The sequence below is a fragment of the Myiozetetes cayanensis genome, unplaced genomic scaffold, assembly GCF_022539395.1.
Source record: "Myiozetetes cayanensis isolate MyiCay16 unplaced genomic scaffold, myiCay2020 scf21, whole genome shotgun sequence".
Classification (NCBI taxonomy): domain Eukaryota; kingdom Metazoa; phylum Chordata; class Aves; order Passeriformes; family Tyrannidae; genus Myiozetetes; species Myiozetetes cayanensis.
Window position 1 is genome coordinate 4,863,646 of NW_026087423.1, and position 492,183 is coordinate 5,355,828.

General features: G+C 43.8%; 23 protein-coding genes and 1 long non-coding RNA gene across 54 annotated transcripts; 6 read left to right on the forward strand and 18 right to left on the reverse strand.

Annotated features, from left to right (window-relative positions):
• Positions 1-10,825: 10,825 nt before the first annotated feature.
• On the forward strand, positions 10,826-25,806 carry UPB1 (beta-ureidopropionase 1). Of its 2 annotated transcripts, none has more exons than XM_050318120.1 (10): positions 10,826-10,961; positions 11,578-11,749; positions 13,323-13,410; positions 14,108-14,202; positions 15,193-15,354; positions 17,786-17,955; positions 19,555-19,636; positions 20,408-20,516; positions 21,747-21,901; positions 24,697-25,806. In XM_050318120.1, exons 1-10 carry the CDS (start codon positions 10,861-10,863, stop codon positions 24,778-24,780), a joined length of 1,218 nt encoding a protein of 405 aa, XP_050174077.1. In that variant the 5' UTR covers positions 10,826-10,860; the 3' UTR covers positions 24,781-25,806. The 2 variants fall into 2 exon arrangements, with proteins under 2 accessions (XP_050174077.1, XP_050174078.1); XM_050318121.1 differs by having other exon boundaries at positions 20,474-20,516.
• A 91-nt stretch (positions 25,807-25,897) lies between these two features.
• Positions 25,898-34,218, reverse strand: GUCD1 (guanylyl cyclase domain containing 1). Of its 2 annotated transcripts, XM_050318124.1 has the most exons (6): positions 33,988-34,218; positions 32,372-32,456; positions 30,764-30,929; positions 30,032-30,123; positions 29,076-29,317; positions 25,898-28,607 (listed from the first exon to the last, which is right to left on the reverse strand). In XM_050318124.1, exons 1-6 carry the CDS (start codon positions 34,022-34,024, stop codon positions 28,516-28,518), a joined length of 714 nt encoding a protein of 237 aa, XP_050174081.1. In that variant the 5' UTR covers positions 34,025-34,218; the 3' UTR covers positions 25,898-28,515. The 2 variants fall into 2 exon arrangements, with proteins under 2 accessions (XP_050174081.1, XP_050174080.1); XM_050318123.1 differs by lacking the exon at positions 33,988-34,218 and having other exon boundaries at positions 32,372-33,430.
• A 106-nt stretch (positions 34,219-34,324) lies between these two features.
• On the forward strand, positions 34,325-37,898 carry SNRPD3 (small nuclear ribonucleoprotein D3 polypeptide). The gene is made up of 4 exons (XM_050318126.1): positions 34,325-34,407; positions 34,976-35,125; positions 35,676-35,868; positions 36,724-37,898. The coding sequence occupies exons 2-4, from the start codon at positions 35,000-35,002 to the stop codon at positions 36,783-36,785; spliced, it is 381 nt and encodes a 126-aa protein (XP_050174083.1). The 5' UTR covers positions 34,325-34,407; positions 34,976-34,999; the 3' UTR covers positions 36,786-37,898.
• Positions 37,899-45,792: 7,894 nt separating this feature from the next.
• Positions 45,793-69,414, reverse strand: LRRC75B (leucine rich repeat containing 75B). 2 transcript variants are annotated; one of them, XR_007629252.1, is made up of 5 exons: positions 69,145-69,414; positions 64,404-64,532; positions 61,681-61,793; positions 50,082-51,297; positions 45,793-45,968 (listed from the first exon to the last, which is right to left on the reverse strand). XR_007629252.1 is itself a non-coding variant. In XM_050318122.1 (4 exons), exons 1-4 carry the CDS (start codon positions 69,400-69,402, stop codon positions 50,775-50,777), a joined length of 1,023 nt encoding a protein of 340 aa, XP_050174079.1. In that variant the 5' UTR covers positions 69,403-69,414; the 3' UTR covers positions 49,631-50,774. The 2 variants fall into 2 exon arrangements, 1 of the variants encoding a protein (XP_050174079.1); XM_050318122.1 differs by lacking the exon at positions 45,793-45,968 and having other exon boundaries at positions 49,631-51,297.
• GGT1 (gamma-glutamyltransferase 1) lies at positions 52,435-108,450 on the forward strand. 6 transcript variants are annotated; one of them, XM_050318115.1, is made up of 15 exons: positions 52,435-52,523; positions 67,059-67,123; positions 77,499-77,635; positions 97,014-97,181; positions 97,832-97,959; positions 98,189-98,278; positions 99,241-99,433; positions 100,589-100,746; positions 101,641-101,790; positions 102,290-102,426; positions 103,286-103,473; positions 104,301-104,428; positions 105,277-105,389; positions 106,444-106,557; positions 107,617-108,450. In XM_050318115.1, exons 4-15 carry the CDS (start codon positions 97,018-97,020, stop codon positions 107,758-107,760), a joined length of 1,707 nt encoding a protein of 568 aa, XP_050174072.1. In that variant the 5' UTR covers positions 52,435-52,523; positions 67,059-67,123; positions 77,499-77,635; positions 97,014-97,017; the 3' UTR covers positions 107,761-108,450. The 6 variants fall into 6 exon arrangements, with proteins under 6 accessions (XP_050174072.1, XP_050174076.1, XP_050174075.1 ...); XM_050318118.1 differs by lacking the exons at positions 52,435-52,523; positions 77,499-77,635 and adding an exon at positions 54,695-54,746; XM_050318119.1 differs by lacking the exons at positions 67,059-67,123; positions 77,499-77,635 and having other exon boundaries at positions 52,516-52,523.
• Positions 108,451-111,837: 3,387 nt separating this feature from the next.
• GGT5 (gamma-glutamyltransferase 5) lies at positions 111,838-136,185 on the reverse strand. 2 transcript variants are annotated; one of them, XM_050318848.1, is made up of 12 exons: positions 136,148-136,185; positions 120,678-120,808; positions 119,004-119,093; positions 117,786-117,975; positions 117,071-117,228; positions 116,514-116,663; positions 115,969-116,102; positions 115,490-115,692; positions 114,965-115,056; positions 114,054-114,163; positions 113,522-113,629; positions 111,838-113,292 (listed from the first exon to the last, which is right to left on the reverse strand). In XM_050318848.1, exons 1-12 carry the CDS (start codon positions 136,168-136,170, stop codon positions 113,146-113,148), a joined length of 1,536 nt encoding a protein of 511 aa, XP_050174805.1. In that variant the 5' UTR covers positions 136,171-136,185; the 3' UTR covers positions 111,838-113,145. The 2 variants fall into 2 exon arrangements, with proteins under 2 accessions (XP_050174805.1, XP_050174804.1); XM_050318847.1 differs by lacking the exon at positions 136,148-136,185 and adding an exon at positions 124,014-124,382.
• Positions 136,186-142,813: 6,628 nt separating this feature from the next.
• Positions 142,814-158,898, forward strand: SMPD4 (sphingomyelin phosphodiesterase 4). Of its 2 annotated transcripts, XM_050318835.1 has the most exons (19): positions 142,814-142,973; positions 143,159-143,245; positions 143,926-144,068; positions 144,209-144,284; positions 145,117-145,225; positions 145,841-145,893; positions 146,470-146,621; positions 146,958-147,090; positions 147,687-147,758; positions 151,156-151,245; positions 153,654-153,799; positions 154,251-154,341; positions 154,797-154,897; positions 155,191-155,354; positions 155,800-156,005; positions 156,549-156,782; positions 157,466-157,597; positions 157,776-157,904; positions 158,367-158,898. In XM_050318835.1, exons 1-19 carry the CDS (start codon positions 142,935-142,937, stop codon positions 158,691-158,693), a joined length of 2,484 nt encoding a protein of 827 aa, XP_050174792.1. In that variant the 5' UTR covers positions 142,814-142,934; the 3' UTR covers positions 158,694-158,898. The 2 variants fall into 2 exon arrangements, with proteins under 2 accessions (XP_050174792.1, XP_050174793.1); XM_050318836.1 differs by lacking the exon at positions 151,156-151,245.
• LOC126641779 (uncharacterized) lies at positions 147,084-153,605 on the reverse strand. The gene is made up of 4 exons (XR_007629294.1): positions 152,757-153,605; positions 151,531-151,595; positions 149,588-149,695; positions 147,084-147,203 (listed from the first exon to the last, which is right to left on the reverse strand). It is a non-coding gene; the product is annotated as an uncharacterized LOC126641779 (long non-coding RNA).
• Positions 158,899-160,477: 1,579 nt separating the features above from the next.
• MED15 (mediator complex subunit 15) lies at positions 160,478-201,137 on the reverse strand. 6 transcript variants are annotated; one of them, XM_050318838.1, is made up of 18 exons: positions 201,119-201,137; positions 181,076-181,163; positions 179,827-179,878; positions 179,337-179,366; positions 178,356-178,571; positions 177,607-177,869; positions 176,426-176,803; positions 175,219-175,311; positions 170,185-170,301; positions 165,884-166,026; positions 165,441-165,568; positions 164,803-164,937; positions 164,327-164,390; positions 164,096-164,162; positions 163,498-163,658; positions 163,131-163,297; positions 162,178-162,276; positions 160,478-162,022 (listed from the first exon to the last, which is right to left on the reverse strand). In XM_050318838.1, exons 2-18 carry the CDS (start codon positions 181,151-181,153, stop codon positions 161,889-161,891), a joined length of 2,325 nt encoding a protein of 774 aa, XP_050174795.1. In that variant the 5' UTR covers positions 181,154-181,163; positions 201,119-201,137; the 3' UTR covers positions 160,478-161,888. The 6 variants fall into 6 exon arrangements, with proteins under 6 accessions (XP_050174795.1, XP_050174794.1, XP_050174798.1 ...); XM_050318837.1 differs by having other exon boundaries at positions 160,478-162,025; XM_050318841.1 differs by lacking the exon at positions 201,119-201,137 and adding an exon at positions 191,020-191,038 and having other exon boundaries at positions 160,478-162,025.
• Positions 186,002-203,611, forward strand: KLHL22 (kelch like family member 22). 3 transcript variants are annotated; one of them, XM_050318845.1, is made up of 7 exons: positions 186,002-186,112; positions 195,454-195,723; positions 196,618-196,783; positions 197,937-198,655; positions 199,783-199,975; positions 201,184-201,417; positions 202,455-203,611. In XM_050318845.1, the coding sequence occupies exons 2-7, from the start codon at positions 195,497-195,499 to the stop codon at positions 202,830-202,832; spliced, it is 1,917 nt and encodes a 638-aa protein (XP_050174802.1). In that variant the 5' UTR covers positions 186,002-186,112; positions 195,454-195,496; the 3' UTR covers positions 202,833-203,611. The 3 variants fall into 3 exon arrangements, with proteins under 3 accessions (XP_050174802.1, XP_050174803.1, XP_050174801.1); XM_050318846.1 differs by having other exon boundaries at positions 186,065-186,112; positions 195,471-195,723; XM_050318844.1 differs by lacking the exon at positions 186,002-186,112 and having other exon boundaries at positions 186,359-195,723.
• A 4,714-nt stretch (positions 203,612-208,325) lies between these two features.
• Positions 208,326-226,077, forward strand: CRKL (CRK like proto-oncogene, adaptor protein). Its single transcript, XM_050318511.1, has 3 exons — positions 208,326-209,106; positions 212,246-212,708; positions 221,328-226,077. The coding sequence occupies exons 1-3, from the start codon at positions 208,793-208,795 to the stop codon at positions 221,460-221,462; spliced, it is 912 nt and encodes a 303-aa protein (XP_050174468.1). The 5' UTR covers positions 208,326-208,792; the 3' UTR covers positions 221,463-226,077.
• A 10,318-nt stretch (positions 226,078-236,395) lies between these two features.
• On the reverse strand, positions 236,396-266,846 carry LOC126641791 (T-box-containing protein TBX6L). Of its 10 annotated transcripts, none has more exons than XM_050318879.1 (12): positions 259,588-266,846; positions 258,873-258,999; positions 257,492-257,597; positions 249,043-249,369; positions 244,875-245,019; positions 243,783-243,885; positions 243,175-243,339; positions 242,809-242,955; positions 242,234-242,304; positions 241,013-241,104; positions 240,502-240,694; positions 236,396-239,885 (listed from the first exon to the last, which is right to left on the reverse strand). In XM_050318879.1, exons 4-12 carry the CDS (start codon positions 249,056-249,058, stop codon positions 239,459-239,461), a joined length of 1,359 nt encoding a protein of 452 aa, XP_050174836.1. In that variant the 5' UTR covers positions 249,059-249,369; positions 257,492-257,597; positions 258,873-258,999; positions 259,588-266,846; the 3' UTR covers positions 236,396-239,458. The 10 variants fall into 10 exon arrangements, with proteins under 10 accessions (XP_050174836.1, XP_050174835.1, XP_050174834.1 ...); XM_050318878.1 differs by having other exon boundaries at positions 249,043-251,042; XM_050318877.1 differs by having other exon boundaries at positions 249,043-251,268.
• Positions 266,847-267,893: 1,047 nt separating this feature from the next.
• CABIN1 (calcineurin binding protein 1) lies at positions 267,894-377,841 on the reverse strand. Of its 3 annotated transcripts, XM_050318865.1 has the most exons (37): positions 377,703-377,841; positions 374,914-375,009; positions 374,399-374,491; positions 373,987-374,100; positions 373,682-373,816; positions 373,239-373,419; positions 372,176-372,305; positions 371,228-371,377; positions 369,909-370,201; positions 368,728-368,896; positions 368,160-368,296; positions 367,557-367,774; positions 365,929-366,007; positions 365,505-365,692; positions 364,114-364,263; positions 362,598-362,792; positions 361,241-361,477; positions 360,041-360,194; positions 359,690-359,805; positions 355,272-355,433; positions 353,658-353,864; positions 353,127-353,272; positions 351,307-351,568; positions 349,438-349,698; positions 348,672-348,823; positions 347,823-348,001; positions 337,562-337,744; positions 335,192-335,529; positions 329,685-329,798; positions 298,638-298,801; positions 296,592-296,688; positions 294,840-295,481; positions 294,307-294,381; positions 283,179-283,470; positions 271,769-271,933; positions 269,762-269,988; positions 267,894-269,283 (listed from the first exon to the last, which is right to left on the reverse strand). In XM_050318865.1, the coding sequence occupies exons 2-37, from the start codon at positions 374,914-374,916 to the stop codon at positions 269,140-269,142; spliced, it is 6,552 nt and encodes a 2,183-aa protein (XP_050174822.1). In that variant the 5' UTR covers positions 374,917-375,009; positions 377,703-377,841; the 3' UTR covers positions 267,894-269,139. The 3 variants fall into 3 exon arrangements, with proteins under 3 accessions (XP_050174822.1, XP_050174823.1, XP_050174824.1); XM_050318866.1 differs by lacking the exon at positions 377,703-377,841 and having other exon boundaries at positions 369,918-370,201; positions 374,914-375,082; XM_050318867.1 differs by lacking the exons at positions 271,769-271,933; positions 377,703-377,841 and having other exon boundaries at positions 374,914-375,087.
• Positions 377,842-380,436: 2,595 nt separating this feature from the next.
• Positions 380,437-383,219, reverse strand: DDT (D-dopachrome tautomerase). The gene is made up of 3 exons (XM_050318528.1): positions 383,055-383,219; positions 382,622-382,797; positions 380,437-381,813 (listed from the first exon to the last, which is right to left on the reverse strand). The coding sequence occupies exons 1-3, from the start codon at positions 383,160-383,162 to the stop codon at positions 381,741-381,743; spliced, it is 357 nt and encodes a 118-aa protein (XP_050174485.1). The 5' UTR covers positions 383,163-383,219; the 3' UTR covers positions 380,437-381,740.
• Positions 383,220-384,605: 1,386 nt separating this feature from the next.
• On the reverse strand, positions 384,606-394,516 carry LOC126641622 (glutathione S-transferase theta-1). The gene is made up of 6 exons (XM_050318527.1): positions 394,349-394,516; positions 394,203-394,259; positions 391,194-391,281; positions 389,937-390,087; positions 387,600-387,776; positions 384,606-386,798 (listed from the first exon to the last, which is right to left on the reverse strand). Exons 1-6 carry the CDS (start codon positions 394,458-394,460, stop codon positions 386,598-386,600), a joined length of 786 nt encoding a protein of 261 aa, XP_050174484.1. The 5' UTR covers positions 394,461-394,516; the 3' UTR covers positions 384,606-386,597.
• A 4,939-nt stretch (positions 394,517-399,455) lies between these two features.
• GSTT2B (glutathione S-transferase theta 2B) lies at positions 399,456-404,778 on the reverse strand. The gene is made up of 5 exons (XM_050318472.1): positions 404,633-404,778; positions 401,827-401,914; positions 400,992-401,142; positions 400,261-400,437; positions 399,456-399,698 (listed from the first exon to the last, which is right to left on the reverse strand). Exons 1-5 carry the CDS (start codon positions 404,742-404,744, stop codon positions 399,492-399,494), a joined length of 735 nt encoding a protein of 244 aa, XP_050174429.1. The 5' UTR covers positions 404,745-404,778; the 3' UTR covers positions 399,456-399,491.
• Positions 404,779-405,740: 962 nt separating this feature from the next.
• Positions 405,741-414,548, reverse strand: DDX51 (DEAD-box helicase 51). The gene is made up of 16 exons (XM_050318763.1): positions 414,526-414,548; positions 413,823-414,202; positions 413,196-413,440; positions 412,940-413,090; positions 412,234-412,379; positions 411,831-411,902; positions 411,541-411,647; positions 410,894-411,002; positions 410,372-410,517; positions 409,521-409,719; positions 408,779-408,894; positions 408,575-408,691; positions 407,690-407,791; positions 407,360-407,423; positions 407,012-407,146; positions 405,741-406,310 (listed from the first exon to the last, which is right to left on the reverse strand). Exons 1-16 carry the CDS (start codon positions 414,546-414,548, stop codon positions 406,284-406,286), a joined length of 2,139 nt encoding a protein of 712 aa, XP_050174720.1. The 3' UTR covers positions 405,741-406,283.
• A 994-nt stretch (positions 414,549-415,542) lies between these two features.
• On the reverse strand, positions 415,543-417,942 carry LOC126641736 (macrophage migration inhibitory factor). Its single transcript, XM_050318749.1, has 3 exons — positions 417,734-417,942; positions 416,665-416,837; positions 415,543-415,810 (listed from the first exon to the last, which is right to left on the reverse strand). The coding sequence occupies exons 1-3, from the start codon at positions 417,839-417,841 to the stop codon at positions 415,744-415,746; spliced, it is 348 nt and encodes a 115-aa protein (XP_050174706.1). The 5' UTR covers positions 417,842-417,942; the 3' UTR covers positions 415,543-415,743.
• A 3,232-nt stretch (positions 417,943-421,174) lies between these two features.
• LOC126641694 (macrophage migration inhibitory factor-like) lies at positions 421,175-424,092 on the reverse strand. Its single transcript, XM_050318660.1, has 3 exons — positions 423,985-424,092; positions 421,898-422,070; positions 421,175-421,241 (listed from the first exon to the last, which is right to left on the reverse strand). The coding sequence occupies exons 1-3, from the start codon at positions 424,090-424,092 to the stop codon at positions 421,175-421,177; spliced, it is 348 nt and encodes a 115-aa protein (XP_050174617.1).
• A 2,720-nt stretch (positions 424,093-426,812) lies between these two features.
• Positions 426,813-435,024, reverse strand: LOC126641728 (solute carrier family 2, facilitated glucose transporter member 11-like). Its single transcript, XM_050318740.1, has 12 exons — positions 435,001-435,024; positions 433,349-433,447; positions 432,754-432,914; positions 431,068-431,192; positions 430,688-430,817; positions 429,980-430,128; positions 429,249-429,436; positions 428,991-429,101; positions 428,397-428,498; positions 428,157-428,232; positions 427,344-427,471; positions 426,813-427,019 (listed from the first exon to the last, which is right to left on the reverse strand). The coding sequence occupies exons 1-12, from the start codon at positions 435,022-435,024 to the stop codon at positions 426,813-426,815; spliced, it is 1,500 nt and encodes a 499-aa protein (XP_050174697.1).
• Positions 435,025-437,613: 2,589 nt separating this feature from the next.
• On the reverse strand, positions 437,614-448,029 carry LOC126641727 (solute carrier family 2, facilitated glucose transporter member 11-like). The gene is made up of 12 exons (XM_050318739.1): positions 447,940-448,029; positions 447,246-447,344; positions 446,214-446,374; positions 445,486-445,610; positions 443,931-444,060; positions 443,639-443,787; positions 442,840-443,027; positions 441,668-441,778; positions 441,492-441,593; positions 440,393-440,468; positions 439,343-439,470; positions 437,614-439,015 (listed from the first exon to the last, which is right to left on the reverse strand). The coding sequence occupies exons 1-12, from the start codon at positions 447,961-447,963 to the stop codon at positions 438,809-438,811; spliced, it is 1,500 nt and encodes a 499-aa protein (XP_050174696.1). The 5' UTR covers positions 447,964-448,029; the 3' UTR covers positions 437,614-438,808.
• A 6,626-nt stretch (positions 448,030-454,655) lies between these two features.
• LOC126641726 (solute carrier family 2, facilitated glucose transporter member 9-like) lies at positions 454,656-462,058 on the reverse strand. 3 transcript variants are annotated; one of them, XM_050318737.1, is made up of 12 exons: positions 461,959-462,058; positions 461,174-461,272; positions 460,518-460,597; positions 459,574-459,698; positions 459,090-459,219; positions 458,324-458,472; positions 457,771-457,958; positions 457,122-457,232; positions 456,531-456,632; positions 456,130-456,205; positions 455,335-455,462; positions 454,656-454,992 (listed from the first exon to the last, which is right to left on the reverse strand). In XM_050318737.1, exons 1-12 carry the CDS (start codon positions 461,980-461,982, stop codon positions 454,786-454,788), a joined length of 1,419 nt encoding a protein of 472 aa, XP_050174694.1. In that variant the 5' UTR covers positions 461,983-462,058; the 3' UTR covers positions 454,656-454,785. The 3 variants fall into 3 exon arrangements, with proteins under 3 accessions (XP_050174694.1, XP_050174692.1, XP_050174695.1); XM_050318735.1 differs by having other exon boundaries at positions 460,437-460,597; XM_050318738.1 differs by lacking the exon at positions 455,335-455,462 and having other exon boundaries at positions 460,437-460,597.
• A 2,790-nt stretch (positions 462,059-464,848) lies between these two features.
• Positions 464,849-473,249, reverse strand: LOC126641578 (solute carrier family 2, facilitated glucose transporter member 11-like). The gene is made up of 12 exons (XM_050318449.1): positions 473,226-473,249; positions 471,571-471,669; positions 470,551-470,711; positions 469,934-470,058; positions 468,902-469,031; positions 467,817-467,965; positions 466,900-467,087; positions 466,483-466,593; positions 466,081-466,182; positions 465,650-465,725; positions 465,188-465,315; positions 464,849-465,055 (listed from the first exon to the last, which is right to left on the reverse strand). The coding sequence occupies exons 1-12, from the start codon at positions 473,247-473,249 to the stop codon at positions 464,849-464,851; spliced, it is 1,500 nt and encodes a 499-aa protein (XP_050174406.1).
• Positions 473,250-476,260: 3,011 nt separating this feature from the next.
• On the reverse strand, positions 476,261-485,812 carry LOC126641577 (solute carrier family 2, facilitated glucose transporter member 11-like). Its single transcript, XM_050318448.1, has 12 exons — positions 485,790-485,812; positions 483,881-483,979; positions 483,169-483,329; positions 481,630-481,754; positions 480,704-480,833; positions 480,352-480,500; positions 479,510-479,697; positions 479,095-479,205; positions 478,523-478,624; positions 478,317-478,392; positions 477,212-477,339; positions 476,261-476,590 (listed from the first exon to the last, which is right to left on the reverse strand). The coding sequence occupies exons 1-12, from the start codon at positions 485,808-485,810 to the stop codon at positions 476,390-476,392; spliced, it is 1,491 nt and encodes a 496-aa protein (XP_050174405.1). The 5' UTR covers positions 485,811-485,812; the 3' UTR covers positions 476,261-476,389.
• Positions 485,813-492,183: the final 6,371 nt, after the last annotated feature.

Sequence of the window (492,183 nt, forward strand, 5' to 3'; positions counted from 1 at the left end):
TACAGTGGAAAATTACACTGTGCTGGAAGGAAGCTTTGAAGACCTGCAATATATGAAATTAAGCCCATATCGTGAGCAGAGAAGCATGAGCCAGCAGATGGGATAGTTAGGGTATCATTTTCTTGTACACTGCATGCAAGGTCCAAGTGAATCTCTGAAGTGTTGCAATTCCTCGGCCCAACTGGACGTTGTTTTGCAATGCTGAGCAGCCCTTCGGTGTAATTGCTTCTTCCCTCCCAAAGCCTGAACATCTGGATTTATGGTGACAAGAGCAATCCAGCGAGGAAGGGCATGAGAAATGGTACCCCTGTGGATTAGAGGAGAGACTGGATATGGTCTGAGTCACAGCACATGTGAGAGACTCTCTGGCTTCCCCCAGCTGTCCCATCCCACAGTAACAGTACCACTGCTGCTCTCCTCTGTTGGGAACTGCTGCTCACAGCGACGGCTCCTCAGCAAAAACTGCTCTCAAAGCCCCTTTGCCATCACCATCTGTAAATGGTGATCCACCAGCCACTCTCAGTGGGAACTACTGATATTAACCTTTACCATTTTCCCCTAATATCAGTTTATTCATTAACTTTCTGTGTTTTAGGTGCATCTCTTGTTAATTTTCACCGACCACTGCCCACCTCTCTGATGATGTACAACCTGTGTGTTACAGGATCATAAAAACTTTATACCTGGAGGGGATGCAGCAGGAATAGAGGTGAACACTGCCTCTTCCTGGGACAAATACGAATTTTGGTGCCTCTTAAAGGAGCTATATGGATCCTACTCACACGGCTTCGTCTCTCCTTGAAGTGCCTGGTAACGCTCTGCAGAGTGAGGGTGAGGAAGGGAAGGTAGATGGGTAGGGAAGCAAGTATGTGCTCTTGACTGATCTTTCTGATTAACACAGGAGGAGGCTGTGCTAGAGGGCCTTCCCAGGGCACAGCCTGGCTTGATGGAGGCTTTTGAAAAAGACTTTATTTTATTCGGTTCCTGGAACTGAGCTGATGCTGGTGATTGTCGTTATGCCAGGACCAGGAGGAACTGAACTGAGCGTCAACATGTCTGTGAGTGGCACGCTTGTGACTGCTTCCCACTGTGGAACAAAAGATGCAAAACATGAGCAAGCAGATAGTAGAACATGGATATGAAACTTTTGCAGGCTCTCTTTTGCTCTGGAGAGCCACTCAAGCAGAGTGTGTGTTGGGGGAAGATGTGTTGCACCATCGCCTTTTGCCAAGTAGTGCCTTCTCTTCTGCTACCACTTCTGCTACAATAATTCCTTTTTTGTTCCTGGGTGCTGTGAATAGTCATCTGATCGGTCAGAGATTGGATTTGGTAAGGATTTGATCTGGGCTAACTGTTTCTGGGACAAGTGCTATCCCAGCTCTTTATCCCTGCCACACTCACTCGTTCCTGAGCTCCTCTCACATCTGTAGGTGACCCATGTCTTGCAGATGATCAGTCCAGGGACTGTGTGCTGTGTTTTCCTTCTGTTCACATGACTCTGGGGATGTTTGTTCTCCCACAAATCCTGTGGAAATGTAGGATGTGAGGTAAGTGGTAATCTCCAGACATGCAAATGAAGGGGGCTACGTATTGTTTACAAAAACTTTTTTTTTCTGGTGTGTAAAAAGAAGGGTCCTTTGTCCAGGGTCTTTCCCACCCTGACTTGCTTCTTGGAGAAAAGCAAGAGCTAGTGCTCATATTGTTGCTAGTGGTTAAGTATTCCCCCAGGAGATACTACATATGTAGACTCACTCATTTGTGTGCTGGCTGCCTCCCTCCCTGTCAGTGGTGCTTCCTCTGCTTCCCTCTCTCTCTTCTCCCATCTCCTTCTACCCCTACCAACTTGAAACAGCATCTTTTGAATAATCTTTGTTGACACAAGCTGCCTTAGTTGTCATTGCTGCAGGGGTTGGGAAGGCTCCTCAAGCAAAGAATGTTCAGTCCTTGGGGTCATGGAAACCAGCCAGGAATTTCTGCTCTCCCATTCCCAGGGGCATGAGGAGCCTTCAGAGGAAAACCAAAGGTGACCATTTCCTCAGTTTAAATGTCGTTGACCTGAATTGCAGATGTTTACCATGACTTTTTCAGATCAAGAGGGCAGTTTTGGAAATATGACTGGTATCTTGATGGAGGATCATTTCAAATTATAGAGTCCTACAAAACAATATAGGAAATCGTTGTTTGAACAGAAGAAAGCATCATCGCTGTCTTTTTCAAACCTTTGGCAGTTATTTTAGCGCACTTGATCCATGTGTGCAGCTTGTTCAGTGAGAGAACTGGATATTAAATGGCCAGATATCATTCCTTGCAGGTATGAACACAGAATATCAAGGTAGGCTGGAAAGTTAGTTATGTGCTAACTGAGGACAGTGTATTACTCAGAAGGAGAAAGGAGGTGACAGTGGGACTAAAGCTGCCTCTTTTCTGTAAGGGTGATATCTTAACAGCTCTCATGGGAGGAAGGACATGTTCAACCTAATAGGATAATGGAATAATATGTTGAACATATCAGCTTTGACACAGACCATCTGGTGGCTGTAGACACAAATAACCTAAGGAAAACAAATTTAAAATGTTTCAGGAAATGGCTATATGCATGCAGTGCATGGAGGCAGGGGGGGAGGAGGGTGCCTGTGTGTAAAAGAAAAAAGATAAAAGCCCCTCTCTTCAGCTGCAGGAAGAGTGTCTCACTCATTCCTGGAAAGGACTGCATTCCATCCTTAATGATATTTGGCCTATAAATTTAGTACTGTCATCTCCTCTGGACCCACAGAACTCTTCACTGCGAGGTTGGACCAAAGGTCCAGTATGGAGTCTAGTTGGTAAACAGAAAAATCCCCCAAACCAAACAAAAAACCCCCCTTCCTACAGTTACTGTTAGAAATTTGCTCAGAAATTGTCGGTATGGAAACTATTGCTCAGCGGGAAAATTATCTCCACCAGTAGGTCATTCACAATTTCTTCCCTTCCTTCTTTCTGCTGACTTTGTGTTTCTAACCCATTTCTTCTCATTTCTGTCAACTGGTTTAAATTCTAGTCTCCATAGACTGCTGGCCAGCAGTGAAATGGTTAAAGTGGACTTCTTATTTCTCTCTTTTTTTTTTCCTTCATAAAGCCAGTTTTCCTGTTTTGGAGCCAGAGAGATACTTGGGTGGAAGGTGATTATTCTTCTCAAGGCTTTGATGTCAGGCTCTCCGTGGACATCAGCAGATGCTATTTCAGCTGCTCCACTCTATTCACATGTGAAATATTTCCTTGAAAATGGGAAAAATAGGAATATACTTTTCTTTCTTGATGAAAGCTCAGATCCTGAACTGGAGCACGTGAGGCCATCCACAGCCCGTTGGTGGATGATTGTATAACCATATAGGCAATATGATCCTTTCAGTAGGTCATGCAAGCCAAGAGTTACATCTTGTGTCTTCAGGCAACATGTGAGTCTGTTCTGTGTGTACAGCCTGACTGGCCAGATTTCAGTGTAGTGTGATGGCCCTGAGCCCTCACTCTGGGTGCCTTCTGCTGTGGCTAAGAACAATATAACACAACAGACAGTATCAGTGATGGTCAGCTGCTCACTAGTCTTTGAAAGATGCTGAAGATACCAAAGATCTTGAAGAGGCCAATCAATCCTGCCTTTCTCCCCTTAGTCACTGCAGATCTCTCTTGCCCTGTGCTCTCTCTCTCTCTTTTGAAAGTCTGCTCATGCCTTTACAGGTCCACAGACATTTGTATGGGCTCAGGAAGGATAGCAGAACGTGTTACACTCTTCATAAATGCAGCTTCCTTCTTCCTCCTTTGCCAGCAGCACGTCAGCAGCAAGGATCACTTTCCTGTGCAGGAATGGCTTTGATAAAAGGTACACTAGTGAGATATACTCCATTGACGAGTTATTTCTGGCACAGACAGAGCTGGAAGGAAGTCAGCGTTACACACAGACACTCTTTGGCCTGGGAAGGCCTGAGAACCCTTTAAATACTTGGCTCAGAAATGGCTCTTTTCCTTTTATCTAGGAGATTTTTCCTTTCCTGTTAAGTTAATTAAACTTCTGTTTTGTCTTCCTCATGCCCTTTTGCCAGCATCTAGCCTGTTCATGAAGACACTAGTTCAATAACCATCATTTATAGTGTCAAGTTTAGGTTACTACTGTTTGTTTGCCAAGTGCAGCTGCAACTGTCTGCCCAAATTCATGTTTCTGTGAGCCAGAGTTATTGGCCTCCACCACACAAATGTGCCATTGAGGCCTCACAGCATCCCCTCCATGAGCTGTCTTTAAAAGACGGCAAGCTTTGTTGTCTTCCCACTTCTCTGAAGAAAGGGCTTGTTTACACTGGACAACTGATTTGGGTTGCAGTGGAGTCTGCAGTTCAAGTGAGATATTACTTCTGGTTAGCAACCCTGTAAGGACATTCTCACTGTGGAATAAGAGTATGTTACTCAAAAATAACTTCTAAAGCAGATCAAGTTATTCTGAAGCAGAAGTTTCCAGGCTGGGTATCAACCTAAGTCCCTGTGTCTAAAAACCCTGAGTGCCTGACATCCTGAGAGACCGTGCTCCTGAGTGTCTGGGGGTATGGATCAGCCCACTGGGCAAATTCACCTGAAGGGTTGAAGCCCCTTTCCCATTTCTTAGCATAAAATTATGCTCCCATATCATGTTGCAGCAGAGGGATGCCACAGATGCTCCCTTTTTACTTCCCTTTCCTGCCACCCATACCCCTGTGCAGCCCTAGTTCCCACAAGTCAGTGGGAGCTGTGAGTTGAATGGCTTCAGTGAGAGACTAAAGCATTTTAATATAGAGAATGTCCTGTGATTACCTTTTATACAGTGCCTGTATGAGAGTTCTAGCAGGTTTTCAATAATAATTCCACTGGTGGGAAGAGTCTCATCCTTTGTGAGAGACAAGCCTTATTATAATTTCCTTATTCTCTGCTTGAATGCCTTCCCAGAAAAGCAAGGTGTTGATTGTTAATGGTTGTTGCTGCTCCTTTTGTGCTGTCAAGGGTAAAACTAAAGATTAATGTATCCCTTTATTGACTGTTGGGTGCAGGTTTTAACCTGCCTGAAGAATATTCAGTGTCTATCCTAAAAGTTACCTACCAGGCATTCAGTGGGCAAGCTAGGGAAAAAAAACCTTTTCAAAGTTTCTCTGAACACCATCAAACCCCAACCCATACAATTGAGAGCCAGAGTGGTGTAGTGAATCCTTTAATACCACCTTGCCACTGGCCAGGCTATGAGCCAAAGCTCTCACCTAGAAAACAATGGGTTTGGGGCCATCTAATGAGCTCACTGGGAATAATTTGCAGTTTTTTGGTTGAAATAATCTTTCAGTGACTTTTTTCCCCTTAAGGGCAACATAGGGCTCTTATAATCTGCATTTGTTTTTAACTTGGACGTCTCTGAAATAGCTGTTTGGGATTACCTTACAGTCAGGTCTTTCATAGAGGGTTAAATGCTTGAAAATTGTCCTTTTTAGAATTTCAAATAAGCTCCCGTTACTTCCCATATGATATCCCTATCAAACTTATCAAATGCTTTTCCAAAGTTCACAGAATTCACATGGAGCTTCCACTCAGAGGGGAAATCCTTGAGGATTTTGAAGTTAGCCCTGTGATAAATTCAAGTCTGTCTTTCTCAAAATCAGATTATTCAGTTCCAACTTAGACATTTGCTAATTCCATTCTCCAACTATATTCTTGCCAGGAATTTGGCAGTATAGAAACATGTTCCAGACTGTGCCTCATCTCTCCAGCTCTTACACTTTGAAATATCTGAATTCTGCAAGGACTGAAACAAAAGATCTTTCTCCTACTATGAGGGGAGGGACATCTTCCTCTTCCCAGATTATACCTAGAATTCATTCACTTTGGTATAGACTACTACCCCCTTTGATGAAGGATTAGAACACTATTTATAGTAGGTGCTTAAAGACCGGGCTTCCTGAACCCGTGGAAAACAAATGCGCCAGATTTTATTCTTTTGTTCTTTTAATAAACTGTCCGTGAGATTCTTCCCCTCCCCTCCTTTCCTGCTGGTTTACTTGCATTCTTATATGTTCAGTGTTTTTCTCTTCTGTCTTTGTTCCAGTTTATCAGCAATTTACACACAGTTGTTTCCCAGACTCCACGATTTCAACAGCAAAAATAACACTGACCTTTTGAGCCCATGAGCAATCTCTTTGGTGGTAATTTAGCAGAAAGTTACAGTAATGAACAAGAACTCTGCTCTTAAATGTTAGATCACTAAATGTGTTTTATGAGTGTTTATTACTTCTTTAATGCACTTCCTGTGCACCAGGGAGATAGCCATATTCCAGGGAAGGATGAAGTCTTTAATTGGTGAAAGTGGCCAATCTGTGAATCTCTTCTGCTTTAAAGACACATTTTCAGGTGTGATTTAGTCAGAGCAACCAAAGAGAATGTTTCTAGCTAGAAAGACAACAGTGCAAACAACAGAAAAGCTCTTACAAAGATACCTTAACTCTTTGAAAACAGTGAGCTAGGCTTTTCCTATGGGAGAGAGGGGAAGGTGACTGAACACTTACATTTCACTCCTCAGATTTGGGGCTGCTCAGGTCCCAGGCATGCCTGAGAGCAGATAAAATGTATTGTCAATAATAAACTTCCTCAGTTTTCAGCCACTTCCCCTCACCCAGCCTTCAGAACAGCAGGAAACCAAAAGCAGATGACACGAAGCCAATAGAAGAGGTTTGTAATTTGGCTCAACTACTCTAAAGGTGATTGTACCTGTGGCTTTTACAGAGTCCATGGGAAAGGTGAGGAATCTAAATGCAGGCCAGAATTTTCCATCTGTATCAAAATCTTCAACTGCTCTTTGTCTTAAGTTTACATACAGACCCATTTCTGAAACTGGTAGGATGATTGTCAGGATTTAAGCAGAACTAGGAAGAGAGCTTTGTCTGTAACCAGTGTAAAGGCAAAAAACCTCTCAAAACCCCCACTGAAGATAGTTGTTATTAGCAAGAGGTCAGGGTTCAAAGGAGAGTCTTTAAAGCAGAGAATGTTGGTTTCCCTACATCACAGCACCCTTAAACCAAAGCAGGACAGACAGGAAGGTTACCAGTTGTCTTCCTTTTTTTAGCTGTGTATTAAGGAGCATGAAGTCAGTGCTTTATCTTCTCCCTGTATTTTAGACCTGTCTCCTCTCTCTGCACTTTTATTATGCTAATTCCCCTTCACTGCCTGTCTCTTACACTTGAAATGTTTTGAATCAGGTGTGTTCCAAGGTAATTGTTTTACATTTCCAAATGAAGCAAGGGAATTTGTATTTGAGGTGAAGCAATGTAAAGACCTATTTCAATGATCTCTTTTGCAGTACAATTCAGCTCTTCATTTTTGTGGCCACTGGAAAATGACATTGTAGAAGGTCATTTTAGAGGCTGTTGCAGCATCTAGAAAGCAAGTTTAGACAGAGCACCAATATCATGTGGCCTTGCAAGACACATCTGGGTTCACATCCACCCAAACCCCTTGATAGGTGTTAACAACCAGTAGCATGACCCTGTGGGTGATCTGAGACAATTTCTGGACTGGGGACACGAGTTATTAATTTATTTATCCACTCTGGGGAACCCTGTGTGACCCGTTTCAAGGACCGACAGGAGCAGAAAGCATCTGGAGACACGATTCACATGACAGCAGCAGGGTTTGCAAGAAGATGGGTGTTTCAGAGGGTGTATATATACATACTACTAACTTAGGAAGAACAGACAGAAATGCTGCCACTAATCCTGCCTACCAGCTCTGGTACGTGATGCTGTTCAGCCTTTGCTCCTATCTTGGGCTACAGTGGAAAGACTTTGTTTGTTTGTTTAAATCTTTTCTTGGGTCTTTCCCAATTTTAGCCTGAACTCTAGATATTTGGCTCTTAAATTCAATCTCCAGGGTGCTTCTGACTAATGCCAGGGTGCTATTGTGGGGTTTTAGAGGACCTCTTGGGAACAGTCTTGCAGCACAGAGTGTGTGGACCAGGATTACCAGAGCCCAGTTTTAGCTCTGCGATGGTATCTGTGCAACGCAGCGTTTCAGCACACGAGAACTGCTTTCTGTACAGATTACACTGTGTGGTCCTGACTTCTGCATCCGACTTTCTGGACCACCCTGACTGAGGGCAATAGAGATGAAAAGCATGTGCACTTCAGAACTGTTTTGTAGGAATTTTCCCTCGTTTTAGAGAACTTTTGTTCCATAAAATACTCATTTTCCTCTAAACCAGTTATTATAGCCTGGGTTCATACCAAAAGGTTCAGCTGTTTCCCAAAACAATTACTTGGTCCAGGTAATGCAGAACTGGGAAGAAGTTTAAATATAGAGGTTTGAAGAAGTCAAAACCAGAACTGGGATCTGGATTCAAGCATCCTACTTAAACAGATAATTGCAGTGACTGAGGTGGAACACTCAGACTTAAATCCAAGCCCTCTAATATGCTTTGTCTGGGATATGGAAGGCATCTTCCTTTATTAGGTTACTTTCCTGCTCAACATTAACATTTTGTGCTTTGAAGGTTTATTGTGTTGGCTGGAGTTATACCTTTATATACACGTAGTCCCTATGGAATAGCCTGGTCTCCTTTCATCATTATTAGTAATTCTAGGCTTGTCATTTCCTATCCACGCAGTCTGGACCTCGCTGTGCTGTTGCAGGATGGTTGATGTGGTGCGCAGGAAATGTTCTGTTTTTTCAGGTCTCTACCGTTCCTGAGTATTTTTTTCAGGGGCTTCGGTTTTATTGCCATGAAGTCCATTTCCTACATGTAGTACAATTTACTAAATTACAAATAAACAAGGCACCAATAGAGAAGTCAGTGAAAGTTCACACTAAGAATAGAAGCTTGAAGAGAAAAGTTCAGTTATGTGACCTTCTTCAGGAGCTGGATGCAAAATAGACCTGCTGTTTTTCCCTTTAATTTGCAGTCCAGGCAGAAAAGAAATTTAACAGTTCCCAGAGAAACCCAGGCCCTTCTGTTTGTTTCTATGAATCTTCCAGAAATGTTTTATCTGTTGACATCCTGGGTATGCTGATATGGAAATGAACTTACTTGGCCTCCTCATTTCCCTCCTGTATTGTCAGCTGATTTCTGCATTGATCTTCCCTTCTGCAATGTTTAAAGATTGAACCAGCCATGAACGAAACAAAATGTTACTGATAGGTACCTTTAAAATTGGCCATTACAGCAAATTAGGATCATCAGATGAAAAGTACCATGTATGTATCAGTCACTTCTTATTATTGCCCTGCAGAAATAGGTTTAGGAAAGAAAAATAATTCATAAGAACAGGTTTTTAGGCCCTTGGTCATGAAAAAGTAGATGCTACACTGCTGAGCACAGGGCAAATAGACAATGTAGTAGCTACTCAGACTAATGAGTTCCTACCTATTAAATGATGGGGGTTTTTAACTACTTATTATTCAACGTTTTTTGCTTTATAGCATACTATCATTTGTATGTTTAGCTTACCTTGAAAAGTCCCCCACAGAGTAAAGGGGTGAGATATTTTCTGTTTAAAGGAATTAGCATGCCCTTTAGGAGTTATTCCAAAGAGCTCCTGCCCCTAACAAAGCCCCAGAGCAGCACTTCTGCCCTGGTGCGCTTGGCAGGCAGAGCATCACAGCAACTTTTGGGGTTAAAAAGGGTGAATTAGAAAGAAGGAATCACAGCTCTCCAAATGCCTTGATGAAACCAGATTATCCCTGGACAATTTCTGCTTAAAGTTAAATATTAGACACTCTCTCCCTGACATTCTTTTTTTTATTTAGTCTAAAAGGCTTAATATTTAACTCAAAATACCTAACAACTGCAAATGCTAAGTGCTGAACGTTGTTACATCTTCCAACAGATACATAAAGTAGTGCTTAAACTAGGTGGGATATATTTAGACGTGTAGCCATCCCTGGACTTCGTGCTTCACTTGAATGAGAAAAGCAGTTGCTATGTTGTGAATTTCTGTGTGTTTTGAAGCAGAAGGCACAGCCAGTGGTTCAGTGGGAATAACTGGTTTAAACTGGGTGTCCACTTGGTACCTGCTGAAGGGAATTTACTTTTTTAGATGTGCTTTTATTTTTGTCCCAGATCAAAGTCTTAATGATTCAATGCTTTGTCTGACAATAATTCTGGTTTTGAGATGGATTTCCAATTATATTGGGCCTCAAATTCACGTTAAAGTCAAAGTTATTTATTGCTGTCTCCTGTTCAGTCTTACTGCAACTGAAATGGACACAGAAATATTCATGAAAACCACTGCCATTTCATGACCTCCAATTTCCAAGCTTTTCTGTTGGAATGGTATCATTGTAAAACCTCCTAGAAGTACAAGGAATGGTCAAAGGGGCAGGACCCCGGACATTGTATTGCCTGGAATGACTGGCCTTCCTTCCTTCCTCTCTCTTCCTCTCTCCATCTTTCTCTCTCTCCCTTTCTCTCTCACACTTCTTTTTCTTCTCTCCCCCTCTTCAGTTCTGTCTTTCTCTCTTCCATCTTATCCCTTTATCCAAACCCCACTGCTGTGTGCTTATAAGGACTGTGGCCAATTTCCACTCCAAGTGTGCCATTTACTAATAACCCTTTCTGAGTTTTTTGTGGACCCTCATGCTTTTGTCACTCATTTAGACCACGGGCCCTCACGAATCCCGGGCTCTCCCTTCCCCTTCGGGGTGGGAACGCCGCATTTTCGGCCCCGCTTGGTGCAGACGGGTCAAATAACCCCGGACAGCCGCGCCCGCCACGGCCCGTGAGGGGAGCGGGGCGTGTCCCGGCGGGGCCGCCCGGGGCGAAGTCCGGGGGGTGGGCGCGCTCCTGAGGGGCAGCGGGGGCCGAGGGGCAGCGAGTCCCCGCTCTCCGCCATGGCCGCGTCCCTGGAGTCGCTGGAGTCCTGCCTGGAGCGGCACATCCCGCCCGGGGACCTCGCCGAGGTGAAGCGGATCCTCTACGGGGGCGAGGCCAGGTGCGCTGCGCTGCCAGGACGGGCTCGCCCCCGCCGCGGGTCGTTGTCCTGAGCCGCCCGCTCTCCCGTCGCTTCCCGGGGAAGGAGTCGGTGTGAGGGCGGGTGTGCAGCACACAGGGCTGGGCTGGGGGGAAGAAGGAACAGTAGGGTTTATGGTGCTCTGGGACAATTTGGAGGTGATCCAGGCGTGAAGATGTGGCTGACGGGGATGAAAGGTGTGAGGGGGGACTTGGGAGGCCGTGGCGGCAGGTTGAGGGAGCCGGAAAAGTAGGGGTCAAACATGAGGAGAAATACATTGAGGGGAAGTGCTTATAATCCAGCCCGCAGGTGGAGGTTTGTACATATGTGCTCCTTAATCTCTGCAGCAGGGTGTTAAGTGTCTGGGAGTGTCAGGAGTGGGACACTGGGAAGTTGGTGCCGTGGAGATGATGGGTGAGACCTGCACACGACCTGACCTCTGCCCCACTGTCCCTTGGCTGATAGATGCTCACTGGGGCGTGGGGACATGGGTGTCTGCAGGTTAGACAGTATTTGTGATCCCCTGGGTCCATTGCACTCGGAGCAGAAAAGGAGAACATGTCATCCTGAAATGTCTTTTGTTTCCTGTTCAATCCAGAAAACTTAATTTGCCAAGTGCTGCATGGTCAGCAGCTCAGGAAAGAGATTTTGAGCTGCAGGGCTATGGATTTGAAGCTGCTCCGGAGCAGTTGAGAAGGCCACGTATCGTTCGAGTGGGACTGGTACAGAATAAAATTCCCCTTCCCACAGACACACCAGTGGCAGTCCAGGTACACAAGCTGGGAGCGGGGCTGTCTGTAACTCCTGTTCTGCTGGATTGAGAAATAACATGGTTCAGTTGCTGATTTTAGAAGCTGCATCATGAAATGTCTAATGATTGTCTGGCAGTGTAGGACACATCATTACTGCAGTGTAGGATCCTGTAAGAGATTTGGATGGCACATTCTGTTTTATTGTTTCTCAGAAACATCTCTTCTGTTTGCCTAGTGAAGGCCTAACCTACTTGCAGTTTTTCCAAAGCTCATTTTGTACGTGAAAATCTTTTGCCTCTAAAATGAAACACAAAATCATTTCCACAAAATCAAAAGGGATGGCAGCCGGTGGAAACCACAGGTGCAGTTCTCGTTTTAATTGAGAAATGTTCCATTATGGGAAAATCCATTAGAGTAAACACAGATTAATAAAACCGTGTTCATTATCCTTTGTACAGCAGTCGGTGAAATCTTATTACAAGATAACATGGTTTAGTGGTGACTTAGCAGTGCTGGGTTAATGGTTGGACTTGATGATCTTAGAGATCTTTTCCAACCTTAATGTTTCTGTGACCATCGTCTCTCAACATCTTGGACACAAAACTGTTGAGGTGACACATATGTATAGAAATAGCCTCTTAAGAGTAGCTTTAGAAAAGGGAAAGAAAATACCATATTTATAAAATCTCCTGGAGCACTAGTTTTGTACAGTGACAGGACAGAACATTTCTGAAGTGATTTGTTTTGGAAAGATTTACGTGTCACAGATGCAAGTCATTAAATCAGTAAATGGATCAAGTTTGTGGATTCTGAATAGCAGCTGTTCAAGAAAGTACTGATTATATTAATGATTTTACCTTATAAATAACTAGTTAACTGTTTCTGTAAATTTACAATCAATGAGTTCATAGGTCACTGCAGTCTTGTCTTGAGTCCTTTTTTTTATTGATACTTGAAAGCAGCAATGCAAAGTGCTGTACCTGTGCTTATCTTTAAGTAGAATACTCTAGAAAACTACTTATTAAATGCTTTGATGTTTTTTGTTGGTAATAATTACTTAGCTCTTAGGACAGAGGATTTTAGAAAATAGTTTGAAGTTAAAAACTTCTAGAGAGTGTCCAAGATCCACCCATACAAGCAGGATTTGGAGATAACCAACCACTGTTCTTGCCTCATATTTTAGGATTCTGAGTACTTGACTTCAAATTTGCATTTATTTAGTGTTGTTCTGTAGGTTGTTCACAGTAAGCAGCAAAATTATAACATTTGCTGATTCTGTTAAGACTTTCAGCTTTTTACAGTCAGTCAGCAATGAGTTGTCATATATATAAGTGTTGCAACCTTGGAATTAGAATCCCTTTGGAATGCCTTCTCTATTTTCAGCATCTAAATGCTTTTACAAATCTATATCTGACTCCACTATCAGTATTCAGGAATGATAACTTGTTGAGTTACTCCCTCTGAAAGCAGTGGCTCTAAGTATAGAGCAAGATAAACTCGATGTGAACAAAGGTTGTAAAACCAGGCTGTTAACAGAGAAGTGAGTTAGAACATGCAGGTTTTTTTATAGTGTGGCATTTCTCACAATCAGGTGGCTGCTCTGCACAGACGAATTGAGGAGATTGTGGGAGTAGCTGCAATGTGTGGGGTCAACATTGTGTGTTTCCAGGAGGCTTGGAGTGAGTATTTTCCTTGATTCCTTCCAGGTTGTCAGGTGTCAAGTTCCTTCTATTTTAACAGGTGTCCCGTACTAGAAATGTGTCTTGTAAGTAACCAGCAGAAATCTTCCAAGATATAACAATTGACTTTGGTTTTCATTTTAGGAAACAAATCAGTAAAGAGCCTTAGTTAGGAGAAGTGTATGGAAGATGTATATGAGGTCTGCTACACTGAAGACTGGCATAATCTGCAGTGGTGATATTTGTAGCTCCTTCTTGGCATCCTTCAAGATTCTTTCCTCATTTTTTTTCTCCTAAAACTTTAGCTTTTTTTCTAGACAAACACTAAAATTTAAAAATCTGTTTTTAAGTAACATATGGTGTTTGAGGCTTAACAGAAGCAAACACCAAAAAGAAGTCCCATTAAATGTTTGTGAAAACAGGTACAAACAGTGTACATGAGTGGTTGGGGTGTCTTTTGTTTTTTTACCCCTGCTGAGACTTCACTTAGTGCATTTACTCTCTTCTGCTTTGCCCTCTGTGGGCTCAAATCTCCTTGCCCTTGCTAAAAATATTTTCAAATACCTCTGTCTTTAGGCCAGAAAAGCAGTTGAATCGTTCTTGATTAATTTTTTTATTTGTGCTCATGCAAATAGTATGTATTTCTTGAGTGACATGAGCATTCGTGTGAATTTTGTCTTGCTTTGGTGTTTTCCAGCCATGCCCTTTGCTTTTTGTACAAGAGAGAAACTGCCTTGGACTGAATTTGCTGAGTCAGCAGAGGATGGGCCAACAACAAAATTCTGTCAAGAGGTAAAAACCCCAACCAAGCAGAAAACCCCAAACCCACATCCATCCTCCATCCCAGCCCGTAACTGCCACTGATTAGCATGGATTTCTTCTTTGTGAACTGTTCTGGTGTCACTGAGAAAACTGAAAGGATAAAAGATAAATTTTCAACTTGCTTGACAGATATAACCATAGTGAGTTGAAGTAGAAATGGACAACGGCTGTGCTCAATATCTATTTTTTAAACTAGTTTGCATTTAAAGACTGCCTTTTACCATGAAAATCAAATGAAACTGCCCACTTAACTGTTCCTAAGTTTTACAAGGGAGGAATGTTTCTTCATACAGATATTTTTAATTTCTATTTAAATGGTGTTTCTTGCCTAGAACAGCTGAGCATTAAACAATGTTTGCATGAAAGTGAGAGGAGAAGAGCAGCCTTTTCTGAACAGGGAACACAACTGTTTGCATCTCACTCTGGAATGACACAAATGTAGGGGACTTTTTATGGACCCAAGGAGATTTGTTATTGTCTGGCTCTTGTTTCTCCAGAGACTGTTGATTAGAAGGGTGACAGTGTTAATTTTTGTTTTCTGACAGCTTTTTTTTAAATAAGAAATTTCAATTATTTTCATTTACAAGTGATTGAAACAACAAAAGGCTGTCTTGATGTCAGATTTTCCCAGATATGCAGTGAGCTCTTAAGCTTTTGTGGCCAGCATAATATCTCTAGTCTGATCTAGGGCAAGAACATGTTGCTTCTCACCGTGGAATTAATGACACTGTGGAAGCTTGGAGAAATAAAAGAAGTGATTTGAAGGAAAGGACAATGTACAAGTAAACTGGCAGAAGTTGCTGTATTTCTCACTCATACCTCTGTCACTTAACACTTATACTACACATGTGGTGCTATTTTACTCTTTTTTTTAATGTTTTCAGTGAGCTGTGGTGTCTGTCAGTCTGGGGGTACTGCAGGTTTGTGTTTAATTATGTTTAATCGTGTTCATTTGTACAGCTGGCAAAGAAACACAACATGGTCGTGATATCTCCCATCCTGGAGCGAGATGAAATACACGGCGGAATTCTGTGGAATACTGCAGTGGTCATTTCTAACTCTGGGGCTGTCCTTGGCAAAAGCAGGAAGAATCACATTCCAAGGGTGGGAGATTTCAATGAGGTAAGATGCAGTATTGTGACCATCAGGTCTTGCCTTGCAGCTCTTTGTGCCAGCGTGTGCTGTGTCAGAGTCGTCCTGGCAGGAAATGGAATGTGTTTCTAGAAAATGTGGTTCACTTACTGTCAAATCAGTTTTCCTCAGATGAAATTATACTAAGTTAATTTCTCAAGAATTAATAATTGCTGTGAGAGTGATGAGTCTTAAAAGACAAATGATGTTTGTCATGCAATCTTCCTTGGCCTGGTGGAAACTACAAAAGTATCAAGACTCTTTAAAAAGAATCATTTAATTCCCAGCTGTGTTATGTTTGTTGTGCATGACTGGCTTGGGTAGTCTTTTCATGTGTGCATGTTGAACTTGTTTCAGTTTGCAGGGCAGTTGTTTCGTGGGTCAAGTGTGAACATTGCAATCTTTCTGTGTTTCTCTGTGAGGTTGTCTTGGAAATGACAGTTCTTTTGCTTGTGTTTCTTTGAGCAGAGTCCTTTAATTCATTACACTTCTGACTGAATAGCTGGTTTATGGCATCTTCTGTTTACTGATCACGTTGCTGCCACTGAAGCCCCCCCAGCAGGCTTTAGGCCATCCTTAAGAATCAGCTTCAACTGAACTGGCAGTAAAGGCAATGTCAGAAGCAAACTGGTAGATCTGAAATGTGTTTATCCATCCATAGAATTATCACAAGTAGAAGGATCAGGATTAAAAATTAACCAAAGTCTAAAAATACATTGTCTTACCTGACTAAATCTCTCCTTGTCAGCTAAAGTGAGTAATTAACAGAGGCATTTCTTCTAAGCACGGAGTGCTGTTCTATACTTGCAGTTGTTTTTTTCCCTGTCTGAATGCACCAGTTACCAGTCTGAGGCTTCAGAACCTAAACTGCTTTTTTATTAATTTAAAAACTACTTTGGGGTCTTGAAAATTCATGTTCAAGGACCTCTGGAAGGTCTGACCTGGGATCTCGGGCCTGGTCAGGCTGGTTTGTGTTTCTTCAGAGGAGGCTGTTAAGGGTTCTACACAACGCATTTCTGGCACAGGCCTGTCAGTCACCAGTGCTGCCTTCTATTTTTAACCATTTTTCTGATACTTCAAATTATTTTATCAGGTCTGTCCTTTAGTAACTCAAAATAGTAACTCACAAACCCATTAGTTACTTTCCACATTTTTTTATTTGTTCCTTTTGTAATCCAACAGAAAAATAAATTCCTGTTGCTCGCCCTAATATATGATGTATTTCAGTTTTCCAGACTGTTTTGTGGAGCATCAACAGATTCCAAGAAACTTTTTCCAGCTATGAAACTGTAATAAAAGGCACCTAAAAAAAGAAAATACTTTTACTTTTTCATGTCAAGTATAAATAAGAGTTTCAGTAAGTGTTTTGCTTAGTTGCTAAAAGAAGTTAGTTCTTAGAATCCTAAATGCCAGAATTACTACATTACAATCTGTTTATAGCTTTCAGGTGTAGTATAATGATTGCACATTTCTTCTTGTATCTACCTTGTTATAGAATGAGGTATTTTTGCCCAAAAGCAGCACTGTCTGTAGCTAGTTTTGTTAGCAGAGCATGAAGTCCATTCTTCTGAGCTGAGCAGTTCTGATAGAGCAACTTTAGAAACCACCCAGGCTACAGGAAAGGATTATGTTCATCTGTGCTACTTTAATGTTGTTTTCTTTATCAACAAAGTTAAACCTCAAGGAAATGTTGAGTTTGAAATCATTTCTTGGGGATTGTCTCTGTAGAGCAGATAGGGAAAGGAGCCTTGTTCAAGTCATGCCCATTGAATCAGTGAGAACTAAATGGAAAGGCAAAGATTGGACTGTGGCTTATTCAGCCATGTGTGGGAGGGCACATAAACAAAAATCAGTCCTTCTTGAGCCATCACAGTTTGTTGCTGTGGAGATGACTGTGACCTCTGGTGAGGGATAGAGAAATAAGAACTGATGAATTCCCCGAAGCAACAGCATTCTTGTTTTTCTTCTCCTATTGTAATGAGAATAGAAGAAAAAATGGAAATATATTCAATTAGCAGGATCCAAATAAAAGCATTGTGAAGGAAAATTTTCTTATATGGTGAATGTACTGAGAGAGGTACCTAAACCTTAGTGATTTGTGGATCTACCCTAAGCTTCTGTAGGAACTTCTAGCATTGATAGAAGAGTTTATGCCATAGTCACACAGTGCTTAGATGTAGTATGAGAGAGGAAACAGAAAGGGGCTTGAATTTGATCTCAGCAGCCGAAGAGCCACTTTTTGCTGTACACCCATTGGAGTGCACTGTGTACTAAAGGACAGGTGTTGTCCTCGCCCATGATCCAATGATTTGAACCTGCTTATCAGAAACTGGGAGGTGTCAAAGCAATGTTGGTGGTACTTCCTTTCACTTCTTTTAATAAGGCTGCCTTTGTGTTGTTTTTCTTGTGGTTTTGTTTGTAGTCTACTTACTATATGGAAGGAAATACAGGACACCCAGTGTTTCAGACCCAGTTTGGAGCAATTGCTGTGAATATTTGCTATGGGCGCCATCACCCTCTGAACTGGATGATGTTTAGCATGAATGGGGCAGAGATCATCTTTAACCCTTCAGCCACTATTGGGACACTCAGGTAACATGCAAACTGATTGATTGATTGCTCCCTTTCTGGGTTAACTGACCTCTGATCCCCTCACTGGGGATCAGGAGCACCTTGCTGAGGTCTTGGAACAGGAGGTGTAGCCTCCTTGTTCTGCCTTCACAAAGGAGCCTGAATTCTTCCACACCTGGAGTTTTGGGCTTCCACTCACTGATGCTGGTTCAGAACTTTATTGTACATCTGCAGGTCTTGTGTCTTTGAGACAGAGTTAGCCAGCATCCAGCTGGTGTTCTGAAAGCTAGTGAGAGTTTATTTAGATAATTCATGTAATATTTGTGCTTTGTGACAGACATTAGTCATTTATGTCCAGGCTTATCTTGCCAGCTTTTGTTGTCCACGTAGGAGTATGGTGTTGAATTGCAATTTGAGAAACCCTTTTTCTGAGAAACATTTTTTTTTAAACTCTTGGCAATTTTGTGATTATCAGGCTTCTTGAACCAGACTGAACCAGTGTAAACTTTCCCTTGAGATCAATCCTCTGCAGATTGACATTAATTGCACCCTACTGGCTTGATTTTCTAAAAGAAAAATTAAAACCAGCTCAGAGGGCTAAGAAAATACACTTCTCAGCTAACTCTGGGGTCATTTCTTGGATATAGCCTTTTTTTCCTGTCTCTGCTTTTCTGTGAAATTGTAATTTGCTGGAGCTTTTCAGTAAAATTCCTTTGTCTTAAAAGGACTGACTGCTGGACTCCTGTCACAGGAGTGTACAAATTGCATCACCTTTGTTTTGAAGCTCTGAGTACTTCCAGACCTCCTGTTGACCTGTCTGATCCATGTGTATCAAACTATTTAATAAAAATAAGACTATTTCAGTTTTAAACATCTGTCACAATTGGAATTTCCTTTGGGAAAGAGGTAGAGGCTTGGAAGAAGGAATTTTTTTATTCCTCATGTGTGAGTTCTTGGTTTTAGTAAATTTAGAGATTGGTTTAATAAATAATTTCTGGAAAGTTATGATTTTATTGAACACACTTTCTTTTCTATCAGCCCACAATGGGAAAATGACTTTCTGGAAAGTGCTATGAAAACTGTGGTTAAAATAATAGAAGTAGAAAATTTTGGTGGAATTTTTTTTTCTTTAATTTTTTTTTAAAGTTATTATTCCCATAATTATTTTTTTTTTCATTCACTGCTGCAAAGGCTTCTGGACCATTTTGGGGGTAAAAATGGAGGCAACTTGTATGAATCCCTTACAGCTTTTTTACAGAATGACGTTTGGTCTATGAAAGTTAATGAACTGTCAGCACATGTGCAAATCTTTTGCGTAATTTGGAAAGTAAAATATTTTACACTTTAATTGCTTTGAAAATCTTAAGATTTTTATTTCCATGGCAAAGCCACATTAACCACTTTGTCAGGTAGAGTTGTTTATACCTATAACTCCGCAGAAAATGATCACAGTGCTTGGCTCTATCTGGGGATATCCTGATTGTAACAGCAAGCTCAGTCTTAACAAGCTGACTTTGGCCTGACAGACAATGCACAGGAGAGACAGTCAGAATGTAAATTGGGCACAGGGTCTGTGTAGTGTGCAAGTAGTGAATTCCTGCTGCCTCTCTGATGTTGCAGCGAGTCGCTGTGGCCGATCGAAGCCAGAAATGCTGCCATAGCAAATCACTGCTTCACCTGTCCCATCAACAGAGTGGGCACGGTGAGTATCGTCATCGCTTCATGTCATGGTTCAGGTGGTGGGGTTAACTCAAGGCAATGGACTAACAGCACTGGAATGCAGAGATTCCTCTACCGTTAACTACTGTATTAGGGTTTATGATGTGATATGAAGATGGACAGGGATAAAGAGATTGAGAGCTGCCTTGTTGCTGGCAGCCTCCCTTTTGGTTGCAGCTGCTTCCTGTTCTTGAATTGAATCTTTGTAATAGGCACCCGCCCTTTTGCTAACTCTCCTAGTGTCTTTGGGGAAATCAGTATTCTTTTAGCCAAAATGACTGAAAATTAAATATATCCTCAGGTCAGTGGTACACAGCTGGTGGCTGTTATACAGATGCTACCTCTTTCTGGAGTGTAAAATTCTATAGTGAAAATTAGTATCGCACAAAAGAGGTCATTTTTGTCTTCAGATTAGTGCAAATACCCTACTTTGGTATTTTTTTAATGAGGTTCCCTACAGAGATCCAGGCTTGTTCTTGCTGTTATGTAAATACGTTTGGCCTTCTTTTGTGATCCAAAAAGATGTGTTTGATTAAATAGCTCCTCCTTTGCCTCCTTTTTAAACTTGTGAAACGGTTACAAAGGCATGTTCCCCAAAGTGTGTGAGCAACAGGCAGTGATAAAAGATCTTGTGTTCTGTCCCATCCATCACCGAAACTAGGCCCCTCTGATGAGTCCCTTTGGACAGTGCTGATAGTGTGCCAGAAAAAAAGTCTTTGTAGATTTATATAAACTTCCAAACTCAATGTGACAGACTAGCAGGGATGTCTCGAATGAAATGGAACTATACTGCCACCTATGGATTCCTCTTGTTTCACAGGAATACTACAAAAATGCCTTTACTTCCGGAGATGGTGGGAAAGGTACGTTCAGAAATCACATTCAGGGGTTCTAATAATTGTTACCCGGAAAGTCTGAAGAAAGGATGGCTCTCCTGCAAGTGTCTTTCCTGTGCAGCTGCCTTACCAAACACTGCTGTTTGTAAGCTGGGGAGAGGGAGTGTTTCCTAGGAATGGTGGTGGTATGTGCTCACCAAAAGTTGATACTTAAGGTTTCTGTACACCTGCAGAGGACTGAGAGTTTTGGAGTTAATGCAGAAGGACTGGGAGACAGAAATCCCAGAAATTAGCCTGTGTTGTCACTGCATGCATGACATTGTATTTCCAGTTTTAAGATTATTGAGAGTTATTCCACAGCCCTGAAAGTGTTTAAAGGGTTGAACAGGGCTCTGAGCAACCTGGTCTAGTGGAAGGTGTCCCTAACCATGGCACAGGGCTTGGAACCAGATGATCTTTAAGGTCTCTTCCAACCCAAACCACTTTGTGAGCCTGTGAGCAGTAACAGCCCTAGCCTGAATCTCCAGCCATGTCATTTTGTCCACTTTCCCAGATTTGCTGGAAGTTAAAGAGAATGGTCAAAGAAGAACGTGAGGTTTGCTTGTGTGTGCTTCTATGTTGAAACATTAGAATTTGACCTGTGGCAATCCGTGCTGTTTCTGGCTTCATCCAGCCTGAGCCTGAGCCTGTTTTTTGGCCAGTTTTGGAGCTAAGTGTTTTTAGCAGCTGCATGAAAAAGATCAGTGGTATCCCTTGCTTAGTAGTACAACAGATGTGGTTGATTTTTGGCACAACTCAAGAGTTGTGAAATATGAAATAGTATCTTTTCCGTGCCTCAGATCCCAGTGTTTTCACCTCTGACCTTGTATTGAAAGTCTATTGGGTGAATCTCTGTCAGCTGTTTGGGAAATGTATGATTTGACAATTAGAATTCATTTAAATGCTAAATAAAAAACAATGAAAGCAAAGCCTTTAGTTCAGAGACTTAATAATGGGAAAGCATAATCTTGCATTATTTAAAAGGCAGTGCAGTGAGTTTTTCCTGTTAATTTGATGGTGTACAGTGCATGAAAGTAATTACTGGCCAAAAGTGCAGTTCCTTTAGGGTCGTGCTGTGACTCTTCAGGATGATACCTTGCCTAAAGGACAGCGAGTGAGCAACCATAAGAAATTGAGCCAGGTTTTCTGGGACACTGCATGTGAAGTTATATACTGATTTGCAGATGGTGTTACATGCTTATTATAAATTTCTTTAAGCACACCATGAGTTGGGCCATTTCTATGGCTCCAGTTACGTAGCAGCACCTGATGGCAGCAGGACTCCGGGACTGTCTCGCACTCAGGACGGACTGCTGGTGGTAGAGATGGATCTGAACCTCTGCAGGCAAGTGGGTGACAAGTGGAATTTTAAGGTAAGCCTGATTATAAAGAAAATATAATATTAGGGACAACAAGCTTTCATAATGATTCCATCATCTGACAATAGTTAAAAGGCAGGTGTTTTTTTTATCATAGCAGTCCAGAGCTTAAATTGTTGATCTAATTTAACAGGGTGTTCTGGAGGCCAAAGGCATAAATAGATATGGAAAAGGAGTAGCCAAATTCAGGGGAACTAGGCCAGTAGCTTTCAAATGAAAACCTGAGCCTCTGGACCCCACGTGTGGATTGCCAGGAGCTCTGAGGACTGCTGGGGAAGTGTCTGTGCTTTCCTTGTGCAGTGTACGTAGGCATTTGTCTCTGAGGTGAGAGAGGCCTTTGATCTGATCTGATCTGATCTGGTAGTATTAAATATTCTTAGAGGCGTTAATTGTCAGTTTTAGTGAACTATAGTGAAAACTCAAACCCACGAGCTTCTGAGAACTTTCTGAGTGCAAACTTCTTGCAGTGTTAACTCCCTGAATTTGTGGCTATGTTGGAGCTGCAGAGAAAGACCAGTGTACTGTGTACATTCATCTCTGAAGCGTCCTAACACACTTTTGAATTTATCTAAATCAGATTAAGATGGCTGCAAGCCACTCCATATGGCTTTAACAAACTTATTTATTACTAAATTTTTGTATTCTGAGATAAAGTTAATTTGGATCATCTTTCCTGAGGGTGTCAATTTGATTTATTCTGTCCAGCAGCAGTGCTGCCTCAGCACAGCAGCTTGGTAACCCTTCAGTTGTGCCAGTACAAGCTGTGTAGGGTGCTACATGTATGAGTATTATACACTGATTTAGTGGGGTGACCAGATTTATGTTTTTTAAACAAATGACACTCTAGTTCCCTTTTTCTAATCTGAACAAGTTTACAGCAGGCCTCACAAAGACCCTGTTGGAACAACAAAGAAGGCAAGCAAAAGGAGAAAACGGGTGTTAACTTCTGAAGTAGGCTTTGATGATGAAAACATCTTGCTCTCTTATGGGGAGACAGATCTTTTGTTTTAGTCCTCAGTACTGCTAGAGACTAGAACTGTTTCCTATCTACTCTTAAGATCAGCATGATTTAAATCCTAACAAAGTAGATAAGAACTCCAGGCTAGCAACTGTCACAATCTATGTAGGTTCTTGGGTGATCACTTAGTATTTAAAATAAGTAATCATTTGCAGGGAGTGTCAATTTTTTAATATGTTACTGCAAGGAGACAGTTATTTCATAGAGCTGGTTTATTTGCATCCTCTGCACTACAATATGGCGTACTAACATATTTTGATTTCAGTTTGATGTAAAAAGGCAAGTTTTCTGTGGATTTGAAAAGCTGAATAAGCTTTTTAATGAAAATGCAATCATTTCTTAGCTTTAGCTTAATTTCCTTGTTACTGTTGCTAATCCATATAGAGTGTCAAACCCCCCAAAGTCATTTCAGGTCATCTTCTGGAGAGCATTGCATTTGTTATTTTGCAGATGCCTGTGGTAGGTGTGTGGTTGTTACAGTGGAATGAAACTGTTCTGAGAGATTCCCGTTTCTTTAAGTCAGGCAGAGATTTAGTTCTGCTTTCCCACTGAAATCTGAGGCCCTCATTGCAAGTAGATTTACTGTGTCAGGAAGCACATGGAGCATTGCTTAGAACACCTTAGTAGGGGTATCTGAACAGCAGCAGTTGCACTGGTTAGGAAAAACAAACAGTAAAAACAAAGCACTGACCTTTGGCTGTTTTGTGTAGAATTGTGTATTTTTTGTTGTCCTCAAGTCTTGTGCTTTCAGCACTTTAGTTGTGTGTTGATGGTGTGGACTGCTGCTGTTGGTCTTTTGGCACATAAGGCACAGCTGTGGTTTTGTTTGTGTGACAGTGGGAGGCTGTTTCCTTTTCCTCTCGTTTGTGGCCAAGACAGAGGTAGTTCTTGATGAGGGGAATGAGGAAGTGTGAAGTCATCAGTCACCCACCCAGAAAACCCTTGATAGCCTATTTAACCTGCTCTGGGATCTGTGGTTTGCATCCAGTGATGCCTGAAAGGGATGTTCAGTAGAATGTCTTTGCTAAACTTACAGCAGCAAAGGAGTTAAACAAATTATCTACGTCATACTCTGGCAGTAAAGAAGTAACTGGCCCCTCCCAGAGCCAATTGTTGTGGTCTGTGCACTTCAGAAGAGGATGACAACACTACATCAAGTGCTGTATTTCAGCACTTTCAGCACTTGCTCTTATCACCCAAATCATTAAGAGTATTTCATATTATTTCTTATTATCAAAGGGAAAAGTAAGAGCAACCCAAATGCTGTGGGTGGCACATACACAAATGCACTGCTGGCAGCAGGGTCATTGCTTGTCAAAGACATGACACGAAGCCATAGTTACAGATACCCTCCTTTGCCTTCACTGACATAACTCACTTAAAAAATGGTTGATGCATAAGAAAGGAAGTCCACCTTTGACATCCAACTTCCAGTTATCCAGAATAACCAAAATAGCCTTAAGTAAGTTAAGGAGACCTGTGATGAGACTGTTCATTTAAAAGTTTGACTTTTCAGAGTGGAAATATGCATCTTTTTTTGTATAGAAATACAGTTACAGGCAACACAATGCAAGTTCTTTTATCAAAAGTATGTTAGTTTGTGCTAAGGCACTGGAGGTCTTGAATTCTGAGTGAATTATGATTTTGCTGTTTGGGACAATTAAATCCTATGTTGTCATAAAAAGAAAAAAACCAGTGGATATAAATATATTCTACTGAAGTAGTTTCATAGCTCACTGAAAGAACTGAAACTTTGATTTTCCTTTTCCAGATGACTGGTAGATATGAAATGTATGCAGAAAAGCTCGCTGAAGCAATGCAGCCTTACTTTATACCCAATATCATCAAAGAGTGAGCATGTCATTACACTCAAATGTTACAAGGAAAATTAAAAGGTACTGTTGGATGATAGCTGTCCTGTGGATCACAAGTTGTTCTTTTAATGTTGTCAGTTTAATTTCCTGTAACCAACTTTAAATAATAGGATTCAAAACTATCTTAAGTAAAATAATTGAAAATGGCTTCTTGAGTGTTTGGTTTGTTATTTACACTAATGAATGGAAAGTTTTGTTCCTTACTAGACATACATCCAGTAGGAACACATTGATATAAAATGATAATGAAATTTATTCAATACAGTATACTATGTTGTAGTTTGATGATGAGTTCACAGGACAGAAATATTTTTACATGATATGTGCATTGTGCCTCTGTTTACTTCTGCTCTCTAGTTTTCACCCTGTAATCAAATGTGTACTCTAGGGAGAAAGGAGAAATAAACTCTTTTCATCTGAGTTTTTTTTCCCTAACTGCAAACTATTTGATGCCACTCTGTCAGAGCTGAGGAATGTCCCAGACATGTCCTAGTTGTCTGAAGATCTGGGGGTGCTGTAAAGCAAGAGCCCCTGGGTTCTGTTTCCCTTTACACCACAAGCACAGTTGAGCTGGTGTCTTTGATGGGCCCCTCCGAGGTGCAGAAGTCATTTTGAGACGGTGCTTTCAGTGTTTGGGAGGCAGAAATAGAGACCCTGGCTAGAGCACAGCCATGGCTGGGGCAGTTGCACAGTTTCCCTGTCAACAGAAAGCCATGGAGCTGCTATTGGGGATCAGGATGGGTACGGAAAACTCCTTCCCTGGAGCTGCACTCCAGTAGGATACTCAGTGCTTGTGGAGTGCACAGGACAGCTGTGGAATACAGGTAATAACGGTACATTTGCAATTCTCAACAGTGTGTTCTGAAATTTTGCTTTGTATGATTCAGATTATGCAGAAGGTGCTCAGGCAACACAGACTGAATACAGTTCACAGCCATGCAACTATGAATTTATAGCTGTAATCAATATTTGAACTCTTATTTTCGTTTATTTTAGGACAGTTTCAGCTGTGCCATTTCTAGTTAAATCCATAACAGATCCTCTAAAGATTTTCCAACATTTTTCCTAGGAAGTTGGTTAATAAAGGCACTTGCTACATTATGTTACACGGTTATCTGTGAGTTTAAACCTTTATTGAGAATGGCTTAATTACAAATAAAAATATATTTATGTATAAAATCCCTGCATGTAAAATCCCCTTCCTTTGCTATTGACATCCTGACGGAAACAAAGCAACAGAACATTTTCAGAATGGGTGTTTTGACAGACAATCTTGTAATGGGAAACAGAGTTTTCAGAAAATGCAGATGTTCTGAATGTTTGTGCAGTGAGCTGCTTTTTCATCTGAATTTGTGTCATATAAATACTCAGTCTTTTCACTTGGCTTTTGCTTCTTCCTCGTGCTTTCATCTCTCATAGCTGTCTTCCATTAGACAGCTGTGTGAGATCCTGTTGCAAGAGTGGAGCTCTCCTTTTTTCTGCCCTAGCTTAGGCAGTTTTATCTTTCCCTGGGTGCCAAACCCCAGTCAGTACTGCTACACCTGTCCAGGCACTTCAGAACACTCAGCCTGCCCTCAAGTTCATGTTTTATCTATAAGCTCAAGAGTCACTTTTGTTAACTGAACCTGTAAGATGCTAAATGTCAATGACAAGCCTTTTGTAACAATTGTTTTTATTTAACTAACCAAGCCTGCTCTGAGATAAATCCTATGGCAGTTCAATGGTACTGAATGAACTACCTACCTGAAAATGCATGGGTTAAGGAAGTACTCTAACAGCCTGTAGTTTACATACCTGTTAATTATTTAACAGAGCTAATACAATCTCTCTAAATCAAACATCATCATTTTGGACCTGGACATAAAAATTCCCAGGTCAGGAGCCTTCTGGTGACCTACTTTGGGGGAGCTGAAAGGCATTACCTACAATAGGTTTCGTACTTTTTTCCTGGAGGGATTCTGCTGGTGGCACCAATGGACTGGCTCTATGCCAATCACATCCTGCCTTTTACTCATTTTGCAAGGATCAGTGCCAGAATATATTTCAACAACTTCACCAATCATAAGCAAAATGTGACACACTGAAAATTTCTTGTCACATACTTTTTGTTTGGAACTTTTTAAAGGCTTCCATATTTTAGATGTCTGTTTTTACCCTTTGTACAAAGAAGCACTCTTGACTCTACTAAGTGTACTTAGTGAACACTTAATAGATGAGTGAGTCAACAGCTGAGAAAAGGTTTATCTTAGAAAGTTTTTACCATGCTGAAAGTAGATTCCTATTTATTATATCCACCACTAAATAATATCCTTCCACTGTTATTCAAGTTCCAGAACTTGAAAAGTTTTTTTTCCTAAAACCATGCCAAAGGTATGGGATCTCTGTCTTAAGTGCAAACTAAAATTTTCCTAGTTTTACATCAGCGTTTATTTTTCCTTCCCACTTCCACACAGGCAGGACTGAAGGTGAGACTTGTAGGAAATTGTGATGGATGAAGCTGAAATAAGTGGCAATTTCTTACACTTCAGAGTGCTCCTCAGCAAAGTAATTAACCAATTCCACTTAATGTCTGAATATAGTAACTCCAGCTTAATCCAAATACAGTTGTAGTGTAAGAGCCAGAAAAATGTGAGTTCCTGCCTCTTGTAGCAGAGATGTTTGTATTTCCTCTTTTCTTAATTGATTTTTAGTTCTTCTTAGGTCACTGAACTAATACCAATAGCAAAATTTGGCTCTATGATTCAACATTTTAGTTACAATGCAGTAGATGCTGTCAGATTTACACTTTACACACCAAATATATACTAATAGAGTGGATGATCATTTTCTGTGTTTGCTTAATAAGTTTCGAATGGATTCTGCAGAAACTGGCACATGTGGATGGCATAACATTCAGAGGTTTTTTTGCAGAGAGCAGTAAAGACTTCTAGGTGGAAATTAAGTCTCTTCACTTAAACTTTGGGAGCTTCAAGCAGTTACCAAGAGGATTTAGCCAAAGGAGATTGAGTTTGTAGTGCAAGGGGACAGTGCCACTAACTACTACTCAACTTTTAATGCAGTTACAAAATGCCAAATCTGTATATAAGGTGAATTTGGTACATGGGAAGTTTCCTTGAGTAAATGTTTTTTTATTCCTACAATGCAGACAATACTGATGAGCTAGAAAGGCATTTTTTTTGTTATTTAAAGGTGGTTTAAGTTAATATTTTTTCCTTCTGTAATACCCTGCTGAACTTCAGATTCCTAGATTTAGGATGAAGATCAGCTCTTGATGCTTTGACAGAGAGAGAAGAAGGTATTTTCTACTTTTTTTCTTTGTTTACCTAAACCTATGCATGTATTACCAAATGTTAAAGTTCATAAATTTGGTGCTTTTTTCTTATGTGTTTAATTTGAAAATAAGCTGAAAGTGAACAGGCTCTGAGGCTGTCTCTTAGAACTGCTGTGAAATGTGCAATGTTGAAAATTACGAAAAAAAAAAGAAACCAAACAAAAAACAGAGACATACATTGGCAAAATCAGATACATCATCAGGGGGGAAAAAAAAAAAAGATAAAGACAGCATTGCAATACAGTCCTGTCAATGTCCATAAAGCCTCCCTTGTTTGAGGTCCCACTGCAGTTCAGGAGCGAGGTCTGTGCAGGGGAGTCCTGAGACGAGCAGCCAGCTGCCGTGCAGGCTGGGCAGGAAGGAGCAGGAGTATCCACTCTGGGTGTCAGCTGTCCGTGTAGATGAACAGAATATCTTCATCAGTGCCATAACTTGTCCTGGCTTCCTCGAAGTTGCTGATGCTGGTGCAGCATGTTCCTGTTAAGGAGGAAAAAAACGTTATGAACAGTTCAGAAGGATTTGCCCGTGAAAGGTTCTTAACGCTGGGTCTGATGGCCTCCACTAACAAAACAACTGCTACACAGACTAGACCTACAGCTTTACCCAGGTAAGATCTTTTCACCTCAAAGTGCTCACTGAAGTAATCCTGTAAATAGGTACTAACTGGCCATTCTGTTGTATTCTGCACAAGGACAGTTCAGCTTCTCTCACTAACCCATCTGAGAGCCAAACAAGCCATTTGCTAAATGCATATCCGAAGGGTCTGAGTAAATCACAGCACAGAGTGCAGCACTGATGTAACTAATGTGGCAAAACCTCTTCTGGCAAATTGGGCAGTGATGCTTGAAATGCACGTGCACTGTGAGGGGAGGTCCAGCTGTGGCTCTGCGTTACTGACTTGATAGTAATGGGGTGGCTGAGAATCCACCCAAACAGGCTACTCACGGTCAGCATAGGCAGGGTTGTTGTAGTAAATACTCCCTGAGGCTTTGTTGTAGCCACATAACACAATGAAATGGCCCTGGTAGTCAGGACTCCTGCAGAAGCACTTCTGTCCGATGGGGAGGAAGCAGCAGTATTTGACAGGACTTGAGCAGAGATCACACAGCAGCAGGACTGCATTCACCAGGACGATGGCTATGTGACCCTGGGACAGATGGTTTTGGATGTCTTGAACAGTTACTGTGCTGCAGAAAAAGAACCAGACATGCTAAGTGACAAGTGTAGGAAAGAGGCCGGTGTACAAGGAAGTGTGTGATGGTAGGCAGTACTTAGAGCTGGCACAGTTATTTCTGTATCACAGGTACAGCTTTTTGCTATTAAACTCTGCAGGCCTTGCCATGAACAAAGCTTGACAAAACCTGTGGCATCCCAATGCTATTGTGGCTGCCCTGTGTCCTCTCGTTTGCTTATTCCTCGTCATTTACCCCACTTCAACACCAGAGATCCAAATCCAGCTTGGATCCAAATCCCCTTGGCAAAAGTGCTGGTTTGTACTTTGCATGTCTGTCTAGGAACAGAGATCTATAATGCTTGTGTAGCTCTGGGAACAGTGGGTTCTGTGCCCACATAGCACTCTCTGTAATTCCAACAATGGCCAATTAGAGTGCTGTAGGCACTCCCTACTGGCTCACTGTAATGGATAATCAAATTCAAAACATAAATAGTCAGCATTTCCAAATCATTTCTTCTGCGTCACAACTGCTTTTTCTCAAACTTCATGATTAGCTCTTGATGTGCATGGGGTTTTTTTGAGCTAGATGTAGTAGAAACTCTTAATTCACAGAAAAGGGCTCAGGACTTGATTTCAGTGTCTTTCAGCAGTTTAGCTTGTTGCCTCCAAGAAAAGGTTGGGACCCACAGAATCTCCAGGGAGAAAGGAAAGAAAAGAGTAAGCTTACCACTTCTCCACCAGCACCTTGCAGTCTTTGGCCTGTGCAAAGAGCTGATTCACTCGATTCTCCTCTGTGTCAAAGTGCTTCCTGTAAAATGACTGTGGAGATAACAGAAGTTCTGAACTGGAAAGATACTTACCTTGGGTATTCCACAGTTTACAGCCTCTGGCTAGCAAGGGCCTGCCCTGTTAGATGTCTGGCTATGTGATAAAACTGGAGTATCAGTTCCCTGGTAACAGGACAAGGATTGCTGCTCTGAATTACAAGTTTAAATTTGCTCCTGGTCAGTTACTGTTGCAGGTTCCATCCCGTGGCCACTCAGCTGCCTAGGTGAGACAAGCCTGGCTATTTTCCCCAGGGGAAGCTGGGCAGGAGCTGCCGCAGGCCCTCCTTGTCCCCTTAGGGCTGAGGCACAGTGGGGGAGTGTGGAGGGTAACACTGCTGCTGCCCAGGCTGAACCTGTTCTGTAGGTAAATACAGGGCTTCAGCCTCCAAGGCTGGCAAACAGGCTGGAACCTCTCATGAACACTACCTGGAAACTTTTTTAAAAACTCATACAATGGAATCAAAGATGTTGAATATGTGAGATCACACTGCCTTTGGAATGGATTTGTGCCAGTTCTGGCAATAGGCCAGATTGACTGTGGTTGACTGTCAGTAACACAGCAGAGCTTTCACAGCACGACACTCAAGGCTTGAAAGCTGCCTGCCCTCCCCCCAGCAGATGAGAATACTGACCTGGTTTTTGTAGCCCTTGTCCACTCCGAGTGTCTGGGTGCAAAATTTATGCTTAACACCAAAGTGCCGCATTAGGTAGGCCAGGTCAATAGTCCAGATACTCTTTGTTAACTGGAGTTCCTGGATGGCTTTCTGAAATTCATCGTTGTCCAAGTGATTCAGGTACCTATGGCATTAGGAAAGGCAGGCGAAGGGAAGCACAGATCTTAGGAGAAGCAAAGTGGGTGCTGTAGCCCAAGCCTCCACATCACAGCACATACAAACTAAAACAATGGGTTTGGCTAAGAAATAACCAAAACAAAAAAACCAACCCACAAAGGAGCCAGAAATTTAAGGGAAGGGAGTAGGGAGTATTTAACTGGATTTATTGCTGACTTTAAAATTGGAAATGTGTGGGTACCTTGACTATTTTATAGTACTAGAAGAGTACAGGTGCTGTACCAGAGGCAAGCTGGTATAGAACTCTGTCCTGAAGGGTTTACAGTCTGAATGTACAAGTGTATTTGAGCCAACACAGAAAGAAGTGTTAAAAGACTAAAACTTCCTTCACACAATACATGGATTTCAAAAGGAGGAACCGTAAAGGAATTCAATATTCAAAGGAAGCTTGTCTTAGGCACTGATGACACAAAAGGCAAAAAAGGGGAGATGAAGTCAGGAGGAAGCTCGGGACAGGTTGCAAAGGGGTCGGGAGAGGCAGTTACAGAGTTCTGAAAGTAAGAAAACAAATGGAAGTAAATGGAAATAATAAAAAAAAAAGGGTTGGAATTGAGAATGCAGGGCAAACAAGGTCAGATCAGCAGGGTGAGAAGATTAATCTTGGAAGCTGAGTTTTGGGCAGACTGGAGTGGCAAAGAGGTAAAGGGAATAGAGGTTACAGTAGTCAAGATGGGAAATTACCAGCACACGGACTAACGTCTTGGCAGAAGGGATGGAGAGAAATGAAAATCTTCTGCTTCATATCTACTAAGTGGACATCTAAATAGGTATTTCTCCTGCACCTAAGCTCATGTTCCTCTGTGGAAGGAAAGAGGAGTTCAGCAGGACAGCTACTAGTTCAAAAAAAGTAAAACCAAAACTAAACAAAAAAAGAACCACCGAAGGGCAACACAGTTTGAAGTTGAAACTACTCCTGGAACAGACACACTCATCCCACAGGTTGGGGGCTCAGCAGGACAGAGGTAGTACAGGTACAGGACACTCATAAACTGGGATAGACCTGGGATACACCTGCCCATCACTTGAAAACACAGAAAGGAATCAGGTGAATCACTGTGCTGAGGATCAGTTCTGAATTATAACAACGGGAAAGAGGGAACACTTCCTATGACCTTATGCATGCCAGCCTGCAAAGTTCATAGAGCTGATCAGGTACTCTGCATCTGTCAAAGCAGGCAATTATTCAAAAGAGTCTGAAGCTCACTTCAATTTGTATTTTCCCTTGCTCCTGCCCAAGCAGCAGTCACTCTCCAAGGGCACCTCAGAAACTCTTGCTCTCCTCAGACTAAGTTAAACTCACAGCTGTTCAACACACCTCTTCTCCCCGGATGTTGCTTCCTGCTACCCCTCCCCACGGAATGGATTTCCCTCACTGAGAGCGCCACTTACTGAAGCACCATCCTGGAGCAGGCCAGCCCACAGTCCCAGTGGTACAGCTGCTGAATCACTGGCACTTTCAGCTGGATGGAGTCAACTGTGTGAGTAAAACACAAAGGATGTAAATCCATACAGGAATGTGTTTCCATACCATTAAAAGTCAGATTGTCCTGTAGTCACGGAACCTTAGGAACATGTTTTTACTTTATCTGATGGGCACGTAGGTTTTTTTTATTTCTTGGGGGAATGTACATTTAGTACTTCTGTACAGTTAAGCATTTGGTTTAATCTCATACTCCTTTATTGCTCCATACCTGGATCAGTCTGCATTGCCACCCCCTTTTCCTTTGGAAGTTTCATTTTACTCTTTTTGGTGGGGCAGTGTACCTGATAGCCCTGAACTATGAAGCATAACAGTAAGTAAGGCAAAGGTATTCATCCTTTCTCTTGTGTCTGAATGTATTTCTGTGCCACAAGAACTCACAAAGCTCACAAGTGGCACCAGTTGTCCTTTTGTATTAACTGCCTCCAAAATTCAGTGGAGAGGGAAAAAGAATAATCTCTGCTAAAAAGTCCCAGAATGCAAGTAGCTCCATCCCTCCACCTCAGTTTTTATTTTTATGGAGCTGGCAAGGTGGTGGTTTCAGTTTCAGGAACACACTCACCGCTGGAAGGATGTGCAGAGTTGTGTCTGTCACTGCTACTTCAGCCTCGACCAAAGTGAGTTAATCATAAGTATATAATCATAAGTAACCTCTGATCCAGAAAAGGCCTTTGAGAAGTTTTGCTAACACGAGGTCAGCTACAGTTTATGATGGGAATAAAAATGCATTTGACCAAATGTGGATTGGTCCAGTTTTGATGTAATTTTATTTATAAAACTTTTTAGATAATGTTATTTGTAATCTGATATTAAACAAGGCTGTAGCTTACTGCAGGGATGAGCCAATGCAGAGATTCTGGACTATTTCCAAATATTTTCTCCTAGCTGTGCCGGTGTTTAATCATGACTTTGAAGACTGGCACACCCATCGGTATATTCATTCTTTTTAATTAAAATGTAGCTTCAACTGCTCCGAAAAAAAAAAAACCAAAACCAAAAACCAAACACAAACAAACAAAAAACCACAACCAAATAAACCAATTCCCAGGTTCTACTCAAACAGGCTCTGTTAAGTATTTTGTCACCATTTTCTCTTTGCGTTATGAATTTGTCCCCTTGTTGTTAACACACAGGGCCTCTGCCAAGTCCCCAAATTAACCATGAAGTGCACGATTTCTACGTGAAGGTTTCACGGAGCAACAACTACTTTTCTTGGCCGTTCAGCTTCCAGTCACCTGTTCCCAACACGCCCCGAGCTCTCCAGCGATGCCTGTCGGCTGTGCCGGGATCAGGTACGAGCCGGGGCTGCGAATCGCACCGCGAACCCCTCCGCGCTTTGCCCGCGCCCCGGCGCAGCCCCCGTGCCCGCGGAGCCGGGAATTCCACATCGCGGCTGCCGAAACCGGCAGGGCGGAGCTGGGGCCGGCAGGAACCGCCGGGTCCCCTGCCCGGGTCCCGTGCCCGGCCCGTTCCGCGGCAGCGGACCGCGCTGTCCCCCCGCCGGCCCCAGCAGGGCCGCACTGACCTGGCGGCGGCCCCCCGGCCTCCCGGGGGCTCTTCATGGCGGCGGCACCCGCCGCCCGCTCAGTGCCGGCCCCGCCGAGCCGGCGGCGCGGCCCCGGGGCCCGGCGCTGGCTCCTCCCGGAGGCGGGGGCTGCGGGGGGCCGGGCCCCGGGGCGGCTGCCCCGCGCCGTGGCGGCGGAGAGGAGGAGGGCGGCGGCGAGGGGGTGCGCGGGCGGGCAGGGGCATGACACGGCGGGCGGGGGGCGCGCAGCCCTGCCCCGGGCACGGGCACCGCGGGGCGGCCCCGAGCGGCAGAGGACGGGACGGGGCCGGACGGGACGGGGCCGCCCCCAGCGCCGCGTTCCGGTTCCGGCGCGCGGAGCAGGGCGGGAGGCGGCGGAGGCCATTAGGGGAGAGCGCGGGTGTCGCGGAGCGGCGGGCGGTGAGTGCGGGGAGGGCGGCGAGGCGGCCCCGGGCGGCGCTCCCGGCGTGTTCCTGGGGCCTCCTCGCTCCCCGGGAGCTGTGGGGACGCGTCCCAGCGGCGCCGCATTCCCTGCGGCCCGCGGGGCCTGAGGGGGCCGGGCCGGGTCGGCGGTGTGTGGGCTGAGCTGGGCTGGGCTCCCTCACGGCATGGCCCGGCCCTGTGCTCGGGTGATGCGGTCCCCCGGGGGTCTCGCAGCCCCTCAGTCTGGCTGTGTCGTTATGGAATGTACCTGAGGCTGTTCTGTAGATGTGCACCTGGAGATACGAGTGATTCGTTGTCTAATTCTTAAAAGTGAATTTCCTAGGTCAGAAGTGACCTGGGAAAGACCGGCTTCTGGTATTTAAAGTCTTTCCTTCCATGAGCACCTCGCTAGAGGAGTTTTATTGACCCATAGTCAAAGCATGCGGTGTGTTTGGACAAGTGAGAAAATCGGTGCTGAACAGTGGGGAAGATCGTGGGTTGTGTAGGTGAAGCCTTGCCCACGATTTTCTTTGTCATAACGGCTTTTGTTTTCTTTTTGTGTCAGGTGTAGAGCCACAGCACTGCAGCCATGTCGATTGGGGTGCCAATCAAGGTCCTGCACGAGGCCGAGGGCCACATCGTCACCTGTGAGACCAACACAGGAGAAGTTTACCGAGGCAAACTTATTGAAGCTGAGGACAACATGAATTGTCAGGTATACAGGCCCCCCAAGGATGGAGGGAAGGCTGGCTCATCTGGGCCTGGGAAGGCTGATAGCCTGATTAAAAGGCTGTTGCTTTTAGAAAACTCTTGCTTCTTATGCACAGTAAATGGATTCAGCATTACAGAGTGCTCCAAAGAGGCCAGAGCTTATTCTTTCTAGTTCTAGAGTCAGCTTGGGCATCTTTGTCAGTAAGATCAAGGATTTAAGATTCTGTGCTGGGGACAATGTTTTTCTGGAGTTCTTTATTAAAAGCCCCTGAGTGTAAGAATAAACAAACCATTATTTAAGAAACTGAAGCTCATTTAATGCATGTTACCAAGTCACTACTGAATCAAAATTCTTTTGTAATAGTTAGGACTAGAGCAGCTTTATTAAAACTGGTTCAATATGAGAAAACGAAAGTAACAAAGCTGATAAAACTAGTTTGTAAAATGGGGAGGAAGCCAAAGTGCTGGGCAGCAGGCTTGGAGTTTGAATGGTCGTGGATGCCTTGTGTCACAGCTGAGGCCTGTGTGAGCACTGACTAGTTTTTACCTTCCAGATGTCCAACATAACAGTGACATACAGAGATGGCAGAGTGGCACAGCTCGAACAGGTGTACATCAGGGGTAGCAAGATACGGTTTCTCATTCTACCAGACATGTTGAAAAATGCCCCTATGCTAAAGAGCATGAAGAACAAAAACCAGGGTTCTGGAGCTGGGCGAGGAAAAGCAGCGATTCTCAAAGCTCAAGGTATGTACAGTTTGTTCATGGTCCCTCACCCTATTTTTCTGTAGAACTGGAAAACTCATCTCTACCACTGAGAAGATATAGGTTGTAAGAAAAGGAAAGATTACTGGTTTATACAGTGTTTTTCTGTGTGCTTTGTCTTATGGTGGGAGTCAAGACAAATTGTCCAACTACTTGAATTTGTTACACTGATGCTACACTAATTCAGAGGTGTTGAGTGGTCTTGTTAAACAGAGGCTTTCTGTTAAACTTACTGTTCTGTTTTCCAGCAACTGTGGCCACAAGCTGTTTGGAATATTTAGGGAAGGATTCAGGTGTTCTTGTTAAGCTTTTGTAGGAAAACAACTTCAGTTATAAAGATGGTACTTAAACTGCTGGGAATCTAATTATTAGCCTTTCTGTAGCTCACCCTCATTTGTACCTTTCTCAGGGGAACAATCCAGTTATAACAAGACTGAGGAACAAGCATGTGCCACAAAGTCTCTGTTAACTTTAACGTTAGCAAAAGCAGTAAGGTTACATGGGGGAGGAACATCTGCTGAAACGTACTGAGTTCTGTTGCAAAACCTCAGAAGAGAGTGGAGTTTTAAATCTCTTGGGCTACACAAATTTGTGTATCAGCTTAGATGGAACACAAGATATGTGAGAATTCACTGCAGCTCTTCTAAGGAGCCAGACTGGGACCATTAGTTTTGGTTCTTCTCACAGAAAGCTTCTTGCTGTCACATCACTTTCTGAGCGTCATAGGACAGCCTGCTTTGAGCAAGAGACTGTTGTTTAGGTTTTGCTTGTCAGATGTTGAGATAAATATGCAGGTAATGTCAAATTCATGTCATCCCTGATGTTTTCTTTCTTCAGTGGCTGCAAGAGGAAGAGGCCGTGGGATGGGCCGTGGCAACATCTTCCAGAAGCGAAGATAATTTTGGTCTTGACAGACGTGCTTTTTTTTATTAGGGGTGTTAACTTGACTGTGTGTGCATTGGTTTCAGTTTTGTTTAATAAATGTTTCTGACAAAAACTTGTCTGCTCTTACATTACAGGACAATTCTCGGGCAAACACGCTGTAGGTTAATTTCAAACTTAAACCAGCTTTGCCTGGAGAATAGTGAACTTTATATCTAGGTTTGACCACTTTGTGTGATGCATTGACTTTTGAAAGATCATTATTTTTCCTTTTTCTTGTTTAGTCCTTTTGTCATTTATTCTCAAAAGAATTAGAGGGCATTCTTAATGAAGAATTTCTAAGTCATACACTTTAAAGTCTTATTAGCAGCTGCATTTTTGGAAAATAGAGCAAAACAGAGGCAGCTTCGTGAGAAAGAAAGCACTGTATTCTTTTGCTCTATATGGACCTACAATGGATAGAGGTCCATTTTCAGATCTGTATATTGAGCTTGTATCCTTGCATTTCTTAGTTTTCTCTTTGGATATGGGAAGAATTTTTCATTAGGAACACACAACTTTTGATAGCCTGAGTCTATCCTTGCAGTGAAAAAATCTATTCTAGCTCTCTTAGCAGTTTTTCCCTCTGTTTGGGAAAAGAAGACAGAATATAAAATGGGCATTTTCCAGGATAAATTTGAAATGCTTTGTAAATTTGAAAGGTAGTGGAGGTGTATGGGGAAAGTCTTATAAGTGATTATCCATTAAACACAACTCTAGAAAAATGTTAATGTTCTAAACAAAACTCATGATCACCTTCAGCTCTTGATCTTAACATCTCTACACAGTCATGTAGATCATCAGCTGATCTGCAGGAAGCCAAATGTAGTTCTGACTTCATTTTATTTTGCTTTAAGTGTAGTGTGGTTGTTCTTACTGACTTAATTGGTTGAAATGTTTAAATGTAACACTTCTGTATCTAATCACATACTTGCATACAAGCAGTTATCAGTCTGTACACATAGAAGATAGCTAGTCATGCTTTTCTGATCTGATGCTGTGAAGACTCTCCCTTGTGTGCAGACAGGAAAGTTGAAGTAATGTATTGACCTGTTGAATTGTGTGTAAATAAAGTTCTTTTTGGTCTCAAACCACTAGGAAAAACCCTGCTACTTGTTCTTCTGGGCAGTAGTGATCCTAAATACTTGCATTGGAAACCTCCTTAGCACGTGGTGAAGCTTAATTTAAAAAAGCATTGTAGTGTCATCTTCTGCCTCACACGGGGAATGTGTTAAAAGACAAGACAGTTTTCACAAAGCCCTGCTTCAAAATGTAGCGCGAGTCACGTTTGTGTAGCAGTAATGCTTTCCTGAAGATGGTATTTCCAACTTAAAATGAGCCATTTGAGGCCTTAGTAATGATACTAAACACTTCCTTGTGCAACTGTCATTCTTCAAATCAGCTTTCACTCAGAAGAGGATCATGAGTAATACCTACTGATCAGGTCATTTCGCTCTGTGTAAAACTGCACTGGTCTGTGTGCAAACCACAACCTTTCTAATCACTGGCACTAATAACTCTTGATTCTGTTGCCAGTTCTTTATCAACCAGTGAGAAAAGACATTGTCACAGAATTTCTTCCCCGTGCCCAGGTAGAGGCTTCTGGATGTTGCAAGACTTTTGAGAAAGACCACCTTAACATGAAGCTAAAGTCTGTTTCAAGTCTCTGTGCTAGATGCCTGGTAAGACTTGACATTTTTTGACACACAGAGGAGAAGAGAATTCCATTCTGTTGCTGCACCATGAGTTTCATGGTAAGAATTGGACTGACTGTGGTATCCCATGCTAATGCCTGGGATTTCTGGAAATGGTTTGGTAAGAACAGATATTTCTGTTGACATCCCTGCCTTTGTTGCTGTATGGTGATAATACAAGGGCAGCAGTATAGCTGTTTAAAACAGGTGTCTTTTGTTTGCAGTCTTCTAACTGGGTTTTGCTGCTTTTAATACTCAGGCTTGTGATGGTGTTGCTAATCAAGTTGTAATTTAGTGCAGTGGAGTTACACTGTGTTAACAGGCAGACATGGACTGCTATGAGACTAGTTCACTTTCTGTGTAACTTGAATTGCATCTGCTGCAAGATTTGATGGGATGCTGCTTCAGCAGCTAGAACTGCCTTCTCTTGGAAAGCAAGCACCTAATAGAAACCTGAATAGAACCCTGAGCTTGGTTAGTACAGTTAATTGCCCTAAATATAAACTGGTACAGGATGGAGCATGTGCCTGTTGAGGGCTGTCAAGCTGTTCTGCTGAAAGGGTGTTATCCTGGCCATGGCTGATGTACAGTGAGGGACAAAGGAAGTTACCCTTACCTTGTTCAGTAACAGGAGACACGTGACACTGCTTGCAGTTTGAGCAGAGGAATCCCTTTGCCAGAACTCCTTTGGGTCTGGCTTCCACTGGGTCTCCCTGTATCCTCTCAAGGAGACTAACGGGGAGGATTGCAGCATCTTTTCATACTAGGACTGTTGGATACTTCCCAGCCCTCAGAGCTCTGCTTCCTCTTTCTGTAAACTTCAAAAAGAACTATCACTATGTGGAAAAGGAAGTAAGCCACAGATGGGGGGACTTGACTAAAAGTATCTTTTGGAAGGGATTCAGCATTTTGGCAGGGCTTCAAATCTGGCCCACTGGCTTTGTGTCACACTGTTTCCTCCTGACTGGTAAATATACTGTCCTGAAGGGTAGATGGAAGCTTTTGCAGAGGGCAGGGAAAAATAGCACCATATTTTGGCCACAGGCAGCTACTGGAATGACAAAAGGCTTTGAAACAGCCAGAGGAACCCTAAAGAGAATAATGGTTAAATGCTATTTAAGCAGATTAAAGCTGCCTGGCGGTAGCAGGTTTGTTGGGGACTGTTTCCACTAGTGATGGCTCGCTCACCTGTTTCAAAGTCCCTGTTCCTCCTTCCTGTGCAATGCCAAGATGCCATTCTCTCCTCTCTGAAACAGTAGATGTGGCTTTTAGCAGCACTGAGGGCAGGGAACAGCCACACATTTCAGAGAGCAAATGTAACCCTCCTCAGTAGGTTTGTGGGAACAAACTCTTCACTGTATCTGCTTTAAGAAGTTTCTGCCCCTTCTGACGTTTCTCACCCTCTGTAATTGTGACCACTGAGCACACAGCAAGGAAACTTTATTTAAAACTTTGTTCCCAACCAGTATTGCCTTAGCTTTTAAGCTTTATTTTAAACATGTAACATCTCTAATCCATATCAGCTTTGAAGAAGATACTGGATTTTGCATAAACAAAAAGCTTTGCACTATGACTTCAGGTTGAGGCTGAGTCTAGGATGAACTGTTCAGAAAGATGCTGTGAATTTAGTGTTAGAATTAAGTTTTGCACTAGTATGAATTTAAGTCCCAGCCAAGACAAACATATCACAATTTCTACCTAGACTAACTGGAGCAGTAGTTTGTTACAGGCTGCTTTGAAGATCCTTCCTGCAATGTGAGTGTGATAAATCAAAATTTCCTTCTGACAAACGAGATCTCACCCACTAGATGGCTCTGTTGGGAAGAGAATGAAGCTCAAGAAACCAGAACCCTCTGGAGGTAAAAAACGCAAGAAATGTTGTTTCTGTTACAAAAACCGTAAACTCGGTGCTATTACAAACTCTAACTTGAAAGTACTCCGCTTATTTTCTTTCTTCTTCAGTGTTCCCAGAGTGCTGGCTTTGTGCACAGCTGGGTTGATCCAGCTGTTGATGCTGTGTGTTTCCCTGGTACTTGGATAATTGGGTGTGTGCGCTTGGGCAGGTTGTGTTGACTCCTCACTTCAGTAACTTAAGCAATCTGTCCCCTGGGACAGCAGATACCAGGGATAGATGCAGCTGTCTGTTTTTAAGATCTGCACTTATTTGCCACCCTTGTTTTTGGTCACAGATTGCAGCATTTCTTTTCATTCTTTGCCACTGCCTTTGTGTGGGGGCTTGTAAATCTCTTCCTGTTCAGTGGGTCCAGGGCTCTCTGTAGCTTCCTGCTTTTAACAGAGAGAGACAAGTGCTGGCCTAGAGCTTTGTCATGAACTTGCCCCTTTGATAACATCACTGTAGATGCCCTTGAATGACTCATGTGGGACAGACAACCAACACTGCAGCTGCGCAAAATGGTGTGTGGAGAAGTGCAGGTAGTTTCGCCCAGTCCTCCAGAGTCAAACCCAAACTTGTGTCCTGGTTCAAAACCAGGGATAACAGCAGAGAAGAGGTAATTGGTTAGAGAAGGTATCATCTGAAAAAATCTCTTTGCACAGAACTGTAGGACCTTTCCTCACTGATCAGGTGCTTTCATCCCATACGTGTGCAGTGCTCCTCTCCAGGTGTGTCTTAACTTATATTTGATCCTAAGCTGTACTTTCCTTTAGTTCATTTTTTAGTGCCCTTCAGAAAACCTCTGCCTCTTCTAGAAGGGCAAAATGGAGTAGGAAATGTGAGTTTCTAGAACTGGTGGTCAGGATAACTGTCCAGTCTGTATCTCTTTGCCACTTGAGCTTCACTTGAGTTTTCATGTAAAATAGAGGTGTCCTATTTGCTCTTGCCAGTAAAATGTGAGCAAGGATGGAAGGTTGACATCCCAGTGGAACAACGATTTGGTAAGGAAGCAAAGGGTGGAATTCTGAGGACTATGAGAAAGTGTCAATGATTTGGTTGTTTATTTCTCAGCCAAGGGTCAAAATGGAGGAAAGGTTCTTTGATGTCACCATCCTGACAAGGGCACTTTCCAGATCAAGCTGCATTTTAACTGCATTGGGTGTCCTGTTGTTGCCTGGACCTGTAATAATAGTTCTTGATAGGGTCGAGAGTACTTTGAAGGTGATGAATAAGGAAGTGCCACCCTGCCCTGCTCATGCTAACTGTTCCTCAAAGAATAGGGTGTGGGATTATTTAACTCATTGTGGAGGCTGACATTAGTGTGCAGTATGAGTAGTAGGTTTGGAGTGTTTTTTATGCCACCTAATTCAGACATTTAATGAGAAAAGTATTTTGGGTCTGTGTGTGAGTTGTTTGTTCCTGGTAGACAGGCTATTATTCCTGGCACAGGACCAGTCATTGCATAAGCAAGTATTGTGCAGCCTTCTGCTGCTCAGCAGAGACTATCAGAGTCTATGAAAAGTGGAGATTTTCCAGCATCATTAATTCAGGGGAGAATGCTGAAGCCCTGGCAAAGAAACAGATTGTATCCAGAAGATGTGTAGTTATGCTGGGAGAAATGAAAAGAATTCCAGAAAAACACTATTGTTGTTCTTTTGTTTGGTGAACTGCTTGCAGTGAACATTTAATTTGTTCTTCATTTTCCCTTGCCTAGGGACTCAAAATCTGTTGTGTGGTTGGGGGTTTGCCCTAATTCCAGCTCAGTGAAGAGATGTTGGTACATCTACTCCAGAGCAAACCGCTGCTTGTGAGGCAAAGCTCCTTGCATTTTGTCCCTCAGTGCCTAAAATGTTGACAGGGAGTGAGTGGGTCAGAGCACTTGGCAGGTTTATCAACAGCACTGGCCTGGTGATTCAAAGGGAAGGCAAAGGGAACGCCTGGATTTGCAGGGACGTGGTGTGTTATGTGGAACTGTCCCCTTAGCACGCTCATGGCTCCCTGACGGAAAGGCCCGACTGTCACTTTCTTTACAAAACCATTACAGGGTATAAAGACATTGTCACCTTGCATTTCATAAAGGGGGATCGAGTCTGAGCCAAGGAGAGAATCAGACCAGAATTTGAAGACAGGCTTGGGCCCACAACTCCTGCTGAAACCAATGAGTTAGGCACCTCAGTATTTTCCAGTACTTATCCTTAATGACTGGTGTCCCTAACGGTGTCCCTGGAGCTCAGGGACAAAGTCTCCAGAGGCCCAGTGAGTGTCTAACTGCTGGATCATCCCAGAAGTGATGGCCTCTGAGCACTGGCTCCTGCATCAGTCTCCTGTTGAGCACTAACCCACTTCATGGGGGCTTATTGGAGTGGATAGCTCTTTGGATATTCAGGCTGCTTTGCTTGCTCCAGGTGCCTCAGTGGCATACAGAAAAGTGCAGTTTTGTGTTTTCTATTACATCTGTTTTGTACTCTCTTTTCTGATTTCTCTGCTCTCCTCCAATAAACATCAATCAGTCCAGTAAGGACTGCTCAATCTGTGCTACTTTGATTTGTTTTCATCTTCCTTCCTTAATTCCTCCCGTAATTTCATCCTTACCTTCTGGAGAATAAGTGAATGTTCACTGTAAGTTTACAGGAGCTGCAAGTGAGATCCTGCTGTGGAATCCTGTGCTTCTGGCAAGCATATTTACTTGCTATAGGCAAAAGTGAAAACTGGCTTTATGGAGAAGTGCTTTCAGGGAAAGACAGACTGTGAGTCTGGAGAAGAGATGCAGGCTCTACCTCTGTTCTGGAGGTTCACAGGTAAGCTGCTTGATGGGATAATCGTTCTACTTTCCTTGTAAGGATATGAGGAAGATAAATTACTGATCAAATTATCTTGCTTACTGTGATACTTTGCATATCGCTCTGCCCAGGTGCAACTGAAGGTGGTGATTAGAGGATTAGGCTTATTTATAATCCCCCTTTCAGGAGACTTGGTTCTGTTTTCAGGGTAGAGTTCTCTCCACCCCACTTGGCAGAAGAGAATAGACCTCTGCAACACAAACGTGTGTTGGCTTTGTGTTCCACTTTCAAATTGTGTTGAGTGCAATTTACATCTATAAACACCAATATATTTGTTGTCTATAAGTAGGAGCTGTCCAGGCTGTTGCATTTGGATTTTTTGGGAAGCTGGCAGTCCCCCATCAGAGACACGAGTCGGGCCATAACTGTTATGAGCCCACAGCCTCGGAGAGGTTTTGGAGCACTGCAGCTGACAGCGCTCAGCAGACGTGCTGTGAAGCTGAGAATGGGGTAACACCTTGATCCGTGTGGTGGCACTTTGGGTTGCTTATTGATATCTTTAGTCTCCTAAAATCTCAAGTAAACTGTAGGGTGAATAAGGTTTTTTTCCCTGACAAAGTATCCAGCTGAGAAGCAGAACCAGAGTGTGGAGGCTTTTACTGTTCTGTAACAAAGAGGTGTTGCTGTTTGTTGCCTCACAATTGAACGAGCTCCTTCCTGCATGAGTCTCGTGTCTCTGAAACAGCTCCACAGCAAGCCTTTTTTTTGCAAGGCTCAGCCATAAGTCAATGTTGTTCCTCTTTGAAGAACACTATATTAAAGTGTACCTCAAATGCATCCTTGGAACCAGACAGGAGTGTGTCATTTGCCTGCAGTTGTTTTCACCTCTTTCTTTTGAGGGCAGTTTGGATACAGCAGTGGGGAGTGCTGTGGTTTGGGAAAAGAAGGAGTGACTGCACATAGAGAAAAAATGTTGCTTCTTCCTTTCCTCTTGATACTTGTTAGGATCAGCTGTCTTTGTTTTGTATTTTCACTACAAATGTGGTTTTTTTCCCCAGTTAATGATCCAAATTTGACATAGAGAAAAGTGGATGAAGCTCTAGGGAACTCATTAGGGGTTTTTCATGTCAGAATTTGACTCCAAATACATGAAGTCTAATCCTAAACCTAGGCAGAGATTTATACCATGGGACATGCTGAAGCCTCTGGCTAGAGGCTGTTGAGAGGGTCCATGTAACAGCCCTCACTTCACCTCTGCAGCCTCATTTGAGCCTTGCTTTTACTGTGTGTTTCAAAGCTCTCCTTTTGGAACACAGTCCTATCCTTAGGCTGACACTAATGCTATGGGACACACCGATCCCCCAGCCTAAGGGTTACACTGGGGATAATCCGAGCAGCAGCCTTGACTTTCCTTAGTTTCAGCACCCTGATCCCCAGTCCTGCTTTACCTCTTGGCTCTCTGTCTCTGAATCCCAACCACAGTGATGGCTCCCATCATTTTACCTTGTGAGGGTCTCCCCAGACAGATGCAGGGCACCCACCCCACTGCTGTCACTCCCCTCCTCAACAGGGCAGGGAGGGAAACTAAGATTAAAGACAGGGAGATCACTTACCAGTTACTGTACTGGACAAAACAGACCTACTGGAGGAGAATTAATTTATTGCCAGTTCAAATAGGTTTGGCTACTGAGAAACAAAGACAAATTAAGACACCTTCCCACCTCCACCTTCTTCCCAGGCTCAGTTTCACTCCTTCATCCCCAACTCCTCTGCCTCCCCTCCCTGTGGCACCGGGGAAGTGGCACTGTGGTCAGTCCATGGCAAGTTGTCTCTGCTGCTCCTTCTTCCTCACACCGTTCCCTTGCTCCACCATGGGCTGCAGGGGACTCTGCCCTGGTGCCTGCAGCACATCTTCCTCCTCCTCCTCCTCCTCCTCCCCGGGCCTTGGTGTTGTGGAACTGCTTCTCACATTTTTTCCCCTCACCGCTCACTGCTCTGTGGCATTTTGCCCTGTCCTAAGTATGTTTCCCCCACGGTCCCAGCAGCCTGGGAGCTGTGCTCAGCAGAGCCTGCAGCAGGGCCCTTGTGGGACCTGCTGAAGGAGAGCCCCCCTGCCCTCATGGCAGCCCTGCAGTCCCTGGGCACAGGCTCCTGGGGTGTGAACTGGGCACCTCAGAAAGGAGTTCTGGAGGTGCATCCTGCCTTCCTGCTGGTGGGAGCCGAGCAGACACTCCGCTCCAGAGCGCCTGGCCCAGGGTGGCAAAATGGCGTCTCTCCTGAGGGATGGCCAAGGTTGGTGGTCAGGGATTTCATTTGTCTGGCTTGGCCTAATGTCTGCGTAGTGAGGGGCAGCAGGAAGGGCAGGTAGGGGCCAGGCATTGCCTTGCCCTGCTTTAAAGAGTGTCCTTCGCATGTTGCCATAAGGAAGTCTCTTTTGCAGCCTTCCAAAACCAGCCAAAATCAGGAAAAAGTGAGTGCCGCCAGTTCAGATGCAACTGTGGGAGCTAAACCATATTGATCAGGGACAGCAACAGCACAGGCATTACTGATGCAAACCCCAAAATGGCCAATGGCTCCCGCTGTTCTCGTGCTGTGTTAGCAGGAGGTTTGGGAGCTGCCAGTGACACTGTAAAACACTCCAGGTCATACTGGAACTGAGGGATGGGCCAGTCCGAGCTGAGATCCAGGCAAGGGGACCTGGAGGCACTTTGGGCTCCTGTCTCTGAGTATCTTGTTACATGTCAAAGTTGTTCCTTTGGTGCCCTTCATTTTGCTCTCTTTCACTTGCAGTTTCTGAAAAACACAAATCCCAAAGAACTGTTGGTAGAATGAGCAGTTTGGTTCTGACTTACTCAGTTTTTCAGTTGCAGCAGAGTTCAAAGGTGCATACGTCAAACTGTTGGCTCTGCAAACCAAAAGATTTCAGGGGATCAAGAGCAAAGCTCCCCTCAGAAGTCTGACATGAAGACCCAAAGGCAGCTGCTGCTCCTCTCTGGGAAAGGGCCTTTTTCTCCCTTTTCTGTGCCATATTTGTGCTGGTTGAGACCCCATGTTCTTCAGGGGAGTTACACAGATTGAAGAAGGCTCATGTAGTTTTTGATAGCTTTCCAAATGCTTCCCATCATTGTATCCAACATGGGGCAGATTGAAACAAAAATGGGCTGGGAGGAATAGCCCTCCCAGAAGCGGAGGAACTGGCTGATCAGTAAGCAGGGAAGTCTCTCTCCTCCACCCTTGTGACACACCCTGCATGCAAGCAGAATGACCCTGATGGTGTAGAAGGAAATGTGTTTTTGTGGTTCCCTTGCTTTTGAGGCCAGTTTGGAGGCAGCAGGGGGAGTGCCCAGCTTTGGGAAAAGGAGTAAATGAACGTGGAAGAAAAGCTGGCTTTCCTCTGAGCTCTTCTGCTGCTGAGGAAGAGTTCCTGTGTGGTTGTTGTGTTTTGTGGCTATTCTGGTTTTGAATCAGCATCACTGAACTGGAATACTCTCAACTCTGAGAGGAACAGAAGGGTTTCACAATCAAGTACTTGGTGTCTCAAAGCAGAATCAAGATGTGGTCATGGCTTCCCAGAGCTCTGGCCTCAGCTAAGAGTGTTCCGGCCTATTCTGTTTTGTGCACTACCTCTTGGCAGCCTTAAGCCAGCTACTGTATCTATTCTGAGAGCACTCAAATGCCAGTAAACTGCAAAACAGATTCTCTTGTCCATGGATAATGGTCCCCAACTGTGCAGTGCTGGGATAAGTGGGCTTCCTGCCAGCTGCCCTTGAAGGCTCCTACACCTGCTGCACTGTCAGGGTGCTGTAGTGGCAAGAATTTGTACTGAGACATCATTGCCTCTTCTGGGCTGTGAAACATCATGTGGTGCGGGACAGAGTGATCTCTAAAGGCAATGTTTAATCCCCTCTTGTTTGTTTTCTTAAGATGAAACAATTTATATTTTTGACATCTTTGTCAGCAGCTGTCCACTAAGGAGCCTGTCAGACTGCCCCAAACAGTGCAAACTCCTTTATCTTCCAAGTGCTTGTGATGAATTTTTAGTTGATAAAAGAGCCTTGGCAGTGCAGAAGAGAAAGGCCTTGACAGGTTTTGAAGTGTGTGAAATAAAAAATAGATCAGACAAGCCTGTGCTTCCAGCTGCTTTTTGCATCCTTACCTCAAGAAAATAATTACTAGTTATTCAGACTGGAATGAGGGAGGCTTGTGGCAGCCTCAGTGCTCAGCATATTACCACCTGGAGCATGCCAGGGTGCTTACCTGGGGTTTGTGGTCAGAGGCTGAGGTAAAATACAGGATGGAGGAGTGAGGAAGGTGTTGTCCAGTTAGGTAGGGAGGGAGCTTTTCTGTTGGAGTAACTGGAAGTGTCTGTGCTGTTCCTTCTTCCCTCTGCTCTTTGGCACCAATGACCTCATTAGCTGTGTGTGCAGCCCCTGTGGCTGGGCTTTGCAGGCTGGTTCTCCTGGAGCTCTCTGCCTCCCTGAGCCCACACAGCTGCAGCTGACAGTGCTCACCAGCAGCTTCAAGGGAGATGCTTTGTGCCTGCTGACCTCTCCTTCCAGCAGACTGCTTTTGGAAGGTGTGCTTAAACATCTCACAATAGTGAGACTGGTCCCCTGGTGGGAGGTCAGGGGTAAGGAAGGGACTGTGAAATTACCTGTGCAGCTGCAGCTTCCTCCCTGCTCCGTGACACAGGTCCCATCACAGGCTGACCATCTGCATCTGCATGGAGAGGGAGGCTGGGAAAAATGAAAAGGATGGAGGGAGCCTGGTATGTGAGTCTTGATACTGAGGGCTGTGTGTGGCTTTACGCAGCTGAGGTTACAACCCTACACCAGCAGGTACATACTGAGGAGAGTATTCAGTAGGGCAGAGATCCATCTCCTGCTGTGTTACGCAGCAGGAGACACAGGCTCACTGTAGACAGGCATCCCCTGGTTTAGGAGCATAACTAAGCTGGTCCCTCAGTAGGGAGACGTGAATAAGCTGCTCATCCCTTTAATCCCCTTTGAGAGCCCTGAGCTTTCTCACTCAGTGCAAGGAAAAGCTCATTTGGGTTGTACCATCCTCTCTGGTTTGTGAACTCAGCTTTTATGAAAATTGTGGATTTGGGGCCTCCAGGCCTGTTCCTTGAGCATACACCTCATCTGTGGGGGGACACCAGGGAACTTCCCAGCTCTGGAGCTGGATGCACACCAGTGCTCCCCGAGCCCTTCACCTGTCAGTAGGGTCAGGAGCTGGCAGGGAACAGGGTGTGCTGGGATTGCACCTCCACAGCTGAGTTACAGCCCATCGGAGTTCATCCAAGAAGCAGTGGCAGTCTCCTAGGCCAGGACCTCATGATTTGCATTTGCATGTATTTATTCACAACCAGCTCTCCATGGGGAGGTTTCTATGGCAAAGGCACCAAAAGCATATGGAGGAATAAACACAGATCCCACAGCTGCTCAGCTGAACCAGGCTGTTTCAAGCCATGCTTTGTCTCCAGCTCCTGGAGTTGCCAGTGATTAGCACAGAATTCCCCTGCAAGGGGCTGGATGTCTCATCCTTGTCCTGCTGGGTAGCACAGCTCAGACCAAAGCAGGGCTGGAAAGAGGCTGCACAGATCCTCCCTGGGACTTGGCCAGGAGCTCTGCAGGGAAGAGCTGTTAGTGGTGTGCTGCACACTGGGGGTCTTGCCTCATTTTGCAGGGGTGCCACTGTTTTGGAAAAGCTGTGAAGGTGCCTTGATACAGAGCCCTAGGGACACACTGCTCAGAGCTAAAGACCAAATGCTCAGCACCCCTTTTCCTTCTTTCTAGGTATGCACTGGCTCACCAGGCAGCTCCAAGCCTTCATTTAAATGCTTTGTGTCCGAGTTTTCTTCTTGGCACAGAGCAGAGTGCTGCTATGCTTAGACTGTAAGAGTTTAAGCAGATCTTGCTGACATTTGAGATGCTTTTCATTTTTGCTAAAAGGTATTTTGGAAGGAAAAGAAGAAAAAATTAATACCATCTCTTCCACAGCAGGGGAGGAAACTGAGGGCTGAGCCTGGGGTGTGATGGTAAATGGAGTTACATCCAGCTGGGGCCGGTCACTAGTGGTGTTCTCCAGGGCTCAGGGCTGGGGCCAGTCCTGTTTAATGTCTTTATTGATTATCTGGATGAGGGGATCGAGGGCACCCCAGGAATTTCACAGATGACACTAAGTTGGGTGGAAATGTTGATCTGCTGGAGGGCAGGAAGGCTCAGCAGAGGGATCTGGACCAGCCCCTTGCGGCACGAAGGGTGGCAGCCTACCACAAATGAACACCCATGTTTCTCTTTCCTTAAAGGAATGAACCACTCTCACCAACACGAATGGTACCTGATCCTCTCCCACACTGCTCAGGCACTGCACGAGGACTCCTGGACCATATTCTTGCAGTGCCTGGGCTGCTGGCTCAATTTGTGAACAACCCAGGTACTCAGACTCTGAAGTGCTTCACGCTCATGTCCAAGAGAACTCTTTATTATGTTTACATAGAGCATGAGCAACATCGAAAACACTAGAAATACTGCATCAGTGGTTTGGTTTTTGGACAGCATTGGAAATGGCGATGCAGCTGCTCACGTCATGTCTGTGTTACGAGGTATGCAATATGCCACGAGGAGCCAAAGCTTTGAGCTTTCCTTTGGGAAGTGCCCATTTCTGGCACATTCACTGCTTGCTCCTCTAGTGCCACAGTTAGGTGCTTAGCTTGTCAGCTTTCCCTCAATTTCACTTGGAAGTTGTAATTATAGTACCTTGGAGCTTGTAATTTTAGTACAAAAGCACAGTTTTTGAAACCAATCCTACTAAATCCACAAGACCGTTCTCCCTCCCTCTCCTCCCCCCTCCTCCCATCCCATCCCAACTCATCCCATCCCCCATGCTCCCACCAACACATACCTTCTTCCCCTCCCTCTCACCCCGGTCACACAGCAAATATCCTGATGCTGCAGTTCCAAGCCATGTGTCCGCCCCAGCCTATGTGATCCAATGGTCTCTGACCAGGTCCCTTTGTTCAGACCTTCATACAAAACACACAATAGGAAAAAAACAAAACAAAAGGAGCCAGACACAAGAGGGAGACACACTGCCGGGCTCCAGCTCTGGTCTCTTCAACTAAGCTCCACAGCAGATAGACTCTTGGGGTACCTCCTTCCACACTCAAGGCTGCAGGTCCCAAGGTTTCCAAGGTGCATAGGAAAAGGAAGAAAGGAAGTAAACTACAAGCCTGTTTCTGTTTTAGGTTCCCCCCCATCCCTTTCCCTCAACCCAATGGCTGCTGGAGGATATTCTTGACTCCGACAGGTCTTTTCCCGTCTTCCAGTGAGACCCTGCCTGGGGACCAGGTTCACTGTAAGTCACTGGTTCCTCTCTGGAACGTGGGCGATGGGTTTGGCAGCGAGGGGAGGGAGCGGAGCACGTTGTGGGGGGATGACAGGCTTTTATCTCACAGTAGGTTGGGGGGGAGACGTCAGGGAAGGCGAGAGAAAAAGAGCCAAAGGAAGCCGGTTAAGCTGGCCTTCTGCTTGATGTTTGTACTCGAAACTTCTCCTTGGGGTGGCTTCAGTGTGCCAGCGCCGGCCTGTTGTTCAGTCACCTCTCGCAGCCCTGCTGAGAAAAAGCACGTGGCGGGGTGCTTCCGGCTGCTTCATCCTCTGGCTGGCTGCCCTCGTGCCCGCCGGCGATCTCAGAGTCGCAGTCAAGCGCCTCATAGATGGTAGGCAGCGTGGTCTGCTGGCTGAGCCGCTTGCGCAGGCCCACGAGCAGCGGCTGCGGCATGGAGGAGACGTCCACGTTGTTGCCGAGGTCAACCCAGGCCAGGCAAGGGAACTTGTTCATGTCCTTCATGGCGTCAGTCAGCTCCTTCATGGTCGCCCGTGTCAGCCGGTTGCCGTTGAGGGAGAGGTGGGTGAGCTTGGGCAGCGCCCAGAGGAAGGGCAGCAGCAGGCGCACCATGTCATCGTTGAGCTCGGTGAAGCTCAGGTCCACGGAGGTGAGGTGGTCCCCGTTGTTCTGCAGGTAGTAGGCCATGCGGTGGACATCCCGCATGGTCAGGGGGATCCCCGACAAATCCATGGAGTCCTGGCTCACCTTCTTCTGCAGGCTGGTCTTCAGGCTGATTAAGGAAAAGGGGAGAGATATCATTGAGGGGAGCACTCCCATCCATCTCACCCAAGAGACAGAGCGCTTGTGACAGGGGAGGACTCATTAACAACAGGGGCTAGAACGTTAAGCAAAGGGTTAATAGACCTTATAGGGGAAAAAAGCATTTGCACCATACCTCAGGGCAGGCTGTCCTGGGGCTTTCCTGTGTATTCTCAGCACCTACACATGAATTTTGCCAGATCTGGCTAAACACAGGATGCTAAAGTGTCTTCCACCAGCAGATTTCAGAGGGTTTGTCTGTATGTGTGTGTACAGACGCTCATGCATAGAAAGCAGAAATAACCAAGGCAAGCAAACTTTCAAAGTGCACTGGTTTGCACTGTGTGGGGGCTGTTTGTGAACCACCTCTCCAGGTGAATGCCCAGGTCTGCTGCAAACAGACTGTGCTGCAGAGGAGAACAGTGTTAAATGGCTGCAAAATGGATATTTTACCAGGAAAACAACCAATAGGCAAACTGCACTTCAGGAGTGGATTTACTGCATGTCCCTTTAAGCCTTCACAACCAGCACTTAGTCAGTAAGCAGCACCAGTGGCTGCCTATTTGGGTCTCTGTGGTCAGCAGATCATCTGGGATCTGCTGCAGCTGTGAGGAGGCGGGGAGGGCATAAGGGTGCTCAGAGATGGCTTCAGCCATTTCTTTTGCTGTCTGCCTGGCAAGCGGAGAGAGAAGGAGGTAGGCAAGCTGTACAGCAGGCAAAGCTGTGTTATGGGGCTGTTGGGTATACAAAGAAAGTGGGGTGTGGAGTGTTATGATGGACTGTGGGTTTGTGAGAGTGCTGTGAGAAGTGGAAGCTGTGGGGCTATAGGAGCTGGTGGGGATACTTTGCAAAACTGAGTAGAAAGTGTGTGTTGGTGTAACATAGGAAAACCTATCCCCTTAGTGTAAATTATGTAAGTCTTGCTGCTCTTTCAGACACATCTAGCTCTAAGGACATTGGAGCCCTAGCAGGACCCCCAGTCGTGTGCTCAGGGTGTCTGTAAGTGCCTTGTTGAGCTTGGGAGGATCAGGGTGGGTTAAGAATTAACCACGACTTCGAAGGTCCCCACTCTTCCTATCTGGCTCTCTGTAGTGTCCTGCACTCCTGTGGCACAGCCAGTCCCTGAAAGCAATGGGTACATGGGGACATGCAATTTCCTCGGAGGAGGCTGCAGCACCGCAGGAGCTCCCGTGCCAGGTGAGAATGTCCCTACAAGCCTTAGGACTGCCAGGCTCTTCTGTAGCTGTGGAGAGGATGTGACGCTGCCTCTACAGCTTTGCTTGACACATGCAGTTCATGGCATCCTGGAAATTTCAGTCCTTAATAATCCCCTCTGAGCATGTGTTAACATGCATCAGGACAGGCAACAGCCCTTTGTGGACACATTCAACACCGGCAAACCTGTAGCTGTGCTTCGTGGTAGGAGTGTGAGATGGAAGGACCTCATGGCCTGCACTGACAATTCTTAAGCCCACAAATTCCTGCTCTGGGTTTAGCAGCACTTTACCCAGGCTACTTCTATGTGCCCTTGTGTTTCCCATGGGAATTCACTGTGCCAGGCTGAGGCTGTATCTGCAAGCATGCATTCGAACTAATGAGCTCTCATGGTAGAGAGGTATGAATAACAGCATGGATTAGATTGTATTCAGACCCTAAAGTATTGTAAGTAAAATGTATTACTTACTAAATACTTACACTTTAGATGACTCACACTGCTCCTCGGTGGATCACAAGAGGGGTAAGGGGAGCAGTGCTTATCTGTACTGTCAAACAGCAGAGACTGATGTCCTGGGGAACTGGTCTGAAAGCACACAAAGGAGGTCTCCACAGGGCCTCCACTTGAAGATGGTATTTGATATCTCTCCAATATCAGGGCCCCAGAAATGAGATTGAATTAATCCATCATGTTTCTTGTAGCAGTGGTGCAGTTCTTTTAGCTGCTGCAGTAGCAGTTGTGAACTGTGCATGCTGTGGTCTAGGTGGCACCGGCAGTCCCTTTTCCTACAAATCCAAGGGATCCTTGAGATCAGCTCAGGCTGCCTGGGAGCTGCATTTCTTTTAACTCTCCGGAAAAACAATGTGTGGTTTTTTGGTATAATTCGTCACCAACCACTGGCAGTGGTGAAGCATAATCTACCACAAAAGAGGGTTCAACTTGTATGAAGTCTGTCAGGGACCAGCCTCAAAGCTAGAAGAATCTCAAGATTATCCCTTTAGCTGTGTTTTAACTGGGTGTTCAATATGGAGTACTTTTTGTTCTGGCAAAACCAAGCATCAAATGCACAGTGAAGGTATGCATTCATACTGGTCAGCTTAAGCTGGAAGAAATGGAACTTCTGTGAACCTGAGTGCACGGTGGAAACTGTCCCCTATATCTATAAGGGGCTGGTGCAAGAGATACAGAAGCCTTCTCTGGCCTCTATGGATTTAGAATAAGACTTTGTGGGGCTGTGGGGGAATAAAGGATAAACAAGCATAGAAGCAAGACTGTAACTACTTCGGCACCTGTTTTGTGGAAATGCAGCTGGTGATTCCTGGAAATTTTCTTCCTGAGTGCTGTCAAGCCATGGCAGATTCTGGGGGGTGGGGGACACAGAAAGGAGACACAAGCATAGGGACACCTTCCCCAGCCCCAAGCCTTGTCTCAGTCTGTGCAAAGCCTCCTCAGACCTTCCTTTCTGTAAAGCTACAAGGCACAAGCCCAGTTTGGTCTGGGGATGGGAACCAGGCTGGAGTGGGGACCACTGGAGGGCACGTCTGAGCCGGCACCGCTCCTGCTGCCGGCCCTCAGCATTCAGGTGCCGTTTTTCCTGCCGTGTCTGCAGCAGCAGCTTTCTTAACAGGGGGCAGGTCTGAACGGCTCTTGGGGTCCCCTTTAGAGTGACTTGGCTCTGAGTGCAGACAGTGATAAGTGAGGGGAAATGTCTGAAAGACAAAAGCAATGTGCTGTCTGTCTCCGCCTGTTAAGCCTCCCCTCCTGTTGACTGCTGTGCAGGGACTGCAGTAATAAGTCACGGATCATACTCTGACCGGAGCAGGTACCTTCTGCTGCTCTCCCCAGCAACGAGCCAATACCCCAAGGAGGCTTTAATCGAGCAGACAAATTATCTTCCTATAATTGATTCTGCAGACTGGACTGCTCCTGGCTGAATGTGCTTAAACCCTCCTGTCCTGTGCCAGAGCCCGCCCTCCCTTCTTTGCTGGCTTGTTTTTCTTTCCTTTCCTGTGTTTTTGCTGCTTCCTTTTGCCCTCATTCCTGTACCTGCCAGGGTGACTCTGGGCCTCCTGTCCCAACACTGTGGGCTCCTCCTGTGCTTAAATTGTTCTCTTGCCTATAAAAATGCCTCTTGTAGGGATGATGTGTCTGTAGGAGCCTCGTCCTGGTGGACATAAGCCCCTGTGCTGCAGCCAGGCTCTCTGGTAAGTGCTGAAGCATGAGATCCGACACCCCACGCATGCTGGGAACCCTGGCAGCCTCCTCCTCACCTCCTTGGTGTTTCTGTGCAGCTCCAAGAGGTGCAGCTAAATACCATCCCTAGGAAGAACACAGGACAGCTGGCCACTCCTCCTCTATTGCTTTAGAGGTAAATGTACTTGCTGACAGAAAAGGGTCAGGGAGATGTGGGTAGATGCTCTACTCTGAATTATCTGATACTTGTTTTGGTTGTGTTTTTTTTGGTTTTTTTTTTTGTGCTCTTTTAAGCTCTGCTTCTCAGGGAGTGTGAGGGGGTGGGGGGCAGGATACGCAGGACACCGAGCTCTCAGTCGCTTGTGCAGCAGCTGAGAAAATGCTAGGCTTATTTCCAGAGAAATGGGTCATCTATTATCCCCTAATTTCTGCAAGTGAAATAGGCTTAAAGATTGCTTCAGCTGCAGAAGGTTTTTTTCCTTTGTGTGAGACACAACAGCTACTTAGAAACGTGGCTCTTGATGCCCGTGGGACTTGTGGATAGAGGGCTGCAGAAACACTGGGGGCTGGATTAACCTAATGCTACCACAACTGGTGCTCTGGGCAGATTTATAATTGGTGGGATTTGCATCTAACAAGGATCTGGACTCTGGATTCAGGGAAGCAGACTGTGTTTGTATTATCTGCAGCAAACTTAGAGAGGAAACAAACCCCCACTCCCTCAGATGCTGGAAAAATGGCTGCAAGTGAGAAATTCTGTGAAACTTTGAGCAAGAAACAAGGGCAATCAGCAGTCCATCCCCTACTGCCTGCCTGGGGATGCAGCACCCAGCGAGGAAAGGTGCTGGCCCAGACTCCTGTTTATAAGGAATCAACACCCTGCTTGCAACCCTTGTCCAGCCCTGCTGAGGGATGAGAACACTTGGAGGTACATCTCCCTGTTTCGCTCATGTGAAAGAAGTTCTTACTTCCATTGTTCCCAACTCCCCTCTTAGGGTCAGGGCAGTCTTCCTTCCACCCTCACAGCCAATCATCCATTCCCTAGGTGCCAACTCTACTCTTCAGTGGGCATTAGCCAGCAGTCCCCTGGCCACGTGAGATCCACCCAGGATCAGTCCAGACAGACCAGGGGCCTGAGGGACCTGCAGGTGTCAGAAGAAACCCCCTCTCTCTCAGTGACAAGTGTGGGCTGGGAAACCATCTTGTGCCTCCCCAGCTTTATTTTGGGATAAAAATCTTCTCCCTCCTGGGAACTCAGCTAGTACAGGCAAATTCAGAGTATCTTGAGATGGAAAAATTAGGAGACCTGAAATTAATTCCTAGTTATTTGTCTCCAGGACCTGTCCCAAGGGAACTAACCCTTAGGCCAACTTCCAGGTCCTTCTTTGAGTCCATGAAGCTGCAGGCTCAGCACATTTTTTTTATTAGCACTGAATCCCTTCATTTTCTTGCTCATCAGCTAAATTCTTTGGTGGCTGCAGGGAAGAGGTGTAATGGCTCTTGAGTGTTGCCCTGTTGGGACTTGCAGCAGTCACAGCAGTGTTTCTGGCCTGTTGTTAGCTTTGTGGGGTTTGGAGGAGCTCGTTCAGCCCAGGAACATTCAGGTTCCTGGAGTCCCAGCCTCACTTCCTTGGCTCCATGCTACAGAGAGAGACTGGGAGGAGACAGTAAGAGTCAGACAGGATTTCGGCAATGAGGGATGCCCACCACTCCTTGCCTGTTTCTCTGGAGAATTACCAGCTTTCTCCCCCTCCTTTTATTTTTACATTTAATTTGTCTCCAAATGTAGAACTTTCCCGATGCCAGAAACTCCCATTACTGTGCATCCCCTCTGTCATTAACAGGCACTGCCACTGGTGGCTAACTAGCAATGAGTCAGGTATCTCTTGGCTGCTCTTCCTTGCACAGAACCTTCTGACAGGCATGTCTGGATGGCTTCCCTGCTTTCAGCAGTGATTTAGGGGATGGATTCTGAGCTTTTTAATTGCCTACTTAGCATAATCTGCTTGCTTTGCTTCCCTGTGGCACAGGGTGCTGCTGTGCAGGGCTGGCTTGAGCTGCCTCTAGTGCAACATGAAAAAGGAAAGAGAAGCCTCAAAAGTACAAACTGCCCCAACCCGAGCTGATCTGAGGCTGGGTCTGACACCATGTGAAGATGGAGGCAGTGCACAAATAGGCCAGTTCCATGAGAAGTCTCTTAGTCAAGTCTCCATCCTCGTGCCCAAGCTCTTTTGACCAACTGTGGGGAGAAAAGGGAATGCAAAGGTAGCCTTTCTCCTACCCCCCTCCCTCTGCACCTAGGGTGGGACCTGGACATCTGTAGGTGTTGATGCAGCTGAGTGCACTTCCTCCTCCTGGCTCTGCTTTCATCTTCACTTTGTCCTTGAAGGTGTGTTCAGGAGAGCTGGGAACCCTTGGCCTTCCCTGTGCTGCCACTTGATCCATCCAAGACCTCAGGTTGTTTCCCTTCATTATTTAGGCCTATCCTAGCAAAGCAGGGAATAATGCTGCCTTCTCACTGTAAATATCATGTATCAGCCTATGTCCTTGCCAGACCTTCAACTGTGTCAGAGTCACAAAGGCACAAGGTCTCTGCTGATGGCTTTTAACTACCATCTGCCACCCAGCCTCTGTTATTTCACTCACTGTCTCTATCAAAGTGTCCTGCTTCTCCTGCCTGCCGGTCTTGGCCTTTTTCTTCTGACTCTTAACAAGGCAGTGTCAAGCTGCTGGATGACCCTTTCTGCCACCTCTGACAGCCTTTCCAAATGCATCTGCCTCTTGATGCTGCTAGAAACCCTCACCATGGGTAGTGCTTGGGATGCTCTGCACCGTAAGAAGAGGGCACAATTCCTGCCTCTCTCCACAACTCATCCACCAGCTCGTGTCTGTCCAGCTGACATCTCTGTGAGCAGCAGCTTATTGAAAACATTGTGTGGGGCACTTCTTGTACTCCCATATGGCTATTACCATATGGCTTTAGTTAACTGACTGGTATTCTCTAACTTGGCTTCCTTTTGCTAAAGCAGGAATGATGGTGCCTATTTACCCTGTTGCATAAGGGTGACATGAAACTGTAGTTAATATTCACCTCATGCCATTTGAAGGCTGGGATCTCATCTGCCAGAGCTGTCAGCTACAGCCCTAAGTGATGTTTTCAAGGAAAAAAAAAAAAGATCCAAAGCCCTTTAGGGCTGTTTCCTTGAAGTCCTTTAGACACAAGTGCTTTCATTGCATTTTAAAAGCGCATTTAATGCTGCAGTGTCTGGGCAATGCACGTCAATACCAGAAATGGAGCAGTAAGCCCGGAAGGGATACTCAGTTCTCCACCCAGTTTTGAATTAGCCATGATGAAATTCACTCAGATGAGCAAAGTAAAACTGTGGTGAGACTTGTGAAAAGGAAAACCCATATGCATGTGGTTTGGGAGTTAACTCCATACACACAACTGCCTTTGCTCCTCCAGAACCAGTCACTGTGTGAAAAATCTGTTTGTTTTTTTTCCCCCTGTGTCAGGAACCCCCTGATTGTAAAGCTCTATTTACTGCCTGCCTGTTTTGGGGATCCAGGTTTGATTGATCCTTTACACTATGGAAAGGAAATAGTTACACTGAAGTAGCCAGCTCTGGGGATGATGCAAGTGGAAGATACATTAAGGTTTCCTGACATGGCTTTGCCAAGACAGCTCAGTTGTAATCCACAGCTTCCTGATCGCAGACTAGGCTGAGATCCAGCTCTCCAGACAAAGCCTGTCTTCACCTGATACCCTTCTCTCTGAACTGTTCTGGCTCTCAAAAAGTAATACACCCTCTGGGTACAGCCCTATTCTGGAGGCAGATGGTGATAGTTTTCCTAAATTCAGCATTAAAAGAGGCCCCAAGACTTCTGAAAAGAAGAATTAATAATATCTAAAAATTCTGCACCTGTCAAAATGCCACAGATGTGATGCTGATAACCTAAAAAGCCTACGTCTGTGTGGTGGAGCATTTCTGAATCTTTACACTATAAACATCAATTTAATGAGAAAGTGAAGCTGGAGTTATACAACATTCTAGGATGTATTCAGCTCGTTGAGTGGGAGTAATCTATACAACTGTAAAACGGTGCTAAAACTGAATTCCCATTAGGATATAAGGGACTGAAAACTGTGCAGTAAAGTTATGCTGGTCCCTGCTGCAGAAATCTTACCCTCCAGCTTTTGAATTTTTAATTTTAAAACTCCCAGAGTAAATCCCCGAGAGCTCACCTTCCCAGTTTGGTTAGGCAGTCAACCCAAGCAGGGTCAGGGCCAGTGGGGTGCAGGCTGCTGGCTGGAAGCTGCAGACCCAAGATAGGATTTTGCAGGAAAGGAGAACTGAGCCCCTTCCTTTCAGTGTGGCAAACTTGTCTGAGTATCACCTGGGCAGCTAAAATAGTGTCTTTGGGTGACTGCACAGCTGGGACACTGCCAACCCTTCACTGTACAAGGCAGGCAGGCACTGTCAGGAACCCACAGGCACGGATGCAGAGGGCAGACTGCCTCTCAGCTTCACCTTGGCAGTTCAGTCAAGCACAGAAACAAGACACAGCCTGGGCTGGATCTCTCCTGCTCACTCCAGCTGCTGTTCCACTGAGTACACTGAGCCAAAATAGGCTTTGTCCTTCCACATTTCTGTATGGGGTCTGCCTGTGTATCAAAACAGCAGTGCTTGAAGAAATGTATCTTATCCTTTTTGCCCTATCAGTTCATGGATGGCTCCGCTTTGTACCTGCTGGGTGCGGGTCCCACTGAGAGTAGCTGGTAGATGTAGATCGGGGAGTGCCATCAGTCTGTGTGTGACCCGCTGTTTGGCAGTGGGGAGAAACACCTGATTTGTGATCTGACTCCAGTACTGCAGGTCCTTTCAATCTCTCATGCCACATCTCCATAATAGCCCAAATGTAATTAAAACCTGGCAGATGCTCCAAGCTCTCTGTATGGTTGGGCTTGTTAATTATCTCCTGGATCCATCTAACATGCTGCCAGAAAGCAGGAATCGCATTTCGGCAGAGAAAAAGGGAGTCCTGCATCAGCTCTGTGAAAACCAGATGCCAAAGCCCAGGAGACTGCAAAAGTGAGAGAATTCATTTCCTGAATGTGGTCTCCATGCACAGGTTCCTCTCTGCTGTCCCTAAACCCCACTAGATTTTAGACGTTCCTTCAAAGCATTGCTGCTACCCCATGCTCTTTACAGGACCTCAGTGGCAGGAAGGGTACCAAGCCAAGGGATTTGAAATGGACATTAATAGTAAAATACTCCCACTAGCAGAGAGAGAGAAGTGGAGAATTTGGATCATGTAAAAACAGCCTGGCTGAACAAACTTAGGCCCTGGTATCTCCAAATGAAGCAGCTATTTCTTGCCTTCCTGCTACTGACAACACCCGTTTTCTTGCAGCAGCTTTGGATGCCAACTCTGCAGGCGTCTTTTGCTGCAAACTGCAAACCACTTCATCTCCAGACTTAAAAGAGGAAGCTCTCCTGTTAAATATTTAATCAAAATTATTTTGTGCCTTATGTAACACCGTGTAACTGGGCCTGGTTTCCAGGTAAGGCCACCCATTTTAGACCTATATTTCCCTCCATCGCACATTGCCTCGTTGCCCTCTCCCTGCTTGTGCTCACAGATGTTCTGTACCTGGCCTAGACTTTGGGTCTGACCCTTCCATGTGGGATCTGGGTTCATGGGACCCAGAGCTCTTCCTCTGGCCACAGACCTCCTCTCTGTTGTTGGCAAGTGATGAGTTTGCAGCAGTTTGCAGTTCCTCTGGAACCTTAGTCTTGTTCTGTGCTGTGGTTCCCACCTGCAAAGCAGCAAAAGCAGTCCTGGCCTGTGGGGTGCTGGGAAGGAGAGCAGTCGGAGTGCTCAGATTTGGTGGCAAAGTGGGGCTACAGGCATGAGAGATGGGCTGGAAATCATGATATTAGGGATTTTATTCCTTAAGATGTACTGGGGATCTGCCTCTGAGTCAGAATGAAAGGTATGATGGAAATGTCAATTCCCATGGGAGATTTTAAGTTGCTGGCACACACATCAAAGACTAAAAGTCTCAGAAAAGCCCAAGGCCTTTCTCAGAGTGCTGCTGATTTTGCATTTCTTTTTATCCAATCCTGCATTTATTCCTGTGAAACTAATGGGGCTGACATGGGCTCTTTTCTTAGTCGCTTTTCTGTCTTCTCTTCGGCATTGGTGATCTGCGTCATAAGAACAGGATTTGCTCAAAGAAAATGAGGAGAGAAGGTGGGGATTGCTCTTTATCTGGTTAGAAAAGCTAGCAAGTGTCAAGGAGGGAACAAGTGTAGGTGTGTGAATACATTTCTAGTAGTGGAAAGCAGCTGTCATCCAGTACCTGTCAGTGGCCAACATGCTCCGAGTTGCGCTGCCTTTGCATGAGGTCCAGCACCATCTCCAGGCCCTCTCTGGGTGCTGGCAGAGAACTGGGAGCTGAGAAGGATGGTCACATCTCTGCCAGCCACCCCAAAGTGGTTCCTGCTGAATGGTGTGATCAGGTTATGGCAGTGCCTTATAATGGGGCACCTTTTGCACCGGCAGGGAAGTTTTACTGGTATAAACAAGGACAGAGTGGGATGCAGAGCTCAGCTTGGCATGTGGGTGTATCCAAAAGGCTGCCAACTCTGGGGCCAAACACCCTGCAGGAGGGTTGTCTGTGCTGTGCAATCTGTGGGATTGAGTTCAGTGTGCTTTGGAGAGGGGGAGGAACTGTAAGACTACACAAAAAGGAGTAAAAGGCAAACCAGATCAAGGAGAGGGGGATTGGGGCTGACCCTGCTGGGGTTTTGTAAGAGACTGCACAGCAACTGCTGTGCACAGTTTTCAGTCCTGCCCTTCTCTGAGAAGGCACTCTGGGATGGTACAACACAGTTTTTCGAGGTAGATCCCCCAGCCTGTCCCTGCCAGGCTCCTTACCATGCTTGGGACTTCCTGCGGGGCATGCCGTGCCGGTGCCATTTCGAGTGGGGTGTTAGGTGGTAAATCAGCTGCCTGCAGATCCTGTCTGAGGATTTCCAGGGGTCATATTCCTGAAAGCAAAGGGACACCTTAGACTCTGCCCACACCATAGCAGTATATGAGGCAAGGGGGAGGGACGAGGAAGATGGGAAAGGAGGAAAGATGGTAGTGAAGTGCAGGCATGTATATAAGGGAGGAGATGAAGAGGAAGAGAGGATGAAAGAGGAATGGTGAGAAGGCCTGAGAGGCCTCTGCCACATGTTAATTCAGTAACTGGCACCCTTGCCCCATGCCCAAGGTGCTTCTTGCTGGGAGAGATGCTCCTCCTGCAGCAGTACCCTGACTCTGTGCCCTGTTTGGGAAATGTCGCCCTAGTTCATCTTACTTCCTTGCAGTCCATTCTGCTCCTGGACATTTGAGTATGGGAGCTTCCCAGTGCCAGTAGTTCCCTCCAGCCCCTGAAGTAACTTGCCAGGAAAAGATGGCACTAAGACAGTTGGTGTTTATTTTTGCATGTGTTCTCTAATGCAGTGACTTTGAACAGAATCCCTTCCTCCAGCGAAGCAGAATGGCAAATGGCAGCTTGCCAAAGGCTGGAACTTCTGCCCTCTCTACCATATTTTCCAAATGCTGACAGACACTTGCATTCCCATTCCTCAGCCCTCCAGCAATGGTGCAACATGTGCATTTAGGGATTTGACAGGTAAACACATAGTAAAGCTGTCAGGGGATACAGTGATTTATTCTTTAGTGAGTGGTTTAAGAGCTGTGCTGTGGGCCAACAGCTGCACTGTGACTTCCCTCAGCAGTCACTGAATCAGCTCAACCCTCACGGGATGCGCTGCCAGCGTGTGGCAGTTCTGCTGTGCCAATGGAGAGGGATCCCAGCCTTAGTGCTCAGCTGAGCACCCCCTGACTCCTATCCCAGCCCCCCTAGGAACCCACAGGGACTAGCCCATGCTCTTGGGATAGGTGCCTTCTTCTAGCCTGGTACTGTGCTGGCAAGGCTGAGCTGGCACTCTGCTGTCACCTACAGCAGCAAACCTTTCCAAGTGGGGGCACGTGCACACCAGGCTTCAGCACAGCAGCTGGCACAATGCTCTGCGAGCGACTCTTGGCTCACACAACTGAGAATTACCCTCCTGTTCTCTCCCGTGTCCTCACTGATTTAATTTCCACTGACAGACTGGGAATTGCACTCAGCCTGCTCGCCTGTAATGCAGTTACACCCACCAGATGCTCAGCCAGGGTCGGAGACGGGACATGGTCTGATAGTGTGTGTTCTGGGAAGGGTGCTGTAGGTACTGAATCTCTCCAGCCACTGAGTTAAGCTCCTGTTGGCTTTGAGGGGCAGCTCAGGTGCTCGACATCTTCCTTAGGAATGGTGAAAATAATATCTATGTGGTGGTACGTGCATCAGAGCAGATAAGCATGTGCATCTATAAGGCATGAAATGAGAGGGGGGTATTATGCAGGTGTATAAAAATTGTAGTGTGTTATCTACTCAGCAGCCGGATGAGCAGGGTAACATCCCCTCCTGCTGCCTGCCCTGAGGGGCACTGCACAGCATGGGGTTGAAGATGGTCTGGGAGAGCAGCTGGAGATGAGGTCAAATGAAGTATGATTAAAGAGGAACTAGTGCTGCAACCCACCCCCTTCCTTTAGATCCTTATAGAATTTGCACAGAGATTACACTTGAAAAGATTTTTTTTTTTTTTCAGGCTGCGATGCAGCCCAATAATGATGATTAAACTTTGGCTAAATGTAGTTTGTCTATTGAGACCTGACTGGTTAATTGTTATCAGTGAGCCACAGGAGACACAGAACAAGGTTAGAAATGCCACTAATCTACACCAGGCATTCAGTGTATTCCCTGGGGTGCTGCTGCTTGCTCTGAGCTGTGTGTACTTAATATCTCTCTTTGACTAAAGAAATTTACTCTATTGCTCTCCTTATAAAACAAACATGACACTTGCCAAGCCTGATGAGCAAATGGATACGTTGCAAATTCAAGTGTTCGTGGTGGCAAAGGGTAACAGAAATAGGTGCTGGTGTTGCAGTGGGACTGTGGCATCTGTGATGTTTGTCTGTGCTCAGCCTTGCTTTCCTGTCTCTGCTCTCCTCATTCTCTGAAGGGAAGTGCTAGGGCAGTGCAGGGATAATGTGCATGTAACACATTTACTTCTTGAACCCTGAGTTGCAATATATTCCTACAGCACTATTCTTTACTGGGAGATCTGGGAGGTTATGGGGGGAAGTAATACTGGGTTAGGGTAGTTACATATGGCAAAGGGCCTGGGAAGAGAGAGGTTGTTTTCCTGCAGAGGTCTCTGCTCTCCTCTGCAGCCCCATAAGCCCCCCATAAGCTCTTGCTGCTTTGAACCCCTGTGATACCAGTGAATATGGCACTGTACCCTGTCACCAAGTTTTATGGGCACAAAAAGTAATTTCCCGATTTCTGTGCACAAAACCAACCCCTCCTTCAGCTGCACTCATGTGCTGAGAAATTTTAGCTAATTTCTACAGAAATATGTCCCACAATCTACATGCTGCCAATCCCAGGGCATACACTGGATGTTTCTGCAGGATTGCAGGGCACCACCCAGCACCAGCCACCTCATCAGGGCTCTCTGCATCAGTGCTACATCACAAAGCATTCACTGAGCTGAGGGAACACTCACCTTTTTGGGACACTGCAGATCTCTAGCGAGGCTCATCAGCAAGTCATGGGAGATGGGATCCACCAAGTTGAGGAAAGTTGCATTTTTGTAGAGCACCTCATTGAGGAATGTTCCTTCCAGTCCCAGGTCCTATAAGAAAAACAGACAGTCCAATCCATGGGCTTCCTCAGAGCTATAACCATGAGGTGTTTTGAAACTAGAAGGTAAATCTGATGAGGTGCCAGCTGGATGCTCAGTACAGGAAGTTATCCAAAAGAGGGGAAGCTGCTGTGTCTTACCCAGCATTTCAGTGCTGGGGGATGCAGACAGATAATGAGATGCAGTGATAATATGAGCTAGTCAGCCTAAGGGCTGAGCACCTTCTTTCTACCTATCACAGGAAGGTGAGAACTCATCATTTTCAGGCTGGCTGGAGCCCAGAGAGAATTAGTTTTAGAGAAACACAGCTTTGTCAGCCTCAATGTGTGAATCTACTGAAGAAGCCAAGCAGGAAGGGTGGCTCTAAAGTTGTTTCTTCAATCTCAGGTTTGATTCTTCCAGAAAAACTTTCTCAGGTATTTAGATGCTGCCATTACACCCTGGTGGTGGCTGGCTGAGCAGAAGTCCTGCCCATCCCTATGAGTTTAGCTGTGCTCTGAATTTCTCAGTAAGCACTAAGCACTGGCAGCATTTGTCTTTTGGGTGTAATGGTACATTTACAGGTGGCTTTACACCACAGTCAGAGGGACTCACTCCTCTTCCCACCTTCCCCGATGTGAGTTAAGGGAACATCTGTGGTCCATGCAACTTATCTGCCTGGACCAGGGTACAGGACACCTTTGGACATGCTGGAAAAAACCTCAGCAGCTTTAGGAACAAAAAGCCTCCCCAGGAGTCAGATGGGTGATACTGCAAGGAACTAAGCTGTTTCTTGCTAAGAGGAAAGCCAAGAGTTAATATGTGACACAGTTATTACAATCAAGAGGTACCAAAGTGGTGAAAAACAAAAAAAAGTCCATGAAAAAGAGATCATGTACTCACACAAAAATCACAGGGGCAGAAATACCTTAAGAGTAGAAATGTAGAACAAGAAAAACCTCCCTAATAGGGATGGTGCTGGGTTTGATTCCATTGACAAGGAGGGCTCAGCTGAGGGAGGAAACAAGTCTTCTCCCCATTCTGTATGCTGCTGACAGGAGAAATGAATAAGCAAATGGGTGCCCCATATGTTCGCACTGCTCTACTGAGCGTGTGCTTCAGGCACCACCCAGTGACTGAGAGCTAAAAAAAAAAGGAGAGAGAAGGGGGAAAAAGCTGGATGTATGCACATACATCACCAACAGGGATGGAGCCGTGGCTGGCAGAGGTGTGGGATCTTAATCTCTAAGCACCAATATAAGATAGTGGTGTATCCTGCTCTGGATATGCTTGGATTGAGCAGAAAGAACAATACCAGAGATATCCTAGTTACAGATCTGGTGGAGAAAGGGACAACGAATCAAATGCTTTACAGCCCCATCACTGTGTGTATACAGATGACACCCATAAGCAAGCAAGGAAGCCAAGCAGTGGATCAGTCCTGAAGGACAGACAGACACAGCTGGATACGGGCCAGGAGCGTACCAAGGCATCATGCCAGTGTCTCCCTTAACCATAAGGCTTCAGGGAAATGGAGCCTCCTACGCCAAGTGTAATATGCACAGATGAAGAAATCTGCCGTGAGGATGGCATGGCTGGGCATGCAGCAGTGGATGTCAGACAAGTAATTAAAGTCCCCCAGTTGGAGCTATACCATTAAGATGAATCTGCATTCCCATTATAAATCCTGCCTGCGAGGGTTTTGTAAGTAATATAGCTGCAAATATTCACTTCACATTGATATTCCATAAATTCTTAGCCCAGAGGCATTTTCTGGTTCATCTTACTTATTTCCCTTTCTCTCTCTCTCATTTCTCAGAAAATTTTGTACCACCTAAAGGGTGGCTGCTGACAGCAGAATATTAAAAGTCTTGCCAGTTCAGCTGGCTTAGTGCTGTTGTCTTAAAAATGACACTTGGTTATTGTCTCAGCACAGGGAAAATAGATTACACCAGACTTCTTGCTCGTGTAAGTCTGATGTCTCCCCTGGCTTCAGCTGAGTGATGCCCACTCAGATCAGCAGGAAAGCTGGTCTGGCTTCTGCAGGTGGGCATTCCTGAGGCTGATGACGTGCAACGGAGCTGTCCTAGTGTGGATGCACAAAGCACATGTACACCTGTGGTTTGCAGTTGTTCTCTGTGCAGTCTTCTAAAATGCTGGGTCTTGCATCTCCGTTAGTGGATCTGCTTCTGCCTGGCTTGCTTGTTTTACTTTATCACACCCTCTCAGCATCTTAGGAGTAGTCCACAGCCCTTTGGAGTCTGCAGAACCCAGGTCAAAAAACCACTGGGAGATACACCACATCTGCAGGGCTGGGCAAGCTGTGTGTCTGTGGGAGCTGCAGGAGGCACTTTGGGAGGCCGTGTCCTCTGGCCTGGCTGAGTGTGTCTGCTCACCCGAGCAGGCTGTGACTCTGGTACCACCATTTCCCTGCCCTCTCTAGGGTATTTGCACCCTGGCCCGAGGCACAGTGATGAGGTGTGGTGTTAAATATCCTCCCTGTCCACTAGAGTGAACAAGGTATCTCTCTTTTTACAGGTAACAAACAGACCTTTACCTGGGACACACTAATCCGTGACTCCCGAGAGCGTGCTGCTGCCAAGGTAAGGAAGGACATGCTGGGGACTAAGCTAAGGGGTGAATTTAGTCATGGAGTGAGGAAAATCTGTAAATGAGAAAAAAGGACTGATCATACTACTCTCTGAGGCTGACACTGGACATGGGAGGAGGACTGGTTGTCAGTACATGGCCCCAGACTGGATGATAGTTGTGCTCAGCTGTTGAAGGGGTTGGTACATGTTGGTGGTGTAGCCCTGTCTCTGAAACCTCTGAGCACTCAGTGAACTGAGGCTTTGGGGTGCTGCTGGATGGGTTCCTGTCTTACTTGGCGAGGAAGGTTCTGTTGTGACTACAGGAGGCACGTCCCACTGCTCTGTCATGAGCAGATGAACAGACAGCCACTGTTTTGACATGGACAGGCAGAGATAAGGACCAGGAATAATATGGGGAACTGGAAAGGCAAAATGTATGTGTTCAGGACATGGTAATTCTCAGCGCAGATGGGGGAAAGCCAAGTGTCTAACTGATCCTGAAAGGAGCTTAGAAATGACCCTCCATTCCATATGGCCCTGTGACTTAGCATTCAAGCCCTGGCTGTTCAGAGATGGACCTTCTGGAGATCTCCAAGGTCTGTGGAGGGTTTCAGTGTTTCAGTCCCAAGGAGAGGTGCTGAGCACTATAGAAAATGACATTCTGCAGTTCTGGCCTCTGGCATACCCTACAAAAGTCTGTTCATGTTACATTGCCACAGCCATGAAGTGAGTGGTTGCCTCTCTTTCTTCACAAGCTTCTTGTAACAGTGCCTTTCCAAAACTGCCTTTGAAATCTTATTCAGCCCTTGTCTGTCATACTGGTGCAAGCATAGAGGCTTTCTGCAGAGGGCTTATCTGTCTACACGTGTGGTAAGAAGAGTGTTTGTGGTGCTGATAAAAATCCTCATGTGAATGCTAAGGTAGTGGACAGGAAAAGCAGAGATGTAATTTTTGGTCCTGTAAATTCTTACTTGTGAGTATACAGCTCGCTGGCAGCCCAGGGCATTGACCACCATTGTTGGATGTGTTGTAAAACCCAGGGACATGCAGAACAGAGACAGGGCTGTTAATCAGCTCTCTGCAGCTGGTATGATGGCTGCAACAGCTTCCCAGAGAGCCAGTCCCTGCTCTACCAACTCACACCCAAAGGTTACTTGCTACTAAGATGAGCGATGTGTGTTCCCAAGATGAAGCAGATCATTGTCTAATGAAGCAACTTGATAAGCTAAGAACTGATAGTGTTTTATGTCCAAATCAGAAGTGGGATTTGTCTGTCCCCTGTGCTACCAATTTCAGAGTTGCCTGCACTTTGGGGCCGCTGAGTTTGCCTGGAAAGTGATGGTAGCAGTGAGCGATGGAGCAGATGGCTCTGTTCCAGCAGCAGGGCTCTGTCCTCAGCATCAGTTTGGCACCACACTGTCTGCACGCTGGCTTTTCTGTTCCTGAATGGCGGCAGACAGAAATATGCTCCCACTGATACACTGACCCCTTTACCTCTCTTCTCAGCCTAGACTGTCCCAGAGGTCCTCTCCAAAACCATTTTGGGTTCTGCCAAAGACAGATCTCAGTCAGCCTGGCTGGGTGGGCATAATGTGATGTGGTGGCAGTGGGACGGCAGTGGCTTTTTTTCTGGGGGGCATGACTCCCGAGCACACCCAGGGGCTGGCACGGAGGGGTGTGGATGGGGACAGCCCAGGCTCGGACACCCCTTTTTCTGCGTGCAGCCAGGTGCCCGTCGTCCAGGCTGGGGTTCGGGGAGGTGGAAGGAGCCGGGGGAGTGTCGCCTGCCGCGACAGGGACCGAGCGCGGCGGCTCCCGTCCCGCCGGGGCACGGAGCGGAGGAAGGCAGCACAAAGAGCCCGGCTCGCCCCGCCAAGGGGGGCTGCAAACCCCCGCCGCCAAGAAGGGAGCTCGTAAACCGCGGCTCCCTCCCTGCTGCGGCCCCCGGCCCCGCACCGCCCTTTGTGCCTGCCCTGCCCTGCCCTGCCCCGATCCGCCCCGCTGCCCCGGGCCCGCATCCCCGCAGCAGGTACCTTCCTCAGCAGCCGGAGGATGTGCACGGCGTGCTCCCGCTTGTGCTCCCGGATGGTGGCCTGGATCTCCCGCAGCCACCCCACCCGCCGCACGTAGGGCGCGGGCGAGGCTTTCCGCAGCACCCCGGGCAGCTTCTGCGGGTGGAGGAGCAGCGAGGAGAGGTGGAAGTCGCCCCGGCCGCCCTCCAGCCTGCCGGGGCAGGGCTCCTCGCCGCTCTCCTCCTCCAGGCTGCTCTGCCGGCTCAGCCGGGAGCCCATGGCCGCGCTCCGGCCGCGCCGCCGCCGCCGCCGCGCTCGGACCGGGCGGGCACCGGGCTGCGGGCCGGGGGAGGCGCCGGGGAAGGCGGGGGGTCCGGGCTGCCCCGCCCGGCCGGCCCCGCCCCGGTCCCCTGCGCTCCCCCGCTGCTGGATCTCGGTGTTCCCGCAGAACAACACCCCGGGGCTCGGGTATTGCCGGGGTCCCTGCCCCAGCACCAGCCCCGCTGCCTCTGCTACCGGCGGCGCCTCCTCCTCCCGGGTTGGTTCTGCCGGGAGATGCTTGGTGGAGAAGACAAAGAGGGAAGCGGATGCTGCCGGGACCGCTCCTTCCATCCAGGCATTTTGGGGAGCCTTTTTTTTTTTATTATTATTCCTGGACAAACTCTTTGGCCACTGCAAAAGGTTGTCTAGATTAATAGTGGTTCAAAACACACCATCTGGCAGGGACTGCTTCTGTGGGCTGTGTTTTCTATCAGTCTGTTGTTGGACCCAGAGGAGGTGTTTTTACAAATCTAGAAAGTGGCGGGAATTCTGCCCATCACCCGTCATCTGCAACTGACAGTATGATGCTGGCACTGTTCCTTACCTGCTCTGGGTAGAAGTGTTTTCCTTGTATGCATTCTTCCCTCCTCCAGCAGTGCACAGCAAGTTTAGCACATACTTTTCCTCAGACAAAATCACTGGTAAAAAACAAAGCCTGGATCCCATCTCCAACCACTGAGACTTTGCAAGCAGCTCAGTCATGTTCTCAGTATAACCAGTGGCTCAGCCTGACCTACTTTGTGGAGCTGGAGCCATAAGCTTACTACTGTTCAGGACTAGCACCCCACTGAGGCCCGGGTGCCTGTGACAGACTGTGAGTCCTGCACACAGAGCAGGGGTGCCTGATAGCTGTAATGTGAGGGCAGGCAGCTGTAGGAACAGCCTGGGCTTCTCACTGCCTTGTGCATCCATTAGACAAGTATCACCTAATGCATTCAGAAGAATCTGTTGTTTTGGCCATTGGGTCCTCGCTTTGGGAGAATGGGGATGGCTGTGGCTATTTACTGTACAGAGACAGCAAGGATCATTTTCTTTCTGGACCTTTTTCCAAGGCATGAATGGGGATGGAGATGTGGGTGCTTTGCATCACTGCAGCCTCTTTCAAATACTTTATGGGTGACCTCAGTCTGGCTTGAAGAGATAGAGACAAAAAGGGGCTGGACTCTAAAGCAGCCTGGCTAATGCATTAATTTTGTCACAGTGTTTGCACAGCTCCCTAACCATGGTAGGCCAAATTCTGATGGCCCTCTCAGAATTTTACTCTGTGCTTTATCAGACAAAAGCCCTGACTGTTCATCTCCCTGTTAGTCCCCTCCCTTCTCTATCTAAGCACCTGCATGAGGGAAATTAGCATCAACAGATCTTGAGATATTGCTGAGGCCGACTCAAGCTAATCCCATTTGGAGGGAGTAGATGCTGAGTAAGGACTTCAGGATCTGGTCAGAGAGCTTTGAGAGAGGCTGGGTCAGGAGAAAATCATTCATGTGGGGTGCAGCATTATCCTGCAGGAGTGTCACTGGGAGTGAAGGGAAGGACAAATCTGCTGGAGAGATGGGTAGAGGTGACAATAGAGGGGTGCATCGTGGCCTTTCCCTGCCGTTAGGCAGCCGGACAGGCTGCCACTGATCTGTGCTTCTACCTGCTCTGCTCTGTGAGTGCTGCTGACAAGACAAGAAGCGAGAGTGGGGCTTGTAACCAAAGGATCAGTTTAACAGCAGAATGGCTTTGTATTCTCAATTGTCTCACACCTTATCTCCGAGAGTCAGAAGGAAACATAATCTGCAGTTCACTCGCAGGCAGGGATGAAACCGTGTGCATTGTTCTGAGGCAGTGGGAGAACCAGGGCAAGAAAGCAGTTCAGAGGACGGCAGTGTAACCAGGATACCTTCTGCTCTGCAAGTGACTTGAAAATATCCCGCCACAGAGCAAATCCTCTTAACAAACAAACAATTGCAGGAGCAGTTCAGCTGTCTCTGGGCTGTGTGCTTTAACACTGCGGATGATACAATAGCATGGATAATAGGAGCTAATGAGAAACACACCAGTGCTCCACTTGGCTGTGCTGAAGGAGAATGGCTGGCTGGCAGCTCTCTGTAGGCTAAGAGTTAATCCTGCCCTATCTGTGTGTGCTTTCAAAGGGCACATGACAGTGAGTGGATGCATTTCTGTAGCTGAGATGGTCAGCAAGGGAAGGAGGCAGGAGTTTGCTTAGAAAGAGTGGACTCAGAGCCTGTGTCCTCTGGTCCTGTGCAACCCTAGAAGAGACTGAGCCAGTAGGTGAGGATGCAGGACCCGGGGGATACCAATCTACAGGAGTGTCCTCGTCTTCCCTTTCCTCTCTGCTGCAGTGGGAAGGGCACTTGAAAACTTTATGTAGAGATAGATCAGCTCATGAGCTTGTTGGGTATGACAGAGCGGGGACTGTGGGGCCTCACAAAAACCAAAAGCTGTGGTTTTGAGACTTGAAAAGAAGAGTCCTTCATCCCATCCCAGAGGGTATATTAGCATCTGTCAAAAGGGTATTAACTTGCTTCGAACCTGAACACAGGGGCATATGGGGCTACCAAATGCAGCTAGCTGGGTGCAACATGATTGAGTTAGTTTTACCAAAAATCTCTCCTAACATGATAAATGGGAGAAATGGAAAGCAGAGATCCTTTCACTATTCACTCAAATTCTGTGCTATAAGCATGTTTCTTTGTTGTCATCCTAGTATCCAGTAATGGGAATGCTCCCAGTTCCTAGTTTTTCAGGCAAGTAAGGAGAGCTCAGGTCAGTGCCAGGAGAGAAGAGCTACTGTACTGGATCAGACCATGGGTCTCTTTCCCCTGGGATCCTCAATTAATGGTAGTTAATAGAGGATGTCTAGCAAGGAGAATAACAAGAGGGGGATGCAGGTTGGTGTGTTCATGAATACTCTCCTTGCCATCAGCCATCTGTAGCTGAGGAATTTCCTGAGACGTGGATCTCTGCATTTAATGGCCCTTACAGGTTTTTTTCTCTAAACCTTTTTTTTTGAACCTGAGCAAATTTTGAGCATCCACAGCATTATATGGCACTGTTCAGCTGTGTGAAAAAATATTTACTTTGTTCTGAATCTGTCACTTACTGTTTTCATTTGATGCTTTGTAGCTTAAATATTGGAAGAGGCAGCAGGCAATCATTCCCTGTTCATTTTCTCTAAGCCGCACACTCTCTGCTGTGTCGCCGCTCAGGTTTCTGTTTGCCAGTTTGAAGTGTCTTGGACTTGCAAGGAAACCATTTCAGACCTTAGTTCACCCTTAACTGGGTCCTTTTCTCTCCTCTAGTCCTGCTGTAGCCTCTAGCAGACCAGCACAACAGCCATGGGGATGCAGCTGCACCCTGGAGCTGCCTGAGAGCACACCGAGGTCTGTGGTTTTGCTCTGTCTCCTATCACTCACTTACCTTTTTTGATTCCTCTTGAACCTTGGGCTGATGCTTTCCCTGAACACTCCTGCCTTACTCTTGTTGTCAAAGAGCTTGCTTAACCCCTGTGACTCAGTAGACTGGGGAGGGGATAATCATCACTCACTCCTCACAAATTCACACTGGCGATCGTGGTCAGAGGTTGCCAAGGCCCGTGTCTACAGTGTCTGTGACATACGCAGTGCTGGGCTGGGAGGCCAGGCTCCTGTGCTGTGGCTGGGAAGGTCGTGCCTTCCTCCCTGACACGGCTGGAGGGTTGCCTTGAGTTTGCCCTGTCTAATGTGCCCCTGCCCTGTTTGTGCAGTGCTCAGCACCACAGCACTCCCTGCAGAGATTGTGGAGCTGGATCGCTGCAGATGGAGCTGGTGCCACTGCCCTTCCCCTTGAAATACCCCCGTGGTGCCGACGGTGTGACTGCAATTCCAGTTGCCCCTGCCGGGGAGGAAGCGGGAGCGCAGGCGCGCTCCCGCAGCCTGGGCTGATTTGTATGCTGGTCAACCTGGATTCGAATGACAATCCTAATTATGTTTGCCTTGTGTATGATGAAGGTTACATTTTTGACTGGTTTTGCCGGGCTGGAAATGTAATTGATTAATTTAGTGCTTAAGAAGGGAAAGAGGATTAAGGAGGTGGTGAGGCTGTGCTGCCAGACACTGCATTGACTGCCTCGCACTTTCACAGCTTCAGCTTTTGTTTGCCTGCAAACCAGCTTGTCTGAGCTCCCAAGTTGTTATTTCTTGTGGCTCTGAGCTTCTTGGCAGATCACTCAAAGCCAAGCCTCCTGCAGAGAAGGGAGCTGTAGCTCTGGAGAGATACATGCAAAGAGCTGGTGCAGGCTCCAGGTTTAATTCCATTACATCTGGGGGTAAATGCTGTTTGGCCATGTTCTATTCAAGGGGAAATGCATGTGGGGAGCTCCATATCCCAAACACCTGTAAGCTCTTGACTGAACAAAGCAGCAGACCTGGAGAAGATCCATCTGTCCATGACAGTGCAGTTTTGGGGAAGAAATCCCCTTAATGACAACCATCTTTCCCATAACTGCAGAGCACATGGAGGTGGGGAGATAAAGGATGAATGCAGCATCAGTTGGGTTGTAATCTTACAGAGTTCCCACAGCATCAGTGCTGGCAGAAGCAACTGCATGCAGACAGTCACTGCTGAGACTCTGCACTTGATGGAGAAATGGTAGCAATAGCCCATGTAACATTAAGCAGGTCTTAAACCTTTAGCTTCTTGCGGCTGAGGCTGTCTTTGCAGCCCTTGAGGCCCCTTGGTGGTGTTCTGGGTCTGAGGCGTGCATCTGTGCAGTGATGGGTTTTAAAAAGGACAGAGTTCTGCTAAGTAATTATGGACACTGGTCTGCTCATTATTGGGCAAATTAATCAAATTGTAGCAGGGCCCATAAAAGCAGATTTGTTGGCCTGTATACTGCCTGCATAGGAATCTTAACAACTTGTGATCTTGTGGTCACAGTTAAATTGGCCAACATTGCTGCGAGCGCAGGGAAGGTCACCAGTCCGCTCCAGTGACGCATGGCATTCCCTTGACTCCTCGGCACAGGAGAACTCTCAGCTCCCGCTACTTTCACGATGAATCAGTTGGGTATCTGAGATACAGGGAGGATTTCTGTTACCTCCATTCTGGGAGCATGCTGTACCCATTTCGTTGGGATTAATTTTATTTATTGATTAAATTAAGGCAGGCTGTGAAGGAGGGCGCTGTGAAGTTTGGATGCACAGCCCTGCACTGAACTGCTGCAGCAGCTGCAGTACCTGGCAGAAGGGCAGAGGAAGCAGATCTGAAAGCACCACCAGAGACAGCCATCACACCTCTGGAAGCGGTGGGGCTGGCCAGGCTCTCCTGTCCCACTCAGGGACTGGTTGTCACACACCTCCAGTGTGGATTATCTCTTCCAGCCCTGTACAGGAGAACAGCAAAATTACAAAAACAGCAAATGCAGTTAATGAAGCAGAGCCTGGGAAGTGGCACTCCAGGGGCAGCCTGTGGTCCCAGGGGGTTCTCTTCTATTTAGTCACCTGCCTTTGGGGCACAGTGGTGGCTCTTGCCTGCTGATGCTTTCACAAGGCTGATGGGAGGTGTAGGGGAAAGCCCTGGGACCTCTCCAGTCATTCCCATACATTAGACTATTATAGAAGCTGATCTAAGATGGGAGAAACAGTGAAGGAAAGCCTTGCAAGGACTTAAAATGTAGCTTACCATGGGGCTCTCACATTTCCAGCTTTTAAGAGGCAGAAACATCTGATCTTATAATATGTCCCTCTGGAATCCCTCCTTTTTGTGTGTCTCATAAAAAAAGTATTTCTGAGAAGCTTTAAGAAAACCTGGCTTAGAAGATCCACAGTGTAAAGCTATGGGCTGGAGTTACAGTTTCATAAAGGAATTAAACCATCTTAAGCCCGTGCAGGAGAGGCTGAAGGCAGCGCCTGGTGCTGCTAAGCTTCTTTTGGAATTTGAAACCACTAAGTGCACGGATTATATTGGCTCTAAGCATCTTAGCAAGTAGTGCTAAACCACTGAGAGCAACCACAGGCCTCCAGGGGAGTATTGGACTAGGTGCTGGACTGTGGAGGTGTGACCTGAGCAGACATGGTGCATGAAAACGCTGGTAGGTGGCTTAAATGGTGGCTGCCTGGGAAGCTCAGTGCTCTCCCCATCACTGGCTCTGGCAGAGTGAAGCGAGTCCAGCCATCAGGATGACACATAAGATGTCCTGCTGCTGAGGAGGATGGCACCACTGACTAAGACTTTCATGTTTTCTAAAGACCTCAGCACTTTTTAAAAGCTTGTTTACAGTCCATGACAGGCCTGGAAAAGTGACCGACTGTTTTTATTTCTTTCCAGCTTGACTAGTTTTTCTCCATGTATAACCAAAGATAAAAAGACAACTCTTGTCTTAAAAATACCAAGTATTTGAAGACTACCAGAAGCAGAGCTTGAAGTGGGAATTGGAGCATAAAAGCCTTCTTTGAAGCATTTCCCCTTCTGCCCAGGAACCTTTCAAAGCCAGGTTGTTACACACCAGTGACCCAGCATTTAGATTTAGATGGGTGATCAGAAGTAGGTCTCCAAGTCTGTCAGTGAGAGCCCAGTGTTGGAGGGGCTTCTCTGGCTGTTCTGTACTGCTCAGGATGCCTCTGGACACTGGACTGGAGCTGTCCTCAGGATGCTGGCATCTGAATTATGTTTTGTCTCTCACTTAAGACACTCTGAGGGACTAACTCTGTGAGGTTTGATCTAGGTGATCCCTAAACCCACTGCAGTGCCATGAGCAGACAGACAGGAAAGGGTAGTGCTGCTGGAAAAGCAAGCAGGCTTTTCCTAGGAGTCTTGTTTGTGTCATTAATACCTGGCACCACTGAGCTGCTCAGCACAAAAGCTCTTTTGGGCTTTGCCAGGCTCAGGTTGGGTTTGGGTAACACCCATGTGTGCCACTTCTGCCCTGTGCACAAAGCTCGCTGCTTGCCTCAGTGCCATCCTGCACATGCTGTCCCTCGTGCAGTGCTACGGATGGAGCCTTTCCAGACAGGCTGTCAGAGCCCATGATCTTCGGCAGATGCATTAACTGTGTTAACCTTTCAAGCAAAGTGAATTTCTAATGGCAGAGCGGCAGAGGCCAACATACAACCTTCCACCTTCCCGTGTTGTTTTTTTTTTTTGTCACCATAGAAAATGCTTTAGCTTTTCCTGTGCTTACCGCAGCAGGTCTGTGTGGCTTAGCCCATGTTTGCCTCATCGCGTCAGTCCACACAGTTCACTTGTAAGGAATTCCATCCACGCCTAGAAATTGAGGAAGATGAGGCTGGGAAGGTCCTGCCTCAGTGATTGCAGGCAGCAGTGCTGAAAAGGAAGAAAACCAGGGGGAAGAGTGAGCTGCTTTAGAGGAGTTACCTTGTGACAAATGCTTTTGGAGTAATGACTAAGAGCTTCCCTCCTTTGCACCATCATCCCACAGGGCAAAGGAAAGGTGCAGGGATGCCATTCCCCAGACCTGGCCAGAACCCAGAGGGACCACTGATGGGATAGGTGGCCCTTGGTGTCTCTCTCTGCACTCCCGGGCATCAGGTGGTGTTTATTATCCTGGAGGCTGATGCACGAAAGTGCAGCCTCACATTGAAGCGGGACAGTCGATCCCGGGGAGTATTTCCATCCTCTTTTTGATGCAGTTTGAGCCAAGTATAGGGCTGCTCCATGAACAAGGTGTTTTTGAGTCCGAGGCCGTGAGCCTGCACTTGGTGAGGAGTAGTAGGTCATGTTCAGGAGGCAGGGGCATGGATGCCACGGCCCTTGCCGAACTATCCAGCTTCCTGCAGCACAGGCAACGCTTTGCCTGGACAGGACAGGACGGGATGCTGAGGGGGTGCAGCAGGGCAGTGGCAAGGGGGACACTCCATGGAGGGGATACCCCCGTGGGATGCTGCTGCTGGCAGCGCATTCCCCCTGGCAGCTGCCTCCCGTGGACAACTGGCAGACCCCCTCGTCCGGCCCGCCCCGGCCCGCGGGCTGGCTACCCTGGAATCGCCTCCCGTCTGTGCCATCTAGTGCCCAGCACAAGAACTGGGACTGACCCAGCCTCTCACCCACAGGGGAACAGCCCGGCTGCTCTGGAGAACAGGCTCTCCTCTCCCTGGGCCAATCGCCAAGCCCTGGGCCAGGCAGGGATGTGCTGGGAGGACCCCTGAGATGCCGCACCGCCCGCATGGAAAATCCCACTTAGCTCCAGGTAGGATCGCAGCGCGCAGGTGTGTCTGTGGGGCGGATGGAGCGGGGAGAGTGACTCTGCTCGGAGGCTGAAGGTGAGATGAGGCTGGGTGATACTACACTGCCAGAAGCTCCAGGTAGGGAGAGGAAGGCTTGAAGCTCTCGGGAATCCTGCCTTTGCTTTTCAGGCACCGTGTTCCTGTGGCACGCTCTGACGTTGCACATGTGTTTTAAGGGATGAGAATACTGACCCCTGACTGGAATTCTCCTATTTGGACAGATTTCAATGCTATTCCAAAGGAACTACAGTTAGCTGTACTTGAGTGAACACCCTAGACTGGAAACACTTTGTTTTTCAATATATTTGGCAAAATCTTTGTTATGTCATTTCTTAGGTAAGTTCCTTGTACTAAGTTACTTTAAAAAAAAAAAAAGTTTCTATAGCTGTAGCTTGATTTGCCAGCTTTGATTCTTAATTCTGCCTTTGTCCTCTTTTCCTTTTCAAAGGAATACTATTCCTCTTTACAGACCCAGTTTCATTTATAAGCTCTAAAGAGCAGATGAACAAATTCTTTCTTCTTTCTTGCTGCATTTTTTCCCCAAATCTGTGTAAGGAATTTAATGGTGGTGAAAAGAGGTCCTAACTCATACCATCAATATGTGTCTGTCCTTCATATTGGTTTATCAGAGCCAGGCATTACATATTTCTCTATATTGAATTTCATCTGCTCTTCTTTGCCCTGTTTTGCAGATGTTTTCAAGTTTTCCACAACTGACATTTTCCTGCTGTCCTTTGCTAACTCCATATGTTATCTTCTATCATTTCATTACCGGGCCACAAGTAAATATAATGAACATGCTGTTTCTGGCATTCATAGAGTAATCCACTCAGCATTTTTCACATCAAGTTTTGATCATTCACTCTTCACTTATAATTTGCATTGGGTTAAAAATGCTTACCTGATAGCTACTTCCCAGAACTTCCTATTAGTAACTTTGGGAAGTTGGGGGTAAAAGTGTTCAAGGAGCAAATGAACATATCCTTGACCTTGGGATCACATCCTGTGTCTGGGAGCTCTGCTCCTCTTCTCCTGTGAACTATATCTGCAGGTTTGCCTCCCCAGGATATGTTGCACAGGCACATCATCCTGTTTCTGAAATGTAAAATTTCCTACTAATTTGTTTTTTTTCTTGATAATTAAGTAAGGCTGATCACTTAGGAAGTCTTGACAGCCTTTTCAGAAGAGAAAAGGTAGAACTGCCCCTTAGCCTCTGGTAGGTAACTGGCTGTAGTGATAGCTTGGTGGTTTTGGAGCTGGCATGCTCAGAGGTCTCCTGGGGCTGCTATTGATCTTGGCGTGTTATTGCTTTTGAAGGGACTGATCTTTGAAACTCAGGCTCCAGGAAGTCATTTAAGGATGTGTTTGCATCCTGCTGGGCACTGAAACTGTGAGGATTTCAGTGGGAAGGAAACTCCTCTTGAAAGAGATGCAGTATTTATCTGCTTTCCCTAATTAGTGCTCCATCTTCCTGGAGGTGATATTCTCCACAGCACCCCCTTAGCAGCAGGAAGTCAGTGCTGGGGTTAAGTCCCCACTTGCCCAAAGCTTAACTGGTTCCAGCTGTGCAGCAAGAGCTCTATTTCTGAGGTTCCTGGGCTCGGGGCAGGTGTTTTTTGTGCTGCTCACACGGCTGTTTGCACACCTGCAGTTCCCTTCTCCCAAGACCAAGCGGTGCAGAGGCACGGCTGGTTCTGCAGCGAGCTCCAGCTTCTCACAGGTCTGTAAGCTCTTTTATTGCTGTCTCTCAGTTCTTTTGAACTTGTAGTCTCTAGGGCTTCACACCTTCCCCTGTGTAACTCACTCTCAGGTCTGTTGTGTGCCACAGTCAGGCTTTAAAATGCTTGTGTGAGATGGGTGCCAGCAAGAGTCCGTTTGTCCCCAGAGCTGCTTAGTTAACAGGGAAGCCCAAAATCGCTGTTTGGCATGAAAAGAAATGGAGTCTCAGACAAGCAATGTGATTTATTGCAGTTATTTCACAGCAGAAGCAGGAATAACCCCCTTTCAGTCCCCACGCCTCAGTGCTGTAACCCCACGGCCACGTGTATTCCTTGCCCCAGCCCCTGCCTATGCAGCAGAGTCAGTGTGAGAGCTCAGCTGTAACCTGGTGAGGTTTGGTGCAGGGGATCCATTCCCCTGGGCTGAGGAGGTGTTTGCCCTTACTTGCATTATCTTCTGTCGTGGCATGGCAGTGGCTGTGCTGGGGTATCCCAGGGGGCCAAGGCCTGGGCCAGGCTCAGGCAGCTGAGCTTGGCTCTGGCTGGTGCAGGGAAGGGGTTGTGTGGCAGCTGGGCTCCTGGCTCCCCAAACGTCCATCCCAGCTTTAATTACACTGACACTGCTGCCTGGGTGTAATTACCAGTTGAGAAACTCTGAGTGTGATTTTAATAAGCTGAGAGTAATGCAATTTGTCTTTTCTATAAGAGATGGTTTGCAAACAAAAACTGTAATTAAAAAGCACACACAGAGGGCAAACAGAGACTGTGCAGTGGGTGTTTTACTGCTTCATGTGCAGCGTGTCTGGCACATGGCCTGACCTGGCACAGGGGTCCTCATTTGGGACAGTCTTCATCATGGGGTTCCTGAGAGACCAGCATGTAAAAACTGCAGGATTTGGCTCAATTGTGAGTTTTACAAAAGGCTCTTCCCCGTCTTCACAGATCCTCTCTGATATAATATTGTTCCTTTATAAGAATAAGTCTCCTGGGTGTCGTCCTCCCCATTGCTTTTCATTCCTGTCACTATTGTGTTTCTGTGCTCTCACCCACAAGCCCAAATTAGGCTGGTGGGATCTCTGTGGCAGAGGCCAGGCATGGGGTGGCATGGGGGGAGGCAGGAAGCCTTTTCATGAGCAGCCAGCATTTCTGGTAGCCTCAGATCTGAACAAGCCCTGGACTCTTCCCTGCTCCTTCCTGCTCTCTTATAACAGATCCATAAATATATATATAGAAGTAATCTCTTTTATCTAGACTTCTGTCTTGGCACAGCTCTGCCCTGCCCTACTGGGATTCAAAGTTCATTTCTGGCCATGGGAGCTCTCATGGGAAGCAGCCCCATTGAGTCCTAAGGTCTGTTTCCCCAAAACCCCCATTACACATGGGGCTGACCTCACCAGCAAATTGTCCCTCTTCCTCAGTGCTGTGAGGCAGCTGTGCAGGGAACAGGGTGGGACACAGAGGCACAACAGCTGTCAGAAAATGGTTATTCCGTTCTCCCCAGAGTCGGGGATGTGCACCTGATGTGGGGAGTGGAGTGAGTGGGAATATCGCTCCAGCCTCTGTGAAACCCCTTTGCCTCCATCTGCCGGGGCAGGTGAGGACCTTTTCCAGAGGAGAGGCCACTCTACCCTCTGCAAACATCCATTTGTGCCTGATGGCACTGGCTGCCGCGGCTCTCGTAATTTAGGGAGTGCCTATGTCTGTAGTACTCTCCTCTCAACCTGTGGGAGAGACAGTGATCTTTAAGAGTGCAGAACCAGAGAAATGCCTCTGGTTTCTCATCTGTTCTCATTTCTCCCTGCCTGGGGGGCAGTGGTCAGGGGGCCTAGATGGATAAAGGGTGGTTAAAGCAGCTGCTCCCCTTGTACTGTGCCATGCAGGTGTGACTGGCCTGCTGCCTCCTCTACCAGCTAATTGCAGCCCTGGCACATTGGCAAAACAAACAAAACCTTCTCCAGGTATCAGGTTGAAACACGGTCAAGGGATCTGTGGCTCCCACTGGCAGTGGAAATGGCAGCAGATGTGGGCTTAGATGGAAAGCACCCAGAATCTGCCCTGTCCCAGCACAGAGAGGCTGTGATGTAAATGCTGTGCAGCCCATCCTTGTGGGATGGAGAGGGAGAACTGATGGGGCTTGGTTGCTGTGCAGTGCTATGTGTCCTGCCTCTGTAGCATGTGTGTTCTTCCTGAAGACATGGCAAGTGTGTCTGCCCTGGAGCCAAGCTGGTACAGTCTCTGCTGCTCTGCCCAGCTGGCCCTTCCACACTTTCCAGGTTGCAAGTGCTTTGAGGCAGAGACTTGTGATTCTGATCTCTCAAAAGCAATGGCCATCTCTGGTGCCCTTTGCAACACCTAAATAAATAAGCCTGAAGAAGGCTGGGCCAAAGGGCAGATAAACCAGACAGGAACTGTTTTCTCTGATCTGTACTTGAGATGCAAATCCTGTTATCCTGATAGCAGGTGGCATCTCTCAGGATGGAAGACTTGTTGGTGTTTGAGCACTTACGCTTCCCGAAGTCCTATGTTATGCTCTGCCCAAAGAAGGAGATGCTGTGAGCATCAAACCTGCCAGGTTTCTGCATTCAGATGCAGAGGCCAGTCAAGACAGGCTCCTGTCCCTGTGGTCTTCTTTTGTATGAACTTTGTGACCATGGCTCTGGAAAGCACAGAATCATCCAATGCTTTCAGGGCTGGTGGAAGCTGAACATACTCGACTGCTTTGCTGAAGTGTGGGCTGGGACAGGAGCCTGCCCTGTTGTACAATAGGGCCCATCCCTCCCATGGCTTGTGGTTTGCACCAAGACTGAACCCGTGTTTGTGATTTTCTCTCCTAAGGTCAAAACCAATGGGTTCAAATGGCCACACAGAGGTATGAACTGGATTACCCAAGTCTTAGTGGGGCTAACTGTGAGCCTGAAGGACTGGGACTTGGAGCTGCAGTGAGTGATGTCTTTAGAAAGAAAATTCATTTATTTCCTGAGGCTGTAGTTCTAGGGAGCAAACAGAGAGTGTGAGGAGCTGAGAACCGCTGGAATAAAAGAGTTGTAGGTCCAGATTCTCACTTAGGGCGTGAGCTGTCTTGCACAGTATGTGACCTCCCCGTGTAGTGCAATATGAACCATTTGTGCTGCTGCTGAGCACCCTCCAGAGAAAAGGGTCCCAGTGTAAATCAGAGCTCCCTGGCCCATGGCACTCTTGTTTCTGGGTGTTCATCCCAGAGGTAGGTTTGCCCTCTGAAGACTGCAGAGGTGTAGCCAGAGGGTACAAAGCCTCTGCCCCCTCAGTGCAAATTACAGCTTTATGTACAGACCTCTCAGGGACTCCCTGGAGTTTTTTCCCACGCAGCACCTGAACAGCTGGAGATGGGTTGATTCCCACTGTGAGCTGAGTGGCCCTGCAGTGGACAGTGGTGGCTGCAGACACCACCAGGCCTGGGTCAGAGGGTTGAAAAGTGGGGATAACAGACCTAGAGATGGCTGCACTGCTGCTTGCTGCTGCTGCTCTGCCCCATCCCTCTCTGAGAGCTGCAAACCTGACCCTGCCACGGGGCAGGAGCTTCTAAGTGCTTCAGTAGAGAACTTGCCACACAAAAGTAACCCAGGACTGATTCTGGCTTACCAGGATGTGCTGAATTTTATGCTGAGATGTTTCATTTGTTGCTCCGAGAGCAGTAGAGCTGATCCTTCAGCAGAAACTGCTGAGAAAGGAACAAGAAGTTGTCAGGCTTCCTGAGAAGCGCAGCTCTCCTGAGGCAAAGTTTGGGTGGGCTGCACCACAGATCTCTGTGGGTCAGTGTTCATTCATGTCCAGGAATAAATTCTGAGCCCTCACATCTCCAAGTCCCACTGATTCTTAAGCAGAATGGAAAAAAGAGTTGTGGAGATCTGCATAGTGGACCTTGGCTCTTACTGGGAAAAGTCCATGATCCTCCAATTTTAGGGCCCTCTTGCTTAGGTTAGACTTTAACAGCAATTAGTCACCCAACAACTTTCCGTAATAATCTGCAAGTTTTCCATTAAGTGGCAAACACTTTGAACTCCTCCCCAGATCCTCTGTTGCAGTCTAATCTGCTGTCATTTTTCACAGGGAGATGGAGGGTGCTACCTTCACATTTTATTAATTTCCTGTTTACAGTGGGGGAGAAACCAAAGCCATGAGAAACACTGAAAACAGCAGCCCACAGAGCTCCAGGCACTGTGCAATTAGATCATTGTCAGCCTCTGCACTTGTCACTTCCAGCTGACTCTGGATTTACTGCATATATTGGGCATGTGACAGGGAAGAGAGGTAATGCCTGTCAACATGCTTAAGGGAATCTGGGGAGAAGATTCCTTATTCCAGCCCAGGCACTGACCTGCTCTGAATCCCTGGGCAAGACTGTGTCTATTGTCCCGTCTCTAGAGTGGGGATATGAGTGCTTTTCTCATTTGGCCAGTAAGGCTCCCTGGCCCTGACAGTAGCTTAAAAATGCTGTTAAGTAGTGAATTTTTTTGTAGTGATGTTGACAAGAATTTGGTGATCTGGATGGGTTATGGAGTTTGGAGACCTTCCTGGAGGTGCAGCGTGCACTGAAGGCTCATATTGCTAGGCAGCTTTCCACAGTCTCCCCTATGTCCTACCATGAGTATCTGGAGAAATAGGGGAAGGGACCTATTATGACTCTCTTCTTTGTGCTTAGAGGTTGGTTAGAGTTCACTTTACCACTCACCCAGCATGTTTAGGTTGTCTCCAAACTATCCTGTAAAAAAAATGTTGCACCTTGAGCAAGCAGGAGGCTTTCCTTGGGATGGATGGGGTCTGTTGCAGTTGTGGGTGTACTGAAAATGTCTGTCAGGGGTGCAGATTTCCAATTTTGATAAGGATATCAGAACAACTCAGTTGTTTCTGTTTTGATTCCAACATCTCCAAAGCCAGGCCCCCTCCAAAGTAACAGAACAAGAGGGAGTAGTTTATTGAGATTCTGGAGAGCACAAATACAGTGAGCAAATCTTATGTCTGCAAGAGAGGGCTGGTTTGTCCTGGATCTGAAAAAATCTTATGCAGCATTCCTAGGAGTTAAAAGGGGATCTCACTCAGTTATGTATCTGCTTTCAAGTCTCTTGATGCTGGCCTGTTCCTCAGGGTGAGACTCAGACTATGGTGTGTGCAGGAACTTTACAGAGTTTAAATAACTCCTTTACTTAGGCTGGCACAGTGTTCTGTGAAGAGGACAGGGGAAGTCTCTGGCTAAAAACATAACCTGTGAAGGGTTAAAGGTAAGATCATTCTCCAGTCCAGTTCACTGTGTATTGCACAAGCAGCTCTTCTTGCAAGAGTCATAACCACATCTTCCTTCCTCACCCAAACCTAAGAACCAGCCATGGAGGTTTCTGTCAGTGTGAGATTTTGGTTCTGTGAGCAAATGGTATTTGCTTGGCTGCTGTTACGTGGTCCTGCAGGTCTCGGTGCCGTTCCTAGTAGGTGACTGTAACTCCATGAATTCCACTTTGTGAAAGCCTGGACTGGCTCCTGCCATTTCCAGTTGTCTCAGCTGAGAACAGAGGCATAATCTGTTGGACCTGGCATCTCCTTTGTACAGCAATTACAGAGATACCTAACCAATTATTTATAACCTTTAAATCAGGCAAACCTTGTCTGAATGCATGACGTGGCTTTTCATGGTCAAACAAGCCCTTCAGTGAGAGATCAACAAAACTGAAAGGATGCAGTTGGAAGGAAGTTGAAAATTAACTCTTTTCCCTCTGGGGAGCAATGGTGCATCCTTGAGAGACTTCCTCTCTATTCACAGGGTACATGACTTCCTCTGATGGATAAGGGCAGGATGTGCCTCTCAAGAGCTTCCCAGGTCAGTGTCCAAGACACCACCTTTTATGGGACACACGATCCTTCTCCTCCACAGAGCTTCCAGCCCCTATGGCCATGGAGCTGAGCAGTGCTCCAGCATCATCTAACTTTGATGAGTGCAGGAATGGGATTTGCCTGATCAGGATGGGTATGGGGTCACCAGTGCCCTAATGCAGAGGGTGTCCTTGCTGTCAGGACCTGTGCCAGGAGAAAACCCGCAGCTTGGCACTGTATTGTTTGATGCAAGAAGAAAAGAAACAACTCTGCCAGTACAGATTCACTCTTGGGACTATCTGACATCAAAGTATTGTCTCCATTCAAGTGTGGTCTTCCCTTGCTCCCCACCCTCTATGCTGTTCCCTTTAGCGTGAGAAAGTAAGGCATGGAAAGTGCTGGACCACTCTGTTCTCAGCTTGCCCTGTGAGCCAGCAATTCTTCAGGGACAGGGAGGGGGAAGGGTGGCATGCCTTTACTGCTCAAAGATAGGACTTCATTACATCACCCTCCCCTTCTGACCACTCCCATATATGAAGCCTCTCTGCCACTCGCTCTCTGTGACTGTTCCTGCTTTGGAGCCCCTGCATCTGGGAACCCTTGAGGAATAAGGGGCAGGAGAACAAGGCAGAAGCACCTTCTTTTGGTGTCACTAGCTGAAGGTGAACTGCATGCAGGGAGGACAGAACTTTTAAAGTAGTGAGTAAACAGCATGATTTTATCTTATCACCTCCGTATTTTGGTTGGATTGGGGTGTGAAATAGAGGAGTTGTTTCTTTCCCTTTATTGCATACCTTTCCAGTTCTTTAATCCTACTTTATTAAAGGGTACCTTTGTTTCACAAGCCTTCAGGCTCAGGTTGGAAAAGCAAGTGTTTCTCTCTTATAGGGATTGGCAGGTCTTGATCTACGGTGTTGACTTTGGATTCTCTCGGTGAGGGCTGGGTCACAGGGAACAGGGTCTCTGGCCAGGCAATCTGAACAGGCACTGAGGTCAGCAGTAGATGAACTGATGGCTTCAAGAGGAATTTGGTTTTCTGACAGAGGCTGAGATCAAAGAAAGGAGCTGGGAGTCCAGTACCCTGGGATCTCAGTCACATCACTGGGGGAGATATTTCACCTCTGCATGGCCCATCCAACCTTTTGAAGGTACCCTTTATACCACCCAAGCTGATGTCAGTCTTCACTCCTTATTGTGTTGCAAAGGTCTATGGAAAGGTTGGTAAAGAAATCTCAATTTGACCCTGGTTTTGCACATGGTGTGAGTGATGTGGTATTGCTGATAAGAGAAATGCTGCTTTAGCAACCTGGCAAAACCACCACAGAGGCCAGAGCTACACAAACACTGGAAGACAGAGTTCAGGGGTCCTAGAGATGAGAAATTCTTACTTCAGTCAGTGTCCTACTGGCAAGTGGTGCTCTTCAGAGGAAGCTAGGTCTAAGAAGTAGGCTGAAATCCATAGATCTTGGATACTTCTTCTTTCCACGACATTCTGGGCTTTTAAGTGGTAACCTGAAAAAATGTAGACCGTGTTGGGATAGGAGGTCAAGCACTGACATGTTTCTTACCTGGTAGCAAGGGGAAAGGCCAGGAGGCAGATGCAGAGCCAGAAAAGCTGCAGGGACAATGGGATGATGCTGAGGGTGTGTTCCAGAAGCAGAGTGGAAGAACAGAGCTGCCGATGCAGAGCAGGCAGAGCACAGGTCAGGAGATCAGTCTGTGCTCATTACCAGAACAAAAAAGAATGGACCTCTCCTACATTGCTTGGAAAACAAAGACCTGCTGCTGCTCTTGGCTGGAGCCCTTCTAATATGTCAGAGGGGGGCTCTCCCAGCTCAAGTTCCCAGTCCTGGGCTGCATTCCCTGACCCAGCTGTCCACAGCAAACAAGAGTCAGATCAAGACAGACAAAGTTACTCAAACCAGCTCCATGGTGATTCAGATACGTGTCTACCTGTAGAGTCTTGATTTAGCAAAAGCAGGTGAATTGTAGCAGGTAGCTACAAATTTTTTTCAGTTGGAAACTGAGCTCTTTTCTTCCAAGTTCAGCTACAGTCTATAAAACCTCTTCAGTGAATACAGTCTTGAGTTCATTTATTATATTGGAATCCGAGTTTCATTGTTGGTTCTTGCCCCACTCATCCAGATGCTTTACAATCTGTAAAATACAGAGTTACTTGCTATGGCAATGACATTGAATAAATCCCTCTGCAGAGCATCAAGAAAGTCCAGACTTATCTGTGGCTGGAGAGCGTTGATGTGCATGTGAAGGACAGGTCCAGCTGCAGCAATCAGGCTGGACTGAAGAAAGCCTCTAGCCCTGAGAGGCTTTCTCCCCTTTAGTTTCCCCCTTTCCTATTCTTTTGTCTTTTTTGTCCTCCTATCAGCCTCCTTCATCCCCACTTCCTCTGTTTTTCCCTTCCAGCACTTTAGGTTTTCTTCTTTTCCCATGTTATTCCATCTTCTTTCCCCCTGTCTGCCTCCAGTAGCTCTCTCCCCTCTTATTCCAGGACGGTGATGTTGAGGGGAAGCTGTGCAGGACTGTGTTGCTCAGCTGATTGCTGGCTGCTGAGGGGAGGGCAAGTCTGTCAGCTGCAAGAACACAGTCCCTTTGGTGGCCTGGCAGAAAGGCTTTGGAAAGATGAAAGGACTTTACAAAGCTGGTAGATAAAAGGTACAGATTGGGGTGGGTTTTGGAAACTGTGGAGATTGACATATAATTAATGAGTAAGACTGAGTAGCCGAAAGATAAAATTAAGAAGAATTGATAAAAGAAAGCAGACCTTGAACAGAGGACAGTCACCCTTTTCTGGAAGGAAGGAGCAGAAGGATTGTTTCTGCAACAGCAATCAGCAAAGCCTCTGATCACCCAGGAGCCCTGTCAGCTGTCACACAGCACTGTCCCACCTTCAGCTGCCTGGGTGGGTAGGAGAGTATAACCAGAACTGGGCCATGTGGCTGGTAAGGAAGGGTTCATAAATCTCCCCATCTACCAGTTATCTTTCATTTTGCTTACCTTTGCCCCAGGGAAGAGCGATACACCTCTGGGTGATTATGGGAAAACAGATTCATAAAATGAAAACATGTGGGTTTAGTGGGTTGCTCGATTTGAGCAGGTGAGTTACAGTGAAAGGAACTCTCACTGGAGCGGAAGGAGGTGCTTTGGCTGTGGACAAACATCTGCTTATTTAGTTTCAGATCTGAAAGTCAATTCTTGTGTCCCTGCTCTTAGTCAACTTGACCTCTTGCACGCTAGGCAACTTTTCCAGTTCTTAAAGTACCTTTTCTCTAAGAGTCTCCCCTAGTGATTTGTTTTCCAGGGCTTTTTCAGCAGTGATCTCTTTTTCACATCAGTGTTTCTTAGGTAGTGTTTAGCTTAAATTAGAACTGTCTGCTACCCATGCAGCTGGTACTTAACTTCCACTGATTGCCTTAGGCATGGGAGAGTAGAGCAAGGGGTCAGAAAGGAAACTATAATTCAGTGTGAAGAAGCTTCTCATGTTTATGAACATCTCTGTGTTACCAGGAACTCAAGATACTATTTGATGCTCATGTTCAGGTAGTATTGGATTGCAACATTGCTCTGTTAGAGGGAAAAGACTTCCTGATGGAAAAAACAGCTAACCTGCAACATGAGGTGCACTTAGCTAAGGTACCAAATCTTGTAACAGCGTCTGTTCCAATAATGCATCAGTTAAAGCCTCGGGAAACTGAGACCTTGGGGTGTATGTTCTGCCATAAAAAGGAGGAGTCTGAACAGCAGATGTGATTTGTGTTCTGTGAGTCATTGCTGGTGTTGCTTCCTGAAATTCTTATGGAAAAAATCAATAAGGGTGGGGGAAGAAACAAAAAGGAAAGGTACCCAGAGGTGCCTCAGGTCAGCTGATGCTTTTCAGTGTCTGCCAGTTCCATGACAAGAGATAAGAAGGCATTGCTTCATATGCTGACAGATGCACTCCTCTGTTGCTCGAGTTTCAGTGTAATAGTGCCTGCTATTTTTGGGGAATGTTAAAGGTGACCATGCTGTGAACATCACAAATGGAAAGAGGTGGCAAGCCCTGCAGGGGATACGTTTTTCTTTATTTGTCTTGGGTTGAGAAGAACAAGGCAGCAATGCACCTGCATTAAACTTGAGATTACTGTGTGAGGCGTGGCTTTGCAGCTTGAAACATGCAAGGCTGAGTTATAACAGGGCTCTCTATTATATGAATGCCTTGACTGAGATACTTGAGAGTTCCCAAAGGCTTGTACAGCTGAAATGAGGTACTTGTGCATAGCACACTATTCACCCTTAGGAACCAGAGACACTAACTCCAGGTTTCATAACCTTCTCTGACCTCATCCTCAACTCTACTTGTGCACAAGTGAAAGAGTAACTTGCTGAGGAGCATCCAACTTGTTCCAGCTCTGTGCTGGTAAGAACATGCCATGGATGAGACTGCATTGTCCTTGAAGAAGGACATAGAATTTGCTTAAGTTTTGTGACTCACTGATATAAAACCTGCCTTTCAGCAGTGGGGGTGAAGCATTACAGTTGGATAATTATGATTTAGAACTGGGCTTTCTTACAGCTAGCAGCCTTTCCATGCCACCTTGTACCCTCTGAGACAAATGTGGCAGGGAGACTCTTCTGACCTAGACCTGCTCCAGGGACGTAGCAACTTTAGAACTGTAAAGCTATTAAGCATAAAACCTGGTACTGTCACACCTACAGGGACAGTAAATTAAGAAAAGGGTTCCATTCAGTAGACTGCATCTCAAATTCCTCTGTCAATATTAAAGATATGACAGATTGAAAGTGCAGAGGGCTCTGTTTGGGGCACAGACCAGCTATCTTTTCACGCTGTCTGCTTTTCTAGAGGACAGTTGTTTTGCCACAGCTCCTGTCACAATCATTTCTGTGGAGCACTGTGGGTCTCACATCAAAAATTTAGATACAGTGAGAGTGGTATGTGTTATTAGCTGAATGTGGCCTGGACTCTGTGTGTGTACTTCAGACTGGCCAGTAGAAAAAAGCAGGTACATCAAATCCTTCTGAGCCTGCAGAATATTTTCTGTGCCAGTACCTCCTTTCTGGAAAGCTTCTGATTTTCCTCCAGATCTCTTGAATAATAGCAATATTACTGAAGGGGCCTGCCCTCTTGATGCAATGTCTTGAAAGGGGTATTTGAAAGTCCTCTTTGAAGGATGGGCACATGCTAGGTCCCTTCTGAATATCTCAAGGGTGGAATGCTCATGTTTTATAATACTGATTTTTTTCCAAATGCAAATGTTAAACAGAACTCCATTTTGTGGCTACTGCAGAAAAGGTGTTGTATTTTTAAGGAGAGGAAATATGACTCAAAAAGCTTTTATCTTGGAACGAGGCCAAACTTTGTTAATGAGTCAGTGTAGTACAGCTACCATCCTTCTGGAGCAAGTGGGGATCCAGCGTATCAAAGGTTGGAGTGGGGCAGAGGGACTGGATGGGTTTGGCATTGAGACATTAGCCACTTGACTGATCCTCCTAGGTCCAAAGATGGCATCTAATGGTGCTGACTGGCATCCAGGCAGACTTTGCTTCACCCTGGTTTTGCAGAATGCCTTCTGGCTGAAGTCAGGCTTTGGACATGTGGGCTTGAATCCTTGCTGTGCCCAAGTTTCAGGCAAGCTGTGATTTGCTGTGCTGCATTCTGGATGGGCATTCAACTCGTGTTCAGAGGGGTCCTGAGGTTTCCAGCAAACCATGGACAGCAGCAGTGGCAGAAGCTTTGGTGGCTGTCTGTAGAGTCCAAAGACAGCTGCTGGGGTTTGCACTGCACTGTTCAACAGCAGGTGAGCTGCAACCTTTGAGCTACACCTGTGCTCCTGGACTTAGCACAAACAGACATGTGGGATTGTTGCTTAAAAGCCTCAGTTAGGTTTAGTGATGGAGGGCAGGTTTCTTCATCCCTGCCTTCCTGCTCTGCCATCCTCGGTGCCAGAGGGTGCTCCTGTAGGAGCAGGCATGGCAGAACAGGCATTGCGTCTTCTCATTGCAGCTGGAGTATTAATCTGGACTAAACCTAATGGCAGTTTAAGGTAGAGTGTCACTGGGATTGCTGAAGAACTGGTGTGTGAGCTGATCAGGTGCCCAGGCTGTTGCTGGCAGTTCCTCACACTTGGCAGGCAGGTTATTCCCACAAAGTGTAATCCCAGCGAAATCTGTCAGGGTGTCTGAAGGTTTAAGCTGAAGGTACAGACACACTTAAGATCCTGTCTCTTTGTGAACCACAGGGGTGTCGGTTGGTTAGGCGACAGTGGTGTGAGGATACACGACCATGTGGAGATGAAAGCACTTCTGCTTAAGATGACCACATATTTAGAATCATAGAATGATTTAGGTTGGAAAAGACCTTTGAGATCACTGAATCCAACCACTGACCCAGTCTCACAGGTCTTTTAAATATCCCCAGCAATGGTGACTCCACCGTTTTCCAGGGCAGCCTGTTCCAATGCCTGACCACCTTTTCAGGGAAGCAATTTTTCCTAGTATACAATCTAAACCTTTCCTGGTGCATCTTGAGGTCATTTTATCTGCTCAGTTCCTTAATCAGAACTTCAGAGCTAACAACCAGGTGAGGAAAAACATTTTTACCACATAGCAACCGAACCCCCGGGGAACACAGAATGATTCTGCTGGTGATACACAACCTTCGTGAATGCTAAAATATGCATTTCAAAAGGTGTGGGTTCTTGACTCTTCACCCAGTCAATGATTACTTATGCATTCCTCCGGTACTGTGAATTCAAACATAATGAGTTTCAATGGGTTAATCTCTGTGAGCAGAGCAGTACAAATACCAAATAGTATGGTACGCTTGGGAGAGCTTTTAAGTGGAGATAAGTGGTTACTGCTACAAGGATGTATTGCACCTAGAAAAGGGTTTGCTTCCTGAGAAAGGACAGTCAGAGGAGATCGGTACACACAGCTCTGTGCAAAAGGACAGGAGGGACTTGCAAATATTCTCAAGAGGTAAGGAGGAATTAGGAATTACCTTCATCAAACCATTCCACTCAACCTGAAAGTTCTGTGTGGGATTTCTTATTTCACATAATAGGGGACAATGTGAGTTTTTTAATATATCAGACGAAAGTTTGCCAAAAAGGAACTATAGGACCTGACTAACCAGTCTGAGTAAGATCGGGTGTAATAAACAACTTCTAGTTTAAAGGCAGAAGAAGAGCACCTGAAAACATCTTTTGCAAAGTTGGGAGAATTGAGTTATTTAATGAAGTATTTTGGCTTCAAATTGAGACAGAACAGTAATGTTCTCAATGAATTTATTAAACTTTAATAACTTGGATTTTTTGAGATTGAGTTTGCTGGTTCTGGATTTCTGGGACGCCGTCAACTAGAAAACACATGGTGAAAACCATGTGAAATGGGGAATTTAGCATTTATTCCACCTTGCTGCCTTTTTTCACTTCATAGTTTATGCTGAAGTGTGTTAAAGTAAAAAAATGCTGTGTTTGATGCTAAAATTTCTACAGGAAAACATGAAAGATTTTTGAGGGAGAAGTTGCTTCAAGAGGAAATTATTGTCTCTTTCTCAGTAAGCTCAGGGTTTACTCTGCACTGGACAGGATACTACATGCCATTAAGCTTCAGAAAAGCCACTGCCTGTGGGGGAATTGCAAACTGTGATCACAGCAGCTCAGTTTGAGCAGCACAACTGAGAGCCAGCCGGGCAGCCCCTCGGCTCGGGGACTGAGCTGTTCTATTCAGTGTCAATTATCTCTGGCTTGACTTCACAGCAATAAGGACCATTGATCCCCATGGAGGCCTTTCTCCTGAAAATTGATCTGTATCCACACGAGTCCGCGGTGCCGGGCTTAACAAAGAGAGTGCTCAACACTTTTGTCCTGCCTCCGAGGGGAGGGTCACACAGGGCGCGGAGGCACCGGCTCTGAGGAAAGGTTTTAACTGAGGTGGATGGAGTTACTGTGATTCTCCAGGACTGCTCTGCCTTCCTGCTCCAGGTGGGACCAGTGCCTAGGTCTGAACTTGGAAGCCTCTTTGGGCTTCCTCCTGGCTTGGCTGAACTCTGCTTTAGTTCCCTTATCACTGGTGGAGATGAAGAGCTGCATGAGACTTGAATTTAAGTATCGTGTGATGAATAAGTACAGGAAATTCATAGTTTGTCCCATAATGCTGGATCGGTAATGGGACATTTGGGTGAACAGCCCTTGGGCCTCTGCTAGAAACCTGATACTTCTGTGCCTCTGCTGGGGGACCTGTGGCAACCTTGTGACAGTTTCTTTTAAGTACATTCTCAGCCAAAAGTCATCGACAGTTCTCTCTGCACAACAGTAGGGTGTGAAAACATTATTACAAATGTTTGTTATTAATTATTTAAATATGACAATGTTGTTGAGACATGTTAAGTTTTGAGTTTTATTAGAAGAGCATGGCCTGTGTCCTATGACAAGAGTCAAGATGTCCAGACTATCCTTGCTTATCGTGTGCTGCCTGGGGACAGTAAGGATGGATGTCTCAAAGCTAATGGCCAAGTAGTGGCTACTGGGCTGTGTGTGGGAATAAAGGGATCTCTCAGGAGTGGTGCTGAGGTATGCGGCTGTTGCAAGATGGGCTTAAAGCAGAAACCAGTTGGGTTAAAGTTTGTGGTTAAAGTTTTAAGCGTTGTCCCGGAGTTCTTTGTCATCCTCTGGCATCCTGCTGTTCTCTCCCCACTGCTGTCTGGCTGGTACATCTCCTTTTCTCCTCTTCCAGTTCTCCTGGTGCTTTCCCTGACCATGGCAGATTCCTCAGTCCTCTTGGCAGAGCTGTCAGACCCTGATCCCCTGCCTGACACCAGCCAGCCTGTTGCACTGGGGTTCTTTTAGCTGAAAACCAGTGTCATGTTTAAATAAGGTTGCACATGTTGTGGCACATCTCAATACAGCTCAATGGGGTTGCTTGTAGAGGCATAGCTCTGCTATTTGCTGGTCCACCCCCTCTCCTAATGTAAATCAAGGCAATCAGGCTACATTTTAAATTCCATGGGTAGGACTGGCTTTTGAACCTTTATAACAGTGAGAAATAATTGTATTGCTTTTAATAACTTTATAGTCCCTCTCTCCTGGACACCTGTTGCTTCTGCCAAGCAGCACTCTGTGACTGAAGCCAAGCTTCCAAGCAGCTGGATTTGGCAGAGATGTGGAGGTTAAAGCCAGCCTCAGCAGACAATAGCTGGGGAGTCAGCTCAGGTGGTGACCTGCAGCTGCTGCTCCACTCCCAGCAATAAATCGTAGCAGGGACTCCGCTCAGAGCCAAGGTTCAAACAGACTATTGGGGCAAAAACTCAGCTGTCGCTGCCATGTGCCTGCCCAGGGCACAGACTGAGTGTGGAGAGGTGGGTTAGAGAGTGGATATCTGCAGGCTCCTGATCCATCTCCTGATTTCTGTACAGCATATCCAGCTCTGCTGTGCCACAGTTGGGAAGGCAGTAAAGGCTGTGCAAGGGATGCTTCCCTCTAGGGTCAGGCCTGAAACAGGTTATGGAACTTATGGGAACTGAGCTGGCAGTAAAGGTGGAGAGGATTATCCTCCGCTGAGTTCGCTCTCTGTACTGTTGAAGACAAGAAAGCTGCAGGTCTTTAGCTCGTACATCTGCTGCTTCCTTAGCAGGATCGATCTGGCAGATTGCAGCTTTATTAAGACCATTGATGTGGGTTGCAGGTGCCCAGCCCAGAGGACAGTGTGGTGCCACAGTGTAGCACAGGGGCAGTGCTCAGCAGTGAGTGTCTCTTCACAGCAGCCTGGGTGTGTTCCTGCCCCAGGGGTGTGTGTCTTACCCTCACCTGGAGGCTGGCAGGCCAGGAGCTGTGCCTGAGGCAGATGAAGTGGGCTGGAGGGCCCTTTCTCAAGGTCTGTGCACTAACCAGGCAGTAGGACTGCAGCTTTTACAGGTTTGGGGATACTCACAAGTGTGACCCAATTCCAGAGAGGAGGTGAAAGGTGAGAGCAGAGGTAGTATCTGACACTTCCCCTTCTCCTCTCCTGCTGTGGGAATAACTTGCCTGACGAGGCAGTAAATCTCTCCAGGAGCCTGGCAGTGAGGCAAACAGCTGTGGGGGAGAGCTGAGAGCCCAGCCAGGAGCCCACGGGTTAACACAGCCCCACGGAGCCCGGGCTTGCAGGACAGCCCAGCATAGAGCAGCCTTCAGATGAAACAAAGTACCTTCTGCCGAGCTGGGGCCAGATAAAAGATCCCATGGCATTCCTTGTGAAGCCTGGAGGAGACTGCCAGTGCTGAAGCTGAACTCTGCCAACAAACAAAACTGTCTTTAAACTCTGAGGCTGTGTGTGAGCTATTGTTGGGGACATAATGGCTTCTCTGTTTCCCTGCACAGTCATTGCTCTGCGAACACGCCACTGGTCTCTTTTAAAAGTAGTTGAGTGTAAATTAAGTTCTAGAACCTGGAAAGAGGTTTCATCCATTTACCTTTTACTGTCCTCAGTTGACATTTGTTTACAGAACAACACATACAGTAGAAATACACCCTGGTTTGAGTTGCTTTACCTGGAGATGAGAATCTTTAATGCTCAGATTAAGACTCACAGAGCTTCGATAGCAAATGTATATCTCCTGTTTTCAGTAACGGGAGTGGGAGTGAGGTTGAGGGGGCCTTGCTTGCTAATTACCTCCCTCTGAGAAAAGTTTTGGGTTGGCTGACCTGGCCTGTTTCCTCTACTTAGCTCAGTGCTGGCACACTCACTGCTCTCTAATCCTGTGTGTGTGGCTGCTGCAAGGCACAGAGTGCTGCTCTGGCTGCTGGAGTTCACTCTGCTTTGGGCTGCTGAACATCCACAAAGGTTGGGGTTGGTGGATCCATTCTTTACTCACAATTCCATGGTCTGGCTTGTCTCTGAGGATGGCAGATGCTTTGGTAAGGTAAAGGGCATCTTGGCTACTGTGCAAGTAAGTAGTTGTGGTAAAAACCCAAAGCTGCATTACACAGGGGGAAGGTGGTCCCTGTAGACAATATAATGAATTTAAGTCTATTTTGCTGGAACAATCCTGTAACAGAAAAGGAAATGGGTCAAACAGCAGTTATTCAAGCTGTATGTGATGAACTGTCCATCCCACCAAGGTGGCAGTGACTCTCCATTCCCTCAATAGGTCTCACTCATCCTGGTGTGTATCTGGAATACACTTGCTGGGGAGCTCCTTGGCTTGCTACGCTCACCCACAGATGAGCTGTAACCCTGTGCACCCCCAGGGCAGCTGCGTGCAGGACTGGGACACATGGAGGTGTGAGCACTGGCCATCCTCCTCTGGAAGTGGCTGGCTTACTGGGAAGGTGCTCTGGCCAAGGGCCCCAAACGGGAGTGAGTGCTGTGCTCACACTGGGCTGCACAAAACAGCTTTGGCTGAGGTTGCTTGCTAATGACTAAGATATGTTTTGCACTGGTCCTTGACAACCTTCTGGACAGAGACTCCTCCACAGACTCCTCCATGGTGTTTAAAAGCAGATTGAAGTTAAATTTTTAAAAAACTTTCTTCTGAAGATGATGTGAGTCATGACTAACACCAGTTGTGTTCTGCTCCTTGGATTTCCCTCTCACCTCTGAATCCACAGCTTTTCCAGTGTGTGGATGTTACCTGCCTGCTGTGAGGCAGGTTCTTACCCAAGTGATAGTTGCTGGTTTGAGGATATGGAAGGAGGTAGATGAAAAGACTACACTTGTGCCTGGTCACCTGCTCCCTAGTTCCCATGTGCCCCCAAGGCAGCAGGGCTGATAATCCTGTCTCTTCCCACAGGACGATGAAGAAGAGCTGTGTGGTGGCCACAGCCCTGGCTGGAGCCCTGCTGGGACTCATCTTGTTCCTGGGACTGTTCTTCGGGCTGCGCTCGGACACAGCGGACGCTCACACGTACAAGAGAGCGGCCGTGGCCACAGACGCAGGGCAGTGCTCAATAATTGGAAGGTACCTGCTGATTGTGCTGTGACTCTCATTAGCTCTGAGAGCTCCTGCACGAGGCACAGCTGTTGTTTCTCCGATGCCCAGGTGCAATCCTGGCAGCTGCCCAGCATGGACAATCAATGCCTAATCTCCCCATAGAAAGAGGAGGCCTTAATAAAACCTTTTTTTTTTACCATGCCTGGGAAGCATTACTGCAGTTGCTCACAGACAACGTAGCAGGCAAAGTATCTCTGGTTACAAGAACAATGAGAACCAGAGTTGCCTTTCTATCTCCTTTTAAAAAACATTTATCAAGATGTCCCCCAGTTCTAGTGTCACGTGCTGCAGATCTAAGGCGCCTCAGAAAGTTGTTTCTCACATGTAATTAATGTGTCTGGGATGCCTGTCCCCTCATGTACTTTGACACATCTCTGTCTTCTCAAGCTAGTTTGGATGTGTCTCTAGTGAGGGCTGATCTGGTCTGCACCTAGACCATTAGGATGTGCTCTCTACGGTGACAAGCTAAAAACTTCCTTTTCCTGAGGAACCTATAGACTGGGTGTAGACAAATGTGCATTAGAGAATCTGTCATAGCTGCTCTGACAAGATGAATCCACTGCTCACAGGTAACTGAGACACTGTAACATTCTGTCACCTTCTCTTGTGCTGCACAGGGACATCCTTCAGCGAGGAGGATCAGCGGTGGATGCTGCAATTGCAGCTCTGCTTTGTGTAGGGCTCATGAACGCTCACAGCATGGGCATAGGAGGGGGCCTCTTCTTTACCATCTACAGCAGCACAGGTAAGGGACAGGACCATAAGCACCTGGAACAGTTTGAGAACTTTATCTAAGGCAGGTGATTTATCCTACCTGAGCGAAGGTAGAAGACTGATGCTCACAACCTCTGGGGGAATGTCCTCAAAGTAATTGCCAAGAAACTGGCTTCCATTGATCAGAGACCTTCAGCAGAGACCATGGCTGTGTGCTGAGCCCAGAGCTAAACATCATCTTCCTTGCTCTGTCATTAAAGGAAAAGTGGAAATCATTAATGCGAGAGAGGTGGCTCCAAAAGGTGCAGCGGAGGACATGTTTGGGAACGACACACAGCTCTCTCTGAAAGGTATGTGAGGGCTGTTCACTGCTCTGGGGGGACCACGGAGCTCCAATGTTAGCTGCTACTGGCACGTCTGAATCACGAACATTTCTTACTGGGTTCTTGCCTATCTACAGGGTTTCTCACCTGGAAATGTCCTCTGCTTTACACAGTCTGCAAACTGTCCTGACAAAGACACCAAAAATAATGTCCTTTAAACTAATCATTCACACCAACTTTCTGCTTTTCACTTCATGGAAATGCAGGTGAATCCAGAGCACTAAGCATGACCTGTTCCATATCTGTCATCTTTCCACCTCTTTGAATAAATCTTTGTGGATCACCTGGGTTCTTCTCAGTTCAAGTGTCCTCCCTAAATACTTATTGTGGCATCAACTAATGGCTTGGGGCCTCCAGAGATGTAATTTCCTTTTAGGGAAGTACTTCCTAAAAAAAAATAGAAAGAAATACTCTCTAGTTCTCTTCATAGTCACTCCTCTAACCAAGAAGGAACAGCACCTTGAAGGGGATCTGAGCAGCTGAACTTCTGGGAGATGCCAATGAGAGTAGGATTGAAGCAAACTGCAGCATCACTGTGCAGTGTAGTCATCAATCTGTTGCAGTTGTAGAGTTACAATGCTGCAACAAAGGTTTTGGCTTAAGTATGTCACAGTCTGTGTCTTCTCACTGTGAGAGCTTTGGTGTTCTGAGCAGCTTTGCTCTGGAACAGAGCCTACTGAGGGGAAATGACCCTAAAACTCAAGTTACCAGCAAGAGGACAGAGGCATTTCTTTAGTCCAGAGTACACAGGCACAAATGTCAGACTGAATAATTCTGTTAAGCATCGTGTGCACGAAGGGGAGCTGGTCACAGTACACACAACCCCTGCCTAAAATCAGGGCTGGCAGAGACACCTGCTCTACCTCCTGCTCCATCAGTCACTTTCTTTCCTTGCTGTGGAAGACTAACATGTTCCTTATCTACTCCAGGAGGACTGTCCATTGCTGTTCCAGGAGAAATCCGTGGCTATGAACTGGCCCACAAACGTCACGGCAAACTGGCATGGAGAGAACTGTTTCTACCCAGTATCAAGTTGGCAAAAGAAGGGTTCCCTGTTGGGAAAGGCCTTGCAGCAGCCATCAAATCAAAAGAGGAGTCAATTGAAAGCAATCCCTTGCTGTGGTAGGTAGAGCAGTTGCTGTTCTGTGCAGACAAATTTGGGGTAGCTGCATCTTGGCTGCAAATCTGTGTTTGTGTAACGTATTGAGGAGTGTGCCTGCCCTCCAGTCACCGTGCTCACTGTGCTGCTGATGTTATTGCAGCTACATGGAGGTGCTAAATCACGTGGCCAATTGTAGGAATGCTTGGCCCTGACCTTTAAAGGGGGAAAAATTCTGCTCTTAAAGTTCATTTGTTTGAGCAAAGGTGGAATTACAGTATGTGCTGGGATCAGTCTGCCAGATGTAATGTATTCTCTGAGTCCCCAGCTTTTCCTCATGCTGTAAGTGTACCAAGCTAATCACACCTGCATTTGGGGCAATTGCAGAGCCTCCTTGAACATCTCATCTGCTGTCAGGCATGGGAATCTGGGTCATCTCTTACTCTGCAGTCAGCCTTCCTCAAGCAATGCCTTTGACCATCCCCTTCTGGCAATGACTATGAACATGAAGGGTTTTAAATGCTCCCCCACTTGTTGAAGTCAAATCCCCAGTGTTTATGTCCAGCTCCTCTGGAGATCATGGTTAATTCTCTCTTTTTCTTAAAACCTCTGCAGCTGCAGGTTGGGTTTCCAATCCAATTGGGATGTACAGCCTGGGCTTATCTCCTGTACTCCTGTGTGGCAGGTCCACAACAGCACATCTGTGACCCATGATGAGGGAGCTAGAGAGGAAACCATCTACCTTAAAGTGATCTAACTAACAGGGAGTGAAACACATCCTCCTGGACTCACTGGAAGCTTTGAACCTCATAGCTTCATAGTCTGTGCTCTGAACTGCTTGGGTTCAGGGACTATGGCCCCTCCTGGGCATCTTGAGGCAGTTGTTGGTCCCTCAGGCAGGCAGGGAAGGTGGGAACCTTGCTGAAAAAGATGGAGCCTCCCTGCTGCAGCCTTCACTGAGCAAACTGAGCAATATGGAATCCCAGGTCAGAAACCACTGGTTGCTTTTATGTATGTCCCAGTGCAATCAGGACCCCTGGGGCATGGCTCAGGCCGTGTCTCTTCTCTCCAAAAGGCCTTTAGCATGAACACTCAGATACTGGGTCAGCTGCTACAGGTACTCATAGTTTTGAACTTGCCTCTCAGACCTGATCTTCTCAATCTCCTTTCTCTGCTAGCGAAGTGTTCTGCAAAGGAGGGAAAATTCTGCGTGAGGGCGAAATCATCAAGATGCCTAAACTAGCCAAGACATACGAGACCATAGCCACAGAAGGAGCAGATGCCTTTTACACAGGAAGCCTGGCAAAGCAGATCATCGCTGACATCCACAGCGTAGGTGAGAAACAGGACATCTGTCCCAAACAGCAGGAGTGGCCTGACTGCTCAGCACCCAGGGAGGAGCCAGTGACCTGTGGAAGCCTCGGGAGCGGGTCAAACCTGCTGCCTGAAATGCTGCCTCTGAGATCTGTGGCAACAGGACACCCAAAAGCAGCTTTAGCGTTTTAATGGATGTGCTTGAAACTCGGTCAGAAATGGGGAGTACTTGCTGTGCATTTCTGAACCACACAGCCAAGCAGGTCTGAGTGGCTCTGGCCATGGCTTAGTAGGTACAGCCTGTTTACAGAGCCTGAATCCAACAAGTTCCTACCTGAAACACTACATGTGTGGTCCTGTAAACTCTGGGCTGTTTGATCTCTCGGTGCCACTAGATGGTGGCAGAATCCTGTCCTCACCAGCTAGCAGTGGCTAGCTTTGGTGAACCTCCTGCGAGTCATTTACCAGCTTCATTTGCGGTGGATAATTACTTACTGCCTTCCCCCTTCTGATAAGAAAGGTGATGGAACACACAAATTATTCTACTTGTGGGGTAGCACAAACCATCTGCAGCCAAATGCTGCAGGACTCTGAAGGGCGTTTTGTTACCTGACATTGCGCTGTCCTTTGTAAACAAACAAACAAAAAAGACAAACACAAACCAAAAACCAAAACAAACAAAAAAACCCAACAACAACAGCCCTACTCCATGCTTAGGCTATCTGAGCCTCAGACAGATCTAATATGGAATAAATTCCTCTCCTGTCCTCACAGCATTGCTTTCTTTACCTTGCCACTTTTCGGGTTTGTCCATGTTCCCTCCTGCCCTTGCTGTGACTCATGATGATGGAGCACAATCTCCTCTTCCCACGAGAGATCACACAGACCCACATCTGTAGTTTTCTTCCCTTTCCAGGGGGGATTGTCACACTGGAAGATCTGCGGGACTACAATGCGACCGTGATCAACGACCCCATACAGGTCACACTCGGAGAGTTTACCCTCTACACGCCCAGTGCCCCGCTGAGTGGCCCCGTGCTGGCCCTCATTTTCAACATACTGAAAGGTGAGAGTGCCACTGAGCAGTGCCCCACAGGCAGCAGGAGCTGGGAGAGCTCCAAAGGCAACACCTTTTTTGTTTGGGAAGCAGGGCCTCCCTTGATAGCCCTCTAGCAGGTGAGGAGTCTGAGACCTCAGGAGGGATCAACATGCAGAAACATTCGTGTTCTGCTCTAAACTCAGGGGTGTCACCTTCCTACTTGAAATACAGATGCAAAAGGAAAAATATTCTCCTGACCAGGGAACTTCCCTGATACCTGTATGGGTGGAAACTATTGTACACTTGAGGCTTCTTTGGAAAACATCTCTGCAACTACAAATCCTGCTGGTGACTCCCACAGTGCTCAAAACTACCAGAGCTCCTGTGTTCTCCATGTGGAGCTTAGGACAGTCCAGTGACTGCATCTCTGTAGAGAGGGCTCTGAGGTTATACCTTTGACACAGGTGTATTAGCAGTCCTTTCACCCTGTACTTTGTGCTCACATTTGTTTGTCTTCTGTTGTCAGGATATAATTTTTCTGCTGACAGCATCAAAACTGTGGAGGAGAAAGGTCTGACTTACCACCGCATTGTGGAGGCCTTCCGCTTTGCCTACGCCAAGAGGACTTTACTGGGAGATCCAAAGTTTGTCAACATTACAGAGGTACCTGGCAAAAGCCTTTTCTTTCTGCAGCACCAAGGTTGACTGGAACGTGGCTTGAAGTTTTTGGGTGACTAAACTTTGTCAGGCATGCTCTGTGCCACCTGCTATTGACAGGCACTGAAATAGCTCTGAATCAAAATGTGAAGTCCTATGTGACTCATGGCTGAGCTGTGAGGGATATATATGGAGGAAACCTTCCTGCTGTAAGGAAAAGCAAAGTCCTCAATTCAGCAGGAGCGTTTGAGCGTGTTTAGGGCTATCCCTGCCTGTTTTGATAGTGTTCAAAGCCTTATTCACTATATGACATTTCCAGCATCCTTGTGGCTCACTAACCACTGTCCTGCCTATAGTAAAATGGAGCAACGGATGGGAAGGGGTGAGACAGAAACCCTGCTTTTCCCATTCACACTTTGTGCTACTACTTCTGTGACTGCAAAAGCAGCAGGATCTGAGCCCAGCCCAGCTTGATGGACACAAATTTTCAACTGACAGAGCCATGGTCAGAGCTTGCCTTAGCCTTGTCCTCTCAACCCGATCCTGTTCCTCTCATCTCTGAAACAAGTGTAGCCCTGCTTGCCTATGCCTTACAGCAGTGTGGAGGACAGCTTTCCATAGTGCTGCAAAAATGGATGCTGATTAACTTCTACACAAAGGGGTGCACTGTAACAGCTGCTCCTGTGACTGCTTAAAAATGCTCTTTGGTACAATGTCCATCCTCCAAGAAGACAAGCCCCTGCTGGAAAACTATAGCCTCACTGCTGGGATTTGCCACTGTTCTGTGGTCTGAAGTATTGGATATCAGCCTCATAACTACATGTCTCTTAATCTGCTGAGTAACTGCATTGGATTTCTCTGACAGGCAATCAGAAACATGACATCCGAGTTCTTTGCGGATGGTCTCCGGAGGAAAATCACAGACAACACCTCCCATCCAGTTGACTACTATGAGCCCGTATATTACACTGGAGATAATGCCGGTACATCCCACATCTCCATTGTGGCTGATGATGGCAGTGCTGTGTCCGCCACCAGCACCATCAACCAATAGTATGAGCTCAGACATTACTTCCGTGTAGGCCTTTGCCATCTTCCTAGTGGTGGTTCTGGGGTTGGTATCAAACACCTCTGAGCTGTCACCTCTCGGGGGGCAGAGGGATCAGTAGCGCTGTCGATGGGCACTTCTGCTGAGCTTGCAGGTCAGTCCTGAACCCTGAGACCTTGTGGTTGGGTCAGAGGACGAGATGTGTCCTTTCTCATGTTGAGTTTCCCCCCGCCAAGACAACACTCACTGCATCTGGATCTTCTCATAAGCAGTGCTATCACTGCTGGCTCTGATTTCCCAGGCTTTTGGAAGGAATTTGAGCTGATGCAGCTGGCCTGGAAGTGCAGTGTTTGGCTTTGAGTGCTGTCAGAAAGAACTGTGTTTGTGTGTATGTCCTGAAGCCAGGGTGTGAAGGTTCCTCTTGTCCATAGAAAATGTGGACAAAAATGTCTCCAGCTTGACACATCTAAGCAAACTCCCAGCCATTCCCAAATGTGCCAGCCTTGGAGCTCTGCTGCCTCTGAATGGAATGCAGTACTGCCCAGCTGGAAGGGGAAATAGTTGTCCTTAGCTGCTGTGCTGGGTTTCCCCCCTCAGGGTTCTTGAAGGGGAGCTGTAGGCAGGGTTCTGGGCTGTCTTTCCTCTGTGTGTAGCTGTGTACTCATGGTATTAACTGCTTCCTTATCCCCTAGGGGTGACAGAAAGTCCTTTACAATGGGAGGGAGTGGAGAGTTACTCCAATCAAATCCCAGGTTTCACATTGCAGTAATTCACCTAAAGCTCCTGGATTTGCTCTGGTTTTGACATGTCTATGACAACTTGTTTTCTCTAGCTTTGGCTCTGATGTACGATCCAACATGAGTGGAATCATATTTAATGATGAGATGGATGACTTCAGCTCGCCTTACATAATCAATGGATTTGGGATCCCTCCTTCTCCAGCAAATTTCATAGCACCAGGTAGCTGTAAACTGCCTTCCTGACTCAGAGTTTTGGCTCTGTCGTGCACTCAGGCTGCAGCATGTCTGCCATCAGGCACAGATCTGGGACCTTCTGCAGAGGGCAGGGATGGAAGCGAGTCACCTGGCACTCCTGCCAAAGGCACACAACCAGCCAGCCCTGGTGCACCCCGAAGGAGGAGAGGCTGTCTAGAGAAAAACTGTTTTGTATGCCTCCTTCCAACAACCACAAACCCTTTCCCAGGGAGATCAGCACATGTCAAATGGAACGACTTAAAAGCTGCAAAAGATTTCTTTGGATTAATTGAAGAGGGAGGCAGCAGCAGGAGCTGACTGCAAAGTGCTGGATGGCTCTGCCCAGCCTTCTCCCTCCTTCCTGAGGAGCTGTAGGGCACCTTGGGATAGATCCAGTTCACCCACCTTATCCAGGCAAACTGCCTGCTCCACCACTGTTTCCTGCAGACCCATCTCACTGCTGACAAAGCAGGCTGGGATTCTGCTACGCTCCTGTACTCCAGGCTTTGGAGAGGGACAGGGGAGTGAAAGGACAGGAATGGAAGTCCTGTGGTGCACTGGAGACAGCTGCACCACAGACAGCCCCAGATGGGACAGGACTGGAGGAAGGCACCTTCACTCTCCGTGTGGAGGACCAGGGTTAAGCTTGGCATTGCAGGGGCAAGAAGGAGATGGGTGCAGGGGATGGTGGGATCCTCAGGGGCCAAACAAGGCACATGAGCTGAGTCAGGAAGGTGGATACGGAGGCTCTGGGTTTAGGCATGGAGCAGGAACTGGCACTTTGTAAGGTGCAGGTGGAAAACTGAGCCTCTGCTGCATCTGTGTCCCCGACAGGTAAACAGCCAATGTCCTCTATGTGCCCCTCCATCTTGGTGGATAAAACGAAAAAGGTCAGGATGGTGGTCGGTGCTTCTGGAGGAACAAAAATAACTACAGCAACAGCACTGGTACGTGATGGTGTGGGCAGAGGGGGAGCACCACCAGGCAAAACTAGAGAGAGGCAGCGTTTGGGGCAAGGGGGGGCTCCATTCTACACCTGGGACACCATCATGGCTGTGGCTCCCTGCCCTGGGCCAGGGGCTTGAAAAGGAGGTTTCTGCCTGGCATTCTAAGGGCCAGACCTCCAACTCTTGCCAGGGCTACAAAGGGTCTGCTATTAAACTGCCTCCTTCAGTGACTCCAGCTCTTTTCCTTTGGCAAGTTGTTCTTAACCACTTGTGGAAGATTTGTGACTTCAGATTAGCTTTGAGTTCCTTTCTCTGGATCTCCATGAACTAGGCTCTTTACCTAGTTTAAAGCCACTCCCATCCACCATCCTAAACTTTGGATGAAAGTCACACAGGGAGGTTAATAAGAACTTAGCTCAGGCATGATGTCAGTGGCAAGCAGGCTCTCTGTGAGCTGCTGTGGCAGCCACTCAAATGTCCAACTAACCTAAAAGTGACTGCAGAAGAAAGCTGTCCCCTGTGCCAGCACACACAGCAGCACCAGGCTGGACCTGGCTTTCTGATTGAGGTAGAGAAGTCATTAAAAAACACTGTAAGTGGCTTTCTAAGCCCCAGACCCTGAGGCTGTTCTCCCTTCCCAGCAGCTCCAGCCTGCAGTTCAAGCACATAGAGATGAGCCAGGCCCAAGGGAACTGGTTGCACAATAGCAGGAGGCTGCAGCTGTGTGCTTGCTGAGGTGACTGTTGGGTGCTTAATCACAGCAGCACAAACCCAGCTACTGTAACTTAAGGATCTGATCCTTTTACTATGTTAATTTTAGTAACTCACGGTCTCTCTGTGTGTGTGAATCCTGCTAAGCATACACGAGCTGACTGGCTGCAATGTACCTGTGTTTTGCTTAGCCAAGAGAAGAACCACTGAAAGCCACGTGAGCCAGAAATGGTGCCTTTTATGTGCTCTGGTGAACACCCTTCAGGCTTCTCTGCCTGTGTGGCTACAAGGGTCAGGCCTCCTTGAAGACAAGTCACTAATGTTAGGGCTTTTCTTCTCACAGACAATCATCAATTCCATCTGGTTTGGTTATGATGTGAAGAAAGCAGTGGAAGAGCCCAGAGTCCACGATCAGCTGTTTCCCAACATCACAGAGCTTGAGCTGCAAATAGAGAAGGTTGGTTTCACCTGAGTCTGGGGTGCACATGAACTTGTATGGGCTGGGTTCCTAGTGCTGGGAAGGCATGAACTGTGGAAAATCAGGAAGTTTGGCCAAATATTCCCTAGGTGAGCAGTATTAAAGCTGGTACAGGTTAAGTGCTGGGTCACAATAAGCTGTTCAAAGTGTAACTTTAGTCTCATTCACGTGGGTGTGAAACCAGTGCATTGAAGAGTGACCCACATCTGAAACCAAGCACCTGCTTGCAGTGGTGTTTGACTTAAAGGGCTTGCAAAACAGCAAACCACATCAGGACCCAAACCATCCAGCAGTCTAGACCAGTGAGCCTCAGGAAACTCCTGTCCTATTGTGCAAGCTCATGATGAATCCTGAAGCCCTGGCCCAGAGCTAACGAGGGGGGATGCACAGAGGGACCTGGGGACAAACTTGAAAATATGTAAAGATCTCTGCACAGTGCTGTCAGTCTGAGAGCTGATGGCAAGGCCTGCCTCACCCTGCAGGCCACGCTCCTGAGTTGGCAGCTTCATTCACCCTGAGAAATTACACATCCCAGAGCCCTGAGACAGATGCAGGCTTTGTGCATGTTTCATCCCGTGTCTCTGTATTTGAGGTAACACTCCTACATAAGGCAGTTTTCTCATCACATGCTGTGCAGAACTTCCTCTGTTAATAAGCTTCTTATTAAGGTAACATTTGGTAGATACCTGGCAGCACTGGAGAGGATGCCCTGCTCTCTACAAGTCCTGTGTTTTCCACCATTGCCAAACAGGATCCACCAGTCCTGGCTGTCAGCATGGGGACATCTGAGGTGGAACGCTCTGTGGCCAAGAATAGTATTGGTAGCCCACACTGAACATCACAAATAGCACATCATCTCAATTCCACTTCTTCAAAGGCAGGGCAGCCTGGAAACAAAGGGAAGAGGAGGAACAACAGATTTAGACCTACACAACACAGGCACTGAGCACTCAGGTAGTCGTGCAGGATGCAGGTCGCAGGCCATGGCATGTGTACAGTTTCCTTGTCCCGTTGTCCTCACTCCCTCCTGCATTGCAGGGCATAGAAGATCAGCTGAAGAAGAGGAAGCACGACACGGCGCGGGTGAGCGGCGGCGCGGTGGTGCAGGCCATCCTCCGAACGGACAAGGGCTGGGCTGCGGCCTCCGATTCCCGAAAAGGCGGCTTCCCTGCAGGCTACTGACGTGGCTGGGCTCCTTCTTTCAGTGGTCTAGTGACACCAGGGTGTGTTTGGGGGGAAGATCCTTTAGGTCTGCAACTCAGGGACTCCTCACAGGAAAGAGAACACATTTACCTGTGATTCTGTTGACGGAACTGGGACAGTTTTCTACAGCCATGACCGAAGTGCCTCATGCCACAGCCGTCTGCTAAGACAGGCATGTCCACCAGGACGTGCAGTACTTACTTGAAGAGTCTGTTCTGCCTTGAAGAGTTTGTTCCCTGCCTCCTCTCCATCCCATGAACACAGATTGGGTGCCCAGTTTCTGCAGAAAGTCCAACTCACTCAAGCTGCAGGAAGTGTTTCCCCTGCACAGTGTCAGCTACCAGGAATGTCCCTGTCACTGCTAGAGAAGATGTTTGTTTCCTGTTGAGTAGGTGAGAGTTACAGGACTCTGGGGACTGGGTTTTCTAAGTTGCAAACTAACAGATCTGTGCCATAGCAGAAAGCCCAGCTCTAGACTGGGATAAGCCAAACTCACCACTCTGTTAACAAAAGATGTTTCTGCATTTCACCCAGTTGATTATTGGAGGTGAGTGGGGAAATGGGGAAATGGCTTCAAACTTTTTTTATATTTCTGTTGAGAAGGTCTAAAGGGAAGATGCTGCCTGTAAAACTCTGAGCACAACTAAAATAAATAAATACGGAGTCACACATTTTTCTTGCCTGCACGGTTGCTACTCGAAAAGGGATGGTGAGAGTCTGTGTGAAAGAAGCTCCTCCTGAGATTTTTCTCTTTTTTTCTCTTCTTTGATGAAGTCCTGAGTAAACAATGATAGTTAAACATCCAAAACAAGCTTGTTTTTCTCCAGTTTGCTTTTTACCGTGTCGTACTGCAGACCTGAAATACCAGAGCCTGGGGAAATGAAACTTCTGAAAAAGGGCATGCTGCAGCTACCCTTGTTTGAAGGTAAGTTACCATTAACCAGTTAATGACCTCTGAGAAATCCCTGTCTGATATGGAGCAGCTGAGAGTATCTGTATCTGCATGAGGGGCTTTGGTGTTCACCTACCAGCACGGACAATTACATCTCATCACAAACTTAGTCTAAGATCAAAACTGAATCTTCCAGGATGTTGTCAGGCTCTAGGGGTGTTTATGAAATCCTTGAAACACAAGTGAAAGTAACTGAAGTATTCTATTTGGCTTGTTGAAACTTCCTGGCAGTTTGTAAGAACCTTAAAATACAGAAGGGAAAATGAAAGGCCGAAATTCTAGGCATCAGGCACCTCTCTTTCCTAGGAGTGTCTGGAAATGAGGACAGCCCAGTTTCAAGGAATAAAGTGATACCCAGGTCACGCTTAAATCAGAGTCATAACTTTGATATATATATTTGCTTATATCAGTTGAACTAAATGAGTGGCTTTTACCAAACGTTGCCCGGGGGGTGCTCTGGCTCCTTTTCCTGTCCCCTTTTATTCCTAAACTGAGACTTTCACTTTTCTAATTCTTGTAATTCTGCAGCAGGTGGCCCTCAGTGTCAGGCTGCTGTTCTCATCCAGCTTGCAGGGCCATTTTGGGAAGCTCTGGTACAGGTCTGTGTGTGGAACAGCATTGGCTGCTGTTTGTTGGAAACACCTGCCCTTTGGAATTGGGACTAGCTGAGCTCTCTCTTGGCTGAGTCTGATCTGGGAAATAAAGAAAAGTACTGGACAGAAAAATTAGCTTATTGAAACCTTACAGACACTATAGTTATTCTGAAACTGGAAGGGAACTGGTTTCTGGGAAGGGACTGTTGGAGAATGATGCTTTCTGAAACAAGTCTGAGTAACTGCCTGCTGGGCTGCCTCAAACAGTTCGTGGTGCAGCCGTTGTTCTTATGTTTCTAAATGTCTTCATGCTAGTCAAAGAAACTCCCCTGTTATTTATAACCTGTGTTACAAAACTTCCCTCATGGAAAGCTCAGATTTTGCCATGGATATAAACACTTCTGTTTACAATTGTTCCTCTAAATGCCTCTGAGTTCTTGACTCTGCAGAAATGGGTTTGGTTGGTTTTTAGCAGTATCACTACAGAGGAATGATTTCTTGAAACTAAACTGGGCTACAGCTTGCCCTTACATCCTACATTTAAAAAACCAAAAACCCCTATGAATATTTCTGCAAGCTGTAATTACAGGATAACATATCTGTACACAGGACAGGCTCTTCTGCCACCTGCTCAGATACCACTTTCCACTACTCCTGCTATGTCTGTGCTGCTCGTGCAGTCTGCTGCTCCTCAGCTTCTCCAGCAGCCTCTTGAGGCTCCAGAATGAACAGCTGTTACTGCTGGGAACACCTGCATGGATGTCCTCTCTCAAACAACTGGTGGTGCAACTGGTTTAGAGGAGAAATTCCCAGACAGGTTTCAAAACACTTTATTAAAAGTATAATTTATAGACTTCATTAGAAAATAGAGCAGCCTCTGTACAGTGATGCTTTGAAAGTCCGTGTAAGTTGATTTCAGTACAAAAATAACACTCTCTTGTTGGGAGGAGCATGAACAGAGAGAGACCAAACTGGGAGGCTCCTGACTCAAGCAGATTTCAAAAGCAGCGAGGAGGGCAAGGCAAGGGCAAGGCAGGGCAAGAGCAGAGGTGCCAAGGCAGGTACAATTCCTCAGCTTCACCAGGTGTTCTGTTAGTGACGACAACAGGACTGGAAGTCTCTACTGCAGTGAGAGGTCTGCACTCCCATTCCTTTCTGTCTTGCAAATTAAAGCTGTGGTGGGTTTTAAAACTGCTCAGTTGGCTCAGTTGTGAAGTTAGTAGCAAAGTAGTTAAACTGTAGTGAGCACTGGACTACAGATAATATTCCCGTGTCTTTGTGGTGGGAAGAAGCTGTGATGTTACTGCACTGGAGAGGTGATAGGACTGGAGTACTCTGGTGCTTTACCCTCAAGTGTGTCAGAAGTGAAGGTAATGGAAGACTCAGTTACTTGGTGACTTGGGCTTTCTGTGGTGAAACACGATGGAGAGCACCCAGGGCACTGCTGAAGGTGGCCCTGAAGCCTAATAGGGAAGCCAGTCCCCCTGTCTCCAGCCAGTGCCACTCCTGGTTGCTGTTTGTAAGCTCTTAGCTCAGTGGGGTCTTAGCTCAGCTGGGTCTTGCTAAAGCCAGCCTCCAGTCTAGTTAGTCCGTTTGGAGCTGCAGCGACTGCAGATGGTGTCTGGCGCCTGAAAGTGCTTCCCCTGCGACAGCTCTGCTGTTGGGGTGTTATTTCTGTCGCTGGAATCAGTGCACCCAGGAACTGGTACCTGGGGTAAGGGAGTTAATCAAAGTAGAAAACTTCAGCAAATTAAGTAGACTGGGGTTTTTTTGTTAGTCGTAGTCAATGTAACCCCTTCCAAATGAACATAAATACTACCCCCCTCAGCTGTTGGGCCCATTCCCTTTCTCTCTTCCCATTCACCAGTGCTGTAATCCCATCTCACGGGGCCAATTCCATGGCTTGAGTAAGCAGCTCTAACAGAGAAACTGGTAGAACTTCCTGAACTAGGGGATTGAAGACAAATTCCATTTGGACAAAGGAGTGCGTGGAGCTGGCTCTGTACAGAAACAACTTGTCTTCCAGATGCTTGATTAAGTGACTGCAGTTACGATCTGGTAACGTAGCAATCATTAACTCTGCTGCAGGGGTGGTCAGACTATGGCCCTTGGTGTACAATTCTGAAGGAAAACACGTCTGGCTCTGGTCAGCTTCACTCAGACCATCATTAAAATGCAAGTGAAGGCTGAAGTTTCAGTGAACTGATGGCTTTATTGGACAGGCTTCATGGGTAAGAACACTGGTGTAAAACTGAGCTGGCCTTGTTTAATTTGTGCTTTTTAATAGAGTGTGCTTGTTATGGTGTTTGTAGAGGGACTATATTTGTTTGTATTTGTTTGAGTCCCATGGGCCATGTGTGTGAAAGGGAGGGCTCTGCTAGGCCTGGCTCTGGTTTGTTTCACTTCCAGACACACGCAACGTAGGGCAGTCAGGCTCATAAGCTTTCAGAAAATGGAGTTTGGGGACATTCTGAAAATTTGCCCCTGCATATTTGAGAAGAGCTTTGAGGGTTGTCTTTTTTTTTTTTTTTTTTAATGTGTGCTTCTGGGCCATTTTGAGCAGGGCAATGTTATGGATAAAATGCAAAAGACCTTTTGAGTCCAGGTGCATGAGTTCAGGTTTCTTTTCCAGAAGTTTTCTCTCTCTGTGATAGTTCTTAGAGTCCTACAACATCCTCCTTGTGATCTGAAGGGAACATTAGAGACTAACTGTGGTAAACAGGGATTTGGAGCATGTGCATAAGCTGTGGGAGAAGAGAATTCTGCTAATGCCTGATGGTGCTGCGTCACTGCCCAGCAGTCCTGGTGTTTGCCTGGCCGGGATGAGCTCATGGCTACAAGTGTTATCTCCTGATCATGGGTTTCCTTTGCATTTTGAAGAAAGTTCTAAAGCTTCCAAAACCAGCAGCGCTTCCACTGCAGTGCTCACCTGCCCTCCCAAACAACTGACCTACCAGCGTTGAGGAGGGAGAACCGGCACAGAGTGGGACTCCTCTCGCCACAGGGAGAGGTGCCCCTGGGGAGCTAAGCTGAAGCCCTGTGTCAGGAGCAGGGAATTCACATCGCCCCATGGGAGGCTATTCTCAAAATCACCAAGTTGCAGGGCTGGACTAAGTGTTGGCACAGTTACTCTGAGCTTGTGGGGTCCTTTGCACCCCTAGGGCAGAGAGCAGTAGAGCAGGGCAGCACTTGTGCTGTGGTGTGATATCATCTGCCACCTTCGGGAAAATAGGGCTTCTTTACATGGGAAAACGGAGAGGGGGAGTGTGGAATTTTGCTCTCTTCTCTTTCCAAACCCACCCTCTAAGCCTGGATGCTTCAGATTTTAAAATCCTGACCCTACAGACACTCCTTGTAGTCTTCATAGCCAAAATAGTTATGTATTTCACATTGCTGAGCCCCAGTAGTAATAAGCTTCTTGTGCAACAGCCTGAAAGAAACCAATTCTACTGTTAACTGAGACTCCAGCAGGAACAGAAGATACAGCTGGGTCATTTCACAGTGTTCCCAGTGGGGTTTGGACCAATTTTCCTTTCCCACTTTTTATTCTCTCATTCTGAGTAGCTGATGTGCTCAAGAAATATGTTTTTCAGTATATCACACAAGTAATGGAAGGTGTAGCTCTAAACAAGGCTGGCTGACCTCTCCTTACGTTGCCTGAGGGTACCTGCAGTCTGCTGGAATTAGCTGTAGTCACAGGTTTTGCCCATGCTCCAGGAGGCACCCTGGTGGAACAGGCAATTATGGGCATGTCCAAGGGAAGCATGTTCTGGATCTGGTTATCTCCTATGGCTTTGTGAGTTGTGATGGCATTCCATGCTAATATCCAGCCGACTTCCCCAGCTTCCTTTTATCAGAGTAAGCAGAGATGCATTTTCCTTCCTTGGAAATTCCCTGCACAACATTCATTACAAATTTATCTTTCTTTTCTTTATGTCCTCTTCCCAGCAGGCCACTCCTAACTTCCTGTGGGGGGAGAGAAGAGGAAATGGGGTGAATGGGGTAGGGGGCTGAGGTCTTAGTGTTGCCAGGTGTGAAAATGAAGGATGGGTATGTGGAGGCAGGTTGAGAAGGTAAGATTTAAACAAGAAGGAGGTTAACCAGAGGCAAAATATAGATTACTTAGGAGAGTTACAAGAGCAATCTGTTTTCCACCAAGAGGAGAAGACAAGAAGAGCCAAGCAAGGCCACTCACCTCACTGAAACGCTCCTCGAAGAGGACACTGTCACCCTCAGTGTGCATGACGGGAGCTGAAATGGCGCGTTCCAAGTCGTAGCCAAACCACAGCTTGTTTATGATTGCCTGCAATGAACCAACCCCACACTGCCTGACTGGAGATACTCAGAAAGAACCTGGGTCACGTGCTGCCAACCCCTGCACTGGTGTTCAGCCAGAGCAGATCTGCTGGAAGTCCTGCCTGCAAACCTGGACTGTTCAACAGGCTGCACTGAGCCAGACTCCCAGTCCTACCAGCCTGGTCTCCTGCTTTCATGGGGACCAATATCAGATGCTCAGAGCAAGTAAAAGAACAGGGCAGGCACATAATAATTATTCCAAGAATGCTTTCCCTGGCCTCCAGCCTGAAGCCTTTATGACTTCTAAATTGCAAAAATTAAAAAAAAAAAATACCAAGGTGTCAAGACCTGAGGTGAGCTGAGTAGTTCAGGACAGTGTGTGCTCCCTTTGCTCAGTGGAAATTGTTGCTGTGTGGCACCTGTTCACTTACCATGGTAGTAGCACTGACAATCCAGGCCCCACCTGCTCCCCCAATCACCAGCATGTCTCCTGTCTTGGAGATGAGGATGGAAGGCACCATTGCTGAGGGAGGCTTCTCTCCTAGAGCAGAGACAGAGAGTATTATCCTTTCCATGTGGCTCTTAAAAGGATTGGAGGGACACAAGTTCACCTACCTCACCTTTCTTGTATTTCCCACAGAAAACCAAGCTACTACTTCTTCCTTAAAGAATCTCGAGACTTCCAGAAAAATGAGTTTCCCTGTGCCAAAAGCCTGTCTCCCAAGAAGCTGGACCTTTATGGCACAGTCTGAAGAGGAAGATCCTCTTGATGCAGAACAGGCATCCCACAAGCATTCAGGGCTCACTGCAGTTTATTCAGCCCAGCTGAGGAACCCTTGGCAGCAATCCTGCCATGATGTCCTCTCCTGGCAGGCCCTAGGGACGCTGCACCAGGGATAGCTGATTGCACAGAGCTGTGTCTGCACCAGCACTGCTGTGTTACAGAGCTCAGTGCAAGGCTGCAGCATTACTGACTGTGCAGCAGCTATATATTTAGAATCAGAGATGAGCCTAAAATGTCAGCAGGACTGTCTTAGCAGTAGTTTTTTCACTTCTTCCCTCTCCTCCCCATCAATCAGTGATCTGCTTCAGCACTTTTTTTAATTTCTGATTTCTCTGGTCAGAATCCAGAACTCCTGTGTATCCATGCAAGGGGATATGTGAGTAGACACAGACACACTACAGGGCTTTATCCTCTTTTAGTTTGAAACAAACTTGCTCTCATCCAGGCCTATGAAAGGAAAGAGTACCTGTAGTTTACAGGTAGTCTCTGCCCACTTGTGCACAGCCTGTGTATCCACCTCCTGACCCCGTGCCTTATTTTGAGGATGAGAATGCTCACCTGGGTTAATGCTTCTGTTTGCCATGCAGAAATCAGCAAGTTCATTATTTAAAATGATCCCGGTTTGGTTAGAATACACAAAGGAGCCAAACCTGCAGGGGGAAAGATGAAGCCTTTCAGTGCCCAGGGCTCTCCTGTTGATGACATTAACTGAGCAAGGCACCCTGTGGGTTACCTCTGTTTCCTCCCAGCCTGCAACTGCCCCAGCAAGAGTGTCCAAAAGGAATTCATGCTGCTGATGATGTCAGAGGCAAACCCTCTGTTTCTATTGCCCATGGGGATTTGCCCAACCCACAGACGCTCAGCAATAGCTCAGTAAGTTCTTACGTCCTCCTGAATTGTGATGGTCCTCGGAGCTGATGCTCACAGGCCTTTGCTGTCACACGGAAAAGGCATTCACAAGTAAGGAGCTGCCGAAATCAGCGAAGCCCAAGGGGTTTGTATTTCTGGCAAACAGCCCTTGCAAGGACCCTGTGAGCCTGGCACGTGGCCTGTGTGACTCAGTCACCCCCCTCGGCCACTCACGGGTAGTTGATGGTGCTGGTGGCAGACACGGCACTGCCATCTGCAGCGAGCACAGAGATGTGGCTTGTGCCCATGCTTCTGTATTCACCGTTGTAGATGGACTCCAGCAAGCTGTAATGACTGAGCGGGTGGTCACCACGAGCGTCTATTCGGTGCCTGGCAAGCTCAACGATCCTGTCAGACAGCATGGTCCCCACAGTCACCTGCAATCACAGCAAGGACACTGAGCTGCTGCCAACGCAGCACGGGCACGTCTCTGGGCACATGGAAGCCTGAAGGATTCAGCCCCAATAGTCAGAGCTTGGGGCCTGCATCGGCAGCATTAGGTCCCAAGCCACTCTCACCCCAGAAAACAACTGAGCCACACTGCTCTTGACTGGCAGCTCTAAGTATTTTCTTCCCTTCCACAGCTGCAAAGCAGGAGTGCCAGAGTGTTGTTTGGTACTGTAGCACAGCACCCATGCACTGTGCCAGCTCACCTGAGCTCTAGAGAAGGCTGGGTCACTCATGTGGGGTCTTAGCATGTTGCCAAACTTCAGGGCCTCTGCAATGTGATGGTAGGTTTCTACCTTCTTCTCAGGTGTTGCCAGTGATGCTTCATGGAGTTTGTAGTCTATGGAGCAGGATGATATAATTTTGTTAATAGACCCAAGGCAATGTTTTTTCAAATGAAAAAAAAAAAGCTCAAAGGAGCTTCCTTTTAAGTCCCAGTTCTTACCAAGTCTCCCCTATGCTTTAGCAGGATATGGACACAGAAACAATCAAGTACAAATTTTCACTGTTACTTCAATTTCTTTTGAAGTCTTGGGAAAATCGTGTAACCTTTGCCCTTTGCAGCAGCTACAGTGATGCTGATCCACTGTATGAATGAGCCAGTTCATCACCCTGCTGCATAGCACAGTCACACTGCTGCTCTGGGGCCCACTCTGGCTTCCCAACTCCATTTCTGCCCATTACTATTTTACCACTCTGGAGCAACACTCTTTGAAAACCTCTTGCTCTCCCTTTTCCATTAGGAATTTACCTTCCAATACCTTGAGGATGAACATGAGCACTGCACCTCCCATGGGCGGTCCCGGAGCAAACACCGTGGTGTGGTTGTTGAGGGTGATGTTCAGAGCTGAGGACACCTCTGCTCGGTATGTCTGAAGGTCCTTCAGTGAGAGACTGGACCCTTCAACAGAGAACCAGTGGCTGGCATTAGCACATCAACTTGTCCTGGGGCTGTGGGCTGGCTGCATCAGGGCACTGTGAAGAGCCATCCCTGTACATCCCAAATTCCTTCCACCAAGCACAGTGCTGTTGTCACGGGTCCTCATCTGCTGCCAAACCCCACAGGATGTCACAAAGCCTGAGGGAATTGGACAGGCCACTGCATGAGCACTGGGGGGGAAGGCCAGAGCAGCAGGTGGTCTCAGTGCTGCTTCAGTTATAAGAACTGGACAAAGGTGGCCTCTTCCCATACCAGGCACCATCCCAAGCAGCAAGGCAAAGGCATGTGTTGGCTTTCCCCTGTACAGGCTCACTGAGAGCCAATGGCAGGGAAAAGGCCTATCAGGACTGATTACAGCTGTTACCTACCAGCCTTCCTGACATCCTCCACCAGTGCCTTTCCTATCTGTCCCTCATAAAATGCTGCAGCTCCATGTTCTGCTACAGCTCGCAGTGTTCGCAGCAGCGCCGGCCACCTGAAGGTCTCTCCACGCTTCAGAAACCTTTGACCATCACATAGCAGTGGGCTGTTAAAGAAGAACATTCATCAGTTTACTGCACATGCTTGCTCTCTCCCCAGGGCCAATAATCTTTTATCCTGCCTGAAGCTGATCTGGTTTATGCACATTGTGTACTTTCCAAGGCAGTGCTACACCACAGGCCACGTCACAGCCAAATGTGACCCACAGCACCAGGCAGTCCTTCCCCAGACAGTTTCCTCCACACAACCCAACACTTTAAACATGACTCAGGTCAGAGGGGCTCCTCCAAACGGGTATTTGCTGTCAGGGGACAGTTTCCACACAGATGGAGGCAGGCCACAGGAGTGCCAGCTCCTCCTCACCAGTAGTCACGCTTAGCAGATTGTTTTGCTGTGCCAAGCCTCTCTAAATTAAAAAAAAAAAACCAAACAAAACCCACCACTTAAAAAATCCACTTCTGTGATTCCCTCCCACTCCATAGCAAGTATTCCCTGAGCACAAGCCACAGCAGCAGCCTGTGCTCCACATCAGCATCTCAGAGGAAGGGTCTGGGGCTGAGGGAACAGTGGTTCTCAAGCTGCAGTTTCATTCATGGGTCTTACCACAGGCTTTTTCCTGGAATGGAGAAGATTGGGTGATTGATTATTTTGTCCACAACGGGGGAAATGACAAGTGGCTCTGAAAGGAGCTTGATGGTTGGTTCAAACAGGTCTTTCCATGGTAAGCGACCATGTCGTTTGTGGGCTTCCTCATACCCACGGAGTTCTCCTGGCACAGCAATCCAGGGGGGACCTGAAGAGCACAACAGCAGTGTCACACCCAGTAAGTCATTGGCAAAGCACTCCAATGGAAGTGTGAGTTTGTAGAGACAACCAAGGCTTCTAAAAGCAGGCTTGGTTTGTTTACTACCCTTGTCTGTTCACGTATTTCTTCCATTATCCAACAGAAGGGGTATAGGGAGGCCAGAGCCAGACTCAGAGGTGAGGTGAAAGCAAAACAGGCAACAGGCACATGCTGCAGCAAGGGAGGTGGCAGCTGGATATTGGAGAAAAAGCACTTGTGGAGCCTGGTCAGACACTAGAGCAAGTGAAGCTGTGAAGTTCTCCATCCTTGGAGAAACTCAAAAATGTCATAGGACGAGGCCTTGAGCAGCCTGAGCTATCCCTGATACCACTCTGCTTTGAGCAGGAGCTCAACCAGAGACCTCCAGCTGTCCCTTCCAACCAGTTTTTCTGATTCCTTTTCAGGCTCTTCTCCGAAGGATAAGAACATCTCCTCCAGGAACTAGGACATGCACTAAAAGAAAATGTGCTAGGAAAGGAGAATGAACGCAGCAAGAATCCAGGATGTGGAGAATCCAGGATGTGCTGCTAAAGCAAGAGTGCCTGAGCCCAGAACTCAAATCCCAACATGCCAGGGTGCTTCCCCAATATATGGACACAGACAAGCACATTAGATTGATTTCTTTCATTTCCAGAAAGTCTGAGCAGTTATTGACTTTATTTTTCTCTGTAAGAACTGCTGGGAAATGAGTGAGTCCTTTGGGAAATCTGGTCTTGAACTGCAGACTTCCTATAAAGAGAAATTACATTGTGATTTCTCCTCATGCTGGCTCCCCACCCTCCTCGCTGGTCAGGCTGCCAGTGTTACCTAGTTATGGACCCAGTATTTTTCCCTGCTTTTGCAAAAGCCGATCCAGGTAGAGTGTGCTAAATTAAATGAAACTCCAGATAAAGTCAGCGAGGTTCTCGGTTCCCCACCCTGAGCTTTGTGCATGCCAGGAGGGCACAGATCCCTCAGGGCCCAGGCTGTGTCCTTACCAATGGGGAAACCAGAGCCACAGGCAGACAGTAAATTGTGAGGAAACACTTGTGGGACTGTCTCGCGGGCGTTGATCACCTCGACTGTTCCTAGAGAGGAGAAGAGGGAAAGGCGTTACAGTCTTCCTGAAGCAGGTGAACAGCATATTTTCAGCTGTAGCACCACACATGCTCAGCTGCCCTGAATGGAGGTTTCTGCCAAATGTATCCAGCACACCTGCAGGGTCAGGTCTTGGCACACCTGCACCTTTGCTCCCTTGCTTTTACTTAGAGAAAACCAAACAGCACCTGCCTGGAGACAATGAAGGTACAGGGACAAGGCCAGGACTTGTCTCCAGCCAGTTAAGGTTGCCCCCAGGGTTCTTGGCCTGGGACATGGGTTGGGATGTGCTGCTCCACACCTGATTTTTAGGCTCCTGCACTTTCTCTACAGGTGGGACATGTCAGAGACATAACATGAGCCTCAAGTTCCTTGGAGGGCCATTTACCAAGGGGTGGTGAGGCAGGTCCATCGTGTTTATAAGCAGAATGGTGATACTGAAAGACCCTCTATGTATCAGGGAGCTTAAAAGGAAAATATAAACAAAACCAAACCCAACAAAACCCGCACTTGTATGCACTTGTGTTTCAGGTCTAGCCTATCATTTTGCCTCTTTCTCTGCCTTGTATTTATCCTTTTCTGTGACAGTTCCCAGAGCCAGCTGTGCTGCAGGAGCCCACACTGCTCTCTGGTGTACCAAGCATCCAAGCTGTGCAGGGCCATGGGTGGCTCTGTGCAGCATAACCCAGGTAGCAGAAGAGAACTGTTGTCAGGAAAGAAAGTTACATGTCTCTGCCAAAAGGAAAGAAAGAAAAATATAGGTGTTCTGCCAAATTAAGCTCTTGCATAAGATACATCCAAGGACTTCCAGATTCATGACTCTGTTAGACTACTTGGCAGGGGTTTTAAAATTCTGATATTGTTACTGTGTTCGTTGCTGATTTTACTATTTAGATCTATAAGCTCTGGGGGCTTTTGGAAGCCAAAATTAAAAAAAAAAACCACATTAAAAACATAAAAGCAAGAATACAACATTAGAGGTTAAGCCAAACGCAGGAAGGCTTCCCAGCAGGCCCTGAACACTGTCAGATTCTGAATTGAAGAGGCACCTCCTGGGACAGGTCTCCCTGCTGCTTTGGGAATTCCCATGCCAGTGAGGGCAGTGAGATGCAGCCCCCATGTCAGCAGGCAGTGCCTGAGCTGCTGGGGCAGGATGAGCCCCTGAAGTCCCAGCCCAAGGGCTCAGATGAGCTCATTTCCAGCACATGCCTCACTCTGCTCCTTTCTGATTCCATGGCAGCTCAGTGGCATCTCAGCACTGCTCACACCTTGCTGCGGTCTGCTGTGTGACTGAAATTTGGGATTGCTTTGGAGGGGGTAGGAGAGGCAAACTCAATTCATTTTATATCAGAGCTCTTTCCTCCCCACACAAATCCTTGCTGCGGAATGATGATCACAGCTCCCTCTGATGGATGCTCTGGGTTAAGAGGAGACGCCTGGTTTGTGATCGGAGGAGGCAGCTTTTATATTCAAAATATTCCTCTGAGAGAACAGGAAGGATTCTGACTTCTCCACAGGAGCTGGGTGTCTGCAGAGGGACAGGGCACCGTGGAGAGGCCAGGGCTGGCCCGTACCTGTGCTGGCATTATAGATGGTAAATACGACCCCACCACCCAGGCCCGAACTCTGAGGATTCATCACCGAGGTGCAGATCAAGCCAGCAATGGCAGCATCCACAGCTGTGCCTCCACTTTTCAGGATGTCCCTGTGGTGGAAAGGGAAGAAAAAAGACAATGTTAAAACCCAGGAATGACAGAATGGAGGAACCACACAAAAATTGCCTCCCTGCAAGGCAGCCCCAGCTTGAGGAGAGCAGGCAGCAGGTGGAGAAAGCTACTGGCAGCAGTGTGGGGTGTGAGAGCACAGAGAGCAATCTTTCTCTGTGGGAGTGAGAAGGAACAATTAGAGAGAAAGAACGACCAATCTGCAGGAGGAAAGAGCAACCAGGGACTAGAGATGTGTGAGGCTGGTCTTCCTCTGGGAGTTGTGGATAGAGAGGACTGCAGCTGCTCACAAATGCTGTTAACGAAAAGGGACAGCAAGGAGTTCCCAGGTGTGGAGGAGGATGCACAGGAGAGAGCTTTTCACATGCTGGGAACGAAACAACTGATCCCTAGGTCCCCAAATGCCATTCCCAATAAAAAGGCATATGCTGGTCAGCTGGAGCAGGAATGATGGGTCGATATGAAGCAAACTCCTGAGACTTAATGTGTCAATTAGCACAATAGTAACTTCATTGCTCCTACAATGCTCCTACAGTGTGCCTTCCTGGGCTTATCTGATATTAGCACAAAAACACCCCTGCCTCTCCCTGTGTTCCCAAAGACAAAACCAACAAAGAAATAGAAAAAAACCCAAACAATAAAAACCCCACAACCGTTTCTAACTAGGCACAGCCAAATCAGAGAACACACAGGCATTAAGACATCCTCATGCTGCTGACAGCAATGAGGTTCTGCTACAGAAATGTGCCTCAACAAGTTCTTCTTGAGGGATCAAGCACAGCTCAAAAACACCTTTTCCTTGCTGTGGAAATGGGGTGGCATTTTCTGCACACCCTGCCAGTAGCCAGCATTGTGTTTGCTCTGAAGGTTTCCGACTGATTTATTGGGTTATTGCTCAGATAAGGCAAAGCCAGAAGGGAAAGCGGAATTGTTCATTAATTGCAGTGCAACTGCTCCCAGAGGCTGCAGGGCAACACAGAGCAAACATAGGGACTGCTGTTTATTTTACATCCATTGATATGGCTGGGTCCTGCTGGGGCTGGGAACAGGATGCAGCCAGCAGGAGCACTGATTGTGGCTTTCCTTTGTTTCCGTAAATGCCTCGGAAGCACTGCCTGTAAGGCAATGGCATGTGGACCAGCGGGAAGAAATGGTAGGGAACCACGGGGCTTTCTGTTTGGGGTCTGCATGGCTTTTGGCCTCCCTGGAGCAAACTGCTCCCTGGCTGTAGCTCTGAACTGGGAGACTGAGGCTCAGGCTTGCTCATCCATCTCCTTGCAGCAGGGGATGGACTCCCCACACCGATGTCGTGGTGTTTTTCTGAAAATGAAGCTTTTAATTGATGACAAAAGAGGAAGGAAATCAGGGCTTCCTGAGAAACTGAATCACCCCTGCAGAAGGCCCAAGACAGCAGGTTAGAAAGTTGGGGAAAAAGGGAAGAAGGACCACTACACTGAGCCAGGATAGTGCTCCCCAGAGCCCCTGGATTATGGGCTATGAAGCAGCACATGTACAAAGCGTGGTGCCAGGGAAAGCCATGGTTCTGGGATAATTGGCAGTGAAAAACAACCTTTAAAAGAAGCTTTGAGATCATATGGTATGCATTTCAATGCAATGCATTACGACCTTATCATGTAACATCAGGCACATTTCCCCAAAATCCTGAAAAGTCCCAACTTCTCACGCAAGTTTCCCAGCCACATTCACAGCTGTGTAAGAGGTCGCCCATCTTGTACTGCCTTGTGTCCTGGGATCCTCCTGCCACTGTCCCTCTGAAACAATGCCATACACCCCTCACCATGTCCCCAGAAACACTTGTGCCTGGAGGAGCATTCCCTGATGAAGATCTTCATCCCAGTCTGCAGACTGGCCCCCAGTCTCGGTAGTTTTCTCTCCAGCCTCTCTGGAGACTGAAACACAACAGAAAACACTCTCTGAGCTGGCTCTTGGTGTGTCACACATGGCTCTCTGAGCATGGTTCACCCACTTTCAGACAGAGATCTGCCACTTCCCAGGAAGTTATGCCTGGGGAATTTACAACCATTATCTTTCTCGTCTAGCCAGACCACACCCTGTCCAATTACGTGGCTCCCTTTATGGGGTTCACTGTTGCAATGAGATTAATTGTAAAGCAAAATCCTAGAGAGACACATGACCCTCAATCAAAAGTCTCTGTAGAGGTATCTCAGTGACAAGATCTGATTACAGCTTTTCCTCCCAGATCCTTCCTGACACTTGGTTTCAGCTTTAGGGTTTGGTCATTGCTGTGTCAGCACCTCATGGCAAGAATCCAATGAGAGACATGGCAAAGTGTGGTATGAAGGCACCAAATCTCATCTCACTGCTCCAGCCACAGAGCACACAGCTCCAGCATCCATTGCTGGAGCATCCAGCATCACATGCAGCATGTAAACTTGCATCCTTCTGCTTTTGTGTACACAAACATTTAATAAGAGTAGGAACAGTAACAGTAAAGTAATAACATGGGAGTTAAAGTGTTTGAGAGAGGTTATTACACAAACTGGAATGGTACAACCTCAGCAGTTGGAGAATTTTTTAAACTTACATCTTTCTTTCCCAGTTATGTATGTCTTCTGTACTTATGCTGTCTCAGATTAATTTCAATTAAATCTGATCTTAGCTTTTTTTCTTCATAGCAGACACACCTGCTGCAGGCTTCAGTCCAGAAACATACCCCCTCCTAAAGACTGGGATGCCCAGCCCTCCTTTCCCTCTCAGCCTGGCCTTCCTTGCCTCTGTCGAAGCCCAGTTGCAGCTCTCTGCAAGCTCCTCTAACTTCTTAGTTTATTTCTAAGCCACTTGCCCGACCTACCACCATGCTGTGAAGAGTAAATTTCCCACTTCCCCACTTAAAAACAGCCTTGTACTTGTATACTGTAAATATTTATACCTTCCAAAAATTCATGGGTTTGCAGAGCTGCAAATTTTTGCGACATTGGATAATGAAAATAATCATCAACCGCAGAGCAGGGGCTCCGTCTGCCCCCCGAGCTGCTGCAGTGCCGGACGGAGAGCACGCAGGGACCAGCATCGCTGCTCAGCCCCAAGGCGGGCACGGGGCAGAAACCCGGCTCACTCCCGTGGTTAGTACTTGTCCTGTCTGTCAGTGCGAGGCACGACATCCACGACAAGCGACCCGAAAAGCCGAGAGGTCCGTGCACGTACCGGCCGATGTCAGAGCAGGTCTCGGTGTCGGCGGCCACGGCACCGTGCAGGTAGCGCTGGGGACCGCAGCGGGGCTGGGTCAGGATGACCACGAGTGTCACGGCCACCGCCAGCACCCCCAGGGTCAGCAGCACCAGGCAGCAGATCTTCCCCGTGGACATGGCTATTCCTGTGCCGCCGGACGAGCTGGGAGGCTTTCACTCCTTTCGAGAAGGCGCCTGCTTTGCTCAGGGTGGAAATGAGAGGATCCCGGCAGTTTTGCGAGGGAGGTCCCGCCACAGCGGGCTCTGCCCCCAGCGACTGAGGATTACATTGTTTTTAAGATTAAAAGCTGTGGAAAAGGGAACGGTGTGCTCTTTCTTTCCTACTCTCTTAGGTGTGAGAGGCTTTTCACTCCCTTTAATAAAGTAAACTTTTTCTTGCAGATCCACCAAGTGTCTTTTTTTTAAAGTCTCTGATGAAAACATTTAACACATTCACTACTGGAGCACTTCAAAGGGAAGTGCACTTCTGCACTGCTGCTTAGCTTCACACATTCTTGGCTTTCCATTCATGCCACACAAAGCAAATTACCTAACAAAGGTGGCCTGCATGGTGACTCACCGTGAAAATTACGTCAGTCCTACACTGCAAACTTGGGGTACTTTGTTTCCATATGACTACTCAAAGAAGTAAAAGCTAAAAACAATATACAAGGCTAGAACCTGATCTCTGACAGAGCAGCGATGAGCAGGTGAATTGTTACACAGGGAAATAGCTCTGTAAGAGCTTCTTAATTATGCAGTTCTCCTTGGACTCATGAAGTTAAAGAAAGGGCTCCACATCTGCCACCTGTCTTTCTAAAAGATGTTATCTGTGATCCTTTCCTGGTTAGATTTGGGAGAAGGGAAATTCACCTGCACAGATTTACACACGTATTTGAACCTCTCCCACTAAACTTTATTTCATAACTAACCAATATTATTTCATGTCTCATATCTCAAGAAATGGATTTGATCAGCTAAAATGTCTTTATTGTGGTTGTATACTCCCATAAGGTTGTATATTCCCAAAGGGAACAGAAAATAGTCTTCATTTCATTCAATTGAAAAACATTGCTGATCTTGCAGAATTTCTCAATCCCAATATGACTTTGATGTTTTGTTTTTGACAAATTACTCTATAACACTTAAAGAATCGTCATTCTGGTGCTTTCTGAGAAAGCTCTTCCCTTTAAATTCATAACAGAGCTGGAATCCCTGGCCACTCAGTACCAATAAGACTCAAGTGGATTTTGCACATTCACTTTCATCAAATGGCATAGAAAATTTAACTGTAGTCTCCAGATTTCCATCAGATTTCCTTTTTAACTCAGCACATCAAACATCTCTATCTGGAAAGTTACTGTTGTGCAGTCAAGGAAGAGAATTGGAAAAGGGAAGAAAGGTAAAAGCAAGTTTCACCCCAGACCATGTCTGGGACATAGTTATGACCTACTCCAACCAAGGGCTGCCTCTCACAGGCAAACCCATTTGTGTTTTCGAAACAGAAATGAAGACTGAGCCTCCTTGTCTCCTTTGATGTGTAACCCTTCCAGTCTCTCAGTTGGTGCAACACTCAACTTTGACCGTATGATAATACAAAGTCTGCACTGACCCTCCCAGGTGAGAGGCTGCTTAGCAGTTCACACGCTGGGACTCAGTACTTTGACCTCTATTTGTTTGTTTTGGTTTTTTTCCTCAAAACTTTCACACTTGTCATCATTTTCCGGGAGCACAGTTTGCCTTCTCCAGCCAGTGTCCTAAATATCTACATTTGCCTTTGTCTCTACCCTATCCAAGTTACATTGCAACATACCCAAGAGGATGCCTCGTTCTGCTGGTGTTTGTTTGCAGAGCATTGCCTTCAGTCACCAAGCTCTTATTGTCATAAATAAGAAGTGCATTTTACATTTCCCAACTCTAAATTAAACCACTGGAAAAGAGTCTAGCAAGGTTTCCAAGAGCATGCAACCAAAAGCCAAATTGGATGTATTTCACATGTCATTTGTCTCACCCTCCAGTCATGTTTATTATAACCCAGGAATACACAACATATAGTTGGGATAAACAACACACAGTTGTCTCTATAGTAATCAAAAACAAAAATAGTGGGCATTTGCCTCAGTACAGTTTTTCAGAAACTGATACACGCTAACCTTTGCACAGTGTTTTCCTTTGCACACAAACAAGTTTTCTTTATTGAGGGCCATTGGTCTTCTCCCACAAAACCCAAATTTTCAGACATCTGGAAAAACAGATACTTGGAATCAGGAAGTTCTGGTATTCAAGATCTCAACATCTCTCTTCCCTCTGTTATTTCTCAGAATTCAGGATGAAATTAACTTTTCCCTGATTCAGGAAAACCAAACCCTGATTCTTTTGTTGTTGAAATCAGAAAAGGGAAATATGCTCTAAAATTACTCATGGACTTCTGTTTCGCTGAGATTAACATTTAAGTTCTGAACGAAGGCTTTTTGGTTTTCCTTTTAATTTCAAAGGATGCCAGGAAAACCCTCTCCAGTTCTAGCTGAGAAACTTGGCAGTACTTCATCTCCAATCTTGAAAACACACTGATGGTTGTTGTTTTAATGGTTAAATACATTCCTCCTACAAACCCCAGAAGGGCTGGAGGGTGACTATGAGCAGTCCATATACTGGGAGTGCTGCAGCAGGATAGTGATAGATGACTGGGAGAGGACAAACCTACACCTTGAGGAGGACAAGTACCTGCAGTCCAGCACTACTCTGGCACTATTTTCCTCAGCCACACTAACTTTCAGTTTCCTACTTAAAGGATGTCTCTTTGTGGGCTGTAAATATGAACAAAGGGAAAGCACTTGAACAGGACAGTCACAGGAACCACTACTCACATCACTGAAAGCAAAAAGGGACCCAGCAGAATTCAGGGGGTCCTATATCTTTGTTGAATTTTTCCAGATTAAAGGCAGATCTGCTTCTTCCTTTTCTGCTGGTTACAAAGCAATACCTGAGAGAAATGCTCTGTGGAACCCAAACCTGAACATCCTGTGTTCTACAGTGACAGTGACATATTGAAAGTCAACTTTTGCACAGCTCTACTTAGTGGGACACATGGCACAAACCACTGCCCAAGGGAAACTCTTCTCCATTAACTTGATTCGATGAGGATATCCAGACACAGTTTACTGCAAGCATCAGCATTTCATTCTTCCTGTAACAGTGGAGCCATGCTCAAGGTTAGATTAACAGTGAAACTTTCTGATCCAGTCTTTAACTCTTGAGGGCCCTTCTGGACCAAATCCAGCAGTTTTTTTAAAGACTGAACCTCATTAGTACAATCACTGTAACAGCTGAAAGTATTGGCAGTGGAAAACAAAAGGGAGCTTTGTTTGCATTCAAAGACACCAACAGTAAACTCTGTCTGAACTCTGTATTGACTAAAATAGCAGCTGCTATAACCTTTTCTTTTTGCCCTTTTTTTTTTTTTTTTAAGTTTATTGTGTTAGTTTAGGGTATATAGAAACAACAGGGAGTTTTGTTTTAAGACGTCATCTGAAAACAACCTCATCCTCTCAGAAAGAGGAGCAAGCATGGGAAATATTTTCTAAAAATCCCCTAAATGAGAACTGTGGCTTTTCTGGGATTACCAGGTAAATGACAGAGCTGTACTGCTGAGAACAGCGAGCCTTTCCAAAGTGTTTAATCATATTGCAGTCTTTGAGTCAGGAGTCAAGACCAGCATCTGGATTTCATCTCCTCTCCAAAATGAGCAGGACTGGTCAATCAGAGAACAAACAGAGCCAAAGAGACCATGTGGAGACAGCAGGCCCCGTGTCTGCCTATCCCTGCAGCTGCTGAGAATGAAAGCATACACACAGCATCCCTGCTGCAGTTCTGCAGTTTCCTACCATCTCACTGGATTCCAGTGAGATCCACCAGCCTCAGAGCTGGAGCTGAAAGGGAGAGTGAGGGAGAACATGAGCAACTGGTGCAGGAAGGGTAGAAAGGGACCAGGATGTGCCTCTGGAAGCCACAAGCTGCTGGAGAGACTCACACTTGCCTTACACTCCCCTGTCATGAGTCCCAGCTTAAACATGGCCCAAGAACTCTGCATCTCTGCCCTCTCCCTGCTGCACTTCCAGCTCTTGGGGAAGGACAAGTCCTGGAAGTACAAGCCAGATGTGTGAGTGCTGCAAGTCAATAAGGATCTCAGAGACAGCACACACAAAAAACCAGGGCAAGCTGAATTTCTCTGCTAGGGAAGGGGGGAAGAGCAGGTTCTTGAATGCCCTTATGATCTTCAGGTACTTCATAAGCAAAGCAATGGAGAGGCTGACAGAAGGCTGAAAAGCAGCACCATGAACAACACTTGCCATTTCCTGGTGCAAAAAATGAAGATTACTCCTTATTGTGAAACTACAGACATAGGTTCCTGGTTCTGTCTTGGTTCCAGGGATAACAGCATTGCTTCATAATGACTTTCCTTCCTTCTGAATGGCCCTGGGAACTCGTGTGAGGTAACCCTTTCCTTGTGCAAGAATACAAAAAAGTGCTTTCCTCCCTAGAAACTGGAGGAGCAGCATGCAGGGAAAGAGAAAATCAGTGTTCTAGAGCTTGTTTTCTGTCCTTTTCTTTTTCCCTGCTCATCTTTCACTGCTGCTTTACTTTGGAAATTCCCCAGTATTCAAATATTTTCAAAAATGCTCTTTCCAGTTTCTTGCACAATTCCCTTTGGAGCTGTTGTATTACTTATCCTTAGCCACTTTCCCACACAGAGATCACTGTAATCCTTTCTTCCTTTAAAATTTTACACTCTTTCCTCTAGGGACATGCTGACATTATTGTCCCAAAATTTACTCAGCTGGAACATGGGGTAGAAAATGCAAAAAGTCAACTGTTGCTCATTCATGAGAATGAAAAATGGGAATGGAAAAAACCCCACTTCCCTGCATTCAGAATTAGAATAGTAACCTTTGTAAATATTAAAAGTATAGTGTAAGGATATCTGAGCTGAGCTGGATGTGTGCTACATATTCTTATTTCAATAGAGAATAAGCCATTTCCATAATTCCATGCATACCCTTCCTTTCTTTTCTACCTTGTATATTTCATTTTAAGACCTTTTTTTGCACACCAGCTGGTTACGTTTCTTACCATATTGAAGTAAGACATTTTTAGCTTATCAGATTGGAAAACGTAAGTAAGTAACTGTCAGCAGCATATTCTAGTTCTCAACAATGACAGGGTCCCTTTCCAAATCATGTGGCAATAGCTGTACCAGCACATTTCACAAGTCTCCTCTGGATTCAAACCCTAAGGCAGTACAGTAAAGTGTAGACTTCCACAGAACTCATCAAAAGAAAGGTAGTTGCATGAAGAAAAAAATTTGACTCAAGAAAACCTTGAGGGTTTATGGTTTTTTTGGTTTTGTTTTACTAATTTATTTACTTATTGCATAAAAAGCAGAGCTATTGGTCCTTATACCAAAGGGCAAATGGAAGCAGCAGCATTTAACAAAGAGAAACAGTTTCTGCATGGTGCACCAGGGTCAGTGTAGAAAGGACATAAAATAAATAATGCACACAGAAACATCTGGGGTTTGTCTGTAGTAGATTAAAAGACTCCCAGCAGTGACTGGACATGGTGTCCTAATTTAATGAAAATTAAATTAATTTGAAAGCTTTTGGAACACAGAAACTGGTTCACCGTGTGCATCTCCAGAGCTCCATGCCAGCAGCCAGAATGGTGCTGAAACAAAACAGAAATGGACTTGGTCCTTCAGCCTCACACATCGTCCTCTCCGAAAATCAAGAAATCAAAACCCAACTCCAGGTGCCACAGCCACGAGACTAATGGCTAATTGTATCTTGGCTTCTTTCGTGGCCCTCTTCTCCTTCCTGTATGCACCAGCAACTTTCACAGCACCTCCACTTTTGCTGCTTAGTTCAGGCAGAGTCTTTTGGATGCTGTTCAGGAGCAGTGACCAACCTTTCTGTCACTTCAGGCCCCAGGATGAATTGCAGAGGGCTGAGATGCACAGCTCTCTCATCAGGTATTCCCATCACATTACTCCATCTTTCCTCCTCCGTGCTGCTTTCTTTCCCGAGATCCTCATCATGCACACACAGCTTTCCCAACTGGCAGTCCCTGGTGCAGCCTCTTGAGTGCTGCACAGCCAAAAGGCATTCCATCCCCAAACCATGTGGAATCCATAATTGGTTACAGAGATCCTCTGGGTTGCCCAAAGCCATGGGCAGTGCCTTATTACTAAAACTTAATCTCTCTCCTTTCTGGGACATTTGGTGCCTGGGGCCACTCTCTCCCTGACAGCTCCCTCCTGACATGGCCCAGCCTGGCCATGCCTCTGCCACAGAGACAATTCTCTTCTTTCAGCAGCTCTGCCCAGCATACAGCACCTCCTGGAATGAGAAAACTTAGTCCCTCAAAGTCAGGCAGCCATCACCAAGGAGTACCCCAACCCCAAAAGAAAAACTTTGGAGTCAGCCCTCAGCAGGGCCTGTGCTCCTGCCAAAAAGAAATCAGCACTTTTTCTTTTCTTTGCCTGTTCTCACTCCCCACAGCCTGGGGTGACTAAGAAGAGACAAGTGCAACTCAGTTCCTGGATGTCAGTCTCTATTTCATGTCAAATGTTAAAAAGGTGCCGCTTCTCAGTCCTGGAGCCAAGTTGGACTTTCCCTCTTCTGCTTCCTTCTCAAGGTCTGACACTTGCTGCAGAGTCAAGGGCAGATCACTGCTGCATCCCAGAAACCTGCCAACCCTGGACTCGCAGCAGGCTGTACACATTTCATATTTCCTTGCCTGACATGAAATTCAGTCAGTCTGAACAGGATTGGATACACATATAAAAACACTGATCACACACATATTAGTGGCCAGGATTGCCCAACACCATATTTTGGAGGCTTGTTTACTCAAAGCCAAGCAAACAGGCATTTTAAAAACATAAACTCAGTAAAAGCAAAAGTGTTTATATCCAGAAAACTTCTCTGTTCCTCAGATACTGCTTAGAAAGAGAAAAAAAGATTGTTTTTTTAAAAACTGAAATAGTTCAACATTCAAATGTAAAGCCATTTAGTGCAGTCCTGTCCCAGTTTCATGGTCACAGATGCTGTTTCATCTGAAGAACATTTGTCTCATTTGCTTTATATTTGGTTTCTACCCTTTCTAAACAGTAGGCTTAGATGTTGACTAAAATTACATTAGAACATGAAAACAGACAGGTGAGTCAAACTGAGAGCTCCACAGCTCCTATCTCTGACAGCAGTCAGCAGTGGATGCCCAGGGAAGACTATACAGGAAAGGTATGGCAACAAATGTGTAGTGATTCTTTCCTAAATGCTCACCCAGCCTCCAAACACTCACAACTCAGAAACTTCCTGAGCCACAAGAGGGCTCTTTGTATCTGATAACCCTTGACAATTTAGATTAATGAATTTCTCCAGTTTCATCCAGCTTCTGATTTACTGGATGATAAAAGTTTTCAGAGTAAAACACATCCTTGTTGTGCTGCTTCCCTTCAGGACTCTCGGGCCCCTAAACCGCTGCTGTTCCAGCAGTGGAATAAGAGCGGTGAGTCTCCACTTTGGAAAAGCAGGAATTGTCAGAGTAGCTCTATTTGACCTAACAAAACACTGTCTCCTCACCATCTGAGAGGATCTGTGCCGTCAGGCCCCTCACCAACTGCTGCACCCACAGTGAGTCCAGAGCAACGAGGTCACTGGGGAAGCGCCGCGCTCAGAGCAGGCAGCACTGGCACTTCTGCTGAAACCCACTGCTGATTCATGACCCCTGTGACACCCTCCTGACTGCAGCATCTTGACCCCTGAAGTCCCAGGGAGGAGCCCATGCAAGGGCCTGGAATAAAGGCTTTGGGAACATTACTCTAAGTGAACAATCAGAGAGAAAGAAACCCGCTGAGTCTGAGAGAGCTGCCTGTCCTCTGAAGGACCCTTTAGGCAACTTAGCCAACTTTTGGGGCTTTTCTGAAAAACAAGATGAACTACAGTCATGGCCCAGCAGGAGTCCTGGAACATGAACTAAAAAAGGATTTATAACAAGAAAGAAAAAGGGAGATTTAAGTAACTGCTTGCTCTTATCCAAAACCACAGGCTTTATCAATTCAGCCATAACCCTGCACCAACATCTAGCTTGGGAATGTCCAAAAAAATGCAAATATATCATGAGAGAAGAGTTCAAGATAAACACATCTCAAATCACATCTTCTTACAAACTTCATTTCCCATGACTCACTAGAAACTCAAAAGCAAGTTCTCAGCCCAATTATATTTATGTTGACACCTGAATACAGCTGAGATTCAAGGTGTTAACTGCTGAACCAACAATCACAGCAGAAGCAGTGACAACATATCTGTCTCACCGAGAACACGAGGTGGACTGGAAATCATTTCCAACAGAGAACATGACAGAGAATATTTACATCAGACTACAGTTAAGAGCTGCTATCCATAATAGCCAGCTTCCACATGAAATTAAAGATGAAACGTGCTTTTGAGTCCAAGCAGCTCCATTAGTGGTTCTTCAGTGACTCAGCAAAGAGAGGATTAGAGGTGACTACTTGCTGCAGAGGAGGTGTCTATGTTTTTAAAACTACTGTCACAGTAGTACCCTCAATAACAAGAAGTTGGAACTGGCCCCCAGGCTCCTCCTTGCTCCAAGCTGATTTGTTCATTTGTGACAGAATTCTCATCCTGCAAATCTCAGATATTGTTCTTGTAAGAGAGCCTAAGATTTACTTATCTTGGAGTTGCAATTTGGCATTTCTTTTCAGCCATAAAGTGCCAGTAATAGTAAATGATTTAAAAGAACTGGAACTATTTAAAAGATAACTAGTGAATTTGTGGTTTCCTTCAGGGCTGACTTTACTCTAAACAGAATTCAACATAACACAGGGATTTGGGTCAAGGAACTGGCTTTTCAAGACACTGCCAGGATCTCCCTAACAAGAAGAAATGCATATGACCACAGTTTATCTATGCTGACTTAGCACTCCTGCAGCTCTGTACTCTATCTATACAGCCACATTGACACAATCTGGTGTCAAACAAAGACTGTTCCTTGATGTTTAGTCACTTCCTTTGACTAGAAGTAATAGGAATGTCAAATCCAAATACTCAGAGAACAGCAGAGAACAATATGAAATGGACAGCAATAGGCAAGGAATCACAAAACTACAGCTTGAGGGTGGTGGTGAAGACATGTGAATGCCTAGACGTTAAACCATCACAGACAGGAAGCAAAGAAGCATGGAGCTGGAATTTCACAGCATGCTAGAAATGTGAGATATGAATTCTAAGGGTTGAAAAGCAGAACACATTTCTGGGAAATAGAGAAGAGTTTAAAAAAAAAAAGTTACAGGCTTGAAAACAAAGTTCATTAGTGAAACTGGGAACTCTGCCCTCTCCCTGGACCTCTGTGCAACCCTAAACACAATTTGACAGTGGGGGCCATTAGAAGGATGCAATGAACTTAATCTCTGTTTACATAGGAGAGTGGCTCTGTCCCAAGTAAATGGAGTGGATGTTGAGGCTGTATAGTGTTAACCCTGGCTGTGATAGGGAAAAAGTCGTGGCATGTTCTTTTCCTCTGTGGCAGTGACAGCCCTAATGCTTCTGGCATGAGTGGATCATGCCAGGGCATCGAGGGCTGCTGTGCAGGCTGTCCACCTCTGCTTCTGCTTACGCTCCAGTGAACTGGGGTGTCTGGCTTGGTGCTGGCACGGGCACCATCCACACTTAGCACAGCAAACACAACTCAGAAGGAAGCAGAGGGATATAAGGCTCTGGTTGAGAAGGCAGTAGTGGGTTAACCATTGGACTTGATGATCTTAAACAGTCTTTTCCAACTTAAAGGATTCTATGACCCCACTGCCCCTGCCTAAGAGCCACTTGGCCCCATCCCTCACCTAGCCCTAAGACAGCATTTATCCATGGGGCACTCCACTCCCCCAGGCAAAGGATCACTTGGGGGAGAGCCCAAGTAAAACCCTTCACTTTACTGCAGTAACACCTCTGAACTCCACTTTCACTAGACGGTTGAATTTCTCATTCTCAGAGCCACAGTCTTGACTCTAAACCTTGACTGGGCTCTCAGCCAAGATATCAGCCACATCCCCAGCTCACATGGTGTTGAGGGAACCCTACCAACAGCCTCCCAGCTGTTTTGGCAACTCCTTTTGTTGTCCCTCTCTCACTGTTCATCCAGATTTTTCTTTCTTTGATTCCTAACCCTAACTCAGTGCCTGTACCAAGTCTTATACAATGGGATACACCACAGAACCTGGTGAAGTTTAGGTAGGGATCGACCCAACAGTCCCCAAGGGCAGAGCTGCTACTGTTCTCTAATAATGCTTTGATGAGTACTCTGGCCTATCAGGTGGGTTGCTTTATGAGAAACATCTGTGCATAATCCATCAGTGCCTAAGGGCACTGTTTCTAAAGAAACTAGTATACAATTTAGTTAATAGATTGGGAGATGAGGACATCTACAGGAGGAGGGATCTTCCCCAGGCTGTTCCTTTTCCTTTTCTTCAAGAATGTTGTTGATGTTACACCATGTTTTGTGTTGCACAAAACAGCTGGTAGGTCTGGAGAAGATGTCTGAGAGTGCTCTAGGTCCAGCCAGAGCTCTTCTGTGAAATTGCTTACATACTCCATTTAAGCACATGCTTAAACACTCTGAGAATCCTTGATCACAGAAAGCTCATATGCCCTTGGAAATGTTCAGATAAGGTGCAAAGTGTAAGGCAGTTAGAGGGAGCAGATTTGGTCCAGCTGCTTTTGCACGTGTAATAGGGAGCCTAAATATTGGCAGGATGAAACTGAGCTGATCTACAAGCCCTCTCACAGCTCTGGGGAAGAGCGTTTCAATAACTTTCAGCTGACTTCACCATAGGTCCTTACAGCTGCCAATGTTTTTTCTCCTCTGTTATGACTTGTTCAGCAATTCCTAAACTTCAGAATCTGAAGGCTATAAGAACAAGACATGAAGACATGAGGTGCTGCCCACACAACCTGAACTGTATCCTTGAATGACAGCCCAGTCCAGGCACAATTCCTACTCTCAGTCTTTCTCCGAGCTTCCTAGAACAGGAGCTGTTGATAGTTACAGCCCTATATTTAAATGGCACAATAGAAATAACCCTGCACATGGCACTCATCTGAATCCCTTCATCTTTATGCAATAAACTGTATTTCATTTTAACCAACAGCAATCCTACAAATCACATTCATTTCCCACCAAAGTGGGAATAAAAATTTATGTTTCCCCTCAGGCAAATGTTTTACTTCTTCTCCAAACTCGAAAGATTTACAAGCACCTATTGTAACATTCACTATTCAATATTTCATAGTCAGAAGCAAGATCATAAAGTTTTAATATTCGGGATAATGAAACAATGTGACACTCTGTTTTTTATGATACTCCAGAAAGTCCTTAGGTACCATCCTCCACCCAGTACCATCCCACCAACCTCCCTACATTTAGTACAGGTTGACACACAGTGAAGAATTGCAGGGTTTATTTTAAATCCACTCTCATGGTACAAAATAAACTTCAGCCTGGGAAAACTGGCAGGTGAGAACTTCATGTGCATAAGATGAATTGCTGGTTGTTTTCTCCCAGCTCCAGGTAGCTCTGTGTCCTGCTTTCACACACAGCAGGCGTGGGCCTGGAACACAGTTTGCCTTAGGTTGGCTCTAACACCACAGGGAGCAAAGCAATAGAACAGGTCATGTCCTACTGGGTCCCAAATCTTAGTTCTGGGGCCCATTTTGCAGTTATGCTCAGCACTGCTGGAAATGCACCAAGAAATCTGGTTCAGGGTAAGAACAGCCTGTTCCAAGACAGTTTCTCTCATTTCAGCATTTAAAATGCACTCGAATGTTTGGCTCTGCATCCAAAGCAGAAACTCTTAATTCCATCCTAACATTATACAAGTACCAGTCCCCTATGACTGTGAGATGTTATCATGGTAAATTTGGTTACAGAGCTGGGTAGTTGAAATGAGGACAAAAAAAATTAAAGAAGCTAATAATGGATGATGAGAAATCTCATGCATTCAAAATGCTGTTAGATTAGAAAAGAACTTCAACTCACGTACTGCAAGGAAACACATCCATCTTCCACCTTCAGGGAACAAGAAAGTATCAGCTTCTGAGAAGTTAAAAATCATATAAATCCAAACTATCTTGTATTTGACAGAATACAAATGTCAATACCATTTCTGTAAACATCTTCATGCAAATCCCACGTGGTCAGGTCAAATAAATAAATAAAATTGGACAATAAATGTGCTTAAAAACTTAGAAAGGTGAATCAATGCCAGAAGTTGCTCTGAAATGCAGTGCCGAATTTTCTAGAGGAGCAGTTAAGGGGGAGCTGAGGAGTCAAATGAACAGCATCCATCTCACAAGGGGATTCAGAGTCAAAGCTCAAAGACAATATTCAAACATACATGAAGCAATTATCTATGGCATGTTAATTTCTAGGTCAAATACACGTGTACTCCCAACATTTCACTGGAGTCTTGTAGAAACTGAATCTCTACTATTCTAGTAGAAAGATGAGACTCTGCTCACAGTCCTTTCCGTGCATTCTTTCAACTGACAGGCAGTAATACCAGCCTCCATGATTTTTTCCAAGCTGTGCAGTATATGATGTTTCTCTCAGGGATGTTGCACATAATTTAAAAAAAACCCATAAACAACACTTTCTTAAAAAGGCCTCATGAACTCTCCTCGGACTTAGAGCACTTGGACCTGGCAGTACCAAAACAGAGGCAAAACAAAGTGTCTCTCCTTCAGCTACCAGGGAGCCTCTTCCCAAATCACAGGGGTGTTGATCAGCGTAAGGAAACAAATTCCAGGAGCCATTTCAAGGCTCCCCTTCCTAAAGCTGCTCAATAGCAGATGCTTTGACTTAAAGGAACTCATGTCAGAGGACACTCAGCTTTTTCAGTACTTATCTTAAAAGGTCCACAGGAAAATAATTTCGAGGACAAAAGATCTCCCAGCACTGAGGTCAACTCCAGTCCTTCCACTGCTTTCTGCAGACCCAGAGCCCTGCCCAGCATTCACAGAAGCTTCTTACGTGAGGTTCTACTTCCTACCTCTTTTTTATATTCTTTTCTGAGGTCCTGTGACTGATCCTCCTTCATGGGCTCTACACAGTTCCCCATTTATCCTTGATTGTGCTTGTCAGGCTGAAGCAGCCAATATCCAAGGCTTTCAAGTGTCACCTCCTGGTCACTCACCCCAGAAATCTACATTGATTTCTCTCTTCTTGACTGCCAGGAGCTAAAAACTGCATGTTCTAAGAGCAAATTATTCACATGCATAAAAGGCTGAAGAATCAGGAAGGATAAAGATGAAAGCCAGCTGGCAGACAGCCATTAGTGGGAGAGACATTCTGCTCCCCAAATATGGCTTACAAAAGAAAGAGGAGATTATTAAAGGTATCATTAAATAGATTCACTGCTCTTTAAGAATGGCAGTATCTGGTTTTAACTGGAAGGCTAAAAATAACATGAAATACTGTATCAGTTATAAAACCAACCAGCTACAGCTTAATTCCATCCTGAACTGCCTCCCTTCCTAAGGCTAATATTTCTTCTTTATTATATTTCATTTTGTTAAACAGCTTAGAGCCGCATTTACTTGTTTATGTTTTTTTGGAGTACTGGGGTGATAAACAGACCTGGATGCTAAAGTAATCCAAGGACATCTTGCCACAGTGATATACAGGTTCTTTGGGAAAAATAACCTAACACAAATCTTGTAGATAGAGAAGCTGCCTGTCAGGGACACAGAAAGAGCAATCACGTTTGTAGGCACCCAGCACTGCGGAGCAAGGAACATCACTGTGACCTCTGCTGAGGGACAGAGGCTTCTCCACCACACTGGTGAATACCATGTAGCTGGGAAGACTCTGGGAAATGTGTAGGAACACAGAGATATCTGTTCTAAGTGAGAACAATGATCACCTGACATACAACAGATTCTCTCTGGAAGGCCCAGACTGTACAGCTGGAAATGCACAGAATTTAGAGGCCAGTTTGGGGGTCTGTAACAAATTCCACAGTCAGAGCATCATTCCACAGGGATGCACATCCAGGTGTACGATGGAGGCACAGCCAAAGGTAACCCCCCTTCTTCACAGTGCCCCATCCAACCCTGTGTGTACAACTGCAACTCACCCTGGAAAAGGTGACGTTGTCCTCAACGGCACTTTGCAGAAACCTGGTGAACTGAGAAACAGGAACATCAATTTGGCAAAGTATAAATAGCAAGCAGAGCTCCTGCTGCGCGCTTCAAGTATTAAAGCTAAGCATTCATCCTTAGCTTATTGCATCAAGATCTTGCTTTGCAAACGTGGCGAAATATCTGGAAATGAAACTGTAGCTATCAGCTTGAAGTACCATTTCCTTCAAAATCACCAGGAAAAGCTTCTCACAAATGGAACAAAGAACTAGAATGGAAAATAGTACATTAAATGTTGTTTTACTTCTCAAAGCCCAAATCCCAGACCTCAACCCTCATATTAACAAAGCAAAACGCAGAAAGTAGTTTCAGCACTAAGAGTCACCGTATTCAAACTTTCTCAGACTCCTGATCCAAGAGTTGCTTTAGCCCCCTGCACAGTGCATCATGTTCACACACTCAGCCATCAATACTCATGTTTTATCCCAAGTGTTGAAATGCTGAGATTACTTAATCCCTCAAGTTCCTGGGTTCATGTGATTATACAAGAAATCCAGCTTTAATTAAAAACATATTTCTAGCCTGGAGAAGAAAATCCTCAAAATGGGATTGCTTAAGTTGCAAAACTCAAAGTACACACTGTTTATTAATTCAGACTATTCTTAAGAATACATATTCAGACTATTCTTAAGAACACATCAAGACTGTGGGAGGCAAGCTGGAGCTGATACCATGCTGTCATGTCATATCTTAAGCAATCTCTGTTTGCAGAACTTGGGCAAAATTGTAACAAATTTGTAGAAGTCATTAGGAAACACTAATGCATATACCCTGATGGAAATTACCTGATAGGTACAACTGTGTCTTTTCTCTCTCCCTCTTGTATATGATGAAAGACCCCAAAGAACACATTTTTTTCCCTGCAGAGCTGTCCCATTGCTTTCCATCAACCCCTGCAGATTACACGTTTCAGCAGGCACCAGTGCAGCACTGTCCCTGCTTCTGGGTCTGAGTTACTCCAATTTTTACTTTATATTAAAATGCAAAGGAAGTGCTCTCTGATCTGATAAAAGAGCTGCAACATAAGAGATAAGCCACAGAACCATTTCTGTGAAGCCTTCTGTTTCTGCCTGAGAGTGCCCTGGCACCAGCAGTGCACAAGTGCAATAATCTTGTATTTCTTGAGGATGAATTTTTTATAATCTGAAGTGGAACCCATAGAAACTCCTATCCTTTGAGAATCTGTAGTTTTCTGAAAGATTCTACTGATAGATATGTATTTATTTACCCTGAGAAATAAGTTTAATATAGAGCATTAGTGTCCCAGCTCAATAAATAAAACATACAAGGACTGCCCAGAGAGCTGCACTCTGAAAGAAGGTGGACACAGGAATGCCTCGTCCTGCAATGGTTAAACACACCCTGAGTGCCTGCTGGCATTTCCTTCAGGGTTAATGTTTTCTCAAATACAAATGGAGTCTCATCTTAATCCATGTGAACCTCTGATTTACAGCCTTGGCAGGCCTGTGCAGGTTAGGGACTGTATAAAGCTGATGTCTGTACGAACCAAACAGCTTTGGAGAGAGAAGTTGGTTCAACTGGACCAGAAACATAATGACAGTTCTGAAAATTCCCCTTTTCTCCTCACCTATATGAACCCAGGCTCTGTTCCAGTTGGTTTCTTATTAACTGGTAGTCTGGGTTCATTCCCATCACAACTGAAAGTCTATATGTTTTCTAATCATTTCACCCATCCCTGACATATCAACACCCAAACAATTCTCCAGCCAAAAGAAAACATTTGACAGATCTTCACTGGTATGGCACTCTAACCTGTCCCTACAGGAAGAGATTAAATTAATCCTGCACAAGCAACAAGGTCTGTTATCAAAACCCTATGGTATTTCTCTAAATTAGATTATTTCTAATTTATCTTTTCCTCTCATTGATTAACATTATCAGGTTAAAGTTCCAGTCACGTGTCCACAAGCTTGGACTTGTGGTTTGCTGCGTCTGGGTCAGACTTCATGAGAAGCTGGAGTGTCCAAAAGCCTGGCTGTTTCTCCCTCCATATCCATCAGCTCTATAAAAGATGGCACCTTTCTCTACAAACACCGCTTCATTTTAGAGGGGAAAAACCACTTACTAAAGCCTTGATGTGACGCTCCTCCCGTACCCAAACTTCCCATTCAAGTCTGAGGCCCCACATGATTTAACTGGAAGTTTTTTAGTATTGCTTTCAGAAAAGAAGGCTGTGTGAGCTCCAGGGGCAGCACTGTGAGCACCAGAACCACACAGTCTGGTTTCTTGACATGTCCCAAGTGTTTAACCTGAACATCAGTACCAGTGCAAGCTGCCACTGGAGTATTCAGAGAGTCTCTTTTCTCGGGGGATTTTCTGGTACTGAGTGTGGTGTTAACTCATTCTCGTTTGGCCCCGGCAGATGAACCTTAGGATTAAAGGGTGGGCTCAGTTCCGCGCACACTGTGTCTCACCTAAAAAATCCAATGCGCAGGCTGGAAGGTGTAAAGACCTCCCCCGGATCTTCGCTTGCGAAGACTGGCCATTATTATTATTATTATGCACAAATTGAGTCATTCACCTTTAGGACAATGGCATGAACTTAATTATCTCTGTAGAGTTTGACTGAAATTGTAATGCTGTAGTGATTACACCAAGGTGACAAAATGCTGTGAAGCTACCCAGGAGAGGTGTTAGCATGGCTGGCCAGTCCTTTCTTTGTCTGACAGAACCTCTGGCACAATGAATGACAAAAACATAAAACGAGCACCAAAACAGATTACTGAACGGGATTTATACTGTCAGAAAACAGCTCAGTTTCCAACTCTATCAGGAATACTCCTCTCAGGAAAAACACACCAACAAAACAAAAAAGCCTTTCTTGCTGCCGTGGCTTAAAGACAGCTATAGTTTGGGATAAAGGGAAAAAGGAAACCTAAGTACGTGGTATATCAGCAGCTGACCTAACTTTTCTGGGCCTCTGTCTCTCCATCTGCAAAATGGAAAAAAATACATATACAATGCTGACATACACTTTTGAAAATGCTGCACGTAAGAGGGATAATGGACCTATACCATTGATTTCAGTAGGCTTCAGGGCACACCTATAATATAAATAGACTGTCATTCCACAGTTCTCCTCAGCAGTTCCATTAGTTCCTAAAATAATTTGATGCATTTCTCCCGTGCAGTTATTTGCTTGCACAGGTATCACTGAGCCAGCACACTGAGCACCTCCAAAGTTCTGTTTCCACCCAATCATCTATTTCTTCTTGCTTTTTTTCTTCACTTCTATCACCTACTGAAAATACATCAGGTTTACTGTTTCCTTACCATCTGGCACTCGTACCTTTAACTTTTATAGCTACATGAACACAATGAAGAAACTTTGCCATCAAGTCCCAGTAGCTTTTTCTGAGCTAAAGCAGCTCGTTATCCCCACCTGGAGGAGGGACCGACCCCTCAAGGAACGGTGTACACTCACAGCCCGTCTCAATCTGCAAAGGGACGTTTAAAACACGGCCAGAATCCCACCCAGGACGCACACGCGTGTGTATCACAGCTAACATGGGACACACACACGTCACGTCACAGCTAACACAGCTCAAAACATTTCTGACCAGTCACACTGCTGTACGTGTCAATACTAGTCTGCTACATTCAAAATACTGGACATTTATTAAAAACAAAAACAAAAACAAAACAAACAAAAAACCCAAACAAACAAAACCAACCAACCAAAACAACCCACCAAAACTTCATACCTAATATAAAAAAGGAAATTGATAAACCAATCAATTGTGTGCCAGAATTCCAAATGGGGCTGTGTGCAAAGTAATTTGTCTTTTCAGCGGTCAGAACTGGACTGCTCCACTGCCCCTGGGGCTGATGCATTCCCTTAGTCACTACTAAAATCAAAATGCAGTTTTGAGATCCAGTTTGGGAAGAGCAGATTGGAGAGGAAGCACATGTCAATACCAAGAAATAATGTACTGTGTTTAACTATTGATTCTGTAAACGTTTATGTAAATATCGAATCATTTTACCCTGGTAAATAATCCTGTTAAACTGGAGGTCTTCACCACTGGGGTCTTCAACATCCTCCCGAGGGGCAGTGGAGGGGCAGGTACAGATCTCTTCACTCTGTCGACTACTGACAGGACTAGAGGAAACTGCGTGAAGCTGAGTCGCGGGTGGTTTAGGCTGGATATGAGGAACAGGTTTTTCACCCAGAGCGTGGCTGGGCACTGAACAGGCTCCCCAGGGCAGCTGTCACAGCACCGAGCCTGACAGAGCTCAAGAGGAATTTGGACAACGCTCTCAGGGACATGGTGGGAATCCTGTGGTGTCCGGCGCAGGGCCAAAGGCTTGAACTCGATGATTCCTGTGGGTCCCTCCCCACTCCGCACATTCCGTGACTCCACGAGGGGGCAGAGCCCAGCGCGGCCATGTTGGGACAGCACGCCGAGCCGTCACCATGGCAACCGCGCCGTGACGTCACCCGCCTGCGCCGTGACGCGGAAGGGGCACGCGGGCGCCGAGCGCGGGAGGCGGTGCGGGGAGAGCGGGATCCATCCCGGTCCCCATCCCGGTCCCGCTCCCGGTCCCGGTCCCGGTCCCCATCCCGCTGCGGCCGCCGCGGGACGGGAGGAGGAGGAGGAGAAATGGCCGGGCCGCACCTGCAGCAGCCCAGCTTCCTGCTGGTGCGTGTGCCGGGGCGGGCGGGCGGTGCCCGGGCCCCCGTGCGGTGCCCGGGCCGGGCGGAGGGTGCGGGTGTCGCTGGGGCGGTACCGGAGGAGCGGCGCGGGCGGGCGTTGGGTTTGTGTTACGCCATGGCCGCGGTGAGCGCTGTCCGCTCTGATCGGGTTTCCCTCGCGATTTGCGACAGGCCACGCTGAAGGCGGACTGTGTCAACAAACCCTTCGCGCAGCGGTGCCACGACCTGGAGACCTTCATCGAGGAGCTCCCCGCCAAGGTGAGCGGCCTCGGCCTTCTCGGGACTCCCTGCCCGGCGGGGTTCGGGGGGGCTGTTTTTGTCATATTGCTGTTTTCTTTGTTCCTGTTTCTCTTATAAAGATAAACTGGAATCTGTTCGGAACGGCCTTCCCAGGGCGGTGGGGGAGTCACCATCCCTGGAAGTGTTTAATGAAAGACTGGACGTGGCTCTGAGTGCCCTGGTCTAGTTGACACGGTGCTGTTGGGTCACAGCTTGGACTTCATGATCTCAGAGGCCTTTTCCAGCCTCATTGATTCTGTGATTCTGAGTTTTGAGAACAGCGGGAATGCAGCGTTTCCGAAAGTTAAAAACCTTTTCTAGCAGTTAAAAGATTGTTTCAGTTGACTGCACTTCATTAATACCTTTCAGCCTCAGTTTACGAGGAAAACATAGTTTTTAAAATGTAACAAATAACTGTATGTGGTGCTGATGAGCATCACTGCAAATTCAGTAGGATCAGAAATTAGGATAGATTTCCCTTAATTGGAATCCCATAATTACAATGCAGTGTTTTGAATGGAAGCTCTGCCCAGTGGCAGTCTGGAAACAGTCACAAAGAGCTGGCAGGCAGTATCTTTGTGCATTCTGGTATGTGCAGCAGAGATTGTCTCTGTGAGGGATTGTTCACATTAACTCTTTTGTGTCTGTTTTCCCTAAAGGAACTGCATGGCATCTTCCCGTGGCTGGTGGAGAGCATTTTTGGTAGCCTGGATGGCATCATTGTGGGCTGGAATCTTCGCTGTTTGCAAGGAAGAACAAATCCTAATGAATATTCTGTGGCTTTGGATTTCCTGGATCCCAGGTAAACTCATTCATTTCAGCACAGATGAAAACATGAATCAGTGAACAAATAGCCAGTCTTTTTTCCACTGTCCATAATTCACAGAAGTGAGACAGGAGAGGGTACTCACCACGGGTTTTCTCTCTGATGCTTGTTTGCAGTGGCCCGATGATGAAGCTGGTTTACAAACTCCAAGCAGAAGAGTACAGATATGATTTCCCAGTCTCTTATCTTCCAGTGAGTAACTGAACAGTCTGTAGTTGTAGCAGCTGTTGGAACTTTGCATGCCCGTGGTTCAGTATAGGCCATGGTGTAGCCTCAGTGCTCCAGAGTTAGAGTAAACCTGTTTCCTTTCCTCCTCTGGAAGAGGAGTTCCCAGCCATAAACTCTGTAGGAGATTGTGGTTGTCAGCAGCTGGATATTTGTGCTGTTCAGCCAAAAAAACTGCATTGTGATTCTTACCCTGTCCCCAGAGAAAGTTGTGTGCTTACCTGTAGTTGCAGCATTGAAAATAGTTTTCCAAGCTCGTCACAGAGCAGTGACTTCCCTGGCTACGCTTTGTACCCAGGGGTTTGAAGTCTCACTGCCATCCTGGATGTGAAGTATCACATTTCAAAGAAAGATGTTCATCTGCAGAGTTGTTTCACTCTGTTTCTTCCATGGCTACAAGCTATGTGCTATCTAGAAGTTGATTCAGGTAGTTCTACAGTCTGTCACAGAAGGAAACATCATTTAAGTAGATGGTATTTGCTGGTCCACAGCTCAGTTACCTGAACAAAACACCAGTCCTCTGCTGCTCCCACTCCAACTGGAGAAGTCACGGTGAAGGTTTTTAAAAAAACACACTGAATTTAAATAAAAAAAATACTGAATGTTCTTTTCAGTGAGAAAGTGGAGAGTTTTCTAAAGACTTTGCATTTGCAGAAGGAACCAGTGCAATGCAATAAAATCCCACTGAGCTGAATCTGAGATCATCCCAGAATGCTGGAATGCAGAACCTCACTATCTGAAAACACACTCTGCAATATGCTGAGTAGCCAGATTAATATTTCATTACTCTGTCTTTCAGGGCCCTGTGAAGGCTTCAATACAAGAACAAGTTCTGCCTGAATGTTCTTTATACCACAACAAAGTCCAGTTTCCTTCATCTGGTGGTTTAGGTTTGAATTTGGCTCTTAGTATCCTTTTAACTGTTGGACATTTACTTCTGTTTAAATATCTAAAATTGGGAGGTCATGAGTGTTTCTGTTGTATATTTATTGTGTGTGTGTGTGTAGTAAATCATGGTTGTGCTAAAGAGTTTGAGCTGATTAGAAATATGTAGATAACAATGAAAAATAAATGTGTCCTCTTCTTATAAACCCTTGTTGGGGGAATTTCTGGCCTCAGTCAAGTCAACAACAAAATTCCCAGTGTTTCAGTAGAGCCTGTATTTCACAATTTTTGTTTTTGTAACTACTCACAGTTTATGCAATATGGTAGGAAAAGGGCATGTTCTACTTTGCAACCAGTGGGCTTGTCAGAAGCTCTGTAGCTGTAGCTGTGCTGGTGTCAGGTTGAGATAATCAAATGTGCTGACAGTATTGCAAACACACCTTGTCACACAGAGAACACCTCAACTGCCCAAGTCTGAGTCAGCTGGAAAGCAAGGAAGCAAAGCTGAATTTGCTGTTAAGCTCTAGCAAGGTAATTTAGTATTGACAAAATAAAAGCTTAAAGACTGTTTAGCATCCCCCAGTATCTAACAGCTGTGCCTGTTTTTTATTATTTGATCCTTGACTCTGTTCTTCCAGATCCATTTGAATATTACATGTTTTACTTTGCAATTAGTTTGATTACACAGAAGGTAAGTACCTGTCGCAATTTTTCCCTTAAAAGAGTATTAGCCTTTCTTCACAATGCTGCAAGAGCTTCCTGAGGTGCTTGTAGCTAAATTAACAGCAGTCTTATCTGCTCTTTTGGAATTTGTTACTGCTTTGATTCAGTTGATGATCCAAGACTGGATAATAAACAAAATCCCCACCTATAAAGAAATAACCAGTAAGCAGTCTGTCCAACCAAAAAGGAGCAGGCAGTGGATTCCAAGTGGGTTTCCTACCCCTGTGTCAAATCAGACCTTCTGTACAGTCATACCATGGCTTGGTGCTGTGTGTGTGGTTATTTGGTTCCTCTGCCTGTTGTTACCTGTGCTGTATAACTCTGCTCTCTTCTCCTCCTTGGTTACACTCACTGCCACAGCAACAGCTCTCTTACAGCTCCTCACTTTACCTTTACTCCAAAGTGTCTTTCCTGTCAATTCACCCTTCACAACCTCAGGGCTCCTGCTTGTCCCTGCTGAAGGTGCCTGGCTGTGCAGCATCGCTCCCCGGCCCTGGCCAGGCCACAGGTGTAACCCCCTGCATGCCCTGCGTGTCTGTTACAGAACTCACCTGTCACCCACCACGTCAGCCCTTCCAACAGTGCTTATTTCATCCTGGTGGACACGTACCTCAAGTGTTTCCTGCCCACAGAAGGAAGTGTCCTTCCTCCACCTTCTTCAAATCCCGGGGGAGCCATCCCTTCCCCGACTCCCAGGTAAGACTGCAGGGCCAGAGGCCAACTGTGGGAGCAGTGCATACAAAATAGTGGCTTATTGAGCAAGATCTCTACCAAGTAGAAAGCACCTCCACACTTAGATGTGCATGTACTTATTATATAATTACAAAATGCAATAGGAATAGTGACCTAGTGTTTCAGTTAATAGTTGAAGTGATTAGTAATTATAGTAAGCTGGAGGATTTCGAAACGTGTAATCAACTAGGCAGTTTAAAAGACTGTTTTCCAGTTTACAGATTGGTGATTAAAAGCAGTGCTACATTCCCCTGCACTGAGCTTACTGACTTGAGTATTTCCATTCATTTTCCCTGGCAGGTCTCCAGCAGTGCCCTTCTCTTCCTATGGCATGCACCACACCAGCCTGCTGAAACGCCACATTGCTCACCAGCCCTCTGTGAACGCTGACCCGGCTTCCCAGGAGATCTGGAGATCAGAAACACTGCTTCAGGTAAGCTGGATTTCTTGCTGCTGACTGAGGGAACTCTTCTTTTTAAACCAGAGACAGTTCATGCTGTTTTGCTTTAGCTTGTTTCTGGAATGGAGCAGCACAGCTGTTGCTTTCTGTTAGGGAAACAAAAAACCACCGTGAAACAGTTAAGATGTAGCTTGGAAAGGCACTTACTATCCTTTTGTTTTTAGACTGAGTTTCTAATTACTGATCTCAAGCATTTGAGTGTTTTTTGCTCATAAAGTTTCTACACCTGATCTTTCTTTGTTTGATCTTACGTCATTTCTGTGCAAAGGTTGAGCACGGAGAAGTTGGTTCTGTTCACCATCGAGGGAAGGGAAAGGAAAATTTGGATTTAACAGTTGTTCTGAAAGAAGTTCCTACCATGTTGCTGAACTGACTAACTGATGCCTGGCTGGTGCAAGAGTTTGCCATCTCAGTCATTGACATGATAACCTGAAACATCTCTGAATAGGTGCCTCTATTTACCAGCTTAGTTTTCAAATTACATACGATGGTCTTCCTTATGCCTATCTTGTGACTGGCAGTCCTGGATTATTTCTTTTTCCCCAGCTGAGAAAATACTTGTTTTGCAGATCTTTGTTGAAATGTGGCTTCATCATTATTCACTGGAAATGTATCAGAAAATGCAGTCCCCTCACGTCAAGGTAATGGTTTGTACTTTATTCATGAACATCACCTGGTGGTTCAACTCTTATCTTGGGGTGAATCTCCTGTTTTGTGGAGAATTTTTGTTTTGTATATTGGTCCAAAGGAAGGAAATAACTTACCAGAATATCTACATGAGTGTGTCACAATTGCTAATCCACTTACGAAGAATGTTGTGAATAAGTGTGTCATTCAGATTTGCCTTCATTGCAGAAGTTGTGTTGGTTTTTGTTTGTTTGGTTGTTTTTGTACAAGATGAGTTTGTGGGATGGTCACAACAATCTGAACACCAATAATAAAAGGACTAATGGTGGAGAAGATACCACTATAAAACCATTGTGTTAAATCTCACTGGGGCAACATGGCTGCTAAAAATATCTAAAATTGATAGCAACTGTTACTGAAATACCAATTAGTAATTTCTGAGATCTGTAACCATTTTTTAGCATAAATCCAAGTTTAAAAAAAAGATCTTACTAAACTGTCCTTCATTGTTAAGCAAATAAGCCACTTTTTGTTGTCTCTTATTCCAAAATATGCTCTGCACCATAATGGTGTCAGAAGCAGTTCTACAGCTCCAGAGTTCAGAATATCTGACAAGCTCTTGCTCAGATAATACACGCATATAATAACTGTCATGAGCAGTTTGTGGTGGCCTGTTCAGTAACAAACTACTGCATGTAAGAAGCAAGTGTTAGGGAGGCCAAGATCAAAGCATTATCAGTGTAAAGGGAATTTGAAGGAGAAAATGTTGATCCTCTGAATTCCCTCTGGGTCACAGTGGGACTTTCCTGGAAGCGGGGAGAAATACAAAAGCTACTCAGGATTTATTCCTGGGTGAAAGAGCAATATGAGAGTCGATTGATTGACAAATTCTAATCCTTCACTCCACAGGATATGAAATAGAACACATCTATATTTTGCTAGGGAAAAACATTGGAGAGCTGAAGTGTGATGGGTTTTGTCTTTTATTCTTGAGGTCAAAATGCAAACTCAGTAAAGTTGCAAAGTCTCCACTTGGGACTCCCAGCAGCATGGCTGTGCACCTGTGATGGAAAGGCTTTGCTTGAAGTACCTTTGGTCTGTCTGTCTGTCCAGTCTCTTGTGCATCAAGCGCTGTGCTTAGGCCAGAAATGATGGTTGCTTTAAACTTCTCTCCTCTGTTCACCCTCTGTGTTTCAGATGCTCTCTTCTAGCACTAGGGAGCAGCAGTTGCAGACAGTGACTCCACATTATGGTGGAGTGGGGTCTAGGTAGAGCTTACAGGTCTCTGAAATCAGCACTTCAGGATCCTCCACAAGGTGTGTTGAGCCACAGCTTGAGGCCATAACTCCCTGAGGGTACTTTAGTTTCATCTTTGATGGGAAGTAATCATGAACGTGTAAAATAGGAAGTCTTCACTCTTTAGGGGGTAGAACAATGGAGTGGGGGACTGGAATTCTCCATGGATGAATGATCTGAGGATCCTGCAGGACTGAGGAAGGGCTCCAGATCAGCTGGGGACAGGACTGTTCATAACCCTGTGATACTTAAACTAAGCTTTTTAGGTTGGTCTCAGGGTAGGCTGAAGGAGAACAGTCTGCCTCACAGCTCCTCAAGAGAGGAAGTAGAATATCCAGAAATGTAAGTTTTATTATAACACAAGTGTTAAGGGCCTTTACTTGGAACCCAAGATCACCCTAAACTCATTCATAAAATTATTAATAATTATGCAAGTTCACTTGATCCCATTTAACCTTCTGTGTGTGTGAAAGGAGGGGTAATTAGTGACTCTTCATCCCTGGATCTAGACCTGTTTGACCATCAGTGATTTGAAGTGGCTACATACCTGTATTGGAAGGTGGGATGAGGTTCTGCAGAACTTGCTCTTTCTTTGTCCAGCAGCCAGATTTGTTTGCTTTGATGGGCCAAGGCAGATCCCACATAAGTAACTTTCCTGTGAAGTAGAATCATAGATTTTTCCTTAAACCTCATTAACAGCATCACAGACTTCCCTTTACAAGCAGAAGGCAGTGGCATGGGAATTAATAGTAAATAATTTCTTTTGATAAGATATACTGTGTTACAACTTTGAATTTTTCTGGGTCTGCTGTGAACCTGAGGTTGGAGCTATTTGCTATGCTGAGTGTCACTGTTTCCCCCTTTAATTCCACTATTTCCCAGCTCTTTTGTCTGTTTGCTTTTTCCTTCTCTGATGATCCAGAGTCCACGTGTGCAGCATCTCTTTTCCTGCCCCCTTCTGCTGTAATCACAATGAACCCTTAGAAAAAGTAGTTTGACAAAACTTCACGTGATGCTTCCTGACCTTCCAATGCCAGGTGCTCAGCCCCCAGCACTGCATGTGGAACAGCCCTTGGACTACAGGGTCTTGCAGATTCCTGTGGCAGGGGAGTCAGTAATGAAGCAGAGAATCTGCCTGAGCTGTTGCAATAACAATCCTACCACTCTTAAGAGTGTAAAACCAAAAGATGCCAAACTGACACTGGAGGGGGTTGGGTAGAGGCTGTTTAAAGACAGCAGAGGTGTGATCTGGAGAGTTAGTTTAGATGCCTGACAGTGGTCATTGGGATCTGTGTAGTGTACATTTTTTGTTTTATGTTTTTTCATTAATTTCATACATGTGTGTCACTGTGGCTACAGTATCCTCTTCAGCACATTGTCAAAAAATACACTTTACCTTGCTATTCCAGAAGGCAGCTGGCTGAGGATTGCAGAGACTTCAGTGTTATGGCAATGTGCCTTTTGCATCAGCACATAACACTGTGTTAGGTGTGTCTTTTGCCTTTTTACACATGGGATGTTTCCTTAATAGTGAAAGTAATTCCCTCTTTTGAGGAAATTCACAAGACCTGCAGCCTTTCCAAATGGCCTTTAAGTAGAGAGAACACAGGATTTCTCTGAACTGGAAACTTCAGACTGAGTTTCTTCCCTGTATACAAACCAGCAGCACAGGAAGTTTTTGAAATATATTTTAAAAAAGCCTGCAGAATATTCCCCTCTTTTATTCTGTTTTTAACAAATGCACACTGCAACAGTGTGTTGCTGCAGTGCAATTAACTTCTGAAATGGGGAGTTTGTTTGGCAAAAGCTCCATGTCCCCTACCAGTACTCGCTCTAAGGGTAGCAGAGAACAGCCACTTTTCTGACATCTGTTCCCACTTGCATTTCCAAGTTGACCGAGGGTATGAAATACTGTAGAATCACCCTACTGAACACCACAAAGAAGAGGATACTGTGGCTGCAGTTGTTATTGTGATACGTTGTCCCTGACTGTATTTGTGATGTTCATTTTTTCCCCCCACCCTTCTTCCTTGGGCTCATTCTCACTTTTTTTTTCTCTTGCTCTCTTCTCTCCTTTTTTCCCTCCCCCCTTCCTTTTTGTTTCTGTTGTCTCAGCTGGAGGTTCTCCACTACCGACTCAGTATCTCCAGTAAACACCACGGTAGTCCTGCCCAATCCAGCTACCAGGCCCTCCACGCATACCAAGTATTATCATCTTTTCATTTTGTTTCCTTATTAAAAATCTCGTTCCATCATATAATCTGCGAAGTGTATTGGTGCTGGCTGTACGGCAGCTTCTTCTGCCAACAACCTGACAGCTCGATTGAGATCACTGCATTGAGATTTACTGAATTTTTCAGTGAAAACAGATACCGAGAGAGATTAGCAAAGGTCATGGAGAAAATAGTTAAAATGTAGCATATTATGAGGACTAATTGGGAACTCCGTTTCTAAAGATGCATTCTTGTAATGCAGTGTAGAAAGACTTACCAGCTGTGCTGATGTTTCTTCACCAGAGGCAGATTTCTGCCCCTCACTAGTCATTTAAGCAAACCCTGCATGGAAGAAAAGATCAGAATTTGCATGGTTGTCACCCAGATTAAGGTAGGTAACATCTAGGGGTTTTAGCCAAGGAAATGTGGTTGGATAATACTAAATTTGTAGTGGCAGTGTGAACCTGGCTTTTGCAAAAGCACGAGTGGTACATTTGCAGATTGTTCAGGAAATGTGCATGCAGAAACATTCCTGTTGGAACAGATTGCTGATTCCTCTTTCCCTACTTCAGCCTTTACTCATTGGGTCTTCATTTTGGGAATGGGGAGGGCTAAGCTTATATACTATACAGCTCTTTAGCACTACATGGCATTTCCCTGCTCTTTAATCCTTTTTTCTTTCTTTTTTTCATTAAGTGCTGTGATATCTCAAAGTACTGGTTAGAAAGGAACACAGAACATGCTACTTGAAATCTCTGTATTATGTTTATCTAATTACTGGTTTAAGAATTAAGAATGGCATACATCCTGTAAGATAAGGTTTGACAACAAAAACACTAGTGGGGAAAAACAGTTTTTAAACCAGTGATGTTCATAATAGTGCTGATCCAGGCTAAGAGGAAATTATAAGAATTGCTAAGGGGGAAAACTACTGACATCACCCAAAAGGGTGTATTGGAATAGTGGTGGGTTTGTAAATTCAAAAGGTGCCTTCAAGGGTATTGTATGATTTTTTTTTTAGATTACACCCTTTCAAGGCCTATAGCAGAGTACTCAGCCTCTCCAGTGCTTCTGGAGATCCTGATCCAAACTCCTAGGACCGTGTAACCTCTCAGAGCTCTACCCTTGTACATAAACTCTCCTCAGAACTGTAGAAAACATGCTGATGTAAGCAGGAGCTGTCAAAACCACATGAGCAGCCTTCATTAGGACTAATATCCATTTGTCCTTCTCTAAGAAGAGTCTCAGATCTGGCTGTACCACATGACTGTATCTATCATCGAGCCTTAAATCTTCTGGAGTGAACCTCACAGTGTATTAAAAGTCTTAAGAGACTGTAAAAACACATCTGCTTTGCCTCAGACATTGCAGAAAAATGACAAAGACACACACAGACCCCTCCCCACCCCCAGCACTGGGAACACTGTTGAGTGGATTTAAGAAGTGGAAGCTTTTTGTATAAAAATGCCTGCTAGTCCCTTAGAGTTATATTCAGTGTCTTACCTTGGCATGGCTGCTCCTGCCATCCTGGGAACATCTTGCAGCTCTTGGCTAACACACTCTCCCAGGACTTCCCATTATACTTCCAGCTGTAACTTTTGTTTCTTCTCAGCTTCTGTGAAACTTATAATACAAATGGCTATCTCAAAATCTGCCTTCAGTGGTGGATTGAAATTAGTTCACTACTCTTAAAGCAGATCACAGTAGCAAAGGCATTTGTGCTTAGTCCCCAGATTCCTCAGCAGACCAGCTCTGGTGCTGGGCACGCAGAACCAGCTCTTTTTAACCTCATTCACCTCCCTGCTCTGCCATACACTCACTCGTTCCTTAATGACATCACTGTGGCTCACCTTCACTCCTTGTGCTACTCCCAGCCCTAAGGGTGCTAGAACCAACAGGATCACACAGGACTCCAAGCAGTTCTTATTCTTACCATTACTCTGTCTAGGATTATTCTCTCTTATAAGGCAGAGGAAGGAGAACTCAGTAAAGCCAGTCATGAGCATAAACAAAGGACCTGCTGTGCTGTCTGCAGCAATGAACTTATAACCATAATGAAAAGCTGCATATTCTTTTTTCAGAAAGGGGTAAGTTGAAATCTACAAGTTATTCTGTTCTTTAATTCTAGCCCAAAATTCAGTGCATTAGAGTATTGTAGATACCTTTTCTTACAATCAAATTATGCTACTGTTTCTTAGTGAGCTCATAGCAGAAGACTGATACAGCTTGTCCTGGGGAGCAAGCCTGCCCAAAATCAGGTGGCACCAAACTATGGTGAAGAACCTAGAAGGAGGAGAGCATTTCTTGTATTTTGAGCTGAGAATATAATTATCCTGAATTACTTCCTGGACATTTAGCATATGACACTCACTAGTTTCCTCTCTTTTGCTTTGACTCTAGGAGTCATTTAAGCCCACTGAAGAGCACGTGCTAGTGGTAAGACTGCTTGTGAAACACCTGCATGCTTTCAGCAACAGCCTGAAACCAGAGCCCCTCTCCCCTTCAGCCCACTCCCACACAGCCAGTCCACTGGAGGAGTTTAAAAGGTAGGTACATGAGCAGCCTGTCTCTGAAATGTATAGGGCTTTTCCCTGAAAACCTCAGCTCTTACCAAGAGGTTGAGTTGTTTTGATCTTTAGATACAGAAGTACATTATTAAAAGTACATGAGAGCTAATGGATTATATTTCTCACACCCACTGAGGGGGGCAGCCTCAGCAGCAGCTGTTACACACTAGTCTATATCCTGGCACCAGTCAGAGAAAAGAAAATGCTACCAGAGGATTCTTGCCAAGGTTAGTTTAGTATCTGATGTTTATGAATTTGAGTTGAAATTCAATGGCCAGAAGTAGCTTCAGTTAAGAAAGAACAAGTTTTGGTCCGTCCTTTCTGTATTTGCAGTTGTGACAGTGGGTTGGGTTGTTGGTGGGTTGGGTTGTTTTGGTTTTAAAATTTGCTGCTGGTTTCTACATGTGACTGTCCTGGAATCTGTTTGCAGGGTTGTAATTCCTCGGTTTGTCCAGGAGAAGCTTTACATCTTTCTGCAACACTGCTTTGGCCACTGGCCTCTGGATGCCTCTTTCAGAGCAGTATGTACCTGCTTCCCTTTTTAAGTCTCTACTTAACAGAACTAGTTATTAGTTACTGCCATTTAGCACCTCTTGGTCTCTAAATCTCTCTTTTCTAGAGCAGTGGAATTCTTTATCTAACATGCACATTTAATATTAATGTGTACCAATGTGTACAAAGAGTACCAGTTAGACACAAGATGAAAGTTGAATAGATCTTGGTAAGAATTACTACAAATTGTTGGCTGATTTTCCTGACAGTGAAAGTGGCTGTTGATTGGGCTAAAAAAAGTAGGTGTAGCCTTCAGTTCTTTTTCAAAGGTTCCCAGATTACTAGAGAAAGATTTATTGCTAAAAGCTTTCAGGTGTCATTAAGATAATATTCGTTAATTTTAAAACAAACAAAAACCCCTTTCTTCTCTTCCCTTCCAAAAAAGTATTGATACTCCTGTGTTTTTATGTGTGATTTTGCTTAGGTCCTTGAGATGTGGCTGAGTTACCTGCAGCCTTGGAGATACGCTCCCGAAAAGCCTCCCCAAAGCACGGAGCCTTTGCCTCGCAGCGTGTCGGAGAAATGGTAAGGAGGAAAGCAGCTGGGAGGAATCTGAGCCAACCTCCAGTTTATGCAGATCAGAGTAAAACAGCAGTGTTTCAAAAACTATCCATCAGCCTGAATTAACTTCCTGTACAAGAGTAGAGATGTCTTTTTTAGAACACAAGTTTTTGTTTCGAGCGTATTCTTTTGTCTCAGTGCAAACTGACCATCTTTCCAGAGACTGTAAAACATTCCCTAAATGGCTCATTTGGCAGAAGACAAAATAACAGTTATTTAAATAGCTGTACTCACAAATTCTGTACTCGCTTTGACAGGGCTGCCTTCATTCAAGAAAACCTACTCATGTATACCAAGCTGTTTGTAGGATTTCTGAACAGAGCTCTTCGAACAGACTTGGTCAGCCCCAAAAATGCCCTCATGGTGTTCCGAGTAGCTAAGGTCTTTGCTCAGCCCAACCTAGCTGAAATGATCCTGAAAGGTAAAAGATATTTTGACATCTTATGCTGTCTCAGTCCTGTCTCAGTCTTTCTTCACAATAGCTACATCTTACCTCAGAAACAGTGAGGTGAATAGACTTCTCTCCCATTTTGAATGCTATTCTGCCATTCAAAAGTCTGTGTGTCTCCACTAATGTTTGTCATATTGGTTTGAATGTCTATAGTCCTTTTCTAACCGCCATCATTTAGGTTTGATTCCACATTTTTTCCTTAAAGAACACAATTACAATAGGGAGTTTTTCTAACACTTGTCTTACTTGACTATTTTTTTGCTGTGGGCAGAGAGAATGAAATAAAAAAGGGTAATTAAGGCCTCTTTCCCCCTAGAACCACCTGTCTGTCTAAAAGCAGCTTTAAGACAGCTAAACCTTCCCCAGGCAAGAACAGTATTATGTAACCATCTTCACTGCTTTTCTCAAATTCCAGGAGAACAGTTATTCCTGGAGCCAGAACTTGTTATTCCCCACCGTCAACACCGACTTTTTATGAGCCCCACACTTGGGGGGAGTTTTTTGTCATCACGGTCTCCAGCTGTTACAGATGCCTCATTTAAGGTGAAGAGTCACGTTTACAGCCTGGAAGGACAGGACTTCCAGTATAAACAGATGTTTGGCACAGAAGTCAGGAATTTGGTAAGCAACAAGCTTCTTGTCACCTGCCTATTTCAACAGGTGTTTTCTCAGTGCTGAGCAGCCATGTTATGAGAAGTTAAGAGTAGAAAACCTCACACTCTGCATTACTGTATAATTTAGTTTGCTGGCAGTGACTTCTGGAACCTGAGGGGTTTCAATCCAGCGCAGCTGTAAAAATCTGCTTGCTCTTTGCTAAATAAGAAGTCAGTGTAACAGCTTGCTGCCTTGGAATAGTAGATGGTGGGTAGTTCCTCTCAAACATGCTTACTGTGAACTTCTGATCCACTGTATTGATCAGAAACCTATCAGTGAGTCAGATAAAAATAGCAGGAGGAGACCTAAGCACCACTCAGGTTTTAAAATGCTTCAGCATCCAAGAACTGCCCTCTCCCTAAGGGAAATGCAACTAAGTCAGCACAAGTCCATATAAGCTAAGAGAGTGAATTTACTGGGATTGCTCTCACTGCCAGCTATCAAGGCACAGTTTTATCCATGTATTGATGCTCAGCCTCACACAATTTTGTTTTTTTTTTTCTGTTTTAGGTGTTAAAACTTGCTCAGTTAATTTGTCAGGCACAGCAGACAGCAAAATCCATATCAGACCATTCTGCAGAGACAACAGCCACCCAGTCCTTCTTTTCATGGTTTAGATTTACACCATCTGACATGAATGGTTCCTACACAGGCAATGACCTTGATGAAATTGGGCAAGACAGCATCAAAAAAACAGATGAATATTTAGAGAAGGCACTGGAATACTTGTGCCAAATCTTTAAGGTACGTAACATCTTTCTAAGAACTCGCACAGTGTGAACAAGAGTCAGGATTCCTCAAATGTATGTCTGTGTTTCTTGTTCTTCTGGGGGGTCACAAAGCCATCCAGAGGCTCTGTGGGTAAATTTTGTTGTTAAAGTCTTCTAGACTCTTGACTTCACCTGACCACCTCAAACCCCTTTACTAGCTGCTCTGAATTTCTAAATATCAAGCCTACTTTGTTTCAAGTGACTGCTCTTTTGGACTGTATAGTTTATACCAAACCTGTCCCTTTCCTTGGGCCTGTCCTCATGTTTAAAAACAGGCAAGGCAATTTTAAAAACAGTCCACTGTCTTCTAAATGTAGAGCTGTAAAAGTTGAGCAAATAACTGCAGCTATGGATGAACTGTTAAGAGAACAGCTGAATTTCTCTGCAGCCACACTCCCTTTCACAGAACTGACCTAGGAGACAGCTGTTTGGTACTCCTTGAGAGCTAAGGGACATACAAACCAAAACCCCTTTCTTGGGTTAACCTGGAGACTTTTATCTCCTTTTAATGTCTAACCAAGGTGCTATTAAGCAGTTCTTGGTATTTGAGCTGGCTTTCAAGGACTTCCAGTGCTAATGAGTTTGTGAAGTGAGAAATAAGTGGACTAGAGGGTAGATGAAACACCCACTTTAGAACTGTGTTATTTTCTTGAGTAGCTGAGTGAAGCCCAACTGACCCAGATGATGATGAAGTGTGGGACAGCTCAAGACGAGAATGGAAAAAACCAGCTTCCAGACTGCATTCAAAGCGAGAACGGCCTCATTCTCACACCCCTTGGCAGGTACCAGGTGAGAGAAAAAACATTCCGTATCACCCCCTCGGTTGTTCTTGAAAACACAAACTGCCCTTCTACAACCATAAAAAAAAAAAAAAAAAAAGCATCTTACTTGAGAGTAAGAGACGTGCCAGTTTAAAGGTGTTTCAGCTGGGAAGTGCAAGAGAAGGTGTTTATTTTCCCCTTTCTAGATCATAAACGGCTTGCGGCGGTTTGAGGTGCAGTATCAGGGAGATGCTGAGCTCCAGCCCATCCGCAGCTACGAAAACGCCACCCTTGTCCGCCTCCTGTTCCGCCTGTCCTCGGTGCTGAACGAGAGGGTAAGGATGGCATCTCCTCCTTTTGTTTTTCCCTTGCAGATTTGTGCAGATTCTTCGCTGCACATGCACACACGTAACGCTTTCTTCTTGCTCCATCTCCTTTAGTGTGGTCTAGATGGGTATTTCCTAATACAGGCCTGCCTCTGTACCTGTAGTTCTGCTTTTCCTACACAAAACATTTTAAATGTTATTTATTAAAGTATTTTCCATGGTTGATGAACAGTGGAGTATCATTCAGAATGAATATTTCTCAAACAGGAAAAGCAAATTCCTTCCTATAGCTATGACAAACACAAGGCCAAGTCTGCACTAAAGCAGTTCTGCTGTTAAAAGTGCATTTTGATGCCCCCCATTTCCTACAATCCTCATCCTATAAATAAAATAGGTTTAATAAAACAGTTACACTTACTTTATGACAGTAGTTACATTACAGCACTAATGTCTTAATGTTTCTTACCTCAGTTTGCCGATCAGATGGAAGTGCTTTGCTCCAGGGAAGATTTTGTTGGCAGACTTTGTCGCTATCATCTCATCAACCCCCACCTCGTACAGAAAATCAGGTACAGTCCTGTGGTGAGGGACAGAACGAGCCAGAACTGGGGACCAAGGATCAGTCTGAGGTTTCTGGCCAGCTACAGGACTCTCATTTCTTTGCTGATGATCTACTTCCTTGCATCCTGGTTTTACATTGGGCCGGTGGGCTGCACATTCATTATCCTAATTGGGTATTTTCTTTATGCTGTAATAATGACTTTTTTCTTTGAAGGATGGAAACCACATGAGCACTAGTTTTCCTTCTCCTGGCTTACACTTGCAAAAATAAATGTTGTAAGGATGAGCCTGGAATGCAATGACTAAAATGTTTTAATTATATCAGATCGTACTAAAGTATTTTTTAATACTGAAGTTAACTGAGTTTTATAAACAGTGATGTGGTCTTGTGGAGATAATCAATGTAAATTCTATTTTTATAAAAGTATTCCTAGAGAATCTAGTGAATGAGTTGTTTGGTTTTTTTGAGGGGGAAAGAACAAGTCATCAGTATTTATAAAACTGAAATAAACCATGCCATATAGAGAAATATTTTTGATTCAGCAATAACTGCTTTCAAGCCTCTTACACTGTTCTAAAGCAAGAATTGGCTGTAGGACCTCTAAAAGCTAACAGAAATAGCAGTGCACACAGAAATTTATAGAAAGTTGCACTGATATAAAAAAAGTGAAACACAGAAGATGGGACAAAGCAGCAAGAGTGGCATCTCATAGCCCAGTGCTGGGCTTAAACCTCCCCTTGCCTGCCTGAGGCCTCCCCAGCCCAGGTAGGTTTATGTCTTCCACTTTGCTAAACCACTTCATGTTGGTTGCACTTCTTCTGGAGCCACTGTGCTCACTGGGCACTCAGGAAAACAGAAGTTACTGCTCTGTTTCCCCTCTAACCTTACTGCAACTCTAACCTGGTAGTTTTGGGCAACAGATAGGAACACTCCTCTCTTGGAGATCAACAAATACTTTGTTGTCCCTTTCCCCTGACACGAGAAGGGCAAGAAATACCTTTTGTTAAATCAGTGCTTAAGGAATCCCTCAGTTCCCATGTCAGGCAGCTGCTTTGCAGCATTACTCCTGTAAAATATTAAGAACTGCACACAGCAGTGAGATAAAGAGAGAAAACATTTACTGAAAACATGAGAGCCCCCACACATGTGCATCATAACATTCACAGCAGCATCTGACTGCAGCTCAAACACCCAAGGAGCTCAGCTCCACCCCTGCCCAGCAGGGTGGGGTTCTCATTAACAGAGTGGCACAACCCAGGGCACTACATAAAAAGCACATTTTCAGAGTCTACTCGGTGATTTGAAAACATCCTCATCTAAAGATCAGCTTCCAAAGGCAACTTAGTCAGGAAAATACCATTTTGTGCTCACTAAAGAATATGCCACATCAGTGCAACCAAGAAAGAGGCTAATCAAAGCAAAATGAGGTTCAGTAAGAAAACACATATAAGCTAAATGTAAATAAACATACAAAATGATGCTGCAGGAACCAGAGCATTCAGTACAATGACAGTAAGCCTGCAATAACCATTTTTTACTAATAAATCCATCAATGTGTTTGAGCCTTAGAGCTGCACAAAGGTTGCATCTCACCACGATCCACACCAGCATAAGAGAAGATACTTCCTACTTACCTTGTCCTGCTGTAGATAATTGTCCTGCTGCATTGATTTGAGCATTTGATACATGAGGGCCTTGGTTTTGTTACCTTGTTTGCTTAAACTGCCCCTCCCCACTACTTCCATAATCTGCTCTGTGGTCACAGGACTTGGGTCATAATTTCTCTTTATTTTACCAGTTAAAAAACAACATCTGTCATTTGGAGATACCATTACTAACCTTTTGATCAGATCTTCCAGTTCACTCAGAGGACAGTAAGGATAATGTTACACAGGACACAAAGCCATTTATGATTTTGTCCCCTAACCTGCAAAGCCTGTGAGTTTTCACTTACCACAGAACACAGTAACCATCATCCAGTGGCACAACAGAACTGGAATCTAACATGGGAAGAGCAGCATAATGTCTAACACAGGAATAATAATAAATTTATTACAATAGAAACAAACAGATAATGCATTAGTTCATGTACAAAATACTGACAGCATTCTCCTGCCTCAGTCAGTGCTTACTAAGTACCCACATTTAAAAACATCCTAAAACTGATGACACCACACAGATTTATGGAGGTCATAGCAATTTCTTGACACTGCTGTAAGAGAGCCCAGCTACTCTTCAAGGTTTGCTGCACAATACAAAGAGATGGGGCAGGATATAATGGGATCATCTGCCATTTGAAATTCTGCACCAGGAAATCAAGAGAGAGCAATTTATAAGCATGGAGGAAATATGAAAAATGCATGAAATTAGAGTTACTTGTGGCAAATGTTTTCATTACAAGTGCCCAACAATAAGGCAGCTGATGACTGACTTGAGTGCCCATCGTTGCTCAAGACACAATGTGCTAATTGTCAGTTCTACTCCTGAGCTGGTTTTTTTTGCCTTTTCTGTTTAAACAAACTGATGTTTAGAAGCATTTTCACTGCACTGCATCAACTCCCAAAGGAAGCCAGAAAGACTCTTAATAAAAGAAGAAAGGTACCTATGAGCCTGCTGGATTGACTGGTGTCACTCGGCCTTCATACTGTTGGTTTTCTCTCCCCACCTTTACATACACGTTTACTGAATTCAGAGAGGAAGTCAGTGTGCACATTAGTATCTCTTTCCTTCTCATCAGCCTCACTCTTTTGGAGTGACAAACGTGGTCCATGCTAACCAAAAACCGTTTATACAAAGTTGCATTTAAAAGAAGCTACAAAATACTTTTTTTTGCTCTATTTGGTTTCACGTTCCCACCCCCAGGTGTAAATTATCCAGATTCATCTCACATATTTGAGGGATGCCTCCCTGTAATTTATCCCATCTCTGGGCAAAGCTAAAAGGCAAAACGATTCCTACAACCACTGAGAAGTTTGCAAGCACATTCTATTTGGAGCTAATTTATTTCTGGGGCAGTATCGGGTCACAAAACATACAGTGTGAGAGGAATACTGGCACTGAGCAAACGTTGAAGCAAATTAGGACATTTTCTCCCTACTCCCTCTTATACCAGACTCCCTGATGGAAGTCCACAAATAATTTCTTCTCTAAGAAGACAATAAAAACTCATCTGAAATACAGTCTCAAGAACCATATATACACATTTTGTATATTTGAGAATGCTGGCAAAAGTCCACTGAGGCAGAAGATAAAAAGCATGAAGGCTAAGTCTAACATCAGGCTCTCTACTGAACCTGACACCTAGAAACAAAACAACGTAAGGCTTCTTTTCTTCTGAAGTAACCTCTCCAAACTGTGGTTTTCCAGTGGCATGTGGAAGAGGCCAGCTGTTGAGACCTTCTTTCTTGCTTCATGCTTTAGAAAGTGAGCTGTTATGCAGCAGAGAGGCAGGCCTGGCGAATGCTTTGTGCCCAGGTGTTCAAGAGTGCTGTGACTGAATGCTTGTCTGGAAGCTGCAATAGTTTTGAAGTCATGTATCGATACACTGACTGCAAAAAGGGGTTGGCTGCTGGAAAGAAAAAAAGATAACAGATAAAGGAAGTTATAATTAAAAAAAAAATTAAAAAAAATTTAAAAGACAAGAGTAACATGAAGTGTTCACGTTTCCCCCCTACTACCACATACACATGCCCAACAAGTGTCATGCCAGCAGCCTCATACCATACTGTCTGGGGTTTTTTATCCACAGAGGGCTCTGATCCGGATAATCCGCTGGAACGCTGAGCTGGAGTGGTGGGACATTGGGAAGATTCTTGTCATCTAGGATGCAAACACACTTCCCATCAGAACAGAGCATTCCTTGCTGGATGGAAGGGTTTTGTGCATAACACAGCTTGGTTTCTAGTCTCTGAACCCCAAGGAGGAACCTGACTGTACATCTCCTTTTTTACTGAAAAGAAATCTCATTGCTCACTTTACCAACACTTTTAAACTTTTGGTAGAAAAGGCTGGCAAACAGAGCTCCATCTCTTACACACTTCTGCACCTTGCCATTCTCACCATTTCATCAGCTCAACTTCACCAAGTTAGACATCAGTACTCAGGACAAAACCAATCCCAGTTTTTCAGAGGAAGAGAAGAAGGAAAGAATCTATTTTCCCTACTGGAATCCAAGAACAAAACAAGTAAACAGACTGTACCACTTTATGATTATTCAGCTAAGATGAAAAAAAAACAATGCAATCTGAATTAACTTCTTGGACATACATCATTGCCAGTGATCATTAGTACAAACTGAAATAGACTCTCCCAAAAATTAACTCACCATTTCTCTAGCTCTGTCCTACTTGATGGAGGCACAACAACTCACGTATCAGACTAGGTAAAATCAGGAATCAAGATTTTGCTAGCAATGAGTAATTTTCTACACACTGAGGTTACCAATTGCAACTTCAGTGCAGAGAAAGGATCAATCAGTGTGAATGAAATCCCCAAGTGTACCCTGAAACAGGCTGTGCAGGATGTTGTGATGATGCAGTGCTATGATAAGTATAGATATAACTACAGACTTCATGCAGAAGTCACAGGTTAGCCAGATTCAAGGCTGTTTCAAATTCCTACAGTCAAGCTCAGTGCTTCTTTCTGAATGCAGCCCTTAGTGTCTCCTTGCTTACCTAGCTTGCATATGAGATGAACTGTGCCATTATTGCTGCAGTGGGAAGGGTCCAGGTTTACCAGGAACTTAGGATTTAATCTTGCAACTTCTCCTTGTAAGACATTTGGAATGGTCTGCCTTTCATCCTCTTCATATTTCCGTTTTCGAGGGGAAGCAACTGGGGCCCTGTGGAAAGTCCAGCCGACAAAAGGACCAGGTGAAAATGTTTTATTTATTTATTTGTCAAATACTTTACAGGTGAAAAAAGGAATGCTGTAACTCATCCCCATGCATAAACTCCTCTGTTCTTTTAACAGTTTCTACAAACAAACATTCTGCCCCAAGTAATGAAGGCTCAGGACAGACAGCAGGTGGGTGATACGTACGTGATGGGCGGGCCATGAATCGCAGTCATGGCCGGCATGAACGTTCGGTACAGGGAATGGTTGAACACGGGGGAACGGATGTTGGCCAGAACAGCGTCCAGAAGTGGCTGACACAAGTACTGCTGTTTGGTTGGGGGCACTGGGGGAGGCGGTGGAGTAGGCTGAAACACGACATCACCATCATTACCAATAAAAGAAACATCTACCATTGATTCTGCAAAATTTTATAGCGGTCAACTTTCAATGCATGAAATGCAAATGACTCTCCAAACTGCATACAATAACAGTAAGAGAGGAGAAAAAAAAACAAGCAAAAAGACATCTGCAGCTCTGGTTTAGGAAGGCAGTCCTGAAATTAGCCACAAAAGTTCACAGAAGGAAGTATTTGAGTCTTGGCATAAAGCACAAGAACCTTGAAAGTTAGGTTAAAAGACACACACAGGTGACTTGTGTGAAATAAATGCCCATTTTTTCCTGTTTTCTTATTTAGTCCAACCTTATTTGAACCCTTAACAGCATGAGTCCCAAGAAATGCAAAAAATTTATCTTGCCTTTCAGAATTAATTGCTTATCTTTCTTAGCACAAAGCATTACATACCACAGCCATATCATTTTTCAGCTTCTCCAGAGCAATTTCACATTTCTGCAGCGTCTTCAGGGGGCACCTGTGAAAGAGAAGAAATTTCATCACCACAAAATGGTCACCCTGGCTGAAGTGTTCCTGCTATCTGAGCCCCACAGAGCCTCAATGTAAATGTGGCTGGATGCTAAACAACAAATTTGTGGAATAGCTGGGAAAATTGATGCCCAGCCAAAAGGAAAGAGTTACCGTTTTGAAGGGTCAGTCAGGATATCCAAGAGACTCTTCATTTTACTCAGGTCCTTCTTCCTGTCTGAAATAGTACCAGAGACACAAACACTGACTACAAGGATAGCTTCCATTCTTGCAGACAGAAATACAGTATGCTGTTGGAAGTACATAATTTCATGTATACACGAGCCAACACTGAAGACTGTAGTGTGGACCAACAGATCTTTCATCTACTCATAAATATATCCATTGCATACACTCTATGTGTCTGAAAACCATCAGAAGTAAAGGACAACTGATAATAACTTAAGGGTAAGGATTTTGCCCACTCTTCACAGTAAAATCTTTACAGTCATAGGCAAGAAAGCAACTAACTTTCTCTGTAATTTTTAATCCCTGGAATAGAAACCATCACATAAGGCAAAGTACTGCTTCTCTCAGCAGAAGAGAGAGCTGACAGAGAGAAATGCATGGTTAAATATAGGGAACCTCACCTTCATTTTTATCTATTTTATTGATCATCCTCCGGAGCGGCTCGATGTACTTTGACAGCTGTTTGAGTTTTTCCAGATACTGCTGCTCCTCTGACTGGCCAGAACTGGCTGGACTCATGACAGAATTTGGATTTCCTGGCAAGAAGGAAGACTGCAGGTCACAGGGTGATAAAAGATACCGCAGAACATTATTCTCACATTTCAGAATCGAGATCTGAAACGTGGCACTCTTGAAGTGTAGCTCATGTCAAACATCCAAATGCACAATGCCCTCCATAGTTCAAGTGCTTGCCCAATCCTCTAGTTTTGGGTAGATATAAAATCTCCTATGGACTGAACAGCAATTCCCATGTAATACCATTTTTTCTGAAAAGTTCCTAAGTTCCATATACCTATCTTCTAGGTCCTCATTTTGCCTTCACTCTGGTGTATTAAACACTAAATCAACACAACAGATTTGCTGCAGTTTTCCTTAAGTCGGTGCTTTCCAAACTGCAAAGCAAACAACACTGGTGTTCACTACTTGCAATGCCAGCTGCTTTGTGGAGCTCTTTAAAGAGCCAAAAATAGCAGGTTTCCTGGGAACTACTACAGTTACCAAAACTCCTGGTCTGCAGTACAGCTCTCAGATCATTTACCTGGAGTGTTTAGAGGACCTGGGGATGGGACACTGAAGTTCTGAGGTGTTCGTGCAGCTGCCGGGCTCTGGGATGGCTGTGGAGATGGACTGGGGAGAAAGCTGCTGGGTGAGGGAGCAGGGCCAGAGCTGAAAAATAAGCACAAAATCAAACCTGCCAGAATCTGACAAGGAAGGATCATCAGCCTAGGAGCAGATATGATTTTAGTAAGCACTGTTATGGCACTCTGTAGCTCTGTCTCAGTGAGGATTTCATACAAAGGTCCTTTATTTAAAAGGGGGGTTTTCAGAGTGTATCCAGCACAATCCCACCTGTGCTCTCCGTGCAGTTGGTATTGAAGTTTCTTCACTTCAGTGGAAAGAGAGTAAAATGTACTGAATGCTTCTGAAAACCTCACCCTTATGGCATTAACAGAAGTCCTCAGAAGCTGCAGTGTGGCTCACCTGACATTTGAATTTGGCTGAGAAGTTGGCTGGCCCGGTTGAGGCGATGGCTGTGGCTGTGGTGGAGGAGGCATTGACTGGGGTGTTTGAGCTTGTTGGACAGGAGATGGGGATGACATCATGGTAATATTGTTCTGGCTGACCTGAAAAGTGGGAAAATGATAAGATCAATAACAACAAAAGGGAGTAGAGGATGGGAACCTAACTAAAAGCTTTACCTGTGGAGAGAAGTGGATCCTCTTGGCCTACAAGAAATGAAAGCATTAGTTTCCTTTCTCCCCCATAAGGACAGTCCCACCTGTATCTCTCTTCAGGCTCTCAGGGCAGTACTTCATATCAACTTCACTAGAAATAACCACTGAAATTGCACATAATTTGAACAACTCATTGTTTTTCACTTCCTAAACCATCATATTGCAATTAAAATGTCAGAAATACCTGTACCAGAAAAACCTGTACTTTATTAGAACTAAAGAGCAGGAAGAAAAGACAATTGTCACTTGAGAATTAAGAGTCATAAACCCCCCTCCTTATTTTGACCTTTTCATTACAGTCTTCAAAGGTCTGTCAGACTTGACTGTAGCTTCCCAACTGGTTTTCTTTAGGAAGAAGGAAGAAAAACAATTAAGTAAGCCAAATCAGCAACATCTTGTTCAAATATTCAGCTTTGGAAAACTGTGTGAGATAGAAACACTCCAAACTGAATGGCTGTGTGGGGAAAAAAAAATGAAGTAGCTTTCTGACCTTTGGAGAGTGCTGAGGTGTGCCTGAAGGACAAAGAGATGATGAGAGCATTTCCAGAATAGCACCAAACTCTGGGTAACAACTAAGTTTATTCTGTACACTCTACAGTGCCAGAGCCAGATGATGCTCAAATTTGAGCAACTTCTCACATTTGTTCTAATACACATTTATTCTCTTAATCACTTAAAAACAAACAAGAAAACCTGTACAGTAGCCTGGAGCATGATACAGTAATGAAGATGTTAAGTGATCATGTTTAAGGCACATACAGACTTCCCATGACCTGAGGCTAAAAGTAAGTACATACAGAATACATCGTGGCTCAGTAACCTCTATGTCCCTCCTGTAAGTCAATAATGAGCATCTTTATGAATTAACAACTCTGTTTCCCTCAGTCTAAATCAATTTTAAGCAAAGGTCCCAGTAAATCCACAAGTCCCAGGCACGTCATGGGTGCTGCAAATTGGTGTTGTCCTTCACTCTCTTGTTAGCTATCCATTAAATCATCCAACTGTATCCAGAGGACATGATATTTAGCACATTTTAAAGGTATCATATGGTCTACTTTTGCATGTACACACTCAATACAACAGGAAATGCTTTGCTTGGAATATCACATTGCAGCTCTGCAAGAGGCCTCATTCCACAAAAAACCAAAATAAAATAGGGCACAAACAATCCCCAGCTCTGTACAAAACTACTAGACTTGAAGATGCCAGTTTATAGCCATTAATGAACAGTTTAAAGTCAAATGCAGCCTGACATACTCTGATGGGTTTTTTCAACCTTCAATAACCCCAGTACCTTTGCAACCTCTCCCACGAAGATAACATTTAGAACAAGTGAGGCTGAAGTCATGTTTTAAATCAGCTACTATATCTTCCTTTTCTCCATAATCAACGAGCACTGGGCTGTGCTTACTGTTATACATAAGAGGTGGATTCTTTAACAGCATTTGTCTCCTCCACAGCTGGAAAAGCATTTTTGGGACTGAAAAGCACAGCCTGCCTCCCATAGAAAGCAAGCAGCTCACCACTGTTTGGAAGGAAGCTGGGATGGAGGACACTGCAAAAAGCATTCCCTGACTTTTTACAAATCTACTTAACATTGTATTAAACAGCAAATAATTTAGAGCTTGGATGCTGCACCCATTTTTCCTCAGGTCAAGCTAAGACAATCACTTCCTGAAAATCAAGCCCCTTTTAAGTGTCTCAAGTTAATCACAGATGATTACTTCTGAACACTCCAATCCTTGTGTCTTGGGAAGGAAGGAGAAAGGAGTTTCATCAGTTTTTTTGCCAGATTTAAGCTTCTGTATCTACTTGAACACCAAGGGCCCTTCACATTAATTTACAAATGGTGTAGAAAAGCAAAGGACATGCAGCATCTACTGTGCACATAAGCAATGAATAAATTGAACTTTTTTGCATTACCCCTTCTCATTCAAGTATATGCACAGGCAAACAGCTTTCCTTCTTACAATAGGTTTGCTCTCTGCCAGCTTCATTTGAGCATACCAAAGGCCAATGTCTAACAGTGAGCAAATTTGCAACATTTTCAGAAACATGCATTCAGAACTGTGCAATTCTGAACTTACTGCCTTGCTTTGTTTTGACAGCAATTCATTTGCTACATAAAAATTTCAGATGTTTTCCTGTAGAATAGATCTTCAGGTTTAGGTTTCTACATTCTTTCCAGGACATGGATTAAGATTACAGCAATTTAATGAAATTTCAACTTCTAGGGAATGCTCTTTCCAGTCAACTCAGAGTAAAAAGACAGCTTAAAAAAACCCCAAAACCAAACAAATAATAATAAAAAAAAGCCACCACAAAAATACTTATAAATCCCAAACCTTCCCTCCAGAGCTTTAACTCCATTGAACTCATTTAACTCCAGAGTCAAGCCATGGTTACTGATCATTTGTATAGCCTTCATCTTCAACAGATATAAGGAAATGCAACTACATATTTTTTCACTGAGGGACATGAATTTCTGCCCTACAAGCATGCTCATGGTCAGCCATGACAGCCCACTGAACAAATCCATGCTCTGTGACTCTACAGTGACCTGATCATGACACCAAGCCCTAAGTCTTGGCCAGGAGATATTTAGGCTTGCATGATAAAGTTTGCATTTACATCCAGTAAATCAAAGCTATTCTTAGTGTTCAGATCCCACTGTGTTGGTAGATAGGCCTCATGGCTGGGTTTATCTCCAGTTTGCTGAGTCTCAGGCAAGGACAGCACTCAGGAGATAAGGCTGGTGAGAGCTTTCAGAAGCTCCCAGTAACAAGAGTGTGCAAATATGCAGAAGCCAACGGCAAGGAAAGGACATTGCAACAAGGAAGGGGTGGGTAGTAATGGGGAAACTTTCAGCCTAAAGGAAAACTCCAGAAAGCATTTACAGTACTGTAAATCACTGTTCATGACAAATTTCTTTTCTTCTTCTGCCTTCTCTAGTTGTTTAGCCCTCTACATCATTTTCACCATCCCTGGCCTCCTATGAGAGAATTCCTTGATGACCAGTTCACTTGGAGTTGGAAATCAAAGCTCCTCAGTAACAATGACAGTGCTAAAAGATCAGCCTATGGCACTGAATGCTTGAGCCAGAGGTCTTTTGTTATGAGTCAAATACTAAATATTAGCCAAACTAATACTTAAATACCCATGGGAAAGCCTCACCATCAAACCAAATATTGTATTTCACATGGGAGATGATTGTGTCTCTCTGTATAAACTGCTACACCAACCAAAGCTCAGAGTAGATTCTCCTCTGACTCCACAGCTATGCCCAGGTTTGTCAGTTAACATATAAACACTGTCCTGGATTGAAATGACCAACCATCTCAAACCAGAAATGACAACAGGTGTGTTTGCCTAGGACTACAGAATCCTTCTGGTCACTTTAACTACCTCTGCAAATTCCTGAGAAGAAATGCAGCACTCTGAGCTCACGCACTTCCCAGCAACAGCTGGACAGGTGCTGCCAGCCTGCCTACACAGGCTCTTCTCCGATGCAGGTACAAGTGGGATCTTTCTGGCACTTGCTCCTACACAACCATGAAAGAAAAGAAGAGCTCGACTTTTTCTGGGTCCCTGATAACATGCCAAAAAGCTACTCCAACTGAAATGAGCCCCAGTTTACTAGTAATGAAAGGAGCACCTGTACAGAGCAGGAACACATGACAAGCAAGGTCACAAGTCAGCCAGTAAACTGCAGTGCAGACTTGCAACACTCTCATAAATCCACACTTGTAGAGTGAGGACCTCTAATTTGAGAGTTGAATCAATTCTGAACATGGAAAAGTTTGAAATGTTAAAATAAAGACCTACACCACTTTAACAATGCTTTATTTGATATCCCAAACTCTCAGAAAACCTATTATTTAAAATGAAAAGGAATCCATAAAAAAACCCAACCTAAACAGCCCAACACCCTGAGAAACACCAGCAAGTTCGTTGTTCGGTGCAAAAGTGAAGGTCCCCTTGCTTGAAAGGCAGTGCTACAACCAGGCAGCGAATCCCTGACACAACGTGCTTTGACTCAGTAAATACCTGTGGCATTTGCTGTCCCAAGGGAATGGAGCTTGGTGCTGTAGCAGACACAGCGGTGGTAGGCGGGAACCGTGGTCTGATTTGCATCCCACCTCGGGCCATAGGTGCGGTGATCATCTTTGAGGACAGAGGGACAACAGACAAAAGTAATCGCAAAACAAGAAATGCAGTGCACTGGCAGGATGAGAAGCACATGCAACCTCCAGGAATTAGAGGGAGGGGGAGCATGAAGGGAAGGTTAGTGAGCTTTTCTCTAAAGGTTAACCTGACATGCTAGCTTAGTAACCAAACTCCTTTTTACACCCCTTCTATCTGTTTTCAGCAAGCACCCAATGAATTCTAGTTTTCTCCAGAGAGCAATATGTACACTCAGATTTGGGAGTCAAGGGTTGACTGTGCTGCATTTCCATGAAGGGCTTTTCCCAACTTTTGCCTGACATCTTAAATTTCTAGAATTCTTGGAAATAAGTGCTCCAAGATTGCTGTCTGTGCTCCATATAAGAAGCTCTATAATGCCATAGGTTTCTGATGTGCTTTCCCCCACTGTGGACTCAAAGGGTTTAGCAGTATTTGCATGTGCCCCCTTCACTACAGAACAGTTTGTCACACAGTTCAACAGCAACTGTCAGCACAAATGCTCCACAGTGGGTAAAACTCCAGACCAGCCTAACCTATGACAGTATAACAGTGCCAGACAACAAAAAGGACTTCTGGGTTTGACAAGGCTATTTCCTTCCTTTTATAACCCACAGAATAAGTCCAATATATCCATATATTCCATATTTTTGACAAATACCCATTCCTCTATTACTAAGCTGGGCTAAATTGTTCTATTATGGGTCCATAATCTTCCTCAAGCACAGTTTGATTCTCCAGCTGTATAGACTAAGCACACCCTAAAGTACAATCATTTAGGATAAATGATGGAGGTTAGCATTAGAATGAATTTGTATTTTAAAACAGTGTTAGGACTATGCTACTCTGAGGTATCTAGAAGTCCCTTTCAGAACCATCAGCCTGCATGAGTTGTACATATTTAATTTTACATATATATATGTATAGCCCTCTGTTACTTAAAATTTGATATTCCACTGAGAATTTGACATATACTGAGAATTTACAACAAATACAGCATATTTTTGAGGTTGTATTTAGGTAATTTTGGTAGATTCACTTATCAGTAAAAGAGCTTCTGTTTGGTACTTTAAAGACCTACAGTGAAGTTCTCTGGGCTACCTTTTTTTTCTAGCTTACATGTTACCAAGGAACCTATGCAGTCCTAACTAACCTACAAGTTCATGTAATCTCCTTCCTCTAAAGGGTTTGGGGCACTCCTGCTTAGTGTTCTATGTAAATGGACTGAAGCAGCCAGCAACATGTTTCTAAAGAGTCAGAGAATGCATGTGCTTACAATTGTTAAAAATAAATAAAATTAAATACAATGTGGCAAGACTGAAAAAGGAAAGCAGTAACTGATAAAGAAAACAGTGTCAAATTCAGCACAGCTGTTAGTTCACAACATCAGAGCAATGCAGTCCCTTTCCATCCAGGAAAAGAGGGATGGTCAGAGACAGGATTTCAAAAGAGAAACAAATGAGAGCGCTTCAGACATCACACACACATGCACACGTGCACACACAGCATGCAGCAGCCACCACGAGCAAACACAACAACCCAGCACTGCCACAAAGCACAGGTGGATGCTATGAAGTGCAGTGAAGAGCTACAGTATCAACATGAGAGCTGGTGAAGCAACACAGCCCTAACAAAACCAAAAAAAAAAAAAAAAAGGAGGGGGAAATTGCTAGGGGTAAAAAACAACCAAGGTATCCTTCCAGGTACAACCAGCCCATCTTAGACCCTCGTGAACGCACATGGATCTCTGGAGCGTGTGGAATCCCAGGGATGTTATGGTGACCCACGTGTCCCATCTTGGTCCTGTTTCTCATGCCACACCACCAAAGTGTGAAGATTTAATCACTTCCACTGAGGCCAAGGAAATTAGAAGCACATTCACAGTTTAAGTGCCTGGCAAACCACTGAACCCCAACAGGACAAACTCCAACTCAAAGGCTTTCAGCTGTTTGTATTCTTGCAGTTGGTCAAACGTGCACACAGTTTGGGGTTTGATTTTTCGTATTTTTGGAATGTGTGCTTTCAAAAGGAAGTGTATAAATAAAATGGCACTAATTCCACTTTCTTAAAAAAAGTAATCTATTTTTCCCCATTCTCCAGATGATTTACATTTACAAAACCTGTGATCCTTTGACAAAGGTTTCAGGAAAGGGGGTTTGTTTTATGCAAAGCAGTATATCCATGAAGGAGCTGTTCTTATCTGTCTAAAACAAGAACACAACCAGAAATGTTCAAGTACTTCCAAAAAAAAAATTTAACTGGACAAAAATCCTCCTCCACAAGTGAAATTGATTTTTATGGCATAAAATTCTGGATTCTGTAAACTTAATAAAGCAGAGAGCAAGAAGAGGAAGAGAGTCTCCCTCCAAAGTAAGATACAAACCCTATTATTTGATAAAAATGAAGTGGAATATAACAATCAGAATCCTGAACTTGTAACTTTCTTTCATCTAAAATCCAAACATTCAGAATTCTGTAAATACACAGCTTTTGGTGAGCATATGTACGTTCAGTACCACTGTCACTCCTCTAAAGGCAGCCTGGATTTTCAAAAAGCAACAGCCACTCTGCATTCTGAGCACCCGAAGGAATTGCACCAGAACAGTGATTTAAACTTCATTAATACTTAATTCCACTTGATTATAGGGTTTTTTTCTTGGTGCTGCAAGCTCTTGTGTAGCTCTCTGGTCACAAGGACACTCCTACTATCAGCTTCCCCATGAGCTACATGCTCACAAGGACCAGGCACCTGAGCAGGGTAACACTGACCTGCACAGTGTCTTCATAACTTCAGAGAAGAACTTCAAAGTGAATCCATGTTTAAACCTGGGGTTGCTTTTACTTTTATGCTCAGAGGATGTACAGAAACTTTACCGAAAAGGAAAAATACAGACGTATCAAGCAAAATCCCCAGTTGGAAAGTCCCTAGAAACTATGATTAAATTTAACAAGCAAAGATTAGGACAGGGTTTGTTTATAACAAAAGCTTCCCTGGACCAAAAGAAGAAATCAAGACAGATTTATTAAAAATGCTGGTGTGCTACTGAAAAATGTACTAAATGTAAAGCAAAAATCTACTTTAAAAGAAACTTCTTATAAATTAAAGAGAATCCTTATACACTCTCAACACTGAAGCTGCATTGTAATATTATACACAGCCACAATCTTAAAAGTATTAGATACAGAAAATATTTCCACAAGTACAAGAAACCCATTTAATTATTAGACTTCACAGTGTTAAGTGAATTTTAGTAGACTTGTATTGTGATGGCATGAACATAAATGGAGTAAAGCCTCTGTATGTGGAATATTCTAAATTCCACATGTGACAGATAAAGAGCAATCTCCGAGTTTACTACACATGACTGAATAAAGCTGCAATACAAAACTCACTGTCAACCATCTTATCACCCACAACTTTTCAAATGCACTGTGCTGTTAAGCCACTGGCATATGAAGTCACTAAATGGGGCAAGAATTAAGTTGACTCTGCATAAACACAATCCATCTGCTTTGGAGTTGAAAAGAGCACCATTAAGTTAGTAAAAGAAGAAAAGAAAAGTCAGAGTCTCCTTCCAGTCAGCCTAAGTCCCTGCAGTGCCACCTGGAAATTATTTAAGAAACAAACATAAGTTTTAATTCACATTTCAGCTGTAGAAAGAGAATCCTCCATTGCTGCCAGTACTGTACTTACCACTGCATCAGATTTACATCTTATGTTGCCACAAGCCAAAGGACCAATGCAGAAACAGAACTTAGCCACCAACAAGGGTGTGGGCCACACAAAAGTTATGATGGCACAAGACACTATCCCTGATAAAAGTCTGGGAGATTTATGTTAAAGAACCAATTGCTATTACAGTCCACATAAAAACCTTCCAAATGTCTTACTGAACCTATAATATTACTTGAGCACTGAAGGGAAAATGGTGCATGAAGACATGGAATGTCTGGGTATACAAAATGAACTCTGCATTAATCCTAGTCAGCCTCGTTTCATCTGTCTGCTTGCCTCTTCATCTACAAAGTGGTGATAATTGTACTTACCCATGTCTGTAACATGCCTCAATATGAAACACTACAGAGGTAAGCCACGAAAGACTTTCATATTCTTGTGGGAAATGGGATGAGAGGTTCAGCTTAAGCCATTCCCCATTTTTTCCCCCCATGTCTCCTTCATCCCAGACACACATCAAGGAACAACCACTGGGGCTACAAGTGTATAGCAGGATAAGAAAACTGTGTTAGACAAGAAGCTTTCACCCAGCACTTGTTTTGGCTGTTTTTTTTAATGTAACTCTGCACTTGTGACACACGCCATTTTTTCTGCACAATTCACATCCAGAACAAGAGCAATCTAGATCTACTGCCCATTTCACTCAGAAAAAGAATGAAAGATGAAAGGAATGAAAGGGGAATGCAGAGAGATTTCACTGTCTATACAATTTTTTATAGTCAATACATGAAGATGGAAGGTAAATCACATGGGATTAAAAATAGCAGGCAAAGAGTCACAGTACAGAGATCAGTTTACACAACAAAGCAGTCACCTAAGAAAGTTTAAGGAAAGAAGAGGTGATACACTCCAGGTACCAACAGTCAGACTTGTAGTGTGCCCACAGGAGGCCTTCTTACTCATGTGCATTCCTGTGTCAGTACAGGCAACAACTGTACCTACTTGGGACAGAGAGCATGCACAGAGAGGTTGTCAATGAAATCCTGCCTCTGACTCCAGGCAAAGGAGAAACAGCAGAGAAGACCATATCCCCTTTATAGAGGGAACGACCAGCGTCAGACCCCTCATCAGAAAACCACCACCAGAAACCCATCTCCATGCTCATCTCTAGCATGCACTTGCTACAGGCCTGTGCCCAGTGGCAGTGGCTCCCGAGCCCTTACCTGCCCTGAAGCTCCCATCTGAGCAGCCTGGGCCTGAGCTGCTTGCACTGCTGCCGCTGCCTGTTGCTGCTGCTGCACCAGCTGAGCTCTTACCTTGAGTATGAAAAGAAAAAACAAAGTAAACGTACATACATGATCAGGGTATGACCCTTCTGTTTCTATTAGATTGACTATCCCCATAAAAAAGGGTGTGGAGACATGATCAGCCTCACAGAGTAAAGGCTTTGAGGTTTCCCAGTGAAAACAAGTTCCCATGTTTATAGCATTTAGAAGTTTTCCCACAGACTGCACACCCAAATCAGTTTCTTCTTGCAACTTCTTCCCTGTATTATCAGGTCTTCTATGACAATACTAGATACTTAACTTTCTGGTAAACAGTTAACCTCACACGTGTTTTTTCCCCTCAAGCACCTACCAATGACCAGCATTTCAAACATTTATATATTAATTACAACTGTCAGTGTGACAACATGGCATTTAACTACTCCTAACTTAACTGGTAGGAGCACAAAATGGACATATCAACTCATCCATCTCCCAAGTGTGGCTGACACTCCACCCCCATCCCAGCAAGGCCCAAAGAAAAACAGGTCTGAGCTTTGGCTCAACAGCACATATGGAGCCCCAACAGAACTGACTGTAGCAGTTCAAACAGCTGCACCATTAAGAGGATGACCCAACAAGAGGTTCAACAGACTAAAACTATAATCTTGTCCACATTCTCTTCAAGGCAGGAACAGCCAGTATCTTAAACTGTGACCAAAACCTCTAAACTAGGCAGCAGAAGCCAAGTCAGCATGCTGGAGAGCCAATGTTGGCTCCAGCCAAATGAACTAGGCTCTTCAAAGCACTTGCTCATGGTCTGGAACAGCAAATGTCATGGAGGTAATTTTTCTTTAATCAGTTTGTTTCTTCTGCTTTTTTTCACTTGTCCATTCAAGAGTAAGACAGGAAATTATTTTTTAAATATTAGTTGGGTAAATGGTTTTCAGAGATTTCCAGAACTCCTACTCTTAGGCACAAAACTGTTCTCTACTGGCAGGTCCAGACACAAACCTTTAAACACCCTGTAGTTATAACATGCTAGCTACAGAGCTCTTAACAAGTTATGGTTTTCCTACTCCATTATTAGCAAAAATCAAATATATTTTTATTTCTCTATAAGATCACAACAAACCAACAATATCAGCTGGTCACCAGCCCTTACCTGCATGGCTTTTAACTGCTGTGGCGTAAGAGTAACAGGCATAACCTGACTGGGAATTTGTCCTGAGATTGCCTGTGGCTGAGACACCATGGGCTGGGGCTGAGGCTGGGATTGTGGTGGAAGTTGAGACTGTTGTGCCTGAGCAACCTGTTGTTGTTGCTGCTGCTGCTGTTGCTGTTGTTGTTGCTGCTGCTGCATCTGTTGCATCTGCTGTTGCATGACTTGTTGAGGTGGCTGCTGCTGTATCTGTTGTTGTGGTATTTGTTGCTGCTGCTGCTGCTGCTGTTGTTGCTGCTGTTGTGCCTGCATAGCCTGTGCCTGCAGCTGCTGCATTTGGGCAATCCGCTGTAGTTGTTGCTGCTGCTGTTGCTGCTGCATCTGAAAAGCAGGAGAAGCCAGGATGCTAAAGCTTCCAGCAATGCGACAGCAGGCTTGTTTTTATAGCATAAACCAAGAGCAAACAGAATCCTAATACATCAGGCTGATGTTTTAAGCCCAAAGAGAAAGTCCAACCTTTTTATCCACTCACTCTTCATGTCTCAACCCTACCTAGTGCTGCATCTCACAGTTTTGACATTACAAGCTTTCCTCACTACTAAAACAATTTTCAAAGGCAAAGGTGAAGTGCACCAGGTTCTCCTGCACAAATGGGCTCAGACACACTTTTCAAATGTAACCACCCTTTACCAAAAACTGCACAAGAATATGACAGCTGAAGTTTCTTCAGCTGTTTTTTTTGCCTTATATATATATATATAGTGCCTGTGTGTGTAGATATATATATATATGTTGTGCATGGCACATATTTTTTAAAGTGGCAACATGTTATTCACACAGTGACAAAACAGCCACTACTGTTACAGTAATTCAAGTACTGTTCTTTCCCACATACCTATTCCTGTCAGAATGAAAGACAATCCTGACATTTATAGAAAGAAAGAGACAAAGATTTCAATTCTCTATTGCTATGACAGAAGAAAGCAATGAAACATCTCTAAGTCTTTCCTCCAGGATGCAATACATCATTGTAAATTATCTTGCCAACCTGAAGCCCTGCCCTAAAGTGGAAAAGTGCTGGTACCAGGCAGAGCTGATACTCTACTTCCACACAGGCTGAGCTTCACTTGACAAGTAGCCCATCACAGATCACCTCATTTGCCATTGTAGCTGTTTGTCATCACCTGCTGTTGGTTTTGCTGCTGCTGCATCTGCAGTTTCAGCATGTGCTGCTGCTGCTGCTGGACAGCTTGCAACTGCTGCTGTTGCTGCTGCTGCTGCTGTGCCACCGCAGCGGCCGCTGCCTGCTGCTGCTGGACCTGGAACTGCTGCTGCATGGCTGACTGCTGGGCCTGGAACTGCTGCTGCTGCAAAGCCACCTGCTGCTGCTGGAACTGCTGCTGCTGCTGCTGTTGCTGCTGGGCAATCTGCTGGAGCTGAAGTTGGTCTGAAAAGAAAGCAGACTGTACTGAAAACATGAGACCCAAACAGCGCGAGATTAACATCCTTCATTAGCAGCATATACTTTTGCTTCCTCGAATAGATGAGGCCCATTAATAGCAAAATGAATGATACTTTCTACTACTAACTTCAAATTCACACACATTGAGTCAGTAACCTAGGTAAAGAGAATAAAAACGTGTGGGAGGAAATGTGCACTGAGGTCACCAGCAGAAGCACTGCACTACAGAAAACGTAAGTGAGCTCTACAAAAACTTGACAATAAGATGAAAGAATTTGCTCATATGACTAGACTGTTCCTCACTATACTGAGGAAGGCATCCCATTAGGTAGCAGTACTTAAAAATCAATTCTTCCTGGCTCATTCAGCCAGGAGTATGACATCTCTTCAGCACCTTTTCTTTGGAGAAAAGAGTTATTACTGAAAAGCTGACATAACAATTTCAGCGGTTGAAGCAAACCGAATACTTACTCTGCTGAGTAGCTGTAGAGACTCCAGGCATACCATGAGGGGCCATTCCCGAGGTTCCAGGAGGCTGCTGCTGCCCTGGGAGACTCATCTGTTGTCCCATTGGACCAAGGCCACTCATCCCACTCATGGGAGCTCCCTGAGCTCGGGCAGCCATGCCCATCCCAGGCGCCCCTGCTGTGGGACCCCCAGTTAGATTCTGCAGGGCATTCATCGGATCTACAAAGAAAACAGTTACCAATATGCAGCCAGCCATGCAATTGTCTGCCCCAAATCCTCTGTTCCCCATCCTCCACTCTCTGATCTGTTGGGTTCAGACCATGACTAGATCCAATACCCCAGGAAAATAAGATTCACTGCTCTGCCTGTGAGACAAGAGGCTTCTGGCACATCTTTGACTCTCTGTATGTAGAGTGGAGATGATTCAAAGTGTTTCAGAGTTCCAAAGTCCCACATGGATTCTAAATACATTAGAGAACAGGAACTCCACATTTACACACAAGTCGAAACAAGCTGCCAACAAAAGTCCATGAGGATACACAGCTTATAAACTCAAACACCAAGAGGATCCCACCGTGGATCCTCTTCCTCCTGAAGTCAAATGGAGAATCAATGCTCAGACCAGAGGAAGTATTTTGCTATATAGTTCCCCCTCTAACATAATTTTTATTATGCAGTGGATAAATTCAATGCCTTTTAAGACAGTTTTCATAAACTGAATCCTGGGCACACAGAAAAGTGAAGTCAAAGAGGGAATGGCAATTTAAGAGGGCAAAACAGAACACAGGCTGCAGAAGCAGCATTAATCAGGTACAGAACACAGCACCCCCTCTTTCTCCAGCAGCATGTAATATTCCAGCTAGGGAACACACAGATGCTTTTTCCTTAGTATCTACAGCCCCAATTTTTAAGCTGTTCTACTTAAAAATGGGGAGCACAGGGGGAAGGAAGAAAACAACAACAACAACAAAAATGAACTCTTACCACTAACTGAGGCTTGAGATTTCTTGTTGTCTGCAAAGAAAAAACAATTAATCATCTTTACCAATCTTGTCACACACACAAATTGGGCCCTTTAGATACACTCTCTACAAGAAATATATTCACATAACTTAAAAAATAAAAATATCTGTATCTACTGTAGTTCTAATAAAATGCATTAAGCCAATTTGGTAACCAGAATGCTACATAAATAATGGAAAGGAGGAAAAAATAAAGAAAAAAATTAGGAAGGAAGAAAACTAGTCTAAATGGCAGTTTAAATAATTTCTCAAACACTTTTCAATTATAGGTGATGTGTAAAAGAAATAGTATTTAGAAATTAGGCATGCATATTACAGAAAGACTTTTAAAGCAACTTGTGAAGAGTCACATGCAGAAACCCTAAAATTTACTTTTTTTTTTTTTTTTGGAGGATGTGATGAGCAACTCCATGACTAAGAAAAAAACAAGCCAAAAATAAAAAATCACTTACGGATGTCTCGAAAATGGATAATAAGTCTGGCCACAAGAGAAAGATATTCCTCCTAAAGGTGAAAAATGAGTATTTCAGCATAAGAAATAAAAACAGAGCAACCATTACTTTCTGGTTCTTCAGTATTCTTCCTTAACATACCAGATTTTACTTTGCAGTGTCTGAGGGCTTTTCAGAGCAGTTCAATTCCAAGAAACAGTCTGTTTATTAAGTCAGAATATTTTTACTAATAGGTCATTGCAGTTGATGGTACAAGAAGGCCAAGAAACCACAAAATTCACAGGAAAGAACCTCTCTGACAGGCACACTAACAGGATCACAATATGTGAACATTATAAACCAATATATCCATTTTCCAGTTCTTATCCACTGTAAGTCCTTTTCATAAGAATTAAATCTTGCTTTAATTTTAGCACTGGTTTATTTTAGCCCTTGAATTATGTCACATTCATACTACCTTTTTTTAAGCTAAGTACATATTACAAATACAAGTGAAATAATAACTTTGAAGACCAACATGACAGAAATGTCAGAAGTGAAAAGACAAATATTCTTTGCAGCATTTAATTCCTGTTCCTTATAACATGTAAGAAACTGCAGAGGGCTGAGACAGCCTTCCTGCCCATGAAACTACCAACTCACCAGTGAGGATGCCAGCCCCAGGCACAGATCTGTGACATCAGCATTTTAAAATTTTCACCAAGACAAGCTCTATCGCAAATGTGGCTTGTTTGGAGACAGCAACAGTATCCAATTTCTCCTAACACAGCTCCAGGGAAGAAGTTTATGTTTTGGTAGAGTGTAGAATCGCACATTATAGCCAGACTTTCTCAGAGACCACAGCGCTTCCCTTGGTGTTATTCTTGGCAGAGCCTTTTCATTGATAGCCCAGGTTTTTCTGACCCTCCACCTGCTCACATGGAACGGTGCTACACTGCAGATAAATGAAACTCTATGCAATTCACCACACACAAACATTCAGGTAAGAAAACTGTGGTTCCATACGGACATTAAATGCTGCAGCATCAGCAAAGATGCCTTGCAGTAAGTCCAGTTTGATGCATATATTGGATGCAGAACACCTCACTTCCCTCAGGGTAAAAGAAGCACATATAAATCAAAATTTCACATAACTCTGTACTGTAAGCAGAGACAGTTAACTAAGTGCACTGGATTTGCTGTTTCTGCAATTTGTTCCAAAATTCTTTGGACATGGAATGACTTCTGGAAACAAACAGAGATGCTTTACCCTTGTTTTGGCCTTCATAAACACATGACTCTCCATATCTTTGCTGGATTTATTGTGGGCAACACCAGCTTTCCTCATAGCTTCATCACTGAAAAAAAGAGGAAAAAACAAGGCTGGGTATTAATTGAGGACATCAGTAAATACTTTCTGTAGTTAGAAAGGTCTGTAAAACAGATTTTTGCCCCTCTCTCATTTATAGATATAAACCAAACAAACAGAACCCCAAACCAACACCACATAAAGTACTTAAAATCACCACCCTTTGAAGTTTCTTCAAATGATGGAGAACAAAGCCAACATAAATATTCTTTGCAGAAATTCAAGAACAACTGCAAGGCAAGTCATTATTTTACCACCTTGACAAAATACCACAACTTGTTCATTTGAGGAAAGGTGAATGATAAGATTAATGTATTCCATTTTTGGGGAACAATTTCCCCTGAATTTCTACCAGTTCCCGTGCAGCAGGAACGTTGCTTGCACAAGCAGTAAGCTGGGTCAGCTTCCTGAATTAACTGAGTAACAGCCACAGAAGTGAAGAGCAGATGCTACAGCCTTAAAATGCAGGAGCTCAGGCTGCCACAACTCATTCCCTTTCCTCACAAACCAGCAGCAGACAGCTGACCTGCTGCAGCCTGCAAGGTAGAACACAGTGGAACATCATACCTGATGTAGGTAACCTATTGGTGTGGTCTGGCAGATACTAAAAAATGCTGCTTACATATGAAGTTACTTAAACTGAAGCTGAATCTGAACATAATGCAGAATAACCATTCCTCCATGGGCAAACAAGCCTTAAAGTGAACTGCTCATGAAGGAGCTCTGCTGTGGAGGAAGAGGCTACAGCCAATTCTTTATTGACAACCCCTTTTTTAATGCTTTCCCTTTTGGAAAGGCTGTCTCTAAATCCATACTACTCTCTGAAGAGTTAACTCCTCCTTAACTCCCCAGTCCCAGTAAAATGGCAATGCCTTTCATGCTGAGAACACTGAAAACTGAACTGGCAAAAAGAGAAGACAAAGATTATGCAGAGGCAAGTAAAGAAAGCAACGTAGGTACTTAGTGGCTGGGCTACAGACAGTGATCAATGTGGAACTTGGTACCAGGAACCTGGGGGAGGGGGAGAAATCATCTACTCTTACATGTATCTACCTTCTCCTTTTGAAGTTATGGAACACGAAAGACATGTTATTACAACTACATCTGCATTACCAAAAATGCCACTCTGAGCTCTCCATGTTCTATCTGTTAGCATTCCAAAAAAGGTTTAGACTGGGAGGAAGAAAAAAACCACACAAGGCCTTCCCTGTTTACACATTCAACTGCAATCAACATAAAAATATTTACATTAAAAGACTAGGAAAGTCACTTTAAAAGTCATAGCTTTAGCCCAGAGTTAAGGATACCAAATAACATATGGTATCCTGGCAGAACACTGAACTCAACAAACCTCTGAAAACTAGATGGTACCAGACAATCCAACCTTCATCTGTGTCATGAGCACTTAGCAAATGCGTGATAATATGTGCACAAAAAGTCTGCCTTTCTGATTTCATGCACAAAACTCAAAAGTTGTGGTTTAAAAGATGAAGCATTCAACACCAACACCAGCTTCAGGAATTCCCCCTCCATTCCAAGAACTTGTTTCCAGCCCAAATATGTGCAACCTCTCACTAAGGCCAACTGGTCTAGCCGAAACATCTTGCAAAACACGTTCTCTTTCAAACCTACACCAGCTCCCTCCCCAGCTCACACCACGACTGCATGAATCAGTTGTTTCAACAAAGCACGAGGGCAATGAGTTCCAGGGCCAACACCACATTAAGACATGTAAAAATCACCACATGCTGCCTTGTCAAATAGAATATTTCATCACTATGACACTCAGTTAACAAACCTTTCTTGCTTAAAACAGCAATGGGTGGGCAGGGGGGAGTGTGCTGGTAAGCTGTCAGCCTCATGTATCCACATTACAAGGTTTAAAAATCTCAGAGTAAACACCACCAACTATATTAAACTTTATTCACTTGCTCTTGTGCAGATAACTGTCCCACACAACATTTCTGTTTGTTACGGATCGGGCATAACAAATTTCATCACCAGCAGCCCTCGCTGGGGGAATACCCCTGTAACACACCCCAGCAGCAGGCCCAAAGGAATCACTCACACTACTTTATTCACAGCTGCTTGACAGAACATGCAGAGGCCTGAAGGTCCCAGGTCCCCAGCACAACTCCTTCAGCTGCACGAGGAATGCAAAGGACCATCCAGCCTCCCTAAGGCCTTGTTGTAGCATTACCTTCCTTCCAGTTCTGCAGAGATGAAAAAACCCTTCCCACTACACACAGAATCCTCCCTTCACAGCTTCACAAGCATATCCTCCAAGAGGAGGGATTCCCTCTGGCAGAGGTGACAAGGTAAGAAGCCTCCCCTGCCAAGTCATGCTGGTACAACTGTCTACGTGGCTTTGCCATCAGCAGTACTGAAGAACAAGCAAGGTTAAAAATAACCACTTTTCCTTAGTTATTTTTGAGAAATTTCACTATCAGGTTCACTGCATGGCAAACACTTGAAATGAAGATGTATTGCAGTAGCTTCTTCAGTTCACAGTTGTGTCAAAATAAGCACTTATAAATAACTAATCCCTCACTTCCTCTACACTTCCAGGAAGGGAAAAACATCTGCCCTCTTGGACATTTTTGCCCAAATTCTCATCAGACAACCTAGGCTGGAATACAAAATTTAGGCTGCTTTATGAACTGATTTTGTGAAGTGTTTCATGAAGAGAAGCAAATGCAGGTGATCTTCATTTCCTTATTTTTCCCTTCATCACTCAAGAAACTTCAGCTGTTCCACTCTTTTCCTGCCTGCTTGTTCCTCACTCTCCTCCTTTCACGTGCTCTCCACATTCTCATCTCTTTTTCTGCCCACACATTCTTTCTTTTCACCCAGCTGAGCTATTAAGTAAAGTGAGAAGATACCTATGAAAACTTCAAGCAAAAAACCAAACACGAAATTAATGGAACATCCCACAGCCTGAGTTACATCCCTTTTCTACTCTCAACACAATCCCCTCCTAACACAGCCTGGAAGCAGCTTGGGGCAGGAACTGCACCCAACCATGAACTGGGTGTACCACAGCACAACCCAGACCAGATCACTGCTGTTTCCTGGAACATCCTGGGAGAAGCCAAAGCTGCTCCTCAGCCCCAGTCACCTGGGCTCAGGTTTTCCTTGATCTCAGAAGTCCTGCTTGAGCCTGCAGCCACACAGAACCCAGCACTGAGAAGGTTCTTAGGTCATCAATTAATACATATAAATAATATATATATTATTTATTATATATATATAACCCAATCGTACACACTGACCACTGACACAGGACACTTATTCCCCACAGCACCACTGAAATGTTCACTCACACGTCACTCTTTAAGAGAACAACAAACCAAAACCCCAAAAGACTTAAATCTACTGTTGTAAAGCAAAGCCAAGTGTGAAACTGCAACAGATTAAGAGTTCTGTACCCAGTAGCTAGGACAAGGCACTCAAAAGGAGTTATGTGAACAGTAACACATTTAAGTTATTGTCTTTATTTCCTCAAAGCTACAGAGCATTCAAGGGCACATTTTTGCTTGTTTTGATGAAGCAGCAGGAGGAGGAGAAGCAGCAAGGGATCAACCTAAGATTAATGACTTTACAGAAAGTTTGGAAAGTGAAACATCAGTTCTGAGCACCAAGAGAGTTTGCATGGCTTTGACAGATGCACATCATTGTTACTTCTTTAATGAATACTGTAACAGTTTAATTCTGGAACAGCACCTTCAGTGAAGTAAAACCAAAGGCAGTCAAAGGGCAAACTGCTTATATATCTTAGAAAAAAGACTGTCCATTTTAAGATATTAATCCTTATAATCAACAAATTAAGGTCAAGTTTTTCGAACCTACATAAATTCGGACTTCAGCATTACTTTAGGAGCCATGAACAGTGCTTTCCCTTCTGTAACAACCACCTTGCACAGGGCAGAAGAGCCTTCCATAAAATAAGGAAAGCCTGCAGAGCAGTAAAGTAATTCAGGTAAAGCAACTGTTTCACAACTGAATGGGCAACAAGTTGAACTTTACATTAAATCACCAGCATTTTTATCTCGCATTTGCCCTAAAAAGTCAGAAGTAAGCTCATAACAGACGTTTTTATAGGACTGAATATGTCAAATTTCGCACCACCACGGACACCGCCAAAACCGAGGCCCTAAAGCAGATGCTGTCAAGCAGAACCGGGAACCGGTGCTTCTGGGGAAGAGCGAAGTGCAACGGAAGGAGGATGGGAGAAATCAGGTAAAAAAACAGTCTGAGCAAATGCTGGTACCGGCCCGGGGGAAACACCGGGGAGCGGGTACGAGCGCAGGCAGCCCGGGGAAGGCCGGAGAGGCCCGGCAGAGCAGCGCAGACAGGCGGGACACGGCCCCGGGGGGGGCGGGAGCCCCTCGGGCCGGGGCCGAGGCCCGCGCGTGGGTGCACTCACATCTGGCTGACGAGCTTCTGCCGGAAGTTGGTGCTGCGCCAGTCGGTCTCGGGCCCGGTCACGTCCATCGCTGCGGCGGGCCCCGAGGGCCGGCACCGAGCGGGCCCCGAGCGCTGCCCCCCGGCCCGCTCCGCTCCGGCCGCCGCGGAAGCGCCGCGCGGGCACTTCCGGCGCGCCGCCGGCCCCAGGGAAACGAAGTCCCGGCGCGAGCCCGGCCGCCTCTCGCGAGAGCCGGCGCGGGGCTCGCTGGGAAGTGTAGTCCGGCCCGCGGGCACGGCCGAGCCCGGCCCCGGGGGTCGCGGCCGCCGCAGTGCCCGGTCCCGCCGCGGCACGCGGGACACCGGCCCGGCACCCCCCGGGCACGGCCGCGGCACCGCCCCGCCCCGCAGCACACCGCGGGTGCCGCCGGGGGCCGCCCCCGCCGCCCGCCCCGGTTCCGGCCGCCGCCGCCCCTCCCTCGGCCGGCGGGTTCCGGGTGGCCCATGACGGCGGAGGCGCCGCCGCCGCTCTCGGTAGGTGCTGCGGGGCGAGCGGGGCCCCGGGCAGGGCTCCCCTGGGCGTTCCCCTGAGGGGGGCCGAGCGAGCCCCCCGGAGGCTGTCCCGGCCCCGCTCGCCGCGGGGGTGCCCGGGGGGTAACGGGAGGGCTGCGGGGACAACGGCCGGGGCGGCGGGGCCGGGCGAGCACCCCCGTCCCGCCGGGCGCGGCACCCCTGGCCGTGGTCCTGCCGCCCGCACCGAGCCCCGAGGAGCCGGCAGGTGAGGCCGGGCCCCGCGTTCCTGTGCGGGGCTTACCCCGGGCTGCCTCACCTGCGGGCGGTGAGCAGGTGCGGCCGCAGCAGGGCTCGGGACCCGCACAGGCGTTTGCAACCCGGGAATAGAATGTAAGAGCGTAACTGTGTTCCAGCGGGCTTTCACCCCCTCGTCACAGGGTCGGTGTAGAGCCAGGCTGCCCCTTCCAGTGATGTGCAACCCCAGCTGTCCCCGATGGGGAAATGTCAAAGTTACGGGGCAGAACCCCACAGATGCCAGCATTAATGTGGTGAAGAACGTGAACGAATTCATGTTTGATAGAGAAATCAGAGCTGGAACATGCTGGGGAGGCCTTTGCTCTCTTCCAGGTCACTTAATTGATGTACTTGTAACTACTTTCTTTTTTTCCTCCTTGTGTTTTAGCATACTAAAGAGTCATGATTGATTTAAGCAGACAAACAAGGTTCAAACCTTGCCAGCTAGCTGAGTCTCTCAGCATTCACTGAACATATAGCACTGACTAACTTATAAACTGTCAGTTTAGACGTAGCTGTTACTTAAAGAGTTTAATGCTATATAAGCCTCATTTTAAAAAAAAGTGTTGTTCTTATTATGGAAAAGACTTCAGGATTTCTGAGGGGCTTTCTAAGAATTCTTGGGATAATTAAAACAATTCTGTCAGAAGAACATATTCCTGAGATTTCCCTGGTCTATCTGGACATAGGACTAAACACTATCTCCTGACTCTGGAAAAAAGAATGAAAATAGGTACACCTTGTCTAAATATTGTTGGTTAAAAATCCTTCCTTCAAAGACAAACAGCTGCTCCATCCGAAACAGAACATGACTATTGAAGGATTTGAATGACAAAATAAATCTTGTTTCAAGATCAGGAACGAGAAAAACAAGAAAAAAAAGTAGTAAAAGACAAACTCTTCAAATGATGCTGAAGCCATAAAAGAAAGCATTTCAGCACTGTATTTTATTTTTGTTTTCCTTATGGCAATCCTTGATAGCACTTAGGCCAAAGGCCACCTCCCAAAATGCACAACAGAAAACATTACAACTCTATGAATTTGGGTAAGTTGCAGACTTGTTATGGATAAGGCAAAACATTCAGCTTAGAAAGCTCACACTCTTCAGGTTATGCTAGGGGAAAATAATTTTAAATATCCATGTATTTAAATATAGATTTGTTTCATGGTTGTTTTGCCATATACATATTAAATATGAGATGTTTCATTCCTGATATGTCTTAGAAATAACTTGTAATAGGCTTGGGGGTAAAAAAAAGAAAACAAAACAAAACCAAAAAAACCCCAGGTGTTTTCTGAAAGGAGAGAATGCCAAAAGTTGTGAGTGCAGTTCGCAAAAGCTGTTTGCTAAGCCACGCCTTTTGGGTTCCTCCCACACCCCAACTGTACTACTAATGCTGGAAACTGAAAATGGCTCAGAAACCCAGCCCAGAGGGTGTGATTGCATATCTCCATTAGTGATGGAAAGGAAGATGGTGGGCACAGAGCAGAGGAAGTGTGTCATCATTGGAGCGTTCAAACGCAATGCTGAGATATGATGTACTACCAGATATCGTCATTTCTTTCCTTTTCAGGGGATCTTGGTCAAAAGGAGTTGTTTGGGTTGTTTCTTGTATTTGTAGAAGGTTCCTAGAGTGAAATATTTCAGAAAGAATATCTATTTTTGCAGCGTTGTGAGTGCATAGAGAGGGACAATTCTGAAAGAAGCAGTGCTGAGCAAAGCTTCTGCCTTTCCTTCACCCCCCTTCTCTTCCCTTTTTCTTCAAAAAGCATGAAACTGGCTTAAGTCTTGTCTGCACATAATTGTGAACTCAATTGTCTTCTATGTACCAAACAATCTCACAAGTGCCCATTACAAATTATCACGTAGTTGGTGAATTATTCCAGTATTTGCACTCCAGTTAGAACAAACAATAGTTTTGCTCTTCATCTTACACTGTTTGTGGCATCACATTTGTTTTCTGAGCTGTTCTGGCAGGCACCCAGCTGCCTCCCCTTTCTGCACACTCCCTGCCTAGCTGATCTGTTTGTTTGTGTGACCCCTGCCCTGTTAAAATGTGGTACACAGCCAGATTCTGCCTCTTTGCATCTGCAGCCCCTCAGACTCAGCATAACCAGCATTTTGCTCTAATCTTGCATATTATCTTGTCAGGCTTTCAGCTGAAGCCTGGTTTAGATCCTAACCCTTGTTACTCCCTAGGGAGAAATGAAGATGTGGGAAGCCTTGGGGCACAGGTATTAAATTTCTTCCAGTGCACTAAGACCTTTAAGGGCCTAATGTATTTGGATCACAACCAGCACAACATGCTGGTTGTTCTGTGTTAGGAAAAAGCTACGATGAATGTGGCCTGCAAGAAAGAGGACAGAGCTGCAACTGAGGGGCATCAGCAAACTTTGAGAGTGGACCAAGAGGAGCTACATAAATTTCAATATTAAAAGCAAAGTCATGCACCTGCATCAGAGTAACTCCATATACTGGAGACAAGCCTGGCTAGAAGTCAGCTTTGAAAGAAGAGAGCCTGGGGATCCTGAAGAGCAGCAAGTTGAATATGACTCCTCCAGCAGGGCCCAGCTTCACACTGGGCTATGTTAGCAAGAGTGCAGCCAGTAGGTCATGTGAAATTATTATTTCCCACTCTATTCAGCACTTGTAAGCCCAGAAAATTTGAATACACCATGCCCAGCTTTGAGCTCTGTACTGAAAGAAAAACCTGAGAGTTCAGTGGAGGAACCACAGGGGGCAGGAGCACAGACAAGAAGATACAAGTACATGCAAGGCAAGAACACTGGCTTTGTTCAGTACAGGGAAGAAAAGGATAAGGGCAGAGCCAGTTGCCATTTTTTAAGCTAATGGGTACAGGAAAACAGAGCCAAACTCTCCTTTGTGGTGCACAGTGCCAAGGGTGAGAGGTGAGTGTCACAAATAGCAGGAAAAAAATCAGATGGGTAAAGAAGAAAACAAATCTTGTGGTTAAACAATCAGTTTTCTGATCATTGGCAGGGATGGAGAGTTTGCACTTGACTGGACAAGGCTCTCAGCATCCTGACCTGATTTTGAAGGTGTCCCTGCTTTGAGCACAGATTGGAGTAGAGACCTCCCAAGCTTCTTTCCAGTCTAAATTATTCCACGATTTTAAGAAAGCATGGGACCCCCACCAAGCTTGAGCCACCTGTCTGTATGGCAGTAAGCTAAACAGATTTGGATATCCGACACCAGCAAGCTCTGGTTTATTTTGGGCACAGCTGAAGCACAAGAAAATATCACTATCTGCGTAAACCACCTCTTTGTAGGGATGTAACTGACAGCCACGAGCTCTTGAACACAAAAATGTCTTGAGTTTCCATAGAAACTAACTTGGATAATCCTTCCTGCATCCAGCCATTTCTCTACAGTAGAGAGTCAAGGCTGTCAGCACAACTTTACCAGAAAAGCACCCCCGAACCCACACATGCACCACACAATAGGAGCATCACTCTGTGACTGGGTGCTGGTCATAGAAGGGTTGAATACTTGGCTGGGTGTGTATCATACCATGTAACACCCATAACAGACTTCAGCACTCTCAATCATCTACACTGAGTTTAAAGCACAGGATCAGTGCACAGACTGGGGCTCACCAGAAAATAAGAACTGTGTTAGCTACAATAGCAGCACAGAAACTCTGTGGTGTAACAACTGCTCTGCACTTAAAACATTCAGGTAGGGCAGACACCTCTACCACATCTCTTTTGCCATGCCATCAACTTTTCCCTTCCACACTTCTAGCTGAGCTACTCCATTCCTGTACCTTTTGTTCTTAAAAGAAGGAGGATTTTCAGTGAGCACAAGAGCAGGCCAGCATAGCAGTTTCTCACCGTTTTGCCATTTGAATGATCAAGCTACAATCAATTCCCTAAATTCCTCCTGCCCAATGCCAAATTCCTCAGTCACAAGCCATATACCGTTGCTGTGAAAGCCAGTATTCTGTTGTTAATTGGAGAGGGGATTTTGTTTTTAAAAAAATTAACCACAACTCTTTTAATAGGCAGTTAGGGAGTTATTTCAACTGAATACTCAGAAGCCTTTAACTTTTTTTCATGCCAGTAGTCTGCAGAAGCATGTTGTAGAAATGGAGTTTGAATACAAGACAATCCCACAGAGCTACCAACAAGTCACTGAGATACTGTAGCTTCCACTGTGTCCACAGCTTATTACCAGAGACCACTAGTGAGACAGTGAACTTTGTATATAATACAGGAAATAGAAGGAAGTACCAGATTTCCTTCATGGTCCCTACACTGCAAGGCATGGCTGCCTTCTCTTCATTCCTAAATGGAATACAGACACAGAATATAGAAAACTTCAGTCTAGTGAAAAAGAGCAGTTTTGTTTTTCTAGGTACCCCTGAGGGTTTTGCTATTTATGGGGGATTTTTGTGTCTCTTTTAGTTTTTAACTCCTTGATTCAAAGTGACCAAACAGTGAAAGTCTTCCTACACTTGTCTATAGAAGTACACATACAATCACTGACCTCATTTGCCTCCTTCCTCTTTATATACTGAGCACTCAATTGTAATACCTTAAAGTTAATCCCTGCATTAACCCACGTGCTCCAACAGACAAATGCAGACCAACATAACTGCAGGCTCAAATACCTTGTGCAGTCAACAAAGAAGATGTCTAGTCTGATTTTCTCTGCAGTTTCAAAATGGTTGGAACAAGGACTTGCCTTCCCCTGTTTCTGGAGACAGCAGCCCACAGCACACGAGACAACACTTGTTCTTTGCTACTGTTGAAGAAGCCCAGTGAATCCAAGGAATTCCTCATCTTTTCCATTCTGGGTTAGTCCTGCAGTCTTGCCACTGAATCCCACATTTAACAGCTGACCAGTACTAAGAAACTTGCACAAGAGGAGAGGGGAAAGAAAACATATTACTCAGATTTCTAGGAACTTGGCTAAGTCAAAGAGCTGTACTTTCTTAATAAGAGAAGTAAGAAAGCAGAGAGGCCTCAAGAACATCCTTACAAGCAAGAAACTGACAGTAGAGAGGCTCAGGATAGAGGGAACAAACCTGTTCTCTCTGCATTCTGAACTGCCTTTCTTGCATTACGTTTAGGTATTTTGCATGTTTGTTTGTTTTAATAAAGATTAAGCAAAAAACAAATTTGAGGCGATAGGGTTAAGTTATTTTGGGCTCAAAATATATGGCGTATTCAATACATTTCCTTGTAATTTTTAACACTGGTGGGCACTGACAATTCATAAGAGTTCCTAGATACCTTTACAGTCATTCCCCCCACCCAGCTGGTACATCACACATGAAGCAGTACATTTCCACTTTTTGTACTACTAGATTTTTAGACAGTAACAAAGGCACAAAGCACATGGGTCATGTGTTAGACCACAGCTTGAGAAGCAAGGTGCTGTGCTAACAGCAGTATCCCTCCCCAGAAAATTTGTAGTCAGCACTTAGATCTATACTGAGAGAAATACACAAAACTATCAGCTCACCACGCACACTGCATTTAATCCAGAAAACTCAAACACCAAAACCAGCCCCCTTTCTTTCAGAGAAGCCCACAGCACAACCCCCTAACCCTGCTTCAGCAGCCACTCTTTATAACTTCCTACCCACCCAACCCCAGCCACTCCTTGTGCAGCATTTACAGAGCTGAGCACACTCAGCTGAGTGACTCTTGCTGGTCATCCCCCACAGCCACTTGATGGTCCTCTACCCTTCTTTGTCTTACAGCTCTTTTCTACCAGCTCCTAAAACTACCCAGGCTGGAGTTAAGAGGCTTTTCTTGGCTTCTGGCTCAAAGAGGACTTAACCACCTATGTCAGTCAGACACCATAGACTAATACCACAAATGCTCACCTTTAATTTGATGGATTGTGAACAGTTCATTAGAATGACTGGAGTGAACATTTTTCTAGAGCAGTCTGTTATCACTGGTTAAAACTATGACAATTCATGTGTACTTATTTATGAGCCTTGGAGCCCAGCTTAGGACAGTAGAGGAGTACATAAAACAGCACAGAAGTTCACTGAATAGCCCCAGTGTGATTAAAAGCTTCACATATCCACGTACAATAAGAGCTTATGAGCGCTGGCAACTTTTAGACCACAGATACTGTACCCACTCAGTAGTATGTAACACTTTTTCCACATCCAGCATCATTGACATTTGACCCACACATCCAAAACTGGTTAGTGGCAAATAACTGTGGATGACAAAATACTTACAGGTAGCTGTAGAGAGTGGTGGGTTTCCATATTGATGTGTTTCTGTGCTCCAGACACACAAGACAGCTCTTGAGTTGATGCACACGCATGAGTGACCACCCTGAGGGACATCCAGCTCACCAGGGACAGCCCAGGTACAACCCAGGGGCAGAACTCGAGAACAGGAAGTAGGGACTGACAAATTCAGCAAGTAGAGTGTAGCAAAATATCCGTAGGCTCAGCTGTTGACTGGCCAAAAATCAGCTGTGGAGGATGGTTCAGCTGTACTCTCAGCCTCTGTGTTTGAACACTCTGGGCTCACCACAACTGTGCTGGAAGGGGAAGGGCTGGTTTGTTCAGCTACTGATGACACATGGTATAATTCGAGTTCGTATCTACTAGAACTAGTAGTGAGAAACTCCCTGCAGATCACCAAGACAGCCTCCCTTGTCACTGAAATGCAGTGCAGATATTAATGCTCCTACAGGCTACAGAATCCCTGAATTATTTATCTTCTTATCTTTTTTGTATTTATTTATTTTATTTGCTCTCTTTCATAATACCATTTGATCTTCTTGGTTCCAGTTCCCATATTTTTAAGATAGGGTCCCTTCTGGGGCTTTACTTGCTGACAGCTTCATCCCCTTTCTGTTACTCTTTAAGATTATTTAGATACAGAATATATTCTGAATAGTAATTGTCTACAGTCATTCATTAAAAGTAGATAAATGAATTAATGATTATACAGGTTTCTCACCCTCCCCTGCGTGTATCTCTCTCTCTCTGGAAAGTGCTTCCCCTACAACACACTTCTTTGCTAACATGTGCTATGGGGGTTCAGTGGCCCGTGTAGTTTTATTCTCATTTATCTCTCCCCAGCCTCTCTTCCACCAATGTATGACACACTGTATGACACACTGTAAGACTGTATCAAAGGTCCTGTCCTTTCCCCTACTCATGAAAAGGCTTTGAATTCAGAAATCAGTTCATTTGTTACTTTCACTTCTGCTTTTTGATACGATGATTTTACTCTCATAGAGACTTCTTCTGATACAGCTCTCTAAGAAGAGGGAAAGATGTAACCTGTTTTGGAGCATTACCCACATTAAACCTCACTAACAGACTTAATCTGAATCAGTTCCTCATTTGGACCATATCTCACCTTACTTTGGTTTTGCTGCATTTATTTCCTTCTGGTGAAATGGGAAATTACTGATTAACATCTTATAACACTCACTGTTTCAGTTGCCTTTCTTACTACATTATCTCCCTTGCTTCAATCCATCACTCTTAGTATTCCCTGTGAGCAAATCAAATGATACAGTAATGTTTTGTCTGCTTTCATTTTATTTCTAGGAAAAGCATCAGCCTGTCATGAAAAACAATCCATTACTCATCTCTTCAGCTGATGATGGATAGTTTCCCCTGTATAATTGACCTGAGTGCTCCCCAGAAGGATGTCTCACCAGAGCTCCTATTCTGAGCTGCTGTATTGGTTTTGCTGACAAAGAGCAGACAGGCATTAACACACTTTTTAAGGGATTTTTCCATCCCATTCACCAGGCAATAACACCTAGATAGCTAACCTTTTCTTTTGGACAGTGTAGGCTAACTTCCCTCAGGCAGCACAATAAACATTTTCATATTTCTTGTCATCCAGGTAGCTCCTTCCTCACTGCCCATACACCGAATACCTGCTTCACTTTGAGAGATTTCCTATGCTGCACTCGCTGTCTGGGGCTGGCACAATTAAACAATGGTTCCATTTCTTCAGTGTTTGTTTGGATTTGCTGGGTTTGTTTTGCTTTTGCTTCCCTGACTGCTGATAATCCCTTGTGACTGTCCCTTGTGCCACTAAGCTATTTCCCAGGCCGCTGGAGGAGAGGATCTTAGAAATGTGTTAAGCAGCCATATCAGCTCAGTTACTTCCTTTTGCTAATTTGGGGTGTTTTTTAATGTGCTCTGACAACTGGATAGAGTCTATAACCTCTAACTGCTACAAGTTCTGACATTCCTCAAAGACAATGGAAAGGGTAAATTACAGGATGGTAGAAGAGGACTCATGAGATTCTGAGTGCTTAACCATAGACACGAAACACAATCACTTCCAGCCAGCTATTTACAGGTGTTTCCCCATGGGCTGTAGGGGACCTTCCCACTGTGTCAGTGGCAGCCCTAGAGAAAGGTACAGGATAGCCCTCCACAGTGCCTGGGCTGGAGGAAATACCTTCTCTGCAGGGCAGCACAGGGAAGTGGAGAGCAGTTGTGCACGATAGCATGGAGTTGTCACAATAGAGAAACTCACAGTATACTGTATTTCATACAGTATTCTACAGAATTACAGTTAGAAATGTGCTCAGCTACAGAAAATGGAAAAAGCAAAGACAGGGAGAGAGGAGAGCTCTGATTCTGTGGTAAGATATCAAGAGAAAGATGTAAGGTGCAGTTTATATTGCAGCAAAGTTATCTGAGGATATAATTTGAAATTTGTCAAAAATTCAGTCTTTTTTTTAATTATAAATGATGCAAAAATGCAAAAGAAACAACAGGCTTTGGTAGTGAGTTGGGAAGTGAAACTCTTGCTAGGAAAAAAAATTATCCCCATGTGATACCTACCCTGACTCTTGGACTGAAAACCCAAGAGCCAGAATAGTTGTTTGAAAAATCACGTTCTGCCACTTTGGTGTGCTGATGTCCATCTGCCTACTTCCAGTATCATATTACAGAATAATTTCTTCAGGGTAGAACTGTGTCTCCACTGACTGAAGAGTGGCTTTGATTTATTTTCTGTGACAGGCAAGGGTCAGGAGACCATTTGTAAAGCAAAAGGCACAAACCTTTGCTGATTCTGTTGTCTCACAGATTTCATTCTGCTGCAGCTGGTGGCTGAGCATTTCTGCCTGGGATGGCGGAGGACCAGGAGCTGACTCAGCCACACAAAGCTCAGCTCGAGCCCTCCCTCCAGCAGCGCACCAGCAACACGTACCGCAGTGCCGAGCACTCCCAGGCCCTGCTCAGTGGCCTGGTGTCTCTCCGGGACAGCAGCATCCTCTTCGATGTCGTCCTGGTAGTGGAGGAGAAACCCATTGAGGCTCATCGCATCCTCCTTGCTGCATCCTGCGACTATTTCAGGTACCTCTCGGTCCAGCAGTAACAAAACGTGTCAATGTTACACAAACCTGCGGCACCCAAATCTGCTTCTGGATCTAAAATCAGACCCATAAGATGGAGCTGAAAGCGTTTCAATATACTAACTATGGCTTATTCATCTCTCTGTTATTTCTCTACAGAAGTAAAGCTCTTGTTCCTACACACTGAGCTTATCTCCACTAAATTCACTGCCTGTAGTACTTGGAGGTTTATAAAGAGGAGAGACTATCTGAACAGATGCCTTCTGCATAAATGCACTCTAAGTGGCTTTTAACATATCCTTAGCATTGTAAGACTTTGCCCACTGTGGTGATCATTTCATAATACACAAAAAGTCACTGGTAGTGGGTCACTCTGTTATGTGCCCAAAGTGTGACTCCCTGTGCATTAAACCAGGCATTCCCCAGTCAATTTGGTGAGCAGTTTCTTGAACTGACTTTATCTCCATAGAGCAGAGAAACAAATCGAAGGCAATCCAGACAAGTTCCAACTGGAAGAAGAACTGCTCTAGCTTAGAAAAAATTCCTGCAGTCCCAAGTTCCTCTGTTTTAACTCTTCCTCCACACCCAGAGTATCTGCCTTTGATCATTGACTATCCGTATTTACTGGGTCTGTATTTAAGTCCTTCACGTCTGAACTGTAACTTTTAGGTGGCTCCTACTGTTTTCCTGCAGAATGAAGAGTTACTTTGGTAGGTCCTGAAGGCCTTTACTCTTTGTATCATTAGCTTAGAGAAGAGGTAATCCCACAGAAGTACCTAGCTAGGTTTTTATCTTACAGAATATTTTTTATGTTCCCAGGACAACATACGATAAGCAAACTGAAAATAGCCTCCATGTAAATCTGCCATAGCATGTGCCATTGTCTGTTTTGCAGAGGAATGTTTGCAGGAGGACTGAGAGAGATGGAACAAGAAGAAGTTCATATTCATGGCATCTCCTACAATGCAATGTGTAAAATCTTGAACTTCATTTACACTTCTGAGCTGGAACTCAGTGTGAACAGTGTACAGGAAACCTTAGCTGCAGCCTGTCAGCTTCAGGTGAGGTACTGGGAGATGTGACCAAAAAAAAGGCAAGAAACAAAAGCAACAATGAAAGAAACAGAAAATTTGGATATCTGGTTACATCTAGTTAGGGGGTGAATAAGAGCATGGGTCTGGATAAGGATTTCTGGGATGCTGTAGCCATTGGAACTAACCGTGGAAGGGTAGGAACAATGAATGAGTATTGCACATCTCATTTGTGCCAATGATTTCATTACTTACAAACATCTGCTATTTCATCTAGAGGACTATTTTATATAGCATTCCCTTCCACTGCTCTCACTGAAGCTTATGAAAGCTTCCCTGGCACAGAATTATCTCTGACCTATGGTAAAGGACAGAAATTATTGCACTGCTCAGGGTCGTCCCCAGTTGAGTCCACAGGCACATAACCTGTCCTGACCCCTTGCTACGGGCAATCCTACCACTATGGTTTTTAACTAAGTGCAGGGTTCACCTGCCTCTAAGATAAGTATTTTTCTCTAATTTCCCCTGCAGCTAACTGCTGCACAAGGCTTTGGTACTAAATCCTAAACTTTGTGAGTGCTTGCTTTGGTTGGTTTTTACACACTTGGCAGCACTTTGTTAGCAGAGGGGCTCCTGGACAGCAGTTATTTGCTTGCCAGTAATTCCTCCTGCCAGATACAACTTCAGATTGTATTCAGAAGACAATACTAGATATTCATTTTCCTTTCCAATGGCTTCCTGTGCTCTTGAGTGATATATTTGTTACAGATACAGTCTGTTATATAGTATGCCATAGTGCTCTGAAAGAACAAATACGGAGTGACTGTAATCACCATGTCCTTCCATGTTCCTGGCTGCTCCCAGGCAGCCTAACAAAGCAGGCAGCCTGGCTGTCCAGTGTCCCATGGATCTTGGAAGACACATTGCTGCTGCACCTGAAGCCAAACTCATAGGCTTGCAGTACAGTGTGGCAAGAAGTTCTGTGTTATGATCTTCTGTGTACCCAAATTGAGTTCTTTTTCTCTGCACAAAGGTGAACAGGGTACCAGTGAACACGGTGATCAGACTGTGAGGAGAGCAGTCACCCTGAGGACAGTTTTCTTACAGTCATCCCAGGCTTCTGTCCCGTGTCTTCCAAGCGTGAGGCAGGTGGTGTCTGAAATGAAAAATCTCTCTCTTGCAGATTCCAGAAGTCATTAAGTTCTGTTGTGATTTCCTCATGTCCTGGGTAGACGAAGAGAACATCCTTGATGTGTACAAACTTGCTGACCACTATGACTTGAGGCATTTGAGTGATCAGCTGGACTCCTACATTTTGAAGAACTTCACAGCTTTCTCAAGGACACAAGTGTACCGACAGCTACCCTTGCAGAAGGTCTACTCCCTTCTCAGCAGCAACCGTTTGGAGGTTAACTATGAGTTTGAAGTTTATGATGGAGCACTTTTTTATCATTATTCTCCAGAACAACTGGAGGCAGATCAGGTCTCCCTGATGGAGCCCCTTAAGCTTCTTGAGACAGTTCGTTTTCCTCTGATGGAACCCCAGATCCTGCAAAGGCTTCATGACAAATTAAGTCCATGTCCTTTAAAAGATACAGTTGCAGATGCATTAATGTACCACAAGAATGAATGTCTTCAGCCAATGCTTCAGAGCTCCCAGACACAGCTGAGATCAGAGTTCCAGTGTGTAGTGGGATTTGGAGGGATGCATTCTACTCCATCCATTGTCCTCAGTGATCAAGCCAAGTATCTGAACCCCTTGTTGGGAGAGTGGAGGCACTTTACAGCTGCACTAGCCCCCAGAATGTCCAATCAAGGGATTGCTGTTCTCAATAATTTTGTATATTTAATTGGTGGAGACAACAATGTAAGTGGTTTTCGAGCAGAGTCAAGGTGTTGGAGGTAAGATAAGGATAATCCTGCTATTATTTTTATTGCCACCCTATTGCCTGTTTCTAAGTCAATAAGCCAATAGCACAGTCAGTACCCTTGCTGGCCAAAAGATTAGGAACTGAGCAGGAGCCTCACTGAAAGAAAACACAAGAAATGAGCCTCGTAGTAACAGAAAGCTTCCAGCAGTGCTTAAGAGACAAAGCCAAGCCTGGCAGGGTAGAGACAGCTACTCATTCAAGAGAATTACATGTGCTACTTTCTGCCTTTTGGAGAGGGGGAGTATTAAAGCTTGTGGGAACCAGTTATGAACCTAGAACTCTGGGTTGTCTAGATGCTCTTGAACTAGGATTTTCTGGAAGTCCTCTATGTGTAGTTTTTGTCCCAGTGCAAAGGGATATAGCAACAAAACAGAGGGGTTAAGAAAAATTCTATTACCAAGAATCAGTGTGCACTATAGCAGCATTCCAGGGTCCTTTTACAGTAATTATTCTGTGACAGGGAAAAGAGCAGGAGGAAGGATCAGATTTAGACCTTCATGCCTATTATATTGCAAAAACAGATATAAACTCTGTTGTCTTTATATTGTGGTCATTTTTACTAGTTTTAGCTGAGTTGCTCTTATTTTATGGCATGCATAGTTCCATTTCACAAACAGGTTTTTTTGTAACTAAAATTACCAGATGAGACAGTTTGATCTGAAAGTGAATCATGAGGCTCACTTTGAGCAGCAGATATTTGGGGAAAAGAATCAAAGAACCCACTACATATTTATGCCCTTCCTGTACTCTTGAGGATCCAGATTTAGTCTTTGTGCTATTTTTAGACCATTTTACCTTGTAGAATGGCTTTGTGCAAACAGAGACTTTGATATGTAACCTGACAGCAGTGTATAAGATAATGGAAAACATAGGCTTTTATAGCATGATTATGTCAGCTGAAATACATCTTCTAAAAATAGAATAAAACAACATTGCTAATAATAAAATGTTGACAATGCCAAATTTCAGTGGGCTTACAGCTGAGCTCAATTTCAGCCGAAGACAGTGCAGTAACCCACATCTGTGGTGCTGTCTGGTATTCCAGCAATGGTTCTGTGGCTGTTTGGGTAACTTCCTTTGATCCCATTCTTTTACAAGGTACGACCCACGGCACAACAGATGGTTCCAGATCCAGTCCCTGCAGCAAGAGCACGCTGACCTCAGTGTTTGTGTTGTGGACAACTATATATATGCTGTCGCAGGCCGAGATTACCATGAAGACCTGAGGGAAGTGGAGAGGTATGACCCTAAAAGCAACACTTGGGAATATGTGACACCTCTGAAGAAGGAGGTAAGGAGTGCATTGGCCACACACACGCTACTACAGTTCCCCAATTCCTGATTTAATCTTTTTAAATGTTTTTCTCACGTGTAACTTTAAATTTGCTGATATTCATGTGGAAAACAGTAGCCTCTGTATATCGGATAAATGAATTACAAGAAAATAACCATATATGTAAATTACATTTTCAGGTTAAATGCTTATTTTTTGTGTTTTCTTGTTAGTTTTGCCTGTACCTTTATTGTGTTAATCCTTAAAAGTATTTAAAATTGAACACATAACATGAAGGAGATTCCCATTTCTCCTGGGCAGGTAAACTATGAGCCACAGTAGTGCAAGCTTCTCACAGTCCTGACAACATGATTTACTCCTGATCAGAAGAGATAATGCCCCAGTAAGAAGGAACTTACAGACTTCCTAGTTCCTGGGCACAGAAGTGAGACTGGGTAACAAGTTCTGGAATTGGGATTATGAGCGAAATGAGTTCTAAATTCTAATGCTGCTAAAACCCACAAGAATTTCCATTTTCAGGTTAAAAGTGCTGCAAAGAAGCAAGATAGAGACAACTGCTTGATGAATCTTGGTTAGGGATGAAAACTAAAATCCTGAGTAATCTTTCAAGAAACTATGCTGATTTCTACTACACCTTTTAAAATTCTTGGGCCAAGTGACCAGCACAAATAATGCCTCTGAACTGAGAATCTCAGGACACCATAAAAATACAAATATTACTGTATTTTACAAAAGGGATGCAGAGGTAGAAGAGGATAAACAGCTTGCATGATAATAATAAATGTGTATCAGTGCTGAAAATATAAAAAGCCTGAAGATTCAGCTGAGTACTAATAAGTAGAATAACTTGCATTCCTGATAACACTGCTTGAATAAGAAAAATCACCAACAGAAAGGCATCCAGGTACACTAGGCAGAAAATTTATAGTATGAATGATCTTCTAATCAAGGAACACCAAAGAAGGAGACCACTGCAGTTCTGGAAATTTTAGAAATTCCAGTGTATTTCATTCAGAAATTCTTATAACCTTATAGAAACTTATAATCACTTAGAAAGAACTGTATATAAGAAAATCCTTTCAGATTTTGATCTCTGAATAACTCATGAATAATGTCACTCCCTTAATGTCTATTCCATACCTTGAAACTGGGAGAAATACCTCAATCCAGACCTCCACCTCTTGCTTTCCCACGTGGCGATCCAGGTGTACGCGCATGCGGGAGCGGCGCTGGATGGGAAGATGTACATCACCTGTGGGAGGAGAGGAGAGGACTATTTGAAGGAGCTGCAGTGCTACGACCCGAGGACTGACCGCTGGGAGGTTTTAGCAGATGGCCCAGTGAGACGAGCTTGGCACGGGATGGCTGCACTGCTGGGAAAGCTCTACGTGATCGGAGGGAGCAACAATGATTCCGGCTACAGACGGGATGTTCACCAGGTGAGAGCATGTCATACCTGTGTCTGCCCTGCTGGAGCCTCTCTTCTGGATGCCGGCACTCTGGTGCAATGCCTCTCTCCTGCTAAGTGTGCAAATAAAACTGTCTGCCCAGCAACGGCTGCTGCACCAGCTCTCCCCCACTCAACTGCACAACTTGCAGTTTACTGTTTGCCTTGAACACATTGTCTCACCCACAAAGCATTAAAGCTCTAGCACTTGGAATTCTTTTCAGTTTTAAAATGTCTTTGATGGAAAACATTCACTGGCATGCACATACCCAGTAAGCAGCACACCAGCTAAATGGACTTTGTGTTGTCTTCTCACGTGCTTTTTTTTCTAAGTTGAGGACTTTTGAACCACCAATGTGTAATTGCAGGACAGAGCTGTTAAGGATATGTTGGGTGGCCACTGTATAATGCATTTGAATGTACAGTACCTGAGGATAAGTGATGTCTGGAGAGATTCCCTTGAATCTTATTACAGCTTCTAGAACTGCTAGAGACTTGAAAAGAAGAAACAAAAAGTAACTGCTCTTACACAGCCAGTGGAGATGGCAGAATTAAATCTAGCTGAAGAGTGTGTCTGAATGATAAAAAGGTGCTTACAAGTGAAAGCACTTATCCAAGTAGGTACCCAATGAAATCTAAAACTCTCCAACGTATGGTGCAGAGACAGCTTAGCAGGTTTGTCATATTTGTATGTTCCAGCATCTTTTTTTCTTATGCAAGCAGGTGCATTATGTCTGGCCTTATATTAACACGTCTCCAGCTCTTTCACTTTTGTGTGCATTTTTGGAATGACATACAGCTGTTACTCCAGCAGCAGGGTCAGAACTTGTGATTCAAAGCTACGTGGCAACTATGCACAGTCTTCTGCTGAGTACTGTACTTCTGCTACACAGTGATATGCTCTCTCCACACTCAACACACTGTCAAAAGATGGATGATATTCTTCCTAAACAGTTTGCCATATGGCCAGGCTCTGTCACTAGGATACAAGTTCAATTTTGGCTAATCTCTTTCCTTTTTTTTTCACAGGTTGCCTGCTATAAGCCAAGCACTGATCAGTGGACAAACGTGTGTCCACTTCCTGCAGGACATGGAGAGCCAGGCATTGCGGTCCTGGACAACAGGATTTATGTCTTGGGAGGCCGATCCCACAACAGAGGAATCCGCATGGACTATGTCCACATCTACGATGCAGAGAGAGACTGTTGGGAGGAAGGACCCCAGCTGGAGGATGATATTTCTGGGATGGCTGCCTGTGTCCTCACTTTGCCCAGGGCTATTTTAATGGAGACAGAGAAATGGCTCTCGGAATGGCACGCAGACCGAATGAAGCATCACCTTGACTTTCCATCAGAAGTTATGAGCGTATCAGACTGGGAGGAATTTGACAATTCCAGTGAAGATTAGAAAACTCTAATATTTATTTTTTTGCCAGTGGATGAGGAATTTAAGGGTTGGAGAAAATACTTAAGAGATTTTATATGACTTTCTTATATACATAACTCAGTATTTAAAGGTTTTAAATGTAAGTGTTGCGCACAAAATGCCATTCACAATCAATATCTACCCATCTGCAAGTGTTCTGCACAAAAATGCACTTACAGGCAGTACCTGCCCACCTGCCAGAAAGCAGCATTTTTAAAGTAACCACAGAACTGCCATTTCCCCCCCAGTTGTATAGAGGTTTTTTTGCCTTTGAAGGAGGCTTTTCTCAACCTTCAGCATGGACAGAAAAAAAAGGCACAGAAGGCTCAGCTTGACTAGCTTCTTTCCTTCCAGCTTTTAGCTTGAAATACCTTTTGAGATTTTTTTTTTCCTTTTTCTTTTTGGTAATAAAACTTCCCAGCCAGCTTAGCACAGGAAGGTGACACCTGGTGTCCCCGTCCTGTGCCAGGTGTCAGACAGCTTGATTGGTTTTTAGCAAGACTGAACATACACGAACAGGAGCAGTAGCAAGAAAGTCTGAACCTTCATCTCATCTGGGCATGCAGCCATCCTTGTAACTGGGAGAGAGTCTAAGAACCGACACCCACTCCTGAACTTCTATACTGCAAGTTCTGTCAACGCAGTGGAAAGAAGATCTCTAGAAAAAAACTCTGCACAGAGTGTGGCAATCTCATCGTTCCACTGTCAGACACATTTGTTCTCAACCATAAATTAATAAATCCTTGTCAGAAGTTTTTTAACTGCTGTCTCAGTTTTATTAACAGTGATGTGGAGACTGAAAGCTAGTGAGCTTAATTAGATCCTATAGTACTACTGCAGTATCAGTGAAGTTACACCAGCCTGGGAGATGGGTAATTTTTTCTTCCTTTTATTATACGCTTTAGAAGAGGATAAAGAGAACAGAGATTGGTTTGCCACAGCCAAAGAAAAAAGTAATAATGAGATAACAAGAGGTATCGAAGATGACATTGGTCCAAGACCCTGCAGTAGCTGAACTAATGCCAGGAGCTACAGCTGAGAAAGATAAGGCAAAGTAAATCCTTCCTTCACCAGCCCTTAAAATAATTGGTTCCTGACTACCATCTTGTTTTACTTTAGTTTAGAAGCTGATTTAAAGTCTGAACTAATGTGATATCTGAATAGTGTGAGATCCTTCCTCTTGGAGGGGTGGGGAGTAATCAGTGCCACCAGAAAATTTTGACAAACTACCAAAAGCTTTTAAATCTTTTAGCAATAACAGGCTTGCAGAAGGGCAAAACCAAAGTGACAATCAGAATGATTGTCACATCATCACATCACAACAAATACTGCACTTCAGTGCTACTTCAGAGATGTGGAGTGAGCTCCTGGATACCCCGTTACTTGGGGATATTCTGTTATGGAAACAAAGATGTTTTCAAAAGGCACCTACATGACTGCATTAGTAGACTGGGCTTCTGGGAAAAGATTAAAGAGTATTTGCACACTTTTTAAAATAAGTTCAACAGGGTTTTTTCTTGGTAAGAAGGGCTTTTGTTGGATTTTATTCTCCAGCACAGTCAATTTTCACCCCAGTTTCTGAACCTTTGCCAATTGGCAAATAAAACAAAAGACCTGGTAACCGCAGGAAACCCTGTTTATGAGCTTTTTCAGAAAAATCTTTTTTTGATAATGAACTCTGGACTGCACACAGAGTCTGGAAATACAGACTTTATTACACTGCAGTATTAGAGACTGATGAGTATTTCTGTTTTGCCTGAGGAGTTACTTTTAATGTGTAGGAATTAAATGTAGCTCTCAGACGTAAGGACATATCTAAGCCCAGACAGCTAACTCAATGCAGTGCATTTTCCATTTTAACTAGCACTTCTTGACAGACAGTGATACCCTATGTTATACAAAGTCATAGGGTTATTTATGTTGGGTATATTAAACGTTATTTGGCCTCTTCCACAATGAAAAAAGAAATAATCACTCTTTGTCTGGCTCCTTTTCCTACGTGTACCACTAGAGGGTATAACTTACTGTTACAAATAACCACGCTGAGAGGCTAATTCTTAGATTACATAGAATATAAGATGTTCATGAGTAATTAGTAAGCCAAAGAAACATCTTGAGAAAACTCACGGGGGGGGGGAGTTTCCAGCTTCTACCCTGTCACTCCTTCTGTGTTTGAATACCGATTTTTAGATAGTCAGCTCATCTGTTATTCCATGCAATGCAATTTTGTATGCAATTTTGTGATTGCATTATTCATTAATGTTGCAGTTGGGTGCTGTGCAAAGCAAATCAATGTAAGGCTTAGAATGCAGTTACAAGTGCTGCATTATTATTATTTTTTTTTACTTACTGGTATAATATCCCTAAGCTACATGAACTAAACCTAAGGCAGGTATTATTTGATAAAAACAAAACTTCTGTTGCTTTCACCCCAAAAATTTCTTTATACCTGAGCATAATGGGACTGATGAAAGTTACAGTATGCACTATCTTATTTGCATGTGCTTCATTTAGGTATAAAAACACAGAGTTTAGCTTAGCCCACTTGATCCTGATCATTTAGCAGTAGCTCATTTTAGTCTAGCATGTACCTTTTCACACATAGGCTAAACAATAATAAAATTGCTTTGCTTTAAAATTGGCAATTTTCTCTAACTCGGCAGACATAAAGCATTCCTTGTTTACTACAATTACCTACATAAACAAATTGCAGGAGAGATTACAGATTGATATACAGAGCTGTAAGTATTATTGATCAGTTTTCCTATCAAGAGTGATTTTCAGGAACTGAGCCTTCAAGAGCCCACTTGAGCTTTCTGTTACCTCAAGAAAAACGTGTACTCCTAGGGATTTTCAGCTGATTCCATATTTTCTTTAGTTATAAATTCTCTGATGTCCTAAATATGTCTATCTTGTATCTGACAGTAAAAAGCATTAATTTTTTTACAGTAAGCCCTCTGAGACAGTATAACACAAGACACTGTGGACAGATGGACAATGAACTAAGAAAGCTTTAGGTTATTTCTGGTCTGTAAGAGAACAATCAAACAGCTCTTCCAGAAGTGAGTGATCAAAATACCAACACTTAAACTGCTGATGCATTAGGAAGTCCAGAAGAAGAAGAATTAGGTTTCTTGATGATCTATTTTCCTATTTCCTGCTAGCACAGAGGTAAAGCTGTACAGACATATTTGCCAGATTTGTAATTAGCGGACTTGTATCCTGAAGTATTTCAGGCTTCCCCATTTGCAGAAGTGATTGTGATTGCTTCAGTTTTTGTTTCATAACTGCTTTCACTACTGTATTTCTTCTCCAGCTGTCTACCTCCAAATCCAACCTATTCTTTCCCATTTCCTCATAGTTTAAATTGGGGTTGTTAATTTTGCATTGGAAGTGTACCCAATCGTTGATTTGAAACAAAATAAGGATTCTCATTCTATACCCTTGACAGAAATTTACTTCTCCTTTCTTAGAGATCAGCCACATGTACAATTTATTTGGCATTCAGCCCAACTGATGGGGTGCAAAACTTCTGGTAAAAGGAAGAAGGAGCAGCTGGGCACAGGGAAAGAGGTACAGGACCTTCTCAAGGGAATATTCTGCCAACTGAGGTTTTATTTCACCAGCAGCTGATGCCCTTTGAGAGCTCCCCAGCTCCTCCACTGTGCTCCAGCTATTTGGCCATGCTTTGAAGGTGGAAAATGCCAACAGGTAAAGTCAAAGAGCATAAATGTATTTATATGTAATAAAAAGGTAAAGTGGTACCAGACACTCATCCATTCTTCCTAAAACAAGATCAAAGGTATAGCTACTAAGGTTCCCTAGCAATGGATGAAATATTTTTGCATAGATGTGGATTTTCAGATGTAATTATTCATCTCTGGGTCACTGCTTTGCCAGTGTTGCTGTACATGACTAACAGCTGTTGTTTTCCACCCAGGAGATGGTTGTATTTCAGAGGCTGGTAAAATGATACCTGTACACATATTTAAGAGCTGATTTAAGATCCTTTTATGTTAGTTGATGTTATGAGACTTTCCTGGATGATTTTGTCTAAAACGTAAGGATGACACTGGAGGAGTCTTCCATTTTAGATGATGTGAACTCTGCCAAATGTCTGCAGAGACACAGCCCATACGTTCCAATCCAGACACCTCAGTTGGCACTAGCTGCCAATGAGGGAAGACGAACAAAGAGAAAAAAATATGACTATGTTGTGACTGAGCTTTTGGAAAAGGCAGAGCATGTAGGAAAGGCAGCAAAGCTGGAATAAGACTGGACAACAGTCCAGTTAGGCACTTCAAGACAGACATCTTAAGTCTATTTCTCCATTTTAACTGGTTTTTTTTTTTTTTTTTTGCTTTCGCATGGTGCTTCATTTCACATTGCCAGCCCCGAAAAAAAAACCAAAATCAAAAGCAAAAATTACACAAAGTCACAAGTCTGAGCTAAAAAAATCACACTACTTGCAAAGGTTTCTAGCACGAGCGGGGAATTAGTGCAGTGTTTTGTGGCGCCTCTTGCCCAGTGCAGCTGCACACGGGCATTGGCACTGCCGGCCCTCCGTGACTCAGGCGGCGCAGAGGCCCTCGGTGCCTGTGTGGGGTCACCGCGCCAGCCTCCCCCTCACATTCGAACAGCTCATCCCCACCAGGCGCCAAGTGCTGCCCCCGAGCCCCGCCGAGTCCTTTCCGGGACTTCCTTCCTCCTCAGCGGCTGCGACACCATCTTCCCTCCCGCCCGAGCCAGACAGGGCTTTGACCCCGTTATCTGGGAACAAGGCTATAAAAGAGGCAGGAAACGGCCTCTTAGAGCACGTAGGAAGTTATCTCGAGATCAGAGATGATTATCACGGCGGTCCGTTTTGTTCCTTAAAAAAAATTAAAATAAAATGAATAAAATTAACTAGTAAAAAACCAAAACCTCAGGGGAGGCGATGTCTGTCTCCAAACCGCCTGGGGCCAGGGTGCTGGCACCACTCAGATCCGGGAATGCGGAGGGGAGGGAAGCAAGAGCGACCCCGGAGGGAACAGCAGGGTGCCTCTGGGCACCGCGGCGAAGAGGGGAAAGCCTGGGACTGGGCGGCACCGAGGAGGGAGGATGTGCCAATTTTTGTGGGTGATCTGCGCCAAAGTGCCTCTGCAGCACCGAGGGAGCCCTGCCCTGTGAGGGGCTGCGGTGGGCGCGGGGCCAGCCCTGCCTCACTCAGCGCACGTTCACTCACCCCGGCCAGGAGCGCGCCGGGAAGGTCTCAGCGCCTCCTGCCCGGGGAACTGCGGAAGGAGGGCTCTCCCTGTGCCCTGAACGCCAGGACAGACCACCGGCACACCAAGCGCCCGTCCCGCCGCCACCGCCGCCCTCAGCCCGGCCCCCGGGGCGGGCGCGGCCCCGGCGCTGCCGCCGCCATGGCGCGTGCGCGGGGCGGTGTCTGGGAGCGCTCCCGCCGCCCGGCGCCGCCGCCATTTTGGTGCTCGGCTCGCGAGGGGAGGGAACCCGCGGGCGGACGCGGCGCTTCTGCCTCCCCGTCCCGTCCCGTCCCGCCCCGCGCCGGCTCCGCTCGCCGCCCGCCCGTGCCGCCCGCCGCTGGTCTTCGCCACCCCGCCTGGCCGGGCCCGCCGCAGGCCTGAGAGAGGCGGGAAGGATGCCCTGCACACCCCGCCGCTGAGGGAGACGCGGGGGCCCTGAGCGCCGCGTCTGGCCAGCCCCACCCCAGCCGCTCCTCAGCCCTCCGCCTCCGGCGGCGCGGAGCTTCCTTCTCCCTTCTCCCCGAATTTCCTCTCTCCTGGGCTGAGCACGAGCCGCTTTCCCCCCTCGCCCCAGCCCGCGCCGCCTCCCAGGCCTCTCTGCCCAGGCCTTCCCTTCTCCGGGTCTCTTCCTCTGCCTGGGCCTTCGGGCTCCTCACCTTCCTTCCTCCCCTCCCTTCCCCTTCCCCGGCCGGAGCCATGTCCTCCGCCGCCCGTTTCGATTCGTCGGACCGCTCCAGCTGGTACGTGGGCCCGGTGTCCCGGGCGGAGGCGCAGACGCGGCTGCAGGGGCAGCGGCACGGCATGTTCCTGGTGCGGGACTCGTCCACCTGCCCGGGCGATTATGTCCTGTCGGTGTCCGAGAACTCCCGCGTTTCCCACTACATCATCAACTCCTTGCCCAACCGCCGCTTTAAGATCGGCGACCAGGAGTTCGAGCACCTGCCCGCCCTGCTGGAGTTCTACAAGATCCACTACCTGGACACCACCACCCTCATCGAGCCCGCACCCAGGTGAGTGCCACCCTGCCCTGGCTCTCCCCACCGCCACCTTTGCTCCAGGCGGCACCAGGAGGCGAGACCTATAAAGGTGTCATAGTCCAGCCGAGTAGCTCCGGGATCCTGGCAGCAGGATATGTGTACTAAGGATATGTGTATTAAGGAAACATTTTTTTCTAACACTGGGCCTTCTTAACTCTCTGGCTCTCGCTGACCATTTCGGGTTGTTCTTTCAGTCAAATCACCCACATAACGCAACGGCCCTGTCCTTTCAGTACGTGTAGATGTGCAAAGGTACTATGTAACCCTCTACCACTGGCTATAATTGCCTTGCAAGAGGGTGTGGTCGTGCCAAAGCACGTCACCCTTTCTGTGTTACCCTACTGGTATTGTCTTTCTGTTCCAAGGATGGTTTGAGAAGCTGGTTCGCCCGTCTTCTCAGGGATTGAAGTACAGCCTCGGAGCTTAATTTGCTGCCTGCCCCTGCATCCACACTGATTACAATAGAACAGGCCTTTATGTGATTAGGCTGCTTTACCCTGTTATGTCAGCATTAATACATTCTAGGACAGCATTTCCCAAACTCCTAGAGTGGCATTCCCACCCCAGAAAAATGTAAAGCATTTATTTCTCACAGTTTGGTTATGTCACTCTGTATCTATCTGCGTACTCTGAGAAATGCTGTTCTAGGAGGTTGGGAAAATGTGACTTGGCTGTGAGCTCCTTCTTTGTCCTGTTCCCAGCATGGGACATACCTGCAACCTGCATCAGTAAACTGCTTACTAAAAACCCTGGAACGTACTCCTTATTTTTAATTAATAAAGCCTTTCTCAGTATCTTATTTCAAAGCTTTTGGGCTTCCTGAATAGAATGAAGAGAAATAAAAACTAGAAAAATAGTGGCAAAAAGAGAAATTCAGATTGGTTCACTTCTAAAGTCTGCATTTTAAAATCTTACTATATTTTGCAGATTTGCAAGTTCTTAGGGGGGAAGAATAACTTTGAGGTTTATAATCACAGTTTAACCTTGGCATAGACCAGTAGTTAATGACCATCAGTATCTTGTCAAAGGTTGACAATAGCTTGTCAAGTTGAAAAAACTCAAGTGGTCAGAAGTCTTTCTGAGAAGCTATCAGGTGATGGGAAGGAGGTGACAGAAAGCACTAGCTTTAAGAACTCTTTAATTGCTCACAAGTCTTCTAGGCAGTGACTGGGGCTAGAAAGATGGGGAGGTGAAAAAAAAAATCACTTGAACCATTGCAGGAATGCTTAACTGGAGCTGCCCACTGTTATGTTCATGATTTCTTGTGGGCAGCTGGGAGGAAAAAGGTCTTACACTGAAGCAATCTTTATGTTTATCTCTGTTCTCTGAAAAAACTCAGTCATTTATGACCATGGCTAACTTGGCTTTCTCAAAGCACTTGAAAACTTGGAGCTGACTGCACTTGCTCACTTGGTATTTATTAGGAGTCCTAGGTCAAATGTTCTGTGAACATTTTAGTACCACCTTATTTTCAAGGGTTCAGTTGCTTATTGTTCTCCCAGCACAGACAGATGGGACCCAACCTGCTCTGAACTGACAGGCTTTTGTATAAAGCTACAAATGAGATGGACTAGGTGGTTTTCCTTAGCATGATTCTTGTTAAAACTCTTTTTAGAAAAATCAGTGACGTGGTTGATGGTTTGAAATTCTGTTCAAAGGAAACTTCCTGCTGCAAGAGGGAGGATGAGAGGTAGCATTTCCGGATTTCTTTTTATTTTATTTTTAGTTAAGGGACTAGATTTAGAGTAGGACAGGTATGTGCTTCAGAACTGTTATGCTAATTCTTATTTCTTTGGCATTTTCATTGCACTCAAATGCTTGTGCTTTTGAAAGCTGTTCATTCTTTTAATGTCGTAAGGTACAGCCTGAAAGGTGGTTTTTGCAGTAGAATTAAGCACTTTGTTGTACAGAGTACTTTTAGATCTCAGAGATGACATTTTAAACTTTTAAACAATTGAAAATAGATTGTTTTAAACTATTTGTTTTGTGTCTCTAATAGTGAGCTCTGACCATCATTACAGATGTTCCTGAGCTCTTGCTTATGCAGAGTGACTGCTCCCTGAAGGGTTCCCTCTCTCCCCCCCTCTTTGGCTGCAGCAGGGTGTCTGAAAGATTGAATATCCTTTTGTTCAGGTCTTCTGGCATATCGTGCAAAAATCATAGGGATTTGACTTCCATCGTATTTTGGAAGTAGCAGAAGAGAATTGAAGTAGGCTAATGACATGCATTCTTCCTATCATAGCTTAGATAATAAGTATCTGCTGTGGCCTATATCCGTTAAGATTTCTGACATGCTTTGAATAAAATGTATAACATTTAGGATGGAAATACATTGCAGGGAAAATAGTCTCATTTGATGGCCAATCAAATATTATCACAGACAACAAAGTGACTGTATTTGACATATGATGGACATAGTAATAAACAATTATGTGAACAAGTAAAGATAATACTGTGGTTAATAAGGCAATGGAATATTTCTGGAAGGCTGGCTTTTTTTTCCTTACTCCTTTCTTACCAGGGGATGCAAGTATTTCATACTGTCTTTTATGAACATGTCATACTTTTGTTCTGTTTTTCCACTATGGTGCCTCAAGTCTGGTGTTTAGAGTTAGTAAAATCTCTAGAAGTGGATGCTGAAGTCAAAATCAAACTGAAATTATTTGGGTGACTTGGAGTGGGGGGCTCTTGGCGAGATTCACAGCTAAGTTTTTGTGGCCTTTCCACCCCAGTCATCCAAATGATTTTCATTTGTTTTCTCTCTCATGACTGCCATGACTTAAGCTGTAGAATTAACTTTACTCCACTCAAAGGTCCTCACAACAATCCAGAAGGGGAAGATGAAGATTTTGCATTGTTTCTCCCTGTTTTCTGCACCTGTGATAGATTTTTATGGGGTTTCTGGGGTAGCTAATTTGGGTGTTTAAGTAATTACTTGAGAGCATGAGTTACTCATGAAATGCCTCACAGTGCTACCGAGCCAATGCTTTCATTACAAAGCTGAATAAGTAATTCTCTAATTGATGCTCCTGCTGTAAAACCAGTACTTGGCTTTGTCACTGGAGACACAAACCAGTAGCCATCGCTTTTACCAAGTCTTCTGTACACTTAGGTATCCAAGTCCACCCATGGGATCTGGATCTGCCCCTGCTATGTCCACTGCAGAAGAAAACGTGGAGTATGTTCGGACTCTCTATGACTTTCCTGGCAATGATGCCGAGGATCTTCCATTTAAAAAGGGCGAGATACTGGTAATTGTGGAGAAGCCAGAAGAACAGTGGTGGAGCGCCAGAAACAAGGATGGTCGGATTGGGATGATTCCCGTTCCTTACGTAGAAAAGCTAGTCAGATCTTCTATTGGGAAGCATGGAAACAGGAATTCCAACAGTTATGGTATTCCAGAACCTGCCCACGCTTATGCTCAGCCTCAAACCGCAAGTCCCCTTCCCTCAGTATCCAGCACACCTGGAGCAGTGATCAATCCTCTGCCATCAACACAGAACGGACCAGTCTATGCCAAAGCTATCCAAAAGAGAGTACCCTGTGCTTATGACAAGACTGCGCTGGCATTAGAGGTAAGTTTTTCCTCTCAAGTCTTAGGGTTTTCAGTTGCCTTGTGAATGAAGAAACTAAAAGTTGTCAGTGGTGAAGCTGGTGTGGCTGACTTTGTATGGAGTCTACTGAGTTATGTCGAGGGACTGACAAGTTAGGTCACATTCTGAAGACACATCTACAAAAATTGCTTCATCTGTACCACTTCCTGTGAGAAAAGTGACCAAGTCAGTAACTTCAGGACCTCTGTTTTCCCTCCCTTGCTCCTTCCACAGTGCAGATGTTACAAGGGTAGTGTAGTGTACATATGCAGCTATGGAAGTAAGTGCTAGTCAGAGGATGACTTCTCCACCTAATCTTGGGGAAGGAAAGAGATGTGTCATTAATCCCTGCAGTGTTCCAGGTTGAGAACTGGCCTCCTTCAGAGGAAGGTAAGGATTGCTGATACACATAGTCTTTCTGATCCTCAGCTGTGAGATGCTCTTGATCTCATACTGAGAGCTGAAATCTGGGTAGAAGGTATCAGAAATATTTTAGTCCCTTTTACTTTTGAAAAAGTGGGATTTGAGACACCTTAAGACCTAAATTGGGGGCAAGGAAGTCAGATGAAGGAGTGTAGTGTAACCTCTAAAGTTGTGCTGGAAGTTCGTGTGCTTGCCAGAGCTTTAATTTATTTTTATTAGGGATATCTTTAAAGCTTTATTCTGTAAATAGTAAAGAATATGTGTTACAGTGTTAGTTTAACTGGAATAAATGATAATTGGAGTAAGTTTTCTAAAGCTATATCCAGAACACTGAGACTGTTACTTTTACATTTAGATTATGTACTAATTGAACTGAAGGCTAGTTAACCCAGAGTTCAAAAGTGACTCCCCAGGAAAAAGTGCTGGTGTCCAAGATTAAATCTGAGTGTGCTGCAATACTTCAACAAACAAATGCAAAGGAAACAAGCAAAGGAAGCAGCAACATTTTAGCAAGTAAAGTAGTGTTTTTAAAAATACTTTTGAACTTTTCCTGTTGCTTTTTCTGAGTTACTCTGCAAGTTAAAGCTGTTACCTATGGCTGATACTTTTGACTGAAATTTAGAAGGTTATATTTGTGACTTCCAGTTATTCACAATACTCGCCCTGAGTGGTTTTTCCACCTGTATTTGTAAGACTTCTACAGGTGATTACTCTTATGGGGTTAAAAGTTAAATATATATCACTGTGTTTTCTTTGTGTCTTATGAAATCTACCAGTTTGTTGTTTGTGAACAGTGTGTGAAAATTATCCTAGAACAAAGAGTAAATTCACTGCCAGTTGCACTGTACAGAAGATTCCTGCCAAAAACTACTTATGCTTCTGAAAGCAAAGCAAGGCAAGCGATTGATCTGGTTATGTTATCAGTGTATCATGGAATTACTTCAGGGAACTTGCATTGCTGCAGGGGAGCAGAACCATTTGGAAGGTTGGCCCCAAATAGACTTTTCTGACTTGCTCTTTAAGTGACCTAGTTAATCCTGTCAACGTAGCCACTCTAGGATACCAATAGGATTAATTCTCTGACCAACAGGTAAGTTTGACTTGTTTTGAACCTTCAAATAAATTGCTGAAGTTTTGTTTGAGAGATTCTTCTCATCCAGTAATCACTTATTGCCTCATGCCTTTCTGTTTTCCCATGCAGTCTGTTTCTTTTGCAAGTGCACCTTATCCACACTGGATCCTCAAGAGCTTCAGAAGCAGAATTCTGGGAACTGATCCATATTTTCATTGAAATCAGTGATTACAGCTTCTCCATACCTATCCACGCATAGGGAACTTTTTCTTTTGTCACACAGACTATCCTTAAAGGAAAAAACATTCATCTTTTCATGATCTTCCTTCAGGTTGCCAAATGCCTGCAGGGCCCTGATGATGTATTTAATCCCAGCCTTGTCAGGGCTCTACACATCACTAAATAAACCACTTGAAGCTTCTGTTTTGTAAGACCACTGAAAGTAGCTTGTGTTAGACAAAGAACAGGTTATGGGAATGTCCTGGGGAAGAAAGTTCACTCTGTTCTTTCATAAAAATAGTATTTGACATGCTCTACCTTAGTGTAAGTGTACTCTAAATGGAAGCCCAGCTTGTACAGGTAGCACACACTTTGTTAGTATAATTACATGGTTCCTGATTGTGCAATCTCATTTAAACTGCCAAAACAATATGGGAGCAAAATATCTGTTTGCTGGCTCTAGCCCTGTGTGGTCAGCACACAGACAGTACTTAAAAGGAAGAGAATACCATCTGGAGCAAATAAAGCTATTGCATAGTAATGCTTGACTTCCTTTTAAGTGGAGGGATGTCATTCTCCTGGGTTGAAAATGGGACAAGCTCCCTGCTTGCAGGTCCAGTTTTTCTATTGTACACTATTGCTTACATAAACTGACAGAATTTCTCTTCAAGAAAAGGTAAAAATTCATAGCCAGCCTGTTATAGAGAAGTTTGTTTTGTAAGCAAAGTATAATATTTATATTTATTTTAGTTTCTCACACGAAAAATGTAAAACAAGTGACTGTTCTAGAGAAAATCTGAAACAAGATCTGTTTTGTTAGATAGCAATGAGTGTTCAGCTTTTAAATAGTATTTAAAGTGTGACAGTTTAAGAGCAACTACAGTGTTGTTTTTGTAGGATACTAGTTACTAGGGCATTTATTACTGCTGGGCTGCATTTATTGAGCATTCATATGGAATCACAGAATGGTTTGGGTTGGAAGGGACCTTAAAGATCATCTTGTTCCAACCCCCTGCTATGGACAGGGACACCTTCCATTAGACCAGCTTGTTCCAAGCTCTGTCCAGCTTGGCCTTGAACACTTCCAGGGATGGGGAGTTAAGAACCTCTCTGGATAACACTGTTGGTATTATTGAAGTGACAGTGTTGACTCAATCCTACTGCATTATTTTCTAAAATAAAAAATTAAAATATAGTCTGTTTATAGGCTAAAATGGTAGTTTCAAGTATAGCTACTATCTCAAAGCTTACAGCTGGTGGTACATGTAACTTTGGGCATCTCTCTGCACCAGGGAACAATTAAAGCCTGTGATAAATTACATGTACTTCTAAGTTTTATGTACGCTCTTGCCAGTTGAGTTAGCTACCTTGGCAGTTCAGATTTAATGTTTTTAATTAAATGAAGTCTGTAGTTTCTCACTACAACTAATTTTGTTGCTAATATATGTAGAATTTTCATGGATATTGCATTTAAAAAAAAAAAAAAAAAAAAAGCCAAGAACCAGACCACCAAACAACCAAACCACAAAATAAAAGAACTCCAACCACACAACTGAAAAGCACAGCAGGCGAGGACCCAGATCTGTTTCTTTACTTGGGTGCTTTAAGCCAAGAAGCTATTTCCTTCCTTTCTGGTGCTGTAGAGGAAGGAATATGAAGGACAGGGATACAGTGTCCTGTGTTTACGGGGACTAGAACTCTGCCTTACAGGGTTATGTACTGCTGTTCTTCAATCCTGCTTCACTGTGTGAAACTAGGAGGGCAATCCTGTGTTCAGAGGTGTATGGGAATAGCAGTTGAAGAAGGTGATGGAGTTTGGAAGAGCAGAAACTCCAGCACTGAGATACAGAGCAGCAAAATCTACCTGGAAGCTTCCCAGCATTTGATAACTAGTGTAGTCCTATAGCCAGCCTGTTAGGAATAACATGCTAATGAAGTTTTGTTCTAAACTGACAAGCTCTAACCAGGACATGAACAACAAATTGCAAGTTCACTTATGAAGTGGAACAAAATGGCATTAGGAACCAGAAGATGGGAGATCAGCAACAGCCACCAGATTTATGCCTGTCACATGATTAAGGAATGTTTCTTAAATAAATTGCTGGAGCTCTAATAAGTGTCATAGACAATTTTGAAGGCAGGAATAGTCCTCAAGTTCATCTCCAGACTTAACGTGACAGTGTTTTGGAATCAAAGATTTTTTTTTTTAAATGAGAGTTGCACTATATTTTTATAGCAAAGCTTTTATACTAATGATGGTTTTTTGTAGCCCTGTGCCAGCATCGTAGTGTTAAGTAGTTGTTCGTTTCATGATGCATCATCATATACATGTGTGTTTGCTATACAGAGTTAACCCATCACCAAAACATTTATAATTATATAACTGACTTACAGTATTTCTCTTGAGCTCCTTACAATTAGGTTACAGTTAACTTCTTCCCTCTTCAAAGGAAAGTTGAGAGAAGTAGGCCAAAATGTGCTAGTAGTAGAACTTTCTTAATTAGGAAATTAGGCTACTTCTTTCAGTAGACAACAAGCATTGTGTTTTTCTTAAGCCAAGAAAACTGAGCATTGCTGCATTAAGGATTAAAATGCATCTGACCCACAGGGTCTGGATTTCAAGCAAAATATTGAGCCTATATTTGTGAAGGGTTGATTTTGGAACTTTGAGTTGAAAGTGAGCTCTCCAAATTCTGTCCAGTCATGACAGCTGGCTTAATCCAAGGGAGACAGGCTGCTATCATCTAATGAAAAGCAGCGCTTTTTCAGTGCTGCAACCCCTACTCTGGCCAATTTCCTAGCTCTGGGTGAAATGCAAAGTTCCTTTGTTTTACCCTGTGCCTAGGTGATGCCAGATTAGTAGCATCTAGAACTTCCACATTTTTGTGCTGCCCTTTGACCTCTTTTCATGTCTTAAGAATAGAAGGTCTTTCCTCTGAACTATTTGATTCTCTGGTTTGGGCATCAACTAATTTTCTTCTGGCACAGAACATCAGAAGCGAAGGAAAATTAAGCTGTGCTTTCAGCATTTTGGATTCATGGATCTTCCAACGCATAAAGCACCAGCTCCTTCAGTGTCCCTTTGTCCTGTTTGCAGTGTGGCTAGATTCTACCTCTTTTATGTAGCTTCATACCTTTTAGGGACAATAGGATTTCAGGTAGTTTCTCAGTTTCTCCTGTTTATTCTCTTCTGTTGGTTTTGGCACTAACATTAGCGTTAACAAAGAAGGTGAGGTGTGACGCTAATTAGGATAATGACTGAGATTCATCACCCCATAGATTGCAGAGAACAGTGTTTTCTATAGTATTAACCCAATGGGCTAAAAGAATGATTTAGAGTTTTAATGCATTTTTATCTCCTTAAACTTACGTTACAGAACTCTTAACATACGATTGTTAGCAGTATCTGTAAAACTCACTGAATTGTTTGACTGTGTGACTAAAATGGCATTTTGTAGAGTATGAATCAGCTTCAAATGGGAGACAGGTATGGAAGAGTCTGGAGTGAATGAAGTAACCTTTCTGACTGGCATGTTCCCCAGCTTGTGTTTCCCCAGGGCTTTGAATTCATGCTCTAACAAGGACATAATGAAAGATGCTATCTAAAATACGTTTTGATTTTTATCATTTGGGTGTAACCAAATGGCTGCATTTCAGAAGTATTACTCATTTCAGCAGCGGTGCTTCCATCCAGTGATGCTGGTGTGCTTTGCAACTGAATTAACCTGAGAGATGCTGAGTCTACAGGAGTGTTATCCTGACTTATAGATAAGGGCCATGAGCTGTCCAGAGTCATACAGGAAGTTTGTGGCAGAGATGAGAATAGAACCAGGTCTCCTGACTCTGTCCTGTGCCTAATCATAAGACAATCCCTCTGACTGGCTTAAAACACTCTGCCAAAAGTAGTGTGCTAAATAATTTTAGGGGGAGATTGCACCCCAACTGACCATATTATAGATGCTTTATAAAGCACTTACCAAGTACAGCTTTTACGTAATGTTTTGGGGGGAAATACATAGAGGGACTACTTGACCAGATTCTTCTCAACATTGTCAAAATGAAGGTTTTTAACATAAGATCCTTAAGTTACTCTATCATGAAATCAAGGTTCCTGCTCCAAAAACCTCACTTCAGCATGCTGTTTCATTCAGCCTTCTCAGAGAAACTGCATTTTTGAGATAATATCACACAAGAGGATAGAGAGTCAGAAGCTTTCATTAAAAAAAAACAAAACAAAACAAACAAACAAAAACTCCCAATAATAATAAAAAGTTATTGCAAACTAATTTAGTATTCCAGTGGTTCTTGGCATATAGGAGTATTTTTTGAGTAGCTTTTGTCAGCCAGCTTTTTAGTGGCAGATGCTGATGTGTATATATATGTGTATATACATATATATAGCTTTGCCCACCCAGCAGTGTAAAAGACATTTTACATCCTTAAAATCTACATGGCAGTTTGTTGCAATGCAGTAAGAGACATAATGTAAATATTTTTTTTTCACTCAGCTGAAGTAAGGCTCCCAAACCTATTCATGCTGTGAAATCAATCAGAGCCAAATTTTCTAGAGCTTCAAAATGAGTAAGGGATTGAACTCTACAGCACATGGACAGAATTACATTGTCAGATTCTCAGAAAATGCAGGTCCATGTTTTTAATTTTAAAAATAATCTGTAGTATACTGGATCAAAGGGTTTGAGAGTGGATTGGGTTTATGGTGTGGTGTAAATGCAGGTTCCTATTAAACTGTTGTGATGTTGGGTGCTTCTTCTTCAATTTGGGTCTAAAACTTGGAACTTAGATCTGTCTTCAAGGGTTATTTAAATATAGCAATGTAGCACTGAGTATTTATAGATATTATCAGCCTTTTCCTAAAGAGACATTCGCTGGGTTCCTGTTTAGGTCATCTTGTTACTATTTAAAGCTTTCTCTAGCCTTTCTATTTGGTGAGGAGTCTGACAAATCATGCTTTTTAGCAAATACACAATTAAAACATGCTACAGCAAGCCCTGCAGAGATGAAAACCAGTTGGGTTAATGCTGTGACTACGTGCTGACTATCATGGGTACTGTTCAACTACATCCTATATATGCTGGCTTCGAGTTTGAGTTCAGGAACAGCATAAATAAAAACGTCCATTTAAAAAAGTAATGGAGTCTCAGTTATATCCTAAGAACTCATGGGAGTTCAGAGAGTTTTCTCCTCTGTCAGAGGTGCAAGATTACAATTGTTCCAAGCGCAATAGTCACAGACACAAACAACCCAAATAGTGGGGAAAAAAATAGGGAAGGCAGAGCAACACACTTTGCTTAAATATCTAATTTCATTCTAGCATGCAACATAAAGCTTAAATCTCTAGAAGCAGTTCCAAAGTTGGACAAACTATATTGTAAGAGATGTAACACTGAGTGACTGACTGGCAAGGAGTTTATTGTAGTACCTTCAGATTCACTTGAGGATTCTCGCCCCTGAGTGATCTTCAAAAAATATCTATTATAGAATCATGGTAACTGGTTTAAATGGACTTCAAATCATCTAGGGACATGTACACTAGTTTTGTAAACTAGTGGATTTTAATTTAACATAAAGTACACAGGTGTTACCTGAAAAATTTTAGTTTAAGGACCTTGGCCAAGGGCCTATCTGCATCTATTCTGAATTTTAATACTATTTAGATAATGTAGACAAATGGTTATACGTGCTGTATCGGAATTAAAGTCTACTTTTTTCCTTAAATAAGAAGATTAAAGCTAGTTTCCTTTGAATTTCATAGCAGTAGGTTGGTAACTGGGACTCAACTACAAAGAGCTTGAACCTAGTTTGGGAAAGAAACTTAGGAACTGTTGGCCCTTGGTCATAGGCTGATTCTACTATTAGTGAAATTAGTTCTTAGCTGCTAATGTCAGTTTTCTACTATTTACTGTCATTACCACATAGAGTCAATTAAGTAAACAGGAAGGGAGGTGGAAAGTTAGAGAGCTGCTGCAAGAAACCACGTGTTCAGCTGTCCTGAAGCATTTGAGAATGAGTATTTAGCTCGTCTTAAATGCTGCTTGTCAGATAGGATATTTTGCTTTCTAAATTGTCCTAACCCAAATTGAATACAGGTATTGAACAATAAGAGTATAACTTATCCTCAATGCAGGCTGATGTTTCTTGCTTGCTGATAGTTTAGGCTGTTCTGCCAGACAGGAAGAGACAGTTATGGTAGGAAAGGCTTGACATGTCATCATTCCTGTTTCAAATCCTTTGGCAGGAAGTAGAGGTGAAAACAACAAATAAAGCTAGAATCTGTACATCTAAGACTGAAAAAAAAAAAAAAGGAGTTGAGACTGCTTTTGCCTGCTTTAGAACTGTACCATTATTTTAGAGACTACAGAAGGTTCTTAGACTGTGATAATCAGAACTAAAACTTTAAGTAATGGTTTCTTTGCCTTAGGAATCTTTCTTTGAAAAACTGAATTTCCTGTAACTCAGCTGATGCTAAAACCAGTACAAGTACCATGCTCTTTTGAATGGATGTTGCATCTCATCCCTGATGGCAGCTTTAGTGATGCTAATTTGCATCTAAGCTAAAGATACTGTTGCATGAAGCTGCAAGGCTTTCTGTAGGAAAAGGTGTAGTTCTGTAATTTGTCTTTCTATTTGTAAATTTAATTTAGAGTATATGTAAATATACATGTATTCCAAGAAATACACAGACAACATTATTGTGTTTAGCAGCAAAATACTGGTATTGTAGTTAAGTGAAAGTGACTTTTCAATTGAACATTATGCCAAGAAGAGAGTGAGGTTTCTTTCCCTATAATATGCTTGTATTTGTTATTCCTCTTCATTTGATGTGTATCAGAGGTGTGACAACTTCTCTTTCTTTTCTAATCCCCCAGGTTGGAGATATCGTGAAGGTAACAAGGATGAACATAAATGGTCAGTGGGAAGGAGAAGTCAACGGTCGAAAAGGGCTGTTCCCCTTCACACACGTGAAATTATTTGACCCTCAAAACCCAGATGAGAACGAGTGACTCCCTCTGCCCGATTTACACTGCTGCTTCATTTTCCTGGCTGTCATTAGCATTGTTTGAGGTGGGATGATGACTTAATGGCACATTTGCTAGCGTTGCCCATTTTCCAGCTTGCTGCAGTTTGACGGTTCTTTTAATATACATTTGGAATACATACAACTGAAGTCACTGCCTGACCTTCATACCGTAGTTGCATCATCCAGAATTTTAGTTTCACTTTTAAAACTATTGGGCCTTAAGCTGGAGAAGACTGAACCGGAATATTAGCAGAGAGGTATGGGAAGAAAACCTTTCCTCTTGAGACTTCCATGGACTTTTTCTAGTTTGCTCGGTAGGAAGAGCCCTAATCTTAGATCAAACATGCAAGTCGTGTATTACTGTCCAACAAAAAGCAACAACAAAAATGCAATTTTAGGACTGAAGAAGATTTAGTTTTAAAATTACCTGTCCTAAGGTAGTACATTTAAAATGATGGTCTCTTCAAAGGACAATAATTGGAGCTTATGTATTCTAAGCAGTTGTATTAGACACTGCTCCTTTCTGTTAACTCTTAAGCTTGTCGTTGACCTTCCTGAAACAGTGTGTGTTTAAATGCAAATAACCATTGATTGAGCTGCATTGAAGCTGAGGCATTTATTTATAAGGAAACTTAGGAGGGGTTGATACTTGTAACCTGGTTTTGACGTATTTAATGAATTTCTGTTGATTTTTGCAAGCACTAACTGTAGAAAGTGAGCTTTAAGGGGAAACACTTTGGCCTGGTCTACATACAGCTCTTCTGCAGTGTTGAAAGTGTAGTTTTACTAGTATAGAAGTGCTCATCTATTACTTGATAGATCAGATTGCCACGGCGTGGAGAGGTAGGAGAGGAGCAGGACAGAACAACTTGATAAATACTGATAAAATCCTCTTACTTCAACAATTAAACACCCCTCATATCCATTTCTCTGTAGGCTCCCTGCTCTCTCCAAAGTTTCCTAACTATGCCAGCCCCAGCTCATTGAAAGCTCCTTTTCAAACACAGTACCTTTTTTTCCAGGGTGTCTCTGTGTTGCTGTGCTTCTCTCCCAGGGCTGCTTTCATCTTCTTGGTTTTCTTCCCTCTTCTTCCTTGCTTGTACCCCAAGTCCTCTGCATGTTATCACAGGGTTTTTTTACCCTTCCAAATGAGTTGGCTCTGGTTTATATATGCCCCAGGTCCCTCCCCCTCCCAGCATCCTCTAGAAAATGGTTAATTGGAGTCAGCTGCCTGGGTTCCCCATGTGATAAGTCAATGCTCAGGCTGGAGGAGGCCACAAAGGTGTCTGTTATCAGTACAGCTTCTTCCCTGTTTCTGTCCCTAAGCTATCCTGCTGTAATTGTACCTACAGCAGGGAGCACGTGGCTGCAGGAGGTGCAGTCCATGCCATGCAGGTGCTCATCCTGGGCCTGGGTGCAGGATATCAAAGCGTAGGTGCAGCGGAATCCTGTGCCACCTTCTTCAAATGTGTGTTGTAGGTGAACTGGAATGCTCTTTTTAAAATGATGGAACACTGAATTAACAGAATACGTGTCTGCAAAGACTACAACCAGAAAACCTCCCTTTTCAGACAGCCTGGTTAAAGCAAATGTCTAATGTGGAAGCTACAGGAAAACAGCGGCCCCCATTTTTCAACTTTTGAAGGCTATCAGTTGTAGCAAAATGAGAAACTTCAAACACCTGCTTATAAATGTCAAATGATATAAACATTGTCCTAAGCTCCAGTACATTTTCTTGTTGATTTGTGTTACTTATCCTAATAAAACCACGTTGTTCTTAGTTCACATGGAAGTGCCACGAGATCCTAAGCTGGAAGGCACTGAAGAACTGCAAAAATGGCATTTGCAGCAAGACGCTCAAAGTGCCGGGTGTTAGAGAAGTCTCTCCGTTCACCTATTAGCTGTTTTCTGTAGTATTGATCAAGTGGCTGACAGTCTAGAAGTTCTTGTAGAGCATTTTACTACCAAATTAACTGTGAAGTAGAGTAGCATTGACTGAATTGTTTGGTGCTGTAATTCTTGACAATAGGCATTGACATTTTGTCTTGCAAAGAGAAGCTATGCAGCTCTTAACTAAAGAAGGTCATGCTTTTCCTGTGCCCCTACGATACCCACACGTTTACTACACAGATTGTACTACTGAAAGTCATCTTTTGAATACAGAAACTGCACTAAACTCAGTCTGCTGCAGAGAAATCTTATTTCAGGCCTGACCTAGTTACAGGCAGCTCTTCAGAAGACTGATGGTTGAATTCTTCCTTTGCGCGGTAAATAAATACTGTGAGATTTGAGATCTTGAACACAGCTTCTAACCTGATTTTTTTTTTTCACTGAAATAAACGTCTTGACTCATCCCCTCGCTGAATAAGGTGTGCGCTTTGAACACAGATGTTGGTTTAGGTTTAATTATGTTCTGCAGAAAAGCAAAACATTTTCCTTCAAAACTATGCAAAATTTGTGTGTAGTGGCATCTGATGCAAAGACAAGAATTCTTAAATTTCTGTGAACCTGGTTTTAGGCCACGAATGAACAGTGTTTCTCCGAGTAGCAGTGGTGTGGTTCAGGTATGTAAAATGTGGTTTCAATGTAGCATACTGACCAGCCTAAGCTGATTGTAACCTTGCTTCAAAATGTGTCTTGGCTATTTTACTATGAGACAAGTATTTTCATATAAAGACTGCATTTGATCAGTGTGTGTTTCTCTTTGAAGGACTCTGGATTCTCAATCGCTTGTCGCTTGCTTACACGTGTGCTGTCTGTTGCTTTATGAAACCTCTTAAATTGGAGTGATAACCTATCAGTGTAAATGTTCTTGGGCGTGTAAGGTAACCTTACTATGAAGCATGAGAGCCTACAAGGGATGGCTTCAATCTATGCACCATTAAAGTTGTTCTTGCTTTGGAACTCAGAGCTGGTGTAATGACCTGGTGCCACAGTAGGCTTAGTGCTCGGCTTCCTCCTGCTGTGTACATGTGTATATAGACGTTGAAGCCTCTGACCAGTCTGAAAGTTTAAATGAAGACTGTTGTAATCAGTGTCCATCACTGGATAAGCGCTAATTTAATTCATGATTGTTTACAAATTGGGAAAGAATAAACAAAAGGGAATATCCTGTTTGGGTTGGGGCTCTGAAGAGCCTGAGCATTATTTTTGTAAAGGGAAAAACAGCATTCTTTGTGCCATTTCATGTGCCTGTAAATGAATTTTTATATTGTATTAACATCCTGGGAATGAGTGGGCTGCCTTTGTTTTCTAGTCCAGTTTTCAAGCATTTTCCACAATTACCTGCATTTGAAAGTGAGACCTGCCTAAAAGACTGCCTTTTGGGACCAGTGAAAGCGTTCCTGTATAGTTGTCATTTTCTGTTTATTTGTGTTAAAGTGTGTTTTGGGTCAAGGATACAATTATTGCAGTGGGAAAGGTGGCCTTGTATTTGAGACAGTCTTCACTGTGTAAACTTTTAAACACAATATGTAATTTAAAGACCATGATCTTCAGGCAATAATATTAAGTGTAAGCTTTTAAAATTTATTTTGGGGATCATAGCTTGTTTTATTTTTTGTGCTATGAAATTAACAGTATTAAATGAATTATATTCTTAGAATATATGGAGTGTCTTTTCTTAAGATTAGTGCCTTTTTAATTTCTTACTCCACTTAAATCATAGAACTGGTCCCAACATCAAGCCACTGTGTTTTTTTCCCCAGTGCCCTGTTTGTACAGTCTAAATAAAACTCGCCTCAACTTACAGTATTATTTGTTGTCTTAAGTCTTAAAACCTTGACAAGAACAGCAGAGTATGTAAGCCCTTACTCTGTCATTATGATGCCCTGTTTTGTGGGTGAACAGAGTGCCAACTGAAGTGTTCCGGAATCAAAGGAAGAATTAAGCAGGAGAAAACGCTGTTGCCAGGCTGAATGATACTCCCTTGTTTCATCCTCGTGCCTCTCTCAGACTACTCTGCTGGGCTCTGGAGGTTCACCTGAAAAAGATGCATCTCTGGTTATGCAGATTATCACTGTCTCCTCCACCCTCACGCCCGACACGCCAGTGATCTTCCTCCACTGTACTTAACGCTGCTCTTTGGCCAAGGCTTGTAAGGGTCTCTGGAAATTATGACCTTTGTTTACTGTGACACCCTTGACTGTGCTTGTAAGAGTGACTGATTTATGCAAATGGTTTGAATTTAGGTTATTGAGTAAATAAGGTGTAACCGTGCAGGTGCGGGAGAGGGCAGTGACTGGCATCCTGGCCCCTGCTGAGAGGTGCCAGTGTAACACATCAGAAGCGTCTCCTTTTGGAAGTGAGGACCCGGATCCTGGTCGCCTTTTGCCTTTTTAGTCAATCCAGATCAAGAGTAGCACTAACAAAACTAAAGGATTTTCAGTTAAATCATTAACAAGGTGTTGATACTTGAGATGATCCTGTATAGGAGGAAAACTTGAGAGGAACATCAGACACTCAACTGCTGCAAAGGAGAAGCCTACAAAGCTTGCATTGGCTCCCTGGACTCTGTAGGTATGGTGACAGCCTTGTGTTTGTCTTCTCTGGAGTACAGATTTCCATGTGATGTTAATAAACATTCATAGCCAACTCTGCATAGTGTCTTATCATCGAATAGTCACATTTGGCAAGTTACATTTTGGAGAAAACCAGTTGTGTTGTAATGACACAAGCAAGAACAGGTCAGGTACACGCAGTGGGATTGATAATCCTGTTTCAAGCTGCTTTGTGTGCATTTGGCTTCCTGGCAAAAGCTGGCAGTGCTGGCCTGTTGCTGTGGCTGCTTCTCACGGCATCTTTTGCTTTATGTGGCAAACCCCAGTGTCCCTGCTCTTCCAGTTGTGATCTACTTCCTGCACACTGTGGGTGCCCTGCACGGTGCAGATGAAGGCAGGCACTGCACACCCCTCCCAGCGCAGGGTGAGCTGGGGCTCGTTCTGTTCTGGACCACCCAGGCTTCTCTGACACCCCAGCGAGTGGAGGTGCCTGGGATTCACTGCTCTGAACACTCACCTTCTCCGCTGGCTGGCACAGCCCTCCCCTCGCTGCAGCTGGGGTGGGAAATTTGTACCAGGAGTGCCCAACACAGCAGCCACCGAAAACTCCAGCAACGGCCAAGTGTGCTCAGCTGAAAGTCAAAGGTAACGAGAAACAAGAGTAACTCCACCTGAGTGTATTTCTGGCTTACCTGTGTCCAAGCTCTCACCAGTGCAAATCTGAACTAGTTTAGTTAGGTCAGTCCTGCAACAGGCAGTATAAGCCTTAATTTTCTGTGCCAGCTGGCTGGGGTGAGTTTGGTTCATCAGTTTGTCACTCATTTAAAAGGTTTTATTTCTAAACCAGTGCAATGACAAACACACCTCTAGGACACTCCCAGAGGTGTGTCTGTTGGAGCTTACACCAGTAGGAAATACACCTAAATACACTCAGAGTAAAATGCAGCAACAGCAGAACAAAGTTCCATGTAGTTTTTTACATGATTTTTCATAGTGTAGTTTGTGCACATACAAAAGCTCTTCAGATCCACACCAACAGGGACAGCTCACCTTGGAGCAGCTGTAGCAGTGTCTGTCTCCTTCATTGTCCCCTCTGCCTTGTTTTTTTAGAGGGCAGGTCAGCTGCTCCCATAGCAGCTGTTGGACCACCAGTCACAGCTCAGCAGGGTAAGGTAAAGCAGTTCCAGTTTCAGGAAACCTCCATACCCCGAGCTGTGAACTGGCAGTTGCTGTGCAAATAGCTGAGCCCCTCTGCAGCAGGACCACGTGTCAGAGTGGGACAGGCAGGCACAGGGAAAGAAAACATCACAGCTGTCCCAGAGTGAGCCCCCTGCTCCAAAATCCAAGCCCTACAAGCTTGCCTAGAGCCCAAGTTGCACCGATTGCTGTGACTCATTAACACAGATGGGTGTGTGCCCGCCTTGGGTGAGGTTATCCACACACTGCTCCAGCTGCCCACCATGGGAGCAGCCTGGGAACCCAGCACCCACTGCTGTGGCTCAGGCCCATCCCTGCTTCTCCAGACTGGCACAACCCTAAAGCTGAGCTACTGCCCCTGCTCAGTGCAGCCCCTCATGTGCCAGGTGCAGCCTCACCCGTGGAAGACGCCATCCATGCTGCTTCCAAGGTAGGCATGGGGAGCGAGGGATAGAGGGATAGGGAATTAACACAGTGCTCCCCTCAGATAACCTTCCCAGCACCTGCTTACTTCATTCCAGGCATTTTGTAACCAGAACCCTCCCTGCACGAGTTATTAGTCTAACCCGCCGCTGGCGCACCAGACAATTGGGATCAGAGCTAAATCTGGGGTATCCGCAGGGAACTGGCTCCTGCTTTGTGCGTCCTGGCTGGTCCTACAAGGGCAGCTGAAAGTCAGCACTGAAAAATCCGCCACTTGCTTTTGGTCTAGAAATGTACCACTAAAGCACAAGGGAAAGTGTGGATGCCAGGGACTGCAAACCCCCCTGCACAGCTCCGTGATTCCCAGGCTGCACTATCCACTGAGTCCTCTCCAGACCCCGGAGCAAGAGCAGCTCTCACTGGGCTGTCAGAGGGTGGCAGGGGCAGAAGGGCAGCGCTGGAGGTGCTGCTTTGCCTTCCCCCAGCTTGCCCCTGCAGCTGAGACCCAACTGACTCGAGGGGAGAGGCGAGTGAGGAGTGGATGCTGTTTTGAACAGACAGAAGGGACTGACATAAGTGAACAACAGGAGTCGGTTTGAAACTCTTGGCACTCGACTCGTTTTCAGCCCACCACCATTCAGCAGCCAAGCTGGAGTCCTCCAGGGATGCTTCTGACAGAAGCGACAAACCCAGCCACTGTTGCTACCCTTAACTTGTCATAAAACACATAAAAAATCAAACTTGCCCATTTTTCATTATTGTGAAGTAGTGGTACCCTGTATTTCTAGACTGTAATCCCACAGTTTTTTAGTGCATTCTGTTACTTTACTAATTTGATCTGGATTATAAGGTAGTTCAGGGGTTCTCATGGGAACTTCTACACTCTGAATCCATTTCTGTAATCTTACACCATCTCTTTTTTGCCCTCATCTTGTGACCAGTGATACCATTAATCCACTGACCTTGAAGAGAAACAGCTTTTCTCTTTCCAGGTATCGCAGCTGGTGATTTGGCTCCGAGTCTGCCGTGACGATGGATACACAGCGCTGGGCTGGATTCCTGCTGAGCATCAGCCTCACGCTCTGCAGGCACAAAGGAAACGTAATTCATCAGGCCTGGCCTTCCTTGTGTAAGAAAGAGCCACATCCCGTGAAGATCGAACACCTCCCGCTGTGCCCAACTACCTGGAATAGCTGTGCCTACTCGGCACTTTGGAGAACTAGACCTAAAATTAACAAAGATAATTTCCCTGCAAGAAATAGCACCTTGGCCTGGACACGGGATACATCAGCAGGAGTCTGAAACAGAAAGGCTAAAATTGGCTCCGGTCTGGGATTCTGCTGAATGGGCTGTAACACAGGTCTGAGCACCACATGCAGGATACGCAGCAGCGCTGGAAATCTACAGCCAAAATCATCCCAAGCTGCAGGATGTATCCCAGTAGTGATGAAAAGATTACTCCCAGTACTCAGTAGCAGCTCCTGCCTGTACAAGGCTGAGTGATCCACCTTCACCATCACTAGTGACTCTCTGATCAAAGCAGAGGTGGGTGCTGGGACGGAAACAGCTCTCCAGCCGGTGGGACAGGGTGCTGGATTTCTAGCAGGCTTTGTGCTGTACAGCAGTGAAAGCCCACAGACCTCCACGGTGGTGTCTGTGGGATCAACGCTGGCCTAAATTTAAATGGACAAAAATAAAGACACATTGGAGAACAGCCTAGGAACAGAAAGTGTGCACAGTCCTTGGCAGGGCAGTAAAGATGTGGGACTTCCATCCATCAGGCGTGCAGGGCTCACGCCTCCCACACTGCAGTGCCCTGATTTCAGCCGCACTCTGCAGTCCTGCAGCCCAGGGGCAGCGCTACGTTGGAACAGCTGTGGAAAATGGAGGGAGGAGACGATGTACCTGGAGAAGGGCAGGCTGATTTAACACCCCTCCCTGCTGCCAAGTGCTCTGTGCACTCTGCAGTCATTACCCAAAATAGAGCCATAGTCTGTGCCTCCTGCAAGAGACGGTCCCTGCTGGAAACATGTCAGGGCACTGCTGGGGCAGCAATTTACTGCAGGGAGCCACCTCAGAAGCTGCTGACACCACACCCCACTGCACCTGGCTCCTTTTCCTCTCCCCCACCATTCAAGGCTGCCTGTTGATGCTTGCTTTAGCCTGGGAACACGACATAGGGCTTGACCCAGCAAGGAGTGCAGGCAGGGTTTGGGCAGAAAGGAGGAAAAGTCCTGCATTAACCTCAGGATGCAAGTCAGAAATCCAGCACACGTGGCTGTCACCTGATGTCCAAGACACCTTGACACAGGGGGTCCCTTCCAGTCCAGCCCCAGCCTGGCAGAGGCTGGGTGGCTCTGAGGCAGCCTCTGCGACAGCCTCTTCTTTTTGGGACTGGACGTATCTTGTGCTTCCCAGTGCAAAGACACATCCTCCCCATGGCAGGCAGCTTATCCCAGGCAACCACCTCCTCCTCCTCCCCTTGGTTTGCTGCCAGGGTCCCTCCCAAAACGTGAGCTGCTTCAGCCCCAACTTGCCCGACACTCGGCCTCTGTCAGCACCTGAACAAGACGAGTCACGCGAAACCCTCAATCCAGACACGCCGTGACAGCACCAGAGCTTGGCCCCTTGTGCACTTGCAGCCACGGAGCAACAACACAGATGGTCTCTTGGCTTCTCCCATCTTCTCCACCACCTCGGGATGCCCTCGCTGCCGCTTCCAGGCCCTCAACACCTTTGCAGCAATCCCTGTGCAGGCTGCCCCAGCTGTCCCCTCGCAGGTCACACGCTGTCACTGGGTGGCACTGTGCCCCTGCCTGTGCAGCCGTCCAGCTCCATCCTCCTCCTCCGCTCGGGGCGGGGCAGGGGGGGGACCCGGAGGGATGGGGAGGAACCCCCGGCTGGGCCAAGGGGCGAAGGCTCTCCTTGCCAAAATGGACCCACGTGTGGCAGCCAGCACTGACGGATGCCCGGGGACCCCGGGAGGTGACCCCAAGGCCCAAACACAGCTCCTGCTGCCTCCCTGCCAGGGTGTCTCTCCTCCCTGCGGTTACATTTTCATTACCGTGGTAAAAGGAGATCAACTGCATCCTTACAACACGCCCCCCCATAAAACTAATAGGCCAGGCAATTGGGACAGCCCTGTGAAGTATTTTATAGTCTGGACTCAAGGAGTTCGTGCCACAGCTCACAAGCTGTCCCAGCCCCATATCCAAGGAATCACAGCATTATTTCTCCCCATCATCCCTTCTTTTGAGCTGGGAGCAGAGTGAGGATGAGCATGGTGCCCTGATGCCTGGCTTGGCTTGTTTCCTGTCACTCAGAGCCCCATTTGGCTCCAGTGGCACAAGCCTGATAGAAGCTTCCATAGGGATCATAATTTCTTTTCCAGGGCATCATGACACAGCTCTGCACTGACTCCAGGAGCTTTTACACCACCAGTGGGAGTCAAGGGCCAAGAGGCTGGACCCAGCATTGGGCCAGGGCAGAGACAAGGAGGTCCTTTTGTCAAAGCTTTGCCATTTGCTTCATTTGCAGTTGAAAGCCAGCCGGGCTGGCAGGAGGAGCAGCAGCTCTTCCAACACCACGATGGCAAAACCCTCTCAGCTCTGTAAAAGACCCTTCCCTCTACATTGACTCCCCTTGTTTGTTTGGGAAGCTGGGGGGACACATTTGGTGTAACCTGGAGCCCCATTTGGGAGGGTACGTGGTGGGGTTTGAGGGACTGTTTTGCTTCCCATGTTGCTGGGGCCCAGCTGATCTCAGCATACATTCCAAGTGTACCTGGAGCAGGGAGCTGGGCCCTGGCTCCAGCAGGGCCAGGTGGACAACCCTGGAGACAGCAATAACCAAGGGAGCAGCGGCTGCCACCTTCCCTCTTCCTGCTGCCTGAAAGCAGCCCGAGAAAAGCTTCCTTTAATCGCTCCCTCTATATTAGACCCTTCCAGGGGAAATTAGCACAAATGCAACATCAGTGGCACCAAGTGAATGGACCCTGAATAACTTGGAGGGGGGTTAATTAGTTTGTTAAAATCCTTCTCTCTTTAGTTGCCACCTACAGCTCCAAGCCTTGACAAACAGTTGGGAAAAAGGGTCTCTGCTGAAAACCAATACTCTTTAGAGATAGGAGCTAAAGATCCTCCAAGGACCATACTGTTGGGAAATAAAGTGGAGGAGACTGTTGCTCCACCATTAGGATAGAAGACAAGTGTTAGAAGGGAAAGCAAAAGGTTTCCAGGTCCCCATTAAAGTCAGAAGGGAGACAAGGAGCCCATTTCTCTCCCTGTGGTTTACTGTCTTTAATCTCTTTACCTTGGTGCCCCACTTACCCTCCACGTTAAGACGTGCCGAAAAGCTTAACTTGTGTTTGCAGAAACGATTCAGGATCCCCAGATACCAACTGCCAGAGACTGCCAAGTGTTACTGCCCGTCCCTTTGGAAGGTGATCCCTCTGGAGCACAAGAGCTGCCGGCAGACAGGGCTCTCCACTCCCAACATGCTGGGCAGGTAACACGAGTGTGCTGGGGAGAAGGAGTAACATCAGAAAGCCCCATAGCCCCTTACAAACAGTTTCACCCTCAGATTAAATTACTATTAGACTGTATTGACCCCAGAGAATTTTGTACAACTCCCAGTCCTGCTGTAGCTGCCCCGAGCATGGCAGTGCTGTCTGGTAACCTGCCACAGGGCTGGTGTGTGCCCATGGTGAGATGGGGCCCTGCCAGTGCTTCTGACACCTCCAGCACCATTTCAGTGTTGTGACGGGAGGGCTAAAGCACAACGCTGCAGCTGCAGCTCAGTGATCTCCATGGGCAGCACTTTGGAACTAGAATTTCCTCAAGCACCTGTTTTAAAGTTGGGACTAACTTCACATCTGTGTTGCCCCACAGAGGACAGACAGTTCCAGCTTTAATCCAAGGACAAGATTTGTTTGCTAGGCACACGATGAACTGTGTGCCCTGCCTTCTATACTGTCCACTGGTGTTTGCATTTTAAAAGCCACTACATCATTTGATTCTGCCCAGCTGTCTGAAAAAAAAACCCAGCATCCTGTGTACTGCTGGGACCTCTTTGTCAGAGGCTGTGAACTCATCTCCAACCAGCACCAGGATGGATTGAACAAACTGAAGCAGTATTTTATTGCTCAAGCATAAAACATGGGAATAAACAAGCACTGAAGTGCTACTGATCATTAAAACCAGATGGGAGCCCATTTACTGCCTCCAGCAGTGAGGTGCCACGGCTGCTCTGCTGAGGCCCCCTTGAAATAGGAAACCCAGCGCACCATCTGTGAAGTGCTGGATGGCAGTGGCTACAGGCAGCCCCTGCAATTCCAGGCTGGAGTTATCTGTACTGTCCTCTCACCACCATCCCAGGGATAACCAAGGAGTGACAGAGCTGTTAGTCCTGGCTCCAGAAATACAGTCACCTCCGTTACGGTTGTGTCTACATGAAAATGCCCCACTGAGGACAAGCAACCCATCCAGGGCCAGTCCTATTGTCCATGGAGGTGGGATGGGGAGAATCACAGGGCAAATTGTCCACACACAGAACAGGGACTTGGCTGCATTTCAATAGTATTTGTTCAAATGCTCATCAGAGAACCATCTCTGGTTCTGGTCACTCCTGCACAGTTCACCTCCCGGATGGTGGATTACCCAAAGCAGCCCAGGTCTGACCTTACTTCCTTACCAACCAGTGCTGTCTGGCATGGGAAGTACCACGGTGGGAAGAAGCCAGGAGCTAATTCCTCCCCTTCCTAATCAACACACCCACCACAGATAAATGCGCAAGGAGAGCACTCCCAGTCTGGAGTCCTGGAAACTGGCCTCCAGGAACAGCTCCATCCTGAGCACACCCAGCTGCAAGCCGGGCTTAATCCCCTCCCAAGACTGAAGCTTTGCACCTTTGTCTCCAAGTCCCATCTCCCCGTGGCAGGGAACCCTCTCAGCAGCCGAAACCAGAGCGCGGCATGGGGCCAGGGATGGATTCCTGGGCGGCCCCACAAGCCGAGCAGAGATGCAAATGGAGCGGGAGACTGCTGGAGAAGCAGAGGCAGACAGATGCTTTTACACTTCAAAGGGAACAAGGCCCTCTGAGCCTTTCAGGAATACGCACAAATCGATAGACTCCTTTCAAACACCCAGCACATTTGCTCAAGTGTGAGGCAATTAGTCCCTGAGGATGGAGGCAGGACAGGGCCATTAACAGCCATACGGGCAGGATGAGAAACATGCAGCATGACTCCAATGGCTCCACACGGACCGCCAGGCCCGGCCTGCTGAGCAGAAAACCACCCGGTCCTGGCCTCACTTTCTCATCCATGGTTTTCAAAATGCCCTTGTGCCCCCAGGGGCTCTACAGGGAGTGCATTAGTGTCATTCAGCCCACGTCAGTGCAAGGCTCAGCACATCCCTTTGGCAAACGGAGCAGTTTTGATCACAGTCCCCTCCACTGTTCCATGGTTCACTGCTTTTATCCTGGGAGAACAATAACCAGGGGTACCCCAAGGATGCATGAGGGCTGACTTAAACTTACCACAGCAATTCCCATTCCCCCCTTCACCCTACTGCTGCTGGGCAGTGCCCCAGCTGCTCCTTAGAGCTGTCTCCACGGAGTCCTTCCTAGATGGAAAAGCAGCACCCAAACCAGATTGTGGGCGAGCAGAGGACTGGCTGCTCAGCAGGAACAGAGCCAGCATGGGGACAGACCCCGCTATGTGACAGGAATCAGGCCTGACTCATCCCTATCTTCTCTGCTCCAGCACTTCCACGCAGATCTACCCTTAACGCATCAACTCCCAGCGAGGATGTTACGGATATCCCAGGTGCCAGTGCTTTGTGACCCCACAGATGGGAGCTGGAGTGCCAGTGCCAGCATGCAGGAAGTCTCTCCTGTGAACAGCTGCTGTTTTACATGTAGCCTTATTTGTACAGATACCAAAAGTGAGCAGTGCTTCATGCCTGGCTGTGTGACTGATGGAGTGCCTGTCCTGTATTGCTGGCTGCCCACTCCCACTCTCCTTTATGGGGGCACATAATTCACCCTCTTCAGTAAAAATAGAAGAGGAAGAAATAAAAATCTCAGCATGTCTCCAAAGAACTGTAAGAGATGGAAATTAAATCCATCCATTACACTCACCGAGCAGGGTGCTGTCTGGGCAGGAACACTGTAGTTGTACACCTGCACGTTCAAAGGAAAAAAATGGAGTATTAGAGAAGTGTCAGAGGCAATCCAGCACCTCGCAGCAAACTACTTCAGGCCATAAAACAAACTCACACAACTTGGAAAAACAAAAAAGGAATAACACTAAACTAAGCTGGGCAGCAACACTGCTCAGCACAGCTGCAGCACCTCTTATCACCCCTGCACTGAAGGATTGCTTCACCCTTGGTTAAAATTTCGCCTGACACTGCTGCTCAGGCCCAGGTCTCAAGAACCCTTCAGTGCTTGTTCTGGGAAGTACATATCGAGTGCTGCTGGGAGAAACACCTTCCCAACTTCCTTCGCTGTGTCCTGCGAGCTGCGTTACCTCTCCCGGCGTTCCTCCTGCTCAGATTTGCTGTAATGATCAGAAGCCACACTTAAACCTCACTACAGCTCTGCAAGGCACGACAGCGAAAGCAGCTCACCTGGAGCGGCCTGGAGCCAGGCCAGCGGCTGCTTCCCATAGCCCAGGAGGGGAAGCCGAGCCCCGGAGACAAGCAGGGACAGGCTCCCCTGCAGCCACAGCAAAAACGCAGCAAGGTCGCGCCTCTGAGCGCGGCTGGAGCCCAGCCGGCAGCGCCCAGGGCAGCTGAGGGGGACAGGGCAGATCACCCCTCCCCGTGCTCCTGGGAAAACTCTTTGTCCTCCCTTCCCCAGCCGGCCCCGCACAGTTTTACCCCTCCCTCTTTGCTGTTCACTGAGTACCTGCAGGCTGCGGGCGGGTGAGCAGGGACGTGGAGACACCTGCGCGGCACATTTGGCCGCTGATGAGAGGAGGAGGGGCGGGCACCGCGGGCAGCTGCGGGCAGGGGGATGTGTCTCTGTGCCGGTCCGGCCCCGCACGGCGGGTGGCGGCTGCTGCTCGCTGCTGCCGGCCAAATGCTGCGTCCCCTCTGCTACGAGGCTCCCCACGGATCCCGACCTGCGGCTCGGGAATTAAGCGCCTTTTAAGCTCCGCAATAAAAACCCATTTGACTTGAAGAATGTTGTCATTCCTGGAAGGGGGTTTGCGCCGCTTGCTTGGATTTGCTTGAAGTGACCCAGTACATGCGCTGACCAGGGCAAGGCACGCAGGAGCCCCCTGGGGAGGCAGACCCGTACCACACCAGGTGCCACGGAAGGTGCCAAAGAGCAGCCCTGCCTCGGGCTCGGCTGGGCCAGGAGGCTCAGCCGAGGGCACCAGACAGTTTGGTTTGCACCAGCTGAGCACATCTCTGTCCCTGCAGCACCTGGAAACGAGATAAGCTCTTAGTGAAACCAGCTGGTGGCTGCTTTTGCAGAGCCAGAGAGGGCACAAGCAGAGGCCAGGTTCTCGGTCAGCTGAGAGGGGACCTTGCACCCCTGGGAGGACTCTCCATATCTCTAGAGAGGCGTGGGGCACTTTGCTGAGCTGCAGGCAAACAGGTGCCTCTTCCGAGCCTGCAGCTGCCTGTGGAAGAACTGCAGAAGTTTTGGCAATAAAGCGCTTTTCTGCCATTCCCATCTGCATTGAAGCAGTGTCAGGCAAGGCTTAAGGCTGCAAAAACCAGTAGGAGAAACCAAAATAAATTAAGATCTTTATTTCCCATAGGAAATTTACCTAGATCCCATTTATAGTCCATTTGCCCTCGTCCTTATGTAATTCCTCTGTGGGAGAGGAGCAGAAAATACAGAGAAAATAAACAATTTGCTGCAAAGAATTGGTGCAAGAGCCTGAGTCACATCTAGCAGTGTGAGCAGATAACCTGAGGCTCACTGAACACGCTGCAGAGAACAATGAACCCTGAGATCAACAGTATGTGTCATGCATGTATAAACTGGCCCCAGGTAACATGACTAAAGCAGAGCCACTGGTGTGCTTGAGAGAGATGCATAAACCCGCACTTCTGAGTTTATTTTATTACTCGTAATGGCCTGCCTTCCACATGTCTCATTTCCCTTTATTGAAGCTGTCAGAGGCATTACATTATGTCACATGCGTGCAAAAACAGCGTTTCAGTGGAGCTCATACAGACTTTTAAATGCCACAGCTGAAGAAAACAAGACAGTGGGAACTGCAGAGGGAGGAGGTGGGAGCAGAGTCCAGAGCACACACCTACAGGCAAAATCTCCAAAGGCTTCACAAACCAGCCAGAGCCGCAGTCTCTCGCCAGAGACAGGAGAGCGAGAAAGTAAAGGTACTTTTCTAATAAACTGGATGATTCACTGAAGAAGGGCAAGTGGTCCTGCTGCAACAGAAGGCTGATGAGTAATTAATGGCTCGTCCTAGGCACAAGGCTGAGTCTTCTACCCCAGTGCAGAGCTGTCTGCCAAACACCAGCTCTACCGACAGGCCCATGGGGCAGCAGCACCTGCAGTGCTGCTCTGAAGGTTTGAAAGGAAGAACATTTCACTTGTATTTGCACAGGAGTTTCCCAGTGCTGCCCAGTTCTCCTCAGCTACTCACACTCACCACGGCATGTTTTTCATCCTCGTTCACAGCCCGTGACAGGGAAACACATCCCAGCTACAAAGATAAAGGAACAGATCTAACCAGCAGCCCATGGGGATATGTATTCTTTCTCTTTTCTTGGCATGGCCCTGGCAGCGATCCCAGTGGGTGCCAGGAGGACTGTCATGCACAAAGTACCCCAGGATCCCTGCACATGAGGTTCAAGGCACCCACTCAACTCCCCAGCCATTCTGCTCATCACACTTCCAAAATGTGAAAAACAGTGCTGGCAAAATCAGCTACTAATGGTCAGAGACAGACTATTTCTCTCCTCCACAGAGGTCAGCCTTTCACAGCTGACCTGCCTTCACGCAGCTGGCATTTGGACAGCGGGAAATCACAGTATTCTGGGCTGAAAACAACCTCCTCCACAGTTCCTTCTCCAACCCGATTTCTTTTTAGTGAGTTGCTCACGTCCACTTGCATGTCACGCACAGCAGGTACAAATCACTGCTGGCCAGGATGCCATCAGAGGAGAGGCTCACAGGGCATTATGTTCATGTACTGTGGTGAAGTCTGACCTTTATTTCAGCGCTGCACATCCTCAAAGCCTGGGAAGCCCAGGGGAAGTACTTGGCTGCTCTGCATGTATCATAACACAGTTTGCAGTACAAACACAGTTAGAAATATACAATTTAAATAAAGAAGAAGTCATTGTAGTTGAGTCCACAAATTTACAGGGTTACTTTTCAAAGTAATTTTAACAATAACAAACATGGCTCAACATCTCTATGCTATGCAGATGCACAGTGCTGACCTGGTACCCCAACAGATCAGCACACAGCCTTTCCCAGTGTACCTGCACACCAGTCCTGATGCACTGGGCACAAACCTGCCCAGGTCTGCTCATAGACAACATCTTGCTACACACACAGAGAAAACCATCCGGCACACAGGCTAAATGACACACCTCTCTGCTTATATATGGCTATAGGCCACAGAGCAGCTCTTAGTGTGACAAGAAAACATTCCCTAAATAACACCTAGAAACATGTCTACCTTTGCTGAGAAGCAAAGAGCCTGTCTCACTCAAGACCCCATTGCCAGGGCCATTTGCCGCTTAGGCAAACAGGGAGGCTTCCCCCTTCTAACAGGAAGGTGAAAGGAAACCCTCCTTGCATGGCACATGCAGGCTGGGACCAGAGAGGATGAAGGTGGAACCACTTTGATAACTAAACACGGAGACAGATACCTATAGACTCCCAAATAGTGGTGGGATAACTTCACACACTCAGAGTGTAGCACAGGAACCACAACTATAAATTATATTCTCCAGGGGTGGCAGGGTGTGGGAGAAGGAAGAAGTTCACAGCAGATTTCCTTTCACTCTAAAGAAAGATGCTGAAGTTAATCAACAGCACTGCTGTTCATGGCCCTACCTCTGACAACCTTGAAAATCCCCAGAGCAGCTCCCCGCGTTTCAGGAACAACCTCCCTCCACCTCTGCAGAAAGAAGAGCATTTCACTGACCTCGAATCTAGGGCTGACAGAGGAGGGATGGGCACGGGGACATGCAGACACAACACACAGCCTTCCTGCTGCTTCTCCTGCACAGAACAAACTCTTTCCTGCCTGCATGACCCACTGCTGTGCTCCAGATATGCCTTGCTGTGCATTTTGCTCTCCTCTGCTGCTGGAAGAAAGGCAAGACTCTAGCTTTAGTTTGACTATACTAACTGAGGAACCTGCTCAAAGGTCAGTGGGATTGCTTGTTTCGCTTGTCTTTGCAATATTGTCTACAGCTTCTGTGCCACCTGGATGGCTTACTGAAACTCCTTAGCCCCTATCTCCTTGCATCAAGTCCCGGGAGGAAGGGATTTTGGAAGCTGCCAAATGCGAGGTGCAAACAGCCTGTGACTTGCAAGTTCGGCAGCTCTTTAACTACTGCCCTTGGAGATCCTGTGGTTTCCTACTTCTGCTGGGAAAAAAGATACTGCAAGGCATTTATTCTGCCTGATCCACAGTGACACAGCTGGGGCAGCCACCAGTTTAGCCACTGTTTGTGAAACACGGTGAGGGTTGTTGTGCAAGGAGACAAGGAAGTGAAGGTGTCCCATTCTGCCACTTGCAGCAATATCCTCTGCCTAGTGTAGGCGAGGCTCCAAAAAGTCCAACACCCCGGAGCCAATCTGATTTCATTTACAGTTTTCTCCCAGTTTTTTCACTGGGAAGGGTCCTCCCCGCTCACCAGCAGGCATAGGGGAACAGAGGGTACTGGCTCCACTCCGCCATGGTCCCGTGGGCATGTCCCGGCGCGCCCTGTGCGTTGTACTCCGTGGAGAAGGCCGAGTAGCTCATTGCCCTGTACTGGCTGTGGGGAGGCACCACCCACTGCCCCAGGCCCTGCTCGGTGCCATAGGGACTGTACATGGGCGCTCGGGCCCCGGGCTTCCCAACAGAGTCTAGAGCCATGTTCACCACCCCCGTGTAGTCCTGGGGAGGAGGCAGAGGCGGGGGGAGCGGAGGCAGGTTGGTGAAGCCCTCTGGGAGCTGTTTGGAGTCGTGCTCGGGCACAGTGGCGAGATCCAAGGCGTGGCACCTTGCCCGGAAATCGTTCAAGGCCGTGGCATCGCGGGTGGGAAGGTGCTGGCTGTCCCCAGCTTCGTGGAACCTGAGCCGTGGGGCAGAGAGATCAGCGAGTCAAACCCACTGCAGCGGAAAACCACAGCAAACCCACACAGATCCCCCAGGGAAAGGCAGGGCAAGCTCTCAGCATGCCCTCTCCCCCTTGCCTACTCCTTCAGTCTTACTCTTAAGTGTGGATTTTTGTCCAGACCTCACTGTCACGCCCACAGAGAAACAAAATGCCAGAGAACGTAAGTCCAGACCATCTTAGCTCTGGCTCAGGTCTGGGCTCACTCATGCCTAATTTTGCTGTAAGAAGGGAAAAATCACAGGAGTCCTGTCACTCCACCAACAATCTTCCCCCAAAGGACAGAGAAGCTCTGCAGCACACAAAGCTGGCTGGGAGAGCATTTTGGGACAGGGAAATAAAGAGCATTACTAAGACATGAGTATGCCCAGAATCAGTGGGTTTGAAGCAGCACAGAAAGGTTATCCGTGGAGCTACGTCTGTGCTAACCTAACATCTCTCAATCACATATACTGCTCAGCAGAAAGGCATCCTTCCCTACTCCCAGGTGGCTCTTTTTCTCAGCAAATACCCAGTAGAAGAAGAGGAATCCCATCAGTTAAAGGGTGTCTTTGGACCAGAAGGTAGGACTCACCGATATGCCTGGTAGGACGGCGTTGGCACTTGCTGCTCCCTGGCCAGACCCTCCCTCTGCTCCGCAGGCACCGGCGACGCCGCAGGGAAGGCCTGGCTGCCACTCTGCTCCGAGCCCCAGAAGGGATATCCACTGCTGACCACCACGGGGTTACTCTCTTCCTTCACATCTACATTCTCATCCTTCTCAAAATCTGACTCACAGCAGGGAAAAGAAAGAATGGAAAAGAGTGAGAAGGGGGAAGAGAGAGACAGAGTTCACAATGGTCTGTTGGCAGTTGTGTTAAGCATGGGATGCTGGAAAGAAATGCACTAACACCTCTGCTGCAGACCTGTCCTAAGGGAACACCCTTTCCAGCTCTTTTCTGCCCAGATACTGGTGGGTCAGTCCTGCCCTGTCCTCTGTTCTTAGCTGTGCTACTGCAAGCAGCACCGTGAGCTGGAGCAAGGAATGATCAAGCTTAAAGAACTTTTTGAATAGCATTCTCTGGGTTTGTTGTGACCAATATTACCACGTTCCTCAGCACCAGGCTCCTTTTCCTCAGGCAGCTTCCTCTTCTGGCTCTTGGCTGGACTGGGCTTCTGGCATTTGGCTCGTCCTTCCCTGGAAAGAAACAAGACACAGGAGTAAGCTTGGATGGAAGCTTTTTGCCTACAGAAATGGGCGGGGCTGCTGGACAAGCTCTGGAAGACAAAAAGATGGGATGAATCTCTAACATTCTGTGCTGTGCACCTCTCCTACCAGCCCCTCAGGGGCCAAATTCCAGTGTTAGCCATGTGCCTGCCATTGCTGTGTGCTTCCAGGGAAAGGCCCGTGCCTGTGATAAGGGATAAATCAGGAAAGAGGCTCCTGCTTCACGTCTGTATAAAAGGCATGATCAGCTTGGAAACTCAGCACCAGAGGTTTTGGCACTGAGTTTGTAAGTGCAGCCTGATGTGGGATACACACTAAGCACACAGGTACGTGTACAGCAGGGTGGGTCTGTCACTTAAAAGCAGCTCTTTCCTAAACGGAAAATGATTTTAAGCTTAGTCAGAAATGATGCTATTAGGAGGAGAAATTCCATGATATTTCTAAAGTTTAAGTAAAATAGAGTCAGCTTTGGCCTTTTTTCATCAGGAAATGAGATTTTTTTCAGGCATGAAATAACACAAAACAAATTCTCAGATATTTTTGTAACATTTTCTGCTTGGAAAAAAACCATTTTTTTCCTTCTCTATTTCCCAGTCTATGGTTGCAACTTAAGCTTTTTTTCATCTCACCCATTGGCTGCCTTAAGACCAGGCAGATCATCTCACTGGTATTGGTATCCATCTTGCAGACAAAGTCTCCTGTTGGAAGAGATGCTTTTCCACCCACAGGAAAAGAAGACAAGGGAGCCTCCAAATGTCAGAATCAACCTGATCTCCAAGAGACCAAATGATCTGCTGTGGACTCCTGTTATCACTCCTATTCACATGTCAGACTCCAGTCTAGCTCCAACTTGTGAGGGAATGTAGGTCTCAAATTTCTCACACCTCCTACGTTTCTGTAGGAATTATCACCTCCCACTCCCCAAGTCTCTTGGGAGGAGGCGGCACAGGGGGACATCATTCCCAGATACAGGCAAATGCAGTGTGCACAATGCAGCAGGCTCAGCAGGGCTGGCTGGTAGAGTTTTGCTCAAAGGCCTTGGGTAACATTCACAAGTGAACTCCAGTTATAAATAAATTTAGATGATAAAACGGTTTACCTTCGAGTGTTCTTCCCATGTTCACGGAAACCTTTAGCAAATGGATTGTTGTCAATCTTGAGCTTCGTAATCTTAAAATAAAAGGAAAAAGATTCAGTGTCACAGGGACTGGTTGGGTTCTTCACTGTTTCAAGGTGTCCACCTCAGTATTTATCTTGACAGGTTTTTAAGGGTTTTGGACACACCCTTGCCACAGTATCTGAGCTCTCCCAGCAGATCCCATTATTGATCAGGAACTGACACACACAGAGAAGTGACTTTGCCAGGGTCAGCAGGGATTTGGGTGGGATTCATCTGACTAGAGAAACATAAAGGGTCAGTGTTTGTATCTGGACTTTTGCCCATAGTTTTTACTGCTTTTGGAGTTCTGTGTGCCACTGACAGCACACTCAATGCCTTTAAGGTGCATGACTCATCACAGAGAGGATGTTTTCCACGGGAACCACAATGTGCCTATTTCCTCCCACTGTCCATCACAGGGTGAGCAGATTGGAAGGAGACACTTCCCTCTACAAGAGGTTTGAAGACATTACGTAGCACCATGTCCAAAAGCAGTGCTTGCTTGCACACTGTACCTGCTCGTTCTGGTAGGCAGTGACAGAAGTGAAGACAGTCTCAGGGAAGCTGAAGACCTGGAAGATGCTCCAGCGGACACTGAAGAGGTCGTCTGCCTGCACAATGTGGAAGCGCGGCTTGTAACGGTGCATGGAGTGCAGGATGATCTGGCACAGGGACAGACAAAGGACAAGGTTTCTATGGGGTAACACTGCCAACACTCAGACTAAACCCCTCCCTAAGAGGGTACAGGGGCTGGGCTGAGGGAGGAAGAAAGGGTACTTGGATATGTTTTCATTTCCACATGATCTAATCTCTCACAAATCTCGCTTATTTCCCGCAACATTCCTCTGCGATGAATTCCAAAAGAGCACAGCACAACCTACATGTCCATGTTGATCCAGAGTGTTGTTGGTGAGCTTCAGTTTTTGGAAGGAGACAGGTTCTTTCATCCAGTGGCTGCCAGGAGCTGGGGAATCTGGGTGAACGTAGGTGCGACAAGGGAGCTGGGGCTCTGCTTTCCCAGCAACCTCCCACTGATCTTTATTCCACTGTGAAGGGAAAGACAGAAATCAGGAGCTTAAAAAAACCTGCTTTCAGTACAGGAAAGCCCAGCTACTTTGCTTCACTGTCAATTCAGTGCATGCCTCTGGAGCAGAGGCAGCAGATTCCCTCTTATGAGCCATGATCATGTTACCAAATCAGCTCCGAGTTTAGGCCTCATTTTTCTTCCCTTTTTCCCCAATGTCTGTCAGAGAAGTCTGGTGTTAATCATGATTAAAACTCTACTGCTTACAATGAAAACTGTAACCCTTCCAACTGCTCCCCAAGCAAAACTGACAAATAACTCCAGAGAGGCATAAAATCCACCAATTACTTCTGAACTTTGTCCAAAGAGAATTTATTTATCACTATGGCCAGTGAAGCATAAAGATTAATCTCTTTCAAACAAAGATTAAAGGACGGTATAAATTCTGTTATTTAAAGTACTTACCTTGTACCTGAAGTTGTCCATTGGCACAAAATCTACCAGCATGAGGTACTTGGCATATGGGATTAAGCCAGAGACTTTGATTTTGCATTGTGGAAACATTCGTCTGAAGGAGAAACGAAAAATAAGAGTACAAAAAGATTTCTCTATAAAGTGATTTTAATGATCAAGCAGCATGCCCTGTTTACCAACTACTGGCAAAGTCCTTGCAGCAGTATTTCTCCATCCAGCTATTGACCATTTGTCCATCTTAGTGATGGACTGTCTGGTCCTGTGGGTTTAGGTGGGATAGGCACTAACAGGGCAGCACTCACTGACGGCCTGACACTTACTGCCTCTGTTCCTCCAATTCCTGTAACACGACAGTGGGAAACTTAAAAGGAACTATTTGGAGTTCTGTACGTAGTTCCTCGCCTGCTGCAGCTCTCACAGACCTGGAGGATGGATTAGAGCATTTCTGAGCGTGGGTAGAAAACGTGCTCTCATCTAAGAGCACATCCGGCTTTCTGTTCCCGTACTCCCTGCCACTACTTTTAACTTCTGACTCTGCAAAAAAGCTTTGACACCTACCTCCCTACCCAAAGGGATTATTTCAGCTCACAGCAGCTTTGACATAATACATTACAATTTCACAATTCCGTGTTCTTTCCCTGCAAGCTCCACAATACATGACTCATTTATGCATTAGAGTACTCCGCACGCACAGATCGTTATGAGACTACACCATGTTCTTGCCTGCAAAAGACTCAAGCCCAGGCATTTACTGCTCAACTGCTGCTGCCTGTGACCCAGGCAAAGGAAGGCCAGGGCACTTTCCAGAGCAACCTCGAGGTGACAGGAAGAACACCAGTGTTAAATGCGAGATAAGGGTACAGAAGTTTTCTCAGCACATCAGCCCCACAAGTGACCTTTTGCACTTCGCAGCTTGGACTTCTACGACATCCTGAAAGAGCAATTCTCCTGTCAGGATCAGGGAGATGTGCATAACTGGCAACAAAACTAGTTTAAGGACCACCATTCAAAAAATGAGCCGGTGAAGATTTTGACAAGAGCTGAAAAGAGGTGTGGGGTGGGCAGCTGTCCCGCACTCCTCACCTGCCGGATTTGGTGATGATCATCTCGGTTCCAATCTGATGAAACTTCATCCAGAGATCCATGTCCTCGAGGGTGACCATGATGGAGCTCTGTGCGTAGGGCTCCAGGCTGGGGGAAGGAAGGGCCTCACAGGGCGCTTTCACGTCTAGAGAGAGAGAGAAGATGGTGACTTCAGGCAGGCAGGAGGGAAACAACCTGGCACGGCCCCTCCTGCTGTGGGACTGGGAACTCTGTGCCACAGCAAACCTCTTAAAATCTGTCATTTTTCTTCAAAGGATTTTTGTTACTTAACAGGCTCAGAGCCTTTTCCAACAGGTTTTGTTTTAGCTGGTAGCTTCTCCTGTAAAGATCTGTGTGCTGTACCAACTCAACCTAAATTCCATTGTTACAAAACTCTCACAAGCAGTAGCCACAATCCACTGTTCTGGTATGATCAGGGTTACTAAAAACACTTTTACCAAGAAAATACAATGAAAGCTGAAAGGATTGTAAAGATGGTGATTGTAGCAGTGGATAATGGGGGAAAACAACAGGTAGGTAGCACAGGTGAAAAATCTCTCCAGAAATGGGAGAGACAGGAGTCCTAAATGTAAGTGAAAGCAAGAAAAGAAGGTCTCAGAGATAGACTGTGGAATATTCTGAAAAGAGGACGGCTGCTCTGAACTGCACCTGGAGATGGGAACCACCAAGGACCCTGTGATGGGAGTGGAAGATGTTCAGTAACACACCCTGGCACATCAGAGGAGCTGCCTGCAATGTATCTGCCCTTGCTATTGGAGGCAGAGGACCAATGGTGGTCCTGGGGAAGAGGAAAGGGAAACTATTCTAGGGGGAACCATCCTTGGTGTTGATGATACCAACCACCTCTATAGAGCTGTCTGGATGAAAAACCTCTTTTAAAAACCTCCATAGTTGCTCTTAACTATCCTGTGAGGCAGGCAAGTTTGCTGCTGCTGTACTGAAAAGCCCAGTTTCACTTTAGGTTAGACGTGACCTGGTGTGGTGCTGGTGGGCTGATTTCATGCCCAGCAGGGCTTTACTAACACTGCCCTGGGGTCTGACGGGGCGATGGATGCGCTTGCTCGTGGGCACCTGGCAGCAGCGCTGTCCCCAGCTCAGAGCCAGCAGGACACCTCACCGGGTGATGCATTAGCGGCCAGGCACAGCTATTTGTTTAAAAGGGAGATTTTTCTGCCTCTCAGCCTGATCAGATGTTACTCAGAGCACAGCAGAAAAAAAGGGGAATTTTCACCTTGTTACAGGTTTACTGAGTAATGTCTTCAAAAGAATATTCACAAAAGGCAGACAATTATTTCCAGAGAAATTAGCTTTTTCCATAAAGGGACATCTTTCTACCAAAACAACCCAGTGTGAGTTTAAGGGCTTCTTCCTTCAGTACAAAGAAATAAAAAACATTTAAATGTAATTCTGTCAGTTTGTAAAGGTCTTCAGGCATTTTAAAGAAAAAAAAAATTTCCTGCTTTGATCCAACATTAATGAACTGGCCAAGAAGTGACACCTAGCTTGGTCACTAAGATTAGCCTGTTAACATCTTCTTACTAAAGCTTCCCCCATATCCTCTTGCAAAGACATGAAAGCTGCCATGAGACGATGCATTCGGTGGCTCAGTGCAGCACATGTATCAAAAGGAGTTACAATAAAATTGGGCTGATTTCCCACAGGAGCCATCCAGTCACAAATACATGCAAACAGATTTTGATTAGCTAGACAGATGCTCGCTCCTTCCCCAAATGAATTTTAGAATTAACATTTCTGTAAGCAAATTCCAATGCCATTAAATGAGACTACAACAAGGCAGATCTCAGGAGTCCTTACTGAGGGGAGACTTCCAATGAAGTCGAGAGGAACTGAAGTGAAAAAGTTCAACACAGAATTTAAAATCAAAGGCAGATGTTATAATCTGTTTTTTACCGAAATGAGTCCACAACACACCTGTAGGAGCGCGATGCTGCAGGAGACAGGGACAATAAATGCTGCAGCAAAGATTTCAAGATGTGGTTAATGCTGTGCACTGTCGGCTCCAGTGGGATCCTGCAGCCATGGATCTATTTGTAGGATCCACTTTGGATTTTGTTTGCAGAGCCAAAGGCTCTTCCAATTCTTGCTCTTGCAAGGCACTTCCAATTCCCTCCTAGTTTGTGCCTGTGGAACCAATGCCAAGACTCAGGCACACAACCCCTACAAAAGAAAAAACCCTACAAAATTCCTGCTCGTTGGAATTACAGCACAGAGAGGTCTGGGCAGGGTGTTCAAGCACTGAATGGCACTTGTTAGACCTGTACTTTTATGATTTCCTCTTCTATGTAACTTAGTTTTTGAGTATTATTTGAAAGAGATTTAAACATTTTCCAAGAATTCTAATTCTAAGCTGTTTAAAAAGCATTATGATTATCGTCATTTTGGTAACACAGCATGTGGCACATTTTAAAACACATTCTTTATGGCCAGATGAGGTTGAAAAGGAAGAAAGATGGGATAATAAAGGCACTGAAAATTAAGGTATCTTCAATCTATTCTGCACTTGGTTTGAAAGTCCTTGTACCAACAGGAGCAGCTTGTCCTACAGTTTCTGTATCTAGAATAAGCTGTACATAACTTTTTCCTATCTTGGGGACAGAAAGAAAGAGAAATGAGAGACAATTAAGTAATTCTTGAAGGGGGAGGAAGATTTTTGGATAGGAGACGCTGGAGTACAATTCCCTCACCAAAAGCAATCTTTCAATTCATTGTCAATTGCAGAGACCATGTTATGACATCAGAAAATCTGTTGTAGCCTTTCCAAAATGTATAGGATAGGGTTTGCAATATGGGGAAATGTCCAACAAGGCAAATTATATGCTTCTTACCTTCACTAAAACCAGTTATTGTTACATTTATTGCTGTTATCTTCCAAGTGAAGAAGTCCAACACCAACAGCTATCCCATGTCCACAGGAAGGAATGCACGCCAATATACAAGGCTTTTTAAGAAATTAATCTTGCCAACAATCAAAAAAATCCCCAAGTTTTCTGATCTTCTAAATGTCTACCAGTGCAATGGCTTCACCTCCCAGATGCACCCAGCCATCACCCGCAATATTTCTGCCACAGGGGGGTCTTACACCAGAAGCAACTCAGTAAGAAAATGAGGTGACTTCTGCAACAGTTGGAATCTTCACATGATGAAATACCATAATACAGTCTATATTTTTTCGTTGCTGCCCTTTCGTTTTTCAACCCAAAATTCTTTAGAAGTGGCAGAAATCAGTATGAATCAGATCATCACAGCAGGGACTGCAAAAACCCCAAACAGCAGGATGGTGGAAATTAACTGAGTCACTGCCCAGGTATTTTGCTTATGAATGAGACAACACCTTGCAGAGGAAGAAAAAGGAAGCTGAGAGTGCCCAGCCACTTCTAATGTGTATTATGAACTGCACACCTAAAACAGGTAAATAGCTGTTTCCTTCTGATGTACAGTAAAACCCCAGAGTAAATTTGGGGTTCAGTTACACTGACAAATGCAGTGCCTCTGGGCTGGCCCTTCCTTTCCCAATGCATATCTGCCATTGTGCCCAATCCAATCATGCCCCACGCAGCAGAGATAAACAGCATGTTATGGGATGGGTTGGTGAAGGAAAACAAAATGAAAGCCTAAGGAAATCATAAAAATCCTGTGTGTTGGGCATGAGCCTGGAAGAGGTGGCCTATGCCTGCTTGTGGTTTATACTTTCAAAGGCAGAGGGGGGAAAAAAAAAAAAAAAGAGAAAAACCAAATAGTTGGTATCAGAACTATTAATAGAAGATGAACAAATATTTCCAAACGTTCCCTGGCCTTCATACCCGAAGAGCTCAGTACTTTGCAGACAACACACAAATAACACCTCCAGCCTTCAGTGGAGGATCACATGGCACAAGGGGATGTGGATAAGGGAGTTTTGGACATATTGTGAGCAAACCTTTGAAAAGATCTCTGAAGGCTCACAAAAAACACTCAACACCCACAATTTATCATCAACTCCTAAGAAAAAAAACAGTTTATAAATCCTCTCCAGCCCCATGCACACTACTTTAAATGCTCGTAGCCCTTCAGGAGCACTTGTTCCCTTTCTGGCATAAGTCTAGGATTTTTCCACCCAATAAGGAAAGGGAAAGAGTCTTTCCCTTACCTGGTAAAGCTTGCATTTTTCCATGTACTGTGACGTCTAGGAGCTTGCAGGGCCAAGAGAGCCACCTGAGTTCTTGCAAGGGGAACCAAAATAGTCCAGTTCAAAAGCAGGTCTGATTTCCTGAAGCGAGCACAAGCCCTTCCTTCTGAGATCCAGTGTCAAGAGTGAGCGGGATGAGGATGGGACTCCAAGCACAGCTAGCCAAGGTGAGTTCCTGTTTTATGGAGGCTAATGAGCAGGGAGGAGCTTCCCGCCAGGGCTGTCCCCTTGCGATCCTTTGATGTCCAAAGGGACAAAGAGAGGAAGGATCTGCAGCAATGGCTTGGGCTAAGGGAAGAAAATCAAAGAGAATTAACATGGCTTTGACATACAGGAAACCCGACGGGGGAAATGCACCTTGATTTACTGCTAACGCACTTTTAAACAAACAGAGACAAGACCCAAAACATCAGTTGAGGACTTAGCTACAAAATCAAAACAAATCCCTTTAAACAGCAAGCAGGCAAAGTTTCCTTTTGGCTATTCCATGGATTTGTGGTAATTCCCATCATCAGCGCACAGACTCATTTTACTCTTTATTTGTTGTATCAGAATAGGGCTGCATCGAGCCTGTCCCTTCCCAAGTGGGTGATTAACAGTCTGCACCGGAGTGTGCTCTCAACACATCCCTTCACCCACAGATCCTTCTCCAAGGATGTAAACACACTCGATGATAACAACGTTACTTACCTGCCCAATATCTGCATTCCCAGCCCTGAACTGCACCCTTAGCTTTTTTGGGGGTAGCTCAGGCACTGGGTTTAGGCCTTGCTCAAGGTACTGCTCTTACCCAGGGAAGGCTGAGCAGAAACAAGGGCTTGAGCATTTTCCCTTAATTAGTTTATTCTGCAAGTGTGACCATTAGCTTTTGTGCTTATGAGTGCTTACAAGTGCTAAGAGACTGCAATCAAGGCTCAGGCTTCAGGGCACAGCGCAGCCACTGCACCTCGGTGAAGAAGGGGGTTCTGTGCATTCACAGAAATGGCTGTACTAACATTGACAGGACCAACATGGTCAGAAAGTGGAGGTCAAACGCAGGATCTCAGTCTCGATGGGCCAGTGCTGGGGCCTGCACAGCAAATCTGGGAGCTCTGTTCATTTCAAAGATCTTGCTATGTATAAGGCTGCATTTGATTCACTGTCTAGATTTACTCCAAGCAAAATAAACATTTTTCTGTTTTGTCAGTGATGTTACTGTGACATCCGATCTTCAGTCTGACATGCAAAACATATTCTGAATTTGTTTAGTGAGTTCCTACACCCAAACAACATTCCTTGAGTTCTGTTCTTACTGCCTTTTGGAGCAGGCAACGTGAAGACATGCAAAGAGGACAAAAGCTTAGTCAGAGGAGGGACTGGCTCTCTTTCAGTGGTATATTGAATTTTAGGCATCCCAGCATTAGTCAGGGAGAGAAAAGCTAATGCTTAGCGTGGCAAAGAAGAACGTTTAAAAGAAAAGGATTGGAGAGTTTGAGAAGTTCTGAGGAGGATTTTATAGCAGGAGACGGTCCACTGGCTCCTGGCACCTCTGAAGGACCACATCCAACCTTCCTGACAGCCCTTCTAAGCCACTGGATAATACAGAAGACCACAGGCTCTTCTCCTTCAGCTAATTTGAAGACATCCAGAGTTGTGGAGTCTTGCTACCACTGAGTAGAGGTATTCATGAGGTGGAGAAACACCAACTTGTACCTCAAAGGAGATTATTTATTACCTACGTGGAAAAGTAAATCGGAAGGGAAAAGGTCAGCTGGAAATGGTATCAAGGTCAAACCTCTGCTTGTACTTGCACAGACAGTTGTACCAGATACAAACCAAATAGGATGCAGAAATGCCTTTCTACTCTGCCACAGAAGGAAAGACAGCTCAAATCAGCTCAAATCAGCTCCCTCTCCATGTCCTGCTTTTCTGATGCTAGTATTTTAATTGTAGAAAGCGGAAAAGACAACCATAATCAGAATCTGAAAAGGAAAAATAGAACAAAAATTGGGTCAGATTCAAGCTAGCAGCGAGATGAATCAACATCCCACACAGTTAGAAACTGCACAACAGCAGCAGCAGCACTGGGAATTTCAGACTTCACCTGACAAGAGCGTGGGATGTGTATCATGACTTTCTGCTTCTTCCACAAAGGGTATGAGATGGTCTCCTGCTGCCACTTCATTTGCACGCTGTGTATCAGCATGTCTGGGGAACACACATTTGCTATAAGTACTCAAATCCTTTTGGCTTCTCCCAGCTGATTGATGGGGAAGGTGGAGTCATTAATTACCCATGACTAGTTAACAACCAGCTTTCTCCCAGCCATTCCAGTTGCACTGGAAAGGTTTTAAAAGTGAAAAAACCCACAAACCCCAAAAAACAACTAATTTGTTACTATTGGTGGAAAGTGTGGCTAACAGGAGGCAATCCCCAGGAAATTCATCCCTAGCAAAGGGGGAATTTAGCACATTACCCTTGTCTGTCTGTCCATGGAGAGCCCTCGGGCAGTTTGCTGGGAAGTCAGAGGTGAATGTGCTGGTGTCTAACAATTCCCTGGCAAACTGCAGGCTGAGGGTGTGGAAAGGGCCAGGAGAGAGAGTGGATCTGACATGTGTAAGTCGGTGACATCCACAGCTCTGCTCCAAGCTCATTTACAGCAGCAGGTATAAATCCTGCTGAGCCCAGCTCTAACTGCAGGCTCTGCCCTGTGCCGAAGGGACGAGCTAGGGCAGTGCAGGAGGGAGGGAATGTGTGATGACAAAACCAGAGGCCAAGAGCTTTTGCTTTGCATCTCTTTGAGGAGGTGATTAGAATGAAATGTTCCCTGTTCCCCTCCGGGTCTTGTAGTAAGGCAAATGTTTTCTGGCGTTTCTCCCACCTTAAGGGAAGCTTTAACCCTTAGTGCTCAGCAGGACCTTGTGTGGAGCTGGTTTGCACACAAACAAAGCTGGTTTGGACAGCCTTCCCTGCTGTCCAACACTGTGATCATCTCACTATCTCTGGTTGCTGCCTGGGGCTCTCCGACTGCTGGAGAACAGATAACCAATGTGTCAGCAAGCAGGGGGTTTTGGCTCACAGGGTGGGAGTCTGCAAGTGGATGTGCCCAATGCACCATCACCTCTGCCCAGGCAGAGCTTCCAGGGAATCCTTCTACCCAGAGAGCAAGCTCAAGTGTGAGACATAAAGCTACTGCCTGGGGGATGGCTGAAATGCAACAGAACGGCCTTCTGAAAGAACCAGCCTTGGATTACTGCTCATGTGTATCAGTCCCTGCGTGCAGCAGCCAGTATTCAGCCCCTGCAGGTTTCTCTCTGTGCACATGGCTGTGAGAAAGCACTATCATATCAGCTTTAGTAAACTGGGCTTAAGCAAAGCTGTGTTGAATATGCACAAGCAAGAAGAAAAACCCACGGAGCAGTACAAACTGCATTTAAGAGATTCTCCCCTCCGAAACATGAGGAAAGCCTTCCTGCCATTTAAATGTGACTCATTACCTGATTCCCACCTGGCACACGTAGATCACAGTGCCAGAGCATCTGGGCAACTCTTAATAGACAGCCTTACACTGACTCCTTTGTCCTTGTTAGTGCCCAATACTTCATACAGCAAAATAGGAAATACAAATGCAGGGCTGGCCAGGACAGAGTGGCCAAGCTCTGGCAGCACAGGCACAGCCTAAACTTGGGCAGCTTTATGAGCAAGGCTCTGTGGGCGGCTGCAGGAATGGTAAAGCCCTGCAAAGTGTTTTGAGATCCTCTGAAGAAGTGGTGCACATTATCTGCTATCACGCGGCAGCAAAGGAACAGCTCCTACCCAGCTCCTTAGGACAGCTCACATAACACAGCATTTTCTTCTGATGGAGCAGAAAGGCACCTTTTTCCTCCCTTTTTATGGCTGGGTTTGATTTTTCCTGGGAAAAGCTGTCTGGTGTCTTCAGGCATATCACATGTGCAGTGTCATCCAGACCTTCCTACCCTGGGACCCCGGCAAGGGGCCCCACAGAAGTCAGATCTCTGTAGGGCTGAAAACCCCACACTGAGCCCCAAATTGTATCGCCCCCAAATCTTCCCTGTGCTCTCAAAAATGCAAAAATGACATTTGGCAAACCAAAACAGTTGGTTGGAGAGAGCCTGTTGGTAACATCTCAATGCTAATTCACCACGGGGTCCCTGGACAGAGAGGCACAGTGAGCTGCGGGGATGGGTCACAGGCTGAGACAGGATCTGCTCTGGAAGGAAACGTGGGAAAGCGGCTCATAAAAATGAAAAGCTGTACATTTCAAGTTTAAGACGAGGCTTTTCCTCTTGCAGGTTTGTGGACTGCGGTCCCTGGCCACAAAGCTGTGCTCCTCCACTAAAGCAAAAGAGGATGCTCCCCTGTCTCCCCTTTCTCACATCCGCCCTCCCCAGCCCTCTGCAATACTCCCCCTGCTCCCAGCAGTTCGTTAGCATGGAGACAAGAAGGGAAATACTTAGCAGCCACTTAACACTGCAGGCTGAGTTTGGCCTCAAAGGCTACAGTCCAGAGTCAAATGCAAAATATGTCTGTCTAGAGCCCTTTCAAGTTCTCACAGACTCCTGATGTTAGGTGCACTGTTTTCCTGTCAACCCATTGTGTTTCCCAGACACAGCTCAGCACTCTGTCCCACTCAAATCCACAAAAAATACATACTGAAAGGACTTGAAGCAGCGAGGAGAGCTCTGCACCACAGCACGGGAAAGGACAGTGCAAGCGCTGCCTTTCCTCCCCTGCTCTGGGAAGGCTCCCCCTGCTCTGGGAAGGCTCCTTCCTCTCGCACTGGGGACGCAGCAGCCCTGCCTGAACTCACTGCTCTCCACCGGGAGCCATAAAGGAGCTGTCTGAGAAGATAGACAGCAAGTAACTCCGGCTTAACATCCAGCCATAAATACTTCTATATTTATACACATGCACACGCTCATCTGCGAAGAGAAGCATCATGCAGAGCTCAAAAATTGCTGGCAGTTTACTTAATCATGAATTGAGACCAGACAAAAACCCCGAGCAGAATGGATTCTGCTGAGCAGAAGCCCAACAGACAATGCTGCAGCAATCTCCATTAAAAAGCTGATGTTTCCAAAACAGAAAAAAAAAGCAGCAGCTCAAACCCAGGAGCTTTTATCTAAACCTTATGGACTTTCAAGATTGTCGATACACCGTTATGCTGCTTCGGTTTCTGCAAAAGATTTCTTTTTGTTGGTGATCAGGCATTTGTAAAGCCATGAAACCCACAGAAAGCCAGACTTCAATCATGCAAGTCAAGGGTCTGAGTTACTTTGTTTGGCCAAGACAGAACCCTTGCATCAGTTACATAAGGAAGTTTCCATATACTGTTCATCACAGTAGGGTTCTAATGAAATCAGGAGATCAATAAACAGTGTAATTCCTATCAGATGAACTATCTTCAAAGAGCAGATTAAAATTGTTAATATTTAAAGTGTTTGGAATTTCAAAATAAAAACCGCTGTGAGCTCTACAACTCACCCAACTTGTTCATCACCTCGCAGCAAAGAGATACTGGGGTCCATAGTAACAACAGTCAGGTAAGAATCCTTCAACATCACTGATAATAGAAAACAGCACCTGCCAGATCTCATGGATTCCTCACATCAACAGTGGGATGAGCCTGTCATACAAATACATGAACTGACAGCTGCCACTTCTCCCTGCAATCCCTGATTTGGCCAGATTTTTCCCGTCTATTCTTCCCATACAGTCAAATTTCTATACTCATTCTTTGTTGCAGTCACGGGTACAGACCCCAGGCAGATCACGGCCCCACGGCTCCCTCCCCCTCCCCAGCAGATTGTGAAACGTTTATGACCTGGCTCTTATGGCTCTAGAGGTGCTGAATGGCCTTTTCCCCCCTCCAAGTCTCAGCTCCTGATGGGCAGCTACAGACCAGCTTTTAGCCGGTTTGGTCCGTAGTTGTGGATTTTATTGCCCAGTTTGTCTCTTCAGCTCACATTTGTAAGCTCCAGAGTAGATTTTTCCCTGGGTGACACTCTGCAGCTCAAAGAACTCTCCTTGTTTTTATTACATCCTTAGTGATTAAAGGGATATTTAAACCTCACAATGCTCCCCGCTGTGAATATAAAAGCCTAGCATCATTTTGGATAGATGTGCTTAGAAAAATAAATTAAAAATTAGCCCTACTATAGCGAACAAATGCTTCTAAGTTGTTAAGAACATCAGACACCTGAATGTTTTAAATATATTGGTTGAAATTCCCTGAGAAACCAAGGGATGACACATGGCTCTGTCCTCTCTGAACATACAGGCAACTTTCACTTGGAATGAGAACAGAGGTGTGCAATGACTGCATCATACTGAAAAGACTGGATTTTAGCTACTTAGGCATAAATGACTTAGATTTCTTCTCCTCTCTAACCTTGCAAACACTAATACACATAATAGGTACCACTTAAAAACCTAAACTTTGCTTTTGAGAGGCAAAACTGTTTTTAAATGACTGCTATTACACAGCCTAACCTATGCCTGCCAACCACATGCAGATACAAACAATACAATGTAGATTCATCAGAAATACTTAAATTCTGCTAAGAAGAGTGCTGGGGAGTGTGCAGGAGGAAATCAAAGTCACGTTTGAGAGCAAGCACTGCTGTGAGCACAGATTAGATGGTTATCAATAATGAGGTCACTGGTTTTGCCACCCTCTAATACTGCAGTTACTGGTTTAGGCTTCTGCAGGGAGCTCCTGCTGGGGTCAGATTAGGGAGTTCAGCCTGCCTGGGATGGAGGTTTGGACTCACTGCCACGGAGTGAGTGGCATTTCATTTCCAAACTTAGAGTGCTTAGAGTGCAGAGGGAGCCTCAGATTTACAGTTTGTGCTCTACAACACAGACTGGACAAGTTACCAAGTCTACCAAGGGCTGGTGTAGATTATCATAAACCTAAGTCCATCCTTGGTCCCCATTACGTCTTTCTGACTTTTTTTGTTGTGTATTTCCTCTCCAAGATGGAAATACTCCTTCTCCTCCCTTTGCATCAGACTGTGAAGAAGCTGTTCAAGGGAGGAATTGTTGACTTCTGGAGTTCCTCACCCCTGATTCCAGATTTTCCCTTCAGAGAACCTTAGTATCACTTAAACTTTTGTTTGGAAGGCAGTGATGTTCAGCCATATCCACCTATAAAAATATGGTAACGTTAATGAGGCTCCAATACAGAGACAGCTCATAGGGTTTTTTGCAGTGAGATGCTTTCACTTCCCTGTTGGAAATACAACCACAAACATAACCACAGGATGCACATGTGAAAATAGCATACAGTTGAGCAGGAAAGCGGCAGGGCTTCTTTCTGAGAGCCCGATGTAAAACAAACTGGTAAAACCACAAGTAATTCTTATCACCTCATTATCAAAGCTACTGGGGAACTGGAGGGAGACTGGATGAGCTGAACACCAGAAAAGATTAGAGGAGCTGGTTAAGTAAATCTTCACTGATTGACAGCCCTGTACACAAAGAAGAAATGAACATGTCTGCAGGGTGTAAACATACAGATGACAGAGGAATTAATGTGCTACAAAGGGATATAATTATCTTCATTAGTTGGGATGAAAATGAGAGAGAAGCAATTTGAGTATCCAGGAAAAAAGCATTCTGCCTGTGCAAGGGCAGCCTGTTCACAGAGGAACAAAGTCCTTACTGTGTTGGGCTTTTAACTGCCTTTTGCACAAACCACTGGCATTGCAGAGAACAGTCCTGCCTTGGCAGCAGCAACAGCACAGAAGGCTTTGAGGCACCTTCTCACCTCTTATTCCTGGGATACCTCGAATGAGTACTAAAGGAATTCTGGGGCCCCAAGGAAGAAGGGATGGATGTGCCACTGGCATATGAATAGACTGCTTCCCACTGGGATGTAACCCAGGCCCACTGGCACACTCTGGGTTACAGCACTACACATCTGACACAGATTCCAGAAGGGGGAAATGTCCAGGCTTCTCTTATTTAATCACACTGTCTCAGAGCTTTACTGGTGACCTCAGGTCTCCTGAAGGAGACTGTTCCTCTCTTCCATTGAGTCCTAAGAGCTGGGGAATCTGGGTGAGGTATCTGAGGAATCTGGATCATCCCAGAAGCGAAATGGAGCATAAATCAAGTGAAATGCAGAATGCAAATGCAAAAAGAAAGAATCTTTCAGACTCAAGTTTGAACCACAATAACAATCCTGAGCAGTGGCCAGGCCTGCCTTTTGTTCAGAATCTTGGCAATGGAGACCTAATGTAAAATAACAGGAAATAAACCATGGGAATCATGCTGAATTTTCCCCATGAGATTTGTTGCTGGATGTTTAGGTCTCAGGGTATACACACAACTGCATTACTGAAGTCCAAGGTGATGAAACCAGGACCTTAATAATTGACTCAGATAATGCACCACTTTCTCCTACCTGGCATTGTCCCTGGTGTTATTTGCAGCTGCAGCTGCCATTAGGCTGGTGCCTGTTTTGGCACTGGTGCTGTGAGCCATCTGAGGGCAGGTGTTCTGGAAGAACCCTAGGGAAGAAGTGCAGAAGGGCTCCATAAGTTCTTAAAAGGAAAAAGGTGAGTAAGTGGGGGAAAAAATGTATGGGAAAATGAAGGTAGAAAGAAAGAAGGGAAAAAAGGAAAGGTAAGACACAGTGAAGGAAAAAAAAAAAGAAAAGTAACAGGTTGTGGATTATTCTGCCATTGGTATCCTCTTGCTGGGCTCAGGGGTCCTGCCATCAGCTCCTGTACCCAGCTGAGGATTTACAAAAAGAAAATCCTATCTTTCCAGACATTCCCAAAAGACCAGCTATTGACTCCCAAGGGAAGTGGGACTGCAATCTAAATGTTGCTGAGCTTGGAAGGGTGCTCCTCTTCCCCACTCCTATGCTTAGGTCAGAGTGATGAGAAAGGTGAGAAGTTATTGAGCCACTGAGTTACATCTCCCAACAGGTGCCTTTGGGTGACAGTGCAGATACACTAAAGCCATCAGCCATTGTATTAGAGCTGGCAAAAGATTGATCCATGGATCAAAGAAGCGTTTTCTGTGCAATTCTGAAGCACAAAGTTTAGTAGCTACTCTCCTCTCTGCTTTCAGAGAGCTTCAAACAGCCCTCAAGGGAGAGAAAAGGACATCAGGTCACACAGCCATGTCCACTTCATTCACTGAACTCCTGCACAGTGTTCATCACTCACCAAGTCATTTTCTGTGTCCTAACAAACTCCTGCCAAGGGCAGCTCCTCCCTCTTTCCCTCACAGCTTTCTTTTCTACCCCTTGATAACCAAGAGCAGCCCAGAAACAGAACATTCCTTGTGCTGAGGAGTCCTTTCCTTTAAGGAATCCAACCCAGGGCTGTTCTTGGAATAAACTGGGATGGACAATACCTCCCTCTTTTCTGTTTCAGCCCTAACGTTCACAGAAGTGCCAGATTGCAAACTGAAGTCCTTTTTACCAGAAGTGATTCAGCTCTGGCCAGGCAGTGGGTCTGTCTCATGGATTCTTTGCCCAGTAAGGTCAACCTTGAGATTGACTTCCCACCCTTTGATAGCTGGGTTATGGTCTCTGGTCAGTAGAAACGCAGCAAACCTATCAACTCGTTGTTTAAAAATGGCTTTAACCTTGCAGAGAAGTAAAACTCACATAACAAGGCTTATTTAGGAACAGCACTTATCAGGTTTAGCACTTACTGCCTGAACGTTTTCTTGCCTGAAGATAAATGAAAACATTCTTGCAGAAATACAGGTTCTTTTTCCATTTGCACCAGGATCAGGAAAGTCATAATACAGGAAATTGTTACTGTTACCTGCATGTCCCACTCTCCAGCTCTGCCTTCTCCATGGTTCTGTGACCCAAGGAATTCCAGACCACTCCTGTGCCACGTCCACATCAGTTGTTTCTCTCTTGCATTAGGCGAGACAGTGACAACGAATCTGCAGTGGGATCATCACCATTAAAAAGTTTTCCAACTAGCCTTGCCACCCTCAAAGTTAAAACTGAAACTTCCACCTTACTAAAATTTTACTCAGCAACATACCAAAGGTACTTAAGCCTCAGTCTGTTTCTGTTTGCAGAGATGAAAATTATGTTAATGGATGAAGACAGTGCAGGAGACACCTATTCTTGAGCAAACTCTCCCCAGGTTGAAAAATCCTGGGTTTCCTGAAAGCAGTTCTGCCCCAGCTTTTCCAAAAGGCTCTCTTCAGAAATGGAATTAGGCCCTTAAAAGTGCCATCATTTAAATGCATTTACCAATCAGAAGTTGTCTTAAATAAACTTCAACGTATTTATGCTCTCATTCCATGTTTAGCCAAACAATTTAATAGATTTTCTTCAGCAGATAAACCAGAATTCAGCAAAAATAAAAGCAGTAAAATCAACCTTTCCCCCCCTCCTTCTCTCCCCACATCATTCTCCAGCAGGCAAAACACTAAATCTACATCAGTGTTTTGGCAGTAAGGAAATATTCTCACAACAACAGTATCACAGCAGTAATGTCTTCTGCTTTGGAAATGTGTTACCTTGATGTTTATATAGCCACAGGAGACCATTCAACAATGGCAATGTGTTAATTCCATTGACATTATCGCTCAAATTCAGTCACAGGGGCTGGTGAATTCTTTTTTTTCATGGCTCTTTCATCTGAAAGAGAATAAAGCAGGACATAATGGATGGTTAGTAACATATTGCTAAACGGTTACAAGACACAGGAAATTTCAACTGGGGAATGGAAAAAACTGAAAAATCCAAGTAAGGCTTGATTAGAACAGAGACTTGGGGTTTTGCTGCACTGAATTATCCCAATTTCTCAGCGTTCAGAGCTAAGGAGTCTCAAAAAAGTGAGCGTGTTCTACACTTATGTCGTGGCTTTGCAAACCCATGACAACTTACATGAGCAGACACTTGTTAGTCCTCTCCAGAACTCATGGGAAGCTCTGAGTTATTTGGAGTTATTCACCATGACAAAAACTCAGATAATTTCTGTATTGCTCTCATTTAATTTAACAGTGGGAATGGTTTCTAGCAGATAGTAATAGTCATTCACTCAAGATAAATAAAGCCACAGTTTTACAAAAAATTGGCTAGAAGATAAAATTATAAACATTTAAAGACATGTAAAAATGTCCTAGCTGCAAATTCAGTGGCAATTTAGGGGGGGGGGGACAGCTTTGGACAAGTAGTTTCTATTTTATGGAGACAGAAAATGGAAGATAAATTGCAAAACTCACCAGCTAATGGGAAAGTTCTGATACACAATTCAGTTCTTTTGACATCTATGATTTAATAAATAAATCCATTGCATTATTACGAAATGGGTGTAGAAAGTGAATATTGACAAAATTCAGATCCAGAACCCACAAAGAAAGAGCAGCTTCTAGTCCACCTTATTCAGAATATATCACCAGTTCTGCTGCTACTGTTCCAAAAGCCACCAGGATTTCCTTGCTGGAACAGTACGAGACCCTGAGGATGGGGGAGAAAAGCTGTTAAAGGAAATGATATTCCTAACAAACATTGCCTCTGGGATCATGTGCAGACAGGTATCACCAAACAGAATTTAATTTTATGACCTCCCTTTCTGGAACTTAGGGCATTACACTAGTTGCTCTCCAAAGTTCATCTACATGCCATAGCCACCATAATTTCAGGGAGAAGTAATTAGGGCTGATTTTTTTTTTTACCAGCAGAGATACTTCCATCTTTCTTTGGCCTTTTGCATTTTTCAGTGGTTAACAGTGAACTCTGGAGTCTGCACGTACTAGGGAATTTAAGTCTATTTATTTTAAAGCATTTATTTTTGATGGAAATTTTAGTTGTAGAAATATGTTAGGTCATTGAAGAAACTGTACACAACGTGAGCCTTTGGTGAAATGTAAGGTGATGCTGCCCTTTGCTATCTTTGTTAAAATCAATAGTAGTTATTTACATTTAGGTACCTTGTTGAATCAGGCACGTGTTTCAGAAGGAACATTGTCCTCCTCCTCTCTCTCTCTTCCCCAGCAGACTCTCTGCACTTGGAAATAACATTTCCATATTTACATACTCTTTACAGCTACTTTTCCATGTGTTGATAGTATCTGATAACAGACAGTTGTCCCACTGCTGTCTCTGTGCCCGAGGTGTCAGAACTGAATCATGACCATACGCTCAGCCTGGGCACTGTAACAGTAATACAAATACTTCTGAGTTTCACTGAAATTGCAACAAGCTCACCTTATCAAAAAATAAAATGCAGCTTGAGTGCATTTTATGTACAGACTGTTTACTCTTTCTCTTACATTTTGATCAAGTTATCTGCAAGTGAACTGCGCAGTCTGGAGGGTAACACCTCCAGAGCAGGGAGCTGAGCTATGTGCAGTTGTTAAGGCCCCTGTGTCTGCCCCTCAGCAGCTGCCAATACACCCGTCCAGGGGCTCAGCCCAGGCCAGGGTGGGCACCTGCCATCCCAGCTGCACAGGGATATCTCTGTGGTGAGGGGGAGGCAGTGGGACACATCAAGGAACCAAAATGACTCTGAGGCTGCAGGCTTTCTAGCAAAATTTTTCTAGCAAACCTGCTCTGCTTTCTCATTTTTCTTCTGACCTTGAGAAAACCAGCTTCCAAGGGAAAGTACAGACCTGGTAGAACGTACCACTGTAGGAGAATCCTTGCCCAGTTCACAGGAACGTCGATTTTAGAGAGAGTAAAAAGCAACACAGTGCATCCAAGTGTGTACCAGTAAATGCACTCGGTTTGTTTGGCTTCTACAGATAGACCCACGTCTGTAGCACCACAATTAAAACATGAGCTGACAGCACTGCCTAGGTGCCAACAGCTTCTTCTGACTGCACTGGCAGAATTCAAAGGTTTCCTTAGGTAGCAGTGCAATGGGATCAACCGACCCAGGGTACCAGCACAAACCCCCTGCATTTCCCTTTGCAGAAATACTTTACAATGTGCAATCCCAAGCTGTCATTATGATCCAAGAAAGCCAAACTGAAAAATCCCCTTGCACCACTGACACTTGCTGCGAAACAACACTCTCTGTTTTGCTCCCAGGAAAGCCCATTTACTTATTAAGGATAGGAAGCATTTCCAGCAGGGTGTCTATTGGGACAGCCACGGCAGCAGCTATGTGAACTTGTGTCGCTCACTTCAGGGTATTGTAAATTGATGCTGTAAGCTCAGAACTCCCACTATGAATTTCTGAACTTTTATTTTTTTTTCCCCTAGCCCACTCAAACCTAATGGAAATCTGATACACAGTCCAGACATTCCTAAGTGACAAATTTCTACACTCAAATTGCTTCCTGACGTCCATATAGCATGGTGAGGTTCTGTATGGTGGCTCAATTAACAAGTTAAGCGATTTTCTGAGAATACATCTAGTGCCATCTTTTAAGGGGAGAAGAAAATTATCACTGCAATCTTACTGAAGGAGTTACATTTTATATATATCCACGCATTTAGAAGAGAAAATGTGGCTCTTCATACACATTAGGGTGTAATTTAAGGAAATGAAATCTCTGGTGTGACTTAAATTACAAGGAATCAAAGAACACTTCTGAAGTATATGAAGCTTTTCTGCTCATACAACATCCTTTACTAATTATTACTGAACAGTATGTGTTCAGTGCTATATTAGATCATAGTTCATGTAATGCATATTTGCAAGTAAAACTCAGTTGCATACTATTCCTCGTGAGCAGCCCTCCATATCTGTCCTCAGAGAAGGAAAAGAATGTCAATAAGTGGGCAGGTCTTTAGGGTAACTGCAGGTATATGTAGCAATTCATGCAAGAAGCACTATGTCTAAAATACCTTTGCCCTTCTACGTGGCCTTTCACTTGTAGTTACAATAATAATATCACTCTACTGAAACTAAGTGAATACCATTCCAATGTGGTTCTCATATGCTTATACCATATATGAACTTTGTTTATATTCCATTTATACTGGAATTCACTGTTGTTTGCAGGGTCTCTGAAAGACATGGGAGAGAAAAAAAAAAATAGGCTGAGAAATAAAAATTGAGAGGGGGATACCCCTGTCTAATCTGAGAGCAAAAACTACTTTTTACCATAGATAGGTTTTAGATAGGCAGTTTCCTTCAATAGGACAATGTAGTTAGAGAGACATTGCAAAGTATTCCTCCCACTGGGATTATATAATGGAATGTTTTTGTACCAACTATAGACACGATCATTTAATTGCGCAGATAAATCTTACGTGCAGGCAGAAGTGTGATTTTACTTTTTCCCTTGGTAGAAGTGATTTGGTTTTCCTGATTCTGCAGTCGCTGCGTGGCCTCAGCTCCATCTCACTGTCCTCCTCCTGAGCAGGAAGCCTGCCAGATGGCTCCAGGACCTGATCTCACCTCTAGGCTGCTTCACAGAACTGACACTGTCTTACAATATTTTATCCAAGCTTGAAAGCTTCATATTCCTTTCATCAGTCCCATAAACATTTTCATCCCTGATTAGAATTTTACTTCTCAAAAAGTATCTCAAAACACTTCACAGACCCACAAGTGGCGTGTTTATCACCTACTGCTGGGCTCAGTTACATCAGCACAAACCCCACACCACTGCAAGGAACTGGGATTGAATTAATCAGCATTTACACTGACAAAGCTCAACCTTTTACACAAGACTGTCAGGAGATGCTCCCTCTCCCCACTATAATACGCTGCACATTAAGAAAATGGAAACACCCAGTGGGCTTCTTATAGAGAAATTAAGGAAAAAAAAAAAAAAAAGGGAAAACAAAGTCATGGGGCAAACAGATTTTGTGTGAAAAGCAAGTATAGAGTGGATCTGTTTTCCTGCCAAGTGTCAATATTAATGGTAACAAAGTGAGCTCTTGTTTTTCGTTGCCATGGCCAGGAACACACAATCCTGTAAACAGCCCACGAGGATTCTCATTCCCTCTGCTTTGAATCAGACTATACATTATGTAAAGGACATATGGCACAGCAGCAGAAAGCCCTAAGAACTGAGCGAGGTCCAAACCAGCAGTGCCACGTAGTCCTTCAGAAGTTTCAGGATAGATCTTGGTCGTCCATTTCAGGGTGAGTGGGTGGTTTCCCCCTTTGTTTCTTCCCCTCCCTTCCCTCCTCTGTCCTAGGGCCCCCTCTAGTGCTACCAGAGCGGCCAGAGTAGCTTCTGAATGACACGGGATGAGCTCTGGGCACTGGGCTAGAGAGATGCACTCACAGCCAGCAGGACCTTGCCCACAAAGCTGCCCTGAGGTGGGCGAGCTCAAGGACAGCTCTGGAGACTGGAAAAGGGGCTCTGGAGTTGGTTAACAAGTGCTTGCTGAGGGCTGTTACGCTCACAGTTGCATTAAACAAACAGCAGCAGGAACAAAAATGTCTATCCAAGGAGACATGTCGTTAACTCTCAGGTGAAATTTGCCTGGGATTTTTTAAGTATTAATGTGAAAGGGCCATTTGAGTGAACTTCAGTCACCCTCCAGAAGCCGAACAAACCCAGATGCTGGTTGGCAATGCTGCTGGTTCCACCATGGCCTGCAAGGACAGCACAGAGTCCCACAAAGGCATAACTGGGCTGGGGTACAGCCTGTGCTGCAGTATCCCAAGGTTACTCCCCAAATCCTAAATAGCATCATAATTTAGCATTAGTGGATCCCCAGTTATCAACTAGAAGAGAAAGACAATAATTAACATCCAGCCTACAGTGAACTTCCTACCATCACCTTCAGCTGCAAAAGCAAAGCTGCTTCATCCCAGCTTTAAGTGACTAAGAAATAGAGATCACAAAATGTCTGTCTGCTGTTTTCTTTTTGTGTGCATCTCAACTCATTTACCCTGCCCACCTAGTCCCCTAAAAATAAGACAAGCACCTGTAGGAGCAGAAACAAACTGTGCTTGGTGTATAACACTGTACACACAGGTAGTACACCATAGATTTTTCACCTTCACTGAAATATCACCACCACTGGCAAAAGCAGGGTATGGAATTTAACAAGGGTGTGATCCCACCCTGGATGGTAAGACTTGGTCTGTTCTCACCTGGCCCCTCATTCAGTCCATTTTGTCTCCTATCAGCTTCAGCTGCCGTGCCTTCCTCTTTTCCTGGTCCCTTTCTCCCTGACCATATGGTGTTTATTTTGGCTGCAAAAGACATTAATTTCATTATTCATGAGGAAATGTCACTCTAATTAAGGGGAAAAAACCCCAACAACCAAGAGACAACAACTGCCAAGCCCTAGTACATGATACAATTAAGGAGACACTCGGTATCTTCCTTGATCTGCTATTTTGGTTGTGGAAGGAAACATTATTAGCTTTTGAAGAAAACGCTACAGCATTTGTCAGACAGTGGGCAGAAGCCACTAATGACAGCTGTGCCCAACAAAATTAATTCTTAGTAAAACACTAGTCCTCCTTGTCTCAGAGAGATAAATTTGCAATGGTCTTAACTACACATAGATTATATAAACCCTGTGCCAGGAAATGAAATTGCATTAAACAGCCAAACCCCAGTACTATGTGCATTAACAGTACTTTCACCTTAACACTGAAAGACAGCTTACTGTGTGCAAAAACAATGCCCAGTAACAGCACAGGAAGTATATTAACTCTTCACAAATTACTCTCAACATCTGATTCAAAATAATTTCTTTTTCCATTTGCCTTGGAACAAAAATGGTTTTGATGCTTGCCTGTAAGTCTTAACACTGTGGCTCTGCAGTAGCCAAAAAGGATTTGGTTTTCAATCAATTACTGTCATGAGAAAAAAAAAATTAAAGAAAGAACTAAAAGCCTCACCCCACTTGGTCACAGACCTCACCTTTATGTTTACTTTAGACACCAGACATTCCTGTCCCTATGGCTTCACAGGGAAAAACCAAACCAAAACCAAACCACAGCAATGTACTTCAGCAGCTGCCATTTACTTGTCTGGCACAGCAGACACACCTGGGAACACTGTGATGTCAGGAACAATGGTTACTCAGTAAATCCTCAAGACAGATGTAGTGTTTACATTTGATATGCAATTTGGTAAACTGGATCTTGTCTAGGCTTGGGATTTCAAGCTATAACCACCAGGATTAGACCCAAATAAATGAGATTACTTCAAGTAATCACTAACTGCAGTTTTACTATAATGCTTTTTGTCTTGAAAATTCCACAAGATTCTATGGCCAAGCTTCAGAAGATACCACCCAAAGTGAATATTTCTGTTTGTAAGGATTTGAAGTTCTTGCTCCAAGTACCTTCAGGGATGGTGCTTCAAACAAACCTCGTGTCTCCAGGCACCCAGTGATCTCGGCATCTTCATTCCAGAATACGGCTCCTTGAACTGACAAACTACATAAACTGTACTTACAGAGGGATGATTTCACACACAGACAAGAAGAGCTCCTGCAGTGCACATCAGCAGTTACACCCATTGATGAAGAAGGCCCAGAGCTGAGCAACACACTATTTAGTCAGTAGCAGAAGGGCAGGACTGGAAGGAGGTGGCCTGTGCAGTTCAGTCTCTCAGTAACTTCCTGAGCTTGAGAAAAAGTCCTTGAGCTGCTCAAGAGCATCACAGGAATAAAAAATGATAAATTAAAAAAAAAAAAAAGCGCAGGTAAGAGAGTTGAATACAGGACAAAACAAGTTGCACAGTTTGAACATCAAAATGAGTTTAGGGCAGATCAGCAAATTTAGCTCTCTTTGCTGACAGGAACAGTTACACTTACTGTTCTAGCTTTCCTTAACCAGCAAAAATTTAAATCCTTCTCAAAAAGCAGGACTAGAAACCAAAAGAAAACTCAAGACCAGGCATTTTAGGAAGCTCTGGAGGAGAAAAAAAAAAAAAAGGGAAAAAAAGCAAAAAAAAAAAAAGGCACCAATTTCAGTGATCGATTCAATTAAGAAAATGAAATGCTTTATACATCAAACCATGCTAAAGTCTGGACCTAAGAATTTAAATGTGATGTTTAAGTTAGCAATATATTTAAGAATACACATTAGCCAAAAAGTCTGTGTAGTCTGCTCTACTTGAAAAAACCCTATTCAGAACTATATCCTCACAGTTGGCTTCCATTTCTCCTAAGAGGCTGATTTATGTTTTCCTATGCTTTCTTCTAAAAAACCTGAAGATCATACTTGATTATCTAAAGCTCCCTCAGCCTTTTACCAATGACTACACAGTATTCTATACACTGAAAACTAAGGAGAAAACACTGAAAACATATTACTACTAAAAATACCCGTTTGCTTTACCATTCAGCTGCCTCCCCTTTTCCACATCAACTGTGTTCACCCCACCTATTACTTGTAGTAGGAGAACAAGTTACACAAACAGTTGCTAATACATCCAAAATGAACGTGTTCATTTGCTTATAAACTACATTTTGTTCAAAACAAAAACCCCAGAATAAACTTGCAAAGATTGATGCTGCTTCTTTTTCTCTGCAGTCCATTTGCCATTCCTAACAGTCAAGCAGATTAATCACTGTAATAGTGCATTAAGTGCTGGTCTGTACAGCCAAATATTCTATGTGATCCCGCTCCCCACATGATGCCTTCCCCCTTGTGTTGTTCATCAGCATTCAAAAACACCAGGATGGGTGAAAAAGAATTCACATCATGTCTTGATGGGGAAGTGAACCCATTGCAGGCAATCTTGGCAACACTTGCTGACCTGGGTCCTGGGTCACACAGACCAAACCCACCCCAAGAGCTCTGGCAGTCTTCAGAAAATAAAGGGGCTCGCATCACATCCCCCCAGCCCCTTTTATTTCTTATGCAAGAAATAAAAGGAAAGAGGAGTAGTACTCTTTCCAGAACCACAGTACCTTGTGCCCTCTCAAACAAACAGAGACAACAGTACATTTCAACTTTATTAGAAAAAAAACCCCAAAAGTTTATACAAAGCTCTGCATTTTACAGAAAACCAACCCCCCCCATCACAAAGGAATCCGACATTGCAAGCTGTATGCATTTCTGTTTTCATATACATACATATATATATGTACATACACATATATATATGTGTGTGGGCGCACGCGTGTGTATATATAGTGTGTGACGTATTTTTTTTGCATGGTTTGCATTCATTATTTTACAAAGTTAACATTCAGTAGAAAAAAAAAAAAAAAGGATCTTTGTTACCATTATTTTCTCATATAAATAACTGTGAGCAGTCCCTCTGCAGATAGATAAAAAACACCTTTTCGTGTCATTCTGTAAAAAACAGACATTACTGAAATGGTACTGAAATCTTTCAAGTTTTTTTTTCAATACCACCATAAAAATATCATCTAGCCCCCAATTCAAAATGCTTGTCCAAGGCATTAGAAGAGAAAGGACTGTAAGACAATTCTGGAAAGATCAGTTCTTTAAGCCAACATTCAGGTAGATAATTTTTGCTGGACCTCATACATTGGTGCGAAATGAGCACAAACAGGAGACCAAGCTCTCTCTGTCTGCCTGGAAAAGCTGGTTCTTTTGTCTATTGTCACTGAGTCAAATTCCAACAAAGCACCCAGCAGTGGGAAGGAGCTGACAGACTCTCAGCTCACCCTCCTTGCCCTATGACAAAAGCCACAGACTTTCTTGATGCAACTAAAATCTCTACCAGCTCAGCAAATTTTTCCTACTCCATTCACCTTAAAAGGAGCTGTTGGACTAATCATGGCATGGTTAGACAGACATCAGGTTGCTGAATTATTGGGAGAAAACTTAGCTAGAGGGAAAAATGCAAGACAACTAAAAGGAAGAAAATGTTATAGAAAAGAGCCTCCCAAAGCTCTGGTTTGAAGAAGCAGGAACAGCAGAGAGATATGAATTGCAGCACAAAACATCCTTGTGTTTACTGAAGTTAACGGTGACAGCGTGATCCAAGTTAATTAACTTCCTGGTAAACAATCAGTCTTTCCGTCAAGCACCATGATGGGGAGAAGATTCTGAAGGCAATACAAGTGGTTGTGGTGATAACAAAGGTAATGGAAGTGAAGAACACAATGATGCCAATTAAATGGAGAGTAATGCCAATGAAGATGTTTCAACTCCCAGAGATGCTGGCAACAAGAAGATGGTTATATGGTTGGTGTTGATGATGGCCAGAATTCATTCATATGTCCATGTAGTCATCATCTTCATCAGTATCACTTTCCAGTGAGGATTCCTGGCTTGAGGTCTCTAAGATTTCCAAAGCTGGCTGACAAAGGCTCTCCTTCTTTACATTCGCTGCAGACTGAGCAGACAAAATAGCAGACTGATCCCAAAAAGAGAGAGAGAGAATATATTGCTAAATAGTCAGGATAAACCCATGATCACAGGGATAAAAGCCCACTGGTTGTTATTCCTTCACATTCAGTAGCTCTCTTACTTTTATAAAAGATATGATATCCTAATGTGAAACACTATGACATCTCCCAGAGGGCTTCCCCACAGCTCATGTTCTGGTAGCTTCCACTAACCTAAGAATTGCGCTGGCTCACTCAGCCATTTTTGTAATTCTTTCCAATTCCCTCAGAAAAGGGATAAGGACTAGAATAGCTCTGATTACAGCCATGGCCAATATTGCACCAGTCCTTAAAAAACTGGCTCCTGCTGCTAACAGGTACCACCTTCTTCCACTGCTTATACTGCCTCTGGTTATGAACTGTTGCTTCTTTCGTACAAGTATTTTATTGAGGGGAGAATTAAGATAAAAGCAATAATCTAAAAAATTACTGTTTCCCTTTTATTACCTTTAATTTTTGCTTGGTCTCTTCTGAAATGCTGCCCTTTGGAGAAAGGAGGGTGGGAGTGGGTGGAGTGACAGTGATCTCAGGTGGAAATTTGGTGACAGATGAAGGTATGAAAAGCTTTGGCATGTTGGGCAGAACGCGAGTTTTTACTCGGGTGCCATCTGTCTTGTTCTGCTGACTTCCCAAAGTCTGTGAACTGGAGCTGAGTTCAGGCTTGGAACTGGAGGCTAAACAGAAAACAGTAAGAAAAAAACATGTTAGAAAGTTATCTAGGATTTCAGGTGTCAAAGAAGAGGGAAGAGTTCATTGTTACACATATGGCTGGCTCAAAAGGCCTTTTTTCAAGCCTTGCAAAAATCAAAGCCTAGACCCAGAAGAAATTGCCTCAAGATTGTATAATGACAACTGGAAACCAGTAATAATTAAAAATATCTTACTGGACAGCAGAAACCCAATCTGACCAAGCACGACAACTGGCAGTGTAGCACTGACCCACCTACGCCTAGTTAGAAGGCCACTACAAACATCATCCTCCCACTTGTTTCAGATACAATCATCTCATCTTTGCATTCTCTCTCTCTCTCCCTCCACTCTGTAATGCAACAAATAAAGCTCCTTAGCTTTAGTTTTTAGTCTTAATTTCCTCCACCACAGCACTGCCTCTTGAGAGGAACTCCTCAACAATTTAAGAAGAATATATGCTAGCATTTGCCAAAATTTCCTCATTACTCTCTTCAAATCCTGCCATAAAACCCTCCGTGGTGTGCTCATGCTGCTGTCTCCCACACTAGTTAGCATCATTTCCACATTATTCCCAAGTGTCTCAGCTTGTGGTCTTTACAATCTCAACTTGCTCAGAGAGTTAGTTAAATACATCTCATAAGGAGGATCCAGCCCCTCCCTAGGCACTGTCACATTACAAAGTAATACATCCACAACAATAACCAGGAGATGACAACATTTCACATTAAAAACTGAAAATTTGTTAAAAGATACTCCTTACTAATAATGCTACTTCATATGCAGTCAAAATTCTTTTTTTAAGAAGCTGTATAAATGAAAACACCAGAGCCTTTCTCAGTCTGATAATAATGACAAATGCTCACACACATTTTTTCAGGTTCAGTATTGTCAAATCCATCTCTAGCAGATTTCTGGAATGGACATGGCCACTTATACACAGTGAAATAAAATGCCAGTTTCCTAACGCTATCCTGAGAAACAAGCAGCAGTAAAACAAAGTACTAAGGGATGTAAAATTGAACTGTATGTTTTCAACTGTGCACAGGAACGCAAGAGCTGCCACAACAGATGAGGCACAGCTTTCCATCAAGGTCAGTGACCCACCTCCATGGGCAGCCAATCCTTTCAGACAGTAATCAGACACAGGATAATCTGCCTCTCACAAATAAGGAAAAACAAGATACCCCAAACATGAATATCTAGATTATGCTCGCCTGAAATACCAGGTTTTACATTTTTTTCAATTAAAACACCAACTCCTACTTCTCTTGGGAGAGGGCAGAGGAGGGATAGAACACATTAACCGCTATAATGCTGGTTTTTACGATTACTCAGATTGAGTCAGGGTTTGTGAAAAATCATCTCCTTCTGCTAAATATTCCAATACTGTAATCCAAAGTGTTATCATACTGCCCCATGTAGGATTTCAATTAAAAGAAAACTTCTACTTTAAAGGATGCACAAACCACACTGCTTGATGATAGCCTGGTACTGGGAGGTTTTTTTACTTGGCTTTGCTGCCATGGTAATGTTTAGCATGCAAGACATGCACCAAAGAGAATTACCATGAAGGGGTGACAAGGCACTTGCCCAGGAAGCTGGGACATGGCCAGGAATGCCTCTAAACTCTAGAATACTTGACTGGAAGGCAAGCAGAGAAACTGAGAAATATCAGTCCCAACTATCCAATAGATCAATGCCTACAGACTGATCCACAGCTCACCACCCCATTTCAGAATTCCCTGAAGCACAGGAAGCTCATACCTGGGGTACAAACATGTCCTGAATTTGTGCTGGTCACGGACTCCACTTGCCAGCAAACAGGCTCTGGCGATGGTGCGACAGTAGCCATTTTCATCTGCTGACAAAGCCGTGACTCCTGCTGCTGAAATCCAAGCCCCTCCAAAGGCACTTCAAGCTCTTCTTCCTCTTTAGTAATGAAATATAATTCACAGATTAAGAGACATCCTGATCTCTCTCCTAAGCCTCAATCCTTTTGCTGTCTAACCAATTGCTAGACAATTTTTTTTTAACCCTTGTTCTGTTTTTCATAACATGACTGAGTGAAATTAAACACTGGCAGGCTCAGATGGCAATACCAACTTTTTCATACTTGGTGCCATCAATTCAAACTCTTGGAAAAAAAGTAAATGTCATTTAAAAAGCCAAAGAAAAAATGTTTTGTCTATAACATTTTGTTATCTCTGCACATCTGCAAAAACACGTGCAACGGAGCATTTCCTTTGGAGATGTGAGGGTTGGAACACCTGCCACGTGGGCAGAGCAAAATCCATCACCCTTAATGATGAGCCAGCTGCGATCAATGGGTCCCCCTCTGATCTACAACCCCAGGTACATCCTACACTTACTTAGCTGACTGATAAGTAAGATTAATTACTGTGAACATGGAATAACAGGGCCAAAGCCATTTTTCATGAAACCAATACCAAGTTTTACTGAATGCCCACATTTCACTGATATGTCCACTGTACCTCCACAAACACATTACCCACCTTCTGCTATTCTAGAACTTGGGATGTTTGTGACTCTGAATCCATGTATGTGTGTGTACAATCTCGTTATTATGTACCAGCTGCTTCTGCTTTTAAATTAATGCAGTTAAACCACCTTTCTTACACACTGAGCTGCATATTGTACATAACGGGAGCAATTTTCACTGAGCTACCAAGAGCTACTGGTGCCCTTTCTGGAAAGGGCAGACAAACAACAGCAAGCCTTTCAAGGCTATGGCCACACAAACAAGCTTTTTTTTTCTCTCTTAAAAACGAAGACATCCTTCAAAAACAACAGGCTGTCTAGTCTAATTTGAATCACCTTATATTTGCACACGCAGCTATCACAGGCCAGCAGATGCAATGGATGTTCACGGTCTCACTTGCTCTGAAATTCTTTGTATGTCCATGCTCTAAAGTAATTTAGGACTTTGACAGTGCAACGTCTTAAAAAGGAACACATATTTTAATTTTTCCTCATTGGAAAAATGCTCCCACCCACTCAAGTGTTGAAAACACTTCTCTATTTTACAAATATAGATAAGAACTTGGAATTTACCATGGTAATATTCTCTTGTACGAGAGTTCCCCTTGCAGAAACTGCTTAAGACAACAGAACAGCTTAACATCAGATCAATGCAGTTTAAAAGATGCAACTTTTAAAAAGAATTAGACTTTCTATGGTTTTTGAATAACTTGTATGAAATAAAAGCTTACCAAAGCAGTCTGTAAGTTCTTTCATCCACTAATTTTCACTGGTAAAGAAAAGAACCCATCATCTAAGCTCGTAGCTGAAAGCCCATATAAGCTTTAGGATAAATGAGATTGCTTGTAGAAAATTCTCCAATAGTTCCCGAAAAGGAAAGGTCACCCACTACAGCACAAATCATAGGCAGCTTCTGTTCTGTGATGTTCCACTCACTATCAAGCACAAAATGGAAAGGTCTAATGCAGAAGAATTCTCAGCACTCTCTTGCACATTTCTCTCTGGATACTTCAAAATACAGCATTGGAAGTCGGAAAATAATAGTTGCATCTGCACATGTATTAATAGACCAGCTCAGCTTCAAAACACAGAAGGAAGTGCTCAGCTACTGGGATCTCGACTAGGAAAATCCTAATTCATTGTTTCCCTGCTGAAGAAGCAGAGGACAGTGAAGGATCACTCTGGGTGTTGCCTGCCCTTTACACCAGACACAGAAACCATTTAACCACACTGACAAAGAACCAGAGCCTGTAGGAAGGAGGATCAGCCCTACCGTGGCCTGAAGCCAATACACACATATCCCATTACACTGCCAGAGCCTGACAGGCTGCACTCAAACCCAGAAGACTCCCACACACTGAAATGGCTTCAAGACACTTGATCAAAAGATAGGAAGAAACACTACACCAACATTTGAAGAAAAGCAAGATGTAAATGATGATTTCAGAAGATTGCTCTACAAGACAGCTAAGAAGTCAACTGCTTTTTAACTTATTCCAACATTCCAGAACCACAGCCTTAAGTATCTCGGGTAAGTACTAACAGCATCTTTCTTATCCACTTAATAACCAAGAATACAAAAAAACCCCAAGAATAAATTAACTTAGCAGGTACAAAACTATATACAAATAAACTGCAAATCCTACAGCCTCAGCTCTACTACTAACAGAGAACAGTTTTGTAAGTACTCAACTACTAAACTACATTAAGGGACTTATTAGTTCACAATTCAGAATAAGAGCTCTGATTTGCATTATTGTTTAATGACAAAACTCTACCTCTTATGCTGATTACAATATTTGTTTAATTATAAGATATATCATTGCTTAAATTGATTTGCTGTACTTTATTTTAACCAAATTATGCCCCACTGACAAAAGCTCTTTAGAGCAGCCTATTGCTAGGAAGATGCTACAAGACTGCCATGAGTCTATATTCTTTAATCTCCACCTTCCATATCATATTTTTGCTAAGTTTTCAAGATGCACTTTTATAATGTAGTAAAATTAGATCTAAATTTGAATAAAATTATCTGTCAGCCATTTTTAATGTAGAAGTACATGGAAATGAAAAGGCAGGAGTCTGGCACACTAAGTGTGTATTTCTATCACTGCACTTCTGCAAACAACACTTGTTAATATTCTATTAGGCTGTGCCTTTCAGTACATGAGAAATCAAGAACCACAGCCTGTTAATCAATCCATTGCTGTCAGAGATATTAAATATAGTCACAGAATTTTATCCCCTGATTGGGTCGTACACTTTATTCTTTCTGGACTATAATTTTAATTTTTTTTTTTTTAAATAATTACTTGAGTGGCATTACTTCTAAGTCAAAAATAAAGTTAATGGACAAAACGTGGTTTAGAAATCTTGGAAAAAAAAGAAAAAGTTATTGCAGGGATATATATCATAACTGATAATATTCATACTTATATACATATGCATAGATGCATAGATATTTGTTCTATTTTTTTTTCATTACAGACAAAAAGGTCAAAACAGAGAAGGACAATCAAGAAGACATATACAGTTGGATCTCTTTATTATTTGTCTAAAACAGATTTCTGAAGAGAATATCTAATATTTGTCTTGAGGAAGATGCTGTTATAGCCCCGAACATAATGTCCTAGTTCTTCTAATAAAAACTTTCCCCAGGGAGGTAAAGACTCCACTAACTCATGAGCACAATATTCTGCACAAGTACAAGAACACAAGAATATAAGTGCAGCACATTCTGAGGGTGTTCAGAAGCTCAGATTTAAATCAGTTAATAAATCTTTTGGTATTACCCAGTACTTGTACTGTCCTGGCAGGTTTTCAAACACTAGCTCTACAAACCCAGGTTAAAATAAAATCAGTTTCTGAAGACATAATATACAACAGAAACTTGTCCCCAGGCTGAGGACAGGACAGGTACTGTACTCTGGAGACCCATTTAGCACTCTCACCTTACAACACAACACACAGAAATTAAGCACACGGAGAAAAGCACAGATTTGCAATGCACATCATTGTTGATACTGAAAAGTTCATCTCCAGTCGAGCTGCATTACAAGGATCTTTTTTAGCCTTCCCTCTCCCAACAACTGCCTAAATACACATAAAATAGTACACACATAGAAAGAGGGACATCATACCTTTCAACATCTCCCTGCTTTAGTGAGGAAGAAACAAGCTGACAACAATTCAATGCAACAACCTACTCCAGCTTTCCTCTCCAACCTCTTCCCACTTGTTGCCAGGGTAACCAGTGTTTGCAGATGCCTATAGCGGGCGCCTGGGTTCATGACTTCATCACAGTTAATATCCTCTCCCTGTCTCTCTTTATACACAGAATATACTACATACATCCATCCATGCACTATAAACATACAGGTTACACAATCCTGCAGCCGTTTTTATACTGAGACCATTCACTTTGCTATTCTGATGTACCTAAAATGAGAAACGGCACTGGCAAAACTAATCACTCGGAAATTTGCAGATGTGGAGAAAGTTTAAAAGCAGTAGTTACTGTAACCAGTAAACAGCTGCTCTGGTCTCTCTGCACTGAACACTTAATCATTTGATTTCATCACGCTGTCAGGTATGAGAGACATTAACATTAGTGTGTTATAAAACGTTTTATGTGGAATTTCAAAAAGTCCTTTAGTCATGCACTAAACCTCTTACATGACAACTGGAAGACAAGCCTAGAAAATGTGACTAGCACCTGGAAAAAAGTGTTTTCCAGTTTCTGACGGAAGCAGTTGGAAGTATTACAGCACAGATATGTTAAAGAATATAAGTAACACACACTGCATGCACAAAGCCCCATTTCATTATAGGAAAAAGGAAGGAGCTGAGCTTTGAACTCCAGGACGGAATACTAACATGGTTTCAAAAGAAAATACAAAGAGAAATGAACAGACAACAACCTGAACTACCTAAATAAAGCACTTGCACCACTTGCCTTCACCCCCCTGCAAAACACCTTCCCCAGTAGCTCTGTGTGCAAAAAGTATGAAAATACATCAGTATGATTTTGCAGATCAGTACTACCTTGCCATCCAACCACCTCAAAAGAGAAAGGATTGAATTCTGTATCCCCACAATCTCTAGGAAATGCTTATCTTTCTAGTCCCAGTAAAAACTGGTTTACTCTGTACTTTACTGGCCACCCAGAGCAATTGCTCCCAGAACTCATGCAGCGTACAATATGGAGACTATTTTTTTCATGGTAATGGAAACAGGTCTGATCCTTTGCTCCCTGACATACTGGACTAAGCATCTTACCACATTTCCAAAGAACAGTAGTAATGTGAAAACAATTCATTTTCTGTATTCCATCTGCCTTGCCCTCCAGCTGGGAATTAATACAGCTTTTTTCCCCACACAGCAGCTGCAAAGGCCATGGAAAGCTTGAATTTGAAGGAGCTCAGAGTTTCCTCATAAACTGTGCTACTGAGTCCATGGAAAGACTGCACTGGAACACAGGTTGCTCAGTAAACACAGTTGAAGGACGTTGACCAACAGAAACAACGGGAATATCAGCCATGAGGTACCACAGCAGGCAGTGAGACTACCTGGTTCATCACAGGATGTGGTAGGTATATTTGATAGCCTTTCCTTACACGTTTTCTTTCTCTAAATTCATTCCAAATATCCTGCCCTGAAATTTAATTCTAAAAAACCACCACCAAGTTATAGCTGTAGAAATAAGTATTTGACTTGAAATGCCAAATTCAGGAAATTACATTCAAAGCCAACACAAAGTCGTATGTTAAAAATTAAGCATCAGAGTACTTTTGGCAGGGAAAAGCTGCAGAACACAAGTTCTACTGCCCTCTGAAATGAGAGAAATTCAAGCAGTCTGGTGAACAGAAGTTCTCACTGCAATAGCATGGCACACTGCTATATTTATCACTAGGGTCCTGAGTAGGGAGAGGATACTGTACAATTATATGAGACAAACCCCAAAATGCCTTCTAATGATGAGATCAGTTGTCACAGAACAACATTAATGAGATTAAAATGGAATGCTGCTGTGAAAGTGCTTCCTGGAAATAGTCCCTGGCCCACACTAACTCCCAAGCTAGCAGGTCCCTCTAACAGCCACACTGGGGCCAGTCTAACAGCACAGACAGTGGAATTCCCATGTCCAAAACCATTTCCTGCCACCACCAAGTGTCCTAGAGGTGCAGAAAGCTGGCATGCATGCTGGTAAAGAAAGGCCCTAAAGTTCAAGAATAAACTTCCCTCTCTTGTTCTTTTAAACAAAACAAAACTTGTATTTAAAAGAGCAAACAATGGGCCTAGATCCAAAAGGCAACAAATTGATAGTCAACTACATGAACTTTCAAATGGCACTTTTATAAAAACCCAGCTAATTGGTATCTGTGTTTAGTATGTGACTCAGCAAGCACACATCACCTGGAGAGCAGCACCTGTGGATAGGAACAGTCACTCATTTGCATTCTACTGCTTCTGAGTTTTCTGTGCTAGTTATCAGGAAAGCCATAAGACCTTTCACTTACTATCAATATTTCACCCTCCTCTGCCCTGACAGCCAGCTAAGCACGATGAAATTAGCAAAAGCAGCTGGTAGAAACATCTCTTTAAATTAATATAAGTGCACTCCACAATTTTCTGAGAACTCTGTAAGCAGTGCAATACCTGTGCAGAAGGCTTACAACTACAGCTCTCTTCAGTCTTCCTTTGTGCAGGAACATATGTAAATTTTATGCTGCTGACAGCAATCTAAAACTAGTGAAACTGAACCATATTGTAACCACATTACCCTGTTATTTTACAAAAGGTCTCCAAAAAAAGGTGTTTCATTGGTGCAAGGCACCCACAGACCAGTGACTTCCCAGGATTTTCAGGGGAATCTGAGGGTGCACAGGGCTAGAGAGCCTTTTAGACCACAAACCTGCTCTAACTGCACTAAACCCCTGGTTTCACACCACCACAAGTTATATACGGCCAGCTGCCACCCCTGTCCTATTTGTTCTTACTGATCCAAAACAGCTACATAAAAACAACAACAGTTTTAATGTCAAAGGATTTTCTGCACAGCACCGGACTGAATAAGTAAAACTTAAGAAATTTGAAGTGTAGAGATCAGAAACAGGCATGAGGTGTACTGAAAAACTCTTCTGGAATGAGTTTGTTTCGACAGAAGGCAAATCAGCACACTTACAAAGGGAAGGGAAAGACACGACTGACTGGTACTGCCTGAGCACTCAGCAAAAAGGAATTAAGAAGTCATTCACAAACAGGAAACCCCTGCTGGCATTCAGCAGGTGAAGAGTGCACCCATTGTGAAAAATAAAAAGCCTCAAGAAAAGCACGGATCAGACAAGGGGAAGTGAAAATACCAATGCTGAGGAGGCTGAAGCAGCAAGAGATCAGAGAGAGCAAAGGCAGAGCTCGCTGGAGGCAGCCTGAGCAATTTCTATTAATGACTCTGCAGTCACTAACTAACAGGTGGGCAGGAGCTTCTATCCTGGGATGGAACCAATGGTGTGGGGTTACAAGTACTTAAAGAAGAATTTTTAAAGCCTTGGAAACTGAGGAAGACAGCTATCAAAAAAACAGGACAAGTCAACATTGGAAATGAAGGAGAAAGTAATGAAAGTAAGTTGCATACAAGTGACACAAGAAAACAGAATAGAACATGTGTATTTAAGAGACAACCTGCATGCCAGGAAACTGCAATATGGCTCATATGAGGCCACAGGTCCTTGGCTCAGCCTAACTTTTTCTGTGTTTCAGCTTTTTTGTGTCATCTGTTGAGAAGAATTGTGTGCTATAAAGCACAATTTTGAATTTGGTAGAAAAAGCAAGGTAAGACACTGATCGCAATTAAGGGGGTTGAATGTTACACTCATTTAAAAAGTACCTGAAAGTTTGAACTGAAATGCATAGTCAAAATAAGGCATGGCCAACAGGGCCAAATATTTTGGGCATTTTGCGTAAGCAGAGAGTTCTCAGTACACAGAACTAGAGGCTCTTAAAATCTGTGTTTGTCTTTAGAAATTTATGACAAGCAAACTGAGGAGACACTGAGATCAGCATGCAGTTAAGCTCAACTAAAGATGGCAACCTACAATCTCCACTATTTAGTTCCGACAGAAAGAGGAATTGTGGATGCCCACTGATGTCTGGGTATCTGGAAGCTGTGAGGAATCAAGGTGAACTTGTGCCATGCACTGTTTTAATACAAAGACAGATGCTGTCAATGCAATGTTGACATTCTCTGTACTAATGCCTTATGTAAACTGCCTCAGTCCTCTGAGAACTCACTACCAGCCTAAGGCTGTATATCAGTTGTTAAAATAAACTAAGTCCCAGACTTCTGGGAAAAAGATGCTCCTTACACCTGAAAGTATTCTTATGACTCCAGCACCCAGTTAGCCTACAGGATGTCATACTCCATTCTTGTTACTGAATTCTTAGGACTTCTCACTTCAAAACCCTCTTTAATTGGAACATCTGTCTTTCAGAGTCTGCTGCTGCCCACACACACTTAAACAATTTAATTTCATTGCCCGCTATACAATAGTCTACTCACCTTTCTACACAACTGTCCTCGCTTGCATTTATTTCTTGTGCTTCTGAAACTTTAAAAGTTCTACAGGTTGAACTATATTTACAGTCCTCTCCTTGCCCTGTTGTGCCTAGGTAACAAACAACTGAAATTACAGCAGGAGATGCACATGGCTTATGGAGTGCCACTTTCCTGCCCAACACAAAGAATCTAAACACAAAGAATTGTCTCTCTAGCTCTGAATTTCTTAGTTTGGACAGATATATCATGACCTTGCTTTTATACTGAAATGCTTAGGCCTTAAATGGACAAAAATTTAATAGTGAGGGAGTGTTACTCTTCTACTCTGATTTTATATTCCAACTTGGTAGATAACTGGCTTTAAACAAAACACAGCACTTTAAATAGTTCCAAGTACAAAAGCCTTCTTTTGGTATCAGAAGTCAAATACGAGTGTTTTACTGTTCGTTCCTTATCAGAATAAGGACAGTGAAGAGCAAGAAAGTGTCAAGATTTTTCTGCAATTTAGAACAGTATGATACTGGAACACTGTGACAGGATGGAAGGAGTTTACCTTAATTGTCCTATTTTAGTTTCCCCAGAGAAAATTTTAAGCTGAGCCACAGAGGCAAATAGGACCTAAGTACATTTATGCCTAAATGTAGGAAGCTGTCATGCTGAAACTACCACTATCATCACTCTGCTGCTGGACTCCATCACGCTGTATTTTGTGGTCGTGTTAGTCATGTACTAGACAAAATCTCAGTAAAATATTTACATAAGAAATGAGTGGCACAGCATCAACATTGCTTGGAAAACCATTCCTTTCTCTGAAATCACAGAAAATGAGAGCAGTTAATACCCTCTGACGTGGAATACTTTGACATGAACCAATAGATACAGGAGGAGGTGATGAGACAAAAAAGATGAAAACAGTTTACTCTAAAAATTGGAGGAGTTTTTACACAAACAGAACTAATGGAAGGCAGATGAAAAAATGGGTGTAACAGATTCATAAATTATTCTTTTTAGAGGAGGCAGATGCAAAGGTAGGAGAATTAAAAAGACAAAAGGACACAGCAGTAATTGGTGTCTCTCTCAGCTAGAAAAGTGACCTGTCATGTAGGTCTGAGAGCCAGAAAGCCAGATACAACACATGCATTCAGCTTTGCAGAGAGATCCTCTTGATCTTCAGACAGTTTCAGGGGTGTAATTCCGGCAGCTAACCCTTCCATCTCCCTCAACCAAGATGTATAGAAAGCATGAAAGAAGAAAGAACAATATGTAACTCTACAACCCTAACAAAGCCTAGGAAGTCCAAACATTCAAATAAACGTTCCAATCACTGCTGGCCTGGGGAACTGCACGTCAGAAATGCTCGGGAGTTTTGTTTGAAAGCCGAAAGAATGCCTGAGTTCCTATCTGCATTGTCATTCCTACTCCACTCTCCCTAGTAAGTGTATAACAACTTCACAGAGGATTCATTTTTCCCTCGCCTGTTGTCTAGGTACAAACCTGAATTACTCCCTGTTGAATAAGCCTGCTAGGATATCTTATGACACCGTGAAACTCCATTCTTTAGCTTCACAAGGACAATAACAAATGTGGTTTACACATTGACTAAGCCATTCCTTCCTTATCACTCCCCTTTCCTTTCTTTCCCTCCCAAGACAATCTCTCCCAGAGATTGTGAAAAAGGAAAATTAGACTATTATAATATAACTGCTAATACTATATGTTAAATTTAAATTTTGTCCTGTATTCAGAGATTAGCAAATTGGGAAAACCTATTTCTCACTAATTTTTTCTTCACTGCTGATGAATTCAGACTATGTGCATTCAGATGCCAAGGCTGATTACATATGGAAAGAAATGAAATACCAGAAATATAGAGACAAAAATTTCAGAAAGTCACAATTCCAGACTAATGAAACATCCCACCTCACAAATGTGGACACTATTTCCACTGTATCTTCACCCATTACTTCCCCCCCCACAATACCTGTTTTGTACATGGTTCATTCATAACTTTATCTGGGCTCCTGTGACTCTGCCTATGGCATTTTGTGAGTAGTGCTAGGGCCCAGGTTTGTGAACAGATGGAGTGAGCACAGGCAGCAGCACACGCTTTTTCAGACAGTGTTTCTGCAAAGGTTGCAAGAAGTACAGGCTATGGTAGGTGCTCTGCCACCTCAACACGTACAGTGTCCCACAAATGTGCACAACCACCTCTTTTGGGCACCCAAGGCAAGTCTAAAATTGGTCTAATCTTACTTTGTTCCCCGAAGTGGATCAGCACTGCCCTGCACAGAGACTTTTTTGGCTGCTAAAAAGCCAGCCTGCCATGACAGCACTAAAGCAACCAGAATTCTGATTTGATTCTTCCCTCATCTAGAGAGCTGTACAGGACCAAGTACATACCACAGTCATAAACAAATCACACCATCGTGCTATAGAATAAGTAACATTTGTTGACTTTCTTCAATCCTCTCTTGCGCTCTAACCTGGCACATAACCACACCAGGGCTATAAATAATATATTCCCAACATTCTGGTCTTGTCAGATGCTTCTTTTCTCAAATGTGGAAAGTAATAGTGATGATAAACTAGCTTTATGAACCATGTAGAATCTTGTTCATCAGTGTTACAAATCTCCACACATATATGCAGGTCAGTGAGAACTGTGCAGCTAATTATGTTAATCAGGCACTTCTAAGACAGATGTAGGCTGCCCACCAATGTATTTCAATGGTAATCACTTTAAATACCTTAAATCTTTTAAAAAGTTAAAAGACCTAGATTCTCACCTCTTTGAAGAAAGAAAAACAATTTCAATTTTAATGCTGCTAGAGACTTAAATTCTCTAAAACAGATGAATATTTTTAGGCTGCTATTCCATGGTTCCACATACAAATTACAAAGACAGTGATGACTCTTTTAATCTATCCTACAAATTAACCTATGTATTAATTATGTAGGTGTACCCATTTCAGGACCAAGACAAAAATCTCTGTGTAGCCTTTTGAATATGGTCTAGGGATCAGAGAATGGGCCAGAATCAGACCTGGGGCACTAACTCACCACGTGGCCTTGGGGAACTGCTTAGAGGGGGCCAAAACTTTGTGTCTCCCTGAGACTTACCACGGACAATCTCACTCATGCTGGTTGCAGCCTCTGCAGTCTGACTTCGGAGCTGCTCAGTGTCCCTGTGTGACTCCTGGGATGCAGGTACTGAAGATGCTGAGGAGGAAGAGGATGAAGAAGAGGAGGCTGGTTTGGATTTGGAATGCAGGTCGTTGAGTCTCAGGAGGTTTTCAGGAGTCACAGTGTCTGGATTCACTGGGGCAGGATGCAGCGTGGCCGGTGCTACTGGGAAGAAGCTCTCTCTGTTGTCCTTCATATGCTTTGGGGTTGTGGGGGCTTCTCCTGTGGACTACATAAAAAAAAAAGGACAGGGAGAGACAGTGAGGAAACATCAGTAATTCTGCATGTTCTACCTGCTTCAACATTTTATAGACAGAAAACACTCTGCCTAAAGTAGAAATAACATAATAGTGACTCAATCACTATTATAAAGAAATCTTTTCTCCTTTATGGATTATTTTTCTGTTCTTTATGGTCTGTTTATCAAACTAGCACTTTAACACTTATCCACATTCACTTTTACAAAGTTTTATTTAACACATCCCTTGCAACAAAACACGCTTTTCTGAACTCTGTAATTAAGCATGAGTTACAATCTCCTATAAACAGAAACACATTTATTTCATTTCAAAATACGTCGACAAATGCTTGACCAGAACCCACAGATCTGCAGTGCTTTAGGAGACTTTGTCCAACCCCAAATCATAAATTCCTGGTAACTGCAGAACTGAATAACACTGGTGTCCAACTGGAACAGGCTCAGTGAGATCTGCTGCTTGTGCAGAAGCAGGGGTGGCACCGAGAGCAATGCTCTTCTCCAAAGCCAGTGCTGAAAATTTAATACAGTGCCATTTATTATATAGACAGAAGGTAGAAGGGGGACATAAATTCACCAAAGAAGGGAACAAAAGTATCCATAAAATGAGTATCTTCTCTATAATTTTTATCAGTAATCAAATAAAGTATTCTTGCCTGTGAAGTCCACAGAAAGCATTTATTTCACACTCTTTGCAGTCTTCATTTAATGGAAACTTATTGGACCGTAAAGGATACGGCTGAATGGAATTCTCAGATGTTTAATTGTCTGTCTCATACCTCTACAATGAAAAAACCCCCTCATTTTAACCATGGTGATAGAGTATGAATGTTTGAAATAGAAACAGAGTTCTGCTGGCAAATGTAAAATCAAATTGGGCCCTAATGTCCTAGATGACCAAAGATTTATTACAATGCCAGAAGAGTCAGCAGAATTTCACTGAGAGAACAGAGCAACTTTCAGCTGGGGAAAATGCATATTTAAAATTCAAAGGTGGGAAGCATACAAGTACTTTTTTTTTTTTTAATAATTGGTGGAATGTATTTTTGAAGTTCCTGAACTTGATTAATCAATCTCTAAAAAGCATACAATTAAAACCTGCCAGATTCTACGTGTACACAAAACCATAAAATACAGCAGCTATATTCACAACAATTACCATATTGGATCAGAAGATGGTCTATTCTGCCTCTGAAAGCTGCAAGTTTCTGATGTTAAAGCATCAGTTCCAAAATTAAAGGTCTCCACATAGAAATGGGATCACACAAACCTGATATAAATTAAACTGCAGAAGAAAGCCTTAAGCCAGAAGTGAGATCACTAGAGGGAATGTTTTCAGCTGCGATTTAAAGGGAAAACCCTTCACACCCATGTGCTTCATTAACTTGCATAATACAAGATGTAGAACCTGACATATTTGTGCTTGTATTGTATCCAAAATTTCTTCACAAGAAACACATGAAGGTACTACTACTTAGGTACACAGATGTTAAAAATATATCTGCATCTCAAACTGTAGTTCTATAAAAACGCACAGCTATTTCCAGACAGAAAGAGGACATTCAGAAAGTAAGTCAGCAGTGCTTGGCTGGTACTCAGAAGAAAAATGATTAGGGAGAGAAAGAGAGCAGCACCATGGGGTAATTCCTGCTAGAAGGGATCTCTGGAGATCTCCAGTCCAACTTCCTGCTCAAAGCTGAGCTGACTCCGCAGTTTGATCAGCCCAATTGCAAGCTCTGCCAAGGACGGACATTTGAAAGCCTCTCCAGGCCCCTGTTCTAGCATTTTACCACCTTCACAGTGAACACTTCTTTCCAGTTGCTTCATCCAAATTTCTCTTGCTGCAGCTTTAAATGGTGCCTCTTGTCTGGTTCCTTCCTTTCTTCTGCAGACCGCAATTCCATAACCCCATCCTCCATTACTCTTCTCCTCACCAGGATGAAGCATCCCTGATCTCTCTGACCTCACTGCTGCAAGGACACATTGCTGACCTGTGTCCAGCCTCTTGCCCCAAATCTTTTCTGGCAGAGTTGTTCCCCTGTCAGGCTGCACAGGGATCAATCTGCCCCAGGTGTAGAACTGTCAGGCAGTTCCTGTCAATGCAATCCCCATCTACTGGAGTTCCCTGTCCCAGTAGGTACACCTACACCTTTCTGGCACACTGACCAAGCCCTCCAAGTTGGTGTCACTTAATACAGCCCATCATCCAACCACTCAATACATCCCATCACCCAGCATTAGTGAGGACAGCTGACCAACACACATTTAACCAGGCAGTGGAGGCAGGCACAAACACAGGAAGGCCATCTTCTAAGTTGTAGATGATCAAACAGAGAGAGAGAAAAGGTTGAAACTCAAACAACCCTTATTGTTACACAAAGATGGAACCAAACTCATATTTAATTTCTCTCAAAATGAAGGTGCTGTATTGGGGGCAAGAAAAATAAATCAGTTTTTACTTTGAATCAGTTCCTCCAGGTGAAGTTGTGGCTTGGGCAGGATTTTTATTTTAATTTTTTTGTCCCCAGAAAATCAGCCTGCCTCATAATAAGAGAAACATTTTATTTGCACAAAAGAGTAAAGGGGAAAGTAACATGATGTTTTTATCTCAGTAAAACCATGACCAAAAATTCTAACGTGTAGTCAAAAAGTGCAGCCTTATACAATAGAAAGGTAACAAAGAAGATTGTTGTGTTTATGGCTTTAAAAGGAACCTTCCAGATGCGACCTGGTGAAGAGTTGTGTAAGGCTGCTGTAAACAGACAGGTTCTCTTCAACCCAATGAAACAGAGACCTTGGGAAGAGAAAAAAAATCCTCTCGATGACTTTCTTTTCTCAAAAGAGGGGATGAAATAAAAAAAAGAGGAGAAATCTTCCTTTAAAGTAAGGACCAAGTATTAACAAATCCACTGTTGTCTACTGTGCATTCTGCAACTCAGAGAGCCCTAAGAAAAGGGATTAAAACCTGCTTCCTATGTTTTACTGGACTCAGAAACTGCAGACCACCCAAAAGTTGTAAGCACAAAGCTAAGATGAGCACCACACTGAGGCACACGTTTTTTAAAAGGGTTTAGTTTTAGTGAAGGGGCAAGAATTCCAGCACCCCTGAGCAGTAAGTGATGCTTCTCACAAAGCCCAAGTCAGAACGTCACTAACTATACTGCTCAAGACTTATGGGGCCATATTTCATCACCCTGCAGGAAAACACAGGACCTTGTAACATCAGAGCTGAGAAATAAACCCAGAAAAACTCATTAGAGGAAGTCTTGGATTTACCAGAAGCCCTTCATGTTCATCTATTTCTACTGCTAAACCAGCAGCAAAGCATATTTTTTCCACGGACATACTGCAGGAAACTGAGAGGCAGTGACAATCCTTTACCAGTGTTTTATGTGGTTTCTCATTAGGAGATTTTTTTTTAATTTTTACTTTGCTGTGGCACTAAGTCATAACCTGACTCAGTCAGAACTTTTCCTTTCCCCTCTTCAATCCACCTCACCATGCTCAGTGTCTCTGTTAACTACCACTATTATAAAGTGGATTTAGTCACCAACAGGAAACAAATCTTTTCTTACATGGATGAGGATGTTACTTACAGAACAAGTGCATATAACTGAACTAAAATGAAAACTCTTATCTGCCTTCTTCCTGTCTTTCATTGTAATTACAAGTTCATCCAGTCAAGACTGGACTTCCTTCTAGATTTAAAAAAAAAACCAGATGAGGTACTGAAGGGTATGCAGTACTGCTTTTCCAGTGACTGCTATACTACCAAAGCAGATGGAAAAAACATTTAAGGCTTATAAATATCCAAATGATGTATCATAGATGGTCCATTGCTTCCATAAAGACCTATTATCTTATTTGCTCTTCTCAAAAAAACTTAGCAAAAATGTTCCTTATTTTGAAGAATGTTTAAAGGTGAAATTTAAATGAACAATTAGCATGCATGTCTGTGTAAACTGTGACTATTTCTGACTTACACAGGTTACAAAATCAGTCTCCTCATTTGTTAGAACCTTGACTATTTCAGCAGACTCTTTGAAGAGTTCATTCAGCTTCAGGGAGGCTACAGACAAACCCTTCCCATGTTGAAGGCTGAGACAAAAAGAAGTGAGGGAAATGCTGGAAAGCCAGCACTGGGACAGACTTCCACCAATAAAAACATCAGCAAAAGTGCAGAATTTTCTCACATAAGTTAGTGGAAAAATAGCTCCCTATAGTTTCCCAATGAGGCATTTCAGTAGTAAGACAACAGGAGCAACAAAAAGAAATTGTGCATTAAGGTAAAACATAAGAAAAATTTTACTTTGTGCCCTATCTGTGAAATCATAAACCAGATAATCTGACCAAGGGTTTCTTTTTACCATACTTACTGTTTTTGCAAAACACATTTTGAAAAACAAAGAAATCCTGCAGCCACCTTGCTGCTCCTGCTCCTGGAAGGGCTCAGTGCCCTGAGGCTGTGGGGAAAAGTAACAACCGAATGTTCCAAAGAAAGGGAAAGTGACAGTTCTCCCAACAGAAGTTTCCCAACGAAAGATGCTGGCACTGCAACTGTTACATAACGTTTTCTTGCTGCTTTTTTTTTTTTTTTTAAATTATTCCCATGCCTGAGTTTAGCACTGTAGTAGGACTGAAGTCAGAATCCACCTTGCAAAAAGGTGTGCCTTTGTAGAAGGATTACCAGCACATTCCCACAAAACCTGGGAGCTGTCACACAAACTGGGTGAACAATATGCTGGCCACATTCCACAGTATTACCACTCCAACTGCTGCTCAGTATAGTGTTTTAATTAGACTGTGTCTATTCATTCTTTTTTTCCCTTCTCAATCTCTCTATAGCAACATTTTAATCTCCTTTGGAAGCTTTCTTCCAGGTACATTAGAAATAGCAGCAGTATCCACGATCCAGATTCTGGAGAACCTTGTATTTCCTAAGACTAGAGTTTTATAAACAGAAAACAACAAAGGCTTAAATACATACAATTGACCTGCACTCTAGCCTAAGTAAATATCCCATTTACACAAACACATGCAGAGGCTCAATGTCCTGCTCTACACGGGCAGTCATACTCCAGCAACGCTTCCATACACAAAAACATCATTATTGGACCAAGAGAGATCAGGTAGCAGGATCAAAAACATTAATATACAAAGTAAAAGATAAAAAGTGTCTGTTCTTTCCTTCATGTTCACTTAATGATTGCTTTCTGCAGGAGACAGAAGGAGGAGAGCTGTTAATTATATCAAGAATACACCTCCAGGATAGAGTGAGAGGGGGATGCCATGGCAACTGGCAAATGCAACAGTGAACAAAATGGTCACCCTTTGGTAGGAGACCATGAAAGAGCTCGTCCTTTTGTCCCCCCCATCCCCACCTCCTCCTTCCCCCTCCTTTCTTGTCATCTTTGCTGCATTAATAAAGCACACAGACAACTCAGGAAAAACAACTTTTTCTGTAAGCAGTCTCTGACGTCTTGATGTGCAGGAAGAAAAGATGAAAATTAGCAGCATGTGGGTGGAACAAAAAGGGGGAGAAAACACATGAGGTAGAACCAGAGATGATTATTTTCTAATTATTTAATATTTTCCTGATCTCCTCCCATCCCCAGCAAAGTGCCTTTACAGAAGGCTTTTAGATGTTTCCTGAAGAGAACAGCTTGGTGGTTTGTTGCTTTGTGGGGGTTTCTTTTAATGTGAGAAATCGAGAAGAAAACGCTCTAGACACCCAAGGCGGTTCAAACAAGTCACTCTCGAGTTTTCTCCTTGAAGAAAAAAGCCTAAAAGCCCGTGTCACTGCAGTGCTGACTGCATTCCACAGCAGAGGAGGAAAAAATCCATGGGAGTGCCCTCTAGCTTCACTCACAGAAGACAATTTTTTCCTGTTCAAAGTAAAATGTCACATTCACTGTAAGGTCCAACTTAGGGACTGTACTATCACTAGACTGATGCTCCAGAGTCAATCTGAGCACTTCTGACGTTGTGCATGGTTTCAGCTGCTGCCCCTGTAGAGCAAACCCATCACTCATGATCCCCTAAACTCTCCAGTACTCTCCTCTAAAAATCACCAGCAGTGGGAAGAGACAAACAGTGGTGAAAGAAGAATCAAGATCCCAGTCACCTGTTCTGGAACTAGAGAAGGGCAGCGAGAGCAGCACTAAACCAACACCCTCCCTTAGGAAATACTGCTTTTAAATTACAGAAGCAGCAGAACTTCATAAAATCAAGGATCATGCTGGCAGCCCACAAGGAGCCTGAAAGGCTCCTTTGCATAACCTGATTGTGCCTTTGTGTTTATAATAAAATTCACTTGTTTTGATTCTGGTGGCAGCTCCTTCATGAAGCATCATGTTTAATTAGACCTGACACTGAAATCTACTGATGAGTTTTGACTATAGGTTTAGAGAGAGAAATGGGGAAAGCACTCAGAGTTTGGCACCAGCCAGTGGGAGAAGGTGGTCACAGATGTGTTACTTTGGAAGAGATGAGTGAAGCAAAAGGTGAAAGGAAGGATTTGATCAGTCAGAACGGAGCAGGGAGAGCTCAAGGTTTGGCAGCTGGAGCACGAAAGGGCAGCTGAAAATTTCTTCTCTCTCCCTCACACTTCAGGGATGGAGTTGGTCCCAGAACAAGGATTTTTTTGGCTAAGGCCACAGTGAGTCTGAAATAACTCAGCAATGTTGAAATAGCCCCTTCTCATGACATTTGGATGATATACTATACCATGAGGAGCCAATAGAAGTTTCAGCTCCTACAATGCTGGGCTTTCTACATACAGTCTCATATTCTCAAGGGTCACAACACAGGACCAGAGACTTAATAGCATTTTGGAAATTTGCCTTTGAATGCTCTTGTATTTTTAGAGACGTTAAATCCAGCCCTGTGTGCAACACTGATGTCTGCAATATTTTAAACTATTTGTTTTATATAAATTCAGTTCCCAGGATTAGAGATACCCTAACACACAACCACAGAGTTTTATCTGTCGTGACTTTCAACATGGGCGAAAGTTTTAATTTTAGAAATAAGGCATTCAATATTAAGTCTACAGTAATAAAAATACCTTTTCAAATTGCAAGTCCAGGAAGAAAAGAAGACAGATGGGTTCTTTGACTGAAGTATCTCCACATGAATTTATAGAATATTCAGTGCACTACAAAGCTTCATCTTACCTTGTGCTGCAATAACTTTCCCATGTCAATATGTCCTAACAGTATAAAATGAAGAATTTAATGGGACCAATTTTAGGCAGCCAGTGGAAAGTCTTATTAGAAAATCTCTAATTATCTAGAAGCCTTACAACTGCTTTCTGCCAGCACATCCCCTCCTTGGTCCCCAGCACCACATATTTAAGTACAATGCTACTTCAAAGTCAAACTAGTCTGCCTCAATCTTTCATTCTCCCTCAACAAGGCCTCCTTCGTATTCCATTTCCAGGGACCATTAATTTCATATGAAAATCAGAGTTGGCAAGGCTAAAAATATATCTTATAACTCAGAGCAATAGCTGACTGCTTTTGGCATCTCTGCAAATCTTTTAGATAACATTCTCAGACAGAAAATCAAAGAAAAGAACAAGAATCCTTCAAAATGCTGTTTGAACACGAAGGGAATTAATCTCTAGTGTAACTTTAGTTACTTAACTAGTAATGGTACAGTGACCACCACTGGATAGCAATTTCAGCCCCTTTGATATGTGTGTATCAAAAGCCTTGCTGACACTTAAGAACTTAAAGGGAAAAGGACAAAAAGAGGAAGACTTACTTTTGGCTACACCTGTTCTCCACAACAGCATTAATATCAGCATTTAAGAACATTGCATCACCACTATTTAGATTTTGAACTAAGATGTTCTGAAGTTGATGAATACGTCACTTAAAAATAATTACTGTTGTTATTATTATTATTAACTGAAAGAAATGTCCCAGAAACTTACTGAACACAATTTTGTATCAATTACTGGGATTTTGTCTGTTTGTGCTGCTCTGTTCCCATACTCCATAAAAGACTTTCCTTTCTATTAAAAATAAAAAACCTGCACACATTAGAGTCTTTTCCCCATTTCACTTTCACGTAAGTGTTACAAGTTCAGATTTTATTTCACCTTTATGGTTTGGCAGTAAATATGCATTACATAACACTGAACCCAGCCAGACACAGCCACAGCCCAAATTATTCATAAAGTTAAAACCTCCATCCCCCCTGAGTACGGTAACATACGTGGATTCATTTATATTTTATTTACTAGCAGCTTTTTCAAGCCCACAAGTCTCTCTTTGGTAGCCTCTTTGAATGACTGTTTCAGGTCTTCAGACATTAAAAACTTAAAGCCCCCTTTAGTAGGATCTGGTAAAGCAAAATCGAGTTTGCTATGGGAAAACAAATTACTCCTGAAAAGTTAGAGTTGGGTCTAATTAAGTTTGAGAAGTTGTTTAATTGATAAGATGATGCTCAAGTGATTTTTTTCAACCAGAGATCTCATATTGCAGCATTTCAGCCAAGTCTGTACCAAGGACACGTGCACATCTCTCTCTGTTACAGGCACTACGGTGCAAGCACAGGTGAAGATGCTGAGCACCACCTGCACTAAGAACAGCAGCCCCACGTACAGAGGAACCCTTCTGAAACCCCAAACCCTTCCTAAGCCACTTTCCATGGGTTCAGCTGACTTTCTAGAACATGATGTGAATCTCATTGGCTCAAAACACATTAGCATTGCATCACTCATGACAGCCACAGAGAATTTCTGAAACCAAGTCAAAGGGTCACAGTATTGCCAAGCTATTAAAAAGATTAGATCTTATCACACAAGTGTAAGAACCCACTTTGTCCAATTCCATTTACTGATTGCTGTATTGTTTCCTGCTTGTGCCTGAAGAGGCACAGAAAAAGATTTCAACATAGTTGTTAAATATTTAGGTTAGAAAACACTAAACGGTCTGGAAGAAAGTTGGAAAACCATAATTTAAGCAATTCCTAATTTCAGGAGCAAGTGAAAATGTTCATAAAGAAACCATATAATGCCTGGAACTGTAAAATAGAACAGCCAGCAGCAAAAGATATAAATCAAGGTGAATTTTGTGCTCTTTTTTTTTTTTTTTTTGACTGTCAATTTCTTGGGATAAGTGACTGAGGAACCACAGGCCCTGCAACCCTACTCAAACTACCCAGTAACAAAGCACTTCCCCCGGCTGCACCAGCTCTATACATGACATCATTTGCTTAGAGAAAGCAAACACTTGCCAATTTTAAATAAAACAGGATTCAATCTGTTGAAAACAGACAGATGTCTACGAGAGTGGCTATTCCTGTGTCTCCACACTAATTCCTGGTGTTATACGAGCAGTGCAGCAGCTTCACACGGCTCGCAGGATCCTGCTCGAAGCAGACGAAAATGAGACTGCAGGATGTAATAACCTCGTTTGCTGGGACTGCTTCCTACAAGGGAAAGCTTCCAAGCTTCAAAGTGCAGCCTATTATGAGCTGTGTTTTATTTCAAGTGATTTAACAGGAAATCTTATCGCTTCCAGTGCAGTTAAATGCAAGCTCACCTATTGTGTCTACTTTCAATATTAGTTTGCGTGCAGGTTTTTCACCATTCCCGTGTTTTGCCTGAGTAACCATTGACTCTGCTGGAAGAGCTGGAATAGCAATCACATTCCCAGAACTTTCAAGAAAGCCCAGCAAGGAACTGGGCTGAGAGATGAGAATCTGGTGAATGGTTTTTAAAAAGGTGAATACATGCAAAAAGCCAACAGCAACATTACTTTTTGAAGAAGCTTATTAGCAAATTATTTTTATTTTGAAGTCATAAATCTAAGTGTGGTAAAGGCTATTTTTCCCCAAAATAAAGTGAAATAGACTCGACATGCTGAGCCACTAGGTCTTTATTAAAGAACAATTAAAACCTTAAATACCAGACTACAATCAAACACACACTAGTAGAATAAATACCTCTTTTAACATTTCTGTTAATTTCTATCATTCAATGGAAAAATGTTACTGGCTTCCTGAGGCGCACAAATTGGAAGAAGTTACTTCCACGAAAATCTAATAAACAAAAAACCCCTATTTTCCCTCTTGCATCCTCTCCTGTTACTCTGCTAGGAGATGCATTATACAAATGCACAGTTTAACTACAAAAAAAAAAATTATGGAAAATACAAACCTAGTAAATACTTTGGGGCATTCAACTGCCCGTTTGCTGCAAAACGAATGACCACTAAACACGTAATTCATCCACTTTTATTCTTTGACTTCACATTAAGGACTGGTAAATAACAATGCCTTTAAAGTTCTGTAACTGTTCACTGGATAAACTCAGAAACTACATGCTAAAAACAAACTGAGTAATATAACAAGAGTTAAAATCAGATTCTCAACCATGCAAGTTGAGAGAAAAGCTATGTGGTATTTCTGGAGCAGAGTGCAATGTTAGCCAGGCAAGAGCTGGTGAGGTTGTTTGCCCTTAGGGATCAGAAGGAAGTAATTACCATCCATGAAATGCTGAGAATGACATGGACATTAGGAAAACTGTAGTGTTCCGTAAATATTTCAATTTGAGGATGGTTTGGGGTTTCCCCAATAGCTTTTGGGCATGCAAACTGTTCTTCAAGCTTGACACAAACAGTAGCAACAACCCTAATAAGGGGGATGAGCTCCCTCCACTAACGTGGTCAGCTTACCTTAGATGACAACAATACAAGGAGAGTAGATATTTCTAAGTGCTGCAGACGTTCAGCAACAGATTTACCTGTACAAACTCATAAAAGCTTGTTAGAAGCAGTCAGAGACTTCAGAGCTCACCTGTTTCTGTGCTGATGCTCCCATATGCACCTGGCAAAACTTGACTGCCTGTTCAAGTGCTGCTTCTTCATCCACCTAAACACAGAATCACAACTAATGAAGTCATAATTACTTATCTCATCTATAAATCTAATTAAATTCAGATGAAATCGGGATGTAGAGTATGGGAGTAAGGGGGAGAAGCAGCACTTCTATGGCAGAATGCTGACCTTAAGTTATTCAGCAGTGTTTATCCAAAGATACATACTCAACTCTCTCAATTCAAACTGACATTTAGCATGAACAAACCCCACATAATTGGTATTGTAGCTCTTAACTGATTTCAGAAATGTAGTTCCAAAATATGGAGGGTCCTAATCCCCCTCTCCAGCAGTGGTCTTGTCAAGAGAATGATTCTTTAGGAGACATTTATCTCCCAACTTTTGAACAGGTATAGGGCCAATTTCATACTGCTTGGTTTAGCAATTACTGTTATTCTACAATCATGTCTGCAGCCACACAGAGAAATTACAGTTAATGATACAATACTTTACCTGCTTAATCAGCATGTACGTTTCAGACATGATCTTCTCAATTTTACCCAGGTCATAGGCCATGACCTTCTGACCCTGCTGCCACACTCGATAAGCATCGAGCAGAAGTGTTTTTCCAGACTCCACATCCTCAAGTAATTTCCTCTTCCTGCTTGATCTCTGGACAGGTTCTTCTGTAGGTACTGCTTGAACTATTCCTTTAGCTGCCTGCTGCTGATGTTTCGAGCTGATACTTAGCTCTTCCAAAGAAAGTTCTGGAGTCCGGCTCTCTGGAGCTCTCTCCTTTGAGGTCCTGCCAGACTGAAGTCGGTCTGGCTCACTGCGTTTACATGAAGAATCAATTTTTTCAGGGTCATTGGAATAGCCATCAAGATCCATAGGCTCAACTGAACCAGGGCCAGGGAGCTCCTTAATCTCCTTGTCATTCCTGTCCTCTTGTTCCAATATGTCCATAGCATTGGGAATTTGTCCCTGGGTCACTTCCTTTACTCCATTTTCAGTACTATGTACTACTCCATCTGATAAAACCGGCTTTTTGGGAAGGACATCTTTCCCTTCTTCAGCACTAGTTTTATTTGAGACGTCTGTTGTCATCCTTCCTGAAGCAAGGTTAGAGGACTTGGAACCCTGATCTTCTGAAACCTTAATAAAAGAAATCATTCTTCTCTGTTATCTTTGAAATCAGAAAGCATTTGAGCACAGCAATGACTACCAAGAATATTGATAACAAGCACCTTTCATTATTGCCTCTGCTGAAAAAAATGCATTTATTCTACATTCATTCCTTTTTGTTCCTGAATGTTAATTAATCCAAGCCACAAGTCTTACAATTAAAGTATTTTACTCAATGAAAACACCACAGAGAAATCGACAGGATGAACCAAAACCACAATGTTTTTTTTTCCCCACTACTTCAGTCCATGTTCTGGGCTCCAACTAAATGAAATTCAAGGTTTAGCAGCACAAATTTTTCTTCTAATGTATTGAAATCAAAACTCAATCTGTTTCTTTTGGTAGCTGCAGATCACTCTCAAATTTATGAATCTTCTCTTTGGTTGTTCTTACATAACTTTCTTGTTAATAGATCAAGAAGTAGGCAAAACCCTGCTATAGTATTTTAATTTTTATAACTTTACTTTGGTGATGTTCCAAAGGTAGAAAAACCTCAGAACATCATCTCTTCTTTCAAAAATTGCTAATGATACAATTCTTCCATCCAGATTTATGAACAAACCATTTCATATACAGAGTTCTGGTGTTCTTGAGGATGTTTGCATTTAATTTGTTAAACCTATAGTCTGTTAACTTGGAAAACCCTTAGGAACAAGTCCTTCCTTCAATGTGTTTACCAAATAAAGCTCCAATTTCCAGTTATTTTAACCTGGAAATGGATTAGTTTCTATATGACTTTTCAAAATTAAATCTACATTACAATTATATGTAATAACAAGTGTGGGGCTGTCAAGGACTAGCAGTGAAAAGTGGCCAGGCATGTCACGTCTAGTTCTCTGGTTTTGTTTTGCAAGAGGAATCTCAGCTCATTTTAAAAGAAAATTTCCAATAGACCCCACCTGAAAATGGAGCTTTTTTATACTCCATGTATATACCATTATCTGAAATGTAAACAAAAGGTATCAGAAATCAGTGTTGATAAGGTAGCCCTTCGTTCTCAGGCAATCTAAGGAATGGGTAAACTAAACCTAGAAAAACCTAATTACTAAATTACAGGCATTAAGTGCCCTGCTGCCTTACCTGTGTCAGATCGTTGAGGGTGTCCTCCAGCACTTTCACTGTGAGCACAAAGGCTTGTTGGGCCAGAACCTGGCGATCTGCATCACGCAAGTACTTCCTGAGCCACAGGGAGAGAACAAATGAAGTTAACTGCCAAAAGCTTTCAGGACTTTCAAAGCAAGAACCAGGACATTAAAAAAAAAAAAAAAGCCAACACAATAACTTTAAAACAAGAAGAAAGCAAACAAAACATTTACAGTTGTGTACTGAAATATAACACTTTAGCTGTTTCTCTCCACTTCTCCCCTCCCCAACACCATCAAACAGGACACGCAGGAAGCAGAAGTTAACACTATCTACAAACAGAGGGAAGGGGAGAATGAAACAAGAACAACACTGAACAACTAATCCCAGAGCAAACCAGACAACCAGCTTTACAGTTTTCTTGAGTCAAGACTTCTGTGCCCCTCAAATACCAACTTTTTATTCAAACCCTTTCTTGAAAAAGAGTATTAGTTACACAAAGCTATGCTGAACTCTCAGGTGATTTTCATGTTCTGGATAAAGCATGCCTGTGAGATTAAGTACATAAGCAAATCCTCTCTCACTGGTCATATCAGTTGCCTTGGAATCTAGGATTTTTAGAGCTAAAACACTTGTAGGCTAACACCTTTTTTCCTATTTAGAATTACAAAAAAATAATACTGTATGTATAAAACATTCACTCTATAGCTTCATTTAATTTACTGGAACACTGTAATTTCAGCGTATTCTGACACAAGGTTTTCATCTGCTTTCAAGGAAAACATTTCCAGCCATCAATCCCTCCTAATGGAGTTTGATGGAAAACTAAATTTCTACTTCAGAATTGGCTGGTTTTAATGAGAGGGCTAAAAATCAAGTAAATAACTTTGAAAGGTACTATTTCAGTCAAAAGACCAACATTTTAATACACGTATTTTCCCCCTAGGGTGTAATTTTATGGTTTGCTTTTCAGACATGAGATACAAACACCTGACTCCTCATTAGTTCCGTAATAACTAAAAACTCCCTGTTTTTAAAACTAGGGTTGTTCCAGGCATATACCAGACACACCCAGAATATCTGCATTTCTAAGTTCCTGTAATGATTACAGCTCACCATGGCTGGCACTGGCTGATCCAACATGTCAAATTACTTGTTTTTTAAATTCAGTCTAGACTTATAAATAACATCATATTTTTAGTACAACTGTGGGCTTGCTTAGGACAAAATTTAAACCTTCTATGGTCCAGTTCTTCTGATATGCTAAAAGTCAAAGTATTTTTGGCTTCAAGTTTGCTGAACAAGTGGTGACATATTCCCAGAAACACTATAATCCATGCAAATTCACATACACTCACACTGGAAAACACATGAAGAAATCTTCAATGCCTCCAAATTATTGCCATCAATCACTCAATTTCAATTTCTTAAGCATTTGCCAGAGACCAATTTCAACATTTCCCACATGGGCAAGCTACTAGAATTTTACCTCAGTTGCTTCAATGTTTTCCTTAGATGTTTATTTTGGTCCTCCCATTGATACGAATCCGTATATAGCTCACATTAATAGCTTCTTTTTTTCTTAAATAAGGTTAATGCAATTAAAATTAGATCACCCCTGAACAGGATAAGCTTTTTAAATAGCATCAGCTGCCAACAGGCACATAACCATTGTTCAGTCGATCAGGGATTACAGGAAGGCAGGATGCTGGGCCGTGACCCCTGTGCTGGACACAGCTCTTACGCAAGAGTGAGCAGAGGGGTAATGACACCAGTGAATCCCCCCACGTGACACAACACCCCTCTAAGCCTGTTAAGGCACCTCTGTGGCTGCTCTGAGCTTCAGGACTAATGCAGAGGAAATTCTAAACTATATTATAGAACCGTAATCCTGAGAAAAATTAACCATCTGAATTCCCAAAGGACTCTGTCTAAAGGCTTTTCTTCCCTAAACAAAGAACATCTTTAAATAAAGTAGTTGCGCAGCGAACAAAATACATTCAAAGCTTTATGAAATAACAGATTTAAAAAAAGCTATCATACTTTCCCTGATCAGGGGTCCTCTGCAGCATAGATGAGACCTTCAGCAAGGTGTTGTAATCCTTTAGCTGTGACAGCACATTGAGCAGCAGGACAATAGAGCGGTTCATATGAGACGCAAAACTGCCCGGGCGGTCGATCTCATCCACGGGGATGCGCCAGATTCCCTGCAGAGGAAGGAAAAGAGGAAACTTCTAAGGAGAGACCCAACTGAAAAAGACAGGAATATGAAAATATGGGTCAGATTCTGAAGCACACTGAACTTCACTGAGGGCCAGGGGAATAACGGACAGACAGTTGCTGTGGTCCCACAGCCAGGGAGATCTGGATTTAGATCTGGATTTAAAGTCAACCGATTTCTGCCAGCAGCAAGAGGAGAAACTTTGCAGAAGCCACAGCACACCTTCTAAATATGTTTCTGAACTATTCCCAGAAAAAGCAAGCAAAGCTCAAATTATATAGTGCATTTTTCTTAAATGTCTGTGAATACGCCTTCCTAAGCCAAAGCTGAACCACCATAAAACCCAGTAACTTAAAGTAAGTTTTCCTGGCCTGAAAGCTGTTACTCGTATGCAGTTCCAGCAAATTTCTATCTTCAAATAATCTGCTACTAGACATCTTAGGAACTTGGTTACTGCCTTGATACCATCAGTGTTCACCATGGCACTAACCAGTCTCATAGGAAGAATCAGATTCCTCAGCAGGATCCATTTTCCAGTGGCAGATTCAAATACTTGTGCATACATCCTGTGCCTTCTAATTAAATTTTGGGGACAAGGGAATCTTTAGGGAGCAAGGCTGGAGACTGACAGGAAACATAATTTAATTAGGATTAGTCAGCTCAGATTTTGCAATGTCTAGTAAGTCTAACAAGATTTTTTTCAGGTGTTTATCATGGATGCTGTCAACACACTAGTCAACCATACCTGAAAAGATGCACTGCACCTACTACTATGCTTGCATGTTAGAACAGGACTGATATTATGGTCATTCACAAAAACTGCTGCTGCATCGGTACAAACCCAAATTGTTCCCTCATGCTTTATTTGGTTCTGAAGCTTTTGCTGCAGTAACTTTCTAAGATGAAAATCCTCTGGTCATGTAAACCATTTTGTGACAATGCAGGAAAGAATAGTGTCATTGACAGGAGTACCTACTGAGAATGAGTTTGGCTTTCTAAACCGGTTCAGGGAGCAGAATAGACAAATATTTACTCTTTATACTTGTTAAAAGATCTTGCTTTCATTTGTTTAGCTTTACTTTCAATGTGAGCAAAACCCTTCAGAACTTAATACCAAGTGGAAGCAAAGAAAATGATTCCTGCAATCATAAACGACATTTGACCACAAAAGCAGATCCATAACCTCCTACTTACAATGCACTCTCCCCCCCTGCATGTCTGCAGAGAATCTGCAGATCTACTCCGTAAGATGTATAGGAACTTAAGAAAAAACAACACACAAATATCAGTGTATTAATATTAGTGTTTTCACATGGAAAACAATGACTTCAACAAGACATAATGCACAGACTAAACTGCCAAATTTTCTTGCTCTTGGTTCTCCTCATGCTCCCTGCTCTCACTCTCTGGTGACCACAGAAAAGCCATTCTTTCTCTTTGATCCCTGAAGCTTTTTTTCAAGCTTTTTTTCATAGCTTCCCTTTTCCAGAAAGTACCTAAAACCGCACCCTGACTGACCCCCAAGGCACAACCGTTGCTTCCTCCTGTTTCCAACCACCAACATCCACAAACACCTCCCTTGGCTCGGTGGCCAAAAGCTCACGGAGCTCAGAAGCTCACAAGCACCTCCAGATCATGCAGGTAAAACAGCACACGCTTGATTTAAATAAGAGATGCCTCTTCTTCCCCCAAACCAGACAATGGCTTTCCTTTCAGGCTACAGATGAAACACACAGATTCTGGAGCTGCTATTTTTTGCTTCTCTGCACGTATGTAAACTGGGCTTCTGCCAAATCCTAAAACAAGTGAATGCCTCATAATGGCACCACATTGCAACAACCTACTTAGCCAATTTAACTACACAAAACAATTTATGGTCAACTACAGCACACTGTAGGAGTGGAACGCAGCCAATGTGTAGGTAGGTTCCTGGTCTTTTTCAGCAATTATCTCATCCTTCATTTGAGTCAGGAGGATCACTTGGATCAGACACCGTATGTGGAATCAGTTGGAAATAATTCTGCAGCTCCTTCTCACATGCCCCGTGTATACATTTGAATGCTACCCTAGAAATTACAATAATGCAGGAGAACCATTTGCAATGACAGAATATACAAACTGCAGCCAAAAAGGCAGGAAAAAGTCCCTCTTTTATGCAGAAAACTGCATCTTTTGGAGAACTGCTGCTTTCTACAACGGGGTACATTAGAAGAGCTTAAATTAAAACTCACATTAGGGGTGTTTAAGTGTATTTATCACTACAATTACAAAAGAAGGACTGATTTTAAAAGGAAAGTCACTAACTTTTCATGTGCTGACTTGCAGCCTTACAAATGCAAAACAGCAATAGATAAGATTAGTATCCCATGTTACATACCTGCTGTTTCACAGGCAGCCTCGAGCCAGAAGCAGAAACAAACCTGCCATCAGGAGTCAGAACAACGTTCATTCCACCCACTCTGATTTGATTAAGCAATATGCAAAACACTGATGTTAAACTGAGTTTATCAGAATTTATTTCATGAGTGACATTGAATTTTTAAGACTGCAATTTCAGTCAGAAACTAACGAATGTCTCATTTAAACCTCTCTCAAACAGAAGTTTAACAAAGCCCATCAGGCGATAATTTTTCCTTCCTAAATGTCAGTAAACTTCCTAAAATATCAATAAATACCAAAAAACTTCAGGAAGAGTATTTCTGAGCTCAGATCACACACTACAACTCTTTTAAAAAAGCTGCATGTTAGGCTCTATTTTTTTAACAAAACCTAAAAAATATACAAATGCAAAGCTTGTAAAGATTTGCAGTAATTGAGGAGAAGGCTGGAAAACATTATTCCCTTTGACTAAAATTAAAGTTTTTATATCATCACTTGAAAATTCAGATTTGTTAGCAAAGCACCTCTCTTGAAAGTACACCCAGAGAGGAATGCGGATCCTTGTGACAAAAATTTCCAGTTCTTTGGAAGGTTTTGTTACTGATTATCACCACTGAGGCCACCTGACAAAGTGTCTCCACTCTGGCCACCGAAAGGGTTTTACATCCAACGCCCGCTCCTGCTTGCTGGCCACCATTCCCACTGCTGAAGGTTCTCCTCCCTGCTGCCACAGCCAGCAAAGCTGTTTACACAAAACCAGAGGAAGGAGTGAGACGCTTCCAACAATTCCAAAATGCCTCTCCAAGATCCAAAACATCAGGCTGCTCTCCATGCCTTCCTGGCAAAACAAACACTCTGCAGGAGTGGGGGCGGGGGAAGGGAGCCTGAGATACTGGTAAGGAAAAACAGATCTGGGAGTACGTGAAAATCCTGCAGAGAACTTAATACTGAATTTTATATTAAAACTGAATAATGAAGTCAGTCTCTGCCACAATCCTGGTGACACGTTTATGATTTTTTTTTCAGCTTGGAATTGCTGCCCAGCCGGCCTTTGCAGAACTGCAGACTCAGAGAGGAGGGCGAGCAGGGAAGGACAGTGCTGTGAGCAGCAGAGCTGCAGCACTGGTGGCACTTTCTAGTGCAGTCACTGAAAATAGAAAGGAAGGAAGTGCTTATTATTCCTCCACGCTGCTTACTCCAAAACTTTACGGGAGGGGATTCCCTGGGGTTTAGGAACTCCTCTCAGAGGAGGAGAGGCTGACAGTTCCCAACAACCCCCAAACTTCCCTGGGGATGGCTGCTGCTGGCACAGCACAGCTCCAGGGTGAGCCATTTTCTAAGCAGAGATCAAACTTTACCCTCAGTTCTCCCTGCTTCTGAACGAAATGGAGAAGTGCAAGTCATGCTTCAGATGATCCAATTTACATACAAGAAGTAAACACATAAAACCCACAGTGCTACAAAGACTTCCAATTACTCAATTCCTTCTTTTTTCTTTTATTTTCCTTTCTTTTTTCAAGGGGTTCTCGAAGTTCAAATTGCACCACATACAACAAACTCGATTCCAAGTGACCAAAGCAAAAACCAAACACTTCTTCATTTGTCAGTGTCAGTAATGTCCTGCTAGGAAGAGCCGTTAGTGAAAATAAATATAATATAAATATTATATTTGAGATTGTTAAAAAGTATGACAAAACTAACAAACCAACCAAAAAGTGCAGGGAAGGCACCGATTAATAATGCAACAACCTACACAATATTTTAAAATCATTAACTTGAACTAAGCAGAACAGCGTAATCCCTGGAAAGTTCACACTTTCTTTAACTTTTAAAAGTCTTTGTTTTAATACAGAGTGAAGAACAACATACTGAAGTACTACTTGTTTTAGTCATGTCCTGCCTTCTCAGTTACTTAAATCATCACAAGATCTTGCTCTGGGCGCCTGCAAAGCAAAGGAATATGGCTCAAGCTGAGCAGTCTCAACACTCAGGATTTGAGACCTCGTTCTCTTCAGCTATTCAGTGTTGAAGTCGTGAGCGTGTCTTCGCCTGACTCACGACTTCCTGCGAGTTCTGAGTGTAACCACTAAAACCACTGCCCCCTCCCCCATTTAGCAAATTACCAAACCACCTTTTCTCATCCAATCTTAATGTGCTCCCATATCTCTTGTTATTTTACTCTGTCACCCGATTTTGGCTTTCTTCTTTTCTTGAAATAATTCTATTATTTTTCTGCCTCAATTCCTCATTTCATCCACACTGCTATTCAGTATGTCATGGAACAATTCAACCCCTGTGAACGGGAATTTGAGTGGGTACAAAAGCGTTAAGAAAGGAAAGCAGCTGTATTCAGAATATTAAAAATACTATCTGCAGGGACCTGTGTCATCAAGGAAAAAAAAGCAGCCCCTGCTTATTGTGAGTAACTTGGTCAATTTCAAAATAATCTTACAAATTTTTTCAGAATGTAGCTACTAGATAATACGGTAACAGAATATAAAAAAAGTATGATAATAAATAAATGACATTTCATCAGCCTGGAAAAGGAAACAGAAATAAAGGCAAAACAGCAGCAACTTCCTTTCAATAAATCAGGACTGAGCAGGATTACAATTCCTGGTCTACTAAGGTAAATACTGTCTATTTATTTTTTTCTTCTCTTTTAAATACACATACACACTTGGAAAGGAATAAACAGCATGTATGCTTTTTGGGAAAACTGAGGAATTTCACAACATTATTTTAGCAAGACAGCAGTATGAAAATATATTGACAAATGGAAATGCTCCACATGCTCCAATCATCATATGCTGATAAAGAAAGATAATGGACAATTTTCAACTCCTGTTTCTCTCTTCAAAATACAACGTATTTTCAGAGTCTTAAATTTCAGACTTTTCAATTTCCAGAACAATCATTTTACAGCTGACTTGACATTAAATTGGTTTTAACCCTATCAAAGAACACCCAAGCCACAGTCACTTGGGAGACTGTGAGCATGAGTCAGGGACACACACACGAGGCAGGGAAAGGGAATCATTTCCTTGCTGCATAAGCAATTAAACAAAACCAGAAATGCCTTGTTAAGATGATGAGTTACAAGTTCAGGTGGAATTAATGAAACAGAAACCAAGGCCTACAGATGGCCTCTGCAGAGCACTGGGTTTGGCCACTTGCCAGGCAGAATCTAGAGGTTTTTCTTGACTCGGTCAGGAGGCTTGAGGAGTTTTTACTCAGATGGTTCCCATGTACCATGTGATTTCACAACAATGTCAACAGTCACATCTTTTTTTTTTTTTTAAAGGGAAACAGCTAACTAGACTATTAAAAAAAGAAATAAAAGATCTTTTTAATGCCACAGCTATGATGGAAAGACAGGCAGAGATGAAAGTGAGGAGGAGCGACAGATCGGTCTCTTAAAACCTGTTCTGAAGGTGCAATGCTGCTCTAACAATGGCACAGCTGCATTCCCTCTGGAGCTCTGCAGCAGTGTGCCTCAGGCAGACATCACCCACGTGAAAATCCAGGAAACACTGGAGGTGTGGGCATAATGCATCATCCTCTGGATGAAGATGGTTGCTCCCTCACTGCTTTTTGAGATTAACGCCAACAGTGCCAGTGCAGTGTCCTTCTCCAGGGTACTCTATGAAATAATCCTCACATTCCCTCTTGATTAGTCCTCATTTCTCTAACCTGCAAATCTGCAGTGCTAAAGCAAAGGTGCATTTGAAGATAAAGCTGTGGAACACTGACTTTTTTTTTTCCCCCTTTTTTCTGTTGCCAACATTAACCAAGGTTCCATTTCAGGCAGCTGAACAACTTCTCAAGCTGGAAGGTCAGTTACTGATAAAAAGACTTTGGAACAAATTACTTAAGTACATTTATCGTCTTTCCTGCAGAAGTTGCTCCCTTTTACCAACTGTACTTTGGGAAAGAGAGAAAAAGGGATTGATTAGGAAAGGAATTAAATTATCAGCAGTTAAGTTTGATTCCTTGTGTCTTGCAGCCAATTCAGGGTTTTAAAAGGAGAGAAATAAGCTTGCCAAAGGGATGCAGAAGAGCAGAAGTCATCCAGAGACTTAGTGAGGCACTTATATCTACTCAACAGAAACACTGAGGGGTGTCTGCTCATCCATGTTGGAATTTCTGGTTCTGCCTTTGTTGCTTCAGTATCCTTTTTTGGGGTACATTTGATTTTATGTCATGTCTCTGTCAGAAAGAGTTTGGAATTCCTTCTTTGGGAGGATATAAAACACAGAAATCCAAAGAACACAGACTGCTTCCAGATCTTCTAATGGGCAAATAACTTGATGTAGAAACCAAATTAAAGAATATGAAAGCCTTCATGGGAAAACCTTTTACCAGAACTTTGAATTTCTTCAGGCATTTTCTGGGGCCAGATGCAGGAAGACTTCTTTACCACCAAAACAAATGGCTAGCAGGGCAAATCTAGAGAGTGACAGGGGTTCTGGTTTTGCCTAACAGACAGTCTTTCACTGTTTTAAGAAGATTCTCCTGCTTAGAACTTTTCTGTGTATTTGCCACAACCAGATTGCCTGTCATCAGATCCAAATGATACTAAAAGCTAATGAAACAAGCTTGGTACAGTCCATCCATCAGCCTGGAAGTGGGTAGGCTCCTGCACTAGCCCCCTGTAGACATAAGCAAACCCTGATTTTGTGACAATGTGTGGGATTCATTTAATCTAACACCACCTGTCTGTGATACAGACACACACATTTACTGGCAACACCCAGAAACCTTTACAGAGACAAAAAAGCATTTCAGGGAGGTGGTTGATCTGAGCTTTTATGGGCTCCACTTCAGGATGGGATGAGTTACCAGCCAGAAGCGACTATCTCCCTTCAACATGAAGGACAATGACTAAGTCGTAAAAGATGAAAAATGTTAGGGGACATAAACGACAACTAGAAAGTCTGCAAGGCGGTTCTGGTGTCTGTCAGTGGCATGCCAAGGCCTAGCCCCACTACTCAGTTTTATTTGTAAAGGAGGTGCTGCAGAACCAGAGAATCAGGGCTAACACAGAGCTGGGAGAAGCTGCTGGTTCCCAGAGAAGGGCAAGTTTAGGGATCATGAGATATTTTTTTTTTTTTTAATGTAGATCCTTACACTTCTGTCACTATAGTGACGGTTCCCATCTCCCCAGAGTAAACAGGTAGTATAGTGTACATGCACTGTAACTGGTATTAGAATCTATTTGGTGGAGGGAGGATTACCTGGGGATCCCAGCTGGAGCACTGGATCCAGCTCTGGGGTTCTCAGCACAGGAAAGACACGGACCCACAAAGATTCCCAGAGGGCTGGAGCAGCTCCCCCATGAGGAAAGGCTGAGACAAGCTGGGGCTGTTCAGCCTGGAGAGGAGAAGGCTCTGGGAAGACCTTACAGCAGCCTCTCGGTACTTAAAGGGGGCTACAGAAAAATGGGGACAAACTTTTTAGCAGGGCCTGTTGTGACAGAACAAAGGACAGTGGTTTTTAAAGAAGGGTTGATTTAGACTAGATATATGGAAAAAAGATTTTACAAGAAGAGTGGCAAAACGCTGGCACAGACTGCCCTGAGTGGTGGTGGATGCCTGATCCCTGGAAACATTCATGGTCAGATTGGATGAGGCTCACAGCAACCTGATCTGGTCGAAGATGTCCCTCTTCATTGCAGGGGGTTGGACTGGAGGACCCTTAAAGGTTTCTTACAACCCAAACTATTCTACGATTCTATAATTTTATGATTCTACCTCAAGCCGATTTTTAAAAATTGAAAATTGCTTCAGAACACAGAACTACCAGCTATCATTTCTGACTACATCTTGTAACAGCCAAAAATAGCAAGCCTGGCACAGTGTATTACTAATGTTATTCTGACAAAACTCATGCCTTAGAAGACTACATGGGCAGTACATCCCCACCACAAAGCCCAGGTATAAAGAGAGACTGGAAGTAACTTGCAATCTAATGCAGGGTCAGAACCATAAAAGTCTGGAGATAAGTCTCAAATGTCTCACTCTCCTAAAGGTAGCCTTTCCCCTCCTCTGGGAATAACAACAGGACAATGCTTAAATGGAGAAGTTAAACACAGGCCAGATGTTCACAATCTGTGGAGAATGATACAACCTGTGGAGTGTCCAAATGGGACAAGGGCAAGGCAGCTGCTACAAGAAAAGATAACAGATTTTTCACAAGCACATCAGTTCACGTTCAAGTCGGGTGGATGAGTGAGGTAAAGGAAAAAAGCTAAATCTTACCTACCTGCCTTACAGGCACCTAAAGTTGTCTGTCTCCAAGCAGCTGACACTGCTTCACCTGCACCACCTAGTGCAGTATATACAATACTAGAAAGGTAAGGAGGACAAGAACTTCATAACATTAATAGCTATGCTAATTGTTGAGATTCAGCACACTGTTAATGTAGAATTATGAGTTGTGCAGGGATTCTTCATGCTAAAACACTGTAGTAAAGGTCTCTTTGTACCTTTTTGTCACCTTCTACTATTTCAGTAGGCTTGAAGGATTTTGAAGAAACACGTTTTCATCTATGTAAATACCCAAGTTTTAGACATAAATTACTATCAATACATAAAAAGTAATTGATTTTCAGTATTTTAAAATAGGCTGTCAGAATGCTAAAAAGTTCTTTTACCAATATACTCAAATTTTTATGTCAACGCAAACTGCTCTTCAATCCTACATCCTTCTCAGAAAACAAAATGCTTAACTGCCCACTCCCACCCGACAGCTGACATCCAGTATCCCTGCACTGACAGCACAGAATGTCTTTCAGCTTTTAGACTCTCTTCTATAATGACACACACAGTAAAATATCAAGATGAGAGGATATAAAATCCCAGTGTTTGCAAAATATTTCAGCATGTTCATACAATGCTTAAAAAAGCAGTATCCTGCATTTTTTTCATCTGTATCACCAAGTTAGACTTAAAATCTCAGAAAATACCAAAAGCTAGAGGGTTCCATCAGTAGCATGGAGGAAAATGCTATCATTTCAGGAAGCAAAGCCCTCAGTGTTCTTTCTTGTCAGTACCAAATCACTAGAATGTATGGCATTAGGAGATCCTGAGGAAAGAGACCTTTGAGTCTGAAGGAACATAAATCAAAAGGTCCAGAGAACTACTGCTACTAATTTAGCAGCATCACATGGCAGCTCATTAAATACAATCAAGTGATCATCTTTAAAACTACTAGGGAAGAGCTTTCAGTGTAATTTCATCTTGATATAAAATTGCATCTTCCTAAAAAATACCTAGAAACATTCTCCTTAAAACGTCTCCTGTCTAAGACGCATCTTTCAGACACAGGCCCTTCTCTTATCTCAGAGTACTGGGACTGAACATGCAGCCACATCACCTAACTTTGGGGGCTACTTATGGACTGTGAAGTTATTTACAAAAATTCACAGAGCTGCATATCAGACTGTAACGAATAACTGTCAATATTTTTAATAGCATCAATACAAATAAGCACTTTTGAACAAGTAGGAAATCTAAAATGCAATACATACCAGGAATGGTACTAAAAAAAAAAATCATACTCAACTGTTTACTATTGGAAAACACTTTTGGAAAGCAACAAGAATGGCATGTTCCATGACAGGCTGGTATTTTGGTATGTGCACACAATCTGGAAGTGCAGAGAAATACTCGCATCTTTTGTCAATGTTGAGAAGAACAAAAGCATTGGAGAGCTGAAGGGAACAAAAATTTAAACTCCTCTAGTGTTCTGGCAGAGGTAAAGTGACTGCAGGAGCTACTAGAAAAGCCTTTCAAATTGGAATACTCTAAGACCTGACTAGGATTCCCGACTTCTTTGTCTAATGCCAGTTTCATAAAGCTACATGTTTGTAAATACATGGCAATTCATATTTGAAGGTCACAGCGCTGTTTGAGGTTTCATACTGGCTTAGGAATGACAGAAGTACACATCCTGGATTTCAAACTGTTTGTCAGCTGAAGTTGAGGGCAGGAAGCAGCTTATTTAAAATAGGTAGCAAGAAACAAATATCCTGTTAATAGTGGTTATGAACCAGAAAAAGACGTACGCAGAGGTAAAGCCTTGGAGGAGACACACTCCTCTCAAACAACTGAAGCTCTACGTGAGTTTGCACATTTCATCCTCACCAATTAAGAGCCTCAAATTAAGTTATTAGGAGCTGACATTCATTACCTTTTCTCCCCCCACTACAGCAGCATCCACAGAACACTTCCCTTCTCTGTCCATTAAGTGGAGGCCCTGAAGGAGTCCTGACGGCTATAAAAGGCAAAAAAATCTCTTTCTGTTATGCACCCAACAGCTAATCTCAAGTATCTTTTCTCCTCTGATATAGGAATTCATGTAACAAAAAAGAATTTTGTTAACTCTATTATTTAAGTATTTTACCCTTTTTTTTGAGGGGGGAATATATATGTGTGTTAACACCTAACACTGTCTTGCTTTCAGAGGCTCACAGGGCTTCCTCAGAAAAACAAAAGTAGTTCCTTTGCCAATTTTAAGAGTTAGTGGAAATGCCTAATTCAAGTACATTTAGGCAGCTGCCTGCCTAGCACCCCAACTAAAGTTGACTGATCTTTGATAACATCAGAGGAACAAGATATCACAGGGAAGCGATAATTCAATTACCGTATTTACAGTAACATAAATCACAGTATACTCGGGGGAGATTCAATATTCAACCAGCAGCAATACTACAACAGCTTAATCTAGCACAAGGCACAGCAGTGACTCAGTCAGCTCGGCAGAAGACAGGCTACAGTCTGCTGGTGTTTGATTTCAGGGATATTGTGAGACAGAAATTATTTGAGAACAACTGGGGTAATTACTGAGGGGGAGGAGGAGTGAGGAAGGCCTCAACATTTAGAGTATTTCAGACTCCGATAAAGATGCTAAAAACACACAACAGTCCCATTACTGAAAACAATATCTGGGTATTCAAGATGTCAACCTGAACATGCTCCAATAAAAAAAAAAGACACAATTTGCAGCTCCCTGGGTAATAAAAACCTCTACAGCATATGCTTTAATTCCTAGATCTGCTTCATGCAAAATGCCCAGAGCACACTCAAAAATCTGCCGTTGCACAAATAAACACAGGCTGCAGTAAATTAAAAAAATAGAAACATGGAGCTGCCACAGCCAATGCCGCAAACAGCATGTGGCAATTGCTTTATGCACAACACCAGAATTTACTGCAATTAAGACATACGTTCTAAAATTATAAACATGTGACCAGACAAAGCTGACTGGTTTTAACAAACTGCTAATTAAATTGGAATCCTCTTATGCTCGCTCTCTCTTTAGCTGAATGAAGCAGCAACTCTTACAGCATAGTAGCTCATGCAAAGTAGGTACTGAACAACAGGCTTTCCTGTTAGGTCACCGTTAAGCAGGGGAATCTCCCGTGTGCGCCTGGCTGTCGTAGGCAGAGCAGGGAGCGCACACCAGAGAGCACAGCTGGGCTGCTCTGTGCCAGGCACAGTTCTTACAGACCTACTGGCTCTTTGCTCTTCGAGACATGAAAGCCGCTCCCTGCAAAGCTCCAGGGCTGGACTGAAAACGAGGGTGCTAAGTAATTCATCCCACCGAGGGGGTGGAGGAGGGAGACCGAGAAATCCCAAACAATACAGACCGTAGAAAACAAAAATCCCTCACCCTTTCGTCCCCCCTTCCAAACTTCTCTCGACTCCTCCGTTTCCCATGGCCCTCAGGATTTTTCCTGTGTGCAGCAAAGCGCTCTGTCCAGCCTCTAACCGCAGGCGACCCGAACTAATGAAATAAGTATATCCCAACCACGACGGCGAATGTCATCAGAGCTCATCTCCGTCCCTCCCGCTCGGAGCTGGGGTGAGCCCTGCGGCGCCCGCAGCCCGCCCAGCCCCGGGGAAGGGATTCCCCGCGGGTCACGGAGCTGCTTCGGATGGTTCGAGCACCCGCGGGCGAGCGGAACGGGAAGGGGCACAGGCACGGCGACACCGAGGAACGCCCTACAGCGCAGGGTGGGGGCGGCAGCTGTTTGTGCCGCCGCGGGCAGAAACACCAAACTTCCTAGAGCACCGCGCCTGCCCCCGCCGGAGCCCGCGGCCTCCCCGCTGGGCATCCCCGCATCCCGGCTGCGGGCGGCAGCACCGGCGTCGCTCCCCGCCCGCCCCGGGCTCCCCGCGAGGTGGTGCGTGGGGGAAGTTCCCCCCGAGCCTCCCCCCGGCCGCGGGGCCGCCCCCTGCACTCACCATCACCGAGGCGCGGGCTGGCTCCGCCGGAGCTCCCGGCGGCCGCGGCCCCGGAGCGCGCCCGCCCCCGCCCGGGCCCCCGCGCCGCCCCCGCGCCCCACCTGACCGCCCCCGCCCCGATCACACTTCCTCTCGCACCGGAGTTGCCCGAGCCCCTGGAAGCCGCATACCTCGGATTTCCTGCCGCCGCGGCTGGATATTTATTTTATTTCTCCCTCTTTCTTCGCCGCCGGGAGGCTGCGGGCCGGGGCCGGCCGTGCCTGACAGAGGATGTCGGTGCCGGTTACCGCCGAGCCTGGCTCGCAGCCATCCCGCTTAGGGCAGCGGAGCAAACAGCTGCTGCTGTCGGTTCGCGAGCATTAATAAAAAAACCCAGTTATTTGCTCCCACCTGTCCGCCAAACCTTCCCGAAATATTCCCTGACCCAGTTTAACCCCGCGGCTGCCGCTTCACCGCCCTTCACCTCGCCGCCACCGAAGGCCCCGTTCGTGACCTATTTTTCCGCGGCGCGGCCGGCTCCCTGCTCTGCCCGCAGCCTCCCGGGGCCGCGAGCCGGGATGCTCGGAGCGGCGGAGCGCGGCCCCCGCCACCGGCCGCCTCCCCGGCGCAGCTGCCGCCATGGCCGGGCGCGGGGCCGCCCCCGCAGCAGCAGCAGCAGCAGAAGCACAGCGCGCACCGCCAAGCGCTCCCCCCGCGGGGCCACACCGCAGCTCCCCCGCACGGCCCCGCACCGGCACACGGCACGGCAGCCGCGGACACCGTTCCCCTGGGTGTCTGCGCTGTCACATCGTCCCCCCTCGCCCCAGCTGCTGCGGTACCAGGGCGTGCTGCTGGCACGGTTCTCTCACCGGTCCCTTTTGCACCTTTCTTTACGTTTTTCTTTCTCGAACTGTATGAAGGGAAAAGCAAAGATCTCCCCTTGTCCTTTTCCCCATACTTCCCTCTCCCTAGTTTTGACGATTTCAGTCAGTCCCACATTAAGAGACCCAAAACGGGTGTCAGTTCACTGCCAACCTCAGTCCATCTAATCCTACCTCACAGACTCACCAATACATCTTTCTCAATCTGAGCTTAGCACAGCTAAACTCATCTTCTTTTCCCAGCTACTCATCCAGGCTCTGCTCCAGATTACCTTCATCACAGAAGTTTAAACATTTTATCTCTACTTGTTCCTGTCTCTCACTTTGCAATTGCAAGTTATTGCTTTGACTCTTCCTTGCCTTTCTAAGCATTGCAGGGACTTGTTTTGTTTTGGTTTTTTTCCCCTCCTCCTGATTACTAGGATTATTCTGAAGTGCTCGAAATCTATCCTGTTCACTAACACCTCAGGTTTAATATGCTGCTTCACAACTGCAAGTCCCCACATGCTAAGCAGAAGTCAGTTGCTAAGGTTATCTTCCTTTCCCATCATTTTTGCCACTTTTTACCCATCTTTTAATTTCTTCATGCTCCTATTTTCTTAGCACAGCACTTCAAGGGCTCTCACTCTGAAAGCCCTGTACACCTTGCCACTTCCTACTTATTTGCATGCTTCATATATATACACACAAACTTTTATGCTTAACAGCATCTTGAAAAAAGTAGCTAAAGAATAGTTTAGCTATCCTGTTTATCTATTATAAAATTACATTTATCAGCAATACCATGTGTCTGTCTCCACTTATACTGTAAAAGACAGGGATTTTTTGTTTTAAAGATACAAGACTTCACTATGGGCACTACCACTCACTAAAACAACCCATGCCTTTCATTGCCTCTCACATCTTTCCACCAAAGGCAATAACAAATCCTATATTGATTAACAACACAGCTTTGGCACTACCACCTCAAAAATCCATTAACCTTTACTCTTTTGACTGCATAACACAGATTTACATTTTAAATACAGAACTGAAATGAATACTTACTTTCTATGTATTCATGCAAATAGGATTCTTTCTGACCTGTCCTTTTTAATCTGCTCCTTTAGCCACCGTTAACAGTAGAGCTCCTATCTCCTCTATTGCACTGGAGATTTTTCCTATGTATTGTCATTTTTTATGCAAATTAGGTAGTTGTTGTACCTGGAATTAAATACATCATTGGTGTTCACTAGATTTGTAATTATATAAAAGTTCTGCACAACTTAACACCTTTAAGCCATAAGCATGCTAATGTAAGGATTTTGTTTTATAATTAACACCTCTTAGCTGATACAGTGAACAGTCACGTATCACAAAAAGCAGCAAGAACACAGACATCTTCAAATGATAATAAAAGGTAAATAAGAATTATAATAATACTTAGTGAAGTATAGATAGAATAGTATAGATACTAGATTTCAAACTGTTTTACAAACAAGCAGATTTTTAAAATGTCACTAATTGGAATACTTACTATATGTCTGATTCGTTAATACTTTTGTACAGTAATAATGCCTTGTAAAAGCCCATTATGAACTACTGAGCAAAAGAATTCCAAATTAGTTACCCAAGGTAAAAATACAGCTGCTTGGTGACACAGCATCCCCTGTACCTGTAGGAACCGACAACATATCACAGGACTTCCACCTTCTGGATATGGGCCATACGTTACAGCCATGCTCGAAATTCAGCATGGTTGTGAGAAAAGGTGGATAAAACCATTTGCCTGGTGTTTACAAAAAGGGACTAAACATTTGGTGCTTATGTCAGAACAACCTTGAGTTATTCACAGGCACCCTCTAAGCTGCACCCCAGGTTTAGGCAGTCCTACTCCCACTGCTGCCTGCTCCAGCCTCACTGCTGGGGTGGCTGCTACAGAAGATGGCTGGCACCATCCTGCCAGCATTCCTGGTTCAGACTTAACACTATATAATATCAAAGGCCTTTTCATTAATTATTTTTATACAGTGCAGTATTTGGGACACTATTTGAATCTTCTGGCTCATTAAAAGATGATACAGTATTTTCTTGTTTTATTAGTGGAGACACCGTGCAAATGAAGGCTGTACAAACATCTACTCTTTCTAAGCTTTATATAGGTGATATAGGGACAAACCAACACGGCTTTATGCATTTTGGTACTGTAAGATGGATGGGAAGAAGACTGATAGAGCAGTTACAGGGAACTTGAAACATGCCCAGAGTGCAACTGTTAATCCTCAAAGGCCATGTCCTATGCTTGTCTTTCAGTTATGGGAAAGGAGGAGTGCAAAGCACTACTCCAGACCATTAAAAAGTGGTAAGTTTGTATTTCACCCTGTTTCCTTCTTCGAGTCTCATTTAAATTTTTCTGTTTTAAAAATCTTCAGATCATCAAATCAATAACAACCAGAAAAACTTTGAGGAACCTCTCAGCCAGAATCACCTATGGGATGTGAGCTCTAGTAAGTACTCTCCAGTGCCACAATACTAAAAGCCAGATGGAACTGATTTTACGCTTCTGCACACTGGGATTTCTCCATGAAATGTTCTGGGGTGCATAATGAATGCTCAGAAAGATTCCAGACCTCTCTGCACTGTCAAGATAAGGGTGCCAGCTTTCCTTGCAAACACAGCATATGAGTTTGTTAAGGTCAATACATTTGAAGTTCTGTTCCACTTTCAAATGGTTTTCTTCAGTTCAGAGGATATGCACTGTAAATCCTATCATGAACTCTATTTCCACTTAGATGTGATAGATTTCATCTTTTATTTTTAAGGAAGTAGGACATTGTTTTCACTTATGGATGGCTTCCCCCCCTGCCTTGTAGAGATAAGCATAATCTCAAGTTTCCAGTGAATGGAAGTCTTATAGAAACTAGAAAGTATTCTTCCTTCAGCAGAAGCATTTGCCTCCCTTAGGTCGGATATATTCAATCTTGCAAACAGTCAGACAGCAACAGCTATCAGGTTGAAATATTTGCCTATAAAACTCTAATCCAAAGTAGCAAATTTTGTGGTCTTATCTAAGTGTTTTCCAGGAAAAGTTCCCCTTTCTTGCTGGAACTACTGTAAGGAGACCACTAGTGCTGAGCAGCAGAATTGGCTGCTACCCCCAAAACCAGCAACATACCTGTATAAAGTTAAACCCACACAGAGGTCCAGCAGGTAACAGAGAGACAAAGGTTAAGGTGAGTGAAGAGGAAGGAGAAGAGAAAAATACATTTCACATTTCATGTATTCACTGATTTTGTTATCCAAAAATGCTATCCTGTTTATGCACAGGTTTATATTTCTTGTTTATTAAGAGGTAATTTTATTCCCTTTGAATTTCAAAGAGAAACATAAACCAGCAAGTGCCAAAGCTGGACCTCCAGAGGACTCGGACATTTTCAAACCCTCTTACTCCTCTTAAGAACAGGAATTTCTATTGATAAGGCTCTTATTTTGTGACTTTCATATGGACCATATATTGTCTGTCTATAGAGAAACAAATGTAAAATCATACCGAATTCTTTGTCCACTTTAAACTGCTGTTCTTAAAAGGGCAAGTGGAAGAAAAAAGCATAAATGCAAATGGAATAATGGGAGAGGAGTATATCAAAAGGTAGCAACAGGAATAAGTGAAACAAAGGAGATTTGGAACAGAAATCTGTGGTGTACCATCTTGCTGTCTCCACCTTGCTGCCCACAAACTTAAAACACTTCACATTCAGACTCATCTCCTGGTGGGCCTTTCATTCTGTCAGCTTCAGTCTGCCACTGGAGACAGCTCTCAGACAGAAGTTTTCAGGAAGAAAGACACTTTGCTTTGCTTTACCTTATCGATTTGAGAACATACAGAAGCAGGAAATTTTATTCTGGCTCAATTATTCACAAGAAGCAAGCAGAGACTTGTCAGATTTTGAAGGGAGAAAAGTGACATATTGAGAAGACAATGATGACAATATAACCCAGAAAATATGCCTACATGGTAATGGTTTACTTGCCTACACTGTCACAGTGATGCTGGGCCCAAAATGCAGTGTCTGTGGCTTCTAGCAAAGATTTCAGAAAGAGAGCAATACACACTGGCTCCTAATTTAAAAAGAAGAAACTCACCCTTCTGCTTAAAATGATTTCTTTCTCCCACACTTTGTCAGCAGGGTCACATCGACTCATTGTCTAAATCTTTGCCTGAGAACTTCCTGGGCATGAAATGTGTAAGGCAGTTAAGTCCTTGTCTCTGTGTCTCCTCTATTCTCCCTTAATTCAAATTTTTTTGATTTCTAAGTGCCTGTGCCAAGTGGCACAACCTGAAATAATAACACACTCACTGAGCAGTCCCTCAACAGCCAAGGATAGCAAATGCAACCTGAAGTGAATTGCCATTCCTTTCTTTGTGACTGCAAATAGCTGCAAGTGGACTCAGAAGTATTATTTGAATAATGACATTTGAATAAAGACATTTGAATAAATTAAGATACACTTGAAGAAAGGGCATTGTAGGATCATCAAGTCCAACTCTTAGCCCTGCACAGGACTGTGTTCCTATCTTCTCACCCATATCTTAGTTTTGGAACTCAGTCAGTCATGGGAATAGGACTAAGTCCTCTAGCCAGTTAGCCACAGTTAAAGATAACATTTCTTTCCCATCAAGGCTAGTTTCATTGTCTAACGTATTTTAAAATAATAGTTCTTTCATTTTCACCCTGCCTTAAAGAATCTTTGTTCTTCACCATTATAACTGTTCTTTCTCCTAAAATCCACATACACACACACATATATGCAAATATACAGAGTAATACTCAAAAAAGTCTTTTTACTGTTGTTCATGTTTAACCCCTTCAAGAAAAGAATTCCCTGCCAGAACTCATTTTACTAATGGCAGAGCATTCAGGACACATTCCCTACATGGCTCCCTGCCTACCCTCCTCACCTCCACCCATGGAGAAAACTGAATTTCCTTTCTGGAGTACCTATGTGGATCCATTGTACTGCAAGGACTGACGACCAGCTATGAAATGGTGAAAAATTTCGATTCTTTCTATACTCATTTTGGACTGTTACTGTTGCAACGCTAAAGTGAAAACACATAAACACCTCAAGAGTTACGGGGGGCAAAGGCTGAGAGTAACTCCTGCTCTGTATGGCACTTAACTGGTGAATTCTCATTTAAAGTGAAAAATATATTCAGAAATCTTTTTTCTTGCTTCGCTATTCTTGCAAAGCAACAAGAAGATCTCATTATAACAGATACAGAGGAGATGAAGTTTGTTTACTTCACCATTTGTGCGAAGGAAGAACTAATAAGGAATAAAGGTGCCAATTAAACAGTAATCGTTTAGTTTTTCATTCTCAACTCTGATACAAAACCTAAGACTAGCTATTGTTAACTTAATTTTCAGTTTCTAATATTTTTATGCATTAGTGTTCTATTTACAAACTATATGGAATATTGCTTATTTGCTGCTGCAATTTAAATATTGGAGGGAAAATGGTCTTTAAAACAGTATTTAGTAAAAGCTTAAGCTTCCAAAATTTCTTTGTTTGAAATTAGCTTAACTTTCAGAAAATTAGTCTGTATACACAGTTGCATGTTTTATTTGAAATGCTAAAAAATGTAAAGTCTTATTTTTGTTAGTCCTGAAAGAAACATTCTCTTTAGCATAAATAATTCAGAAAAATAGTTTTGCTTTTTTGTTTATTGGAAAGAAAATGACAATGAAAATACCCTGACCTGAAACCTGTTGGGAAGTAAGTAATTTTCAGTAGGACCTTTAGTACAGAGCTGTCAGACTAAGGGCAAACAAACAAAGCCAGATGTTTTTCTTTTGAGCCTGCAGGAACAACTACTGCACTGCATTACAGCATGAAAACAGCACCTTTATGTGTCATTAAATACAATTTGTAAGGATTAAGTTTATCCCATTGTCATTACTTCAGCTTACAAAGTATTTGGAATGTGCCTTTCATTTCAACACTGGCATTCCCATTATGAGTATCTTTATCTTTCTTTTGAAGTCATTGCACTGCATTCACATCAGAACTCCTGTCTTCATTATACAACTACACTGGCCTGCAAGCCCTACTTCTTTTTAAAATCTGATTTATGATTCTATTTAAGTTTTTGAACGCTGAATCTGCCACTAGCTGTGACACACATGGATTATGAACATAAAATATGTACTCTAAATTGAGCAGATCAGCCATAACAGAAGGCAGCATTAAAGTGTCCCAGAGTTTGGGATGACTATACACACTTCTCCATGGATGAGCTACACGGACATAAAAGCCTGGCCTATCTTCAGGTTTGTCCAGATTTTTCCCACTGGAAATACTTCAGTCACTTCAGAGTCAGCATCACTGAAATAAGTGGAGCTCAGTGACTCTGAAATACTGTAATTGATAATTATACCATTAATTAAGAAAAAAACAAGCAACAAACCCCAACAGGTATCTTAAACCCTTAGTGCAGCCTAGGAGGAATAAACCAGGTATATGTAAACAGAAATCATTTTAGCTGTTACACCAAGCTCATTAAATTATCTCTAACATCTGAATACTTAAGAAAATGCCATTATATTAATGACTCCCACTAGTTCCAGTCTGCTAAGCAGGAGATCACAGTATAAGTGCTAATACACTTTGAATATACACAGAGGGAACAGCTGAAGAGATAAACATTTCAATAGAAAATGATCTGGCAGGAGTTTTCAATTCTGATTTTTATTCTGTGTCAGTAAACCGAATAGCCAGCAAAATTCACAATTCATTTTGAGTAACTGTTAGGAAGTGTTTCAAGTGAAAAGTCTGTTGGGGTTCTTTCTTGATTTTCCTTCCTCTAACCTACAGAAAAATTAAACAACTTCATAAAAGCCAAATTTGTGAAAGTTTATTGACAGAGGGTCAGTAAGCAAACTGGTGGAGATGAAATGGAGGCAACTGAAATGAACAAAGGCCATAAAGCTCCTGGAAATAAGGCATTTGTCACTCAAGCTCCTATAGGGACTTCTCTTGGTGGATCCCAGTAATACAGCTGAGTGTTCAGAGGAGCATGCTGAAATACTGACCACTAAGGACTTCATTATTTTCACTCACCTACTCAATCCTATTTTATTTTAATTCCTTTCAGGAGGCTGAGAAAGTCACCTTGTCTAAGTGGCCAACCCCCGCTGTTTCCCACCGGAGCTACCACGCAAACTCCAAAAGTGTTCATATTGTGCCAGGAAATCCTACCTCCTCCACAGGAGCCAAGCAGTCTGGAACAATAACACACTATACAATATTCAACGTTTTTACTCCTCTACTTTAGGAATTTTGCCAAAAGATGCAGTACTATTACTCAGGGAATTCCTGCTTCAATACCTTCATCCAAGCTCTGTGCAGTGATGCTGCAGTCAGCCTGCAAACTGTCCAGCCTACACAACAACAAATATGCTCTTACCTATCATCATCTGCCATCTTATCTTCTCCATCTTAACCTTTTTAGTTTGGCCAATTGTATCTTGCTGTAGCCATTAAGTTAAAAATATTTATCCATAAATGCTATTCCCCTTGCACAGATGTACACACAGACTTGCATCAGGCTGCTCTCATCCCACATTCTTCTAGTTTCATTTTTACACCGAGGCAGTGTATATCCGTGAAAAATATTTAGATCCTTCTTCAGAGAACTATAATTTCAGGAATACTTCTCAGGAAATATGCCCATTTAATAAAATAATTTCACTATTAATTCTCTTCTTTCTGTAAGGATGAAGGCTATACTAAATTACCATAATGCCAGGTAAATTAAAACCATCACAGTGCAGAACAAAATTGTCACAGGGTTCCAGAAAGGCAGGATGAGCTGTTTGTCTGATGGGAGCTGGTTTTGTGCTCCCTTACTGCCATTTGGGGCCTTTCACCCTCAGAGTGAGATTGGTTATTTTTACACAGACAAGACAAAGGAATGAAAAAAAAATCTGCCATACCTGGAATATGGCAGAGAAAAGTACTGTACTGGGTAAGATCAGACACAGGTTGATATCTACCTTGAAAGCAGTCCTGGACATATGTACAAAACTGAATACACAGAAGAGAAAACTGCCTTGATTAACATCACAGAATCCTCTTAACACACAGCTGGTAGAAACAGCTCATGAAGAAAAAGCACATTTCATCTTGGTTATCTCACACATAGTTTCACCTAAGAAATAAGCACTGGAGAAAACTACTCTGAGTATGTCTTGATCTTGGTTCTACATCCATTACATGGATGTTCCTCATAGTGCCATCAGTTTTAAATAAAAGAAGGAGGTATTTAAAGACAACACACATATTACTTGCCTGTTTAACACTCTTGTCTGAACTCCACACATGGATATTAAAAGGAGTTCTATGTCAAAGTTTTTGGTCAGAGACTACAGGAATTTCTAAGGGAGAGGAACATAATGACAGCTAATTAAAAAGATTCAATTTTATGTCTTATATTTTCTTCTCAGATTCAAAATGTAATCTTTTCTGGTTTTGTTTGCTTTGTTTTGTTTATGCAGCAGTCTACACTGACTTAACTGTTCTTTCCGTGATAAAACTGGGAGAAATAACTCATAGTAAGAAGCTGCAAAAACTAGTCTGATAACTGAATAACAGACATACAATATAAACCCATGTATTTTCAAGACCTTGCATCAATCACCACCTTTAAAACTCTGCTCAACTACTGCATTAAAAAAATCTATTTAGTTTTTTTTAAAATCCTGTTTAGATGTTTTTCAAGATGAAAGAACCCAACCTAAGTTTAAAACTAACTCCACTAAGTGTCTAAAGGTAGCTCTCCCATCCGTATCTGATACACAGCTGGCAGATGGAAAAATCAAATTATGGATTTATCCATTGCACATTTGTAAAAGGACACTCATCACACAGCATTCCAGCAACCCTGCACCTTTCAAATACTGTTTAGAGTGGGTGGAACAGTTGCTGTTAAACTTTTAAGATCCAGCTTTAAAACCAACTGCTTTATGTCCAGTAACACACTACAACCTCCCTGCCATTCTCTCTTCTACAAAGCCACAGTTTCATTTATTTCAGGGTTATTTGTTCCCTAGCTTACCTTTGCCTAGAAATTCATCCACCCAACAAAAGGAGAAACTTTTCCTAGGGAAACAGAATGGAAAAAAATAGCTGTTTAATATCCACTGGCACAAAAGACAGCTCAAAACCCCATGCTTGTATCTCCAGGGATTTAGATTTATTGGCATCTTTACTAGCTGGGTCTTGGAAGCCTGCAAAGTTAGCCAGAAAGAACAGCCTGTATATACTGAGGCAGAAAACTCTGTGAACGACGGACATTTTTCACTGATGAGTTCTGTTTTTCCAAGAGGATGGAGTGAAGAACTGTAAATAACATGTTGGGCAGAGGTTGAAAAAGTTATCTAGCTTTTTATAGGCAGCTTTAAGACTTCATTGCTCACTGGGTTTCTGGTCTCAAGCCAATCACTATGAAAGTTTCACTTGCACAGTTAACTCCTCGCTTACCTTCGGGTTCAGAGTTGGTATTAAGTTTGCATAAGAGAGTGAGCACGTGAGAGCAAGTGAGAGGAAATGTCAGAACAAACTCATCTGTACCTACTAAAAGCATTCTTTCAATTAAAACGTTAGAAAATCTGGACAGGAGACATATGAGTAGAATTCCATTAACCTTACAAGTAAAAGAAAGAGGCAAAGATGAAAAACGGCTTGCTAGTGGCAAAAGAACAACTCTCAAGAGTAAAGTCAGAAAAGAAATAATTGAATTTTAACTCTGATTATAGGGGCAATTAGTATCATCCCCTTCCCCAGTGGAAGCCATTTGCCAAGCTAGACAAGAAAAACAATGGAATATGCTTACTTGACTAAAATATGTGAATTTTTTAAAAACTATATTTTTCTAGGTAGAAACTGTGCCTGTTTCAAACACAAAAATCTCAGTAAATTCAACAGAGTCAGAGTCACTAATTCTCTTCCCTACATTCACTTTTATAAAATTGACTTCCAGTCATGGTTAGAGAGAAGGGCCAGGCTATCACCTCATTAAGCATTTTAATGAACCAACTTATACAAAATTTAAGTGTTCATTAAAAAAATGTTTCTAGATTGGTTGCCAAAATAACCTTGTATATATGAATTATATTTAATCAAGGCAAATATGCCTTCCTGAATCTGCAGGCAGGTAAGACAATGATTTTTTCTGTAGGAGTTTCTCTACCCTGTGGCCCAAGGGGCATTCAATGATGGGTGCTGGAAGCACTACACCTCTGACCTCTGTTGCTCTACAGAAGATATAGTGAAGGGAAATTAAGAAAATTAACAGAGGCCAAAAAAGAAGAAAAACGAGAAAAAGAGGATGGGAAAACACTGATTTGTTTTCATTCTTCAGTCATCCAAACTTTAGCTTGTACTGTAACCATAAAATATCTGCCATTTATACAGCTGACTGTATTTACAAATTAAGCTTGGGATTATACAATCATTTGGCTCAGAAGGGACTCCTGGAGGGAGGGTTTTTCATTTATTCCTCAGCAGTTTTCCACACAAATATGTCTTCACCACACCAGAAATGGTTTCCTCACACAGATGAAGAACAATAGCTTTATAATATCATTATTCAGGAACGTAGGAAAAGCGATGAAATGCTTGTTAACATTCCTGAGGAAGCCAGGCAGGCAGGCAGCGTGTTAGCTCCAGCATCTCTCCGAGGCAGAACAGCAAGGTCTGCGTTCTCTCTGCTTAAGGAGAGGTACTGGATGACCCACAAAGCCTTGGCTCCCCCAGCACCTCTGCAGCAAAGGCTCCCTGCAGCCTGGTGCCTCCTGACCGCACACCAGCACTGCTGACAGGCCGAGTTCCTAGGCTGTCAAATCGTTTCACAGAGTAGTTTGCTCTTCCTAGCACAAGAAGAAAATGTGTAGCAGAGAGATGTCTTTTACTTATCATCTGAACACCTCCCAGTCAGTGGGAAGCCGGCAGTGAGAATCTGCATTTACTGAACGGCCCTTTCACAGAGCAGAGCACTCGCTCTTGCTGGGCACGTTCCTGCCCAGGGAAAACACTGATACTTCATGGCTACAATATGGCCATCTCCTGAGGAGATTAAAGACAATTCTATCTTTTAAATTAGGGAGGGATTTAACCATCCTCTGCCCATATGCCCCTATCTACCTACTAAAGCATAAAAAAAAAAGAAAAAAGGCATAAAAATAGTAGGCTATTCATATGTGTTGTCATTATGGTATTGTTACTATTCTGTTTTGTGCAACTACACAGAAGGTCACTGTTAATGGTGGAGGTCACCTTCTTAGACACTTTTTTTTGCGTATCACCTGTTAAATGGTACTAAGTCTAATAACTTCTTTCAAGCATTATCTAGTTGCTGGAATTAAAGTTCTTTTTTTTTTTTTTTTTTTTTAATTATTCCTTTGTGGTTTCTGTTCCCTTGTGGTTGCATAAAAATGGCATCCAAAACACTCAGAAGCAAGAAGGGCAAAATTGAATAACTAAATCCTTGTGATTTCTGGGATGTCACTTGTGATTTCTTTTTTTTTTTTTTTAAACTTGAGTTGGCAACCCCTCATAATCATTTTCACATAAAGTGTTTAAGCACTAAAAAGACCGACATTTTTTTCAAAAAGTTGCAACAAATCATGCTCAAACTAAAATATAGCCATTAATTCCCTTAGAGCCCCCATACATGATTAAACTCCTACTCTCACCGTGCTGAGGGGCACCATCTCAACTCACATGGATGCACAGTAAGTTTCTTCAAGTTTTTTCCCTTTCCCCCCCATCTGATTTAAATTGCACCAGTTTGGTTGGAAGGCTCATGTTCCACGTAGCAGATGTCTAGGAGCTGGAAGTACATTTGCCAACTGAAAAGATACACACCAACTATGAGCAGGAGGGAGAGTAACTCAGATCTGTCACCAGCCAAGGACAGGAAGGAAGGCAGAGCGTAAGAGAGTTCTAGGAAAGTGATTTTAATCTGCTGTTGCCTCCAGTTTCAACTTTTTCAAGTACAGGGCAGGAAATGCTTAACATGAGGTTTCAGTCAGGTTGCCTCAAGCAACCTTGAAGAGCTGCCCCTTGGCACTGTGTGGTATTTGGGGGTTCTTCAGGTCAACATTAACAGAGACGCCAAACTGGGTAGAACGAATGTCTAGAATAGTTTCAGACCACCTCTTATGGATTTTCCTCTTCCCCTGCATGATGTATAGCCAGTTACCTCTAACAGAGACATTAAATTCTGTAACAAATCTTTCATTTTAATTCAAGTTATGGGAACCACTAAGGCTGAGCTTACACTTTGGGAGATGGGAGAGAAACAAAAGGCAGCTCTATCAGATCAAAAGAAACTCCCATATACTCAGTGCCATATTCCTGACAGTGACCAGTAACGGATGTCTAAAGAAAGGTACAAAAACAATTGAGGAATATAATAAAACTTCCTTGAAATAACTGCCCAGCTTCCAGGAGAGTTGAGGCATATTGCCTTTTTGTCCCCTATATCAGGGACTTCATAATATCCTACACCTCAAATTCACCTGTATGGCTCTGGTTGCACAGAATCCCCAAACTGTGAGCCTTGCACCCTGCTGCCCCTTTTCAGAACCAACTTTCCTCTGGTAAGACAGACAGACAGACAGACAGACAGACAGACTCTTAACCTGAAACACAACTAAGGAAAGAACCTAGAAACTCAATGTCCAGAACCTGCCATTCTGCTCAGCAGAGGTCCCCTGCCAGTGCCCAGTCACACCTGGTATGAACAAAGACAAAACAAAGTGAAATCACTTCTGTCTCAGCTTCTGGCCTCCAGTGGGTGCTCCCACCTTAGTTTGACCCTGTCTGCTCCAACTACAGAATGAAGAGCTTCAGGGTTACAGCAGAGAATAAACATACTGCATTGCTCTTGGAATTAAAAATAGAACAATTATCTGTAACACTTTGCAGCAAGACTTCATGCACATCAATGTGTGCATTATAGCATACAATGTGCATGCACAGCTTTTGTATGTGGGGAACAGTTACCAAAGATGGACATCAAGATCTTTATTACAATAGATTATTATTACCACAGAAGATGTGCCAGGAAAATACAAATAGTGTATATTAAACCATATGGAGAACTTGCTGGTACATGGAGCCCAACCATGAAATCTGAATACATTAAAAAAGTGCCCTACTATATAAAGCAATGTTTGGGGATTTTTTTTCTCCTTGTGAATTAATTTCTAATTTAGTTACCATAGAAACCATCCTGGCTCCATCTTTAAAAAAAAAAATCTCTGTATATATTTACACTCACACTGAGACAAAGAAGAGGAGAAAAGCATGCACAGGATTGCACCTGTACATGCAAGTTTATAGAGAAACGTGTAACTGGCCAAACAAAACAGACTTGGCAGTAATTTCTAGGAACTTAGCTAAAACTCCTGTAAGTCTAACAGCAGTATTCATTCATATAATGATTGCCATCACAGCAGAGCCATGAACATGAAAAACCTCCTCTCCCAGAAAATTGGGGCCTTTCTTTTCTGCTTGGGAAACAAATATGTACAATAATGCAATAAGAGTATTTTCTCTTAGAAATGAAAAAGGGAAATTCTGAGCATCCTGACATTATTCTAATATGTCAAATGAGAAGAAATCAGGCTAAGTGAATATGCTTTTTTTGCTCACTTCAGTCTCAGCTGAGTGACAGCTAACAAATTACACAACAGGCCATGACACGCAGATCCAGAGCAGCAGTTCTGCAGTAAAGTTTAACAACAGACAGCTTTACCCAGGTTTATTTCTTTTCATACAGTGCTGTCATAAACATTTCATAAATAATTCTTCTAGGAGTATGTCTGGGAGGAGCTGCTAGCTTTCTCTTTCACACTATGTTGTTTGTACTTGTAAAATCGAAGTCAGCTGTAATTTCAACAACCCTGAATCTTCTGTACAAGAGATTAAAAACACCACTGCTACTTGCTCCAGAATAAAAAGTTATTCCTATGGTAAAGTATCTACAGAAAACCACTGGGCTTAGTTCTTTTGTATCATGAAGGCTGAAGAGTTCTCAAAAAATAAAACCAAATGCATTTCATGGAACCAAATAAACACTCTAGGCAAAGGATTTCTGTTGAAAATAACCCTGGGGGACATTAATATGCTTAGAAAATCTTATGGTTGGCCATTTAATTTCTAAGATTAGATGCGACTACTTTTGTAGAGTGCTATAATTTGTGTTTTATCACCCATCTCTCTATGTGAAGACAGTAGCTGGGACAGTGGGCTGCAGCACCATCTGTACAAGGGATGACACACCAATGTGTGTTGTGAGCGCTGACCCAGATGGTGCAGAACAGTCACTCACCCACCGCCGGGCTGGAGCTTCGCAGGGGAACAGACCAGTTGAGGTTTAACCCAGACAAGGTCAATGCAGCACTGAGAGGGTTTTTTCCAAGTTGTTCACAGATTTCAGTTTGTCCCATTCTGGAATGTCAGCTGACACTACCAGCTTTCTGTCATGGGCACTTGCAGCCCTTTCTCTCTCAGATCTGGATTTTCTCACTGTGCTGTGTCTGTGTCATCTGTACTGGATTACTGCCACGTGCTCCACACAGTGTTACTTGAAGAGGATTTTTAAAATTTAACTGGCTGGAAAAGGAGACCACCAAAATATTTTATCATGCTAAACTCACGATGTACACTGTACCTGTTAACAGGAAGACCAACCTACTTGCATGCAGGAATAATCAAGATGTTAGCACTGATTCCCAAAGGTCTCAACAAGCTTTTTTGCTGTGTGAAGCATTCTGTGTGTGAGCCACCCCATCCCCACAGCTGAGACACACTGGAGTTCAATCCCCAGACTGAAATTCCTAAAGCCTGGAGGAAGTGATCTGCATGGAGGACTCCAGACTAACACTGCCTTCATCTGTTGGCAGACCCAAGTTCTAACTGAGAACATAGGTTTCAAACACTTTCTCTCTTTTCTAACACTGTTGCCAACATATTGCACTGGGTCAGCATACATCTTTTGTTGAAGGTTGTATTTTATTTCAAAGTGTATTTAATTTCTTATTAAAGAAATTAATTAAGGGAATTAAGTTTTTGTTGATTTACAAAATGGAATTATTATATAGCTGTCTAGCAGCTATACTACATCCTTGAGAGTATCCCTCTAGTAGCTACACTTTTCATCCTTCAGAGTACAAAAATATCACCACGCAGAGCACGGAATAATTATTTTTTGAAATAATGCTGGAAAATTCCACCTAGGGATACAGTGGAATCTAAGTTAAATTAGCTAGCATTAGCATTCAAAAACTAGACATGATTTAGGTCAACCACTGATCTCTCTTAATGTGGTAATTCACATTTTTCAAGTAGAAACACTCCCTCACACACACTTCTCAGTTCCCTATTCCCTACTGCTCATCTTCCTCATACATTAAAACAGAGGATACTCTTGACACTTAACCCTGCAGTGATGAACAAGTCAGCCTTGATCATGCAAAGTTCATCCTTGGCTTGAAGCATGTTGAGTAATTCCATCAAGTTCTACAAGAATACTTGTCTTATGCGAATCTGAGCCAAAGCATTCACTACTTTGAAGAGCTAATCACACTGCAGGATTCTTGTAGAGAAAGCTGGCAGATAATGCAGGGAAATAACCAGAACAAAGCCATGTAGCCATCAATCAGGTCATAACCCTATCAGGATTGCTGTGCTTGCAGCTGGGACAGAGTTAATTCTCTTCCTAGAAGCTGGTACAGTGCTGTGGTTTGGAATCAGTGTGAGAATAATGTTGATAAGACGCTGATGTTGTAGTTGTTGCTAAGCAATGCTTACCAGAAATCAGTTTCCCAGGCTCTGCCAGTGAGGAAGTGCACAAGAAGCTGGGAGGGAGTGTGGCCAGGACAGCTGATCCAAACTGGCCAAAGGGCTATTCCATACCAGAGAACATCATTCCCAGTGTATCAACTGGAGGGAGCTGGCCATGAGAGGCCAATTGCTGCCTGGGAACTGGTTGTGCATTGGTCAGCAGGTGGTGAGTAAACTACATTGTGTATGAGTTCTCCTTACATTACTAATTGTAATTATTTTAATATTTTACTTCGTTTCAGTTATTTAACTGTTCCTATCTCAGCTTTACCTTTTTTCCGATTCTTCTCCCCATCCCATCATAGAGGTGTGGGAGGGGAAGGATTGGATGCTACTTATTTGCTGGCTGACAGTATTTGTTAATCAAAAGTTCCCTCCAAAAAGATGTAAAGATATAGAAAACCCCATTTGCAGACTGATCCATGATACAATTTTGAGCCATTGTCATGATACAATTTTGAGCCATTCCTTAGTTGTTTAACCAATCTGAGGGATTAGAATCAGAGAAGAGCACTTACTTTATACTTAACCAAGGTTTGCACAGAGGTGCTAATTAACACAACATACAGCAAAACTGAATATAGATGTTAACAGATATAAAATGGAAATAAATTTCACAATTACAATATTAAAACAGAAGCACTAGATGGGAAAGCAGAGACACAGAATTCTGTCACGGCAATCACAGGCAACCATAGAGCAGATATGGACTATAATATAGTCCAGAATGACAAACAGACCATCTCCAGGCTCTCACCATGCACTGTGAGCCAGAACTGCTACACAATCCTATCTCAAAGCAGAAGGCACAAAAACCTAGAACATACCACAAAAAGCCGAAGATACCAGAGGCAACAGCAGTGTGTAAGTGGCAATCACAGCAGGGGATCTGATACATAAATGCCTATGTAAGTCTCAGAAGTGTTGTGTGTCCTATGTCAGTAAGAGGCACAGACACCCTCGTGGAAGATATCAGAGACATGGGGACAATTTTATGACAGTGCTGCTACTTCTGTGGGACTTGGAAAGACTCTGCTACAACAAAGGGGAATACAAGAAAGCTCCTTCAATTGCAGGAGATTGCTCAGCACAACTACCAATGCTTTCTTGTCAAGAGAAGTACAAGTCTAGTTGAGAAACGATAGACAAGAGGATAATTAAGATGAACAAAATGAGAATTTTTATAGAGGGCTCAACCATCAAGTATATGGTAAATGGTGCATAACTGAAAAATGTTGGTGCTTCTCTCCCCATGTTTTCAAGCTCGTGAGAAATAATCCTTTAATGTCCCCTTCAAGAGAGGCACATTTACCCAGTAAATATGTCTGTAACACAATTCTCCCTTCCTTTAGCTGCTCATGGCTTGTTTAACGTGCCCGTGTGGAATTTCACATCACGGGCCCTTCACAAAACTTTCAAATGAGAAACAGGTGTTAAAGTGAGGGCTGAGAATGGACGGGTGTGTTTATCAGCTGTATAAACTTACGTTGAAGAAATTGGTCTTGTTCCTCTCGCAGAAGAGGCCCTGTGCAGGCATGTGCTTCAGCTGCTGCCACGGGACCCCGCTGCCCAGGAGCACGTCCCGGGCCCACTGCAGGTTCTGTGGACAGAGAAGGGCTGGTGAGTTGCAGGCAGGGGATGGAAATGCCACCACAGGTAAAAAGTACAGAGCGCTCACTTGCTTGTATTTATTAACCTACAGTGTCATTTCTCATTTTCCGTGTAGCTGCTGTTCCGACAGTATTTGTAGAGGCGTGATCTGGAGAAGACATCCCTCAGGGGAGAGAGGCCAGTTTGTTGCTCAGAGCAAGCATCCAAGCCCCAGAGACTGGCCAGGCTCCTACAGCTGCTGAATCCAGCCTCAGATCATCCAGTTTTGCATTCTTGTATTTTTTTCAACCTGTCTTTGCTTCACTGATACCCATCCTCCATCTCCTATCACCTGCAGAAACCTGAACTGTAGGTATATTTAAAACACCCTAATTTTTTTGTTAAAAACTGAATCCTGCAGCCTTCCCCTGCACACCAGGCCCCTCACTGCCCCCTGGCCCTCCCTATTCCTCAGTCTCTTGTTTCTCCCCACATACTCTGGAAGCTGTCCCTCAGGTATTCCCTTGGGCTAACTAGCAGGGAATTCCTTCCAGCTTTCAGGCCTCACAAGAAAGGCAACCTTTAGGTTTAAACTGCAGCCTTCTTTTAGTGGGGTGGTGAATTTGAGCCTCTTACCTCTACCCAGCCATTGCTCACTCTGTAATTTCACTTAACCTCTCTGAAAAATTCCATGATCAGCATTAGATTTGGTTAATAGTGCACAGTGAGTTAACAAGAAAGTACTGGTAGATGACTAAATGATAAATGGCAACCAAAAATTCATAAAAGCACTACCCTTCTAAGAGTTCAGTGCATGAGCCTCTCTTGTGCAGTTGAGAACTAGGGACAGCTGTTGGCTCCAGGCAGAATGTTACCAACAGATGGGACAATTATTAATTGTGAGGCTTCACCAATGGAAGTTTTGCTTTCCTTCGTGTTTTCATTTCAGTGTTAGAAAGCAGCATTTGACTGGCTTTTTTACAGACAACTTCACAACAGAGAAGATAAAAGAAAGAGGAAGATGTTTGGTTCATAGAGGCAAATGACAATGTTGAACTCTGGCTCGTGTTCTGTGAGTCATAAATTTGATTAAGTCATGTCCATCCACGAAGTATATTCCAGCTGTAATATCTTTTTTTTGGGGGGAGGGGAGTGGTATTAGCCAAGTTCTTATCCCATATTCCAGATTATTTTCTTTATGAGACTCTGGTGAAACACTAGAAGCTCTGCTCAATCATCAGTGCCTTTGTCCTAATGACAGTAATCATGCAGAAATCTCCAATGTCTTACCAGAATTGGAGCATCCCCTCTAGCAAAATGCTGATTACAGATTCATTTGCAAGAGAGCTGAATGCTGGAAATACTAACCAGATATTTACGGATGTCAAAAATCCTTCATTCGGAAAGCTGACATAGGTACTTCCACAGGGCCTTCATGATTACAGTGTAGGACAGTGCAGGGGATCTGGATAGCTTTCTCTTGGTATGGAACAAATACATGTTCACTCATAAAGATCACAAGCTACTTCCTGGCTAGTCAGGGAAATCAGTAAATTTAATTGTTATCATTGAGTGTCAAGTTTAAGACTGAAGAAAGCAAAGTATGTAAACTTAACTGTATACTAACTTTTCTCTACAGAACTTCTTTCCTAATATGTATTTCTGTAATCCTATTAACCTAATCCTGCAAAATAGTGGAATATACGTACAGAAGAAAATGCAACACAAAAGAACCTACAAAAATCTGTTCTCCCAAGAAAGTCATCCTGTTTTGAATAAAATCAGAATCCAGTAAAAATAAGCCTATCATAACGTCTAAGATCCAGGCATGTAAGTGCTTTCCTTTATGCCAATCACAGTCATCAGAAATGTAAGTTAATTCCAAGTGTGAAAATGAGGCAAAAACTGCCTAACGTGCGGCAATCCGAATCTTACATTAAAACTATCACATGAAAATTCAAGGAAAACAAAACCTTTAAGAGAGTTACATCCCCACCACAAAGCCTAAATGTAAAATCCCAGTCTAAAGAAATTTTAGCTATGGATGTATTCTCCAATTGAAGTTTCATAATGAAAAGGTTAAGAGGTCATTAATTGTAGCATCGTGGTCTGGTGGTCCTCTGTGCACATTACACTGACCATCCACAGGCATGTGTTTGGTACACATAATTCACACGCTCTTATTGAACAAGATGATGGCAGTAACCCAGCCAGGAGGAGAAAAGATCATTCAGACAAATGGGGCAATTACACGGTAACTTCACACAATCAAAACTAACAGGAATAAAAGATGTAGTTACAGATTTTCCACTACCCTTCTCCTTAAATCAGCATGATCAGTTATTCCCAGTAAATACGCCTGAGCAGGTCTCAACCCATTAGATTTCACAGAGTCTGCTCTGCTTGGTTTTCAGCTGATGAAGTTATTAGGAGTGGGTGAAGGGATCCAGGACATAGCAAAAAGGATTTATTCTTCTTGGCACTCTGCTTACCAGCCTGAAATGCTGGATTTGGCTGTCTGACTCAGGGCAATTATGAAATACTCTTTCCAGTTCAGCTGTTGCCTCCCACATCTTTATCACCCCAAGATTCAAAGACAAGATGACTGATATGGTACAATAACTTGAAAAAAAAAAGTTGAAGTGGAAAAGGAAAATCTCTTATGGTCAGCCAAGCGGAACTCTGAGTCACCTGGGAAGGATACCTCTTAACTCAGTGGTGTCAGCAGCACCTTCACCTAACCTGGAAACTCCACGAAGTGTTGCTGAGAGGGGAACAAAACACTCCACTATACCTCAATCCTTCCCTCTATTTTCTTTCACAGTCCATTAGAAGGCTTTGTCTCAAAAAGCTCCTCGTACTCCTGCATCAAATAAAAGCAAAATAAGAAGACTATTGGCCTTGAAGGGCAGCTTTGGAATGAACTGTTATTACCAAACTGATTTTGCTTGAAATGTTTACATCTACTATGCCTACACATTATCTGTGTCTCTAAGTATATAATTAGGCCTACAAATATATAATCTTACAATTTTTATATGCATGTATTATGCCTAGTTTGACTAACTTGTCACGCCACTGACCTTGTGTCATACCTGACATTAATTTCCTCATTAAGGGCTCTGTTAATAATGGATACACACTTTAAAAACCCTAAGTCATACACACAGTATCTGTGAGCACATTCTTTCAGGATTTATAGGATATTTTTTTGTTTTGAGATTAAAAATGCACATAAGTAAGTATTTTTATTACCTGACAACCTGCTGGTTGCAGAGTATTGGGCCAGTTCCCCATACTAATCCCTAAGGGCCATAAGGCAAATACTTTTCACAAAACTTCTTAATTACGCTGACAAACAACGTCTTGCCAAGTCTTAACTTCTCCTTCCAAACTGTGCCAACATTTGGAGGTAAAAATCACAAAGGATGATGGCTTTACTTCAAGAAAAGGTGAATGGGAAACTGAAGTAACTTCTGAAAATTCATCCTTACTTTCCTGCACATTTATTCCAACAAAAAACAACTATGTACAAATTTGCTCTGGTAATAAAATGAAGAGAAATAGCCTCCAAATAGTGAGACGGATTTTGCAGGGGAAAAAACCCAACAGAACACGTAGCCAAACAAAATGTTCAAAGATTTTGAAACGATGTTATAAAAAGCACTCAACAACTATTTTTACTAATCTTCCAACAGCAAAACCAGGAATACCGTAAAATAGGAGAAAACAGATTGCATATGGAAAACTTGTTTTTCTGTGCACTGTGGAGACCTGCCAATCCTCTCCTTTCCCAGCCAACCATGAATTTTGGCCATCAGTCTAAATTCTTCATGCAAATTCCTGGCGCTGGTACGTAAATGCTGAATTTTCCAAGATGGTTGTATGGATTTAAAAATTAATTACAGTTTTCTAAAATTTACCACTCTGCCCCCGCAACAACTCAACCTGATATAATTTATCTCATTTTTAAAATCAAGTTTACCATCAGTATATGTAAGCCCTCTTCTTACTCCAGTTACTGCTAAAAATACATAGATCCATTTTGTGCTTTAAGTTCATTCAGGAGTCTAAATCCCACTAAAGACATACTAATGTGCCATGAAAACACAGGTATTTGACACTGAACCTGAATGAAGAAAATTAAATCCCATGAAAATATGTACTAGACATATATCAAAAGGAGAGTCAAGCGGTTGTTTTTATTATGCAGAGAAGCAACAAAAAAAAAAGCACAGTAAACCCCAAAAAGGCCAGTTGAAGGCAGCCTGGTAACTACTAGGCTCAAACAGAGAGGATTCAATTTTTCTGAGTTCCAAGAGGAAACAGATTTAGACAACAATGTGTATTTCATATAGAAAACCATCATTAAATTGATATTTATAAAGGGAGAGAGATATAAAAAACAAAAGAAAAAGCTTCATAAGGGAAAAATAATAGAAGAAAATATTTTGCAAGTAGTTCCTCAGGCAAGGACTTGCTATTTGAACAAATAAATTGAAAACAGGCAGCTTTTTCTGTTGAATGTTGATACAAAATCATGTCAGCAAAAGTAATGACAGATTGTAGGAATCTAAGGCTCCTATTAATGATCAGCTCCATGGAAAATTAACAACTGTTACACACAAACAGCATAAGAATGTTTTCAAAACAAGGTCCCTCTAAAAAAGGGTAATATTTTTCTGGATAATCACTGTACAGCCAAGGGGAATGTTCATCACCTTCCAGGAGGTTGGTAAGACATGCTCATGCTCGGTGCTGGTGACATGTTTTCTACTCTGAGGCCAGGGCTATGATTTGTTTCCCTTCCCTATTACTCACACAAGCTTCAGTACTGGTGGGGAAGAGAATTCAGGAAGCCATGCAGAACAGCACATGACCTAACAAAAGACTTCCAAATACAAAATCTGTGAATTCAAACCTTGATTATGACAATTAGTAAAATAGCTGATAATTTTCTGATCGTTTCAATGTACTATTCCTGCACATTTTACTAACAAAGACCCAAAGTACTCAGAAAGGTTATCTCTGTCACATGATATGTTTACATCAATACTGATGAATGTTTGCTTCCAAGTCACTTTTCAGCCCATTTATTCAGTAAAATAAATAACTGCTGTCACTTTTATGAGAACATCTTAATTTATGTGATGTATCTAAAATGTAATTCTCTGCTGAACGACAAAAAACTACTTAGTTCAGTAATGAAAAAAGAAATTTTCTACTCAACTGACCTCACACATAAGTCAGACAACCTAGGAGCTGAAGACTTCCTAAAGTCTTCCAATCCAAACTGCATTAAAAAAGCTTATCTGCTGTATTTTAACACTGAATTAATCCAAACGACAACACAGTTTGTTCAGAGGGCAGTAAACACAGCTATTCTGTCAGTGCTCTGCTCACCTTGTGTGTTTTGCTGTAGGTGTACAGGTAGGCCAGCCTGTAGAGGCTCTTGTAGTGCTGGGGGAAGCGGCTGAGGCAGAGGCAGAAGGAGGCGATGCACTGCTCCGTCAGGAACTTCCGCTGCTCCTCCAGGTCTGCGGGGAGACCGTGAGGAAACTCGGATGCATCTCCACCAGGCTCAGCTTTCTTCTTGCAGTCCCACTGTGAGGGTGGGGGGATTGCAGCTTTGATGGGATTGCCAGAAGCAGGCTGAGGATCCACCACAAGTTTTTGGCCAGTAGGCTCAGCAGGATTGTAGGATTCTGAGCTCTCCAGCACTTCTTCTGGCTTTCCTGCAGCTGGAACATTAAGAGAGAAGTGATAATGAAATTGCCATTACCAAACGGCAAATGAAATATACAAAAGGACAAAAATTAAATATGACAAAAGGTAAACCTTTCCTTCATTAAAGCATAGACAGCAATATTGATGGGTTCCTGAAAAAAAAATTACTATTCCTGATATTCACTGAATAGTAATCTTCAACTCACTAGCAGAGCCACACACTGATCTTTCCATCGTCTTCACTGAGTTTTTCCCTCATCAATAGTATGAATTCAGCATACCTAACATAATGCAGGACTTTATATAATACTCTTGAAAGATGGGGGAGGAGGAGGGAAAGTAACAAAAGAGTAAATTCAGTAAAATTCTATTGCAGAGAAAGGAAGGAACAGAAAATTAAAGCCACCTTGCCAAGAGAAATTCTTAACATCTGACTAGAAGAGCACAATTCAGAATACAATATAGCCTTGGACAGAATGATCAGCTGCAGCTTAATTGGTCTTCTGCATAGTGTAGGACCCACAGTTCCATCTAAACATTTTTGTGATTAACTTGGTAACTCATGGTTCAACTGACCCATCTTTTCTTGAAGGATATCAAATCTTACTTCAGAAAACATCTGTGACAATGGGATCTTCCACATTTCCTGTTAACTAATCATTAATGCTGAAAACATGCATGCTACATGAAGATTAATTTCTTTAACTTTGATTTTTAGTCATGGAAGTTTACCATGTGTTTGTCTTTGCTAGGATTAAGAGCCTCTTACATTAGATCTTATCTCCTAGCAGATAGTGTAGAGATACACTAAAGTGTACTTCTAAAGCTGCTCCATAACTTCTTCTCTGATAAGGCTGAACTTTTGATTCAAACACGTTTTTCAGAACACACATTTTTCAAAATTTGCTTGTACAATGTCTGCATCCATTATAATTTTATAATATAGGTACCTTTAAGGAAAAAAATATCTAATAAACATCAGTAATGTAAGAATGCTTTCGACAGTTTTTCTGACAGACAGCTGATGACAATGACACAACTCACTGCAAGTCTGAAAAAGAGTCATGTTTTTAGTCTAGTACCCAAAAGGCTACTGGATTTAATGATTATGGAAATACTATTTTAACAAAACTAGGAACTGGCATCTATTTCAGCACAGGTTTCCCTAGCTTAGGCAAGACTGAAGTAAAATATTTTTAAAAACAAGAAACCAAGGTAATCTGACTCTATAAACAAAAAGATGACTGCTTGGAGGCTGTTCCTGGTGAGATCAGGGGAGTAAACCAGGACTATCCACACACCGTGGTTTCTGGATCTATGAAACTGGAAAACACTTAAGTATAAACTGGTAAAAAAGACTTAACATCCCACAAAGAGCCACAACCTGGAAAGGTGGGAAAAATTTAGACATTGGTTGTGTTTGTCTTTCCCTGTTGAAGTCCAGCCTGTCTATCTACTGCCATATCCAACTGTCCAAACTTCAGACAAAGGGAAATTCCAGCTAATAGATTTTTAAACAATTTTTCCAGTAGAATACAGAACATTTAGTACTATTATATATGGAAAAATCTGGTAGAGAGTAATTCTAGTTCTCCACTGAAATGAAGTATCCAGTGGAATAAAACATCTAATTCCACTACTTGTTCTCTTCTATGAACTGAATATCTGCTGCTGCTGAGCCAGAACAAAAACACATCTATACCTGGGAAAAGTAAAAATGTCTTGTTTGAGATTATCTTCAAATAACTACTCCTTAAATTATTTAGAGATTTGAAAACTGAAGAAAAACTAAATAACCTAAAAGAAGGCAAGTCAGTCAAAGGGCCACCCCAGATAGCAGTTTATCATCACTATTCTTTTCTTTGTAAGATTGGATTGGCACCCACATAAGCAAAGCACAGTTCCAAATTTAAGTTACACATACACAGCAATATCAACCAGTTCAAATTCTCAGTCACAGTGCAGCACATTTCAGTGCTTCTGCAAGCCAGAAGAAATATTTTAATGATATATTCCAACTGACATTATCTATTAAATCAGGCATACCCTTTTCCTCTGTAGACCCCAGGGTCTCTTTGCTGTTCAGCAGTGTATCAGCACAGGTAGTAGAAATCCTCTTCTCTGTGTAAGTTTTCCTCAGGCTGTCTTGAGAACTGGCAGGCTCATTAAACATATCCTGTGTGGAACTGGAGTCAGACAGCACTGCTCCAGTGCTATCCTGACTCCTCTCTGCAAAAGAGATAAAGAAGGAATGCACCACTTCATACCCTTCAAGCTGTTACTTGCCTCTGTAACAGCAACATAAAACTGTAGCCACTCTGCAAACCTCTTACAAGTGCAATACAGGATCCTTAACCACTAATGAAATAAAGGTATTTATTTCTCCACACATTTCTTCCTAGAAAATAACCCTGACATTTGATTCAAAAGCGATAATGCTCAACTTTGAAAAGCAGTTAGGCTGGGGACACAGTATTTCAGCTAGTATGGCCCCTAAGAGTTTTCAGGTTTCCTGTACCATTTGCATTGAAAAGCACCCAGTAAAAGTTTGAGTCTGACACAAGCAAAGGTCAATTGACAAGAGAAAACCATGAACAACAATACTGGTAAAAATTACTCATAAAGGACAGAAATATCAGTACCATTCAAGGGCAAAGACTTACAGGAGTGATCTCTGATGAAATCTATCCTGCAGGTGCAAGATGCTGTTCAACAAATGCTCTGAAAGGTGATTTGATATGGCAAATAAACAATCCACCAAAGAACTAGGCCTAAGACAGGAAAATTCCTGGATTTCAAGGCAATCAACAGACAACAGAAGTGACTTTCTTGACAAGTGGAGCAGTGGCTGCTGACTACATTACAGTCACAACTAAGTTGTTACTCTGCTGAGAGCTGTTACAGCACAGGAACCGGAGATAAAATGGGGGATAAAACACAAACCTCAGAACAAAGAGGCAAACGAAAACCTTCCACCCGTGTCTGAAACCTGCCTGATATAACCCACGTTCTTCTACATCAGGGGTTATCAGAGGCAATTCTGCATGACTGAAGAACACTTTTATTCCCCTGAGATGGGAAACTGGCATTTTTCCCTAATGCTGTGCCAACATAATTCAGTGTTCAATTCCAACGCAGGCAACTCTTTTAAAATCTGCAGCCCAAAAGATTATTTTCCAATTTCTTCTTAAGATACTGATAGCTGATTCTATGATCTAGTTCAAGATGTCCCTGCTCAGTGCAGCAGGGTTGGACTAGATGATCTTTAAAGGTCCCTTGAAACCCAAACCATTCTGTGATTCTATACAGGAATGGCATAACCAGGAGGCATGTTGCATCCATTGTCTAGGTAGTTCTGCTGCATTCTGCTTCATTAATTTTATTGGTAAGATCAAGAAAGAAAATTAACAAAGGAAAAGTCCCTGCTTTGAGATGAGTGGATAATTTAATTAAATTTCTTCTGTTCCATCTGAATTGCACTTGTTCAGGAGAGAGCTAAGGGCCTCCTATGAATTTATTTCATCAAGATAAATCCCTTTGCAAACCTTCAGCTTGCAGATCAGGTTCTGCTTATTAGGATTCCCATGAATTGAAACCAAATTTGATACACTCCGTTGGCTTTTCACTACCACACAAAGAAAACCTTCCCTTTTCAGTGAACAGATCTTAATAAAACTGTATCTTGAAAAAGAACAGGAGAACAGTATTTGTGTCCTAATTGGAAGCTATACAGTTGGTTAATGATGACAGGTTTTATACTGAAAGAATATCATTTTAAAAAATGGGAAGAGAAGGATTCTGAAGAGAGGTCAGTCAAGCTTTAAATGACTCATTTATAAAGCTTTAATAACCTTCTGTGGTACAAATCGATACCACTGAACTCCCAGTTGACATCAGGAAAAACATTTACAGTGGCTCCCTTGATTTTTTTTTTTTAAAGGAAGTTTCTGCATTTGTGGCAAAGAGGCTGAATTACTCATCTAGGGAAGAAAAAAGAAGTTGCAAGTTTCCAAATGCTGCCACAAGCCTGGAGGTCACTTCTGATGTGTGGGTTACAACAGATGAAGCATTAGAATGTAAATCAAGAACTGCTAGACCAATATGCGAGGGAGAGATCAGATCAGGAGGAAATTACACTAATTTTTCAGCATGCAAAGATAGACAGTGACTCAACACATTAAATTCCAAATGTATGCATGACATGGGTGCTTTTCCCTATGGGGAACAAATGTAAATACCTCCTTACAATTAGCTAGCTATTTTGATTTGAAATTTCTACTGAAATGAGTGTTCATTCTTCTTTTCTTTCAATACATGAAATATATTTTAAAAAATAATTATATTAACACTGGGCTCCTTAATCACTGAAAACCAGAGGAAAATGACTACTCAGACAACTTCCTATTATATTGGATATTTCTTGAATGCAGCAGATGCTTTCAAACTAAGTGAGCCAGATGGAAAACACTGGAGTATTTCAGAAATTAGCAGCAGCCACCAGTTATTAGTAGTAATTTCTCAGAAATCACAGAGGATGGGTAAAGTCCCAGGGAATGTAAACCAGAGTGTAGTACCTATCTTTACAAAGAATGAAAGGTCAAAGCTGTTAGCCAGCCAGCCTTCATCTTGCACAGAGTTATTTGAGCATAAATAAATAAATCCTGCTAGAAGCACCTAAAAGACAACACTATCAGTAGTAGAAAAGGTGTGAGTGTGTCCCAGCACACATATCCACATGTGCCTGAGAAGAATTCACGATTCTCAAACAGAAAGCAGCCAAAACGTCCAGCTACTCCAAAAGCAATTCAGCAAACCAGCACACTCGAATGTATAATCAGTAACTTCACAGAAAAAAGATAAGTCAGAGTCTTCCTGTTCTACCGAGCACTAATGAAAATTAAACTTAATTATGGTGCCTGTATTTGGGACTCACGTTTTAAAAAATACACTGAATTAAGTAAAATTAATTCAGAGGAGAGGATAAAAAAATGATGAGAGATTAATGAGATGGCATATATGAAAACTGTTAGGAGAATTGGACTTATTTATCTTCAAAAAGATGAGGGAGAATTTCCAAATACATACAACTAACCAAAATAAAAACACAATAATTACTGTTCAGATTCACTAAGTACAGTGCAAAAGGCAACAGGTTTTAATTGCAGTAAGAACACTGACTTTTTATTTCCCCTCATTTCCAAATTACTGTTACATATAGTTAAAAAACAGCATCATGAACCTATAGAATCACTAGAGGCTTTCAAGGACAGGAAGATGAACAGCTCTCATTTGTTAGGTTACCCAAGATGCTCCTTAACATCATAAAAAAACTCTGTCATTACCTAAATGCTGCAGTGTGTAATGCAGAACTCCTGGCAACTGTACCAAGTTACATCCTAACTCTGCTCTTCTAGAAAGATAAAGAGATGACATATTTTTATACATGGAAGTCCTATTCTTTTCTAGCCTAACTCACAGATATAGCTCATATATATGCTAGACGGACACACAGCACATATTTTTACATTTTTTGTGCTGTAGTTTAGACAGTCACTGGTGTTACTCAACCTACATGCCAAAGACTGCAGTCTGTGAGACATGAGAATGAATTCTGAATTCCCAACTGCTATCAGCACCTGTCCTCTTGAAAGATGCAAATCCAAGGAGAACATCAGTGCTTTTTAATAATTTCTGCTATAATTAAAGGTAGTTCAATGCAACTCAGTGCATTTAAGTTTAATATTTTGTTTACCTATATTCTTGGTTGCCCCCACCCCAGCAATAGCAACAAGGCAAGCTTTTCCAAAAAGCTAAAGCAATCCCATGCTGTGGGAAAATGGTAAATCAAGGACGAAATATTCTTTTGAGGTTCCTTCCTGTAAAGTTTCCTATTATCTCAAAAGCTAAGATAAAAATATACAACTGGGTATTAATGTCCCCAAATTATTATCTGCAGCGGAAATGAAGGGTCTAGGGAAAAAGTTCTACTAAATTGTGCATAAGTAACTGCAACAATATTCCTGTTAAAAATATGATCTGATAGCAGATATCTCTCTGTGGTATTATTATATTTTGTTTCATTACTTCATTGTATCGTTCCTAAGTTTTAGGAAGAATTCAGACAACCTGATGAGCTGAAATCTCTATTTCATGTAAAATTAAGTATTTCATGTTTATTTCTAAAGATTCAGGAAATGGCACTTCATAGCAATTTTTTTTCTTTTTTTACCTCATTCCTCATAATGTGCCCAACTTGTGACATTTCAGGGATTTCTGTGATAGATTATATCACCTACTCTGTCAGTGGGTGAAAAAGAGCAACTCTGGAGAGAAGATGCAAAAAGAGCAAAAGGAAGAATCTTGTTAACCTTCCAAGATATTAGTAAAAAACTATTAGTTATTACTGGAAAGATGTTATTGGGAAGAAAAGCTTCATGTGTACTGCTAAGACCTTTATTGTATCAGTGAGATCCTGAACTCTCATTACTGAAGCACATCTATTGTAGACGTTAGAAAAAATATCTGCAGTCCATTCGACATAATTTGATGCTTAAGAGCATTTTAAATTAATCTTCTCCTGAACAAAACAGGTTTACTGGGTTGACCTCAAAAATCCCTCTTCCACACCATTCCTCCATAGCAGAAAAAGCCATTGGCCTGTCACTGTCACTGCTCCATACACCTCATGCCTACCAATCAACAGGGAAAAGTCGTGTTAAAACTCTGGAGAACCTAAATGATTATTTAACTTTAAAATGCAACACAAGGGCTCGGTTCTGCACTGGCATCACCCTGTGCCAGCACCCCCCCTACGCACCAGGAGCCCCGTGAACCATCCATAAACCTGGTCACCTAGACTGTGTCCACTCAGCACTGAGAAAAGGACGAGGAGAGAGGGTGATGTGTCACAGTCTCAGTGACCTGAATTAGCAGACAGACAATCCTAATGGCAGAGCTCTCACTGCTAACTATGCTGACCAGGTACCAGCTCTCGTGGTACAAGCTTACAGAATTTATTCTCAGGGGAGCTGAAACACAGTGTCGTGGTGCCAGTGTGAGTGAGGTGTCCTGCCTTTGTCAATTCATTTCTATGCAGCTCAGTGAGGAGGGAGTAGACCTCTGAAACATCTGCATGTGGGAGTAGGTAAAAGAAAGCCACAGAAAGCCAAGAAGGTACAACTCACTTCTGAATAATATCTTTTTCTGTCTTAAATATCTGAAGAAAAATGTAAGGCCAGTTATTACAAGAAGGTATCTGAATGATGATAAACAACTGGCTACAAGTCAAAAAATCAAAAACAAGTGGCACAGGAAGCTTTTCTAAAGAGCTCTATATATATGCTAACTCAATTTACAGTAAAAAAAAAATTCTGCTGCACAGTTCAGAGCTTATAAATAATCAACTATATAGAACAACAAAAAACATCTTGTCTCATGCAATAAAGGTGGGTTGTTCACAGGCTGTGGAGGTACAGACTCTCTTTGTACTGTCTGGCACTATATCTGCCTCTTCAGTTCCATGTATCAGCATTTTTCTTTACTGGTCTGCAGTCAGAAACATGATGTATCACAGAATTCTCATTCTGCAAACAGATTCCACCCATAACAGAAGACAACATTCAGCTCTATGTCAAAAGGCACTTGCACATTACTAAAAACAAAAGAATTGCAGAGATTTGCATGGAGCAGGTTAATTTCTTGAGGACAGCAAGTCCTCTGAATATTTAAAGGGAGTTCTCTTTTAACATGAGTCAAAGATGACAGCCTATGTTTTGTCTGGCTGCAGGGAACACCCAATGTGTTTCCATAACTTGCAGTCCTATATTGCTGTTCTGTCTTCAAGAGCAGAGCAACAGAGTATCTCACCAATGTCCCGTCTATTTAGACAAATACTTTTTACATAATCTCACGCTACGTCTCAGTGGGACTCTTGCACTAATCAGAGAGAGGTTAAATTGGGGAAAGGTAAAAGTGGGGCATACTGCAATAAACTGGGTCTGGTTCATTATTCAGGTAGTCCAGTATGCAGTGCACATGAACATTCATCACCACATGCCAGAACAGGGTATGTACTGCAGACCCAAAGATTTCATTTTAAACTGCTGAAGAGAGGGAATTTTGAAGGCTAAGATTTCAGTGTTCCAAAACGCAACGTGGACATTCTTTTAACGCACTGGAGAAACATCCGCTCCATCTTAGAAACTTATTTCATTTAGCATGAGTGACAACCTGGTGTGAGAAGTTTCTCAGAGATCACCTTTGTCTCATCAGGATGCTGAGAACCCCCGTTTACAAAACACTGTGCATCTTCATAACATTTGCAGAATTACAGACCGACAAACTATGGAGTGAGACTTCTCCCACAGCACGAAGCAAGTAGCCTTTCCCAGTGAGTTTATCATGCAGGTTCTGCCAATTATTAAAAGCAAGCCGTGACAGGTAAAAGCAGGAAGAGAATGCCTGGGGAACAGAGATTTGTGTAAAGGTTAGAGGCAGCACGGGCAATATTGGTTGCAAAAGCAATCGGGCAAAGACAAACACAAAAAAGGACAATTAAGTCTAACTACACACGACAAACTACATGACATGGATGAAGACTTATACAATAACACATTTTAACACTGCAACAAGCAATGGATACATCATCTGCATACCACCACAGTAATATGGAATTGAGTATCAACACAACAAAGGCATATTATAGAAAAAAAAGACCTCCCAGCAATCCCCCAGTACACTTTTTGGGAAACATATCTCATTGATATTTTTTTTTAATTTTATTACTTTTCGTGCTTTATGTACTAACTGTAATGCTTAGCTCTACATTTAGGTAAATCTAAACTGCTTCAAGTCTGTGCTGCAGTTGATCTTTACTGCCTATTTACATCCAGCCTGTACAAAGGAGGACAGAGAACACGTCTGTTCTGGTACATAACACTGGCCATTTAGCTGTGGAAATACAGTAACATAGAGTCAGGGTGCCTGGTGAGTTCCTGGTTTTTCTTGTTTCCTACTTTACCTTTGGAAAATAAGAATCTGAATCTCAAGGCTTCTACTACCAAATGCAAGTTTTCACTTTGGAGGGTTATAAAACAGCAACAGGCAAGGGTGATGACAGGAAAGACAGGATTAACAGAAGGAAGGAAAAGATGTTGCTGAATGGCAGGACGAGAAAAGAGAAAGGAAGCTGCCCATTTTCCACACATGACAGCAGCCAGTCAGCCAGCAAATAACAGCTGCCACTCAGCAATACTTCTGTCTCCCTGAAGGAGATATATGCAGCAGCTGCCATGAGGAAAAAGAAGTTTAGTTACTTTACAAGCTGTATTTACTGGTTCCTTTCTCCCATTTTCATTAAATATATGACTTTAAACTAGTACCACCAGCATTCTCTGGATATAAAGCCTTTCAATGCTCTCAACTTTGTGATTTCTGCATATGCTTTCACCAGCAAAATGTGCTAGAGAGCTACAGAACAGTAATGACACTTAAAATCTATCCAAACTAAGTCTTGAAGATCACAGTCTCAATATTTTCAAGAAAAGATGTCTGGTTGTACAGTAATTCTCTCCTGTTTGTAATGAGATCATTTGCTGCTCTAGAAGGCACATTGTTGGATATCTTGTTAAAAAAAACCCCAAACTAACAACCCCACCAAAACCCAAACCCACGATCAACCAGAAATTAATAGAAAAAGTAGGGTTCAGAAAGAACCACAAGAGTTCATCTAGTCCATTCCTTTTTCTACCTGGATAATTACATTACCATCATACCTGGCAGACAGCTGTATTGCCATTTTTTAAAGACTTCCAGTGCTAAACTGTTGCAGGGTTACACTAAAACAGTACTTCCTAAGACTGTTTTCTAATGTTCAGATTGAAAATGCAATTTAAGTCTAATATCATCTGTTTGGTCTTCCATGAACATGGAAATCCTAAGGTTTTACCTCTCGCTCTTTACACAGTTTTCAGCACTATTTAAGTTATTCTGCTGTCATATCTCCCCTGAGTCTTCTCTTCCCAGTTCCTTCTCCTTTCCTCACAGGTCATGTTTTCTTGAAGCATAGAACACAAAAATGGTCAAAAAAGGTCTCATAGGATCCTCACCAGGATCCCAAATAGCATCTTGCTTGTGGTTAACACATGAAAAGAACTTACTAGGTAAGACTGGACAATACTCTGTTTATGTCATATATGATGATCAATACAGGAGTAAATAAGAGTACTGTCAGGTCTAAGAAATCATAAATACCTATGCTGAATTTAGGCCAACTTTTTTGGTCCAACAACAACACAGAAGGTTTCATTTCTGACAGAATGGTTAAAAAAAATAAATCTAAAGTCAAATGATGGGTATTTTCTAGCTATTTTTAGGAATGGTACAATGGAAACGCAGGCACCAGCTTTCTTCAGTGATGTGATTATGTATAACATGTCAAGAGCATTTTACTTCAAAAGTCTGTATTTTAATATCAGTAAAATGCAAATGTATGCAAAAGAGCACAGTATATGCAATAATGTATAAGTGGAAGACTTGTGAGCATTGCTCAGCCTGTTAGCTCTCCTTCCATCTGTAACAGCCCCAAGGCAAATATTTCAGTTTCCTGGGGCTCTTCAATATGCTGTATCCAGAGATCAGTTGTGCCAGCAGCTTACAAAACACTATGAATGATGCAGTACTCTGCAATTCTGTCATGGTTACACACAGTCCTCCTGAAGATCACCCCAACTCTGCTTCCTCCAGCAGCTGACGTTTGGAACTGCTTTGACAGCGCAAAGCTCAGTCCCAGCCAGGCTCAGTGGCAGAACCAAGCACTGCTCCTTCAGCCCTGGCACAGGCAGAGGTCCCTGTGCTTGCACCTTCAGGCTTTGCTAAGCAGCCACCTTCACTGTCACTGCCCAGAATGTCTCACTTGGAGTGAAGGTACTAACACATCCATTGGAGTATTTATCTAACTTGAGCCTCTCCTGGGAACATTTAAACAATCTTCAGGACCTAAGCAGATGTAGTCTCAGGTGGAACTGCTTCTCACGGGGATTATGATTTAGGAAATATTTAACTATTTCCTCCCTTCTACATTTTTTGTGTCAAAAGGCATCAAAAAGCTCATAGAAGAGCCTAATCACTACACAACCCGCTGATACCTCCCCACCACGTACGATCTCAAAACAGGCTAATGAATTACTCCCAAGTGAAATGCAAGCAGTAATAAAATTAATATCTCTCTGGTCAATTTAGTGAAAGAGATGAAGGAGCTTCTGCCAGTTTCACCAAGAATTATTTGCTGGGGAAAAGGAATAAATTCGCCCTGTAAAAATTTCAAGCATGTGAACACTTGTTTCAAAACTGTGTCAACAAAGTTATTTACAAATTATCATTCTTCAGAAGATGACAATAGGAAGCAGCCCACCCTCCAGAAATAAATTTGTATCAAGCAGAGCATTTCTGTAGGGCCTGGCACATTCTATCACTGGAGATATTTTACTCCTTGAGTACTGATACTCATAGATCCAGATGGATAAAAAAATGGCCAGAAAAGTAGAATCAGAATAAAATTCCTAGCCAAATAATAATATCAGGTTACTTAAACTGTAACTTAATTTCTACTATATATGTAATTGCAAAATCTTCGATAACACTATGAATGATACCACCCCACCTTCTGCATTTATAAGCCAATTATATATTACATCACTTTATATTCTATAAAGATGAGCTGCTGACCAGTCATTGTAAATGACAAAGAAAAATTAAAAGATGAAATCTACTGGACTGTCATGCAAATCACTTCGTGCTCAATCACAATATATTCAAAATAGTTGCCACCTGCCTCCTTCAAAAAATGATAATACTGTTTTGTGTTGTCTTTTTACCAATTTGTCTTGTCTTTTTACTAATTTGTCCTGTTTCAAACACAGTTCAAATTTTCACCTGGTCATTTCACACAGGTTGAAACAATGTCCAGTCTTCTAAAGACTGAACACACACTTTCCTAATGAGCTCTAGAGAAAAAAAAAAATCACTGAAAAAATCAGTCAGCTCATACTCCTCCTCCCAACACTGCTGTTTTGACTAAGTGACAGATGTCATGGTGGCAGGTGACAACTCTGAGTTTTGTATTTAAAGCTCTGACTGTACACTGATTCTATTTCAAGAACCAAATTTATAAAGATAATGAGCTTCAATATTGCCCGTGTTACCACAGACCCATCACCCTCCTTGAAACGAGCAGTTTGATCATTCCTGGTCAAACCCCCCATGATTAGAGCACCTCCTGTGCTGCCAGTATTGAGAACAGGGACTGTACCGTCCGGCGTTGCCTGCTGACGGGGTTTTTTACATTTGACGTAATCGTGGTCAACTGGAGTGGCTGTGTAAGGTGGGGATGTCAGACCTGGACCGGAGGAGGAGGGGAGGGAAGTCCCAGGGCCTGGCACTGTTCCAGCTGAGGAGTGAGAGTCTTCATCAATCATGCAAGCTTTTTCTCTGGGAGGACAACAAAAAATATGAAGTGTTTATATACTGGGGACATATTCAGACAACAAAATGAGACTGCGTGTTCTTATGGCATTTCCAATATAGTAGTTAAATCTTACTAACACATTCTAAATGATGCATTTTTAATCACAGATTATTCTGAGTTGGAAGGGATCCACAAGGATCACCGAGTTGAGCTCTTAAGTGAATGACCCATATGGGGATCAAACTCACAACCCTGGCATTATTAGCACCCTGCTCTGACCAGCTGAGCTGATCTCAGGGTCACTGAGCTAATCTCAGGGTTTAGTACAAGTTATATTCTTCCCTTGTGCTATTTGTCAATAGCAAACAATTCTTTATTTTGTGGTTGTTAATGGGACAAATGTTGTGGACTAAACTCTCTTGTCATATAAATAAAGGTTTTGGATTTGCTAACAATTGATTTAAGAAATCAATTTTATTAATAAATAAAAGTAGTGGCTTTTAAAAGGATCAAAAGATCAAAGTATTTCTGTTTTCGTCCCTTCCCATCTCCTCTGTGCCAATTACTGAGATCTCAGTGTGGCATACAAACGTACTCATGATACCCCAAAACTGCAAACATTAGGATGAATTCTAATCACTTTGTTTTGTTTATATTTTATTCAGCTTCATTTCAATAGTTTACTGCACTCACTTTTCTGTAACTTTTGGGGTGTTCTTCTCCTCGCCCCTGGCAAATGGTCCTTCAGAAGCTTCTTTCATGAAACTAACTAATATCTCTGCATCTACTCCAGAGTCTGGTTTCCCCACAAGTTTCAAAATAGAAGCATGAAGTCGAAAGTATACCTAAAAAACCACCAAAATCCATTTGGTCAGGAAAGAACTTTTAGCTCTGCAATCTATTACAAATAGTCTTTTCTCTGTAGAAACAGCAGGAGGTAGTAAAGGCAGTTAACTGTTACCTAAACAGGACTTCTCCTGCCTTTGAAAGCTGCTTCTAAGTTAGAAGATCTGAACACTGTACAAATTTTACAGCTGCCATCTATGGAATACAATAAAGTAGAGCTGGTCTCCTTGCAAGCAACACTGAGTATGTTCCAGATCCACTGTTTTTACCAGACAACACAGTGAAAGCAAAGGTTCCAACTCATGCATAAACTTACACTTCCACAGGTACAAGATGCTTATGAATCCTATCCACATTTGACTTTTATAAAAACTGAATAATGAACTGTGTGCAGAACAACTCAGAAATGGAATTGCTACCCACCCGTCCAAACTGCCTTTAAAACAAAATCAGCCTGAATAAAAGGCTCCATTTTACTCCCCCAAGTCTGTCCTGTAAATGTTCCCAGATACAGAGCACCATGAACATGTGCCTGACAATCAGAACTAATAGTAACTGGTATTCCATGACCTGTAGAAAAGGTTTCAAGCCTATACATTTGACTTTCTTTTACCTCCAACGCTTCCATGGCAAGTTCTGGCGGATTATGGTAGTGAATCTTTTTGGGATATCGAGCGGCCTCCTCATGCAAGTAATGCCCTGCCTGCTTGTAGTGAAACAGGTAGACGACAGGAGGCTGTTTCTGCTTCTCTGCAATCTTCCCCAGCATGTAGTGGATAAGCCACTCCTCCTCATCGCCGTCCCCCTCGCAGCGAGACGCTGACGTAAAGCACACTTTGGCTGTCTCCAACATGCTGTCCCGGCGCTCCTCCATCTGCAGCGAACCAAGCGTTGGGAACACGTGAATTCACTGCGGCTCAGATGAAAAGGTCCAAAAATACACCACTGTGCACATACAGGAGTGTACAAACAAGGTACATCATTTAACACTTTTAACCTCAAAGGTACGGAATGTAATCAAGTGAGCAAACACACCCCAGCAATCTACAAAAGGTCTTCATGGATAGGCTTTTGTTCGTTCCAGTAACTGCTGACACAAACAACCACAACAAAACAGTAAGACAGAAGCATGAGAACAAGCATACAAATCTGAAAACTAACAAACCAACACACATGTCTACAAAAATTCTACCACTTTTTCACAGCTGTAATTATCTTAATTCTTCAAAGAGAAAAATTATTTGCTTTGTTCTGCAACTGAAGTCTCCTAGAGCCACTATGGACCGCTCTCACTTGTGAAGAAATGTATTTCATCTTTCTTGCAATCTAATTTGGAGCTGAATAAGGTAAGGATATTCTCCCCACCCCACCCTGTGAAAAAAAAAAATTAACCAAGCAGCATAAATTAAATGCCAATAAAGTAATGTAAAAAACTAGGTCAAAAGATGCATTAATGTAATTTTCTCTCTTTGAAAAAGTAGTTTATACATTCACATTATGTGGTTATAACCTTTCATTTCCTAAATATTTTGTAAGGAGAATAGTAAGGTTTTTATGCAGGAGGAACACATTCCTGAAGAGATATATCTCTGGAAATGAGATGATACTTTTCAAATTTATCTCTTATTATAATAAGACTTTTTCTTAGTAAATTATATATTTTTAACATATTTGCTTGAAAAAGATGAAGACTTAAGTAGTCCTAAATAAACAGTTCTCATTTAATCCTCAACTTCAGATGGCTGTTCTGTATTGTTCCTTTTATCTGATAATGCTTCCAGTTGTGGACTACATCATATTTGGAAGTCAGAATAGCTAAATCAGAAATAGAGTTCACTGGTCCAAAAAGACAGATAAACCATTTTCCCAGGTAACTCTTAGCACTGTCACTGTGTATTTAGAATTGCTTGTTTTGGCTTAGTAATGAACTTCTCTACAACTCAACTTTTTCATCATCCATATGCAGAAAGAGCTAATGAATTTATAACATTTTCAGTGAAAATGTTCTCATTCTAATCTTTAAGTAAATGGCCCAAAAACACAGAAAAAGGGGAGGATGCCTTTAGATACAAGAGATGACATGTGGACACAGATATCAGAGTAATTCCTGGTCTTTTCACTATTTAAATATGTATATATGTCACCTTTTTGTGGAAACATTGTATGACATTTACAGAAAGGTAAGGTAAATATAATTCCCCTTTCCAGAAGGTTGCAATAATTTTGTGTCACCTTCAAAAGATAATTCAAAGATCAGGCTCAAACTGATTTTACAAAGGAAAAAGAAAGAAAAACCCTCCATTTTTAAATGCTGCTTGACACCATCAGGTTACATGAATATTAGAACTGCCAATATTACTAAGTAACCATACAGTCTCAAATGTGGAATACAGCATGTAAACAGCTAATTAAAAAACTTACTATGTTAGAAAATATAATTTAAAATATTTAAAACTTCACATTTCTCTCAGTTAGATCCCACCTGCTGCACAACTTCAGGAGGAAGTTCCGACTTCCACTGCTTAAGCTGTCGGGATGCAAAGGAATGCAGGGCATAGGAAATGGTGCCGTATTCGATCCACAGGGACAGGTTGGAACTGTCGATCTCCAGGGCTCGTTTGAAGCAGTTCAGGACAGGGGTGGAGTGTTTCCAGATCGGGCCATCACTTTTCAGTTCATTAGAGTTCAACTTGTCCTGAATACGACTTGCTCGGGCCAGGGCCATCCCAGCCCAGGAGTCAAACCTATGCAAGCAAGAGCATAACACATGAGCCAACTCCTGAAAGTTACACTGAAGGCACGGACAAGATTCATCTTTATATCTGCAGCTTTCCATTCCTTTCATCCCTCAAAACAGATTTCTGGCTCTCCTCCTCCCCTCAGAGTGGAACAGAAGCTGTGGAGCTATAATTTCTGACTGCAGGACTGTTCAGGGTCCAGCCCTGTCTTTATTCCATCACTGACAACACAGTCTGCAGGGGAGTTTCCATATGCCATAATCTCACATTAACATCTGGGGTCAACTGCTCTGGAGTTCTTTAATTTTATCATGATTCTGACACCACAGGAATGACCACAATGCTCTCATACTTTTGCTTGTAGTTTCTTCTGATTCCACCTGAAAACCCATTTCTGGGTCAAGTGACCTCAATAGTCAGAATCCTGAGGGCAATGGAAGGAGAACTGTAGTACAGACATTCAAAAAACTAACATCTCATTTGACTGGGGTAAAAATACTATGGTACCACATATAGTAACTTCTGAGCACCAAACTGTCACACATTGAAGTAAAAATGCATTCAGCTCATTTATTTATGAATTTAGGTTTTTAAATATCAAAACTACAGAAAAATTGAGAGAAGGTAGTATTGCTAATTTCTTTATCAAGCTTCAAACAAAAGTTTTAGCCATTTGCTAGTCACAAGTCCCAGTCTAGAAGATGCAATAACATTAAATGACAGCTATTTCCTCTGTAGACTTCACATCTAAAATTGTTCTGTGCCTTCACCTTCCCTTTTGTCTCTGTTGTGTAATTGGATTTAGAAAAAATTTTCTTGTCTCAAATCTATCAAATTAGGGGTTTGTCACTGACCCTCATCTATCAACTTCCAGGAGATTTAAAATGACAACTAACACCTAATATGCAAGCTCTATATTTAATCAGTAAATTTAAAGATTATTTAATTTAATTTTAGAAGATCTGTTATTCAAAACATGCTTTACTTTTAAGATGAGAGAGCTTAATCTTGGTGGTATTTCAGTGAGTTGTAAATTATCAAGCAACGAGGTGGTTTTGTTTAAACATCACTTAAGTACTTTACTCGACTTGTATTCTCGTAGTAGCTCTCTAGCAGCAAAATCAACACTTTTAGAAAGAGGTCAGCCTAGACAGACAGTTAATCCAGCAAAGAATGTTATTTGTGCCACAGTTACACTATTAAACTGTGACATTTTTCAGTCTTTGCCATGCATGAACACACCAAAGGAAAGAACAAAAGGTGCATAGAGTTCATTCTTCACAGTTATTATTTATTTTAATTTAGCTTCCTCTCACCCCCTTCTTTTGCTTTTAATTTCAAAACAATCAAATATTTAACACCAGGTTTTGGGTTTTGTTGTGTTTGTTGGGATGCTTTAGAGATGCCCTTAATTATATAACCAACTTGTGATAATGGATTGCTGGTGGGGGTTTTGCTCGTTTGTTTCTGGGGTTTTTTCATTTCTGAAACCAGTTGTCTGTTTTTCAGTACTGAAAAAAGCGAGAAGAATGAATGATGTGCAGGAGGACTCAACAATACTGACCTGTTTGGACAAATACAAATGTCGTGCATGTAAAATTTAATGGCCTTAGACTGTTCTTTATTCTTGAAATGATAGTCTGCCAGGAGATAATACAACTCAGTCACCACTGGTGGAGAATAGTCTGCACCCTCTGGGAGAGATGGTGCCTGAAAATAAAAAAAAACAAAGGTTCATTTTAAATAAAAGCTTCATATTAAATGAGCTGCACACTTGTTTCTTCCTTAAAGTAGCCTTTTCATCATAAAATATGAAGGTATTGAATATGAAGACAGTGAAAGCATTTCACTGATATACAGAGCACTTATAAACACTAATGAACACCTCATACTGACTTAATATTAAACAATATTACATCTTGCCATCCAAAGACTAAAAGTTTTGGTGGTGCCATTCTTATTTTATTTAAATACAATCACCTGAGGAAATCCAACATCATGGATTAAATCGTTCCACTGATAATCTCAAAGTCAACATAAAAATAGCAACAATAATTTTTACTCCTTTCAATTTTTTAAAAACCATTCATTATACCTTGCTGCACGTTCCTTCAATATAAGCAGATACAGTCTCTAGGCTGAGCATAGGCTTGTCTGTTCGAGGAACAATTGTAGCAGTTTTCTTCAAAAGGTTGGCCAAATCAGCAGACACGGTACTGGTTTTGTAACTGTCAAATTCTGGAAGAGTTTTAGGCTTAAAATATTCAAACATGAACAAAGCATCTTCCCATGTCAGATCAACCTGAAGAAGGAGGTGGATGAGAGAGCAAAAAAAATTATTTCAAATTCCAAAATTCAAGTCTACTAATGAATTTCTATGGCCTTTCTAGTTTGTAAGAACATACATTTCACTCTAGCAGGAACCAAATTAAACCTCCCAAGAACAGAGCTAAAGGTCACAAATCAGCACACTGCTCACTGATTTAAGAGGCTGAGGTATTGGGTTGTATTTTTCAGTGGCATATACTAAATTAAAGTCATTCTACTTGCTTAGAAGAGTCACTCAGAAAAGTTGTTTCTAAGCAAGAATCAATTCTAAACATCCAGAGTGACACTGAGATCATGGGTAAGATACAGAGAATTCTACAAGAAGAATGAAATGGGAATCAGGTAAAATTCTGAGACTCAAAAATCTTGAAACTCTCTACAGGAAGTTACTTCCAGAATTTATTCCCCATTTTCTCTTCACTTGTCTTTCTTGAAAGCAGTAAAAAAAGCCCACCCAAAATTTACAGTTCTCTTCTGCTAGACAAACTTTTTCTCCTTTCATTGTTCACCTTACCCCACACAGTAAATTTTGCTCTATATTGAAAACAGGGAAGTTGCAGAGAATAATCTTAAACTTCCCTTTTGCTTAGTTATACCCTTTTTGTCATAATCTTTGCTTTCTACCATATAAGTTTAAGATATAATTCTCAAATATTTAACAAGCAATAACGTAACAGGATTTGTGTATTTAAAAAGATCTGTTCAACAGAGCTAAACAATTGTTTTGCCTGCATGAAAATGCTGTTGATTGATAATTCTATGATCACTTGCATTTGAATAAAATTAGTGATGATTCAAGGCAGGATATTGTATCGTTGACCTGGTTTTTCTCTGCCTTCCTTAATACTACAATTCTCTTCCCAAGGCACTCTGTAGTTGCTCGTCTCCCAAATTCAACTGAATTTCACATTTCTCATAAACAGCTACTGGATATTTACCATCAGAGATGTCAAAATAAGTGTCAAGTTTTTAACAGTGACATTTTTCACTTTCATAAACTGCAAGGCTGGCTGCTAAAGTTTTCTTCTCTCAAGCTGACCTTTCCTCTCTAATTTTCCTCAACCTCGAACTTCTTCTCAGCTGGAAACAGGAAAGTGATAGCTTAATAAAATCAATTTCTCAATATTTTCAAGATGGTAGACTACTGTCAATAGGACTATACCAACACTTAATTTAAAATATCTGACTTGTTATATTTACATTTTAAAAAAAACATGGAAGCCTTTAGTTTATTTTCTACAATTTGTAAAATACATACATTTTACAAGGAAATTAAAGTAATCTTTCTCCAAAATATATTAAGGTGCATTAAAACCAAACAAGTGGGTATCTTTCATTACTTCAGGATATTCTTGAGACATTAAATAACACATAACTTTACCTGCTGTACTGAATGTTCTTCTAGGTACCTTGCTTTGCTTTTTTTACTTGGGAACCCATATAAACAATAAAAACACTGCTCCAAGGCTGTTTCCAGCTCTTCTTTGTATGGATGAGTATCTTCAGAAGTGGATGCTGCCAGTTCTTTTTGTAGCACCTGAACCTACAAGGCAAACACCAGCGAGAAGGTCACGTGCAAGCTGATGATCACAGCAAGTGACCCAGCTGGCTGAAGGCAGATGATGAAAACAACAGTAAGGAACTACATGCATTTTTCCCCATGACAACCAAGTATTACACCCCTGTTTCTGTAAACTAGTTCTCATCAATGGCACTGCAGCTGCACTGAAGTGCTTTTATTTTTGTCCCTATGTTATTTCATGAACTCGTATCTTTAACCAATGAGATTGGACATCAGCTTCGCGTTTCAGATTTAAGATCATTCAAAGTTTCCCCCCCACACACACCGAGTTGCTTCTGTGAACATAAACACTACAGTTCCTCAACACTGTGAATAAGGAAAAGAGAGAAGAATCTCTGCCCTAATTCACAAAGACCAATTTCCTCTGCATGGAAAAAGTGGGATGGAGAGGACTTTGCAGAAAAAGAAGGGAGAGTTAATGAAAATCTGGTTAACAGGACTATAGAATTGCACAGCATGAATAGTATCACACAGATGGCTACACACCAAGGAAAGCAGCTGGACTGATCCTAAATGACTGAACACCGTAGCAAGTTGCTATCTTTACCTTCGACATTACAAGTACCCATCAGTAGCATATTTTGGAAGATGCTGATACTCTAAGACATTCATTAAAAATCCTGCAACTGAATGCCAAAAGACAAAAGGTAATTCTTTGAAAATCTTCACTAAGCTTCTTTAAAAAGCAAATCAAAAAGGAACTCATCCCAGGAAGACATTTCAAAGTCAATAAAAACATGTTCACCAAGAATTATCTGCGCAGTGGGATTTTGGATCTTTATTTCAAAACGAAAACAAAATCCACACAATTAACCACTGAGGTTTAAGACTCAATCCCAATGTATTCTACTATGAAATTTCAATTTAAAAAGAAGCATGCAAGTAGAAATTACATTATTAACATCTCACACATCCACCAGTGTGTGTTTCCTCAGTATCAGAGTGCACCAGTTATCCCTAAAGAAAACTCATTTGAGGTGGTAGAAGAAAAATGCTTGTCATCTGGGAGAATAAAGGGTACAGAAAAACATGAAGTACTCCATTATGATTTGCCTCTAAAGTTTTGGGAAGCTGTATACCACCAGGAGAGTTCTGTTAACTGATAAGTAGTTTCCTTTAACATTTTTCCTTTGATAAAAAGCATCAACTTTTATTTATGTCTTTTACCAAGATCTGACTTGTCCAAACCAGCCACATTCATTCCTCAACACACTGGTCATTTTAGGAGCTTCCCAGCTGAGATTTTGCAGTCATAGATTGAAAATGCAAAACATTCACTTACCTGCAATTCATAAAAATCCTCATCATGTTACTTTCACAGTACTTAAACTGTTTATTTATCACCATTTATAATTTTTCAGCCTCTAGGATTGCAAACTCAATTAATTATGCATGGCACATGCTACAAGAAGCTTCTCATCATGATGGGCTTTCCTGACAATACAAACACTGCACACCACCACAAGGCAAAAGCCTGTCATTTTACATGTAAGAAGTTTTTTTTAAGTGATGGGATTAGTATAGAATACTGATTCTCTTCTGATTAAAAGATATGTGTTAACATCAAGGTACCGTGTTTTAAGAGCCAAACCCCTGAAAAATAAGGGTAAAGAAATTCTTAGAAAGTATTTCAATGACATTTTGAGTCACAGCAGACACCCTTATTGCCACCACTTTCCCTGTATGGATTTGTGAACAATATTTGAAGTTTACAAAAAGTGCAGCTAAATTAGCTGGTGGAAAATGTGAGATCAGAGGATACTGTAACAAAAGCACGATATCCCTACTGCTACAAACAAAACCACATCTAACAGCAGCAACAGAATTCTCACTTGAACAATGTTCAAAACAATCTCCTGTGCTCTTATTCAGCTTTTAAGTTCTTGGTAGAAACACAGAATTGTTCTTAACAATTCAGACTAAAGGACTTAACTTCATATTAACATCTTCTCTTGCACATCACCCTCATCCATAAGTGATACAACGTCCTCCAGCAGACAGTTCACCTACAGAAGGTGATCATTTAAGACTAGTCTGTAAAACACACTTAACATTCTTGAAGCTACCTTTCTCAAGTAATTCATCCCATTTTATCTTTGCTTTTCCTTATCCTTCCAACACCCTCTTGTCTCTGAAAACTTGTGTTTAATGCTACTATATTATATGATAGTTTAAGAAGTGGGCAATTCTGTCAGTGAAAATTGAACATTTTGTTTAAAGTACCCGATGACATTTGCAAAGATCTGCCTGTAAATACATTCCCAGCTCTCAGTTACCTGTACTTTACCCAGGTTCACAAAACACACTCTCTGACTCCTCTGGCTGTGGATAAAGGCACACTATCCAGACACAATTCAGATTCATCACTCAGGAGCACAGCATCCAAGGGCAAGCTCAGGAGTGGAAACAGTCTGTCTGTTTTCATGAAGCTCAGTGCCTGAGCTAATAAAGCCCTCTGGATCCCTGCTGGGGCAGCTCAGGTGTATCAGCATTATGCTCCTAATACCAGTGAGCTGAGGAGAGCAGGACACAGAGATCATCTAATAGTTCTACCTCAATCAGCCTCAATTCAAACCCTGTTCATTCGCTCCAGCCCTACCAGGATGAGCCAACTCCTGCAGAACCCCTCAGGCTCTCCCAGCCATCCTTCCCAGCTGTCTAAATTACTATCCTAGACACGCCACTGCTCAAATGCAGAGGTAGATGGGGTCTGGCACTGAGCTGTGCTTAATAAGCTCCAGGGAGTGCTGAGAAGGGAAATTAAGAGATTCCTGAGTGGCTCTATGCAGAACTAATCACGATTTTCTCTTGGCTGAAGATAATAAACCTCAGTGAAGTCAAGCTGAATCTGTAAACTGCCACTGAAATGTCCCCCTGGAGCACAGCCCAAGGAATGCCACGGCACCCCATTACCTGGGCTTTGCCAGCAGCCAGGCTATCCCAGACTGCCAGAGCTCCCCTCAGGGAAACACTGACTGCACTTGGGTTTCTAAGCTAAGGATAAAGTGATAAAACAGCAATGCATATAGAAATATTCTCCCTCAGTCATGGGAAATTTCTTTTTTGGTGTTAACCATGAGACCTCAAGGAATAACCTTAAAAAGGTCAACAATGAATGGGTAGGTCCCTTTATCTCATAATGGGATACAGCATTACTGCCCAGACACCCATTTCTGGAGAGTATTAGATCTAACAGACTCATCTGAACAACAGAGCAAAGAACAGCCTTCAGACAAAGGGAAGTGAAGGGTTGAAGTAATTCTTCATTCTCCTAATTTCTGCTCAACAGATGAACTCTGTCTGTATATTTTAAGTTACATTTAGTCAATAATATGAAAACAATAGAACTACTATTCCTTTCAGTCTGTGGTATAAAATCAAGGTAGGTATTATCAAACGACAAATTCCTCAACTGCAGAACAGCTGAATGCATCAGAGCTTCAGGACCCAACCCAGGTAACATGAGAGGATGTGTGAGCAATCAGTACCATTCCAGTCATGTACCTGAGGACAGACAATGGGCTGCAGATCTTTACTCTTGTGATTTGGAAGCAACAGATAACCAAGTTTAACTGCAAAATTCAAACCTGAATTTTCCAGGCTGACAGTTAAATATTCTCTTTTTTACACGATAAACAGTACTTAAGTACACTGAAAATGTGCAAACTTTACGTAACACTTGACAAATTCAGTTCTGTGAAGTGAGCAACTTATTTGGAATCACTGAGACAAGATGAATATGGAATCCCACTGTGTTATTTTAGCAGCAATTTTAAAGACATAATACTACAGTTTTTGTCAGCTTGTGAATGATGTACAGTACTATCAGACTGCTTGGTGACTCCTACTTCCCCTTCAAATCTCATAAAATAAAATACTAGTGCAAGAAGCAAAACAGAGGAGAAAAGTCAGAAGAAAACAATTACTCTTCTCAGTGAGGTAAGTCCAGAGAACAATGGGAAGTATGACAGAAGGAGACCAGTGGGAAAGGATCTGGAATAACAAGCCTTTGCTATTCAGATTAAAATGACTGAAACTCTCGTGCATTTGTCTGGGAGAAGAAGGAAGTGGATTCAAAAGTGTATTTTTAACATTAAGACAAGGCAATAAACAATCTAATATAACTTTTAAGTTATTCCTGCTTTGAGATGTGGGTTGGCCAGATGACTTTCAGAGATCCCTTCTAATCTCAATTACTCTATGATGCCAACACTTACATAGAACTTGAGCAGAGCACCATCTGAATTGCAACACCAGGATCTTCTTCCCAAATACTCATGAGCTGTGTTCAGCAGCATAAGTGAAGAAGGCAACATGGGAGTATCAGGACTCCCTGAAAGAAAGAAGTTGGTAAATGTTAAAGTAGCACAGACCTAAGTTAAATCTGAGTCAATGCTTCAATTGGCAAAAAGAAGTTTCCCCTGTGGTACAAAAGTGATGCTTGCATAGCTCCCTACTCCCTTCAGCCTGCTAGCAAGGTAAGATGACAATCAAGGAGTTATTTACATTCCAAATTTTTATGGTAAGGAGATCAACTCCAATATGTTAACAGTGAATAAAAAACCCACCTTCTTCTCCCTGGTTCTGCTGCTGCTGGCAGCAAAGGGATCGAAAAGCATCTTCCTCATGCTGGATGATCCTGTGCAGGATAATCCATGGAAGCACCGAGGAGACGTATGGCTCTTTCGGTTCCTCCTGGACTGCCATGCTGCAGTCTATGATCTAATAAAGAAGCAGACATTATACAAACAAAGTGATGCAAAACGAAGGTCAAGTGCAAATCCTTTCCAAAGTTGGCAATGCATTTTATCCTACGGAAATAATCTGAAGTTGAGTCTCAGTTTCTCATAGTGAATGGCTATAAAAATGCTGTAAATAGGATCAGATGGTAGGGGAAGGACAGAAGATTTTTTCCCCTACCCTGACATTCGTCTTGCATCCTCATTTTCCATATCCATCTTTCTCTGTTAATACCACATACAAACAATTCATAGTAAGCGTGAATTCTTAGTGCTAGTAGGCCTCATTATTGTACAAGAAACTTACCCACAATCCAGCATGGAAGCGGAATTAAAAAAAATCCCAGAATTCTCTACCAGGTTTTACAACAACTGTTAAAGACCAACTGGCATTTTTAATAGATACTATATAAATGATGTACCTGAATACTCTGTTCTCCAGACTGCATTACATTCCATAATACACAGCACTTTACACAATGGGAGTATGATTCTGTGAGTAGTGAAGGTCCTTGGCTTTTACTGAAGTATACGAAAATTTGAGAATCGTAAGCACATTGGATTTTGACATTAACTAGACCAGCTTCTTAACGGAACTGAGAGACTGTCATTTGTTACCTAGACTGAAAAAATGTTCATTCAGTAGTTTTCAGGTTTGAAAGTGCCTTCTGTAAAAGTCAAGATCAGTGCCATAACTTACAAGCTACACCCGGGCAGCTCAATCGTATCATCACCGTTTCAAACAGCCTAACGAAACAGTGCTGTGCCTTGGGTTATCTCACCACCCTTTTTTGATTATTTTAGGCAGCTTGCTGACTGAAGGTACCTGTTGGCACTGGTGCTGCACCTCTAACATACTGAAATGAAGCCTGTGGTAATGCTCACATAACATGGAAATGCTCAACTTCCCCCAGCAAAGATGTAACAAACCCATCGGTGCCAGCGGGTGGGAATTCAGACAGCAGCTGTATCACATCTGCAGGTCTGTGGCACACAGTCCCCCTTTCCTAGTGCAAGGGAACAAGTTACCTGAATCAGGTTGTTTGTTAATCGAACGAGGCTTGGTGTTACAGAAGAGTCTTTCAAGATGCTGTTAACTGATGATAATGAAGTATCTATTCCTGTGAGCAGCTGTGTTACCGTAGCAACCCACTCCTCTTTAGCAGAGGCTGCTGTCATATTAATCATCTGCTGAATTGCTTCATTCAAGGCAACGTCTGAGCATTCAAAGCACTGCTTGTAATCTTTCAGTTTGAGCAGGGAGTCCTAGGGAATGTAAATATGAAAAAAATGTATTATAACAATGAAGAGTTTATTTTAAACATGAATGCACAGCAGGGCAAAGCAAAACTATATACATTTAATGTCGTTACTTTAATGAAATATAACAGAACACCTTTAAACATAATATTAAAAAGGACAATAGGACAAAAAGACAAAAGGTTCTGAATGGACCCAGGATGACAAATACACAAGTAGGATCTAAATTTTAAAAAAATCATCACAAAATCTTTCTGCTTTAATAAGAGATGCAAGGAAAGAAAAGAGTCAGGAAAGGGATGGCTGTAGGTCTATAACTCTAATGATCTGCAGCTGCATAGAGCTCCTACAGAAATAGGGTTTGGATCTTTATGATCTTGTGCTACCATTTTATTACTTCATAACTAACAAAACAGGAACTATGAGGCCAGTGTTATAACAACATTGTTCTGCTTCTTTCTACTCTGCAAAGGTAGGGTCATGAGACGGCATGAAGGCTGCAGGATTTAGTTCAGTCCAGTTAAAAGAGCATCAGTCTTCTGTGTAAACTTTTTTCCACCAGATAACCTGATATGATCAAATTGTTCCCATAGCTGAGCTCATTTATAATACACTGATTTTCATAGTGTCAAATGGACTAACTCTACAGCAATGATACTGGATGTATCTATCAACAGTGTCTCATTCATGCAGGAGAGACATTACATCATAAAAATCACTCATATGCTAGACAAGTAAGTTTCAGAATGGTTGTAAGTCACCATACAGTCAACAGCAGCAAAAGCAGGAAGTATTCACAGCAGGTGTAGACAGAATGAACCCATCCATAAAATATCTCAGCAAAAGATTCAAGTTTTATTTGAACTTACAGTTTTTCTGTTCATTTCATGTAGGCCTCAGCATCTTATATCTTTAGCTACATTCTCAGTCAGCACAAGCTGGCACATTGCTCATTATGTTGATAAAGCTGTGGTGTTCAGAGCATTTACAGATTTGGTTCCATGTTTTGCTTTCTAAATAAGACTCACTAACCATCAACACCCAACTCTAGAAATCCTTTCATCCTGTTTTTAGGAATAAGTCTTAATCCCCTCCTAAAACAGATTTTTAAGGAAATAAACCAGACCTGTAGGAGAAGCAGCTGTGCTGGTCTCTCTGGTATGGATGTTACGAACTCCAGATGCTTTGCTCTGCCATAACCATTAAAGCACAACGTTGGACGAAGCAGATGCACCACTGCATTGTAATCTCCTGCCTCATACAGTCGCTGGATCTCTTCCAAAGACTGGCATCTCTCCAGAGATTTTAGGTTCTTTTCAATCTGCAAACATCACAGATGACATAATCCAACTTTTGTTTTAACATATATTTGACTACTGACACTTCTCCCAGCAGTTTAGCTATAAAGCTGTGTGAACTCTCCAGCAACCTCCAGGAACGTAACCCAGAAAGGAAACACCTACCATGTAACACCTCACCCATTCAACAGATTTTTAATGAGTATACAGTGTATGACTAAGGCACATGGAAAATGAGGAGGTGATTTGTGACAATCAACGTGGCTTCACTAAGGGCAAATCAAGCCTTACAAATTTGGTGGCCTTGTACGATGGGGTTACAGCACTGGTAGATGAGAGAAGACTGACTGACATCATCAACCTGGACTTGTGCAAAGCACTTGACACTGTCCCAAGCAACATCCTTGTCTCTGGAGAGACTTGGATTTGAGGGATGGATGACGTGGTGGATATGGAATTGGCTGGATATTCACAGCTCCAAGAACTGTGGTCAATGGCTCGATGTGCAAATGGAAAGCAGGGATGAGTGGTGTTCCTCAGGGGTCAGGACTGGGATCAGCACTGCTTGAAGTCTTTGTTGGCAATGGACAGTGGGATTGAGGGCACTCTCAGCAAGTGTGCCAACACCACCAAACTGTGCCGTGTGGTGGATACGCTGCAGGGAAGGGATGCCAGAGGGACCTGGACAGGCTTGACAACCTGTGTGAACCTCAAGAAGTTCAACAAAGCCAAGTGCAAGGTCCTGCACCTGGGCTGGGGCAATCCCAAGCACAAATACAGGTTGGGTGGAGAATGGACCGAGGCCAGCCCTGGGGAGAAAGACTTGGGGGTGCGGGTGGATGAGAAGCTCAACACGCCCCAGCCATGTGCTATAAAGATTTTAAACTTTATTACTTTAAAGTCCAAAATCAAACATTTCTACGCTGCAAGAACACATCCATCAGGGGGACTTCATCACAGGAGATTCTGCTTCGAAGTGCACCCAGCTTGTTACATGAAAAACAAACTCCTGAAGTAGAAAGCTCAGTTAAGCAAAGGTGAAATTAATGCTTAAGAACAGAAAATAAAACACTGATTCAATAATCTACTGTGGTCCATGCAGCTGGCTTTACTATTTTTGTTTTGCAGAAATGCAATCTAAAGTTATACAGGACCAACAGATCCAAAAGCAGTAATTTTTGAAAAGGAGAGAATGGTCTTGACATCACCTTCAAACCTCTCCTTTCACTCTGAGATATACTGAACTTCCATCACGAAAGAGCTAATTCATAAATGACATTTGGAACTGGGAGAGATGGAGTGGGAGGGTTGGAATGGGGAACACACCTGCAAATTAATTCTTACCTCTTCTAACGAAACAACAGAATCAACGTGTAGATTAGGTAATCGTATGATGATGCTACACTCATTGCCAGCTTTAGCTTGTGCTGTAGTGGAGTTCTGTAGCATTTCAGTGCAGATATCATAGTTTTCAAGCGCCTGTTCCATGTCTCCCTAAAGAAACAGTAAAAAAGAAAGCAATCAACCACAAAATCCTATCTGACTACTGAAAGGGTTTCCAAAGCATGTAGAAAGGTTTTTAATTCAATGCAGGCACTGCCAGTGTGATTAGGGCATGTCCTCCCAAATAAAAAACAAATTCACTGACATTCTCAAACGAAAGCAAAAATATTTAAAAATGCAATATATGTTAGCAATCAGCTTAAAAACAGGTAAAACTAATCAGAAAAACAGAATTCAGCTTGCATAAATTTGCAAGATTTGTCTGGATTGCTAAAATCCCTTTCCTTTAAAAACATGGAAGACTAAACAAGCAGAAATAACTCTTCCATTTGTGGCAATAAAAACATTGAATCAAGAAGCATCCTTATATTCTGCATTCTACTCGCTCTGTGCAACTGAAGTAGTTACTGCAGTTGAGAGGGCAAGAGAGGAATGCAAGCTGCACAGGCAAAATACAGCTCTGCATATCACAAGAAAAAGCCAGTAGGTGTGCAGGAACTCTCACTTTTCCTCAAGTAATTTTATTGGAGAGGAATCCTTAGGCAAAAAAAAAAAAAAATGGAAGGAACAAGTTAGTTCACAGCTATGAAACTGACTCACATAACTAGTTGACAATTGATTTAAAAATAATTAATGCATAAAAACCCCTCTTTGATGTCCTGAGGAAGCAACACTTAAAGGGAAAAAAGACTGGGATCAAATAACATTTCAAATTATTCCCTCAGTGATGTGTTTAAAACCCTCTGCTTCAAAATCTGCATATTAAATTTAACATCTTCAAAAGAAGAATCGTGCTACCTTGAAAAAGCAGAGGGGAGAGTAATAAAACAGAGTCTGCTTCAGTTAAAATCTGTATTTTGGAATGCCTGGGACTTTGATAGTATCCAGAAGTCCAGGTCCCCAAAAAATCCATGTTCTGCAGCTACATAATACGATCCCAAATGACTTTGGGGAAAATAATTTTTTTTTTAAGCTGAACATGAGCTAATTTAAACAAAGACTCATATATTAAACATATCTGAATATTTGCTTGGCATGGGAGATCTCCTATTTTTCCACCTCAACCCTTAGGGACAGTTAATTATATGTAAGAGCAAAATGAAATCACTGTGTTTTGAGCTGATTTTATCCATATGCTTGAAAGAGCCGAGATTCACAAATCAGCTGCCTCTGAACAGCATTGATTTTAATTTGGGAGAAGTTTTATTCCTTAAATCAAAAGTAAAACACACCTGCAGTGCTAGAAAGCGAGCTTTCAGCCAGTACACCCGAGTCACAAACTCCATCCAGCCTTCCTCAAACAAATCTCTTTGTGAAGATGCAAATGACAGCTGCAACAGGTCTCCCAAAAAATGAGTTCCTGGAAAGTCAGGACCAAACTTTCCGTTCACAGAGGCAGCAGGACAATTCCGTGGAGAAACTGCAAAGCAATTAACTACACATGACCATCAAGTTACTAACAACCCATGGAAAGAGTCTGGTATCTCAAAGGTACTGATGCACTTGAAGGCAAGCAACTGATAGACCAATAAAATACAGATCTGGGAGATATTAGTTAAATAAAAATAGCTCCAAAATCCAATGAATTCCTGGAAGCAATTTTTCATATACCTTGAGTGTTTTTAGAGTCTAAAGAAAGTAACATCTAGTTCTCACCTGTAGAGTTCTTCCCTTTTGTCAGTAGCCACTGATCTAATTGCAGTTCCATGCAAGAAAGGCTCATCAACATCATATCCTTCAGAAAAAGTAAGGAGATATCAAAATAAAACAAAACAACCCCCAAATCACTAAATCTGCAATTTACTTCAAAGAAAACCTTCATCTTGTCCTCTTGGGATTTCTATTCCCAAGCTGTGAGTACTTCTTCCTCTCTCTAAAAGCTGCACAAAAGCATTCGCAAATCAACAGGTACGAAAAAACCCAAGACTTAGAAGAACCATTTAAAAAGATAAAAATCTCAGATCATGAAAGAAGGTCAGATCAGCATTGCCTGACATTAAAAGAAGTCATCCATATTTTTGTATCTGGTTGAAATAAAACTATATTAAATTGCTAAATCACAGCAAAAGTATATTTCCATAATATAGCAAAAGTGGTGATATTTGAAAAATAAGTTTATGTTCTATAATTTTTTCAGTATTTATCTGCATGAGACTGAGTATGTACTTCAGTCTTATCAGCTTATTAACGCTTGCAGGATAAAGTTCAGGAGCATGTTAAATTCACATCATGGCAGATCTCTGCCAAGTAATAGTGAAAAATGCACTGTTTTCTGCTTAAATTCACAGGAATACAGTTCCAGCTGTATAAACCAGGTGATTGTGAAAAGGTTCAAAAGTCCATATACATTGCAAGTAATAATGAGAACCAAGGGAATACATTTATAAATATACTTCCATTTGTTTGAAAAAAGGGCACATATAAGTGAAAAATACATGGAAATATGACACAGGTTGTATAAAAATTTAGCACCTGCTACACAGAGACATGTTTGTTTATTTTGTAAACAAAGTCAACTGAACACAGCAGTTTTCAGAATTCATATTCATTTGCAAAAAAGTATAAAACACTTGATCTGAAAAAATTAATTTTAAACTGAAGTCATGCCAAAAGGCAAATAACTTTCCAAATGATTACACACTGCTAACATAGGTAGGTTCAGTGGACAAGTATCAGAACTGGTTTTATAATGCAAGAAGTATCATCTTCTGTCACTAAGTTGGTTTAACATTATTTAATGAATTTAACATTTTTTTATTTGCAGTTAGGAAATCTACAAATAAAATGGTGATGCTGGGAGGGTGGGTTTGTTTTGTTTGGTTGGGTTTTTTTTACTGTAAATTGCAGGTTATTGTAAAACTATACTGTATTTACTCTATTTAAATCAGCAATGCTGACCCTTAATCAGCCAGTGAGAGCAGAGCAGCCCTCTACTCACCTGATGACAAAACAAAACTTTGTGTCAGATCAGAAGCAAAGGGAAGGGAAAAAAAAGAAAGAGCAACAACAGAGTAAAGTGGTAAAACATATCTGTATGTATAGTATTTAAAATATCTCTATGATGATGTATAGGGTACACTTGCATGCAGCATCACCCAGATCTGTTCAGGAGCTCAGCAACAGCTCCATGAGCTGCAGTTCATGACAGATACAACAGCTGGACAAGCAGCTCCCCAGGCAGAGCTAAGCCAAACCTGTGTCTGATTGCTGGATTTCAGCTGGGTACTTCTGACACACAGAGAACACAGCAGCAAACACAGGAATAAGGAGAAGTGTTGCTTTACCTTGATATGCTGATTGCTTGAATCCCTCAGCAGTGGATTGGGAAGGCTGCTGCTGTGCTTTCTCCAGCTGTTATAGATACTAAGGACCACCTCACACAAGCCAGGAGGCCACTTCACCAGAAACTTTTGGCTGATGACTTTTAGATATCTCATCATCAGCTCCAAGATCCCACCATTGTTGAGGTTATCCAGCAGGAATTCATGAACGTCCTGTTTTTCTAGAAAGCAGATAAACACAAAGCCATACATGTTTAAGGCTGAGGCAGATCATGAGCCAAGCAAGTTTCAGCAGTTTTATGCACTAATCTTGCAGTAGTTCTCCTGTGCTGCACATGTGCAGAACTCAGTTACTGTATTTCAATTTGTTTAAATGGGAAACTCCACACAGTAGAGCTCTTGCACACAGTGATTAAGCAGTCCCCAAGACTTAAAAAAATTACACCTGTTACCAAGAGAGGTATTTCTATACTCATAAAATTATACCTTTTAAAATAGCATATACTTCTGTATCTTCTAGACATGATAGGAAAATACAGAAAATAAAGCATACAATATGGAAGAAACAACAGAGAAAGAGTGAGGCGTTTCAGTAGAAATCCCTACCAGATTCCATAAATGTTGTAGAATCAAATGACATTCTATGTGGTCCAACATGCTGGAAATTCTCCTCTTTGATCTCTGATTGCACCTCATAGTTATTGAAAGGGTCCTCTTCCTCCTCAGGATCTAATTTCCTTAATCTGTGTGAGAGGGGACAAAAACCACAATATCAACAAAGCCCTCATTTTTTCTTCTGTTACTAAGTGAAACCTAAACATGGAAAGTTGTGCAAATTTTAACAGTGAAAGCACATTAACTGAAGCAAATTCAGAGATTTACATCAAGTTCCCAAATTTTGTCCAAATCAAGATTACTTTACCTTACACATTTTGACATCTTCATTGTCCTCTAATTCACTTTCACACTAAGAAAATCTTATTTTTCAATTTTTTTCAGTAATTTTCACTAAGAGCAATTTTACTGAATAAATGAGAAGACAAATGCATCACATCTGCTTCAAAAAATAACACAGGTCTGGTGGTTTTAAGGTTGGGACATATCAATCAAACACAATCCCAAACAGCTTCCTCTCTGTGATATTCTCATAATGACAGTTGTTGCTGTAGAGTACCTGGAAGGAAGGAACTTCACCAACAGCTCTTGAAAGTCAACCTTCTCCTCTTTTTTACACTTGGTGTTCCGAACTCTAGCAGATCTCCTTTTTGCTGTTTCACCACTATCTTCTGTAATCCTCCTTCGCTTCACTCCTTTCTTAGATTTATCACCCGCAGATATGTCACCTAGAAACATAATTTAAAAAAAAACAAACAAACAGAAAACCTGGCAGGTTAAATTGACAAATAAAAAGTGGATAATATTTTTTATTTGAAAAAAAAAGTAATTATACAGCAACACTTGAGGTTCATTGGTTTCCTTCTGAAGGCAGTGCCAACAAAAATTTTTAAAAAATCACTAATTATTAACTGGCTATGGCACTTTGTATAAAAATGCTGGTCTGAGGGAAGAAGCAGACATAATAAAAATGCTGCGATTCAGTATTAATTAGAATTCATTATTTTAGTCTTCAAGACGTTTCTAAGATGGGAACCAGAGAAGCCTGCCTTTAACTCCAGAAACATCTGTAAATTCCTGTGAATATCAACAAAATACTGGTAACCCCTTGAAAGTTTTAGATATGTAAATATATATATATCTACAGTATAAAATATTCAAACCTCTTGCTACAGAATTCAAATAAATGTAAATGACAGCTCTGTTCTCTCAGGTTCTCAGAGTGACACATGAGCAGAAGAAAATCCAGTCATCTTTTTGAAAGACAGTTCATTCATTCTAAGGAACTCAAGGCCCTTCCCAACACTAAAATCACAGCTGGGATGGAGTCACAATTCTTTTCTCCTTAAAGACTGAAAAAGTGAAGTGCGAGTCAACAGCACAAAAACAGAGGAGGTCAGATACTCCTGCACTGGAGGAACAATCAAGAAAAACAAATCAACTTGACTCTTCATTTCATTACATAGGGAAGTAAGTCCACTGTCCTGAACACTGGCCCTGTGTCTCAGTCAGGAAACAATGGTTTTCAGACAGCTTAGGTGGCTTTTCTAATATGAAGGGTTAACAGATCTTAACTCTCTAGAGTTCAACTTCCCTTTTTCTATCAGATGTCATACATATGCTGAAGAGGTTCTGAATACACAATGTGCAGTTTAAAGGACAGCATGTCCCAAAGCATTCTGAAGGGCTTTCAATACCCAGATAAGTAGGAAAGAGATCTTGAATCTCAGACTGAAGTACCTTGCTCACCTACAGCAGCTCCTGGTTCCAATGAACTCTGACTGTGACTCGGAAAGTTGGTTGTTGTTGGAGTGTAAGTTAATACAGGGTCTGGCATTGTCATCACTGGGTTAGTGCTGACAGGAGTTGGTTGAATAACACTGACAGGAGTAGAGGTGGGAGAAAGGATCAGATGCTGGACTGGGTCTCTGTATTCTGAGAGATCGATTCTCTTTCCCAGACTGGGCCGAGGAGGATCACAAGTTGTGAGGTGCTGATACATGGCAAGTAAAGCTTCTCCTAAACACTTCCACCTGCACATGGGAACACAACACCATCACGTCATTAATTCCTGGCACGTTATCTTCTAAATTATATTTACAGCATTCAACATTATTTTTCTCCAATAGCTTAGAGACAGCAAGAGTAGCTTTTCAGTGGGAGAGCAAGACACATCTGCGTGTCAAAGATCTGCCCCGTGACTAGAAAAGCTGAAGAATATCTTCCTATGTTTCCTGTCATATGGACTGTAACAATTTCAGGCCTGGATCAGAGGTCCTCAGGAGCTTTCCTTCACTGCTCAGCAAGCAAAAGTTTTCAGAGGAAACTGGTATATTGGTTGCAGTAAGAAAGAAATGGGAGTCACTAATGTGCCTAATCTCAAAGAATGTTTATGCAGTAGCTGCTGAGGAAATTACTCTACACCAAACCCTAAAAACAGTAAAAAATTTAGTGCCAAATAAACAATTTTTAGGTTCTAGATTCAATCAGCAATAATGAAAGAACTCACTCCTATCCACAACTAGGAGCAACTTATCTGCAATAGGACTTACATGCAAAGTCCATTAATATTCCAGAAAAATATGTGCAATAAAAAAACCAAATCAAACCCCAATCTTTTATAATAAAGACACACACAAAAACTTATTAGTATCCTTCTATCCTGCTGCAAATAAATTCTTGCAATTTTTTTGTTTCCACTATCCCAACAGTGAAAAGAATTTTTTAAAAGCTAAACTTACTTTGAAATTCATATACAAACTAGTCATATATGAATAATCCAGTAACACACTTTGAACAGCTGCCAAATCACTCTTAGCTACCTTTTTTTTTTCATCACTGGTTTTAAATCAAAAATTGAAAACTGATAGCTATTGGGTTTATGCTAAAATAGTAAGTACACCAAACAAACCTATAAACTAATAACAAAACACTGGGGGGTTGGTTTGTTTTTACAAGGAAAAAAAAAAAGTGTCCTGAAGAAATCTGAAGCACACCACAGTTGTGACCACACGTGGCTTCAGAGGAAGTTTTGAAAAAGAGAAAACACAAAGACATACGTGAAAAAGGGAATTGGCTGGACCAGTCTGAGGTCTGGCTCCCTGTCACGCACCAGCAAAGCTTGTCTTTTCTTACGGAGCTCCAGTGCTTCATTTATGATTCTTCCCGTTTCAGCTGCACTCACATTTACATTATGGATAGACATGTCACTAAGAAATAATGAGAATGGAGACAAGTTAATGCCTTTGTTTGTTGCTTGGTGGTTTTTTTGGTTTGTTGTTTTTATCTTAAAGCCTGGCGGGGGGATAATTTCAAATCTCCATACAATATAACAAAAATAGTTTTAAAACAAGCATTCAAATAACATTATTTTATGAACTTTATGGCATGCATACAGAAGTGTTCACCATCAAAAATTTGTGTTCTGAATAAGCAATTAACTTACACAGGTCCTGTAAATTTTATGGGCCTCTATTTTCTTTTCCCACTTTCCTCATACCCACTCATACTACAAAATCCACACAGAAAGAGACAGTCTACTTTGCAGAGCTACACAACACCGAACTTTTACCAAAAGTTTTACATTACATACTGCAACAAAAAAGAAATCTTAACCATAATGTTGCAATATACCTTCAGAGTTGCAGTGGTCTGAAATCTTAATAAAGTAAGAATTTCAGCATGTTGGGTACTAATGAAAACTAAAGTGAATGCTGCAGAGATCAGCTACTAATAAGTAAAACAAAGGTAGATGATTATGAGAAATCTGGGTGTGAAAATAAGTGAGTAGCAACAAATGGATTCTTGGCCTCTTTCTACCTTCCTCCAAAAGTTATTACTGAAGAACATTCTGTCACCAGCACCAACATGTAACATTATTATTCAGAAGGCAGGTTAGCAAGATATCACTATCACTTAAAGCATAAGATCTCAGCAGCTTTTTAGAACAACCCCAAACCCAAAATTTACACTCCCAAGGGCAGCATTTTCTGTAAGACAACATTCACCATTTGAGGAACATCCTCAAGGAATCTTTCCGGAGGCAAGGCTGCTCCTCAAAGATCTTCTCCTTCAGAACCAGTCCTTTGCTGTACAGGCAGTCTTTCTCCAAAGCTTTGCAGATAAAGTACAAACATGCTGACAGAGAAATAGAAATTGAATGGTCAATGGCTGCTTTGGTTCATTCAAAGCCCCCAGTTCCGGGCCTCACATAGACCACTGAATTCCACCCAAATGTGACATTCACACTAATTAGTCCAACAGCTTTGTAACTTGTCAAATAATTACCTCCATACAGTTCAAATAGCCTATTATGTCTTTCCAGGTGTTATATCCAGAAAAAGAATACGATTAATTTTGTTTAAACAACATTTGCAGTACCTCTTTGACTTACTTTCAAGACTTCATTCGGGCACAGAAGAGATTAGAATCATACACCAGAATCACAATTATTTACCATTTTTATGTTATCAAATGCCTTAACTGCAGATTCCATTAGTGAAACAAACAGTGTATCCCACCAGGGCTTTGCTCACATGGGTAATGACATGAAGAGAATTAGAACCGTTCCAGTAGGACAAACCTAAGGGATTAGATTCAACAATTCTGCCATCTTGCAATTTCTCTCCCAAACTTCCTTTGAATCAGTTCATGCACAGGATATTATTCAAATGTAAAATCTTAAGGTCAGTTATATCCACTGCTGTAACTACAATTAATTATAGTAGGCTAGGTAGTTTTATACCCAGAACTATGCAGCTGCAAATCAGTAGAAAGGCAAACCCAACACACATCGAAAGGAAAAAGAACAGTCTACAGGGAAACTTCCTGCAGAGGCTCTGATCTAAGAGACCCCAGGCATTTATTTCTAGGGTAACCAGAACCGATGCAAACCACCATACTTTAGCATGAAATTAAAAAATCTCTATCAGGAAACAGAAGTCTCTATCATACCCTAACATACTGCTTATGCCAGATACACTTTAACCTACACAACTGCATCATTACAATTTTTTAATTGGTATGTAAAATGACACATATATTGAGATTTTTTTCACACATTGTACTCACTTGTGTAGTCACTGAGTGTATACAAGATTGTGATAAGGTTATCTAAACAAGGCCAGTGATCAGGATTACACCTGAGACCTTCTTCAAACGCGTGACGAGCCAAAGGAAGGCGGATTAGTTTTATTGCCACACGACCGATTTTATACCAGAGGTTGACATCAGTAGAGTCCAGCATTACAGCCTAGAAAGCATAACAAACAACATCATCCACATTTCAGACACACAGATCCACTTGTCTGCAGGGACTGGCACTGCTTCAGTTTTCAGCAGGATCACAACTGCTTTGGGGGATGAAAGGTGGATCAGTTATATCCCATATCGTGTCAGAAAGTACGCACCATTCAACCATACATTCACATGATATATGTCAACGTGTATGTCTATATTTTAGTAAGTTTTAACAAATATTAAGGCTCCACTGTTTTATTTCAGCTTCACTGTACCTCCAGATAAAACTCCATGGCTGTCTCTAAGTCATCCCGTTGTGCTGCCAGTTGTGCTAGGTTTTTATAGGTGGAATATTTTAACATCAGACCCGGGTGTTTCAGCCCCTCTTTCTCATCACCAGAAAGAACTGCCTAGAAATGATAAAGTAAATGCAATGTGGGCATTAGGAATCAGACAAGTAAAAAGGACAGCAAACAACTTGCCAATTGACAACACTGACATTTCTAATTAGTCAATTAGAAATGAAGACAAGATATAGTAAAAGCAGCTTCTGAAGTTTCATTCTCTAAAGGTCACTGACCTCTCGCAGAAGGCGAATCTCCAGGAGCTCATGATAAGCTTTAGCAGACTCTTCAAATCGGTCATGTTTCTGAAGGTCCAATGCCTTGTGGTACAAAGCAAAAGCTTCTGCTTCCTGGGATTAAAAAAATTAGAACCTATTTGGTAAGGCAACTTTATTAAATTGTTATTAGATGGTTGTATTAATGTACTTACATCTACTACTTATATCAGTGGTTTCACACTTTAATTACTTTACTGACCTAAAATAACTCATTTGAGTGAAGTTTTAGTTTGCTAAAGGAGGGTCCAAGAGATAAGATAGTAACACAGCTTTCCTTAAAACAAGACATTATGTTGAACAACCCCTGCAACGAGAGGATGAAACACCCATCCAGACAAAACTTCACTAAGAAAACAATGAGTTTACTCGCCTGAGCTTCTTTTGTCTGTGTCTTGTGACTTTTGAAGGTCCCTTCATAGTCATCCTCCACCGTGGAGCTCGCGTTCAGCGCTGCGATTCGAATCTGCAATGGCAGGTGGGAGGCAGCAAGGAATGTGACATCTACACGTGCCCCAGTTTCCTTTGCAAACTGGATTTTTCTCTCTCTGTTTTTTTTTTTTTTACTTAAATGTTACAGGGACAATAATGTGAGATCTCTGCATAAAGTTACAAGAACTATAATGATCAAATAATATCAAAACAATTTCCCACATGAAATTGGCTGAAAAAAGAAAATTTCAAGGGCTTTACAGCAACAGCTTCTCTAGAATAGACGTGCATTACACTGTTGGGGTTTTTTCAAATTCTTCAATTTATCAATAACTACTATCATTTGAAAAACAATGGTCTCATTTATGACCATTTATTCTTGGTCCCAGGGAAAGAGAAAATTTTCAATTTTATTTTTACCAAATCATCTCAAAAGCCATCTCAATAAGCCCTTACCATGTTCTCAGCTTTTCACACTGTCTTTCTCCAGGATTAAGAGGAAGGGCCTAACAAAATCAGGTCCGGAAATCAAACAGGATTCCAATATTTACTCTGTTTGTAAAGAAAACACTCAGAAATAAAGACAAGCTGGGAATACTTTAGTCAATAGCCAATTAGCTGTTCTATTTCACCACCACCCCACGCCAAGAGATAAACAACCCAGCCACAGTTACTGAGGAACAGTAACATTAAAGTGAATTTTAACTAGAGACAGAAAATAAAATACAAAGTTAAACACATTAATTAAAGCAGGATGGCTTTCAAGGCTTTCAGTTACTATGTAATGTTCAGTGAACCTACACGATACTAACAACATTATAAGATAAATCTCTTTAAAGACAAAAGCCAAACCCCTTAACGCTTCTTGAATACTTTGACACTTTATGCATGAATTGTTTTAACTTATGAGTTAATCTTCAGGTGCTTCAAAAGAAAACAAACAAAAAACCCAAACAAACAAACAAAAAAGGAAAGTTGGGGTTTTTTTACGATCTTATCCACAGTACAAGTCACAGCCCTAACAGATATCTACAGAACAGGAAAGTTAAGAAATGCAGAATTATTTGTGTCAGACTGACTTTGCAGCAGGCCATAGAGGCTGGTGAACCCATTGCTCAAAGCACCATCTGCACCTGGAAAGGCCTCTGATTAAAGCAGTTTTCATTACTGACATCCCTGCTAGAACAGAACCAGTGTTTATAACAAACTTATTCTTTCTGAACACACTGACCAACCTCAACAGACCACCTCTACTGCAAAAGCAAGTTAGAGCTACTGCACACACACTTAGGTATATTAGATTTACGCAAACAAAAGAAACTGAGCTTTTACTAACTGGTACTTCTTCATTCTGAAGGAAGGATACCAATATTCCCATCTTTTTACCAATGATAAAAATTTTAAAGAGGTAAATACATGTTTGTAATCTGTAAGCAATTTTTCCTCATAACTAAGCCCATAATTTAGATTCAATTAACTGCTTGAAACATCACGTTAGTAAAGGCAACAAAAAAATGAAAAGAGTTCTGTGCTGCTCTTTTAGAAAAGCTTCACCACTACGTGATAAAACCTTCCCATCAACTCAAACAAAAAGATGACACATGCAAGACAGGCTAAAAACAGTCTTTTATATGGGAGACTACATTAATAGAACAGTAAGTCCAGAATTAACCACAGCAGGAAGCAGTGGGAGTTTTGAACTATAAGCTGAATTAACTCACACATCATCATGATTAGTTCTGTGTGTAGACAAAATAATGCTTTGACAGGAATTTCATTCATTCAGCAATGATCATTTGCTTGCCCATGCACAACTTGCTTTCCTCGCTTGCAGCTAAATCAGACTGACAACTGCACAGCAATAAAGCATTTTTGTCTTCAAGTCACTAAATAAACACTAATAAAACTTCAAACCTCTTTCAGGACAAAGACTCCTTGCCTACTTTGCATATGGAGGAAACACATGCCCAGAGATTAATGGTTCCCTCTTTCAGATGTATCAAACGCCCCATATTTTGACAGAAAGTGCAGTTGCTCGTGACATCTAAATAAGTAAGTCTGTGTGATCCCAAATCAATCACATATTTAAATTGAGTGGCTTTAAGTCCACTTACAAATATGCCTATTCAGAAATATGCCCAATCGTGCTCAAGGTGGCAGAGGAAGTCACCAGCAGCGACTGCGGTCAAGAGCTCACTTCCAAGGTCAGACTGCCAGGGAAACTACAACTACAGAAAACATGGGAAAACAATTCTAACTGTACTTATTTATACCAGAACTTTGTACCATACAGGAGCTCAGTAACAAATATTTAGCACCTCTCCTCCCTGGTGTTTACAAATTGAAAGCGCATAACCAAACAGAACTGTGTAATGCTCCTGAAAAACAGGGTAGGGTGTTTCCTCCACCCAGCTTTGTATTGGTGTGTCAGGCACTGGGGGGATTATTTCATTTTGTTTTAAACAGGCACTGTACATGACTGCAAAACTAACAGTGAACTGAGCTACAAAATAGTCCCAACATCTAGGAAATGAGTATGCCACAACCAGTGCTTCCAGAGGAGCACAGCTACAGCAGATAAGTACAAAAAAAAGAGAATTACTCTTTACTATAAACTGCTACAAAGCAGTTTGAATTTTTTTCAGTTTTAAGAGTGTCTCAGCTATAAATCTGTGGCTATGACAGGCGTGCACACCCTGAAAGGAAACAAGCCTTTTGCCTTAGTAGTTTAACACTTAGGTAAAAATTCTAAATGTCAACTCTTGCTCCCAGAGCTTGTGTCGTCAACTTCAAAGTAAGAAACAAAGGGAGTGACTCGGGCTTTCCTGGCTTTTATTGTGGCTGCTACACTCGGAATCCACACATTGCAAATACAAATACAAATATGTTTTAAAATAAAATAAATAAATTAATAAACAACAAACAAAAAACAAACACCACTGAATTTTTGTTTGGGATTTTTGTTTGTTTGTTTGTTTGCTTTCATACTGCAAAGAGCCGGCCGCATTTCAGCACAAGCCGGTTTTGCCGAAACACGGTCACTTTCCGCACGGAGGGGCAGGGACGCTGCTCCGGCCGGCACTCCGCGGGGCGGCACACGGGGCCGGGGGGAGGTGGGAGCCCACGCTCGCCTCCCCCCGCGGCGGGAGAGGCCGCCCCGGCCGGGCCGGGCCGGGCAGGGCAGGGCCCAGGCGCCGGCTGCCCCTCGGGCCGCTCCGCGGGGCCGAGCGGACCGGGACACTCACCTGGCAGGGCCCGCCCCCGGGCTGCCGGCGCTGCTCGCGGGGGTTCCCGGGGGTTTTCCCGGCGCGGATCCCGCCGGGTCCCTCCCGCTCCCGCCGCTCCCCCGGGAGCCGCCGCTCCGCCCGTTTCCACCGCAACCGCCGCCGGAGCCGCGGCGCCAACAACGGCGCGCCTCGTTGGCCGAGCCGCCGCTCCGCGGGCAGCCAATGGGAGCGCGGGGCGGCGGGAGCGGCCGCTGAGGGCGTGAGGGAGAGCCCCGAGCGGGAGCGGGGCGAGCCCGAGGTCACGGCGTGGCACTAAAGCTGCCCGCGGGAAGGAAGGGGGGAAACAGCACGAGTGCCCCCGGGAGGCGCTTCGGCGTGGTGGTGGCGGCGGCAGCGTTGCAAAATGTGGGATGTGTGAAAATTTTCTTGAGGAAGGACGTTTATGAAGTTTGATCTTTTGTGCGCTTTCAAGCCTAATCAACGAGAAAATAGATTCCATCCGTGAAACGGCAGCTAACGAGCTCTAAGTGATGTCCAGGTGTTAGTAACACAAATCACTTGTCGATAGATTGCCTTGTTAAGGTTTAAGGCTTGCCGTGCTCCCATGATCTCAGAGGGAGTTTAACAAAGCTTGGGAAGGAGGGTTGTACCACTGACAGTGAACTCAATGAAGGCAGAATTTACAGACCACAGGGACATTTGGTAGAACATCCAGAATAAGGAAGAAACTAATAATAACAAGTCAGAAGCTGTACTCAATCAGCTTTGATTGGGTGAAAGGTAATTCTGGCAGGGGCAGGTCACAAACGCCCTCGGACTCACAGACCATCAACTCAAGAAACCTCCCTACACAAAAGAAGAGAAAGACTGAGCCTGTGGACTAATTAGCATGAGAAGTGAGAGAATCATTAATCAATGGAAGATGGAGTAATGATTAATAAGAGAACTGCGTAACTTGTAGCCAATGAACATTAATGTCTTTGCTTGCTAGAATGTATAAATAGTAAAAGGTTTTGGTAGCAGTCAGACTGGCTTTGTGGATTTGCCACCCAGCCCCTCTTTCTGCAAAGAACTGCAAATAAATAATATACTTCCACTCTGTGTGTGGACTGGCCTCTTGCACACTGGGTGAAAGAACCTGTTTTGGGACAACAGTTGGACAATGTGAGGCAGTAAGTGAAGTCAAACACTGCTGTGACAGCTTCCTGTGGAAGTAGTTTTATTTAAGTGTAAGGCGGTCATGCAGCAGTGAGTTCTAAAGAGCAGGTGAGCCATTTGCAGCCCTACAGAGCTCTCCATGTCAGGACAGCCTGAGCACAGGCAGACTTGTGAGGCCTCACCTGTGGGACAGAACCACACATTTAAAGCCTCCTCTTGCTACAACACATCACACTGATGAAGGTAAGCGTGTGCCCAATCCCCACTGATTGAGCATTTGTTGCACTGAATCACCATTTAGCATGGTAAGAGTCCTCTTCATCGAAAATGTTTGATCTCCAGAGTCCCATTTGTGCTAATGCCTTCCTTTCCATCATGGCAAACCAAGAATAGGGTTTCCATGAGCAGCAGCACCACACTCATGTGGTTGAAGAGTAACTTGCAAAGCTATGGTAATTCTGTAATACTTTTTTTGTCAGTAGTGCCCTGCTGTGTGCTCAGGGCCTCACTGCTCCTCTCCAGAGTAAATACACACAAAGGTTGTCCACAGTTCAAAGGTTTGAGGCCAGGAAACAGTTACTCAGTGTTCAAAACAGGGCATCAGCTTTTTGTAGGGCACCCTTGCGTCCTACAATATTGTCAAAATTACTCTAACATTAGCTCAGTGAAGGAAAAATAGGCCATCTCTTCAGATCAACATAAAATAAAATGTACATTCAGCACCAGCAGCTTAGGAGAGAAAACATCCAGCTGCAAACTCACAGAATCTTATTCTCTGCTGACAATCCACAGCACCCAAAAAGTATCAAGTGGCTCAGACCAAGGTCTTCATAATCAAATGACCAATGCTTCCATTAATATTTTAACTGCTCTTATAAAATAAAATTTAAAGTCCACGGACCATGAAATTCTCAAGATGGTCTTTGCCCAGCACTTTTTCCCTAATTTTGCATTACTTTGGGATATTTTGGCAGGTAATGCCAGCATGCACACACAGCATGGAAATGGGTGGGAAAGTCACACTGAGGACCCATTTTATTCAGGTATCTTTGCACAACATAATCTTTTCTAAGCTTTTCCTCTCCTTCCTTACCTCTTCCTGCTCAACTCTGCAATGCTGGGGAAGCTGTTCCCAGGCACGATCCCACACGGGGAGCAGCCAAGGGCGAGGGGATGAGGGTCAACACGGCCCAAAAAAGGAGAGCTGGGACACAGGGCAGAGCAAAGTTTCTCTGAAGGAAGCAGAGGCTTTGGCAAGAGTTTGTGTTCATTCCTTCATGATGTAGGACCTCCAGGAAACGCAGGTAAGAATTAAAGTGAGGTTATTTTCTGCATTTCAGCATGTTCAGCTCAAGCTGGTCAAGCTCTTTGCAAAGTCAGGGCTGTCCACCCCTTTCCCCGCAGCACTCCTGAGCTACACTGGGTCTCAGACTCAGTTCACCTACCTGTTCACTACCTGAGTTTCAAAAACCTTTGGTTGAAGAGACCTCCTGTGAAAGTGGAGAGACCTGAGCAGCCACGATGTCTGTCTCCAGGCTCTAAGAACCTACAAACCCCCAGTGCTGTAAACCAATAAACTGACACTTATCAAGAGTACCTTTGCTACAGTTTATTAACCAGATAAGGTGTAGACCCCCAGCCTGATACACAAATTTGTGTTTGGTATTATATTCCTGACAGATTTGGCAAACATAGAAGTTATTTCTGCTGCATAGGGAATAACCAACTTCAAATTGTAATTAGAAAGAATATTTTCAACTGCCTTGAGACCTCAAGTTATAAACAAAACTCCAATCAGAACGACAAAGGAGCACAGAAGACCCCTTCTCCCTTGCATTCCTGTGGACCCCCAAGTCTCTGCTGAGCTCCCTGACCTCAACCTGACCAAGTCACAAAGTGCAAAAGAAACTGAAAAGTTTTCACTATCAGTGGAAGACAGAGATAACACTACACACAAAAAGTACCCTGCTTTTGTTTTAATAAAATAATGTGTGAATTCCAGTTATAAAGTGAGGGAGCATATGGGTCCTAAAAGCCCAAAATACTTCTCTGCTGAGAATATCAGCCACAGATCACAGTGAGATGCTGTGATCCATCACAGCAAGGTGAGGAAAAGTACTTTGAACTGAGTAAATAACAGAAATAAAACTGGCTGGAGCAGAATTTTCAAAATATTTTCCTGTGGCACAATGCAGGTCTTTAGAAACGGCTCCCTCCTCTAGACATTGCCATCAGCACACAGACATTCAGCCCTGAGAATCTTGTGGACAAATAACAATTTGTAGAAGCAGTCACTGGACGTGGCAGTGACAGAGCACAGAACATAAGGTCTGACAGGAGACTTCGATGTCTAAACTTCTCTCCTAATAATCACCTCTCTTTCCTGAAAGGGCTTTAAGGAAAGCCTGAAAAAAAGAAAAATTTGACTTCTAGGTCATCTTTTCCAGCCTGGGACCCTTTTGCTGCCATAGAGAAAGAAGGATTTTTCTGCCTGGCAAAGTATGAGAAAATCTGGATAAACCTCAGAACCACTCTGGTCCATAATAAGGCCAACTGTTCTGGAATTAAACTTTTACTGCTACAAGACAGCTTTGTCTAGACACATGCATGGCCATCACCAGAGTGCAAGGGCTCAGCTGGGCTTAGGCACCATGAGAGCCTTTGTGCTACGTGACAGGCTGGAGACACTGACCTTGAACTATCTCAGTTAAATCAGTACAGGTCATTGCCCCACTCTTCAGCTTTGTGTGCACGGGACGCAAAGACAAAAGTGAATCATTCAGGTGAAGGTGTAGAGCTACACAGATTTGATCATAAGAGGAAACAGGTAGATAGATGGAGCTGGTCATCTCTGGGTTGTCTTCACCATTGCTTTGTTCCAACCGGCTGCTCAGGGGATCACAGGAACGTCATGACTGTCCTGTTCTTGCCAATCTGCCAGGGCTCCACTGGGTAAAAGCGGATGACAATCCTTTTGGGTATAAAAGCATAAATGTGAACAGTGGACAGGAAACATTATTTTACAATTAAATATTATCCCTGCCCAGTTTGCAACATGGTAGAAAATCTGCACTAAGGTCTCACTGTCTTACACTTCATTATATTAATTTAACAGAGGCAAACATAAGTGTATGGGCAGAGTACACGTAAGTGCCAGACTTCACACACACAAATAAAAGCTGACTGAATTTCAACACTGTCTATGAGATACCTGTCCAATTCAGAAGGGCCCAAGCAAACCTGTGGCACGGGTTTACCCCAGCAGCATCCAAGAGGCAGGGAAATGCTATCATCACTCTCCTTTGGGGAGAGGGGCACAGAGGGACATGGCTGACCTTCAGGAACAACCCTGTTCCCATATTTGGCATGGTGATGCCACTGTGAAGCTCTACTAGCTCTTGTGGGGTTCAATTTCACCAACTGAACTACTGATCTTCAGAGAACAGCTAGAGCCCAGACTGTTCAACAAGTGCAAACTAGTACACACTTTTATATGGCCCCAAACCACGTATCTGGGGTTCAGCATCCAAGAGCATTTAAGGTTTGCGATCTGGTCTTGGGTCTCTATTACACCTTAACGTCCTGGAGGACATGGCAACTGCCCCGTCCTCACTACCCTTTAACATCCCCCTGTACTTTGGTTTGTCGTGCTCCATATACCCACGGACCACACAGATCTGTGGAGCGCACAGAAGGGACGATCTCCCTCTCCCTGCCCCAGGGGTTATCCCGGTGTCCTTGCCCTCGAGGTCGATCCCGCCCGGCCGGGCCGCACTCACCGCTCGGTGCCGAGGCCCAGCTGCGCCGTCAGGAAATCGAAGAAGCGGGCGCTGTGTCGCTGGTTCTGCTCCGCCGTGCCCACCACGCCGATGGTGGAGACGATCAGCTGCGCGCAGGGCTCAGCCGAGCCCGACACCACCATGGGCAGCCCGCTCCGCACCGTCACGTTCACCCGCTGCCGGCACAGCCACCGTTAGGCCCGCCGCTCCGGCCCCGCCGCCCTGGCCCCGCCGCCCCGGCCCCGCCGCCCCGGCCCCGCCGCCCGGGCCCTGCCGCCCCGGCCCCGCCGCTCCCGGCCCCGCCGCCTCGGCCCCGCCGCCCCGGCCCGCCGCCTGGGCCCCGCCGCCCCGGCCCTGCCGCTCCGGCCCTGCCGCCCCGGCCCTGCCGCCCGGCCCTGCCGCTCCGGCCCCGCCGCCCCGGCCCCGCGCTCACCTCGGCCGGTTTGCCCAGGATGTCGGCGGTGGCGGCGCACAGGGTCTGCGGCAGCCCCGGCGGCAGCCGCTCGGCCGGCAGGTTGGTCTCCAGCTCCACGAACGGCATCGCGCAGCTCCCACCGCGGCCCCAAACGGCCCCCGGCCCGGCCCGGCCCGGCCCGGCCCCTGCCCCGCCCCCGGGCAACGGTGCCCCGGCGGGGGCGGGCTCAGCCCCGGGACCGCCGCAGCAGCGCGGGGCACGACCTGCCCTCACACTGCCCCTGTGCCAGCGCCAGGCAGGGCTCACGGCTTTCTCTGCTCCACCGCAGCTGCACCAGCTGGCTGTCGGGCCTTTGGGGTTTACCATGTGCCGCGCTGGGATATGCATTAGGGGCTGTGACACCTCACACGTCTCGCTGGGTAAAATGAGTTTTGTGACAGTCCTTCTGTGACATTTCAGGTCGCTGCAATAGGCACCTCTGCGCCTGTCTGTGCAGGGAAGGTTTAGAATGGAAGCACAGTGATTTCTCGGAAAACTACTAGAAATTAAAAGGCAAGCAGAGAGGTTTACTCCTTCATCCACTTCGTATTCATTATCAGGACTTTGAGCAATCAGGACTTTGAGCTCCCGAGTTGATATAAGTGACTCCGGCAGGCTGGCTCGCCGGGACAGCCTAATCTACAGATCAGAGGTGTCTTAGCTAGAGGTCAGAGGTTTCTCAGAAGCTGAGCTACTGTCCAGTGAGGTTCCATGTGCTCATTTACAGCAAAGGGTTGTGAACCAGCTTGACTGAAAGGTCATCTTGTTTAAGGCACAGAACTGTTGTGAAAATTGGCCCCTTGTAATGTGACTACTTGAGTTTCTACAGTCCTGGACCATGCTAATGAAAACTGATGGAATTGCTCATTTTCTTTTTGCTGAGGGAATTGCTTGGCCTTCACTGCTGCTAATGAAGACAATACTGGCACAAGGAGCCATGTGTATAAACCAGCCAGGAATAAGTCTGGGAAAAGATTTCTAGGAGAGAGATTGCAAAGCGAGAGACCCAAAGGGAGAGGGAAGGGGGTTCTGCAGGCTGGCAGGAGGTGGCTGCTTGCGGCAATAAGCAATAATACAAATGTTCCCTTTAAATCCAGGACATCAGCAGAAGAAATAACCCCAAAAAAGTTAGATTACAGGGCAAACTTATAGAAATGTATAATCTTGTAAATAGATAGTCCTGAATTTGTCACCAAACAAAAGTAGTGGGGGTACTCAGCCACCTTGCAAATCCTGGGTACAAGCCCACCCTGCCTGTTTGCTGGGTGTCAGTGATCCAGGGAAGATGCTTCTTCAAATACCAAAAATCTCTTCCAATTTCATGGCTAAAAAACCTCCCCATGACAAGAAGGCCTCTATATATATATCTGTATATCAGAAGGCCTCTAAAGGGAAAGAAGATTCACATATCAGATGTCAGTAATTACAACTGGATGGAGGACTGTAACAAACATCTTTAAAGATACTCATTGTCCTTTGCTCTTGATGGTTCACCGTGTGAATGGCAGATTGTTCATGGCCTCACAGAGATTTTATTAAACTAAAGACATTTGTTTTATTGTTTCTGTCTCAGATTAGACAGTTAAAATGCTTGTAGGAGGACAAACAACCAAGACAGGACATCACAGTCTCAAACATGCTCAGCCTTTCAAAAATGATGAGATTTTTCTCTCCTGCAGACATTTGCAGTTTCATCATCCACTTCAAGATTCCACTCTCAATATTATTAAAAAAATCATCCACTTCCCATTTAAAATTTAAGTCAGTTGTGGACAATATTATGTGAACAAAACATCAATAAAAACACATTATTCAGCTCATGGTTGGGAAGAAAGGAAGGTTAGGAAAAAATATCTGCCTATTTCCAGTAGGGAAATAGACCTCCCTCAGAGAGGGTCTTCAGTCACATCTCTTGACTTCCTGGAGAACTTAATCACAAAACAAAATGTCCTGCTAATGCAAGCTGAAGTATATAAATGAGTTCCCTTTCCAGACAGGGAATTTAAAGATCTCTCTGGGCTCTAGATTAGACAGTATCTAGAACTGAAACTTTAATGAAAGACATCATGAAAACATATCAGTTTTATAGAATTTGCCAGAAAAAGTGACACCAGCCAAGACATGGTACTACTGGGGAAAAAAAAAACAACAAAAAAACAGAGAAGCAATTCCTGAATTAATTACTCATTTTGTCTTAGTCTTTAACAGGACGAGTTCTTGGGCAAGGATTTCAGGGTAAGGTTCAAGGGCAATAACTACTTATGAAGGGAAATACACAGATGTATATTCCACCCATTTCTGCATCTTTTACAATTTGTTATTTTCAACTGAAGGAACTAGAAATGGTTGGATTCGCTCAGTTTTACCTCATAAATTGTGCTGCAGTACAAAAGGATTTTGTATTTGAGCTACAGCTAACCAGAAACAAACAGCCAAGGAAAAGAGCCCAAAAGCTGCAAAACAACTCTCTGCCCTTTCATTGTGAGGCATATATTGCTCAATGCCACAAAGTCTCTCTTATTGCTTCAGCTGCACAGGGTCACTTGGTGAACTTCCATCCAAAACAGAAGATCATGTCTGTGTTTATTCCCTGTCTGCATTTATTCCCCCTATCCATTTCCTAGGAGAAATGTGGATTGCTGTTACAGTATTACCACAGAAAAAAAATCATTTGTTTACTGTTATATATTATTTCAAGAAATCACTGTGAATGCATTCTTACAGAGTACTTCCTCTATCATATCAACGTGGTATTTTAGGTAGGCAGTGATTCCAAGGCTGTGGCCATCACCAGCTTGTTGAAGTGACTTGGTCTTTCCTGCACAGATCTCCAAGAACAGCCCCTGCCCCAGACTGAGCACCAAGGGAACGCAGGCTTGCAGAAATCAAAGGCAGTGGTTAAACTGAAGAATTATAAAGATTCACAGTTACAGATGAATACAAAGAAATTTGTCACAGGAACCTAAAGGCAGCTGGAACTGTGGAATGTACATGGACAGCCAAGCAAGATGCCTCAGAAATAAGAAACTTAAAAAAAAAAAAATTAAATTTCGTCCACTTTTATGAAGTAGTTTTGTGCTGTAATTGTCTGCGCAGACGTGCTGGAAGATGAGGATTAGGCACACTTTGCAGTGTAAATGTTAAAAACTCATGAAAACAACAATTCTCATCCTATTCAGTTCTCTAATGTTCCCAGTTTATAGGCTGGCTCAGATTCTGTCAGGAAATACCATTCTTGTCTCTACCATCACTGAAAAGACTGACACCTAAATAAAATCCAGATGCATATTAAGTGACCTGTAGGGCCTCAGCCTTCTGTATAGATTTAATGTTTCAGTTCTTAAACCTTCCCCAGCTTCTACCTCCAAAGATACAAGAAAGGCCTGGCCCAGGGGGAAAACACTCCACAATTTCTGTGTTAGAATTACAGTGCTCTTTCCAGTTACATGTAGAACTGGAGGTCAGAGAAGAAGTTAAAAAAAAGGAAAAAAAAAGGCAGGAAAAATTGTAAGATAGGTTAATTCATTTCAACATCTTCATCAACACAGGCGCCAGCTGCTCTTTCAGCTGTGGGTCAATTTGAATGTTGCTCAGTTCTTTGATATTGAGGATCATCTCGTGGGCTTGGAAGAAAAGCTCTTTCCCCACAGCATCCTCCACCCGCCTGCGCCACTCCATCAACCTGGGTCTGTCCTCAAAGATGTCACAACCAACTCCAACGGGCTGCAGAAAGGTGAGAAAGCAACAGTGAGGCTTTGGGCAGTCACTTCTTCACAGAGACAACAGGCACCAAAAGTGTACCCTGAGGTACTGATAAAGGAAAAAAAATGAAGAGTTCATAGAGGAGCAGAAGGAAGGAGGGAAATCTCCTCTGGTGGGGTGTACCTATCTAGGGCACACAGAAGCTAAACTGTATTTTAAAAGGCATCCACAAGTCAAGTCCTGAGAGCTGGAAGAGCTGTTATGAGCAGCAGAGGTGACTACCAGCTACTGTGAGTGATTTTCAGCCACAGCATTGAAGACGTGGTGGGCTGGCAGTTCCAGGGACCACTGCACAGTTTGCAGGACAGCTCTGACAAAGAACAACCAGTTTGTAACAGATTTAATTAGATTGCTTCTGTCTGAGACTAATTCTTGCATCTTCAAGACATGGCATGGGCAAGTACCCTATTTTTGAATGATAAAAATATTCCTATATTGTTTTCTTATTTCATCAGACCTGTCTGCTATTGCTTCTCACTTAAATATATTACCTCTTTCTCTGGAGGTTAAAAATAAAGTCATGATAAAGACTGAAGAAGAGGTATTGTTAGAGAAGAGAAACAAAAGAGATCTGTTTCAGCCAGCTTTTTTTTTGTGTTCTAAACCCACTCCCATATTCTCCCCATTGTTTTAGGCCAGTTCTGTTGAGATATGCCCTCGCTTCTCTTTCTACTGAAGTGTTACCACATGCTGCACCCTCCCTGCCCAGCAGCATCTGTTTTCCCTTGTGCTGACACTTCCTTACCAAACTCCACCACTCACTTGCATCAGCTCCACAATGGCCACAAGATCCGCCAGGGAGATCTCACTCCCGATGATAAAAGCCTTGTCCTGCAGAAACCTCTCCTCAAATTGCTTCAGGGAAGTGGACAGCCCATCCATAACCTCCTGGAGCTTCTCAGAGGGCAGTGGCTGCCCTGTGAAGAGGGGAATGAGCACCTGAGGAGAGAAGGGACTTCAAAGTACAGTTGGCTGTCTTCTCATGGATCCAATCGCAGTAATCTCAGTTACATCCCATGAACTACTCCTGATTGTCAGTGATAGTGCAGCAAAGCCGCAGGAGGGGATGATGCTGGAGCTTCATGGACTGCTACAGCTCCAAGTAGCTCATGGACAGAGAGCACACGTGCAGGCCAAAGGGGCCGACCTGAACTCCAGTTGATCAGCAGCAATGTGCAGAACTAAATCAATCATCTCATTTTGTCCCTGGCAGTTGTGCCCTCACTCCACCCTGTTGGGTTACAAAACAAAAGTGGGGAAGACAAATCTCTGCCACATTCACCTCTGTTACATCCTCTGTTTCACCAGGCAGCCAAGGCAGGTCAGCAGCTGCCTGCCCACCAGCCACCCCAGCCATGGAACTGGGTGCTGGAGGCAGCTGCCTGTCCCACAGGATGATGGACAGGAGGGAATGGTGGTGGTAGTGGCAGGAGTGTGAGGTGGTACTAGAATGCTGGAGGGACTGGCTGGAAAGGCAGAAATGGCTTGCTCTGTGTGGCAGCGGCCAGTGAGGCTGGGAGTGGGTCAACACCGTTTTTACACCAGCCCTTCTGAGGCCTCCCACGCACTGCTCTTTAAACCACTGAAAATTTTTCTGGAGCAATCACATAACTGCAGTCCTTGTGTCTCCACAGACTTGCTGGCACAGAGGGTCGTTGCCTTTCTAAGACATTATTAGCTGCTCACGGGGGTACAGCCACCACCAGAGCCCACAGTGTTTCACAAGTAGGCTGCCTCCACCTTCCACAGTTAAAGAAATACAGTTTATTTAGAGAATGAAAATTAAAGATACAAATTTCAATCAGTGCGAGGTGACTGAATTTCTGCTTACTGCAAGTATATTCAACAATTCAAGATGAGATTGCTTAATCCAAGCCATAATTTTGGCCAAATACATGTGGAATATATTTCATCAGAAAATCCATGGCCAATTCTCTTCCTCAGTGATTCCAATTATGCATGACGGGATCTCTGGATAAAATCACTTTAAACAGCTTCTTCTTTTCTTTATCTCTTCTCCCATTTCTAGCAAATATGCTTCTGTTACATGGTGGCTTTATATGTTTCCATATTTTCAGTTATTCTGAGGACCTTTTCTGCATGTGGGTTATCTAATCATCTGCAGCAATTAGTTGGATTTCTTTCCCTTAGAACACTGCAGTAACAGCCTGCAGAGGTTGGAAGAAACTGCTTCTTTTATGAATCTGACTCATATTTGACTTGTTTCTCTGTACTCCATAGCCAAAAAAAATCAAATGCCAATAAATCAAGAAGCTAAATGAGTCCCGATATGCTTTGTTAGGCACAAACAAGGGCAAACTTTACAAGGGAGGAGTGAACTTCTTACCTGTTCACTAGCAACCATTATTTCATCTGAAATTCCATATTACAGATGTACTTGCAGGGCTATATTTGCACCTGGGTCTCTCTGAGATAGCTGCATTAACTGTGAGTTGGCTGGAAATAGGTGTTCAGCAAAATCATCTGATACTAAATGAGTTTCTGCCTCAGGGTAATTCTTTTAATTTTGCCTAAATGTAAATTGACCTGACTACACTGAATAAGGAAAATCTGCATTTCTGAGTCTCTCTTCTCTCTGTGTCTGAGCCCAGTACCTAAGTGTACTAGAAGCAGAAAGCTCCTTCTGGATTTCTACCCTGATGGGGCTGCAGGGCTTTGTATGAAGACAGCAAGTCTCTCTGCTTCCAGCAACAAAGTACATGCTCACCAAAGCCAAACTTCTGCCGCTGTGCACGTTCTGCACAGCTGTGCAGTGAGGGGGAGGCCCCTGGAGGCAATACCCAATCAGTTATATATTCACTCACAAATCCAGGCAATGGAATTCTGTTGGGTTTGAGACCTTCTGTATAAGATGTACTTTAAGGAAAAAAAAAAAAAAACGGCCAAAGCTGCTTTTGCCAAATCCTGATGTTGATCAGTTCAGAACAGCTCCCTCTCCAACAGCTCCTCTCAGCTGGGAATGGCCCAGGTCTGCAGTTTCAGCATGACAAACTCCCTCCAGATTGGGGCTGTTCAAATGCTCAGCAGTCTCGCAGGCAAACATCACTTCATTCACATTTGAATAGTCAGTCTCCTTACCTTGATCCACATGGTCTTAGGAGCGTTAGCCCGGATGTTGGCATGATGCCAGGAGAGGTATTCATCTACCCGGGCCCGTTTTTGTATGTCTGATGGGTACCAGTGGTCAGGAGTGTTGTACTTTCGACTCAGGTACAGCAGAATGGCAGTGCTGCTCACGCATCAACAGGAGACAAGAAAGGGGTCAGGCAGTTGTGATGCAGAATGCTCTCACCTAAGATCCTTCCCCTGCTCCTTCTGAACTCTGCTTTCACTAGAAAGCATTCAGATCAGGGTTTCCAGTGGAGTCTAGGGGTCATATAAAGGCATCTAATTCATGTTGACATCAGAGATGGCCCTTAATCACCTTGGTTCCCATGAGAACTTTAACTTGCTGGAAAATCACAGCACTGTTCTGTGATGCTGCTGGACAGTACTGGGGCAAACAAACAATAAATCTCCATTATCATCTACAACAATGGTAACTCTGCTTGCTCCTTGACTGTTCTGACCCATCTCTCCGAGACCTGCACGTTTATGTGCTTGTGTACAAAACTCTCTAATGAGTTATGCTGCCTTTTCACCAGGCCTGTCTCCAGCCTGCAGCTTCCATTGAAGTCTGTGGAAGGCCCAGCAAGGAAACCCTACAGAATCTTTTTGTGTTTGTCCAGATGTTTATACTTCCACTAACTGGCAGGAGAAGTCAGATGGAAAAATATCTTAGTCATCTGCAACAATACTTAGGCTGTTACTACAAATAAAAATACCAGAGAAAATGTGCTGACAAAATGAAAGAAAATGCAGACCCCTCTACTATGCTGGTACTACCACAGTTCAAATATTTCAGCATTATGACATCATTAACCAGTCTCCATATTAGTCTTTTAATGTAAAGCCTAAATTTTATCTCTGGAGGTGTTCACTCAGCTTTTATGACTAATTCAGATAAACAGAATTCTTTCCTAGAGTAAAAGGGTTTTTCTTTTCCTAGGGTGAAAAGAATTTTTATAAGCTTTAAACATTTCCCAGAAATGTTTATAATCCCATTTTGAGGTAAGTGCATTCAGGGTGAGATTAAGAAGCTAAGTCAGTTGAATTGTTTACATTCTGAAAGATACTTCAAACAGAAAATGGAAAGAGATCAAATGAGGTTATACTATTAAAAATAACCAACATGTTCATATATTCTCTGATCCTTAATCATTCCATGGGAATGACATCTTCTAAATGCAGCACAGATTGCTGGTACCCAGGGAAGTCTAAGGACTGAGTTCTTACCATTCTGCAAGGGTGAAGTCTCCGTCCTTCAGTGCTGGTACTTTCTTTAAGAGGTTGACTTTGCCAGTGCCTTCACTATTTGATGGCCCTAAGAACATGAACAGACAGGTTAGAATAGGGGTTAGAAGTGTATCTGTCAGTGAATGATAAATGAGATACCTGCAGCCAACTGGACAATCAGTGACCTGTGTTGGGTTTTCCTGATATGGCCATATTTCAAAATTAAAAGGTAATGAAATGGAGGAGTCAGTGTAAGAGCTGTCTGTAGAGGGCAGTCAGCTCAGGCTGGGCCTGCAGCATCGAGCAGTTCACATTTCTGTACAGGATGACAGGATTTCTATGGCTTGACTCAGGGACCAGGATTCTGGCAAAACTTACGGACAAAAATCACTCCCTGAGGGGCACTGAGGGCATACAGTGAAGGTGCTGGTACTGAAAACACCATTGCACATAACAAGGAACAGCTGACTTGTCTTGAGAACAGTGTGTCCTATGGCTTTAGAGGCAGAGGGAAAAAAGACAGAAGTTAGGATGAAGACAACCAGGGACAAGGAAGCTCAGACACCTCGACCCTTCATTACTCCTGACTCTGTGTTACTCCTGAATCTGCATGTCAGCCTACCTCTGATAGGAAAATGCAGGAGGAAGACACCATCCCATAAGAATTTAAACTCCACACTCCCCTGGAGGCATTATCAGCTGACCATCAAGGCTTTCAGTTTCCTGCTGCTGGCACTGCACTTGCCAGTCAGCAGTTAAATGCCAGGGAATTGTACAACAGTCCAGGAACACCTGAGTAGAAAAGCTTTGAGGAATTTGTGTGCTTTGCTTGTTTTAAGTGCTCCTTAGGAGGAGGGGAGGGGGGGAAAGGAAGGACTCTTAACTAAGAGTGATCTCCATCCCCAAGAACTATTTGCCCTCATTCAGGAGGCAGTGACAGTGTCTGCTTTACTGGACAAATGTGCAGCAGGAAATAAGTCTCCAGGAAATAAAACCACCCTCTGGACTATCAAATTTGTTTGCATATGGTTTGGGAAGGGGCAGGAGAAGGCAGATAGTTGCATTACAATTACAGACTCCTTTCCCTATATAGATTTCACAGAATGAGGCAAATCAAGCAGAGCAGATGTTACCACCCTGTTTTCCTTTCTAGCTGACTAGCCTCTACTTTGTTTCTTCTTTAAGAAGTGCTTTCTTAAATTCCAGTGTACGTAGCTTCATCAGAGACCAAGCTTCACATCCACCTGAAGGGATTCAAACCCATGTGTTCCATCTCAGTGGGAAAACTCTCTGGCTACCTGCTGTGATGGTGGCCTCCAGCTTAGCTGGGTAAGAGGCTCCATGTGCAGAACCACGCAGCACTGTCAGGAGAGGTAGGAAGACAGAGCTTCTTAGGAATAAGAGCCAGACAGAAAGTGCAAGTTAAGCCTAATAATTGAGAAAATTGAATATAAAAATAAAAATGCCCCAAAATTGAGCCAGCAGGCCAAGTACAAGGTGCCTCACACACATGATTTGTATCACAGAAACAGCAAGGCAAATTTTTGTAATCTATTGTCATGCAAGGAGTTGCTTGAGGAAGGTGCTTGGTCCTGTGCTTTTAGAAGGGCTCCAAAGGCCAGTGGTCATCATACACCCAGCTCTGGTGAGATCTGGTGAGTAGTAAGGGGGTCCTTGGAAAAAAGCAGCAGAAAGTTTCCAGTCAGTAAAGCTTCAACTAACGAGCAGTCCCTTGTCAGACCCAGTGGTTGTCCTGCTGTCTGTGTTTATTATCCAAGGTAGCAGGAAACTAAGAAACAAGGACACAAGAAGTAAGCAGTGGATGAAGGTAGCCTGAACCAGATTTCAGTCAGCTTTCATCACACAGCAGTCCTAGCAGGAATACTGAGCGTATTTGTTCCCTGATGGGACTAACATGTCATTACATCAGGCTGGACAGTAGGTCAGTGTCTATAACACAGCCTGCAGCTCAGCCCAGAGATGGCACTTCATGTGCTCTGGTTTGTACAAAGTCTTTGCACACAGAGCAAAATTTAAGCTTCCACCTCTCTCCCAGCCAGCATAGCCAGCCTTTTTGTTTACTGGTATTAGGTGGCCTATCTTTATCACTCCTGTGATGTTGACTTGACTTATGGTTCTGTTTAACATCAGCTGTGTCTGGTGTAATTAGATCTTGATGTCGCTCAAGAATATACAGATATATACAGTGTGTGTATTGTTGGGCTTTGAGGAGTAACTTTAACAAGGAAAGCATACGTGTAAAAAAAGCAAGGCAGGCTGCACACACAAGAAATTCTTAAGTGTAAGTCATAGTAGAAGGAAGGAAACTTACTGCTGAATAAAAAGAGCAATGGACAAGATTTTACAGAAATAGAAAGGGAAAAACTCCAGTCTATTTGCCAATCGTGTCGCTGCCTAATCACGTCCTCAGCTAAGGATTTCCAAGTACTATGCTTTGCCTTAGGCACAAAAGCAACAATTTACTCGGAAAATGCAACATGTAACTGGGCAATAGTTATATAGTTGGGGGAGCCCGGACAGCTGCGTGTTTCTGCAAAGTACAGCATTCCCAGAGCACTCCTCGGCTGTCACTGTGACTAATTTGCTAGAGATGGCTGGAAGAACATTCCTTGGTGATCCACAAAAATAGATGCAGCGGAGCTACGAGACCGCTCTGGGAACAGGAGTCGCACGGTCAAACCACCGCGTTCAATGCCCCTGGGCAGCGCACGGATTCAGCATCACTCGGTGACCCCGGGAGCTCGTCCTTCCCTCTCACCAGGCCGAAGGACGTGCTGCTGCTCCTCTGCCGGGAAGCGAAAGGGCTCCCCCGGGGGCCAGGAGGGCAAACCCGCCGCAGGTCCAGGTCGGCAGCGGCGGGCTCAGCCCGGTCCCCGCTGGGGGATCGCGTTCCAGCGCCCCGGAGCGCGGCCCGTCCGGCCCCTCCCCGCCCGGGGACAGGCTCGGTGCCCGCCGCGGGGACCCTCCCGACCCCTGCCCCGCTCTCACCTGCGCGGGGCTGCTCCGCGCCGCTCCCCGCCGCCGGCTTCTTCCCCAGCACCGAGTCTGCCAAGAGCCAAGAGAGGGGCTGAGCCCGCCGCCCTGCCGGGCTGCGCCCGCCCCGGCCCCGCTCCGTCCCGGGGCACCCGTCCCACCTTTGAATAGCTCCACGTGCTTGAACTCGAAGGGGATGTTGTTGCTCCGGGCGAAGATGTAGATGGAGCGGCAGGGCTGCGAGAGCAGGTCCAGGTACAGCTCCAGCCCCATCCCGTCTTGCGCGGAGCTGCCGCGGCTCTGCCGCCCGCCGTCCGGAGCCGCCCCGCATGGGCCGGCGGGGGCCGAGCCGCGCCGGGCGGGAGGTGCCCTCCGTCCCTCCCCTCCTCCCTTCCCCGGGCCGCGCCGGGCGGGGTCGGTGGCTGTGCGGGGCACGGAGCCGGGGGGAGCCGAGTGTGAGCCGTGGGGGGACCGTGGGGTGCCAGCCTCCTGCGGGGCGCTGTCTGGAGAATATCAGAGAAGCGCAGGAGAGCCCCCCCGGCTGGGGCAGGGGCGGGGAAGCACGGCTGGAGTTTGGGCAGAGGGCACAAGAGTTCCCTATGCAACCGTCGAGAGACTCTGGCCCATTGGGGCTGGCACCGTGCCTTTTCATTTTCCTTTAGGAAAGGAAGGTAACACAAGAGATAAACTGCGAGTAAGGGTCAATTGCCAGCCTCAAATGAGAGGTTGGCACTAAGCACTGAGAGGACAGGGGTTGTTACTTCCCCCTGCAGCCTTGGCTGGCATCACAGGGGCTCGGGAGCTGCTCTCACCCTCAACATCCCACCATGGCTCTTAGAAGGTAAATGCTTGTTCTGGTAACACAGCTCTGCAGGGATGTGCCACTCTGCAGACAAGGCCTTTGCACAATGTCTGCTAAGCCAGCGTTAATCTCACACTGCCAGATCTCAGGATGGTTTTCAGTTCAGAACATAATTCTTTGGTCATGTAGTCTCTGCCCAGTCCTGCGAGGTGACACCTGAATGGCAGTGAAGCGTGGAGGACTTCTCTGCAGGCATTACATCTGCATACTTACTCAGAGTGACTTTCTGCTCTCCTTGGTACTTGTCACTTCAGATTTCCACACAAGTGGAGGAGAACTAAAGAAGCTTAGACTCAATTCGAGCCCTTGCACTGGGCCTGCAGCATTTCACAGCTATGTGATTCAGGGAAGGTGACGTACTGGCTGAGTACAGGGACTTCTGGGACTCTGGGAGATAGAGCAGCTGAACCACTTAGAGCAAAGTCACCTCCAGTCAAACCCAGCTCGGCTCAGCTGACACCTTTTTATCAGTGTTGTGCCAGAGAGCCTGTGTGTTGCACAGATTTTTGGAAAGAGCCATGTGAACTTCAGGGAGAAGGAACTGGAGGATCAGTTGCTTTTGTTCTTTTTTTCACAAAGGGTGATGAGAAGGCTCAGCTAGTGAGCTGGGAGGTCTGGGTAAATAACAAACTGGAACACTTTCAGGAGTTTAGAACTTTCAGATTTAGAACCACACTATAAGAGTTTTTTGGTTTCTCAGCCAGAACGGGGAAAGGGGCTGTGCACACCCTCCAGTTCCTCTGCAAGCACAGTTTACCCTCTAGAGCACCTGCACCCAGCACCAATATGCTGGAGATCAAGGCTTGTAGAGTGCTGTGGTAGGTGCTTGAGTTCAAACTGCTTCAGTACAAAGGAATCTTAAATGTTAAGGGAGTGGGGAAAAGGAGCGTGAAAGTGGCTCTGCACAGGTAATAGTCTGAGAAGTCTTTGTGTTTCAGAGTGGTTGCATGTCCCTACTCTGAGATATCCCTGTGAAGAGTTTGTTGATCTCAGTGGTGTGCAGCAACCTTAGCAGCGTGGGTTCACTTTGCTCCTTTATTTATGGTTCAGTTGATCTATTAGTCCTATCTGGACTTCAAAGATCTTTTCATGTGCCTCCTGGAAATATTTCTTCCTTAAGTTTTTCTCCACTTTGCTGACTGCACTGCACAGCCCACACAACCCAAGAGGTATTTTTATCTGGTTGTTATAGGCCATTTGACTGATTATTCCTGGCTCCAGGCTTGAGCTTCTAGCACTGTATTTTCATTCACCTCAAAGGCCATTTTTTGTGCCTCTCTGTCAGCTTTATGGGAACAGGAACAAGACAGAAACAATGCATTAAGTTCCGCAATTTATTTCTTAATAATTTAGAAAAGGCTTCAGGATGTGTATCTGCTTTTTAACTATTCCTCCCATTTTGTGTACACCAGCTTCATTTTATTCTAAAAGTCACAGGTTCTCACCTGTTTCCAAATAGCCCCTGGCAGAAATGGAGAAAACTGAATCGAACAGCATGTTAAACTAACACTGGAGGTGTGACCCTCTCCCTTTTCAGGGTGGAAGGGGAGTGGACTCTCAACAACAGACATTGCACCAAGGCAGGCAAAACTCTTGCACAACCTGTTGGGTTTTGGCAGGCAGCTTTCAGGGCTTTCAATCTAGGAACTGGAACCTGACAAGATCAAATGACACAAAATGTGGAGGTGTAGGGATAGCAAAAGGCAAAGTACAAGGATGAGCTGCCTTATCGCCACAATTTAGAGCAAAAATCAAGGCATCTGTTGTACAACTCTGTGACCATCCAAGGAGTGCTCTAGGGAGGTGCTTTGACTTATGTGCATAGAACGGCCCAAAATGCCACTGGTTACTGCACCATGAACATACAACAGAGCAGAGACCATGGGAAAAACAACTGAAAATCTCTTCCTGTCACCATGACCAGGCTGGAGTGAGGAGAGTGTGCTTATCATTTGTGACACAGCAGTGGAGGAGCACCAGAGGGCCAGCTCAGAACATAGTTCCAGCTTGGTTTTGAAGGCAGCTGTCCTCGCAGGAGTACACAATGGGTGACATTTAAGGAACTTGTGCCATACTCAAACTAGAACAAAATTGGCTCGAGACTCTTACATGGAGCTCTTGTGCTACAAGTATTGTAAATTAGAAAATGAAAAAAAAAAAAGGCACCGTATTTACCTTGGCTCATGCAGTGGTTTGCGTGCAGAGTAGCCCTGTTTGGAGATTCTGCAGGGAGATGTGTGTCAGGAAAGGCTCTGCTCCCAAGCCCTGTCTGAGGTTTGTCAGGGTTAGCACTCTGCAGAACAGGCTCTTGGTTTTGATTACTCTTCTGCTCTGATTCTACTTGAGCAGAAGCTGTGGGAGACATTTACTGTGCTGGTAGGAAGTTTGCTCTCTACAAGAAAGGGAAAAGTTGGAAGTCAGGAATCTTGAAGTTAGGGTGAGTACAAAGGTGCCAACAGCAGAGTGCAGCAAGCCTGGGCAGCCTCTGTGAGGCAGCAAAGGCATCTCTTTAACTGCAGGGTGCACAGCAGCGTAGCTGGTGACTGTGGTAAACCCTCTGCAGGTTACAGAGGGAAGGAAGCGGTTGGTGGTACAACGTAAACAGGCTGTTCTCTTGAGGCTCAGCACTGCTGGCAATTTGAGCACTGGGGCAGCATCGTCAGGGGTTGCTGCTCAGGCACCCTTGGGGCGAGACGAGAGCTGCTGTCATTGACTTCACTCACTGGCACGCAACAGGCTCTTCTCAACAAATTTACCCACAAAAAACCAGGTCAGAAGACAAATATCCCTGCATGTGTCAGCACTGAAACTGAAAAAGTTTGGGGAAACGCTGCCTTTTCACCACTCACATTTAGGATTTCCCGTAGGCCGGAGGAACGGAAGGTAAAGGGACCAGCCTGCTTGGCTGCTACAGCTCAGCCCACAGGCATGTGAGTTGCAAACTGTAGTTCACGTGCCCTTTTTAACTAAAGGGCAGGTTTACTCAGGAGACAAACACAGAAGAGGGAGCTGGCTCGTTCCCCAAAAACAGCAGGTCCAACTGAAAACATGCGTGAGACTGTTTGAGCAGCTACTTGGACCTTTTCTGAGCACTGTCATGGCTCGCACTCGGATGGCTGACATCTCACCCCCAGCGTTCTGCATGGCCACCTCTGTGGATGGTGTAACCAGCCAGCACAGACAGACTTCCAGATACAACCAGAGCTTAACAAGGAGGCGGGGAAAAAACAATTCTGCAAACTGGAACCCTCCTTGCGGAAGCCCATACCTGGAAATGGGAGGTCACAAGACAGGAGGACAGGAAGGCAGGAGGGGCACAAAGGGACACAGGCAAGAGGTTGTAAAGGGTGCTGCACAGGTGTGCAGGATGACTCAATGTCCACTTCCTTCCAAATCCTGTTTACAAACCCAAACAGAGCTACCACACCTGGAAAATGTAACCATTAACCTTACTGGAGGATCTGAAGAGGCAAAAGAAGAGTGGAATATTAACTGTGTTTGGGGCATTACTCAGCTCTTGTACTGAGTGCTCTGCTCACCCAGGGCTGGCCAGCACAGCTCCTGCTGCCCTCAGTGCTGGCCCGGCCACCGCAGCCCCCCATCAGGCACATAGCCTGGCTTAAGTGGCTTCTCTTGAGCTGACAAAGCCACTGTGGGAAAACAGAGCGAGCACTTGTGTGGTTTACAGTGGGGACCGTGTGGTTGGCAGCAGCTTGACCAAGAAAAGCAGCTTTTCACCACTGTGCAGGGTGTTCTTTGTAGAGTGTGATATGAGTCTGTGGTCATGGAATTTTATTGACAGGACCAACCTCATCCTTCCCAGAAGCTGGAGGCCTTCCTTGGGTACCCACACATCTCCTTGCTGCTGGGCACTGTGTCCCTTTGCTCCTGCAGATGATGCAGCAGCATCTAGTGGCCAGGTGCTCTAAGAGCCCTGGCAGTGTCCCCAGCAGGGGCTGAGTCCCGTTCTGCCTCTTTCCTAAAGAGCAAAAATCTTCCAGCAGAGTTGGAAGTTTTCACTTTGCAGAGTGAAAACCATCTGCTACAATTACTTTTTCTTGTTTCGGATACACCTGTTCCACCATACCCTCAGGAAACCTTTGCTCTCGCCTGGAAAACTCTGAACAGAGATGGAGAAGGCAGCTCTGACTGGCCCCTGTTTCCACACAGGCTGAATCGCTCAGTCCTCAAGCAGATCCAGTGGTGCTGGAGCATGAAAGAAAAGCCTTCAGGGCTACAGCTCCCATGCTGCAGTGCACAGGAGGAGAAAGCAGCTCACAGAAGTTTAAGATATATTTTTCTTCCTTTCTAAGTTGCAGAAAGGCTGTGAGTAAAGGAAAGTGCATTTTGTGGAATGGTGTTTCTGTATTATTTTTAGAAGAAATGCTGAAAGACTACAATAAACCTTCATAAAATAATCTTTTTTATTAGAGCATAATCCTCTAATTCTGGCTGACTTGCTTCAGGAGCTGTTGCTTGAAACCCTCCAGCATTTCAGGTGCAAACTGATCAGCAGTCAAGTTCTTAATGTTCATGATCCCTTCGTGGGCTTCCTGGAAGAGCTCCTTCCCCACAGCTTCTTCCACCCGCCTGCGCCACTCCGCCAGCTTGGGCCTCTCCTCAAAGAGGTTGTAGCCAGCACCTACAGGCTGCAGGGAGAGAGAGAGCACCTGGGAGTGAGCCAAACAAGGCATTTGCCAGGGATGGGACCAAAGGAAGGACTGCTAGGCTTTTGGCTCAAGGCAGCAGTCAGTCATCACATTGGGTGGAGCTCATCTCTGGCTCTTAGCTCATAGGAAGCAAGTGGTGACATCCTCAGCAGCTGCTGTCCCCCGGGACATGCAGCAAACAGCTCTGCCATGGCTAACCCCAGAACTGCCTAACACAGAACACCGAGGTTCATGCACACCAACACATCTCTTTCAAATATCTTTACTTTCTCTGCCTATTTAATAATTTATCTTTTTTTTTCCTGAGGAATTTTAACCATATTTCTATAGAAAGAACTGTATCATCATCATCATCATCATCATCAGAGTAGGTGTTCCCTGGCAAACTTAATTAGGGTAAAAGTCAAAAAGGAGCAAGACTTAACCCCATGGAAGGGTTAACTGCAGGGAGCTCTGCCATTACAGGTGCAGCAGCCACCCCTTGGCCTGGCCTGCCCACAGCCCAGCCCACATATCCAGCAGTGCTGGGATCGATGCTCACCTGCATGAGCTCCACCAGCGCTACGAGGTCTGCCAGGGAGATCTCACTGCCTGCGATGAAGGGCTTGTCCTGCAAGAACTTCTCTTCAAACTGCTTTAGGACAACATTGAGGTCCTCAATAAGAAATTCCAGTTTCTCTGCAGAAAGGGGCTGGCCTGTGAGGACCGGCAGCAGCACCTGGCAGGGAGAAGAAACAAGTTGCTCTTTAGGTGATTCCTTCCAAACCTAGTCATCACCCTCTCTTTGCCACCCTCTGAGGATCCCTCACCAGCCATGCAAGAGAACAACTGGAACTGCTTATCTCTCTTGCCAGGTCAACATTAATGTTAGTCACCACTTCCTGCCTCTCCTTGTCTCCTCCCTAGAAATCTGAAATTTCAACCACAAGAATCTCCTCTCAAGGGAAGACTGCATCATCTGCCAGCAGCTGCATTTTGTTTTCCAGCAGGAGGTTGGTTCTTTCCAGGAAGCCGAGCAGCAGGCGCTGAGCTGTGTCTGGTGAGAGCTGCTCACCCAGGACGAGTTTGCTCTGGGTCTCACAGAGCAGTAGCACCATGAAAGATTCAGGCCACTTCAGTTAGGCTCAGCTGAGCAGCCAAGTTCAATTCCAGATCTAGTTTTGTCCTGATCTGTCATCTGACTTGTACATTTGCTCGGGAAGGCCCTGCACACAGGTGGGCTGTTGCACTCACAGCTCTTAGCACTTAATTTTTGGTGTATAATGGTCTCACCTTCATTAAGAACACCTTGCTCCCCTTGGCACGGATGTTGGCATGCTGCCACGACAGGTACTCATCAACCCTCGCCCTCTTCTGCAGGTCAGATGGGTACCAGTGATCAGGAGTCTTGAATTTCTGGGCGAGGTACAGGAGGATTGCAATGCTGCCCAAAGAGCGAGACAGACCAGTGAGCTGATCATCTGAGATTAAAGCACCTCGTCCTTTCTTCTCCCGAAAATTTTGCACTGCTGGACAAGCAACAACACAAACCTGATCCGAGTCAGGTAGAAGTGCAGGACGTGTAACTGCCAGCAAGGCACAGCAGAGGAGAGAGTTTGTGCTGGCTCGACCAGCACAATTGCTTGTGGGCAGCAATTATCTGATACATCCACCCAGAGAGACAGATGTGGCTTGCTGGCACAGTAACCCCATCAACACATTTGTTGAGCAAATAGGAGCTGCAGAATGAGTTTATACCAAAGCTGACCTTCACAGTGCCTGGCCATTCAGCAGCAGGTGCCTTATGTCAGATTTCCTGCGCTGACCTACAGCTTCCAGCTGCAGGCAGAGAGCAGGAGGACACATGGACAGGTATTTAAGCTCAGAAACATTGCCTACATGCAAAGTAGCTCTGAGCAGCAGCCCACAGATTTTTGCACTATCAATGCTGTTTGAGTTGCTTACATAACGAAGATTCTCTTGAAACGTAGGTTTGTTGTGTACAAGTGGAACAGACAGGAAGGAAGAAAAAACCTGCCTGGCCTGGAGTCCCAGCAGTGCACTGGCAGAATCCAAGCTTCGGGATAAACAATACTGCAGGTAGGGGTTGAGCTTATTTGAACCTCACCTCTCTGCTAAGGTGAAAGAACCATCCCTTAGTGCAGGCACCTTCATCAGGACATTCACTTTCCGGAACTCCTCTGTCTTGTGCTGCCCTGAGGAGGGAAATCAGAAGTTTTACTTGGCAGGGATAGTCAGGACTTATCTTCAACACTTGTGGGGACCATTTGGCCTCAAGTTCCTGGTTTTGATTGTACAAATGCAGTCCTATATCAAGCTTATAACCAATCAATAAGTGCTGAAGGGTCAATAGGGGGGTTGCCCTATGGTATCAGCTTACTTGCTTATCGTCTGCATACCAGACCCACCTCTCGACCACGGGCAGAATGGCTAGGAGTCCTTTCATACCAACAGTGCTTGTCTACTCAGGGCTCTATCAGCTCCAACTTTGTGCCTGGAGGTACCTGTCCTATACAAACCCAGAGTGAGCACTGAGTGCCTTAGAGAAAAGGGATCTCACTGTTAGAAACATGACCAACATGGACAGTGAGAAAGCAGATTATTTTTTTTTCCTGGATGATAATGTAATTTATATTCAACTCTCTTTTTAGCCCTCAGATGAAAATAAATTTCTGTGATTCCATATAGAGATGGTACTTCATTACAGATCTGTCAGTCGGCTTCTGTGCATCTTGTCATATCTTTTGTCAGAGAAAATATGGATTTGTTGCTTTTAAGCTATCTTGTAGGTTCCCCCTGAAAGGTAGGCAGAGTGAACCTGACAGGAAAAGGTGCTTTGCTCATTTGAGGTCTCAACGTGCTCCACTGTGTCTGAACCCAGTCTCAGATGCCTTGTTTTATGTGACTGGTTTGTGCCAGCCTTTTCCAGCTGCTGGTTTCAGTCGCATGTGTGCACCTGTGTATTCAAGCCTCTCTAATGTGTAACCAACCCTATGCCATGTCCTGCTATGTGAGTCACCTGAGAATCTCTGTGCCAGAGGAGATGCTCTGGAAGTGATTTTAGCTTTCCCAGTACCTGGCAAACCTGATTTGTGACTATTCCCCTGTCACTTGGCTCACAGCCCGTCTCCTCCACCCCCTTTCAAAAAGATGAAGTGTGCAGATTCCAGGTCCTCTCAGGTGTCCTTTGAATGTCATATGATTTCTATCCATTCTCACTCTTTCTATCCCTTTCCTTGAGACCCGCCCTACTGGGGGCCCAAGAGCTTTTCTGAAGGGACACATTCAGTGCACCAGCTCAGTTCTGAGTATCAGTTCCCTCACCTGGTCCTCACACGCTGTGCAGTGCTGGGTACTAGTGCAGCGAGGCCTCCCACACTGTCCCAGAGTGAGCTAACCCAGCTGCAGGTACCTGGAGCATTTTCCACTCTAGGAATGGGATGAGATGCACCTTTAGGATGCACCATAGGCCAAATCACCCATCTTAAATCCACTGGCCAAAAGCAGGCACTGATGCCATGGGGCACAGAGCTCTGGGAGATTGTGACTTAATTCACTTTCCTTCCTCTCAGTTCCCCAATACCTGTATTTCAGTTGTTCCATTCTCCCTGATGCTCTCATTGCTCGCCTGCCATCTCCTTTGCACCAGTCTCACCACAACAGCTTATGTATGGGGAAAGAAGGGGAAGGACACGAGATGAGCCTGCCCCCAGTTACAAACAATTGCAAAAATTTTTGCTATGAGATAGGTGGGAGGAAAGCCACAGCAAGGTACAACCAATGCACAGCTAAGATGTGCAGGGGAACACCCAGAGACTAAACCACATCACTCCTGAGTCACAACTTGGAGCCTCTTTTGTTCCTTTACCAATTTCAGCCCCAGAAGCCTTCTCATCTTTCACTGTTTTTAAGTGTTACTTTCTGAGGCATTGTTATGCCCAACACATTACCTTAATTTCAAATCCAGCAGAGCTCTGGAAAGGTTGAAAGACAGCTTTTACCAGCTTCAGTTACAAAGAAAGAAGATGCAGATCTTTGGGCATCCTTTGGTGAAAACACACAATACCCCTTGGACAGGCTCCTATCAGTTATCAGTTGGTTTTAGCCCAAATAAACCACTTTCCTTTCTTCATTTATCAGTGTTCAGATCACTGGCAGCTGCATTGTCTCGCTCCACAGCCTTCACAAGTCTGCCCTCAACCCTCTCAAAACGGCTACAAGCTGCTTGACCCAGTGGGACCCCCAGAGGAGCAGCCAACTGCCCTGTCCTGCCTGCACATGGGGACACACCGGCAGTGAGGACCCTCACACGGGAGGACCCTCCCGGGGCTGTTAACCCCTGCCAAGAGGAGAAGATCCGCTCTGCACTAACTGCTGCTGCTTACCGGAGCACAAAGGTTTTTTTAAAGAAGTTTAATTGGGGAACAAGAACTGCACAGCTCGGCTGTCCTCGCCCATACGTGAATGTCCCACCTCTGTGAATTCTTGTCTTCCATTAACGGGGGAATGCACTCAGACCTGGCACATCCTGAGCGCTTCTCAGAAAAGCCTCTTTTTATCAGAGACCCACTTTCTGCTGGGGTGGAGCCGATTTCAAAGATACTGCACGCCTTTGCAGAGTTCCGTGTGTTGCAAAGGAGCAGAGGTACTGAGCTGACTACTTAAAAAACAGGGGTGCACTGGAGAATTAGGTCCCGGTTTTGTGTAGGCACCGGGAACTCTCTGCAGCAGGAGGGCCACCTCGCCTTCTCGCAGCATCTCGCACTTAGGGGGACGGTGAGTAACCCGCTTCCACCCGCTGGCTGGAATCCAGCAGCTCCCCCGGGTGGAGCAGCTGGGCACCCCTTAACCCTGGGGCTGGGGACACCGGGAGGACACGGGACACCCTCGCCGCCCCCCCCAGCCCCGCTCACCCTTCATCAGCTGCACCCGCTTGAACTCGAAGGGGATGTTGTTGCTCCGGGCGAAGATGTAGAGCGCCCGGCAGGGCTGCGAGAGCAGGTCCAGGTACAGCTCCAGCCCCATCCTGCCGCTGCTCCTGCCGCCGCCGCCCCCTCCCGTGCTGTTTGTAGCGTGCGGAGCCGTCCCGCCTGGTGCCGGCAGCGCCCGGCCCTCCCCGGGGCGGAGCGCAGCTCTCCCGCTCCGGCCGCTCGGGGCAGGGCCGTGCCCGAGGGCTCACAGGACAGCGCTGGTGGCACTTTCTGGAGCAAAGTTTCGACCGGGCTCAGCCACCTCACATCTGATCTCTGGCTTGTCCTAATAACTGCCCTTAATCCCTTAATGATAAGGAAACTGCAAGGCTGAGGGGGTGTGGGTGCTCAAGAGGCAGATCCCGGGTTTACCCCACGGGAGCTCTTGCGGCTCTCGCACAAGAGGACTTTCCATTCCTGCCATTCCAGCACCAGCCCAGACACCCGTGCTATGGAAAAACAACTGGAGAGCAAGCAGTCACACAATAGGAAAACACACACTGAATCACTGCTATAAAACAACCCCACGTTGGTCCTATCTTCACAAGATTCAACCACTCTTCCCAACACCCATCCCTTCAAGATTCCCAGCCCTTCATTTTGCTTCAAGAATGTATTGGTAATGCTGGTGTACATACATTCTGCCTTACAAAACAATAAGCTGGAACTGGAGCCTTTCCTCCTGAAGGAAGAGCAACCCATGGAGGGCAGTTGCAGGCGGCAGCTATGTGGCAGCTCTAAGCCCTCTGCTGGGACAGCTAAAAATATCAGTGGCATGTGTCAAAATACAGACTTATGGCTTGCAGTGACACTAGCTGGCTCCAGGACATTCATATTAGACATCAGACATTTCAGTCCGCATTAACATCAGCCTAACACTTAATAATACCTGCTGTTACCACTGGTACAGAACACTGGAATAAAACAACACAGGCAAGAAAAGGATAAGGCACAAGACTATAACAGTGAAAAATCGCTTCAACAATATCTCCATACCTAATCATAAAATATCCTGGGTTGGAAGGGACCCACAGGGATCATCAAGTCCAACTCCTGAGCCCTGGAATTTTTTATTAGACACTGTTTGAAAAATATATATATAGTATTTATTTAAAAGTTGCAGTCACTTCAGCCTAGAGCAGCTCTTCAAACACACTTCTGCTACAGGCATTGTACAGGTGTTTATGCATTTGCAGACACAGCTGCTTGTGCAATAAGACAGAACCATTAGTTGTTCCAGTGCAGAATGGCCCAGCCCTCATGGTTGGAGGACAGCAGTTCCATGAGGCCCATGCTCAACAGCTGGTGGTAGCTCTACATATGCCAGCAGGACACGATGCAAGGTCCTCTTCCAGACACCTGTATCTCAAAATTTATCTTTTTTTTTTCAACCAGTAACTGAACTCTGCTTGCAGTGTCCTTGAAAGAGTAACATGGCCTGTAATAGTTTCAGCTCTGATAAGGATGAGGAGCCAACTACTGAGGCCCATTCAGGGACCACGACTCAGCGTTACTGTGCTGGGGGCCAGTCCATGTCCTGTCCCACTCAGGGGCTTCAGTGCCACGAAACACGACCAGCTCAGCTTCCATCCGTTCAGGCTCGTTTCTGTGCTCGCTCGTTCTGTTCAAAATTAAAGTTGAGAAGGTGACTGAAGATGTCCCTGTCTCAGGGTCACACAGAAGGGACTTCAGGGAGCAACAGGACAATGTAATAATCTTTTCTGCCCCAGCTCTCACACATTCTTAGTCTAGAACTCTAAATCTCAACCTTCCCACTGGTGTATAAAGAAGGGCCTGCAGATAATGCTTTCCTGGTTTGGGATACCCAACTCTAGTCAGCATAGCTGTACATTACAGTCCTAAACTCTGTAATGACAAAAGGTAGAATCTCTGCTTTTTATTTGCAGTTCACTGGGTAGCTACCAAAATCCCAGCTCCAGAGGTAAAGAGAAAGGCAGAGTAGAAAAAAACCCACCACAAATCATAGAATTGTTTTGGTTGGAAAAGATCCTAAAGACAATGGAGTCCAACCATTAACCCAGCACTGCCAAACCCACCACTAAACCGTGTCCCTAAGATTACATGTCTTTTAAATCCCTCCAGGGATGCTGCCCACCTTTAACAGAAAACTTCTTCCTCCCCTCCCCACTCTTTCTGAGCATTCCATAATGAGGCACTCACAAATGCTGCCTTCACACTGAGATGGAAGTCTTTCAGTTAAAGGAAAGGATCCTAGACACTAATACTTGTGCTAAACATGAATTGCAGTAAACTGCACAAGTTGTAGTTTGATTTTTTTATTTTATTCCCTGCCTCAATTACCTTGACTGTCTTCTCGAGCTTGCACAGAGCTCCCTCATATTGCTGCACCAAAGGCTTTAATGACCTGCCCTTCACGGGGTGTTTTGTTATGTCTCGGATGCCGGCATCCCTCAGCATCCACAGAAACCGGCGTTCCTGCATAACAGCACAGACACAGGAGATGAGACACCCCACTGCCTATCAGCTAGAAAATGAGCACATTTTGGAACGTGTTGCTTAGTCAGGAAATACTTGAAGTTTCTGTGCACAAAGCTCAGCTGACTGGAAAAGGTGGGAAGTAGTACGAACTTTATCTTCATACGCCCCTGCATGCATCCTTATCAAATGAACCCCACCCTAAAGACATACCTGAATTCTAAGGACCAAGCTGAAGGCAACACCTGCTTTTCCTGCACGAGCTGTTCTTCCAACCCTGGAAACAGAAAAAGTAGCTTCAAGTCAATTTGAGCCCCATGGTCACTGCCATTATCAGCTCCAAGAGTCTGATTCTGAAACTCTTCACATTTAAGCAAGTCTGATTCCAAGTAATGCTATGGGCTTAATTTTTATTCAAAAGCTATTTGCATATTAAAGTAAAAAGAAAAACTAAAAGTCCTTTAAAGTGCATGTCACCTTTGCTAAACCATTTCAAAGCAAACCAAACTCAGGACATGTCCCTGTTGTGCCTGGTTGCCTTACCGGTGAATGTACGTCCTGATGAACTGTGGTGCATCGTAGTTTATCACATAATTCACTCCTTTAACATCAATCCCTCGTGCAGTGGCATCTGTGCTGATCAACCTGGTTGTAAATGTATGTAGTTATTTTCAGGTAACATCTCTGGCATCACACACACAAGTGAAACACAGCACAATTCTTGCTGATCTCTGTTCAAACTGGACAGCCAGCCTCTGTCTCTGTTTCCAGGTTCTCCAAGCATGGAACACTAAGCCAGACAGCTCCCAGCACACTGGAGGTTACAAACCTCTCAGGTATCTGAACATTCCATAAAGGCACTGAATGCAGAGTGCAAGGTGAGAAATTCCAGCAGTCAAGATTTGGATAAAAAGGAAATCCAGAAAATCAGTATTTACCTTCTTCTCAGAGACATTCCACAGATACAATCTCATAGAGCTACTAAAACCACAATGTAAATCAAACACATGGATAAAAGTAAAGCTGTATGCCTGTCTGAGCAGGGATTGTTTCGGTAGGAAGCACTAACACCATGTATAGTTTAAGCACCAACATCCATTTCCCTCCTACAAGACCAGATGCCCAGCACACACATTAAACATCAGATTTGCAAACCTGTGTGTTTTGGGCAACTCTGAACACACAGTTGCATTTACTGCTTGCTACAAAATAACACACATTCAGACTGCAGTTAGATTAGAACAGGCCACATTACATGCAGGATAAACAATTCAAAGTCACAAGTCCAAGTCTCACACCCATTCTGCCACACTCCTGTACACTCTTTTAGAGGACCCTGCGTAGCTGTGTGCTTGGTTCTGCCTATTTTTTCTCACTGGAAACAGCCTATGCTGGAAGACATGCAGGAAAGTCATTTAAGATGCTCACAGTTGTATTTTTCCTTGTTCAAACTCCTTTATGGTTCTCTGTCTCTCACTTGGAGGCAATCGAGAAGAAAACTCAGCCACCGTGACTCCACCAAAGGCTTGAACTAGCAGGAACAACCTGCAGGGAAAGGGGATAGAAACAGTCACTTCCCTCTGTAACAACATTTGACGGATACCTATGTTAGTGATCTCATTATCTGCTCACCTGTGAGAAGCTTCCCTGGAGTTGGTGAAGCACAACACGCGGGTGAATTTCATTGTCAGCATGAAATACAAGAGGAGCAAAGGCTTGGAATTCAGATCACAAGGCACGTAACATTGCTGCAGTCCACAGGGAAGAAGTTCAGAGAGAAAAATTACTTCTTGCCAAGACTATTTTCCCTGAAACCCACTACCTGTCCATGATTTACACAGGCTTGGATGTTTTAAAACTGACTAACAGCAGCAAACCCCACAGTGCCACCTCCCTTTAGAATAAGTCACAGTTACAGGCTGGCCAGATACAAAACAAGTGCAGACAGGAGACCTGAGTTGTTCTTACTTCTCCACAGCAAGTAACAACATGCACTGCCTTCCTGTCTACAGGCTGACTGTATCTGCATGCCTTGAAATGCACATTATAAATATGGACAATTGATAAGTGCTACATTGTTATTATTATTTCACATTTCAACTCCTCGTTGCTGGTAAAATTTAATTCCACATAAAGAGAGATTAATTTAAAAAAAAATATAAAAATCCAGTCTTAAACAAATGAACATTAAGTAATGAGAAAACAAACACACAAAGATAGAGCTCTCTGGGTTGTAAATACTCCCAAAGCCACTTTTGCCCAGCACCTCTGTAATGCAAGGAAACACAGACATTTTACAGTAAAATCATAACCAGATACTCCAGAACTAAAAAAATCTTCAAGTGTAACTTATTCAAGAGAATGAACACCCTACCGATAGCCCTTCAGGGAGTGTGTATTTATTATTAGCATCTTGTTCAGTTTCTGTTCCATCTTCCAGTGTTTTTTTCTCGGAATAGACAGATGTGAAGAGGCGAGGCTGGAATAAGTCCAGCTGCTGCAGCTTCTCTGGGTCCTGGGTCAGCGTGGCTGAAAACAGCAGTTTCTGTAAGGGTATCTGAGGAGAGCAGGAGCTGAAAGAAGCAGCACATGGAAAACAGGCTTTGAGGATGGAGCAAAGGAGCTCCACCACAAGTGCCTTCAGATGACGTTATAAAGGGAAGCAATTAACTCTCTGATGCTCTTTTCTTGCCTCGGGCCTTTCCTATAGGCTCTTTTCCACCCTTGTTTTATGGTGGAGTTCACAGACAGAACTGATCAGTGCCCTCAATCTGCAGGAATCTGTTACTCCTGCACACATCCCTGCACCCTGGTTACCCATGTGCTCATTCTAGTCACGTCCTTTCTTGGCCACTGATCTCAGTTTCTGACACATCTCTACCACTGCTGTATGAAAACAGCAGCTGCAGATAGTTAATTGCAAGAGCTTTCCTTCAAATCCATTACTCAGCTCTGGTGGGGGGTATTACTACAGTTACTGTGCAAATGAATCAAAGATTTGCAATATTTGTGCATTCTTTTGATGCCCCTTTAATCTAAATAAGGAAAGCTTGGAGAATACAATACTTAGTCTAAAGAACATTCTCATCAGCTGTTCACTGACTTACTTTGGTAGACACTTCTCTTTGAGAGTCCCTGTGGGACTGTGTCACTGTGGAGCAGGACAGTGACACCCAGTGCCAGTGTCCATGCTATCAGCTCAAAGAAATGCGTTCTGCAACTCACCTGGCTGCTGTTATAGGCCCTGGTTTAGTCCTCTGAAAAAGCATGTTGGAGCCAGAGTTGTCATCTACTTGGAATGCAGCTTTGACAATTTGGTTCAGACAGTCCTGGTGCATGTCATCGATCATACGATCTGCTTCATCTATGATCTGAATTCACAAGGATGAAAAACACCCCTTGTTAAATACTGGGAGCTTTTTATTTTCCTTTTTTTTTAAATCTGTAACAAGTGAGCCAGAATGTAAGATAAGGGATGCTTCTAGACAATAGAACTGCTTTCTTTGCCCATCCTTACTCTGAGTTTGCAAAAGGCCAAGAGAGAAGGGGAAGTGGGTGGATGCTTGGGTGTCACGAGTTGGAATAAAACATCTCATCTTGTGACTGCTGCCTTCGGAATCTGGAGTGTAGACAGGCCCACACAACAGTTCCGACAGAGATGCAGTTATGTTCCATGCAAGAAAAAAGCAGGAATTACAGCTGCCACAGGCAATGCCCTCAGCTGGGAGACCCGTGGAGCCAACTCACCAGGAAGCGAAGCTGCGTCAGGCTGAAGCCTGGGGTCTGTCTAATGTGATCCGTGAGCCGCCCTGGCGTGGCCACAACAATGTCAGCCAGGCTGCAGTAGCCTGTCACTCTGAAAGGACAGGCAGCCCATGAGTAAGTCTCTCTCTTCACCATAAAGCACATAGCAGAGATCCTGGCTCAGCACACCTTATGGTTTTCCTACCACTCAATTAACTGAGAAGCAATAACATTCAAATATGCACTTGAGTTCGGAGAGCACGTGGAGGCAGTGCTGGACACCAGACCCCAGTCTGCACTGTACTGCCTCATTTTAAACAGAAAGTGTCATTCTCCATTGCTCTTTAAAAAAGCTTAATTGCAGTAAAATCCCACACAGTCACTTGTACCTATGGGCATAAGGTAAACATCTGCATTTTACTGAACTGGTAAAGAACCCCAAAAATCTAGTAAAACATTACAATCACAAAAAAGGGGTAGTAGCAGGCTCTATGACAACAACAGAACCACCAGTGTCCAGTATATAAACCCACTATCCAAAACCATGACAGCACGATGGTGTGTGCAACAGCCTGTGTTTTGACCCCTGTTCAATGAGATTAATTAGTTTACAATCTCTATAAACCTTATCCAAATACCTTTTAACCTACTTTTTCTGAACAAGCATCTCCTGCTCCTTTGCAAAAGATCTCTGGCCAGTAATCAAAACGACCTTCAGACCCGTCCCATCAGTGTAAACGTTGAACACTTTACTCACCTGCAAAGAGATGAGCTTTGTCAGCTGCCACAGAAACACTTACAGTAATACTTTGCATTAGAGGAACAACATCAAACCCACTGATGGCTCTTCCACAGGCTTCAAAGAATAGCCAAAGAACTGGCTGCATCAGCCTGTCCCTCGGCCCAGTTCTGCTCAGAGAGACAGTAAAGAGCCACATACCTGTTGTGCCAGTTCTTTGGTGGGCAGAACAACCAGAGCTCGCACGTGGCAAACCACTCGATCTAACAGAACCTGCCAAAATAAAGGCCAAATGAGTGCCTGAAAGCAGTGGGGAGAGAATGGGGTTCTTGTACTTAACCTAGTTAGAAGAGATGGGCTTGACACATCCTCAGAGTTCTATGTTTCCCTTTTTCTCCCTCCACCTCCTCATGCTGTGCCTGCTGTCTGAGGAAAGGAGTGGGATGCTGACATGTGGCTCCCTCAGACAGCTCTTAGCTAAAAATCCTGCTGCCTTATGTCCACAAATTCCTTGGCTTTTTAACATACTTCTGAGCTGCAGTTTCGCTTGAACAAAAGCAAGCCCAGCATCTTCCCTGCAGATGCTTCCCTGGGGTGAACTCACCTGGACAATGGGTATGACGAACGCCAGGGTTTTCCCGCTGCCCGTGGGGGCCGAGACACAGATGTCCTTGGGGCGGTATCCCCCCCGCCCCACCAGGAACCCATTGGAGGCACTCTGGAGAATGGCAGGAATCACCTCTGCCTGAACTGAGCGAAACCAGAGACAAGCACAAAATACACCGTTAATGAACTCACTCATACCCTTAAAACATTACCTGAAAGCATTCTTTAAGTGAGAGAACACATGCTGGCTTCCCAACAAAACCCTGACGGGCCTCTGACACAGCCTAAGCCTGCAGGCTCAGCTGGACCAAGCAGTTGACTGGAGGTCACCCTCCTACCCTTATCCTTGCTTCCAGCCGTGCTTTCTACTTATTTAAGAGCTGGCAGTTATTGTACTTGTTTGCAAAAGCAGTAAAATAACAGAAAATGCTTGGCATAAGGAGGGAAAATGTGATGACACAAGTAAGACTTCCCTCTTTGGGGAGCTGTGAGCCATTACTTTAAGCTGTATTTATGAGTAGATGACAGACTTTTACTCAGCCTAGTAAACGAAAATGAAGGGTTAAAGCTGATGCAATCACTTGCATGCATCAAACTTGGCTTTGTCCTATGTTTTATGTCACTGACTACACAAAATACTCAGCAGCAGAGTGCAGGAATTCTGCAAATCAGTTCAGAAAAAAACATAAGCACTGTCAAGATACCTGGGAAAAAGGACTCTATCCCGTTCATTTGCAGCTTTTTCAGCAGGCGGGGATGGATTCCTGGGACATCTCTGATTGGACACAGATTGTCTTTGATACGTTTCTGCACTCGTTTGGGTTGAGCAAGCCACTGTGGCAAGAAGGGCTGAACCTGAGGTGAGGGAAAGGAGAATATGGCAATGCCATACATAAAACAAACCTGTAAGATGCACGTTCCCTCCTGACCATCACCACAGTCCAGTCAAGCTCAATGTACCTTCTGCACCGGCCTTCTGTCGTAGTCTCCAAGAATTGTCAAACTGGAGGGTGGATAATTTGCCTCTTCCCCAGAGGCCGCTAAGGGCAGCTCCTCCTTTGTGCTTTGATTTTCTTTAGTTCTTTCACTCTTCTCTTTCTTCTCTGTTTCATCTCCTTCTGTTTCCTCCTCCGTCTTCTTCCTTTTAGAAGACTTACTTTTGACATTGCTCCTATTTTCCTGTTGTTCGATGTCTTCTTCAGAATCTGGAATGTGGATACCAGGAATGCAAAGCCATGGGTCAGAATGTGTTACAGAAAAGGGATAGAGGCAACATTTTACAATCAGCAACAACTTGCAAGCTCCTCTTTTTTCCTAAATCCAAGTGCAAAAGTCAAACATTTCCTTGTTGGTATGGAGGCATCAAGACTGAGGTGACATACTTGCCTCCTCCCCTTATGCTAAATTAATCCTCAAAGTCTGCAATATGGGGCTTTCCACTAAAAAAAAAAGAACTACTTTGTGAACATATTAAGCAGAGGAAAATAAAATCAGGTAAATTGGGCAAGGTACTCAAAGAGCAACCTGTGTCCACTTTTCTGTGGAGAACTGTCGACCACAAGGAACTGAAATCCTACTGCCTGTTACCTGCTTCAGTCCTCTCCTGCTGCACTTTCGACTTTCTTCTCTTTTCTTTCTTCTTCGCGGGGCTACTGCCATCTGCTGCCTGCTCAGTACCCGCCCTGCCTTCAGCAGGGCTGCGGGGCTGCTTTGCCTTTAGCTTCTTCTGCCCTTGCGCACCGGGCTGCTCTTCACCCTCCCTCTTCCTCTTCCCTTTTCCTTCCCCGGGCTCACCGCCGGGGCTCAGCCCCGCGACCCCTGGGCCTTCCTCCTCTCCCTGGGGCTGCGCCTCCCGCTGCTTCTTCAGCTGTCGGGCCCTGGCCTGCTGCCGCAGCCGCTCCAGCAGGACCCGCGCCCGCTCCTCCGCCCCAGCGCCCTCCTCCTGCTCCTCCTCCTCCCCGCCGTACCTGAAACGGCACAGACACAGCCCCCTCAGGCGACAGCCGCCCGCCCGCAGCCGGGGCCGAGGCAGCGCCTGGGGCAGGGGAAGGGGTCGGGACAGGGATGGCAACAGGGACAGGCGCAGGGATCGGGACAGGGACAGGGATCAGGACAGGGATCAGGACAGGGGCAGGGCTCGGGACAGGGGCAGGGATCAGGACAGGGACAGGGATCGGGACAGGGGCAAGGATCGGGACAGGGACAGGGATCGGGACAGGGACAGGGATCGGGACAGGGGCAGGGATCGGGACAGGGGCAGGGATCGGGACAGGGGCCGGGCCGGCCGTACCTGTTGATGCAGAACAGCGCCATGACCGCGCCACGCCGCCCGCGCGCACGGAGATGACGTCACCACAACGAGGCCCCAGCGGAAGGCTCCAGAAGGCGAGGGGAGGCGCCCCCTGCTGGCGAGGCGGGGGCGGTGGTGCCCTGAGGGGAGGGAACGCCCTCACAGGGAGCGTCGGGGCGGGACGGGCTGGGAGAGAGCAGGGCGTCCGTGTGGGACACTCAGAGAGCACGGCGTCCGTGTGGGACACTCAGAGAGCACGGCGTCCCTGTGGGACACTCAGAGAGCACGGCGTCCTGTGGGACACTCAGAGAGCACGGCATCCCTGTGGGACAGGCCGGGAGAGGGCAGAGCATCCCTGTGGGACAGGCTGGAAGAGCTCAGCATCCGTGTGGGACGCTCTGAGAGCACAGTGTATCTGTGGGACAGGCCAGGAGAGCACAGCATCTGTGCAGGACAGGGTAGGAGAGAGCACAAAATCCGTGTGGGACAGGCTGGCACAGCATCAGTGCAGGACACACTGGCACAGAACACCAAAGCTTCCCCACAGCACTGCAGGCTCCAGCGCAGCTCCCACAGCACTGAGGGCCTCTCCCAGTGCCTGCAGCGAGATGTGGATGATGCCATTTCACCTCAGTGAGCAAAAGCACTCCCTCCTTGCTTGTTTGGCCCCACACAGCTGGCATGTTCCCAGAAGAAAGCTGCCCTGAAGGAGCAGGCACAGGGCTGGCCAAAGGACTGCTTCCACTGTGGGAATGGCAGACACGGCCAAAACCAAACCTCAGAGAGACAAGGAGCCCCAAAGGCACCTATAGCCACTGGGACACAGTAAGGTAAAAATCACCCTGGAGGGCCGTCAGGAAGCAGCCACAGGCACCACCACCGTACTGTGAAATACCGTGTCTGAGAAACAGGCAAACCCAAAGCATTCCTTTTGTTTGCTTTAGGATCAGTGGCACAGACATGTTAGCAATTGCCCAACTCCATCCCCCACCTGCCAAAGCCTACACCACACACGGCTTACTTCTAAATCTTTATTTGTTTTCTACACAGAGAAAACAGAGGAATGTTGAAGCAGCAATATTTAAACACACTAGAAAGGAGCCATCAATCTGTGAGAGTGCACAAAATGCAACACGGGGCCATTTGTGCCGTGGTCTCTGCTACGGGGCAGGGTGAGGGGAGGTCCAGGAGCAGCCTCTTCAGGCAGACAGGAGAGCTCTACGCAAAGGTGGAGCCGTTCCAGCCCACGTTGGCAGCATTCATGTCGAAATAGTTGATGTAGACCCTGCAGAAGAGGCACAAGAGGACACAACAATGATCTTATTAACTCATTTATATAAGTCATGAGTGAGATGGGACAATACAACAGGGAACAGTGCTTCCCATTCCTCTGCTTCAAGAAGTTTCAAGCTTCATTTTCACTCAAATCTATCAAACTTCTCCGGTGGAACCTCCAAACAGTCAGTATTCCTCAGAGCCCCTGGAATTGTACTTTTTTTCCTTTTTTTTAACAATACAAACTCTTCTTGCAGTCAAGGGCTGCCCAGACACCAGACAGCTCTTGGTTAGCAGCCTGTCAAGAATTTCCAGAGATCAAACCCTTTTGTTTCCAAGCATTGCAGTTCCTCACATGTGTCACAGAGACAGGCAGCCCTGGAGAGCCAGGCAGGCTCTCAGGGCTGGCTCTGCATGTCTCCCTTCCAGCTCCCATGGCAGCAGGTTCTCCCCATCCTTCACAGACACTTTCCCAAGGCTCCACAGCTCACAAGGGAGCTGCTCACAGCCTGCTGGCCTCTACTCTGTCTTTCAGCTCCAGCCTGTTACTGCTCCTCCCGTGTGCTTTAAGCCTCCCTTCACAGAGGACAAGGCATCACACCTCAGAGGCAAAAGACACTGTGCAACTTGTCAGTGCTGTGGTGTTTTTCCCTGCCCTGAGAGGAGGAAGCCATTGAAGAGAGAACTGTCCTGGGAAAGACACCAGCATCAAACTCTTAATTGGACGTGAAAGTGATGCAAGCGATCACTTCATGTTTTCCCAAGCACATGGACTTATTTCTGGGTTTTTGTATTTTTAAACCAACTTTTGAAATCAGTTTCAGGAAGCCAGATATATAAGGTTAATCCATGTCCCAGCCTTACCTGTCTGCAGATACATGCAAGTGCTTTGAGATGAGATCACACAGCATCTTGGTGTAAGTCTTGTTCTGCTGCCCTCCTATTTTGCCGATGCTGTAGAGGCTGCAGAGTGCGCAGGGATCGGTGGAGCCCCCGAAGGACATCATCTGATCAGGTATGATGTGCACAGCTATGTACTGCGGGAAGAAAACACAGTTACAGTCCGTCTGACCCGCCCTCCCCTGACACAAACTTGCTTTAGGGACCATCTTTAAACAGTGCAGTTGTATTGGTGTCAGGCTGCTCATCAGCCCTGCCCTCTGCGCCCTTCCCAGACCCAGGGGAGGCATCAGCAGCTCAGGGGGGTACGGCCGTGGGGGCTGCGGGGACCCTCGGCCCGGCTCTCAGCTTTAGGCATGAGGCTGTGTGTGCAAAGCCGCCGGCACCACGGGCACTCCTGCCCGCCACAGCACCCGCGGCACGGGGAGATAAAGGCCCCAAATCTGTGCGTGCCAGAGCTCACATCCCCAAAGCACGGCCTGAGCCACCGGGCCCGCCCCAGAGCCTGGCAGCGAATCGGCCTCATCGGGCTCCGGCAGTCCGGCCCAAGGGGGCCGTGTCGAATGGCGCGACCACCGGGAGCTGCCCGGAGGGAGGCACAGCCCGCAGGAGCGCTCGGCATCTGCCCGAGCCCCTGCCCGGGCGGCTCCGCCGCTCAAATCCCGACCGCCAGCACAGGCGCAGCACATCCCCGGCTACGTGAGCGCCGAGCCCCTGCAGGCCGCGCTGCCGCCGCGGGCTGGCGGCCTCCGCACGGGCAGGGGCCGGGCTGCGGGAGGCCCGGCACGATGGGATGGAACGGTAACAAGCCCCTTCTACGGAGCAGCGAGGAGGAGGGAGGGCACGGGCACAAGCCCCTTCCCCCGCAGCAGCGGGGCGGCGGCCGCGGCCCGCCCGCCCCCGGGAGCCCAGAGAGCGGGTCGCTGCCCCGCGGCCGCCCCGCCGGCGCCTCCCCGCGCCGGGCCCGCCGCCCCTCCGGCCCGCACGTGTTCGCCCCGCTCCCGGCCCGGGCGGCCCCGCCGCCCGCCCTCACCTGCGCGGGCTTGCCGGTGGCCTTGGCCAGCTGCTGGGTGAGGTCGCCCAACAGGCTGTCGGGCACGGCGTCCTTGCAGACATTGGTGTAGATAGCGAACATGGGCATGGTGGCGGCAGCGGGGGCGACAGGGCCGACAGCGGGAACGGAGCGGCGGGAGCAGCGCACTGGAGCGAGGAGGCGGTGGAGGCGCCGCTTTTAGTGCGCGGGGCCGCGCCGGACGGAGAGCGGCCCCGCCCGGCGGGGAGGGGAGGGAGCGGGGGGGGGGGCACGCACACATCCCGCCTCCCCGCTCTGCCGCCCTCGCTGCGGAGTGCGGCGTGCGCAGCTCTCCCGTAGCAGCCTCCCCGTCACAGCTCTACCCCTGCTCCGCAGTTATTCGTTTGATTTGTTGCTAGCACTGGACATTTTCTGAGGGTTTGCTGCAGGCGCCTTCCTGGAGCGGCGTCCGGGCGCGCTGGGCACCTCATACATAACCTGGTCTCAGCACACATGTGGTACCACCGCTGTAGTACGCCCACTGCCTTCTGCAGGAGGCCCGGCACGGCGGGACGGAACGGGCGAGGGATATAGGCCCTAGCCTGGCAGTTGCAAAAAAAAGGATATTCGCCCTTCCTCCGGAAGGTATCTTTATTTTTTCAAAGTAAAGGCGCATTTGTATAATTTTTGGTTTAAATGTGTGCATAGCTTTAACTCGATGTAAGCAGAAACGTTTGCCTTGCTGGGATATTAATTATTCTATATAACATTTTTCAGTCAAAAATTATCTGTTACTCCTCAGCATCCCCGTTTTCACGTACTTTTTTCTTCTGGAAAAAGGCAGAGGTGATTTTTTCGTTTGCTTAGAATGAAGCGGTGCGTGTCTGTTCGGAGGTGAGGGGCAGCAGAGCCGAGCCGTATGCTGGGCTGTGTGATGCGATGCACGTAGGCTGCCAGGGCACAGCTCCCCGCGCTGCCTCTTCCCTGCCCCGACGGCGGCAGCGCTGCTCTGCCGGGCCAAATGACTCACAGGAAGGCTAAAGAGGATCAGGCCCAGAGCCTCTCCACCCAGACATTTTACACACAGGGATCAAGCACGTGCTGATTGTTTTAACAAAGTCCCAGCCACTGCTGCTGCTACAGAGCTTGACCATATGTACATGTCACACCCGTGAGCACACATAGCCCTGAATGAGGAATAAGGGATGATGTTGCATAGGAATCCTTAGGAGTGACACAGACTGTAATGTTGAGAACAGGAGCACTTCTTTTTGTAGCAATTAACAGTGATTAAAAACAGCGATTAAGAACTGATTAAGTTTTCTTCCTTGGATATCCTCACCTCAGCTCCCTGCCATTGCACACTGCCTCTTATTCCTTCCATCCTCCTGCCTCCCAGATTTGTTGCATGGAGGTGGGGTGGGAATTCCATCCGTGCAGGGAGAAAAACTTGAGAGCAATGTCACCATATGGTGTGCTTGCTCTGTGGCCTGCCAGGCTGAGTGGTAACCCCTGGCCGTGCTGCCATGCAATGGAGAGACATCTGCAGTGTTGTTCTCCTTTGCCTCCCTGACCAAGGAAGAAGCAGTGCATACACTTTCATAGCTTCTTAAGATGCATTTTTAGCAGTTTACCAAATACCAGTGTACTGGTCCCTCAAGTGATTGCTTGGCATTCCTACCTTCATAATACAATTTCTGGATGCCCGGGACCCGTTTTTAAAACAATTGCCTGTGATTAAAATAAGAACAGTGAAGAAATGTGTCTAAGAGCAAAAAATTGAAAGATAAAATGTTTTATAGAAATATGCCAAAGAGCATTCTGATGATGTGCCAGAGACAGAGGCAAAGGCAGCTTCTACATTCCCTATTGGAGAGTATAAGGACTGTTAGCAAGCAAAGGTGGTCTCATTTGTACTTGTGCCATGAAGTGCCTTAGGAACACACATTCCAGCATCTGGATGCTCTGAGTACAACTCTGAAAGCATCCACCACAGAAAGGCCTCAGGAGGTATGTGGGGCAGGCTGAAACCTCTCCTGGAGACTGACTGCAAAGGGCAGGGGCATCCACGGGTTGCAGTTGTACACACCCAACTGCGCCACAGCCAAAACCTGAGCACAGGGCAACCAGACCAGGGAGGAGGAGCCAGGAGAACCTCAGAGAATGCTGGTGCTGTGGCTCCAAGAGCAGCAGAGGCAGCATTCTTTGAGCGAGTGGCTCTATGAAGAAGGCAGACTGATTTCTGGAGAAGGAAACTGCCTCCCTGTGGAAGGTCCTGCTGTGTTTAGGGGCCATTCTGCCCAAAGAATACATACCTAGTGTCAAGTCTTCCTTCCTCAACAGGCAGCTCCACATGGCTTAAAGTGGCATGAACAGTATTTAAAAAGATATACTGTATTTAGATGCCAAGTAGCACATTGTTTTACTGGCTGTGCTGCTTTGATTCACCAAAGCAGCTTTCATTTGTTATCCCAACAAAGCATTTTTGCAGGTTGAGATGCAGGCTTGTATTTAAAGCCTGTGTCTGCAAAGCAAAGCTGTGATAGGGACAAAATGGGGTGTTCACAATAGAGCTCGGAACAGGGGTGTGATAGAGTTTACTCTTCCAGAAAAAAGTCACAATACACCTAACTGCAGATTTTCAGGAAATTTATCTCTACTCAGTCTTTTATTTTACTTTGGAAGCAAATGATCTTATCTGACCAAGGGCTTGAATAATAAATATTTATATGCAAATCTTCCTTTCATAATTAATTCACCACTTCAGCCACTGGGAATGGCTTGCTGTGCCTCTGCCTCATTCTGAGCCATGCTCTAATCTTTGCTGTCACTACAGATTGTTCAGTGGATGAAAAGGGGAGGGCAGAACAGCGAACGGTGGTTTTTTCCACTCACTCCTACTGCCTATGCTGAGCCCTGGGAGACTCACAGCACAAGTTTTTCTGCTAATCAGCTAGATGTCCATGTAGTGCTAGATGGAGGACCCAGACTGCAATCCATCCCTTATAAATAAGAGGCAATAATTTCTTTCCTCCTTTGGAAGGAAGGTCCATATGCGACATTTATAGCCACATCTATTGACTTAAATGTATCTTGACATCAGATCAAGATAGTTCCTTTAAATTTGGCCAGGCTCTTGAGCATGAATAGAGCAAAGACGTATCCAAATGGAGTGTTCATCATCATCCATGACCAAACTGCTTTTAAAAGAAAAGCTTCTGTTACTAGTATTTTGAGAGGGCACCTTCCATCTCAATCACAGGTCTTTCCAGAGTAACAAGATGGTCTCAGTCATAAGGTTTCTGCTGGATTTTTACTTTTATTTAAGTGGCAGACAAGATGTTAAACAGCAGTGGGTAGCAGCAACTACGGTACCATTGCCTTTTGCATTTGTCAGGTAGTGGTAACATGATGAAACCAGGGTGAGGGGTCAGGAATAAACTTTTACCACTCAAGGGCACCTCAAGCAGAGGTGGTGTTGTTCCAGCCCACGTTGCCAGCACTGATGTTGGAGAAGCTGACATAGATTCTGAAAGAGAAGACAGACACCATTAGCTGCTGAGAGCAGAGTGCTGCAGGCTGGCCAGGGTGCTCCTGCAACAGGACACACAGCCATGCTGTGGACTGTCCCACAGGGCTTTACACTTCTCAGGCCTTGCACTCCCTCCCTTTTAATGCTTTTTGTGCATTCTGGAGTTCTTAATGGTTTTCTACTTCTTGTTTCAAGGAGCTCTCAGGATACTGTGTTTTATTCACAGTCATTTCTGGAGCACACCTTGAGGAAAAGCACTAGAAAGGCTTTTATGCGAGTGAAAGCTCTTGCAGTTGACCTCCACATGTATCCCAAAGGCAGTAGGGAAGTGTTGGTACATGTCCCTCAAGTTATCATTATAATAACAAAATTATTGTGTGTGTACCTGGGCTTTTGCATATGAGATCTGTGGGTACATGCAGTGCCTGAACACACATAATTTTAACTAAGAAATTTTACGGTTTCTGGATATCAACATTGTGGCTCCTGCAATTGCTCCTTTCTTCTTTTTAGCTGGAGAGTCCTTCCAATTGACTTGGCATTTGGCCTCTTCAAATAGCACATTGACAAAGAACACCAAAAGAAAAGTTTGGGATGAATAGTTTTAACAATCTGCGGAAAGTCACATCAGACAAGTTGCTGTGTGGGCTCACCTGTCAGATGGTATTTTCAGCTCTTTGTTCAGCAGATCACAAAGCAATTTGGAGTAGACCCTGTTCTCCTGCTCTCCTATCTTGCCAACGCTGTAGAGAAAGCACATAGCACAAGGGTCTGTGGAGTCACCGAAGGACATCATCTGATCAGGAGAGATCTGTATTGCTAGATACTGTTGGAAGAAGAAAAGGAATATTATTTTCCTTTGCCATATTAAGAAAAGTTCTGAAAATCCAGGAAGGTATTTATGTACGTGAACTGCAGTGAAAATACGTACGTGCTTTTGATGCATTGACATCTTACTGTCTAGATTTACATTCTGCTCCAGGACAGTCACTGCTGTGCCAAGGGCTGGTACAAAGACAGCATACTATTTAGGCTTGGGAGTCTTGGTTTCTAGTCCAGGTGCTCCAGGAGCTCAGTGACCTGCAATATCTCCAGAACCTCTTCTGAGCCACTGGGCCCTCCCTGCCCATGTGGGAAGGTCAGAGATGGGGGGTTGCAATTGCATTGCTGCCGCACTGCGTTCCTGAGAGATTTTGCACCTCACTGCCTCCTGCTGCAGTCTTCCCTGCTGAGGTAAATGTGAACTGACACAGCAGAGGTCTAAATCAACATCCCCCTCATTAAACAAAATACAGCCTAATCCTACTTTTGTTCTTGATATCAGGAAAAATAGAAGAAAGTATCTATGTTAATATTAATGACCAGCCTGCGATTTTCCCTGCTGCTAATACACAGTGTCAGATCCACACACTGGGGAATCTGGGGATCAGTTCCTTTGGCATCCATCTAGCTTCTGTTCTGTTCTTACCCACGTTTATTAGCAGCGCATCGTTGGAACTCAGCAGCAATTAACCCTCTTGGTAAAACAAGCCAGCCTGAGTACCAGGAGTTGTCTGGGTAATTAGTCTTGGCCATGATTTACAGCTTGTTTGGGTGCAAGGTGCAGCAGACCACAGCAGTACAGGATAAGCCAAGGAGATCATGCTGAGGTACCACTTGCTTGGCCCTGTTCTGCCCTGGCTGGACACTGTGCGGTCTCAACTTTATGCCAAATGCAGGTACTTGTAGGTCTTTAACATCTACCCTGGAAGCAGGTTATTATTATTATTTAAAAAAAAAATTAATTCAAACCAAACAAAAGCATTAATTGGCATTATTTTCTTCTCAGAGCAGTTTGAGATATTTGAGACAGTTCATCCAGTAGGAAAAAACCCTATTTGATTAAAAATCAGTATGTTTTTCAAGTGCTACAGTTTCCTGTGAGAGGAAAGCTCTGCATTCCAGCCCAGCCTAATCCTTTCCTTCTTTCTGTGTTATAACTAAGAGACTCTCCCTTTCCTATTGCCTCCTTTGTCACGAAAATCTTGTATGTTCTCTTCAGAAAAATCTCTTTGTTATTCCCTGTATATTTCTAAGTCCCGTTACATATCCCTTCCACACAGCTGCACAAACCTGTTCCAGCTGCATCCCAGCCCTGGCCTCTAGCTTTATATTCAGGAGCTGTTATGCAAGAACCACCAGCTGACACACCCCCACGCCCCCATCAGCTAATGCTTGTTTGCTAGACTGATAAAATAATTGGCTTTTTAAAAATGGGTAGAACACATCAGTTTTACATAAGAATACTAGTTTTTTGCTAGATGTCCAAGCAAGCTGAATGACTCATGTTTTAATTCAGCTGTAACCACTAGGCTACAGGCAAGTTGGTGGCAGACAATAAGCACATACATATTCAGCAGGTCTCAGTGAGGAAGCTGAGGGTGACTTTTGCTTTCAATCAGCCAGATTCTTGAGAGGTATTCACAGAGATACCTGTGCATGCACACCCACACACATCCTGTGTCTTCACCTACACAGAGACCTATATGAAATATCATCCCACACAAAGCTTGTTTAGATACTTCAGTGCTTTGAGACCTCAAGTTACAGCAAACAAGTATTTGATATTTTCACAGAGAGAGGACTGCAAATACTGGTGAGTCATTAGGTATATTAGTTTATCAAGGCTATCACTGAGAAATGACTCATTGCATAGGCACAACTGGCCAAAGAAGGAAAACATTTGAGCATCTGGACTTACCTGTGCTGGTTTGTCCAATGCTTTTGATAACTGTTGCATGAACTCCCCTGTAAAAGATTCTGGAACCTTATCCTTGCTTACATTTGTGTTAACAATGAATTTAGGCATCTTTGGATCACAAGCAGGTTTTCTTTCACAGCTTTGTTTCTAACTCACCTGCGAGCTGGCTCCCCACACTGTGCCGGTGAGCACCTCGGGAGCCTTTAAATAGTCAGTGACACTTTCCACAGGTGCACCCGGAGGGGTGGGAGTGCCTCGGGAGAGGCTGCAAGTGCCATCTGCAGGCTGCTCACACAGACAGCCAATGGACTGTCCTGGGAGGCAACCTGGCTTTTGCACTGTGGAAACCAAAGCATCCAAGATGACACTTCACATTTGGATACAACCTGACCGTGAAACCAGTGAAAAAGCGAGTGTTACAGAGAGTTATAATGTACCTCTTCATGCAAGTCATGATTATTTAAAAAAAAAATGAGATGGATGACTCAGTTGTGAGGTCTGGAACTGTTTCTGTGGAATAGACCATAACAGAAAAACCCCAGTAGCACATGTTGTGCAGACCTTTCCTGAGCCATGACTAAGTCATGACAAAGATGCCTTAAAATCTAGGTCTTGATTTTCCACTGTGGTGAGCACTGGTTTCTACATGCTTGGAGAGGGCTTGTTTTCAACTTGCTCCTTTGTTGTGCAAATAGTCCCATAGCAATCATAACTCTCGAGAGATAGGAAATCCACAGGCATTCTGACATGAGAGGCTTTTATCCAGAGTGAGTTTGTGGCAGAGCTGGGATCAGTTCTCATTGCTGCCTAGTTGAGCCTTACATGAGAGAAGTGATTTAGAAAGATCATATGGCACTGGGTAATGGGTGTTTGCAGTGAGATGTGTGGGGAGGGCAGGTTGAAAATACTGATGGGGGTAAAATAAGTGGTTTGTTAATCTTTCCATCTTAGAGGTGATGAGTATCTTTATACCCAGTAGTTTCTGAGGTAAGGGCTTTTCTACTCACTTGATTCCCCAGGCTGTGGAAAAGAGGAAGAGCTTTCTGTAGCTTGGACTAAACGTTTGTATTGTAACTGTGTAATTTAAACCAATGCTTTTTAAGTGGTGAAAGCCTCTGTAAGAACATGCTTAAGTTGATTTTGTTCAAGGTCAGGACTGGGCCCTGAGCAACCCAATCTAGTGGGTGACATCCCTGCCCATGGCTGAGGGGTTGGAAGTGGATGATCTTTAAAGTCCCTTCCAACCCAAGCCATTCTGTGATTCTGTGATTGTGTGGTATATGTTGGTTTTAAGTCAGTTCCTTCACTGTAGCTCCCTTGCTGTAAAAAGTCAGCAAATAAAAAGTCAGGAGATGAATTACTATGTGTCAGTGTTCATCTACAGCCCATGTTAGTGGACCATGTCTCCTGTATGCAAAGCATTCTGAAAATAATGAAAACCCTGAAAAAACACCAGAAATAAAATCTGTTTCTACAAAGGGCCTTTTCAGAGCACATTTCCTAAGTCAGCACATTAAAAACAAACTCAAATGACACCTTCATCTGTAAGGAAAGGAACTGTAGTTTGTAATATTGATTTTTTTTTTTCTTCAGTGGTTAGTGGAAAGCAGGTGGCATGACCCAAAGCATTTAGTCACAAATCTTGTCACAAATATACTTGTTAGTGGTCACTTGGAAAAACTTAGGCTATTTCCAATGAAATTCACAGCCTATTTTTACTACTGGGTACAATAATCACTTGTTATTTGCAGCTTGCTTACATAACAAGAAAAACATTTCCAAAACAAACTCTTTCTTCTCTGAAAACATCTGATGTAATTCCCAGAAGCTGATGTACCAGGTTGGAAATCAGTTCCTTAGACACCACAGATGCTCTTGGGACTGTCCTTTACTTTATAGCAGCCATTTTGCTTCTTTTGTGTACAATAATGTGTCGGTCTGGCAGGTCCTTCTCCCTGCCTAGAGTTAGTGGGATGTTCTCCACTGAGCTTGCCATTACACCCCCAGAAGGTTTGTTGCACAGTACAACTTCACGTTCAATATTTGTTTCTGTTGTCCTGCTGGAACCTTTTTTCCTCATTTGCTGTGCTAAGTTTTTAGTCCAGATCTGCTCAGGTGACTCTAAACACCATATCTACCTTTTCCTCTGTCCATCTGCTAGCCAAGTATCTTAGACGTCTGTGTTTCCCCAGCCTCATGACTGGTGGTCATTTAGCCTTCTTAATCCTTCTTTCTCTTGGTTTGTCCTTTAAATTATTTTACTTGGTCTTTCATATTTCTGATACTCTTCTCTGAGCTGTTTTCCAGCAGGCTCCTGGTTATGAGGTACTTAGTGCTAGTGAGATCTCCTTTAGGAAAGGCCAATAACAGACTGCTCAGGTGCCTGTGGCATTGGATAGGACTCTGGGAACAGGGGACACCAACTGAGGCTGTGGGTCCAGGACTTTGAGCAGAGCCTGTGTGTATGTTCTTCTAGCAGGATTTGGGCCCTGTGGACTGTTAACAAAATGTTCTAAAAATTCGTAAGATGTACTACCATAAAAGGGGTTTAATGTGGAAAAAAACCCCCAGCTTTATATTTTGAAACTGAGTGGTGAAATTTCCCAGGAAAATGTTTAGATATCATCCAGAAATAGAACTCTACCATAATGAGTTTCATAGCTATATTAAAAGAAAAAAAAAAAAAAAAGGAAAAGAAAAGGAAAAGGGAAAAGAAAAAATAAACGAGACAGAAGATCTTGCAGTCTGGTTTTAATGTTTCCCTTTTAGTTCTATTGCAACATTGTTTCCTGTCTTTTCTAAGAGATGCAAATTTCTCCTCTGAACACTCAGAGCTTCGTGCAAGCCAACTGTTCCTTAGGAAAGTTATTTTCAGTGAAGGAGGTTTCTTTTTTCCCAAAGTTTAGTTTGTTGAACTCTGCTTTTATTTCCATGATTGACTTTCCCTTGGTCTCAGGAAGATACAGGTAGATGAAAATTGCTGATAAAGCAAGAATTGCCAAAAAGATGAGGAAGCAGAAGGGTCCAAGGTTATCCTGCAAGCAGAAATGAGAGACACTGTAAGGAAAATAAGAATCTCATTTCTATTTCCCTGCCCTTTAGTGCAAGCCTGTGTCTTTGAAGTTAAAATTCAAAAGTGTGCTCAGTACACAATCCAGGACAGGTATCAAACCAGGAGTTTCCACTGGCCATGTTTGACCTGAGTCCTGTTGCTGCTCCTCTGACAGGCTTGGAGGGTTGGTATTTGGACAGAGCTCTAAGCTTTGCATGTCATTGCAATTTTTTGCTGTTAGTTTGTTCCCTGTCAGCATTCAGAAATGGATTCTCCTGGAAGGAGGGATTCACTTCGAGTCACTTACAACAAGCAGTGGAAAAATCATCCCAAGTATGAACAGTCCCATCCAGTTGATACAGCCAACAATCAGAAAGGCTGATGGTCTGTATGACTGGCTGAAGATTTCAACCATGACAGCTATAGTGGCTCCAGCTGAAAAAGAAAAACCAAACACAACCCAGGAATGTTTGTTTCCTTGCTCCTGCTGAAGTTCCTCACAATGGCAGTGGCAGAAGATGACAGACAGGCAGAATAAGTGACCTGTTGGTAGGTGGCCACTGCTATGAAGGTGAAAGACCTTGATTCCAGACAGGGACTCCAACTGTTAATTTAGGTTTCTCTCAAATGTACTGGAATTGTTTTCCTGGTGCCAGTGGGTCTGTGCAGTTCCACATTGCACTGGTAGCCATCAGTGGTGCAGTGATTTATAAAACTGGCTCCCCTTTTGGCTCCTGGGGTCAGTTCCACCTGAAGCATTTTGGTAGGCATCAGCTTAACTTGCTAAGTTTATGAAGATGATTACTATAACCTATAGGCAAGATGACTACTATAACATACATCAAAATCCTAGATTCCTGTTTTTAGCTGAGTATTTTAAAAATCATTCTAAAATTTCTGTCTCATCTGGAGATGATACTGTGTTTTAAATTAGTTAGAACCTGTGATCAGCAATAAAATCCAAGGTGTCTGTATCCTTTTCCTGTCTCACACTTGTACATGTCTGTTCTTCCTTCCTTAAGCTCCAGAATTTTTTTGCCATGGCACTAGTGTGTTCTTCCTCTGCCAGTTGTGATGCTGATACAAAATTTCCTCCCAACACAACCATTGATGTACTCACACGGTCCACTTCCATAGAAGACAACAAATAGGAAGATCAGGATAACACTGAAGTAATGCATCCAGAAAAAACGATGCTGAGGGTGAGAAAGCAGTGATATCAAACAGTTAGACACATGATAGAATAGCAGAGCTCTGTATTTTCTGCCATTGGCTCAGGTTTTTGTATATATCCTGTGAGGTAAGATCGGAAAGGTGGGCTGGTGCTGAGTCAGGGGCCAGAAGGTTGCTGCCTCCTTACCTGCAGGGACAGGGTCATGGTAAGCAGTGCTAGCACAGAACACATCAGTGTGTATCCTCCCCAAAGCAGCACCTTCCTCCCAAACCGGTCTATGAGGGTGCTCTGAACAGCAGAAAACACAAATCATAAATCCCAGTTCTCAAATTAAATAATTCCTCCCCTTCCCATGTATTCTTTGCAGAAGACTTATCTGAATAATATCCATAAATCAATGTCATTTGAGAGTCTCTTAATTCCTAATGAATTTGATTAACTTCTTCAAGTTAATTGTGTTTATTAGTCAACCTTGGGCTCTTTTTAGACAGTTCCCTTTCTTGCTTGCTGTCATTTGTCAAATTGTGCACACATACATACCCATATCTAATCCAGAACATCAGAAAATTATTTTACAGGATAAAAATTAGTCTAAAGGCAAACACTCATGCAAGTAATCTGGGACAAGAACTGCCTTTCATCCTTCATGTGGTTTTGCAGAAGCAGGAAGATGTGTCTTAGGTTATGCAAATCTCCCCCGAGCCCAGTCCTAAGAAAGGAAAAGTACGATTGTTGGCCACATTAAATTTTTCCTTCAAACTCAAGTCTGAAAAGACTTACACACAGTATAGAGGATAAGCATTCACACAACCCAATTCCCAGGGACACGTATGGGATGAGGTATTCTTCGAACTTGGCTGTGTGGAATACTTCAAAAGAGTAGAAATATATCTGAAAAATGCAGAGAGGAAATGCACCCGTGAAAAAAGTGTTGCAGCTGAGGTGCAGTTCTAAACTGGTATACTAACATTGACTTAGAGGGGTTTGTAACACTGCCTAGTGTTGTCCCTTGAGCTGGGGATGAAGAGGGCACTCAACTGCGTTGATTCCACAGAGCTGCAGGGTGGTCATAACAGTCATCATAAAGTAAAGCTGCCAGCGCAGAGAGCGCTCTTTGATCACTTCGAGGACACGCAAGGTTTTCGTGCTCGCCATTGCACCCTTCTCCTTCATAATGTCATCAATTTCTGCTTGGTGGTCTCCTTCCCCCCACAGCTTCCTGATGGCTGTTGGAGAGAAAGATGGCAGGTGGATTGTTCTACCTGTACAGCTCCATCAGCAGTGGTTACATTAAACCCTTTAGTTTGCCCATCCAATGGTGAGATGGTTCTGCTGCTGCTTGTGCCATGTGGTTGGGGCTGGGGCAGTGGGCACTCGGAAGGATTTTGACTCACTGGTTGTCAGTATGGTATAGCTTTCTAATGTGGAGTTGACCTAATTGTAAATAAAGTCAACATTTAAGTACATTTTATTGAAATTGAAAAAGGAGCTGCCTAAACCATTTCCCTTAAAGAAGCAAAGTGTTGCCCACCAAAGTGGGAAATGTTAGACATGCTGATAAATAACTGTGTTTATTGCCTTAATGAATTAAATGAGACTGAGTGAGGCCCATGTTAATACAGCCATATTGTCATAGGGACCTCAGCTGTTGTGTTTGAAACTGCCTCTGCTCCGTGGCACTGCACTGTGCTGTACAGCTCTGTCCTGCACGGGCTGTCACCCTGACACAGCAAAGGAAGTGAAGTAGGTGAGGAAAGCAGACACTCTACCTTTCCTGCAGGCTTCCTCATTACCCTTCTGTATCAGGAGGTAGGATGGTGAATCAGGGAAAAATGGGAGGGTAACCAGTTGAACCAATGCTGAAAGTCCACTAGATGCTAACAACCATGGCCACAAAGCTTCGCTTCCTAAAATCTCCCTGGAAAGTGTATGTGAAACAAAATTATGCTGAAATAATAGAATGAATGCTCAGGAAGTTTTTCTGAGCGATGAAGATTGCTCAGATCCCATTCAAGGGTGCAGTGGAGCAAAACCCTGAATTCATCATGTGGCAAATTTCACAAATTTTGCTATTTTTATTCCTCACAATTTTATTTTAAAGGAATTATTTGGTATCTTGAAAAACTTTCTAAATATCATTGGGACCAGTATAATGTCTAGAGAGCTGATGAGACTCATTTGACCACTCTTTAGCCACAGGACCAAAACTAAGACTTTACATAAGTATGGTAAATTTCGAAGGGCGAGTCCCCCAGTAGAAAAGGTGTGAAAATACAAAGAAATCAGATTATGAGTAATTATTTTCTGCCTTCTATATTCCAAATCAAATGTCTGCCTTAAAACTAAGGTGGATGTGGATGTGAGGATCCTCCTAGGGAGGATGGGAGTGTTTCTCAGTTGCTACCTAGGTGGAAGGGTAAGGTTATAGAAGAATTTGTACTTTTAGTGTAACCTGATAGAAAGATTGCAGAATTTACCGTAGTCCAATAACCTGTCCTGTGAGTTTTCCCAGGGTCAGAAAAACAGCAACAGTGGAGTTGGCAAATCCACGCAGCTTCTTGGGTGAAATCTCTCCTACATACTGAGGATGTATATTCATAGAAAAACCTTGAACACAGAGGGGGATAAATGACTGTTAAAATATTTAGAAAAGCTTAACTTTCTGACTCCATCCTCTCTTACGTTGTTTCCATTCACTCTGATATTTAGATTACAATTTCTTGCAAAAGGGGTGATGTCTTTCACTTTTATTGAGTGCCCAGTATAATTGTTTTAAAAATCATTCTCCACGAATGGTTGTAGAGGCAATCCCAGAACAGCAGGGACTCTTGCAGTCCCCACTGGCACGAGCACATACCTGAGCCAATGCCATAGAGAAGGCGACCGACCAGAATCATCTCAAAGGATTTGGCTGTTTTACTGAAGGCCATGAAAAGTGCAGCTGCCAGCATGATCAAGTTGGTGAATATTTGGCACTTTTTTCTAAAGAAAAAAGCAAACAAACAAAGAAGTCCCAAAAGCCCTTGAGAATTTAGTGTGAAATGTGAACCTTTTGACTACTCTTACTTTGACAGAAAGCATGGTACAGCCATTCCTACTGTTTTGAGGAATGGCTGAAATAATTTTGACTTTGGATAGTCAAAATGATTCTTTAAAATTTTAGGATTAATCAATATTTTTAGCTCAGAATTTAAGCAGTTGGAACCCTTTGTCAGCATTTCCACAGTTCAAATGGGGAAAGGGATCAAAGAACTGGCCTGTTTTATCACCAAGATTTTTAAATGGCTATAACTCCTCTTGCAATGTCAGGTCTGAGTCCACAGGTCCCATTCTAGGATGGCTCGTATTAAAGATACTCTTGGCTAAATGGGGGTGATCTGAGATGGCAGAAAGAGTTTTTAGAGGCATTTATCATTTCAAAAGTCCTTCTGTATGAATTGTGGCCTGCTGTGTTCACAGCCCTGATGTCTCAGGCTCAAATCAAAGTTTCAAAGGCTTTTGTGCTCAGATGTTTTGCCATGATGCTTGTTAGACAAGAGTCCTCTTGCACACATCGAGGATTCACAGAGACCCTTGTGTTTAGTCTGGGATTCAGCAATTAGGTTTTCATGTGTTAAATAACCCGTGGGAGAAGTGCATGATCTTGTTTCCAGTCTTGGGAGACCCTCTGTGTGTGGGAGGAGGCAGTGTCCCACAAGAAATTTCTTGGGGGCACTTACCTGATAGGAAAGAACACAATTGCAGGCAGGCTAAGATGGTTTGATGAGACCCATATGAGGGGCCTCTGGGTCAGTGCGTTGTGGAGCAGATCTTTAAGTGGTCACACCAAGTAGATATGTTTGCCAATTTCTCTGCAAATGAAATCAGTGGTGTTACACACAAGGCACTGAGAATGGACCAAACTGGTGAGGAATCCTTCCTCCATCCAGTGGAAAAGATAGCTTGGGAACTGATTTTCAGTAAAATGGATTCCCAAGAACAGAGACGTCTTTTGAACGTTTGTTTTGGTGCTAGTTATATCTTTATAGTGTAGTTACAGGCAATTTATTTTTTCTCTTTTGTTCATATTTTCATTAGACTGAATCTGAATATTTAATATAATGTCTGTATCCCAAAATGAGTGTATTTAAATGGAAATCTGGTTCTTCTTTGTCACTTAAGAATATCTTCCAGGTGTTTGAGTAAGTGCATATAATGTGCTACAACACAAGACACACAGCACTTTTATTGGGGCCTGTAAACTTGGGAGACCTTTATGAGAGCCATAGGGGACACTGAAGGGAATGTGACCCTATGCCACTACTCCCAGAGGCATTGATCCGGTGGTGTGATGATGACTGCAGCCTTCACAGAGTACAATTCCCTGGGGAGGGCAGATAAACAAGGCAGAAGGCTGTTTGCTACTTGGAAGAGGTGGATGTGCTGGGAAACCCAACCAGCTGTGTTCAACCACACTTCTTCAGCCAAAAAGAAGAACTTCATTTGTTCTCCTTGGTATTTCCCTGCACTTTGTGACTGTGGAGCTGCTACAAGAAGCACTTACTTCCTGTATTTTGTAGTCACGTAGGTGCAGAAGAGGCACCCCAGGAGCCCTCCTATCCCATAAACAGACACGATGAAGGACCAGAGCAGCATGATTGTCTCGGGGTGGAGGGGGGACCCGTGTCGCTCTATCCACGTTTCGTTAATAAACTTCCTGATGTGCTGAAAAATAGAATCAGATTTGACTGGATAAGGGGTATAAGATCCCTTCATATTATTTGGCTGTTGTACTCCAGATAGAGCCAGTGGTTCTAATATTAGATTTATTTTGAGTCTTTCTTAGTAAAACAAGTTAACTGAGATCACACTGCAAAATCTACAGGTTCATATCACTCAGGAAGCTTCCTGGCAAGCATGCTAAGAGCCAATTTTTTACCTTCCTATGGGGACTTGTATGCTATGTGGTAAGAACTTATTTAAAACAGAAAATGCTGTCCTGTTCTTTAAAGGAGAAAAAGTTCTCTACACACGTGATGTTACTGTTAGCCAAAGAAAAGGCAGAGATTGTGAATGCTCAGTAAATCTGAGATTTATGGGAGAACAGAGAGCTCAGGCTCTCCATTTGTATTACCAGCCTCAGGGAGATGGCTCCTTACCACAGAAGGATAGTTGATGACAGAAATGTGGAATCCATATGGGAAACTGCCACCAATTCCCAGCACTAAGATCATTTGATATAGACCCCGGAACTGAACCTGCAAAGCAAACATAAAGCGCTCCATCAGCTTCTCATTAGTCTGGATCTGGGCAGGCCCAAAGCCACATTGGCCCTTTCTCTTTGTCTGCTTCAAATCCTCTTGAGTATAAACATTTTTCAAAATCTCTAATCTACTGCTGAAACACATTCATCATCCACAGTGCCATAGCAAACTACCCACCACTGTAAGGGTGATAATCCATTACTCTGCTTGCAAGAAGGAAAAGGAGTTAGAAAAGATGTTCCCAAGAGTGCAGCTCGCACTCTATGCCTGCAATATCTGACAGGTTGGCTGGATAAAGGAGTCAGTCCTGGGTACAGGGAAGAGGGACTCAGTTTCCTTGTCTGCAGTCGACAATAACTGATGTACACCAAACCAAAATGCTGTGTCTCAGAAGAACAGCATTAAAAATCAACAACATTCTATTATACTCTCTGCTTTCATTTCTGACTGCATCGTATCTTTAAGCACAATTAAGAAAAATCCTTTTGACATTCAGTTTTTTCAGGAAGGCATGACTATAAGTGTATAATATAAATACAACAAAATATGAATATAGTTATAATTACAGGGATAACCCCTGTAATTGCATTACAATAAAAATCTTCCTGAATTTGATTTGGGATTTCATTTCTCCTTTCTCAATATTTTATTTTTTCTATTTATTTAACCATGAAACAATGTGTTTGCATATTGAAGGGCTTGGTATCTTTCACGCTAGGGAGATACTGTCTGTCTAGAACTTCCTTGCTCAAGGATTAGAGACTGAAATACACTTTTTGATGAATTAAATAATTCCAACTGTAAATAAGGAGAAAACATAACATGTAACTATTTAGACCTTAGGACCATCTTTCAGTAGCTTGTTATTTAATTAGTCCACATCTGGATTTCCCAAGTTATCACATGACAAGAACCAGGAAGCTATGGATCAGAAAGAAGACTCTAAATTTCCTTAAAAATCTTCTCTCAAATTCAATGGATTTGCTAACTGGCAAGACCATTCAAACAAATTAAGAACTCACACTCTCACTCCTCTTTTTTTTTTTTAAGAGAAACAGCAACAAATACATATCACTTCTTCCCTGTGTAAGACCATGGAAACTCTCAATGGATTATATTGATTGTCTCTTGATGAAATGAAGACAGTAATTTATTTTAAAAGTTATGTCGTGGTTTCTTAGCCTTTTGCAGTAAGGTTAAAATATTCATTATATTGGAAGTAATCAGAGCGGTTGATAATTAGTATTGTTTCAGTAATTTGGAAGACAAAAGTAAAGTAACATTGTCAGTAGTGGAATTTCAGAGCTGTTGTTAGTTCTTCTTTTAATTTCATTTCATTTCAATTTCATTTCATCTTGTTGCATAGAAGAGACCATGCAGCATGATCTTCATGGCCCCATTGTTCTTGGTGATGTTTAAACACAGAAAGGAAAGACAGTTTCTGTACCAAAGGGTCTTAAAACCTTTAAAGAATCTGAATCTCAAGTATTTTGTTAGCTTTGTCTTTTCTAAGCCATAGCCCAGAGAAGAAGTGGCCAGATACTCACCAGGTTGGAGAAGAAGGCAGCCATCTCGACAGAAGAACCTGTTGTTCACTGTCAGGTACCTGCCAAGGGAACCAAGAGCTCACATTATACAACAGCAGTGTCAGGGAACTGGTCCCATGTCATCGAAGTTAAACTTTACTTCAGAGGCTTTTGAGTTAATTGCACCTATTTCAACAGTCGTACAAAGTTTAGGATTGTTGGATTAAATATTTCAACCAATGGTTATGTCCAAATAACCAAGATGGTCTCCCTTGCAGGGAACCTGTTCACTTCATGAGCACGGTCTTGTGCTGGGGAGACAGAGAACTGAGACAACAATTGTAAACAAGATTCCCATAATCATAACTTTGCTCAGTTTTCAGTATAAAATGAGAAACGCAGAGGCAAAATTATGTGTTGGGAATCTTAGATGGGGCTTGGACAATGAACCATAGGACTTTGACATTTAGTAGGAAAGATCTATCCTCTCTTCGTGTGACAGTAACTGGAGCACATTGTAACTTAATCATTACTGAAAGGAGCTGAACTGCACCATACTTTCAAATGTGGTGCAAACTTAGTGATTCTACAGTGGCACATCAGGCTTTGCGAGCTTAGTATTTAGCAGTAGCTGCTTTTCCTTTGCTAGTAGAGAAAAAAATTAATTCTGCACATTTTTGTCTGGCATTTCCATTAGTCAGTATACTTATTTCTGTGCCTGTGAGGAAAAAAATGTTGTTTTGGGACTGTTTTGTAACCTCCGCAGCTGGATTGATGTCTCTGTTTTTCTGAGGGAAAATTCTTAGGTTTTAACTTCATTTATTTCACAGTTAAGAGGGGATTGTATGTATTAAGCTGGTAAATGGCTTAGTTATCACTTTCCATTTACACTTCTGTTAAAGAAGAGGAAGAAGAAATTGTAAAGGGCTTATTGGATGCAAACAGTCATATTGACTAGAAAATACATCACATGCAAAGCATATTTACAGATTCTCCAGCTAATGTCTGAAATGTGATGTGTGGCACCACACAACCTCTTCTCCCCTCACTGTGCAGTCTCATCATGGTCTTGACTTTGCTGTTGATGTGTGCTGAGGCTTCGTGGGGGGATTTGTTTCCAGTTTAGGTTCTCAGCAGATAATCTCTTGTTAGAGCAAAAACAAGACTGTCCCTTTGATGCTAAGAATTAATTTCCTTTTCCGTAAAGTTATACAAAGTTGAAACAACATGGTGTGCATCTGACAGAGGGAAGAAATGCCATGTTGGCTGCTGGTATCTGTCTTTCTCAGATGACATTGGGGGAAGCCACAAGCAGGCAATAACATGTAGCTTTTGGAATGGGGCATTCCTTCTCAAATGCAGTCTATTGCACATATTTTCTTATGTTCTACCTCACCCTCTTCTGTATGTATTTACACATATTGTAAACTTACAGTCTTTGCTCTTGGACATTAGTTTGGGATTCCTACTTGGAGTAGGTTAAGAGTCTTCCTCTCATGACTCCCATAATGTGTAATGTCTTTGCATTTATGGTGATTAGTGACTGTACTGCTTTGTGCTGTTATTGCTTACACTGAGGCCCCCTTTAGTAGATGTGCAGTCTCTTTATTAGTGCTAACAAAGTAATTAGCAGGTATCTTACAGATATCCTTTAGTGACATTTGTGCTCAGGACAGTAAATCTCACAGCATCAGGTCATTTAGTCATTGATCTTGCAATTTTACAGACACACATATGCAAAGCTGTGCTAAGCCTTCCTTAACCCAGGCCAGCAAGACCAGATCCATGTTTTTTGTGTCCAGCTGACAGCAGTTCACGGATCCAGTGTTTAAGTGTTTATATGTGCCTCAGTTGGTATTTGAGACATATCTTACCCATCAGCTGGTATATCTGGAAGAAAATGTAGTGCATGTTCCTGAAATTTCTGGATGACTATCCTCTTTGTCCCTGTCACCTTGCACGTATATTTGAACCAGATCTTTTTGCTGTTTCATCCCTTGACCAGAGTGTCCCCACAATACAGCTCATGCTCCGCTGAGCACAGGCAAAGGTTGACCTACGCTCCAAAGAGCTGTTCCGCTTCGTTGTCACATTAATGTTCCACAGGGCACCCTCTCGCTTCCTGCTGAGGATCTCATGGGGAAGGCTTTCCCAATAACACCTAATGAATAACTGGGATCAGAGAAGTGGCTCACTAGAGTGCCACTCTGCTCTCGTTTCCAAAGACTTCAGGGATTGCTGGAATGGAATGAAAGATGTTTCCAGAGTGACTGATTGGAAAAAGAGAATCTGCTTTGCAAAAAGCTGAGATTTCCTTCCTGTATTGGTAGCTGTCTCCAAAAGACTGGTAGTTTTTAATCATATTATGTGTATATGGAACACTACAAAATCATCGAGTTTTCTGACTCTAAGAACACTTCATGTTTTGTAGATATATAGATATAGTTATGTAGTTATATTTTAGTCAGTAGTCTTAAGTGTCCCTCAATAACAAAGACAGGAATAATGAAAAACCCCAGTCATGGAAGAGTATGCACACCAATATCTTTTGCTAGCCAGTTGTTCCTAAAGGAATTCATGGAGAAAAAAATATTAGTAGAGGCCAGAGGTTTTATTACAAGGCAATCTGCCATTTTTATTATGTTTAACAATTGCAATTAAAAATAAGCAGCAGTTAAGGTGAAAAATTGAATTCTCATATTGAATAACCCTATTTGAGTTGAATGTAAATATGACAGTCAAAGCAGGAGCAGAGGTAAACCCATTTATTTTACTGTGCAAGTCTAGAGTTTGAACTTCAGATTATACAGTGTGCTTGCTCCACTGTAAGCCTTAGCTTTGTTCATGTTCTTCCTTACAGTATTGCTTTGCTACTAGGACTGTGTGAGCCTCTCATTAATAGACAGAAATATGCAGAATATTAGACACTTTCAAAGGAAAATAAAAATCCCATGAATCTGCATATTTCAAAAAAGGTTTTCTGGTGAAATCAGTTCCATGCTGAGATGGTTCTTCTGGGCTAAATTTGGTCCAGGTGGCCAAAAGTCACACAAGAAAAGTAGCAGCTCAGTTGCTGTGGGATTCACAGCCCACGAGGGATCTGTGGGAACTCTGCTCCTGGAAGAGGAGCTACAGACTGGAGATGACAAAAGCAATGGTCAGGATAGCACAGAGTATCTAAAATTACCATAGGTGCTTGGGTTTATGGTGCCTGGATTCCACCCATCAGTCCTTTAGTTCTCTTGCTGCTGAATGGTTGAAGTCTGTCAAACTAGATACTACACAAGGGCAGCACGGCACTGTGCATGGGAACCTGGCAAGGTTTGGTTATTCAGTTCAGTCTAGAGAAACAAAGAATTTATCTCCTATTCCACTAAATTTTTTCTTTAATCTGTTATGGATTGAACCCTAGCCAGAGACAGCAAGCCAAGAACTTCACTGTTCCCATTTCAGGGCTATAAAAACATACTCAGAAATCATAGAGAGGGAATTACAGGTCTTTCCTTTCTCTGTGGTCAGCAGAGTGTTTATAAATTCTACATGTAGTTTCAATGTGTATTAGTTGCTCTGTTAAGATTTGCACATCAGCAAATTAAGTCAAAATGCTCATGATTCACATGAGTCTATGCTGTAGTATCAGCCCTCATCCCTTTTCAGAGCTGCCCAGAGTGGAGTGTTTGAGAAAGGAGCTGGTTTGGCAAAATGGGAACCTTGTAAATGACCAATAGGAAAGCTGACAGTCCATTTGGATCGACTTGCTAGTCAGAAAATGACAAATGTCTTTTTTTCCCTTACTTTTTAAGAAAACCCGATTTCCCCCTATGTCCAGTCAAAGCCTGGTGCAGAAGGTGTAATCCTCTGTGACATGATTTGGAGCTGTTGGAACATGCTTATTTTTAAAGTTTAGCTTATTAAATTCTTCTGTGATTTCTATGATGGACTTCCCTTTTGTTTCTGGAAGGAACAGGTGGACTATGATCCCTGAAGTGAAAAGTGCCCCCATAGAGATGAGGAAGCAGAAGTGCTTGAGTCCTTCCTGCAGGGAAAGAGCAAAGGGAGAAAGTGAGCAAGATGGGCACATCTTTCCTTTAGTCACTTTCTTGGCACAGTTTTTGTATTTGGGTCCCAAAGTACTTTGATTTTGGTAAGGAATTCTTTTCATTTTGACCTTTGACGAATATTTTAGCATCTTAGGCAAATCAGGGCCCTTCGGTTGCCGAAGTGACTTGGGAGGGCAGGTGCCAAGACCGCTCTAGGCTGACTGTCATGTCATGGCACTGTCATGTCCTGCTGCTCGTCTTCCCTCCCCCATGGCCGACTGGAGCTTGGTGCCCTTGGGAGCCTCCCTGGCAGAGCCACTCACCACGATGAACGGGAAGGTTGTCCCGATCACAAACACGCCCAGCCAGTTGAGAACGGCGCTGATCACAAAGGCAGGCGGTCTGCAGGACAGCGTGAAGATTTCAACCCTGGTGGAAATGGTGGCACCACCTGAAGGGAAAGAGGAATCAGAATTATTACTTGTTGATGTGTTTGGTGTCAACATTTGGGTAGAGTGTTACTGTTACACAGTCAGCAAATAGATGCTGCTGTCATGGACTGACATTCAGAACACCAGAGTGTGTAGCTCTTTTTTACAAATGAAAATGTTGGTGGCATCTTATAAACCACTAGAGAGACATCAGTTTATTAAATGGTAAAACATTCAAATAGATTTTTCAGGAAATCCAAGAATTAAGTAATTTACACTTGAGAAAGCCTGAAATTTTCTCATGAAAGAATTTGTGTCAGGATGGAATGACAATTATTATTGCTCATGAGAATTCCCAGCATGATTCTGCTGGATCACCAATGAGTGATCTTCTCAGATTCACTTCCTGGGTATTTCAGTTATGTTTTGAAGTCACAGGCTTTCAACAGTTTTGAGTTAGGAAAATAATTCAACTCTGACATATGGGAAGGCAAATATTTTAAAACTAAATAGCCTTTAAAATATAAAATTTAAAAAGTAGCAGGCAATAATTGCTAGGAAAAGAATTAGTCCAAAGTAGGTCTTCTGCATTGCTGTCTATGTGGGATAAGATGTAACATTATACAACACTAAATTTTAAAGAACTCTTGCTTTTCTTTTTCTCTTTCCTTTTTATTCCCTCGTATTTTTTTGAAATCTTTTACCCATCTGTTTTTGCTCAATTTTTGCTGTATTTTTCCAGTGCGTTCCTTTCCTCTTGATAGCAAAACCCAAACCTGATGGCCATGGAAGTTTATGGCCAATGATTGGCCCCACTATATTTAAATTACTACAAGATTATGTTAAATTAATTTACTTATGCAATATAATGCAGTATTTTCCTACCCATATTAATAAGCTCACATGACTCGATCTCTTTATTTCCTTTGACTGAGTACTTACCTGGCCCAACTGCAAAAACAACTACAAACAGGATAATGAGGCAAAGGCTGCAGTATGGCATCCAGAAATACCAGTCCTGGGGGAAAAAACATAACAAACTTCTGGGTGAAAACTGTTAATAACTGTAGGAGAGAAATGTTCCTTTTCCAACACTGTGACCTCAAGAAGGAAATATTGAGTTGTGTGGGAACTGACAGAGAGATGTGAGTGCTTTTCCTGGTGATGGAGCAGTGAGGTGTTTGTTAGGTGAGCAGAGAAGCAGGTTTGCTTGGAAGGTTTCTGTTAAAGGAAGTCCAAATAGTACCATTGCATCCTGTCCTCCTTTCTAATTGACCTAATTGTGCTTCCTCCAATCCTTAGAGATATGGGAAGGCCAAATCATATTTTTCTTCACTTTTATAAAGAAATAGATTCGACAACTGGTACTGAAAAGGAGCTTTCCTTAATCTTAGTCAAGAAGAAATGAGACTTGATGCTTTAGGAAAAAAGATTTCTCTCTGCTGTGTTTGGGACACTTCATGAATAAAACAAAAATGGAAGTTTGCTGCCACCTTGCTTCAAGGCTAATTTTACAGTGTGTCTATAGAGTAGCTCTGGATGAGCACTGGCAACCCAGGTGATTTGCTTCTGAAGAAGTCACAGCAATGACACAGACATGTCATTGTCACAGAGGTGAACTGGTCTGTCTGTGAACAGACAGTGCCTTCCCAGCATCTTCTGCAGCAAAGTTAAATTTCAGATTAACTGATGCAAGAAGTCTGGGTTTCTGTTGTCACTTGTTAGTGTGAATAGAAAGGACTGTTTTCCTTGGACTGTCTTTTGATCTGTACTGAACCAGTGTTTGGTGCTTGGAGTTCGATCAAACGAGCAGCCAGTGCCAGTCTGCCAGTGTTTTATGTGCTCCTTGCTAAGGCCATGAGATCATGTTGAAAGGAAGACAGGAGTACAAGAGAGTACTGGCTCAGAGGGAGTTTAACCCTGTGTATAGACAAGCTTGATCTAAGCCTCACTTTCCTTTCTCATTAGCGTGGTCCTGCCCATGAGCAGAAGTTAGAAATAGAACAGGCAGAGAAATCTGCCATGAGAAGAACTTCCTTACCTGCAGGGAGAGAGTCACAGTGATACAAGCAAGCAGGGAACCCATGATCCAATATCCTCCTCTTAGGAGCGTTTTCCTGCCCAGTCGCTCGATGATGGAGCTCTGAAGGGCAGAAATCACACTGGCATCAGGCCAGAGAGCACGTTGTGACCCAGTCCCCTGGTAATGTGACTTACACAGACTACAGCAGCTACGAGTTCAGAGAGTCCAATAGAGAGCGTCATGTAGGAGACCATCCTTTCATCAAAGCCAGCTGCCTGGAGGACTTCAGAAGTGTAAAAATAAATCTGGAAAAAACCCCCATAAAACAGTAAGAGAAGAAAAGAATTGATTTCTTACCCGTACCTGTGTGCCACTGCCCTAGAGAAGAGCTGTTAATCAAGGAGCATGCAGCTCAGCTTTGGAGTGATCTAGAATTCTGCACTCTTTTTGGTACTATTCACTTTATCAGCAGGTAAAAGTATTGTAACAATTAATTCATTAATTATTTCATAAAAGGTAAAATGCTGGGATAATCGGACCTCCAGCTGCTACAGTGTAATTAGGTTTGCAGAATTCTGATTTAGGTGATTTCAGAAGCAGCCAGGTATATGGTGTCTTCAGAGCCCAGCCAGAAATACCATTGAAGGGTGTTCTCAAGAAAGAAGAGCATGGGTTACGGAGTCATGATGGGGCAAAACAAACATATTTTCAAGTATCTTTGTGAGTGTTTGGAGACATGCTGAGATGATAAAGATTCCAGCTTAAGCTGTGTTGGACTCAGCTGTGTATTTCCTTTACAGATGTTGCTGCAGCGTGATGTTAGAGGTAGAGGAGTTATGCAGGCAACTGCAAAGCTGTGGCTTCAAGAGGATCCCAGAAAAGCACTGCTGTGAGGAAGAGCAAGAGAAGTGCAGGAGCTGCAGAACAGTGAGCATGTTTGTTGTTAACTTTGAGGGCAGAGTGGGCAGAGCGCCATCCCAACATCTCCAGGTGCCAAGAGCCAGGGGCAAACAGCTGCAGCTGCAGCCCAGCAGTCGCATAAAAACTACACTGCAGATTTTGCCAGTAGAGGGTGGGCTCGTTTGGAGAAGTGGGTTCTGGAGCCTGGTAGCAGCTCCCAGAGGTGGCTGTTCAATGAGCCTGACTGCAGAAGGAAGCAACTCCAGCAGGGACCAGAGCTGGGCAGAGTGATGTCACATGGAGAGCCTGGCCAAGCTTTGCAGGCCGGGCTCTGTAGAAGGGCTGGCAGACAGCAAGGTGTGGCCTGAGAAGCCTAGGAAAATGGAGGGAGCTCCTGTGAACCATGGTGTCTCCCTTAAGATTGTCAATAAGTATTTTGAGAATTTAAGGGGGAAATACACTCAACTGCATTGATGCCACATAGCTGAATTGTGGCGGTCAGAATAACTATCATGTACAGCTGCCAACGGAAAGCTGGTTCTTTCACTAGTTCCAGGACACTCAAGATCTTGGTGTTTTTCATTGTTGCCTTCTCTTTCATGATGTCATCAATCTCTGCTTGGTGATGGCCTTCACCCCAAAGCTGCCTTATGGCTGTGGAGGAGAAGGAGAGCGAGACCTGCCATGTTAATTCGTCTCTGTTTGTTCCCTAAGAAGTTTGTTGAGTAGGTGATTGAAATGCTTGGCAGCCCTGTGTGTATGGGCTGGGGCTGTGCTGAGGCAGAGATGTCCTACAGGGTCTTCCAGAGCCCTGGTCCCCTCCTGCACCGATGGATCTGTTGTGACAGAGGGGCCTTAGAGGGGTGCACAGTGAATCCCTCCCTGCCCATGGGGCCACTTTTGTCCCTTCCTCCTTCTCTTGGGGTGTGAGCAGGGTACACAGCCAACAGCCAGAGCTGAGGGGTGCCCTGCAGAGCCCTGCAGTGCAAACAGCCATTTTCATTTATCATTTATTGGTGATCATAGGACTGACGGTGCATGTGATGTCGGCTGAATGCGAAAGGTTTTGTAATACAGAACTGGAGAGAGAAATAGTTTTGTGTTCTGTCTGGAGACTACAACAAAAATATAGGTATTCACAGAGCCATGTTGGAAATGCGCAGGGAGAAACTTTGTCCCACTTGTTTTTTTCCGTATGGGGAAAGCAAGAATTGTAAAACAATTGTAAATCAAGTGAGGAACAGGAACCTGGAGCCCTCAGTTACCTTTTTTGCAGCCTTCCTGGTCTCCTTTGTGCATGAGGAGATATGGTGGGGACTCAGGGAAGAAGGGAAGAGTGACCAGCTGGACCAGTGCTGGAAATCCACAGGAAGCCATCAGCATGGGCCACAGGGCCTGGCTGCCCAGTAGCTCCCTGGCAGGGATAAAACATATATGGAATAAGAGTTCATTGCATTGGTTTTGAGGAGAGAAAGGAATGGATGGAAAAGTAGAGGAAGGAGAAAAAGGTAGAAGGGACCCAGAAATGGATTGTGGGGGTAATCGATTGCATTATACCTTTGTCCTGAAATTTGCCCTACGGCTTTTCCCAGTGACCAAAAGAAAGAGGAAGTAGAGTTTGCAAATCCACGTAGCTTCTTAGGGGGAATTTCTCCGACATATTGATGATGTAGAGGAACACAAAGGCCTTGAGGTAAGGAGAGAATTATGGGAGAGAAGAAAGAAGATATTCATAACTATTGGAAATAAAACTGGGTGTAAATAATTCAACATAACAGAATATAGCTGCCTCAAGCACCGAGTTGTTTCTCATACCTCAACCCACATATGAGATTTTTCATTACTAGATTTTCTAGCTCTTTCTACCAAAGCATTTGAGCCTCTTTGTGTAGTGCAGTTTCCTGATCTTAACAAATGTACAGTTTTCCTTTTAAAGTGTAAATGTAGCTTCATCACAAAATCTCCTGTGAGCCTTAGCATATTTTAAAGGACACAGAGTATGCAAGTGCTGAATAACTAAACACCTTGTAGTAATATTTAAAATGCTTGTAGTTAACCCACATAACCTCAACCTTTTCTGGTATAATGCTATTGAAGAGCTGAATGGTAGATCCATGGCAGATTAACACATACATTCCTATAGCTAATGTTGATTTGTACATGATTTAGAGTGAGGTAAAAGTATTTCTTTTCTGTTGTCAGCAATAATTTTTATGATTTCAGGCAGAGCTGATGTTCCCAGCTGTATGGGAAGTACTTAATAACTCAGACATGCTGCATATTAATCTGGGAACAAGAGCTTTTTCCTGATATGGTGGTCACAACTCCTTTATCTGTTTTGAAAGCAATATGTTCTTATCTTGGTTTTCTGTGATGGGAAAACAACCTCTTTTAATTGCAGTCTCTTTAAGAAAAATGAGGTCTTTGTATGAGGCACAATACAGGTTCTAGCCCAGAGCGGGACCTCTGTGGGGGAGTAGTTCTTAAAGTACAACTGCAGTTCTTTTATACAACTGTATGTCAGAGAAGCAGCGTACAAAATCTAGGTATTTGAAAAATAGACATTAACTTCTAAGTTAACTCTTTATTAAGTTAAAATAGGCATCCCTGTGAATATCCAAACAATGGAAAAGCAAGTTTTGTGCAGGGGAAAAATACAAGGAATACTGATACCAGCACAGGAGGTGGTCTACTTGCTAGGAGTGATTTTGCTTGATTATTACCGGATCTTTGTACTAATCCAAAGAACTTATGGCTTGGAAGATTCCCCTCTATCAAAATACTAGCTTTAAACCATATAATTTTCAGTACTGCCAACCAAAATTAAGATAATATTATACATATTTTTCCTTCAGGAAAAAGCTTTGTTTCATATTGTATCAAAACACTCCTGACAACTCTGAATATTTATACACTTGGCAAAGATGAATTTCATTTTGTATAGGAGAAATTAATGATAATTTTGCTTTTATTGCTGGGTCTTACAGAAAATCTTCTGACAAAAGGTCACTGACTTTAATATTTTATTTCCTTAGTGGAGGGTTATTATTTACTTTGAATAAAGATGTAAAATCTTGTGAGAACTTGCTGGCCTGTGGGAGAAATCACTCACCTGCACTTATGCCACACATGAAGCGCCCAATTAGAATCATCTCAAAGGACTGGGCTATTTTACTGAAGCCCATGATAGATGCTGCCACTATCATGAGCAGGTTGTTGCACAAGAGACATTTCTTTCTGCAAGAAAGTGAAAAGATTTTTTGTAAATCAGAAGGCAAACGGCACTTAAGCTCCTGACATGTGGGAATTCTTGGATGGAAGTGTCTTGCTAGTTTTGTGAAATGACTCATATGTGGTCCAGCATAAAATAAGCCTTTCCATGCTGTTGGTAGTGGATACTCTGGACTCATGGTGTACCTTGGCACGTGGTTAGACCTGGGAGTTTGGGAACACTTCTGGGTCCTGTAGCAGAGGAAAGTCTTAAAACTTTTCGGCACTTGAATATCCACTGTGAAACACGTTGTTGTAGCACCTAGAAGGACCTCAATGCTTCTATATTTTGAGTAGCACTTTCAAGAAGCCATTCTGTCTTCAGCCAGGCTGCCTTTCCTCTTTGCTGAGACTAACCCAATCTGTGCCTGGTGTGACAGGCTGGCAGCACAGCTGATTAGTCCATGCCACAGGACAAGGGCAGGAAGCAGGACAACCAGTTGACCCCACAGCTAACCTGGCTGTGTTACAGCCATGCGTAAGTCTAAAACTCTGTCTCACGTTTAAAACCTCAACTGTAATTTCCTTGAGCTAAGATTCAGTTGACAAATTGTCTTTGAACATACATACTTGCCATATTTGACAGTGAGGTATCTGCTTCCTGAAGAACCCAAGAGGCCTCCTATGCCAAAGATGGACACGGTGATAGACCACAGGAACAGGAGGTTGTCCTGTTGGATGGGGTAGCCATATCTCTCCAGCCAAGTTTCATTAATGAAGGCCTTTACATGCTGAGACAGAAAAAGAATTTTCATTAACAATACCTGTGACAGCAGTGCATGTATTTTATTATGCTTACAACATAATTTTGCTGCTTCAGCTGAAGTTACTATCTCATACAGACTTTAGAAGTGTGCATTTTAGCTAACAGACATAGTGTAATAGGGTGTGCTATGTTTGTTTTTTCATTAAAGGGAGTTCAATCTTTGGGGTTTTTACCCTTGAAATCTGAGGAGCTGAGGCATGGACTGGTACTAAAGAATAGTGTAAACACCCCTGCAAAGTTCTGCAAATGAGCTGTGGGTTTTCTCTCACATACTTGCCAAGAATGCCAGGTTACACAGCACATCCTCGGTGCAGTTCCTAAGTACATTTTCATTCAGAATTTAGCACTCTAAAGCCAGAAAATAACACTTTTCCCATAAGGTGGTCACTACAAAATAATGATGCCTTTCATCTAGACCTCAGCATCTTTAATGGAAGTTTTACACGTGATCAGTGAAGAGAAGCAGACACTCTCCTAGAGCCTGGCTCACTTGACTTACGATTTGTCTGTGAGGATGGGTAACTATAAAAATATCAACTGAAGCCACTGATGCAGGTGAATGAGCTGAAGGTGTTTAGGGGACACAGATGCCACCCTAGTCAGTGTGCATCTTCTGAGGAACAGTTCTATAAATAACAACTTGCAGATCTCTCTTTTTTTCTGTTTTCAACACTTTGACATGTCCTGCTTTTCATGATAGCATAGCGTAGCAATTGGGAAATGAGAGGAGAATACTGTGATTAAGCCCTTTCTGACTGCCAGAGGGAAACATCCCCAAGCAGCAGTGTAGACTCAGTGCCCTCATTAACCAGTGTGCCACGTGCCTCTTTGCCTACCTGAGACATGTAGGTGAGGGAAGAAATCTGAAAGCCAATTTGGAATGTTCCGCCGATCCCCAGGACAACGATCATTTGAAAGAGCCCCTGGTACTGTACCTGCAGGCATAGAACAAAATCTTCTTAGACTTGTAGCCACATCAGGCTCTTCTTGCAAGGTGTCTTTCATTCTCCAGCAACATCTCTTATGTTCAAGGGATTTGCAGGTAGGAGTGCTCTCTCTGCTTGCCCCGGTGTGGGGAATACATCCTCCTGTGATTTCCCTACCTCCAGCTGAAGGAAATACAGCTCCCACAAACATCCTTGTCAAGGTGTCACAGCTGCCTACATCCAGTCCTGTTCCTTGCCTTTCAAAACCTCTGCCTTCCACGTCTTGCACTAAATAATTAGTGATATATTTAACTAAGCTCTTTTTTTCAGCAGATAAGCAAAGCAAATTATGTTTGAAGGTAAACAAATATTTTCAAGTAACTGGAAACATTTAAGAAACATTAACATATTGGCAAAGATGGATGACAAAGCATATGAAGTGCAAACATCTGTAATACCTAAAAATGGTGAGCAGAGCCACTTCCAAGATGCTTTTAGGGAACAGGAGCCTCGTTGTTTTTACTGATATATCGACTTGGTTTTCTTTGAAACAGCAGTAGCACACAAAAATGTCACAGGTGCAAATACCCCACTGAAGACTTACCAGGTCTGATAGGAAGCCGGTCATCTCTGGCTGGGGGCTGGTTGTCCAGCGTGTGATGTGTCTTTGTCATCACAGGCTTCTGTGTCTGTGTCTCCTGCCTGCTGGAAAGGCAGTGGGCATTTGGCTTTGGGGATCAGAGTTAAATTTTTACTATTTCGTCTTCACTCACTTATATTTACTTCAACTGGCCAAAGTTAACAACACTGCTAGATTAAATATTTCAGGAAATAATTGCATCTAGTGCAGTCTTCAGGGGGAAAGTTTCAAAGCAGAGAAAGTTTGCATCTGGGGACTAGAGTGAGGGCTTTGGAAAGGGAAAGAAGAAGAGTTTGGGCAAAAAATCCAAACAGTTTTCCAGAAACAGTAAAATACTTTACTCCTATGGCACAGACCAGAGGGCATGTCTGCCATAATCTGCAGAAAGCAAAGGCAGCTGGTACAAGGTTTAGGTACTGTTATTTATAAACAAGTAAAGTATGTGGTGTTCTGTTTCAGATTCATTGGTATAGTAAATACTGTTACTAAAACAAAAATAAGCAAGTTTGAAAGCCTAATTCTGCTGTTCTGGCCTTAGGTACCAGTTAGACTCTACTGAGGATTTGGTGTTTATGGGGATGTTTGTCAGCCAGGTGTGCTGAAAAAGCAGTAAGAGATGCTGTGCCCTGGCAGAGGCTTTCAGGATAGAGCATCTGGTCCTGAAGGCTCTGCTTGAAGGAGCCAGTAACAAGACCCACTTTCTCATGAGAGTAATCAAAGGAGGTAAATATTCCTTAATGAGTTATGAGGAGACAACTAAGATCTTACTCCCTCAGATTTGTCACAGAACAGCTCCAAAATCAGTGTTGCAGGCATGAAAAAGTCACCTTTGGTTCCCAGAGGCTCCTCTCTTGTGAGGTGAACCTCAAACTGTAGCTCTGTGTGGCCTCTGCTCGAGCCAGCACTTGGAAGAGAGAGCTTGGTCTGCCTGGGGCTTTCTTGTGTGTTTGGTGCCCTGTGCTGTTCCTGCCTTCAAAGTCTTCTGCTCACTCTCACTCAGGCCAGGGGATCATCCTCTGTCCCCAAGGCCTGGCGTGGGGGCAAGTGGGGCAATGGGGTTATGCTGAAGCCCTCAGTAAATGCTCAAGCTCACCCTTGGGATTGTACTTTCAGTTCATAAAACACAGAATGCAATTATTTACAGAGGGGTTCACTGCAAATACTATGAGTCTAAAGAAATGAGAAAAAAATGCATGTTAATAATAAAACCTTGGTTACTTGTGCAATTCCAACTATTGCCTATATAACTGCATAGCAAATACTGTTTATCCTGGCTTGCAATGGCATTTAGAATGATTTGGCAGTTTTTGTAAGTATTTTCTCTCGAACACCAGCATTGTAACTAGTTGCATAGCTATGGACTATTTATTGTTTCAAAATGTTAATGTTTCCTTTCTATTACACGTTTTTTTCCCAAATTTTATCAATGTGTAGGGTGGCTATGCCATAAGCACTTTTACACTCCTTGAAAATAATTACTTAGGATCTTAAGTAGCAGCAAATTCCACCATCTCACAGTGAAATTTTTCTTACATTCTGGGGGATTTCTGGTGATTCTGAGCTGTATGTGACTATTTCACCTTATTGGCAATTTTAGGAGACTTTAATTCCAGGTTTACCATCTGTTTTTTTGTCAAGCCAGTGTTGAGCTCATGAGGATCCCAGTAAAGATAAGGAAGCAGAAAGAGATAAGGTTTTCCTGGAAATAAATAAGAGAAAAATATTTTTATTTTATTCTTTTGCTTCTCTTTTTACAAGACTTAGAACATGACGACAAAGTTATGACAATGATGGCAAAGTTTTTCTTTGTAGCTGTCTAAATCCAGTTTGTTTGGTTGCTGTGACATTAAACATGCCAGTCTTTAGGTGTGAAACAACAACAGAAATAAAATAGTTAAAATTTCTTTCTTTCCTGAAGGCAAAATAGGCAGGATGAGTAGTCAAAATAATTTGAGATGTTGCTTGCAGAAGTATGAAAGAGAGGCCTTGGCATGGGATTGAAACAACTCACAAACATTAATATTGGCAGGTTAATCATATACTGTCTGGTTTATCAGTAACTGCAAGAGATGCAGCAATAGTGAGGATCTGGGGAACAGGCCTCCTGAGGTCTGGCACATTGGATTAGTGCAGTTTAGGAGGATGAATGGAAAAGTTCATTAAGCCAGGAAGTAGAGGAGGTGCCCAACAAGGCAACTGTGAAGGATCGACTTCTTGCAGGAGGCAGTGGAGCTATGTCAGAGTCAGCATGGCTGGGCTTCATAGAGAGGGACAGAGGGATCTAAGGCTCCTGTTTTAAACCAGACATGGTGCTGTGTGACAGGGATGAACAGTCCCTCTGCTGTGTTCCAGCTGTGCTGCTGCTGAGGCCAACTCCTGCAAAAGGACCAGTAAAGACAAAGTGACACTGACCAAGTTTACAAGATAAAATTCTCTCTTCTCTATGTTTGGAAAGGTTGAGAATCCTAAAAAGAAGCTATGAAAAGAGAAAAAGGAGAGTCAAATCAGAGAGAAGGAACTGAGAAGTGAAAGTGGAAGTTACCACAGCAGAACACACTCTTGTGCAGTGCCAACAGTGAACACTGATCCTAATGTCTATTTTTCCATCTATCTGTTGAGTTAGTGACTCCATGGCTTTAATGTCTGTTCAGCACTGTTCAGAAGTGCTAGTACTTGCAGTTACACCTGTTTGTGAAACCTATACAAGCTGGGAAGAACAGCATGGAAGATAAATGTTCCATTTGGCCTTATGCTGCCCACATTTTCGAACAGGACACTCAGGCATTAGTAATTCCCCTTTACAACATTGCTAGGGAAGCTGCAAGCTGCACTGCCACAGAAGGGGTGGAGGAAGAGAGCATGGTGGTAAAAAGAAGCATAAGATTTCATCCTGGATGCAGGCAGCACCTTGTTGGAAACAACAAGGTGTGAGGACATAGAATTGTTGTGGGCAGGTTAACATATGCAAGCCAGTCTGTCCCCAGCCTAATTGCAAAATAAATGCCCATAATCCAAAGCTTTTCTTCTTAAATGACATGATGCATTTATGCAGCACTTTGCTTGGTCAGTGACGATCTGTTAGGTCAGTAGATGTTGAATGCCAGTTTTCCAAAAAAGAGTGACAGGCGGATGGGTGAAAATGTCCAAAACCAAATCAGCAGCCAGTTGATGGTCAGAAGTAAATCTCATGACTGCTTGACTCCCACTCAGATACAATGTTTTACAGTGTCTGCAAGCATGAACTGAAGAATTTTCTTATGCACACCTAAGAGTTGTTTTGTGTGTAGATGGGCAGATAACCAACTGCATTAATGCCAGAGAATCTCAGAGTTATGATCACAATAACCAAAATGTGCAGGTGCCGGTGCAGAGTTTGGTCTTCCATGACTTCCATCACACTCGGGATTTTGCTGTTTTCCATGGCTGCTTTTTGTTTTAGCAGATGGTTCGTTTCTGCTTGGTGCTTTTCCTCCCCACACAGTTCCTTCACAGCTGTGCAGAACAAAGAGGAAGGCTTGATACCACTGTACTATTCACGTAGCATAATATTTGTACATGCAGATCTTTCAGATTAATAATTAGTTATTCCCCTAAGGTTTCACGACATTAACAGCCATGATATGATATGACAAGGGACATACATTTGTATCCTGTGTTCACAGTCTTGCAGACATAGGATCCTATCTCACAGTTGTTGGTGTATAGACCTTAACTAACACTGCATGGTTGTAAAAACATCAGCGTAGCCTCTGACCTCTCTCGTTCCCTGTCTCATCACATGGCTCTTGCTGCAGCACCTTGGAAGTACCTTTCTAGAACCTGAGCAGAGAAAATATGATTGTAATGACTGGCAGCTCTTTGCACCAGTAATGTAGAACATTGATTCATTAAAGGGCTTTGTATTTCTATTAATGTGTTTTTGGCATGTAGAATTACAAAGACTTGCTGTATCTGGACAGATTTGTTGGAAAGAATTTTTTATGCAGTTTTCTGACAAGATAAGATAGCTCCCAGTAGGCTGTCTGCTGTTTCAGTTAGGTGGCTTGGTACACAGATTACCCTCTTAAACATTATCTTACCTGACATCTTTTGAAAATGTTGACTGCCCATGTTAACCTGTGTTAAGTGGAGAGACTGATGTGTTTGTTACCTGGGCATGCCCACTCAAAGGCAGCTACTGTCGAGCTCTTATTCTTTTCTTCTGCAAAGCAGGGTGGGTGAAAAGGGCTGGGAATGAAAAGACAGTGGGAACAATTTGCAATTTGCTTTGGGAAGAATCCTTTACGTTTTGACCCCACTATCAATGACTTCTGAAGATACTTTTCTTACCATAGTCGAGTTTTTGTCCATAGCATTTTGAAAGTGAGGGATCCACCAATTCCCAGTACATAGAGCATTACAACCAACCACTGGTACTGACCTGCAAGGAATTGTACAAGCTCACCACAAGAGAAGCTGGTGATGTCATAGTCCCTGCATTTCTAAAATATCAGCTTGTTTGAAGATCCTTAAATAATCTCAGCAGAACCTGAAAAGTTTCATTGCACAAAAAGTTCAGCCAGACAAAGGTTCTGGGTTTTCAGTTTTGCTACTCTTCTTCACGTTAAGTACCTAACCAGTCCACAAAAATTCAATTTTCAAATGCACCATTTCATGTCTCCATCAGGCTACCAGCTAGGAGAGCTTAATAGCACCACACTTGGACAGGGAAACAAGAGGGAGCAGGTGAAAATGGCACAGAAATACCTCACCATTTAAGAACCAGAGGAATTTTAAACTTTTTCTTTTAATCTGTTTTTCTACCCATCTGGAACTTCCTTCAAAGTATCCATGATGATTTAGTCTAGAAAGTTAATTCTGTGCCTTTTGACTTTCTTTTTTATTTTAAATGTTACCTCTAATTTTTGAAGCAACAAAATTAGAAGGATTATCCCCTGCCCACCCTATTATTTTGAAAATAGTTTGGTAAATACATATCATATTTTCTTTAGGAATGATGATTGCAACAGATAACCTCACAGTTCTTCTGAAAGCCTAATACTGACAGCAGGTGCTGCCAGCTCCAGTACTCACCACTTCTGGAAGGAGCTTGTCCACCTCATATTGGAAGGGTGGCTGATCCCAGGTAGACAGAACTCTGTCAGACTGTGGAAGTGTTTTCTCTCATGCCTCTTCTGCACCTTCTGCTTAAGTAACCACCTGACTCTGAGGCTGAGGTTAATGTTTACTTCGTATGATTTCTGTTGATTTATGTTTTTTGTAGCAACTGGACAGCACTTAGAATGAATGGATTAAATATTTCAATGCTTCAACAGGAGAGGGCACTCTGAATGGGAGGGCATGAGTCTGAACTGTAGCATGAGTCCTCCTTATTTTGATAGAGGAGGTGATACCAGATTGAATATAAAATCTAACCCATGTTTCAGTTGCTGGAACACACACCAGCCCTCTAATATCAGAGCTTTTCCTATAGTTATTCCTTTAGAAGTAGCAAGTACCTTATTTGAAATTTTCAAATAGAAAAATCCCTAAAACTCAACATTGATTTAGTGCTCCAGCATAGACATAACCAATATGAATGGTTAAACTGCAAAAAGAAAGGGCTTATGGTCCTGCTGAACAAGAAGCTTGGAATACCATTTGTGATTGTGACAGAAAGAGGAAAAATAATTGATCATCCTCCATGAGTTTGGGGGGGAAAGTGATTGGATGATGCAGTGGTCAGCTGGATTAACAGCACTTGAATAGCTCAGTACAGGGGTGCTGTGGAGCACTTGATGGTGAAGTGTAGGATTGTGAGCTGATGGGCAGCAGCAAAGTACAATGTGTCCTAGGCCAGTACACAGCAGATATTGGCCATTACAGCTTCTGTTTTGTTTCTGGTTTTTTGTTTGTTTGGTTTTTGGTTTTGGTTTTTTTGTTTGGTTGGTTTTTTAATCAGTTAATCGTGTACAAAATGGGCTGATTTTTCAAAGTCTCTACTTTCTCAGTACTCTCTCACAGGCTCTTACTCCCTCTCTCCAGGGCCTGGTCCTCCAGCTCTCAGCACTGCCTGTATGTTTATTAACCCTTGTGCCATCCACGAGGCACCAGAATACATTACAAAAACTTCCTCCTGATTTTACTGCAACTGATATGCACAGAGAGTGCAGCCAGTTTGCTCCAGAGAAGGCAAGTGAGAGTTTTCTGCACCAATTGCCCAGGTTTGGAGCTGATCCCTGACAGTCATTATAGAGACAATCAGGACAGTTACTTGATGTCAGCTCAAGGAAATACAAGCTCTCTTTGTCCTACTTGGTATTTGTTCATGTGCAGGGTTCCCAATCAATACTTGGTCCTTAACAGTGTGATATCATAGTGACATGAGATGACATGAACATTGTTTGCTAGAGCTATTAAACTGTGTTTAATCCTTTCTTCATCCTGCTCTTAATCTTGAACAGAATTTTCTTATAAAGTAACAAACTTAAAGACAAATCTTGCTGCTTGGAAATGGCAGCAATGCAGAAAGATTTGAAATACAACTGGTGTGTTATGCCTGAAAACGTTTTCCATGTGCCAGTTCTTAGAAATGTCTGTCATTGCTATTGTTTTTCTGCTACAGAGTCACTCACTCTAACAATGAGCCATTGACTCTCACCATGAAAAGCAGAGATGAATATAAAACAAGACTACTTGGATTAATGACAAGTTATCTCTGGATTGCTTTTTGGGTTGCATTTCATTGAGAAAAGTCCATCTTAATGTTCAGTTTTCAGTTTGATTTTGAGGCAAGCCTCTTTGTCAGTGGAAGTTGTTGATGGTGGCTCATCAGAGCTTGGTACAGAATGTCTTTTCTTCATTAGCATTCACCTCCACAGCCTGATGACGTTTCTTCTTAAACTGGCGTGTTTTGAATTCTTCTGTGATTTCAGAGATTGACTTCCCTTTTGTTTCTGGGAGGAATATGTAGATAAGAACCGCTGAAATGATCAGGACAGCAATAAAGATGAGGAAGCAAAAAGGACCAAGAAGCATCTGGAGATAGAAATGGAATAAGATGAGTGATTTCCCTGGCAATATTTGCCTCTGTAGATTATTGAAAGTAGTTGATTTGTTCCTATGAAATGAGGAATAAGGTGATTTTACAGTAGCAATATTTATTTATCTTTTCAATCTGTTCTTGAGGCAGCATATGATTTCTGAGGTATTGGGAAGTGTTTTGCATAAATGGCCTCCATATGCCAGCAGCAATAAGGGATTCCCAGTTTTAATCATCTGCAAGTCCCTTCATCCTACTCCCTGTCCAGACCAGTCTAGAAAAAACTGACCACTTAAAACTGATAGAGTCAAAGAGAAGGTTTGAGTCAAATTACATACTACAGCAAAGGGGAAAAGCATTCCAGTGAAAGTGAGGCCCAGCCAGATGACCATTCCACCAATGACAAAAGCAGAGGCTCTTGTTGAGAGGGTGAAGAGTTCATTATTAACAGATGAGGTGGCTCCAGCTGAGGGAAAAACAACATAAAAAAACAACACTTGTTGTAGTCATCCATTTCCCATAGATGACACCTGAGTTCTGCTACTGTGGGAATTCTGGTATATTTTTCAGACATTCATGGTCGTCTTATACAGCTCTTACAATACTAGAGGCTGCCATTTGAATTTGGAGAGTATAGTTACTACAAGTATTGTTTAGTCACGGAACTTCCAGAGTAAATATTGGTCTTAGGTGAGTGAGATTCTAAAAGTAAGTTTGGGTCTGGTGTCACCAATGTATTTTACAGGTAGGTTGAGAAAACACTGGCATTTTAGAAGAGCCTTCCTCTGCCTTTAGGCAAAGACAGCTGAGCCTGTGTGCACTGAATGGCACTCATACCCTCCAAAATAAGTCAGTGAACTAATTAATAAGAATTTACTTGGCTTGAACCTGTAATTCAGTGAAAGAAAACAGGCTCCTGATTCATCAGGGTGTGAATGATTTAAAATAACTTAAGGAAATTGCTTCTTGGGTAATTAATTCATCAAAAATTGGGACTCCCTCAATCTCAGTCCAAACTGAGCTGTTAATTTTCAAAGATATATTCACACCCTCTAGTTCTACTTCTATATATTCATGGCCTGTGTTTATCCACCTGGTCCAAGTTTTCCTGTTGCTTTTATTGCTGTACTCACCTGGTCCTATTCCATAAGCAATGATGAATAAAAAGATGAGAACGACACTGCAGTAACGCATCCAGAGGAACTGATCCTGGACAAAGGCAAAAGGAGGGAAGAGAATGAGAATTAATTTTATAGCTGTAGCACAGCTGGTCCAAACATAAGAGCAGCAATATTTTATGAAAAAACCCACGACACTGAGCTCTGTAATAGATGCTCCCTAGAACTGCTTGTCTTTCTGTACTGACTGCAGTGGAAGGCCGAAAGCAGCCTGCAGTGTCACATCTACAGAGGTGAGCTTGTGTTCAGTAGACATCCTGACCTGCTGTTTAGGACATGAAAGCTCAGGCTGACTATCTGCTGTCCTGCACAAAGGATTCAGATGCAGGTCCACTCCCAGAGAGACGTTTGCTTACACTCAGCAGGAGGCTTGTTTCGAGCAACACCAGTATCAGTGCCATCAGCAAATAACCCCCACACAGGAGCATTCGGCGTCCAAACCGGTCAATTATGGAGCTCTGAGGAGTAGAAAAAAAGTGCATATCACTGGAAGGGTGGCAAAATCCAGCTGTGAGCCATCCAACCAATCAAGCATTCTCCTGGAGTTCTTTTTACTTCAGAGAATACGAATATTATGGGTACCAAGTTTGTTATTGAATTCCTTCTAGCCTCTCTAATATTATGATTAAAATCTCTGCACAGCATTGCAGCTACTTTTTCATAAACATTGTAATCAATGGAAGTTGTAATCATGTTACAACTCCATTTGAATATATAGACACACAAATATATGAAAACAAGCACGCATATTTATGTTTGAATGACATTTCAAAAGGGATTCTTATAAGAAATTAAGAAGAATGAAGATGGGAAGAAAGACATAAAAGCTGGGACAAAATTTGGAGCAGGTGGTAACATCCACTGTATAGATTTATGCAGCACCACAGTACATGTGACTCAACTCACATGTGCTTCAATTCTAAAAGCCTAAGAAAGCTCTGACTTACACAGAATATGACAGAGATGAGTTCAGAGATCGAAACTCCTAGAGATACATATGGGATTATGCTTTCCCGCAGGTTGGCAGTCTGAAAAATTTCTGAGGTGTAAAAGGTGATCTGGGAAATAGGAAAAATATTAAAAGTTAAGCATAGTTAGTAGATATGATATGTGCCTATCCAGCATCGCTTGGAACTAGATCTGTCATTGCTGCAAAAGCAGCAGTAGGGTGTTGGGGCTTAGTGGAGGTGACATCCCTGCTCGAGGTGTGAAAAATGAAAAGGTTTATGGACATGAAGAAAAGGCATTTGAAAGTCCAGGAAAAAAAAGGAAAAAAGAGAAAAAAAGTAGTTGAAAGGAGCATATTGCCTGTAAGACATGGGGAAAAGGTGTTTTATGGCAAAAAGGAGAAGGAAAGGGACAAGATGGGGGAATGAAGGCAACAGTGTCCTTGCAGGAACTCAGGCTGAGTTGAATCTCTTGTATTCCCAGCTGAGAAGTTTCCTTAATGCTATGAAGAATACTGGTGATGATACCACAGATCTCAGGCAGTGGGCTCTGTGTGAGGAGGAATGATGTAGACCCAGAGGAAAGGGACAAGTTGCACTGTGGCACTTTGGTTACTTAGCAGCAGATTTAAACATGGAAATACTCAACTGCACTCAGGCCACAGAGCTGTAGACTCAGTAAAAGGAGGAGCATGGTAATCAGCTGTGGGTACACGGATGGTTCTCTCAGCACCTCAAGCACATTCATGATTTTGGTGCCTTTTGTTATAGCCTTTTCCTTCATCAAGTCCTCAAATTCTGTGTGATAATTCCCTTCTCCCCAGAGTTGCTTCATGGCTACAGAAGAGACAGAATGAAGTGTACTCCTCCATCACCTGATCCACTTAGAGTTCTATGCTTTTTAACTTTCATTGACACTAAACATTTGCAATTCAGTCCATGCTTTGATTCATCAATTACTGAGCAAAGGACTGGAAAAAACATTGTTTGCTGGAATATGATGACACTTTCCTGGAAAATGGTTTTCAGCGTTTTGTAGTATTTAGGGGTAGATCTTAAATATTTATGATGACTCTGCGTCGTCTGGAGAACTTTAATCAAGAAATCTCTAGCTGGCTAATAGAAAAACCGATTCCCTCTGTTAGCTTCACTTTCCCAAGAGTTATGGTTTAACAAACTAAGGATCTAAAGTTTTATTTTACCTTTCAAGCATCCTGCTTTGTCTCCTTTCTGCAGCAAGAGATAGGGAGGGGACTCAGGAAAGAATGGTAAAAAGAGCAGTTGAATCAATGCCACCAACCCAGAGAAGGACAATAGCACATTCCATGTGTCTTCAGTTCCTAAAAGATCTCTATGAAAGCATGTTAGGGTCTTTTTATAGTCCAGTAAAATTATTGTTTATAGCTAATTTGATATTTTCTAAATCCTAGACTAAATAAAGAGACACAAAATGCATACAGTCCTTTAAAAATTAAATTGAAACAGAAGATGTTTATGTTAGGGAAAGGAATATAGACTACTACTTTATTTATTTTGCAAGACTGAGATTATTCACTATAATCTGAATAATTTCTAGAGATCAGTGGAGTTTCAATATTCCCACAACAGTCCTCTGGACTAATACTGTAAGTCTGCATGAGGTTATCAAGAAACTAGCAGATATTTCAGATCTCAGAAATTTACTAAGAGTATTTACATACAATCTTTTCTTATGAACTTCAGCAGAGAGACTGCACCTCCAAAGATGGATCCTTTCTCAAGAGAAGGGCATTTTTCTCCCCAGTGACTGACGCAGAAACCTTAGTGACTGGTACAGGGTAGGTGCCTCTTTTTGACTGCTGTAGTTAAGCAAAGTAAAACCCCACCCTTAGTGCATGTCTGTTTCTAGGACTCGTAGAACAACACTTCCCTGCCATAAATAAAAAAAAAAAAGGTAGAAAATTGCATGAGAAGGAGTAGCACAAGTACCGTAATCCAAGAATTCTTGCTACAGTTTTTCCCAGTGCAAAAAACACCGAGGAGGTCACGTTTATAAATCCACGCAGCTTCTTGGGTGAGATCTCTCCAGCATACTGAACATGGGTACTCAGGTGTATTCCTAAAGGAAGAAAGAGGAGAGTGCTGAAAGTGTAGAAAGAAAGAGAGAGGGTCCCTTTTCACTTCCATTTCAGCTGGAGGTCGCTCTATCCTCTCTCTTCTGAGCTGTTTCCCATATATCCTCCACAATAATTGGCTGAAACTGTACCTTTTACTTTAAGCAAGATGTTTAGCTAATCCATCAGATTTCTCTCTCTACCAGACCTCTTGAAGGCAAAGGACAGCTCACCTTACCTTTTCCCAGTCTGTTCCTTGTTCCACTGGGATACTGTGCATGCCTGGGTACTCCCAGCAGGGAGATTTCTGTATCCACCCCAAAGAAGTCCCATTGACAGGGAGTAGTGGGGAGTCCTACCGGCACCGATGCCCTCGAGGAAGCGCCCAACCAGGATCATCTCAAAGGACTTGGCTGTCCTGCTGAGGCCCGTGTGCAGCGTGGCTATTATTAGGATGACATCATTGAGCAGCAGACATTTCTTCCTGCAACAGCAAAAAACACCTGGGTGTGAGACAGGTTTTACTTTCTCATTCTGACTGATGTGTGCCTGTCCTCCCTTGGATTTACAGACCCAGCCTGTGGTCATGTTTAAATCCATTCCTTACAGGGTAACCAAATCTTATTCTGAAAAGGTGTAGTGCCTATGCAGAGGGCTGAGAGGGAGAAGCTACATTCCTCTTACCCATGCTAACACTGTGTGAGCAAACCATGAGGCTGAAGGAAATTCCTGCAGGATAAATACTGATAAGGAACAGTCTTTTTCACTTCTAAATGTGGCCTGAGGGACTTCCACTTATCTTTGCTGGAACTCTGATTATTCTTACAGAGGAATGAACCTGCACTTTTTTTTTTTTTTTTTAAACCCTGTGATCAATTAAATAAATAAGTTTTAAAAAGCTTTTCCCTATAGAATATACAACTCCTTCTGCACTGCTGCAGTGCTGTTGGGCTTCCTATGGCATTACTGCCCAACCAAGAAACTTCAGAGATTCACTTTTTACTGAAATGTCAGCAAATATACAGGAATTGTATGGCAACAGAAGCTGTGACAAGGGAATCAGAAATAATCTCTCCCATGTACCCACGTGTAGTTTTATGTGCTGAGTAAATTCTGCGACAGCAGGGGGCAGTGAGACTCTGATATCCCTTCTATTGGGTGACTAATTAATTCCTTTCCCTGCTGCAGCCCTGAGTAGGGAGCTGTTAGGAGATATACTTACTTTCCAAATTTTGCAGTCAGGTACCCACTGCACAGACACCCCATCATCCCACCCACGCAGTACAGGGACACAATGACGGACCACAGCAACGTGAGGGTCTCCTGGTGCAGCACGGAACCGTATCGCTCCAGCCACGTTTCATTGATAAACTTCTGAATGTACTGGGACAGAAAAAGAGATTTTCATTCCACTGAGGCACTGATCACAATAGTTCTTCGTGATGTTTACAGCTTTGAAAAAAAAAATTAGATTAATAGTCACTACAGAAAGCATGGCTGAAGGACACCAGTTTGCAAATTGGGATTGATATTTCCTCTCATACAGCCCAACAGTGTAATAGAACCTTTCAAAAATTAAATATAATCTCAGTGTGTTGAATCCTTGCTCTCCTACACTAAATATAGGGGGCTTTTATTCATTATAGAGAAATGTAAATGTTCTTGTTGTAGGTAGCAGATATAAAGAGAAAGGGGCTGAGCTGAAGGTTGAGTCTCCATCAGCTGGTTTTTAATCCTTTATCTCCATGACATAAACATTAAGGAAGGTATCTCAATATGTTGTTTCCACACAATTCTTTGTGGAGTTGTTTTTGGAGCACAGCTCCTAGCAATCGTGGAAAGAGCTGGGAATAAACTGGCATAGCAACACCTAAGAGCTTTTGCAGAGTAGTTTTAAAGTGTAAGGCCTGGTCCCACGAGGAACACTTAGAGGCGTGATTTTATGAAGGCTTTGCTTACCGGAGAAGTATAATTGATCACAGACATCTGAAAACCTGAGAGATGGGTTCCACCAATTCCCAGCACCACTATCATTAGCAACAGCTTCCGGTATTGGACCTGCCAAAGACAGTGAAACACATCCTAAGTTCCTGATGCCACTGTGGCTTTCAGACCAGATGATTTATGGGATCCTATATCTCCACATTTCTATTATTAAGGAACATTTAAAATGCAAATACCCATTTTTAATTTTTCAGTAATCAAACAAAATTAATGAGAAATTTTTTTTTTTTTTTTTTTTTTTACATTTCACCTTTATTATCCCCTTAGGGTATGGCATTTTTAGAGTCCTTACCTGACTGACTCCTATCTGAAGTGCTGTGTTTCCATGACGTACACTGGATTTTAGAGCACCCCTCACAAGCACGTACGTTTTCAGGTATTTAGTCAGGTCACGCTTCAAACAGACAAGTATCCTCAAATACCCTTGAGAGTGCAGGGCAGTAGAGTGGAGTGGGAGGGTTTTTTCTCTGTCTTTTTCACTGCTACTATATTCTTTATCTTCCTCAAAATGCCCATCCTTTCCTGGTTTCCCAAGTCCTCTTTTAAACCTCTCCCTCTTTTGTAGTTCTAATGCATTTTCTGGAGATGCCAGAAGCCGTATTGCTGAACTGGTGTCATCCCAAGCACATGCTCTGTTGCTCATTTTTATTACAAGGGCTGTTTGATTCCCTTTGCTGCAATCTTTGAGACCATGCTGCTGTCGATGACCAGGGCTAGAACACAAGCAATTGGATACTCACCAGGTCTGAAAGGAAACCAGACATTTTCCCTTGAAACCCTGCCCTCTCTGAGAGCTCCTGTCAAGTCTGTCAGATGAGAGAGATGGTTTCCACACTGAGACTGTAAGAGTTTGGGATCGTAGCACAGAAGTTAAACTCTAACTATGTGGCTTTTAGCAAATTGTGTCCTCTTCTGACACTGGCCAGGGCCATTTCTTGCTGGTTTAATTATTCTAAGACCCAGATATGACAAGCTGATTACAACACTGGTAAATGTTTATCCTTGAGTTGGGAGTGCTGCCCCTTACTCACACTGCTGAAACACTGGCATGTTCCTGTTGTGTGAAGAATCAGACAGTGCTACCATCCTCCCTTCAGGGGAGCAGAGTTCCCTCTCCACCTCTCTGAAATACATCTTAGGCAGGGAATTTTTCTTCCTCTCCACTCTACCACAAAGATAACACCCTTAGAATTGTAGCTGAGCTGTAATGCCTCTTCTTGCCTTCTATACGATTTTTCAATTGCTTGAAGTGATCTGAACAATTTCCCAGTTGCAGGAAATGAAGTATTGGATCATTGGTATGTTGAGTCCTTGCTAACACCCAGAGGGTCACACTCCTCACAGAACCATTCAGAAGCCTCACTCTTGCCACTCTGTAACAGTGGAATTGACCCACAGGGGCCAGAGTGCGATGCCACATCTCAGTTTCCAGACCTCTTCATGCTGTGCTGCCCCTTGAAGTCTGTTTTTATTTTTATTTTTCCATCCCAAAGGTCTTCTGCCAGACTTAGAGTAAACCCCTTTTTAAAAACTGTGGCCAGATTTTAAGATCTGGTTGATCAAACAGTCCCTGCAGAGCCCTGTTCCTCTTCCTCCTGTTGTCTCTTCTCTCCCAGAGTACTCACACTGCTCTCTCATTTTTGTCTGGCCTCACACCTTCGTTCAGTGCTGTACTATGGAAAAATGAAAGCCTTAAATGCTTAGCATCATTCTTATTTATATTCCTAAAGAAGAGGACAGGACAAATCTTTTCTCCTAGGATTTGAACACTACAAGAAATGTGTTCCAGATCCAGTCTGGAGCTCACCCAAGACCCTTGGCTTGGAGGGAATTTTGTCTTCAAAGATGCCCTGTGTAGCACTTGTGTGATCCTGGATCCTACATGGCAGATTCACAAGACCTTCTTTAACCTTTATTCCCAATCCATGCTAGTTTATGGCAGTGTTAATGATTTACCACACTTTCCCTCTTGTGGACAGTATTTACTAGTAGAAGGGAGGAAGAAAGGCACGTTGGACAAGATCACCCTGTGGAAAGACATGTAGAAGGAAACGAGTTTTTAATGTCTCATAAGACAGTAAAAACTTCTTCCCTGGGAACCAGTAAGATTGAGAAAGACCAGGCCAAATAAAGACTTTTAAAATATTAAAGGTCTTACCTAATTCTTTTCAAAATATTTTAAATGTTTCTTCTCTTCTTTCCCCCCACCCCCTGCATTTTTGACCAGAAGAAGGAATGTATGTTGGTTCTTATGTGGTCTTAATGTGGTCCTGTGCAATCCATAACCTCAAGCCTTGAAACCATAGACTTTATCTAGCTTTTTTGGTACTATGAGGATTATCATAGGCAGGATGGCTGTACTAGGGAAGTCCCCTGCTCCTAGTATTAGCTTTTGGCACTGCTACAAATACTGTTAGAGGATGGTGTGAAGATAAAATAGCAGAAGCCTTAGGGTTGTGAAAGAAACTACTGCTCAATAGTCAAGTCCTTTTGTAAATTTTATTGTGCAGTACCTGCAGCAGTCAGTAATCAAGATCTCATTTCCAGAACAAGACAGACACAGTGTTCCTTGACCCCAAAAACACAGTCCCAGAAAATGGGCTCTCCTCTGTCCCTGGCTCTTTGTTCAATGAAAACCAAATCCAGGCATGATCAGTAGGGTGTGTTTTCCTCGTCACTGATTTTTTTGTTTCCTTATCAGTAAACTACAAAGCATGAAGAAGACCAAAAATGTCGTGTCATATAGTAATGACTACAAAAAGTGAAGCCCTTTTTACCATGTTTTATAAGAAAAATGTGGAGTATTCAGAGACCTGGAGAGAGAGCAAACACTCAGACATACAGATTGGGTTCCCCAGGAGAGGCACCGATCTCTTTTGTCTCATTGGTACCAGTTGCTCTCAGGAGCTCAACCCCATTGAAACCCAGTGTTCTCCAGGCTGCAGACACACTGCACAATCATTGCTATTGAAGAAGAACCTGCTCACTGTGGTTTTGCCCACTCATAATTCCCTGCAGCTCTGCTTTCTTCGCTCGTGCTTTCTTTCAGTGCTGACATATCCCTGGGGTCTTTTTTCCAGTTGAAGAGGTGGAAACATTGCATATTGTTTCTGTCTACTGACAGGCACGGTGCTCTTCTTCCACTGGATTAAAGAGCTAAACAGTTCTTTTCCTCCAGACTGAAGCTTCTTCTCTGGGAAAGCTCAACAACACTGACTTATTAACAGCAGATGATTTCAACACCAAAGCTCTGTCTTCTTTTGCTCTCACTTTTGCAAACCTGCCGTATCTCTGGACCTTCCAGACTCATGTTCTCCAACTGTGGAGTCCTGCTTTTTGCCAAGAAAAATAGCATATCCTGTTTTCAGTTTACAAACTGCTAACTTGGAGGGACTGACAAAATTTCTTTATATGCTGTGTTCATATTTTTTTACTGCAGAGGAATTAACTCAGCTCATGTTTCAGGAGTTGGAGAGAACCACCAAGTTCATCCTGCACCCTGCACTGCTGGTGATTATTTTTAAAATACACACTTGTGATGTTTGTGGAGCAATGGATTCTCTCTTGCTTAATGAGGCTTCTGGACACTACAGTAACAAAGGAGCAAAACAGGAAACGGAGGGTTTGTTGTTAAAGTCGAGTAACAGTCATCACTGAGCGGTTACTCTGCTGAAGGGCTGTCTGTCTCTTCTTTCCACGGTAGTTCAGGCGGTTGAACTCCTCCATGACCTGCAGCATGGTCTTTCCTTTGGTTTCTGGCAGCACCAGGTAGACAAAGATAGCCAAGGACAGACAGTATGTCAGGAAAATGATGAAACAGAAATTACCAAGGCCTTCCTACAGGAAAAGAAAGAGGCAAACTGTGTTCATAAAAAATGATCACAATTTCTTTCTCTTATGATATAGAGTTTCTGGTTTTGTATTTACTATAAAACTTGGTCAGGGACAAAAACACCCTACTTTGCTTACCACAATGAAAGGGAAGACAAGTCCAAGGATGAAGAGTTGGATCCAGTTTATGACACCATTAAAGACATAAGCAGCTGGTCTGTATGACTGAATAAAAATTTCTGTGATCAAGGGACATATCACACTAGCTGAAAAAAATGTTGAAGAAAAGAGAAAAACTTAGAAATGTTGCAAGATGTTTCTGTACCTCACACTTCATATTTCTGCATAGGTTCCTGGCTTTAACTGACCTGGAAGTGTTTGAGGTGCTGCCTGGCTCTTCAGGAGGAAGGATGTAGGAATGCAATAGGAAGAAGTTTTACCTCCTACTGTAGTATGGAGGGAAACATTTGCACCTGCACTGAACTGGGGGTAGGAATGGAATTCATGCTAACTCTGGAACAGCTATGCCTGGTACCTCTCCTAAAGGCTGCAGTGAGGAAGGAATGATTCCCTGAAACCATTCAAGTAGAAAATACCAACCTGGCCCAGCACCAAAGCTCATGATGAAAATAAAGACGAGTGCAACAGAGCAGTACGGCACCCAGAAAAAGGAATCCTATGATAGGAAATGAAAAGCAAACAAAATCACAAATTAAGATTTTGTGTATCTAGCTCCATTAGAAATATTAATCACTGCTAAGTACAGCAGTGTTAAATATAAATTTATTTACTTTACTTCCAGAAATTTTATGAGGAGATAGTCTTGGCAAAGATCTTGGTTGTATAAGTCTATTGTCTTTAACCTGTATGCACACAGCTGGGAATAGACCTCTGTTAATATGATGGTTAGCCCCAAAAATGCTTCTACTTGGACTAAAAAGTGGTTTGGGGGAAGGGAAATAGTAATGATGTCTGCCATACAATGAAACATGAAGACAGGACACAGCTGTAATGCATCAGTGGGGTCTTACCTGTAGGAAGAGTGTGACTGTGAGGAGCCCCAAAGCCAAGGCCATCACAGCAGAGTTTTTGCACAGCAGTGTCTTCCTCCCTGCACGCTCAATGAGGATGCCCTGCAACCAGGAGGACATGCTGCCAGCTCCAAAGGACAGGCCTAAGGCAGGCACTGGTGAGCTGCTCCAGTAGCTGCCATCCCTGCGTTGTGATTTTGAGAGAGGCACTCTCTTCTCTTCACAGAAATTGAATATAAATGCCCATGTTTGCAGGGTGTGTGGAGATGATTTTGTATGATTGGTTCTGCAGTTGATTTGTTGTAAAAATTTTATTCCTGAAGCTCTGCTTAACAGTATTTCTAAAGATTAAAATGAACCATGCATTACATCAAAACAGAATTCAGCTGAGAAGCCACTTACACACAGAACTGTGGAGAGGATCTCGGTGATCCCAAGCCCCAGCGAGACATAGTGGATTTGAGAAGGGAGGATTCCAGCTTTTGTAAAGATGCTGTATGCATAAAAGTAAACCTGGAAAGAATAGAAATTTTTGCTTGTGTTTACACTGATGTCTGGGGGGTTTTGGACAGGAAATAAGTTGCATTCTCTTATCATAACAGGGTAATACATAGAGATGCCCTCAGATGACACTTGCTAAAACACAGTTATCTACTTATCTCAGGTGCCAAACTTCCATGGGAAAAGATTGTAATGAACAGTAACAACAGATCCCTCCTTACAGCCACTGTTTCAGTCAGCATTTCACAGCTCGTTGCAGAGCTGACTTTTGCAAGAGCCTGTGAGCAGAGCAGAGAGCAGAGCAGAGCAGACACGTACCACGTTGGCCCCGTTGAGCTGCGTGCACGAGACCACGAGGAAGAGAGTGATGAGCTGCCAGCGCACGGCTTTGTCACGGAGCAGGTCACAAACACCCTTGGCCTTCTCCCCACAGAGGGTTTCTTGCTCTGACATCATGTCATCTATTTCAGCCATGTGGTCTCCGTCTCCCCAGAGCTGCTTCACAGCTGGAAGAAGAAGAGGGAGGTGACTCCTGGTCCAATCCCACCAGCACAGACATGAATTCTGAGGATAATTTCCTGCTTTGCAGAGTGTCTTCTCTGAACTTCAGGCTCTTTTCTTGTGTGAAATTCCTAGTGATCTGGGTTCAGATTACACACAGATCTAGATCATTGCTATCTATTTTTACCCATACATCTCAATCATGACCTCACCTTTGGCCAATAGCTGCCTATAGCCTTTCAATGTAAACCATACCTAAATTCTTACCAGTCCTTCCCCAGATACCTCCTACTAGAGGTGCTGCTATACCCTAAGAGTTCTGTCTTTTGATAGGAAATCCCAGAATGGTTGTTTCTCTGTTTCTGTCAGTAGTTGCTATTAGGGTTACTGAAAAACTGGAATGCTTATGGATATGGCATGACAATACAGAGCCTCCCTTTCTTACACAGAGCAGGAAGGTACCATGTCCACACCGTGACTGCTCAGGGCAGAATCTGTATTGTTGGAAATACAAGCCCTGTCTGATCACATCCCTTGGAGGACTCTGGCAGAGAGTAAGGGAAATACTGGTGTCAAGAGAGCACTAATATCCAAACAGAAGAGGCTGATCTTCGTTAAAGCTGAAGGTTGTTTCACAGCCAAAAGACCAAAAGTCCTTTTCCCACCTGTACCTCTCTTTCAGGCTCATATGGGGCTTTTTGCTAAAATGAATGCTTTGTGGCCCATTTCCTTACCTTTGATGCATCCCTCTTTGTCCTTTTTGTCAATGAGGAGGTAGCGGGGAGAGTCTGGGAAGAAGGGGAGGGTGAGAAGCTGAATGAGGGCGGGAACTGTACTGGCTGCCATGAGAAGAGGCCAGAGAGCCTCAGTGCCCAGAACTTCTCTGAAACAAAACCAGAGTGAGAGAGGCTGAGGAATCGTGTGCTGGCCATGTGAGCACACACAGACACAGGGTTATCCCTCAGCCCTGCTGTGTCTGTCACAGCAACTCCTCCCAAGCAGCACTTCTCAGCCCAGAAAAATGAAAATCTCAACAGGAGGTGGAAGGGCAGAGCAGAGGCCCGTGTCCTGCAGCCCATGAGTTACCCAGTGTTGACTCCTGTTGCTCAGAGGCGAGTGCAGCAAGGCCACCTGCATCCCCCTGCAGCAACTGAGGGCCCAACAGTGTCCCAGCACAAGTGCTGAAGGAAGAACTTGCAGGGGCTGATTCCTCTTCTTCTGATCCAAAGAGGCCCACGTTACAATTAGGGAAAGACCTACGGGTTGTCAGCCTGGTACTGACTGCCCCAAATAACAGCTGCTGGGTTTCCTGCAGCTTTCAGAACTCTGTGGCCAGAGTGACATGTGCCCTGGAAATGGGACAGAGCACCTTTGGCACAGGACAGGCAGGAAGAGGCTGTGCTGGGGTGATGAATCCACCATAGGGGTCTGGTTTTGTGTGTGTGTTTGATAAGCCAGTTTGTGTGTGTTTTCAAGTGCTTTTGGATTGATCTGATATTCCCCACTCCTTCCAAAAAAAATAGAAAGTAAAGGTCAGCTCATGAAAAGATTGATTTCTTTCAAACCCAGTGAAATCTGTTAAAGGTTTTTATTACCTGTATTTTGATCTGTCTCTGTAGGAAGGAACTTTATTCTTCAGGATTAAATATTTTGTATGATTTCTGTTTCCCATTCACTAAAATCAGGAATTTGGGCTACTTTAGTCTGACTACCCTGGAAACATCTGAAAACAGTTGCTGAGTTGCCTATCCACAGTTGCATTGATATATGCATATATTTTAATAACAGACTAAATTGGGTCTGTTTCAGACCCTCTTACCTGAGACCCAGAACAAATCCTACAAATTTCCCAAAGGCAATGGCAGTAGAAGCTGTTATGCCGATCAGCCCACGGAGCTTCCGTGGGGCACATTCCCCAGCATACATGAGATGGATATTCAGAGCTAAACCTGCAGTGACAAAGAACTGTTTAGGGCAATGCAAACCACCAAGGGTGTGGTGTTTTGGAGGGGTCCATTATGGACAAAGCCTGTAGGGGTTGGCTTTGAGATACCTTTTTATCTGTGTTGAGTACATGTCTGCCCGATGTGAAGCATGTGACTCTTACCGTGGCCTTGTGTCTTTGCTAAATATTCCACGTGGAAAGCACCTGCTCCTGGGAAGGCCAGCAGGCTGGCCTTCTCTTATGTTATTTCCTACAGCCACATATACAGGACTGTAGTTACTCCCTTTAGCCTCAGATGATGTATTTCAGTGTCTATTCAGGATGCTATGTGCCTTATTTTGTCCTTGAAGCCAAGCAGTTAACTAATTCTATACATTCAATTTGCATTTCAGTGAATGAATTAATTAATATTTATCCTCTCTCTTTTTTTTTTTTTTTTTTTTTTGCTGGTTAGTGTTATCTTTACCAATTTCTCAGGGATAAAAATCACTGGGAGAATGTAACCATTTGGAAATTAGAATTTCCCAGTTTGGAAACCCTTCCCTTGTCTGTAATACGTAGGGCAGCATTAGCCACAGTGAGAAGCAACAGAAACAGCAGATGACAAGAGGTCATCTTTCTACTAAGTGAGTATATTCACCTGAAATATTGCATGTTTTGGCTTTTTCAAAAGGCACCACCTTTTATGTGGATTGGATGTAAAGACAGAAGAAAGAGAAATGGAGATGTCAGGCATTACTAATTTAATTCTGTTTGTGGTTTCTTATTTAATTAAAAATGCATTCAGCAATCATGTCCTCTGTAGGGTTTAGTAAAAATCTGTGGTCTCTGTACTGATAAATCTTTGTGACCCCGAGTCACTGTTCTTCCAACTCTTCAGTACCATAGGTAGGAATGTTAATTTACCTCCACACACTCCGGAAGACAACCTTCCAGCGATGATCATCTCAAAAGACCCGCACAGCCAGCTGAGTCCCATCAGAGCTGCGCTCAGCAGAGCAGGGATATTGGCAAACAGCATGGCCTTTTTCCTGGAATTCACTTAAATTAACACGAGCATAAATATTGTCCATGTGTCATTCACAGCCTGACAGAAGTGACACGAATTGTGCCATGCTTACAGACTCTGTGCCAGCTTCTGAGATCAGCTGCAGTGAAGTAAATGGGAAATGGGAATGGGAAAATTGTCACACACTGATAAGTTAGTTCAAGCTTTTGACGCCTCTAGTGGAGCCAATATCTACACTAAAGAACAAGCTTTGTGAGTGATTGTCTGTGAAATTCATTGTAAAATGCATTCCCTCCTTGTGTAATTTCCTTGGACTGGATTCAGTTTGGACTTTGTAAGGAAGAGGGTATGATTTTCTTTGTGATGATTGGCAGATGTTGTACTGACCCTTCATTGGAAGCAGCCCTGGGCTGCTCACAGTGTCACTTTACAGGTGGTGTTTCTCCCAAGACACTGTCATTATTGTTGCAGTTGTGGGTGTAAACAGAAGGACTAATGTAATCACTATTCCTACCTTCCAAATCGAACAGCCAAGTATCCGGCAGAGGAGGAGCCCAGCAGCCCCCCGATGCTGTAAACGGACACAATGAAGGACCACATCAGAGTGATCATGTCCTCACTGGGAGAGGAGCCATATCTCTTCAGCCAGGTCTCACGGATGAAACTCTTGATGTACTTGAAAAGAAAAGTAGAAACCAATGGACTCAGTCAGCATGCTCTTTGCATAATTGCACCACTTTTTAATTCTTCTACTGGCCTTTTTGATACATTTCTATGGATATCTTGGTTGAAATCTTAGCAATTTTGCATGGCAGGTTGGTCTTCTGTTTTTGTACTAAAAGCCGGTGGTTTTGCTCCCTGATCTTTCCCGCCATTCCCGCTTGTGTGTCTGTGTCTCTTGTCCACCTGCTGTATCTGATGCCCTGCGTGAAATCCAGGTTTGACTTCAACTGACTCAAGTGAGAGCAGGTTTTGTCCCTTGATATGGTCTGTTGTGAGATTTCTCTGGCCTACTGTTCACAACCTCCATGGCACCCTCATTCTTGGTGAGGGTTCACAGTGTGACAATCGTATGAGCTCAGTGTCCTTGGTACCACTTAGGATAGCAAACACCTTCCCTAATTTTCCTTTTCCAGCTGCAGGTATCAGTGCTGAATCATCTCTAGAGCTGCAGTCCTGCCCTGTCCTATTGTGCCTTACAGTCACTTAGGTATGGTGTGTGTGACCAAGTACATGTACAAGGAGCTCCCTGAGCACTGGAAAGAGGAGGATGCTCTGTGAGCAATTCAACTCAGTAAGGGTGAAACAGCTGACTTTATGGATATCATTCATCCTTCCCTTTCTCAGCTCTGCCACATTAGATAGAAGTTCAATCTCCATGAAACAAAAGAGCAATAGTAGCTACTTAGAACTAAGAAACCACAGTAAGTCCAGCTTTGAGAGTAGAACAAAAAAAGTTAGTGATTGCATATAGAGGCACTGAGATCAGAGAAATCCATACTAGTAGCTCACTCTCTGAGCTCTCCACACTTACCTCAGCAGGAGAATTGATAATGGAGACCTGCAGCCCATACTGGAAACCTCCACCAATGCCCAGGACAAAAGCCAGCAGAAAGAGGTTGTAGCTCATTTTCTGGTAGGAAATAAAAGCAGCAAACAAAGGTGGTACAGCTATTCAGACAAGCCTCCAATGCCCTGTGTTTCCCTCAGGAGCTCTGGCAGTGTCAGCAGTGCCACGCACCTGCCTCCTCCAAGACCAGGGAGCCAGCACCAGGAAACCACAGCTACTAAAGCACAGGAGAGTGAGGAATCTGAGGAGAGACAAAGCTCATAGCTGTGTCCCAGAACCCAGTTACACACTTCAGTGCTTCTGCCTTCAGCTTTGGCCATCTTAATCTGCACTGTCATAAGTAATTAGTTGTGGGACCATGGTGCAATGTGCAAGCATGCTGTGAACAATTCCATCTATTTGTCCTTTCCTCTCCTCCTTTCCCACTTGTTATCTCACCTAAGTGAATATTTTGCTCTGTGACTTGGCTGAGACTGGATAAACATTTGGGGATTGAAGGGCATTCTTGGTTTCATAGTTTATTCACCCTGTCTTAGAACTATCAGATAGGAAAGTTAAGAATATAGGACTGCAACATATGCACACCTCAACCCCTCCCATTCCCAACTCCTCCTGTTCCTGACTGTCCTAGGGATATTCTGGCCAGCAAGGATGGTGTGATGCTGCACCTCTGCCTCTAGAACAGATCACATTCAAACCATCCCTGCCAAATATTTACAAGCTGATTTCTACTCAGGTGAATGCCATTGCTTGAGTGGGCATCAAATTCCTCCATGTTGACTCCAAAGCCCTGAATAAATTCGGAATTTGGCACAATCATATATTAAATGACAACAATGTCCTGTCTGTCGAAGCATTAGGAAGAAATGAGATTCACAGTTTCTGCTACTAGATATCCCTGCCATCCTTTGTGCTACCAAAAATGACACACATCAGCATGAAACTTCCCATCAGCAAGAAAATCTGTCAGCCCTGTTCTAAGTGCAAAGTTTATATCAACCCTGCAGCGAATTTCTTAGTCTCATCTCCACCCTGTACTGTAACACCACTGCTTCATTTTCCTGTTGCATCTCTTGGATGACTTTCCAGTCTGACTGATTTCAAATTGGGGAAGATTTTTTAAACTTAATATCCATGCTAGAATTGCTTTTAAAAAAATTATTTTTGGTTTCTTTTCTTTTCTAGTTATCTCTTCCTATTCTTTCTTGACTGGAAAGAATTGTTTTCTATCCTTTGGTGTTTATATCTTTCAGATACTTTGTTCAAAACTTTTTCATTGTGGAGGACTTTTTCAGTCTTCCAGCCCTTCTCCATCTGTCAAACCATTAGCTTTATTTTGTTGCTGTGCTCTGAACTCCTTGGGTTAGTCTTCCCCTCTTATATATCGGGTATTAAATATAAATTTACTCTTAAATCCACTTTTCTTCGCTTTTTAAAAGTAATTTCTGGCACGATATTTTTCAGATATGACCTCCATACAATCATTTTAACTGCATCTGATTGAGATTTATTTTTTTTTCTGTACTGAATTTACGCAACAGGTCTTTTAAATAGCAGAAAGGAAAAAAAATTATTTACTGCAAAAATTCTACTTGGGGAGAAAAAAGATAAACATATACCAACTTGCATGCAAAGGTAGTCATTCCCACTTCATCCTAGGTCTTCCCTGATGCTTTCTTTGGTTACCTCGAAAAAAGTCACTCTATATATAGAGAAAGAGGAGCCTGAGGTAATATTTCAACATGTCATTTCATTCTTTCTCAGTGTTCACATTCCCTTTGGTTTGTCATGAGGTTCTTGTTGTTTGGTTTGTCATTATTGTGTTGGTTACTGATGAAGCTGCGGGCAGTTTTGGCGAGCTGTGCATTCCTGCCAGGTCTCTGGGCAGGCTCTGGCAGCAGCTGAGGGATAGGAAGAGCTGCAGGAGATGAGTAAAGGACAACAAAAAAAGCAGTGATGGAAGCCAAAGTCCAGGGACTGGCACAAACTAGACTGGACTGGTCTGGACTCCCCAAGTCATAGGTTGGGTAATCAGTTATCACACTTAAAGGAAAAGTTCCTGACTGCTACCTTGAGCCTCAATACAGCAAAGCCTTCTGAAGCCTGACTGGGCCAAGCCTGACTTTGCCTGTGCATCCAGCTCTTGAACTGTGGGATCAGTTGACTCTTGAAGAGTGATGGTAATTGCCTGAATGTTCAAGTCTGTGTCCCTATAATATATGTCAGGTGCTAAGAAAGCTGAATATCAGTTTTAAATCCTGACTTCAGAATAAATAAATTACATCTTTACTTTTATCCATAATTCTCAAAGGGCCTCTTTATCTGGCAGTCTCTGAGCTGGTTCTCTTAAAAGGCTTTTACAAGTTATTCAAAGAGCTTAGGGGGGGAATTCCATCTCCTGGTGAGAGGCTGCACTTGACGGTTCCACAGGCCAGGATGCTGCGTGTCTTTGGTTTGGTGCCTGGAAAAATCCCAGCCCCAACTGGGTTGGAAGTGAGAGGTAGTTTGTGAAGAGGAACAGTGTTTGAAGGCAGTAACTATTTTTCTCTGGTGTTGATGGTTATTAATAAATCCAACAGTGCATAATTACATGATTTGAAAACAGTAATATGAAACGTAATGAGTCTCTGAGGATCACTTTTCAACGTGTTCTTGTTTAACACTTCACATGATTAGAAACTCTGAACAAGTGTCATGTATCTTTTCACAAAGGTGTTTGAACTCAGTATCAATTAACCAACTTGTTCAATGCTTCAATTAAAATTTAACAAATTAGACCAACTGAAACGTAACCATTGTTTGTGTTTGCCTAATCAGTCTAAAGAGCCCTGATTTCAGGAAATTTGAATTCGTGTTTTCTGCCATACATACTCACTGGGCTAGCTCTGAAACTCAGGAAGTCAATTAAATGTGCGTAATTTCTGAACAGGAGTGCTTCATATCGGCAGGTGAGGATGGCCTCTGGCCTGCCAGGGCTGTGGGAAAAGCATGGTGTTGACTCATGGGAGTAGTCACAGAGGTGGCCAAGGTGAGAACCTCTGGACATTGGAGGGCTTCTCTCTTCTCTGACCTGTGTGTCCCAGCAGTGTGTGCCAGGCCTCTCCCTCTGCCCAGGCAGTCTCTTCAGTCCATCCCTGCCTCCTTTCCTGCATCCTCACTACTGCCTTGTCTTCTCTGCTTTATTTCTTCTGTCCTTCCTCTGGTCCTCACCAAAGGAAGGACAGAATATTTTGCCACCATTATGATGGTACTGTCACTTTGTGTTTTACTCTTTCCGTCTGCGCCTCACTGTTCTGTTCAAAGTACAGAAATGAAAAGTATCTCTTCAGTTCCCAGCTCCAGGGAGTCCTGCTCTTCAAAATCCTGCATACTCAGTGTTTTCTAAGAGCAGAGAAACCTGCTCTTGCCAATGTCTGTATATTAATGACTTCTAAAATAGCAACAACCACAAAGGAACAAAAGTTTACTTTATTTAGTTTATTTTTGTATGTTATAAACTTTAGGTAGTGAAAGAAAGTTCTTGCACAGACTCCACTTCTGAGAAATAGATCTGCTGCTCCACACATGCCCTGTAATGACAGTAATACACTCTGGAAATGTTTACAGTCTTGTCATTCAAAAGTTCTGTATTTTTCTAAAAAATGTAGTTAAAACATATACCGAGAGAAACTTTAGCAACTTCTCTTGAAAATGTATGTGTTCTTTGCTGCAACCATCAGCACTGCCATGACTTTCATACAAACAAAGTAAAAATAAAAGAGATGGCCTGATGATGATTTTGAGAGGAAACTGGAAGAAACTTTACGGGTCAGGCCAATGCCTTGAAAGGCCGTATTAAATGAGGAGTGTTGCCCTGTTCTGTACCAGGCTAACTAAAAAGAACCACCATCACATCTGGGTCTTCTCCAGTGTGTCTATGGAGAGAACAGGAACATGCTGCAGAGAATGTCCAGGTGTGATCTAAATCTCCACACCCAAAATAAGCTGCTGCATATGAGCTCCTCACCACACTTGCCGTTAGCAGAGCACAGGTGCAAAACCCTACAAGGTGCACCAGCAGTGTCTGTGAGAGCAGGACAAACTGGACTGGGGAACCTGTGCTTTACAACATAGGACTGGAAGACAACAAACCAGCCATGAGGAAAACCAGCCCAGAATAAATATTCTGCAAAACAATGCCCAAAAGTCTGTTGTATAATAAGCCACTTAGCAAGAACTGGAAGCTTTCTTCTTAATCCATCTGTCACATGCTTTTATAGCTGAAAATAATTAACTGCTCACTATTGCTCAACAAGTAGGGTTCTATTCGAAATCACTTAATAACAGAAACAACGGGAGCACCAAGACAAGGTACTGAAAATTTCATCTGGTGTCTGAAAACAGAATTTAATCGCATTAATTTCTGTGTTAGAGAGCCCAGATTCAGGGGTAAGGAAAGAAAGGCTTCTGAGTTGGAAGCTACTGTTTGGATAGAGGAGAAATCAGGAGGAAATTTGCTAAAACACTACATGGTGTTGTCTGACGATAAGAGAATAAGCCATCACTCTGTCACTGGATTCTGAAGTATGCATGTGTTACTCAGTACTAAAAACTGAAAACAGATTATCAAACTTTTGCTTGTACTCATCAGTTCAAGTATGCGTTTTCAGGGTGAACTTAAGGACCTAAGGGTAATGCATTGTCCCTAACCCTACTTGGTGTCCTCTTGGTGTCCCTGCAAGGGCACACAGCCACCGCTGAATTCACTGTGCCATTCCCCCAGGTACCATCTTCCTTTCTTCTGCTACAGTGTGGTGGTTTTGATCTCGTCAGGGCCTTTATAGAAACCTGAACGGGTCTTAGTTTTGAAGTTCCGTTTCTTGAACTCCTCCGAGATTTCCAGGAAGGACTTTCCCTTTGTCTCAGGAAGAAAAAACCCAACGTAGAGTGCAGTGGAGACACAGACCACAAGGAATGGGATGTAGCAGAAATGTGCTAGACTTTTCTGAGGAGGAGATAAAAAACAAGACAGTGTTGGTGACATTCTGTGTGGTGACAAATAGGCCACTAATCCCTGTTCCTGCATGGACTAAGGGCAGCCAGGGGGGTATTTCTGTGCACCCTGGTGAGGGTCTCACATGCCTGGAGGCAACAGCTCCCCAGCATAGGTTGGGAGATTTGAGATAGCAGGAATAGTATTTCAAAATGTCTTTTTCTCTCTTTTTCTCTTATATAGTTATATAGAATAGGAACCTTTAGTAGGAAATAAGACAGGAATGTATATTGTGGAGTTCAGCTCCCTTCTGCTTCAGGAATCACCTTAGGGAATGGTGTCAGGGTTCAGACAAAGAAAATTGCATCACATCTTTAGTTGGGCACAAAGGAGCAATATTGGTCATTCATGCCCCAAATTAATCTGCTCCCAACCTCAAATCAGAATTCACCATAGGGAACATGGAGAAAGTTTGGTTTAAAGGAGCTCTGGCCACTTTTCTCAGAAAGATACTTTTCATAGCAGCGCTGTCCTGCTGCTTTCAATATTCTCTTTTCTTGGTCAATACTAGAGCTTCTTTCTTGTACAGAGCACTAAAGAGCTGCAGGTGATTGCTTTGCCTTTGGAACGCACCACGATGAAGGGAAAGGCTGTTCCAACCAGAAACAGGTTGAACCAGAGCAGGGAGCCACAGATCATGTAAGCAGCTGGCCGGGACATTTGATCAAAAACCTCTGTGGGCAGAACTCCTGTTACACCAGCTGGGAAGAGAAATGGCAAGAAAGTTAATAATATTGTTGACATGACATTAAAAACAAGAGAACACATCTTAACGAGAAAACATATCATGAAGTATTAGAGAACAGTAAATTATTATTCAGCAAATTATTCTCACTAGTCAACAATGCCAGAAAAAGTGGTAATAGAGATTAACAGCAGAGGGGAATTTTTAGGTTAAATATTAAGAACTGGCTAATTATTCAAACTTTCTCATGTTAGAATGAACTGCCAGGAAAAGTTTTGTAATCCACATTATTCTTACCAGGACCAAACCGTGAGAAAGGCTTATAATTAATTCAGCCCCATGGCACTGCAGGACAAGAAATTGTTGCCAACTTGTGTGGCTTGTGACACTGGCAGCTTGGTTCTATTCTTACCTGCCCTCCTTCAAACTCATGTAAGCAAAAAAGAGCTTCACATATACTCACACACCAACCAAACATCCACACACAGACAGTCTGTATATTGCCCCCACAACCACAGAAACCAATGGATTCTGATAAGGAAATGCATGTTAGTAGGATAACAAATAGATGTGGAAATTGTGCTTCCAGGTATCTGCAAGTAAATAATCAAGTGATGTAACTGCCAATCTCTTGGGTTGAAGTGAAGCATCGGAAATGCTGGTTTGCAGCCCTCATGGACTGAGCAGCAAATCAAAACCTTGGCATCTGTTTAGCACAACAATCACCCCCAAGTGCCTTGGCCTTACAGCCAAGATGGCTGTGAGGAGGAACAGCACAGAGGAGTGCACAGAATGACCCTGCACAACACCGACTTCCAGGGGCATGCAGTGCAAGCCCCTGAGAAACAGCTGAACACTGCTGGCAGAAACTGCCTCATTCCTTTGAGCATGCTGTGGCTAAAGAGGGTCTGAGAGTTTCTATAAGCTGCTTGCACACATCTCCAAGCCCCTGCAGCACCCAAAAGTTTCAGTGAAAACACTGAGGGAACTGACCTGGTCCGATTCCAAAGCTCAGGATATAGGCGAAAATGCAGGCCATGCTGAGATAAGGCATCCAGCTAATCTGAGTCTACAGCCACAGAGACCAATGGAAAACCAGTGAGGGCACTTACACTTATTTGCCACCACTGAACACCCCAGTCATATAAAAGGCAAAGCCCAACTCCGTTCCATTTAAATAATTAAGTCAAGTTTGCTACCTGCTGGCTCAGAGCGACCATGAAGACAATGGCCCATCCTGCCATGAAGATGTAGCCCCCCAGCAGCAGCGGCCTCCGACCAGCGTAGTCTATAATCATGTTCTGCATGAAGTAACACAGTGAAATAAAGCAAGATATTTGACCTGTGTTTATAGTTCCTGCCTACTCCCTCTTCCCAATTCAATGCTCCATGCCTAGTTCACTCTACAGCTACTTTAAGGATGTTGTCTGCTTCTTAGTAAAAAAAAAAAAAAAAAGGAAAATTCAAAGGAAAGGTCTGGTGGCAGGAGTCAGGCAAGAAGGGTGTTCAGGAGAGAAGAGAATGTCCCAGCTGCAGCCTAAACTCTGCCACTCCGTATGGACACAAAGCATGGGAGTTACATTTTTTAGAGATTTTGGACCAAATAATTCTGCGTTAACCTGTCTGGCTGTGGGTGCTGACAAATGGCCTGGCTGCTGTGCTTAAAGGGTTTCCTTGGCATGAAAAGCAATACAAATCCAAAATGAGCTATTAACAGCCTCCACACTGTGAGCAGAGGCTGCATGTCAGCAGAGTGCAGTAAGAGTCTCACACAGGTGACAGACGTGATCAGTTCACAGCTTCCTGTGCCGATTACAACATATGGGATTTTGTCATGAGGAATTCCAGCCTCTTGGAACACATAAGCTGCATAAAAATACATCTGTGGAGAGAAGAGAGGAGAAAGCTGGAAGAGAAAACATCTGAAAATACATCCCACTGTTCTTCCCGAAGGACCACACAGAGAGTGACTAATGTGCTGTCACACAGGCTATTTTGATGGCACCCCTCTGAATCTTTCCATAATGCACAGGTGTACTTTGGGAACCAAACATCTGAGGTTTGAAGGTCTCCACAGGCAGGAAGGCCACTGTTTGTTCTTTTGCAGCAGACAGGATGTTAAACCCAAGAGCTCTCCCCCACACCCCAGGGCACAGCGCTGCTGGTGCTCCTGTGCCAGCTCTTACCGAGTCGTTCCCGCAGAGCTGCATGGCGCTGCTCAGCACAACGATGCTCACCAGCTGCCACCTCAGAGATGGATTTTGGAAGAGCTCCCACGGGTTCTTTGCTCTCTGACCTTTAACAGCAGCCTGTTCAGCCAGCATCTCTTCCAGCTCCGCACTCAGGTCACTGGTGCCTCTGAGCTTCTGCAGTGCTGCAAGGACAAGGGAACCTCTTACCCCCGAGCTTTACCTTTGGTTTGTCATTCTGCAGAGCTTGTGATCATGCTGTCACCTTCACAGAGATGGCCAGTTGTGGTGCAGCCACGTGAAGGATTTGGGGGAAAGGGAGTGCAAATCCCCCCCCATTGTTTGATAACCCACCAGTGCCAAATATTTCAGCAGCTGTGCTTCTGACTCAGATCTCAAGTGACTTCCCTGGGAATTGCAGGCAGTTAAGATGTTCTTGGTACACAGCACATATTTCCCAGAAAGTAATTCCAGCCACTCCTCATATGAGGATTTGTATGCCACAAATCTAAGCAAATCCTTTAATATGAATTGGCTTCAGATTTGATCCCAAGCTCTTCAACCAGCATTTATTTCTCTTCATAGTTACAAAACATATTTGCCATTGTGAACAATTCTCACCTTTTGACCCTCCTATCATAGCAGAAAAGCCTTTTGTAGAAAGATGTCTTTCAGTGACTTCAATTGATCAAAGATATTTAAGATTATAGGATGTTCTTTATTTTAGAAGGAGGAAGTGATCTTAACAATTTTCATAATTATGTATGTTTAGGATATGCAATTTGCCCAGTCAGTAGATTACAAATGCTCAGTGAGGAGCCAAGCCATCCTGAACTCACCAGAGATGCAGGATTCTTTGTCTCCACGGTCAATCAAGAGGTATCTGGGACTTTCAGGTAACCAAGGCAGAGCTGTGAGCTGGATCAGGGCAGGTACCACATTGCTTGCTAAAAGGAATGGCCAGCTCTCCTCCCTGCCTAGGAGCTCCCTAGAGAAAAAAAAATAAACCTAAAAACCTAAATTTACACAGTACATTTAACAAGCTGGCAAAAGCCCAGCAGCCTCTGCTGCATGAGGGCACTGAAAATGAATGGAAAGAAGGGGGTAGTAAAGAGGAAAAAAACAAAACAAAAGAAAACAACAACACCAAAACCAGAAGATTTAATAATTGGGATTTTTGCTTTACATTACCTGAGTCCAACCACCTGTCCCAGCACCAACCCTAGAGCTGTAAATGATGCAGAGGTCAAGGCCACAGCTCCTCTGAGCTTCTTTGGGGCACTTTCTGCCAGATACATGGGCTGAATATTCATGCTCACACCTGGGTAAGGCAGACAAACAGTGACCTCAGCTCGTGGGCGGAGGAGACAAGGATAAATGCAGTCAGCCACCTCTGGAGGCTGCCAGCTGCACTTTTCTGCTGTGGGCTATGGAATGACCCATCTACCAGTGCTCATTATTTCTCCAAACCTTCAATTTCATGGCTATTCTTTGCACAGGCTGCTAAACACCCATTTCCGGACTCATCAGTGCTAGTGGATAATGAAACTGAAACCTGTCAGGGCCTCTGTCCTGTGGTATTTTCACCACCAGATCCAAGGTGGTAAGCAATGCTTCCCTCTACTTCCCCATTTTGAGGGGAATATCGTATTTTAAGTCACTTACATTAATCATTATTTCCTTGGATGAAGTTCTACAAGAGCTTTAATGTTATCACTTGTTCTGGTGAGGGACTGACATTCTTACAAGCAGATAGGGATCAAATTTAAGCTCAGATTCTGCCTGTGCTCACAGATACTTGTATTACACAAAACCTCTGCCTGTGTGTGTTTTTCTAAAAAGAGGCCTCAGAAGCAAAATATAAAATCTGTATATACAACTTCTTAGAATCATAGAATAGAATCATAGAACCAGCTGGGTTGGAAAGGATCTCTGAGATCATCAAGTCCAACCCTTGATCCACTTAATTCATTTCTTAATTCACTTATATGTGTCTGGTCAGCCTAGACGATTAATTGGTTTAATATCTTGCATCATCTCTATTTGAATATCTTCTGTTTCTAATTGCTCCCTGTTATCATACCCTTTGTCCTGCTGTGTTCCTCGTGTTGCCATACCTGCATTCATGCCAGTGAAGAATCTGCTGAGCATAATCATTTCAAAGGATTTTGCCATTCGGCTGAATCCTGACAAGGCTGCAGCTATGATCACAAAGACGTTGTTCAGCAGCAGGGACATCTTCCTTCCAGGAGAAAAGACAGTGGTGAGCACTTGTCTGTCAGGTTTAGTTATCAGATAAAACATTTCACGTTGCAGATCCCACCTGCCACGCCTGGAAGCTCAAGGTGGGCTCAGCCCCATCACAGAATGTCCTGATTACCCAAAGCCCGACACGAGGGGTCTGGGTGCCACAAGGTGTCCCTGCAGCGCTGCCTTTGGGCACACTGAGGGCACCACGAGGGTGCCCAAATTCAGGGCTCTCCTGCTCACACGCGGTTTCCGTTTGAATGGAGAGGAGCATTCCTTCAGTAAGCCATGTGCACTGTGGGCTGAAAATGCTAATTTGTTGAAACATGCATTTTTCATGTATAAGTATCATTGCTGTGAAGCTTTGTTAGAAAGTTTTCGTGTGTCCCAGGAGAAATTTCTGTTGAAAACCAGGAAAAAAAAAAAGAGAGCTCTGTTGACCCATAACAGCCAGTAATTCTCTCTAGTCCCAGCTCACTGCCTTGCCAGTCAGTCTTTTTTAATCTTATTTATGATGGGATATGATTTTATTCCAAAACAATACAGGGTGAAGTCTCTAAAATTTTAATTGGATAAAAAAGCTGTATCCTTTCCAGATATTCATAACCATGAAACAAGTAAGCCATGGGAGACAGTCCTTTACAGGGGTGCCTGCTTCATCGTACCAGAGAAACAAAGCAAAGTCATAGCACATAGAGGAAAATTTTAGGGTCAAGAGAGAAGGCAGGAAAATCTGACTACCTATTAGTTTATGTTTGCAACAGTGAGTGTTCTGTTTTTGTTTTTTTTTTTTTTTCTGAAGAGAACTGGAGATAGAGCTGCCTATGAAAGATAAGTGAGGTAAGACAGGTACTTCTTACAGACTCCAAAGCAGAGAAAAAAGCCCTCCAACTGTGGGAATTTAACGAATACTTCCTAAAATATATCAGACAAAAAGGTGACCTGTGAGACAGGAGGACCTGGGATGCACAACCACCCTCTGTTTTTCCAGTGTCATTCCTGTCAATCCCCACAGTTTATTTTGAAGAAAACATACCTGGTCTGACCCATTATGATTTCCTATTTAAAAAGATGGGAGAAAACTGGCACCAAAATGATGGTGGTTATGTAGGTGGCTACTGTGATACAGAGGTGATCCGAAATCCTTGTAGCACCTCAGCTGGGCTGGAATATGATGAGAAGGTAGTGTAGGGGGAGAAAGTGTTCCCCACTGGGTTTTGAGATATGAAATACTATTGTATCAGGTAGTTTCTCCCTGCCAACTTGGACTGTTTAATGCAGACTGGTCTGTGATAGGAAACACATTTTCATTATTTTTAACTACAGCGAGTACTGTTCTGTAGGGCTCCTAATTCCTCTCAGACCAATGGAAGCTGCAAAGCTCAAATTGAACTCCAGCACCCTCTTACCTTCCCAACATGATGGCCATGGGACCAGCAACCACCGCTCCAGTGAGGCCTCCCAGGGGGTATGCAGAGACAGTGAAGGACCAGAGAAGCAGGATCACGTTGCTCTCCAAGGGAACGCCCGTGCGCTCCAGCCACGTCGTGTTCATGAACGTCTGGATGTACTGAGGGAGAGGGACAGGGCAGCATAACCACCACACACAGGTGGAGGGCACTGAGAAATATAAAGTCTCCCTTATTAATACATCTATTTATTCTGTGTTTATGCCTCCCATCTCCTCCAGTTCCTAGATTGGTTTTTAACAGAGCGGTTAGAGTTAAAATTCTTGCTGTTGAAAAGTTGCAGTTGGTTCCTATCTGTATGTTGCTACCTTGGATGATTTAAAAACTAATTTCATGGGTCCAACATTGAATATAGAGGCAAAAATCAGTTTCAAAGGGTGCAGGTTAGAAAATTTTAGAATTACCTTTGCTAAAGGAGTTGAAACAAAGATTCTTAATAAATTCTTGTGACACTACATCCTGCTCAAGGTTGGCTCTTGACAACAAGGTGCTGTACCCCAGATGTGAATTATCCAGAGTGAACAACACATCTTTCCCTTCTGTCCCTCAGCACCAGCAATGGCACATCACTGTCCATAGTCCCTCAGAGCCACTAAGGAAGGGTTGGGAGGAGGCCCTCAGACAGGTGTCCTTTGGGACTAGCAGCACTTACTGAAGCTGGAGCATTGATGATGGAGATGTTGTAACCGTATTGGAAAGTGCCTCCAATCCCAGCAGCACATATTGTCAGGATCAGGATCTTGTTCTGAAGCTGAAGAAGAGGGACAGAAAATGGATGGCTTCTTTGCAGAGAATAAAATGACCTCACAAAATTCACACTTCGAGCTGGGAGATTTTTCTCATGTCCCTGTATATCCAGGGCATTTGGGGTATGCTATTTCTTCTACCTTTTCATGATAATAATACATATTTTAGATTAAAATAGAATACCTTTCCTCTGATTCTGCACATTTTGTTCAGAGCAGATCATGGCTCTCAGCTGAACTTCCTGATTGCACAGTTATTTCCACATGTTCCTGTGTATAGCAGTCTACAATTGCATATTCACTATTATGATACAGGTGAAAAGTGATGCAGACCGTGGGTCCTGTGCCATGTTCTGGTCTCCTTGAGGACATTTCTTCATCAGCATTGTCCATGGCTTATATTACCAACTAACACCATTGCTGTGCCTTGGGAAGCACAGGCAGGAGGATGGGGCTGCCTCATGCAGCATCATGGGATCAAGTAAAAGTGAGGTCTCTTGACTTTTGGAAGGGTGTAGAACAAGCTGTCCTGGCCCAGCATGGCAGCTGGTAGCTCGTTGTCAGCTCACTGGCAGGGTGATGATAAAAACATCCATCTTTTTTTCCACTACTTTGTGCCTGTGCCTTTGGTTTCCCTGTCTGTAGGCGAAATCCTGTGACAGGCAAGTTGTGCCCTGAGGGTATTCTTGGACTGGGAGCACTGTCCCAGGTCTCAAGACCACTCTGAGCGTGCTGGGGGCCTCTGGCCTTTAGCCTGACACGTCCAGTTCTGGGTGGCCCAGGGCCAGGATGGCCTTTGCCAGCCCCCTGCTTCAAAACCTCTCCCACTGGGAAAGCTGCTAGTGTAACATGAAGAGCCCATGCTCAGGCTTGGCTGTTTGCCAGTCAGTGCAGGGCATCTCAGGCCAGACTGTGTTTTGCTACATGAATATGACCCCATTGACCCTGAGAACTTGGATAACCCAAAGCTGGGGAACTCTTTCTGCTCTACCTGCTCTTTTTTTTCCTTTTCTTTTTGTAGAGTCCTTTACCAAAGAAGAGGAAAGTTTATTATAGTCTTGCAATAGTTCTAAAACCACCAATTCAAATAATCTTAGATTATTCCTTTCCTTGAAGTCTTTTCTTTTAAATAACTTCCATACCATCCTGAGACAGGACGTTCTCCCAGGACAGAAATAAAGCCAGACTGTTCCAACCCTGCAGCAAGAAGAGGCTGAGCTCTCTCCTGTCCCCATTAGAAGTGGCTAAATTTCACTTTGCACTTTTTGTGGCTGCACCACTTCCCTGTCTTGTTACTGAGACTTGAGCTAAGGACTGTGCTCCTGATATCTCTGCTCTTCCTAGTTATTCTAGTTCTCCAGGTGAGAGACATTTCCTCTCCCTACAATAGCACACTTCTTTTTTTAACTCCCAGTGCCTAGGACTCTACCACTCCTCCTGCTTGCTTCCCTGCTTTCATTATGGAGTACATCCCCTACAGGTCCTGTACCACAGAGCTCTTTTGTGGCCACGAGCTGAAGGCAAATGGTTTGTTTCTTCCTCCAGGAGCCACCAAACAGTTCTGTGCTCAGAGCTGAGCTGTATTTATAGAATGACCTTCCCAAGCCTTCCTTAACGCCCGGCTTCTGCACTATTTTCCCAGCCACAGCAATGTGTGCAGCTGCCAGGAGAGCCATTAGTCTGTCAGCTTTATCCCAAGGACTGTGATGAGTTGAAAAAATCATTCTACAAGAACCTGATCGCACTTACACAGCTTCATAAAAATTCAAATTAAAAAAAAATCTGTCAGCAATAATAGTAAAATAGATGTTTTACCAGTCTCTGCAGCTTGTTCATCCTCTTTCGTAGGTTTTCCTCTGTCTGCCAAAGCCTCTGGTACTCTCAGCAGTGCTCTAAAGGATTATTTAAATCTCCAGCATAGCAATGTGTATTTAGTCACCCATTACGTTTGGGTAAGACACTTGACTTGGCAGGTGTTTTGCCAGCTGATTTACATTCTCAAAACAGGGCTGCATGTTCATTAGCAAGACAGTTCAACTAATTTTGTTCAAAGAACATTCTGGGGAAAAGTAAGAACTGTTGAAAGACAATTTGGGAAAATGATTCTCCAAGATCCAGAGCAGTCTAAATCGTTTTGAAGGCCAGGGTGGTTTGCACAGATTCCCTCTCAGAGTGTCTGGCACAGTTGCCCAGTATCGCTTGTCTGATTAAATGTGAGCAAAGCAGAAGTGAACTACAAGTTTTTCTTTTTCTGACTGTATTTGCCCTAGGATCTGAAAGACAAACCTTGGTCCTGCCCGTGACAGGAATAACCGAAAGCCAAACCTTTCAAATTCTTATAATCCAGGGCCTTTCCCGGTAGTCCTGTCTGTGTGCTGGTGCCATGCAGTCAATCCAGATGCTGCTGACAAGGCTGTGAGTGATGCACAGAAGGCTGTGATGCTGTCCCCTCCCCACGGTCTGGCATAGAGCAGACAGCCACTCCTACAGCACTAGATCTTGTCATGTACAGCAGACAGCAAGACAGCAGTAACAGCAAGGACAGCCTTGCTGCTCTCTATAAAATAGAAAGGCTGTCCCTGGCAGTGAGAAATGGTGCAACTTTATGAATCCTAGAGACGGGCCCAGTGGACATGGAGGTATATTGCACTGCCAGCAGTAACATCAAAGCTACTGCTTCACAGAATACCTGGCCTTTAGGAATAATCATGATATTTTAACATCCTTTCATCCTGCAGATTGCAATTTGTGAGGGCCCTGACAGACTTCAAAGTATTCAAAATAAGTGAAACTTTTTTTAAAATGCCTCTTCGTCCCTACTCAGGTTTTACTGAACCTGAACAGAAATATTAATCTGTTTCACATCACAGAAGTATTTTCTCACGATTGTGTGAGTAGGGATCTAGTGCTGCATCAGCTGCAGCCACTAAGTGGCAGGAGAAGCACAAAATTTGCTGCATTAGGCTCTGAATCCAATATTCCAACACTGTGGCAGGAGTTAGATGAACACTTCCAATAGCTTCCCAAACAGTAACTTGTTCACTGGGAAACAGAGGTAACTTTTACTGAACTTTACAAGTCAACCTATAGTTTAGGTAGCATGTATCAAAAACAGTAACATATTCAAAAAGAAAAGCTCTAGTTTCTTAATGTTGTGTACTCTGATGCTATGTCTAGATCTGTGTGTGCAGCTGGCTAGCTGGAAGTAACAGCTGCCTTGATGAGGAGTGGAGGGATAGCCTTTTTTTTCCTCCTTCACAACATCTATATATGACTTGTGCTTTGGTGTTGAGAAACGTTCACATTGGTTGTTTTCCCAGCTGGCTTTGTGCAGCACCTCAAAAAACATCATTCCCAATGTTCAGTCCTCGTTCTCAGAATTTCAGAGTTGCAGCTGATGTAGATGAGAAATGCCCAGTCCTGGGGTCTGTACCAGGGTATATCCACTGCACTGTAGTTACTCAAACTCCTGGCTCTGGAGTTCATAACTTCGCATAAACCCGGCAGGTTTCCAGCAGTACTGAGGGAACTATCACCCTCTTCCCTTGAATACTTTTTCAATTAACTCAAACCTGTCATAATCAAGGTGAAATACGATGCCATGAGCATGGGAGAGTAGTTATTTGGAGAATGTGATGGCAGGCTCTGCCTGTAATTATCTGACTGCAGGAATAAGTGGTAATCCTGCCATTAGGAAAGATCATCAACACATGCTCTTTGATCTGTCACACACTGAAAGGTTCCCAAGTTTTAGAGTGTTTTTACCCCAGAATCATCTCTGCCAACTGCAATTACAGTGCAAGAGGAGAAAAGGGGCCCCATTTCCATCTGTGAGGCTTGGATCTACAGGATGAATTCTCCCTACAAACACTACACTGTAAATTGCAGAAGAGATTTGGAGCTGCTCCTGGCTGGTTGTTGGCTATCTCCCAAACTCTAGCCTGGATATTTCTACAAACCCTTCTCACTTTCCTGCAAGGACCATCACTGTGAGATACAGAATACTTCTGTCTGCTTGCCCTGACTCTTGCAGGACTTGCTCAGAATAAAGAAGACAAATAATATGATCCACAAACAAGAGGCTTTCTCAAGTAACATGCAGCGGGTTTGCTGGGTTTAGGGTGACAGCAATGTTTATGGAACTTGGTTGTTAAAATTGATTTTCTTTGTAGGAAACGAGTATCCTGCTGTGACTCCATTATTCTCAGTTCCAGCAGTTCACTAGTGTTCTTCATAAAAACCCCACAATTTATGTCAGTTCAAGACACTGTATAAGAACTTCAGGAAATGGGCTTCATCACAGAGGTTTCTCAGGGCAGGGGCCCAATGCTGACAGAGCTTCTGCTACCACACAGAGCCACTGGGATGCTTTCCAGACCAGAGGGGATACATGGGATCTGAGTCCTCTGAGGACACGAGGGCTGATACAGCCAAGGGAACTAGCTGCTTTTCCTTGCCAGCTAGGATTTTTGGATATCAGATGAATGGCTGTATGTTCTATATGCTGGATCAGCAGTCTGCATTTTTACCCTCCTGATAAGCAGTAGAGCTTCCCTGGGAAAACAGAGGAAGCCCCAAATACTGAAAATAATTGAAATACCCTTGTTCCAGTGCATTGTGATCTGTAGGTCATGCTGTGGCTGAACTATTTCCTTTCCTCCTTTCTTTGTAGCAGACATCGATGTAGGCACTTAGGTGAAACTGGGTGACCTGAAGGCCAGAGAGAACACTCTGCCTGGCTGAACAAAACCTCTGTTTCTATGTGCAAGAGAAGCACATTTAGACTCTGCCGAATGGCAGCAAACATTGCTGAATGTTCCTGTTGAGGAGAGGAAAATGTGTGCAGCAGTGTCAGTGTCAGACTCATCCTGCTTTCTTATTTCTCACTCACTTCAGATGGAGCTTTTGATTAGAGCTGTCCTCTGGTTTGCTGAGAGGCAGCTGGACTGGGACGCATAGTCCTGCCCCTGCTGAAAACCAAACTACAAATAGCATTTCTGACTCCTCTTCAGCAGCTGACAGCATGCTCAGTTGATGTGCTGCTATTGTAAGCTGAACATTAGACCTCTTTTTATAAGAAACAAGAGATTGTTTTTCAGTCCTTTTGTTGATTTGGCCACAGTGCTTATGAAATGGATGTTACAAAATAAAGGCCCTTGAAGGATATTCCCTGCTGACAGCTGTGGGAGGTGACCTATGGTGTAGGGGACAGATCACAAGGCAGAAGAATTTAGCAAGAATGATTAAACACTGGAAAAAAATAACTGTGCAAAAGACAGACATTTTTATGTTTGATGTCTTCAACTCATGATCAGAAGCTGTTTTGGAAGAGGTGCTTTATTTGGATACGTGATCAGGCTTTGCTCAAGGAGATTTAAGTGAGATCTTTTTCATGATGTGCCAGATGCAAAGCTGTATTTTTGAACTAAAACCCATAGGAAATAAAAATAACATAAACTGTGACTTACAGCAAACCCTGTGCAAACCACATGTCCTTGGAGTGCTGAGGTATAAAGTGCTATCTTTAGTTTCTTTCTAACAAACAAACAAATTTAAAAATCCATCCAATTCTGTATGATTCACTTTCTCCTGACTTCAGCCACGACACTTTAGAGTTAGCTGATTTGGGACAAGAAATCCTTCAATAAAGGAGAAAGAATTTATATATGGCCACTAAACATGGAAAAGTAAACATTTCAAGTGCCTCAGGCAGTTATGATTACACAGCTTATCTGTGCACAGCAGGTTCATGGAGCCTTGTTTCCTAAACTGAAGCAGAAACTCTTATGACTACTCCATGGTGGACCTGGAGCTCTTGGCACCTCCTGTCTGTGCCATTGAGGGCTGAGTCTGAGAGCTGAAATAACCTTCCAGTGAGGTCCCCCTGGCTGGTGTGGCTCACTTGTAGGGGAGGTCAGTGCTGCTCTCTCTGAATCTGTTCCTAGTGCCAGGGCATTGGTCATGCAATGATCTCTTCTATACTAGGGCTGTTGGAGGTCTCAGGCCTGGCATGTCCTGGGGAGCACCATGAGTGAGGCCTTGAACAGAACTGCTGTGGTCTCATGTCCTGGTGGGGGGAGTCTCTCAGAGTGGATTTGTGTGGGGTAATGTGGCAATGGATTTACCCTATGTAGGATGGAAGAAGTCCTGTCAGAGATGGACTGGTGAAGGAAAAGAATGTTGTAGAAACAGAAGGTTTTAATGTTGTTTAAACAGATCTTAAAATGGCTTTTCTGTATTTTTGCAAAGTCACTGCTTCTCCTTCCTGACACCCCCTGTAAGGAACCCTTATGCAGGAATGTCATGGGAAGATATCCTGAGGTCTTCTCAATGGCCTTTGTTAACCCCTTTCTATTGGCTATTAACTCTTTACCTGATTGGGTTTTTCTGTAGTACCCTGAGACTCTAACTGGTTCTTTTCTAATCCCCCTGAAAGCCATATAAGGCCCCAGCCCCACAATAAATCCCTCTTTCCTCCGTCCCTCTGCGTGGTTTGTGTGAGCTTCTTACAGGCTCATAGAGCCACAGCTAGGGGGGCAGTTGGGAGAGCGTTACACCTCCAGGGAATGGTTTAACACCCAAGACCTGAAGGTGCCCCCTCCAAATCAGCCGTGGTAGGGTGTCTTTGTTTTCTGAGGAACAAAAGAAGCAGGGCTCTAAGCAAGGGAGTGGAGCATTACTCCAGGCAGGGGGTTTGGGGTTATATGGCCGGAGAATGAACACTCTCTGCTGAATATCCTCCAGCCCCGCTGGAGGAGCTGCCGATGCGTCATCAGAGCAGGTATGACTTTCACAGCATGACACACTGCAAAATGCCATCAGATGAAGTCACAAACAAAATGCCAGTGGTGTTAAAGAGCAGAGGGCACATGCCACTGGCTGGACACTCCACGTGCATGGCTGGGGGCTGGTTTTCCAGCTGCCAGCGCGGTGAGCACCCGACAAGGGCGCCAGTGCTCGTTAGGGCCTGTGCTGACACGGCGCGCAGCTCCTTTCATCCTGCGACCCCAGAGAGTGCTGTGCTGGGCAAAATGGGAGCTGCCACCTTTAAACAAAGCATCTGTTTATTCTTGAAACAATTAATGACGGCAGTTAGATCTTGAACTCGTTACTGAGCCCAAAACAATTATGATAAAAACAAGTTCCAGATGGGCTCAAAAGCAGTTGTTTTTGTCTTTACTGAATTAGAATGGATTCCATGTCTCCAAGTTCCTCTGGTATTTATGGACAGGAAACATGAATTACACGCAATAATTTACTACAAACAAAAGAGATGAACACTGCAACAGCCCATTTATCTTTGCTCATGTGCCTTTTTGAGGTTTATGTGCTGTTTAACCCATGGGGAGAGATAATAGCTTTTTTCTTTGTTTTCTAACTCTCTGCTATTTTGGTTTGTATAAACCGAGACAGGAAGCTGTTGAGTTTCTGTTGCAGGGTTCAATTTACCTGCAACTCCAGGCAACTGCTTGCATGTTTCTAAAAGTCACCCCAGAAATTGGGAAGACAAACCCAGAGGTAACAGGAGGGTCCAATACCAGTCTGTCACTGTGTACATGCAAAACTGTTCCCCTTCAGAAAATATACATATTTTTAAACTGAAGTCCAAATGAAACCACAGAGGTGAGAGTACAACATACTCGTTCTTCTTTCACAGGAATGTTTTCTTGTGAGTTGGTTTGTGGATTGTAAATGTTTACAGTATGACAGGTTACTATCACTAAGCCTTGCAGATGCAGAATGGGTAAAAACTGCCTGGAAAAGAGCTGCCTCCAGTACCATTACATTTCAGTTCTTCCTGTGAATGACTTGTGCAAAGACTACAGTCAGGAATCATTCTAATTAGTTCCCTGGGACACGCCAAGAACCGCAGACAGAAACCTTTTTCAAAGCCCATCCAAAATGGACTGAAGTCTGGGTATCAGACATGTTTTTGCAGAAACTCTGAGTTTCTGGTGTCTTGGGTTTTGAAACCGATGCTGCACATTGACATGACTTGAACTGCTCCCAAAAGGAAGGAGAGCCCAGCAGATAACAGGCAGCAGTGGTACATCACTGCTGCTCAGACCTGTGCTACATCTGCTTTGGGTCCCTGGGCAGGGGGAGCACGACAGGACAAGGCAGGAGGAAATCAGCAAAGAAACTCCTGGGCAGTGTTTCTGTTCTGGTAGTACCTTCCTGCAGCTGAGACAAAGAGTTTGGCTTTGCT

What these genes read in the sequence shown, in the direction of transcription:
- UPB1 (XM_050318120.1), top strand. Translation starts at nt 10,861, where the DNA reads ATGGCCGCGTCCCTGGAGTCGCTGGAGTCCTGCCTGGAGCGGCACATC. An exon ending in GGGTGGGAGATTTCAATGAG is followed by an intron (nt 15,355 to 17,785) that starts GTAAGATGCAGT and finishes TTTTGTTTGTAG; the next exon opens with TCTACTTACTATATGGAAGG. An exon ending in GCCACTATTGGGACACTCAG is followed by an intron (nt 17,956 to 19,554) that starts GTAACATGCAAA and finishes CTGATGTTGCAG; the next exon opens with CGAGTCGCTGTGGCCGATCG.
- GUCD1 (XM_050318123.1), bottom strand. Translation starts at nt 32,508, where the DNA reads ATGGAAACACATTCCTGTATGGATTTACATCCTTTGTGTTTTACTCAC. An exon ending in ACAAGGGCTACAAAAACCAG is followed by an intron (nt 30,124 to 30,763) that starts GTCAGTATTCTC and finishes TTATCTCCACAG; the next exon opens with TCATTTTACAGGAAGCACTT. An exon ending in CAACCCTGCCTATGCTGACC is followed by an intron (nt 28,608 to 29,075) that starts GTGAGTAGCCTG and finishes CCTCCTTAACAG; the next exon opens with GAACATGCTGCACCAGCATC.
- SNRPD3 (XM_050318126.1), top strand. Translation starts at nt 35,000, where the DNA reads ATGTCGATTGGGGTGCCAATCAAGGTCCTGCACGAGGCCGAGGGCCAC. An exon ending in AGGACAACATGAATTGTCAG is followed by an intron (nt 35,126 to 35,675) that starts GTATACAGGCCC and finishes TTTACCTTCCAG; the next exon opens with ATGTCCAACATAACAGTGAC. An exon ending in AGCGATTCTCAAAGCTCAAG is followed by an intron (nt 35,869 to 36,723) that starts GTATGTACAGTT and finishes TTCTTTCTTCAG; the next exon opens with TGGCTGCAAGAGGAAGAGGC.
- LRRC75B (XM_050318122.1), bottom strand. Translation starts at nt 69,402, where the DNA reads ATGGGCTCCCGGCTGAGCCGGCAGAGCAGCCTGGAGGAGGAGAGCGGC. An exon ending in ATCTGCAGTGTCCCAAAAAG is followed by an intron (nt 61,794 to 64,403) that starts GTGAGTGTTCCC and finishes CTTTGCTTTCAG; the next exon opens with GAATATGACCCCTGGAAATC. An exon ending in CGCAGGAAGTCCCAAGCATG is followed by an intron (nt 51,298 to 61,680) that starts GTAAGGAGCCTG and finishes TTCCTTAATCAG; the next exon opens with CCTGAAGACCAGCCTGCAGA.
- GGT1 (XM_050318113.1), top strand. Translation starts at nt 96,922, where the DNA reads ATGAAAAGACTACACTTGTGCCTGGTCACCTGCTCCCTAGTTCCCATG. An exon ending in GAAAGCAATCCCTTGCTGTG is followed by an intron (nt 99,434 to 100,588) that starts GTAGGTAGAGCA and finishes TTTCTCTGCTAG; the next exon opens with CGAAGTGTTCTGCAAAGGAG. An exon ending in CGCTGACATCCACAGCGTAG is followed by an intron (nt 100,747 to 101,640) that starts GTGAGAAACAGG and finishes TTCCCTTTCCAG; the next exon opens with GGGGGATTGTCACACTGGAA.
- GGT5 (XM_050318847.1), bottom strand. Translation starts at nt 124,174, where the DNA reads ATGTCCACGGGGAAGATCTGCTGCCTGGTGCTGCTGACCCTGGGGGTG. An exon ending in ACCAGCACCATCAACTACCC is followed by an intron (nt 115,057 to 115,489) that starts GTGAGTGGCCGA and finishes TTCCCCCTGCAG; the next exon opens with GTTTGGCTCCTTTGTGTATT. An exon ending in TCGAGGAGCGTTTCAGTGAG is followed by an intron (nt 113,293 to 113,521) that starts GTGAGTGGCCTT and finishes CTCCCCCCACAG; the next exon opens with GAAGTTAGGAGTGGCCTGCT.
- SMPD4 (XM_050318835.1), top strand. Translation starts at nt 142,935, where the DNA reads ATGGCCGGGCCGCACCTGCAGCAGCCCAGCTTCCTGCTG. An exon ending in TGCAGTCCCCTCACGTCAAG is followed by an intron (nt 147,759 to 151,155) that starts GTAATGGTTTGT and finishes CTGTTGTCTCAG; the next exon opens with CTGGAGGTTCTCCACTACCG. An exon ending in CCTCGGTGCTGAACGAGAGG is followed by an intron (nt 157,905 to 158,366) that starts GTAAGGATGGCA and finishes TTCTTACCTCAG; the next exon opens with TTTGCCGATCAGATGGAAGT.
- MED15 (XM_050318839.1), bottom strand. Translation starts at nt 185,668, where the DNA reads ATGGACGTGACCGGGCCCGAGACCGACTGGCGCAGCACCAACTTCCGG. An exon ending in TTATGAAGGCCAAAACAAGG is followed by an intron (nt 179,879 to 181,075) that starts GTAAAGCATCTC and finishes TTTCACCTTTAG; the next exon opens with GAGGAATATCTTTCTCTTGT. An exon ending in TAAAATAGATAAAAATGAAG is followed by an intron (nt 164,391 to 164,802) that starts GTGAGGTTCCCT and finishes GTACTATTTCAG; the next exon opens with ACAGGAAGAAGGACCTGAGT.
- KLHL22 (XM_050318845.1), top strand. Translation starts at nt 195,497, where the DNA reads ATGGCGGAGGACCAGGAGCTGACTCAGCCACACAAAGCTCAGCTCGAG. An exon ending in CTGCAGCCTGTCAGCTTCAG is followed by an intron (nt 196,784 to 197,936) that starts GTGAGGTACTGG and finishes TCTCTCTTGCAG; the next exon opens with ATTCCAGAAGTCATTAAGTT. An exon ending in ACAGACGGGATGTTCACCAG is followed by an intron (nt 201,418 to 202,454) that starts GTGAGAGCATGT and finishes TTTTTTTCACAG; the next exon opens with GTTGCCTGCTATAAGCCAAG.
- CRKL (XM_050318511.1), top strand. Translation starts at nt 208,793, where the DNA reads ATGTCCTCCGCCGCCCGTTTCGATTCGTCGGACCGCTCCAGCTGGTAC. An exon ending in CTCATCGAGCCCGCACCCAG is followed by an intron (nt 209,107 to 212,245) that starts GTGAGTGCCACC and finishes CTGTACACTTAG; the next exon opens with GTATCCAAGTCCACCCATGG. An exon ending in AGACTGCGCTGGCATTAGAG is followed by an intron (nt 212,709 to 221,327) that starts GTAAGTTTTTCC and finishes CTAATCCCCCAG; the next exon opens with GTTGGAGATATCGTGAAGGT.
- LOC126641791 (XM_050318868.1), bottom strand. Translation starts at nt 245,137, where the DNA reads ATGACAGATTTTAAGAGGTTTGCTGTGGCACAGAGTTCCCAGTCCCAC. An exon ending in CATGGGAAGAACACTCGAAG is followed by an intron (nt 241,105 to 242,233) that starts GTAAACCGTTTT and finishes GTTTCTTTCCAG; the next exon opens with GGAAGGACGAGCCAAATGCC. An exon ending in CCGTCCTACCAGGCATATCG is followed by an intron (nt 239,886 to 240,501) that starts GTGAGTCCTACC and finishes CCCACGGCTCAG; the next exon opens with GTTCCACGAAGCTGGGGACA.
- CABIN1 (XM_050318865.1), bottom strand. An exon ending in GCAGAACCAGGGAGAAGAAG is followed by an intron (nt 359,806 to 360,040) that starts GTGGGTTTTTTA and finishes TCTTTCTTTCAG; the next exon opens with GGAGTCCTGATACTCCCATG. An exon ending in AAGAACATTCAGTACAGCAG is followed by an intron (nt 353,865 to 355,271) that starts GTAAAGTTATGT and finishes CTCCTTCTTCAG; the next exon opens with GTTGATCTGACATGGGAAGA.
- DDT (XM_050318528.1), bottom strand. Translation starts at nt 383,162, where the DNA reads ATGCCGTTCGTGGAGCTGGAGACCAACCTGCCGGCCGAGCGGCTGCCG. An exon ending in TCCTGGGCAAACCGGCCGAG is followed by an intron (nt 382,798 to 383,054) that starts GTGAGCGCGGGG and finishes CTGTGCCGGCAG; the next exon opens with CGGGTGAACGTGACGGTGCG. An exon ending in CTGGGCCTCGGCACCGAGCG is followed by an intron (nt 381,814 to 382,621) that starts GTGAGTGCGGCC and finishes TATACCCAAAAG; the next exon opens with GATTGTCATCCGCTTTTACC.
- LOC126641622 (XM_050318527.1), bottom strand. Translation starts at nt 394,460, where the DNA reads ATGGGGCTGGAGCTGTACCTGGACCTGCTCTCGCAGCCCTGCCGCTCC. An exon ending in CGCGGAGCAGCCCCGCGCAG is followed by an intron (nt 391,282 to 394,202) that starts GTGAGAGCGGGG and finishes TCATGTTCTTAG; the next exon opens with GGCCATCAAATAGTGAAGGC. An exon ending in CCATTGTGGAGCTGATGCAA is followed by an intron (nt 386,799 to 387,599) that starts GTGAGTGGTGGA and finishes ACCTTTCTGCAG; the next exon opens with CCCGTTGGAGTTGGTTGTGA.
- GSTT2B (XM_050318472.1), bottom strand. Translation starts at nt 404,744, where the DNA reads ATGGGGCTGGAGCTGTACCTGGACCTGCTCTCGCAGCCCTGCCGGGCG. An exon ending in TCTTTCACCTTAGCAGAGAG is followed by an intron (nt 401,143 to 401,826) that starts GTGAGGTTCAAA and finishes CTCTTTGGGCAG; the next exon opens with CATTGCAATCCTCCTGTACC. An exon ending in CGCTGGTGGAGCTCATGCAG is followed by an intron (nt 399,699 to 400,260) that starts GTGAGCATCGAT and finishes CTCTCCCTGCAG; the next exon opens with CCTGTAGGTGCTGGCTACAA.
- DDX51 (XM_050318763.1), bottom strand. Translation starts at nt 414,548, where the DNA reads ATGGCGCTGTTCTGCATCAACAG. An exon ending in ATCAGGACGTACATTCACCG is followed by an intron (nt 407,424 to 407,689) that starts GTAAGGCAACCA and finishes TTCTGTTTCCAG; the next exon opens with GGTTGGAAGAACAGCTCGTG. An exon ending in GCTTGGTCCTTAGAATTCAG is followed by an intron (nt 407,147 to 407,359) that starts GTATGTCTTTAG and finishes GCTGTTATGCAG; the next exon opens with GAACGCCGGTTTCTGTGGAT.
- LOC126641736 (XM_050318749.1), bottom strand. Translation starts at nt 417,841, where the DNA reads ATGCCCATGTTCGCTATCTACACCAATGTCTGCAAGGACGCCGTGCCC. An exon ending in CCACCGGCAAGCCCGCGCAG is followed by an intron (nt 416,838 to 417,733) that starts GTGAGGGCGGGC and finishes TTCTTCCCGCAG; the next exon opens with TACATAGCTGTGCACATCAT. An exon ending in TTGCATGTATCTGCAGACAG is followed by an intron (nt 415,811 to 416,664) that starts GTAAGGCTGGGA and finishes CCTCTTCTGCAG; the next exon opens with GGTCTACATCAACTATTTCG.
- LOC126641694 (XM_050318660.1), bottom strand. Translation starts at nt 424,092, where the DNA reads ATGCCTAAATTCATTGTTAACACAAATGTAAGCAAGGATAAGGTTCCA. An exon ending in CATTGGACAAACCAGCACAG is followed by an intron (nt 422,071 to 423,984) that starts GTAAGTCCAGAT and finishes TTCTTCCAACAG; the next exon opens with TATCTAGCAATACAGATCTC. An exon ending in CTGAAAATACCATCTGACAG is followed by an intron (nt 421,242 to 421,897) that starts GTGAGCCCACAC and finishes CTTCTCTTTCAG; the next exon opens with AATCTATGTCAGCTTCTCCA.
- LOC126641728 (XM_050318740.1), bottom strand. Translation starts at nt 435,024, where the DNA reads ATGGCTGCCTTCTTCTCCAACCTG. An exon ending in GTGACTACAAAATACAGGAA is followed by an intron (nt 431,193 to 432,753) that starts GTAAGTGCTTCT and finishes TTTTTTCTTTAG; the next exon opens with AAAAAAGTGCCAAATATTCA. An exon ending in CTTCTATGGAAGTGGACCGT is followed by an intron (nt 427,472 to 428,156) that starts GTGAGTACATCA and finishes TTTCTTTTTCAG; the next exon opens with CTGGAGCCACTATAGCTGTC.
- LOC126641727 (XM_050318739.1), bottom strand. Translation starts at nt 447,963, where the DNA reads ATGACCGGCTTCCTATCAGACCTG. An exon ending in CCGGCTTCCTATCAGACCTG is followed by an intron (nt 447,345 to 447,939) that starts GTAAGTCTTCAG and finishes CTATGCCTGCAG; the next exon opens with GTACAGTACCAGGGGCTCTT. An exon ending in AGCTATGTGGCATCAATGCA is followed by an intron (nt 441,779 to 442,839) that starts GTTGAGTGTATT and finishes GGTTTTTTCCAG; the next exon opens with ATTTATTTTTACACTTCTGA.
- LOC126641726 (XM_050318735.1), bottom strand. Translation starts at nt 461,982, where the DNA reads ATGTCTGGTTTCCTTTCAGACCTG. An exon ending in CCTCGAGGGCATCGGTGCCG is followed by an intron (nt 459,220 to 459,573) that starts GTAGGACTCCCC and finishes TTCTTCCTTTAG; the next exon opens with GAATACACCTGAGTACCCAT. An exon ending in TGCTTTTCCCCTTTGCTGTA is followed by an intron (nt 454,993 to 455,334) that starts GTATGTAATTTG and finishes TTCTATCTCCAG; the next exon opens with ATGCTTCTTGGTCCTTTTTG.
- LOC126641578 (XM_050318449.1), bottom strand. Translation starts at nt 473,249, where the DNA reads ATGACTACCTTTGCATGCAAGTTG. An exon ending in TTGGCTGTTCGATTTGGAAG is followed by an intron (nt 470,059 to 470,550) that starts GTAGGAATAGTG and finishes AGTGAATTCCAG; the next exon opens with GAAAAAGGCCATGCTGTTTG. An exon ending in TTGTCTTCCCTTTCATTGTG is followed by an intron (nt 465,056 to 465,187) that starts GTAAGCAAAGTA and finishes CTTTTCCTGTAG; the next exon opens with GAAGGCCTTGGTAATTTCTG.
- LOC126641577 (XM_050318448.1), bottom strand. Translation starts at nt 485,810, where the DNA reads ATGAACAAGCTGCAGAGACTG. An exon ending in CAAAGAATCCTGCATCTCTG is followed by an intron (nt 479,698 to 480,351) that starts GTGAGTTCAGGA and finishes TTGTCCTTGCAG; the next exon opens with CACTGCAGAAGCTCAGAGGC. An exon ending in AGCTCTGCGGGAACGACTCG is followed by an intron (nt 479,206 to 479,509) that starts GTAAGAGCTGGC and finishes TTCTCTCCACAG; the next exon opens with ATGTATTTTTATGCAGCTTA.